The 486,002-nt window shown below is 34.9% G+C and overlaps 83 protein-coding genes and 6 long non-coding RNA genes across 247 annotated transcripts in view; 47 read left to right on the top strand and 42 right to left on the bottom strand.

Moving 5' to 3' along the window:
* The window catches only part of FANCI (Fanconi anemia complementation group I), a 10,291-nt gene extending 4,515 nt beyond the window's left edge, over window positions 1-5,776 (top strand). The window contains exons 17-26 of the mRNA XM_034337845.2: window positions 79-253; window positions 314-530; window positions 616-688; window positions 759-902; window positions 1,015-1,113; window positions 1,225-2,950; window positions 3,080-3,246; window positions 3,466-3,626; window positions 3,945-5,053; window positions 5,554-5,776. Coding sequence (XP_034193736.2) covers window positions 79-253; window positions 314-530; window positions 616-688; window positions 759-902; window positions 1,015-1,113; window positions 1,225-1,371 — 855 coding nt within the window. The 3' untranslated portion in view covers window positions 1,372-2,950; window positions 3,080-3,246; window positions 3,466-3,626; window positions 3,945-5,053; window positions 5,554-5,776. The remainder of the gene's footprint in view (window positions 1-78; window positions 254-313; window positions 531-615; window positions 689-758; window positions 903-1,014; window positions 1,114-1,224; window positions 2,951-3,079; window positions 3,247-3,465; window positions 3,627-3,944; window positions 5,054-5,553) is intronic.
* On the bottom strand, window positions 1,522-2,995 carry ytr (U4/U6.U5 small nuclear ribonucleoprotein 27 kDa protein yantar). Its single transcript, XM_034337875.2, has 4 exons — window positions 2,971-2,995; window positions 2,101-2,239; window positions 1,812-1,972; window positions 1,522-1,718 (listed from the first exon to the last, which is right to left on the bottom strand). The coding sequence occupies exons 1-4, from the start codon at window positions 2,978-2,980 to the stop codon at window positions 1,522-1,524; spliced, it is 507 nt and encodes a 168-aa protein (XP_034193766.2). The 5' UTR covers window positions 2,981-2,995.
* A 633-nt stretch (window positions 5,777-6,409) lies between the features above and the next one.
* LOC117610452 (uncharacterized) lies at window positions 6,410-7,381 on the top strand (the record flags this gene model as incomplete). The annotated part of the gene is made up of 1 exon (XM_076691007.1): window positions 6,410-7,381. A coding segment is annotated over one exon (879 nt), but the record flags the coding sequence as incomplete, so codon positions are not given.
* A 377-nt stretch (window positions 7,382-7,758) lies between these two features.
* Rpn10 (regulatory particle non-ATPase 10) lies at window positions 7,759-9,968 on the top strand. 2 transcript variants are annotated; one of them, XM_034337863.2, is made up of 6 exons: window positions 7,759-7,920; window positions 8,356-8,496; window positions 8,573-8,684; window positions 8,775-9,149; window positions 9,227-9,515; window positions 9,615-9,968. In XM_034337863.2, exons 1-6 carry the CDS (start codon window positions 7,895-7,897, stop codon window positions 9,866-9,868), a joined length of 1,197 nt encoding a protein of 398 aa, XP_034193754.1. In that variant the 5' UTR covers window positions 7,759-7,894; the 3' UTR covers window positions 9,869-9,968. The 2 variants fall into 2 exon arrangements, with proteins under 2 accessions (XP_034193754.1, XP_034193753.1); XM_034337862.2 differs by having other exon boundaries at window positions 9,227-9,524.
* Window positions 9,969-10,055: 87 nt separating this feature from the next.
* Window positions 10,056-13,090, top strand: LOC117610448 (rhotekin-2). Its single transcript, XM_034337855.2, has 7 exons — window positions 10,056-10,342; window positions 10,488-10,678; window positions 10,762-10,971; window positions 11,070-11,249; window positions 11,312-11,406; window positions 11,473-11,687; window positions 11,762-13,090. Exons 1-7 carry the CDS (start codon window positions 10,196-10,198, stop codon window positions 12,086-12,088), a joined length of 1,365 nt encoding a protein of 454 aa, XP_034193746.2. The 5' UTR covers window positions 10,056-10,195; the 3' UTR covers window positions 12,089-13,090.
* LOC117610456 (HIG1 domain family member 2A, mitochondrial) lies at window positions 12,332-13,249 on the bottom strand. The gene is made up of 2 exons (XM_034337878.2): window positions 12,899-13,249; window positions 12,332-12,707 (listed from the first exon to the last, which is right to left on the bottom strand). Exons 1-2 carry the CDS (start codon window positions 13,035-13,037, stop codon window positions 12,541-12,543), a joined length of 306 nt encoding a protein of 101 aa, XP_034193769.1. The 5' UTR covers window positions 13,038-13,249; the 3' UTR covers window positions 12,332-12,540.
* Window positions 13,250-13,560: 311 nt separating this feature from the next.
* LOC117610455 (uncharacterized) lies at window positions 13,561-16,230 on the top strand. Its single transcript, XR_013062974.1, has 4 exons — window positions 13,561-13,609; window positions 14,139-14,803; window positions 14,916-15,004; window positions 15,191-16,230. It is a non-coding gene; the product is annotated as an uncharacterized LOC117610455 (long non-coding RNA).
* A 4,402-nt stretch (window positions 16,231-20,632) lies between these two features.
* On the top strand, window positions 20,633-22,423 carry LOC117610498 (uncharacterized). 2 transcript variants are annotated; one of them, XM_034337991.2, is made up of 4 exons: window positions 20,633-21,301; window positions 21,369-21,509; window positions 21,606-22,100; window positions 22,208-22,423. In XM_034337991.2, the coding sequence occupies exons 1-4, from the start codon at window positions 21,278-21,280 to the stop codon at window positions 22,295-22,297; spliced, it is 750 nt and encodes a 249-aa protein (XP_034193882.2). In that variant the 5' UTR covers window positions 20,633-21,277; the 3' UTR covers window positions 22,298-22,423. The 2 variants fall into 2 exon arrangements, with proteins under 2 accessions (XP_034193882.2, XP_034193881.2); XM_034337990.2 differs by having other exon boundaries at window positions 21,606-22,423.
* A 324-nt stretch (window positions 22,424-22,747) lies between these two features.
* On the top strand, window positions 22,748-24,169 carry Arr1 (arrestin 1). The gene has a single exon (XM_034337988.2). The coding sequence runs from the start codon at window positions 22,847-22,849 to the stop codon at window positions 23,975-23,977; it is 1,131 nt and encodes a 376-aa protein (XP_034193879.1). The 5' UTR covers window positions 22,748-22,846; the 3' UTR covers window positions 23,978-24,169.
* A 1,040-nt stretch (window positions 24,170-25,209) lies between these two features.
* On the top strand, window positions 25,210-62,531 carry LOC117610493 (uncharacterized). 14 transcript variants are annotated; one of them, XM_034337967.2, is made up of 22 exons: window positions 25,210-25,482; window positions 25,628-25,827; window positions 40,524-42,283; window positions 46,517-46,708; window positions 47,405-47,515; window positions 47,914-48,003; window positions 48,180-48,263; window positions 48,759-48,857; window positions 49,666-49,734; window positions 50,475-50,570; window positions 51,043-51,277; window positions 51,771-51,842; window positions 52,192-52,354; window positions 52,688-52,797; window positions 53,050-53,225; window positions 53,638-53,857; window positions 54,060-54,181; window positions 54,349-54,525; window positions 56,345-56,659; window positions 56,972-57,232; window positions 61,936-62,069; window positions 62,202-62,531. In XM_034337967.2, the coding sequence occupies exons 3-22, from the start codon at window positions 40,565-40,567 to the stop codon at window positions 62,383-62,385; spliced, it is 4,629 nt and encodes a 1,542-aa protein (XP_034193858.2). In that variant the 5' UTR covers window positions 25,210-25,482; window positions 25,628-25,827; window positions 40,524-40,564; the 3' UTR covers window positions 62,386-62,531. The 14 variants fall into 14 exon arrangements, with proteins under 14 accessions (XP_034193858.2, XP_034193857.2, XP_034193862.2 ...); XM_034337966.2 differs by having other exon boundaries at window positions 25,416-25,827; XM_034337971.2 differs by lacking the exon at window positions 48,180-48,263 and having other exon boundaries at window positions 25,416-25,827.
* A 143-nt stretch (window positions 62,532-62,674) lies between these two features.
* On the top strand, window positions 62,675-64,224 carry LOC117610499 (copper homeostasis protein cutC homolog). The gene is made up of 3 exons (XM_034337992.2): window positions 62,675-63,148; window positions 63,236-63,390; window positions 63,503-64,224. The coding sequence occupies exon 3, from the start codon at window positions 63,503-63,505 to the stop codon at window positions 64,220-64,222; it is 720 nt and encodes a 239-aa protein (XP_034193883.1). The 5' UTR covers window positions 62,675-63,148; window positions 63,236-63,390; the 3' UTR covers window positions 64,223-64,224.
* A 2,199-nt stretch (window positions 64,225-66,423) lies between these two features.
* snu (ABC-type transporter snustorr) lies at window positions 66,424-88,844 on the top strand. Of its 5 annotated transcripts, none has more exons than XM_034337983.2 (14): window positions 66,424-66,620; window positions 83,227-83,481; window positions 83,751-84,065; window positions 84,149-84,256; window positions 84,935-85,028; window positions 85,326-85,493; window positions 85,574-85,708; window positions 85,791-85,942; window positions 86,034-86,241; window positions 86,315-86,492; window positions 86,564-86,750; window positions 86,842-87,107; window positions 87,387-87,473; window positions 87,733-88,844. In XM_034337983.2, the coding sequence occupies exons 1-14, from the start codon at window positions 66,439-66,441 to the stop codon at window positions 87,945-87,947; spliced, it is 2,550 nt and encodes an 849-aa protein (XP_034193874.1). In that variant the 5' UTR covers window positions 66,424-66,438; the 3' UTR covers window positions 87,948-88,844. The 5 variants fall into 5 exon arrangements, with proteins under 5 accessions (XP_034193874.1, XP_034193873.1, XP_034193877.1 ...); XM_034337982.2 differs by having other exon boundaries at window positions 85,788-85,942; XM_034337986.2 differs by lacking the exon at window positions 66,424-66,620 and adding an exon at window positions 70,087-70,229 and having other exon boundaries at window positions 85,788-85,942.
* Window positions 88,845-88,991: 147 nt separating this feature from the next.
* Window positions 88,992-91,013, bottom strand: LOC117610496 (retinol-binding protein pinta). Of its 2 annotated transcripts, XM_076691026.1 has the most exons (6): window positions 90,859-91,013; window positions 90,586-90,767; window positions 90,337-90,496; window positions 89,900-90,005; window positions 89,301-89,670; window positions 88,992-89,223 (listed from the first exon to the last, which is right to left on the bottom strand). In XM_076691026.1, the coding sequence occupies exons 2-6, from the start codon at window positions 90,737-90,739 to the stop codon at window positions 89,144-89,146; spliced, it is 870 nt and encodes a 289-aa protein (XP_076547141.1). In that variant the 5' UTR covers window positions 90,740-90,767; window positions 90,859-91,013; the 3' UTR covers window positions 88,992-89,143. The 2 variants fall into 2 exon arrangements, with proteins under 2 accessions (XP_076547141.1, XP_034193880.1); XM_034337989.2 differs by having other exon boundaries at window positions 90,586-91,011.
* Window positions 91,014-94,945: 3,932 nt separating this feature from the next.
* Window positions 94,946-99,030, bottom strand: LOC117610506 (kinesin-like protein KIF9). 2 transcript variants are annotated; one of them, XM_076690967.1, is made up of 14 exons: window positions 98,898-99,030; window positions 98,597-98,748; window positions 98,372-98,523; window positions 98,161-98,254; window positions 97,897-98,073; window positions 97,621-97,806; window positions 97,280-97,497; window positions 96,834-97,187; window positions 96,668-96,767; window positions 96,509-96,605; window positions 96,282-96,406; window positions 96,064-96,198; window positions 95,597-95,995; window positions 94,946-95,534 (listed from the first exon to the last, which is right to left on the bottom strand). In XM_076690967.1, the coding sequence occupies exons 1-14, from the start codon at window positions 98,977-98,979 to the stop codon at window positions 95,487-95,489; spliced, it is 2,319 nt and encodes a 772-aa protein (XP_076547082.1). In that variant the 5' UTR covers window positions 98,980-99,030; the 3' UTR covers window positions 94,946-95,486. The 2 variants fall into 2 exon arrangements, with proteins under 2 accessions (XP_076547082.1, XP_034193897.1); XM_034338006.2 differs by having other exon boundaries at window positions 95,373-95,534; window positions 96,282-96,430.
* LOC117610510 (tetraspanin-33) lies at window positions 98,814-103,303 on the bottom strand. Its single transcript, XM_034338012.2, has 5 exons — window positions 103,161-103,303; window positions 102,824-103,027; window positions 102,580-102,753; window positions 102,366-102,497; window positions 98,814-102,285 (listed from the first exon to the last, which is right to left on the bottom strand). Exons 1-5 carry the CDS (start codon window positions 103,248-103,250, stop codon window positions 102,049-102,051), a joined length of 837 nt encoding a protein of 278 aa, XP_034193903.1. The 5' UTR covers window positions 103,251-103,303; the 3' UTR covers window positions 98,814-102,048.
* Window positions 99,468-99,711, top strand: LOC143305834 (anaphase-promoting complex subunit 13). The gene has a single exon (XM_076690969.1). The coding sequence runs from the start codon at window positions 99,468-99,470 to the stop codon at window positions 99,702-99,704; it is 237 nt and encodes a 78-aa protein (XP_076547084.1). The 3' UTR covers window positions 99,705-99,711.
* Window positions 99,789-101,073, top strand: LOC117610511 (AN1-type zinc finger protein 1). Its single transcript, XM_034338013.2, has 2 exons — window positions 99,789-100,214; window positions 100,285-101,073. Exons 1-2 carry the CDS (start codon window positions 99,789-99,791, stop codon window positions 100,663-100,665), a joined length of 807 nt encoding a protein of 268 aa, XP_034193904.1. The 3' UTR covers window positions 100,666-101,073.
* Window positions 103,304-104,033: 730 nt separating the features above from the next.
* Window positions 104,034-108,148, top strand: Brd8 (Bromodomain containing 8). Its single transcript, XM_034338000.2, has 3 exons — window positions 104,034-104,174; window positions 104,478-107,557; window positions 107,652-108,148. The coding sequence occupies exons 1-3, from the start codon at window positions 104,156-104,158 to the stop codon at window positions 107,826-107,828; spliced, it is 3,276 nt and encodes a 1,091-aa protein (XP_034193891.2). The 5' UTR covers window positions 104,034-104,155; the 3' UTR covers window positions 107,829-108,148.
* A 425-nt stretch (window positions 108,149-108,573) lies between these two features.
* On the top strand, window positions 108,574-111,414 carry LOC117610507 (heparanase). Of its 2 annotated transcripts, XM_034338008.2 has the most exons (8): window positions 108,703-108,796; window positions 108,891-108,934; window positions 109,170-109,303; window positions 109,550-109,857; window positions 109,930-110,179; window positions 110,248-110,607; window positions 110,692-111,130; window positions 111,207-111,414. In XM_034338008.2, the coding sequence occupies exons 3-8, from the start codon at window positions 109,237-109,239 to the stop codon at window positions 111,367-111,369; spliced, it is 1,587 nt and encodes a 528-aa protein (XP_034193899.2). In that variant the 5' UTR covers window positions 108,703-108,796; window positions 108,891-108,934; window positions 109,170-109,236; the 3' UTR covers window positions 111,370-111,414. The 2 variants fall into 2 exon arrangements, with proteins under 2 accessions (XP_034193900.2, XP_034193899.2); XM_034338009.2 differs by lacking the exon at window positions 108,891-108,934 and having other exon boundaries at window positions 108,574-108,796.
* On the bottom strand, window positions 111,402-113,528 carry LOC117610509 (uncharacterized). The gene is made up of 3 exons (XM_034338011.2): window positions 113,165-113,528; window positions 112,720-113,079; window positions 111,402-112,649 (listed from the first exon to the last, which is right to left on the bottom strand). Exons 1-3 carry the CDS (start codon window positions 113,432-113,434, stop codon window positions 112,086-112,088), a joined length of 1,194 nt encoding a protein of 397 aa, XP_034193902.1. The 5' UTR covers window positions 113,435-113,528; the 3' UTR covers window positions 111,402-112,085.
* A 59-nt stretch (window positions 113,529-113,587) lies between these two features.
* LOC117610508 (tektin-3) lies at window positions 113,588-115,940 on the top strand. The gene is made up of 9 exons (XM_034338010.2): window positions 113,588-113,746; window positions 113,815-113,969; window positions 114,055-114,306; window positions 114,395-114,627; window positions 114,714-114,823; window positions 114,904-115,052; window positions 115,132-115,354; window positions 115,427-115,581; window positions 115,661-115,940. Exons 1-9 carry the CDS (start codon window positions 113,714-113,716, stop codon window positions 115,869-115,871), a joined length of 1,521 nt encoding a protein of 506 aa, XP_034193901.1. The 5' UTR covers window positions 113,588-113,713; the 3' UTR covers window positions 115,872-115,940.
* A 197-nt stretch (window positions 115,941-116,137) lies between these two features.
* mino (glycerol-3-phosphate acyltransferase mino) lies at window positions 116,138-125,548 on the bottom strand. 4 transcript variants are annotated; one of them, XM_034338001.2, is made up of 13 exons: window positions 123,166-124,223; window positions 120,741-120,859; window positions 120,477-120,655; window positions 119,120-119,275; window positions 118,631-119,025; window positions 118,120-118,543; window positions 117,865-118,036; window positions 117,590-117,774; window positions 117,319-117,505; window positions 117,016-117,239; window positions 116,842-116,952; window positions 116,572-116,764; window positions 116,138-116,495 (listed from the first exon to the last, which is right to left on the bottom strand). In XM_034338001.2, the coding sequence occupies exons 1-13, from the start codon at window positions 123,225-123,227 to the stop codon at window positions 116,308-116,310; spliced, it is 2,595 nt and encodes an 864-aa protein (XP_034193892.2). In that variant the 5' UTR covers window positions 123,228-124,223; the 3' UTR covers window positions 116,138-116,307. The 4 variants fall into 4 exon arrangements, with proteins under 4 accessions (XP_034193892.2, XP_034193894.2, XP_034193893.2 ...); XM_034338002.2 differs by lacking the exon at window positions 123,166-124,223 and adding an exon at window positions 125,407-125,548 and having other exon boundaries at window positions 116,139-116,495; XM_076690965.1 differs by lacking the exon at window positions 123,166-124,223 and adding an exon at window positions 121,659-122,891 and having other exon boundaries at window positions 116,139-116,495.
* A 19-nt stretch (window positions 125,549-125,567) lies between these two features.
* Noc3 (Nucleolar complex protein 3) lies at window positions 125,568-128,915 on the top strand. Of its 3 annotated transcripts, none has more exons than XM_034338004.2 (10): window positions 125,568-125,724; window positions 125,806-126,068; window positions 126,148-126,409; window positions 126,488-126,779; window positions 126,865-127,199; window positions 127,280-127,650; window positions 127,723-127,887; window positions 127,958-128,315; window positions 128,386-128,483; window positions 128,552-128,915. In XM_034338004.2, the coding sequence occupies exons 1-10, from the start codon at window positions 125,719-125,721 to the stop codon at window positions 128,760-128,762; spliced, it is 2,361 nt and encodes a 786-aa protein (XP_034193895.2). In that variant the 5' UTR covers window positions 125,568-125,718; the 3' UTR covers window positions 128,763-128,915. The 3 variants fall into 3 exon arrangements, with proteins under 3 accessions (XP_034193895.2, XP_076547081.1, XP_034193896.2); XM_076690966.1 differs by having other exon boundaries at window positions 128,400-128,483; window positions 128,552-128,605; XM_034338005.2 differs by lacking the exon at window positions 125,568-125,724 and having other exon boundaries at window positions 125,926-126,068; window positions 126,153-126,409.
* A 177-nt stretch (window positions 128,916-129,092) lies between these two features.
* On the bottom strand, window positions 129,093-135,497 carry Rcd1 (Reduction in Cnn dots 1). 4 transcript variants are annotated; one of them, XM_034337997.2, is made up of 9 exons: window positions 135,479-135,497; window positions 134,512-134,582; window positions 134,004-134,373; window positions 133,320-133,905; window positions 132,960-133,241; window positions 132,195-132,887; window positions 131,758-132,124; window positions 131,485-131,676; window positions 129,093-130,334 (listed from the first exon to the last, which is right to left on the bottom strand). In XM_034337997.2, the coding sequence occupies exons 3-9, from the start codon at window positions 134,252-134,254 to the stop codon at window positions 129,229-129,231; spliced, it is 3,477 nt and encodes a 1,158-aa protein (XP_034193888.1). In that variant the 5' UTR covers window positions 134,255-134,373; window positions 134,512-134,582; window positions 135,479-135,497; the 3' UTR covers window positions 129,093-129,228. The 4 variants fall into 4 exon arrangements, with proteins under 4 accessions (XP_034193888.1, XP_034193890.1, XP_034193889.1 ...); XM_034337999.2 differs by lacking the exon at window positions 135,479-135,497 and adding an exon at window positions 135,012-135,056; XM_034337998.2 differs by lacking the exon at window positions 135,479-135,497 and adding an exon at window positions 134,662-134,790.
* On the top strand, window positions 134,678-136,971 carry LOC117610512 (phospholipid phosphatase 5). 3 transcript variants are annotated; one of them, XM_034338016.2, is made up of 7 exons: window positions 134,678-134,812; window positions 135,415-135,679; window positions 135,759-135,864; window positions 135,948-136,095; window positions 136,187-136,315; window positions 136,399-136,569; window positions 136,623-136,967. In XM_034338016.2, the coding sequence occupies exons 2-7, from the start codon at window positions 135,597-135,599 to the stop codon at window positions 136,787-136,789; spliced, it is 804 nt and encodes a 267-aa protein (XP_034193907.2). In that variant the 5' UTR covers window positions 134,678-134,812; window positions 135,415-135,596; the 3' UTR covers window positions 136,790-136,967. The 3 variants fall into 3 exon arrangements, with proteins under 3 accessions (XP_034193907.2, XP_034193908.1, XP_034193905.2); XM_034338017.2 differs by lacking the exon at window positions 134,678-134,812 and adding an exon at window positions 135,193-135,323 and having other exon boundaries at window positions 136,675-136,971; XM_034338014.2 differs by lacking the exon at window positions 134,678-134,812 and adding an exon at window positions 135,197-135,323.
* A 160-nt stretch (window positions 136,972-137,131) lies between these two features.
* Window positions 137,132-143,713, top strand: slmb (beta-transducin repeat containing E3 ubiquitin protein ligase slmb). The gene is made up of 9 exons (XM_034337675.2): window positions 137,132-137,615; window positions 139,724-139,958; window positions 140,061-140,247; window positions 140,341-140,797; window positions 140,897-141,270; window positions 141,352-141,430; window positions 141,513-141,696; window positions 141,768-141,815; window positions 141,943-143,713. The coding sequence occupies exons 1-8, from the start codon at window positions 137,562-137,564 to the stop codon at window positions 141,776-141,778; spliced, it is 1,581 nt and encodes a 526-aa protein (XP_034193566.1). The 5' UTR covers window positions 137,132-137,561; the 3' UTR covers window positions 141,779-141,815; window positions 141,943-143,713.
* Window positions 143,714-145,308: 1,595 nt separating this feature from the next.
* Ranbp16 (Ran-binding protein 16) lies at window positions 145,309-154,015 on the top strand. Of its 3 annotated transcripts, none has more exons than XM_034338039.2 (15): window positions 145,309-145,603; window positions 146,909-147,146; window positions 147,212-147,378; window positions 147,451-147,675; window positions 147,775-148,645; window positions 148,717-149,002; window positions 149,131-149,275; window positions 149,358-149,505; window positions 149,596-149,755; window positions 149,856-150,258; window positions 150,350-150,512; window positions 151,607-151,684; window positions 151,764-151,942; window positions 152,045-152,172; window positions 152,246-154,015. In XM_034338039.2, the coding sequence occupies exons 1-15, from the start codon at window positions 145,589-145,591 to the stop codon at window positions 152,349-152,351; spliced, it is 3,312 nt and encodes a 1,103-aa protein (XP_034193930.1). In that variant the 5' UTR covers window positions 145,309-145,588; the 3' UTR covers window positions 152,352-154,015. The 3 variants fall into 3 exon arrangements, with proteins under 3 accessions (XP_034193930.1, XP_034193931.1, XP_034193932.1); XM_034338040.2 differs by lacking the exon at window positions 145,309-145,603 and adding an exon at window positions 146,029-146,051; XM_034338041.2 differs by lacking the exon at window positions 145,309-145,603 and having other exon boundaries at window positions 146,684-147,146; window positions 150,350-150,488; window positions 152,246-154,012.
* An 834-nt stretch (window positions 154,016-154,849) lies between these two features.
* On the bottom strand, window positions 154,850-156,741 carry mms4 (Methyl methanesulfonate sensitivity 4). 2 transcript variants are annotated; one of them, XM_034338060.2, is made up of 3 exons: window positions 155,487-156,741; window positions 155,269-155,322; window positions 154,850-155,130 (listed from the first exon to the last, which is right to left on the bottom strand). In XM_034338060.2, the coding sequence occupies exons 1-3, from the start codon at window positions 156,678-156,680 to the stop codon at window positions 155,020-155,022; spliced, it is 1,359 nt and encodes a 452-aa protein (XP_034193951.2). In that variant the 5' UTR covers window positions 156,681-156,741; the 3' UTR covers window positions 154,850-155,019. The 2 variants fall into 2 exon arrangements, with proteins under 2 accessions (XP_034193951.2, XP_034193950.2); XM_034338059.2 differs by having other exon boundaries at window positions 154,853-155,130; window positions 155,391-156,741.
* A 424-nt stretch (window positions 156,742-157,165) lies between these two features.
* On the top strand, window positions 157,166-162,576 carry alpha-Cat (catenin alpha). The gene is made up of 8 exons (XM_034338054.2): window positions 157,166-157,305; window positions 157,650-157,993; window positions 158,070-158,802; window positions 159,344-159,577; window positions 159,669-160,271; window positions 160,355-161,032; window positions 161,325-161,499; window positions 162,063-162,576. Exons 2-7 carry the CDS (start codon window positions 157,677-157,679, stop codon window positions 161,487-161,489), a joined length of 2,730 nt encoding a protein of 909 aa, XP_034193945.1. The 5' UTR covers window positions 157,166-157,305; window positions 157,650-157,676; the 3' UTR covers window positions 161,490-161,499; window positions 162,063-162,576.
* Window positions 162,577-164,287: 1,711 nt separating this feature from the next.
* Window positions 164,288-168,142, bottom strand: Paip2 (polyA-binding protein interacting protein 2). Of its 2 annotated transcripts, none has more exons than XM_034338083.2 (4): window positions 167,985-168,142; window positions 167,151-167,357; window positions 166,877-167,065; window positions 164,288-166,799 (listed from the first exon to the last, which is right to left on the bottom strand). In XM_034338083.2, the coding sequence occupies exons 2-4, from the start codon at window positions 167,319-167,321 to the stop codon at window positions 166,701-166,703; spliced, it is 459 nt and encodes a 152-aa protein (XP_034193974.1). In that variant the 5' UTR covers window positions 167,322-167,357; window positions 167,985-168,142; the 3' UTR covers window positions 164,288-166,700. The 2 variants fall into 2 exon arrangements, with proteins under 2 accessions (XP_034193974.1, XP_034193973.1); XM_034338082.2 differs by lacking the exon at window positions 167,985-168,142 and adding an exon at window positions 167,643-167,862.
* Window positions 168,143-168,815: 673 nt separating this feature from the next.
* On the top strand, window positions 168,816-182,462 carry BNIP3 (BCL2 interacting protein 3). The gene is made up of 6 exons (XM_034338089.2): window positions 168,816-169,099; window positions 173,694-173,859; window positions 175,084-175,171; window positions 180,452-180,525; window positions 180,609-180,764; window positions 180,866-182,462. Exons 1-6 carry the CDS (start codon window positions 169,057-169,059, stop codon window positions 180,915-180,917), a joined length of 579 nt encoding a protein of 192 aa, XP_034193980.1. The 5' UTR covers window positions 168,816-169,056; the 3' UTR covers window positions 180,918-182,462.
* LOC143305855 (uncharacterized) lies at window positions 170,132-171,841 on the bottom strand. The gene is made up of 3 exons (XR_013063068.1): window positions 171,712-171,841; window positions 171,495-171,628; window positions 170,132-171,408 (listed from the first exon to the last, which is right to left on the bottom strand). It is a non-coding gene; the product is annotated as an uncharacterized LOC143305855 (long non-coding RNA).
* A 2,214-nt stretch (window positions 182,463-184,676) lies between the features above and the next one.
* Window positions 184,677-186,661, top strand: LOC117610532 (interleukin enhancer-binding factor 2 homolog). Of its 3 annotated transcripts, none has more exons than XM_034338067.2 (4): window positions 184,677-184,823; window positions 185,099-185,405; window positions 185,472-186,036; window positions 186,113-186,661. In XM_034338067.2, the coding sequence occupies exons 2-4, from the start codon at window positions 185,106-185,108 to the stop codon at window positions 186,397-186,399; spliced, it is 1,152 nt and encodes a 383-aa protein (XP_034193958.1). In that variant the 5' UTR covers window positions 184,677-184,823; window positions 185,099-185,105; the 3' UTR covers window positions 186,400-186,661. The 3 variants fall into 3 exon arrangements, with proteins under 3 accessions (XP_034193958.1, XP_034193959.1, XP_034193957.1); XM_034338068.2 differs by lacking the exon at window positions 184,677-184,823 and adding an exon at window positions 184,889-184,909; XM_034338066.2 differs by lacking the exon at window positions 184,677-184,823 and adding an exon at window positions 184,890-185,028.
* A 134-nt stretch (window positions 186,662-186,795) lies between these two features.
* Scgbeta (sarcoglycan beta) lies at window positions 186,796-188,504 on the bottom strand. Of its 3 annotated transcripts, XM_034338069.2 has the most exons (5): window positions 188,217-188,502; window positions 188,015-188,124; window positions 187,828-187,940; window positions 187,516-187,765; window positions 186,796-187,446 (listed from the first exon to the last, which is right to left on the bottom strand). In XM_034338069.2, exons 3-5 carry the CDS (start codon window positions 187,926-187,928, stop codon window positions 186,799-186,801), a joined length of 999 nt encoding a protein of 332 aa, XP_034193960.1. In that variant the 5' UTR covers window positions 187,929-187,940; window positions 188,015-188,124; window positions 188,217-188,502; the 3' UTR covers window positions 186,796-186,798. The 3 variants fall into 3 exon arrangements, with proteins under 3 accessions (XP_034193960.1, XP_034193961.1, XP_076547177.1); XM_034338070.2 differs by lacking the exon at window positions 188,015-188,124 and having other exon boundaries at window positions 188,217-188,504; XM_076691062.1 differs by lacking the exons at window positions 188,015-188,124; window positions 188,217-188,502 and having other exon boundaries at window positions 187,828-188,004.
* On the bottom strand, window positions 188,504-190,530 carry LOC117610531 (venom protease). The gene is made up of 6 exons (XM_034338065.2): window positions 190,273-190,530; window positions 189,888-190,124; window positions 189,419-189,686; window positions 189,082-189,347; window positions 188,846-189,009; window positions 188,504-188,770 (listed from the first exon to the last, which is right to left on the bottom strand). The coding sequence occupies exons 1-6, from the start codon at window positions 190,364-190,366 to the stop codon at window positions 188,600-188,602; spliced, it is 1,200 nt and encodes a 399-aa protein (XP_034193956.2). The 5' UTR covers window positions 190,367-190,530; the 3' UTR covers window positions 188,504-188,599.
* Window positions 190,531-192,358: 1,828 nt separating this feature from the next.
* Window positions 192,359-209,385, bottom strand: Gbs-70E (Glycogen binding subunit 70E). Of its 6 annotated transcripts, none has more exons than XM_076691065.1 (7): window positions 209,226-209,385; window positions 208,836-208,953; window positions 202,100-202,360; window positions 200,793-201,047; window positions 200,157-200,669; window positions 199,264-199,760; window positions 192,359-197,211 (listed from the first exon to the last, which is right to left on the bottom strand). In XM_076691065.1, exons 4-6 carry the CDS (start codon window positions 201,039-201,041, stop codon window positions 199,587-199,589), a joined length of 936 nt encoding a protein of 311 aa, XP_076547180.1. In that variant the 5' UTR covers window positions 201,042-201,047; window positions 202,100-202,360; window positions 208,836-208,953; window positions 209,226-209,385; the 3' UTR covers window positions 192,359-197,211; window positions 199,264-199,586. The 6 variants fall into 6 exon arrangements, with proteins under 6 accessions (XP_076547180.1, XP_076547181.1, XP_076547179.1 ...); XM_076691066.1 differs by lacking the exon at window positions 202,100-202,360 and having other exon boundaries at window positions 192,359-194,387; window positions 195,128-197,211; XM_076691064.1 differs by lacking the exon at window positions 202,100-202,360.
* A 1,164-nt stretch (window positions 209,386-210,549) lies between these two features.
* On the bottom strand, window positions 210,550-217,492 carry Tnks (tankyrase). Of its 2 annotated transcripts, XM_034338036.2 has the most exons (12): window positions 217,158-217,492; window positions 216,606-216,808; window positions 216,195-216,520; window positions 215,852-216,105; window positions 215,433-215,766; window positions 215,182-215,312; window positions 214,879-215,107; window positions 214,396-214,781; window positions 213,865-214,317; window positions 213,250-213,776; window positions 212,821-213,170; window positions 210,550-212,734 (listed from the first exon to the last, which is right to left on the bottom strand). In XM_034338036.2, exons 1-12 carry the CDS (start codon window positions 217,348-217,350, stop codon window positions 212,494-212,496), a joined length of 3,627 nt encoding a protein of 1,208 aa, XP_034193927.2. In that variant the 5' UTR covers window positions 217,351-217,492; the 3' UTR covers window positions 210,550-212,493. The 2 variants fall into 2 exon arrangements, with proteins under 2 accessions (XP_034193927.2, XP_034193928.2); XM_034338037.2 differs by lacking the exons at window positions 215,182-215,312; window positions 215,433-215,766.
* Window positions 217,329-224,234, bottom strand: DZIP1 (DAZ interacting zinc finger protein 1). Of its 5 annotated transcripts, XM_034338045.2 has the most exons (10): window positions 223,956-224,234; window positions 223,515-223,879; window positions 223,058-223,426; window positions 222,859-222,975; window positions 221,653-222,795; window positions 221,413-221,581; window positions 220,658-221,337; window positions 220,529-220,595; window positions 220,377-220,450; window positions 217,329-217,469 (listed from the first exon to the last, which is right to left on the bottom strand). In XM_034338045.2, exons 1-10 carry the CDS (start codon window positions 224,074-224,076, stop codon window positions 217,392-217,394), a joined length of 3,183 nt encoding a protein of 1,060 aa, XP_034193936.2. In that variant the 5' UTR covers window positions 224,077-224,234; the 3' UTR covers window positions 217,329-217,391. The 5 variants fall into 5 exon arrangements, with proteins under 5 accessions (XP_034193936.2, XP_034193934.2, XP_034193935.2 ...); XM_034338043.2 differs by having other exon boundaries at window positions 220,377-220,595; XM_034338044.2 differs by lacking the exon at window positions 217,329-217,469 and having other exon boundaries at window positions 220,068-220,450.
* Window positions 217,718-220,021, top strand: LOC117610527 (uncharacterized). Of its 2 annotated transcripts, none has more exons than XM_034338058.2 (8): window positions 217,718-217,869; window positions 217,940-218,237; window positions 218,322-218,475; window positions 218,559-218,701; window positions 218,776-218,966; window positions 219,140-219,431; window positions 219,494-219,721; window positions 219,804-220,021. In XM_034338058.2, the coding sequence occupies exons 1-8, from the start codon at window positions 217,780-217,782 to the stop codon at window positions 219,968-219,970; spliced, it is 1,563 nt and encodes a 520-aa protein (XP_034193949.2). In that variant the 5' UTR covers window positions 217,718-217,779; the 3' UTR covers window positions 219,971-220,021. The 2 variants fall into 2 exon arrangements, with proteins under 2 accessions (XP_034193949.2, XP_034193948.2); XM_034338057.2 differs by having other exon boundaries at window positions 219,041-219,431; window positions 219,804-220,020.
* Window positions 224,235-224,399: 165 nt separating the features above from the next.
* On the bottom strand, window positions 224,400-230,254 carry Spt3 (Transcription initiation protein Spt3). 4 transcript variants are annotated; one of them, XM_076691063.1, is made up of 7 exons: window positions 229,431-230,254; window positions 229,126-229,238; window positions 228,810-229,040; window positions 228,435-228,749; window positions 228,175-228,362; window positions 227,945-228,102; window positions 224,400-224,536 (listed from the first exon to the last, which is right to left on the bottom strand). In XM_076691063.1, exons 2-6 carry the CDS (start codon window positions 229,199-229,201, stop codon window positions 227,965-227,967), a joined length of 948 nt encoding a protein of 315 aa, XP_076547178.1. In that variant the 5' UTR covers window positions 229,202-229,238; window positions 229,431-230,254; the 3' UTR covers window positions 224,400-224,536; window positions 227,945-227,964. The 4 variants fall into 4 exon arrangements, with proteins under 4 accessions (XP_076547178.1, XP_034193964.2, XP_034193963.2 ...); XM_034338073.2 differs by lacking the exon at window positions 224,400-224,536 and having other exon boundaries at window positions 224,538-228,102; window positions 229,431-230,253; XM_034338072.2 differs by lacking the exon at window positions 224,400-224,536 and having other exon boundaries at window positions 224,538-228,102; window positions 229,474-230,253.
* LOC117610526 (WD repeat-containing protein 91) lies at window positions 224,748-227,533 on the top strand. The gene is made up of 8 exons (XM_034338055.2): window positions 224,748-224,881; window positions 224,980-225,244; window positions 225,325-225,440; window positions 225,585-225,772; window positions 225,854-226,166; window positions 226,237-226,358; window positions 226,434-227,088; window positions 227,164-227,533. Exons 1-8 carry the CDS (start codon window positions 224,762-224,764, stop codon window positions 227,311-227,313), a joined length of 1,929 nt encoding a protein of 642 aa, XP_034193946.1. The 5' UTR covers window positions 224,748-224,761; the 3' UTR covers window positions 227,314-227,533.
* Window positions 230,255-230,451: 197 nt separating the features above from the next.
* Window positions 230,452-231,449, top strand: LOC117610540 (huntingtin-interacting protein K). Its single transcript, XM_034338090.2, has 3 exons — window positions 230,452-230,789; window positions 231,037-231,144; window positions 231,220-231,449. Exons 1-3 carry the CDS (start codon window positions 230,634-230,636, stop codon window positions 231,313-231,315), a joined length of 360 nt encoding a protein of 119 aa, XP_034193981.1. The 5' UTR covers window positions 230,452-230,633; the 3' UTR covers window positions 231,316-231,449.
* A 128-nt stretch (window positions 231,450-231,577) lies between these two features.
* Window positions 231,578-233,276, top strand: LOC117610538 (uncharacterized). Of its 5 annotated transcripts, XM_034338085.2 has the most exons (5): window positions 231,578-231,831; window positions 231,930-232,136; window positions 232,269-232,347; window positions 232,459-232,642; window positions 232,807-233,276. In XM_034338085.2, the coding sequence occupies exons 1-5, from the start codon at window positions 231,807-231,809 to the stop codon at window positions 232,909-232,911; spliced, it is 600 nt and encodes a 199-aa protein (XP_034193976.2). In that variant the 5' UTR covers window positions 231,578-231,806; the 3' UTR covers window positions 232,912-233,276. The 5 variants fall into 5 exon arrangements, with proteins under 5 accessions (XP_034193976.2, XP_076547187.1, XP_076547186.1 ...); XM_076691072.1 differs by having other exon boundaries at window positions 231,930-232,022; window positions 232,468-233,276; XM_076691071.1 differs by having other exon boundaries at window positions 231,930-232,022; window positions 232,459-233,276.
* A 2,066-nt stretch (window positions 233,277-235,342) lies between these two features.
* On the bottom strand, window positions 235,343-283,598 carry rdx (BTB/POZ and MATH domain-containing protein rdx). Of its 6 annotated transcripts, none has more exons than XM_034338047.2 (17): window positions 283,457-283,598; window positions 283,256-283,375; window positions 282,961-283,170; window positions 282,606-282,868; window positions 282,319-282,533; window positions 282,111-282,240; window positions 281,806-282,046; window positions 281,504-281,737; window positions 281,315-281,424; window positions 279,889-279,947; window positions 242,057-242,201; window positions 237,941-238,077; window positions 237,282-237,433; window positions 236,787-236,926; window positions 236,523-236,700; window positions 236,119-236,440; window positions 235,343-235,991 (listed from the first exon to the last, which is right to left on the bottom strand). In XM_034338047.2, exons 1-17 carry the CDS (start codon window positions 283,509-283,511, stop codon window positions 235,847-235,849), a joined length of 2,856 nt encoding a protein of 951 aa, XP_034193938.2. In that variant the 5' UTR covers window positions 283,512-283,598; the 3' UTR covers window positions 235,343-235,846. The 6 variants fall into 6 exon arrangements, with proteins under 6 accessions (XP_034193938.2, XP_034193941.2, XP_034193942.2 ...); XM_034338050.2 differs by having other exon boundaries at window positions 236,799-236,926; XM_034338051.2 differs by having other exon boundaries at window positions 237,941-238,062.
* LOC117610541 (uncharacterized) lies at window positions 272,703-279,418 on the top strand. Its single transcript, XR_004582961.2, has 3 exons — window positions 272,703-274,305; window positions 274,579-275,655; window positions 275,750-279,418. It is a non-coding gene; the product is annotated as an uncharacterized LOC117610541 (long non-coding RNA).
* A 144-nt stretch (window positions 283,599-283,742) lies between the features above and the next one.
* On the top strand, window positions 283,743-291,443 carry shtd (anaphase promoting complex subunit 1). Of its 4 annotated transcripts, XM_034338034.2 has the most exons (20): window positions 283,743-283,882; window positions 283,995-284,135; window positions 284,206-284,523; window positions 284,596-284,782; window positions 284,864-285,133; window positions 285,215-285,608; window positions 285,682-285,871; window positions 285,948-286,353; window positions 286,425-287,405; window positions 287,477-287,989; window positions 288,061-288,564; window positions 288,644-288,848; window positions 288,919-289,239; window positions 289,307-289,535; window positions 289,605-289,810; window positions 289,884-290,223; window positions 290,297-290,489; window positions 290,601-290,939; window positions 291,011-291,139; window positions 291,209-291,443. In XM_034338034.2, exons 1-20 carry the CDS (start codon window positions 283,859-283,861, stop codon window positions 291,292-291,294), a joined length of 5,976 nt encoding a protein of 1,991 aa, XP_034193925.2. In that variant the 5' UTR covers window positions 283,743-283,858; the 3' UTR covers window positions 291,295-291,443. The 4 variants fall into 4 exon arrangements, with proteins under 4 accessions (XP_034193925.2, XP_034193924.2, XP_034193923.2 ...); XM_034338033.2 differs by having other exon boundaries at window positions 283,995-284,111; window positions 290,297-290,939; XM_034338032.2 differs by having other exon boundaries at window positions 290,297-290,939.
* Window positions 291,444-291,474: 31 nt separating this feature from the next.
* LOC117610536 (rhomboid-related protein 4) lies at window positions 291,475-292,908 on the bottom strand. The gene is made up of 3 exons (XM_034338078.2): window positions 292,747-292,908; window positions 292,432-292,627; window positions 291,475-292,355 (listed from the first exon to the last, which is right to left on the bottom strand). The coding sequence occupies exons 2-3, from the start codon at window positions 292,552-292,554 to the stop codon at window positions 291,735-291,737; spliced, it is 744 nt and encodes a 247-aa protein (XP_034193969.1). The 5' UTR covers window positions 292,555-292,627; window positions 292,747-292,908; the 3' UTR covers window positions 291,475-291,734.
* A 105-nt stretch (window positions 292,909-293,013) lies between these two features.
* On the bottom strand, window positions 293,014-295,297 carry Fbxl7 (F-box and leucine-rich repeat protein 7). 3 transcript variants are annotated; one of them, XM_034338063.2, is made up of 3 exons: window positions 295,139-295,297; window positions 294,887-294,995; window positions 293,014-294,626 (listed from the first exon to the last, which is right to left on the bottom strand). In XM_034338063.2, exon 3 carries the CDS (start codon window positions 294,611-294,613, stop codon window positions 293,297-293,299), a length of 1,317 nt encoding a protein of 438 aa, XP_034193954.1. In that variant the 5' UTR covers window positions 294,614-294,626; window positions 294,887-294,995; window positions 295,139-295,297; the 3' UTR covers window positions 293,014-293,296. The 3 variants fall into 3 exon arrangements, with proteins under 3 accessions (XP_034193954.1, XP_034193952.1, XP_034193955.1); XM_034338061.2 differs by having other exon boundaries at window positions 295,083-295,234; XM_034338064.2 differs by having other exon boundaries at window positions 294,887-295,008; window positions 295,083-295,228.
* Window positions 295,298-295,800: 503 nt separating this feature from the next.
* Window positions 295,801-298,275, top strand: Slu7 (Pre-mRNA-splicing factor Slu7). Of its 2 annotated transcripts, XR_004582859.2 has the most exons (6): window positions 295,801-296,088; window positions 296,162-296,433; window positions 296,504-296,827; window positions 296,903-297,200; window positions 297,275-297,928; window positions 298,073-298,275. XR_004582859.2 is itself a non-coding variant. In XM_034337609.2 (5 exons), exons 1-5 carry the CDS (start codon window positions 295,861-295,863, stop codon window positions 297,875-297,877), a joined length of 1,725 nt encoding a protein of 574 aa, XP_034193500.1. In that variant the 5' UTR covers window positions 295,801-295,860; the 3' UTR covers window positions 297,878-298,025. The 2 variants fall into 2 exon arrangements, 1 of the variants encoding a protein (XP_034193500.1); XM_034337609.2 differs by lacking the exon at window positions 298,073-298,275 and having other exon boundaries at window positions 297,275-298,025.
* A 129-nt stretch (window positions 298,276-298,404) lies between these two features.
* On the top strand, window positions 298,405-305,814 carry LOC117610345 (cytosol aminopeptidase-like). 2 transcript variants are annotated; one of them, XM_034337607.2, is made up of 8 exons: window positions 298,405-298,562; window positions 298,904-299,019; window positions 303,795-303,958; window positions 304,028-304,202; window positions 304,284-304,608; window positions 304,669-304,937; window positions 305,019-305,197; window positions 305,285-305,814. In XM_034337607.2, exons 1-8 carry the CDS (start codon window positions 298,479-298,481, stop codon window positions 305,509-305,511), a joined length of 1,539 nt encoding a protein of 512 aa, XP_034193498.1. In that variant the 5' UTR covers window positions 298,405-298,478; the 3' UTR covers window positions 305,512-305,814. The 2 variants fall into 2 exon arrangements, with proteins under 2 accessions (XP_034193498.1, XP_034193499.1); XM_034337608.2 differs by lacking the exon at window positions 298,405-298,562 and adding an exon at window positions 298,672-298,821.
* Window positions 299,591-303,788, top strand: LOC143305223 (E3 ubiquitin-protein ligase COP1-like). The gene has a single exon (XM_076691104.1). It carries the CDS (start codon window positions 299,866-299,868, stop codon window positions 301,921-301,923), a length of 2,058 nt encoding a protein of 685 aa, XP_076547219.1. The 5' UTR covers window positions 299,591-299,865; the 3' UTR covers window positions 301,924-303,788.
* Window positions 305,815-306,980: 1,166 nt separating the features above from the next.
* Window positions 306,981-310,116, bottom strand: MED28 (mediator complex subunit 28). The gene is made up of 5 exons (XM_034337629.2): window positions 309,917-310,116; window positions 309,632-309,708; window positions 309,187-309,538; window positions 308,946-309,121; window positions 306,981-307,191 (listed from the first exon to the last, which is right to left on the bottom strand). The coding sequence occupies exons 2-5, from the start codon at window positions 309,689-309,691 to the stop codon at window positions 306,982-306,984; spliced, it is 798 nt and encodes a 265-aa protein (XP_034193520.1). The 5' UTR covers window positions 309,692-309,708; window positions 309,917-310,116; the 3' UTR covers window position 306,981.
* A 1,543-nt stretch (window positions 310,117-311,659) lies between these two features.
* Window positions 311,660-313,359, bottom strand: LOC117610348 (uncharacterized). Its single transcript, XM_034337613.2, has 4 exons — window positions 313,040-313,359; window positions 312,496-312,882; window positions 312,237-312,434; window positions 311,660-312,161 (listed from the first exon to the last, which is right to left on the bottom strand). Exons 1-4 carry the CDS (start codon window positions 313,357-313,359, stop codon window positions 311,660-311,662), a joined length of 1,407 nt encoding a protein of 468 aa, XP_034193504.1.
* A 942-nt stretch (window positions 313,360-314,301) lies between these two features.
* mTerf5 (mitochondrial transcription termination factor 5) lies at window positions 314,302-316,319 on the top strand. 2 transcript variants are annotated; one of them, XM_034337610.2, is made up of 6 exons: window positions 314,302-314,512; window positions 314,578-314,711; window positions 314,784-315,096; window positions 315,182-315,612; window positions 315,683-315,907; window positions 315,983-316,319. In XM_034337610.2, exons 1-6 carry the CDS (start codon window positions 314,303-314,305, stop codon window positions 316,263-316,265), a joined length of 1,596 nt encoding a protein of 531 aa, XP_034193501.1. In that variant the 5' UTR covers window position 314,302; the 3' UTR covers window positions 316,266-316,319. The 2 variants fall into 2 exon arrangements, with proteins under 2 accessions (XP_034193501.1, XP_034193502.1); XM_034337611.2 differs by having other exon boundaries at window positions 315,182-315,435; window positions 315,983-316,317.
* A 67-nt stretch (window positions 316,320-316,386) lies between these two features.
* On the bottom strand, window positions 316,387-325,542 carry repo (homeobox domain-containing protein reversed polarity). Of its 6 annotated transcripts, none has more exons than XM_034337623.2 (15): window positions 325,380-325,542; window positions 324,747-325,168; window positions 324,453-324,670; window positions 323,762-324,344; window positions 323,552-323,627; window positions 322,720-323,461; window positions 322,538-322,659; window positions 321,951-322,397; window positions 321,615-321,874; window positions 321,467-321,561; window positions 320,537-321,367; window positions 318,396-320,257; window positions 318,249-318,327; window positions 317,967-318,190; window positions 316,387-317,880 (listed from the first exon to the last, which is right to left on the bottom strand). In XM_034337623.2, exons 12-15 carry the CDS (start codon window positions 318,829-318,831, stop codon window positions 317,261-317,263), a joined length of 1,359 nt encoding a protein of 452 aa, XP_034193514.2. In that variant the 5' UTR covers window positions 318,832-320,257; window positions 320,537-321,367; window positions 321,467-321,561; window positions 321,615-321,874; window positions 321,951-322,397; window positions 322,538-322,659; window positions 322,720-323,461; window positions 323,552-323,627; window positions 323,762-324,344; window positions 324,453-324,670; window positions 324,747-325,168; window positions 325,380-325,542; the 3' UTR covers window positions 316,387-317,260. The 6 variants fall into 6 exon arrangements, with proteins under 6 accessions (XP_034193514.2, XP_076546905.1, XP_076546904.1 ...); XM_076690790.1 differs by having other exon boundaries at window positions 318,396-321,367; window positions 323,762-324,180; window positions 324,242-324,344; XM_076690789.1 differs by having other exon boundaries at window positions 318,396-320,665.
* Window positions 325,543-326,652: 1,110 nt separating this feature from the next.
* Window positions 326,653-332,702, bottom strand: LOC117610360 (uncharacterized). 23 transcript variants are annotated; one of them, XR_013063011.1, is made up of 11 exons: window positions 332,500-332,702; window positions 332,283-332,433; window positions 332,118-332,175; window positions 330,767-331,999; window positions 330,253-330,680; window positions 328,159-330,133; window positions 327,911-328,031; window positions 327,714-327,844; window positions 327,279-327,588; window positions 326,925-327,170; window positions 326,653-326,799 (listed from the first exon to the last, which is right to left on the bottom strand). It is a non-coding gene; the product is annotated as an uncharacterized LOC117610360 (long non-coding RNA). The 23 variants fall into 23 exon arrangements; XR_013063012.1 differs by having other exon boundaries at window positions 327,714-327,838; XR_013063000.1 differs by having other exon boundaries at window positions 327,714-328,031; window positions 328,159-328,492; window positions 328,592-330,133.
* Window positions 332,703-340,369: 7,667 nt separating this feature from the next.
* Argk1 (Arginine kinase 1) lies at window positions 340,370-344,973 on the top strand. 3 transcript variants are annotated; one of them, XM_076690906.1, is made up of 4 exons: window positions 340,370-340,814; window positions 342,914-343,274; window positions 343,356-343,730; window positions 343,807-344,973. In XM_076690906.1, the coding sequence occupies exons 1-4, from the start codon at window positions 340,774-340,776 to the stop codon at window positions 344,152-344,154; spliced, it is 1,125 nt and encodes a 374-aa protein (XP_076547021.1). In that variant the 5' UTR covers window positions 340,370-340,773; the 3' UTR covers window positions 344,155-344,973. The 3 variants fall into 3 exon arrangements, with proteins under 3 accessions (XP_076547021.1, XP_034193506.2, XP_034193507.1); XM_034337615.2 differs by lacking the exon at window positions 340,370-340,814 and adding an exon at window positions 342,202-342,320; XM_034337616.2 differs by lacking the exon at window positions 340,370-340,814 and adding an exon at window positions 342,646-342,789.
* On the bottom strand, window positions 344,750-354,216 carry LOC117610357 (phospholipid scramblase 2). 3 transcript variants are annotated; one of them, XM_034337630.2, is made up of 7 exons: window positions 354,096-354,216; window positions 351,752-351,884; window positions 349,597-349,695; window positions 349,259-349,476; window positions 346,315-346,470; window positions 346,090-346,251; window positions 344,750-346,014 (listed from the first exon to the last, which is right to left on the bottom strand). In XM_034337630.2, exons 2-7 carry the CDS (start codon window positions 351,867-351,869, stop codon window positions 345,973-345,975), a joined length of 795 nt encoding a protein of 264 aa, XP_034193521.1. In that variant the 5' UTR covers window positions 351,870-351,884; window positions 354,096-354,216; the 3' UTR covers window positions 344,750-345,972. The 3 variants fall into 3 exon arrangements, with proteins under 3 accessions (XP_034193521.1, XP_034193523.1, XP_034193522.1); XM_034337632.2 differs by lacking the exon at window positions 354,096-354,216 and adding an exon at window positions 353,592-353,816; XM_034337631.2 differs by lacking the exon at window positions 354,096-354,216 and adding an exon at window positions 352,155-352,510.
* On the bottom strand, window positions 354,092-363,752 carry LOC117610343 (uncharacterized). 3 transcript variants are annotated; one of them, XM_034337602.2, is made up of 4 exons: window positions 363,613-363,752; window positions 360,532-363,502; window positions 358,824-359,324; window positions 355,905-358,726 (listed from the first exon to the last, which is right to left on the bottom strand). In XM_034337602.2, exon 2 carries the CDS (start codon window positions 363,422-363,424, stop codon window positions 360,587-360,589), a length of 2,838 nt encoding a protein of 945 aa, XP_034193493.2. In that variant the 5' UTR covers window positions 363,425-363,502; window positions 363,613-363,752; the 3' UTR covers window positions 355,905-358,726; window positions 358,824-359,324; window positions 360,532-360,586. The 3 variants fall into 3 exon arrangements, with proteins under 3 accessions (XP_034193492.2, XP_034193493.2, XP_034193494.2); XM_034337601.2 differs by having other exon boundaries at window positions 354,092-359,324; XM_034337603.2 differs by lacking the exon at window positions 358,824-359,324.
* Rap2l (Ras-associated protein 2-like) lies at window positions 354,934-357,018 on the top strand. Its single transcript, XM_034337634.2, has one exon. The coding sequence runs from the start codon at window positions 354,934-354,936 to the stop codon at window positions 355,477-355,479; it is 546 nt and encodes a 181-aa protein (XP_034193525.1). The 3' UTR covers window positions 355,480-357,018.
* A 106-nt stretch (window positions 363,753-363,858) lies between the features above and the next one.
* Window positions 363,859-364,900, top strand: Adi1 (acireductone dioxygenase 1). The gene is made up of 4 exons (XM_034337633.2): window positions 363,859-363,994; window positions 364,153-364,272; window positions 364,363-364,542; window positions 364,617-364,900. The coding sequence occupies exons 1-4, from the start codon at window positions 363,872-363,874 to the stop codon at window positions 364,749-364,751; spliced, it is 558 nt and encodes a 185-aa protein (XP_034193524.2). The 5' UTR covers window positions 363,859-363,871; the 3' UTR covers window positions 364,752-364,900.
* Window positions 364,901-365,033: 133 nt separating this feature from the next.
* Window positions 365,034-368,231, bottom strand: RnrS (ribonucleoside-diphosphate reductase subunit M2). 2 transcript variants are annotated; one of them, XM_034337624.2, is made up of 7 exons: window positions 367,992-368,231; window positions 366,849-366,911; window positions 366,568-366,756; window positions 366,254-366,489; window positions 365,946-366,174; window positions 365,643-365,861; window positions 365,034-365,571 (listed from the first exon to the last, which is right to left on the bottom strand). In XM_034337624.2, exons 1-7 carry the CDS (start codon window positions 368,058-368,060, stop codon window positions 365,419-365,421), a joined length of 1,158 nt encoding a protein of 385 aa, XP_034193515.1. In that variant the 5' UTR covers window positions 368,061-368,231; the 3' UTR covers window positions 365,034-365,418. The 2 variants fall into 2 exon arrangements, with proteins under 2 accessions (XP_034193515.1, XP_034193516.1); XM_034337625.2 differs by lacking the exon at window positions 367,992-368,231 and adding an exon at window positions 367,213-367,342.
* Window positions 368,232-368,797: 566 nt separating this feature from the next.
* On the top strand, window positions 368,798-371,544 carry wap (DDB1 and CUL4 associated factor wap). The gene is made up of 4 exons (XM_034337626.2): window positions 368,798-369,034; window positions 369,223-369,491; window positions 369,595-370,147; window positions 370,230-371,544. Exons 2-4 carry the CDS (start codon window positions 369,239-369,241, stop codon window positions 370,462-370,464), a joined length of 1,041 nt encoding a protein of 346 aa, XP_034193517.1. The 5' UTR covers window positions 368,798-369,034; window positions 369,223-369,238; the 3' UTR covers window positions 370,465-371,544.
* A 461-nt stretch (window positions 371,545-372,005) lies between these two features.
* Window positions 372,006-382,217, bottom strand: LOC117610354 (transmembrane protein 205). The gene is made up of 6 exons (XM_034337627.2): window positions 382,074-382,217; window positions 381,673-381,975; window positions 380,369-381,188; window positions 373,545-373,735; window positions 373,274-373,437; window positions 372,006-372,988 (listed from the first exon to the last, which is right to left on the bottom strand). Exons 3-6 carry the CDS (start codon window positions 380,644-380,646, stop codon window positions 372,701-372,703), a joined length of 921 nt encoding a protein of 306 aa, XP_034193518.1. The 5' UTR covers window positions 380,647-381,188; window positions 381,673-381,975; window positions 382,074-382,217; the 3' UTR covers window positions 372,006-372,700.
* A 170-nt stretch (window positions 382,218-382,387) lies between these two features.
* On the bottom strand, window positions 382,388-388,123 carry Cand1 (Cullin-associated and neddylation-dissociated 1). 3 transcript variants are annotated; one of them, XM_034337600.2, is made up of 17 exons: window positions 387,837-388,123; window positions 387,292-387,461; window positions 386,916-387,129; window positions 386,558-386,850; window positions 386,330-386,492; window positions 385,971-386,244; window positions 385,393-385,899; window positions 385,030-385,313; window positions 384,817-384,948; window positions 384,572-384,740; window positions 384,184-384,472; window positions 383,909-384,107; window positions 383,578-383,835; window positions 383,304-383,492; window positions 382,983-383,226; window positions 382,762-382,908; window positions 382,388-382,695 (listed from the first exon to the last, which is right to left on the bottom strand). In XM_034337600.2, the coding sequence occupies exons 1-17, from the start codon at window positions 387,876-387,878 to the stop codon at window positions 382,562-382,564; spliced, it is 3,708 nt and encodes a 1,235-aa protein (XP_034193491.1). In that variant the 5' UTR covers window positions 387,879-388,123; the 3' UTR covers window positions 382,388-382,561. The 3 variants fall into 3 exon arrangements, with proteins under 3 accessions (XP_034193491.1, XP_076547019.1, XP_076547020.1); XM_076690904.1 differs by having other exon boundaries at window positions 386,558-386,847; XM_076690905.1 differs by lacking the exon at window positions 387,837-388,123 and having other exon boundaries at window positions 386,916-387,147; window positions 387,292-387,432.
* Window positions 388,124-388,362: 239 nt separating this feature from the next.
* LOC117610550 (PCNA-associated factor) lies at window positions 388,363-389,365 on the bottom strand. 2 transcript variants are annotated; one of them, XM_034338112.2, is made up of 4 exons: window positions 389,198-389,365; window positions 388,947-389,018; window positions 388,757-388,860; window positions 388,363-388,678 (listed from the first exon to the last, which is right to left on the bottom strand). In XM_034338112.2, exons 1-4 carry the CDS (start codon window positions 389,232-389,234, stop codon window positions 388,607-388,609), a joined length of 285 nt encoding a protein of 94 aa, XP_034194003.1. In that variant the 5' UTR covers window positions 389,235-389,365; the 3' UTR covers window positions 388,363-388,606. The 2 variants fall into 2 exon arrangements, with proteins under 2 accessions (XP_034194003.1, XP_034194002.1); XM_034338111.2 differs by having other exon boundaries at window positions 388,380-388,681; window positions 389,198-389,356.
* A 60-nt stretch (window positions 389,366-389,425) lies between these two features.
* Window positions 389,426-396,676, top strand: LOC117610542 (uncharacterized). 5 transcript variants are annotated; one of them, XM_034338093.2, is made up of 13 exons: window positions 389,426-389,487; window positions 389,720-389,849; window positions 389,922-390,300; window positions 390,388-390,616; window positions 390,680-390,805; window positions 390,871-391,341; window positions 391,401-391,589; window positions 391,662-392,121; window positions 392,193-392,829; window positions 392,896-396,000; window positions 396,070-396,196; window positions 396,262-396,404; window positions 396,473-396,676. In XM_034338093.2, exons 3-13 carry the CDS (start codon window positions 390,166-390,168, stop codon window positions 396,674-396,676), a joined length of 5,826 nt encoding a protein of 1,941 aa, XP_034193984.2. In that variant the 5' UTR covers window positions 389,426-389,487; window positions 389,720-389,849; window positions 389,922-390,165. The 5 variants fall into 5 exon arrangements, with proteins under 5 accessions (XP_034193984.2, XP_034193983.2, XP_034193986.2 ...); XM_034338092.2 differs by lacking the exon at window positions 389,426-389,487 and adding an exon at window positions 389,508-389,644; XM_034338095.2 differs by lacking the exon at window positions 389,426-389,487 and having other exon boundaries at window positions 389,657-389,849; window positions 390,683-390,805.
* A 78-nt stretch (window positions 396,677-396,754) lies between these two features.
* Rlip (Ral interacting protein) lies at window positions 396,755-400,846 on the top strand. The gene is made up of 9 exons (XM_034338103.2): window positions 396,755-396,896; window positions 397,070-397,208; window positions 397,779-398,029; window positions 398,095-398,356; window positions 398,427-398,607; window positions 398,683-398,997; window positions 399,064-399,412; window positions 399,475-399,728; window positions 399,812-400,846. Exons 1-9 carry the CDS (start codon window positions 396,812-396,814, stop codon window positions 399,911-399,913), a joined length of 1,938 nt encoding a protein of 645 aa, XP_034193994.1. The 5' UTR covers window positions 396,755-396,811; the 3' UTR covers window positions 399,914-400,846.
* Vha55 (V-type proton ATPase subunit Vha55) lies at window positions 400,775-403,179 on the bottom strand. Its single transcript, XM_034338104.2, has 5 exons — window positions 403,159-403,179; window positions 402,842-402,999; window positions 401,954-402,420; window positions 401,215-401,880; window positions 400,775-401,141 (listed from the first exon to the last, which is right to left on the bottom strand). Exons 2-5 carry the CDS (start codon window positions 402,927-402,929, stop codon window positions 400,875-400,877), a joined length of 1,488 nt encoding a protein of 495 aa, XP_034193995.1. The 5' UTR covers window positions 402,930-402,999; window positions 403,159-403,179; the 3' UTR covers window positions 400,775-400,874.
* Window positions 403,180-403,788: 609 nt separating this feature from the next.
* LOC117610548 (succinyl-CoA:acetate/propanoyl-CoA:succinate CoA transferase) lies at window positions 403,789-408,358 on the top strand. The gene is made up of 6 exons (XM_034338108.2): window positions 403,789-404,227; window positions 406,208-406,360; window positions 406,894-407,133; window positions 407,225-407,629; window positions 407,695-407,961; window positions 408,024-408,358. Exons 1-6 carry the CDS (start codon window positions 404,032-404,034, stop codon window positions 408,206-408,208), a joined length of 1,446 nt encoding a protein of 481 aa, XP_034193999.2. The 5' UTR covers window positions 403,789-404,031; the 3' UTR covers window positions 408,209-408,358.
* Window positions 404,025-405,373, bottom strand: LOC143305854 (uncharacterized). Its single transcript, XR_013063067.1, has 2 exons — window positions 404,534-405,373; window positions 404,025-404,454 (listed from the first exon to the last, which is right to left on the bottom strand). It is a non-coding gene; the product is annotated as an uncharacterized LOC143305854 (long non-coding RNA).
* Window positions 408,359-408,416: 58 nt separating the features above from the next.
* LOC117610549 (succinyl-CoA:acetate/propanoyl-CoA:succinate CoA transferase) lies at window positions 408,417-412,084 on the top strand. The gene is made up of 6 exons (XM_034338109.2): window positions 408,417-409,088; window positions 409,184-409,336; window positions 409,427-409,666; window positions 409,735-410,142; window positions 410,228-410,494; window positions 410,573-412,084. Exons 1-6 carry the CDS (start codon window positions 408,920-408,922, stop codon window positions 410,761-410,763), a joined length of 1,428 nt encoding a protein of 475 aa, XP_034194000.1. The 5' UTR covers window positions 408,417-408,919; the 3' UTR covers window positions 410,764-412,084.
* On the bottom strand, window positions 410,884-412,727 carry LOC117610546 (TGF-beta-activated kinase 1 and MAP3K7-binding protein 1). Its single transcript, XM_076691006.1, has 7 exons — window positions 412,637-412,727; window positions 412,332-412,569; window positions 412,129-412,261; window positions 411,814-412,054; window positions 411,468-411,724; window positions 410,977-411,406; window positions 410,884-410,900 (listed from the first exon to the last, which is right to left on the bottom strand). The coding sequence occupies exons 1-7, from the start codon at window positions 412,725-412,727 to the stop codon at window positions 410,884-410,886; spliced, it is 1,407 nt and encodes a 468-aa protein (XP_076547121.1).
* Window positions 412,477-416,971, bottom strand: eIF2Bdelta (eukaryotic translation initiation factor 2B subunit delta). Of its 9 annotated transcripts, none has more exons than XM_034338101.2 (10): window positions 416,823-416,971; window positions 416,157-416,222; window positions 415,224-415,809; window positions 414,227-415,113; window positions 414,022-414,149; window positions 413,764-413,941; window positions 413,500-413,680; window positions 412,788-413,442; window positions 412,637-412,685; window positions 412,477-412,569 (listed from the first exon to the last, which is right to left on the bottom strand). In XM_034338101.2, exons 2-8 carry the CDS (start codon window positions 416,160-416,162, stop codon window positions 413,234-413,236), a joined length of 2,175 nt encoding a protein of 724 aa, XP_034193992.2. In that variant the 5' UTR covers window positions 416,163-416,222; window positions 416,823-416,971; the 3' UTR covers window positions 412,477-412,569; window positions 412,637-412,685; window positions 412,788-413,233. The 9 variants fall into 9 exon arrangements, with proteins under 9 accessions (XP_034193992.2, XP_034193987.2, XP_076547149.1 ...); XM_034338096.2 differs by having other exon boundaries at window positions 416,161-416,222; XM_076691034.1 differs by having other exon boundaries at window positions 416,786-416,921.
* Window positions 416,972-417,748: 777 nt separating this feature from the next.
* Window positions 417,749-419,051, top strand: snf (U1 small nuclear ribonucleoprotein A snf). The gene is made up of 3 exons (XM_034337843.2): window positions 417,749-417,906; window positions 418,036-418,277; window positions 418,354-419,051. Coding segments are annotated over exons 1-3 (702 nt in total). The 5' UTR covers window positions 417,749-417,905; the 3' UTR covers window positions 418,813-419,051.
* A 508-nt stretch (window positions 419,052-419,559) lies between these two features.
* On the top strand, window positions 419,560-421,600 carry D1 (D1 chromosomal protein). The gene is made up of 3 exons (XM_034337590.2): window positions 419,560-419,809; window positions 420,562-420,795; window positions 420,918-421,600. The coding sequence occupies exons 2-3, from the start codon at window positions 420,580-420,582 to the stop codon at window positions 421,047-421,049; spliced, it is 348 nt and encodes a 115-aa protein (XP_034193481.1). The 5' UTR covers window positions 419,560-419,809; window positions 420,562-420,579; the 3' UTR covers window positions 421,050-421,600.
* LOC117610334 (uncharacterized protein C3orf18 homolog) lies at window positions 421,197-423,552 on the bottom strand. Of its 2 annotated transcripts, none has more exons than XM_034337588.2 (3): window positions 423,055-423,552; window positions 422,635-422,778; window positions 421,197-422,558 (listed from the first exon to the last, which is right to left on the bottom strand). In XM_034337588.2, exons 1-3 carry the CDS (start codon window positions 423,409-423,411, stop codon window positions 422,502-422,504), a joined length of 558 nt encoding a protein of 185 aa, XP_034193479.1. In that variant the 5' UTR covers window positions 423,412-423,552; the 3' UTR covers window positions 421,197-422,501. The 2 variants fall into 2 exon arrangements, with proteins under 2 accessions (XP_034193479.1, XP_034193480.1); XM_034337589.2 differs by having other exon boundaries at window positions 423,061-423,552.
* Window positions 423,553-425,324: 1,772 nt separating this feature from the next.
* AdipoR (adiponectin receptor) lies at window positions 425,325-428,456 on the bottom strand. 7 transcript variants are annotated; one of them, XM_034337579.2, is made up of 7 exons: window positions 428,216-428,456; window positions 427,733-427,949; window positions 427,382-427,656; window positions 427,203-427,301; window positions 426,958-427,129; window positions 426,309-426,871; window positions 425,325-426,232 (listed from the first exon to the last, which is right to left on the bottom strand). In XM_034337579.2, the coding sequence occupies exons 3-7, from the start codon at window positions 427,625-427,627 to the stop codon at window positions 426,098-426,100; spliced, it is 1,215 nt and encodes a 404-aa protein (XP_034193470.1). In that variant the 5' UTR covers window positions 427,628-427,656; window positions 427,733-427,949; window positions 428,216-428,456; the 3' UTR covers window positions 425,325-426,097. The 7 variants fall into 7 exon arrangements, with proteins under 7 accessions (XP_034193470.1, XP_034193472.1, XP_034193474.1 ...); XM_034337581.2 differs by having other exon boundaries at window positions 427,733-427,913; XM_034337583.2 differs by having other exon boundaries at window positions 427,801-427,913.
* A 583-nt stretch (window positions 428,457-429,039) lies between these two features.
* nac (GDP-fucose transporter nac) lies at window positions 429,040-431,212 on the top strand. The gene is made up of 4 exons (XM_034337586.2): window positions 429,040-429,180; window positions 429,245-429,449; window positions 429,529-429,667; window positions 429,727-431,212. The coding sequence occupies exons 1-4, from the start codon at window positions 429,116-429,118 to the stop codon at window positions 430,314-430,316; spliced, it is 999 nt and encodes a 332-aa protein (XP_034193477.1). The 5' UTR covers window positions 429,040-429,115; the 3' UTR covers window positions 430,317-431,212.
* LOC117610331 (glutathione hydrolase 7) lies at window positions 430,524-432,842 on the bottom strand. 2 transcript variants are annotated; one of them, XM_034337577.2, is made up of 9 exons: window positions 432,686-432,842; window positions 432,323-432,489; window positions 432,092-432,249; window positions 431,953-432,032; window positions 431,600-431,872; window positions 431,246-431,524; window positions 431,108-431,186; window positions 430,807-431,040; window positions 430,524-430,734 (listed from the first exon to the last, which is right to left on the bottom strand). In XM_034337577.2, exons 1-9 carry the CDS (start codon window positions 432,702-432,704, stop codon window positions 430,524-430,526), a joined length of 1,500 nt encoding a protein of 499 aa, XP_034193468.2. In that variant the 5' UTR covers window positions 432,705-432,842. The 2 variants fall into 2 exon arrangements, with proteins under 2 accessions (XP_034193468.2, XP_034193469.2); XM_034337578.2 differs by having other exon boundaries at window positions 431,108-431,174.
* On the top strand, window positions 432,483-437,739 carry okr (DNA repair and recombination protein RAD54-like okr). 3 transcript variants are annotated; one of them, XM_034337576.2, is made up of 13 exons: window positions 432,483-432,666; window positions 432,904-433,040; window positions 433,116-433,313; window positions 433,375-433,491; window positions 434,697-434,904; window positions 434,975-435,165; window positions 435,243-435,445; window positions 435,504-435,946; window positions 436,024-436,285; window positions 436,366-436,531; window positions 436,591-436,996; window positions 437,072-437,235; window positions 437,298-437,739. In XM_034337576.2, exons 2-13 carry the CDS (start codon window positions 432,964-432,966, stop codon window positions 437,488-437,490), a joined length of 2,628 nt encoding a protein of 875 aa, XP_034193467.2. In that variant the 5' UTR covers window positions 432,483-432,666; window positions 432,904-432,963; the 3' UTR covers window positions 437,491-437,739. The 3 variants fall into 3 exon arrangements, with proteins under 3 accessions (XP_034193467.2, XP_034193465.2, XP_034193464.2); XM_034337574.2 differs by lacking the exons at window positions 432,483-432,666; window positions 432,904-433,040; window positions 433,116-433,313; window positions 433,375-433,491 and adding an exon at window positions 434,167-434,437 and having other exon boundaries at window positions 434,695-434,904; window positions 435,504-435,662; window positions 435,756-435,946; window positions 437,298-437,738; XM_034337573.2 differs by lacking the exons at window positions 432,483-432,666; window positions 432,904-433,040; window positions 433,116-433,313; window positions 433,375-433,491 and adding an exon at window positions 434,167-434,437 and having other exon boundaries at window positions 434,695-434,904; window positions 437,298-437,738.
* Window positions 437,740-438,305: 566 nt separating this feature from the next.
* su(sable) (suppressor of sable) lies at window positions 438,306-447,876 on the top strand. Of its 4 annotated transcripts, XM_076690797.1 has the most exons (10): window positions 438,351-438,436; window positions 439,369-439,878; window positions 439,947-440,417; window positions 441,538-441,934; window positions 442,018-442,249; window positions 442,327-442,679; window positions 442,756-443,020; window positions 443,108-443,433; window positions 443,512-443,743; window positions 443,856-447,876. In XM_076690797.1, the coding sequence occupies exons 3-10, from the start codon at window positions 440,335-440,337 to the stop codon at window positions 445,796-445,798; spliced, it is 3,831 nt and encodes a 1,276-aa protein (XP_076546912.1). In that variant the 5' UTR covers window positions 438,351-438,436; window positions 439,369-439,878; window positions 439,947-440,334; the 3' UTR covers window positions 445,799-447,876. The 4 variants fall into 4 exon arrangements, with proteins under 4 accessions (XP_076546911.1, XP_034193541.1, XP_076546912.1 ...); XM_076690796.1 differs by having other exon boundaries at window positions 438,306-439,541; window positions 440,127-440,417; XM_034337650.2 differs by lacking the exon at window positions 439,947-440,417 and having other exon boundaries at window positions 438,308-439,541.
* On the bottom strand, window positions 447,248-448,337 carry LOC117610368 (U6 snRNA-associated Sm-like protein LSm8). Of its 2 annotated transcripts, none has more exons than XM_034337654.2 (4): window positions 448,059-448,337; window positions 447,950-447,984; window positions 447,749-447,876; window positions 447,248-447,388 (listed from the first exon to the last, which is right to left on the bottom strand). In XM_034337654.2, exons 1-4 carry the CDS (start codon window positions 448,087-448,089, stop codon window positions 447,298-447,300), a joined length of 285 nt encoding a protein of 94 aa, XP_034193545.1. In that variant the 5' UTR covers window positions 448,090-448,337; the 3' UTR covers window positions 447,248-447,297. The 2 variants fall into 2 exon arrangements, with proteins under 2 accessions (XP_034193545.1, XP_034193544.1); XM_034337653.2 differs by having other exon boundaries at window positions 447,950-447,990; window positions 448,059-448,128.
* Window positions 448,338-448,695: 358 nt separating this feature from the next.
* On the top strand, window positions 448,696-454,740 carry SF2 (splicing factor 2). 2 transcript variants are annotated; one of them, XM_034338027.2, is made up of 4 exons: window positions 448,696-449,080; window positions 449,333-449,717; window positions 449,784-449,978; window positions 452,313-454,740. In XM_034338027.2, the coding sequence occupies exons 1-3, from the start codon at window positions 448,911-448,913 to the stop codon at window positions 449,973-449,975; spliced, it is 747 nt and encodes a 248-aa protein (XP_034193918.1). In that variant the 5' UTR covers window positions 448,696-448,910; the 3' UTR covers window positions 449,976-449,978; window positions 452,313-454,740. The 2 variants fall into 2 exon arrangements, with proteins under 2 accessions (XP_034193918.1, XP_034193917.1); XM_034338026.2 differs by having other exon boundaries at window positions 448,701-449,080; window positions 449,784-454,740.
* Window positions 454,741-454,871: 131 nt separating this feature from the next.
* LOC117610516 (farnesol dehydrogenase-like) lies at window positions 454,872-456,107 on the bottom strand. Its single transcript, XM_034338028.2, has 4 exons — window positions 455,971-456,107; window positions 455,505-455,769; window positions 455,251-455,423; window positions 454,872-455,157 (listed from the first exon to the last, which is right to left on the bottom strand). The coding sequence occupies exons 1-4, from the start codon at window positions 456,100-456,102 to the stop codon at window positions 454,984-454,986; spliced, it is 744 nt and encodes a 247-aa protein (XP_034193919.1). The 5' UTR covers window positions 456,103-456,107; the 3' UTR covers window positions 454,872-454,983.
* On the bottom strand, window positions 456,023-458,795 carry LOC117610329 (uncharacterized). The gene is made up of 4 exons (XM_034337572.2): window positions 458,610-458,795; window positions 458,316-458,537; window positions 457,830-458,140; window positions 456,023-457,605 (listed from the first exon to the last, which is right to left on the bottom strand). Exons 1-4 carry the CDS (start codon window positions 458,793-458,795, stop codon window positions 456,999-457,001), a joined length of 1,326 nt encoding a protein of 441 aa, XP_034193463.2. The 3' UTR covers window positions 456,023-456,998.
* Window positions 458,796-459,291: 496 nt separating this feature from the next.
* Window positions 459,292-461,216, bottom strand: LOC117610517 (farnesol dehydrogenase-like). Its single transcript, XM_034338030.2, has 6 exons — window positions 461,079-461,216; window positions 460,781-460,993; window positions 460,463-460,713; window positions 460,218-460,364; window positions 460,058-460,152; window positions 459,292-460,020 (listed from the first exon to the last, which is right to left on the bottom strand). The coding sequence occupies exons 1-5, from the start codon at window positions 461,164-461,166 to the stop codon at window positions 460,111-460,113; spliced, it is 741 nt and encodes a 246-aa protein (XP_034193921.1). The 5' UTR covers window positions 461,167-461,216; the 3' UTR covers window positions 459,292-460,020; window positions 460,058-460,110.
* Window positions 461,174-484,503, top strand: LOC117610518 (uncharacterized). 19 transcript variants are annotated; one of them, XR_013063061.1, is made up of 25 exons: window positions 461,174-461,312; window positions 461,478-461,618; window positions 461,918-462,699; window positions 463,300-463,424; window positions 465,112-465,324; window positions 466,494-466,682; window positions 470,255-470,531; window positions 470,815-471,306; window positions 471,465-471,697; window positions 472,351-472,501; window positions 472,578-472,763; window positions 475,929-476,161; window positions 476,244-476,411; window positions 476,487-476,651; window positions 476,836-477,461; window positions 477,565-477,722; window positions 477,804-478,469; window positions 478,624-478,859; window positions 479,044-479,172; window positions 479,648-479,927; window positions 481,035-481,238; window positions 481,319-481,630; window positions 481,779-481,933; window positions 482,562-482,983; window positions 483,971-484,503. It is a non-coding gene; the product is annotated as an uncharacterized LOC117610518 (long non-coding RNA). The 19 variants fall into 19 exon arrangements; XR_013063052.1 differs by having other exon boundaries at window positions 461,918-462,477; window positions 462,569-465,324; XR_013063062.1 differs by lacking the exon at window positions 463,300-463,424.
* Rab3-GEF (Rab3 GDP-GTP exchange factor) lies at window positions 462,568-481,493 on the bottom strand. Of its 6 annotated transcripts, XM_034338025.2 has the most exons (32): window positions 481,354-481,493; window positions 481,125-481,293; window positions 480,837-481,002; window positions 480,360-480,540; window positions 480,088-480,245; window positions 479,722-480,022; window positions 479,288-479,617; window positions 479,128-479,160; window positions 478,581-478,693; window positions 477,815-478,515; window positions 477,497-477,735; window positions 476,914-477,108; window positions 475,944-476,294; window positions 475,786-475,854; window positions 475,500-475,700; window positions 475,229-475,424; window positions 475,050-475,142; window positions 474,846-474,979; window positions 474,610-474,768; window positions 474,306-474,497; window positions 474,116-474,203; window positions 473,903-474,045; window positions 473,239-473,379; window positions 472,337-472,481; window positions 472,143-472,272; window positions 471,860-472,076; window positions 471,457-471,729; window positions 471,136-471,315; window positions 465,686-465,758; window positions 465,351-465,397; window positions 465,090-465,196; window positions 464,686-464,820 (listed from the first exon to the last, which is right to left on the bottom strand). In XM_034338025.2, exons 1-31 carry the CDS (start codon window positions 481,447-481,449, stop codon window positions 465,092-465,094), a joined length of 5,619 nt encoding a protein of 1,872 aa, XP_034193916.1. In that variant the 5' UTR covers window positions 481,450-481,493; the 3' UTR covers window positions 464,686-464,820; window positions 465,090-465,091. The 6 variants fall into 6 exon arrangements, with proteins under 6 accessions (XP_034193910.2, XP_076547104.1, XP_076547107.1 ...); XM_034338019.2 differs by lacking the exon at window positions 465,090-465,196 and having other exon boundaries at window positions 462,568-464,820; XM_076690989.1 differs by lacking the exon at window positions 465,090-465,196 and having other exon boundaries at window positions 462,568-464,820; window positions 480,360-480,531.
* Window positions 484,504-486,002: the final 1,499 nt, after the last annotated feature.

Genomic DNA, 486,002 nt, shown 5'->3' with positions numbered 1-486,002 from the left:
CACAACGAACATGTTGTCTTCTGAAATATCTTTCTGATCAAACTTGATGGTTTTCTTCTCTATTTTATTGAAAAGTAGGTTGACTTAAATGTAAATAAACAATATAAAGTTATACGGGAAGATACCGCTTTACAAATTTATAACGTATTGAACGGTTGTATAAAAGAAAAGCTGAATAACGTTTCCTGGCTATTGATGCGATTAAAAGCGGAAGACACTGTCGTTCGAGCATCTGGAACTCTCAGCGAAATTTGTAAGTACACAGTATCAGAGTGAATCGTTACGTAACACTGTATCTATATTTTCGAAATAGGGAACAACAGTTTAAGAGAGAAAGAACGAAATCTGTGTAAGCAATTGTCCCGACTCGCTCAAATACTTTGTACATTAGCTAATACATCAATCGATCCAGGCCCATGCACCGATGTTACGTTTAAGAATTTGCAATATCTCTATCATTTGCTTGGAAATCTTACGAAATACTTTTACGTAAAGTCAAACGGACAGAATGTTGCATTTCAAGCGGTCAAGTACGTGTCCTTCTGAAACTTGTACCACTTTATTTATAGTATAAATAAAGGTAATTTATTTTCGTTAATCGACGATATATTACAGATTCATTCAAGTAGTTCAGTTAGCTGGTAAACCATTAAAATCTGCTTTTTATAATTTGGTAACGTACGTGGAGGTATGCCAAACTCTTATTTTCTTTGCTTTCCGATTGATTTATTCATTTATTGGAAATTAATTTTTTAAAGGAAAATCAAAACAAAGCTCGCTCAAAATCTGACTCGCACGCGCAAAGAAATAAAATCTTAAAAGAAACCAAAGTAATACCGCGCGTGGTTTACGAAATCGAACAATTCAACAAGGAAATTTTACTACTTGGCAAAAAAACGAGTGTAAGTATCAAGTATCGAAATATACATATACTATATGTATAGTAAAACTGTTTACTGGACTCGTCTCAATTTTTTTTTTAAGTTATAACTTTCTTTAAATCCACTCGAACAGATACCATTAGAAAACTACATGAAGCATAGCGTAACGAGAGATTTTAGAATTAAGAATCCACAACTGGTCGAAGATCTTGAGAAAATGGATGTGAGCTTGGTAATGAGAGCGCAATGAAAAAAGATGTTGTTGCATTTTATTTTGGTTTTCGTAATATCACTTTAATCAATCTATCAATACGCTGTACAATTCTTTGTCTCCTTGATTCAGGAACAGCTTGATTCTTCTCGGAACTCGGAAAACACTGATAATGAAAATCAGAGCTTGAACGCAGATGATGGTTCCGACGATGATACTAACGAAACAAAAGTTGCAAAAAAACGGCCGAGGATGGAGGATGAAAACGCTCTGGATTAAAATTCGTAACGTTGCCTATCAAAATGTATAATTTTCAAATATTTTCATTAACAAAGAATCGTTTACCGTTTACATCGTACATATTTACTTGTATACTTTTTCTTGTCGTCATAGTTTTACGCGACTAATAAACGTTTAGCATTTATAATTTTATGCAACAAAGTCCAACGGTCTGTTGAAGCCTCCCTTTCTGTTCATATACTGTCGGTATTTTCGTTTTAAGATCACATGTACAGCTCCCACATCGTTCCCTTCGACTTTCTTCCCTTTAGTAGTATCAAAACCACAAAAACCCATTATCCTCATCATCTCTTGCTCCTCCGGCGTTTTTCCTTGAAGATCAGCTTCTACGATAGGTTTATTTGAAAAATTTTCCGATAATTTTCGAATCTATGTTCAACGTGAAATTCTTTTAACAATTTCTTCCCTATTTATATTACCTGTAATCACAGGACGTTCTGCTGTTGTAGGTTTTAATTTTGGTTTAGGTCTGTCTCTGTCTCTCGATCTTGATCTACTGTACGAACGTCTATGCCTTTCTCGTTCACGATCGCGATCCCTCTCTCTTTCCCTGGATTTTACACGATCTCGTTCGACTGATCTAAAATTATGTAAAATTATCAAGTATTCATCGTATCATCGTGCTTCTGTTTTTTCAATTAGGTGTATTATTCAATATTAATTCAATAGGTGTATACAAAGTACTTGTGTATATATATATATATATACCTTCTTCTTCTTTCACGCGAACGTCTTCTTCTTCGATCTCTGTCGCGTTCTCGCTCCCGATCTCGATCCCGATCCCGATCGCGAGATCGATCTCTTCTTCTTCCAGGCGAAGGTGTACGACTGCGTCCCATTTTTATATCTGTTACTTACAATTTATACATATAAAACGTATAATTGTATAAACTAACCTAACAACGGGTAACAAACACGGCAATTATTAAACACACAAATGCGTTCTTTCTTGTGTTTTTATTTTTCAAAATATCATTTCAAGTACAAAATGTCGAAATGGATGCGAAATACGCTTGATTATTGTTTAAAAACATGTATATATATACATATCTAATTTGTAGAATCACCAGGTTATGTTTACGTATTTATGTATGTTTATGTATACCGCAGTTTACCAGAGTCCATAACTGCGACGCGCAGGTTGGAAGATGGTGGGGGAACGCAGCGAGCTCTCCGCCAATCGCTTTCCACTTCGTTTGGGAGTATCGCCAATCAGGGCGAAGATGCGCACTGGAGAAGCGCGAAGAACGAAAACAGGTCTTTTCGCAGTTATGGACTCTGGTGAACTGCGGTATGCATACATACAACATATATTTCGATCACGCTCGGTGTCCCTCTAGGGAAAATGGCACTTATGGCGATGCAAGCTTTGAAAACTTTACCGACAGTCCCTAGAAAAAACCCTAGAAACGAGTTTTCATATACGTCGTCATTACTAAACAGAATGCAAAAAGATTTGAGGGACGTGATCAGGAGACTCTAAAGAATTGAAATTTATGTCTGTCAACGGTCAAGAAAATAGGGGATCAGACTCGCCTACAAGGGATAATGTATGTATGTATGTATGTATGTATGTACAAGCCTCCATTATCCAGGTAGAAGAAATTTGAGAATTACGATTTTCACTCGCGAAAAACGTCGAAAAGGTAAAATAGACCACAAATTTAGTTCCTCATTTTTTCTGTAGGGCGCAGTCCATTCGTTCAGTATGCTCGACAGCGAAATCATTCGCAGCTCGTGTAAGTATGTGATTAAATTGTTAGGTATCAAAAATACAAGAAACAGAAGACAAAGTTGAAGAGAAGACCAGAGTCATGACTTCTGACATCACTTTCATATTGTCCTCAGAAATGCGTAAGCTGAAAATTGATATCCTATTTTGTCGATATAGATACGAATTAAAATAACATATTTCTCATTTATTCTGTTTTTATGATGATAATTTATTAAATACCATTAATATCTTGTGTATTTTTCTATCTTCTTTCTTATATTTCGATGCTTTAAAGTGAAAAAAGTAATCTTGACCTTATTTCAATATGGCGTTGATAATTTCCAACGAATCTTTCAAAGCAATTCGTAGTTTCTACCAATGCCTGTGATTGGTCATTCCATTATGGCGTCCTCCTATTTAGACCAATCAGATTCATCGTTGAAGGGTGCATTGCGCAGAGTGTGATGGAGTGCAACAGTCCTCTTCGAAGCTTCGTCCGTTTAGCACGTGTCCGCAACAGGTAAGATTAAATTAAATTGCCGATCGGGTGTTAACAGTACAAAAAATAGAAAGAAACATCGACATTTTTGACATTAATTCGGCGTTTTCTTCAAAAATACGCGAGTTGACAATTTTTGCTTTCGTCGCGAATGCACAATGAAAGTGGAAATCAGCAGAATCCGAATTATTTTCTATTTTATATCGTTAAGTTCCTAAACATTATTGAATGTTTTTAGTACTGTTTTACTCAATTTGCTGTTTTTAATTTAATAACATTCTTTTTTGAACATTGTAATATTATTTTTGTTTAGACCTATTCGTGTATGTACTTGCTTAGGTATCGGCCGATAGCGGAATATACCGAAGAATGCCGAAGCGGTGCCGATCGGTCTTCGTCGGGAAGGAAGGTCTCGCCATTTCTTTCGCGAACGTCGAAGTGACTAGACGTGTTGAAAGCATCTTTCCGCATAAGTACTTATGCGGAATTTTTAATTATTTGAAAAAATTCACACATGAACGTACTTATGCGTTTGTTGAAATAACAATAAAAAAAATATATACAATATGTATTATATATATAAAGTAGTATTCATTCGGAAGAATCGCATAAATTATCGAAGATGCACTCTCCGATATATTATTCTTTTCTTTAACTTACTTTTCACGAAATTTAAAAGGACAAATTCTAACGTTTATCGTACGATATACCGTAAGTCCTTGACGCGAAAAGTACGAAGGGTGCAAGTACCTGTCTGATAGTGTCTAATTTGATTTTCATCGCTATACGTATGACCATATTTTATTACACATAGGTCCCTTAGATTTGGTTGCTTTGTAAAATTATTTAAAAGATCCTTAAATAATTGTTTTGTTTTCTTTGCAAATTAAATTATCTTTTTCTTTCAATTTTATTTCCTTCTATCTGCAGTCTGTTGTATAACGTATTTCATGCAATTCTTGTGATATAAATGAAACTCTTAATTCAGCGAAACGTAGAAAACGACGAAGGAAAGCCACGTAGGCGCACGAGAGGAGGAAATAAAGAACGAGTAGAATGCAAGAACGAAAGAACTCACGGCACGATCCACGAGACGTGACTACACCGATGTATATATCTACATGCATACAATATTACGAATGACGTATGCGTTATTCGTCGACAAACAAACTGACCAAACGATTAACCGATCGAAGGATGGTCGAGCGAACAGCGAAACGAGCGTGGAAAAACAGTTACGATCGATCGTTATAGATCAACACGAGCATGTACGTAACGAGATCACGGTAATGTGTTCGTGTCAATCGATTTTGATCAACAACGTTTTAACACACAGTGCGTTGTTACACAAAAATATCGAGATAAGAAGAGAGAGGAAAAACGGAAAAAGAAGAAGAAGAAGAAGAAGAAGAAGAAGAAGAAAAAGAGAGGATACGTGACATTCAAAGGTAAAATAAAAGTTATCATATTGGTCATCGGATTGGTTTAGCAATGAATGTTCTAAATGTATGTATATGTATATGTATGTATAAGTACTTATATTCATCCATGTATACATATACACGTATCTATACGTTTAGCGTGAAATTTAGTACAAGGGAAAATCAACACGTATGTCGAATTGTACAAATGGCTATTTGTTTGCCTCTTTTCTTTCTTTTTCTTTTAGATAAAACAAGAGCAAATTGATCCAAGTGGCGTGATATTTGCTTAGAAGCGAAAGTAGAAACGCAACTGAGAAAAATGGTGTCAATGTGATACGACACAAGGACACGCTAGTTTTGATTTTTCTACGACGATTGTCACTCGTTCGCAATCCTTCCTTCGTTCTAATAAACAATACATTACTTATCCGAACGTAAATTGCTTGTCATCATCCTGCTTCTAAATACTAAATACTAAATTATGTATAACAAATACTAAAATTATGCATATGTTTCTTTTGCAGGATCGATACCTTGATCTTAAAAAAGAGGAAAAAACTGATACGATTCGTAATCACTTTCAGAAACGATAGGGTGACTTGACTCACATTTGTATATGGGAAGTAAATTGAGGACAGTCGAGCAGATTCCTTTCTTTTTTCTTTTTTTTTTTTTTTTTTCTTATTGTTAGACCGCGACGACACGATTTCCAAATTGCTGCTGACTATTTATTCGATTTTTATTCAGGTATTAAAGAGATATTTACATTATCTATGAACCATATCTTCGTTATTCTTTCTTTTCTTCTTCTCCTTCTTCTTTTTCTATTTTTTCTATTTTTTTAATTTTTTAATTTTTAGAAAAATGTCACATCTAGAAACGAACAAATGGACTCCAAAACTGATAATAGTCTTTCAACTGACTATCTGGAGTATCGTTGGGATTATACTTCTTCAAAAAGGTGCCATCTCTCTTCGTGAAAAAATGAAGCCGCGAAATGATACTGCTGACGTACAGGTTCGACATTTTATTCGCTTAGAAAAATATTATACACGACTTTTTGGACGACCTTTTGGTATTATCCCGATATATAATTAAATGGCGGCATAACATGAAGGAACACACGCGTTTACATAGATGTCGTTTCATTTTATTATACGTATATCGATTGATCATTTAGTGATATTTTACAAACGACTGGTCGGTCTCCGTTCTTTTAAAGATCATCGTTAATCGCAGAAGGAAATAGAAAAGAAGGCATATAACAAAATATCTATCTAATAACGTAAAACGATATGTTCGCTTGTCGGTATTCTTGTTCAATTTCTAAGTTAATTGCCATTTTTCCAGCATTCGTGCGTGCATTTCTTTAACGAATAACAAGAACAAATTTCGGAAAAAGATTCGGAACGGATACTGTTTTCGCAGGATAAGCTCGCAAGATGGAACGGAAAAGAATCTGTTAGAGAACCAACGAATGTTACAGACAGTAGTCGACGTCATATAATAAAAGTCTATCAAACCGGCACTCGGCGATGGGCAAACGTTGCTACTGATAACGTTGATGATGTTACGTCGAACGAATGGTTATCGCGCAAATTGCACCCCTCTCATCGAACACGTAATATTAACCGAGAAAGTTTTAAGAAAACGTTAACAATCGGAGAACGGACAACAATAACAACGACAGTTGGTCATGAATACGACACTAGAGGCGCACGTGCTATCGAAACCGTGGCAGTTCACGTAAATAATAAAAATAAAATTAAGAATATAAATCATGAAGAGAATGTTATCGTTTCGCTTGCGTCTAATGAACGTTCTTATGATACGGAAAACACTGTGATAAATAATATCACGCCGAACATATTGTTTGAATTTGAAAACGCCGGCTCCGCTAATCTCGCTAGACCAGACAGGAGAAAATCCTTCGAGCACGATGTCAATGATATAACAACCTACGAAACCACGGGAGATGGTAAAAGTGAAACGAAGCCGCGCCGCTCCCCCGTGAATCGAATCGGAGCAGCTATAGCTATTATTATGCTTGTGATTGGAATCATTATGCTGCTTCTAGGTCCATTTATAGTCATTCTTCGTGCACTTAATAATCGAAGGCGAACTAGAGAAACGCTTGATAAAAAAAGGAATCCCAACGATCGGCCTCCTACTTACGAAGAAGCAACCCTAATGGATCAAGCACCGAGATATTCGACGCTCCAGCTAGACACGATTCTCGAATCTTCTTTTTCACTCTAGTCCCTTTCCTCTTCTCTTCTCTTCTCTTCTTCCATCCTTCTCTCTTTCCTTAATACTTTTTATCTGTTTTTTTTTCTTTTTCTTTTTCTTTTTCTTTTTCTTTTTCTTTTTCTTTTTCTTTTTTATCATTTCCATTTTTTATATTTATCACTTGCAATGTGTGCCTATTTATTATTTTTCTCATAGTTGTTATTTCACAATCCTGCAAATTTTACATTTGTACGTATATAACTATAAGTATGTACTTACTTACATATACATACACAATGAATGTAATTGTTTTCCAAGAGTAAGTCTTCCCTCTCCGTTTCTGTTTACAACAATTTTAATATCTTAGAATAAATGTAAACAAATTATATGATTAATATCTACTATTAAGTACATATGTGCATGTATTTACATACAATTCATATAATTATGCACATATATAAATATTTATAAATGAACAAAGGAACGAGATTTGAAAGGAAATGGAACGGAATGGAACAATGGAACAGGTTGTGACGGAAGGGATGGAATATGGAATATGGAATATGGAATATGGAAGGTTATGGCAGAACGGAACGGAACGAAACGGAATGAAGTAAGTCAGTAATTCGAATCAAGATGGTACTGGAAAGTACGATGATATGGTAAGGAGATTTATTATTTTCTACAAAATTCAGAAAAAACTTGATATTTTTCTTAATCTACGTACCCGACCGACTTTTGTATCGTTAAAATTTGATAGTTGTTCTTTAAATGTCTATTACGTTGATAAATCGTCAACACTAGATCGAGTGACATTGCAAAGTTGAAATACTTGGAACAGGTTTTCCTTCGAGAATAAAAGTTATCAAATGTCATATCTAATTTAAATTTAAATTTAAATTTAAATTTAAATTTAACAACGAATAACATTTCCAACGAGCAATTAACATTAGAATATTTATTTCGATAAATGAACCGAATAGAGGTTATTTATTATTTATTTAGAGGTTATGCGATATTGATTTCTCTGAAATATAAAAAAATATGAAAGAATCTAGATTCTACCTATTCATGTCTATTTTTTCGAATATCTTTAGCGTCGACAACAGCGATTATATGAGAAATGGAGATTTTTTACCAACACGACTTCAAGCACAGCAGGATGCTGTTAATTTGGTTTGTCATTCGAAAACTCGCTCGAATCCTGAAAACAACGTGGGCTTGATAACGCTAGCAAAGTATGTCATACCGATCTTCTCTACCGCAAATATTCATCATGGAATGTTCATAATGGAATTGTTTTATTTATTACAGCGTCGAAGTATTGGCTACACTTACCAGCGATGTTGGCAGAATTCTTTCAAAGCTTCATCAAGTTCAACCTAATGGTAACTTATGTCTAATTACTGGAATACGCATTGCACATGTGAGTATGTCGATAATAGCTGGATTTATATTGTATCGTATGAAAATAACAACAAACGCGATAATTATAAAGAAAACTGTTATTCGATAGTTGGCATTAAAACATCGTCAAGGTAAAAATCACAAAATGCGTATCGTGGCCTTCATTGGTAGCCCCATAGAGATTGACGAGAAAGAACTAGTAAAATTAGCGAAAAGATTGAAAAAGGAAAAGGTTAACGTGGATGTGATTAGCTTTGGCGAGGAAAGTATCAATAACGAAGTATTGACAGCCTTTATTAATGCTCTCAATGGAAAAGAGGGAACCGGTAGCCATTTGGTTACCGTTCCACCTGGACCGCACTTAAGCGACGCATTGATCTCCTCTCCCATAATCCAAGGAGAAGACGGAATGGGTGGTACAGGAATGGGAGGAGCTGCGTTCGAGTTTGGTGTTGATCCAAACGAAGATCCAGAGTTAGCATTGGTTTGTACTTTGGATGTTCTTCTTTAGCTTTTCTTTTCTTCTCGTTTATAATATTTACCGTGAATATATTTGTTTAGGCACTACGCGTTTCTATGGAAGAACAACGACAGCGTCAAGAGGATGAAGCGCGGCGTGCACAAGCAAATGAAACAGCTACAAATAAACAACCGGAAACGATTAAAGAAGTACCCAACGAGGAGGCAATGTTGAAACGTGCACTTGCCATGTCGCTCGAAGATACAGAAAACTCGTCTTCAACGAACGATAATGCTGCTCCTACTAATGTAATAAACGTTCCCGATCTTGCTCGTATGACCGAAGAAGAGCAAATTGCTTTTGCCATGCAAATGTCTATGCAAGATCAACGTACGACAAGTATTTTCAATACACGTTCCTTCACGTATGCGTATACGATATAATACATACATGCATACGTACATTTAATTATCATTTATTGATTTACAGAAGAATTGGAGTCCCTGAAGGAAGAAGCAATGGAAGTTGAAGAGGATTATGCTGCTGTTATGTCAGATCCAGCATTTTTGCAATCGGTGTTGGAAAATTTGCCAGGTGTTGATCCTCATTCCGAAGCCGTCCGTCAAGCCGTTGGATCTCTTCAACAAAATAAAGATAAAGATAAAGAGAAAGAGAAAGATAAAGAGAAAGAGAAAGAGAAAGAGAAAGAAAAGGATCAGGAGAAAGATAAGGAAAAGAAATGAAGAATTTACGCGCTCATTGGATACATTACTTTATGTTAATCGCTGTTTTGTGAATATCTGTAAACCAGAATATAGGCGTTTCAGATTTTTCAAAACTTTATACGAGATTATTTATTTTTCTTTTTTAACGTTTCAACCCACAAATTTATGAAATTTGTTCAACTGTATCAAGTAAAATAATCTTTCTTTCCTTTCCTTCCTCCTGCCGATAGATTCTATTCGCTACACTTTCAAGCATGATCACCGTCTATTGTACTTACTGACTGACTTACTTACTTACTTACTACCAACGATTTAAAATGGTTAAGATGGATGTAAAATTTCAAAATGGCGCCACGTAGGAAAAGCATCAAAGCGTTACGAGGATCGTTAAATAATATTTTAGACAAGGAAAATGATTATTTACGTTCTTTAAGTGATTATCAGACACGTGTTCGAAGGCGAGAAAGTATTAGAAACTGCAAAAATATACCGGTAAGTTTTTTACGAAACAAAAAGTCCAATTTATTCCTCTTATCCCTGATTCACGGTAAAATTTTTAATCAGGTATCGGTGTATTCTTTTATAAGAGGGACAATTTCATTTGAAATCAATTGCATTTCCCTTCTATTCTATTTAGGAATATGATTTACAACGAAAAATTGAATTGGAAGTTAAAATAAAAGAGGGCTCTTCAAGGTTATTGGCCGCTGCGCAGCATCCCGGTCAAAGTTTAGAAGCGGCACGTGCTTTGTTCACTTCGAATGAAAGAATGTCTACCTACATGACTGAACTAGAACATCGTGGAGAAAACGCATCGTTGAAAACCAAGTATTTATAAATTTATTTCGTAAAAGCTAACGTTTGTACCTTTAATCTGATACGTATTTACATATGTACTGTATGGATTTCAGCATTTCCGATAACAACGGGAAACTGTTCATTTCGGATCTTAGATTTCCGCTGATGTGGAGAGATTCCGATCATTTCAAAAATCGTGGCGATCATCGAAGATTCGCTGTTTTCTGTTTAGCTCGTGTCGGTGCCGAAATTCAAGATACCAGTTTGCTTTATCCGGTTGATAGAGAACAAACGGACATAAGCTTTCCTGACGTCTTACTATTGTAAGCTGTTTTTTTCGGTAAAACGAGTGATCGACATCATCGATATGTAATACTTACTTATTATTGCGTCTTTACATTGTATATGTATATGTATACAGTAATAACGTATCAGCCGAGTTCCAGTTGACCCTGGAAATTTATAGTCATATGCTGCAAGAAGACCTAAGTATCGCTAGTACTCGAAGAAAAATCAGAAGGACTATTCATTCCTCGATATCAAAGACTGTAGGCAGAAAGTTCGTGGCATCTCTACGCGATGAAAACGATTCTAGCAAAACGTAAGTTTACGCCTACCTAACCTTACGTCTTCGTTGCGTTCAATTTAAAATTTTAATTTCAGACCGCAATTCGATTTACCGGCTTATGCAAACATGACCCTCGACGATACTGACGGGAATGTACGTTCACACGATTTAACGTTGAACAATAAACTTGGTAAGAATCGACTTTATTTCTATCCCTTCGTTTTAACTTTAAACATCTCATTTATCTTTTTTTCAGGAAATAAAGCTCATACATTGCCACTTTTCGGACACTTTTGTTGTCGTTTAGCCATTCAGCCGAATTTTATTGATAAAGAAACTTTGGATGGGTTCGTAATTGTAAATAATCGACGTTATTGGGCACGATTACGAGGATTTCAAATCGAAAGTTGGAAATCAAAGAAGTTGGTGGAAAAGTTGGAAAAACCTACTTGTACGATCTGTGTGAACAGGGTAAAATGAAATATACTTTTAATACTTATATTAAATTATGTTCGATAAAAACGGTATTGTATATTACCGTTTAGGAAACTCTTGTACGACGATCCAAATCGGTAAATAATCAGTTACGGATAATTAATAATACGGACAATATCGAGAAACGTGACGTTATGGAATTCGATTCAAACGAAGATCTGCAACGATGGTTCGATCAATTGACGATGCGTATAGAGGAGCACTCAAGGTGGAAACATGCGGCGATAAACCTTCAACGAACTCCGTGTTCAGATAGTTTAACCAAACATATAAATGTAAGAAATTGTTTTACCGATAACAAACGACAAGGATCCATCTATGATGATACACCGCTAATAAGTAATATTTTTCAAGAAACGCAAGGGATTTTTAAATAAACGTGATATTTTAATAATTTCATTAGTTTTTTAAGTTTTTACGCGTGTGTATGTGTCTATATCAAAACTTGCTACTTAATTATACTATTACCATTAGTATCGATTGTAAACAATCGTCCTTTTTATAAAATTTTTATTTCAAGAATATTAGTATCAACGTTTATAATTCGAAAGTCTCGTATACCTAGGATCTTTATCATAGGTAAATTTGATAACCATAATTGTGCCGAATGAAATACATCGTTTCATGGATAAAGGGGATAAACTTTATTCAATCGATTTCATACATAACGATGTTTTTTAAGTATATTTCAAGAACTGTTTCTGTTATAAATAGAAACAATTATTGTTATTATTTTTTCAGCTAAGTAATGAATACGGAACGCGCACAAACAACAAAATAAAATAAATTCATTATCGAATGACTGACCGACTATATATACATTAATATATTATTTCTCTTGTCGGGATGCTACAATAACAAATCCGAGAGCCATAGATAATATGGTAAAACTTTGGGCTGCAACTCGCGCACGCATCATGTATTGAGACATTATCTTGTTTCCTTGATAAAAACTGACCAGGCCGTAAGTGAGAGCAGCTGTAGTTGCCACAGTACCTAAAATAACAATGGAACTCAACAAAATAAAATGTAATTTACGTGTCAGTTTTATCGGCAACGTTCTTCTTCTATTTATGTACACATACTTACGTATATAAATACATAAATAGGTGCGATACGTATAATAGCATGACACGACAACGGCGTAATTAACGTAGAGATTATTTGTACTTATTATAATCACTCACCTATAGGTACTGCAGGATTTTCCATCAATTTACGTCTGAATTTCTCCCAAAACGTTTCAGTTTTTATATCATCATCTAGAATTCGAATCCAACTCAATTCTTCCAGTATTTCCGATTTGTTTGATGTATTTTGCGACATTATTGCCCGCTATTTCAAAAATTGGAAATTGCCAATGAACGACCAATATATCACTCGAACGTTAAATTTATTGAAATTAAAACGTTTCTGTATTAAATCTTTCGTGAATATTGAAAAGACATTTTTTACCGAGTCAGCATTTTATTAATTTAACACATATTACGGTATTAGTTCTTCTCTAAACGTGACCGCGACAGTAGCGCAAACAACGCATATACAGTATGAATCGTAATAGTACATACAGTATGAACGTATACCGACATCATGGCGTCCGGGGTGTCAGAGACCCCGATGGGTTGGTGGCGCTTTCTGAATAAACTCATTAGGAGCACGAACGTATTGATTCTATTACATCAGTGTGCCTCGACTACTATTTTATCCTTTTATTTATTATTTTACAAGTTTCGAAGCACTTTGAAACTTTCATCGATGGCTGTGATTGGTCGTCCCATATTGGCGTCCTTTCATTTCGACCAATCAGACACGTCGCTGTGCGAGCGAGTGCGTCGATTTGTGGCGCAGTGCAGCATTCCTCTTCGTAGCTTCGTTCGTCTTGCACGTGTCTGCAACAGGTAAGATTAAATTATTTTCAAATATTAAATTAAATTGTCTTTCGGGTGTTGATAATACAAAAATGAGAAAACATAGCCGAAGAGAAGTCTAGCTCTTTGTTTTTTGACATTAATTCGAGGTTATCTTTAAAAATATATGAATTGACATTTGTTGCTCTTGCCGTGAATTGACAATGAAGTTGGAAGAACAGAATCTGAATTATTTTCCCTTTATATCAATAATTTTTCGAGTATTATTGCATTTTTTCATGTTTTTAGTACATTTCTCCCGTAATTTATTGTTATATATCGTGATAATTGATTTTCTCGTTTTTTACTATTACGCCGATATATGTAGATACGAATTAAAATAACATTTCCTTCATTTATTCTGCATTTATATCAATAATTTCTTAAATCCCGTCAATATCTTATATTTTTTCTACTTTGTTTCTTATATTTTGGTGTTTAAAGTTGAGATAAAAAGTAATCTTGATTTTATTTCAATATGGCGTCGATAATTTTTAACGAACCTTTCCTTTACGATTAGTATTAAAGTTTCGAAGCACTTTGAAACTTCTATCGATGGCTGTGATTGGTCGTCCCATGTTGGCGTCCTCTCATTTCGACCAATCAGACACGTCGTTGTGTGAGCGAGTACGTCGATTTGTGGCGCAGTGCAGCATTCCTCTTCGAAGCTTCGTTCGTCTTGCACGTGTCTGCAACAGGTAAGATTAAATTAACTTCAAATATTAAATTATATTGTCTTTCGGGTGTTGACAATACAAAAAAGAGAAAAAATAGCCGAAGAGAAGTCTAGCTCTTTGTTTTTTGATAATTAATTCGAGGTTATCTTTAAAAATACGTGAGTTGACATTTGTTGCTCTTGCTGTAAATTTACAATCTGAATTATTTTCTCTTTATGTCAGTAATTTCTTGAACATTATTCAATGTTTTTCGTATTGTTTCACACAATTTGCTGTTTTTAATTTAATAACGTTTTTTCTTGAGCATCGTAATATTATTTCTGTTTAGACCTGTTCGTGTACGTCGTTAGGTATCGGCCGATAGGAGAATATACCGAACATTGTCGAGCATTGCCGAAGTGCCGACCGGTCTACGATGGGAAGGTAGGTCTCGCCCTCGCCATTGCTCTCTCGAGCGTCAAAGTGACAAGACGCGTTGAGCTCGTGCTCCCGTATAAGCAGTACAAAAGTACGCATAGTCTACTTATTTAAATAATTTGAATAAATTATCGACTTCGATCGTTTGTTTATCTGTTGGTTAACTTTAATTTGCATAAATTTTTATTTTTTATTTGTTACAGATGAATTTTTTGATTTTGCCGAGTTTCTGGATATCCTGATGGCATTCTTCAGGACTTCCGTCTTGGACGTTGCTCCATGAGGAAAGAGTGTAAGTATCTTATTAGTTTACTTAATTGCTTTTTATTAAAATAGAATAATTTACAATTTCAACACTTGATAATTGAGATTTCTTTTCAATTGCTAGTATTTTATAAAATTCAACTTTATATATAATTTTATTACAATAAGAATAAGATAATTTTCAAAATTAATCGTAATTCTTTTTTTGTTACAGATGAATTTCTGGATTTTGTCGAGATCCTGGACATCCTTGATGGCTTTCTTCACGACGTCCGTCTTCTCCTACAAGGCAGCCTCCTACCTGGTGTTTGACTGTCGGAAGAAGAGTATATCTGCGAACGGTGAGTCGCATGTTTTATGGTTCCTCTGGTGCCCAATCATGTCGTAGGACGAATGGTCCGAATCGACACGGGTCACTGGTTGTATATGTGGTTAGCGAGCATAGTGACCATGGGTATGATTATACTCATGAGTAGTAATATTTTTATTGTTTCATTTCATTTAGTTCAGGCTAGGTCTTTTTGTACACCGCGTTTTAATATCATTTTAATTCCACATATTCCAATAGATATTTATGAAATATATGAATACTCTTAAATGTTCTTAAATGTTTTTAAATGTGGAATATGAAATATTTTAATACAGAAATAATTTTATTTAGTTTTTATTCAAATCGATATAATATTGGTAATATAGTATAGTATGTATACTGAATATACATATTAATTATGATTTTACATTGATTTCATTACATTTTGTATATTGTAAATTCAAATATAATTTGAGACCTTTTTACGAGAAGTAAAGTTCAATTCATTTCGTGTAAAATTGAAGAATTTATGTGCAAGAAGACAATTCGTGACGGGTAAATTTCCAAGTCAGAGTGATCTATTTCAACACATTTTGCGTATTCTTGAAAAGTTACTCTGAGGAGGGAGTCCCCCGAGGATGTTTTAATTTTTTATTAATTTTCACAATATATTTTTTTTTCATTGCAAAGAATTTTTAATTAGTCATTTTGCTTTTAATAAAATATTAAATTCAATTTTGACATTAAATTCATTTTTATTAGAGTTTTGTCTTTATTAAATTAGTGTTGCGAGAGTAAATATGACGATGCACTGACTAGTATTCGGTGGGAATCCTTTTGGTTTTTAAACTCAATCCTTTTTATTATTTAATTAATGAAATTAGTTGGAAGGATTCCGCGGCATAAGACCGTGAACACCATCTCTGGGAGATATACCCATGCATTACTAGGCCTTTGCTGGCGCAGCTTTAGAATACGGAACATATGAAAATATGTTACGATATTCTAAACTGTAGTCCTTTTGTCTATACTATGGGCGTCCGTCAATCTGACACCGTTGGATGCAACGTGTTGGACGGGCGGGTAGCGCTCTTAGCGAAGGGGTGCACTCTGTCCTGGCGTTACGACGTCCAGGCGGGGTGGGTGGTATGTAGCGTCTGGCGCAAGTCTAGGGGGCGTGAGACCCTTCGTTGCCAGCTGATATTAGCAGTGCACCATGTTTGCGTCATAGTTGCTTAATTTTACTTTTCAGTATTTCTTCTTAAAGCTTTACATTTACAAAGTCGAGTCAGTTTTATTATATTAAAATAGTGAAATATTAGCCCGTTAGATGTTTATGTACTAATCATGTTTGTAGATCAGGATTTTCAGGTTTAACCCCTTCCGTGTTTATTGCCAAAGCCCATTCACGTGCCCAGGTGCTACTTGGATGGGTAGAGGCAATCGGCACGATGACCTAGTTCATAAGAATAATAATTAATAAGCGGCTGGCATTGTGTTAGTATATCGTGCACGACGTAATTTCCACGTCGGTGGTGTGTGTGTGTTTTTAGGCTGTGGGATTGCGTCGGTTTAATAACTTTTTCATTTAACTTTTAATTTGAAATAATGTTTCATTCAATAAGATGAACGTACAATGAACGTACAAACCAAACAGTATTATTACCATTACTATTACCATGATTATTACCATTATTATGAAATATTTTATATCAAATTAGTTAATTAAATTTTGTAATTATCATTATACGCAATGATTGCTAGCCTTGCCAGACGATTTCAGTGAAAAATGGTACGTACCGTAGAGTGTGATGTGAGATGTGAGATGAAACTCGGGTGACGGAGGCGTCCCGGGACGTTCTCCCTAGTTTAGGCTCTTGCGCCCGGGTGGAGTGTATCGGGGTCGTGGAATGAATTTTTGTGAGAATGTGATTTTGCCTTTTTTAAATATAGCGTTAGGTAGGTAGGTAGTATACCTTCTGGTGTGCGTGATAGATTGTAAGTAGGTAGGGCCGGGACAGGTTGTCACAGTCTCTTGGTCGGGTAGGCGCGATTTCGCGTGATCAACCTGTACCTGGAATATATTTGAAGAATTGACGATACCATCGATCCGAACGGAGTATGCCGTTCGTCTTCGATTCTATCTGCACAATTTTTCAAATTTTTGGCGACTTCATAAGTCGTCATACGCGATCGCGATGTTAGGTACGAAACGCACAAGTTCTGCTCGAGCACGGCACGTGTGCACGAACAACGACTTACATATATAAAGTCCTTTTTCGTCCACGTGTCAATTAGAGTTTCGCGATTTTTTGTTTTTGTTGATTGTTTTCTTTTTGTTTTGCGAATTTGCAAGTCTCGAGCTTTAGATATAAGTTTCAGGTGGGTGGACCACCCGAAGAAGGAAAAGGCTATATGCCGAAGCGCCCCGACAAACTGTCTTTCAAGAGGGGAACTACTAATGATTTTGCATCCTTTTGCAAAAAAGGATGGGAAATCATTATCGTTACTACTTTGTCACTGTGCTCGCCTGTAGTTGTAGTTTTGTAATTTCAGGAGAAGAGGGGGCCCGTGACCCCCATGATTTTGGGCAAATCGCGTTTTCAATTTCGTGTTGCGAATTTTAAATATCGCGTTTCCTTTTTAATTTAACTTTTCAATGTTGATTGCTTTAAGATTTTTCAGAGTTTTGCTTTCTAATGTTGATTGCTTTAAGATTTTTTAGAGTTTTGCTTTTTAATGTTTATTGCTTTAGTGTTGCGAATAAAAAATGTGCGGTTTGAGAATCCCCCTTTTTGCATTTTAATTGCATGTCTGTTAAAGATAGCATTTCGAATGACATTAGCGCGATTGTTTCCCAGTGTTGCGACTTATAAATACGCGGTTGCTTTGCATTAGTTTATAGAGTTCCCTGCTAATTAGTGTTGCGATAATGAATATTTGCGGTTTGCATTAGATTTGCGATATACGATGAAATGCCCAAAAACGATCCAGCGGAGCTGCCATGGTCCATAAGGCAGCTATCGACCAGCTGCTGAGGTACAGCCTTGGATTGGCTGTACCACTTTTTTAGATTAGTGTTGCGTCTTACAAAATTCGGTAGATTTGAATAGAGTTGCATTACAGTTTGCGTTTTTTCTTTTCTTTTTTTCAGCTTAGCGTTGCGCATATTGGAGCAGCCATCACGCGTATGCTTTTGTATTATATATAATTAATGAAATTAGTGTTGCGAATAAATTCGCGATTGTTATTCAATTTTTCACTTTTTTGCATTCATTAAATTAGTGTTGCGTGTAATTTCGGTTTGTTTTATAGAATTTGCTTAGGGATTGTTCTTATGGGCAATTAAACTTTTCTTTTCAGGTTCCCCTGTACCCCCGCCCCGCCCCTTTTTCTAAGTTTGAAAACTTTGAACATGAACCGGTTGTTGGAAATACTGTTAAATAATATATGAGTTTCATGTTTTCAGAGTATTATTAAATACAATAAAGTTTTAAATAGAACTTTATTCAAAGTTTTATTTAAAATGAAAATTATTATTTAATTATTATAAAATTATTTCAAGGAAGATTCATTTGAAATATCTTATTAAATTTTAATTCTACTTTATTTAAACAAAAGTAATGGATAATTGTTGTTCGAGTTGCTCAGTTTTAATTTTAAAAGCTAATTAAATTACTTTTATAAATTTTCAAATTCTTTTCCTCAAAAGCAAAGTCCACTCTTGATTTTCTTTTCAGTTTTTCCATTTACAATAAAATTGCCTTTGAAAGGTATATTGAATAATATAATGCAATAAAGTCGAGTAGAGTCGTGGTTGTACGTAATATATGTATGTATATTGCAGTAAAAGACAGTTGTTTCAATTAAAATATTGTGTGCTATTTGTCGCGAAATGAACGAATATTAAATATATATTTTTCTGAATTTTTTTTCTTTATTTTGGTACTGAAGTTTGCTTTAAAATCATATTTCGTATCAAATTGATTTTGAGTTATTAACAACCACTCTGACTTTTATAAAATTTTATTGTTACCAGCTTTTTATTCTTTCCAGCTATTAATTTTTCTTTGTCTTTGTCTTTGTCTTTGTCTGGATTCAATTAATCAGTTTCTGTTACAGAGAAATATCTTTATAGGAAGTATGAAATAATAATATCGGATAATCGACTGGAAGAAATGTAATATAAAATCTAGCGTCCATAAATGGAATTCAATTAAGAATCCAATTAAGTAAAACAAGGTGAAAATGATTGAAAAGGATACTGATTGAATCGTACTATTTCCAAAAATTGTATTTAATCCTTTTCTGTTTGTTTCAGGCAGATTGTAAATTTATGATTAAGGCTACACGAGTCTCATTATTTTCTTAAATTTTGTTTAATCCTTTTTAGTTTTATTTCAGGAAGTATTCTGGTGAGGACAACAAAATCAACAAATTCATTGGACTTATTTATGTATATTTTTTAAGCGAATTTTTAATATAATTACGAGCGCTCGTATAGGTAGCTATTCTTAGTGGTATAAGTATGTAGGACAAATATGCAATTGCATATTTATTAATTACAGATCTGTAATCAAAATCAAAATTAAAAAATGTTGCGATAGGAATAAAAAGCAAAAATCTACGTACATATATGTATAGATAAGTAGATAGGTAGGTAGTGAATAGAAACAATGCTCCTTTTGTTGTTCGTTTGCACCACAGTCGAAACGTTTTGCAAATGTGCACCAAGAGGATGATGTTATTGAATAAAGGTAAAAATTTGCATAAATGTAGGGCGGGTCTCCACCTATTTGATGGATTATTAATAATTACATCATTATTTCGCAAATAATACGAGCGAATTGGCTGCGGAATTTATCCTTTTTATATTTTTTTCAGGAACTATGCCTTTTAGATTCTGAAGCAATCTTACCACATTGCAAATAGGGAATTTTACGGAAAGAAAATTAATAATAATGAATGCATGGTCAGTATTGTTTAATTATGTACTTATACATATAGCATACATGTGTCATTTAGGTATTTCCGAAAGGTAACGTAGTATAGCATGTTAGTTAGTTGGATGCAATAATTCAGGTGGCGCTTAAATCCGCAAACATGGCCTGTTTTACCGATGCGGAATTCGGATATGTAGTAGTCGATAAATTGTCGGGTAGGTTCCACTGCTTTCCGATGCAGTGAATGCAAAAAGTTATAGCTACCGCGCAATCAATTTGTAACTCTTTCACCTGCGGAGAAAAATAAGGAGAGCCAAATAGAAAAATAATTTATTTAATCGCACACATCAATATATAAAATATGCTAATTGCTAAATACTTAAACTATTATTAAGGCTGAAAAACGTACAACGATGCTCAGCCAACAGTGGTTCAGACAAGAAAAAGGTTTTGCTTTGCGGAAAGAACTTCACCTACGACGGAATTAGGTGTCGCTTAAAATTATGCGGTAAAGAAATTTATTGAAAATGTATATCTTATAATAGATTACAATTTATAGGAAAATACTGTATAATAGATTGGAAAGATACACGAAAGCATACCAAATACCAAATAACAAATTTCAATTCATCTATGATAAATAATAAATCTTTAAAATGAAATTATTTAAACGTTGAACTGAACTGCTTTTATATCATTAAGAGTTATGAAATAATTGAAAAAAGCTGGTTGTCTTTAGTTTTTAGCGATCATCAGGATTCAATCTCTTGGCGCCTATGGACTTTGGTGTCACGTTACAGAATTGTAAACAGAAATTCAGTCAACAAAGACAGATTCTATATCTAATTTGTCTTCTGTGATTCTTCTGTTCGTGATGTGTGTAGAATATAATTGGAAATCATATATGGTTAATAATTAAAAATTCGGTAATTTAAAACGCAAGTGAATTCTTTTGTTTCTCGTAAGTTGAAGACAAAGAGTTTACATAGGTACGTTCTTAATTCTGTGTCTTATGCATGAAAGCTGCGAAAAGAATCATTAAATTATCATGGTTAACAAAGGAGATACGTTAGTAAGTATCCAACATCTTTTTAATATATATTTCCCATATAGAAAATTAATTTGTACATCCGTGTTAGTTGAAGAAAGAAAGGTACCTCGATGCGTTGTTAAAGGAAGGGAAAAGATGTTTAGCGATGATGCAGGAAATGTATGACTGTTGTAAAACAGAGTCGAATCTGTATAAGAAACTGTTGTTTGCGATGGATCGCTATTCACGAGTAAGTTCGAAACATAAAGTAATGTTTATACATATACATGTATCTACTAATTTTTTGTGTTTACTACTTTGAAAAAAAAAAATTGATTGATTGTAGTATAAAACACAAGTAAGAGAAGATATGGAAGAATTGAAGGAAATGTTTGAAGAAATAGATGACATGGTAGACGAGGATGAAGAATCAGATGAGGATATAGATGACGAAGATGACTTTGTACCGATAGAGCTGGAAGACTTTGAAGAACAAAACGTAGAAGAAGAAGAAGAAGAAGAAGAAGAAGAAGAAGATTTCGTGCTCGAGGAACAAATTCGATACTTTCATAACATAATACATCGAAAGAACGCCTTAGCAAATCTGGAAATGATACTTTTACGGTTGCTCGATATAGACGCAAAGCTAATGAGTCTTCAATTGTCGATATATTCAAAGTTAAAAATTTATTTGAAAGAATATTGCGGAAAAGTGAGAGTAGTTCTGAAACGTAGTGTAAATTTCATGAAATCCGTGAATGATTTTAAGGGGAGACAGTTAGCCCAGAGGACTCTGAATAAATACAGGAAGCTGCAACAACTTTTAACTGATCTTATAGAGGTAAGATTAATTATGTATAAAGATGTTTTAACGGGAATGCTAAGAAATTTCACGATTTTCAAATCAGGTAATAACATGTATATCGAATTTCTGTTCTTTTAATATAGAAACAAACGTTTTTTGACGGAATCAAGATGCAATTAAATGCAAATAAAACGAGCAAAGAGAAAGGAATCAATGAAATTTCTATAATGTAATATATTATAATGTAGTATCGTTGTGGGAAAGAAAATGAATTTATTTTTCTAATTACTAATATTTTTATCTTATGCAAAGATCATGTAACAACGCCTAAGGAATAATCGTAATCGTGAATGTTTGAAATATAAATGAAACCCAGTATGTATCTGTTCTTTATAAATGGCTTACGCCTGCCAACGCATTTGTTCTCTCGGAAAGTGGTCGAAGAAAGGGTAGAAACTTTCAGACTGTTTAAATAATAGAGGTGATGTGAGAAAGATTATAGGTGGACGTAATATAGGAAAAGGAAGCCTAGGAAGATCATCGATTAGTACGGGTATCGGTTCTTACGTTGAAGAAAATTTTCTAAACAAGCTATCTATCCGCTGCAACACGAAAAGGTCGCACGATGACAGGACGCTGAATGGATTCGGAAGCCGTTGGAAGATCGGCACGTCACTGGTGGTGCTCTGCTGGTATATAAAACGAGGCTGTTCTCCGTGTCGATTCAGTCGTTGAGATTCACTCGGCAGCAGAATCTGTCGTATTCGATCAACGTACTCAAGATGGTGGTGAACTTTAAGGTGTTCAAGAAATGTTCACCAAACGGGAAGATCGGGCTGTATCTGGGCAAGAGGGACTACATCGACTATCTGTCTGGAATCGAGCCAGTGGACGGTGTAATCCTGCTGGACCAGGACTACGTGGACACAGGTAGAAAGGTCTGGGGACAGCTGATCTGCAGTTTTCGATACGGTAGAGAAGAGGACGAGGTGATGGGCCTGAACTTTCAAAAGGACCTTTACCTGATCTCCGAGCAACTGTTCCCACCGACCAAGAAGATGGAGGAAAATTTAACGAAACTGCAAGACAGACTACTGAAGAAACTGGGACCGAACGCTATACCGTTCACCTTCAAGTTTCCTGCGAGTGCACCATCCAGCGTAACCTTGCAACCAGGCGAAGTGGAGACAGGCGAACCTTGCGGAGTCAGCTACTACGTAAAAATCTATTCGGGTGAGATGGAGACCGATATTACTCACAAGAGGAGTACGATTACGATGGGCATCAGGAAGATCCAATACGCGCCTACGAAACAGGGTCGGCAGCCTTGTACCGTTGTACGCAAAGACTTCCTTTTGAGTCCAGGTGATCTGGAACTCGAGGTGACCCTGGACAAACAATTGTACCATCACGGCGAAAGAATAGCGGTAAACGTTTGCGTACGAAACAACAGCAACAAGGTGGTGAAGAAGATGAAGGCATTGGTGCAGCAGGGTATCGACGTGGTAATATTCCAAAACGGTCAGTTCAGGACGGTGATCGACGCGGTGGAGACCCAAGACGGCTGTCCGATTAATCCAGGCTCGAACTTGACCAAGGTGCTATATTTGAAACCACAGCTGGAAAACAACAAGCATCGCAGGGGAATCGCTTTGGACGGTAGATTGAAGAGGGACGAGAGCGAGCTGGCATCTAGCACTTTGCTCACCTCTCCTGATGTTCGCGACTCTTTCGGTATCGTCGTCTCTTATGCCGTCAAGGTGAAACTTTATCTTGGAGCACTGGGCGGAGAATTGTCAGCAGAGTTGCCGTTCATTTTGATGAGGCCGAAGCCTACGGAACGAATCAAGGTGGTAAACGCGGACAACATCGAGGTGGAGGACACTACGGAGGAAAAGAAGCCCATCGTTTAAATACCTCACCTCTTTCAATCGGCCAAGTCGATTATGCTGATTTTCTCATTTTCACGCTATTCGATCGTCTTGAAACTTTAGTCAATAATTTCACATTCGTATGGATCTAGATGGTGTATTTTAGAGATCGAAAAGAGTATTAATCACGATTGTTGCAGGCAATAAACGACGCTCCCATGTATAGAAAAAAAAGAACGGAAAAGAAAACGAAAAAAAAAAAAACAAAAACGAAACACAGTTTGTTTCTGCAATAGTTGAGCTGAGCTGCAATTATAATATTCCCTAGAATAAAATATCTATGTTATCCTATTATGTACAAGATTATATTGTACGTACACATAATCCGTTTCTTTTTCCAGTCCATCTTTGAATCTTCGAATTAGCCGAATAAAGAAATGTTGAAATATTTAGATTATTATTCATTTTGAAGTCGCGTTTTCTTCCGCCTCGTCTCGCCTAGCCTCGAGGAACGAGTTACGCATAGTATCGTAATCGGCACGATCGTTCCACCTCCATATATCTCGCGATTAATCAAACTCGAAGGGATAAAAGGGATTATCCAGAATTTCGAAGAAAAATGATACGCAAGTACATACATATATGTATACATAGATATGTAGGTAAAGTTCGTAAACGACGCAAAGAAAAGGTAATACGTGAAAAAAAAAAAAAAAAAAAAAAAAAATGAAGAGGAACGAAGCGGAGGACGAAGGTCTATTTTCGTTGGAAGGCCGCACAGGTATATCTTGGCTGCGACAAATCGAAGGACACGAGGACGCGCAGATCCTCGCGTGGAAGGTCCTGAGAAGGGCAGCCGACGATACCACCCTGTGGGTGTTAGTTAAGAATGAGAGAAAACGAGTAAGGAAATCCATCGTCAGAGGAAGAAAGGCAGACGTAGCGACAGACGGAATGGTAGGGAATAGAGGATCGAGATGGAGGTAGATGAGCAGATAAAATTAAAGGGAGATGTAGGGATAGGGATATGTATACAATATACAAGATAAATAGATAGAAGGTTAGAGAAAGAAGAAGATGGGAGATGGAAGAAGAAATGCAGAAACGGAGTACATAGTCGGTGGTAGCGATGGGTTCGAGTACTTCTCGAGTAGATAAAGATAAAAATGAAATAATTTCTTTGGTTCTGACGCAAATAAAAAAAAAAATAATGTTTACGATAAAAAGAAGAAAGTAATGAAAATTGTTATTAGTATTATTTAGTATGTTTTAGAGAAGTTAAAACAAGTATTTGCCAATGTTCAACTCCATTGCTAGAGTCGGTGGAGAGATCGAAGGAAGAGCGAGAGGTCGAAGAAACACGTACATACATACTTAGAGAGTGGAGAGGAGCGGCGAGAGCAGAAGAAAGAGACGGACAGAGGGGATAGGCGTAGGAGCGATAAAGAGAGGAAAGTGGGGGTTCGGGCGGTCCGCAGGCTTGGCTGGTGCGTCAGTCAGGCTCGAGACACCCGCGTGAACGGAGCGGTGGTTGCCTCCCTTATTCGGTACGTACGTTCGATGCGCCCCCTCCATCAGCCCTTTGGCCACCTAGCAAGAGTTTCGTTTCTCAAGGCAGTGTCGCGCTGAGTGTCGTACTGGCCGTATTGCTTTCTTCTCCTTTTAGATACATCATTTTCCGGTGTTTTCTAGTTCGGGTATCCGTAACACCCCCTTCGTGCATTCGATTTTGTGCAGCGTTTCAAGCATTTCCCAGAAGAGGAGCTACGCAGAGAAGCGAGAGAAAGAGGTAGAAGGTTCTTCGCCCGTTTACACCATCGAGACCTATTCGAGAGGAATTCGAGGCGAAAGGAGGACGAAGACAGTGAGGACTACGCTACGCTAACAGCCGAGTGAGTGTAAATTTTACTATGGGGTTGAATTTTCCTATGGTGTCTGTGCAACAGACACCGGTGAAAACTCACCGATACATGGCACGGCGCGGTGCGGCGCGGTGCGGCGCGGCGACGAGTTTCTCTTCTGTACCCGCGGCAGACGGTGGCATTGATTTCCTTCTCCTCTCCTCTCTCGCCGCCCGTTCGCCCTTTCCTACCTATGCACCCATGCACCCATGCACCCATGCACGGCACGGATCCTGATCTCGTCATCATCCGATTTCCTTTCGCAATTTTTATCAACCAGTCTCTTGCAACACTAGCATTAGGTAGTTTGAAAGAATTGGCGAAAAAGTGTCTTCTTTCTCTTTGATACACGCGGCGAACAAGGTAGGTACCTATACGTATAGGTAGTTATATAGGTAGAAGAGAAAGAATGGTAGAGGGCAAAGAAGGAGGAGTAGGAGGAGGAGAACTGGAGAACTGGAGAGAAAGGATCGTTTGGGAAGATGGTGGGCGGAGGTTCGTTGTTCGCTCGCTTAAATATTTGCTCGGAAGCGTTCCCGATATAATACGCACCACTGTTATCGTTACTTTCTTCTCGAGGGAAGATTCTTTCGATTCTCTCCGTTTCGAAACGAAAAGCGTCGTATTATACATATAGGTATTTACTTGCGTATAGGTATAACGAGTTTGTTCGACGAAACTCTGGCAACCTTGAACGCGCCGCGGTCTGGAACTCGGTTCGAACCTGGTCCCGGCTGGTTCAGGGGCGTCGCGAAACCCGGCCACGCATGCATTGACTTATGATTTTTTTCTCCTTTAACGAACCCCAAAATCGTTACCAAATCGTGAAAATTTCGATATGTTAATCAAGATTAACCGTCGAAAATGATGTCTGTTGTCGAGATAGTGTTGCTTATAAACAAACTACCGTGTATGTTACATATACATACGTTGGTTGTTCCGTCTTCTCGCACGCGCGTCTGTTTACCGGTGCTCCAAAAGCGAGAGTGTTTGCTTTCAACGAGCGCCGAGCGTTTCAACGGGGAAGAGAAAGAGCGGCGGTAATCGCGAGATTGAAAGGGATCAAGGTCTTGAAAATTATTTTTTACCTAGATGTTTAACGTATTCGAGCAAATTAGCACCCTTATTAGGTATTTATTATACACTGATTATGTAGGTACATCGAATATACATATAGAATAATAGAAATAACTGGAACGCGTTACTTACAATTAGAGATATACGTGTTCAGGTATAATTGGTTATGATCGAAGCTGGAAGGAAAGCGAGGGACACGAATCGTCGACCTCGAATGGCCTGATGCTTTCATACCGTATTAGTCACACGTACCCGACCGAATGAATATTTCAACGTTACAAACGTGCACACCGTTTTTCCACGTCTGAGAAACGGCTCAATTTAAAGATACTCTCGCGGCTAAATGATACCATCCGCGATGGTTCGTGGCAAAACATCGACCCGCATCGATTTCACTCGCTCCTACCCGCCTTGGTTTCGCGCGAACAACCATTTCTGCTTCGATCTCGTTCAGAACCTTAGTCACCTCTAAACCGTTCTCATCGTTGTCGTCCCAGTTGTCGTTCTATGGCTTCTGTTGCCAATTTAACGACAACATTGTCGCGTCGTGCCCCGTGTAGCCAGCCAAGTGATTTAAACGAACCTACCAATCGTTACCAATCGAGCCAAGTTAACAACACCTGAGTTATCACCTGAAACAGTTGCGTGGCCCACCCTGTAAATGTACATATGTATATGGGACGATTGCAAATTTTCCGATGGGTGGTCGAGACAGATGAAAATATACGCTGGAGACGAGATAGACGTGATAAAGGTTGAATTATATTGGACTGCACGGAGAGAGGGCAGCTGCTATCGATAGACCGACGATGAATATGAGTTATTGAACGTTCGCGGTTGGAACGTGATCAAGAAAGCTCTTTTACAATCGGACTGCTTTTCAGACAAATCGAACTGCTGCTGCTGTCCTTGAAAGAAATTCAATTTGGACATTTGATTTTCAGCTTTAGGAAAAAAGTTCAACTTCAAATGGGATTATTTGAATTTTTTTTTTCTCAGAGAATCTATCTTTAATATCGTGGGGAAGTTAGGAAGGAATTTCAGCTTGAATTCCCATAAAAATCATGAAAGTATAATGACAAGACTTTCATCGAACACATTATCTTGGATTAGCCGTTCGACGTTAATTGTAAACAGACTTGGCGGACGTGAATGTGGGAGGAAGATCTTTAGAATTATATCACAAAGAAACGATCCGAGCAATCGTGGTAATCTTTCTCATGAATCCGGTACCACCAAAGTCTCTGTTGAGACTTGATTTATTCGAGGCAAGTAGAATGGAATGCGCTATTAATTTGCACGGAGGACTTTTTAGTGAGTTACTCTTACTTTGGAGTACATTTCCTCTGTTAACACCAACGCGACGCTATTGTCGAGTCGAACCTTTTTATCAGCCGCGTTCGTGCGGTTTTCTCGTTGCTCTATTTTCAAGTCGATGAATCACGGATTGCGTTCGTCACAACTGATATACATATAAGTATTTCCTTTGCTCCCATCACGATTTACTGTTATATTCTTATTAGGAAAATTAGCGTTATGGTCGTCGCCCAGAAGAAAGTTAGCGAACGTTTATTATCCAAACAGTCTTTTATCCCTCAACGTTATTAAGTAAATACAATTGTACGGTATCTCTACAAGAGTAAAGTGTCTTACCGGTCTTATCATTGAACAGAAGGTTGCTTAAACAATAAGTAAAGTAATCGCCAGTGTTAGGATAATCCTTGTTTAACGTTTGACGGGGTTCAATTTCACTGTCTCGAAATAAAGGTTGCGTAATTGCCGGAAGTTAGGGAATATTCTTGGAGTGGTGTTATCAAAAACACAGTTGAGTGGTATCCTGACGAGATATCGTTGCATCCGTACTCGTCGTGTCGGAGTCGAAGGAAAGAAATGGATTTTTCCGAAGCTTTCGGAGGAAAAACGATTACTGTCACGCGTGCGTCGCATTATGCTAACGACTCTGCATACCTCGAACTCGGAGATCTCAACGAGCGATAAAGCAGTCACGGTTGCTGATAGTAACCGTAGCAATTAGAAAACTAGGGAATACAAATGGAACGTTTCTTTTCTTTTCTTTTCTTTTCTTTTCTTTTTTATATATTCCTATTATTATCTTCTTTGAACGAGTTTCCGAATTGGAACGCGTCGGATACAAGTCAATCAACAAGATAAGCTGAATAAAAACATGGAATTGATTTAAGAACAACTACGTACAACTACGAATGATCGTAGAACCGACACAGCAAGAGGTCAATCAGATGATTATCTTCCAACGAGAAATTCAAATCGTTTATTCTTCTCGTTTGGTAGAGAACATTCTGAGAAAAGGTCAGATACAGTACGAAGGTGTAACAGCAAAGTTAGAGAGGTAAAATCTCCATTGAATCACGCGATATTGTATTGGTGTATCCAATTAGGTACTACCGCGTAACTATGTATGTAGTTCTTTTTTCTTTCATGAGCAACGATGAAAAAAATGGAATGTTTCAATTCGAAAGCTTTTAATGTCTAATAAATTACACTCGTCTCGACGTTTCCTCTTGCTTTCTTTTCTCTCTTTCTCTCTCGTATGCAATTTGCCACGGAAGCATTAATGCAACGCCTACACGTGTGTGAGATCATTTAAATTACTCGGACGACTCGCTTCCCAATTATTCTTCTGCTTGTCTGTCGACAAACTTTGTTCCCTTTCTTTCTTTCTCTTTTCGAATCTCTTGATTTTCATCGAAACACGAATTTGTCCTCTCGCGGTCGTAAAGTGCAATTTGCACTTGGAATTATTTAGCTACCTGCTAAATCTATACTAATACAATTAGAATGACAAAGAGAATGACTAATTTTTAAATAATTGCAGAATGAAAACATCGCTTTCTCCTAAAGTTGTCACGTGTTGCACCGGTTCCCAGGTATTACCAAAAATGTCAGTGTACATACACTAGATTTTGACACTCGGCCAACTACGAACGAGTCAGATCGTAAATCTAAAAGGTTGTTTGACGTCAGGTCTTTTGCGTATACATGTAATACGTGAAATGTTCAGGCTGAAATAGCATCTAGATTATTCACGCAGCTGGCATGACTTTTTTTTTTTTCTTTTTTTTTCTTTTCGAAAGATTATTATCAAAGCACATGGTGCACCCACAGCTCACGCCTTGTGCCTAGTTTTTCGAAACCGTTTCGTTTTCATCTCTATTTATATGTATCAGTTTCGGATAATATTAAATTTATCAAGTTGATTAGATGAAGTTTCATATGGATATTTGTCAATTGACAGAACGACGTTTACAATTCCGACTTCCTGTTCTTAAGGCTACACTGGAGAATTGAATTGAAGCAAGCGAGTGACTCAATCGGTTACAACTGGCGATAGCGATTGATGAATTGTATTGGACGCGTTTACGACCGACGACCAATTTATCTTATCCGCGTGTAGTATCGAGTGCATTCGAGAGATTTGAAATGTTGAAGGTGGAAAAGTTTTCGTGATGAAATGTCTTGAAATCAATGACATAGATCGTTTTCAATATCTGATGGTTTCCTTTGGTTAATACGAGATTGAACACACTGTCGTTAGTCTCGTTCTCTGGGCGTCACGTGGAAACGAAGGAATCCAATATTGTTGGCTAGAGTGAAAAGAGGATATCAGAGTTCCCTTAATGTCATTAGAGCTTCGTCATATGGCTTCTGAGCCGTCGAGATACCAGCTGGATACCACCAATTACCTGAAACTGCTGAACTCGTTCTCTACTTTTCGACGTAGTTTCAACTAGGTCAATCGTTTAACAGTGACACACTACTTCAAGACTACATGTTTTAATGTCCTTTGCTTTGCAAGTGAAATGATTTGCAAGTGAAAAGGGTTCAATCGACTTTTCTGTCAATTCTTCATTGTACATATGTACTCGACGACCACCGTACGATAACGCATTTTTCAGCGAAAGTAGTCTCTTCCGGCTCGAGGCTGAGATTTGTTCTATTTTTCTTGTTTGAATCGCGCAAACCATACTCGAAGAGGCAAAGCAGTAGAGAGAAGAAGAAGAAGAAGGGTGAGTCAGCCCGTATATATTTCGGCGGGTCGAGTGGTTCTCGTCAAAAGGAAGTGTTTCGCGATGAGTCAACTACGAAATCCTGAAACTGCATACACCGGGTGTCTCATTTTTATACCTACCTCTCTGTCGTATCAAGGTGGTACGATAACTACTGAACTACTAAATTCCACAATTTTTCGGATATCTTTGAATCGCGTCCGATATTTACCTTGGACATCTGGTGTACGAAATAAATGGTTAACCAATGGTAGTCGAACAAACTGCTCCGGTGACGATCTATTCTCAGCTCGAAGCGTTCCAAAGGAGGGACAGGTCCGATTTCTGTCATCGTGCATCTCGGGGCTCGAGCTATTTTATAGACTGCTCGTAAAGCTTTTCGTGAACCATTGCATTCCTAGGGATAATAAACACACCCGACGCGACGTTCGAAAATTCTTCTATTTATCTTTTTCTTTTTTTCCAACTGATACCGTAACATTTCGAAAGATTCAAATTATTTTTCTTTCTCTGGCTAAATTTGTTCTCTGGCTTATTCTTCGATACATAATAAGTCAGAAGGATTTATCTATTCTCGACGCAGCCTACTTCCGAAGATGATGCCTCTCATTTCGAAGTTGATAAACGAGTAAAGAATATTATTTGTAGAGCTTTCTATCGCGATCGAAAGGATGATAGCCGTGAATAAGCAGTGAATAAGCAGTGAATAAGCAGTGAAAGCCGGATGAGAAAGGATTCTCCGTATCCGAAATATTAATCTTTCTTCCGAACAAATTTGACCGCGACTAGACGAGAAACGGTGAAAATGAGAAAAATCGGTATTCATGAAAATTTCTTTGCAACGATAGAGGAACGTTCCTCCGCGACGCTTGTTAGTCGCACCTTGCTGCGTTCGAAGAATCGCAGAAAGGTAACTGGCATCGGTTCAAAGCGACAGAACCAGCCGGTTGCCTCGCTGCTTATTCGGAATCCCGGATATCGTAAAACGGCGAACACACGCGCTTCGTTACATCTACCTACCGTGCGTAAATTTAGGCATCGTGAGCTTACAGCGCAGCGTGGCTAAAACGAACTGATTAACTACTTACCATTAGTCCATTCGAGATGGCCTCTTATCGCAACAAGATATTTTCAATTTGAAAATTTCAATTACATCGTTCTCCTTCGAAGAGCAATCGTGCTTTAAAACGATAGGGAGGGCTAGGGAAGGGTATAAAATCTGTTTCTCTTCGATCTCAAGTGGTTCGATAAAGAAAAAAAAGTCGAGTGCCGTGACAAAGCCGCTTTTCAGTTGGCCAATTGCATTCCACCGGGCAGATAATTTCTTTTTCGAGCGACACTCTCGAATCGAGCAGCTACATAGCTCCGTTGCATTCCATCGACCGGGTTCGTCCGATAAAGCGTACGTGGTTGGCAGAAAATCCGTTCTGCATACGTATGATGCACGCGGTCACGCGTGCTCCGTCGCGTCAGTTACGAGAGCCGGTTACGAGACCGCGGAAGCAACCTCGAAGAATGCTGGTCCAAGCGAATAATTACTCTCCTCCTCTTTTTCTTTTTTTTTTATTTAGGAAAAATTTCTTTTAGATCTTCCATCCTCTGATTCCCATGGAACTGATGATATACGTATGCTGGTATCGTTCATGAGAAACTCGGTATTATTCCCTCTTCCAAGCATTCATTAGAAACAACCGCTGAATTACTTGATCGAGTCGTTTTAAAATGTGCATCGTACAGATAAGAAAGTTTGAAGAAACTTGCTTGCGGACAATCGTATTTCCACGTTTCACCTCTCTGTTGACGCAACAGAAGGCTTGCTCAAGTCAACCGGTTGCCTCGTCTCATTACCCAGAGTATCATTTTCCGCGGTTCTGCCTCCATTCAGCCAATCAGGATATTCATCCCACCGATTGTTCTTCGGCTCTCAATTAATCCAACGAGCAGAGATGCTTCGTTTGACTCGTCTTTTCCCATGAATCCGCGTCGCTTCGGTTCCCTCGAGCTCGTTTGATTATCAGAATTTTTTTAACAAGCTTTCAGACCACCATAGAAACAAGAACGAAGGAGCGTTGAACATGACCGTAAATTATTAACGCACTCTCTCTCTCTCTCTCTCTCTCTCTCTTTCTCTTTCTTTTTCTTGTTAAAAAGTTAGCCTGGTCTAACTTAATGGGACGATAACGATTTCTTCCTGTTGTCGCAGAAAAAGAAAACGCAACTGTGGTCTTTTGGGATAAATTGGAAAATCGAGAAATCGAGTTTCATTCGAAGGCAAATCGTATAAAGTACCGAGTCGACCCGGATCTTACCGAGGGAACAAAGGGAAATAAATGAATTTTTTAAGCTTGCGCGATTAGGATTTCACGGAAATTAACTCGCTGGCGAATTATCGACGCTGTTGGATCAGCGTGGTCGATATCGCCTGCTGGACGATAACCCGTGAACGAAGTAATGGAAGTCATTATATGTACATATATGCCAGTTTTTTGCTTTTTCCGAAGGTTCTTTGGCTGACCCACGTGGTTGTAAAATTCTGCATCGTCTTCCCAACACGAACACGCTTATCTCTTTGCTAATTATTTAACCTAATTTCAACCGGAAAAGCTTTCAAGCTTGGGCATCAAATTTGCTAACGATAAGAATGAAAGGGAAAAGTTTGATTTTTATAGATTGAAAAGGCACAAGGTCAACTTTATTTTATTCATTTACCATTTCCTGTATGTACGTTATACCTTGAATCTTTTGAAACAAAATTTCATTGAAATTACTCGTTCTGTTATTAACTCATTAACCATAATTATTCGTCTAATTGGAGCGTTGAGTCTTGTAGAATTTATCGGCCGACAAGCATCAGTTTACTCGTAGTATAAATATAATTTTAATTCGAGCGGAAAGCAACGTTTCAAAGGAACGGTAAATATCTTTTTTCGAAACGGAACCAAGTTATTAGATAACGGTGAGCGATTGAACAATACAGACGATTCCTATTTATGTAGTGTAAATACCTATTTATGTAGATTTACGTTTATAGTTGTCGCAAGGAATTGATCGTTTTACTGTTAGAATCGCATACGTAAATCGCAATTGATTCATAAAGAACACGTGGTCGCGTTTCAATGGTTGTTCTCTTCTCGATACTTGATGCCACGTAGAAAAGAGTCTGATTCTTCAATTGCCGTACGCTGAACGCTGAACGCTGAACGCTGTACTACGCGTACTGCAATACGAGTCTCGCTTTTTATTATTCGTTAAGATCAATGACAATTGGAATGGTTGGTAAGAAGGAATTTTTCTTAAATCTCTGTTTAATGATCTATGTTTCGATTCACCGGACATTAGTGTAAAGTAAATATACTTCTGTTCTTAATTATTGGTTAACGAGGTAGACGATAAGGGGGATAGGAATTGCTGTTAAAAAGTATTCTTTTCTTCGTTATTGCTGAAAATGTTGAATTTCAAGTAGCATCCGGTTCGTTTGCTCGTCGAGAAATCGAGGACAGCCGGTTATTTGCGTTTATATGGAGAAGCATTTAACGAATCGTTGAAATGAACTGTGTTGTAGAGTTTACTGCTCCACCGCTGCGCTCTAGAAGAAACCCGCGGGAAAATTCTCAGCGCCCTTTGCTTTCCATACAAAGCTTTCCTACGACTTTTTTCCCTGCATTTCACACGCGAATGTTTTTATTTTTTCGCGAGAGCCATTAGAAAATTGTTAACTTGGCGGGTTCCGGGCTGACGTTTCTGGCCAAACATGTAAATGCCATACGCATTGATCTCTTAACACTTTTGGAAATGGAGAACGGTGCTCCAACAGTGTTAGAAGAAGAATTTGCATAATTCGAATTCCAGTTTACGCTTCACCAATTTCACTCGTAAACCTTAGAATTTGAATGTGGAAACAGTTGTGTACGCGTGTACCGGAAGTAGATTTTCCAGTACAAATGTTTCGAGAATTGAAGGTAGAACGTGTAGAATCGGTAACGACGCGTTACCATTTTTCTATCATTTTACCCGTTAGCCAGCAGCAGTAAGGTACTCGTAGACGTTTATTTTTCAACGGTTCCGTTAATGTTACGGATCTAGAAGAGTGTGAAGATGGCGATCAAGAAATTGGATATAAAAATTCATGAAATTCGGAGGAAGAAGGAAAGTCACGCAAAGCATGATCTGTAATGTAATGTCTGTAAGTTTCGAAACGAAACGCTACACTGACTTTCTCGTCGACCATGTGAACCGCAGCTGCAAAACGAAACACGTGGTCGGTCACCCGTTTGCGTTCCCCATGCGGATCTTGCTGGACGACGAAAATAAATATTCTTTCTAATCCCGGACAATCCTAACGTTTCGGTTCTTGAATCTTGAATTTTTCAAACGAAACGCGTGATTAAAACATAGGATATTTTTAACATGCTTTGAGATTTTTCCTCAACTGTTCGCCTATGTACGACTGAACTGAAAACGAAATTGTTTGTCTCTCTTGACGAATTATATAAGAAGATTTGCATAAAAGCAATGTAACCCAGATTTCATCGAAATCGAAATTACTTGGTTTACTAAGCGGAACGAAGCTGAGAATGGCGTTAGAAAGAAAGAAAGAAAGAAAGAAAGAAAGAATTCTGCCTCTTCTCGTTCAACTCTTGAAGCGAGTTAATTTTCCTACGGCTTCCGGTGACCTTGGACACCGGTGCGGTGCAGCAGCCGCAGGAAGGAACGAACGAACGAACGAACTATCTCATTCATTGTGTCTCGCGGGGATGGATAGCGCGAGGATAATTGGGGGAGCGAGCAGCACTCGGTCATCCTCTCGTCGTTCTCGCTGGAATGCCGCGAATACCGATTCCCCATAGGTCGTTCACCCGCGTTCTCCACGACTCGTTTGCGCTCGTTTCCTCTCGTCTCCACTCGTGCACGCTCGTGCTCGCCTTTGCTTCCTCTTCGTCCCGTGCAAAGTCTCTCGTCAACGCGTCTTTCCGAAAAACCTCTTTGAAACGGAGAGACTAGATATTTTCTTTTACGATTGTTTTTTTCAATTGTAAAATAAGGATGATGACGGTGTGTCGGTGGATTTTTATTTGTCAAAAATACCGTTGAAACTGGCCAGCTCCAGAATTATCCCAGTTAATGAAGACGAAACGTCGTTTCGTAGAAACGTGACAAATTTATCCCAACGACCAGGCTGTTTGCTCGTTATCGTGATTAATAATCGCGAACCGAGTGAAACAACCACACCGTTAAACTGACAATCACCGGTTACCGAGAAAGATTCTGCTTACGCTTACCAGCGAAATAGCGTTCATGTTGAACAATTGGCTCGACAGGCGAACGATTTCGCCAAGGGTCAGCAAACCGCGTTTTAACGAGAACGAAATGGAAAAGATGCTGACCGATTATGCCTCTTCTGCCCTCTTTTGCCCTCTTCTGCCCTCTTCACCTTTCTCCATTCCCTCATCGTACTGTACTTATTTGTTTTACCGAACAGACGCTACACCACGTCGCGTCGATGAAAGTAAAAGGATTTTAAACCATAAGGATTTCTCTTACCTGTCTTTACAGATCGATATCTACTTGGTAGATTCTGAACATTTTTCACTTGTAAATAATGAAAATAATTTTCCTTTTGTTCATTGGTGTCTGACGTTTCGTTAATGATGAAACATTAGCTAGAATTTTAAACTTAAGTCGCAAATATTTACAAGCAGAATTTGGCATCCTGCTTAGATTCGTGGGTGGTAGTGATTTATGTAGATATTTCAAGAAGGATGATTAAGAATCTTTCATACAAATATCTATGTACTATATTCTTGTCTTCTGTTTGGAACTCGCTACCTCCTAGAGTGCATGTCTGGATCACCGGTAGTTGGCGTTTGATAGGCAAATTTCGTGGGCTACACCGCCCATTTCATCGCTTCTATTGCTTAATTTGCATTTAATGGAGTCTCTGGTATCTCTGTTTCCTCTATGCTGTTAGATTGCTTCCGTAGTCATTTTACTTTTTCTTCGGAACAACTACCAACGACGAATCGAACGAATCGAACAGTAAATCGACAATAAAAATGTTGAAAGAAGCCGGCGCTCGTTTTCATTTTCAATTTTTCAACGGTAAGCCTGTTAATTTCCATAACGTGATACATTTTTAGAACGCAACAATGCGAATGCTTAAAAGTTGCGACACGCAACGAACCAACTGGATGGACAAAATGAAAAAATGAAGCATACAAGAATAGAAGGACGAAAGAGGAAGCGTTATAGGTAACGCGAGTAACCGAGAGCGTAGATTGTAGACGTTTAATTTCGGCTTTCCTCGGGCCGAAAATATTCGCACCACTTTCCGCGGCGGCATAGCTTCGCGGCTAACAGGGATTCCTAGGGGGACCGATGTACACTTACCTAATTATAGTTGCATAGAAATTTGTAAGGGGATACCGTGTCCGCGCCTTATGCACGCTTGGTTGCAGTGAAAATGCGAGGCGACGCGAGGCGACGCGACGCAAGTTTACGCACGCACGCGGAAGATTCTGTGCTTGCGTGCGTCTCGTGCACAGCCACCACAGCTTCCGGATAAATCTTACTTTTCTTTTTCGCTTGCTTTTCCCCACTCTCTTTACTTATTTTCTCAGCGTGTAGACAAGAAGCACGTAATAAGAAAAATAAAGGCATAGGTTGTGGAGTTAATGATCGTTGCGCGGAAAGGGGATGATTTCTTATTTAAGAGTGTAACTTGAGAATGCGGAATAAAAATTTAGATATATTTAAGAACTGTGTGTCGAAACGTTTCACGGTTTTCTTGCGACATCTTTTTCTCACATAAAAGAAAAGAATTATATAAGAATTGTAGGAGTAACAAAAGCGAGAGTAGGCTTGTTCTCTAAAGATAGTAATCAATCGATCTAACGCATATGCTTCCTGAAACATCTAGCAAGAATTTCGACACGATTACTCAGGACACTCATTATTACTCAGAAAAGAGATAAACGTTGTTTCATACTTTTGCAAACGTTCAATCGCTTAAAATCGAATAGATATGCCACGTCTTTCTAATCGTTTAAAGATCGTCTAAAGATTCATCTTTCAAAATTATTTGTATTAGGTAAATATGTACTTGTTGTTAGTAAGAATTGCATAGTTGCGAATGGTCAAGAATGTTGGGTATTCGTGTCCCTGGTGGACACGAATTGGAACGGTTCAATCTGCGGAAACGGATTTATGTGGTTCTCGAGTGTATTTTCAGTCGATGTTTCCTCGCTCACAGATCAGAAATTGAAGGACCGATATCGCGACAAGGCGTTGTACACCCGATTCAAGGAAGTAAAGTTTCCATTATCGATTACGTGTCTTCGTCAGGTGTGGTCGCGTGCGGTTATAAATCCACAGGAAAATGGACGGTGACTCGACGACATCGGTAATCGATCCCTTTCACTCGCCGCATTGATATTCTCGTTACATAAATTCTTCGATTAACGCCCGTTAATCGGGTCTTCTTTTCATAGAATAACAAGTGCGCTACGTTGATTAAGATTGTTCGTTTGTTTTCGAATCATCGTTGAACACGGAAATCTGTTGGCATTGATTTATCATGAATTCCAATTAATGTCTAACGTGATCAAATTGCATTGCGAATATAATCGATATAGTGTAGAAATTAGTGTACCGGTCGGCTAGTGCAATTCTAATGCGGTTGCAACACCACTCGAAGTGGGCGTAGAAGCGGGACAAAAGCGCAGACACCCTTACTGTACCTTACTCACCCACCGTTGCTTCCAGCACGTACTCCATGTCCGCGATGATTGTGCAAATACTACGCGATACCGCAATTTACTGAACTTTACACACGCTTCGTTCTAATGTCGCGGTTTAATTAAGCGAGGAGCTGACGTCTGATGATGACGACGACCTGGTGTGCATTCGACCACTTCTGGCCAAAGAAAGGGGGCACATCATATGTGTTCGTATCCTTTTTTTTCCAATCTATACCCGTAGATTCGAGAGCCTATCTTCTCTGAAACGAAAAGTGTCGTTGTCGATTTCGTTCGCGACCGCCACTTTTGGCCAGAGGATTTTCCGGCTGGTGTGGCGCTCGCGCGCCTCGTTGAATCGCGGTAGTGTGTCATTCTAAAAATAGAGAGAGGTTGAAACGAGAGAATAGCCACGAACCCGGAGAAAGAGAGAAGGGATCGGACTCGTATAGTCCCTCCCGGTCGTGAACCCGAAGAACGACCTCGAAGAAACGCTGGTCAAAGAGAGAGAACCGTAGAAGAGCGCATAGAAGAGCGAGGGAAGAAGATGGAGAAAGGGGGAGAAAAAGATCGACGGTCAGAGATAGAAAAGAAGGAAAGAGAAGAAGATTAAATTAAACAGACAGCATTGCAAAAGACTTTAAAAGCACGACGACACGAGAGACGACGCCTGATGAAAGCCTCCTGCGCGATTTTAAATATCACGGCTTAAATATGTCGCGAGCATGGAAAAACTTGGCAATACGCATGCGCCCGCCGCGCCGCGAAACTCTAGCACGCGCGCATGTGCATTACCTTCTGTTTCCAGCACTTTCTAACTTTATGGCACCGCGTCCACCGTTCGTTTCTCTTCCTCCCTTTATAAATCGATTCTGAACAAACTATAAAACGCCACGCCACTATATGTATTGTATCTATATTCTTCCTGTCTTATAATTTAACTCTTCGTTTATACCGTGATTTTTCCCTCGCTCCAGGAAGCAATCGTGGTGGAAGCGGTGTATCCTTGAGGAGTTTCAGATTTCATTTTCGAAATACATTCGGTCGTGGAACGGCATAAATACACGGGTGCACAGAATAGCTAATAATAGTAGGTTTTGGCTTGCCAGCCAACGACGCTGGCCTGCAATGATTCCCTTAGGCTTCTCCATACGCGGTTCCATCTTTCGTTCGTATCAACGAGAAACCGATGGAAAGAAATTAACGAACGAGATTACGCGACGACCGAGGCTCTCTGGTTGTTCATCGAATCCAGAGCAATCTAAGAATAGACGTGGACGCTGCTTCGAGATAGAATCCTTCCCGTTCCTTTGCTGCTTCTGCATACTTTCGTAATCGTCGCGGCGCGGCGCGGCGCGGCGCGGCGCGGCGTCGCCGCGTCGGATCGCGGATGTTTACGCGAGAGGAACGCGTTAACCCCTACACCATTTTCCTTTCCTTTCCTTTTCTTTTCTTTTTTTCAATTACCGTGTGACATTATTTTCTTGTAGGACACCCCATGCACATGAAAATTTCATTAAGCGTTAAAATAATCGTGAACTCGAAAAATTGCGTAACTCGTGCAACGTGGTCGGCCAAATTGCCGATCCAAAGTGGAAACGATCTAATTCTGTCGTCGCGTCGAATTAAATTTCCCTTTCTACGACACCGTTTCTCGAGCAACGGAGCAAAGAAAATTGTTCGTCCAGAAATATCCGGTGACCTTCTTCCGAGCGGGGGGCAAAGAGGCGCGAAACGCGAAAGGCGGGCAGTCATCGACGATTTCACGGAAAAACAGTATGGCGATGTTCTCGGAGCAGTTTCTTGAAAGGATGCTCTTTTATTGTTACAGGTGTCCACGGTGCGAGTGTCCGAGGAAGCGGACGCGCCATAATGGCGGAGGTGGCGACCAAGAAGTCGATCAACGTAGTAAGTAGCAAGAAAAACGAAGTGTGCAGTGTTCAATCTAACAATGGTTTGATCGAGTTGGATAACCTAACCGCCGGTAACAAACAACTAATCTCGCTGTGTGACACCAACGACGACGAGGACGACCTAATCCTGACTAATAACACGCGTAACGAGTTGGACAGCGACGATAAGAGTCTTCAGGAATTGATCGAGAGCGAGTTGGCACTAAGAATCTGTTCGAACAACGAGCCGCAGCAAGCGAGCATCCGCGACTCGGACATGGAACAACCAGGAGAAGAAGAAGATGAAGAAGATGAAGAAATCACCAACGAACCGGAAACGGTCAAAAGGATCCTTCTAGACAGACAACAGGATATCGTTGACGTGAATTCAGAGTTTATCGCGGCGGAAAGCGAGCATTCGGCTTTTATTGAAAAATCCTACAATTATCAAAACGGTCACATGTCACCGGACACAAAAATTTCTTACGAGGAGGAGGTGAAGCCGGAGCCGATCATGGTTGCTATCAGAGACGAGCAGGAGGAACAGGAGGTAGAAGAAGAACAGGTATTCGATGAACAACCGGAAGTTGGCAGCACGATAGTCGTTCAAGAAACAACGACGATCGAGATGGATCGATCGGCACGCGACTCGTCGGACGATGACAAACCGTTCCGGCAAAACGAGGATAACGAGGATAACGAGGATCCTTCTCCGAGTTATCCTGTTTGCAGGCCGGCGGAGGTTGGGGATAGGCCACCGGAAGTGTCCAGCATGATCGTGGAATCGTTCGAGCCCAGCTGCGAAAACGAACAGGACCGAGTAACCACAATGCCTGTCGTGTACGGCGACAAGTATCAAGAAGAAAGAGAGCTCGATCAGACGGAAGCTGGAGCAACCACGGAGAGTGATCCTATGAAAAGTGACCAATTCGATAACTGGACGGAACAGTCAGCTTTCGTTGAAAATCAACAAACTGGTCAGTTTTCGGATAATTTTGATCAGACTCTGTGCCAAGAGGGCATCGAACTCTACTCCACCGACCAACAATTAGTCGAGGAGTCCCCGTTACGAGAAAACAGCGAACTAGAATCTAAATGTAACAAGGAAGACTTGAAAGTATCGAAAACAGAAGAAAAGATTCCTTCTAACGTTGCGGAAGAATCGGAAGAACCGGAAGAACCGGAAGAACCGGAAGAACCAGAAGAGAAGGCTCCAGGATCTCCTGTACAATCGAGAAGCTTCGACGATGGTGTGATGAGTCGATCCGAGAGTTCTGCCGATGCCATCAGTACTCAAGAGTTCATAGATACCGAACGACGAGTGCTGAGCGAGGATAATGGCGATCAACAGATTCAGGAAGAGGTCCAACCTCCGTCCACGGAAAAGAACGAGCCTCCGATAGAAGAAGAAATAAAAGATAAGACGGATGAACAAAACGCGATAGCGGAATCGTCCAGTGAATTGTCGGTTTCTGAGCCTACGTTTATCGAGAAGACCGAAGTGGTGATATCCGAGAGTAACGTAACCATTTTTTCGGAAACGAGATGCCTAGAGACCGGAAACGAATCGGAAGCATTAATCGAGGAACAGATTCAAAGCGAACAACAACAACAACAACAACTCGATTCAGGAAGCTCTCTTCGTGCACCACTTGCCACGCCCGATGACGAAATCAGCGACGTTTCTAACGCGTGTGACGTAAGTTTTCTTGTTGCTTTTTCTTGCAATTAATCTACTGATAGCGAGAAATAATTTTTTTTTTTTTCCCTGCGTCGTCGTCGTCACCCGTCGATTGCTGTTTTCTTAGCAAGAATGATCAGTGTTGTTTTTTTTCCTTGCTCTGCTTCTTTCAGATTGTGAATTTCTTTAGATTGCGAAGTGTCATTGTTAAGAATGAAGTATATCTAATCTGAACGTTATTCGTCTTCCTCTACACTCTAGACACTACTCTAGACTCTACGAAATAGGTATGCATTGAGTAATTCTTGCAAACGAGTCATTCCGACTCCGCTTTTTCTGCCTCGTACACCGCAACACTAATTACAACACCGTAGCTCCCACGCATATTTCGTGCCTTGAACAATTAATCTCATTAAATTCTGGGCAACTACAGAAATCACAGATAAGCTCGCAGATAAGTTCTTTGACCGCGCAACCGACGTAACGAATCTTTCTTTTACCATATATTCGCAACTTTTAATTTGTTCAATTGCGCACGAGGCGATACTTTCCGAAAGACGCGTCTTTAATTAAGGAACAGAAATGTAATTGGCTCGTTAAGACCGCGCAACCACGCGTAACCACTTTCCTTCTCCGTTATTTCTCTTCATTGACACCCGTAAGAATACGTGCGAGCGTGCGAGGGAAACAACGAACGAATGTAGTTCACGGCTACGAGCGGAATTACGGGTAGCCGGTAACACGAGCCGAAACTCAACCTGTCCGTTAATTAAGTTCTGTTCGTCTAATTAAACGCGTTTATCGTTTATCGTGTCAATCGTGATCAAACTACTTCAATAAAAAAATAAATCATTTATTTATACATCGTACATTTTTCGTACCAAGGAGGTAATGAAATATTTTTAAATCAGTTATCTGTTATCTGATAAACTTGTTCAAAGATTGAAAGTTAATCTTTCAGATTTCACTCTTAATTCCTATTTCGCGTCAGGAAACGAGATAGAAGACATCTTATCAAAAGTGTTTACTTTCGAAGAAAGATAACGAGCGACTCAGTTAACAACTTGTTTTCATTGCAAATATTCGCGTTATTGCAGTCTGTCGAAATATGGCAAGATTACCTACCGTATCACGTCCTCGACTGACCAATTGATTTTCAATATAACCTGTAGTAATTATTAATATAATATTCGACTGTCACGTCATTCGAATCTGACTAGATTTGGATAATAAATTGTTAAGAGTCGTTTGATAAGTTTTTCAAAGGATTACAGAATTATAGGTATAATCGTAAATGGGTAATAAGTTACGTTAACGAGCAATATTTCCATTATCAAGCCAAACAATGTCGTTGGCGCGATACGGTTCAAGTAAGCGAAACAAGTTCAGCGTAGCTCGACGACACGAATAGAAAGAAGCACGATAATTCAGAGAGCCCCACGTGAGCGCGTACCAGAAGTAATCCGCTTGCGTTTATCAAGGAGTCGTCGCGTTCGCTACGAAACCGAGTTATCAGACAAGTCGGTTCAACGACCACCGCCGCCCATGTCGTCTGCGCATCTAGAATATATGTACATACATAGGTATATGTTGTACTAGGAACTAACTTAATCGTGGAATTTTCATTCAGTTGCTATCTTGAAACACTTTCTTATCTGTAAACGAAACAGCTGATCTTTTAGCCGTGAAAGTTTTCACGCGTTAAGGAAATTTTCGTGACACCAATTGATATTGCACTTTCATCCAGTTAAACCCCTTTCCACCTTTCCGCCAAAGTGTCACACACCTTTTCCACCAATTCACGTTTCACCAAGAAAAAACGTTTCTGGATGCTCCAATTCTCTCTTCTCTCATACGTGTCACTAGCAAAAGAAAATGATTGCCGTTCGAAAAACAAACGTATATAACGCGTTTTAATCACGCTTTGAACGAAGATATCGAGGTCGAATGTTTGATGGTGAACCATCGACCAATCCTACGGTTCCGTCTGCCGGATCTGCCGGATCTGCCGGATCTGCCGGATCTATCGGATCAGCCGGCTTACCTTTCGTTATGCTATCTGAACACCGTCTGGTTCCCCTTCGTACTTCATAGGTACGCGGCCAACCGTCTCCCTGTGTCCGTTGGAAACGACCAATCGCGGAAATCCATCCTATCCCCACGATTTCCTCCTGCCGTACACGCTTTGGAGAGCACCGAGTTTCCTGAACCCCTTTAACTCTTCTTCAACGTTCAGACTCTCCTGCACTCCTTCGTGGCTGCTCGTCGAGGATGATTTTCGGCCAGGTACGACCTTGGACCTACGTTTAAAATAAAACTTCTTTCTTGCTTATAGAATTTTTTAACCAATTACTACTCAAATATCTTAAGCACCGCCTACGCGTTGATTATTCATGCAAGCTTTACGCACTGTTTATTCTTGAAATCTTCACTGATCTTTATTGCAATCGAGGCAGCAATTCAGTTGCCAAGTTAACTGTTCTTCAAAATTTCCTCTACTTTACTGTCATCGTTTCTTCATTCATTCTAACAGGCTAGAAACGTGATTCCTTTCTCCTTCTATCTCTCCTTCCCTCTCGTCGTCTACTCTTTCACGTTCTTCAGTTAGCTTTCGTCGACCTGTTTGCCGAGGTGGACGCGAACAAGTTACTGCTACTCCTAATCGCTGTGTACTGTGTAGTAAAGAGATTTTCGGTAACGAAGTGAACGCCGCAAAGTTTCAGAAAGTGCGCTGTCGCGGATTAGAATCGTTTCTTTCGATGTGGCTCAGGATTTTTTAAGCTTTCAGTGTTTCATGTTTAACGCGTTGTTCACTGGCCAGTTAAAAAAGAAAGTTGGTACTGGTGATTTTTAAGTGAAAGACGCGATATTTATACTAAATGGCAACCACAAGTATACATACAAGGATTCACAAAGTTTGTTTTTTGAATATTAAAAAAGATAAACGATAACGCGTATCAGTGAGTTGAAGGAAAAAAATTCATAAGTTATCCGAAAATTGTGAAAGTGAAGCATCGAGGAAGCATCGTTGGTGAATTAGAAAGTCTGGAAGCAACGTTACGAAAGTTCCTGGCTGATCTCGTTCACCGTGACCATCCTGTTTATCAGGAAAAATCGCCACGCGACGATTTTCCTCCACCGATGGGATGGAAGGAATCCGCACGAAACCAGGAGGGGATGTTAATTAAGAAACGAAACACGTCTGCGTGACTCGACTCGTTGGTCGGCTTTCCTGAAGAATGCGGTGTAATCGCGATTCGAATCGAGTTCTCGCGAGAGAGTTTACGCGACATCAACGATAGATAGATAGATAGATAGATAGATTGCAATTAATTCTATTCATTTTAGAAGATTAAAATAACTTACGAATGGAACGAATCACTAGACTGTCAGACCGGAAGTTCATTAGGCATAACGAGCATGATAAAAATCGCCGTGAGAAAATCACCGTCGCACCGTTTAGGACGCTCGTAAAGGTGTCATTTACTTATCGTCTTTTCACCTTGGCAGACATCGTTTATAACATTCTTCCGCTTTTTCAAAAACTTAATTTGTATCTAATTTTGTCAAATCGGAAAAAAAATCATAAAATTATTAATAATAATTTAAAGATCACGTGTAGTAGTTATACGATGTTTAATAAAAGTTGAGTTTTGCGATCAACACCGATCGCGATTCATATCTATCCGGTCATTAATACCTTGTTAACAGGTGAAAAAGGAATGCACGACACTCGCTCTCTTCCTCAACGAATTGCCCATTGATCACAATACAACGCATTCCTCTCTCTCTTTGTATATGTATATTTCTATTGTATTATTGTATGCTGTAAGTTGGTATACGATCCAGGGAGAAAACAATGTAATTACAACATTGTTACGCATAATATATTCGCCATCCTATGAAAAAATCTTGTATTTGCGGTGCGTTCTGTTTAAGGCTACATATCATAGGTATAGGCCATGCGATCAGCTGACGCGCAGTCGGAGAATCAAGTTACGTTTACGACACGATCGATCTACTTTCGAAAGGAAGAAGCGACATTTCTCGATGCACGATAGAAACTCGTATTGCGATTACACGGTGTCACATTCTCAATATGCAAAATAGTAGGCCGTTCGTCAGCCTCGACTTAGCAAACGCCATCTTGCAAAGAAAAAGAATTCTTTCCTCCTGAGAATTCAAAAGATCTATCTAGCAACCGAAATGATATGGCAATTAAATAACCAGAAGATGTATTTTCTTGCACAGAGCGAAAGCCGCGAGGAGACGATAACAACGAGCACAACGGTGACATCGCCAGGCACAAAGGTCGGTACGAAGACGAAGAAGAAGAAAATCGAGGGGGTAGCCGGAAACGATGCCTCGCCTAACCTCACTCCCCGCACAAAGAAGACCAAGAAGAGCAAGAAAAGCGAACTCGAGAAGGAGAACATCTCTGTGGTAAGTGGAGGTCGCGAGCGTGTTCTCTGATTTTCCAGCAGGCTTTCGTCAACTTGTTCTTTCTTGCGAGCGGAAATTGGATGGCCTGAAAGATGATGGTATCGAGATCGCCGTGACACAAGTACTAGCCGTGTGCATGGATCGTTAACGTCCTGTTAATTAGCGGTGTTGGAACATCCACATCCACATCGATAGATGTTGATGATTGTCGAAAATATCGAGAAAATATCGAGAAAACCGGAAGTCAATGTTTAATCCTTAGTTTCGTGCACGTTGGGTCGATTCCAGACAATTTTCACTTTAATCGTTATCGATAGAAAGGAACCGACTTTTCTATGGACTTTTCCGTTTTCTCTATAACCTTTTGTTCCACCATTTAAAGAAAAGACGGAGAAAACGAACGCTTATTTTTTCTTCTTTAAGACTATACGACCATTTGTTTCCGAGTCATTCAATCAATTCTCGATATCCTTTTACGAAAATTATTTTTCATAAAACGATAATAAAGTTATCTTTCGATCAGAGCTACCTAGGGATTCTAACAAGGGAACGATTTTTTTTTTTCTGATCTATACATATACACCTGTTATTCAAAATGATGAAAAATTCAAATTTATCTAAACCTTACGTAACTGAAATAACCTTTGATAGTCTGCATGTAAAGTGTGCGCGTGTTTGTTTTTGTTTGTTTGTCAGAATTGTAACATGCAAGAGTCAAGCATGCACCCTGGTTCCCGACAGATTCACCCGGAAACGCTTGATTTCTCAGACGAGGACGATTTGTCGAACGTGAACGTGAAATCTCTGGTAAGTTGAGGGATCGAAATCGACATTCTCTGAAACTCCAAGAAATCTGACAGGGGAAAACTTTTAAACACGCGGGTATTTTTCTAATAAACGGGATTTATTAAGATCGCGTGGCTGTTGAGCGTCGATTTCAATGAAGCTTCAACGAAGGATCCTCGTAATTTATTCTCATACTTTATTCGTTAGAGTTTTGTATAAATTTTGGTTGTTTTACGATGTAAAAATGAAGGAAAATCCTTTGAATTAATTTGTTAGTTCTAAAAATCAGCTAGAAACGAGCCTTCCAAACGAATCAAAGGGTCTTTTGACCCTTTGATCGAAGATCCTAGTAGAATGTGAATCATCGTAGTCGGTCGCATGTGATTAGCTTTTGTACCCTGTGCATTTTGTGCATGCAGACACAGACTTACGTGTCGGAGACGAGTCGCAACGAACAGGATCGATGCTCGAAGGAAAAAATCGCGACCGGTGTATCGATCAAACAATTGGTAAGTGACAATCGAATAGAATAATTTAAGCTTTTACATATACGTGGCGTGGACTTTAACGAATTCTTTTTCTTCAAATCATTATTTTATTTCGCGGTAACGCTTGTTTGTTTGTTACGAAACATCGAACGGATGCCGAACAGAAATTTTGTCAGTTGTATTTTGTCCACTAACAGTGTCGTAGCTTTGGCGACATCTCGAACATGAGCGACAGCGATCAGACATACAGAAAAACGAATCACACGATGGAGAACGAGGAGGTTTGTATACCATTGTCACCTGATTCGTTTTCGAGCTCAGCTTTTTCTTCATCTAGATAATGATCGATTACCTAGTTATTCTGAAAAATGTTAATTAGTAGATTCGATGTGACGATATATATGTACACATATCAGTAGTATGCGACAGAGATACGACGCGACGCGGCAGGTTCTATTAACAGTCATTACTGCATGAACTACTTTGTCAACTTCCTTGTTATTTGCTTCGAGATGTGTGACAAACAGAAACAAACAATTTATCCTGATTATCGTAACAGCATACTAATCGCATTACGAGTGCGAGCTTTGAGAAGCTATTTCAACAATTGAGAAATTTAATAATATTTAATATGGTAAATTAATAACGTTTCACGAATTAGACAGTTTACGTCGATAGAAAGAATAAAAGCAGAAAAAGAAAAGCTTCGCGTAGCTCGTCACTCTGCGAAATTGTCCGCTAATCTGACTTCCCATTGACGCTCCGGACGGTCGTAGAAAGCAAGGTCGCTGGGTGATCTACGATTATGCGAGAAGGGTTACTCCAAGTTCACCAAAGATGCACTGGTCTTCGTCGGGGTGTCGGTCAAGGCCCTTGTAAGTACCTTTTGTGAACTTATCGGCCAACATTGAAGACAGTTTAATACTTGTAACATACACACGATTGATCCGCTCGAGTAGTCACTCGTCGTCACGCTCGCCAATGCTGTCTCTCCATTTAAGGGAGAGCCGGCTTTGATAATAACCTACTACTCATTTGCCCCACTTAATCGAGAATCGAGGTCTTATATCGGTTATATCGAGTCGAGTGACATAATTCTGTGCCACCGTCCACCGTCATCGAGATACTACATCCAAGTGAAATAAATAATTGCTATTCCCGTTTGCGCCGCGCGCCGCCAATCTATACGACACCGAAGCCGAACAGTGTCAGAGAAAGCATACAAAAGGGAGAGATGGTGCCAAGAAGAAAGGCGAAAAAGAGAAAAGGCAATTTCAACTCTGTCTTCGATGTTGGCCCCTCTCTCGTTCTTTGTCCTCTTTTTCTTCGCTCTGACGATAGAGCGGTTGCCGAGATTCGTATCAATTGGTCACTGACTGCCAATTCTCAAGCCGTTGTTTCCTTATCAATTAACTTTTTTCTTTCGAAGAAGACTATGGAGTAGCATTCTAATTAGCAAATTAAACTCGCAACGCAAAAATACCGCACCATCTATAATCTATGGCAACCGCTTGATCCTAGAAACACGAGAATGAATATAGCGCTTCAAATATTTACAACACTAACCCACAGCCCGTGCTGTTTCTTTCTTTTTGTTGTTCGATGCTCAATACCTGGCCGTGCATGAAATCTTAACCGACAAAACGAAACGAAACGATACTTACGAAATCAACCTCGGGACAGAGGGCTTCCTACTGTAGTTTGGCAAACTTAACGAGCCAGGGTAAGGACGTGGATCGACCGAGGTTCGAGGTAAGCCCTTGAAGAGATGACCACCATAACATTGGTTCGTCTCTTCATCGCTTTTGCCATTCGAGCAGCTGCTTTTTTCAGCATTCGCTTTCTTCTTTAGCAAACTGCTTGAAAAGTCTGACTTTTTACTTTTTTTTTCTCTTTAGTTGATCGTCGGTTAGCTATTAATTTCTGTAAGGTAATTCCTATGGTAGATTCGCTTGAAACGAAAGTTCTGCTTGTCCGAATTCATCTTGTAGCTACACAGATTTCTCCACACCGCACCGCACCGCACCGCGCCAATTCAAAATTATTAAACCGACATTATTTACGTTTGATGATGAAAAACAAGCAGAATTTACAAGGTTTACAAACGATTGGACAACTTCCAAACAGTATTTTCCTTCTCTTATAATTAGTCTGAATCTGTTTCTTGGTCACCTTTGAAGAGTGCACCCGATACTCTGATTAGTAGTAAACGTACGTTCACCGTGAGCACGCTTTAAAGCTCTTACAATCGGTCAAAGTTTCTACAAGTAGTAGCACGTACATATTTACGTATATTCTTTGAGAAATTTGCAAAACACACGCTTTTTTCGGGGATGAAAAAAGAAAATGCTCACGCTGAACAAGGGGCTGAGAGGGGCTAGATGAGAAACGCCAAGATATTCATCCATCGAGGTTTCTTCCTCGACAACGAAACACAGTTGGTGTATTTCGAAACGCTTCTCGCTTGACGGCTGCAACGTTTGTGTTTACAGAAGTCGAGCTTCAATAAATTCGACGCTCTCAGCAAGAAGACCGTGCTGCATGTGCGCTCGATCGACGCGGGCAAAGTGCAACAACAGCTGAATGCCGTAAGCACTCTTCTCGAGATACATAGTATACTTTAATCGTAAGACAGACACTTGACAGACACTTGACTTTCTGACGATGAATAATATGTAATTCTATAGATATTCCAGAGAAATCTCCGCGCGAAATTATAACTTTATCTAAAAACTTTACGATGTTTTCAGATTTCCCTTTTCTACATATAGTATGTAGCAATTTATTGTTGTACCGTGTCGTTGGTTCTACTACTGTAGAATATTCATTATTATTATTATTATTATTATATGTATATTGTGATGGCATTCGTAGTAAAGTTGTATTGTACTTGTGGACACAATAGCAGGGTTCAAATATGTAACTAACCGATTAATCAATTGATTTGGTTATCGTAAATTATTATTGCGAATAATTGCGTCTCTACAAGACACGTTGTTCCAAATCAAGTGATTAAAGGAAAATATTGAAAAGGAAAAAATAATGAATTATTGACGGCAGGTGGGTCAAAACGGGGACACAAATGCAAACTGCCGTAGCTGCGGCAAGGTCGTCTTCCAAATGGAACAGACAAAAGCGGAGGGTCTGGTCTGGCACAAGAATTGCTTCCGGTGCGTCCAGTGTAGCAAGCAGCTTAACGTCGACAATTACGAAAGCCACGAGAGCACGCTTTACTGTAAGCCACACTTCAAGGAACTCTTCCAACCGAAACCGGTTGAAGAGTCTGAACAACCTGGTAAGTCGATCACCGTGTATGTACTTATGTAGTTCGCGACACCCTCGTGGTACAGTTGCGTGCAACGATCAGTTCCATTGGCTCGGGTTTCCCACCCCTGGCTTTCTTTCTTTAAGTTCTTTAAGTTCTTTAAGTTCTTTAAGTTCTTTAAGTTCTTTAAGTTCTTTAAGCGATTGAATCTAACGTTAATTATAACAAGTCTTAGATTCTCGTAAATCTATATGGTACATAGAACGAAGCTCGATAATAAGAATTGAAGGCCGCTCCCCAATTGAAGGAAATCCGATTGTCCGATAAATGGTTAAAATGAACGGTCGTATATTCAACGCGGGAACTGGTCGCACAGAGTCCCCCTTTTAGTCTAGTCACTGTGAAATTATTGCTCTCCCTTTTTCTCTACCATCAACCTTTTCCTTCTTTCTCCCCTCTATAATTACACGTAAATGCAGAGAGATCGTTAATGCGACAAAGAGATGTCTTGTGAACTCCATAGTGCGGCCTCGAAAGCCGGAGCTGATCATACGGGAGAACGAGCCGAAAGAGTTGCCGCCCGATGTGGTCAGAGGTAAAGACACACAGTCCGAATGGAATTGTGAATACTCGTCTGATAGAGTGAATTCTAACCGTTTTCTAACCCGTTTGCAGAGTGTTATACATACGAAATTATACATACGTTAACAAGTTTATCGTTTATTCCTTTATTCCTTTAAACCCGTTGTTTCTCTTTTTCCTATTTCCTTTTTCCTTTCTTTTTAGTTTTTTATTTACAGTAATATCGTTGCATGAAAATAATTGATGCCATTAGGTGATAATATAGATAGTAAATTTACAAACTGGATTTGCTTATCGAAACGTTAGAGAAAACGTAATCTCCGTATCTCTAACGAAAGCGTTTATCGACGCATTGGTTACAGCTTCCGACAAACCGGACCTGGGTCTCGAGGAGTTGTCGAGCCTGAATGTCAAGTCCCGGTTCCAAGTGTTCGAAAAGGCTGGCACAGAGACGAACGAGATCGAAAGGTCGCCGTCACAGATCGCTGTGAAGAGATCTCCCAGTATCCTTAGCAAACTTGCCAAGTAAGTCTCGTATATTAATTTGGGAAGGGAAGAATTTTCGAACCTTCAATTTACTTGGACTTGTGTAAGACTGTTGAAAAATCACGCTTCAATTTGAACGCGATCGGGTGACAAAAGTTGTGTCGATGAAAAATATGCAAGGCAAGACAAGTTTCGTGCGATGAATTTGCTAGAACAACCAATTGGTTATCTGCTGATGAGCGTATAGTGATACCTATATACACATAGTGGCATGAAAAAGCGCAGCAGAGTTGTAGGTCGATGCTGTCCGCGTGCCAAGCTATCAGAATTTATTGGAATGTTTGTGACTACGTTGCGCGTCTTTTTGTCCAGATTCCAGGCGAAAGGCATGGATATCGGAGTGGCGGATGAGTCTCTGAATGGAATCCCTTACGAAGAGTCGAGCGAAAGCGAAGAGGAAGAAGAGACGGAGGAAACGGAGGGTGAGTCGTCTTTAGCTATCCTTTATTTTATTCTACATTTTTTCTGCGAAGAAAAATCTATCAAGTAGCTAAGAAAATAGATTTTCTATTCTACCTACTTGTTTAATTAATTCTTTATCTCAATGAAACAAACTCTTCTATATTTATAGGATAAGGCTCTGCTGCAATTTATCGGGAAATAAAGCGTAGGAAGTGTATAATATACATATTATATAGTAGAAATCGAAAATAAAATAATAATATACGTTTCAGAGGTGGAGAGCGAAATTGTGAAAGCGAAACGCACGACCCGCGAACGTCCGATCAGCTTCACGAAAATGGACGACATAAAGAATCGTTGGGAGACGACTAGCCAGCAAGGAAGGAAAGAGGTTCAACGGGAAGCGAGAAAAGAGGAGATCGCTGGCATTCGTTCGAGGCTATTCATGGTAAAATTTGAAGAAGAATCGTCCGTCCTCTTGAAATTTGATTAAGCCTGATCGTTTCGAGGAAGCAACGATCGCGTACCGTTCGCGTTAATTTAGAGAGCTAACTAATCTAAATCGCCGCGAAGTAGTCCGGGGTAATGGCACCAGACGCAGAAAAACTTGGAGAGTAGACTGAAATGTAGCTCACGCATTCTCTTTACAAGAATACACGCTCGACGTTGTGCAATAAACTTGTGCAGATTCACGACTATGGAGCGAGTCGAGGAAGACTCGTCGACGTTGCATTCCACGACGATTTTCGAAGAACAATTCTTTAATTTTCTAATAATCGAATTTCGATGAAACATCTAATTGTAAGAAGGAAGATGAAAGCGGTTCCGCGTGTCTGAGCGTAAGTCGATTTCCGTTGCAGGGTAAACAGGGTAAAATGAAGGAGATGTACCAGCAGGCGGTAGCCGGAAGTGAGCGTGTGACGAAGATCAATGCAGCAGAAGAGTTGCAACACTCGTCGACCCACGCACGTTCCATCAAAGAACGATTCGAACGAGGCGAACCGATCGCAGCTTCTGACGATGAGACGGACGGCGGTAAACCGAAACCGGAAAAGGCTGACGAGGAAGTGATCGCAGCAGGTGCGTTACGCCTTGCGAACGAACTTATATTTAGAAACCGGTTAAATGTATCTACTTAATTATGTAGTCGTGTTAAGAATTTCCTACTATGATTACCACAATCAATCCATTGTCATTCATTCATTCATTTTTCTAAATACCAACGCAAATTTATCTATCTTGATTTCACAATTGAAGCTTTTAAGAATTTGCTGTTACATAGGAATCAGCAGGAAGTCTCGATCGATGTTCTTGGAACTGGACGCTTCGGCAGCGAAGACTGGACGACCAGTGACTCCGGTGAACCCGAAGACGCCAGCAGAGGCACCTCGACGCGCCAGAGACGTAAGTTTCATTTTCATTTTTCAACAATTACATATTTACATATTTACATAATCGAATCGTCTACACTGGCTCTATTCGACTTGATATGATATCATTTAGTATAGTTCTTATGCTTAAATGCATTCGTTAAATGCAAAGTTAATTGGTACGCAACTTGTACAAACAAGGCATTCATGGGTCGTCAAGTCTCGGACGATGTGGTTCGGAGCTCGGACACCACCGAGGAGGTACATGCCGAAACCTCAGACATTTCGAACAAATTCAAATTTTTCGAATCCTACAAGGAACCGGAAAAGCAACGAAAACAGTTTCGAATCACTCCTCCGCGCGATGGTCAAGTCAAGGTTCGAAACCTTCGAAATAGTGTGAAGCGTTTTCGATGTTCTAATAATGACAATGATTTCTAATTTGATTAACCTAATTTCACACCCGTTTCTTTTTCTTTTTCTTTTTCTTTTTTTTTTTCATTCTTATTGCACGAGTCGTTTTGAGCTTTGAACGAAAATTTTCATTGCATGGATTGAATACGATCTTTTTATTAAAAATTCAACAAAGCTTTCGATCCGATCGATTTTTTCAACTCCATGAATCATTTTTTTAATCAAACTGGATGAATAATGATATCAAAGAAGCGATAAGTCTTAAAATAAATGTTCCCTGAACGGCTGGTTTCTTCGGTAAACAGGACAATCGGACAAACTGAGTAATCATTTTTCAAGAAATATTTTCTCGATAACAGGTAAATTCTTTTGTCGAAGCACAGATAACGTGACGAGTTGAAATTCGTTCGGCATGGATAGCTAGGTCCTCGTTGTAAAGCTCGCGAAAGCTGTTGGTTAGGAGCTGTGAAGCGCGCACCAGTGCCACTTGATTTCCAGGCTTGTCCTTGAACCCCCTCGAGTGGTCAGCCAGCAGCCATACTTTTACCGTTAGTATTCCTACATCCTTCCATTCGTGAAGAGAGCAGGCCGTGCAGTAACTCCCAGTAACTCACCAGAGGGAGGAACAGTAAGAGCCTAAGCGTCCTGCTGTTCGTGTGAACGGCATAGCAACCGTGGTGCCGCGTCAAGCTAACGCGCTCCCACTTCCCAGTTTACCGGTACCCACGAAACAAAAGCCTTCTTTCCTCAACTTTTCCCTTCTACCTACTTTTTGTGCTTTTATACGAATTTTATACGAATTTTATACGAATTTTATACGAATTAAACAACGCCGAGGATAAGAAAGTGAGTAAAAGGATACGTTTATCAGTATAGATTTCTTCTGCTCCATTCCATTTGCAATCTTATTATTTGGAATAATAAAATAACGAAAAATCTGTGACCGAGTAACTAACCCATTTTCGATTACCTTCGATCTTCATCTTCTGTTTATTTTGAAAATACTCGAATCGTCTGAACGATAAGACATTGATAGTGTGGCTTTGTATCGATCTCCTTGAAGAGTTAGAATAGTCGACGACAAACAGGTCTATAATCGAGGATCATTAAATTGGCGGTGTTTTGTGATCGCTGCCATGGAAGATCGGAAAAACATATAATTTCGTACAGAAAATTACCCGTTTTCTAGACATAACGGTATAGCATTTGTCGATTTACATTACGTACAAATGCACGTATGTACATGTACGACTTTCCCTTCAAAAACGTTCTTTTTATTTATTATTTAGTTTTCTTTCTTTCGAAAATCAAAGAATCACATACGTAAAGAGAATAATCTTTTCAACGAGACCGGGTCGGTTTTATTCTAAATAAAAGGTGGCGAAACATCATTAATAAAGATTCGTTCGAGCAGCTCGAACTAATTAGCTTTCTCCAGGTTTAAATCTTAATTATAAATCTTTGACCATTGTCGAACCGTTTCACGAACGTAAAACCATGTTCGTATCTAATTCCAGACAGGTAACGTCGAGTAGTGATTTCGCGCATCGTCATCGTCATCGTTCAGGTAGAAATTCAAGCAGAGACACGGTACATGTGCTAAAGCACGTTCGAGCTGATTCAGAGAAGTCGTCGTGATGATGATGATTCTTCTTTTGCTTGCTGTCTTCGTAATTTAACCGTTTGACGCACGAAAAGCAGTGAATTTGAAATATCTAATTAACCATCGACGAGGCGAATCGATCGACTAGTTGCAATATTCATTCGAAACTCGATCCAACAGATGGACTCCCCTGAACGCGAGATCTACCGTGACCCAGACGTGGTTAGAGCCGAGGACAGGGTCGACGAGGTGGTGCACACAGACACCGCCAGGAAAATGCTGTCGATCTTCCGGCAAATGGAAGAGAACGCATGCAAACAGGAACTACCAAACGGTCCCAAACCTTTGAAACGTTTCACACCACCGCCAGAAGACAAATACGCGAAGCCAACAGCGTCAGACTCCGAGGAGGAAGAAGAGGAAGAAGGTGAAGAGTCTGAGGGCGAGGATAGCGGCGAGGAAAGGGACCCTAACTACGTGCGAGCTTCGGATAAGGTTCGTTGATATTTCATTACTTATCCTTACTTACCCTTACTCTGAAAATAAACTTATTCTAGAATAAATTACGTATGTAGGTAGGTATGTCATTGTTTATCATCGCTACTATTATCGATATTTCCATTGTTTCCGCCGCGAAAAATGGTAGCGCGTTTATTAACATAGAGACAAGGTGAGTAGACCTCGAGATTCCTACATACGAATACCTACTGTTCGTCCGGGAAAAGATAGATCAATTCACTCTTGAGAAACGTGAAATTGTCTGATCCACCGCTTAATTTATTCTATAATATATCGTTTGTTTTCCAGGTGGAGGACGAGTTTTTGAAGCAAGCACAGAACGCAGCACGCGCCAAGACCCTGTGCGCGAAATTCGAACACTGGGAGGAAACAGACGCGAAGACGACTATGTCGAGCAGTCAGAATATCGCGGAAATGGAAATCGCGCAGAATACCGGTGATCAGTCGAGCATAGAATCTGCGAGTAGTCTCAGAGCACGTTTCGAGTCTCTCGGCTCGCAAACGAGCGAATCACCGCGCACGCCGAAAGTCAAAGTCAATCGATTTGTGGTGAGTACATTTTTCTTCATCTTCATTCATTCCTTTCCGAGCAACTTATTAATCATCGTTCACCGAATGGGAAATCTTTTTCTTTTTCCGCTATTATAATTTCCATTCGCAATTCGCAATTCGCAATTCGCACTGCATACGATAGTAAGGTTTTCTTGCGTCTTGTTATTTCGTCGTGTTTTTCTTTTATGTACAGTACAGTGTGGTTCGTTTATCGCATGGTGTGTTTTTAAAACGTTCATTGTTTGTCAAAAGGTCTCTGTATACTTTGCTGGAGATTGTTTAATGTATAAAAGATAATGAATATTTCATTTGGATGTGTGATATTTATTCTTGAAACGAATGGGTAAAAGTTATGTTTATTGGTAGAAAAAATATTAGACGATAAGAAGAATGTCAAGTATACGGAAAGTTTTTTGACCGACTTTGAATATTACCCTTTTCGCTTTCCAGTTTTGTAATAGAGGCTGGCGCATAAAATTGTTGCGAAACATTTCATTTTTCGTAAGGTTCGTATGCGTCAACCTCTATAAGAGTGCGATGTGTTTGCGTAAAGTTTGCACCTTAAGTGTCTCTGCAACTTGATTTAGTAATTACACTGGATATTATTTAATTTTCAACATTGACGAGTAACGTTTTAATGGATCGTTGTATTCTTGTGTGCACGCCAAGTTAATACGAGTTCGAGAATACGTATTCTTGTGTGCACGTTCAGAGAATAAGAATAAAATTCTGTTTCTATCTCATTTTTTTCATAAAAATTTTATCAATAGTAGAAAAATTCTTTGAGCGTGCAGGCAACACTATGAATTGTAGTTTCGTTCTCTATAGCTATGCGAACTAACGTGAACGTCTCGAGAAAAGAGAACAAAATTGGACCTCGACCAATTGAAAATGGTAAAAATCCTGAGAAAGGGGAATACAGATGGTCCAATTATACAGCATGACTAGTTAGCGTGATTCCTGTGACGTATTCTGATTTTGTGTCTGACATTTTTGGTCTTGAGATTGACGCCTGCAAAAAAGTGTTGGCCAGCTTTCGTTTTCGATCACGATCTTCTCTGTTGGACGCGAACAGTAAAAGGACACCGGAAGTGGAGGATCAACAAGGCTCGAGCACACGGATTAACAGGGCCTGACCAACACAGACACGACAGATATACAGGCAAACGAAACAAAAGATAAATAGGACATAGAAATGAAAATACGAAATTCGTTGGAATCTTGTGCTTCGTGGGAACCGACAACACTTCCACTTCGTTGTCTGGATCATTGTGCGATTTTTACGTTTCTCTCCCTTTTTTCTTTTTCAAGTCTTTTCTGAGTAGCGTTCTGTTAGTGAATCTAGCATACATTTTATTATATATTTGTATCATGTAGCGAGATGCACGGAGAACACGGAGAACACGGAGAACACGGAGAACACGGAGACGTCGAGTACTCTTTGCTCGTTGAAACTATACAAGTTGTTTGTTTCAACAAATTTTTGCATATAGTGTGCAGATTAAATCGATGGAATTGAAACTCGTTATACTGCGAATTACCAGACTCGCGGACCAATTGAAACGTGCTACTCGACGCGTTCAACGTGTTCGACGCGTTCGCGTCGTGGAACAAAGTTATATGTATTTAACCCTTGGATGACGGAACATCAATTTTATTTTCTTTAGCTGTTGTGTTATTCAAATAGTAATTCAATTCGTAAACCAAGGAAGAAAGAGCTCATTTTTATGCCATAGTATATAATACTTTTTTACGCAGAATTAACAGGGGATTTTCCATTAAAAAAAAATGATGCATTTATCTTTTTCCTTTGGCATTTTTTCATGAATGCGTTAATAACAGAATTATCAGCTGAATCACCCTGTATATCACCCAAGAATTCTTTTATTTAAAAATTTTACCCTTTGCGCGTATTTAGTAAATTTCGATCGCTGTTGACCCAGTTCCGTCGTTCCAGGGGGTTTAATCGTCTCGCTGAACACGTTCTTCGCCGTTCGAACGTGTTTTTTCCGCGGCTCACAATCACTTGGCTACAATATGTATTTCGAATTGCTCTTTTTACACGAGAACATTTGTAATACTTTTCCAGAGCCACTTACACAAAACAAAACAAACTGTACGAAATACTGTTAACGAATCCACCAGCGACACGAATAACCTGATTTACTTTACATCGAGTGCCAAAGTTTCAGTTTCTTTAGCGCGCAGTTACATCTTGGCACGTGCAGTTTACGAAAAAGGTGCCAAATTTGTTTGATCAATGTCAATTTTATTGATTTTCGATCGATGTCGTTGGGTGGTTCGTTTTTCAAATAGTCTTTTCCTTTCTCGCGAGTGCCAAGCGAAGAAACGAAAGGAAAATCAGAGGATCTTTAAAGAAAATGAGATGGGAGTTGCTATTTGGAGAAAGTATTCGATGCTTCCTAATCACGGTTTCGAGGATCCTTTTTCAAAGGATTTTCAACAAATAATCTAAACTCTTACGTACTTAGGATCTACAAGCTTTTCGAGTACTTTTACAGCTTTTCACGTGGTACACATAGGAATTTAATACTCGTCTGCAAATAGATAATTATGGAGCGAAAGGGAGAAAGAGGAGCTGTTAAAAATATTTATTTTACACCTTTCTATCCTGAAACTCGAGGAAGCTGTTCCACCTTTGTGTCTGAGAAGTTGCATTAATTTTTCACAGACTAAATTATAAACTGATAAGTGTATAAGGTAATAGAATTCATTGAAAAAAAAAAAAAAAAGCAAAACAAAAAAGAAGGTAATGAATCATTTTTTAAGTATTCGAATCCGCAATACAACTTTTATACTTTTTTAAATATTTTTAGACAGCTTTTTATTCTTGTTAACAATAAGAAACGATAAGAAGGAATCAGATAAGAACCGAACGAATAAACTACATGTGATAACGCAAACTATTTACACTTATTCCTATGATATAAAATTGAATATTTAAAAAATGATTCGTTTTTAATTCAGCGACAAATTTGTAGAAAAATTTAATACAATAAGTGACGAAAGGATTACAAGTTCCAAAACCGGATAGGTAAACTTCTCACTCGTCAGAGTAAAATTTGCAAAGTTTTTTTTCAAGCTCCTTGTACTTTGAATTGAACAGCCCATGAATTGAACGTTCGAAGAATCTTCGTTCCTTCTGAAAATATACCAAACAGACTAAGGATTAAACTGATACTAGAACGCTATCGAATATAGGCTTTTTTATAATTTTTATAAAGGTCGAGAGACAGAGACGATACGAGGACTGGGGCAGTCCTTATAGCTAGAAGAGTCCTTGGCATATGTATACATTAACCCATTGCGTTGTACCTATTATTAATTATTCACGTCAGACATGAAATTCATAGACTTGTATTCCTGAATGCTGCTTCTATTTCAGCAATTATTAGTCGAAATTTCTAATTAGCTTCTAATAAAAGCAAATAAAATTGGCTACTCTTTTTACTTAAAATGGGTTGATTAACAACGCAACGGGTTAATTCCTTCACAATTACCAACGTGGACGCACAGTACTCATTCATATACGTATACACATATAAATCTCTCTATATAAATATATACATATATTTATCATTGGTATAGAAGAAGAACGTGTATAACGATCCCCTGATCTATTTAAAAGAACGCACCTTCGAAACGAAAGAGAAAGAGAGCTCCTGAAGTTGATTTCGATCGTGTTCACGATTTATTTTGATATCTCATTTGAAAATAGAGCTTGAAATTTTCAATCTTTTGCCAAGGGAATTGGATAAAGAGTGTAATGAAAATCTTAATTAATAATAAAACCGATTCGAAATACAATTTCAGGGTTCACGGAAAAATTTTTCTTTACTGAAATCGATCACTTATGTGTGGTGCGAAATTTACTGGCATTAGTGATTTTTTTTCTTTTTTTTTCTTCTATCAAAAAGATTGAAGTATTAGATAGGTAGAGAAGTAAAAAGAGAAAGAGAGAGAAAAAGATCGAAAAGTATATGTATGTATATTCTCTACACGACTTGATCTACCTTTTATCATCCATGAAAATCATGATAAAGAGCTTGAACTCGATCGATGTAATTCAGTGCAATAATTTTAAGGGAACATTGTTAATCGACGCGATCGTAAACGTGAACGAAATGCGCGTTTGTTGTTAATCGGCGAGATGGATATTTATTAATCTTCGATGAGAAATGAGTTTGTCGACCGATCGCTTCATTCACGGCCTATTTTACACACACTGCGATCTGTTTTACGTAGAATTTTTCGTTAAGTCTTGGATTGTATAATTTTTAAGAGGCGTATATGATACTCATATTCTTTACCTTTTCCCGTTTCCTTTTTCCCTTTTTCCCTTTTTCCCTTTTTTTCCTTTTCCCTTTTCACGTGTAACAATTTATTACCATCATATTTGCAAACGTTCAATAAAAGGGCACATCCTAACGACAAAAAAAGAAGGAAAAAACTCAAAACGAATGGTATAAATTTTCATGGTGATTGAAATTAAAAATGAAAAAGAGGCAGTGCAATAGGTATCCTTTTACAATTTTCCTATCTTTTGAAAGTATACATCAAGTAATTTAAGCAAACTCGTCATCTTATTCCTTCATAAACCTATCACTTTTCGTTCAAGCGACTTTCTTTCTTTGTTATTTATTTTGTTTTCTTCCACCATACCCGTTTATCCGATGCAGGAAATTCAAGCGAGCTGTACGGACGTCTGCGAGAGCTGTGAAAAGAAAGTCTACCCCCTCGAGAAGGTGGAGACAAATAACAAAATATTTCACAAACAGTGCTTCCGGTGTCTACAATGCAATTGTGTGCTGAGGTAACGTTTTGCAATTGTCTTTTTTTCTCTCCTCTCCCTTTAGAATAAGAATCCTGTAAACTTGTTCAACTGTCCGAGGGTGTTTCAGAATCACGATGCTAGTTATAAACGATATCATTTCTCCTTGTACAGGATGGACACGTTCACCTTAAACAATGGTAAACTCTACTGCATCCCACACTTCAAACAATTATTCATCACACGAGGAAACTACGACGAAGGTTTCGGTGTGGATCCTCACAAGAATAAGTGGTCGAGCAGCTCGAGCAATCCGACGAGTCCGTCGCCGATCGCGGTCTCGAATGGCGACCTCTGATTTCTCCTCGATTTCCCAAATATATGTAATTAGAAAAGAAACTGGAACCCGACAAACGCCTGGTTGTAGAAGAATCCTCGACGAGCGAATTTAGTCGGGGTACCGAGAAAAAGTAAAAAAAAAAAAAAAAAAGAAAAAAAAAGAAAGATTCCGTGGAAATGATATTCTAGTTCTCCAAAGACGACCGCCAGGCTTAACTTTGCAAATCGATCGATTAAGATTGCGAATCGTTCAGCTCCTTTTTCGATTTTTAAACGACTGATCATGCGTGCAGATCATTATACGCGCCGAGAATCGTGTTCTCCCTCTTCCAACCCCTCTTTACGCTGCCCTCTCATTTTATGTATTTTATTTTTTACCTCTGGATCCTATTGACTACGCCCTATTATAAATTTCGCTTAAATATTTGTTACAATTATTATTATTATTATTATTATTATTATTATTATTATTATTAATATTATTATTTTTTACTTATATAACTCTTGGTATTATTTTATTATATGTGTTGTATAATACAGAATTTCATTGCGCTTTATAAAATCTGATGTAACATCGTTATTTTTCCTCATAATAGATGCTGTGAGAATAGTGAAAATTAAAAATTTATTCAGGTAAGAGATTTAGCTTATCTTCTAGGGATTTGAAGAATGATTCAACGAGTTTCTGCAGATGGCGAAACGTTCACGTCTCGCAGACAATTCGCATCCATTTATTACACACGATTTCATTGTTCTATTTTGTGTATTTTTACCAATTACGTGTCAGTTGTAAAATAATACTGTTAAAAAGTTTACATAGATTATAAAATCATTACGAGGCTCGATAGCTAACGCATAAATCATTTCAGGTATCGAGTGTTTCGAACCGCTGATATCGTGAGGCGTGTACATATTCCTAGTGAGAAATTGCTGGTGATTTTGTGCGCTCAACTCTCTCTGGTGGGAAATTGGCAATGCTTTTAAAGATTCTTGTTGTTTAAATCTACCTCGTAACTAGTTAACAGTAAGTTTTTCATAGATATATTCATATCTACATATATTCTGATCGTATGGAAGGAGAAAGGGTTAATAATTTAATTACGCTTTTGAAACATACCTATACCTTCGTATTCCAGATGGAGATCTGCATTGATTCGATGGAATCAGCGCGAAACGCGATCGAAGGTGGTGCAAGCAGATTGGAAATATGTTCTGCTTTATCCGAAGGTGGTTTAACCCCCACAGCTGGTCTATTAAAAAAAGTTAAAAGCATTTCACCTATACCCATTTACGCCATGCTTCGAACACGATCTGGTAACTTTGTTTATTCGAAAGAGGAAATGGACGTGATGTTAGAAGATTTAAAAATTTTGAAGGATCACGGAACCGATGGTTTCGTGTTTGGAGCATTGACGTCAAACGACGAAATAGATATAGAATCCTGTAGAATCGTCCTTTCTGCTGCCCAACCATTGCCGGTAACATTCCATCGAGCCTTCGACGAAGTGATCGATCCTTTAAAATCCTTGGAAACATTAATTGATCTTGGTTTCGAGAGAGTTCTGACATCCGGTCAGAAGGATACCGCCGTGGAAGGATTAGAGTTGATAAAAAAACTCGTTGAAAGAGCACAGCAGAGAATAATCGTGATGCCAGGTTCCGGTATCGCTAAAGATAATATTTTAAGGATAAAAATGGAGTCTGGAGCGAAGGAATTTCATGCGTCAGCTAAGAATAGAATAACTTCTGGTGGAAGAAATAAAATTAAAATTGGAGCTAGCAAAGGCAGCTGTATAATGGTGACCGACAAGAAATTAGTTGAACAAATGGTTGAAATTATAATGAACACGATATAATTCGATCAGTGCGATAAGATCAGTGCGTTAGTAAATCAGGAAATATGTAATCGCCTTGGACTCGCGAACCTGTTTCTTTTCTAACCTTCTAAGCAATGTATACGTAATAATCGATTATTAATCGACTGCCATTTAATGTCATTCTGCAACATTCTAGTTTTACAGTTCGCTGTTACTTGTCCTGCTAAACATTTTAATATCAACCAAACAGAAAATTCAACCTTACGAGAATACTATTATAGAATGATTCGATAATATTTCACTAGCTGTGTATCACGTAAAACCTTTACGAAAAAATTAAAATCACGGCGCAGAAAGTTCGGTTTTAAATATCATAATTAGCATATAAAGTAAATGAAAAAGAAGAATTTTTAACACGATAGGTGTTTCCTGATAGGTCTCCACAACTTGACCAGTCAAACGAAGCTGGGATAATTTTCCTCAGGATGAAAACCTAAAATACTTACCTACATACATATATACAATGATTGATGCTAGATAAAATAAAGAAGAGTGTAATTCGTTAAAAATAAAATCCTCCCTTTTGAATACATAGGATACAGTATGCAATATCAATACAGATAAGCATCCAGGAGTGCGACTGCACAATGGGTTCACCATTCAGATACCATGATCATTCGCGTTCAAATTGTAATGGCTCTTCACGGTACGTGCAACGTAAATGGAATCTGCATTACGTGCTAGAAATTATGTATGAGAGAAGATTGCCTATTCCGTGCTACAGAGAATAGAGAACAATCATCCGATGATTCAGAGCCGATGAAACAACCTGGTAGCCTTTCCTTACGTACGTGGGATATTTTGAAAGTTCAACTGGGAGGCTGAGTCTCTTCTCCAATTTAAACAACAGTCTCCAACTATGCTTCCTGAGAAAAGATTTAGTTTGCAGCTTGCCGTAAACATGTCGTAAGTGTTATAATGCAAGCAATTTGTAACTGCGAACGTTTGCGCAATCTCGACCCACTGTAACCTAAGTCGATGCATAAGGAGCCCTTGCATACGAAAGATACGCATAAGACGGCACTGCAGGCCGCGCACTTTCGATTTGCGACACTGCAAGGAAAAGTGCATACACGCATACATGCATCATCTACCGGATCGAAAGCCACCTAGCTTTTAACGCAGGGTCGAGCATCAAGGCAGTTTTTCAAAGCAACGTGATGAGTGACAAATGATTGGTAAGTCATGAAACAAGTTATATACCACGCATCAAGGAATGTGATTGAGTAATTAAAAAAAAAAAAAAAAAAAAAAAGAGAAACATACACAAGGAAAAGTATCAACGATAATTTTATAATGATTCACACGTCCACTTCTACTGAGGCGGTGAACGCGAAATGGCGCGAGTGTCACCCCTTATGCTTTATTTCACTTATCATTAGAATTTAGAACGAATAATTTACATTTTTCTTCCCTTATTCTCTAATAAGATAGCATTTTGAAAGATTTGTTTCGTTATATTTTTAAAAATTATGCTGATATCTGTCTCTGGGATGAGATATTTGAAAACTGAATAGCAAACAAGTATTTCAAATGCACGTTTACAAACATGATGAGACAAGAATTAATTAGTTGATTTATTGAAACAATCACCATAAATTGACAAGCGCACGCACAATCAGTCACACTCGTTCGAAATCATTTTGAAGACTATTCAATCTATGCATAGAATGATGATGATGATGATGATGATGATGATGATACAAGCTGAAAAATTTGTGTAAATGAATGATTAAACAAGGCGCACTCGACGGTTGAAAGTCGGTCAATGAATTATTTAGCTGTGCAAAAAAAGGATAAAAGGAAATACGATGGAATCTAGCACGAAGGATCAAGGGGTCGCTTTTCCTAACCAAGGTTGTCTTAACCTAATCGCGCAGGCGCGTATGATGTACAGTAGCCAGCATGGTAAACTTATCTAAGGAAAATGGTGATAGCGGGGAAGAAAATCCTATCGTTTGCTATAATTCTCGAGAATTATCAAGCATTATGCTTAATTTGCCAATACATATTTTAATATCGAATGTTTTAAAAACGTAATCAAGTAAAAATTTTGCGCAAGTGGTGGTAGGGCCTGTTTCCCTTATAATTCCGTACATTGTTATCTTTTTGTTAGGTAAAGCTATCGTGCTCGACAGTGTACAATTGACCGGTAAAGGAGCATGTTTACTATAGAGTGGCGCGTATACACTTGTATGGTGCGTCGGCCTATAGTCTATAGTGTGTCGATATACATATACGCGGACATTCGGTTGCCGGTTGCTGCGTGTTATTTTGCCCAACCCGCCTCGTCTCTCAGTGCGAGAAAGACGTTCATACGGTTCGGGCCGTTCTCATCCGTGCACTCCGGCACTCCGCGTACGTCAACGTGTCCACGGTAAATCATCCTCTACGTTCTTTTTAATTTCTTTCTTTGTCCGTTTTCACGCGGTCCGTATCGTTTGTTCTTTGTATTCAACTTTTCACGTTAGGAACGAAGGAACATCTGAACTCGGTCCAGAACTTACCTACGTCAATTATAATATCTGTCGATAAAATTATTGAAAAGTTTCTTTGACAAAAGAAAATTTGCAAAAAGAAGAAAAGAAACGTTATTTTATATCGTCATTGTGATCGTCGAGGTCGGTGTAACAGTGTAGAGGAGATTTTATCTCTTCCGGGTTTACGCGCGAGATCTTTCGTTGCGCGCAGACATGTTGAAAAGTACAAACGACGTATCTTACGTGCGTTATCGAGAATTCGCGAGGATCTTTATTTGAAAAATACGCACGATCGTCGTTGTACGTCAGTGTCTCACGTTTCTTTTGTCTTCCTTTCCTGAATTATACACAAGCGACTACGAAGGATTTGCCATTTCTCTGCATCGCTGTCGAGGTAACTTTGCCAATCTTTTAAAATAAGTGTCTCGCGCCATTACGCGATACATATGACTTTACGTGAGAAAATGCTGTTAAAGTTAAACATCGATGTCATTTGTCCTAGATTTTATTTATTTACATTTTCGTTATATTTCCTTTGTTTTCCATAGAAATATATCATGGATTTCATGCACGTATTTACATACAGTGCACCCTCACGCACTCGACTCTTATGAAATCGAGGAAGTGTAACGAGGAAGTAATAGGGAAATTGTTACGAGTATCAAATTCACAAGTAGAGAGGTGTGTGACCGTTTGAAAGTGTTGAGAAACTTGATGAAATATACGCGATGATTTAAAATTTCAAAGCATTTATTAAAATTTATTAAAATTTATTGAAATTCGCATGAAAACGAGAAAAATTGTTGAAAGATTTAAAAGAGATGATAACTTTGTCGATCGGGCTTTTTATTATATGTATAACAGTAGAAACATAATGTTTCGTCAGTGTAGAAAAATCACTTGAAAAAAGAAGTTGTTCGTGTTTCTTGAAAATCGTGAAAGTCATCCACGGAGATGGTCGAGCGATTTACAAGTGTTCTTCTCCTGCGATCATCGAGTGACCTACAAACATATTTATCTTTAGGTCACACAGGGCTTTTTAACCTGTTTAATAAGGTCAACGATACACTTTCGATTTTTCGAATCGATACTGACAGTGTCGAGTCAAGTTGAACGATCGAGATATTACGTGTCCGGCACAAAGATGCGTGTAACAGTGCAGTAGTGTAGCAGTATAGTTGAGTTGAATTGACAGGTTCGTGTGACTCGAGTCAAGCACAATGATTCTTCCACGGATTGCATCGTTGCGCCTAACGGTGCTTACATCCACTTCTTTTTCTTTAAGCGTTTCTCTCGGTCGCTGATCTTTCCGATCGGCAACGAATGAAAAATCTAAACGTCAGCAACTTTTACCCATTTTATGTAAGACGAGCGAAGGAACGAACGAGAATCGGAAGGGAGAATCGGAATAGTAATTATAAAGTTCGTGTCTTGTTACGCATACGCAACACTTTCACATAACAGAGACGCATAAGTTTGTTGCATTTGATCGAATTCGCAATTGTTGGAATTTTCATTGATTGATAACATTAATGAGATCGGCACAGCACTGTTACAGAATATTAAACGTGCGAGCGTTGACCTTTTAGCGGCGAGCATTTTCGTGGCACTTCCGGTCAGAGTATCGGAAGTTCTACTTTCTTGGACGATCAGTGACGCGTATTTCAATGGTATGACGATTACCTATTCAGAACAGTTAGTTCTGTAGAAAATGATAGAAATACCTGTGCATTGGTTAATTTTCCAAAAATTATCTATTGTTTTCTAAAAAAGAATTACCAACACTTTCCAGACAATCTAATAGGAAAATTGTATTTTTCTCATTCATCATTTGTGTAAACGCGACCTATCATTACTCGAGCCAGAAGTCATTAATAAAAAGAAAAATGAATGAGCTGTTATTATTATTCAGGTGCACCAATTAATCAAATCGTCTTATCGTATATTGAAATGAACATATAATAGTTCCATCGTACATCAATGACGTCGATCGAATTCTAAATCCTTGGAAGTTGGACGTGTTGTTTGTCTTGAATAGGAATCAGTGGAATTTTATTCGAATTACTTGTCAGAAAATATTCACTAGCAGAGAGATTTTCATCGTTTCTAGTCCGAGAATCCGTCTCGATCTCGATCTCGATCTCGATCTCGATCGTCGCATAGCGTGACGAAATTCTTTCTGGAATGGGATTCTTTTTTTCATTCTCAACAATTTGTTGTACCTATAGAAGAATTTGTAGGAGGAACCGAAATGCAATGGTAAATCTATCGATCACCAAATATAGGTTAACTAAAATAGTTGAGTCAGTTGCAGAATATGAAATCGTTGAGATTTAAAGAGCTCTGTTGTTTCTTTTTTTCTAAATATATTCATACGGTTTCCTTCAATTATACATTCTCTTTGCTCGTTTACCTTGATTTATTTGTATTTTTTCTTTTATGATCAAGCTGTCTGAGAAATGCTAACTACTTCTCGCAAAACTCAATTCCTTGACATTAATTAGTTTGAGCTCGACATTCAAAAGTACCTACTTACCGACAATGAAATATTCGAATCACATTGTCCAACACCTTATCAGCATAATTATTATTTACAATTCATTTGGCGAGGTAGCAAGTGAAATCAATTACAATTATAACTAACTAAACAGTTGAATTTTGAATGACAAGGTACGACGTTCTGGTCTGATTACTCAAACGCAACAACGATTGTCCCTTTTCCCGCGTTTTTCTTTCGTACCAGCAGACTATTATACATACATATATGTATAACACTTGTATGGCGTAGCGGTGGCAAGGGAAAGATTTTCTATTCCACTGACCTGGACGCAATGAATTGTTATGTACAACACGCTTTCTTCGTAATCACAGTGTAAAATGGTTTCACTTTCTGTCATTGTCAGAAACCGACGCGACGCAACGACGGTGGATTCGAGAAATATAGTTGAATTTTACTAGGGATCTCATTCGAATTATCGATGATATTTCTGTTTCATGGAGGATCGAGTTCGATTCACGTCAGCATGACTAATGAAATTTCCTTAAAAACGCGAATATTTCTCTTGGGTTTTTTTTACAATCGTTCGAAAAACAAGTTCCAATAAATATTTGCAATGCAAATAATGGTTACAAAAATGTGGGATACAAACGAAGGATCATTTTGCTCTTTTCGTTCATCGTGCATTGCCTAATTTAAAAAATGTCTACCATTTGTAAATTAATTACAAGACTGATGCTTTTGCAGCGTGAATATCTCGTGGAAGGATCACGGTGACGAATAACAAGGGAATTAACAGAGAAAAAAGATGCATCGTACTTGAAGAGAAACGAAATCTTAACCGAGAAATCTTTTACGAGACTGTTGAGCGCATCTAGCATCCGCCATTCGCACGGTTCACAGGTCGCAGAAGACGGACAAGGATCGAAATGGACAATAAAAGTGATCCGAAGCAACGAGAGAAGATCAAGAAGATGTTCAGTTGGAGCGACGGACTGACCGCGTCGTCGTAAGTAACACATTCGAAATTTGTCCACTTTTACTTTGCGCTTTCGTCGAGCAAGGAGAAACTGGCCGCGAAACGCAAAACGCGAATCTCTGTCTCGATATTTCTACGATTATGCTTCAACACTTTCCCACTCGATAATTTTTTTAACTAATTCATCTGATTTTCATTGATTCGTTTAAACTTATGATATTAAAAAAAACCTACTATTACGTCAGTGGTAATCAGCTACGATTTGAAAAAAAAGATGTGCTATTACGTCAACGGCTGTGAATGTATTAACATTAATACCCCTATAATTTACATTTATCAAATACTCTCTTTTTATTACCTTTATGCAAAACATCGAATCGTTACAAGTTATACGGAATAATAATTATCTTTACAAACTACAAATTGCAAAAGTGTAAAAGATACATTTATTATAACGAAAGGTAGCTATTACAAATCACTAATTAAATTCAATTACAATTTTTCAATCAAGTTGAATGTTTCTTTGCAAAATTCCAAAGTTAGTTTCTCATCTTTCTCTAACAATAAGTGTAATTGTAAGAAATGTAAAATGTTGATATTTCTAGGAAAGTTAAGTAGGTACCTAAATATTTGTAAGAATCGCGATGTACGAAGAATAATAAATGGTGCGTGGTAATTTGTTAGAGCAAGGAATATGTTTAGCAGGAGCAAAGTCATTCTGGTTACGAAGAATTGTAATTTGAACGTCATAAAAAAAAGCACGCGTACTTTTGCGATGTAGCCGACATCGAGTTTTGTAACCTGTTGCAAGAACGTGAGCGGTGCATGAAATCCACCAATTCCCCTTGAATACATATGGTTGTTTTATGGTAAACTGCATTCCGGTTTTCAGAACCGACCCTCAGCGTTTGAATATCGGCATTCTTGCTTATTCCCCGCTCTTGCCGCAAAATTTTCGTAAAATCATTTCTAAAATCTATCATAACATTAGCGTTATTTCAAATTTTCTTTCAATTTTTTTTTTTTAACCTCCACATCGGTCAAAATGTTTAATAGAAGATCTTTCGATGCGATATCTTATAGTTGGAATATGTTAATGATCGAATTACGACTAAAAGAATCTAAAAGGAAAATCGAGTCGTCTCGCGGAAATTTTCCGACGAGAGTGAAAAGTGAAGGAACTCTTTGAAAAGTCGGCCAACAACGAACGGTAGAGAAAAAGAAGGGGCAAAAGTAAATTTTGCAAGAGCGTAACTCGCTGGTACGAGTTTACCTGGTCGAAGCAGGAGTTTGCAATCGCGCGTGAAAGTCGTCGACGAAGACGAAACGCATCGAATAGACTTGTCCCAGCCTTGTGCACGTTTCATCTGTGCACAGTGAAAGGGTAAAATGTGTAAGCAAATGATCTTGACGAACTCATCCTCGATCCTGCCACCTTTTTCACCTAGATGTCATCTGGAAACAAAAAAAAAAGAAATATTTCCTCGCGGACGTTGCTCTTCGAAAAATTCTATTCCACTCGCTTTGATCGTTTCGCATCATTCTGCGTGTTATTTAACATTAGTAAATTTTTTTATAATTCTTTTCTTGTATACCAATTAATTGCAAAAGAGAGTACGAAAGGAAGTGTAAAGGCATCTCGAGAGATGGCACCACGTTTGCCATTTATGAATTGCCCGCGAACCTCAGAATAATTAGCATCATTCACGTACTATACCTGACTAACGTAAAAACTAACCTAGACTGATAATCGCCTAGACTAATGACGCGCGAGTACCTTAACGTTACATAAATACTTACAATATTATGTATTTGTTTAAACAAGATACGTTTTCCTTCTTCTTTTCTTTTTTTAATCACAGTACTCATTTAGAAGGAAAAATATCAAGCAGCTACGGGAAGAAAGAAAAAAAATGCTCACGATATAGGTACAAGTTGGAATGCAAATGTTGACGCAACAAATTGAAAAGAAAAAAATATCGTAAGAATCGTAAATAGGATAAACAACACTCTGAGCAACGTCACATTTTTGCTTTGTTTCAAAGTAAACGAGCGTATTCGATTAGCTTGCAATACACGATCTTTATTTTTTTTTTTTCACTCTTTAAACGACACTTTTTGCTCGCGTCTGTTCTCATACAAATTTTTCCTTTGAACGTAAGTCTACGCATAATTGCGTAAATCCATAATGATGTTCTATCCTAATTTCAAAGACACCAGTGGTTCTTTTTACGATTTCAACGTAAACGCCTATCATCGCCTCGTTAACGATCGTCAATTATCAGAAATCTAGAAGTCATACTAGCCAAGAAAAAAGTGAATCGATTGAATAAAAACATCAACAGAAGTGTTATTAAAAGAAGAGGTAAAAGAAAAGATTGTGTGAATATTTATGGAGAAGATTTGTCACGTGTCGTTGAAAATCTGTCGTGTCTGAAAGCCGGATGTTAAAAAGATCGATCGTTACGTAATTTTAGCACTAATTTGTAATTTAACATCGGTGTGTCCCTTCTAAAATGCCAGATATTCGTGGCAGGAGTAGATCGAAAATCATTTAATTTATTCGCTTTATGTGAAAGTCCATAAGTCGACTTGCTTCGTCCCTGATTCGTCTCGATTAACAGCTGCTAACTGTTCTTTGATGGACATTGCTCGTCCGCATAATTTAGTCGCTTTCTCTAACACTCCCAAAAATTGACAATACCTGGGTCGAATGTTTTCTTGGAAGTTGTCCGATTTCAAAAATTTTCAAACAAACATGTTTTTGTCGCACCCTTTGAATTCATGATCAACCATGAAGAGGCTGAGAAAATTGATTTCATCTATGAATGGAATTATAGCGACCTAAATACATGGCTAGAAATTGAGGAGTCTCGGTAAGGGAAAACCCCCTGTCTCATTGGTTCGCGCGATTATCGATGTATCGACGCTGAAACAGTCTTCCTGGGATTTACGTAACAGCAGCAGCCAGCCGGACTGACCGCTTTCACGTCTCCATCGTGCCTTCGACCGCATTTACCGACCCGACCCGCTTCGATAAGTCCCCCGTGGTGGTTTCTCAAGTCTGCGTCCGTCCTTCTTTCCCATCACGCTCGTTTCAGGGTTAAATCGTTCGACGTGGCTTGCCCAATGTTCATCCAACGATGCTTAACAATCGTTTCAACACAAACAAACAAACAAACAAACAGCCTTAACAAGAAGAGCTATTTCAGATGGAAATTTAATTTTCCTACGTCCCGTCACGATGCGATCGCATCGAAAAAGTGAAAGCGATTCGTCGTTTTTCGATCTTGAGGCCATCCAGTTCGCGAGTATGTACACCTGTTTCCACTCTCATCGTCCAGTTAATAAAAAAAGAAGAAAAGAGGTCGAAAGAGATGATATATTTTCGACCGTCTAATGTCGACCGTCGACCGTCGATTGAAAAGAACTTTTTGGTTCAGCTCACAGAACGATTTTGAGAGATAAAAAGGTCGTTTCATCAAGGCTATTTGGATTATTAATAGTTTTTTTTTCTGCTAAGAAAATTCAAGTGAACGACCTGAGGTAAATTTGAATCGTTTGAAATTATTTACGGAGGTGATCATTTATTTAGTATGCAATACTCGTCTAATGCGAACAAATCTTGTTCTTATTATTGTTGGGTCAATTCAAAATGGAAGAGAAGGTCTCTGCAAGGTCTCAGTAGCTAGTGTCAGCCACCTTCGGTGAGCTTCTTCGGTTAAAAGCGAAAGTCTCATTCGGTGCACGTGCACTCTCCACTCTATCGTGTCATCGGTTCAAATTTAACGAAAGACTAAATTTCCACGCTAACCGTAACAAAATTTTACTTTATAATTCTGAGATTCTCTGAGAAGTTAGTATTTGAGAAGAATCGAATTCTTCTGAATTCATACACGAGACTTTACGTTGTACGTAATCATGATGAGATACATTGACCGATACTTTTATATTTTATAGGTATGTTGGTAGATTCCAAGGCATTCACGATTATGTGGAATTTTCGAAAAAGATGCATAATTTCCTGTTATTTAATCAGGTTTACATTACGTCAGGTAGTGTAGTCGGATGTTACGCAATGTCGGGGAAAGTGCAGACCGTCTTGACCACTGTTATGCTTGCTATTTCTTCAGTTGAAATGAAATGAAATGAAATTGTTTGTCGATCGTCGTCGACAATCGATAGAGACTAATTAAATTCTTCTTTACAGCTCTAGAATAGCTGTATAGAGATGCTAGTAAAAAGAAGAAGCTGGTACGGGTTTGGTCGGTCCGTTATATTTTAATAACCACAAGGTTCTTAATCAAATAATTCTGAAAGATGATCCGTTAGTTGGAAATTGGAACGTATTAATTCTGTAAAATTATGCGAAAGGTGTAAATAGTTGAATTTTCATAAAGATTTTCTTTTCATACCTATTTACGTAATTGACGGAGATTTCCGTAGAATTTATCGCAAAACATCGAATCAATTGAAACGAACGGTTATCGTTCCACTTCCTCTTACTTGTTTTTCATCAAATTCTTTTCCTATCAAACCAATATTCGTGATGTAAGGTTCCGTTTTCACGGGAAAGCAACGTTTCACCGTAAGAAAAATTCATTTCCGCGGCATTGAGGTATCGGTGAAACAAATATGTATATTGCGTTAACTCGTGACGAAGTTGTGGCAAAACGCTTAGAATATGCTCGATTAATTAGCAAGTTGCGTTGATAAATATCGAGTCATAATCATCCTTCATTTAAATTGCTTGCATTAATCGCATAATCGTTTTTTCAGTTGATCAGAAAAAATTGAACGACTCTCCAAAGTATACGAGAAGTAGAAAGAAATTCTTTCTAAAATTCTTAAAAGTCCAACAGAGGCTAACAAACTTCTAGGTTAAGCGTCAAGTTGCTAATTAGTCGTTCAAGGATTGATAACCGATGGAATGCCCCGAGTAACACGGATAAATTGTTCTTGTAAAGGCTTGGAACGAGACGAGGCTACCTTTGCCATTTTTTTTTTTCTTCTTTTTTCAAAACGCACGGCGATTTTTCACCAATGGTTTAACATAAAATAAACATAAAATTATTTAAATGCGAAACGTGGTAAAACGATCGGGAAGATTTTGCAAGTATAATAACTGCCGTAGTCATGGCTCATTACATATATGTGTGTCTTTGTTCGTTACGTGGCTCGGACGTTTCCCCGTATCTTTTACAGCCTCCTATTTTGCATAAAAAATTGCTCTTGATCCACTGGCATACGCAGTATTTCGTATATTTTTTCATTATACTTCCATCATGGTAAACGAACTAATATAATATTAGACGAACCATCGACTCCGATTTATTAGCTACGACGACGACGACGACGACGACGACGGCAATAGAATAGCGATGGTTAATTAACGCGTTGAATGCCGTGAGGGTCATAATGGAATAACCGAATTGAATTAATAGGTAGCATCTTCGTAAGTAACAGGTCAGACATCAACTCCGTGTAAAACGGAGAAAAGACTAATGAAAATGGCCAAAATTGAGCAGCAAAGCAAGGATTGGTAAAAATCGAAGAAGTGGAAGAAAAGAAGAAAGGGGCGAACAATTTGCGGTTAAAAAAAAGATGGTTAGTTGCGCGCAGAATGAATATCTACTGATATTGAAAGGACAACAGGTGGAGGAAAGGTGTTCTCGAGAGACTAAAGACAGAAAGAGAGAAAGAAAGAAAGAAAGAAAGAAAGAAAGAAAGAAAGAAAGGCAGTCCATCGAAGGAGGACAAAATGATTGGTTAGCTGGAAGAGTGGAGGTAGAGAGCGAGAAGGAACACAAGTCAGAGCAACTCGACTCGATTCTACACGCTTCTGACCGCTTCAGTCTCGCGTCAGGACTCGAAAGTCGCGGAGGACCCAGACGACGACACGATCTCGCCGGCAGGAAAACAGGCCTCCTCTTCTTTACCTGATTGCATCCTCGCGAGCTCCGAATTATCCACGATCGAACGATTCGCTTCTGTGTAAAGATTTTCTGTGCCTTTTAATCGATCCTACCTACCAATTTATTCAGATTTCTCTTGTGTTTGTGCGCTGGTGAGCATTTATCTTCGTGATCGTACGGATCTATCGAACGCGTTCGATTAAATCGGTACACCGATGCTACCCGTCAATCGTGACACCTCGATGACGTCAGTGTCTGGCCAGGATTACACTTAGAGGATTAAAGTTGCCAACACGAAGAGGACAAGGGCTAACATCGAGTTTAAAAATCGTACGAGGTGATGTTCGTCAATTTAAAATTTATAATTTATAATTTATTTCGTTGAAAGAAAAACCTATTCTATCGAGGAATGAAACTCGCCCCGTTTTTCCGCGACTTCTCTGATCTGTAGTCATAGCAAGCTGTCTAGATCGTTCGGCGAAAAAAGAACGAGTCCGATCGCGTAAGGTGACCATTAGTCGAACGTCCGGTGCCCCTTCGCTTCCGTTGAGAAAAGTGAGAAACCGTGGACGTTACCAAAGCCGGATTCGCCGCAGGAAATTCGAAAGTGACGATGGCAAAATCGCGATCTTAATCTATTTCTATTTCTATGTCTCTAAAAACAATTCTGCAGTGAAATGTCCACGAGCGATGTTTCCGCGTTCAAATCTGATCCTTGAAGCGTCCACGTGTACATACATACCTAGAGGGTTGGTTCTTCGATAAGTATTTCCTCTGAAAAAGACACGCTATTTCACTTCTTGGCTTATTATTATTATTATTATTATTATTATTATTATTATTATCAGCAGCAGATAAAAACAAAGGAACAGGTAGATTTTTATTTCTGCTCGATTTGCATCGATACCGTATAGGTATACTTTTCGATCAAGATCGACGACAGTCGCTAGATCACGTCAGCTAATTGCTTTCCTCAGGCTAGCCAACGATTTAAAATTTAGATTAACATCAATGTATAACCGATAGATCAAAGGACGATTTGGTGCCCGTTCACAATGACTCAGCTGTTTCCTTGGAATCGCTGAGTAGAAAGCGAGATATGTCTGTGTTTATGCACGTATCCGTTACTATCCACATACATAGGTACGTAGAAGAGAAGTTGCAGCATTTTGACAATCCTGGAATGTGAAATCGAACGCGTTTCCAGCCTATTCCTGTTAATAGCGTTATTGTTGGTCTTCAGTGGTTTTTCTAACATCGTTATTTAATAAAAAGAACGTAGTCGTATTATTCAAACGGGTGCAAGAAACTAGATACATATATGTAGCTGTTGTCGGTCAGATAAAATCGGGGAAAGGTTAATTATCGTTTCTTCGGTGTAGGAAGGTGCGTGTCAGAAATCTTTCTGAGCGGTAAACTTTCTCGAGGATACAAAGGAAAACGCGCGAGCCATGATGCACCGAGCGTAGATTAACAATCGTCTCTAATCTCTTTCTCTCTGTTGAGAGTCCATTGTCGTCCATCGCTACAACTTAACCTTACGATCTAAGGTATACATAATTACAATTCCGCGAAGAAGGAATTTCGCGCAACGATCGATGCGACAACGATTAGATTCGCGATCCGTAACGATTCTAGAAAGTAAAACGACTCGCGACCAACCGAAGCTGAGCGGAGCTGAGCGCAGCTGAGTGCAGCGTAATGCAGCGTAATGCAGCGTAATGCAGCGTAGCGCGAAAACAGCTAGGTACACGCGCGAGCCAGTAAAAGTCAATGACAGGCTGTTTGAAAATCCTAAAGCGAGAAACGGCTATCGAAGAAGGCCGACCTCGTTACTTTTCGGCCCACGTTCACCATCGTTCCCTCGCTCGCGCCAGCGCATGTTTCTTCGTTGTGTAATTTCATGTTATCGTAAAACTCTATTACGTAATCGCATAATTTTACGAGGAATCGGCAAATTGTGTAACGAGAAACGAAAAGATCAGCGAATCGAGACCGGACCGGACCGGACCGTTTGCTTTTCCAACGCGACCCCTCTGATTAACAATAGCAGTAAGCTCCTTTCCGTCGTCTTTGTGAAAGAATCGAAAATTCTTTTCGTTGCCGCAAATCATTTTTTAAACGACGATCGATCGAGCGAACAAAGAGGGTCGCGTAAGGAACGTTAGTATTATCTAACAATAAGAGGAGGATGAAAACAGGCTAGGCGCGTCGATGAGACTAGGTTACGCGAATTGAATCACGATTAACCCGATGATTTTCATATCATACCAGGTGACGCGACGTACTCGCACGTACGTCCCATATATGGATCAGCCTTGAAAACCGATCTTGTCCAGCTAAATTAGATTAGAAGATTAGAACAACCCCATTCTGGAACAACAACCCCTGCTTTTTATACCTTCGATGCCTTACCGATCAATTACCGATCAATTACCGATCAATTACCGATCTATGGGTCATGCCTTCACCTTGACTTCATTTCCATTGGACGCGTTATGTATCTGACCTTCGTCGCTTCTTTCGTCTTTTCGCAACCGCCTTCCTTTTCCCTCCAGCAGGCTCGATTTTCGTCTTACATAATAATTCCGTGCTGTTCGATAAGAATTAGAATCGCCAACAGTTGACAGAGAAGACAAAATAACACGTAACAGTATAGGAAGGGTTGAAAAGCTTATTTTTGTAGGAATAACGTCTGATCGTCAACAAGTAGTAATAGGTACCTATCTAGTATACGTGGATATACAAGATTTTGTTTTTCATCCATCAGTTATACAACAGCGTGTTCTTTTGCAACCTGTTCATCGAGCAAATATGTTTTTGCCTTGGTTTTTCTATCTCGTGCGGAAAAAACAATGATTTTACATCCGTCTACTATTATCTTGCTAAATGAAACCGTTTACGATTAACGACGAGAGGTGTACTTTGACTCTGGCCAACTTCGATGGCCTTCGACCAAACGGAGTTGCTCGATCAACAATCAACGGAGAAGAGACAAGCGACGTCACCTGTTTCACGTCGAACGACGTGGAACAGCGAAAACTTGTCTCGTTAAATAGATACTATGGATGTCATTGGTGATCGACGAAAAGAAAAGAAAAGAAAAGAAAAGAAAAGAAAAGAAAAGAAAAGAAAAGAAAAGAAAAGAAAAGAAAAGAAAAGAAAAGAAAAGAAAAGAAAAGAAAAGAAAATTTTAAAACAACCAGTGGAACATTGAAATTTTAATGGAAAAATTCTTCTTTTTTTTATTTTAAGTAAAATAGAATCCACACGCGATAGAATAATAAATGAAGAAAGAACTGGAGAAACGGTAGCGTTTGATGACTCGATAGATCAATTAATAAATCATGATGTATCGCGAAAGAATCTGGCAGTGGATACAATAGCAGGTCGTTAGATCGAAAGATCTCACAATTATGGGAACAGTTGTACTTTAGAACGTGACTACTTGTCGATTCGATCAACTTGATTATGATTCATGCAGCTCATAATAATTCGAAATAATTCGTAATAATCCTCGAGATGATTTTATTTAGATTCTGTGTCGCTTTTGGATATGTATTATCGTGGTTAACGAAACAGCCAAGATCTTATTGTTTTCTTTATTTGAAACGCGAGGAAAATCTTTAAAGTTCTGTTTTCAATCATTCTAACGAGGTTGATTCGTAAAAGAATGGACAGTACTGTCATGAAGAAAATTGAGAGAGAAAGCAGAGGAGAGCTCCGTAGCAAGTAAAAGTTAATAATGTTGTAAGAATGGGTAAAGAAGCGAGATTGGGAAGGAAGAGTACGCGTTGATTTCACTTCGGTTATTAATCGCAAAGAAAAAAGATATTTTTTTTGTATTATCTGTAGCACGACTGCATAACCATTTCATGGCGACGACACGATGACGACTTTTAACTTACCTCTCCTGCAACTGGCTGACACACTTGTTAAAACTGCTGGATTAAGCATTACTTTTTCGCGACTCAACGCTCAGTTGATTGTGAGTGAAACGACGCGGTATTCTGTTTAAGGAAACTCGACCACTTTCATCGCTTTATCGTGCAAATTCGTTGAACCTTTTAACCAGAAATTTTTAATATTAAAAACAAAGTATCGCTTATTTCTATTGATTAAGAATCGAGAAACGAGACGTTAAGCAGTTAAGCACGTTGCAAAAAAGCAGTGACGAGGCCAGATAATGGTCTTTGTGTTTCTATGGCTTTACGCTCGTTACGTGCGACGTATGGTCGGTGGTTAATGTTATTATTCGAATGCAGCCCACCAGAGTGATGCATTTAATTATCGATACCTATACATCGTTAAAGTCGTCGGCAAACTTTTTCAAAGGACCATGAAACCAAAACCAAAACGTAACCCATAAACGTACTTCGTCTGGACGTTGTGCGTTCGAAGAAAAGGAAGAAAGAAGCCTTTAAAAATGTGCACTCTTCCTTTGTTAAGTTTCTGGAAATTCAAATAAAATCATGGCGAAGAAATTTCAAAATAGAGAAGAATTATTACATTTCGAAGAACGAAATTTACTTTAGAATCTTCCTTAATTTAGCTATCTCGTTATTGTTAATGACTCACCGGGCAGCACTCCTTGTTTAAACAGTGACGCTTTTAGGGTGATTGCTGGATGAAATTAGAAATAATTCATTAGGCTTTCACAGCGTGTCTATACGTACATTTGTTTCTGACTTAATTAAGGTTAATTTGATGATTGATCGATCGAATTCACAAGTCTCTGAAGGGTGTTACGTTGCCTTGCCAGAGAAAATTGAGAGACGGCCTTCTAGTAAGCGAAATTCTACAATGCGTGACAGTGTAAAGTGTAAAGGGTGAGATCATTTGTTACGTTCGAAGAGAAATGTGAACAGAGAAAGAGTGAAAAGAGGAACAACGAGGAAACTCGTCCACGTAATAATCATTTTTTCATTTTTTCATTTTTTCATTTCTTTTTATTAAGACCGATTGGATCATCGTGTGGTGCATGACGATGCGCGATTTCCAATGCAATTATGAAACAACCGGTAATACCATTGCAAATAGTGCTGTAATAGAATACCATTGATTAGCAAACACTTTGGATGTTAGAATAAACAGTAATTAATAATCCATGTTTTACCCCACAGAACGATTGTCAAGTGAAAAGAAAAAATAAGATGGAAACTTGTTATTATAGGGTGTTGGGGATCGAGAAAAGGTCTTTTTCCGTAGTTGATAGATTCAGTGGAAGACGTTTTCTGAGAAAGCTTTGACGAAAAAACGGGAGGAGAGGAGAATTCGAGTGTCTCGACCATGGCCCAGTAAACGAAGACTCACGTGTGGCTGGGCCTTTCCACACGCGTCCTCGCGATCGTGCGTCGTTCGTCGTCCTCTGGAATGCCGACTTGCGTAATTACACGAGACTTGCCCCAGCCTGAGACATCTCTCTCACCTTCGATTTTCGAATACTAAGCTTGGTTGCGTACGATCGTCAGACATTGACAAACCCAATATATGATTTCTTGAAAACGTCTTGCAAATCTTTCGAATACTTTTCATGATTACTGAAAATTGAATAACACAAGTTCAGACACTGTGTTATTCGCATGAAATTGAAATTGAAATTGAAATTGAAATTGAAATTCTGTCGTTACGGTTGTTAAAGTTCATTATGTTTGTTCGAGGATATACAGAATGTCTCTGTCACTTTGGAACGACGACGTTGTAATACGAGTAAGTAATATTGACGGTAAATTAGTTGGAACTGTTGTGTCCGACCATCGCGGCTATTATCTACTTACGCGTCTGACTAGCGAACACCGTTTACCCACGTCACTGTCGACTACCAGTTCGCCGCTATTCGACGGAGTTTTTTGCGTTACCTTATGCATTTCATATTAAATAGCTAATTGAGAAATGAAATTGAAAAGCACCTATTCTACAAATGATATTTCAAATCCGTAAGAAGCTGACGTTTAAAAAAGTTTTGCTAAAGAATGTTGGAGGCATTAGAATATCAGGTTGGAGAAGTCGTAAATTCGTACGAATCCCCTTTCTATTTGACTGGGGTGTACTGCAGGCACACGTGTCCCCTTCCGTTTCTATCGAATTCCTAACTTGCTGTTAATTATCGCACCGCAGCTTCGATACGAGTGCGTTATTTGCCATTCACTCGTTCACATGCAAAATCCTAACTACTTTCTTGATTGACCGTAGCTTCTCGGGAGGATATTCGTCGGATTCAAAGTTCAGTGAAAAAAAGAAAAAAAGGAAAATTTTCATACGAGCACGTGTTTTGAAAGGAGATGGTCGATTAATCGGCAGATGAGAAACGTCTTCGCAGTCGTTGCTTTCTTCTGCTATCTAGCAGAAAAGAACAAGTTACGAAACGATTTGTTGGCTTTTCCGTGTACGACGCGTACCGTCGAAGAAAGCAAACGTTGTTTCTACATATTATAATCGATTCGATGTCTCGACAAGCAGACTTTTTGTCGAGATTTTACCAGGATCACGATGATATCGCGTTACACAACACTTTCGCAGCTGCCTAGCCGATGCCGCTACTAAATAGTTAGTTTACCATTTCTGGCTCCAACGATTCTCTGCTGGATAATAGTATGGTTATAGAACGGGTAATTGGGTACTTTGTAACAATTTTATTAATATAAATTTATAACACACCAGATCGATTGATATATCGATCAACGTTTTTCCGATGTGTAAAAAATCTTTGAACCGAGCACCGAGCACCGAGCACCGAGCACATTGCGATGGTAAGAACGGGTTACTTTTCGCCGAATGCCGAGCTCGTTGCCCAATGAAGAACCGCGCGCCTGAGCGAAAAGAAAGCCGCTATCTTACATAACTCTCAGCACACGTTCGCTCTTTCTGAGTCCAAGTCCGGACCATGTCCGTTCTGACGTTTCGCGAATGCTTCGCAAGGTTTCAATTTTACGTAGATGTACATACATTCAATATGTTCTCGGTATGGGAATTCAGAGAGGCAGAGGTGATCGTAAAAGCCAACAAACCGACCTTTCATCTGCTTTGCTCGATTAGTGTACTTTTGCGTCACGACTGTTCCAAAGAAAACCGCTTTAATAGGTTTTACTGACGCGTTCGAGTTTTTTGTCTAGTGACGGGACAGCAGGAGGTGGTGTTCTGGGGAACACAGACACTCTAGGAAACATGCAGAATAACGGAGATAGTACCCTGGACATGACGATGACGATGACGAGCAGCACGGTATTGGCAACTCCAGGGTTGAACAACCCTGCGTGGAATCGTCAACAGGCGGTCAGCGTCAGACACGCGTTCAAAACTTACGGCAGTAGCAAAAATCCGAATCATGTCATCCAAAATCTCAGCATGACGGTCGCCAAAGGATCCATGTAAGTATTAAGAAAATTAATATTTTTCTCCTTGAAAAATAGAATCTATGAAATACGTAGGAACGATTAATTGTTTTCTTTGATCAGTTACGTGTCGATCTCTTTCCTGGACTGGGTGAAAGTGTTTCCTAAGGATCGCTTGTCATTCTGATAGGGGAAAAGGAATCCAACTTCCATCGCGAAGGGATCGAATCGATACTTAAAATTAAACCATCTTCTCGACGCGAGTCGAAATTCAAAGTTCAAAGTCCGTTTCTTGTTGAAATTAGATACGGTCTTCTTGGAGCTAGCGGATGCGGTAAAACCACCTTACTCTCTTGCATCGTCGGTCGGAGGAGATTAAATTCAGGCGAGATCTGGGTGCTCGGTGGTAAACCAGGCACCAAAGGATCCGGAGTTCCTGGAAAAAGGGTTGGTTACATGCCACAGGAAATAGCCCTTTACGGAGAATTCACCATTCGAGAGACTATGATGTACTTTGGCTGGATATTTGGCATGTGCACCACAGAAATCGCGGATAGACTACGATTTCTCTTGCAATTCCTCGATCTGCCCTCTCAGAATCGACTGGTGAAGAATCTTAGGTTGGTTCAATGCGGTAACTAACCCCTTCGAAATCGTTTGCTAACTCGAAATTGAATTCTTTTTCTCGCGACGATCATCATAGCGGTGGCCAGCAGCGACGAGTGTCCTTCGCGGTTGCCTTGATGCACGACCCTGAACTCTTGATCCTCGACGAACCGACGGTAGGCGTGGATCCTCTGCTTCGACAAAGGTGAGTGAACAAGTTTAGTTTCTTACAATTAGAGACTAGCAAAATTCAACTTAAGATAAAACGAAATAGCGCGTAACAGAATGATTAAATATTGAACGATGGATGATATTTGAAGTGAAAGTGCCGTCGTTTGCCGTTTGCTCGAGCAAACTGACCGAGTAATGGTGAGAGAAAAATTGAAAATAAAGGTGATTGAACACGAGGCGAACTAAACTTGTTAAACTCTAAACTCTAAACTCTAAACCGATGAACCGTCTTTCATTTTTTTTCCGTGAAAGGACGAACGACAACAAAGAGGAATCCTAATTAACTGTTGCTTGAAAATCTGCTGCTCGATTATGCTAGAATATTCTCTAGTTTTATGATCAAGCATACTAAGTAGCAGTGCTCGTGTTCCATGCTAGTTTCTTGAAATTCAAGTTCCTGCGAATAACGAGAGCCAGCAAGTAAATTCATCGCTTCCGCACTTAGATCCCTAACTTTCTCGTAAAAACATTTCCGTTCAGTGTCGGATGTGGGCATGATTATTCGTCGAGTGAAAAGAATCCCTAAGCAATGCCTATCTATATTTTAATGCAGGACAACCTGTAAAATTTTTACAGGTAAAAAGAAAATTTAGGAGAAAGGTTGTTAATGTTAATTTTAATTTTATTGATTTCCCACTTGTTTCCGTTTTAGTATCTGGAATCACTTGGTGCAAATAACGAAGGATGGTAACAAAACGGTGATCATAACGACCCATTATATCGAGGAAGCCCGACAGGCACACACGGTACGTCGAACTTACGCAATGCAAAAATTATTCGGGGCACAATGTCGATGCACACGTGGGAATACAAATGGCAATGCAACGGAGTACCTCTCCCAAATGATTATTACAATAATAAATCGCAATATGAAAATTGTGCAATCGTATCGTTAACATTATAATACTTGATAGGAGGTGGTAGTAGTAGATAGTACACGGTAGCAAGGTTGCGGAGGAAACGAACCTTACGATGTTACGAAAATGATACTTGATAAGATGAGACGAAACAAAAGAGATAATGAGATTGTTTCTAATTTGTAGATCGGTTTGATGAGGAGCGGTCGTTTGTTAGCCGAGGAATCTCCCAGGGCTCTCCTAACGATGTACAACTGCGCCTCCCTCGAAGAGGTCTTCTTAAAATTATCCCGGATACAGGGACAATATGCTCAACCAACAACGGAATTGAATATTTCGAATAACATTAGTTTGGTAAGAAACAGTTTGTTCGCATCGCATCGCATCGCGTTCAATCAGGATAGCTTTGAAATGTCAATTAAAAAATAAAATAGGCTTCCTTGAATTGGGGCAAGAAGAACGAACCGGTGTACGTGACAGAAGAGTCGGGTGTGGTGGGACTGAATTTCCATCAGAGCAAAGAAGTTCTCATCCACGATTCTACGAACGGGATTGGAAATCACTACGATGTAAGAAGACCTTACTTTATGTTACTTGACAATTTTATTTCAAAGCTTGTTGCATTACCTTAACATTTTTTCACCGAAGCAGATGAACGGAAAACCCTTATCGAGTGTCAAGAGTTCTTCGATGTTGGATTGCAACGATTGCAGTAACTTTACAGATTTCTACAAGTTTACGAACAAAGGTAAAATGAAAGCGCTTTTACAGAAGAATTTCTTACGTATGTGGAGAAACGTAGGGTAAGTAGTTTTTTTTGTCTGATCGTGAAGAATATAGTAAGTGATTAGGTTACCGTACCACTTTGTTTATTATTTAAATTATTATTTAAAGGGTAATGCTGTTCATCTTCGCACTGCCAGTAATGCAAGTGATCCTCTTCTGTCTGGCGATCGGTAGAGATCCAACGGGCTTAAAATTGGCGATAGTTAATCACGAAATGTTTTACGAAAATATGACCTGTCCGATATCGGAGGGCTGCAAATTTCAACAATTGAGTTGCCGTTATTTGAAATTCTTGGACAACGATACAATGACAAAGGTAAGTTAACTCGATCGGTTAATCTTCAGAAGTAGAGGGGTACGTGTAATCTATGTACGTGATATACCTATAGGAGTATTACAAGAATCTGGAGACCGCTAAGGACGCGGTGCGCGATGGAAACGCTTGGGGAACATTGTATTTCACTGAAAACTTCACGGATGCTCTTGTCGCCAGGATGGCGTTAGGAAGAGACGCTGACGAGGAAACGTTGGATCAGAGCGAGATCAGAGTGTGGTTAGACATGTCCAGTAAGTTGTTTATACACTGTATGTAGGTACATACATACACCACGTACATGTACTGATTCTGGTTATTATAGATCAACAAATAGGTCTGATGTTAGCCAGGAATCTTCAGTATTCGTACAGAGATTTTGCCAAAGATCTTTTATCAGCCTGCGACCAGAACACTAAACTAGCCGACGTACCGATACAGTTTAAGGATCCGATTTACGGCACCAGCGAACCCAGTTTCACCGACTTTGTTGCGCCAGGTGTAATATTGACGTAAGCGATACACGAATTTCTCGTTAACAGATATACCGAGCAAAACGAAATAGCAAATTATTCGTTTCGTTTCGTTTCTTTTCTTTCACAGAATTGTCTTCTTCCTGGCAGTGGCCCTGACTTCGTCAGTTTTGATCATCGAGAGGATGGAGGGTCTGCTGGACAGAAGTTGGGTAGCTGGTGTTACACCAGGAGAGATTCTCTTGTCGCATGTGATCACTCAGTTTGTAGTGATGTGTGGTCAGACTGCATTGGTGCTTATTTTCATGATTCTGGTCTTTAATGTCGAGTGTAAAGGAGACATCGGTTGGGTGATCGTATTGACGATACTTCAGGGTCTTTGCGGCATGTGCTTCGGTAAGATTATACGGTTAAGTATAAACAGTTCTTTGCTACTGTTGCACAAATAAAAGTAACCTTTATGAAATATTCTACACGAATCTAGCTAAAACTGGACTCTCACAATCAGTTACCTAACTATTTTTTTTCTTTTTTATCGGTCTCTTTATAGTATTACGATTTTTTATACGCGCGTTAAGAGGTAATAAGAAACATCGTTCTTTCGGGATGAACCGATGATCAGGTGATTTGCTGATATTTTCATTCATATTTATGGATTTATTTTTGTCTTTTCAGGGTTTGTAATTTCTGCGATTTGCGAACTTGAAAGGAATGCAATACAACTGGCTCTGGGCAGTTTCTATCCTACATTGCTGTTGAGCGGTAAGTTATATAAGTCACGAAAAAGTAACACGAAGATTAGCGTGTTTGGGAATACCGTTTACCAATCGCGTCGCGTCGGGCTGAAAAATATTTCCATAATAAATTCTGTCATCCGTGAATCAGAGAAATACCAGGTAATGATAATCGTGACGATTAAACGTCGAACAGTAAAAGTGAAAGTTTCAGTTATTCCTTAATTATACAATGTACCTATATACAAGAAATGTAGGGTGAAGAAATATTTAATTGGAAATTTCAGGCGTGATTTGGCCAGTAGAGGGTATGCCTACGTTCCTACGTTACATATCTCAGTGTTTACCGTTGACGATGGCCACGACGTCGCTACGTTCCATGTTGACTCGGGGTTGGAGCATCACGGAACCGGATGTATACAACGGCTTCATATCTACGATCGTTTGGATAGTCGCCTTCCTCACGATAAGCATAATGGTGCTCAAGTTCAAGCGTGGATAAAAATTTAACTGTGCTTGTTCGGTTGGTGAGTTAGAAAAATCGTCGTCGCGACGCGAGATAGAAAGAAAAATCAAGGTAAACGCGTTGCTTCGACTCGAACTGTATCACATATCGTATCGATTGGCCATCTGTGGAAATTCATCCGGTTAATTTCCCCAAGGACGATCTCGTTGTTACGCCATCCGTGCGTGCACCTCCACATGTGATGCTTTTTGTGCGCTTAGCTTAGCTTAGCTTAGCTTACAATGTTAGTGTGTCCTTTACGATTAGTGTGTAAAAAGAGAAACGCGAATGATTGTGCGTGCCTGAAACGTGTCTGATTCTTAGGAATTCCTTTACCTTTTTCTTTTTCTTTTTCTTTTTCTTTTTCTGTACTTCTTCTTTGTCTGTAATATAACTTTTATCTACGGGACGCATCTTTTTTTACCACGGATAGTTTCTGCAGAAATTATTCATCGTTTCGTTCGAGTTTCTTTTAATCGAAAGAAAGAACTAAGACGAATCGTAGTTTAATTGGGTTGGCAGTGTGTCCTGGTAAATTGATGCCCCGAATGTAAATGGGATTGCGAGTAATAAGTTGATAAGTTAACGAGTAGTTGATTAGATATAGGACGGTCTTACTTGCCCATGACTTAAATGTACGTTTTATTTAAATCTTAACGATCGAAAAAAGAAAGATTACTCGTTTAAAGAAAAACGAAGTGAACTGGTATATTACATAAAGGGAAATTGTAAAATAATCTGGAAATTTTATAATCCGGAAACCGAATCGATTATCGAGTGAATATTGTTAAAAATATTAATAGATATTGCACACTAGCGTGTGCAATATGGTTTTTAGAGCAAGATAAATATGTATGATATTGTAGTATACGAAGAATTACATTTTACACGATATGTATTCTCTATTATTTACGTTCGAGAAATTTCAATGTACGATATTTGTTACTTTGTCTTTTCATTCGAATCTCACTGCCTTGACAAAATTCTATCAAGGATGTAACCGAAAGGGTATAAAAGAGAAAAGGAAAAGCAAAAACAATGTACATTTTCGTTTTCTTTAATTTTCCATATAAAAATGTTTATAAAAGATAGAAAATATATGAATCTTATCCTATCACTTTCCTCAGCTTCAACTACTTGTTCGATCGCATAAGCAAAACACACTCGTTAACACAAATTAGATTCAATTTATCTTACTTGATCAACGTCAATTTGTATTCTTCTTCTTCGGCGAACCATTCGCGATTGTCCTCGATCAGTCGCTTCCAATACTCTGAAAGAAAATTAAAATGATAGAATGCCCCTTTACCCCTTGCATAGTCCCGTACAAACAAACATAATTCAATGTACCGCTTAATTCTTTGATTGTATCGCTCGTACCACCGTATTCCTTTGGTAAAATACTAATTGGCAAGCTTTCGTACAATTTTAGTTTACCACGAGAATGAACGTGTATTCTTTCTTTCAATTTCGAGTTCATAAAGCCTCTGAAAATATTCAGCACCGCGTTCACAAATCTGTGAGCATTGATAAAGTTCAACGAGTGAATTCTAACAGGATAGCAACCCTGCCATGCGTGAACTAGATTCTTAATCACGCTCGGAGGTAATTGAAGAACATGCTCGTATGTAAAATCACCTAGGTCCAAGATAGCTGTTATACCATGAATCGTTACTGGTTCATGATCTCGTAACGCTAAATCCAGAGCCATCAATGATGCCTAACACGACAAAAGAATATAAATAATCTTATCTATTCAATATACGCGTACACATATTTCATGCTTTCGAGTCAAATGTTCGTGGACGGGATTATACCTGGATGATCGATGACTATGACTAGAATTACAAGAATTGATTATTTCTTTCTTTCTTTCATTCATGCATTTTAATTAATATCTATCATTCTGTTTGTGACAACTATCAAAAACAATTTCATGTTTTTCGAACCTTCAACATGTCTGACATTTTGTGTCTACTGGGAGTGTGCGCAGCTGCGCGTATTATTACCACCATCCTTCCCTCGTTATCCAATTTCTTTAAAGGTAAAAATACCCTAAAAAGTAAAAAGATTTTTCATCAAAACTATACAACTTTTGTTCAAGTAACAAAGTTAGTCTTTGTGATTCTGAAATAAACATTCTAATTGACTCGTCAAATCGTAACTTCGTTGCTTTTAAGTTAAGGCTTATCGGACGCTGATACGGTATATCAACGTTGAAACGTTTTCTTATTTTCTTGGAATACTAGCGAATCCAAACGTGATAACTAAATTATCAAGTATCGTTATATTTCTTTCATTCATCATTATTTGCAAATGGAATGCACATTTTATTTCTATTGTTGCTAAGAAAGAAAAGAAAATTAATATAAATCGAATACGTTACCCAAGATAAAAGAGTTCCTGCAATTCTGGTAGAAATGGATTTCTGTTGCTGTACCATTCTGGCAGGTTTGTTCTCTGCTTGTAATAGTTGCGCAACTTGCATTTCGTTTTTTCACTGTTAAATTTACATGCTCTTAAAAAACGCAGGATTGAAAAATCATCTGTAACAAGTGAAAAGAAAGAAAGAGGGTTCTAGTTTCGCGGAGAAACTTCAGTCACGTTCAAAATCAACCAGTTATAAAATGTGTACCAGTAGGTGCGTGTAGACCATCGGTATCCATGATCCATTGTCTTATTTCCGCGACCTTGATTGGTCTGATTTCGTCAGTTTCGTTCAAATATTCCGCCATATATGCTTTCTCCTCTGCCGAAACTTGACATACATATTCTTTCAATGCCGACATTGTGTGATAAACTTTCCGTTTCTTATCACTTGTCATTCGTGAAACAAAGCAACAATTTAATTCTTATCTATATCTTTTTTCACATTTGAAAAAACTGCACTGGGTTATTATGTATTTACAATTGAGGCGAACATGACAGAAACAGAAACTCATACTTCACGACCCAGCGACTGGGAACGACAGTAAGAATAACCGTGCTCTCTTGAATGTTTCGCAGTGAAGCCTTTGATTACCCCACGGCACGTCACGTCCCACACGTCCCTATACATCTTATTTTTCTTACATATATGCATATTTTAGCTACGCTAAAATGGTGTGTAAGGGGTGTCAGGGACCCCGATGCATCAGTAGCGCTCTCTGTATACCGACATAATATTTTGGGGTGTCAAGGACCCCGATCCACCAGTAGCGCTCACTCTATACCGACATGATATCTTGGGCTGTCAGGGACCCCGAAGCAGCGACGACATTCTGCATACCGACAATATGGTATCCGGGGTGTCAAGGAGAGATACTCACTGCATACTTCCCCCTAGCTACATGTGGGTAGCTAAAGGCATACATATACCCTTATTTTATTCCCTGCGTTCATTTAATTTGCTGTAATTACCTTCTTAGCTTATTGAATAAACTCCTTAGAAGGACGAACGCTTCGACTTTATTACTTCCGTCTGCACCCTTATATCACTACATTCCTTACATCCCAGCAACCCTTACATCTCAGTATTCCTAACATCTCTGCATTCCTTTCATACGTACATTCCTTTCATCGCTACATTCTTTTCATCCCTACATTCCTTTCATCGCTACATTCCTTTCATCGCTACATTCCTTTCATCGCTACATTCTTTTCATCCCTACATTCTTTACATCCCAACATTCCTTTCATACGTACTTTCTTTTCATCCCCACATTCCTTTCATCGCTACATTCTTTTCATCCCTACATTGCTTTCATCGCTACATTCTTTTCATCCCTACATTCCTTACATCTCTGCATCCCTTATAATAAATATATTATAAAGACTGCTTCGAGTGAAGGTAAGTAAAGGTAAGTTAGTTCCTTTTTCCGCCACCAGAGGGCGCTGATTCGACGTTGACATTTTAGTTCACATTTTTGCCGCCAGAGGGCCAAAAATGGTGCCTGGTTTAGTTCCTTTTTTCGAAACCAGATGGCGCTGATTCGACATCGAGATTTTAGTTCACATTTTTGCCGCCAGAGGGCCAAAAATGGTGCAAGGTTTAGTTCCTTTTTCCGAAACCAGATGGCGCTGATTCGACATCGAGATTTTAGTTCACATTTTTGCCGCCAGAGGGCCAAAAATGGTGCCTGGTTTAATTCCTTATTCCGAAACCAGATGGCGCTGATTCGACATCGAGATTTTAGTTCACATTTTTGCCGCCAGAGGGCCAAAAATGGTGCAAGGTTTAGTTCCTTTTTCCGAAACCAGATGGCGCTGATTCGACGTCGAGATTTTAGTTCAGATTCTTACCGCTAGGGGGCGCTGTTTTTTCGAAATTTTCGCGAACTAACTTACCTTTACTTACCTTTACTCGAAACAGTCTTTATTATATAATTTATTATAAGGGATGCAGAGATATAAGGAATGTAGGGATGAAAAGAATGTAGGGTTGGAAGGAATGGAGGGTTGGAAGGAATGGAGGGGTGGATAGAATGTAGGGATGATAAGAATGTAGGGATTTAAGGGATGAAGGGATATAAGGAATCTAGGGATGAAAAGAATGTAGGGTTGGAAGGAATGGAGGGGTGGATAGAATGTAGGGTTGGAAGGAATGTAGGAATGGAAAGAATGTAGGGATGAAAGGAATATAGGGATGATAAGAATGTAGGGATGAAAAGAATGTAGGGTTGGAAGGAATGGAGGGGTGGATAGAATGTAGGGATGATAAGAATGTAGGGATGAAAAGAATGTAGGGTTGGAAGGAATGGAGGGGTGGATAGAATGTAGGGATGATAAGAATGTAGGGATTTAAGGGATGAAGGGATATAAGGAATGTAGGGATGTAAGGTATGAAGCGATGTATGGAATGTAGGGATGATACGGATTTACGGCATAAAAAGAATGTAGGGATGAAAGGAATGTAGGCATGAATAGAGTGCAGGGATGTAAGAGATGCAGCGATGTAACGGAACGAGGGATGTAAAGGAATTCCGCGGGGTCCGGGGCTGGGGCCCCGGGCTCCACTGCACGCGGCCCGGAGAGTGCCGGCATCGGGTGTGGCCCCCGATTTCGGCGGAATTTGGCACATGACGGAGGGTCAAACGACCCTCCCTGCCACCCTAGTGCATGCCACCGTGGTGGTTTTAGTGGGTAAAAATCCCACACTACCTCCGGCCCCTCCCCAGGGGGGCTGAAGGTGTCTTTCTGAAGATTTCCACCACGTTAAAATAAAAAAAAAAAAAAAAAATGGGTATTTCAGGGTTACAAGAATGTAAGGAATGCTGTGATGGCAGGAATGCTGCGATGGAAGGAATGATGCGATGGTAGGAATGCTGCGATCGAAGGAATGCAGGGATGTAATAGCTACTGAGATAGCCTTGGCCTATAATGAGGGATAAAATTATATAAATAACTGGAAAAGTAAAGCTACAGAAGAGGGATATAATCATAAATATTATCCGCTTTGATGAGCTTATTTAATAAGCAAAAAACAATAAATGAAGTCAATTAAATAAACTCCGGAAAAAACTTATACTGGTTGTGCCCTCTTCATACGGTCCTGATATTATCCGGGGTGTCAGGGACCCCGAAGCACCAATGACTCTCTTTGCATACCGACCTTATGGTATCTGGGGTTTCGGAGACCCCAAAGCACCAATGACTCTCTTTACATACCGACAGTATGGTATCTGGAGTTTCGGAGACCCCAAAGCACCAATGACTCTCTTTACATACCGACAATATGGTATCTGGGGTTTCGGAGACCCCAAAGCACCAATGACTCTCTTTGCATACCGACATTATGGTATCCGGGGTTTCAGAGACCCCAAAGCCCAAATGACACTCTTTACATACCGACAATATAGTATCTGGGGTTTCGGAGACCCCAAAGCACCAATGACTCTCTTTACATACCGACAATATGGTATCTGGGGTTTCGGAGACCCCAAAGCACCAATGACTCTCTTTGCATACCGACATTATGGTATCCGGGGTTTCAGAGACCCCAAAGCCCAAATGACACTCTTTACCTACCGACAATATAGTATCTGGGGTTTCGGAGACCCCAAAGCACCAATGATTCTCTTTACATACCACAATATAGTATCTGGGGTTTCGGAGACCCCAAAGCACCAATGACTCTCTTTACATACCGACAATTTGGTGTCTGGGGTTTCGGAGACCCCAAAGCACCAATGACTCTCTTTGCATACCGACATTATGGTACCAGGGGTTTCAGAGACCCCAAAGCACCAATGACTCTCTTTACATACCGACAATATGGTATCTGGGGTTTCGGAGACCCCAAAGCACCAATGACTCTCTTTGCATACCGACAATATGGTATCAGGGGTTTCAGAGACCCCAAAGCCCAAATGATACTCTACATACCGAGATTATAGCATCTGGGGTGTCGGAGACCCCAAAGTACCAACGACTCTGTTTGCGTACGTACCTGGGGTATCGGAGACCCCAAAGCACCAACGACACTCTTTACATACCGACATTGAGGTATCTGGGGTTTCGGAGACCCCAAAGCACCAATGACTCTCTTTACATACCGACAATATGGTATGTGGGGTTTCGGAGACCCCAAAGCACCAATGACTCTCTTTACATACCGACAATTTGGTATCTGGGGTTTCAGGGACCCCGAAGCAAGTAGCGAAATATAAGACCTAAAAACGAACAAATTGTGAAACTCACTTGTTCGGAATAGTGATGGGTACGACCGGATCTAGCGAAATATAAGACCTAAAAACGAACAAATCGTGAAACTTACTTGTTCGAGGTAGTGATGGGTACGACTCATTTATTTACATTTTATAATATTATTTATTATAAAACAAACTTGTATATAATTAAGAAATTATTCACTCACAAACAATGTAGATGATACATTTGTAAATCACAATCGATTTCCAATCAATTACAGTTATCAGTTATTAGAAAATCTGTTTATTATAAAAAATTACTAAAAAGTTTCGGTTCACATCATGATTGAAATAAAATGGCTAATTACAAAAGAACTAATTTGTTACAGACGTTAAAAATAGACTCATGATCAATTACAAACGTAATACACTAAGAAAAATTAAAAATAATCATATTTTATTATTCCTTTCGGCTAGCTTCATGTAGATGCATACCGACAATATGGTATCCGGGGTGTCAGGGACCCCGTTGCACCTGCAACACTGCATACCGACAATATGGTATCCGGGGTATCAAGGACCCCGTAGATAACGAGTCCTCGAATGCAAAGGCGGTAAATTATCGAGGAGTTTCCGCCGTTTTTGAATAGATGACGCTAGTGTCGTAAAAACTAATTAGTTTACAGTTTCTATGCACTCTTTGATAAATTTCATTACAGTTTTTGATTGGCATTGTTACTTTTATAATGAATTAATCTGTACACAGATAGGATAGAATATCGTTATAAGATTTATAATATCAGTAAAATATGTAGCTTGAAATGTATTTATTCTGTTACATCTACATTAAACTTCAGTATCTATTGCTATAAATTATATATTTTTTATCATGTTTATAATTAATACGCCTTCACGTTCGGTTAGAATTGAAATGCACTTTCGTCGATTTTGCCGTGTCCTAATATCGGTAAATTCTTACATTAGAAATAACTTGGGATAAATGAAAGTATTTAAATTTACCTCAATCTTGCGAAACATTCCGCGTTGGTACTTGTTGAATTTTCGTCGTATTATTTCCAGGGATTCTTGATCGATAGGTGCCAATAACATTTTCATGGGTTTATCGGTGTGACATAATAACAGATCCATTGTTTTACAGTATTCACGAAACCCTAATTCTAACTCCGAACACAAATCAGCTTGTTGCTCAAATAATTTATCAATCTCTTCTTGTTCTTGTTCGACTTTTTCCTCTAAATTTACTAGCACTTTTTGGTGACACAGAACATCTCGATGGATGATCTTTTCAATTTCCGGAACTTCGTGCTTCCTTTCGTTACAAATTTCTCTCTCCATAATGTATCGAATTTGCTGATGTTTACTCAATTTATCCTGTATGTTCTCCAAATTCCTTTTTGCCTAAAAAGAATCACCAAAAAATTAGTAGAAATTCAAAATAAAGTATTTCATTATCAATCGCACTGTACCTGAAAGTATTTTTCAATCGTGTTTGAGAATTTATGTCGAACTACAAACAGTGTTTTCTCAATTCTATCCAACTTCTCCTTCATTCTTCCATACTCCTTCTTTTCTTTCAGAAAACGGTCGAACATTTGTCGAACCTTTTTCAATAATAATATACATATAGATATAAGTAAAAACAAAAGACAGGATGCATCATGATAAACCATGTAAGTACTCATACCTGTGAAACATGAATTTTATGAATTTCATCCTTTCTTGAATTCTTCCGAATTTTCAGCGTTTCGTTAGTACCAACTTCTTCTTCTTCTTCATCATCATCATTTTCTTCTTCTACCTCCCCTTCTTCTGTATAAGGACCCAAAGTCATACCTACTTTGTGTTTTGTACTTAGTATTCCATATTAAAACTATTTACAATTATTTTATACGCATAATTGATTAAGCTTACCAGAGTCATTTAAACTTCCGACTTTTTTGTATGTTTCTTTTGAAGACTGTTCGATTTCTTGTGTACTCTTCTTGTCATCGGCAAGTAAAATGCTTTCCTTCATTTATTAAATATATTAATGCGAATCAATTTTACGAATAAAATATACGATAAAAATACCTTAGGTAATGTTGATAACGCATTAATCTGCGTGATACTTCTCGTAAGATTCTCGTATGTCTCTTTCAACTTTTCAACTTCGAGCTCCTTTGCAATTAATCTATCGATTCAATCATTTGAAACTTGAATCTTAATTTATACTACATATAGCGAAGAATATGAACACCTGTTGTATAAATCCTTGATACTCTTCAACAATATTTCAGCCTGAGACACGCTGAACAATGTGAAATCCGAAATGTTGCCGTTCAAAAAATTAACGACACTTCGATTGATTTGTTCCATTCGTGATTCAGAGATATTCATCAGATGTTCTTGCTGAAGGAACAAGTCGTTTATCATCAATTCCTTCTTCAAAGCGTTAACTTGATCCTGAAGTCTGTGTAACAATAAATCTGGCTGGTGTTTCACGTTTTCTCGTACTCTGACCGATTTGAATTTCGCGATTTTTGCTGTCAATTTTAAAGTGGACAACGTGATATTCAAATCCTCTTCCTTGATTCGAACGTGAGATATGAATCTATTTAATACGTACGAGAAATTATTTAATCATCAACGATTACATACATATATAAAATTTGATCGATAATCGTAAATTCTAGTTCTAGTCACCGAATTATAGATGAAACTGAAAAAGCATTGCCCAGGATCTTTAACAAATTACTGGAACGTATCAGAGTACTAGCAGATATTCTTCCTGCTGATAGATACGAGAAAAATTGCTCTAGCTGAGTTTTCGTTAAATTAGCTATACCAACATCTGTGGCTGCTTTCCAGCAATTACTACTTTTTCCTACTGTTCCTGTACCAGCCATTTCAACGATATGCATCTATAAAAACAAGATGTAACAATGAAATCTCTAAATCGTGGTGAAACGCGATAATTGACAACGTTGCAAAGGTTAGGTTAGGGAAGTAATGCAAAGTTTACCGATGGAAGTATGTACACATACTTTGGCCGTGGTTACAGTACCCCAAGATGTAATTAAGCTGATATTAGACACGTGGAAAGTGATCAGAGCAGTGGCCAAATGGGACACAGGATACGTCGAACCTTTTACGCTCGATCTTCGTACTTCTCCTTCGAAAACCTTTCGAAGAGCTTCCTCTGCGTTCTCCACCATTACCACAGATATATCCTACAATTTTTATTTTTATCTTTATTATTTATCCAGAATAAATTCATACGGAATGCTTTTTTTCAATAGTACAATATATCGTGGCAACACCTTGAAAGGATCTCTATCATTTATCCTAACTCTATTTTCGTCGTAAGTTAACAGGTCTTTCGCTTCTCTTCCATGCAACTCAACGTAACTCACACAATATTGTATCTTGTTACTTTTCTTCTTACGTCGTTTCTCAGCGAACATCTGAGATATTAGTCGTGCAATCAGCCCTCTGTGCTGAGAAAAGAAACGTAATCATTCGATTCAAGGTGTGTTTGAAGGGAACTGTATTAAAAAAATAACGAGCCATTCATAGAATCATACTTCCCAATTGTTTCTCAGACCGCTAATAGTGAAGCTCTTCCCGGAGCCTGTTTGTCCGTAGCCCATTAATATGCAATTTACTCCATCTAACATTCTTAAATTTGTAATCCCTTCAATTTTTGCTGTTTAATCGGAAAATAATTCGCTACTGTTCAAGACTTCTTCAGCCGTGAAGTCTTCAACAGTGATAACCCCTAAATATGAGCTTTACTTTGGCACAAGATCTTCCGTTGAAACACGATAGACCTCTTCTTGGGAGGAATCGTGAAAGATGTCATCAACTTGAAAACACCAGTAAGATGGTTCTTTCGATGTGGCGATTCGGTTCGATTGCATTTCTTGCAAACATCTTATGTATATTTTCTAAATAACGAATAAAGATACTCGATTTAATAACGAGAACGTTCTTCGATCATTTCACTCATCGGATCATTACCTTCCGTTCCGTGTCAATCTTTGCACAAGATTCACACAACTTCTCGAATGGGAAAACCCTGACGAAGATTTTTATGTTCTTCTGATTGATATCCGCATCATCGTTATTCGTCATGTTCAAAAAATTCATCAAATCTATTCCGCAACGCGTGTCTGTAGGTTTTTACAATAATAATTGCGCGAAGTTATGAGAGATCTTAACGGGGTTTTCTTAGATGTTCATTTTTTTCTTTCTTTTTTCTTTTTTCCTCTTTTTTTTTTTAACGAATAATTTTCTACTTTTTTTAATATGTTATACGTACATTTTGCAGGATTTGTTAATGTAATTTTTGTTAAACAGAATGTATGTATGCAGTGGTAGTCACCCTCAAGCACGCTCGACATCCTTCCAGGGAAAATGGCGGTCTAAACCAGCGAAGGGGAATGTGTCCCCACCACCGGGTATGATTTACCGGTTCGGAAAAATGGGATGCATTTTTGCATCCGGGTGGCGTTCTTTAGAGACTTTACCGTCCCTTTTTGCCCAACGAACTCTGTCGGTCACGCGCCTAGGAGGTTGGCACTACGGCCAACACTCTCCCGCGCAATTTTGAAACTTCTTTATGCTTACGCTAATCCCTCTTTTACTTAAGTATGTACATTCTTTCTTTCGCTTTGCCCGTTACATTTACTCTCTTACGCTTTTGCATTACTTTTAGTTCTCGCTCGCTCCTTTACATTCCCCTTTTAGTCGCCTCTTACGACAGGCAGGGGTTACCGTGGCCGTATTCTACTCCCCCCGAGCCACTGGGGGCCTACCGGATATGATATCACGAGCATTTACTTGGTGATATTACTGTTTTTATTATTATTATTGTTAAGTTTTTTACGGAATGGACAGTCAAGTGTGTGGAGACGGTCGATTATTAGATTTAATTGATGAAGCTTGGCACAAAGAACGCTTACCTATCGACGATATTGTAGTGCCAATAGCAGAATTACCCGATCCTGAAAGCGACAATGGTGATTCTCACATGACGTTAAAAGAATTAGAACAAAAATGGAATAATTTGGCTTTAGGATCTCTCAGTGAGAATCATTTACATTCCCCAACACCATCGCATAATTAAACAAGTATGTAATTATTTATAGTATTCGGAATACTTATATAACCAAGATTTGTTTTTTTACATTGTCATTATTACAGATTAAAAATGGAGTTTCCAGATATCGGGGAAAGATGTTCAATAAAAGATTGTAAACAATTGAACTTTTTACCATTTCAATGCGATCATTGTCATGATGTATTTTGCAAGGAACATTTTCATGTTGGTGCTCATAGCTGTTCAAATTTTCATGAAAATATTGTACATAATAAAGTAAAAGTATCAAGTTATATATGTTCTGATGAATCTTGTAAAGAAACTTCACCCATTGAAATGCAGTGCGTTAAATGTAAGCAACATTATTGCTTGCAACATAGATATCATGGTTGCATAGAGTACACTAACGAGGAAAAGACAACAAAATTAAAAAAATGGCAAATACCAAAGAAACAGTTTGCAGAAGCAAAAGCTGTAGTAGATCAAGAAATTTCAAACAGTTTGAAGAAGTCTAAAAATGTTGCAATGGCCAATAAAGTACGTTCAAATATTGAAATAATTTATAATACAAAATGATTTATATTTAACTGAAATATTATTTAAACAGGTACGACTTATGCGTGTGAAAGGTTCTGCTGTTGGTCCTAAAAATATACCAGCAAATGAACGTTGTTATTTTCTTGTGTATCCACCAACCACGGTATCTAATAAACATATAAAACCATCAAAGGGTATTTATGTAAACATAAACTGGGTATATGGAAAAGTTATAGATTCAATATCTGATACATTAAAAATTTCTAATAGTAATTCTATACCAGGTGTTAATAAGTTACAGCTATTCCATCATTCAACTGGTACATTAATTTGTAATGAAATGGATACACCTCTTAAAAAATTAATTGAAAACTCTGAAATTATTGATGGACAAAGTGTTATTTTAGAATACTCAAATGGTACGGTTCTAGATACTTCTTTATATAAATAAATATGTTTATAGTAGATAATATTAACTGTTTACTTCTTATTCTAAGCTTAAATACTATAAGTATTGTATATGTATAATTTATTGATAGCTGTAAGAACACATTTTTAGAATAATATTTGTTTATTACAAACTAGATAGTTTCATATGTTAGTTTTACATTTACTCTTGATAAAAAGATCCGCAGATGCATTATATATGCACTTAATAAACAAATAATTTATACCAGATTATTGTCAGGTTTTTCCCAAATAAAAATGATATTTCGGCTTTGGCACTGGACGTTTTTTCATCTTATGTACTCGAGTTACACTAATATAACATAAAGTAATTAACAATATAGATTCGTAAATAACTATATGCCTATTGACATTTTTATAATATCATCGTACAAATACTAAACAAAATAAATACATAGCAAAAGAGATTCCAAGTTAAACTATTTCAGAGATGTGCGCGTTTTAATTATACGGTTATTTATTTTCATATATCAAATAATTGTTATTTTAATATATAATAAGAAGAAATTCTTATTACTTAAATAAGAAAATAATACACAACATATCGAAATGTTTGTATAATAAATATACTGAAAACAGAAAATATTGATGTAAAGAAGAACTAATCTCTTACAGTTCATAGCTACTCCATAAATTATTTTAATGCTGTTATAAGTCTTTTGTAGGACATTTAAAGGCTTAAATTTCTTAATACTTATAGTACTATTACATACACTGTGCGAATGACGTCTTCAAAATTCTTATGCAAAACTGCCAGCATATGAAATTTAATATTATACAAGTACATATTTTCTAAACGAATTATAAATATGAAAACATTGTATATTATTACAGAATCAATTTATCCAGAATATATATTTATCATTATATATATCTAACTGATAATATCAAATCAAAAATTTGTTTCCTTATATGCAAGTAGTTTGTGCAATTAAATTGATGTATAATTAATCATAAGGATTGAACAATATCTAATTTTCGATACTTGCTCTGAAGTTAGTGAATTGTGTACAATATAAAAAAGAAAATAGACGAGTACCTATATTAACAACGACAAAATTTGTCGATGCCGATGTATAATAGATTGGAAACAAAAAGCGGCAATAATTACTAAAATAGTGTCATGCACGAAAGGAAATAAAAACTAACCTTTGTCTAAATATAAATGAAAATAATTTTTGAAGTAAAGAACGCATCTAATTAAAGAAAGGATGCAAAGTATGTATACAGAGATCGCGAAGACAACAAGTAATGTCATACGAACATTTAAATTTGTTTCTGTATCCTGGCCTCTCGTTCGGCCACTGGCCACCTGCCTGCTATTAGGGGAATGTATCTGGTAGCGGTAGGTGGCCTGAAGTCAAGCTCAGGAATGCCAGCGAGACTTTTGCAATTCAATTTGACCTTCTAACGTTTTTGCAAGATAAATGACAAATAATTGGCTAAGAGCTATACCCAAAGCGATACCAGCTATTGTATACAAGTTACGTTCTGCCCAACTTCTCACAATTTCAATGCAACCACTAGTCCACACTTTCTTGCCTGCTTCAGACACTGGTAACATTTGTACGTTATAACCACACATTATATTCACAAGACCACTCTACAAATTCAAATGATATAGTTATTTTCTTTTTTTTAAATTATTAAAAAAGTATTGTTTATAATAGAAGTAATACTTACCGATATGTCTGTAGCATTAATACAACAAGAAAATGGTACACCACAGTGTTCTACGCTTGGACTGGAGCAGTTAAAGTATTCATTTTTTCCCCAGTCCAAATAACCTTCTTGACTTAAACCACAACATCTAAACTGTTAATGAAAATGGAAATACAATTAATATTACTAATCTTAAAAATATTTTAACAAATATTTTTTTAATATAATTTCTTACTTCTTGTTGCCCAAAATCAATAAAATTTTGTAAATCAGGATCCTCACGATACGTCTGTATGATTTTATCTGTAAATGATTCTTCCAATAGCGATTGCAGTGTATGTGGGAATACAAATCCAACAATTGCTATACCCATTTCAAGAAGAAAGAACACCAGTAAACACAATGAATACTGTAATAAACAATTGCTATATACTTTGTTGATGAACTGCTAAATGTATATTTTAAACCATGATACTAACAAACTTGAGAAGACATGTATTTTCACGCAATGCTCCAACACATCCTGCGAAACTGACAACAAAGACTACTCCTCCTGCTATAACCATTACAAGTGAAATATTTAGCACTACATCGTACACATTCTCCACTCTAACTGAACCAGTTGCTTGCCACTTGTCCACAAATGCATATAAACCCACTCCGATTAGAAGACCACCAAACAACTGTATAAATAACATTAACTTATTTAGAACAACTTCTTATTAGTTATACGCTCATCTTCTAACTTATCTTCTAATTATAACAATAATAATATAGATAAAAATTACAGATTAGAATCACAAAATATTCGCTTACCCAAAAAATAAAATTGAGCAGAAATATCATGTATTTTACACATGAACTAACATAAGTAAAATTGTTTGTCCGTCTCCGATTGTTCATCATTGTAAAGTAAAAGCAATTTTGGAAGATGTTAAATGGTATATTTACTTATATACAATTAACACAAGAAATCTGCACTTTCAATTATATATATATACACACAAGTTATAGCAATTGCATTACTAATCAAATAGTTTCATGTACTCAACGCATATTCATCCTCTCTTCATTTAATCGTCGACAAATTATGTTCGATAGCATATGAATTAAAACGGCAGTATAATACACCATACTTTGACAGTTTACTTTGTATCCGCCATTACATTTCTGTTTCTCGTATTCCTCAGTTCCAACAGTGATTGTAGTCACTGGTTCCAAGTTTGAAATCAGCTGTCCATGTACATTCCGTGTTTCTATAGAGTGTATGAGTGTATATATGCATGTGTATTTGCAGTGACTACAGATGTAGAAGATTGGACATATGTAAGTATGTATGTATGTATGTACCTTTGTTTTCGAGGGGTCATGATTTAGGAAGTCCCAGACACCCCCAGATGAGATCAGCCAAGGCTGAGCTCGAGACACTGACTGACAACGAGTAATGGAGTATTGTTTTTTATATCAAAGCAATCTGTTATTATCATCAAAGTGCGTTAGACTGTTGCAGTACGAAGTATTTCTGATTTTTATAAGCGGGGTATTTCTACCCAGAATGGCGCTTTGTAGGGTGATTTTTATATTAGGATAAAGCAGATGGCGTTCGTTCTCCAGGCACAAATTCACGACCCTTTGAGAACAAAGGCATGTCCAGTCTTCTCAAGTCTTCTACCATGTTCTATATAGTATCTGTAGTCACTGGTATTTGGTAGCTCCAACGTAAAAAATTATAAACAAATTTGTAACAGTGAATTTGTTTTATATTTCTGTGGATATACATTAAGAAACAAATAAAATTTTTCGTTGAAAACATGACGTCGGTGCAAGACAGTAAGTTTACCACTTATTTATTAATGTTTGTAATTTAGAGGTTAAGAGATTAAGATTGTTAAATGTTGGTGTATACCTTTTAAATTTATATAAAGTATAATATACAGTAACGTAACATTATAAATGTATTATTTTAATAACTAGTATTATTGTATTCTACCATTTATGTTTTTATGCATATATTAGTCAACAACATTTTCTAACCTATACAATGTAAACAATAAATTGGTACATAGTTGAAAGTATTAATATAATCAATACATTCTTTGAATACATTCTAATTGTTATACAATTTATTTATAGGATTAAGATTAAAAAGATCTTATGATACCTGGAGTACCCGTGAACAGTTATGTTTAGCTTCTAGCGTATTAAAGTCAGGAGATCAAAATTGGATGAGCGTATCAAGATCCCTGAAAGCATTTGTTGAAAAAGAAACATTAAGACCACCTGATTGGTTTTCTCAAAAATCTTGTGCAATTCAGTATGCACATTTGTTGGAAAATGCAGATACTCCTAAGAGAAAAAAAAGAGAAAGCGGAGAAACAACAGGTGAATCAATAGTTAGGAGATTAACACAAGAAAGAATAGCAGAATTAGGACAAATATTAGCTTTTCAAAGGGATGAATATCACCAGCTTAAAGCTGAAATAAACATGTTAAAATCTGGAGCAGTAACGGAAGACAAATTACAAAAAATGTGGCTTGCTATTGAACAAGAAGAACGGGAACAAGAACAAAAAGCAAGAGCACATTCTGCATGGTTAGCAAAGAGACAACAGAAACAGGAATTAAATTTACAGCAAGGAGTATCTGTCATGAATCAGCGTAAATCTACAGAACATACAGTAGAAATTCAAGAAACAACAGAAACGGTAGATGAGGATGAAAAGAAAAGTAGAGGAGGAAGGTCACCATTGTTGACAAGTTTATTAAAATCTCCGAGTCCAACAACACAAATTCAAACTTCAACTACCACAGGGCAAGTAAGCTCTCCTACAATTACGAGTTTACTTGGCTCTAGTCCTAAAGTACCAAATTCTCAACTAACACAAAATGTATCACCCCAATTGCATCAATTGGTTTCTTCTGCAATTTCAAATGTACCACCGGAACGACCATCAGTTGGTGCGCCAACCTTATCTATGTTGTTAGAAATGCCTGCTAATGCACAACGTGGTCCTCTACCTAATTTACAATCAGCTTCTACCATTGTATCTCAACAAAATGTGCCTCCTGAAATTCAAAATCTTCAACCGCAATCAGTTCATCAAATAACAGTTCAAAATGAAGCACCTGTGTCTGCCCAGGCACTTACAATTAATGCATCAAATATTCCAGTCACAGAAAGTATGGTACAGATAATAGATCATATAGATGATGTAATACGTAAAGATATAATGGCAGATGTAATAGATAAAGATGAAATTAATGAAATCATTGGAGATATAGAAGAACTGATAAAAGAAGAAATAACTGGAAGTCCACAAACATTAGATACAGCTGCAACTACAATAAATACCATTACTGTACCTCAAATTCACGAAGTACCAGTAGTAACAGAGAGACCAGAGCCTAGAGATGTAGATGAAGTTGTATCGCTTTCTAATTCACCAGAAAGTGAAATGGCTATTGAAGAAATTGATTCTAGTACATCAAATATTGCAGAAATTATAGGTACAGTTGCTATTGAACCACAAGAACCTAAAATTCTTGCAGCTGAAATATCTGAAACTATAACAAATCCATCTGAAGAAGTAAAATCCGAGGAGAGCACATGCGACGAAAGATTAAACGAAGAACTTGTTTCTGAACTAGAGGCTCACGATGGTGAAAACAGCAAAGATACTACATTAAAAGAGAAACAAATGGTTGATGGATTTGATACCATGGATACGACTTCAAATGTGGAAGCTGAAGAAAGTGATTCAAAAACACCTATAAAAGAGATGATGGATGATGTAGGAGAAGATGAAATAGAAGAAGACGAAGATGAAGATGAAGAAGAAGAAGAAGAAGAAGAAGACGACGAAGAAGAAGAAGAAGAAGCAGAAGAAGAAGACGACGAAGAAGAAGAAGAAGAAGAAGAAGAAGAAACAGAACTGATTATACAAGAGTCTAAGGGATCACCTCGTACCAAACTACAAAGAGAATCTTCTGAAGAGCTAGAAAATAAAGGTAACATGGAATTAGATCAGTTGGAAATGCATCTTGCTAAAATTACAGGTGAACAGCAAGATGTGCCATCAGCTGAAGTTGTTAGCGTTTCATCCGAGGTAACAAATGATCTTCCCAGCACTGAAGATACCGAAAAGTCGCAAGATATTAGTTTAATTTTAGAAGATGATGAAAGTACGCATAGTTCAGATGACAAGAAAAAAGTAACAGAAGAACACATTATAGAGAACACTGTAGAAAGTACAGAATCAATTGAATCATTTAAAGAGGAACCTATAATTGTAGTAAAAGAGAAAACTATTATAGAAGTAAGTGAAGAGTCGCCAGAAAAATCTCAAGAAGAACAAACAGAAGAAGCTTTAGAATTTTATACAGAAGAATTCAAGAAAGAAGATACAAAAGATTCTTCAGAAGATACAACAAGTTCTATACTACAAGATATAGAAATTAAAGAAGAAGAGATTGAAGAAACAGCAGTTGTAGAAGATTCTACTCAGTTGGTATCTCCAGAAGAATTAGAGACCTCAAAACAAGAATCTGCAGAATCTGTTAAACTTGAACCTGATGTTTCCAATATTAAACAAGAAGAAACTATACTTGAAGAACCTAAAGTAGAAGAAGAATCTAAAATTCAATTGGAGCCTACCCTTATGTTGGAAGTAAAAAGAGAAGAAATTCAGGTAAAGGAAGAAAAAGAAGATAAAAAAAATGTGGATAGCGAACGCATAAAAAAGGAACCAGAATCTATAACAAGCGTTGGAGAAGACACTGTTGAATTAGACGAAGAAGAATCATCGCTAAGCAAGTTGAGCGGAGGACGTGCCATGAAAACTTATTCTAAAAAACAGAATGTTTCTATTGACAGTGAACCTGAAAATGAAGGAACAGGTGAAGGTGCAGACTATAGAGCATGGAAGAAAGCAGTCATGTTAGTTTATAATAGACTTGCTACACACAAGTATGCATCTGTATTTTTAAGACCTATCACAGAAGACCAAGCACCTGGATATCATTCAGTTATCTTTAGACCCATGGATTTATCAACTATTAAGAAAAATATTGACAATGGCACTATCAGATCTACGATGCATTTTCAACGTGATGTTATGTTAATGTTTCAAAATGCTATCATGTATAATAAACATGATACATTTATTTATAAAATGGCAGTTTCGATGCAAGAAGAATGTTTACAACACATGCAGGTAAAAATTTTAAGTACATGTTTAATGTACAATTATTATTTATAGTAAGTATTCTATTATATTCACTTTTTTTTTCCTTTTTTTTTTTGCATAGATATTAGTGCAAGTTACAGGAGAGGGAACACTTAGAAGAGAAACAAGAACTGCAGCAAGTAGCAGTAGCGAAGCCAGTGAAACTAGTATTAAAAGAAAAAGAAGTCACATTACACCAAGTCCGCATGATACTGACAGTCCACGCTCAAAAAAACGTAGAAAATCAGAAAATGATTAAGCTCTTTGGTCTGTGCATACATATACATAAAATGTGATATATTAAAGTTCATGAGAACTTTATTGGAAGAGTGAAAGAAAGGATAAATCTATCCTGTTGGTATTGAAGGACAATGCTGAACATAAAAGATATTTAAGTTGTATAAAAGAACCAAAAATTCAGTAATTTTCTCATAACAGTAGAAAATGCATACACAAATTTTAACTTCAAATTTCTTTCTTTAACACATTACTGTGACAACATAATAAATGTACAATGAACAAACAAACAGTGATTTGTTACACATTCTTTTAAGATGTAAGACTGTCAAAATTTTACATAAAAATAAATTCTTAATAACAAGTGTTCTGCCATTATATATAAAAAAAAAAAACCTACCATTTATTCCAAATGGCTCTTACAAGCATTTAACTTTTGAACATGGAAAATATATATAAAAGAAATTGACCAGTATAGTGAATCTAATACAAATAAACAGGAACTTCTATGTAATATTTTGTAGCTATTCAAGTTAAATTCATAATGGGTTATTACGCTAGTGGTGATACACGAAAAATGACACAAAGTTCCGAAGATGATGAAGGTTATCAAAACCAATTACCTTATACTATATCAGTTAGATCATTAAATCAATCAAATGTCAGAGATAAACCATACTTTACATTGGGAAGTTCTGAAAAAGTTGTAAGTTGTTTCTATTAAAATCATATTTATAATATTTTTTTCTTTTAACAAGTTAACATTTAAGTCAATACCAATGTCGTCGATATCGGACGATACTGATCGTCCGTTTTGGGGTGAAGATGAATTAAGTGGTTCCGAATCAACGCAACAATTAAATAAAAAACAGAAACGTCGGTACACTTTATCTCATCGTAATCGTATTGCAGTACACAAAAGTCGTTCTTCGCTATTTCAGTCATCAAGTTCTAGTTTAAATTCAATATCTGAAGAAATCTCATCAGGAGGTACGTATCTATTTATATATATTAGTTTATTAACGAATATTTTAAATAGTAACATTACAATTATAAATCAGATATGTAATTTTAATTATTGCAGTTTACGAGCCGGAAAGATATAATAAACTTACGAGTCGGATTAAAGTAAAGCAACTAAAACAATCTAGTCATAAAGTTGTAAAAAGAAAAATATGGACAAAAAAACGAAACTTCTTTTCTAATTGATATCTTAAAAGTATTTATTCATAATGTGAAAAGTTTGAAGTTTCATTTTGAAAGTGCATTTGACTCTGATATGAATTTACGTCTATCTATTGTTAATGCTTGTTATACCTGGAAATTTCATAGGTATTTGCTAAGCATATCTGTTTTCTGTTAGGAATCAAGTAAGGGTATTTCGCAAGATATTTTGAAGAATTTAAACAGCCTGAAAAAGTTCTGAAATCATGAGCTACCTCATACCAAATGATCGATTTAAACATCAGTATGATAAGCTGAATGAAATTCGAATTCGTAAGTTATTTAATTAAATTAACTAATGATACTTTAACACGTTTTCTAAAATAGAAACATTTAATTTGCTTTTATGAACACGTATATTTAGAATTAACATTACCGGCACGTAAAAGTACTCATATACATATATAGGTATGGCGGTGCATTAATATTACAGCCATATTGTATCTTTTACAGCGCATATCAAAACATTTGAAATTTGAATTTCAAACATGTACAATATAATCTATTTTTCAATTTCAGGATCAACCATTTTTGGTTTGATTCTAATGGGCTTTTGTATAATATTTTTAATATTATCAGCCTGGAACTTAAATAATACAATAAATGAAACAGTTGATGCTCAATATGTATTTTACTTAAATGCAGAACGCCCACTTATACGTACAGTATCAGACAAGTTTTTGTCGTTTGGAATTGATACATCTCAACTTCGTGATATGAAAAGACTTCCCATTGTAAATGAAAAATTTATTAATTTAGCTCGGCATCTTGCACCTGCTTACGTTCGAATAGGTGGTACATCCGCGGATTGCTTATTTTTTAATCAGGTTGGTATATGAATATAATATTGATAGATTATTCATTAATTAAATACTAATGTATGAAAGTTATTCGACTAGACAACAACAGAAATAACTTCGGAACAAATAATTAGCGCAGTGGATGATCAAGATATAAGTAATTTCACGATCAATAACATACATTTCGAAAATTTGTACAACTTTGCAATAAGGTCAAAGTTGCGAATGATCTTTGATCTGAATGTATTAATTAGAAATCCAAATAATTCCTGGGATAGTACTAATGCTAAGAGTATAATCTCATTTGCTAAAGATAAAAATATGAAGTTGGATTGGCAATTAGGAAATGGTACAATTTCATTTCATAATTATGCCTTATTTACTAAGTTTTTAATTGTATTTTATATATCATTTCAGAACCCAATTCTTTTCATCATGTATTCAATAGAACTGTTACTGCAATTCAACTTGCAAATGATTATTATCAATTAAGGAAACTGTTAAATGAAGCAGGATACGATGAAAGTCTTCTTGTGGGTCCAGAAATAAATCATGTAGGGGAACCCAATTTCAGGGGAGAGCATTATGCAGAAATATTTTTGGAAAATGATAAAGACAGTGTAAATTATGTTACTTGGCATCAATATTACCTTAATGGAAGGGAAGCTAGGATAATTGATTTTCTAAATGTTTCAACCTTTAATTATTTGTCGCAACAAATTGAATCTATGAAGAAAGCAATTCAATTGTCAGGAAAAAATATCTCAATGTGGTTATGTATGTAATTTTGTATTTCTATGTATGATGTAAATATCTTTTGTATAAAAAAGTAGGGAAATAAAAATATCACGTTACTTGTAGCTGAAACTAGTACAGCTTATGGTGGAGGTGCTCCAGGATTATCGGATAGATTTGTAGCTGGCTTTCTATGGCTTGATAAATTGGGATACAGTGCTAATGCAGGATTGAATGTTGTTACCAGACAATCATTGTTTGGTGGAGATTATGCTATGATTGGACCTGATCTTCAACCAAATCCTGATTGGTGGCTTAGCATAGTTTATAAGCAGTTTGTATCAAACAAGGTTTTAGAATTAGCAACGGACAATTTTGATCGTGTACGACTTTATGCACATTGTACTCCTGAAAAAGCATTGATCAGTAAAGCTCCAGCAATTACAATATATGGAATAAATATAGATGAAATTCCTATTCGTATTACCATTCAAGGAATTCCTGTACTTCATAAAAATGCCAAAGCATTTTTATATGCGCTTACTTCAGACAAGCTACAGTCAAGGTAATGATAATTATTTAATATTATTTAATAATAATAAATTATGTAAGACACTTTATTTTATCCCATTTATTTTTAGAGATATAAAAATGAATGGAAAAATATTACAATTACAACCTAATGGAAATTTACCACCCTTTAGACCAATCATATTGGAACTTGCACAAGCAATTACTTTACCCCCTTATTCTATGGTATTCATTGTAATACACGATACAAAATTTTCAGCATGTAATGTATAGGTAATGTACAATGAATCCATTCGCTTATATGCTTTTTTTTTTATATCAGACATTTTTCTATTTATTAAACATTGATAATATATCTTCATAAAACATATTTTTATAATCTTTCACCAAAGAACGAAAAATGACTAATAAAAGAATTTAAAAATATTAAAAAACCTGTTGAAACATTTTATACATATATATGTGTGTGTGTGTGTTTGAGTTTATACGTATATTATAAATATATATATATATATATGTATATGTAAATGACTACATTCACAGCATTTAATGTATATAATTCGTTACGGTGATTACATAATATACTATGCAGAGAATATCACATGGTGACATATTTTTTTTTTTCCCCCATAAACTTTATGCTCTTTCCAGTAGTGTGTCTTTCATTGTTGTAAAACAAAATATACTTACAAATTATAAACTATATCTTGTTACAAACATTATGTGAAAAAAGTAATACCATGTACAAAAAATATGCAAATACTGAAACAAAGTATGCAATGTTAGGTAAGCGGAATGATTTAATTTATCTTCTAACAATGAAATATTATTTTTAAATCAAAATAAATTTTACAATGTTTTTAATTAGTTTTGATGAACATTATATAAGTTATCAATATGAAACTGATAACATATTAGACAATTTATTAAGTCACAACTATTTATAGTATATATTTACATAAGATTTCTACAAACTTGATATTATTATATCATTCCTGAGCTGAAATGGTGATTGTTTTACCTTTAGGATCATCAAATCTATCCATAGTACGAATATCTAGAATCATAGTGAGAGCCCAAATCATAATCAGAGCTAATATGGCAGTAACAAATATTCCTGTCCAAATTGGAATTGTAGTGAAACCAACACAATCATATGCATCATCAAATGCTCTGGTATTATTAACGATTACTGCTGCATCAAGTTGTACTTGAAAGTTTGTAATATTTAGTACAGTAGAATTATTGCGAAAGATAATTGTATCTGAACAGTGATAAGAAAAGTTGAATGGAAATACAATATCTGTCTTTGTTGTTAGATTTTGTTCACTGTCGATATTATTTGTACTTGGATATAACATGTATTTAATTGTTTTAAGTGTATAATATCCTGCAGTTTTAACTTCAAACATAAAAGTAAGCTCATGTTTAAATATAGGCTGACCAGTTCCATTGAATTTCAAAATTAAATTATACGAAGATGTCTGTGGATCTGTGTTTTCGGAAGATGTATATCTGAGAGGAAGATCTATGTATTTTGTTTGGTCAGGAAGCTAAAACACATATATTACGTTCATATAAAAACCATAATTATAATATTAAAAACATAATTTTTAAATTTACCTTCACCGATAGAGCTCGACTAGAATACAATAATACTCTGCCTGATGAAACAAGAAAAGGATCAGAAGTATCATTGGCAGAAGTATCAGCTCTTTTTACTCGCTCCGAACGTCTATAATTACATGACTTTCCTGTGAGAAGAGCTATCAAATTAGGACTGGAATCTTTTATTGTCTTGTACGTCTCTGGGATAACATCTAAATTGTTAATTGGCATAATCAACAACTGTCCATCGGATACAGAATCTATGTAATCATTGTAAGTCTGATTATAAGAAGATAAATCTTCAACAGTATTCACTGCTTTCTCAACTGCAGGATAATAATGTAACGAATCAGTGGCAACAATTTTTTGAAGATGCTGAAATGGTAAAATAATTGATTAATTATTAAATATACAAGTAAATAAATATAACCTAAAAGTTGTCAATATATGCTATAATAACCTGTTTGTGTTTTACTAAATCTTCGACGCACAAATTATCTTTTACATAAAGAAGAACAGGAGGAAGATTTTCTAATGTTTTACGTAAAAACGAATCGAATTCTTTGCTGGTAGTTTTTAAAAACGGGTTCACTGCGGTTGTTGGTAAATCCGAATTAACGGAACCACCCCATAATAGTACAGGTACCGCATTATCGGCGTATAATGGTGAAATTTGATACGTAACAAGTAATATAAGAACATAATTGAAAACACAACGAAACCCTGTCATGATGCTTTTAACTAAACTGATTTGGGCGAGTCAGATAGGTACTGATCGTCCACTATCGAGCAGAAAGCAACGGAGCACCTGACTTAGAATCATATGACAGACGTCACGTGACAATTTTGTTTCCGGATTTTAAACTAACATCCATTTTGAATTGCATCAATTTGCTTTGTAAAATTAAATATTTAACTACCTAAATGAAATTTTAATACACATAAAATTGTTGTCGATGCTAAATACATATATTTTAAAATAGTATTTGAATGATTGTGAGACACCAAAATGGAAGCGAAGAAAGAAACTGTTATGTATTCGGTTTGTATAACCCTGTGAATTTAAATGACAAATAAAATAATTATATTAATTTATTATTGTTTCGTTAGCAACTCCAACCATGGAGTACAGTAGGTGTATTACCTTGTATGGAACAAATTGCTGGTCCACCAATTTCAATCAGAGTTGGAGAATTTTATAAAACTCCGAAACCACATCCTTGGCGACCTACTTTAGGATATGAAACGGTAGAAGCAGCTCCTTTGTAAGGAATTATTTTTAACTTTTAAAAATACTTGTTTCAAACTATTTGTATCAAAGTTTACTTTGAAATCTTTTTCCTTCTTTAGACCTGCACAGCCGATGACAAACTTACTTAGCAATACTTGTTACACGCCGAATGGTATGGCTACAGAACCATTGCGATTTCCAAATCTAGTGACCGGTTTTGATCGAAATCCTGCACACGGAGCACGAGCTGCACTCTATACAAGATACGGTCCATACGAATGGGTGCAAAATCAGCTTAGGCTTTACAATGAATCGGATAGCAATAGAAACTTTTCTGAAAATTTGCGACAGGACACCATTCGGATGATGCGGTAAATTTGCTAATATGTACATACATGCCAAGTATTGAACAACAACGACAATTTATATGTATATTAAAGTACATTATTATATCTACAGAGAAGCCGATGAGAAAGTACAAAACGGTCAAACCGAAACTGGTCGTAAATTGGGAGAAAGAATTACAGATACTACATTTTGGAGAAACGAGGTAGCTGCAGAATTAGAACGATTAATAATGGAAAATATAAAGATGCAAGAATGTCGTCGAGGTTTACAAACTGCAATACAAAGTTTAGAGGGTCAATTGCACATAGCGCAAGAATGTCTATATTATCGTGAAGCGAGGACAGGTTTATTTTACTTGTTTTCTGTATTAAAAAATTAGTAAATATTGTCAGTAGATATTTAAAGTTGATACTTTTGGAAATGTAAACAGGTTCTGACTTGGTACACGACCAAGCTGAAGATGCTCTTCTAAAAGAAGTGGAAGTAGTTAGAAATTGTCAAAATAAATTAGAACATTTCACTGCTAAATGCATTAATCAAGTAGGTTTGAAACCATAATTGTACATTGAGTGTTCAGTACTATTTACACTCTTAGAAGGCTTCCTTCATTTTCAATTCAGCTTACAAATAGTAGGGCAGTACAAAATCAATTAGAAATTGACATAAGAAATAAAGAATCTGCGCTTGGTATTGATATTACGTGTCACCAGATGAACAACTACAGTCGCGGATTGAAATATTATGGTGGTATTGAAAAATATGATCCTAGGTAAACAATATGATTTATAGCGGTAAATTGTAGTTTATGATCGTGATTTAAATGTTAAATTATTAAATTTTATTTTAAGCGTTACAGAAGCTGAATCTTGGATGGAAGCCTCCAATAGTGTAGTAAAAAAATCACAAGCAGAAAGGTCAAAATCAAATCAATTACGAAGTGACATTGAAATCGCAATAGATGCGGTTGGACATGAAATGTGGGAAGCATGGGGTAATACGAATAATGCTTTGGCCAGAAGAGCTGCAGAAATGCTGGAAGCTAAAGAGAAATTACAAATACATTTGCACAAAGTAATCACAATAATATTTAAATCTTATATGTACATGGTAGCCGAATTTAAATCGTACTTCTTTTGGCTATAGACTCAACAAGAAATCTTTGAAATTGAAAAAAATTTGCAATTAATACAAAAAGCTATTGCTGACAAAAGTTCGGCGCTAAAAGTTGCACACACGCGTCTAGAGAGTCGAACGCATCGACCCGAAGCAGAGCTGTGTAAAGATTACGCACAGATTAGGTATCGTTAAAGAAATTTGCATTACAGCGCGAACATACACGCAGACACTAAAACTATATGTGTTTTCCTAATGTTGTAGAATGGTCGAGGAAGTTGAAACCATAAATTTTATGATAAACGACATGAATTTAAAACTGCAGAGATTCGAAGCACAACATCAACAACTTTTACGTACCAGATCCAATTTAGAAACCGATTTAAAATCTAAAGTTGATGCATTGTTTATTGATAGAGAAAAATGTATGGGTATGCGAAGAAGTTATCCAATTGCATCGGTTATAAAGTTTTAAATTACACGTACTTATTGAAACGTGAAGTACTTATATTTTTTTATTAATTTTTTGTTTGCATGGTGTTGTCTGTTTTGCATAATACTTTTAATTATTTAATCAATTTTATAAAAATTTAATAAAAATATTTTCTTTGCATTAACATTTTTGTATAGCAATTTAATAGTACACAAAGGTATTTTTATTAAGGAAATTATAAATCTATAATATTTTATCATTAATGTAAGATAATATCACATTAATCATTTTGTATAGAATTCGTACTTACTAACAGATTAAGTCCAACTGTACAACATTATGACTGTATAGCTATTCACGAAAGCTTAGTTGTCAAAAACAACTTATAAAGTAGTATGTACAAAGTTTTATAACAAGGTTTCTTCCATGTAAAAAGTAGTACGTTGTAAAGATTTTTTTTCTCAGAAATATATAAGTTTCAATGTATGTTTCTAGTCCACTTAAAAGCAGCTACAGTATCATAGATTTTCGTTACAGCTGAATCTGTATCGTACTCATCTTTCAAGTAACAAATTTTAACATTTTCTTGTGGGTGACATTCCAAAACGTTCCATTTTTCAAACAATTTTAAAGAATTTTTTATTGGATCAACACACAAACTCTCACCTACAAAACATTGAAAATATTTTAATTTATAGTATGTTGATAATTTGTAAAAACGTAACTATAAATTGTTACTTACCATAGTTTACAATACCACGATCTAAATTCGTTTTCAGTTCATTTAAAATTTCATGAATTAAATCTCCTTCAGATAATGATCGGCCTACTAACTTTCTAAGAGTAAAAGCACTGAAAGTATACGTATCAACTAACGGTCGTAATAACATATGAAGGAATTCCATACGTTCGGCGTGTTCTGGTACTAAACTCAACTGTCAAAAAACATTTAAATGAATTATAGTCGTCCTGACGAAGAAAACGAAACTTTAATTAATAAAAAATTGCTCACTTTATATTGAATACTTCTACTCCTATTTGTATTATAATATTCTTCGTCTGAACTATCGTCGAAAGTTTGCGCGTACCTTCTACTCCATAATTCTTCTTGTAAACAACATTCCTACCAAATAATTTGAATAAGTGATTGTTGATTGACCAAATCGGCTTAATGTATGTACAGTACCTCTTGTGAAGTAATGATCTCTGTATGTGACAAATTTTGAATAGCTTCCGTAATAATGAGCTCCAATTCTTGACATGGTTTGCAGAAAATAAATTCGTATTTAAAAATATCACAAAGTTTAAGAGAATTTTGAATTAAACGATTTTGAGATACTGTAATGTTATTTTCCGCGATAGCAACTGGGTCATTGATTTGTGAGTGCAATTCAGCATACAAAGCTGTTACTGAAAAATATAATTAACACAATATAACACAGTTTTTTATTAATGAATACGTTAAAAAGATCAATGTGTGCCTTCTTACCTACTATGCTGTCTATAACATAACACGCAAGCATTGTATTACTGTAATAGGATAATTCGATTACATTTGGTAAAATCGATTCAGGACGGATCGCAATCACATTATTTGATTTGACTGGGTGACCACTAACAGCTTCCGTAATTTCTTGTCGTTGTTGTTTTACCAAACCTGGACCTAAAATATCAAGCTGAAAAAAATAATCAGGTACATAGATTTATTCTATAGATTCTTACTACAATACATTATCGTGAACATATTGAATTTTACTAACTGCATGATTTATAATATCAATGTTTTCACCACAGAACGCAATATCATGATGACGAGATTCCAAATCCTGTCTTATTATCTGAAACGCTTCAACCAATTTATCCAGAGTACAACCATCTCGAAATTTATTTAAGAGTAAGAATGCAACAACGTTGGTAGACATTATCGGCATCGAGCAGGCAGAATCTAAAAATGATTAGGTAATTATTGTTACATTAACAACATTCGATGTAATAGAATTTTAGATATAATTTAGAATTAACCCTTTGTTTTTACCGTGTACAACGTGCCGTGCAATACTATCAACTAACTGCCGATATTCTTCCATAATGATGTCTGTACCATAAAGCGATGAACTCGACACTGTGTATTTCAAAGGTTTTTCAGACGGCATTGTTTTTCCTCCAATTAATTTGTTTTGTTGATTTTGAAAAGATTTTAACATTTCCTATCGATTAAAATCGAATAACATTAGAATGATAAAAATCTGATGTAAAATATATCGAAACTTAAGAAAAAGTGAAGTCTTACCCTAAGTGAAAACGGTTGACAAAAATCAACCTTAACAATACCATAATTGCCCCTTAAGGTTGACCATATACCTTGAATCGTGGAGCTAAAAGTTTCCATTTTCTTTGGGTGACCTAACTGTTCTCTAACAAAATTTCCATCCACGAGACGTTCATAATTCATTGCAACGGGTACTAGTAGTGCATCTTCAATAATTCCATCCATGTATGCATCAACGATAACACTCAAAATGCCACTTTTTGGCATACATGGTTTACCAGTTCTTGTACGGCCACCCTCTATAAAGAATTCTATGTTATGACCCGCTCGTAAGTTTTCCATTACGTATGTATGAAGAGTAGCGCGATAAAGAACATCTTTGCGGCCTACAATGGGGTCAATTCGGCGTTTTATAAAAAATGCGCCTAAGCCTCGTAAAAACCACCTATTTAACGAAACAGATAATCAGTAAAATTATACAACAGAATATATTGATTATAAAGAGAAAGAGAGATTATAAACAATAATATACCCGAAAAACGGAATCTTCAGATTATCACCAGCTGCAATCAATGGAGCTCTAATATTATTTGTTAGCAGAATGAAACTGATCATAATATAATCTAAATGACTTCGGTGTAAAGGAACCAATATCAAAGGAAGGCCAGTCTCGTTTGCTTTCTTCAGCATCTCTATTTGAGAAGGTAATACTACTGCAGATTGTATAAAACATGGCAATAACTTATAAAGAATCCATGAAGTTATTTTAAGTAAAATATTGCTTAATCTGCTTTCCATTTGATATAATATAGTTTTTGCTCTTTCCTGTGCCTTCGCCAAGGCTACGTTTTCCCTAACACCTTCATTGCTAACAGTTTCTGAAGCAGTTAATATGATTGCTTCCTTTAATCTTTCATCTGCAAGGACCTGTAAAACAAAATTTTCTACAAAATGTACAAGAGATAAGGGGATTCAGAGGATTCTGAAATGCATGTAAAATTCTTTTAAATCTACAACTTACCGTTTCTGTTATCCTTGGGTAATCATACTCTTTACAACTATAAATATGTGAAATACAATGAAACACTTTAGAAAACAATGACAAGCCTGGATTAACTATCAATATATTTAAACCAAATGGCATATGTTGCTTGTTAATAGTATTTACCAATGAATTCTGCAAGAAAAGAATTAAGAATAAAATTAAGATATAAACTTACACGTAGAAGAAAATGTAGAGTTAATTTGTTATCGTTAATTTGTGGAAGAAAAAAATCAAGCAAGATAAACGCATTGTAACATTACTTTAACCATGCATGGTTGACTTACATGTACTGGATATCCATGTACCACGATAATGCGCAACCATCGTGAAAAAAGTCCACGTGGTTCTTCGTACATATTTTTTTTTTTTTTTTCCCAATAATTATCTCGCGGTTACATTTGAACTTTGCTGATACATAGTTCATTGATACATAAACATATCAATGTACGAAAATAATTAGTTTAACTTTGAAGGTGATCAATTATTGATCACTGAAAGTACTTATACTATTCTTTATCAAGGCTCGTAATTATCCGATAACGGTGCATTGCATTTAATCTTAAATATTATGGATGTATTTAAATAATCTCAATATTACTACAGTAATCGTAGTAATCATAATTGAATAAAATGTAAAGTTAAATATACAACAAGTGTCACGCGATTGCGTGTAGAATTCAATTATTCTACTAATCAAATGAATTGGTAGAATTCGATGAAATAGTTATATAATTAAATGCGCGTTGAAAGATGGCGTGTTAATTAGGTAACGCATGGTTTGTAATTGTATAATATATCTACTTGTACACGATGATACTTAATATTTCAACTGTAACTTTATTACGATTATACACTAAAAATCGTACTTTTATGGAAAAAGAAAAAAAAAACAAGATAAGTTACTGCAAAGAAAAACTTGGATACATGTTAAAGCATGTAAATATTCGCAATTCTGCACGCAGCCTGGCTACAAGATTGCAAGATAAATGTATTTTTAGTCGTAGAGAAGAGCGTGAACTTGCGACATTCTATTAATCGCCGAAGAATGCATACTTACTTGTTAAAGTTACGGAATAACTGGTATAGAACTTGTATTACATTTCTTCGTTTTAATTTTGAAAATTTTCAAAATTTTATGCTATAATACAGAAAAAATTGAGTGACTAATTTTAATTATTAATCCACTGTTGTATACGTTTCATAAGTCTAGCTCATGATTGATCCTATAATTCTTATAGCGAAGATATTGTATCAGCACGTACGATGACGATTATCTTCCTTGAAGTTTAAGCAATAGCAAACAATACCTTACTAAAGAAAAAAATTCACTCACTCTAGATGATGGAGTGCAATTGCTGCAACAGTAATGTAGATAGGAAGATTTTTCTTTAACAAGTGGAGCCAATGGCTCGGTTTCTTTGATTTTATACAGAGAGTTTTCGCGTATCTTTCTTGCTTGCTCCCTGTCTTGTATCTTTTTCCTATGCAATTGTTGTCCAGCTCGACGAAGTTCTGTAACGTAAACATATTATGTTAGAAATATTATTATTTTTTTTCGATTACTTCTCTGTTTACTTAATACTTTGACAAATCTTACCGTCCAACGAGAATCGAGTGGTGGATGATTCTGTATTTCGCCTTACTTCGGTCCTGGTCTCCCATTTCGCGTATACCTCTTGTAAACGCGTTGAAAGTATATCAACCATGCTGGGAGCTCTGCGATCGTATAAAAGAAAAACATTACATTAAAAACAAGACCGAACCGTGTATAACTGACAATGAAGCGCAAATTTTACGGGGTTTGCACTTGAAAAATGATCATGAATTATTTACGCTCGATCTCCGACACGGTCGAATGGAATTCAAACGGAGCGGATACAATTTTTTCTTCTATTTCTTTTGTTTCAAACATATCTCTTTGAGTTACTAACAAGCGGATGAAGAGTTTTGTATGCTTCTTAAAAGCAAAGATTTGTAAAGTTTCGTGTATCAATGATGATGATGATGATGATGATAAATTGTATACACAGTATGTATTGCTTCGAAATAAGCAACTCGCTATTCCTTCTTCTTTGTTTGAACTCGCCCGCAAAGTGAGAAGTACGAGAAATGAATGAGAGGTCCATGAAAGCGCGAAGCCGATGTTTAGGGTAATATGTAAATTGTCACGCTCGACTGAGCAGTGACATCGGTTAGTAGAAGAAGGATGGAATATATGTATGTACATATATGTATAATATCCTTGTTCAAAGAATAACATTCGAGAACAAAGTCAAGTCAAGAATAGCATACCTGCTTCGAAATAAGCAACTGTTCGGTCCCGAGCCACTTGCTTATTTCGAGACAAATATATGTATGTATGTATGTATTCACGAATCGTTCATCTTTTCTATCTGTCTGGAATAAAATGACCAAGACAAGTCGAAAATTAGAGTCTCCCCTGTTACACCATTCTGGTTGATTTCGAATGACCTATAGTACTTGTACCTATAACAATAGTCTACAGACATCTTACCTTTTTTCCCATTGAAACTTATCTTACGCTTAACTTTGTAAAAACAATGAAATGAATAACAACTCGGGAAAAGAGATTCCTAGTCACGCGATCTGAATTGCACAGATAGATCAGGTATCGGTTATATAAAACAGTATTAAATGTTCCAGTGTCCTAACGTGTTAAAAATATGTACATATATGTAACCAGAAATCATTGGTGCTTGGTGCTCGCAAAAAAGAAAAGCTAATAATCTTTCTGAAAAAAATTATTTGTTTATCGAATGCTACAGCTCATCAAGATGATTCTTTAACACTGGTACACGCAATAATTCATTGAATGACACAACGTCTTCTCCGAAGGAGTTGATAAGTACATATCGCGATCATATTTTGTGTATGTACTACGAACGTTGTACCATCTCATCGTCAGTAACAATGAACATTTTTCCAAAGAAATAAAGTATGTACATATAAGGTTTATAACAATAATTGTCAAAGTCCAAGCTGATAACAGTATCGTGAGAGACAAACGTCACAAAGAGATGCGATCGATTACGTGTAGCGCTACAAACAGCTGGTTGGTTTTTCATACGATAAATGATTTAGTATGTTGTTACTAATGTTTCTTCTCATTTTATTCTTGAATCGCATTTATTTGCTTCCTTTAAACTTTAAATGAAAAAATTCTTGCAAAAAAAAAGAAGAAAAACGCGTATGTTTCATCATTGCCAGTGAAAGCATTGAACGATTATACATATTTATCTTTCTTTCGATATTTAATCGTCTGTTTAAATCAAGTCTTCCGCGTTTCTATTAGACCGCTACTTAAGAAATGAATTTTTCATTGCAAAGCATTTTCATAAGTTTATCTAATAAGCACCGTTATCTTTGATTTCAAATAGAAAACAAGGAATCAATTGCATAATGCATATGCATATGCGAGTTTAAACGAGATGTTTTTTGTCAGTACTCGATGCAATGATTAATTCAGGAAATAACGACACAAAGTGTATTGATGTAAATATAATTTTATCGCTAATTGTAAACATTCATTTTGCAAGCAAAACCTTTCGTTATTTCGTTAGAGAAATGCACTTTGTTCTCTGGATCATACGAGAACGACTTTCGATGTCCCCTGAACCAAGTTTACACCAAGTTTCGACAAAACCAATTCCTTCTTAAACTGATAATGATAAATAGTAAATTAAAATGAGTTTCAAGCAAGTAAGATAATTTCTTATTTTGTAATAGTATACTCAATATTTCAAAGTTCGAATAAAAGAAGAAATACGTTGTATGTACCCATTATACATACATATAGAATACTCCGCTCGTTTCTCTAATAATCTCATGTATTAGGTTTGCATTTTGCATGCAAACCATGCGCATAGATAAAGCTTATTAGAATGAAATTACTATAATTACAAGTTGACTAGAACTATCGATTAAAACCGAGTTTTCAGATATGTACTCGTGAAATGATCGAGAATCTCGATTTCTAATTTAAAGGGGAGAGAATACGTTACCTGTAGTTGAAAAAATAGAAGAGGACTCCGAAAAAAAGGAAAATCTCAACGAAGCCATCCATTTTTTTTTTCAGTCGTGGAACACGCGATGATGATATTTATTTCTTTCCACCGAAATAAATAAATAAAAAAAAAGAAAAAAAAAATACTGGTACGTTTTTACCAGTCAACAAAGAGCATGGATGATCTCAACTGCTTCTTGCCATGATTTCAATCACAGTTTATCCTATTTCGTTTAATCATATATGTATATACATTGTAAACTTTGTTGCAGCGCGTCGATTCGATTGCCGTGAAAAAAGATATTACCGAACACTTCGACGAGATCCATAGATTCAAATGGCAACGGTACCGTTAGCGCCGTGTTTAAACGTCGTGTTATTCGGCGCCCCCGATGCCGCCTCGTAGTAACTTATCTTTGCAAACCTTTGAAATAAAAGCAGTAATACGAAAGGCTGCTTCGGTCGTGACAATCGTCGACTTTCTACTGCGATACGTTAAGTAACCACCAACAATATTCCCCATAGACAGTTCACTGACTCGCTTAACTAACGATGCAACGCCGGAATGATGTTCCCGTATGACAACAGAATACGTTTTTTCTTTTCTTTTAAAATGCAGTCAGAAACTATAACCCTCTTACAATTAGAAGAACGTTTATCGTTTTACAAATAACTTCAAAACATTACGAATGGAAACGAAATGACAACTTTCAAACAATTTAACATCGTTTACATAATTGGCGCTTTAACTTGCCATTAGAATGGACATGTTTTAAAATTATAATTTTTAGAGGCAAACAAATTGTTTTACAATTACAATCTTTTTTCTCTTTTAGTTTCGATTAAGTACTGAAGTTTTCATCTTTAAGAGATTCATTTGACAATGTTCTTATTTTTAGCAATAATAAAGAATCAATTTGTATATTCTATACGAAATATCGGATCGGGATAGTCGCACGAAAAATGTTTTTTTATAAAACAAAGAGTCACTTTCAGTTTCAGTTTCATTCGACAATCGATGTAGCCACCGCAAAGGTTGAATCATAACTGTATCTGAAGCATCGAGAATCACATGGTATACGCGGTAAATCACATCTACAGGGAATATTAAATAATCTGCATCAATTTTTCTTTTTTCTTTTCTATTAAAAACGTGACCATTTATCAATGTCAACTTAAAAATGATAAGATTATGATATGGAAATAGTTACGAAATTCGTACTATAATCCCTCACAAAAATAGTGAACGATGACCAGGGTAATTTTATTTTGTATGAATCAATCAAATATGTTATTGATTAAATTTAAATAACAAAGGACACAGAATGTAATTACAATTCTGTCTATATTCCTGTTACTTTATTCCAACAATATTATAATATGTGCACAAACAAATTGCACATACATAATGTGATTCAACATGCACCGATCTGTCGCGATAACACATTAATTCAACTAAAAATATTTCAACATTTAAAGATCAGATGAGATGTCCTTCGACGGAAATAAAAACGAAAAGATTGTCTTTGTTACTGAGTATCTCACAGGGTACACCATGCGACGAACAACATCTTGAGTAACAAAATCGGTATGACCTGGTGTTCAGTTAGTTCCATGCAACTCGTAAATTAATCCTATTGAAAGCCATTAACGTTTTATGTTGCTCCTTTATTGTATGTACGTCAATTTGTAAGAGGACATTAAGATTCGCTGTCTGTATATGTATACGATCGGGAAGATTCATTGGTAGTCTGAACTACGAAAGAACGGTTTCGTGCAAGGCTCGTGTTAAACGATTTCTTCTTTTACGCGCTACTTTCACAAATTAAAAATAGTGAACATGAAAAAACGATTCAATTTTTATTATCTTTTTTTCCCTCTTTTCCTTGTTATTCTAGATTAAAATAATCCACGTGAATGATTGATTCTTGTCATGTGTTACCTTTACAGTCTACACCGTCGTGTCGTTATTTTACTTTGTTTTTGTTTTTCAAACATTATTCAAAGATAGTATATGTATATATAAGTAGTATGTATGTACATACATACATATTATCAATTTTTATACTAGAATGATTATATCGCATCAATAAAAAATAATTATAACAAATTTCGCTCAGCATTGTGGCATAATTTTACTATTTATATAAATACGATGTTAAAAACAATACAAAACATAACCTTTATATGTATGTACATACATAATATATTTTGAATTTATTTTACAAACAAAACTTACCTTGTACTGATGTTCGAAAAAAAGATCTCAGGATCACATGAAATGTTAAATTAATTATTTAAAACACAGCTATCTAATTCAAAACACTAACGATAAGGCGTACGTTATACGCCACATGACGCCACACATTGCAGCACTGTGCAACACATATAACAGCGTGGCGCGTATTGCATATGTATAGAAACACTAGGAAACACGTGTTGTCACTATATCACTATATAAAAGTGTAGAAATAACCTACTGATTGTCAAAAAACAATATTTGTTAAAATTGATAGAAAATTTAGTTAAGAATAATTGAAATTACATAAACATGGGGGTGAGTAAAAAATCATTTTATATTATTTTAATAAAATTATTACCATTTTAACCTAATTGTATTCTTACATAAATGAAATAGAAAAAGTTAAAAATTAGTGCAATTAAGAGAAATAATCAAAAAAGAAATAAACTTACAAAGCAAGGAAAGCTTAAAGCAAGACGACATAAACCATTAAAGAAACAAATTCAGAAAACAATAGCTCCACCTCCTGAATCTATCGAAGAGGAAAGTGATCATGATGATAACATTTTGGATATGGTTGAAGAAGAGGATTTAGAATTTCTTAGAGAAGCTGTTTCAAATAAGTCCTATAATTTACTGAAACAAATTCGTTTTAACGAGTATGTTAAGATATATAAATTATAATAAATTTCTATTTAGATTTTGGTTTAAAATTATCATACATTATATGTAATTTAGAACAGTTGATGGCAGAAAAAATAACAAGCACAATAAAAGGGAGAATGATGAAACATTAGAGGATAAATATGAAAATAGTATATCAAAAGTAATTGAAGAAGAAGGTGCAAAAAAAGTTCGCATGTTACTTCCTACAAAATCTAAAAATGGAATTATAGAAACAAAATTAATTGAAGAAAATGTTAATGAAGGCAGTGACAATAAGTCTGATGAGGAACAAAATAAACAGAATGATAACATGGAAATAGAATTGGATTTACATGTAAGATGTAACTAAATTTTATACTCTGCTATTAATATAATGATGTCTTATATATCTAAATGGTAATTGATATTTTAGACCGAAAACAAAGATGCAAATAAGGAACCTGTATCTATGATAGAACTTTTAGCATGCCGTAGAGATGTATTAAGATCTAAACGTTTAAAAATAGGATTACTATCTAGTAGTCTTTTAGAAGCACCTGAAAGTAAATGTGAAAATTTCAAAGTATTGCTAGAGTTTATGGAAGAAACTGATTCAGAAGTGTATATTAGTGTTCGAAAGTTAGCAACTGTATCATTATTAGAAGTTTTTAAAGATTTATTACCATCCTATCATATTCTTCAACTTCAACAGGAAGGTGTAAAATGTATGTAACTGTAATGAATAAGTATACTACTGTACATATTACTTACTGTTATGAACTGCAAGTGGATCATTTTTTTGTTTTCCAGTAAAAAAGGAAACACTGGCTTTGCAAAATTATGAAGCTGCATTATTAAGATATTATAAACGTTATTTACAAAAATTAGAAAAAATGTCCAGTGTATTAAGGAAAAAGAAGGGAGATACAAGACAAGTAGAAAAACCAGAAATTGAATTGGGCAAACTTGCAGTAATGTGTATGTGCAATCTTTTAACAACCAATCCTTACTTTAATTATTCTGTTAATATAGCAAATTTCCTTCTGCTATTTCTTGACAATAAACATGAATTTATAAGGCAAGAAGTCTTAAAATGCATTTCTCAAGTATTCAAAGAAGACAAACGTGCCGAATTATCTCTTACAGTAAGAAATTATAATGTCTATATAATCCTTTGGCAATGCAATTTTTAGAATATTACTTACAGTATTCTTAAATTTCTCAGATAGTGCGTAAATTGAACCAGTATATAAAATTAAAAGCTCATTCGGTACACTCTGAAGTTCTATCTGTATTGTTATCTCTTCGTATAAAAGATATAAATTTGGATAAAGAGAAAGAAGAAGAAACTAAACAAAAGAAGCTTATGTCTCATAAACAAAGAATTCTTGCTCTGAGCAAGAGAGAAAGAAAGAAAAGTAAAAAACTTGAGCAAGTAGAAAAAGAATTACTTGAAACCAAAGCTGAAGAGAATAAGCAGTCTAAACAAAAATTACTTACTGACATAACAAGTATAGTATTTACAATTTATTTTAGGATTTTAAAACAAGCTCCAAATAGTAAAATTTTATCTATTTGTCTGGAAGGTTTAGCAAAGTATGATAATCTTTTATTATATTTAATCAGACATTAAATTACTTTACATTTATTAACATTTAATAATTTTAGATTTGCACATTGTATAAATTTAGACTTTTACCAAGATTTAGTAACTGCTATAAACAAATTAATGGAAGATGGTAACTTAAGTCTAAGGGATCAGTTATATTGTATTCAGTGTGTATTTACAATCTTATCTGGACAAGGTTCATCGTTAAATCTTGATCCTTACAGGTTCGTATTGAAGTCAATAACTGATGCATAGAAAGAAGAACATAATTATATTTTTAATTACGCTTTACAGGTTTTATGTACATTTATATAAAGTTTTATTAAGTATTCATTGTGGCAGAACTCAGTCAGAAACAGAAATTCTTATAAAAATTTTAATTCAAGTTCTAATTCATAGAAGAAAAAGGATTACGCAAAATCGTTTAATTGCATTCATCAAACGAATAGCTATTATAGCTTTACAATCACAACATAATACAGCACTTGGCATTCTCGGTATTATAAAACAAAGCATGCAGCTTGGAAAAGCAGCAGATATTTTATTAGATACTGATTGTACTACTGGAGATGGTTTTTATCAGCCAGAATTAGAAGAACCTGAATGCTGCAATGCACATTGCACAGCCCTATGGGAGCTTTCAGCTTTGCAAGTATGTATTTAGAAATATTATAAGCAAAAGCAAGTGTTGTTAAATGTATTTTTATTTTATTTATTATTAGCGACATTATCACAGTGTTGTACAAAAGATGGCGAGAAACATATCTTGGGGAGTACCACCAAGCGGTGAAGGTTGTTTACCTACGGAAATTGCAAAATTGTAAGTTATCCAAGTTGTGTATATTTTCTGACACTTTCTAATAAAATCAATTATTTTATTTGTTTCAGTACTCCAGAAGAACTTTACACTGAATTTGATCCTACTGGTGTTGTGTTTAAACCAGCAGTACCAGTTCCCAAACAAATACATACTAAAAAGATAGCAACACCAATTCATCATTTTATAAATAGCAAATTCAAAGAATACATTAATACTATAAATAATACTGAATTATTTGCAGATGGATATATAGACTTTTATAAAGCTTATACTAATTAATATTATTTGTAACAGAAATTGCAAATATGAAATGAGTGGTACATTACCTAAATCTGTGCATACTTTGTAAATAATTGCAATTGGTTCTTACAGTTATTTTGTTAATTTAAATAGTAATAGATTTACAAAGCTACATCATTTATACTCACTTATACTGACATAGATACTGTTTTCAAATAAAAACATGAAATAATGTTTTATTGTACTTGTAAGATTTGATAGTAGAATGAATTACCTGTGATTCTTTACTACTATGCAATATATTTATAACACATTTTTATCGATGATAACAATAGAATTTCAGATAAAATAATATTACTGTTATCAATCTACATATTATATGTTTGTTGTTTACTAAAAAGCTAGAAAGAAGCAGCCATGTTTTGTTACTAACATTATAAAATTTCAACTTTTATATAATTATGTTTTTGATACACTTATACATTTTTATTCGGAATTAAGCATTTTAAATTTGCAAGTTCATTACATCATCGGAACATTGTGAATTATTTTCTTCATTTTCGTTCAATCTTATTTCAGTTAAATTTTCATTTGCATTACCACTAATTTGTGAAGGTAGATCAACAGGTGTATGTTTACGTTCTATGATATTCATTTTTATAGCATCTTCTATTTCTAATGTTTCATCTATAAAATTATCATCATTCTTTGGTAACTGTTTTGATGAGATTTGTGTATATCTATGCTCATTTTTGTCAAGATTTAATAATTTAGATGTGTTAACTTTATCAGTTGTTTTTGTTACAATAACTTGTTCATTTTTATCATTCTGATGGATTAATTGAGAATTTCTTTTTGCAAGAATTATTTTGGTATACTTGACAGTAGGTTGATTGGTTCGAGTTTGTATTGGGATTGTAGTTTTTGTTTTAGATATAGTAGGGTTCTGAGGTTTTGTTTGTAATATTACATGGTTTAAATTTTGTACAGGAACATTAGGACATATAATAGCTTGGGTAGAAGGTGTTACAAATTTATTAGTTGTTTGTTGCAACTTGTCTTGTTTGTTACTTATAAGGACAACTTTAGTATTACTGCTTAATTTAGATGTATTTTTTTCATAAACGTCCAGAGACATAGTTGTTTGTGATAAAGGAGGATTTTTCTCAATAGAATTTAAATTGTCATCATCTTTTGCAAATATTATTGGTATATCTAATATGTTTCCTAATTCATCATCTATATCATTTACAAGAGAATTCTTTTGTACTGTTTGAGGCTTATGAATTCTTTGTAAATTAGATGTATTCACTGTAATTTTTGGCATACTTTTGGTAGATTTATGGGTAACTTTTATTTTGTTAGATAGTGGCAGAATAGTCCCTGAATTGTGACTACTTAATGGAACTATCACCGATGAACAAGCAGGTTTAGTATTAAGAGAACTTTCAACCATAATTACATTTCCACATGATGTGTTATGAGAGGTATTGTTGTTGTTACAGGTTGTTACTTGACGAGGTAATTGTGACATCTTGAACGTGTCCAATGACTGAGTAGAACTGAGCATCACATGTGAAGAGCTACTGGTTGTTGCCATGTCGTCCATCACTATAAAATACATAGGTATGTTTCAACGGTATTTTAAAGCATAGAAAACTAGTACATAATTCATTGGATTAATATGAACACCATTAAAGGATACATTTTCCGTTGTATATCAATTGTAAAAATACATTCTTACAACAGATTATTGACTAATTATGATTGTAATATAATCATGCAAAATTTAATTCGATGAAAAATAAAATGTTGAATTGGCATTCTGACTAATGTTACACTTTGTTTCATATACATGTTTTTAAAGTAAATGTGCTAAATATTTTTAATTGCAATATTTTGCACACAATTAATGTCAAATAGGATTGGGATAGGGAAACAAATAAATTCAAATTACATGAAAAAATGTTTATTTAACATAAAATAAACGATAGTATTAATATATTTACAACATATCATTTTAGACTTCTTTTGAATATATGAACTTATATTAATTGTAAAATGATACAAATACATGCTATGTTTGGACATGTATGACATTACATGCTAAACAAGAATATATATAGGCAAAATCCCCTTACTTTTTTTTCTCTCTCATAGAAAGAATAATGTATAAGAAACATTCGACAATACATAGACAAGTGCAAAAAATAATATAAATTGACTAATAATGAGAAAAAAAATAATATGACTAGAAAAAATAAAATCTATTAAATTTACTAAATTCTGATCAACATGCCAGTACTCTTGTCTTTAAATTACTGTATATTAAACATTTACAAATTATTCTATTATTGAAACTTTTGTTATGTTTTGTGTGCTTTAACTTCTTAATTACCATCTTTTTATGTCTTATTTGTTGTAAAGTAAATCGAAAATTTTTATTTTGTTTTTGTTTTCGTTTTTATGAATACTGTATCAATATATAAATTGGCAAATTTATTTTTAATTGGCAAATAATCAAAATAAAATACATTTCAAATATATAATTTTCATATACATATGTATAAAATTTAGAAATTAAAGTTATTTTTGTTTTAAAAAAGAATGTCATTTTTTAAGTAGATTATAATTATGCTTATTTAGATTAGAAACTTAATAATTCCACTATTTGTAAAATCGGTGTAAATTTAATTAAAAATTAAAAAACATTATGATGTAGGTAAATTACTTAGTATTTGATTAGATAATAATATTCTACCTTTTGATATCGTCGATGTAGATGATGTTGCATTAACAGCCATAGAATTATTTGGTGTAAGTAAAATACTGGAAGCTGCTGACACACGTGCAGGTGAAGAACTATTCGTAAGTGTAAAGGAATTTTTGCCATTTTGCAAAATATTTGATAAATTTCCATTTGACGTAACAATTGTTGGCTTGCTATGTATCGCTATAAAAAATAAATATATATATATATATATATAATAATATGAACAGTAATGAAAAACATAACTATTTACATGAGACATACCTGAAGTAGTTGTAGTAGTAACTCTAATTTGATTTCCTGCCGTTGTTAGAACATTAACCAGTTTTGTATCTCCATTTTTGTTGTCAGGAATATTAAGATGCCTATAGTTACTTGATATTACTTTAGAAAAACCTTTATTTGACGATACAATTGCTTTCATTTTTGAAACGTTTTGTAATTGTACATTTGATGGTACAATTTTAGACACTTTAGTTGATGCAATCGAAGATTTGGGAATATTTTTTGTTGCATTAAGTACAGTTTGATCTGTTGATGCTGGAGCTAGTCGTATTGGACCAATAGGCGCTAAACTTGCTAATGAACCAATGTTTAATGTTATACCACCATTGTCAGAATTTGAATTTGGCTGAAATAAAAATAAATGTTATCACACCCGTTTTCCTTAGCATAATTTGAAATTACATTAAAAAATTTACCTGTCCAGAAAGCCTAGACGTTATTAAATGTTCTACAAAATGTGCTTTTTGATTACTAATAACTCGGGGTTTTCGTTTTACGGTCTGGGTATGATTTGTATGCGTTCCACCTACTGCAATTAAATTTGACTGGGTATTAAATGTTCCTACTCTAGAAATCGTAGTAGATGGTGTATTTTGTCCAACAGATACTGTTGTCGAAATAGGCGTAGTCGGTCGAGACTTTTTTATAGTCGGTGAATTTGGTTCGCTTTCAACGGAACTACTCGTAGAATTTCTTCGTTTTCGTGATTCTTTTCTATTGTTTTTATTCTCATAATTTGACAATGACATCGGTCTTAATGGTAGTGGATGTGGTTGCAAAAGAATAGTGCCTACAAAATCTCCAATTTCATCCAAGATGCATCTATCTACCATACTTTGAGTAATACCTTCTGATATCTTTTTTGCGGTAGAAATTCTTAAATTATCATCAGCAGTTCCAACTACTACTAAACTTGTTTCAACCAACATTTTTTCTCTAAGATCTTCTAAATCATCGGGTTTCACAAGTGTAGCATTTTGCCCTATGACAAACATGACCGGACATCGTATATCCATTAATGTGTCATCGGGTGTACCCCTTTTTCCTTCGACTGTAGTAAAAGGAAAACCAAGAGAAATAACTGCAGTTACATGTTCCATTTGTGCTACCTATAAATGTTTAAAGTTAATGTTGAAAACTTTATATTGCAGTAATATATGTATACTGATACGAAGATATACCTGACATGCAAGAGCAGCACCAGTATTAAAACCAACAAGAATTATTGGTCGACCAGGACAATCGCTCCTAATATCTTGTATTTTAGTTCTAGTAGCTTGAACTAGTTGATCAATACACACCATCATGGTCATTCTGTTAGCTGCCAAACCTAAATGAGTATGAACAGTAACAACCATTCCTAAAGCTCCCAATTGTGAAATCCATTTATGTTGTCTAGAAGACATACTAGATCCAACTCCAGAAGGAACTATTATCAAAATTGGATTTCCTGGTAATTTTTTCTACAACAATAATAATTATATCCATAAATACGTATAAATAAACACATTATGATGATCTATGTAGTAACATATATTTACAAGTCTGTTGATATTTAAAATTGGGTTAACCGGATCCCATGTTCGTTTAAGAAGTGAGCCAAGAGTTTCCCATGTTATAGAACCTGTTTTTGCATTAATATTTGGTTGTACAGCAATCATCTTATCAATAAGTTGAGGAATTTTCAGTCTTAAAGTTTGTAATATATCAAGATAAATCCCAAGGTACTCCTGAGGAAGATGATCAAACAATAGATTATGTAGCCACTGTGCAAGTCTCCAATCCCAACCGGCTGATGCCAATGCTTCCCGAAATCTTCTGGCAGCAGTATCAACCGATGTTCGCCGGTATATTGGTTCTATTGGACCATTAGCTTTAGCTAATCTCGCAAGTCTTTCCGAATTAAATATTTTAAGAACTTTAGTAAATATTCGATTTTGAACAGGTGTCCATAAAATTTTATTAAGTTGTTCTTCCCAATCTTCATTTTCATCCGGCCGAGCAAAATTTGCTAACCGTTGAAGTTCATCCATTTGATGTCTAGCTCTTGTAAAATCAATCGGCAGTATCGATGATTCGTTACTCTCTTCGTCTATATTAATTTCTTCATCCTGAATAAGTTTCTCTCTGAAGTATGAAAAATTATAATATTTAATGTATCAAAATTATAATATCATTCAGTGTTTAATTACCATATTTACAATTTTATTATTCTTATTCCTTACATTAATGAGGATTTCTTTGAAAAAAATAATTTTTTTATTGGTTTTACATAAACATTTTCTGGTTTCCAATTCCATGGTCGAGCATAACAATGATCTTTTGCAAGTACATTATCTTCTGTTTCATAACATCCAGCAAGCTGATGCAAATATGTAGTTAACCTATTTGGATTTTCATCAAACGTGTCACTGGTGGGACTTGGTACTCTAGAACTACTTATCGACGTGGAAGGCATTGCTGATGATGTTAGCATTACTTTCTTATTTTATTTAAATCTGTCACTAAGTATAGATGCTCTTTTCTCCAAATGATGTTCTAACCATTTATTTGTTATCTTGCATCGCTGTTATTTTATTTCTTAAATGTATATAGCTAAAATAAAATTATTATAACATTAATCATTCATAATATTTAGGGGAAAAAACCATAATGAAGTATGTATAAAAGTGAAACTTACTCAGTAAATGTATTCAATGAATACTTCTATAGAAATTCATTAATACAACTAACCTTTATTAAACAACTTGGAGATTTTTAGCAGTAGCATCACACTGATTCAATTGTAATAACGACACGTAATTCTATTTCAAATGATAGAAAATAGTACAGTATAATCTATCATAAAAATACACAAAAACTCACATAAAGCAAAAATATTACAGGAATATATTTTGTATCTCCATTGATTTAAAATTACTTCATATGTACATAGGAAATAGTTATTATGAATCGATTTAACTACTGTGCAATATCAAATGAGAAATAAGAAAAGTAAATTTTCGAAAAACATATGTAAATAAGTATGTAATAGGTATGTATATACATATAATTCCAATTTATACAACGCATAACATTCAGAACAACAAATGTCTATACTGTGGCCTACTGATGGCTATGATGCGTTTAAGCAATCAATCGACAATTGAAAGATTCAACTAAATTTCATACTTTTTAAAGATTCCTTTAATAATTTTAAAGACGATTTACAAACAGATAAAATAAAACAATACTTATTTCATTGAAGGCTCCAAATATATTGAAAAATCTAAACATTAATTTTTTTTTCATATTCAGTATATTAGAATAAAGTCCGATTCTCAAATGAAGGTATCATCGTATCAAAAACAATGAATATCGTGCTTTTAATATTATTATCTAGCCAAAATGTTAGTATACAATTCAAAATGGTGTAAATGAAATGTATCATATTTTACATCGAAATCTTAGTGTTGTATTTCACTTAAACATTCCTTTTCAAAAATGTATTTTTAATTTTCTATTAAACAAAAATTAAACTTTTAACAATTATTATAAATCATTAGGTAACATTCATTTTTATATGCAAATTATTCAATGTTTTTATAGAAGGTTAATAATAACAAACCAAATTTTTTAATTAAATTTTTCTTTTAGGTGGGTTTAAGATGATTACATTTTCAGTAATCAGTATTATTCAGAAATACAAATTTGTACATACCTAACTGTATATCTGCATTATGAATCATTTAAATTTATAATTGCCTATTCATTTGTATATATATACATATTTTGTTTAATAATTGTATTATGTTTACAATTGTTTATTCAAATTCATAATGGCTGTTACACGTGGTACAGATTTTTTGACAGGACATTGGTTTGACATATTATTAAGAATTGTCTTGGTAGTATTATTCATGTAAGTTTTTATTTAACATATGCCAATTAAATGTACCTGCATGATTTTGTCACAAGTGTATTATTTTTTGAATATATAGCGAACTAGAAAAGGCAGAACCATTCACACGAAAAATTCATGAAGATGAATTATGGTTATATAAAAATCCAAAAACTGATTCATATGTACCAACTACAGTATTATGGGTAATGTATTTCATTACATATAGTTGTATCTTAATGTTTCATTCAATTTTAATTGTTTGAAAATAATTTATATATATTTTCAGCCTTTGGTTTTCATAATGCCAGCTATGGTGATCTTGCTTACTTTTTTAGTTTATAAAGATAAAACTGATAGCTATCAAGCAATATTGTGTGTAACTTTAGCATTAGGATTTAATGGTGTTATTACAGACATCATAAAACTTATAGTTGGTAAAAAACTAGAAAGATTAATTTAATTTATGATTAATATTCATGTATATATCAATTAATATACATATTGATCATGTAAATCTTTTGGTAGGTCGTCCTAGGCCAGATTTTTTTTGGAGATGTTTTCCTGATGGCAAAGTAAATTCAGATTTTAAATGTAATGGAAATCCAGTTGCTATAAGAGATGGCAAGAAGTCATTTCCAAGTGGACATTCTTCGTGTATGTTAAAGAATAATATAGAGTATATAATTTTAAAATAATTATGTATGTAAATTTTCATACTTCTTAAATTTATTTTACAGTTGCATTTGCAAGTTTCGGTTTTATCGCACTGTATGTAGCTGGCAAGTTACATACATTTAGCTTAATAGGCAAAGGACAGTCATGGAAATTGTGTGCATTTATATTACCAATTGGCATTGCTCTTGTAATTGCATTGAGTAGAACTTGTGATTATCATCATCATTGGCAAGGTAAGCACGTTTTTACTTTGAATAAATGCATTTTCTAATTCTGAGAATTTTAGATGTGGTTGCAGGTTCAGTAATAGGATATTTTTTAACATATATATGTTATAGACATTATTATCCACCATTAGATTCACAAGCATGTCATAAACCATATTCTGTGCTTACTTTGCAAATTCAACTGGAAAATACAAAGAACAGGAATGAACAGATTAAATGGATTTAACAAAAAAGAGACAAACAGTGGTATTAAAAACAAATTATGACGGTTTTGGTCATTTAATAATTCTATTTATTTTTTTATTTTGTACATTCATTTCTCCCTTTTGTATTATATATTTATATATGTAGTAAATAATATTAATGCATACATTTTTAATGTAAATACATATTTTATGCCATTAAAAAAACATCTATTTTATTTAATAAAGTACTCCATTTTAACAAAGGTAAGATTTAAAATTATTTAAAAGGATGCAATTAAAAGGTGCGCAGATATGTATAAATTAGTATATTGCGCATAGTCGCCATTTTGAAAGTCTCGCGTTTGGTGCGCCATCAACTTAGCTTCAGTCAAACAAGAAGCAGTAGCCAAGTCCGCGGTGTTAGTGCCTCTTGTTAAACTTTTTGCCTGGCGGTTGATTGTGCATATTTTTGTGGATTTCATTCGAGTACTTGATATATTTGTAAAGAAAATTAACAGATTTCGTACATTGGTTACATATAAGAAATACTTTAGTCTATTTTTTCCATATAAATTAAGAGTCGTATCAGGTTTCTGGGCACCGTGAAGTGACATAGTTATTTACGAACTGTTGTGTTGGTGAAATGTTGTTTCAACTTCCTGTACATGGCGAAGACTCATGAGCGTCGTTGATCGTGTTGAATAGTCAAACGCTAGTGTTCAGACGGTGTTTTATCCTTTTTGGAGAACCTACCGCTAAATTGATCTATTTCTACCACCTGGATTAACAATATTGTGCCAGTTGTGCATAAAAATGATGAACATGGAAACGGACGAGATTATCGAAGACACAAACACGAATCTTCAGGTACGCAACATATATTAGTATTTTTGAGACCTGAAACCTACGCCATCTTATGTTTTCTTATGATGAAGAAATTCGTTAATATTTTGCGATCTATTTCATTTTCACAAGCTCGTGTCTATTACACGTATTTTTCAATTCAAATTGTTAATTAGATAAATATGTTGCGAACAAGAGGTTATAGAATCTAATTGTATGCTGCTGCACATGATAACGATTGTGGTCAATTCTCTAAACCTCTTTCATCAAGTTGTATTTATGCATGTATATACATACATACACCCAACAATGACAGTTATCTTGTTATCTCAATCAAAATCGTGATTGCATCATTTTTTGACACTTTCACTGAATTTTATATTTTTGTGTTACTTCCTAAATGACTTGAGATATAGATTTTTATTCTATATAAAATATGATTCATAGGAATTATATTTACCATGCGTGTCATTGAACGTATTGTAGTGTAACATTTGCATATTTCATTATAAATGTACAAAATTGTAAATGTTGTAATATGTTATATTTAGTTCACAAATATACGATTAATATCTCTCTGTAAATTTTTCTGTTGTTTATACGGTTCAGCAAACAATTTATGATTTAGTAACAAGCTTGACAAAAACAAGCTAATGTATGTAAGCATCAGCCATTTATGTTTAGGCAGAAATAATTTATTAGCGATTTGGAAAGTTTAATTAGTTAAGACATTTGCCCGGCAATCGAGATATTTGAATTCGAATTTCAGTTCGGATACATATTTTGCGATATCAGTTTTAGTTGTATAGGATTACTCTAGTCATGTTCTGTATTTTCATGATGTTTGAAATATTTATTGTTAGAAGAAACGTGACTTATCGAAAAAAAGTAACCCCCTAAAATTTAGCACCTTAGTGACTCATCATTCTACTTTCATCGCCTGTAACGTTACCGTACATATTTTTTATTTTGTTATCGTTTTCGGTTAGGTTTTGTTATAAAAAAAAATATTTAGAAACAGCGATATATGTAAATTTTTCGACGAATTTGCGAAACTTGTTTTCTTCGAACTTCTTCTTTTCTTGATACATGTATTATTTAGAAAGATAAGAAAACGTTCTAAAGTATTAATTATTCAAGGACAATTATAAAAGTTTTTAAATTGGAATTCTCCGGATTATTTTTATAATTTTCCTTCTATCGGAAAAGTATCTATAAATATGAGGACAAAGTGAAGATAAACATTCTTTCATTTTTGTCAAGCATTTTAGATAAAAATACTTAACCACTATGATTGGACTTTTTGGATATTAACGAATTACTATAATTTCATTACGAAAGTATTAAGTCTAATTCATATTATTATTTACCGGTAGACGTAGAGAATATGTAAAGATAGGAAGGAAGAAGACAGAGAGATACAAAGAGCGTAGATTCGACGCGAGTTCGTGATCCCGTTATACCGGGAGCACCGCGGAGAAACATTTTCAGGTGATCGGAGGTACTCCTTGGTCGCCAGGACTCTTCAATGTTGCTATGCCACCTTTTACAGTCGAGTGGTCACGATATCTTAAATCACAGGCCGTTGTATGCATGACACACGTGTACAATAACATCAATAACGCAATTGTATATTACAAAATTTTCTACAAAATAAATATCTTCTCTATGTGCATTTAATTAAGAAATTTTTTGCTTTCTAAATATGTTAGAAAGCAAAATTCTAAATTCATAGTTTTAAAATAATTTTTATTGTTCTAAACGAATAACCGCCGATCATAAAATGTTATAAATGGTATATTGATTAATTGCGTTCGATGATATAAATGTTCAACTTTAATTTCATTTATTAAAAACCTTTGACAAGATACACCGTTTGTTGTAAGGTTTTCGTTTCCAGAGGTAGCAAGCGTTAACAAGTAGGTCAATCTCGATATACGATATACATATATGTATTACTTTCGATATATTTTCATTTTATAAATGATATACTATTATGAATTGAACGGTAATATTTTCTCTCCGTTCTTTGCTTTTATAGAAATTTAATTTTACGAATAAATATATATTGTAAATAATAATATGTGTAACTTATATGGTATTTTTTTTTTTTTCTTTCTTTCTTTTTTCAGTATCCCATAACAATACTTTATGATCCTACCCGCAAGAAAGAACTACCTTCAGGAATATCTGCACAATATGGACAAGAAAGGGAAATGTGTATGAAATTATTTGAAAAATGGAGTGAACCAGAACAAGTTAATTTTGTTGAGCAGTTATTAGCTAGAATGTGTCATTACCAGCATGGACACATTAATGCCTATCTAAAGCCTATGTTGCAAAGGGATTTTATTTCTTTATTACCAAGTGAGTATTTTTATTGTATTAAAAAGTTTAATTTAACAATTTAATGTTAAAATGAATGATCAAAACTAATCAAATTCTTTGTAAATAATATTCTTTTATTAGAAAAGGGATTGGATCATGTGGCAGAAAGTATCCTTTCCTATCTTGATGCAGACTCGTTAATTGCTGCAGAATTAGTATGTAAAGAATGGCATAGAGTAATCAGCGAAGGAATGCTTTGGAAAAAATTAATTGAACGTAAAGTTCGGACCGATTCAGTTTGGAGAGGTCTTGCTGAAAGAAGAGGATGGTTAGTTAATATTTTCTATGAAATATAATTTTATTGAGTATATTGAATCTATGATCACGTAACTATGTAATTTCTCTTTACTCTTGTTTTTAGGATTCAGTATTTATTTAAACCAAGACCAGGAGAGAGCCATCCAAATCACAATTTTTATAGATCTCTTTACCCTAAAATAGTTAAAGATATCGATAGTATAGATAATAATTGGAAAATGGGAAGATTTAATCTCCAAAGAATAAACTGTAGAAGTGAAAATTCAAAAGGTGTCTACTGTTTGCAATATGACGATCAAAAAATAGTTTCTGGTCTTAGAGATAATACAATTAAAATTTGGGACAGAAGTACACTACAATGTATTAAAGTCTTAACAGGACATACTGGTTCTGTCTTATGTTTACAATATGATGATAAAGCAATAATATCTGGTTCCTCTGATAGCACTGTAAGAGTTTGGGATGCTAACACTGGAGAAATGGTTAACACATTGATACATCACTGTGAAGCAGTTTTACATCTTAGATTTAGCAATGGCATGATGGTCACTTGTTCAAAGGTCATTAAAATTTTGTTATAGTTTTATTTTGTATTCTCGTATATTTCTATATAATTTTATTAATTACGAAGAATAATACTATTTTTTAATTGTGTTTAGGATCGTTCAATTGCGGTATGGGACATGACATCGCAAACGGAAATTGCATTAAGAAGAGTATTAGTGGGACATAGGGCAGCAGTGAATGTTGTTGATTTTGATGAAAAATATATAGTTTCTGCTAGTGGTGATAGGACTATCAAAGTATGGAATACATCTACTTGCGAATTTGTGCGAACATTAAATGGACATAAACGGGGTATAGCGTGTTTACAATATAGGGACTGCTTAGTAGTTAGTGGTAGCAGTGATAACACAATCAGATTGTGGGATATTGAATGTGGTGCGTGCTTGCGTGTCTTAGAAGGACACGAAGAGTTGGTTAGATGTATTAGATTTGATAGCAAGCACATAGTCAGTGGAGCTTATGATGGGTAAGCATAAAAAAAAGATTTTTACATTTTAATTTCATACCGTTGCGTTAATCGTATGTATTTTTATGTCTTATGTTACAGAAAAATTAAAGTATGGGATTTAGTAGCAGCATTAGATCCACGTGCTTTAGCTAATTCACTTTGTCTACGTACATTAGTGGTAAGACATTTTATGTGTTTTACGGACTTATTGATACTTTATAAAAAACAAAATCTACGTTACATGTATTTTTACGATGTAGGAACACACGGGGCGTGTATTTCGTCTTCAGTTTGATGAATTCCAGATAGTATCATCATCGCACGATGATACCATATTAATTTGGGATTTTTTAAATTTTAATCCATCCAATGGATCCGTGTCTTGTGGGCCTGCAGCAATAAATGCATCAGGTGTGAATCAATCTGACACTAGATCTCCATCTCGTAAGTATGATCGATAAAGTTTTTACAGTGTATATTAAATATTTTTTAATATTGTATACGTGCTTTTGTAGCATTTGAGTGACGCATCTATATGAATATTCCTTCATTGTGATATAATTGTAAGTAATCATTTTTAATAATTGATAACACTATTTTGTTCAGAGTTGAACATATAATATAATATAGCTTTCTTGCATATTTAGTAAAAAGATGCAGATATATTGCATTCGTATTTTATCTTTTCAGACAAGTGGTTAGTGAGTGAGTTCAATGTGTTCACGATAGTGTACGCAGAGAATGAAGAATCAGTGTCCAGTGTGAACAGCGCCTAGAAAAAGACAGAATCTCAAACACTGTCATTGATTTTCGTTTATTATTTGCTGTGAAAAGCAAAATTAATTCCCTAAAATAGGATACATGGAGTGACACATAAAACTATGAATTAATTTATACGTGCTTGACGCACTGCGTTTAGTAACGAACAGTATATTAAAACCACATAAATACATCCCATGGATGTAAATAATTGTTTGCTTTGGCCATATCTGGAATTCTTCTACGCTCTATGACATGATAGAAGTTGACCATTTTCCTATTACTATGAAAAAAGACTTACAATACGTAAAGAAAATAAAAACGTTTTTAGGGAGGCTGGATACACTTAATAAGATGCTAGCTGTATTATAGTAAATTAATAATTTTTCTTTTTAAATGTAATTAATTTATAGTAAGAAGATTGTAAAATGTTTGATTGGAGTACTTATTCTGTATGAATGTGGTATATAAGGTCTTGATATGTAGGAGGATTATGATAATTATCAAGTTTCATTACCTTCTAAATCTAGCTAATGTGAATTGCTATATCCATATTTAGTGTTATAGATGTACAGCCATTATTCAAAAACATATAAGTTTCCATGAACATTAATTTTATGAAGATCACGTTATACATTGAAAAGTAAATGGAAATAATCTTTGCACAGCCATTAATACAATACCATTTGCATTTAAAATATAAATTTTCATTATATGAAAATGTAAATATTAATTTATAAAAAGAAGCAATACAGTGACTCTGAAGTAATTTTAGCTACTGTAAAAGAATTAAAATTATTATGTTTTGACTAATGATCTCAAATTGATCATATTTTTTCAATTTTTGTTTAAACTACATTAATCACGTTCTTTCTTCAAAAAATAAACTGTAAATGTGTTTTGAGCAATATTATATGCGTTTATAATTGTCACTTTTTGAATTTTTTGAACATTTAAAATATTCTTTTTTATTTGTATAGTTACTACCAATAAACCATTAATTTTTTTTTTAGCCGTATATTAAACAGCAGAACAAAGATATAATAAGTAATTAAATGATTATAAAAGTTATATACACGTGCGTCCAGGCACACACACATGCACGTATTCAAAATAATTCAAATGTTTCGGTCTTATTAAAAAATTCGAAACAAAGCTTAGGGGTATATAGATTTCAATATTAATTTCAATACATGTATTTTAAATTTTATACAACATAAATTTTGCATGAAAATTAAACTGTGAATACATGCTAAAACAAAAGGGAAAAAAAATTAACTATTACTGATAAAATGTGTGAAGTCACTTCACTTTTGCATTATATAAGTAACAAATAGTATTAAGTAGATATTGTACATTATCCTCCAATTATAACAATTTTTACATTAAAAGTAAAGGAATTATGAAACATTAAAAATCGTGAACTGCATGTAGTCAAATTGGGTACAAAGAATTGTGATTTTTAAGCTAGAATGATGGCATGAAAATTTTCTATAACTTTATGGTATGTATATATGGGACTCCAGTGCAAACAATACTTTTGTAGTATGCAGCATGTTCTGGATATAAAATACTTCAATGAACAAAATAGCATAATAGCAATTGTGGCAAGTCTCGGCATACCCTTTGTAAGCACACACTTTATTACATTATAGCTATCTAAATACGTATATATATATATATATATATATACACACCCACACATAGGTAGTGAATTATGTAGTGCTGTTTCTTAAATTCTACATTCGAATGTAAAAAGAAATATATATATGTATACGTATATGTATATATTTTTTATTTAGATTGGGGTCTTAAAACATTTAAATCAATAAATACATAAGAACATCATGTTTTCATTATGCAATATTCTTTAATTGAAATCAATCAAGTCATATATTTATCAATATAAAAAGAGTATGTTATATGAACATTATAAAAGACCTATTTAATACAAAATGATTAATTCAATCCCAAAAGTTTTGTGATGAGCGACGTGTCTTGATCGTAACTTAATTTCGATTATAAGTTAAATGTTATGCTTGACAGAAATAATAGTATAACAGAAATATTTTTAAGAAAATATTGTGATGTTTATTGTTAATATTAGCATGGAATTTCATGTATGAAATTAATTACGTAAAAATAATATGAAGGCTGTGGAAAAGCTATATTCGAAATACAATACGTATACAAGAAGTTGCAGGAATTTTAATGGAAAAAATATCCATCATTATCCCTTGAATTTAATATGTTTACTGTTTAAATTTACATGTACAGAATGTTAAAGTACATATTACATTAGGATTAATGATTAAAGTCATTGCATATTGACAAAATTAATAATATAATTGGAAATTTAGGTAATGTTATGAATATTCTAAATTGATTGATCTACCATATACATTTATGTTTCTTTAAAGCCGATGCTGCACGGTACAGTTCCTGATAAATTTGATCAAATTATTGCAACCTGCATTATCCTGCATTCAAGTAGATGTATATGATAAAATTTATCAAGACATTGTTGATAGTAAATTTAATATGCGTCCATGTATAAAATTGTTAAATAACGTACTTCATACTATTGAAATTAATATGTATCTTTTTCATGAACTTTTTTTTTTTTATTTTCAATTTAAATTGTATAGCGCGGAGTACTGCATGATTTTATCAGAGACAAAAGTTCATAATTCATTGTAAATATTTTGATACAAAATTCTTTAAAAATGTTATGATTTTGGCTAAAGAAAAAGGCCCCAATCTGAATATTATATTTACATGTTATTATCTATTTTATTATTATGTATTGTTATACATAATGTACATACAAAAAGTTGATGCATATTCATTTTAAAATCATCAGTAATGTCAATCATTTTTTATTTAAACACAAATGTTCTTTTCTTATTCTTGTCCAAGTTTGGCACAAAAGAACATTGAACTTGCATGTGATGCTTTCTTTTATTTAAAATATTGACAAACTAATAATTGAATTAAATAAATCATCGTTTGATCATGTTTTATTTTATGAATAGATTATGAAAAATAAAGGTATGTTTTAATTTTTTAACAAAAATAGTACTTGGGAACTTAAACCCAATTTAATAGAACAAAAAGTATTTAATATTAATCTATAAATATCCATATATACGTATACATAGAAGAAAAAGAGGAAAGGATAATGTAACATTTTTATTTTTATATTCATCGTATTTTAAACAAGAGGTAACGCGCCAGTGCCCTTGCGACGATCGTGTATATCCAATGACCTTTTATTTAGTGTGGTCTTCTATTTACATCATTACTTGCTTTCTTTATTCATGTATGTACTTTTGTTCACCCTGTAGATGATCACGGAGTTAGAAATAGAAGATAGAAGAATACTATACACTTCCGATAAACGAAGTGTAGTTGATATAACAGAATGTGACACGAAAATGGTAAGGGGGTTCTCCATGATCCCGACCGCCCCCCTAGGAAGATCCAAAAAGCATCGGGTGGTTGGTCTATTCTACACCTCGTTTGTGATTAAAGCATGTGATCCTGCCTTCATTGTAGATAATACAAAGCTGCGAAAATGGCGGACGAACAGGTGAGTTACCGATCAAAATAACATGTAAACCTCAAAATGCGATGGAGTTATGTATGATGAAGTGATTTCAAAAGTCGTGTAATAAACTAGCCGGTGATAAATCTGTTGCAAGTTATGTGGAATGAATGTGTGTCCCGAACATTTTGCTGTCGGAAAATCCAAGTATTCATGGAAGCTATACTGTTTGTTGCCGGATTACAGTGACTATTTTGTCGTACTGTCAACGAAAATGATGTTATAATGTAACAGATTTTGCATTTTTTGATTTATTAGAATTGTATTATATAAATACAACTGTGTTGTCAACGTGTAAAACATTAACCTTGTTTTCGTGAACAACATTTTGTGTAGATACAATTTTAGTGTTCCAAGAGATAATTAGTGGATAAAAATATCATCTAAATCGTGAATTTTATATTTACTTGTTGTATTTATAGAAAATTGAATGGTTATGAATATTTTCATGTTATCCTAATATTTATGATTATTTTAAAAAATATGGTATAACCTGTCTAGATACTTCTATTTTGCAATGTAAACTGTGTTGTTTTACTTGCTGCTTAAGTTTGAGCTTAGATTATTATTTATCTAACATGAAATATACATTTTTTTTTTCAAATTACAAATAATTTGAAATATACTTTTAAGTATCTTTGAATTAAATATTAAATAATTTATAATTTAGTTAATTAATATCTGTTGTTTACAAAATATAAATTGCATAACCTTAACATGATATTTAAGTATAAAAAAGAAAGAATTATTATGTTTACAGAAATCATCATTATAGTATCACTTATTTTTTGCTTATCAGTTATACAAGTGAAGCATAGTCTTGAAAAAACTATGGTTTTTATATATTGTAGATCTTAAAACTATAAATAAATATTATATGATTGTGGATAAAAATTCATTTTTCTATATATATTCTATCGATACACCTTTAATTTTTGTTAAATTTCTGTTATTTTATTTTTTAAATATATATTAAATTTCACAAAGATAAAAGTGCAGAATAAATAAGTGATACATTTTTCCAAAGATGTTTATTTGTTATAATTTAGATGTAATAGAAAAATACATTATAACAAAGTATGATGATTGTTTGTTTATATTCCTTGAATTAAAATATATTATTCTGTAACATGTGACATATTAAACCTTAAACATAACAGAGACAAAATCCATTAAGTGGTTTGAAGTGTGAAACAGTGGTTATGAAACATGTAGATTTAAAATATACATATAAATGGAACAATTACAATTTATGTTTAAATTATAACATTAAAAATGAATGATATACAGGAGGTACGGCAGCTGGAGTTGCTATGCAAGCAGTTATATGAATCACAAGATTCTGCACATCGTGCAGAAGCTGAAAAAGCACTTGTTGCTTTTCAAAATGCACCAGATACGCTTACAAAGTGCCAGCTCCTATTAGATCGGGGAGATTCTGCATATGCTCAATTATTGGCAGCTACCACATTAACAAAATTGGTTTCACGTTCTGCAGGGCTAACTTTACAACAGAGGCTGGATATACGTAAGTCTATTTATGCAATTATACGATTAGAAAAGACATAAACACAATTGGTTTTTTTGTTTTAGGAAATTATGTTCTCAATTATCTAGCAACCCAACCAAAGTTACCAAATTTTGTGATACAAGCTTTGGTCACATTATTTGCCAGGATATCAAAATTCAGTTGGTTTGATTGTGATAAAGAAGAATATGTTTTTAGGAATGTGGTCAGTGATGTGTCAAAATTTCTTCAGGTATGTTATTACTTTACAATTTTAGGAAGTATTATTTTGTTCTTAATTGAATAATATGTTGATATAATACAGGGGTCAGTAGAACACTGTATGATAGGAGTTCAATTACTTTCTCAACTGACTTGTGAAATGAATCAAGTATCAGATGCTGATGCAAACAGATCTCTTACCAAACATAGGAAGATTGCTAGTAGCTTCAGAGATTTGCAGCTTTTTGAAATATTTAGGTTATCTTGTACTTTACTAAGTACAGCACGTGAGAATTGCAAGAATTTAAATTTTAATGATGAAGCACAGGTATATTTTATTTATCTCTGTTTTTACTACAAAGTTTAAGAAACATATTTTCATATACGTTTACATAGTGTTATTATCATATTTTTCTCTTTTGTTTAGCATGGTCTAATTAGACAACTTTTAAAACTTGCACAAAATTGTTTAACATTTGACTTTATTGGAACATCTATCGATGAAAGTGCAGATGAGCTCAGCACGGTACAAATTCCATCCAGGTGGAGGCCTGCATTCTTGGATTTCACATCACTGAAACTTTTCTTTGATTTGTATCATAGTTTACCTAATTCATTGTCATCTTTGGCTCTCTCATGTTTGGTTCAAATAGCATCTGTTAGAAGAAGTTTATTTTCCAATCCAGAAAGGGCACAATTTCTGACACACTTAGTTAGTGGTGTAAAACATATATTACAAAACCCACGAGGTCTGAGCGATCCTGGAAACTATCATGAATTTTGTAGATTGCTATCAAGATTAAAAACCAATTTTCAACTTGTAGAATTGGTTTTAGTAAAAGATTATCCAGAAGCTATACAATTAATTGCAAAGTTTACAGTTCAAAGCTTACAAATGTGGCAATTTGCACCAAACAGTTTACATTACCTTTTAACTTTGTGGCAAAGGCTGGTATCGTCTATGCCTTACGTGAAAGCAGGAGACCCGCACCTGTTAAATACATATACTCCAGAAATTGTAAATGCATATGTTACTTCAAGACTTGAATCAGTTGCAGTAGTAGTTAGGGAACGTTTAGAAGATCCACTTGATGATTTAGGAGTAGTTCATCAACAGTTGGAGCAGATATCTGTTATTGGAAGATGTGAATATCAAAAAACATGTACTTTATTGGTGCAGCTGTTTGATCAAGCTGCTAGAACATACCAAGAATTAATGACACAAACAGCATCTCCAACTCAACAAATGGACATCACTATACAAGAGGGTCAACTCACATGGCTTGTGTATATTATAGGTAAGAAATAATGTACCAGTTACTGAAATGATGAAACAAATTTGTATATTAAACAAATTATAAAAAAATAGGTGGTGTTATTGGTGGCAAAATAACATTTAATAGCAACGAAGAGTATGATGCAATGGATGGTGAATTAGTCTGCAGAGTACTTCAGTTGATGAATTTGACCGATTCAAGACTTGCACAAGGTGGCTGTGAAAAATTGGAGTTAGCAATGTTGAGCTTCTTTGAACAATTTCGTAAAATATACGTAGGTGATCAAGTACAGAAAAATTCTAAATTATACAGAAGGCTGTCAGATGTTTTGGGGGTTAATGATGAATCTATGGTACTCGGTATTCTTATTCGAAAAATGTAAGTAACTGTTCGAACGATGTAAGTACAATATACTTTATGAAAATAATAATTCCAAATGATTGATCTTCATCTCTTTCTTTTTTTAATTTTATAAAAAAAAATTATTTTTTTTCTAACATTTACAGAATAACAAATCTGAAGTATTGGGGCCGTAGCGAACAAATTATTTCAAAAACATTACAGTTATTAAATGATCTGTCAGTGGGTTATAGCTGCGTTCGTAAACTTGTAAAATTAGAAGAAGTACAGTTTATGCTCAACAATCATACCGTACGTACAAGGAGTCTGCATAATTATTATTACAAATTATTAATAACAAATGTATTATACGTATTTTTCCTTCAATTAACAGAGAGAGCATTTTCCATTTTTGGGAAATAATGTTGCTGTAACAGAAATGCGTTGTAGATCAATGTTTTACACATCTTTGGGTAGATTATTAATGGTAGATTTAGGAGAAGATGAAGAAAGGTTTCATACTTTTATGTTACCTTTAACAGGTATAAAGATTATTTTATATTTAAGAGCTTAGTAATACATGTATTTCATTATTTATTATATTTCTTCATATTTATTCCCATTGTTTATAGGTGCACTAGAAAGTTTGGGACAATTGATGGGTGCTGCTGATCCTTCACTGTTTGCAGCAGAAGAAGCAAAGAAAGAACTAATTGGTTTAGCAAGAGATTTAAGAGGCTTAGCTTATGCATTCAACACAAAAACATCTTATATGATGTTGTTTGATTGGATGTATCCTTTCGTTAACAATATAATTCGATTAATACTTTTGATAGATAATTTATTACAAATGATATATACAAATGTGTATATTACCTTAATCTATATATAGATATCCCAACTATACACCAATTTTATTACATGCTGTGGAGTTGTGGCATTATGAACCACAAGTTACCACACCCGTCCTAAAATTATTCGCTGAATTAGTACAAAATAGGAGTCAAAGATTACAGTTTGATGCCTCTTCTCCAAATGGAATTTTATTATTTCGTGAAGCTAGTAAAGTAATATGTAGTTATGGTAATCGTATATTAAACGTTGAAGTTCCAAAGGATCAGATATACCCATTAAAGCTTAAAGGAATAAGTATATGCTTCAGTATGTTAAAAGCAGCATTATGTGGAAGTTACGTAAATTTTGGCGTGTTCAGATTATACGGTGACGAAGCATTGGATAATGCGCTTAATACATTTGTAAAATTACTTCTTAGTATACCACAAAGTGATATATTGGTACGCATTGATTGATTCATATAATTACATTTCTCAATTTAATTTAAAACGTGAAAACAATATTTTAACAATTTAATATTGCTATTTATAGGATTATCCAAAATTATCTGCAACATACTATGTGTTACTTGAATGTTTGGCGCAAGATCATATGGTTTTTCTTTCTACCTTAGAGCCAAGGGTTTTCTTGTACATCTTATCAAGCATCAGTGAAGGCCTTACAGCACTAGGTGCGCAAAAAGACTCCTATACAGGTTTGTGCGGCTGATTCTATCTATTTATCATTCTCTTATCCTCTATGCCATGCCTTGGGATTGTTAGTCTCGATCAGTTACACTAATTTTTTCTCTTTAAAAAAATATTTATCGAATGTTGAAGAATATTTCATATTCAAAGTATTCAGCAATTAAATATATATCATAGCGATTTTAATATCGCCTACTTATATTACTGTTTAAGTTACATTTTGAAATTGATATTTTTATTCAAATTGGACCAAATTTTCCATATTTAAAATAAAAAATAAAAACTTTTGATATGCATGTGTGAGTACATATTGAATAATCTTAAAACAGTTATGAAATTATTTATGCAATATACAAATCAGCAAAAAAACAATAGACTATAAGGATGTTTAATTTTGTTTATGTTTATTTGCTTTTTGCATTGTTGCTTGGAATGTAAACTTGCCTACAGATATTAGTTAAGCTATGGTTTGAAAAGATACAAAAATGAATATGTATGTTAAGTAATTCATCTTTATGCATATAAAGTGAATGATGGAGTCATAATAATGATATAGGCAATAAGAGGATTGGAGTTTATAGAATCTAGACCCTAAGTGCCGTTATTGAATTGCTTTTTTTTCCAAATCGTTATTGGTATTTTTAGTCCAACATTGCGTTAAAAACATAAACTGTTTATTCCTTTAAAATTAAATTACATAGTGGGTCTAGCACACATAGTCAGCCGCACAACTGGCATGCTACTAAAATACATCAGTTTTTAAAGTTATAAATTTTTTAATTACTAACTTATTATTATGCGCATGATATATTAAGTGTCATTTGTTCATTTATGTGGTTTGTTTTGTGTTTGACACATGATATGCTAAGTAGTGTGTAGCTTATTATTGTAAATATTAAAAATATTGGTAGACTTTTATTATTTTGACGGTAGGTATAAAATACAATTTGTATTATTATTATTATTATTATTTTTTTTTTTTTTAATTTTTATTTATCGCACCGTCGGTGTAGAGAATGTAAAATTAATGTAATTACATTTTCATCGTGCTGTTTTATTTATACAAGAGATATAAAATAAGAATAACCAAACTTTATTACAGATACAATGGTGTGTACTGGTTGTTGTGCAACGCTCGATCATATTGTGACATACTTATTTAAACAATTATATCAGAAAGGTACATTGTTTATTAATTATTACTTTATATACATATATTGTGTATTTTTGAATACATGTACCCTTTTTGTTTATATCAGGAAGGAAAAATGCTGTAGTTCCAGGAGGTGGTGACTTATTCTTACAAGTTTTAAAACAACATCCTGAAATTCTACAGCAAATATTAAGTACAGTTTTAAATTTGATAATATTTGAGGATTGTAGAAATCAATGGAGTATGTCACGTCCTCTTTTGGGATTAATTCTTTTAAATGAAGAAGTAAGTATAACAGTCTTTTATAAGTATAATTTTTATAAAAACTTCATGAACGACTTGGTAAATAATGTTTGCATTTGATATTCGATATCTATATAATTACAGTATTTTAATCAATTACGAGAAAATATTATTAGAAGTCAACCAGTTGATAAGCAGGCAACAATGGCACAGTGGTTTGAAAATTTAATGGAAGGGATTGAAAGAAATTTACTCACAAAAAATAGAGACAGGTAAGAAACATTAGGAGACGAAAAACGACTGTATTAAGTACCGAAATTTGTATATATGCCTTTTTTATTTTAGGTTTACACAAAATTTATCATTGTTTAGAAGGGACATAAATGATACCTTGAAAGGACCTAACACACCTGCAAGCCCTAACAGTGATATGATAATCTCTTTTATTTAGATTTTCCTAGGTTCTTGCCTGCCAAATGCTTGAATGTGTGTGCGAGTGAAACTATAAATTATAGTGGATTAAAAATTATGGTTTAAGATGAGTATAAAGATAATAAATTCAGTATCATTGTTTTACAGAAACATTATTGTTTGGCTTCCTATTCTTTTGCGACTTAGATTTATTTTCCGAAAAAATTTTCGATTGGTATACGTGGTGCAAAATTTAATATAACTGGTATTTTATTTTTACACATTTATTCGTTTACTCTGTCCCAAATTTAAGATGAAAAAATTAAACAGATCCTTTTTATTACCTTTATACTCCTGCCATTTTAGTTGAATACAATATTGGGAACATGAATATTTTTCATAAAACAAGAAAAAAAAAATTGGCAATAAGTATATTATGTTTCGTAGATCGAAAGTTAATTACATATTAAACGGTTTTGTATGGAAAGATTGATTCAATTTACTTTAGCTGCTTATTAAATACAATTTAAATATTATAAATGTAGGATCACCTTTTCATCGTATGTTAATAATTTTACAACATGTATTTCAAATGTGATAGATTTATTTCATTATAATTTTTTATCTATTTTGTTTTTTTGCTCAAAATTTAATTTTTTATTACAAGAATTCATCTTTTATTCATGTATTATGTTTACACTTTTATTTTATCAACTTATCGTTTTCATTATTAGGTAATATTGTAAAAAAGCAAAGCAGAATAGAAAGCCAAGCATATTAAATATTACCGTATGTCTTGTTCCACGCTATTTTTACAATCAACTTCCATTTATTTAAATGTATTTGTTATTTAAATATTTTTTACTTCAACACATAAGCCACAATTTTAAGAACATTTTATAATGATGGCGAGCAAATTAATGAGTCGTTATTGAAATAGAAGAAAAAGATAGTAATGTTCAGTCATTAATATCAGCTTATAAAAATTTGATTTATTTAAAACTATGTTACTGAATGAATCATTCATAATATCAGTGATGTACTATGAACAACATCATTAAATCAATAATGCAAAAATTTGCTTACAAATGTATTGTTACTGTTGCTATTATTATGAAATTTCTATTCGTGTTTTACAAAAACAAAGTTGATGTCAATACCTATTGCAAAAAACTGTATTGAATATCTCTCTACTGTCAATATGCATTTTTTAACTTGAATATGTTTAAGAAATACAAAATTCTGTAATAGTGTTTAATATTAATTAATAATGTTTCTATCAAATTAACTTTTTATATTAAGATTGTAGCTAATGTATGTATATTATTAGTATATAAATATAACTTTCGATAATAAATTGATTTTAATCATACAAATACTTCAAATTTACAAAGGATTGTATCATAAAATGAACATATATAAAAATAGATATACCTGGTTGAAATTCACGTGATGTTTTTTATAGAATGCATGTTAACAGTGGAAAGAGACCAATAGCTTTTTTTTTAACAATAATACGTTTATATTTTATTGTATGCACTATTTTGTACTTTTTTAAAATTTCGTTTTTAATCTTCATATTATATAATACTTTCAGAGATACATTACAATTAAAAAGTCTAATAGCAATTTCATTACTAGAAGTGAATACTGGCAAGTTTTTTTAATTTAAATGCATCAATAATTCTTTTTGTTACTTAAATTTACTCCAAATACATGAAATATCAAAAATTTTCTCTTAATAAGTGATATGTAACAATATAATCTTCATTTACAGTTTAATTTTTTTTTTTTTTTTTGTACAACTATCAATACATGTAAGATTTAATTGTGCATTAACATTCAAGACACAGAGCTTGTATTACTCTAAAATGATTAATTATCCGTTGCAATCGATTTAGTTAATAATTTACACTTTTCCTTTTACTGAAAACAATTTGCAATATTAAATAATGGGAGGCAAATGTATGAAGAATGCATGTAAAAAAATTCACGTGAGGTTTACGTAATATTAGTCTGTATACAGATAATGATAATTTAGCAGAAGTTACATTGAATATTCACAAGAAATTTCATTTAAACCGCATTTAATCATTTATATATTTTTTACTGTAAGATAGTAGAGAAAAGTTACTATAAAATGATTGAAATCTCATTCTTTCTTTTATAATAAACTTTGAGATATTTTATGTTTAATAAACATCTGTAAAAGTATTAGAAAATTACTTTTATTAACCGATTATCATAGTCAAGTTTGCTGTAAACAGATGTATTGTATATACCTTTGGTATAGTAAAAGTGTTATATTTCATATCATATAACGTGTGCAGGAATATCTAGCGCAGAATTAGACTACTTTATTTAACATGATATAAATGTATGTAACAGTAGAATATATTCTGTTTGATATTTTTAATTTTCATTCAGTCAAATTATGCGCTAAATTGTTAAATAATTAATACACAAAAAATGATTGAAACTTTTATATATTTTAACATTGTTTATTTGTATGATATGAAGAAAATAATTTCTTGATTTTTTATAATCGTGAAATAAGCAAAAATCTACAAAATGTGTGAATTGGTTATTATGATTTTTGTGCTTCATTGTGAGATAATGCATTGAACGAAATGGAAATAGCAAAGCAACATTTATTAACTATATCATATTCATTAATTTGTTTACTGAAGTTTCTAATACAAATATATTTAACATAAAATATTTTCACCATCTTCAGATGTAAACATTAAATATATTTTTTTACTTAATTCTGGGCCTATCTTTCGTATTGTTGTAAGAGGTCCAGCTGCTCTTCTAATCTGTGAAGTTAATAACATGTTTATAAATTAAATATAAGAATAGAATAAAAATAAAATATTCGAAATTCGCAGATTTCAATGGTTTTCATTTTTAACAGTTTATGGTTATATATAAATATAAACTTATTTAAAATTTACCGGAATATCTTTTAACAAATTCAATCCATTGTCATCTGTGCAATTCATATAGGCCTGAAAAAAAAAGAAAGAATAGAATAAAAACTTTAGTGAAGTATGTTAAATATATTTGTTATGTTTACTTCTATCAAATCTGCAGGACTTGGATATACAGAACAAATTGCTTCTGCAATTTCTAAACTACTTAAATTAAACTGACAAAGTTGTTGTTGCCATACTCTTTTTAATCCATTTCCATCTTTATCCACGCGTACAGTATTTCTATTATCTCCCATCACATACCAATCAAATTTGTTTCTTAAATTTGAACTTTTTTCTAACTTATATGGTATTTCTGCTACAGCTTTTGTACATTGATAAATCATCAATGCTAAATCTTGAGGACTATCAATCAATCTGCTATTGCAATTAGCAATAATTTGTACTTTATCAAGGCACATTTCAAGCTTGTGTCTTGATATTTCTGGGGAGTTCTTAAGTTCATCATTATTGCTTGTATTATTCCTTTTTGTTTTATTTTTACTTGAATTTTTCCCTTCCTTTCTATATGTAAAATAATTTTCTATGCCAAAAATTACTAATATGATTTTGTAATCTGCTAAAGAGGCTTTAATGTTAACAATCGAATCACAAAAATTATCATCTGCTACTTTTGTTACTACTTCATTCCAATTCCAAATTATTAATATTTGGTTAACTGTTTCAATATCTGTTGTTGTACATATTTCATTGTTTTCATTAACATAGCTATTTTCAACACTTCTTTTCCATAAAATCCCATTTGGAGTTAATCCTGTATCAATACTATATTTTATATTAGCATCAAGCAATGTATTTACAATATTTGTAATAAAAGCATACTTTTCAATATTTTTATCAATAACAACTTCTATGAATTTTAAGCATTCACCAGGTTTAATATTCTTTGATCTTTTTAAAGCAATTGTTTTCAATGCTGTTTCTTTTAATTGTTTCTGCTTTTTCACACCTTTTTCTGTGATCTGCCTTTTATTCTTTTTTGTTGTAGCTTTACTGTTTTTCTTCTTCCCTGTATTGGTATCATTTTCTGAATCTTCTGAGGCATCTGGTGAGTCAGATATACGATGTGTTTTAACATTATGTTCCTTTGTACTTTTGCTAGTAGTAGGAAGTTTGTTATTGCTTTGATACGATGGTGTCCAAGAATTAAAATCATTCAAATAATCTTTACTATTGTTGTCACATAATGCAGATGTTCTGTTCTCATTGACAGTATGATAAAACTGTACTGCAGGAAATTCAAAATCATTTGAGTCAGTATCATCAATTAAAATTTTCTGTTTCTTATTCTCATTAACATGATTCAGCTCGTCATTTAATTCAATAGATAAATTAGATTCATTTGAATCACTTAAAACAATAACTTCTGACATTTTGTCAAAATTTCATACATTACCAATATTATATTTTACATGTCATTATTATATAAAAACCATTATTGTTCTAAAATAACATTAGTAAAGCATTAGGATTATGTATATAAATACTTCGTGTAAATCATCATTTCACAGATAGATAAAAAGTCTTTTTGGAATTTGAAATATCTCTGATCTTTCAACTTCCATAATTCAAATAATGGAAGAATGTGTTGTTTAAATGATGAATATTTATACCAAGTACGCATTAAACGCGACAAAGGTGAGTGTATTTACCAATGAAATAATTTCGAAAGTTCGAAAAAGCAATTTTTTGATTGGCTATTGCATTTTCAGGCGAGGAATCATGTCGTGAACATCTGCAAGCATCGCTTCAATGTTCATGTTCAAAGCTTCGGGCGTAGACCGGTTGGTTCAGCTATCGTTAGCTTTTCAACTGTGGTGGAAATCATGACGTCATAAATGAGGAGTAGGTGACATGAGTAATGCATCGAAGTGATATAGAATTGTTTGTACTTGATATTGGTGTTCGATGTAATTGATTTTATAAAAGAGAAGAATAAGTTTTACGTAGGTTTATTAGTGATTCCATAGGTTTTTATACTGTAATCTTTTCATGAAGGTAAGAAATTATTAACTTGTATGTATATACATACAATATTTGCTGTATATAATTTTTTTTCAAATAATCAGAGCATTCTGAATTCTGATACGCCTCATTTCTTCTAAACATTTATTGCTTATTAGGATTACATTTTTAAAAATATTTTATTTAAAGCAGTATAATGAAAAAGGTAATATTTTTCTAGAAATATTAATATAATGGTACTTTTTTATACACATCTAATGCATCTCTCTGCTTTTAAATTATCTGTAATGTATTAAAAAGGCACAGGTAATTTTTCTATAATTTATAGCATCATTAAATTACACGCAATAATAAATGTTTAACATTTTATCTTTTAGGATTGATTTATCTAAAAAGAAACAAAAATGTCAGATCACTTTGGTCCGATAACATTAAAATGGGATCCCAAAAATTTAGAAATTCGTACCATGTCTGTAGAAAAGACATTAGAACCTTTAGTTTTACAAGTAACTACGCTTGTAAATACAAAAGGTCCAAGTAAGAAAAAGAAAGGAAAATCAAAGAGGGCTAGTGCTTTGGTTGGAACTGTAGAAAAAGCAACTAATAATTTTATTGAGAAAGGTGAACAGATTGCTTATGAAAATCCTGATATTACTGCTGAAATGTTAAGTGCTGTTGAAGAAGTAAGGAAAACAGGTGCTGCAATGAGCATTGCTGCCAGGTATTGTATTATTATATTTGTAACATGTAACATGTCAAATACTTTAAATACATTCTAATATTGTTATTCTTTATAGAGAATTTTCAGAAGATCCTTGCTCCTCTTTAAAAAGAGGCAATATGGTCCGTGCTGCAAGGAATTTATTATCTGCAGTCACACGTTTACTTATTTTAGCAGATATGGTCGATGTGCATTTATTGCTAAAGTCATTACACGTAGTAGAGGATGATTTGAAAAAATTAAAAAATGCATCCTCGCAAGGAGAATTGTTGGAAAATATAAAACAATTTGGAAGAAATGCATCAGAACTAATGAATCAAGCTGCAAAACGTCAACAAGAACTAAAAGATCCTCAGTTAAGGGATGACTTAGCAGCAGCTAGAGCTGTTTTAAAGAAACATTCAACAATGCTGCTTACTGCTTCTAAAGTTTATGTTAGACATCCTGAATTAGCTGCAGCCAAAGCAAATCGTGATTATGTTTTGAAGCAAGTTTGTGAAGCTGTAAATACTATCAATGATGTGGCACAAGGAAAAACTCCAGTTGATAGTCAGCATCCTTATGAAGGACCTGGAGAATTAGCTGCAGCATTAGATGATTTTGATGAAAGAATGGTGATGTCTCCGCTTGCATATAACGAAGTACGTACAAGACCTAGCCTTGAGGAAAGATTAGAAAGCATTATCAGTGGTGCTGCACTAATGGCAGATTCTTCATGTACACGAGATGATCGTAGAGAACGAATTGTCGCAGAATGTAATGCAGTTAGACAAGCACTGCAGGATTTACTCAGTGAATATATGAATAATGTAAGTATTTTATAAATTCCTCTTTTACGGCGACCGCAGCAGTATTTTATTTTCATTCATATTTCACTTTATGAAACTACTCGGTACATATGAGTAATTACACTGTCACTTAACACAATTGATATATTTCTTATTAGTCTATTTCATTCTACTCATTTGTGTTTATTTTTAATGACTGCAGTTACAGCTTGCTCAGGGTGGGAAACGGGTAAATATGAAATCTGCGTTCTCTCATAAAGTTTGCAGATTAAATAAATATTTTTTTTTTTTTTTTTTTTTAATTATATGTATGTATACATCACTTATATTTTATTTACCTAATAACAAGCACTAACAAATAATTGTTAATAATTCAGTATTCGCAGTTATTTTAGTTACCCTATAATAATTCTTGTACTGTACATATTATATCATTAAAAAACGTAATACATTGTACCTGTCATTGTTAGTTAAAAAATAGCATAGATTTTATTTGGCTGCTTATGCGACAATGGTTTGTTCATACTTTGTTTTTAATAATTTGATTTATATGTTTTAATAGATGGGTGTTAAAGAACAATCAGAAGGTTTGGAAAGAGCAATTGACCACATGTGTAGAAAAACACGTGATCTTCGTAGACAATTGCGAAAAGCGGTTGTAGATCATGTATCTGATAGTTTTTTGGAAACGAGTGTACCTTTATTGGTACTCATTGAAGCTGCAAGAAACGGTCGTGATAAAGAAGTAGAAGAGTATGCACTTGTTTTTACAGAACATGCCAATAAGCTGGTCGAGGTATAGCTTTAGACTATTACTATCACTATATACGCTATTACTGTTATATTAATTTAATATAATGTTACAATCAACTTTATATACAAATTAGGTTGCCAATCTAGTTTGTAGTATGTCAGGAAATGAAGATGGAGTAAAAATGGTTCGTTATGCGGCAGCTCAGATTGGCAATTTATGTCCACAAGTAATTAACGCAGCACGTGTGCTGGCAGCCCGTAATCGGTCTAAAGTAGCTCTAGATAATATGGAAGTATTTCGACAAGCGTGGGAGAATCAAGTGAGAGTATTAACGGAAGCCGTTGATGACATTACTACCATCGACGATTTCTTAGCTGTATCTGAGAACCATATTTTAGAAGACGTAAATAAATGTGTATTAGCATTACAAGAAGGTGATGCCGATACCTTAGATAGAACTGCGGGTGCGATTCGTGGACGATCAGCTAGAGTGTGTAACGTTGTACAAGCAGAAATGGATAATTATGAACCATGTATTTACACAAAACGGGTATTAGAAGCTGTAAAAGTTCTAAGAGAACAAGTAATGCCGAAATTTGCACAGAGAGTAGAAGTTGCGGTAGATGCATTAGGTAGTAACCCTGCTAAAGATGTGGATGAAAATGATTTTATAGATGCTTCGAGATTAGTTTACGACGGAGTTCGTGAAATTAGACGCGCTGTATTAATGAATAGGGTAAGATATCAAATTGCAGATTTTCTATTTTTATTTATTATATATAATTTTTTCTTCGCGTACTTACTAAAATTGTTTTTTAGGCGGACGAAGATTTAGACCCCGAAGATGTTGAACTGGATGAACATTACACATTAGAAACTCGTAGTAAATCGAGTGCTCAAACTGGTGAACATGGTGTGGACGAATATCCAGAAATTAGCGGTATTACAACTGCTCGTGAGGCGATGCGTAAGATGCCAGAAAAAGATAAACAGAAAATTTTACAACAAGTAGAGTACTTTAAGAGTGAAAAATTGAAATTTGATAAAGAAGTTGCCAAATGGGACGATGCAGGAAATGACATTATTGTTCTTGCTAAGCATATGTGTATGATAATGATGGAAATGACTGATTTTACTAGAGGTCGCGGACCTTTAAAGACAACCATGGATGTTATTAACGCAGCAAAGAAAATTTCCGAAGCTGGAACTAAGTTAGATAAATTAACTAGACAAATAGCAGATCAATGCCCAGAAAGTTCTACCAAGAAAGATCTTTTAGCATATTTGCAACGTATAGCACTGTATTGTCATCAAATGAATATTACAAGTAAAGTTAAAGCAGATGTACAAAATATTAGTGGAGAATTAATTGTTTCTGGACTTGACAGTGCAACTTCCCTTATTCAGGCAGCTAAGAATTTAATGAATGCAGTTGTTCTAACTGTTAAAGCTTCGTATGTTGCATCAACAAAATATCCTCGACAATCTACAGTAACGGTAAGTACTGTTGATTTTCTAATATTATTCATTTGAATTATATATTTATTCACAAAAATAGATTTAATTGTATTATATTTACATATATAATTAACATTAATGTTAAAACTTTGTTACCGTCTAACCATTGGATTATGCAGTATGTAAGTATGCATATATATATATATATGTGTGTTACTACGTTTGTAGTTCTACTGAAATGAATCAGTTATGTTTTAACAAGAATTTATAATTGCTATCAGTACATTTTTTATTTTTTTAAATAATCGCTTTTTTTCATTTGTTTGAACAGTCTCCTATTGTGGTATGGAAAATGAAAGCGCCAGAAAAAAAACCGTTAGTACGCCCTGAGAGACCTGAAGAAGTTAGAGCAAAAGTGCGTAAGGGTTCACAGAAGAAAGTGCAGAATCCGATACATGCACTTTCAGAATTTCAAAGCCCTACAGAAAGCGTTTAACATTTTATCTGTAAGTAATTTAATAAAAATAAAACTTAGTGTATAGCATCACCTTTAAAAAAAATTGGTTTAGCAAGATGTTTCATTTTCTATTATGTGCTAAATGAAATTTATAAGTCACATTTATTATTAATTTATGTATCATGAGGTATAGAAAATTATAATCACTCTTTCTGCAAAAATTCCTTCTCAGACTATCAGATAAGCAGGATTAAATGTTTTTTAATAAAAGTTGATATAATATATCATAAATATTAATAGTTGTCAGTGTAGTAAACAAAATGAAAATTTTAAATAGCGAAGGAAAAAAGATGAATTCCATATTTGTAATTGTGATAAGAGAACAAAATATTTCTAACACAACTATTTGAGAATAAAATGTCTTGCATAAAAGAAAAGTTAACTCTTAAATATCTGAAAGTTAAAACATGCAGTATATGAACATGTTAATTTTTAAGTAATATTTAATTATGTATTAAAGAGTGATCTTCTTTTCTGAAGTACGTATAAACTTCGGGTTACAATTGTATTCAAATTAATAAGACTAAATCTTTCATTTTTTTTCCTTAATAGAATATAAGAGTAATCTACAATCTATATACACTTTATTTGACAATTAATAATGATTATAATATTTTAATCATTATAAGATACATACAAAAAGTAAGTGAATTATACTTTACTTAAACCACCTATACAGTTCGGTATTACTCATAGATGTCAATAATTGAATATATTTTTTTGCAAATGAAATTTACAATTTACAGAAAGTAAGATTGTAATACTTAATTGTATAATAGCCTTTATAATATTAACTAAGTATCTTTTAGAGAAATGCCAATTTTTTAGTATTACTTATATAACTGATACGGAAATATAAATTTTAATTATATGTATAACTTTCTTCAAATAGAAGTTTACTACTAAATAATATTGAACAATAAGTGGTGTATATATATTTGCGTATATATACACGACAGTTTATTGGGGGCCTCATATTTTTCTTTTTTTTTTCTTTTATGAGATTGTACAAGATATTATCTGGATTGAATTTGATGGATATACATTTTCCATTATTTCTATTTTTGATCTTAATATATAAAGGATTATATTTAACAACTATACAAACGACATACTTTCTTATACATATCTAGAAGTCAATGTTTCTTACTACCCGTATAAAATTATAAACTTTTGAAGTATTACAAAATTTATTAACTTTTACATATAACAATCGTTACCACAAGTAATTTAATTAGTAATCTCAGGCCTTGAAATATTGCTAATCTATTATGTGAGTGTGGATTTTTTAGTATCATGAATTTTTTGACAATAATATTGCTACATACTTTATTATGCTTTTACATAGTATCAGCTAAAATACATATACCAAGGTTGGTATTCTTCTACGTGAATAATTATATTAACAGTTCCAAATAATTAGTATATAAGCAAATGAATTCATTTATACAAACATATTTAAGATAATGATAAATTCTTTTGTCTTGAGTTTTCCGATGTGCTTATCAAACAATTGAAAATTACACGTTTCGTTATTCAACGATATATGTTCTACTAAAAACGATTCACTCTTCTTTATCAGTAAAGCTTACAAAAAAGCAATAAAAAAATAACACAGTATTGAATTGGAATAAAGAGACTGCAGAATGAGTATTTAATGAATGTATATAAGTAAATACGATTACACATTTTAAAAAGAAACTTCTTTATGGTGAATTTGTATTACACATAGTATATAAGAAATAATCTTGAAAAAACTGATACCAATTTCATATTTCATGTGAGTAAAGTATTAAATTAAAAACAATTTTGTAATTTTTCATTTTAATTGATTTGCAAATAACTGTTTCTTTTGGTATAATATTAATAATATTAATTTAAGTTAGCATTAATAGTGAAACTTTATCACATATAACTCATTGTCAGTGTTTTAGGAGTTATCTAGACATACTGACCAATTTTAATTTATTACCTTAATAAATTTTACAGCAAACATTGCATGATTATCTAATTGATAATAAAAATAGTATGTTATACATGTAACAAATATGTAATAGTATCTATGAACTTGCATTTCATAATGTATGTTATTTCAGTTGTGGCAGTGTAGTTATTATAATACACGTGTTATATTGAACTACATCTAAGTGTTTGCAGAAAGTGTGTAATGAAGAAGAATTTCATATTTAGCAGGATTTAAAACACGATATGTATTGGTATCAATTTTTTACTGTTGCAAGACAGATATTAATTTATACAAAAGTAGTTGTAAGATTAAATTGTAGTTACTAATATACTGCCAAATATAAGGTGATGCTTTTAATAAATATCTCTGTTTATTATTTTTTAGGTATGATTTTATATACATATGTACATGCATTCAATAAATTTATAATTTAGAAGGTTGTATTTACCATTAGCTCAGAAGGATAGGGCAGACTGAAAGGTATAAACAAATCACATAGGTTTGTATATTATATACTTTTTTTCATATATTAAATGTTACAGAAATAATACGATACAAGGATATTGCAAATGCAAATATTTAATGGCATTAGTATAATAATTATAATTTCACAATCATTTAAAAAATATAATTGTTTTTGTCCTAATTTATTACACATTGTTTTTGCAATGGTAATTACAAAAGAAAAAATTCACCATTGATTATATAGTCTATATTATGTGAACTCTTTTTTTTTCTTTTTTGTTTTTTAATTTTAAATATTGTACTTTTAATTTCAACATAAAGTTGAAAAAATGTGTGTGTGTATATATATATATATATATACTGGACAATAAAGTAGAGCACATTATTTGTGCCTGTGAATCTAAATATTACAAGTTGCTTTTAGCACTACATGAATAAATTCTTTTTTTTTTTCGTTTGTTATTATTATTATTATAGTACTGCTTTTGTATTATACATAACATATATGAAATAAGTGCAGTTGCTTAGCTTTTAAAACTTAAAATATTTTATTATTATTATTATTATTATTATTATTATCTTATATACCAAATAAACACAGGTACTATTAAAATAATTCATAAAAAATTTCATGTTTATTTTAGGATAATGTGAAACATTTTGAGTATAGGAAAAAGTATTATGCAGTAGCATATTAAATAGTAATAAGATCATAACTGCATACATTTTCTGTCTCTACTGCTATAAAACAGCTTTTATTATAATACATGACATGCTGTTAAAAATATCAATAATATTGATTTAAATATTGCATGTCATTTGAATTGACACAGATTCAGTGATTATAAGGTTCATACTTATGTGGTTATAAATGTATGTTTTGTATTTAAATATTTTTTTGTGACTTTATTGCAAAAAGTAAAAACATACAAATTAAACAACTGTTTTTAATTGGTATATTGTGTAATTTGATCAGTATTAGTTAATGATTAATAATCAGTAACTAACTAAATATATATCAGATCCTGTTAAACAAATAGCCCTAAATCTATAAAGCAGTCTCTTTTTATACTAGGTTATATTTGAATATTGAAAGAAATCACTAAAATCCATTGCTATTTATAAATTTAATTCTGTTTAACAAATCTATAAATAGCTGTAAAATATTCAATTACAATCTAAAGATACATTTCTTTTTTTTCACGAGGAGCCACAAGAAATACGAAAACGTGAGAAAAAATTCACAAACAAAGTAGAAAGCAAACATTACGAAATTAACAAAATGTCTTAACTGTGAGTAATATATCTGATACATCTATTTAATCTGCTTCATAATCACAGTTCCTGTATTCGTACTAAAGCATATTGTGACTAAAGTAATACAGATTTACAATATGCAATCTTATAAAATCCTGAATTATGTGCCTATCACAATGCAAGAAATGTTAGTAAAATTTGTACATAATGAAGTTCCAAATAATATACATAAGTGGTGAAATTCATTATGAAGAAATATATCAACAGTTTATTAAGATTTAACGAGGAAACATGATGCCATGAAAAGAATGTACAACATATAGTTTAACCATTTAAATTTAAGTTATTATATTTGAAATAAATTCACCACTCATAGTATTTTTTGTTTTTTTTTTTTTTTTTTTTTGTTTTGTGATATTACAACATTTCATATACATGTTCTAATTTCAAAATATTAGCTTACGGAAAATTTATACTTAATTAAAATAAGTAAGCAATATATTGACTCTCAATATTACTAAAGAGAGTCCCAAGAAGAGTCCCTCACAGCCTATACAAGACTTTCATTTGAGATCTTCAAGTCTTTCAAGATGTATGCTGATAGAGGACCAGAATTATGATATTAGTTTTCTTAAGATAAAAAAAGGAGATTGACAGTAAAAACATAGAAGTTTCTCTATATAATTAAACGTGTTAAGTATGTTTTAGCAACAAAATATGTATTGGATGCAATACATTTCTCGATGCAACATTTTAATTACATCACTCTTACGACCTTAGTACATGTTGATGATTTATGTCAATGATATTGCAAAAGATATATACCAGTATAAAATAAGTGTTATAAAAGGAACTCTTAGAAAAGTATTTCATCTAGAAATTCTTACTACATTATAAAAACTTTCAGATCTTAATAAAACAAGTATTCTGAAAGAATTAAAAAAAAAAAAAAAAAAAAAAAAGATACGCTCTCTGGGATACAGCAATTCATCTTTAAATATTATGTACAACATAATTCACGAAAATCAGCGTATTATTTCTTTATATGCTGCCTCAGTTTATATAGTAATTTGTACAAAATAAAACTAACGAAAACATCTACTTTCGAAAGTACTTTTCCCCAATTAAATAAGAAATATAAATTGCAAATATTTATCAGTGATTTATGCGTATACCATTGCTCATTATATTGCCAAAATATATATATGTAAAACTAAACATTTATAATATTATGCAATATTTTACGACTATAAAAATTTGAATAGCTTTTTTTTTGAAATTTAAGTTTATGCAACTGAATTCATTAATCTTGAATAGTATATATAACAGCTTTATGTATTATCCGCTTTGATGTTCAGTATACCTTTGTACGTGTAGTCACAGTCATTTAACACTTAATATAATTCCATTGATATAACTGTGTCATTAAAGAATGTGGATGTTAGCCATACACGTAGCTCATTTTTTATTGGGTTAAAGGAAAGAATGCATGGTGAATGCTTCTATGATGATTCTGCAGTAACTTCTGGTGGTGTACTTACAGCTGTTACTGCCGATTTAAAAGCTGGGACAAATTCAGCTGCATTTGGATTTAGTGTACTCTGAAAATTGATGTTTGGATAAATTTAATCTTGTGTATTTTATAATAGAATTTAGATATACTTTGAAAAATTTATACCTGCTTAGCAAGATCATCGTGCATTTTTAAATGACTGAGTTGTTGACAAAGTTCAGCACTATTATTCTCAAATGTGTTTGTAGCGGTAGACCAAGTAATAGAATTTGTGTTCCTTTCGTGTCTTTCATCTTCCCACATTGCTTTTAGGCATTCTTCTGTTAGTTCTTCTTCCATTAATTGTTGGATTACCTATATTTTTTAAACATTTCATAACTAAATATTTATAAATTACTCAATCTTGACCAATACTTGAACAATTTAAATGCTTTTGAACCTCTTTATCAAATTCTTCCTCATTTTCCATCCACAAGTATTCAGAGAAATCACTTTCATCCGATCCTTGCACATCAATTTCAGATTCAAAATTATTGTCCATGTAAGAGATAATCCCTGTTTCATGTCCATAGTCATTCCCAGAGTGATTGCTTGGAATCTTCATTTTCATTCCAAATGTATATTTAGCAATGTAGCAAACAAATATCTATAAATGAATTCACTGTTGTAGAATTTCTAATATTCTCTATCCAGATGATTTAATTTGTACAAAGAAATAGAATTAATTTTTAAATATATATTTATCATTAACATATATTAATACTTGAGTAATAATATTTTAATTAATATATAAATAGTAAAAACGCTAATTACAGATTAAATTATTTATACTATTTGAATTCGTAACAAGTATTTTTTATCATAATGAAGTATTTAAAAAGAAAAAAAAAAGATAAAGAACCTTGAACTCTTTTACATATACGAAGCTTACGAGTGAAATGTTCAAATATGCGATTGCTTGGTTTACACATATGGTAGCATAGACGGTGAAATTATATTTTCTCTCGTAGAAATCGATCGATTCTTGCATTTACTTTGAATTTATTATTAAACGCATTGACAACTAAGAATTTCGTACTGTTGTATTTATCGCATTGTAGAAATTCAATGAAATAAAATATCGCTTGACAGATCTGTTACAAGGCAACCATTTTTAATCGTCTACTTTTAGCATCGACAAAGTAATAGTTATTAATCTTTATCCATAATTACAGAATGCGTGTGCTGTTACAATAGGACACGATTTTCCGTCGTACGTAAAGTGTAAACATACCTTTTAACAGTGTAGTTTCTGACAATTTGTGATAGAAAACACGATTTACGCAGTTCATGGGTAATATACGTGTCGAGCAACACAAATTAACCCTTGAAGTAACACTGGGATAGTGCTGCCACCACATACAAAAGGAGCAATGCACTTTGTGCTCCAAAAGCAGATAAATATTGATTTCCTATCTTAATTGATTTTGATCAGAATATTGTAATCATCATACGTGATCAGGCATTGTATATTTCATTTATTCTTTGTTTTACATTTTCAGTATCTTTTCATATAGTTTATAAATGTTCAACATAGATTTAGAAGTAAAGAAGTAAAGGATTCTGTTACATGTATTATCGAATGAACAGTATAAAAAATGTAATTATGAAGTTGTATGAATATTATTTTGTAGAAAAAATGAAAAGATTTGTACAAAGTAATTAACTCTATAATAACCTTGTAAAACTAAAAATTTATGAACTATGTTTAGATTCGTTTAAATTAATAAATCTATAAATTTTATTTCAAATTGAAAAAGAGTTACAAATGAAAAACGAAAAGGAAAATACTGGTATCTTTTAAATGTCATGTGAGTTGTTAGGTACATGTATGAATGTATGTACATATGTATATATAAGTACTCGTATTACAGATGTTAAATGTGATAGGTTATATGTATTTAAAGTCGGAAACAAATGTTTTTCATAAATATTTATTTTTAATCGATAACATATGTATTTGTGTGTTTCAGTTGGAAAATTGCAAGGTATAAAATAGTAGATGCACAACGTGCACCGAATCACGTAGTGGGATGAAGCTATCATGGTCATTGGCACTACCCGCTGATTTGACTCATGCAGTGTATTTACATTGAAACGGGTACCGTGTGATTGGCCAGCCTGTCTGACGTACGTGTGTTGACGTTTCATCAAAACAAAGCACAGTCTCGCGTCTCTGGCGAGCATTTTACCACGGCAATTCGTTGCTGATGCGTCGTTTCTGGGCTTACGTTTGCAAAAGTGTCAGTTAGCTGTTCTTTACGTGCATTACCAGCTTGTAAGTGAAGCAAGTGTTGTGGGCCGTGATGTCGTCCACTGTAAAATTCACATCGGACGAGATTCTAGGCGGTAAGTAAAGGTTTTGTTTCCTTGAACGATGCGAGCAGCTGTCAGTTTAATGTCGCGGCCATTTCGCGTGCTATGCTTGACGCGTAAACAAATGTACTCTTGTTTCGTTTTGCGTCGTAGGCATTTTGAAAATTTGTCAGATATGTTTATTTGAATATATTTTATAAGAATATTAATTATTCGTAAATTATTGTAAGAACATTATCATAATAATCTCAACGTAATATTGAACATGTTTAATTTCAAAGATTTTGGCGCGATCGTATATGCCGGTATGACTTTACGAAAGAAGAAAAAAAAGAAGTGTGTTAAATTTTTGGTTTAAAAGTATAGCGCAAATCAATTGTTTTATTTAAACTGACTGCTGTTATGTATAATCGTTTTATTTACCCAATATTTCATTTCATTCTGTAGAAATTATTTCGATTGTTTTACGATTATTAACTATTCACATGTAGCTTTATTGCGTCGTTGATTGATTTTCAGCTAAAATAGCTTCGAGTAAATATTTGAAAATTTATTTCTAGAACAACGCGATGAAGATACAGAGAAAGAATTTTTCCTTGAATGTTGTTCAAATTTTTGCCTTCAACAAAATATTTTTTACTATAAAAAAACTGCTTTATAACGGTCGGTTGATCGTTTATTTTAAAGCATACTTACCAGAAAGGGGAGAGAACGAGAGGGGGAAAATGACTTTATTTATATTCCTCTGATGGTTGTAAAATGTGTTCGTAAATTATACGAATTAACCATTTAAATAACAGAGCTTTGTGTGAAATTTATTTTCAGCTAAGCAAACGGTGGAAATGAAAGATCAGTCTTTTGGGAAATTACTCCGTTTTGCTATTCGTGGTCGTTGAATCACGCGACGTACCAGACAATTGGGTCACTGTCCTATAAACGCCACGATTAGTTTAAGCCATTTTGTTCAACTTCTCGCTAACTCAAAGCTGTAGTTAATTTTTAAGGTATTTCTCAAACCAAAGACTCTTTTAGGACGATTGTTGATAGGATGGAAAAAATGTCTAAATGGTAGGAAAACGGCGTATGGACGCGTTTAACGTCAGGGTGACGAGACAGCGTTATCGAGTAATTATCGTGACGCATTGGTTTTTTTTTTTCTTTTTTTATTAAACAAGCAACCGGTATTTTGTTACGTTTGTAATCGAGGCTTGACACGAATAAATACAATAAATGCTGGTTAAATTTAGCCTGAGAGAGGTGATTGAAATCGTACCGGAAGCTCGACGATACGCTTACGCTACTTATCGTTTCCTGAAAAATATTATGTATTCCTGTCCGGAGGAACACGTTTCGAGGATGGCATAGCTAGCGTTGCTTACGTGATCGTCCTCAGGAACGTTCGACTTGTATGTATGACGTCAGGATAGGAAGGGAGTGTTGTTACATCGAAAAAGTTGGCTGTCAGGTATCCTACCATTAACAGGTAACTTCTTCGAACGTGACTCACTTCACGAACTCGCATCCCAGCCCACGTAGTCCTTTTCTTGCTGGTGAACGTGTCTGAAAGCATGCACCTGCGTTGTCCATTAAGCGGACCAATTGCTTCCAATAAGTGGTAGGAATGTTTACGAGCTGAAGAGAATTCTCTGGAACATCGGTAACCGGCTGGGTGAATGGGGTGAGCCAGGTCTACTGCACCGACTAAAGTTAGCCTTTACACTTTACATACAGCCTAGAGATTAAGAGACACATTGTATCGTCGTTGTATACGCCTCCGGGAACGTCTGATTGAAATGACGGGACACGTTTGCGTTTATTTTTAACCGTAAACGCCCGTTGACGGAGTTTAATTCAATTTATTAAAGTCAACCCGTCGTGATTTCGTGGCACGTGACGTTTCCTCGCAATTTTCCTCCGTGTCAATGAATCTCTCTGGAAATAGTTGATGGTACAAATATAGAAGTTTATTAATTTCAATTAGATATTGGTTTTCGACACAGTCGTCTCTTTTATTATAATTCACGGTATCAATATTCACTATAATTCGATACGTTTGTTCAGATGTGTTTGTATGTAAAAAGACACACGAGAAAATCAACACGTGCGACCTTGTTGCGCACGTGCTCGTTTATTTCGATTGAACAGAAGAAGCTCCTTTTCAAACGTCTATCGAGAAACGAATTCGATCCATTTGTGTCTCGTTGTGGTTCTTATCCATTTCCATTTCAAATGCTCATGGTTAAATTCTGTAAGATTGAGTTCTTGTATCATGTCTAGTTGCTATTTTTTCATAGATTTCTTCCATTTCTTTTGCATTTGTCCAGTTGTTCTGTAATAGGTGGCTGAAAGTTTCATACGATAAGTAGTATTTCGTTCGTCGTTTTTCCATCGCATTCATAATTGTTATAGTTTTGAAAAAAAAAGTAACCTTTTCGTTTGCAAGTCGTCTGACATTTCTGTTTCTTCGATTTCGAATATGCATTTGCGGTGAATCTTGTTTGAAGATGATATCTGATGATACTTGATAATATTACCAGTTGACGCAGTCTCCTCATGTTTATTCTAACCATATCACGAGAGATTAGGTAGTTACATTTCTCGATTTTCTTCAGAGAAGTGTTTTTAAAGCAGAATTTACTGTTTACTTCATATTGCGCATCAATCATGACTCGTTAATTTTGTTATAATTTGTTGAACTATATATTTTAAATAAAATAATAAGTATAAAAAATATGAATGGCCGTCGTTTTCTTGTTCTTCGTAACATTAGTTACCGTAGTGACAGGAAAGCGATATTTACATTGAAATCGTAATGATTATGTACGTCACATGTCTTATCGCATGTTCGGTACGCCCTGAAGTTGTAGTAAATGATATGTTATTCAATGACTTTCGACTGACTTATTTAGTGTTTTTTAATCTCTAATTAAATTTGTTCAATTCAAAATTTCCGCGAATTAACGATCGCGAGTCGTTTAATTTTCGATGGTACCTATAAACTCGCGTGAAAGTATAAACTCGTACCAGTCATATTACGATAATTCGACAATAGTCCTATCGATTAAACACTTAAGACCAATCAGATAACTGGGCTTGTCTAATAAGTCGCATTCCGCCAATCACAGAGCTTGTTACTTCAGCCCTAGGTAAATGGGCCAGATGCATCTGATAAAGCCACTTGCCTTGCGCGGAGATCGGTTAGTCTGCTCTAGGGCTTCGAAGAAGTAGGTGTATTTTTTTTTTTTTTTTGTTCTTTTGTTTTTTGTTTTTTACAATTCGTTCTGCAAATTTTTGATATTAACTTCTTAACGTATTAATAGTTAGATATACTGAGCAAATAAATATAAAACTTCACAAATGTCGAAAAGAGTTTTCGAACTTCTTCGAATTCTTTTCTTCTTTGACTAATAATAATAATTATGTTTGATTGAAAATAGGTCCGTGGATATCTACCGGGCGAATTGAATACATAAAAATAATTACTATTAATATTAATAATTTAATTTAATCGTATGCATATCGCCAAGTGTCGCAACTGACATGAATTCGCGACTTCCGTACATTTCGTATAAGTACTAAAGAATCGATTACTTGTAAATTTTTTTTTTAACAGTGATATCAAGTAAAAAAACAGCGATGAATCATCAACTGATAAATCACCACGCTAGTAGGTCTTCGGTTGTATTGTGCACGTGACACTGTAAACTCACCACGTGGAAATCATATGCGAAACTCTAAGAATTTGCACACAGCTATTTAATGATATTGCGTGTTAATAAGTAGAGCAGAAATTCTTCAACGAATGTGCTTATTCGTTTAATCGCACCCGATTGCGTATATTTAGACGAACTCTTTCACCTCTTGGTATAAGCTACAAAGAAAAAATATAAATTTAGGTTTCCGTCGAAAGCTAAGAAACTACTAGCTTCTCTGTCTTTAGTGTTTTTGCGTTTCAAACAAATATTTCGCGTGCGATTAAAGGAAATCGCGAAACAGAATAGATCGTGTGTACTGCTCCAAAATTAATAACGCTCATTCTTAATAGCACGTCATCCACATTTTCTACCTACTATACAATAAATCGATTCCTTAAAGCTCTGTTTAATTAGCGGCTGGATAAAATGAACGAAAAAATACGGAACATTCTTATTATCCGCTAGTGACGCAATGTGTACTACACGAGCACTACGTCAGAGCTAACGAACCTTGGCCATGAACTTTCTTGATAATCGACTCGATGATTCCTCGATTTTTATGAACGCGTATCGCGTATTGATTTCTCACGTTTGCAATTTTATTCGCACGATATTACGTTTCCTCTTCCTTTGATAATACCATATTAGCCGAAGTAAATACTTTTTTCTTTTTTTTCTATCCTTTCTTTGCTCTTAACTTACTTATAAAATTTATCTAACGAGAAAAATACGTTTCTTCGCGTTGAGCAATATTATCCTAGAAATCAATAAGGCAGTAGACTGTGCGATAGTTAAAAGAAAGATTTTACCGAGGTTTAAGTACCTCGTCGCTCTAGTTTCTCTCTGTACTTAATGACTTTCTAAAAGCTTCTTTTACCTTGCGCTTTAATAACCCATCGGATAACGAGCGTAACTTTGTTTGATATTCACAGAATCATGGGTGGAGTTGAATCCTGTACCGGATAGGATAACACCGTTACCATTCAGTGCTGGTGGAGAGGAGTACCTACGACTTCTTAGGGAAGCGCAAAGGGATTCATTACCTTCGTCTGCAAGGCATTCTTTGGCATCTTCTCGTCGAGGCACACCAAGAGATAGGTAACAATTTCAGTAAAATATACATCTTATCTTAACATACATTAGGAATTAACCCTTCTTTGGATTTTTCTCGGAGCTATCAGTGAATGCAAATCAATTTGAGATTACATTAATTTGAAAGATTTCGATCCGAAGAAGGGTTTAGAATCCGAGAAGGACACCGTGTCCTCACTCGGAATTTTTCAGACTACCGTTAACAGAGGGTTAGTTTTTTTTATCCTTCGTATGCTTGAAGAGCTTGAGAAGACAAAAAAGATAACAAATGGTATCTTGTGAGTCAGATGCCGCTTTGAAATATATATATACATATGTTCAAGCTAAGGGAGAATCTTTTTTTCGACATTTTCTTTGTACTCGTAGGCGTTGGAACATTTCAAGAACCGGCTGGATGAAAGAAAGGAAAAAGCAAACATGCTACCACTCCCGTATGTCTCTGTATAAGTAACTTTTTAAGATCTTTTTTGCTAGACTTATTCCATTGTACATACACGTTTTGTCAAATCTACGATGGAAAATGAGATTTCCTGATGCTTACAATTCACCTGTATAGGAAAATACCGTGTTTACGTATCAAGGATTTGTTTACTCGAAATCTTTCCATGTGATCGACACTCGAGATAACGATTTTTACCAAGGCTATAAGTGTTCTAACAAAATATTGACATCATCTTGCTATTCATCTTTCTACGATCATCTTTACCGATAAGTAGGGGTAACGATCCGCCTGTTGTTTTCTTTTTCGAGAAGAAAAATTTAGCGATTGTATTTTTAAGTGGCACCAATGATCAGTTAATTTGAATCGTCTAGTTATTAAAGTCTGTTTCGAAATATACATATGTTAGTTTCCTGTTTGGTTAGTTGGATCGTTTGTATCCGTAAGTTTGGTCAGGGCACCCCGCAACTTTTATCTCCCTCGACTATCGGTGTCACTCGAAAGAACATCTCGTTCAGTGTTGCAGCTCATTATTTGCAACGTTCGATCGTGTACCGCAGATGTTCGATAAGGTCATGTATTATCTTCGTAGTTCGGTGTAAAAGATAGAAAAAAAAACGGTATCGTACGATATACTCGTATGGAGGTCATTCGATAGAAAGTTGCTAATGTAAGTACTTACATCAACCGAAGACGGTAATGATGCAATTCTAATAGTACTTATTTTTTTTGCTTTTTAAAAATTTTCTATCATTTGTAAATAAGTTTAATATTTATGAAATTTATTACAGCCCGAAGAGCCCGCCAAATAGTCCCAACACGGAATTGTCAACCGAAGATGAATTGAAAGGAGTCTATATAAATTACTGTTGCAACAAGGTCAGTTTTATAATACACTTTTAATCTTGTGCGTTTGTGTGAACTATAAAGATCGTTTAGCCTTCATACTTTATCTATACAGCAGGACTATTATCATTGAAGAGTGAACGCGAGTAATCGTTATGAAATATGCTTGATATGTGACTGTACTTCCGAATGGTACCGATGGCCAATTGATCTGAAATTTGCTGGGTTAGATTTGAGTGATTTAATTAGCAGGTTGGTTTAACTTATGCAAATTATCCGTCTCGATGGAAAAGTTTCAAAGACTCGACTTTCGAAGTCTTATCCCGTTTGGGATTTCGTTGTAAGAAAAGGTCTGTAACGCGTTAAAAACTACGACAAACGATTGGTGATATTCGTGTTTTTTGGCAGTTGCAGCGGTATCGGCAGATGCATCGTTAAAAAGAACGGCAACGTTATTTTTAACAACAAAGGCGATTGTACCGGGGTAGAATGAATAATGTTGATAACGAGCTGTGAAGAGAGTGAGTCGTATGTAGTGGCGGCGAGGATTTTCCATTAGTCAGTTGCTCAACCGTGTTTGCAAGTGTATGCAACTTTTCCTTTGTGTGTGCGGCTTTGTGAAAGCAAGGTCTCTTGGAAAGCATGCAGTTCTCTGGAGTTCTCTCTTCTTTGAGAATCTTTCGATTCCTTCTCCTTCTAACCGCTTAGATAACGGATTAAAAATAGAATATCTTGGAAGTTTTCTGTTCTTCTACGTCGATGTATATTCATTTGCAACAACAATGCTATCTACGACGCGACATTTATTTTTTCCTATTCCGACGAGCACTTTTAATTCCAACGATTACGCTACGTATGATAGATAAATGTTTATCGGATAATGCGAACGAACGTCCTTGATATTCGTGAGCAATAAGAAATTACGTTTTTCTAAAACCGTAAGATTCTGCGTCGAAGAAGTTATTAATCAATGATGCATACATTAGAGGCTATTAAAAACGGTACACTTAACCCGGAACGGGTTAATCGGAAGGGAGAACTGGAAATACGTACGTACACATTATATGCATTGTATAGATCGTTCACCTTGGTTTGTGTTGCACATTTGAACGTCTGTGTTTGCCTCTGTTAACACATCACGCGATCGCGAACCAGCGAATCGGCGTTCTCCTCATCTTTGAGCAAGAACCGGTCCTCCCTCCCGCAATCTCTTGCATCGCGTTTAAGAAAACGGGTTGAACTTCTCGCGGTGAGGTGAGGTGAGGTGAGTCGAGTCGAGTCGCGAGCTTTAGAAAAAGGGACACTCGATACGATGCATTAGGCTCGATCCATACCATCGATCCGTTCTTGGTTCGATCATTATTCGATCGAATTAGGATGAAACGTGGACTTCTTTTGGCTAACGGTTAAGCTAATGGGATAAACCCTCGAAAAATCCTGGGAGAATATTTGATCGAACCAAGAGCAGAATATGAAAGGATCGATAGTATGGATCGGGTTTGATGTTTATATCGGATTAAGTCAGCCGTTTGTTATTGCCCATTCCACGTGAACGCGTTCGTGTTGTTCCGTGAAACGTGATAAACACGATTGTCCGCATTAGTTGAGAAATACGAGTTAGTTACAGTTGGATATCATTTCATTTCATTTCATTTCATTTCTGCAATTCTTACTTTTCTTCGAAATAAATTCAGATTATTCTTGATAAAAAAGTGATTATAATGACTGTGTGGTCATTGCGTCTCTGTTTCTGAAATACGAGAAATAATTCAGCATATGCTAGATTTCTTGTGGATAATTTGTTTTCGTAGAAAGTACCTACCGCGAATTCGCAAGTAGTGCAATGCGGAAATGCACTGTGAGAAGGAAGCTGCTATGCAATAAAAAAAAATTTCTCTTTTGCCTGTTACGCGAACAACGTGCGCTTGTACTCGTGCAACTCCACGAAATTCGTTTCATTATTAATGACGTTTAAACACAGGAGAAATTTAATATGCCCTTGATACGAAAATAAAACCGTACGAATGTCCCTTTCAACATACGTACCATTCCGGTTGTTGAACTATCCAAGTTCCGCATACACTCCTAGATTGTTTATATTGGCTGCACTCATTTATCGCGTTTGTAGATTAGGATCTAAGAGTTTCGCTTCAGAATTCAGTCGTTTACTTTCGATTCCTCAAGTTTCCTCGAGAAATCGGTTCTAGGAATTGCTGTATCATATTTTATAATTAGGTATTTAAATCAATTGACTCGAAAAAAAATTCTGTAGATACTACTGATATTCATCGATAACTTGAATCGATCGGTTCATTGGGGATTTGGTGTTGTAACGGAGCGATAGGTGGAAAGTGGGTGTTGAATGATTTTCTTTATTCAAATTAAGCTACTCTCGTTGGATTCTTTGATAAGATTGGCCAACATGGAGGAAGTATTATAAAATCTGTATAAACAAATTTATAGCAGATCATGTGTAATATTGTAATCGGGAGAGAGAGACACGTACACCAATCCGGATTACACTATGCAGCTTTCATGATTTTCAATGCATCACTGTTGCAACAAACAGAGTACTTTGTTTTCTTTCTAACAAATTATTTCTTCTTCGATGTTAATAAATAATTGAATCGCGTTAAAGAAAAACGAAGCTCGTTATTGACCCTCTCTGGAGGTCTGGATACGTGGTGAAACGTTTCTTCCAAGGGGTTTCGAACGATCGCGTCGTGTAATTCTCGGTTATTGCGCTCAGAAAATGGAGTAGGAGACGTCGAAGAAAGAAACCCACGAACGATTATGGCAATGAAAGAGCGAGAGGAGAGGTACCAGTCTTCTTTTCAACAGCGTCGTAGTAGTCGGTAACCAATCCGAAACTGTTCTGAGCTCACACCATGCGCAATATCGAATGAATTTGTCAGGTCTTGCAAAGTGTCTTCTACATATGTACCATATATAGTTGCCATTTTACCGAGGGCAAAATACATGTCTGACCTGCTTTCTTTCGATCTCAAATATACATATTCAAGAATTAACTTGTGTACTGTTCATTTTATTAGTTTTCAACATTTTCCGCTTGATTCACGTTTATAATTTTGAACGTTTATTTATGCGAAAATGCATCCAGAGATGCGATGCTCAAGGATATCTCTTTCGTTGTTTCTTTGCGAATACCTTGAATATCAAACACCGGTGGGCTGTTCCAAAACACGTAGGACGGTAATATTTTACAGGTGTAAATAAATTCCAAGGTGCACCATGCGAGTTTTATTTGTCTGTCTTTGCAGAAAATTTCACAATTGAAACGGTTGTGTTTCATCGTTTCGCATGATCTCATTGAACGTCGTCGTAACCGTCACGTCGTTTTATAGAATGACCGCGTTGTAACTTAATGAACAGTCCTTTTAAGGTTCTACTTCGTATATCGTAGTCTAGATCGTGTTGCAGTCCTTGGTCCCCTGTTTTGTTTGTTTAAACGTATTCGTCTCTGATTTTCGTCTCCGTTATTCAGACTTTTGCGCGTTAATCTTTTACTCCGAATCTTTGGTTTCGTTTCTGTCGAAATGAAGTCAAACAGTTTTAACTTGATGCTTTTCATAGCGTTGTTTTTGTTTTCTATTTTTGTGGTAATAAAAGAGCCAACGCGAGGATTTAATTTCCCACGATGAATAGGAGTTTTCTAGCTGGAGAAAAATAGCTGCTACAAATTAGTTGTCGGCTAACATGAGTCGGCGATTCGATAAAACCGATTTAGAATCGTCGTAATCTTCGCCAGATTCTCTGCTACGCTATCTTTACAAAATGAAAAACTCGAATATTTTCAAACCATCTACGCGTTTGATAAATACAAATTAATTTAAACGCAATTTTAACATTTATTACGCGTTCCTTTCTAATCCTATTTTGGGAAGTAGGAGACGAGTGATGCGTTCAGCGAACTTGGCAAAAGATTTGAATAAATTAGATCACGGATCACATATAACAAGCGTGAAATGATGCTACAAATATTACTAAAAATATTTATCATCGCTGACTGGCGCTACGAAAGAATATTTTAATTATTCGATTATACAAAACTTGAGGAGCCTTTATTATATTTGTGGTGCAGGTCAGCGATGACCAGCAGCAGAGCATTCAACGTGTTAATATACTTAATAATTCATACCGTAGTTCGCCGTCCTAGTTAGTCATAGTTATTTTTACCGTGCCAGTTAAACTATATTTTATCGATTTTTAATCATTTCAGTTCATACGTGTTTTTTCATAAATATGTAGTATATATACAAGAGGAAATTCATTAGAAATAAAACGATCAACTTAATTTATTTTCTATAATTTCTGTATATTATTTAATAATGAAAGAGAATTGGTATCACACAGCTGTCTTTGCGCGGAACGTTTTAAACTGGTCGATAATTCATGACGGGTTATCATTGATAAGTTGATAAGCTTTTTTAATACAAGGTGTTCAGTCGTGGAATAGATGTTTAAACGAATTTAGAAAGAAAAAATTGGAAAAAAACTCCCAATATCGTATCATTTTGCACAAAAATTAAATTTTCTCTGGCATAAAACAAATTAAGTTATCGTATAAATTTATTTTTATCATTTAAATTTAAATTTAAATTTAAATTTAAATTGTGTCAGATTAAATAACAGTGTTACATTGTTTACAAACAACTGCACGCCTCGTTTAATGTTTCCTATATATCATAATATACTTAATTACGTTTCGATAAGTTACGATATCTTTGGATATTCTATTTTTCAAGTCATTGATAGATAAGAATTTTTCGCGTCCTTCCTTCAAGTATTTCTATCTATGTATTCCAGAGTAACCATATATTTTATCCATCATTTCATAAACATTGTTTTTTTAATTAAATAGATATTTTTAACAAAAATCATTGATGACGGATGATACTGGTGACTAGAACTTGATTCAATAGTGGCGTAATAGAAATCACTCTGTATGTTATATTTCTGCAAATTGTAAAACTAAAAATCTTAGAATTATGATATATTGTTAGTCTTTCTCGAGCTAAACCAGCTGAACAAAAGCAGCTTGGTACAAACTGATACGTAGCTGGATGTGTGAAGCTACGCTACATACTAGTATGTGAATCTCTAGTTTCACTGGATGATACAAGATCCACCTGTACGATCATTTAAACGCTATTAAATCGATTCGTCAGAGATTATAAAATGAATTCTGGTGTCGACAACTCTGAAGCTTTTATAATAGTGCTTAGTTTCGATTTCAAACGGTTCTGACAATTAGATAGAACAATTTTAACGTTTCTTACATTTTCTTTGCAGGAAAATGAACTTTTGGAGAAGAATACCGATTGGATTTACGAATGGAGTTCGCGACCAGATCAAGCACCGCCAAAGTATCAACACATACATTATATTTAGACGGTTTTTCTCTTACAATAAAAACAGTGTATTTATTGACATTCTTTTTCTTTTCCAGAGACTGGAAATTCAAACATCCTCAGGGAATAAATAAAAAGAAATCTTATAGCATTCGTACTACGAAAGTTGGCAAGATTGGCTTGTTTTCCAAAGAGGTTCTTTATACTCTGTTTATCACGAATATTCTGTCCGTGTTAGTTGGAGCTGGCTTAGGGTGAGTGAATTTATGTAATTACACTTGTAGATTTTAATTCTTTCGCTATTATGGTCGCTATAATCATCTGATGACTAATAGAAATGATTAATATTTTTCAGGGTCTGGTTGACCAGGCGAGGATCCGTAACGCCCAGCATAACCATCGAGTGAAGAAGATAACAAAACAAATAACCACGTACACGAAAGTCAGGATTGTCGCGCTAGATTTTGCAAGAATACGGAGTAAAACAAGGGTCGGTTTAATCGAGCTGTAAGAAAGACTGAAGAGAACCAAGAGGGTCGATCGAGCCTAACAGACACGCAACATTAATATTTCGATTACCCCGATTTAATTATTAGCACTTTATATCTTAATCCTCTTCCCTGCCTGGAAAAAACTTAACGGTGTACTTATTGAACGCCGTACTAAGCATGTAAGTTGTATTTGCAATTATATGCTTAGGTAAAAGAAAATACAAAAAAAAAAAAAAAAAAAAAAAAAAAGAAAAGAAAAAATCATATGATTTATTATATATATATATAGCGTTGTGAGAAAACAAAAATATATCCGTTTTATACCATTTTTAATGCGTTTCTATCTGCGGTAGTCCGTAGGGTATAGCTTGGATAGTATTTATCTATAATTATTACTCGTTACTTGAAAAAGAAAAACGATTTGCTGGAGAATAAAGAATGTTTGTTATATAAGGGAAAAGGATTGTTGCATTTATGCGAAAGAAAGGAATGGAATCTTATAATTGAGAGAATAATGTACGTAGTTAAAATATATGTATAATGCCATCGTACGAACCGTGATAATTCCTATTGCATTGAAATCAAAGATCAATGTTGGTACAAGTCTGAAACCGTTTCAAATTGTATAATCGCGCTGGAAATAAGAAGTTTGTTGTTGTGTATTTAGTTAATGCAATTTATGGTTTCGCTCTTTAATAAAATTGTAACGAAATGATCGAAGTATTTCGATAACGCATAGATAATGAGAGTTAATGATTTTTGTTCCGTTCTTATATTTATGGGTTTTTATTAGTTACGAAAGAAGGTATAAAAACATATTTTGGTTTTAAATTAAATACAGAAATGACAATTTCAACGCAGTCAGTTAATTGATGTATCTCTAGCTTTATATATTTATTACGTAAAACAAAAATTAATAGTGCTCTTCGACACTTTTATACGGCATAAAGAATTTTATATTTTATAATTTTCCATTAAAACAAAAATTAGTAAATTAAGAAATATACATATATATAATATTGAAAAAAGAAATATGTGAAATGTTAATTTGTACAATCTTGACAGATTTTATTTGTAATCAAAAACAGTTGTCTGTAAAACCCCTGGTGTACTGTGATTCAGTTTGATTATTCTTTCAAAAATACATTATTAGTTTATGAATACTTTTACACTAAAGTAATTACGATTCTATAGAAATATAAATCGCTTTTCTCGATAGCACAACATGTGATTTGTATGAAATTATTACAAAAAATAAAAGACTCGATAGTGGTTGCTTCGTGCTGAAGATTTTCTAAAACTTACAGACATCTTTTTTTAATGGAATACGAACACATAACACACATACTATGTATTAATTGTAAGATGCTGTATATTTCGAACAAGTACGTACTCGATGTAAGTAGAAATTAGACATGCAAGTTTTTTGTATTTTCAATATAATTCTGTATATTATACATACATGAAAACGTCTTATTAATCAACCTTCGTATTTGAAGTTATACATATCTGAAAATTTCCTAAGTACAGCCCAGAATATGCTCAGTGTCCCCCTAGTAAAAATCCCTGAATTCCTTATATTCCTCCATCCCTTAGATGTCTGCATCCCTAACATTCCTGCACATCTTACATCTCTGCATCCCTTAGATGCTGCATCACCCACATCCTTGTATCCTTTATATCTCTGCATTCCTTACATCCCTGCACATCTCTGCATCCCTTAGATGCTCCACCACCCACATTCCTGTATCCTTTATATCTCAGCATCCCTTACATCCCTGCACATCTCTGCATCCCTTAGATGCTCCACCACCCACATCCCTGTATCCTTTATATCTCTGCATCCCTTACATCCCTGACCATCTCTGCATCCCGTAGATGCTCCACCACCCACATCCCTGTATCCTTCATATCTCTGCATCCCTTAGATGTTCCACCACCCACATCCCTCTATCCTTTATATCTCTGCATCCCTTAGATGCTCCACCACCCACATCCCTGTATCCTTTACATCTCTCGTTCCGTTACATCGCTGCATCTCTTACATCCCTGCATTCTTTTCATCCCTACATTCTTTTTATGCCTTAAATCCTTATATTATTACCATCCCTACATTCCTTCCAACCCTACATTCTTTTCATCCCTACATTCCTTACATCTCTGCATCCCTTTTAATAAATATATTATAAAGATTGCTTCGAGTAAAGGTAAGTTAGTTTGCGAAAAATTTCGAAAAACAGCGCCCCCTAGCGGCAAAAATGCGAACTAAAATCTCGACATCTGATCAGCGCCATCTGGTTTCGGAAAAGGGAACTAAACCATTCATCATTTTTGGCCCTCTGGCGGCAAAAATGCGAACTAAAATCTCGATGCCCGATCAGCGCCATCTGGTTTCGGAAAAAGGAACTAAACCAGGCACCATTTTTGGCCCTCTGGCGGCAAAAATGTGAACTAAAATCTCGATGCCGAATCAGCGCCATCTGGTTTCGGAAAAAGGAACTAAACCATGCACCATTTTTGGCCCTCTGGCGGCAAAAATGTGAACTAAAATCTCGATGCCGAATCAGCGCCATCTGGTTTCGGAAAAAGGAACTAAACCATGCACCATTTTTGGCCCCCTGGCGGCAAAAATGTGAACTAAAATCTCGATGTCGAATCAGCGCCATCTGGTTTCGAAAAAAGGAACTAAACCTTGCACCATTTTGGCCCTCTAGCGGCAAAAATGTGAACTAAAATCTCGACGTCCGATCAGCGCCATCTGATTTCGGAAAAAGGAACTAAACCATCATGAATTTTTGCTTAATATGAAAGGGTTAAAGAATGGTTTTGGAAGCCAGCTGCAGGGATGTAAGGGATGTAGGGATGTGAGGGGTGTAGGGATGTAAGGGATGTAGGGATGTAAGGGATGTAGGGATGTAAGGGGTGTAGGGATGTAAGGGATGTAGGGATGTAAGGGATGTAAGGGATGTAAGGGATGTAGAGATGTAGGGATGTAAGTGATCTAGTGATGTAAGGGATGTAGGGGTGTAAGGGATGTAAGAGATGTAAGGGATGTAGGGATATAAGGGATGTAGGGACATAAGGGATGTAGGGATGTAGGGATGTAAGGGATGTAAGGGATGTAGGGATATAAGGGATGTAGGGATGTAAGTGATGTAGTGATGTAAGGGATGTAAGGGATGTAGGGATGTAGGGATGTAAGGGATGTAAGGGATGTGGAGATGTGCAGTAGGCATGGATGTAAGGGATACAGACATCTAAGGTTTGCAGTGATATAGGGCTGTGCGCCGTGAAGTCCCCAAAGATAAAAAAACTAATAAATAACTGGGAAGAGTGCCCACTCTTCCCATGCAGGGAGATAAAATAATAAATGACTTTGGAGGGTGGTCCCTGCGAAGCCTACAAATGGGAGTAAAATAATAAGTAAAAGGATAAAATAACAGGCGAGGCACACTGAAATAATATCAACACGTTCATCCTCGTAATGAGTTTATTAAATAAATGAAGAAGATAAATACAGCAAATTAAATGAACGCAGAAAATAAAATAAATTAACAGGTACATTTATAAAGTAGATCCGCACTCCTCGGCGGTCGCTATAAGACTGGAGGTTTCTCACTCTGCTGTAGATCGAACTCATCTCGGGGTATCTGGGACCCCTCAATATCTTGATCCCTAAAAAATAAAGGCATATCTAGTCTTTTGTATCAGTTGTCACTGAGTAGAGTTTGTTGTACTTGGTTATATGATATTATCGTAATAAAGAAAATACAACTGGTTACTCATTGTAAAATAATATTAAATTTATTTTTCCATTTGTTGGTAAGGTTCACTTACTTTTGTAATTATCATTTAATCCTTCGAACGAGTATTTTCATCGAATGTGAATGATGCCGGAAAGTTTTATGGTTAATTTTCTCCTTATAATTGTCGTTAAATCAGATATTATTATTCATTGTATATTATTAATTCGATGTATAGATTCTTAAATAATCTAAGCAACTTTATTGAATGCAAGGATGACTGTGTAATTCAAATTATTATTAAAATGTAACAAATGTTTCTAGAATATTTTTGAGCGCTTTTTCTATCATTAGGCATAATATGGTACGTGGTGGTCGTGGTGGAATGATTAGAGGAGGCAGAGGTGGTATGGGACGTGGAATGGGGTTTCCCAGGAAGCAATTTCTTCCACGTCACCCATTTGACTATACGCTATGCGAAGCTGCTTTTCCACGCGTTAAACCTGCTCCAGATGAATCAGATTTTCAAGTGGCACTTTTGAAAAAGAACACAGATATGTGCCCTACACCCAAGGAGCAAACTTCTATTTTAAATCTTGTAACTAAGCTACAGAGTGTACTCGACAATTTAATTGTTGCTCCAGGCAGTTTTGAAGCTTGTGTAATTATTTATTTCATCTGTTTAGACTATATTTTCTATACGTTTAAAAACAATTTCTTTTTATAGCAACTGGAGGAAGTAAGACAAGTTGGTAGCTTTAAAAAAGGAACAATGATCAAGGGTCACAATGTAGCTGATATTGTTGTAATCCTTAAGACGTTGCCTACCAAAACTGCGGTAGAAGCGCTTGGTACGAAAGTCAATAACGACTTGAAAAGCGTTAATCCGAAAGAGATTTTCAGACTTACTCAGACGGAACGTGGCTTCGATATTTCTAACAACGAAGCTACGGTACGCGTACTTATCACCACTTTACATCAAAATCTACGAAAATTAGAATCTGATCAGCATTTAGATGTAAAAATATGTCAAGGTCACCTTGCTGCAATCAGACATTCCCGATGGTTCGAGGAAAATGCTCATCATTCTAGTATAAAAGTTTTAATAAGATTACTTAGAGATCTGAGAAGTAGATTCGAAGGTTTAGAACCATTGTCACCTTGGATGTTAGATTTGTTGGCTCATAACGCCATAATGAATAATCCTAGTAGACAAGCACTGCCGATAAACCAAGCGTATAAACGAGTGCTTCAGTTACTAGCTTCTGGACTCTTCCTGCCTGGATCTGCAGGTAAAATTTATCGTATTAAATAATGATTTAAATATAAAAATCGTATGATATTTTATTGTGATATAACTTTATTTAGGTATATCCGATCCATGCGAAGGTGGTAATATACGTGTGCATACAGCTATGACATTAGAACAACAAGATTTGGTATGTCTCACAGCTCAAACGTTGTTACGCGTATTAGCTCATGGAGGATATAGACCGTTACTCGAGGGTACTAATAAACTTGCCGTAGAAATGAGTGTATGGGTAGGTGGTGTAGTTGCCAGTCCTTTAGATAAAGCATACGAACCTCCAACGGAACAGGAACAGCAAGAGGATATGGAAGAAAGTAACGAGGAAATGATAACGGAAAGCGGTTAACTTTCTGTGCTAAAACTTCAGGGATAAAACCAAGAATTTTCTACTATTTCCCAGGACGATAATTTCTTCAAAGTCTTTATTATTTTATACAAAAGTTAGCGGATACAGTATTATCGATGAATTTCAATGTATCATTTTTTTCCTAATAACAGTAACATAATGATCGATGTTACATATAATTGTAATTGTACGTAATGTTTGAAAGATTGCCGAGTGCGATTTAATTATACATACATATATGTGAAATAAAATCTGAATTACAGTACTTGTAATAAATTTACGAGTTCCTATAATAATGATTCCAGAATTGAAGGAATAATAAATCAATTCTTATTGTTTCAGTTGTTCGTACACTAGACACAGTGTTGGATATGTAAAATAATTAAATTACAACAGATTCTATCGTAAACAAGGATCATTTTCTGGAGTTCTACTGATACGAGCACAGTTTACAGATCGGCTGTTAGAACCTGTACGAACCGCAACTCTAAAAAGTTTTCCTTGTGGCATGCAAACGCAAACTTTGTACTGTTCGTGACCAGGTGAATTTTGCAGAAACATCGGTGTTACAGGTATATTTTCAACGTCAATAGAAACGCCATCTTTGGCGTCAAGAACGATGCTTCCATTGACGCTTTTTAAGAAGATATCGGTATCCGCACTCCAGACGATGTCTTTGCTTTCCATGCTAGCACCTTCAGCGCCTTGCATAGAAATTTGATCGTCAGAATTTACAGTTAGACTTTCGTTAACCGGTGATGTGATTCTGTGGGTCTCGGCAAGTTTAACGTCTATTCTTTCTACGCCAGCTGGTAAACCGAAATTTGGAAAATCAGTAGTAAAGTAAATAGCTCCAGATCTCGAATCTCTGATCTCAAAAGATTCTACTTGGGAAATTGAGGTTCCATTTGGTAAGACTGTGACTTTTGCACCCGTTTCGTCGCGTGTTCTCTGACCATTTACATCTATTTGCACGCCTGCTTCATCACCAGAGACTTCCATTGATTCGTCACCATAGCTTTGACAAACACCTGATTGCAAACACACCTGTGGGTATCAAACGATCTATAGAACACAACTGGTAAAAGTATGAAATAGTATTATAATTTAACTGACCCTATCCAAGTCAGTTTTCCCATAAAACTTGACAAGATTTTCGTCAGGAATCATCTCCATAGCTTCCATTCCTTGACTGATCCGTAGAACAGCGATGACAGTGATATTAAGGAAAAGATTGCAAAGACCAATGATCGACAAAATAAAAGTTAAGATCCACAGACAATAACGTCGTTTTGTTAATTTTTCATTTGTCATTGACATGGTGCGAGAGGAGGTGGTGACTGTTGTTTGATTAATATTTTCAGAACTGAAAGCATTGTGTCATTGTCATCGGTTAAATATGTAGTTGATAGAATTTGGTAAACATACCCCTTGATCAGCGGACCGTCGCTATTGGACAAGTTATCTTCAGCCTTCGAAATCGATGGAGAACCGGTACCATTTCCACATTCGTCAAGGATGACCGACATTGATTTAGTGTACTGTTAGAAAAATATTCTCTATAATGTTTATCAATGTAATTGACTACGATTACAAATTAATTAATATCACCTACCTAATGAAATACTGTCCATTTTTATGATATTGAATAAGGTGAGTGTTTTTTATTTTGTTTGTGAGTGTGTCAGGAAATATGAAGTCGTGGGTGACGATTTTTTTGTTCCCCTGAGACAAGCAGCAGTATTGATATCATTCATACGTTAAGAAGAATAATGTGTTTCGTGTACAGTGCTTTGTTAGAAACTTACGATTCTTACCTTAGTCACGATCGGTTCAGGACTCTGGACAAACGAAAATAGATGGCCACGGTATAGTTAGCTCCTGTGAATGAATGCAGAAACCGTGTAACGAAAACTAGGTATAATCTGCCGGCTGGCGCTTGCGCGTCTGGAGATCAATGCCAAATATTATTCGAAATTTCTACTTCAAACCTAAACTTCTCTCCATCAATCCTTTGGGGATTATGAACTAGAATCATTATGATAGCTTACAGATTTCTATGAATCTTCTCTTATGATTTTAGCACAGATAAGAACTGTAAATGTAGACATGAGAAATTTATTATGTATTATTATTTAACAAGAAAATACAGAGTTATCAATATAAAAAATATGTTTATTTCATCTTCCTTTTTAATACATCACGAGCTTGGCCAAACTACGCTTTCTATCCACGGAACATAATTATAAACCCGGGTGTATACACCGGGAATTATGCTACCGCAAATTTTTCCCAAACTCGTGACACCGATTAAAGTATACATACAGTTATAATCGTTGTTTAAAATAACTAATGGTCCGCCGCTGTCACCCTGTATATAAAATTAAACATATAATATGATACTAGTCATGATGTTAAAAATATAATCTATATTATAGTTAGATACCTGACAAGTATCTTTTCCAGGTTCACCAGCACAAATTTGCCAATCATCCACAATACCATATTTAAGTTTAGCATCCCTTTGACCTCTCATAAAGGTGCTATTACATTTTGATGTAGGTACCAAGTTAATGGTAACTTTTAATAAATCACTGGATGTGTCCTCGGCTGAAGTAATAAGACTGAATAGTATTTGATAAATTATTTTTTAACTTTTGTTGTTTATTACTTTTTACTTACCCCAGTCAACGCGTCCCCATCCAGTTGCGGTTGCTTTATTATCTGTACCGGTATCCGGTAAAGAATAAGGCAAACAGCTAGGTCTAACCCACTCGTTGAACTGTACATTCGTTTCTAATTTGAGAAGGGCAATGTCGTGATATTCAGAAGGTTTCTTGTACGAAGGGTGTCTTATTCTTTCTGTAATTTGAATATCTTGCGGTTTCGCGTCGTCGTTTGTTCTCTCCAGATTCAAATCACCTACTCGAACCCACGTTGCTTCCTTACTGCAACATAAAATAATTAGAATGAATTAGGTATAAACGAAATGAATGAATGTCAAGATAGAGATACTTACAAATTTAAATTATAGGTACAATGAGCCGCGGTTAAGACAAATCTTTCCGAAATCAAAGTACCACCACAGAGCCAAGCAATACCTCCGTCCCCGGAATTGAATCCAACCGCAACCATGTGTGGAAATTCTTTTGGTTCAGCCTTTTTACCACCAACGATAAGCTTGCGGGTTTTCAGCGCACATAACGATACATTTACGGGTTTTCGATTGACGTCTAATGTCGGCGGAGTTACGAACGCGTACACTGATCTCGAGTATTCCTCGCATTCTGAAACATACATCGGTTCGATGCATCAGTTTTATAATACAGTTTCGATAAAGCCACCCTCTGAAGGCCTGAAAATGATAAATACTCCTTCTCTCTTCACCATATAACTGAAACTCTGAAGAAGCAATACAGAGTAATACACCTGAGGGTATTTGAATTACAAGTTATTACTAATATTGGTAAAACTGAAAATGTACATACTTGCTCTTGCTTTGTCACCCCTATCGCTAATAAATGTTCCTGGAGTAGGATCAGGTTCTGGTGCCGGCGTTGGTATAGGTATTGGCCTATTTACGGGGCAACATACAATAGGATCAAAATAGGAATACCCGCACATGCTTTGGGGAGGTATCCCTTTTAGTAAATCCTCATAAACCTGTGCACATTGTTCCAGACGTGAGCAAACACCTGGTGATTGATCAATTTTACAGGATTCACCTGAAAATTATACTAATTATACTATTTATACTACTATAGAGAATTTGTACTCGCTATGAGGATAATAGAATAATCTTAGCATTATGTAACCAAGGTCATTTAAGATGATTTTGTTAGTATTAAATAAATAAAAAAGAATCTTTTTTACCTTCATATTGCCCATTGCAGAATGTAGGACCAGTTGAAAGAAGAAAGATGCATAGTAAGGATAACACTCTTAATAAGGAAAATCTTAACACCATGATTAACAAATTTCACACTGTACGTGCTTAACTGTCACCTCTTATTGCGATGCTTGTTATTTGGGCTGTTACTTCTTCGTTGTCTTTTTTTACCTCATTATATTCTCCAGTTCCCCTCCATGTCGATATGCAGAGAGTGAACCGTACTTCGGGGTCCCAGGCACCCCATGATGAAATTTGCCTTGTACATACACAGAGGGTATGTACAACCGGTATAATAATCATCCACTAACTTCAGAAAAATTATTAGAATAATTATGTGACAAACTTATATTTTGAAAAGACCGCCTAAATTTTTAAAGTCCGAACACTGCGCCATCTATACAAAAGCGTGGGAAACTACTCAACGAATTACCGACTTATCGACTGAACTTCCAACAGTCGATAATCGACCCTTCGGCAGTCGGTAAGTTAATGGCTTGGGGTGTTAGAGACCCCGGAGCAGGGATGATGTTCTTTGCATATCGACATTGTGACATCCGGGGTGTCAGAGACCCCGATGCATCGATAGCTCTCTCTGTATACCGACATGACATCTTGGGGTGTCAGGGACCCCGAAGCACCGACAATATGGTATCTGGGGTGTCAGAGACCCCGAGGCACCAACAATGTGGTATCTGGGGTGTCAGAGACCCCGAAGCATCAATAGCGCTCTCTGTATACCGACATGGCATCTTGGGGTGCCAGAGACCCCGAAGCATCGATACCGCTCTCTGTATACCGACATGACATTTTGGGGTGTCGGGGACCCCGAGGCACCAACAATGTGGTATCTGGGGTGTCAGAGACCCCGAAGCATCAATAGCGCTCTCTGTATACCGACATAGCATCTTGGGGTGCCAGAGACCCCCAAGCACCAACAATATGGTATCTGGGGTGTCAGAGACCCCGAAGCATCGATACCGCTCTCTGTATACCGACATGACATTTTGGGGTGTCGGGGACCCCGAGGCACCCACAATGTGGTATCTGGGGTGTCAGAGACCCCGAAGCATCAATAGCGCTCTCTGTATACCGACATGGCATCTTGGGGTGCCAGAGACCCCGAAGCACCAACAATATGGTATCTGGGGTGTCAGAGACCCCGAAAAATCGATAGCGCTCTCTGTATACTGACATGACATCTTGGGGTGTCAGGGACCCCGAAGCACCGGCATTGGGTATCTGGGGTGTTAAGGACCCCGAAGCACTGTCAATAGGTATCTGGGGTGTCAGAGACCCCGATGCATCGATAACGCTCTGTATACCGACATTACATATTGGGGTTTCAGGGACCCCGAAGCTGATGTGCGACCCATAAACTTTTTATAGAAAAATTGAAGAAGTTGAATGATGTAATCGAATGTCATTTTTTCATTCATAATTGAGGAAAACTTTTCAATAAAAGAAATATTTCAACACCTTGAGAAAGTTATGACGTTTATTAACGAGACATTATTTTTTATTTTATTTGCGCCGATCTGATATGAGATTTCCCATACAAAGGATCGTATGACGTTGTTTGGAAGGAAATAATCATGTATTTGAATACACTGCACTATAATTGATTATCGTGACGCTAATATAATTGTTAACGCTAACAGTGTTTCATTTTGAATAAATACACGTATATTTGTAATTAATTATATTAATAAATTTATTTAGATAAATGATGTTCGTTAATTAAAACAATTTATCCTTATTCCTGGAGTAGTCATCAGAATGATAAATCATCGTGTAATGAATACTGGAAAAGAAATAAAGATATAACAAAGTGTTTTCTAATTTTGATGATATTAGTATAGATAATGCGAAATATGGATAATAAATTTTATGTGTATACGTATATATTTTCTTCTAATATGTATCATCAATAATGAAACATAATTTCTAAAGCCTATCTAGTTTAGTACCTTTCGTCTTACGCATTTCTCTTTTGTCGCGATCTTAAGAATAATAACTTCTACGGCACATAATGATTCCCACCTAAAAAATATTTCTAATCGCTCTAAATATATATGTGTATATATATTGTATATATATAGTACATAACACGTTAGAATATTTACAATTTTCAATAACAGACGTTTGTATACATATACAAAGAATAAAACGCGTTCATATAATGATAAATTCGCAGTCGTGTTATATACTAATTAAAAAAAAAAAAAGAAAAATCGATCAAGTAACTGATAACATTATTATTATTGTTATTATCATAAATCTATCTAGACTATACTCAGGCTTCAAATATTACAATTATTATACAATAAAAGGGAGAAATACATATATTTAACAAAAAAAAAAATCACAACGCGAAGTAACGTTTGACAACTAGCCAAGATATATTAATTTCTTTTCGGGAACTTTTTTCACATTTTCGCAAAGCCTTAAACGAACTTTAACGAATCAACTTAACGCCGGATGTGCCCTAATTTGAGGAATAAAACTTTCAATAAAACTCATCGACGTGATCAAAAGAAACGATCGTATAATTTTCTAATAAAAAAAACGTTTCAATCGCGTCGTTAAGCTTTACGGAAATTCGGCCTCGCATCTTATTAATATACTATATATACAACAGCCTGTGCGGTCCGCGTTAAGTTATCAGTCTTACGGCTCTCAAAAGGAAATTCTACATTTAAATAACGCATTTCGTTTGTGTGTGTGTGTGTGTGTGTGTGTGTGTATATATATATTGTATATATATATATGCGTGTGTTCGTTAATAATCTCGCTTTACTATATTAAATATCTAGGCAAATTTATTCTTAAGGAGCTTCGTGAAAATAGTCGCCGCCACAAAACGTAACAAGGTCGTGAAAGCCTTCAAGAGGCAAAGGTACATGAAAGAGCAATTTAGGAAATGTTTCGTAAAGTGTAAACGTGTTCCAAGCAATATGTATTAAAATGGAACCCCTTAAAACAGAACACTGTATGTGGTCCTGAGTATCCTTATATCACTTATGTTAGTACATCGCTCCTTCAGGGTTTAAGTAACGACCTTGTTGTATTGTAGTAGCGATTACTCTTTTTTTACGTTGCACTAATTTACTTCACCGTTTGAATGCCACTAGTTCGTGTCAAAATATGTATAATTCTTGAAACTGACTTTGAGACATTCTTATAATTGATAAGCACAAAGTGAGCGCGTTATGAGAGCATTCAAACGATTAATCTATAAAATAGTTGAAGAATTCCAACAAGTACCGCCTAGTATTGGCCTCTCCCTAGATTGCTTACTAAAGTAGATAAATTTTTTAAACTTTAACGTTTGACAGTACTGGTTGAAACTCTCCTTTCTTCAAACGAGCGCAGCGCAACAGTTTAAGCGTGTACAAATGTAGATTTTATCTTAACATATTCGCTTACTCGGCACGGTGTTATTCACGTGAAATGAACACAATACATCTAATTATATTGGACGCAATGTGACACGGAAGTATCCTAACGGCGTTTTCGAAGGCTTGCTAAACTCTGCTAGCTGAAACGCGAATTAAAACCGGTGCAACGCGCTTCCCTCCGTTCGTTGAACTCGTTGCGATTTATCTATCGCTATTAATATACAATATATCGCGATGCATATACATATATATATACAAAGAAAGAAAGAGAAAGAAAGAAGAAAGCTCTATTGCACTCTAAAGGACATTAAACATATAAGTCGTTATTGTTTTCACCTAAATTAAATCCCATTTAAATAATTAATATCAGGAGCCAGTATTATTTACATACGTATACGAGTATATAAACGAATAAACTATCGAAGAATAATTTGCTTTTCTTCGATTTTGATTCTTCTATATATGTACATTCAGTCGTTCGAAATATTCTTCCTTCACTAAACTACTTTATTAATGGCAAACGATTTTCTGTACAATATCTGGAATGAATCGAGTACAAGATACAGTACAAAAAAAAAAGAAAAAAAGAGTATTAGATTGTCGAGAATAACCATGATGACACAGAAGGGATTGATGTACAGCGAGGAACAACTTTAAGTTCAATAAGTAGATCATTCTGAGTGTTGCCTCTGTCTTCACTGGAATTAACAAACGCTTGATTACGATAAATAAAATGTCGAATCTTGTTTATGTACAAAACTACATTGTCGAGAAGTAAAAACGAGAAAAAAAGAAAGAGAAAGAGAGAGAAAGAGAGAGATTGTTCCTTAACGAGATAAAAGCATGTGTGTAATATGTATACGTCTTTCTACTGCATTCTAATTTGACTAATTTGTCTGTTTATAAAAATAGAGAAACATTAGGTCAATATACCAATGGACGAATAATCAGTAGAGTTAAGTACAAAATAAATTGACCGGGGGTGAACACTTTGGGCACAGCTGGATCTGCAAACATATTTTACTATGACATATTCCCTGTACGTCCTTTCAATTTTTGATATAGAAAGAAAACTCCAAAAGTCATCGTCTCTGGTTGTCCTATAAATTACTAACTTGCATTTCAAAATCTATTATTAAACAATTTTGAGCAGAGTTAAAGACTCTCTAGGAATCGTTTTAAATTAATCACACATTCGTAACTGGAAATTTCACAAAGTCTAATAAGAAAGATACATCACAGAGGGATCTTAAATATATGTAAATCTGATAGGAGCGTATAAAACAAAGGACCGTATAAAACGAGACCTGAAAGAGTCTTGTGACTCTGAGAATTACAACGACGTTAAAAAAAGAAAGCAGAAGTGTCGTGTTCAGAGAACAATCATTATCAAGATCCTATTGTTCTATGTCCAGTAGATAGTTGAACTTCGATATACATTTTACACAGAGGGCATCAACAATGAAGAGACTGCTCTCCTTTCAGTGAGGTTGGGTGTTGTTGATAGTAGGCAAAAATTGACTGAAAGACATCTAAGCTGGATCGTGTGATTAGCTTCTAAAGTAGTAGCAGTAGTAGTAGCGATGGTGGTAGTAGTAGTAGTAGTAGTAGTAGTAGTAGTCGTCGTAGTAGTAGTCAGTTTTCCAGTGGTTCCCAGATTTGAAAGGATCCCTAATCGCACCCGTATACACTATAATTCGATGCCCTCCCTCCTATCCTGAGTCCTTTCCCGCAGTCCTTTTCCTCGCAATCTCGAGATAATCGTCATCATCACACGCCAACGTCCCTGCAAAGAAAATCTCGTTTCCTGAGTGTTTATTCGAATACAACAATTGAGGCAAGAAAAGTCAAAGGAGGGAGTGCATGTACTGTTTCACATACGAACTGGTCGTACATAAAGATATACTACGATGACATGCATTCCATCATGCGATGATTTGTACTTGGTGAAGAAACAGTACAGAGAATAAAGCGAAAGATAGTAAATCAAAATTTCTTAGTTGGGATGCAGCAAAAAGAATATTCATTCCTATTGATAAAGTTTTCCTAATTTCAATGAAGATGTGCAACTTCTTGTTTTTTCTCATGGCAGTACACACGTGTCACGGAACTATTTGAAAATAAATTTTAATTATATAAATATGTTTCTTTTTTCAATTTTTGATTATGATTATAAAATGTTGGTTGATTAAGTGCTATTTTTAGCCTGTCCATGGAAACATCTGATCACAAATTAATAGTGTCCACGATACGAGCACGACGTTAAGTTATCCATAAAATGAACGTTATGAAATTGAAGATTATAAGAAAAGATTGTACACACGAAGAGAGAGTGTATCGACGCGCCTAATTGTCAGCTAATTTGTCGTACAGAAATCGAGACACGCGAGGAGACTATTTCTATAACCGTGGTAACTGATACCAATTTATCAGACGATAACAACCAATACGAGATTGATACAAACGTAATAACATCGCGTGTAACTTTAGCCTCTTTACGTTGTTATTCCGTAAATCATTTGAATAAAGAGACAGCAGTTAGCACCGGTGAAATAACAAAAACATATAGTAATTCCCCGCATCGGAAGGTAACGGGCCTTTCTTTTTTCTTCTCTTATAATTACACCTATATACAATTACGGTAACGATACGGTATTACTTTCACGGAAACAAATTACTTTTATAATTGTTCCTGCGAGCGGTTACATTTGCAACGTGTCACGCATATAATAACACAATCTTGTTGACCGCCATAACCAATATACAATAATAATTATTATTAAGGATACCGTCATTCAGTTATTTTATATTTCTTATTCCATATTGTCGATATAAATAAATTTGTAATACGGATCATAGGTAGCTTTTTTCATTGATCTTTTAATAAAATGATCAATGACGATTGACCGTTGCGTTTGAAACCGCTCGCAGTAGTCTCTTTTCATTTCCTTAATCCCTTCTTAATTACTGTTTATCGTTGAGCTAAGCTGTTGTGTTACCTCGCGTTGATAATCCAAAGATCATGCCCAAAAAGAAAAAGGTATTTAATTCGTACGACGTTTGAAACGAATTGAAAGAAGTAACAGGCAAAGAGAGAGAAAAAGAAAAAGATAGAAAGAGAGAAAATAAGCAAAGAAAGAGAAAGAAAGAAAGAAAGAAAGGCATAAAAACGGGGACAACAGAATTAGAGAAAGAGAAAGAGAAAGAGGAACGGGCGAGACCAGCGAGATTTGGTCAACTTTGAAGGTGCAAACTTATCTTGATGGACATCCTCGGCTATGGCAGCCAAGTTCCAGGAAAGAGGAAGAGGAGGAGAAGGAAGATGACGATCGAGAAGAAGACGTTTATGGCGATATCTTCGAATTTGTAGAGTCAGGGAAGCTTTAAGAATTCTAATCATCCATCCAATCTGATCTGATCTGATCTGATCTGATCTGATCTTGAAATAACGCTCGGCGAATTGTCTCTGTTGTCTCGCACGGCTACTGTTATCTGTACGCGTTGATGGCTGCACGTTGCAATCTGAAACAAGAGAAATAAGAGCTATAGTAGTTGTTCGCTTTATAATGAATTGTTTAACAAGCCAAGTAGTGGCGCGAAGGACACGTATCGCCACGGTTCACAATCACATTTCATTACTAGCCTAACTGTCCACTTTTTTATGCCAATGCATTTAATGATCGTTAATGCAGAAACGTACGACAGTCTTACGTAAATTGGATAAAGTTTGTTGATTTTGATAATTCATTATTCCTCGGGGATTATTTTGTTTTGGTACATTTGTCTTAATCGTTTTTAATTACGTTATACGTAAATTGATATAAAAAGATTTTCTTCTTCTTCTTCTTCTTTTTTTTTTCTTTTCTTGAAGTATTTATATATAAATTTGTTTTTATCATTTTTTCTTTTTTTACATTTTGTTTACTTACTGTCACGCGAGAATTTAATTGATCAATGACGCAATTAAAACATTTTATCACGTTTGTAAAATTACGATTTTTTATCTATACAAGTCATCCTTACGCAATCTAGTGAATGTAAATTAATTAACTTTCATTATATAGAGTTAAACCTTGTTAAAACGACAATTTTTATTGACTTGAAACTTTAAGGGAAAGAATTTTTAATCCACGAAAGCTAATACTTTGGATAGTATGAATATATAGTGTTAACAAGTCGGTCCTGGTACAGGGTAGTCGACAATATCCAGTCAGCCCACACGTCTAGACATCTTAAAGTTTTTACAGAGCTCGCAAGGCGTGGTATGGCATGACTGCAACGCACCACAAGACACATACATGATCCTGTACTACCACTTTTTAACCACGCCTTAACCGGTATGTACCAAGTGTGTACAAGTATTCTTACATTGTAGCTCACTTTCATGAATTGCATTTCATCTCTCTGTACATATTGCGAATACTTCCTAATAACGTTTCCTCTAATTCTTTTCTTATGTGTGCGAACTTGTTATAATTGTGAGCAAAAAATTTTAGCACAGCACAAGCGATACGACGGTAACGTACAAATATAGGTCAACTTGGCTATCTTAGAATGTAGGGTAATGCGTGTGGACAGAAACATCTGGATTTTGCAAGCTTTCTTCACGATCATCTCCACAGTCAAATCGAACACGATTTTATTTATGTTAAATTCAACTAGAAGCCTCGTATAAATCAGAGATGTATATTTTCAACATATCAAACTACTTTACGTTTATTTGCACGTACAGTGCGTTCACATTTGTCAGTCGCCTGGCAGTAGGCCAAGGATTCGCCAACTTATTCTTTTGACCATGAAATCGTTTGTGATCTATAAGATCGCTCAAGGCGATCTCTTAAATTATCGTCATGGTTGAAATATTTAATAAGTTACACATGCGAAACCGAAAGTGATGAAGTACAGCCAATTTCTTAATAAGAACATATGTATAAGTACATACTATATATTTGATTGAAGCTGCATGACCTGAAAGAAGTTCATTCGCACTCGGCGAAGGCAAGTGTCCTCGCCTGTAGAATGTAAAAGTGTCACTCTTACACTTGTGTGAACTTGCGTTTCTTAACTAAATTTTCAATTTATCAAATATTCAACAGCGATAAATTATTTCATATAAATTTTGTTATATGGAATATAAAAAGCTAACTTAACGAACGTAAAAAGACCCTTCTTTTCGTGAAAACAAAGAGACGAAGAGGAAGACGAAGAAATAAACGTATCGTGTCACGCGTGGTTTAAAGAACCTTTAGTTAAGGCGATTAGAGTCAGGCGACTCGCCGGTCGCGACTGTTATCGTCGCACCACGGCAGATTGTTATTTATAGAGAGAAAGTTTAAGTATACACAGACAGACACATTCTTGTGAAGAGAAATGATGGCAGTATGCAAATTCATCTAAACTTTAAACACTATAAAACAACGATGACATTACAAATGAAATTACAGAATTATATTGATTAGAGTGTATATAATATTCATAATGAAATTAATCTGTCATTCAACGCGTTAACAAGAATATACATATAGAAGGAAAAAATACCGTAGCGACACGAACGTCTAGTAAGGATCAACTTACCATAAATGTAACGCGACCATTGCCTCCTTCCCATATGTTCCGCGCTATCGAGCTCCGATTATGTATCCCTTCCGCGCAAGCATGTCCTTTTACAAAGTGAAATGAATCGTAATTGATTGCTTCCCTTCTTTCGTCAATATTCTCTTCTCCGTTCCCCTATTCCTGGTGTCCAGTCGTGACACACCATCCTTTTCCGTGTGTCGTGTTGTGTACGTAGTGAGAACACCTCGTCCCGCGTGATCTACGCCTCGCTGATTAACCAAGTAAACTGGAAGAATTCGTACGACTTCGTACATCGCTTAACGAGAGTCCTTGAAGAAGATTCACCAGTACGGGGTGTCGTTTGTAAGATGCTGCCAGGACGCGAATTCGCTCCATGTGCGCATATTCGCTCTTGTCGCGTCTGTGATTCGAGTTATGTTGTCCCGTGCACCGTTGCTCGAGAATCCGTCACAGGAAGTTGTCAGAATATCGTACCTTTTCGGTGGTGCCCTAGGCTGTAATAGAAGAAATTGAAAAAATATTTTATACGATAACGGATAGAGATAATATCGTCTAATAGAGTCTTTCTTTACTTTTCACAGAGATCAGGAATAAAAATTCGGTGTGTATTAAATTGGTTCGAGTAGTGGAAGAATCAAGTGGAATGAAGGAGCCCCTACTGTGGACATCACCGCCTCCGGGATATTCCAAAGCCTTGAAGATTATAACCCTGAGTTTATAAGGGTCAGACAATACGACCTTAACTAATGGATAATACGGGCCTTTCTCTATGCGATGCATACTGTTATTAAATAGATGAAACATTTTCACGAACAAACTTTCACGCCTTGTGTTACAATAAAAGGCTATTATGTAGTAACTAAAGAAGTTGAATAAAATTAATTACGTACCTCCAGCTTTTTGCGAACGACATAGTTTGTCCCGTCGTTATTGTCCCAATATTCCTTGCCATCTGTACGATATCGTACACAAAACTCAACTACGTTCGATGTTAATGGTAGAGTTAATCGAAAACGGAAAGTGTCGTAAAGAATTAAAGCTGGAACGCCAGGTTGTTCAACGTAAGTACAATGTACATCCTCGTGGGTCTTCCAAGAATCGTTGCTCGCTCTGACCACCACTTCCTTGTCGTACGCCAAATTTCGTACCTTCACAGTGCCCACGATGCACTGTTCCGATTCTTTTACTATCACGTTCTCTAAACTGACATTTTCCTGATCCAGTTTCCGACGAAAGGCAAGATAATCGCTGGCTGGTTGGGGAAACGTAACTTGCCACGGTGACATAAGCTCGCTGGGCTCGTCATTTTCTACTTTTGAATTTAAAAGTCGTCCAGTTAATCCGGACAGGTATGCTGTACTCCAAAGTGGTGGTACGTTGCTAGGTTCCGACATTACCCGGACCTATCGAAGGGTAAAAGGTAAAGAAAAGTATGAATTAATCCAATTCGAAATAATAACAGGAAGACCGTCTTTGCTGTAGACAAAATTGAATAGGTTCGCGTTGTAGGGATTAAGGAGGAATACCTGAGTAAGAGGACGGCCACGATCGTCAGCAAACACCACCTTCTTTTTCTGCTTATTATTGCCATCGTTGTTGTTTCGTATACTATCGATAGCCAGGGAACCAGACGACAGACATGGCCTGATCCTGGGTGGCACCGACCTGCTGGTAATCGGTGGTGCCGTTACTACCAGGGGACTGTACAGAAGCGGGCTGTACACTGGAGGACTATGCCCCAGAAGCAGCTCGGTTGGCATTGCTATGGAACACATTTAGGCCTGGAACGGAAAAACAGTTTTATATTATTCTTGCTTATATGTATTACTACCCTTGCTTACTAATTTTGTTAACCGGATTCTTCGTTAAAACTAACAGGTTATTGTGAAGGTCAATTTCACTTTGCACAGTATTATTAGGTAGTTAATGCTTGCAAAATTCGAATTTGTATTACTTCAACGGTTTACTGTGAAACTTTTAATAGTCAGGAACGTGCGTCAAAGTTTGCCAAAAATTTCGTCATCAGAATGAGATCACGTTGGATCACGTGAATCATTGTCTTTCGTAATAAGTAAGGAAAAATTGACTTATGCTCTCCTCGTACCGACAAATATTTGCACACAACGTTCCCTTTATTATTTTCAATGAACTTTTATTATCCCTTATTCCAGAATACTGACTCAACGAGTTGACCAAAACTTGTTACCAAAACATCGAGCTTTTCCTCGACAAGATTTGTGAAACTGTTTCATGGAGTAGACAAGTCTTTACACTTTCATCGTTTGACAATAATTACAAGCGAATAATGACTGACTACTTTATTGTTCGTGTTTGCGTAAACAACCGATAAATGAATAAAAACGTTTTCGCTTACCGATCAAAGAAAATAAGCAAGAAAAGTATTTTCTACCAGTTTATTATGATAAAGTGTTTTACGCGTTAGGATAGGTGTGCATGGTCATGTTACTCCAGGAGTGGAATTACGACTTTTAAATGTGGCAATAGTCTCCTCTTCTCTTGTGTCTCGAAAGAGACTTGCTCGCAAACCAGACTGTAGGTGTACCAGACCGGAACCAAGTACGCATACACCACTAAGAAAATCAACCGGTATCGCAAAGTCGGATGCTTCAACTTTCAGCTACTTATTATCTTAAACTGTTCTTACTATTCCTTATTATTTTCCTTATTGTTAGTCAAAACACGAACGATCGTAACACAACGAAAGGGGGGTTTATCGTATTTCTATAAAAAATAAATAAATAAATAAATAAATAAACAGTTATCGTGATATCTTGTTTTCATAAACAAAATTACACTATACTCTTTTGTTTACCTCCAAACATTATTCCTTCAACAGCATTACGTGTTTATTTCGTTATAATGAAATTGTTGTTTGTTGATAATTTGATACATACATATTCATCTCTAATGATGAACATAGAGGAAAATAAGACATTTTGAACGAGAAGCAAAGTTTTACGCATAATACTGTCCACCGATGCGATGTCACGAATAACAAAAGGTTGAGGTCAAAGCAAGCAGTTCTCATTGTTTATCGTTACGCCAACGAGCTACCAGGGTCAAACTGCATGGTCTGTTAAAACAGAAAAGCAGAGAGGGAAAAATCCGAAAAAAAGAAAAGGTAACAGATTTATCATATTTTCTGCGCGGTAACGCTTTCGACTTACTGTTCCGACATCATATTTACATACATCGCTCGTGTCGTTTCAAATTTTTACGCGCCAATTCTTATTATTTATATCAATGCGAACGATACGTCTCGTTAACTTCTTAACCCGAAGACAATAACATTCTCAATGTCCTGGAACGAAAATTTCCAGTTATCGTTATATGTATTTCAAATTTCAAGTTCTTGCATAATAATTGTTTTGCAACCGATAAACGATTAATTTTATGGGGAGAGGGGCAAACACATTCCAAGAACGGAGTAAATTACGTATGAAAGAGTGCAAATAAATAATTAGATCGGTCCACTATATGTATATTTATACAAGATTTGCCAAGCAAAATTGAAGCTTGATAAAAGGGTAACACTCTGTGTGATTAAAGTCCGAATGTCAATTTGTAATAGGCCACAAGTGTTTACCAAATTTCAGACATCTCTTTATTACGCAACGATGTTAGATGAACCTAAAAGTTGTTCGATCGATTCGAGATATCGTCAACTGTTATACATATGTAATACAATTTAATCATAGCTATATCAAAAGTAATTAACAATATTTACGTTCCATTTTCAGGCCTACTTGATGTAAGACACGTTTTTTCGCGATAACATCGGTATCAATTTTTTGACATAAAAATCTCCGTTTTCGCTGATAACACTTGGTCTTGTTTTATCCTCGAGGCGCCATCGTTTACAAAATCAACTAGCAAAAAGAAACCAGCATACTTTTTTGGCATACTTTTAAGAAAAATATTATAAAAAGAATATATCAAGAAAATAAAATAAAATAAAATAAAATAAAATAAAATAAGACAGTTGATATTGGATTATTCCACGTAACAACAGAGGCAAAGATGAATTATTCTGCAATTATTTAGTGGAGTGTAGAGAACAGTGTTTGCATTTGAAATTGAATCGTTGAATTCGAAAAATGATTACGCGAGAAACTCGTCGGCTTACGTAAAGGTCACGTAAATTTTTCTCCTTTAAATATTTATGAAACAGAGAGAAAGAGAGAGATAAAATCGTTGTTCTAACAGAGTACATATTAATCGATAAGAAATACACGCGTGGACGATGCATTCTTTTTTCCTGGATATTTCATAATTCATCATTTAGCCTGGGAACGGAATTATAATAATCTTGTTAGTGAATCATACATGCGACCAAGACAACAGGGTGAGCCAGCTATCTGTTTCAATTTCACTATTTTTCACGACATGTCTGTCTCCGTTCTTTTTTTAGCTTACCCCGATAAGTCAGCCGCTTATCGAACGACGTTAATTTAATATAATTAGTAATTTGGCATTGAAAGAATTGACCGATATTGAGATGGTCGAAAGCCGAACCGCAAACAAGTTTTAACGCCTTCGTCGTCATAGAAAAAATATGTTCATGTTTGTCAGAGAAAAATGTGCAGTCGTCGCAGTCGTCGCAGTCGTTGCATTCGGCTATTTCGAATCGTACAACGATTTAAATTTAGTACATACACATATATGTATACTGACATGCGTTACACCCTTGGAACCGATCCAATCGTCTTGCTTTTAGGGTACACGAATCTTTCCAACACCGATCATCGAAAAACGTCGTTAACATAGAATCCGTTCAGATTTTCGAAGAAACCAAAGGACACGGTTATCGACCTGTGAGCGCATAGTAAATAAAGGGTTACTAAAATGAATCGTAAAGCTGCGTGAGATCGGGACACGAGACAACACACACACACACACACGTGTGTGCGTAAGTCTACATAATACATAAGTAGGTGCATACATAGAAATCGTGTGGCGTCTAGTCACCGGCTCTCTGACGGCTTAAAATAAACGCTTGGCGGATCCAAAGGTAACCTGATCTTCGTTTCACTTTTTCCTGACCATGCTGTATTTGTTTAGTATCGTACGTGTATGCATTTAGTTTTCCCTCCTCGAAACATTCCTGTACAGATAGATCCATATTACGCGTTTAGAATCTTGAAAATACGGCGAGGTTCTGCAGTTAATATTTTTATTATAATATATTTATGGATTATGGATATGAAATTATGTTGTAAAGGCTACTTATAATTACCTTTCGGTGATAAAAAAAATACATAATTTTTCATCTACGCTAAGAACGATCGTAAGACACTTTATGTACAGTGAATATTGATTATCTACTTACTTGTCTTATCTAATAAGCGTTGCAGTTACAAGAAACGCGTTTCAATACAATCGTTTCAATTATAATGAAATTCACTTCTATCGTAGTTAATTACTATCAACCGTCCGCGATAAGAAGAGGTCGCAGGTTATTAGGAGTCACGGAATTAAACTACGATTAGTTCGATAAAAGCAGAAAATATACGAGTCCTTGACTTATCGTAGATGGACAGGAATTTCGCAAAATGGAGAAACCGGAAACGTCAATAATTGATAATACAACGAACGATAAACTTTTACAGAATAATTAATTAACATTTAATTAATTAATTACTTAGTTATAATTCCTTAGAATATAGATACGATACAGAAGAATTTAAAAAGTACATATGTAGATACGCGTTGAAAAGTAGTTTACAATTTGAGGCAATTTTAATATTAGGTAATAAGCGTTACAAGGAAAATATGTGCCGATTGGAAAATATTGAGAGATTCGTCTTTATCAACTTTCAACGAACCAGTGTTTGTCAGATAAAGAACAACTGGCATTAATTTCGATCGATTTCGATCGATTTCGATCGATTTCGATGCATTTCTTTTTCTCGTTAATTAAACTAACGCGGTCTACAAAATCATCCGTTACGTTAACCAAGTAATAGACCGATAATAAAAAACAAACTTGTTGTGTTCAAGATTTAATGTAAATAGTTTTACATATTATGCAATTATCAACGTAAATAAGTAACGTAAAGAAACTGAGGTAAGGTCAAAGTGGAGAATAATAGATCGTGTAGATCACGAGATGAAACCTTTGAGCATGCCTAATGCCTGACCTATGATAACAACTATTACGACTTATTGCTAGTAGTAAACTGTAAAGAATGATTATTGCTGAAGATGCGTTAATTTTGTTTTATCGGTTATTACTTAACATTAGGCAAATCGAGGTCTTCTTATCAACGGATATTCTATTTCTCGTTTATCGTTGTTTGCTTTCTGCATAATAGTCACGTTTTCGCAGAAATTCCACTGGAATTGTTTACGCATGTTTCGCGTCGAAAGAAAGATTCTGCGCTGTCCAAAGGAATTCTTTTCGTTAGTTTACTTTTAGCAAATACGCGATACAAGAGTGGGGAAAAAAGGAATATCAAACTTACTGTTGTACGTATTTACATAGTAAAAGACAGAGCGGTGAAACCTGTTCGCAAAATTTAAATATCTTCTTTTTATAGCGCGCGACTGTCTGTCGCCTCGTGACGACTGTGGACCATTGAAGAACAGCCTTGAGAAATATGTGTTAATATTATTCATCCTTGAACACGGTTGTTTATCAATCAAGACGAACGTGTAATAAATCATTATCTGATTCTATACCGTGAAACAGGAAGAATGGGTTAATCTTTTAGTTTAAATGAAAATATCATGAATTGAGTTATAAAAAGCTTTGGCACAATTCCCTCGGTCATCTGAGTAATCTAAAAGCTAAGCATACAAAAGTAGAATAATAATAATCAGGAGGCCCGTAAAACTTTCTCTCAATCACGTGCGCGTCGCGTCGCGTCGCGTCGCGTCGCGTCGCGTCGAAAGCATCAGTTGCCATACCACGAACCTATCACGTGTTATAAAAGCATTTTATTATCCGATTATCCATGATTAGTAGCAACGTCCCCCCCAAAGTTAATAAGAGAAGTTATAAAAATTCTCAGCTATCGAAGGCGCCATTGAGGTCGGTCCTTTGTCGTTATCAATTGTCGTGTTTCTGCTACTACTACACCACCCTCGACAGCGCGGAATCTTACCGGACAAAGTTCAATCGCCGAAACTACAAATATGCAATCTGCATAGCGTTATAGATCGCTATGAGATGACACATATTGTGTGTGTGTGTGCGCCTATGTATCGATATCGATAGAAGGAACTAACGATAAGTAAGATAATCCGAATTCGAACGTATCGAAATCTATAGAGGGTTTAAACTTCAATCTTTTCCTCGAATTTCAATATTTCACGAGGCGATCAATATCATTGCAAGATTACTAGAATACACGTGACAATTTGCCAACGGATCTTTTACAACTGATAAAAATTAAAATGCGGTATTAAAATACCCACCAGCCACGGTTGTAGTTCTAAATTTATGCTACCGATAACGATAAATCGCGTTTAGGGTATAATTACTTAAAGAAACATTGAGGATTCTTCAAGCATGGGTGAAGACGATAGCCTCTTGACTCTTACTGATTTATATGTGGAACAATAAACCGTGAAGCGTTGATACATCAATCTACAAGTACTATCATAAATCATATACAACGTAACGTAACGTATACATATAAGTATGTATGTATGTATGTATGTACAAATAATTTCTTTCCTAACTTCATTCTAATTAACCAGTTGCTAAATTCAATTTATCTATTATAATAAAAGATAACATCATTGTCCGAATTTAGTTAATATTCTATATATCATTTAGGATTTAAATTGACGCTGATTGAAAAAAATCCAGGATTAAGTTAACAGTAACAATCGAAATCATATACATATATCGTTCAAGTTTAAATAGACAAAACGGTAGACGTATCGCATCATTCATGAGTCACGTGTAGCCTTCGAAATCAAATAATCGGTACATTTAAAACGAACAGGTATTACGTAAGACTCACGATCAAAGGAGCAACAAACTCTACGGTACGTTCACTGCGGCAATGTATCGTACCTTGTCTGAAACTTATCAATTGATTTATTTCATTCACAATAAATAATTCTGCTATGTAAACATAAACTTTGTAGCTGTTAGTAGAAAATGCAAATATTCATGTAACGCGTTTACTCGTCATTTGAAATTTCTTGAAATATGCAGAGACAGGTAAGTAAATACCTGCAGGACGCATCTAGTAAAGTGATGCGAATTGCAAGGTTTTCTCTGCGCTTTCTCCGGAAGTACGTACATACCTATATGTATATTTATTGCAGCACACGTGTAGGAATTCTATATATGCGCGGCGAACAACTAGTTTTGTGTTCGTATAATAATAATTGTCCCTGCAAGTAGGCGTTTACGAGAGACGAAAGACGAGTGACCGGAAAATACGAGTATGCTTGATGCGGGGGCACCAAGTACGAAGCACGCGTGCATTCGCATAAGGAAAAACGAACAAAGTGTACTTTTGAAAGAGCAGTCAAGCCGGTTACCAGAAGAAATTGGTCAAGCTTCGAACGCACTCCCAATCAGATACTGTGTTTAACATATTTTCATTAATTCTATTAATATCCTATGAAAATAATTTCGAAAGAATCATTCTTGAATCGTAAGAATTAAAAAATATGTAGAAGTAATCGGTAAGAAGAATGAAAGAAAGAAAAAAACGGCAAAGAATAAGTCGCCAGTGATATTTATTCATTTCCGTTGTCGCGAGGTCAGGAGCCAGCTAATCGATCCCTCTTTCGCGTCATTCAAAACGTCCAAGAAGATTAAACAATAACGTTGCTAATAATGTTCTTCCCAGTTATAACCGCTAATCGGTCATGTCAATTTCCTTTTTTTGTTGCACGATAAAAGCATTTCTTTGAAACGTAGATAAGCGAGCAACAGCAGCAGCTTTTGCATCTCTTCCATACAATACTTTCATTTTCTCCTGTCACTTATCTAACGCACGTGTTTCGCGAGGAACCCGCACGCGTACGTTTTTCCTACTGTTTCCATGTAACGCTATTAACTGGTTAAATTTAGCAAACGATCACGATTCATTTATGTAAGATAATAAAACGCAATGATAAACCGGCCGTTTACTTTTCCCGTCTGACATTTCTAACATTCTCCGCGTATGTTATCGCAAAGTTTGTTTGTAAACAAAGATGTCTGTTTCGCGTGAAAGATAATACTATTAATAAGGAGATCATCGGACCAGACTACAATTGAACTTTATCTAAAATTATAGCTGCATAGCGTTGCAAATTGTGTAACTCTACGTATTTCTATTACATAAGAAATTGTCGCGAATGCGCCAATTCGATCGCTGTTGCGTATACGTGCACTGCAATGTACATAAATAAATTACGTATAATGCGACAAACCATCGTAATTTCAATAATTTCAATAATTTCAATAATTTCAATAATTTCAATAATTTCAATTGAGTTTATCAAATGTCAGTTTACGAATTAGGTATTGCACGGTGAGAGAATACAATTCGAGTAAAAAAATAATACATAATAATAATAAAAGAATAGTTGCTTACTTGTATTGTTATGACTTAGAAACAGTTCCACTGGAAAGTGGGATGAAAGGCTGGACCTCTATACACTCGTGGTTTTTCTAATTGTCTTCAGGGATGTTGTACAGGTTCTTCTCAAAATCTTTAATTTCAAAAGTGACAGGAGCTCATGATCATCTTCTTTAAGATAGCCGAACCGAACACATCGTAGTACGTGAATAAATTTTCTCGCGTAATTTATTTAACAAAAAACACGAAAAACTGATCAGAACTACTATACGAATCTACTATAAATTACCGAAACGTATGGATGATTTTTACGCGATAGAAACGATGTCGTACATCGCTTGTACCGGTTTAGAATGGTCACGAATTTCGATTCATTCTATTTTTTGTTTCTTATGTGACACTTACGGATTATTTCCGTGGATTTATTTTTTCGACGCAAGAGGTTTTAAAGATACCTCTATTGCTGGTTGCCGACGCAAACCGCGCGACTTAACCTCGTCCTCGTTTCAACCGCGTCTGAATACACCGGCGTCTAGCGTCTCATCCATCCGACACCAGGTCGCCGATAAGTCGGTATGTTCCTGCTGCGCATGCGTCCTTTCAACCTCGTGCGCTTCACGTGATTTCGTCGAATCTACGAATCAGAGAACCGCTTAGTCCACGTGTTTGCATTCTTAAGCCCATGCCGGCGACAGACCTGATTCGTAGGCCAGAAGTTAATAGGAACCAAGAAAAAGACAGCAATGCCAGCAATCATCGGGCATACCGGTTTTTACCTGAATTTTTCCTCGCTTTTCCCCATGTATTTCCTAAAAATCAAATTCAGTAAATTGTATTTTAGCGAATTCGTAATCTTAATGCTGACATTTAAAACTAACTGACTTTCCCATAAAAATTATTATAAAATATAGAAAATGAACTAACTAATTTAATTTTTCTCTTAAAATATAATCCAAATTTTGATTGTAAATTTAAAACTTGTATAGGAAGTAATAGACTTCCTTTTTTAAATTTGAATTTACAATAAAACCGGAAATTTGTATCGATACAAAATACTTTTATGATATTACGTAAAAAAGATTACAATATTTAGAAAAATATTAGATAAAAATATTATACATATATTAAAAAATTGCTATACGATAGCATTCTATCATTTATTTTTAAATAAGTCTCTCTGTTGTATAACATAAAACAGATTAATTGTTTGCCCGCCATATTTGAATTTGTAAAGTTGTAAACTCTACTGTTGTATGTTTAAAAGCGATGAATCATAAAATAAATTGATGTTATTTGTTCGAATATACCATTAATACTACAGAGACTAATTTATATCACTGAAGCATCTCAAATTATGTTTACCGAGAAAAGCAAATAGAAAATTAGTACTACCTTACTTCCTTGATAAAAGTAATAATATCAATGACACACACAGTTTGTAAAATATATAAGAATTATTTAACGACAGTACAGTATAGAAATAAAACAGACCCGTTTATTTCTTTGTCATTGTCTCGTATAGATAAACGCAGGTATAAACGAGTTCTCTTGGTAACATAATACCCTGCCACATTTCTTCAATGTAAAAGTTTCTATTATACGGTAATGTGCTTCGTTAAGTCTATTGTCACACGAAGGAAAAGATTACAAATGAAAACTTGATACACCTCAAAATACGATACAAAATGTAAAGAAACGCTTATGCGAAGGACAACATTAATTTCGTCTCTTTTTTTTTTTTATGTTGTCTTCGTTTACTTAAATAAATATTTTTGCTTTTCATTCAGTCGTTAGGCAAAGAAACGGTAAAGAAATATAAATTGGACGTAACGGTAAAACGATTTTTTTTTCTTCTAATCAGTCTATCTTCTTACAGTCAAAGCATACTAAATTGGAATACGCTCATCGACTGCTGAATACAGTAAATACAGGGACAGAAATTTTTGTATTTAGTTTACAATACTCAGTTATTTTGTATCTTTATGTAAGAACGCAGAATTAACAAATTATAGATTTGTTGCATCGTCTTGAGCACTTATTAAACGAACACAATATTTCATCTATACACCCATAAATAAAACCGTCACCTAAATAATAATTAGGAGTGTGTGTCAAGATTTCATGAATAGAGAAAGAATTTCTTTTCTTGTACTTGACACTCGTACAATCACGTAATCGAACGTTTCTTCTTTTAGTTTTCCAACAACAATTTTTTACAACAATGTCGCAAATTAATTGAAGCAAGAGATTACTCCCATTATTTGAAGAGATCACTTTACTGATTCCAATAAATAATGACGTTAAGAATATTTTTCTATTTACACAATATCGCGTCCATTGTTCGAGGAATAAAATACAAATTTGTTTAACATTAAAATATCTCATTGTTCTCTTATTATTTGAATGTTAATATTATTACTATAGACGCACAAGAGGAAAAAAGAAAAGAAAAATGATTTCGATGTGTATTGTAACAAATGCAAGTACGTTCTTTTGTCTTTTTTTTTTTTTTTTTTTTTTTTTTTTTTTAAATTAAAATTGAATGAAAAGTGCAACACACGCTTATCACCTGAGAGAAATGAAACTATACCTCACATAAAAGTAAGAAACCTGAATGAGTAATTGGCGTGTTTTCGTTGAAAAGGAAAATTTACGTACAATACAATGTATATTTATGTACAATATTCAAAATTACTACGAGCTTATAGGAACCCTGTTGATAATGTCGACAATACGAATCAATTTATTCTGTCTGTAATATCAACCGAATATATAAAATACTCGCATATGTATATACATATATGTTATAGGTAATGTCCGATATAATTAAAAGCGAACGTTTATAAATTTCTCCTATGCGATGAAACCGAGATTCTGTGCGAACGATATGGATACTAAATATAATACTTTTCGTTGTATCAATGATTTCGTGTAATCTATCGTAAACGGAATCACAGTTGATTCAGTTAGTTCATCCGAATGTTAAGAAAATATGATCCTTTATAAATCTTCTTTAATGATTTAATTGTGTGAATTGTGCTCGTGATTTACATTATAAAGATTTCTATTTCTATTTATTTACAAATTAAATGTTTACCCCCGGACTTTACCTATAACGTACTTAGTTGAAATAGTTGTTTTAACCAGCATAATTGTTTATTTTAAAATTGACGCGGACGTAGAAATATTATATCTTCATCTCAAAAGCATATAATTATTTTTTTTTCTTTTCTTTTTGAAAGATATTCCGTATTACACATAAATAATTAACATAAAAAATCATGCTGGTCTTCCATATATTCTAATTCATACTGATATATACACTGCAGTCAATATACATCAATAACCAGGCATGTATACGATTGCATGGTCGAATAAGACCGGTATATTATCACAAAATAAATGCTAAAAATTAAATGTCCTATTAATTGTCTCCTTTCAATGAATAAATTCGATAAATACATCGAGAAATTTCACTTACAAATCACCAGCATCGTACATTCACTCAAATGACCTTCCTACTTTTTCGGCTAAAGAAGATAAAAAATGGAAGAATTGATTCCAAAGGAAATCAGATTTGTTCCAACTAGATTTAAGATAGAGTGTTACAAGTTCTAGGTCTCTGGCAGCAACAAAGACTTCGCAATCTTGCCGCTGGGCTAGACTCTTCTGATCACCGTTCCTCGACACTCTCATTTTCTCCACTTTCTTGCTGAGGTCTTGCAATTTGGTATGTAATAAGATATTCTGGATATGCTTGTTCGCCTCTGTAAACAACATATTCAGGAAATGCTAAACCACCTTGCGACGGTCTACCCATCACGCTATGATGTCCTGGTGGTGCATGAGCCATTTTCATTGCGGAAAATTGTAAAAATGACTTTCCCAATGTAACACGGCAAAGTAACAGATGTCTAAAATACAAATATATAAAACATGTACATACATAATAATAATAATAATAATAATAATAATGGTGTTTTCATCGAGTATATCTCACCTGTGGCAGATATAACAGCTTCTGTCTTTATGAGCTGGGCATCCAGTACCTCCACAAATGCCGTATACATATTGGTTACTTTTACTACTATGTTCCGCAAAATAAATTCCAGCCCCGAACATACCACCAATATACGCGTGTCGTTCGTCGAAACCTTTCTGAACAATAGCATTAATAAATGGACTACCATGGAATAACATTCTCTCGTTTGCTTGCGGTAAACTTGAGCCAGGGGTAGTTCTGGATCCAGTACTCGGAGAGGAAGGTGCTGCTGCACCAACTTCTTCGGCAACTTCTTGCCTTCTATGCGCATAACGTTCCCATAATTTACGGTTCTGTACCTTTTGTATCTACATAGAGGGGAAAAAACCACCGATATTATAATTGCTATTCTTTTTTGTTATGTTTTTATAGTACATAACAACATACCCTAACTATATTATACCGAGAAAATATACCCCCAGAATGACCATTATCTCTATGCTGCCTAATGGTACTTTGCATTTCTTCTTCAACAGCTAAGAATTCTTTATCTTCCGCTAACAAATCCACCAACAATGTTCCAGGTGTAATAGTTGGCTGCCAAGGAGTACCAGCGGTCGTGTTTAAAAGTTTCTCCATTCCTTTAATTAGTTTGTGTCTATAACCGTACGCAGACACCCCAACTTGCTTCAAGTCTTCGTGACCCATTTCTGCTAAAATATCTAACGTAATCTGTTCGCGTTCGAACAATTCTAATAAATGTTCTAAACCAAGACTTTGAAGAAACCCAGCCACAGTTGTGATGATCGAATTGTCTTTAGAATCTTTAGAATCCCTTTCGGAGCACGTTTCTGATGGTGGCATTGGACTCAGACAAGAAGATGGTCGCGCAAGTGGAACGCATAAAGTCATAGCTGTACCAGAAGGCATAATGACGGTTTCTTGGGTGAGTGGTGGTGAAGGTGTAACTGGAACTGATCAATTTTAACGGTAAATAAATATATATCAATGTAAGTATATATACATATACACACACATATACGGTAATTTAAATACATTTACCTGCAACAATACTGGGCGGTCTACTGTTAATAGTATTATTACCATTACTATTCAAATTAATGGCAACTCCAACGCCACCGTTACCGGATGGTATCGATGGTACTACTTGCTGCGAAGCCATAGCATCTTGTAATAAGCATCTTACATCATCAGCGCTGGCTAGATCCAAGGGAGTTTGTCCCTCTTGATTTTTTGAAAACGGATCCGCACCATGTGCCAATAAAAGAGCGCACAACTGCGTTCGCCCTTTTTGTGCTGCCTCGTGAAGTGGTGTAAAGCCCCATTTATCAGTTGCATTTACTACAGTATTATATTTAATGAGTAATGCAGCAATATCTAAATGACCGTAACTCGAAGCGTTGTGCAAAGGTATTAATCCTCCTTTGTCTTGAGCATTTACATCTGCCCCACGTTCAAGCAAAAATTCAGCTACCTCCAAATTATTGTATCCCGCTGCATTGAAACATAAGCAAATTACACAGTGCAAGAGATAATATAAAAGAAAAGAACTATGTACTTGCTATGACTTACCAGCTAAATGTAACGGAGTGCTATTCCGACCTTGAGCATCCCTACAGTTAATATTGTCCTGTGTAACGAGTCGCTGTACTCTTGCCAAATTTCCTTTCTTCGCCGCATCTAAAAGTGCACTGTTCCCTCGTAACAAGTCAGCTACATCTTGATCGCCATCTCTTACTAGATCCAGTGGAGTTGCTCCATCTCTGTTCTTCTTTGTAGCATCTGCACCATGTCTTAATAGTAAACGAACTATTTCATATTTTCCTTTAGCAGCAGCTTCGTGTAGTGGGGTAAATTTCCATAAATCCGCGACATTCACTGATGCACCATGTTTTACTAACAATTCCGTTACCTCGTAATGACCATAAGAGCAGGCATTATGTAGGGGGACAAGTCCACTGAAAACATAAAAGTAAATGTTTCAATTATTGTGTATTGGTTAAAAAAAATAAAATAAAAAATAAAAAAAGCTACTATATCTTATATGTAACCAACCCTTTATCTTTGGCGTGTACATCTGCTCCATGTGCCAATAAATATTCCACCACAGGCACTCTATTAAATCCCGCTGCGAAATGCAGCGGTGTGGAGTGCCGACCATCCAAGTCACGACAATTTACAGCGTGTGGATTTGTCTGTAATATTCTTTCAACCGCTGCTAAATCACCAGACTTACTTGCTTCCAGTAACTGTTCTTCCGCGTCATCCGTCCCACTTGGTGGATCTATAAAACAAAAATAAGAACAGAAACATTCTTTGGTTGAAAATATTTATAGCCGAAGTGAATTAGTTTCGAACCTTGCAATATTTTAAGGACATTTTCTGCAGCTACTTGTGCTGCAGTATAGCCCTGAAGCGATACTATAGATGGATCAACATTGTATGATAACAATATTCTGCAAGCTTGCACATTGTCTTCTCTAACACACCTGTTTATGTAACAATATTTTAGATAAAAAAAAGATCAAATACTTTTTCATAGAGTATAATAATCACAATAAAAAAAAAAAAAAAAAGAGGTTTCAAATGCTTTATACAATTCACGATACCTGTGTAGTGCAGTTTGCCCTAATCCATCTAAAGCATTGACTTTTGCATTATGTCTAAGTAGCACATCCATTGCATCATAGTGAGAATGATCAGTAGAGACATGAAGAGGTGTAAGAAAATCTTTATTTTTCTCATTTAAGGCAGCATTTTTCCTAATCAATGATTCTATTACTTGTTTTCTCTTGGGATAAGGAGATGCAACGGCACAGTGCAGTGGTGTGTCCCCAGTATATGGGTGTTTAAAATTTACAACTTCTTGGGACAGATACTTTTTTAATTTAGTGAGATCTGCCTGCCTGCAGGCATCCAAGAGGCAGTGTCCCTTGTATTCGTCTACAATTAAAGTGTATCTAACAAAATCATGTTCTGTGTGGATTTATGTGAAAAACAAAATATAATGTTCAAGCGATCAACGTACATGCCAATCTTTCTTGTAATTCCAATGTAGGAGCTACGTCGATGGCGCTTTTACTGTGGCAGTTTAATTGAGTTGGATCTGCACCTTCGCTTAAAAGTAACGAGCACACCTCGGCTCTAGATTTACTAGCAGCTTCATGTAACGGAGTAAATGCCCACAAATCACTAGCATTCACTGCTGCACCATGTTTAAGAAGTGCTTCGGTTACTTCAAAGTGACCATACGAACAGGCATTGTGAAGTGGAACAAGACCTCTGTAATATTGCCAGAATAAATAAATAACTTTGTTGATTTTAATTAATTAAGGATTGATTCCTAATTATAAATATATATATATATATACCCTTTATCTTTTGCATGCACATCTGCACCATTTTGTAGCAAAATTTGCACCACTCTAGATCGATTGTATCCAGCAGCTAAATGCAAAGGGGTCGATCTTCTGCCATCGCTTGCATGGCAATTAACATTTAAGGGATTTAAAAGTTGTAAAAGACGTTCTTCATTTCCTGATCTTGCTGCCTCCAATAATTCATCCTTTTTATATTCTCCTGTTAATACTGGTTTAGTTGCAGGGTCAGCTAATTCTAATGCAGTTTTTCCTTCTGTATTTCTGATATTTGCATCTGCTCCATGTTGTAGCAGAGCAATACACACATCTATTTTACCCTATTAAAATGATGAAAACATAAAATATATGTATAACTCTTAAGTAATAAACTATTAGTAGACTAAGTATAAAATGAAAATATACTTTTATTGCAGCTTCATGTAAAGGAGTATAATTCCAATTGTCCCTAGTGTTTGGATTAGCTCCTGCTTCTAAAAGAAGTCTTACAACATCAGAATGTCCAAAAGAGCAAGCATTATGCAAAGGATGTAAACCTCCATCGTCGCGTGCTTGAATAGATGCTCCAGCAGATAACAAAAATTCTACTACATCTCTTCTACCGTAACCTATGTTTAAACAACAGAAAATAACTATTATAATAAACCTTATTGTACTAAATTAATATAAGATCAATATGAAAATTGCTATTAATCTGTTGATATAACAAAGGTAATATAAAACTATTGGTACAAAGTGTACCACACATTTAATATACATATATTCCATTCGAAAGGATAAAGGTATACATAATGAACTGTTGATGACAGCATTGAAAACTGGTCTTTGAATCGTTTCACGTTCTCGGCATGACAATGAAATGTTGTGTTTTCAATCAAAGATAAAAATCTAGAGCTGAGTGGAAAATTTCATTAGCGCGATGGGGATTATAATAGCTGATGTAAAAATTTTGCTCACCAGCTGCAAAATGCAGGGGGGTGGACTTGCGTCCGGCAGTGTCTCGAGCATTGACCGTCTTCGGTGTAACCAACGCCTTTACCCTCGCGAGGTCTCCAGTTTTGCATGCTTCGAAAAGCTCCCTCAAAGGATCTGTGTTTCCAGATCCCGATAGGGAATCGGCATTTGTCAACGTCGATCTACGTCCTGCCATTTTACACCGCCATTTTCACGCCACTATCCGATAGATACACTTCACTGGCTCATTTCAGTGTTGAAAGCTTTCACGACGACATCGGGATGAGTTGCTATGGTACAACCCAGTGGCGCCGCCTTACACGCAGAAGTACTCATTTTTTAAAAGTCTCCGCCATGTAACCAAAGTTACAATAGTCATACAATAGTAGCAAAAGTAGTTTTGTTTATACTATATTAATGTTCTAAGGAATTTATAAATTTTATATTTATATATATAAATCTATACATATTTTACATTTAATTGCATTTATAATGTATGAGATCATGTATTGTATACAAACATTTTTTTCTAATGTCCTTTGGAAGTATTTAACACCTCTAATTTATAATAAGAAAAGTAGTTTCTATATATATTGTTTTAAGTTATTCTAACAAATAATAAAATATGGCGATAGATGCTTCATTTCATAAAAATGTATTTCTACTTATGCAACTTGTACCACCATCGTATGAATGTATAAAACACTTTAAGAAGGTATGATATTGAAATGAAACAAAGTTTATAATAATTACTAAATATACACTTAATATAATAAAATTTACAGGGAATGTTTGATAAACCTAATACTTCTGGTTTTATTCATATTTCTCATTATTTATTATCTGTGTATAATGCAAAGCATTTTCAAAAAATGGTTGTATGGCCGCTTATGAATAAAATGGATGAAAGAAAATATCGTATGGAAGTAAAAGCATATTTAGAAATTGTAGCAAATGAAAATCCAGATATCAATTTTCCATCAATACTCATGTCTCATTTGCTACTAGCAGGGGGAACAAAGTTTTTAATTATTATGTGGAAAATATCAGAAGTTAGCCTCAGGGCTTATATTACAAACAAGTGTAAAATATTTATTTAAAATAGAGCTCAAAATCAAATGTAACATTTCTGCATATATTTGTTAATTAGTTTCTTTTTTTTTGTAGGTCAAATGAAAGTATTGCAAGCACCTAGTATTGGTAATAACAAAAATATTGTTCAATTATATTTTACTACTATAAATCTGAAAAAGAATATTGCTATTTCTAAGTATAATGAAAAGGAAAAGTTAATTGCAGAAAATTTTAAGCATTACATGGAGTAAAATTTATTTTCTCTTAATAACTGTTACCATACTGTATCAATTAAAAATGTGTATATTGCATGAGAATTTCATTTTTTAGATGCAAATCTAATGATTTAACAAAAATGCAGAATAACATTTTTGAAACAAAAGAAAACCTAATGAAGCTTGTACCATCTCTTCCAATTAATCCAATAATTGCAACATCACTAATAGATACTGAGGATACAGATATTATAAATCGTTTGTATATACCACATTATTTTGTACTGTAACTATTTATATCACTAATAATTCATCTAAATTTAAACTTTCAGTATGGAAAAGAAATATTAATGAAAAATTAAAGTATTTGCATACAATAAATTGTAATTTAAACAAATTGAAAACTTCTAGTAGAACATTAGGTGTTTTGAGCCTATCCACGAATTGCGAATCATTTGATGGTAATGATCTTCCAAAAGTACAAAATGAAATAATCCCATTGTGTTTTGCTAATAACAGACAGGTAAAATATACAAAAACTGAAATAAAGATTACTAAGAAAAACCCACGTAATAATCTATAATATTTCATTTGAAGCAACTTAATTATGGATTATACATGAATGGGAGTTTAGTATTTCATATCTTCCTGTCAATACTTAATCATGTATTGAAACGACTATACTTTTATTTGAAGATGAATTATTTATCAGACTTATCTGATTGTGAACCAAAAATAATTGAGCATTGTCAAATAATAAAATTTCACGAAATAAAATTTCAAAAATTAATAATACAAATTTCCGATATATTATGCAATGCGCAATGCAGTTTACAAGAAAGAAGTTTAAATTGTACATTTGAAACAGATATTCTTTTCCCCATGAATTTTGAAAAACTTTTAACTTCACCAAAATTTAACATTTTTATCAATGATGATGTAGATGATGATAAGTTATTTAAAACGCTATGCTTTTCTCCGTTACAAGGTAATTTCATTTTCGTTGTCTTTGTATGAGAAAAAATAAGATTTAATATATACAATTTTTAGGAACGTATAAACACTTGTTCAAAAGGTATAGACGTTTGTTCAATTCATCCAAAGGATCAGGAATAAAATTGCAATTTGATGACAGCATAGAAAATATTGCAATTAATTGGAAATCCCCTCAGAGACTATCATTAAGTAATAAACTGCAATCTCCCAACAAATTAAAAATCTCTCCAAGATATTCTCGATTATTTTCTCCTACTGATTCGAGAAAAAATTATTTTAAAGGTCTATAACAAAATGTTTACATTGCAGAATAATTGGATCAATACATTAAGTATATAAATTAAATTTTATATGTTTGTTTTAGATAATAATGCAGCATCTACTCCAAAACAATCCCGGATACATACAACACCAAAGAAATTCAAAATTCAAACTACAAGCCCAGAAATAAATATAAACTCGACAATGAAAAGTATCTTTGATCTTTCTTGTAAAATTAGAAAAGTTGTAGCTTCTTTGTCTAAATCTTAACAAAACAGAGAGAAAATGTATGTGCATTATGAAAAAGCTGTATACGTATTTTTATTAAATATAGCATATTTTAATTTTTAAATATAAAAAAGACTCGTTCCTTTTTATTTATAGATAAGGTACTATGTTATACATAAAGTATTGATTGACTTAATATCATACGATAATTGTACTTACGTATACTTTGGTTTGAAGAACTACATAGATTAAGTTTAATTTATACTGTTTTATACTAGTCATTCCGAGTTAAAAATACTTTTTTTTATACAAAGAAACATATTCGTACGATTTTGATTATTTCAAACGTACTATTTGTTTACAATTATTCTAATTTTAAAATTTTATCTATATCGGAATCCAGATCTGATATATCTGATACGGATTCTGCATATAAGGTTTCACTTACTTTATCTTTTACATTATGTGGCGATAGTAACAATTCATTTGTCAATTTAGAATTCGATGTTCTGAATGAACTCTCTAGAAAAGAATTTATGCTGGTGTAATTTATATTTTCATTTTCATTTTCATTTTTCATTATATTTTCATTTCTTGTACCTTGTTTATACGTTGAAGAAAATATTGTTTCAACTGATCCTACTGGTTTTTGTCTTACCATATTTAACTGAAATAGAAGATCTGTTTTTTTAGTATTTTTCAGAATTAATTAAACCTTATAATTATTACCTGTGCTTCAAGTTTTCTTGATATTTCAGCAATTTTATCACTTTGAGTAGTTTTTAGTATAATATTATCTGAATTTTTATAAACTTCTGTCCCAGTCAGATGCTTTCTTCCATCGGTATTCCAATTACTCTCATTTGATTCTCCTTTCTTTTTATCACAATCAGATAATGATTCTTCTTCCTCTACACCATAATCAGATAAAGATTCTTCATCTCTTTCATTTCCTAAATCAAAAATAACTTTCTTTTTCATTAAACTACTTGTTGAAGCAGTTGCAGACTTGAGAACACTTTTATTATATTTTGGAGATACTGAAACATTTTGTAATTGCTGTTCCATATTTAAATTGCCCATACTATTGTTCTTCACAAGTTTATCATTTAATATATCCTTATCGTTTAGAGTTGTATTAAATTGTTCAGAATTAAATAAAGTTTTCATTTTACTGAATGAACCCCTTTGTACAGAAGATTCTTGTGAATTTATTGCATGTTGAATGTTTCCTGTAGATTTTATCGAATCTTGAGTAAGTTGTATTAATTTTTCCGTAGCCTTAATGTTAGCAAGTTTTATAGATTTAACCGATGATTCATCATCAATTACTCTTCTAATAGAATGATCACCTTCTAATGTAGAATGAAAATCATTAGATGCTGTACCTCTTAGTGGAGAAGTATTACCTAAAAAGAAACGCGATATTGTTAATTTAAAATAAAAAAAAGTAAAAGTATTAATTATTGAAAAATAATAATTACTAATATTTTTTTTATCATCAAGTGATGCTGGTTTGACAGCAGTGACCGACTTATGTGAAGGTGACTTTTTAAAATGTTTAAGACTTTCGGCCACTTTGTCTTTCTTAGAAATTTTGTCAAGAACTTCTTTAATTATTTTTAATTTAATTTGATGATATTTTGGTAATTTCTGAAAAGTTTGAAAAATTAATTTTAAAAATTTCATTTAACTGAATAAAACCTTATGTACATTTTTCTTACTTTTGTAGCAATTTTTTGATGATGTTTTAAAATATCCATTTTTTGCTTAAAAGTTGCTTTAGGTATTCCCTGCCATTCAGGGTCTATTCCTAAATCTCGTAATTTCTGTTCAAATATATCTTTTAAATTTATTTGTAGTTTTTTATAAAGTGAATCATATTCTGTTAGTCTTTTAGGTTTTGATGAAACTGATGTATGTGTTATATATTTATGTAATGGATAATTATTTCGAATCCTAGTAATACTTTCTATTTCTGAAGGTATACGCGAGTCAGAAACAGATAATTCTGAGCTTGTTTCAGAAGAATAATTGTCTGATAAAGTTTCTAATTTATTATTTTTTACACGAGATAGGAAATCTTGAGAAATGTTTTTGACGGACGAACCTTTTAACTTACATATATTAGATTCATTTAACTCAGCTTTCTTAATTGATTCAATAGTTAAATCTTGCTTTTTCTGTTCTATTTCATAATCGTTCTCTGTTTCAAATATTAAATCTTTTGATTCTGAAGTATCATTTCTTTTATTTTCATTATCAAACTTTATATCCTTCATAGTTTCTGTACTCTCTTGTTCAACACTTCCTTTACTTTCACACATGATGGTTTGAGTTCTAGGTTTCAAGGTATGCATACTTTCCGGTAATTTATTTTCTAAGGCTAGTAGAATTTCTTTGTTTGATGGATCTGAACTTATACTATTAATATTTCCAACAATAATTTTCTGTGTTTTCATACTTAACTGAGATTCTTTTTTAAAATCATTTTCATTTGATTTCTTTTCAGTTTCATTGAATTGTTTCAATATTGCAGATTGGTTGTATTTTTTCGGTAAATTATTTTCAGAATCATAACTTTTTTCATTTAGCTGTGAAACATTTATTTCATTTGATAAGGAATGCAATTGTTTACTTTGTTCAGTTAAAATATTTGATTGATTTGCAGCTTGGCGTTCTAGATAATTAACTTTAGATTCATATTCAGCTTTCATACTGTCAGCTATTTTTTGTGTTAGTTTTAATTCTATGGTCAGTCTTTCAACATCTTTCTGATGGTGATGTTCCAACTGTTCTATTTTTGATTTCCAAAAATTTTCTTGTGCAAATAATTTTGCATGCATACTTTCTATGTCTGGATTTAACTATAAGAATACATACAAAAAATCATTTACTCAAATATAAATCATAAAGAAACGTATACTTACTTTTTCAAACAGCTGATTTCTTAATTTTTGAAACTCTTTTTCTTGCTGATTCATCAATGTCTGCATATTTGTTTCTGCTTTATATTCATACATAGTTTTTTCTTTTTGCCTTAAATTCTGTTAAAACATTTATCATTCAAATTATTATAAATTAATTACAAATTGTACAAGCATTTACCATTTATTATTTAAAACTTACGTGTATTTCATCAAACAGCATAGTTTTCAAATTTTTTATTTCCTCTTGATATCCTTTGTATTCGTGATACTCTTCAGATTTATTAACATTATGTTTAAAACTTTCAGCTTCTTGTTCAGACTGTTTTTTATCATATTCTATTGTCTTTTTATCAGAAACTTTCTCAGCTTCATTTCTTATCACTTTTTCTGTTTCATTTAGCCTTTCCTTTAAATTTTTAATTTCATTGTGTAATTTTTCAGTCTCGTTACGATAGTGCTCGTGTATAGGAGATGCAGGCATGTATAAATCTGATGTATACGCATGACGACGTATAACGTGAGCACTTACAAACATAGATGATATAAAAGTTTTTGGGCAATGAGGGCACTAAACGAATAAATAAAATTTACGTTATTTAAAAAATGACAATTTTAACTACTTTCAGTGTTAATATAATAACACATAATTTTCTTACTTTATATATTTCACCACTACAATCTCCAATCTTAGTTTCTATTAATCTATTTCGCTCTTTTGTTTTTTCTTTTAAACGTTTTATCATTTCTTCCAAGGTAGTTATTTCTTTCTTTAATTTAACATTCTCTTCTATTTTTGATCTCAATTCATCTTTTAATATTATTACACTATGATCCAAATATTGCTTACAATATAATAAATATTCAACTGCTAGCTGTGCAAGGCGAAATAGTTTAACAAAATTTGAATCTAAAATTTTAACATCATATTCACTTTCTAGACAATAATCTATTACATTATTTATATTGTCATCAATTGTATAAAAATCTCTTTCTCTTATAACCCGATCTATATCTATGCTACCTGAAAGAAATGCATAATAATATTAGATATACATACTCTTAAAATGACTGAAAATATGTTATAAAAATTTACATACTTATGCGGTTCCAGTCTATTCGTACTTTAGATTTATGCTTATCAAAGTAAAAACCTGATTCTCTTGCCAATTTTGGAAAATCATGACACCATTTGGTGCCAATATGTAGGGAAAATGCCATTATAATATTTATAAATATCTTTACATGTATCTATATATATATACATTATTCATCGTTTATAACTACTTATTACTTAAACATATAAAATTATAAAATGTACATGATTGTATCGTCGTTAACATTATTTTAAACTTGTTAGAAGGAAATAATTATACTGTAAAAAGAAAAGAACAAATGGTATATAACCTGATATAACCATTTATTACATTGACACATAATGCAGGCTAAGTTATTAGAAGTAAACAAATATAACGCTAGCGCCATCTATCGGGAAACCGCGGAAACTACTCGACAAATAGGATAACCTGATCGGTAAGTTATTGAGTAGTTTCCGCCGTTCTAGTATAGATAGCGCCATAGTCGAAAATATTTAATTTATGGCGGGTCTTTTAAAATACACGTTTGTCAAACAGTTGTTTCAATAATTTTCAATAAGTCTTGTGCTGATTTTGATTGATTTCTAAAAAAAAAAAAAAAAAAATAGAATTCTTTTTAATTGTGAGAATCAGTTACGGTCATTTTTTTATATTCATACGTAGAGGATATTAATGTTGGCAACATTGATTGTCAGATGATAAACGAAAATTCGCTGTGAATTCAGCGAATATCAAAATGGCCAAAGGATGACAACATACGCCTGTCATTTAAAGGAGAAAGTTGATATTTCAAAGAGAATCAAGAGAAAATGTCTCACATTCAGTATGTGGATGAATTGGTGAAAGAATATTTGCTTTTCAGAGGTTTCAGTCAAACCTTGAAAGCTTTTGATAATGATTTAAAGGCTGAGAAAGAGAAAGGCTTCAGGGTAAGGATGAAAGCATTTATGATAAGCAATAAGAAAGATCTATTAAAACAATGTTTATAAATTTCACGCATTTAATGCTTTGTATGATTCATTATCAGGTTGATAAAATTGTTGATCAGTTAATGCAGTATATATACAATTATGACTTGGCATCTTTAAGAGAATTATGGGGGCATTTAGACACAAGAATGTTTTCTCGTTTAGAAAGTCATTTTACATCTGCTGTAAGAAAGTTGGAGAATGCTGTTCTAAAAATGTACCTGGTAAATGCAGCAGTGAATAATAAACAGGACAGAATTCAAGAGTTTTTTATCAAAATGACACCAGAGCTGCAAGGGCATTCAGAATGGAAAGAATGGTTTGGTAGGGTATTTTATTTTCCCCTTGCTTCTAATGCTTATGAGAAACAGAAAAGAAATGTATATTCTATTTTACTTTTATAGCATTGCCATTTGTTAAAAATCCTGAAGACAATCCAGCATACTCTGTACATTTTAGTAGACAGTGGCAGGACACTATGTTAGTGTCTCTGCACAATTTTCTTGCTACTATTTTTCAAGTAGGTGAAAGGTATTTTGCGTCGTGCCTCTCATATTGCAAGTTTTATTATTTTGATATTTTATAAAATGATAGTATACTTATATGTGATCAAACTAATGTATTGTTATACAAAAATTAACTCTTTGATAATCATTAATTATAGTGTATGCCTCTGCCAACATTACTTACTATAGATGAAGATACAAACAGGTTGAAAAGACTTCAAGAAGAAAATGAAGCATTGAAACAACGTTTAAATGATTCTGTTAAAATAGAAAATGTAATGGATGTGAATCCAGGACCAGCTCCCCAGCATCCACCACTTATGGATGACTTTTATATAATAGCACAGTAAATATTTTATCTACATAATGCATTAAGTAACACTTGTATATATACTCATACTAATATGTTTCTTTCTGATTAAAACAGAGAATCCCCTTTATTAGAAAATCCTAAAACTTTAAGGAATCTTATAAGAAACATAGGCGGTGGTTCCAGTCCAATTTTAAATAGAAAGCCTACAAGTGGGAAGAAAGTTGTGGAACCTGAAATAACATCGACAAAGCGAACGAATACAAAAGGGAAATTAAACTCTATCAGTAAATCTGAGTCGGTTAGCAAAAGAAGCATTAGTTGTGATTCAAGGCTATCTAGTTCTAGAAAAAGAGATTCGTCCATAGACGCGGTAGCCGAACGCAAAGCTAAAGATAAAATTGATTCCACGTATATACTTCTTAGCCAGGTAAGATAATTATTAATGTACATTAAGTACATTACAAGCTTTGTGTAATAATAAAGAAGATAATTTTTAGGAAGAGTACACAGAGCACAAAACATCGATAATTCAATGTAAAAGTAATGCAAGTGGTTCATACGTCGCTACGGGTGATGCAGACGGCATTATCAAAGTATGGACTCCAATACCATCACCAAAGTAATTATTTGAAATATTCACGATAATTGATTTTATACTTTTGAGTGCATTAATGAAATGTTCCTTTTCTTTTAGGACTGTTACTACATTTATTTCTGCTCCCGCCAACTCGAATAAAGCTATAACTGCATTAGACTGGATATCAAAAAATGAGCGTTATTTTTTACACGGTGATAATAATGGTCTGATTCAATTACACGATACTCGCGATTGTAAAACTTTATGGGACATACAACATGAAAATTCTCGAATCATCACACTGCTGTGTAATCCAACGGAATCTACATTTGTGTGTTCTGTATCAAATTCGAACGAAGGAAAGCTGCTATTGTACGACATAAAAACAAGGAAATTAGAAAGAACTTTACCAATGGACCAGAATGTAACAGCGTTATGTTCTGCGTTTAATCATAACGGACAACTTCTTATCACGGGGTTATCTAATGGAAATATTTTAATACATGACCTGAGGCGAAATGAAATAATCGACAACATAAGTTGTCATGCCAGTCCGGTTATAGATATAGAATTAATTAACGATTACACGAATATATGTACGCAAAGCGAGGATGGAAAACTATGTCAACGAAGTTTGAATCACTCAGGGAAGATTTTATGGGAGACGAAAATTAAAGTAGAAAAAAATACCGTTCACGGGAAGTTATTTACGTTCGACCAAAGTGGTAACTACATGTTACTTTGTACACAAACTGGAGGAAACATTTACAAAGTATGTAACTTATATGTGTTATGTGTATTAGTATTTTATTTCTGAAATGATACTAAATGTTAGAATTCTGTTTAGATGCCACCAGGTACTCAAGCGAAAGTCTTAGAATTAGGTGGACATAAGGGTACGTTATGTTGCGACTGGTCTACCGCCAATCAATCCGGAACTTGTATAACCGGTGGTGCCGAAGGAAAAGTACGAGTATCAACCCTGCTTTCACCATGATACAAAAGTAAAATTAGTATCTGTGTGAATTCGTAAAGTACCGTAATCATCGTACGATTAGCTCAAATTTGTAGATATTAATGCCTAGCATATTGAATGTTGAGATGAAATTCCATAGTCTTATTACACCGGAATGAAACCTAAGAACATTTCATTTTAAATATAAGTAAGTTCGAAGAAAAGATCCAAATATTTTATAAAAAGTACAATGAATGCAAACGTATCACGCGTTAGCGCAAAGTCAAATGTATTATAAATCTACTTTTAGAATGAAATCAGGGACTATCAATTGTAAAATGTACAGAAAGTAATCCTGTAATTATAAAGGAAAGCATAAAAATATATAATAATATCTATAAATGTCATGTTATTAATAGAATACATGACTCAAAGATTTTGTAAAAAGAGTAAGATGTTAACTTGTGTAGTAGTTGTCATGTGTGAAATCGAATTTTAGAAGTCTAAGATAAATCTGTAAGGGTACCAGAACATGTCAATAAATATTGGTCAATTTTAAAACGCATCTTTATAAATTATTAACTTAGTATACTAAAGTTCAACAAAATACTTTTATGGCAAAATACTGACGAAAATGACTTAAATCTTAAGTCTTCTTAAATCAAATTCTTACCCTTTTGGAATCTGTTTATGTCAACAAGATAAGAGCTTTAAATGTGGTTTCCGCATTGACCAACTATTGAATGGACCTGTCATATCTAATTGTGGAGACCAAAATCTTCTGAGAGCTTCAATTATTTCTGCTGGTGTGATTGATTTTGTTATTGCAACCTAATTAATCATAATAAAATATATTATTCCTTATATTAATTTGTACTTTGACTATATGAAAATCCAACAAACCTTGCCATGGTAATATGGTTTATAAGTGTATGGATTAACATAACTAAGTCTGAGCCTGTCTATAGAATCTCCATATATTTTATTTTGGTCTTGTCTTACTAACAATGCCAAATCTACAATTTGTGCTACTGTTTCATATGCTAAATATCCCAAAATTGTATATCCTTGTTTGGATATTGTTATGTCACCTAAATAAAAATGTATTTAACGTCTAAAATCATTATGTACAGCATAATGTATTGTAATTTAAATACACTCACTGTCAGTCAATAACCAATCACTAAATTTATGTCTATTTTTATTTGCAAATGATGCATTGCGTGCTTTACTAAATTTTAAGTATCTAGCTTCATCCATTGAACGTGTAACAATTTCAGCACGAATACACCTCTGTTGTTTGACTTCATCTATGGTGGATGCCACTTCCAGAAGTTCCCCAGTATTATCAATCAAACTTAGGAAACTGTAAAGTGGTCCTTTATTTTTACATCCTTCTAAATTATCGCTTTGTACAAAATTCTCGGGTAAATCGCTCTCTATTGTCTTGTGTACCGAAGATTTGAATTCCTTCAATTCTGTAAAACATAACCAAATTAAAGTAATGCGCAATTAAAAAATATTCGCGTTAAACTTGCCTAAATATTTTAGGAGACGCTGTAACTTCATTTTATCTTTGCGTAATAAAAAAATTAAATCTTCGGCAGAAATACAAATGCCTTTCTTTGAATTCCCTCGTCTTTCAGAAACTTCGCAAGCCTTTCTTATAATTGTTCTCATTTGTTGTAGAACAACTTCTTCGATGATTTTTGCAGATTCGATTAATGGTTCGCTGCTGTCACCAAATCCATGCATCATTTGTCGAATTTCTATTAAATATTATCTTCATTTAACATTTAAAAGTACAGATCCTAAATGCCAGTGATACATTTAAAAAATTAAAATTATAAATACCTGCAGTATAATTTGCAGGTTCATTGCGAAAAAACTGTGAATCATTCGCTACTTTAGAATACGATGTTTCAGCCATTATTACAATTAAATAGAACCTTTTATTTCAACAAATTCTGAAACAAAACAATACGAATTAGGTTATGTGCAGGAACACATGTTATACGCACAACTGTAACCCGATTTGATTTCTTTAAATGTTATCCTAACACAAAAATAAGAAGAAACAATATATAATACTGATTTAAATATACAAAATACAATATCTGTAAGAATAGAGCAAATAACAGATAAATATATGTACATACATAAATGTTTAAATAATGTTATCGTACAAATTCAATTCCTCACCTATTTGAATTTCCCCGAGTAAAAAATTTAGCAACGCCATCTAGCGATTGGGGTTTTGGGGTGTGCTCCTGGTACCAGGATCGCAGAATACTAAGGAGGTATCCGGCAAACAGAAGTATCCGCCCGCCAAAACTGCGCGCATGCGCAGAAGGGTGCCGACGTAATGGCGGATGTAGAATAAATGACATTTGCAGCCAAGCATAATCAATTACTTCTTTTTCGATAGCAACTTCTACACTTTTATGATGAAAGAATATAGTCATGTCCATTAGTTACATTCCCTTATACACCATGTATCCGTTGCACCTGCAAATAAACAAATATTAATTAGTTTAAGAACGCCTGCTCGCGCGGTTCCTGCACCCGTATAGTGATTATCGAATTACTTTCTCATTTTCTCATTTCCTAGCAATATTTTATACACTTTTAAGCTCGTATAATGTTCTTTGGGCCTTTACGAATAATATACAGTCAATTATATGTAGATTTATTGCGTAATTAATGAGTTATTACTATCCCTTTAATTGATTTACCGATTTACCGACACCATTTTGAAAGTGCGCCTACCCCCACCTTCACTGCGCATGCGTACAGTTTTGGCGGGAGTCCACCTCTTTTTTTATCAGATACCTTCTTTCACCTTTCTGCTCTCCTATTACAATACTTTTAGTTAGCGTTTCCAACCGCTAGATGGTGCTGCTAAGTTTTTTTTTTAATTGGGCGCAATTTTTAAGCGGCAGAAGCAATACCTTATACTGTGGATAGCAGAAAGAATTTATATAACAGTTTTTTAATCACATACATACAATAACGTAATATATCGAACATTTTAATTATCTATTTTTGTACATAGAATGTATTATCTATCACACCGCTCTTATCTAAAAATAAATTTGTGGATGATTCATAAATGATAAATACTTCCTACTTCGTGTAATGACAAAATGATTTTGAAAATATCTCGTTTGAGCCCACACAAAGTAATTGTGGAAATGGAAGAAAAAAACAGATAATATCAATGTACAGACTGCCTGGTGTTAATTAAAAAATAAATTGTCTTGACATTGAATAACTTTTAAGATTAGATTTCACTCTGAAGTTATCGTATAAATCTTGTTATTCTTGACGAACCGTGAAGTATGTAGTATAAAGAGGAAAAAATGGCGGATAACGATGTAAATGGTGATTCAGATGAGGTACAGCAAGAAAAGTCACAAAGGAAAGCGGCGAAATATGACAGCGGTGCGGCAGATTTAGAAAAAGTAACCGATTACGCGGAGGAGAAAGAAATATCATCGTCTGATGGATTCTCTTGTGTAGGTAGCTTTTATTGGTCTTCTATCCCCACGTGTTTTTAATTGTCAACAACGTTTCTTTACCACTTTTTATAACCTTACGAATTTATCCTGTTAAAGTTATCAATAGTTATTTTATCATTCTGTCATTCATGATACATGATATTCATGATACATTAATGTAAACATAAAAGTTATAAAACCAAACCTAACCTATAAATAGTGCATACAGCTGTATATACTATTTACAATAATTTATTTATTACAGGCTTTAAGTATAATCGGAGATCGACGAAACAAAGAAGCCGCAGAAAAGAAGGCGAGAGAGAAAGAATTGCTAAAAGTCCCTATAAAAAAGGAATATGTTGATCTCATTGTAAGATGTGCTTACACAATTGTTGTTAGTAACATTTGCTTATTATAGAAAATTACAATGTTTATTCCGTTTAAGGTAAAACACATGGAAATAAGTCGAACAGCAGCTGAACAAATTCTCAGGGAACACGGAGGAAACGTCGTGGAAGCTTTAATTACATTAACAAATTGACTGTACAGCATGAACTTGAAGCAAACTCGTATAAGTCACAATTTTATTGTAAATTATATGATCTTAGGAATTGTTATGACTTTCGGTTATTAATAATTTATTCATATATATTACAAAATATACTCTTAAGCGATTTTGCATCTTTCTATTTCTTACTTTACCTGTTAACACACTTTACTAGAATGTATTATAGGGTATTCTAAGCTGAAGGAGAAATATTAATTGTACTGGTTATCAGAGAGTTACTTGTTGATAAGATTGTAGCCTTTATATTTGAAGTTCTTGAGTGTTTTAGTTTAATGCAACATATGTACCTGTTTGCAAAGGGTTAAATGTTGGCAAAAAGTTATACAAATGTCATTTAACATTTGTAACACACACTGTAACTGAAGTTCGATTTCTAACGTGTGAAATGAATGATAAATTTTCATCAAGTTACAGTCAAATTTTTGTAAATTTCTCAGTTGCATCAACTTTTTAACATAGTCGCAATGAATGAGTATATAAATGATATAGGTATGTATTATTTTTATTTCTTTATGTACTCTATAACGAATGATTAATCTGTTAAAAACATTATTATTATTATTATTATTATTATTATTATTCAACAGAGGTAAATACATCAGGACCACTTTTAAACGACTCTTCATGCAATCAAAACGATTTCTATGCTAATTCGTGTATGGTTGACTTGAGACGCAAAGGTAAGAAAACTAAAACATTCCTAATCAGTGCAAAGAATTTTCAGGCTTACTCTAATTATACTTTTATTTTCCTGCAATACACCGATCATCATTCCTCGATTATAAATTGTACTGGTAAGATTTATTATACCTACATATTTATAAACGTTCTCATCGTTGCTATAAATTTTATGCAGTTGAAAAATTTGTAAATATGTATGTAATTTGTATCTTTTTGTAGGAATAAAAATTGTTGTTTCCTTACAGCTATGCAACTTGTTATTTTTCTAATATTCGTATTGGGTATATTTTTTGCGATTTTAATATATTGCAAAAGCTGCAGCAGGTACGAATTTTCAACTTCTCTTTGATAACTTTAAAAAAGCATAGTCGAAAAAACAAAACCATATAGCATTGTTTTTCCACCTATGTGTATAGTGCCAATATCTTTAATAAGCATTTACAGGACATCCGCAAGGTATTCGCAAAACAGTTCCGATGAAAGTGACCGTAATCAACGAGGGGAATCAGAAAATATAAATTCATTACCATATTACACTTTACACGAATCCAGAGACTGGCCACCATCGTACAGTGAAGCTTGCAGTGCTCCACCTCTGTACACAGCACCTTTCAACAGGGTATTGTTTATCTTTCCTTCAATAATTAAATTTAGAATCAATACAAAGAATAAAAAATCAATTCCATTATTGATATTATCTGTTTACTTACTATCTGATTTGGCGGTGAAAACTTCTGTCTGATTGTGGAATGGTTATCGGACGATAATTTTTATATCTTCTAGATATCTATGCTTGAAGTACCACCAGTTTATCCAGAAACACCTAAGTCATCTGATCGAAAGGCATATTTGCAGAATCAAGCTTATCCAGTAATAAATCATATATAACAAATCATATTAACATCTACGCTTATTCTGAATGTAAGATCTTGAAATTAGGAAGATGAATTTAAAAATAAAAATTAATAATTTTCACTCTCGAGATACTTATTTTACTATTGTATATCTAAATATGTAGAAAACGAAACACGCAGTCAGGGATAATGAAGAAAAATCACGTAAAATTCTCATGATTATATAATGAAAATGTCATTTATTTGATGTGGTGCAATGACTTAAAGTAAATGGAAAAATGAACGTTTGTATGAGCTGGGTTCGATGAACAGCAGTCGTGTACTTCGAAGAGCTACCACTGCTGAACTATTCAGTTACAAAAAAGCTTTTCTTTCCTTTTCTTATTTTTTTTTTTTTTTCTCAGGTTTAAATGCAATATACAACGGAAGTGTATCAGACAGCAGCGCAGTAGTAGCTAGCGCGACACGAACATGCTGATTTTCATGATGAGGTAACACTTGTCTTACTTGTACTTAGTTTATCAAATTATCCAGTCATACGCTCATGCAGATTGGTTCAAAGAATTGTATCTAATGTCTGTGTGTTTCATTTCTTTCTGTTCGAACCGTTATACGGATTAATATTAGCTTTCGTTTTAGGAAAAAAGAGACATTCAACGTTTCGAGTTTCATGAGATATTTCGCCGCACAGTCCCAAAGATAGAACATGGGTAGTATAAGAATGGACGTAGACATTTTTCACTTTTAAATTTCTTCTTTAAAATCTGAGCGATCACGGCCAAAATCTGTTCCTTAAACCGCTTACAATAATTATTTCGTCGTTAATTTTTCCTCCTTGCTTGCTTCGTCGTTTTTCTTTCTTCTTTTTTGTTGTTGTAAGCCCTAACGATCTACGACTGAAATTAAACATCGTGTAAAAAACGGTGGAAAAACCTTTCCTAACTATGTTTCCATAGGAGATATTATATATCATTCTTTCTGATCGCGACAGAGAAACGCGTTAATCGTTGTGGTGACATACGAAACGCGTATTTACGTGTCGTGATCAAAAGAGACACGTTATTACAATCTAATCTCGTATTAATTTGTCGTAATTACAATTACATTTACTTAAAACATTGCTAGTGTTTTGTGTTTCAAGGAACATGAGTTTAGCACAGTCTGTAAAATAGAATAAATTATATAGTCGGTTATTGTACCCTTCATTTTAAAAGTATGGTTCCGTTCGGTTCAGTTCTTATAAAATACACAGTAGATATGTACAGTAAAAACCTTAAAGTCGAAAGGGACGCTAGATTTGGGACTGTCCGGATATAGCGACCGTTTCCTTAATAGATATACATTCACTGGCTGCCAGGATCGTCAGAAATTCTAGAAAGGTTGTGATACACAATTGCGGTAATTACAAGTGGTCTTATCACAGAACATGTATGGCATTAAATCTTCAATATCATTACTCCATGTAATGGTTAGATATTATATCTCACATTTAAAACATTCGGTAAAGCTAGATCGGAGGATCAGGAAGCCAGTACGGTACTAAATGATGATTATTCTTTACTTCGGTTTTGGTTGCCCATAATTCAGATCATTGACCACGCACAATTTCGCAATTCAATAGTTAATTACACAAAAAACGATTAATATCTTCGTACTATATAATTGACTAACTTTTTATTTTATACAATTTCTTTTTAAGTTTGTCATCTTTTTTTGCTTTTCTTATACTTCGTGTGTCCACCAGTTTTACTTTTTTTTATCATTTTTCCCTTCTAATAACACGTGTGTCATCGACTTTTTTTTTTCTTTTGCAACGCGATGCTTGATAACACATCTAATTAATACATATGTATCCTGCGCACAAATATGGATAGACATTTCAATAATAATCAACATAAAATTCGATAAATTATGGACAACCCTAAATTTAATACAATAATAGGATAATAATAATAATATAATAATAATACAATAATAATAGAATAATAATAATAATAATAATAATAATAATAATAATAATAATAATTCGAATCTATCACTGCATCTACTATGCAATACTCAAGAAAACAAAACAAACTGTGCCTAAGGATTAGGGGGTAGGAAATTAGGGGTGGACGAGGAGGAAAGGCCGCATAAAGAGAGGACGTAGGTCAGTGTCTGCAGACAAAAAATATACAAAAATACGGGGCACAGATTGTGTAGCATTAATAATAATCATAGTAGTAGTCGTACATGTTGAGAGAAAGAGATCATAAAAAACACTAACTAGAATCATTTTTCTCCGTCCTTGGAAGAATTCGACGTTCTTTTTCTTCTCTTTAAACTAAAAATCACTATCTTTAATAAACATAGTATCTAATGTTTTTCTTTTCCTTGCTCGTGGCGCCATAACGAACGAACCAACAAGCGTGGGACAAAAATTCTCGTTTGATCCGTACAACTTTTTTCTTTCTTGATAAAGGAACAAAATCTTTTTTTTCTTTTTTTTTTCTTTTTAATCGTTTTGGATCGACGTCTATCACAACTTCCTTCGTGCATCATTGTGTCTGTTTGTGTATCCTGAGATTCCTCTCGTCGTGTGTATACGCGGTTGAAGCAGCGTGGCACACGTTCCCATTCTCCATCTGTGTGTTCTGTGATAGTTCCCTTTTCAACGTCGACGATTTCACTGAATTATAATATAAACAGAGTCTATGTTAGCCATGGATCTTTTACTGGTGTATCTTGCCTTGAACTGGCCAAAGAGAGTTGTTTTCTAACGAACGATTAAATATCGGTCGGATAGAATCACGGCGACAATCGTCCGTCGCGGTTCCTTTTTCAAAGTTCAAAGTGGACCAGAGGATGGCGCACTAGGAAACATTTATTTAGCACTACTCGTCGTATCACTGTACACAAAAAAGTCATGAGGGATGCAAAATAGGCGGGGGCGATGTGGAGGTCGTGCCCGGTGTCAACGGTGATTGTTTTCAGCTCTGTTTCACTCGTTTCCTGGGCGGTCCGATCGGTGGAATTTGTTGAGTGGCCAACGCGCGAAACGCTTCTGCTATCAGATGCGGATGAGAGTTTACCATCGACTTGAAACCCGCTGTGTCCATCACGTCTGTCGCGTGTCTATATTAGCGAAGGAAAGAAAGAAAAACGCGTATAAGAATTTTTTTCAATCACCTTTGGAGCCAGTGATAGTGTGGCGAGAAATTTATTCTGCTGGCTAAAAAGAAAAAAAAAAAAAATGACTCACGTGTTGATAAAGTCAATGGCTTGTGCCTTTAGCTGATCAGCGCTATGGAGATCAGCAAGAATAAGGATGTCCGCCGCGTTCTCGATGGCTAAACTCGTGCAAAGCGCTTCCTCGCACATCACTTTCAACCTTTCCAACGCGTATTTATCCGCCGCGGCTAACAAATCGTCTGCCATCTTCTCCAAATTCGCTGCCTTTCCCGTGTATATGAATCGCAACATTTCTCGTAACACCTCGTGATCTACGTCGGTAATGTCCACCCGATTCTGCTTCCTTTCTTCCATCTCGTGCTCGAACATCGCCGAGAAAACGGGACTTCGTGCTGGATTGATAAAAATCAAATATGCTAATTTTCGCGAATGTTTCTTTTTTTTTTTTTACAACCATTTTGAAAGTGGATCTACCTGCAAGTATGGCTTTGTGCGCCTGAAATTCCCTCCCACATACGGTTAACGTGACATCACTGAATTTTTGGTTTTCAAAAAGTAGGCCCAGATCGTCCGGCAACCGACACTCTGGCACCTTAAATTGTATAGTATTACTTTGACCGGAAATGTTCACGCTATCCGCCACCACGCTGACCTGTAAACGTATCACATAGCCAGTATATATTATTTCGTTCGTCGCACACGGTACTTGTAAAATTGGACAAGTATTAAGTAACATACAAAGGTATATACCTCACAGAATATCGTGAGTTTATCGTCGGGCAACAGTCCGTTCGCTTCGTCCAACAGGAAATCTCTCCTAATAAACTTCTTAAATCCCCAATCTTTACCCTGGACGAACCTGTAAGCACGTTGGCTCTCTGAAAGCACAAAGTTACAAGGTTTCTTTTTAAATTACATTCACTTTGAACAAAGACTTGATTATTTCTGAAAGAGACATTGAAACTAGCACAAAACTGGGTATAATTAAGAAACAGAGAACGTATCTTCGGTGCTGTTTCCAAGCCCTTTCATAATTTTCGAGAAAAAAAAACAAAAAACAAACATTGCTTTTACACTGTGTAGATAGAAAAAGAATGTTTTATTTTTTTTAAAATTGTAACTCTTCGATGTGAATCGTGTGTGTGTGTGTGTGTGTGTTGACGATTTCTTGAAAAAAGGAAAATCTTTTAAAATACCCTGCATTGCATCCGTTTCGCATGATTCAAAACTTACCCATTGCTTTGGTTTCTTCTCTTTTGGCATTAAGAATAGAAAATTTGAACTTTGCTCTGACTTCGGATTTGTTGCACGATACGAGAAGGAGATATAGAGACAGGTAGTCTTTGCTCTCCTCATCCAGACCCTTAGGATTCACTCTTAGGCACCTAAAATCAATTATACCGATGATATGTAAATTCCTGATTCTTTCAACATTTTCTCGATTCGTTGCTTTTATTATTTACAGAAATGATGGGATGTCATTCAATTTTCGTTGAGTAGGTAACACGCGATATCGCGTGCATGTTAAAGTTAATACGCTGAGATCTTCGCAATTTTTTAGTGTAAAATTCAAATAAAAACAAATGTTCTGAAGGTAAAAATTCTGAAAGTATTAATTTAATAACAGCAGATGTGATAATTAGTTTGCACCCTAGCAAAGTTTAGTATGAATTTGATAAAACAATTTAATGTATACATATTACGTATAGTTGGTATGCAATGCAAAGAATCTTAAACAATTTTTTTTCTGTTGGATTATTTCATCTACGATGGAATTGAAAGAAAAAGAAAAAGAAAAAAAAAAACAAAAAGAAGAAGAAATAAATATCTTTGGACTGGTGTCGCTCGGGGACGAACAAAACACAGCCATAATCTTTAATCCGCGACCTTACCATTTTAATTTATCGTTGGCCCCAGCTGAGAACGTGGACGACTTCAGCACTTCTCCCATCTCCTCACGGCAAAAGCTGAAGTTATTTATCGTCCACATGTAGCTGAACTTAACCACCTTCACCTGTGCACACAAGACCTTCAAATGCGACACCACGTCAGAATATATCTCGTGGAAGCTAGCTTAATCTATCTCTACGCTAAAGGCTATTCAAATTCTTTTTTTTTCTTTCATTCTCAACGAGCCATTTTAACAATGTGACAAACTTATTACCATGTTACAATACAACGACATTGAATTTACAAGAAATTTCCTGACTTACCCCAATTAGAATATTATAATAGTTGAAATAACAGATATAACCGAGGAATATTCCGCAAGCTTGCTAAATTTTGTGTCTTTTGAAACAGCACGAAATGGTATATCCTCGTCCTCGGATATATTTGTTCGCTAGTTTCGTTGCGTGATTCGAAAACAAGAGAAAGAACATAGCGAAGAGAGGAAGTTCTTTTCGAGAGGAACGTCGAAGGTTCCTACGACTAAATTGATCCATGGCCTTGTATGTTAGCGGACGGACCTACCAGTTGGGAGAAGTACTACAAGTACGAAATCACGTGCTAGAGAGAGGACAGAGAGCCAGGGTCGAATTGAACTTCTATCTCTTACGTAATTACCTTGACAAAAAAAATGGAAGAAACGCGCAGAAAAAAGGAATTAACCTTTACGATACTCGTTACGCTCGTGAAATATGCACTAGGGATTGAACGATGACGATGATCCGATCAAACTCGGATTATTCTGACTCGTGTGTGCACGTAAACGGGAAAGGAGTTAATTGATTAATTAATCTTATAATTAACGCGTTCATCGTTGCTATTAATATTAACACCTTGATAGCTCATGGATAGCTTAAAAGTAAAAGCTTGGAATTCATTCAAATATCCAGTAATTATTGAAATAAAAAAAAAAAAAGAAAAATACGTTTTAGTCTTCTTCTTACGCAACGATCTAAGAAAATAAAAGAGGCTCCAAGTGTCAACGTGGATAATCATCAGTTGCATAACGAGTTGCATGAAAGAAAGGTGGCGAACGGTTCCGTTTCACGATCGATCTTGGACACGGCTTGTTTCCGTTTCGATACGTGACGACGACGCGTGTAGGTCAACTTCCGCTGCTGACACTAGTGACGAGCAAAGGAAAACCTTCGAATGGACCATCTAAACTGTGGAAGAGGACGAAAGCGAGGAAAAGACAGAGTCGGAGGAAGAGGAAGAGGAAGACCCAGGAGTCAATGATCCCTGACGTCACGTCAGTACACGACCTTGGTGAACCAAGTCCAGACCAAAGTCCAATCTGTTTGTCTAGTTCGCTTTCTAACGAACAGCCCTTTAAATCGATACGCCCCACTTGTGGGATTTTCTGATACTTTGAAATTGATCATTAACCCTGTAACAAGCTAATAGGTTTTTACGAATTCCTTTTCCCCAAGGTGATAGATAGAGTTGAAAAGAGCTGGTGTGCTCGTGTACTCGCGTGCGCACACCAAGTTCGACGATCCTCAGACTTTGGCGTGACCTTCGGTGGCTATCTCGTAGGTTCAACGTACGCTTGTTGTACGTGTAATCTCGTAACCAGTTACGTCTTAGGACGGTTCATGGTCGGAAAATGTTTCTTCGTTCCATGAGAACCGTGAAACTCAATCTTCTTATGGGCCTGACTTGGACGTTACCATGATTTCATTTACGGTACACCTTTCTTTCAATGAAACATTTCAACGAATATTTTTCCAATGTAGTGACCAAGTATTATAAAAAAAAAGAATAAAAGTATCTCGAATGGTCTCGTAGAGATCGAAGAGCATTATTTTTCGAATCTAATTCCGTATCCTCTACGTAATAGTACGTGTTGGACGGTGTCCAAGTCTGCCTACACGTTTGATTGATCCCCTCGAACACGAGGTTCATGTGTATTCCTTTCGTTAAGCCACGATCACGGTATTCGCACAGTGACCCTCTGTTTGTTACGTCAGATTTACGCACGACGATGCTGCAAAATTCGATCGGCAATTAGATCGAGCAAACAGCGAATAAACGCTTATGATAATGAGAATTAAATGAAATAGAGTGACAAATAAGTAGAAAATTTGCAAACAGAATGATTTGTTATTAAATCAGTGGTCACCTGTGAATCTGTGGATACTGTTAACCGGGCCTTGGGGTACTGTTAAACTATCCAGGTGGGAGGAGAGAATATCGATATGATTCGTTCGTTTCCTTGGAACATGGCAACGAGGAACCAGAGGTGTATACGGTCGATGGCCCCGAAGTCGTTCAACTCGCGATGATCGTTCATAATTGTCCTTGAATCATGCGTTTCATGAACGAGCTAGGTCAAAGACCAACTATCTTTCCTTTTTTTTTTTAATAATCTACACGATTCGATCGATAGACAAACCGTTAGGGATTTGCATGTACGCGAAATTTTAGAACGTTTCAAGCCGGCAGATATAATTCATCATACGAAGGAGGACTTTCAAGCTATTTTCAGGTGAAATAACATTCGGCAGAGGCTGTTACGTGCATCAGACAGATTCAACATCTGCTACATATATTGGTGCTCGTAAATTCGTAAGAAACACTTCGGTACCTTTTAACTCTGGCATGGTGAAATTATTATAAAAAAAAAGAAAAAAAAAAAAAAAAAAAAAGAATGAAATTTGTCTAGAAAAGGGAGCATGTGGTCGGAAGTGATAGGAAGATGTGTTTCCGCATAGAAGAAAAGGAGGAGAAGAGAGCCGGTCGACGCCCCGGGAGTCGTTCAACCCGCGGTCGTCGACGATCGGCCTTGAATCACCCGTGCCCGTTTACGGGAGCGGCGTGCGCGGGTTCAAGCAGCAGACCAAGTCGAAGCTTCCGGTTGAATCCTGGACACGCTGCTCGAGCATGTAGCTACCTTGGCAGAGGTAAACGATCCTATCCGAAGAATCGCCGTGAAAATCGTCCACGGTGTCCAAGATAACGAGCTCTTTACCCTACGAGGAGACAAGAAGCTACGGGACTAACACGTGTCTCAAAAGAGATAACGATATGTAAATGAAGCGACGAGCGACCTCTCAGGTGACTCTATCAGGTATAGAACGATTAAGAAATTCTCTGAAGAGAGCAACGCGATACATTATGACTTTGATGTTCTCTGAAGAATTTTCATTAGCTAATTACTACTAATTGTAAATGTGAGGTAAAACGCTACCTCAGCGGGTTCGAAAGTGTTGAGCGAAACTCTGTTGCACCGATCGAAGAGTACTCTCGGTTTTCAGGAGAGCACACCACGGTGACTGGAGAGAGAGGCTTGTTTAGCACCGAATCGAAAGTCGATTCGTGCTCCAGTTAACTTTCGTAATGCACGCCGATTTCGCTTCGTCAGCGGCAACCGGGAGAGCCTGGTGCAGCAATCGCACCATCGTCGTCGAATCTGTCGCAACTGGCGGTAGCCGGCGATCGATGGGCTCGATAAAAGCGTAGAAAGCGTGGTTCGAATTACAGGCCAAACCTCGACTCCATTCTCTCGCAACCTGCTTATCATCCTGTCCCATTTGCTAACCAAAATGCACTTTGATCTTTCATTCGAGTAAATTCCACTTGATGCTACTTCCTACTAATTAGCAAACCTAATTCTAGCTATCTATAATTTCAGGGGTCTAGGTACGTTGGATTTTAGTTAGAAAGAGGTATCATCTCCTTCAGCTGGATGGTCGATACGATCGTCCTCATGGTTGTGCGTGAGAGCACGCGCTCCTGGCGCTCTTGTTCTATTTTTACTACTCGTCCCCTCGCGATGTGAATGACCTGCAACTAGATATCTCGCTCTTCTCTTCTCTACCCTCATCTCTGACCCGAGCATGGAAACGTTTTCCCGTGGAAATTCGCGAAATTCGCGAAATTTGCCGTACAGGTCATTCTCATTTTCAGACTAAAAAGTAAGGATATCATCAGACGAGACGAGCAGAGACACCCTATTACGTAGCCTAATTTCTATCTTAATAAATAAATAAATCAAATGAAATTGTTCGTTTTACGATTAAGAAGCAGAGAAGAATATTCCATACTGAGCTGCGTACCTGCGTGTAACACCAATTCTCTGCCACAGGGGTGTTCACTTCCGGTGGTGGAGGGCTTGGTACACGGCTTACTGCCATACTACTGCTGCTGTGCAAGTTTGAGCTGACCCGCGACGTTTGAGGCGCACAGTCGCTCACCGCAAGTCTGCAACAGAAAAATATACATACAGATTAACGGGTTATTTCCAGTTAGCCTGGTCTCGGAAAAAATTACACTCTTTTTCCAATTTACCCATCTCCTCGAAGGATACTACAGTAAATGAAATCGAGCGAATCCAATTTATCTAGAGGTCGAAGCGATCAGAAGAATTCTTCGAACGAAGGTCAATCCACGGTTGATCGAGACGCAACAACAAGGTGACGTCGTGAACGAGTCTCGTTATTCTTGGAGGAGAGAAGGGTATGGTGGATAAGGGAAGACAGGGAAGGAAAAAAAGGGATAGAAGAAAAAGAAAGAAGGGTATGCAGGGCACGCGATGGTACTCACGTGCGCCAAGTACGGAACTGTTCGAGCATCATAGAGTCGAGTACATTAGCCTCGCAGGTTCATCGGACCTACAAGCTTTTACCTCGGTAAATCGATCGGACAGGACAATGGAAGTCAATTGCATCTACTTTTTATTTAATTTGTTTCGGTATAGGTGGAGAAAACTATTGCCGAACGGCTGGGACACCGGATGGGTTAATATCACTGTTTATCCCCTTCCAAAGGACAAACCGGCTTCCGGTTACGGATGCCGTTTGCGTTACGTTAAAAGGTGAACTTACATACGGTTCGAGTGTACACATATAACACACGTACGATCGAGCGTATGCATATGGTTAACCGCGATATCGAAACAAGGTAAATCCTCTTTGATAAGGAGTGTTTTATCTGTCTGGAAACCGCGTCGGTTCGTTTCCGAAACGGATGTTGTCCCTTGGAAACGCGATTGTATATGGAAATCCCCCTATTCCACAAGATTAGGTACTTAACTCTGCGTTCAAGAATCTATTTGTCAAAATAACAGAATTATTCCAAAAATATTTCACTTTTCAACTGGCTCTTTGTGAACAGCAAAAGTGGACGAACAGATAAGTGAAATCACGCGATTACGTTGCTTTTACTTGGCTGAAACGCGATCGAATTGAAAGAGGATAGAAAATTTTTATCAATCCGGTGAAAGACAATTTGAGAAAGTACGCGCTGGAAATCGACCGAGAGTCACGAAACTCAGTAACACCGTTTTTTGCCAATCAATTTCATTTTCACCGAGTTTAACCGACTTGGAACAGCAAAGAAAATTTTTATTTCGCCACTTTCCAAATTGGTTGCAATACTAATAGGTACTAAAAGTTAGCGAAAATCATAAATCTTTGGTGATACATCCATTCGTTAAACCTCTTATTCGTGGACATGTTAACTGGCGCCTTTTGCACTAGCTCTCCGCCATCAGTTTGCTCCAACTTTCACTTCCACATTACTCCCACGTTGCTTTTGCGCTAGATACAGAGAGAAGCGTCAGGCGAAAGGGGGGAAGAGGACGCCGCTATTCGGGGCACACTCTTTTGCCGGAAGATGAATGACTTTACGATCATTCCAGGTGAACTACAGAGACTTTATTTAGAAAATTGTCTCATAATAACTCGCTATACCAAAGCACGACTCGATACTAAAAATATTTTAGAAATTATCAACATTTTATTGGCCACGTTGAAAGAGTTAATGAAGAGTCTAAAAATTTGTTGGCAAGGTGCAAAAGAAAATCCATTGAGATGTTGATTATCCGTTTAAAAGGCGCACAGAATTTCGTGAAAGGTACGTGTTATACCCTCGTTAAAAATGAGCAATTAGTCAATCGAGTGAATTTGTCAATCGGGCCAACTGATTTCGAATCTGCTGAACGATGGAGGCGTGGGCTCAGCTCGAGAACGCTCAGCCCAGGGGAAAGTAGAACAGTGCTCACCGGTGAAAACGAGGAAGTTGGGTGAAAACCGCCTATACTAAGTCGAAACAACGCAATTACAGTGAACGAACGTCTGGCTAAGTTTCTATAGAATCGATTTTACGAAATCCCTTTTTATTCGTCCTATTATTCATTCCGTTACAAAGCTGCCTTGCCAAACTTTGGCCCAGTTCTGTTCTGACTGGCGTAACGATCGATCCTTCATTTTTTTCATGAGGATCATTTCAATTTTCCACGGTAAATTCAATAAATTCGCGTTGCAGCTGGGAACGATTGGCATCAACACGAACAGAAACGAGGACGATGGAAGACGCGAAACTCGAGATGGTCGACAGAAATCGGAAACCGGACGAGGCCGCTATCGCCGGAAAACTCGCTGAAATTCCCCGAGATATGTACGTCGACGCGATAGGACAGCGAGCGAGCAAAAAGAGGTAGGAAAATGTCCATCTCAATAAGAATATCGATTAATCGGTTATCTTGTACAGTGGAAGGAGACAAACTTACAATTACATAATCATATTATTAGATAATCGTTATCGTAACGAGGTTTTATTGATCGCAATAAGAATTTCTCACCCGTCCGAATCGAAATACCATCACCCTTCCACTACTGGGGAAAATAGAAAAATGGAACTAGAAGCGATAATTCGCTGGGCTGCCATGGCTGCCATCGTTCGGTCGATTTTCACAGCACAGTCAGCAGAGGAGGAGTAAAAAGAGGGGCGAAGTCAAGGCTGATGGCTGGCGCAAGCTGAGTGTGATAAGACAAAGGCTAACTCTCTTCAAGGGCGCTTCGACGATGACAACGGACAACGATTTGGTTTTGGACGCGCCATCTTGTCGCTAACGACCAGACGGGAGGAATTAAAAGCGAGCAAAGGCGTATCTACCATAAGTACATGGACGAAACTCTAGAAAGAAGGAGGAGAAGGAAGGAGCCAGCAGAAGCATCGTCGGAAGAAGAACCAGTCCCGAGAGACCGAAGAGACCGTGAGCCTTGGCTGTTTTCACGCGCAGGGCTCATGTCGTACGATAATGCTCTCGATAAAACAGCGAACAGAGCAGAACGTTTCATCGCTGTACGTGCCTCTGCATACGCTGACATTGAGACTTTAATGGACACGTGTCGTGAAACAACACCTGGGAAAATGAACCGACGCGACGCATCGCTTGTACATATCAGCGATATGGAATTGCTCGTTAACCGTTCTTTGCATTTTCAACTTTAGTTCCGTTCAGAATTTCCTGAATTAAGAGTCGTGAACCCTTGGAAATTTTTACTACCATTTAACGATAATTTACTAAATTACGCTCGTAACGATATCATCGTGGAATTTACCCGCACTTAATGGAGAACATTTTAAGGTACCACAAGGGGATACCCCCGTATCGAATCGAATCGAATCGAATCGAATCGAATCGAATCGAATCGAATCGCGCGATCGGGCGAAAAGTTATGTAAACCGAAGATAAACTACTTACTCGTTCATCGTTTCGCCGCGACAAAATACGAACGAATATCTATCACTAATGAATTGATATTTTCAAGCCTGCTGTTATTCGCTGCAATTACGTAGTACCTGCTCGAGCCACGTTTCCGCAATGGCAGGAGAACTAAAGACGGACTTTCAAAGGAAGTGGTCGTCGTCGTCGTCATTCGATCGCCGTTTAAGATTTTCAATGTCAACGCGTCGAGTAGAGGCGCTGCACGTTCGCTCGGTGCAATTAAATTAATTGATTTTTTCACGACACGTGGAATAGCATTCGCTCGATCGCACCGTATGCGTCTTATGATTGCAGATAGAAATGGCTACTGAAAATTTCGTTGTAACAGAAGTTCTAAACGCGAGCAAAAGTGAGCATTGAAAAAAGAATGCCGAGGACGTAGAAGAGGAGGTTGGCTAATAAGACGGCTGTAAGGGCCCATCTGTAGGGAATGGACCTCGCAAATTGGCCGTGAGGCCCAAGGTCGTCCGGTATATCCCACGTACCGGGGCCAGTGGCCCCAGTTGGAAACGAGTCGGGCCTCCAGGGAGCTTCCCTCTGCCCTTGGCAGGATATAACGCGACCAGAGAAAAGAAGTCCTATGTGGCCCTAGAAGGACGACCGAGTCCTTCCCCAGCTGGATAAAAGAAGTCCCGCAGCTGTGCCCGCTGGAGAAATGCGCCTTGCAACCTTATTCTCTTTTCAGGGAATATCCAATTTCAAATATTTCATAAATTTATCAATGCAAACTTGAAACTTTTTATTTCGCACAATTAATTGTCACCGCGAAGTGTGACAGATTCAAACAGATTCCATTTCCTGGTAATCGTGACGGTGGCAAGAGACGCATAGAACGGTTCGACGCGAAGACGGAGAAGGAATTAATTCACCGAGTTAATTGTGCAATTACTCGCTGGCGTTCGGTTCAAGTTGAGAAGCACTGGGAAGGAGCTTTTGTCCGGCACACAGGCCGGAGTGTAATTCGGGTTAATTGGAGAACAAGAGAGAAACTTTACGCTGAGCGTGGAAGCTCGACTTAGGTACTTTAGCCCTTGGCTTGTAATTTTCTTCGTCACGAAGGCGAAGAAATTCCCGAAACGACCGTTAAACTCTCTCACCCATTTTTATCAAAGATTTACATTTTGAAACTTTCAAAAAAAACAAAGACACGACTAATATCCCGGCTAAAAATGCAACGAAACCAAACCCGCTCGCTTTCGATTCCAGCTCGATTCGAGCAAACAGACCCAAGGAATCTTTGTGACCATCGTCGACAAACCATTTCACCAACACACCTGACTACACAGGCGCGCGCACCACCTTGCCTAGTTCAAAAGAACCGAACAACCTCTATTGACACGAGCAAAAGGTACGTCGAACAAAGAAAAATATCCAAAAATCCGACAATGCTTTCAGATAGACGATCTTTCTATGGAAACAATGTTGTGTATATAAGGAAAAGGAAGAGGAACGAGGATGGGTAGTTTCCTTCGAAAGAGAAGCTTAGGATCTTAGGGGCAATGGAAGGTTATTTTGGCCTGTTTCTTGGTTCACAAAAGTTTTAGTAGAAAATGAAATTTTCTAGGCTAAGAGTGTTGTAAATAAAAAAAGAGAAAAATTAAACATTTTGTTTCCAAGAAAATGAAATCGACCCAACAAGTTTCCTCTATTTCTATTGAAGAAAGCATTCGTCTCTAAGAAGGGAAGAGAAAAAAGGAGAGAGAGACCACCACCAAGAAACCGAACGAAGGGTGTGTATCGCCCTAACCGAGAGAAACTCGACACAGAAGCGAAAGGTTGAGGGCTCGTAAAAACGTGAGGCAGTTTTTTGGCCTGACAAAAGAGCTTTTGCATTCCACGAAACTGCGAAGGGAGGGAAACAGTAAGGGAACGTGCGGCCCTGTACCCTTGAAAGCGAAGGTTGCCTCTAGCGAGGGATAACCTTTCTTCCTTCCTTCCTTCCCTTCCTCTTGCTCCTCTTTGTGCTCGGCTTTATTTCATCGTGCACCGGACATCGATTGGCCTCGACTCTTTCCTCGCGATATAATAATAGCACTGAAAGCGATTTCCCGACTCGTCAGCAACTGTTAACGAGTCATTCGACCGACACGGTGGACGCGTTTCTTCTTCCGGAAGGACTCTTAAAACTATACGATCGGTGGAACAAGATTTTCGAGTCCTAAACGATCCGTCAATGACGCACAGCTACGTAGACAGCTGGGACTTTTTACGTGATCGAGAAGCAAGGGGAATGGAACGTTACATAAACGGCTAAACACGCAAATAGGTAAAGGTTAATTCGTGGCCGCGATAAGTAGGTGACGCGAGTATTTTGTTTGAACGATGACATTCAAGAATAATTTTTATAAAAAAAATATAAGAAAGCTATGAAAAGAGTGAAATTGGGGTTTTGAGCTTAGGGGTTGCTTTTTTCGACGGCGCGTGCAAAGGGACAAACCGACTATGGGGCTTCATCCTTGGATATAATTTAGGCGAAGTAAGGGTTTCAGGGAGTTGTGTGTATTAGGGTGGAGGGTTACCGAGGCGTGTGACTACGATGAATAGATTTTAAATTGACGACAGGAACGATCGATACAGTTCTCGATGAGAACAACACGTGATTCAAGAGCAAACCGTGTATAATCCGTTTGAATTGATCCGAGTCGAATTTATGATTCATAGCTACACTTTCGACAATTTTGGAGGAAAAAGAAGGCAAGATTTTTATTAAAAATTTCTTCGTTGTATCCTGAGAGGGTTGCTACGTTGAACGCAAAAGAGATTATAAATTTGTACACGGATATTGGCTTTCTTACGGGAACAAAGGGGAAAACAGGCAAGTTTTTTATAACAGTTCTTAAATAAACGATTAAACCATTCTTAATTAATAGAGTCGAGCGATTTTGTAATACGTTAATTCAGCAATTTCATCATTACATCACAATGATTTTTCACGGGTCAGAGTTCATCTATCTCGTCCGAAACAAATAATACAGTTAATTCGTAAGTTCGGTGGAAAGAAATTAATTGGTTGTTTTAACCAATTAATTTTCTCGTTTATGCAGATTTTTTTTTTTCTAAATAATTATTGAAATTTCGTTGCTCCGAGTTTCGTGTATGAAAGTCGAGGATTAGGAATTCGGAATTGGAAAATCTGGCATGATGAAAAAATGGAATGGCGCATTTTTGCCAAGATTTTTAACCTTCGTCGAGAGACGTAAATTTTGCATATCGTTGATCGCGTTAACGAAGCGTTGAGGACGCGGAAAGATCGATAGCATTTCAAAGAAACAGCTGTTCTATTTCGGGCAAATTTATCACCTTGGACTAGAATATTGTGAGAATTTTCTTCTTTCTCTGACCTTGCGAGACGAGAAGACGATTAGAAAAGTATCGATTGAAAACCGAATAACTAACATTCTATCGAGAATCTTTAGTTTCAAATAGGAATTTATATCGCAACAACATACCGATCCTATCCAACTATGTACTATTTCTTGTTTCAAGCTTATAAAAAGCTTAATTTTCAAGAAATATCTGAACCACGATAACGCGAGAATACAATCATCAAAATTCATTAACTATAATAGGAGGAGAGGTTTAAAATATTTCTCTCGTAACGTTAGAACAGAGTCTCGTAATCAATTTACATTCTAACATTGAATAGCAGAAAAAAAGAAACACGGGGAATTCTACTTGCTATCTTGCCATTTTGTTAGGTAATGAAATATTTACTTAGGTAACGAAATAGTATACTAATAATAGACCCACCCTGGCCCCTTCGGTATTGAAAGATTGAAAAGTTCGTAATATTACTATAGAATTAAGACATTGTATTACCGATAACAAATAGAAATCGGAAGAAACGATATCGTATCGAGGGAACAGGTGTTTCCTTTCAAGATAGCATTTATTCGTTCGACTGATTGCTCCTCTCTACTGCTCGTCTACTAACAAACTGGATCGACTATACTGGTGAATATACAATAGGAGCAAGGCAAGAACGATAGTCGGCCAGCTGCTAGGGGACAAAGGACAGGCAACATTCAAAGCGATTTCTGGCTTTGTGCGTTCGCAACGAGAAAATATTGTGACGCAAACGTGATAACGGGCCAGGCAAGGTCGAAAGCTTTACCGATTCATCTAACTCGGTACATAGTCAGCGCGCGTTACACGTTGAAAAATTCTACGTTTCAACGAGCTATAATAATGATAATAAAAAAATGAAAATTATGCGAAACAGATATACGGTTTGCCTTCAACTTGAACGCGATTAAAATGTATCAATGTTTTCAATATGCGTATGTAATTAAAATACATGCATTATCATCGGCTCCGAACGAGAAACATGTTATTTGTGCGATTGACATTCGAGGCAATACGGATGTTTGACAAATATTTTCTCGAACGTTCAAGGATCCTGACAATCTGAATTTAGAATCATAATATTTTCTCCAGGCTCTGCTTTTTCTACTGATTTAAATATACCTGAAAGTAACCGTAAACTTGTTTGTAACAAGTGATATCGCTTGTTGACTCAATTTTTCTTTATCTTTAAACGTACGAATCTTATTGTAAAATTATTCAGAAAAAATTAACGTAATTAAAATAATTGTTAATTAATCCTTAAGTAGTTTTATTAACATAATTCGAAGCGAATCATTCGACGTTCTACGATCAATCAATGTCGAGGAAAATTACATTAAACACTTTACGATGAGAATTGATTGACTCTCTCTCTCTCCCTCTCACTCGATCGACTTTGTTCTACCCTCGTATAAGGTCGAAGTAATTCTCTTTCTAATACTAAAGCGCGTTAATACGTCCTCTAAAAATATAGTTCGTTTAAATAAAAGGTACGTACTTCATTTCTACCGTATCGAATTGATTTGATGAAGTTCCCGCGAACGTTCGACTTTACAATGCCAAGGTTATCAGCAGGTGAGGTGGTAGGACACAATCCATCGGTGGCCGCATTCATTAAATTATAATTATGAAGCCGAAGATCTGTTTATAGCCTCGTGATTCATCGCGATTGGCCGATAGCGTTTCTCTCGCAGCAGGAAGTGTAATGAGTAATAGCCCTCGTCAAGTACTTTAGTAGGTCTATCGGTGAAACTAGTTAGAACGACCCGTACGACTTCTTTAACGATTCTTTAATTCGATACATTCAATTACTAAATGTTACGTACGCTGTGCTGTTCCACCCCTTCCAACGAAATATCACAATCTAGAGGCCTTCGAGACGAAACCTGGGGCTCGAGATAAACGAACGTTCGACACCACAATGAAATAAATTCTAACTGTCGACAGTTAGAATACAAGGCAATGTTGTTTCGAAGGGATACGAAGACTGGTAGAAAGCTTCATTGCCAGTTCTGTCACGATTCGATCGTACACGAACGCATAAATATGTATATGTATATGTATATGTATGTATACAGCGAAGGCTGTTTACCGCGCCACGCGTTATAAGTACATATATATATATATATATCGTTGCCGATAAAAAGGTTTGACAAAGTCAGAGAAAGTAATATATAAAACGATATGCTGTCACGGCTGCGCTTGTCACCGAATCGTTTGTAACGAATGGTACTTTTAACGGTCAGGAAAAAAACGATAATCCCAAGTTATACGGTCGAACAGGTCCGTGCGAGTCGATTCGAAAGCACATGCATGCGCGCGTGCAACGATACCGTTCTATCATTCGGGTACATATAGGTAAATTTTGCAGAACGCAGAGACCGGAAGATAAGGTCGGCGTTAATGATTTCTACGTTTGAAATTCCATCGACCAGGTATTCACGGTCAAACCTTTCAGTATAAAGGCAGATTGTCGAACCGTGACGGAGCCCGCATCGTACTCGGAAGGTCGGCTTAACGTAAAAAGGTGTATTAACCTTGACGTCTTTTCCTTCGCCATGCAAGCGACTTGACCAAGAACTTTCAAACTAATAACGACCGGTATGACTTCTCGTTGTACGCGTTGACTCGAAACAACGAACTAATAGTGCTCGATAGCTATGTAAATATACCAAGAACGTATAAATCTGTTAAATCAGTTGACTATAGTTATGGCAGGGATGGGTCGTTGACCAGCGCGCACTCTATGATAGATACCGGCATCCGCGGTGTACAAGTTACTTCAAAACAAAGGAACACCGCTAATCTTTGATAAAAAGATATTCTACTCGATATATTATAAGAATTTTCAGAAAATATTAATCTATAAAAATGATATTCTAATCAATGATTAAATAACATAGCGTTGAAGGTTGGAGACACGGTGTACGATATCGGTGGTCGGTATCGGATCAATAATGGTACTTAATAAGATAAGTAAACGAGAGAAAAGAAAGGAAATACATAGATATTTTGAAGAAAGACCCACCCTAATCGTAAGTGTAACGAGGAGATTGGAGTGTCGAATGGAAAGTACGTACCGCGCCAGCGCCATCCTGGCATGAGATAATCCAGGTCCCGTAGGTGTTGAGAGCAAGGTATCCAGATCTGGAAAGAATGCTTTATCGCCGACACTAAATCCCACTGGACACATGCGCGTATATTCCTCGTCCTCGAACACACGAGCTCGTCATAACTTCCGGGCTGGCTTCGAGGAGCCTCTCCCTAATTTCCTTCACTTCGATTTTCTCGAGTAAACTCGTGGCGTCCTCGCGCCTACACGTAGCCAGGGATTCTCTTCTTCTCCCTGTCTCTGTTGTATCACTGTCACTACCTCATTTTCACTGCCGTATTTTTGATGGACTTGACGGAAAAAAGGACCTTCGCGATAGTCAGTTTTTAACGGCGGGGACGGTTAATAACGTGTAGCGATAAACTGTAAGCGACGAACGGACGTGTGCTTGACGAGACGTTAAGGGAAGCGCGATAAAAAGAGAAATAAACGAGCGATTAATTGAAATAATCGACCTCGCTCTGCCAGCCGACCGAATTAATCCGTGTGCGCGTGATTAAGGAGCGACTATGACGCCGAGAGCTGTTACGTCTGCTCGGTACACAGTTCGCCAATCACTACCCCAACTCCGATCACGGCGCTGGCTCGACTGAGCTCAACTACTGAGCGTTCGCGAGTCCCCACCCCTTTCGCTACAGCTTCGTACGCCTTCGCCGCGGCTCGATCGTTTCCGTATACCTTCGGACGGGTTCGAGTATTTCCGCGACCTCGTGCCGTGCTAGAACGATGGTTCACCGCCGGGTACCCCAAGGCTCCCTCCTACAGGAAACGCTCCTGTTCGGGATTCTACGTTTTCTAAATGCATGCTCCTACGAAATTATATCAACTATGCTATCACACGTAACAATGTCAAAACGCTTCCTTGACTAGTTTACGTTCACTCGGCCGGCCATATTCTCAATTTAGCGGTGTAAAAATACACGAACAGCTACGCCTCCGATTACAATTCTTCGTCGACTTCGTCGATGCGCACAGCCGGTGTGCACACGCACCACCGTCAAATTCGTGTAAGCTTCGCGTGTTTCAAGAAAAAGAAACGAAAGAAAGAATAGAAAAGAATTATTCATGCTGTTCTCGATGTACGTCGTATACTCGAACCATTCAAATCAGTAAAAATGAGAAACGCACCGATCGTTTACGAATTCACGTGTGAACGGTTTGTGTCAGGCCTGTATCGGTGCTTTCGTGTCACCGGAAACGACGAACAAGCCTCTGTTTCGTCGAATTACACGAAAAAGAGGTCACGAAAAATGTTTTATAGGTGTTTAAGGTGGCCTGTGGTCGGTGTCAATGGGACCGTGACGTCGTGCCGGAATCACGCACGACGGTCGTGACATTGTGAGAATACCGGCTCGCGAAATGAGAATGCAACGCAAGGGTCACTTGCAGTTGAACGAAAAAGAAAAAGAAAAAGATGCATCGTTGAACGATGCTCGTCACATATCTTTCTTCGTGATCGAGTTTCAAGCTCCTCCGAACCGTTAATGATCGACAGGTGAGAGGCAACCACGGCCACCGAAATTCACCGATAAATTGATTCTTTAATTAAATATATATACATAATACGATTCAGTTAAAACGACCACCGTCTCGTGTAAATGTCACATCTGTGACTCGTCATTTCGATACTAAGAATTGGTAGAGTCTCGAATTGGTTACAAGTGGGTAAGATTAGGCTGCATATTGGATTCGTTCGATCCGGTCCATAGCGCTTGCTCGAAAGAGCAAACATCTGGAAGGGAAAAGGGGCTGTTGTGCGTCACGGAGCATTTTAGTAAGAGACATTTTCAGATTGTTAATTTCGAGCTAGAGAGGTCAATGTTAATAAGGACAGCCCCGGGGGCGCGGGGTACCCTTGACCCCCTTCGAAAAAAAAGGTTCCCGAGTTCTCATTCGCCCTGAGAGCGCACGACAACTAAACTCTATTATTTTTTTATTTTATTTTTTTTTCCCCTAGTTTTTCCTCGGTGCCTCTACCAATTTCAGCAGAGAAACAATGTAGAAACTTTGTAGACAGAGAGTATAGCAAAGAGGAGGAGGAGCGAAAGGGCTCATTGTTCATCCTTGTCGTGACACTCATGGCGATCTACGTTATCAGACCATGTTCTCTGGACACATTGGAACACAGACAGACTTCTTTCGTGGTGCTCCGGGCGGTAACAATGCATAATAATACTCGAATGGGCCGTATGAATTCAGGTTCTGGCATCGCTCGCAAATAAGCCTACCGAGAAAGAGGAAGAAGATTTGGCTGAGAAAGTTTGAAAATGAAAAGTCAGCGAGAGAATTGCTTATTCTCTAATTCGTCATTAGACGATTGGAAAGATACGCTAAGACCTTTAACTCGAAGAAACTTCTCTGGAAAAGCTAGATAACCGAAACACCTCGGGCAACTTCAGAGTAACAACCTTTGCCTCTACAAATCAATTAGAACGGATCACCGATCGACAGAGAATGCATCGACGTATCGAATCTACACGATTGTCACAAAGGAGAAGTCGATCCTCAGGGAGATGGTTGAAAATCTAGGGTGTCCGTTATGACTCGTACTCGTAGACAGAGCAAGGGAGACACAGACCGGCGGTGTCGGGCTTGAGTTTCGGGCGTTGTTCCAGTTTGCCCGCTAATATCGTATAGAAAGTGCCAGGGAGGGTTCTTGTACCGTAGAGAACGGAGGTGGAGAAACGAGAGGTCGTGGAGATGGTGACTGTTCAGCGGGGTAAAAGAGAGACGAAGAGAAGAGGGGTTCGGTATGGAAGGTGATTGTGTTAGAGCGAGCGAGGTAGAGTGGAACGGAGGGTTCAGACGAGGTCAGGTCACGGGACGAGCTGCTGCTGGCTGCTGGCTGCTGGCTGCTGGCTGCTGCTGTTCTGTTCGGTCGATAGAACGAAGCTACCACCTATGCCCCACACGATACCATACCATATAAACGCGCTCTATGGCGAACAAACACACGTATCTACGCTTCGCGATCATCGAACTGCGGGGCTTAACCTGTTAACCGAGTGTATGGCAGTTGCGATATATGAAATGTAGGAACCAGAAGAAGGTGCCTATCGGTAAGGCTACAACCCCCTACGATACAAGGACGTCCAATTCCGGTACTTCCTGTAGTTCGCCTCGTGGAAGACCTCGATAAGGTCGCGGCAAGGATTCAGGAATCATCAGGAGTCATCTTGAAAACACGAGAAGACGAGAATTGGAGGAGCTCCAAGATGCGCTTATGCCAGACGATGAAAAAGGAAGCTCGAAGAGCGCGAGGAAAACAGGTGGATCGCGTTGGTGGAGACTGTTAACAGACGATCGATAAGAGGCGAAATGGGAAAATACGAAATGGAAAAATGATCTTTCCCGATGAATCGATCGTGAAAATGACTTTAACGATAAAACGGAGTCAAAGTCAAGACGGAGATCTGACACGGACCTCGCTCAACTCGGTCAAGGCAGAAGACCGTTAGAGCTCGCAGGACACACTTTATACATACGAGAAGCGCGTGTATCGCACTCTCGACGAGCACAAGCATCGAAGATGACGATCGATCCACTTCTATGATATTACGTCCTTCTGCGAACGAGCTAAGGAAAAGAGAAGACGTTCGAGTGTCGTGGGATAATAATTAACCAATTGGCTGATTCGATAAGCAATTCAGATGGTAAGTGCGTGCCACTCGATTTCTTTATGAACAGTTTGACGTGGAATCTATCGCTCTGGCATTAGTTGCATCGAGTCGGTTGCTCTTGTTTCTGTAGCAAAAAAGAGATTCGCCCTTATCCGAGCCAATAAAACACCTTAAAACAAGGTCTCCCACTCGGCCTAATTTCCGCGAAAGGTATTTTTCTGTTCACGGACGTTCTCAGTGAACGGTGTCGCGTGTTGGCCGCGTGAAATTTTGCCGCTCGATCCTTCTACGCTCGACGATGTTCATCGTTTCACGTGATAATCCGCGTCGTCGAGCCGCGAACAATTATGCGACCCGAACGAGGAGACAAACGTGTACTTATTTTCAGACACGGCTGTCGTGACCGTTCCGCTCGAAAGGAGCAATTTCCACCGAGATTTTCCACGATCACGTCAAACACGACCTTCACCTCGAATGCTTTCGTCCGTAGTTTCCCTCTTTGAACCGAGATCTTGACCCCCGATCGTATTGAACCAGTTTCCAGCGTTTCCAAGCTCGTTTTATTAAAACCGTTTGCAAAAAAATATCGTAACCTTTAGAATATTTACGAAAAATTTTCGACTTGGAAGTCTGACAACGAGTACTAGTATGTGTATGTACGTATACCGCGCGTCGTCGACTCTCCGGAAAGGTCCATCATCCAGATGAAAAAATCTAACAAACGATTAAATTCAATGGATATTTTATCCGAATTCGCTCGAGAATTTCTGTCGTTCATGGAACGGGGTTAAGGACAAATCAAAGTCGCCGGCAATGACTCTCCCTCCGATCATAATGGCCGATTTCCAAATTCGCGTTCAAGGCTTACGCTCTGAATCGATTCGTCTCGATATCTCACGAAAACCGACACTTTTATCTAACCCGAGACAAGATTTCTCTTCTCTGCATAATCGCGTAACTTCGATCGGGCCAGCTTCGACCCCCAAATGTATTCAACGAAACACGTCGCAATAGTGAAAGCAATTATCATCTTACAGACCGTGGACTGTTGGCGTGAGAAAAAGCACGCGAAGGACAACCTTCGACGCTCTGTGCAATTATAATAGAATGTTCTTTTTTTTTTTTTTGAACTTTGAAAATCAATGGAGTTCTTCGTTATCACAGAAAGAATAGGGAAAACCTTTAAAAAGAAATCTTGTATATTTTTAGATAACTTCTTATTGATTTTTTTTTCTTTGTATTTTCACGATCAGCAATTGTTTGAAGTTTCATTTAGCAAAGAATAGCCTTCGATGGCTCCGAACCTTGGGACACTTTCGTGTCGAGCCTACGATCAATTTCATCGATTATCGACACCGAGGTTAAGGTTAACCCGTCATTCGAACGGGGTTGCAGCACAACTGCAGAAAAAGCTTGCAGTTCAGTGGTGCACAACGTTTCCATCAACCTTCGTCTTTCTATTTCAAAATAAACCGGATAGAAAGTTTTTTCTTCGATCAATTATTCAATTTCCTTATGATTTTCTGTATGAAAAAAATAGATATAGGTATATATATATATATATATTCGACAGTGAACGGAATTAGTGAAAGGTTAATTCGTCCATGAGGAGGATCACCACCGTGTGTCTCGGAGCTGATGGAAAGCGGAAGTAACGGAGGTCGTGCTTGGGGTTAGGCCTCCGTGGGCTTGGCCAGTCTAGAATGGAACAGTGAGAGGATGTCCTCGAGTCTTCGTATTACGCGTCCTAGACGACCTCACAATCGAAAATAACCATTTCGTTTGCGCTCTTACAATTTCGGAAACGATTAATTTACACGTATTATGAAATATTGTATTAAGCTTGGGCGAGTCTCACAGGCGGTCTACTAATTTCTACTAATTTCTACTAATTTCTCATAACCATATTCGACCGAAAGGCTCGGCATCCCATATTAAGACAGTTTCGACACCGATGCCCGGTTTCACGTTAAACGAAACGCGATGAAGTGAACTTTCTAAGAACTTTCCATTTGCGTGCTAAGGAAATGTTCCGGGTTCGAACGGCTTCTAACGCTTAAACAGGTCGCGTTTATTCGCCAATTATTTGACCAATCTAGCGGCTAATAAAAAGATACGTAAACCGACTAAGCATCAGGATCATCGATATTAGCGACGATATGTTTATGTAACCGAGGACGAGTGATGTCATTTTCGCGTATTCACAATGGCTATAGAACAAATTGACGACTAACTTCTTCTTCGTCCTCACTTAACGTTGCGTTGCTTCAATTCCTAACAGAATCGTTGCTCAATGAATCAGGGGTCAAATAAGGCGAACCACGAATTCTGAGCCACTTGCACGCACATCAAACTATTCATTTCTTTTTTCAGTATTCAAGAATTAAAATTGTCTGTTACATTCGAATTGTAAACCCGGTCAATTATTATAGATGTCGCTTACGAAGGACAGACAAGAAAGGTTGAAACGATAAGTGAAGTGAACGTGTATTGACAAAAAGGCGTGCTACTTACTCGTCGACATAGCTCGTTTTGTTCAGGCTGCAAGGCCCGAGCACAGGTCAAATAAAGGGGATCTGAAACGAAAAAATGAAAGGGAAGATTGGTACAAGACGAACGTAAAAATAAGAAGATAAACCACTGGTCACGCACACCTTCGTTTCTTAACTTTCGCGATTTCAACAAACGCTCCAGTTATGATCCATTTAATTTCTGAAAAGTACTGAAAAACGTATCGATTACTTAAATTACACGATTATTTTCATAATGCAAATGGTAGGTATACATTTTTTTACCACCAACGATTGCAATATTAGGAACAAGCTTTGGTAAAAATGATTGCAAAGCAGAACGTGTTATCGTTCGGTTGGAATAATTGTTCGAAAGCATTGCGATCGTTTCACCGTTCGAGTAAAAGGAGGAAAAAAGAAGAGCAGCTTTCTGCAAACTGCTTTCGATTGTCAACCGCTGTTGCTCGTTGCGTTGCGTTGGCGAGGTGAAAATCCTCGGCTCCGCGCTAAACGCACAGGAGGAACTTTCAAATCGCCATTCTATCCAGGCCCGAGTATCTACACCGTATTTTCACTGCTCGCTTTTCCCTCGCTCGGTGATTCACTTTCCTCCAGGTGGGCGTCTACGGTTAAAAAAGCCGTAACAAGCGAAGAGAATCACGAAACTCGGCGCGATATATGGTTCGAGGTTTGATCGGCCACGTGGAAACGTAGTCGAAAGGAAATTATTTAGGAGGAGGAGAGCTTGCCAAAATGCTACTACAACTTCTGACATGATTATCTGACACTTGTGATACATCAAATTAAAGCATAAATTCGTTAAAATACCATTCTGAATACTAAGAAAAGAACATACGCGCTGAACGAACCTTTCGTTTCCGGTAAACTCGCCAGGTCACCGATCGTAAAATACTTCCGTCCCCGACCGAAACGACCCCCCCACCTATCTTTGCGTCGTAGCTATCGTATTTTCCTCCACGTGTTTCCTACAAAAATTTCATCCTAACAATGTGCTCCAACATAGTACTATTAAAAAGGTTAAATGTCACATGGAAGGGTGAAGAAGCCGAGAGATAAGAGAAGAGGGGACAGAGTTGTCCAGGAGGGTTTCAAAGAACAGAGACCTGAATACTGCGTGTGGTACACCGGATGAAGAGAAGGTCTGAAGAGAAGAGAGGTGGAGACTATTGGGGGGACGATTTGGACAACGACGGCCCTGAGCCACTTGCCACAGTAGGTCAGCTCTCTTCACCTCGCTTCGTCTCCTTTTTTATTTTTATTTTTATTTTTATTTATTTTTATTTTTCGAGCCTCCATTGCGTTTCGACGAGCAAGAAAGTAAACGAATAATTTCTTTACATTCGTCCGTGCATATAAATGTTTTTGAATTGAAACTATAACAGGAGGATATAAATTGCTCGTTCCTTCCCGTTTGTAGGCGGCAACGCGTGACTCTAGCTCCACGTGTTCGCGTAATACATTAACGTGTACTCTAAAAGGCGTCTTTATCGTACGGGAACTGTCCGCACGTGTACAGGGAAACACGAACAAAGAAGCCGGGGAACGTTATTTTGCGAGCGGTCAAGTTAGACACGTGGGACGACTGACTACCTTCGTGCTGAACATCCGTTTCCTATGAATATGGAAAACGTTGCTACTTCCCGTTCAATCGGTTTCATAATTTTTCTATTTTATTTATTATTCAGAATCTATACGTTTTCATTAATTATTCAGAATTCTATTACACCGTACTTCGACACAACATTTGAATAATTAAGATTCCGGTCGAGTACGTCGGCTCGAACAAATGCGACCTGCTTGAAACTTCGATTTCACTAAACTACGGGAGCGCTAATGAAATACACGTTTCATTTGGTGGAAAGATGTAGAAATAACGTATCGTAATAATATTAGTGATATCATCGAAATATGCGTTAAAACAACGCGTCCCGTAAACCTTGTTTTCACGTGGAACAGTTACGCACGATTAAGACGTAATAGTACGACGGTAATTCGTAACAGCTGCCAGTTATTGACGTAGATAATGCTGTATCTTTTCACATACGAGAGTTACACGAGGCATCAGCTTGCCCTGTTAACTGTTCCTATGAAATTTATTACACAATTTCCTGCCGGCGACAACTAAATGAATGAAGTAGGTACCAACGAAAAGCTCAATGTACGCGTATAAAATGCACTCGCTTTGACACTGTCGAACGCGACTAAACTGAATTATTCCTGAATTAAATATTCATGAAAACGATCCAATTACGGGCAATTTCATAAATTGTGAAAATCTATACAATTTTATTTATTTAAACTGTTAATTAAATTTTAATGGTCGTTTTTAGGACACAGTTAGCAGTCCTTTCTGATAATTTACAATATCCTATACGATGGAATTGTCCTCGAGGTCCATCGTCGTCCATCGTCGTCCCTTTCTCAGACGTCTATTAACCCGCTCACAGACTTATCGTTAACCTCGATCCTTCTTCTATCCACGATGCTGATACCCACTCCCACTAGTTTAACTGTACTACTAGGTCGACCAGGTGCCATCCAGCTCGATCGATTAGAAAGATATCAATTCGAGAACAATTCTTCGGCTCGATTTCCCATGAGATCGTTTCTACGACACCTTTTACTTGTCCCGTTAATACCTACAGGATCCTCTATGAACTATCGCAACTAGACAAATCGTCTAGGCGATTTATTGTGGAAAAATGCATGGGGAGAACAAGCTTTGTATCGTATCATCGTTACAACGAAATTAATCACCATTAATATTATTAAGTTAAAAAGTCACGAGGACGATCCAAGATCGTCCGGCAAACTGGTTTCGCGTAAATCGTCTTGATCACAGGCCTGCGTTTGGTTATGATTAAATTAACATTCAACCAACCGGCAATCTGTGGCGCCGAAATGAACGATCTCGACGGTGACTCGCCCCTTTTTTTTTTTTTTTTTTCCTGTGCTTCACGTTTAGCTCGATCGAGTTTAGCTGGCTTCACGAGAGATGATACACTTTCTTCGTTAGATTGAGGCCAATCTTTACTCATTAGATCGAGGCCAATCTTTAACTGCTTGATGAGCACTTAACCCTTTCAGCTCCAAGTATGCCTGTCAGGCGTGGTTAATGTACAGGGTGTTAAGAGAAAAGGGTTGAAAAGTTTTCATTTCTCGTGCATTATTTTGTTTCAATTATTGCTTACCAGATATACGACGTGTATCTGGCACCGAGATTTTAATGAATTTTCTACGTCCTCGAATTTCACCCCTGACACAACAGAGTATATCGTACGTCGATATACGTACAGTATAAGAGCGATTCATGTTTTATGCGAAAACAGTGATCTTAAGTTACACAGGAAGTATGTACAAGTACACCGTACGATACACTGTGTCTTGGCAATTTGAGAAAATTCGATGTATCAAAATAACCACGATCAGTTTCAAAGCTGACACGATCAAATTTCATCGTTCGATCTAATAAGATATTATCTCAGTAGGTAGAATCATTCTAGTCTCCACACCGTTAATCGAGGGGAAAAAAGTGAATCGAAATGCAAACGAATTCCCTGAAGAAAGTCGACGTACTTACTTTCTCATGCTTTTTACCAAGCATGGTAACAAGAGAGGTACAGTTTCGTCTCGGTGGAAGCCCGAGATCCCAGGATATATTCGTCCCTGGTTCGGTTAGTCCCGCATTCAGGATCTCGTAACGATCCTACCACCGTGGGTGGTAGATGGAACAAGAACGAGGGGTTCTTCCCTCGGTTTCACAGGAATCCATCCTCTCTCTCTCTCTCTTCAATTTTTCGTCCTTTTCGTTCGTATGCTAACCCCTCTAAGGTATAGCTACGGATCTTGTTCGAAGGGGATGGCGATCGAGGAAGAGGAGGATCGTGGCAGATGTGCTTCGAGCACAACTCGAATTTCGTTGTTGCCAGCCACGATATAACTCATTTTTCCACCAGTTTTCCGGGAAAGTGGAGCGAGCTGGTTCACAGTGAAACCGTCTCCCCACTTTCCACGATCTTTCCTGATAAAACGTACACTGCCTACTTTCGACCTATTATAATATTTCAATATTCCACTACTCGAATATTCTAACGTTCAATGAAAATTTCAAAATTCAAACCTTCGGTAGCTTGAATTTGTCGTGGAATTTTATTGGAAGAATTAATAATTCCACCAGAAAATTTGCAATCACACTGGAGGATGATGGTAGATATATCGTTTCACCGACTTCTCCTTTGATTATCGTCCGGGAAGCCAGATTGACTTTCCTGCTCTCACGACATTGAATGAACGAATCGGGGTGATTTTCACCCCTCCAGTTAATGGAGGGTGAGGGCGAGGACTGGAGGGCAGCGAAAAGAATCGAGACGTAGGTAGAATCTTGGAGGGGTTGAGAGAAACTGTGAGGGTTGCGGCCTCTGGTCAATGGGGAGCCTATGCGGCGTATACTCGCACACCCTTCGCCGATTCTTATTTCGTCCTCATTGTCCCTGACAGCATATGGCAGCCCTTTATTCCGGCCTCCGCGACTTCTCTCGCAGGACAAACAAGTCTGCACATTATCCAGCTCGCAGCAAATGTTAGTCTCCTGAATTTTCAACGAGTTTCAAACTTTCGAAACGTATGAAAAAATATAAAACGTTTCTCTTCAGAAAAGAAAAGAAAAGAAAAGAAAAGAAACAACGATGTTTCGAGGAAAGTTCTCTAAGCAGATGGAACAATATCGAGAAACCTGTGCTAAAAGTTGAACAGCTAGTGTCTTTTCGCTCGGCGAACACGAGTGGGTAGCGAACGGAGCGGCCAGGCTTTCCAACGATATTTCTGGTGGTAACTATGCCAGGGACTGCCGGGTAAGTAGTCACTATAATACGGCTCGAATCGAGTAAAAGTACATGGGTAACCTCGTAAGCGGGTTCACCATGTCGCTTTCACTCCCCATGCCGCAATATTATCCATCGTTCGAGGACCAACCTCGTAGGCAATCCTAGATACTCGAGCCGTTTACCTACGCGTTTATCATTCAACGAATGACAATTCAACTAGATAGAAAAAAAATTATAAAATAAAAAACGATGTGTAAATACTGGTGAGCGATACCTTGCTGATATTTGCAGAATAAGAATAATAATCTGTTACCGACTATTGACATTTGTAGAACGGATATGGCTCGAGCGTTTGTACAGTGTCGACATTCGATAGAAACTCAAGCAAAGGTCATTCGATCAAATTTTCTATAATGAAATATTATTTTTAATCATCCTAAATTCCTTTAAAAACAAACGTACAACGTCTTCTACTCGTCTGGAATCGAGCATTCAAGGCTCGTAAAGTATCAATCGTTGGACAGGTAAAAATTTCCTGAGGGAAAACCGGTGGCCAGCAATGAAAGTATTCTCGGAAAACCCACTGTGTGCATCCCTTTTGTGCGTCTGCATTAAAGCGTGCTCGGTGTGCATACCTGAATAAACCAAATGCAAGCTTCTGCGTGGGTCGTCTTCTTCTTTGTAAGCCGAAACAGACGGAAAAGGTGGCAAGCTACGAAAGCGGAGCAACAGAGAGGATCGATGGAAGAGCGTAGAAAAAAGGAAGAGACAGTCGAGACAGTCCATTAACCATGAAGAGAAATCCCGAGCGAACAATCGAAAGAGATCCATGTTAATCGTTAAGTATAAAATGTAGCCGTCAGGAACAGGAACAGGAACAGGAACGAGAAAGTTGCAAACGAAGAATAAACCACCTTTTTATTACACAGGGTAGGTAACTGTAAGGATTTTTATTTCCTGCCTTTACCTAAAGTGTCAAGTTGATGTAAGTTAAAATGATGTCTATACAAACAGGTAGGCACAGTTTAGGTTCTTTTTCTGTTGAAATAATAGAGAGCGTAAATAACGTCGTAACATTTATCGACGTCGATGCTATTATTAAACTTGGACAAACTTTCGAGAAGGCCATAAATCGTATTAACGTTACCTACTCGCAAACTACAATTGGAATTATTCCCTCTTCACCTGTCGACTATAGAGTAAGGTCATCTAATGTCGCCCAGGTGTCTAATATACCTGAGGTGCAGTGTGCTTAACGCGTGGTGCACCCAACCATGCACCCACTGCAACGGTACCATGCTTAGGGAAACCAGAACAATAGCAACTGCAATGCTTAACGTTAGAACAACGTAACTCAGGAAGACAAGGGATTTCGAACTTTTAAAAATTTCAAATTACAAAAATTATATTATATATCATTCGTGTAATCGAATTACGTTATTCTCTAAGAATTGTTAACGCTGCTTGTACAAAAAAAAAAAAATTGTGTCATGGTCTCTTTCTCGTAGAGTGAAAGTCAAAGTAAATTGGTATCTTCTATCTGTAAGGTCACTGTTAAAAAATTGAACGATAGTTACATTTCCGACGATGACGATGGAAAGCGAATGATATATGATTCTTCTAGTAAAATGTATTTTAATGAATTTTCTAGGCTATAATTCAATATTTCTAGTAATTCTAAAAAATCTAAACTCGTTTATGACTATAATTATTGTATTGTGCAGATTCAAGAGGGATTCTCACGTTCGTACCTTGAATCGTAGGATTCATTGATTCCCACGGTTCGCTCTTAAAAGCATCCACTCGTGGCTAAAATAACGGAGGAAAGTAACGCAATCTCTTTCTCTCTGGTAGCAAGCACGCGTCTGTTTTCTTTTTCATAGGAAATGCGACGCGTACATTATCCGTTTAGTCTAGTCACTAGTCTACGGGGATGATGAACCGGTTCGAGAATCTTGATCAATCAAGAAAAGCACGTCCCCCGGTTTTGTTCCCGTTATCGATTCCAACGATGCGTATCAACCGATTTTGCAGAATAATTCTGGAAAGGATCACTTGGAAAAATTGACACTTGGCTGGTTAAATGTCTCGAGCGGCCTTGACCTATGCAATGTGCATCGAAATAGCTAGAGCGAAGCGTCGCAAAATTGGGTTGCCTACTCTCGACCTTTTTTCCTTATTTTTCCTTTTTTCGACCTCTCCTCTTCGTTGCTCGTGGGTTCTTTCTCTAATTTTCTCGAGGAGGTGCAATGCAGGGGCTGGTAAGGAGAACGGAAAGCAAAGCGGAGCATCGTGTTTATGTAGGTACTACATAGGTAGGTTGCAAATCGAGCTCTCCGCGTGCAACATCTCTTCGGAAACTCGCTCGAACGGATGTACGCACGATAGTTTTATACATATATATCGTGTGTTCTACAGTTTACAGCTAGTAGTAGTAGTAGTTGAATATTTTCTGTCAGTTTCCAAGGTCTTTGGCAATGTTTCGACCTTCTTTAGAGATTATTTTTATTACAAGACATTAAGAACAGAGGATACGAGTGGTCGATTAAAAGAAGGATTCCATAATTGTTGTCACGTTCCTACTCTGGAACGTGATGCGTTCGCATTGCAAAAGCTTCGTTTCTGTATGGAAGCTTAGACACGCGTACCGAATACGCGATCATCGCGTCAACGTGTGAGCGACCGATGATACTTAAGTTGATGATAATCGTAACGTATCACGTTATTGGGACGGGGTTATGCTACCGCATTAGGAAAATCATTAGTCCTCGACTATGAACCAGAGAAGAATCAATAGAACGATGAAAAATAGGAATTGGAATAGTTTGATCGAGTCGCAAGATCGGTCAGCCGTGAAATCAAATTAATTGTACAATCAGGCTAGCCATCCACTTTGTACGTGTACGCTTAACGCGTGGGTGTAATTCACGCTCGTGTGCGTACGCGTGTGGGTGTGGTCTGTTGTGTTACGTGACCTCGTGGTTCTCGTACGGCTGAATAGGCTCGTCAATGGTTGGTTTCATTCAATTAAATAGGCCATTCGTGTGTGAACATAATTACACTGTAATTCAGAAAAAGAAAAAAAATGGAAAGAAGCAACGTAACGTCAATTTCGTCCTTCCTATTCACAGAATTTTGATTTGCAACGTATACGGGGAGAAACTTGCAAACAATCGGGGTGCGACCAGCTAGAAATTCTGTCGATCGTTCGTAATGAGGAACACGAAAGAAAGAAAGAAAGAAAGAAAGAAAGAAAGGAAAAAAGTGCTGATTACACGTTTCAACATCGATTGTTGCGCAAAACGTGGCGTCTCTTGGCAAACTGGCACGATCGTCGAGTCGCATTGTTGTGCGAGGTTGTTCTACATTTTTGGAGAAGCACAAATTGGGTTGACGTTCGATACGAGAAGGAAGGAGGTTCGATAATTACAGTTGATTAATCGTAACGATTTGCAAAGCGATACTACTAGGGAAATATGTACTACGTTGAGCGTGTGCTCCAAATCGCAAGTAGAATAGTGTTTGCGACGTCACCCGGCGATAAGTGGACCGAGACCAACTCCTGCTGTCTGTCACAACGAGCCTTTTGTACGTGCATGGCCCCTCTGTGATCTGTTCGGATTCGTATGTGGATTCTCTGGGCTTTGCTTTTTAGACGTTTAATCGGTAACGATCGTAACGGTAGCGTGTTAATCCTGCGCGTCGACACGAATTTCAGGAATCTGGTTCTCTTGATTGCCAGTCATCGTGTAATCAAGAAATTACACCGTGGACTAGTTAGAAATACAGGTAAATCGTTAATCCGTTAACAGAAGCAAAACGTTCGATCGATGAATGAAACGGAAGTAAGAGAATCATGTTCCACAGACATGGTAAACAGTCTTTCCAATCTGTAAGTATAATTTTTCAATAGAACTTTCCTGTCTCGAAGATAAGAAAAATAGCTACCGAGTCCTGGATACCCACACTCCATTAACGAACGTAGGACGTTGAGATAAACTCGTAGGTTTACCGTTCAAAGATATGATCGATTACCGCCAATATCGATGATTACGTAACACAAGTACGTAGAACGATTGTTCTATACAACTGTTGGACCGTTGGTGTTTCAATGAAAATAAGCCATCCTTACGACCAAGGTAATTTATTCAACCTTATTTAACCCGTTCGAGACTAGTCTCTTATTATAAGACGACCTACAGCAGTTTCAATTTCTTTTCCACTTGTTACAACACGTACGCTACCTATTCTTTACCTATTCTTTTTAGCTCAACTTGAAACCGATCAATTTTAATTTACATCGTTCGAAGATATCGGTATAGCCATGGAATATCAAATGTTACGAGAGAGCGAAAGGACCCGATGCTGTCGGTAGAAATGGTGAAATCTGAATGTACTTACGCGAAGGTGACCTAAAAGTGAAACCATTTGCTCGTCGTACCTACCGAGTAAAGAGCTAAAAGTTACCTAACGGCTAAAAACAATTCTCGATAAATATTATATCAGATCACAGAAAGTTCTATCGCAAAAATTTCTGGCATCGTATCAAATACATATTTTTCCTTTCTCTCGCGATTCAAGTGATTTTCACGATTGTTGAAGTTTACGGAGGAGGTGAAGAAAATCTTGGAATGTGAGAAATTGTACGAGCCCTTCTCTGCCCTGAAATCGATTCGAGGCGAAAAGTTATCCGGTGTATGCGCGATCGAGCAAACATTCTAATTTCGCCTAGTTCTGTCGGGCCGGTTACCTGCAACTCGCCTACTTGCATCGGAGAACGGCAACGCGACCAACTTGAACCATGTCGACGATATAGGATTACACCAGATTGGCACGTTGGCTTTCTAACTAACTACTCTCGTTCGAGTGGCTGAACTCGGAACGTTTGCGTGATTGTCGAATCGTTCGCGCTCCTGCCACGTGGGTCACCGCTGGCTCACGGTAAGTACTCGCAAGCTTAACCACCTTGATTGCCATCAACGGTCATTTCATCCAATAAAATCCACTTTTTTCATAATCGACGAAAGTATTTTCATCGGAAAAAAAAAAAAAAAGGAATCGAAAAAGTCTGACGGTACCTACACGAAGCATTATACTGCAGGTTACATAAAAATTGTGAAACTTCTTTTTCCTTAATAAAATGAATAAATTCATGGTAAAGCACGGGTTTCGTAATCGTTCCACTTCTAGATCGAATTTCACTTCTTTTCACCGAGGCGCGAACCGATACCGATTGTACCATCGATTTCTAAGCTTCCATTCTTCCTTCGGTGCAGAGTATACCTTTCTTCCTTTTGCAGAATCTTATGATTGCAGTTTAGTCTTTCCGATCGAAAGGAAAAATGCCAAAGGACGAGTCGGGCCGCGATACTAATAAGGGTAAAATGTGTAACACGGCGTGCAACAAACTCGTGGAGCGTGGAAATTCGAACGAGGGTAATGGAAAATCGCGATAATGAGCACGAGGAAGAGAGGGGAGATAGAGGAATGCAAGCAAGACATTAGAGAGATAGGATAGGAGGAAGGGATTGAGATCTTCTCAAGTGATGCGACCCTGTTTCTAAACGGTAAGCTCTTGTATTTGCATGGCTCGCGAATATGATCGCAAACTGTTCGAAGATCGCTCGTAAATCAGCCACGCGCGCCACGGGGATGCTTCTCCATTATCGGCCAACAAATTAAAGAATGCATCAACGATTCTGAACCGTATCATTTTTCACTGCTGATAAGAGAATTCAGTTGCTCCGTTTGTGTAATCAACAAGAAATTATATTTTTAAACATTCCTCGGCTCAAATACCAGAGCACACCCTAAAGAAAAAGAACACCACTCTACCAAGCAACCGCAATTTCATCGAAAAGAAAAAGAGAGAGAAAAAAAAACAGATCCAGAACGAAGAAGTAAAATTACCCACGACCATGACACGCGAGAATTCAATTTCCTCGAGGCTGATCTGATTGCTGGAAAGGCGAAAGACGAAAGAAAGAGGCGACTGGGGTACAGGAAACTGTCCGTTGAGGACACGGCGCACGGTCTCAGCCACGCTTCCGGGGGCCGCCGTTTCAACGGGGAAAGTGAAGATCCAGCATCGGGCGTGTGTACCGGGTAATGAAGTGGAAGGGAAAAAAGGCGGCGACAAGAGTGCGAGATGGATGGAAACGAAGAGGATCCAGCAGGTTTGTCGCGGACGCGAGCGGTATCGAGTGCAGCCTATTTGATCGGGAGGTGGGAAAGATGAGGATGGAGAAGGGAGAGGAAGAGTAGAATGGAGGAGGCATAGGAAGAAGGCGAAGGCGAAGGCGAAGGCGAAGACGAAGAGAGGGCAGGTAGGCGCGTGCCACTTAGCCCACCAAGAAACGCGGTCATAGCCTCGGCACGTCTGACTCGTCGGCCTGATCGTTCGTTCAGAGAACCGACCATCCTTCCATCCTTCCATCCATACCATTTCGTCGCTTCGTTCGCCTAAGAAACCTTTTTCTCTTTCATCTACGCGACCATCGGGCTCCGTCTACAAGACTTTCAGGCTGCTTTTCGTCCAACAGAAGGTTGAGTGGATAATCATTCGTTGGTAATGATCGTAATCGTAATCATTATTGTGTTATAGAATCGAAGATGTTGGAAGCGAATGAGGGAATATCGGTGAAGCGGTCCAGAGGCGTAACCAACAGTGGGTCGTGGTCAAGAGAAGAGATGCCTATCGTGAGAAAGGTTCTACTGGACGAGAGAAGGTCGCCGATTTCGACAACGACGACGACGACGACGACGACGACGGCGACGATGACGACGATGGCTTGCCCCCGAAACCCTCATACCTCGATGCGCTACTTGAGAGATATCTCCTTTTCCGCGGTTTTCTCTAATTGAACTAGTTCTCTGGATCGCCGTCGTCGTTTCAAGGACCTTCGTAGCATAATATAGGATTCTCCGATTAACCCTTATGACAATACACAAATTTTTGCTTTATCCTTTGACATTCAAGAATATACTATGTTTCTCTTGAAATATTTGAAATTCCAAGTATCTGAGTAGACTGATTGTAAAACAACCGTGAAGATTTAAACCTTTGTCCTATCTTGTCCTTTCAGGTAGATAGCTAGCCTATCTCATCCACTTTCTCTTAAAATATCCAAGGCAACCCTCGTGAAAAGCTGGACGAACGATACGGAACACTCCTGAGCGAAAGTGTTTTCCATGGGTGAAAGTTATGGTTCTTCAAAGTTCGGCTCGAGGCGACCGGAGACAAAAGAGAAATCAGAATAATCATATGAAACGGAATTGTATAATAGAAGGTTTCTGAAAATTTTCAGAGTGACCCTAGTAGAGTCACTGATGGATAGGTACGAATGTGGACATTGACCGGAACGTAAAGCGAATAAACGGATGAAGGAGCCGTTTGATCGTGTCCATAGAGAATGAACGGCATTAACAGTAAGACATAATCGGTCCCTATCCCGTTCGTATATATTTTTCGAAGACGAGGCGATGTCCTACATTTGTGCCACGAGGCTCCCACCGTGTCTGACTGCCCCTCTTTTCCACTGGTTCCTGGCCCCGGTTATATTTAGTCGATATTTCATCCGTTTCACGCCGAAGCCGGTTAAAGCTGATTATTGCGCCAGGTCGAGGTGCTCGTTCAAAGAGGACGAGTTTTTCGATACCCGTTGCTCGTTCCTCGAGAAGACTATTCGAAATCTTGCGTAAACCACGCTATGTATCGGAACGATCGCTCGATTACCTTCGTTATTTATGGCCAATTTGTATCATCGTCCCGTTTGCATATCCACCGCCACTTGATCGATCATCCTATCTACCATTTCCAAAGAGACATCGATCGAATCGATCAATAGCATCGAGAATTACTCTCGCTGATAGTGATTATCTACCGATGGAAAGGTACAACTGCTTTCCTGTTGCAAAAAAATGCATACACAACCCGGTCCCAGTTGCATGAAACAATCTGTACTGGAAACTATCGTTCCAATACATCACTACCGGCTATCCATCACGCGACGTTCTCCGATATCTCTCCAACGAACGATTACCAAACTTTCATAAGCGATCACAAAGCTCGGCCACCCACGTTAGAAAGGAAGGAGGAGGAGAAGGAAGAATCAGCCCAGTTTAGGTGAACGGGTGAAGTAGGTGCGAGGCAGGTTCAAAGTAGGTAAATAGCGCCTTGGCTGGCGGTGACCCGTCACCTGCGTTCTCGTTCTATCGAGAGCAACGTTTCTCAGTGGGAGGGACACAGCAGAATGAAGATAGTGTCCACCCCACTCCACCGATTTCCATCGGATGGTGGGCTGTTCTTGTTCCGTTCGCCAACACTCTCCGCGGACACACGAGGACCAATCTGATTCATTTTTCGCCCTATCATTCTGACCCGACATGCAAATCTCTTTCGTATAACCCGGTAACTGACCGCTGATGAATCAGGAAGCCTATCCGTAACAACGCACGCTCTCGAACGCGTTAACACTTTCTATGTATAACTTATTTCAGGAAATTTCAGGAAAACGGTAATGGAGCGTAAGAAGAACCATTGGAAAAATGATCTGGTTGTACATTTTTCGTCCCATTAATTTCCATTTCAATCATCTCGCAAGAAAAAGCAAAGGGTCGAGGCACCTGGATCTCCCTAACGTTCGCGCAAACAGGCGCACTTTTTTTTCGGCTGCCGGTTTGCTCCGCTTGAAAATTTGGAAAGTAGGTTCCGTTTCTGTTTAATTAAGCCACCAGTACGTTCTAAAACGATAATTCACTGTGTCGCAGCCGCGGCGCGGCATTTAAGCGTAAGAAGTTTCTCTCGCAAACGGGGTTACTCCGTACACGCAGCGACATTACACCGGACTGCGAAATGTACTTCATTTGATTACGACCAGAAATTAATAGTTTTCCAAAAATCAATCCTTCCTTACATCGCTCCCGTGAATTAGCGTTTAAATTCGCATAAAGGAATAGACGTTAGATAGGAGGTTAGGTCAGGGACAGAACAACAGATCGATCGAATCGAACGCTGTACCAACGGTGTGCAAGGTCTTGCATGTACACGCATCCATCCACGAGGGAGGACAGGTAAACGATGCCCCGTGTTGATCGATTAAAATTATTTGCCGCGGTCGAGGTGATTAAAAGTTTATAAACGAATCAGCAACTGGATCTTTCATTGAAGAAACTTTAGACGAATCAACTGGATGAGAACTATCTCGCTTTACGATTTAACTTGACGATTTCTGTAAATTATCCCGTTAATTAGAACGTAGATTGGAAGCGAAACGAAGCGAGAGAAATTGATAAGAGGACTGAAACTAGAGATGAACGCGATCGTCTCGAGGTAGGTGTGTAAACGACATAGAGGAATCGATAGAAAACACGCTGGGCGGGTTAACGTGTAACGAGGAAGTGTTCTCGCAAACAGTTACAAGTGGAGTAGGTTACGTAGATAAGTCGTCATACATACGGAGGCGTGTGTGTAATTCTCTCTGGCACAGCGAGTGGGCATGTGGGCTCTCGATACGTAGTCGACCGACCGACATTACAGGTGTAATATGCAACAGCCGGTTACGTTGCTCCGAAACTGTTTGCCCGGAAAATCGGTCGATCGATCTGCATCGAGGATCCATAAGCCAATTACAGCTTAAATTGTGATCAGTGGTGGTGATGGTAGTGATGGTGAAGGTGGTGGTGGTGGTGGTGGTGGTGGTGGTGATGGTCAAAACACAAATAACAGAAAGTAATATTACACTTTAAATTGTCCAGGATTGCGAGTCATTGATTTTTATTCGAAATCCTAGATAAATAAAAGTTATCCAAGTTGGAGGGAATGGAGGTGTGCAACATAAAGGCCAGCAGCTGAGCCGAGCAAAACGATACGATACGAAACGAAACGAGGCTTTGGATATCAAACTGGCCAGCGCCTGTTGATATTAGCATTTATTTATATCTCCTGACCTCAAATATGTGTAACGTGCTCCCCCTCTACTCGTGACAGGCTTGGCTGTACAGTGTACAGGCACGCCTCCGTTTTCGAGGTTACCACCGAGCTGATATCGAGTTCCATCGAATTCTGACGGTGGTGTAACACCAATTGCTCGCTCTTCCCCCCCTTCCCCCTGCTGCGTTGATAACACGACCAGGAGCCCGTTTTCACCTGGTAAACCTACGGGCAACTACCCCTCCGTTCGAGTTGCTCCATCAACTCTACGGACACCGGCCGGTGCTGGTGGCTCGCCTCTTTTCTCCACCGTTGCTTCGATCGATGGAACACATCCACGAAACTAACGTTTCTACTCTACTTTACTTTACTTTACTTTATAATCCTTTTGACGAGATTCGAGGCTCGTCAAGGAAATTATGTTCCAAGTTTGATTTGACCACGAAAGAGGATGCTTTCCGTTTCTCGTTGAATGTAAAACCAGCAGAAAAACATCTGGTACAATGAAGCAGTGAGATACGGTTAATGTGGAACAGAAGGAAAGCCAGGAGATCGTGAAACCGGCGAGGATAAGTAGAATAGCAACGGTTACTCCAAAACAGATCCGCAGATAAACCTTCACCAGTCATGTTGGTCACAGCGTGAACCGTGTTGAATGCTGAGAATCGAGTTCTCTCTTACAATCGTTCGTGTTCCTTTTTTTTTTTTTTTTCCTTTTGATTAAAATTAGCTTTGAAAGCCATGCTTGAGCAGGAAACCTCGAGGCGAGGAGAGATGGATGCAATTTCAGATCGAAAGGTTCGCGGTACAAATCGGAATGCGTGTTACACCTAATGGAGCACAAGTCACAGCATACATACTTAGCCGCAATTAACGTGGAAATGAGTAAATCTGGAAGATCGTTTCGATACTGATCATTTTTCTAATCTAATTTATATTTTCACGACGTTAAAGTTTCAATTTCGGCGATGAATCCTCAAGTAGATACGAAAAAAAAAAAAAAATTCTCGACAAACATCCATTTGTGATAGCGAAGATAACGATTGCTCTTAATTAGCCAGCGACACAGATTGCCGTCTCTTTTTTTTCTCCTGCCTTAATCGCGCCACACTCGGTGTTCAGTTATCTTTATGCAAAACGATCTGTTATCTCTGGTGGTTTACGAGCATCGCAACCGATAACCTTAATTAAATCGAGTGGCTGAAAAACGAGGCGAATTCAACGTGGCAGGGATTCGAAGATACGATAACCGTGTATCGATTGCTCGGTGAAATGCTTTTGTTATTTAAAGTGACAATTATTCGCGCGACGACCGTGCCAATTCGCGAAATAATATCAAATTATTACCGTTTCCTGCTGTAATTATCAGAGCATTCGAATTGATCGACGATGAATCACAAAAGAGGTTAATTATCAGCATCGGCGTAATTAGGTAAGTAAAAATCAGGCTGCGGATAAACACTCGCAATTCGTTGTAATAAAAAGAACACTCTATGCCAGACGAATTTCTAATAGAGTGCTGGTAGCCTACAAACGTTTGAAATCTTTTAAAGCGATTAATCACTTAATTCATCGTTCAAACGACAAAAGCACCGTCCTAAACCGTTCAAAAGAACCAGAAACCGTTACAGAGTCTGAAAAAAGAAACCTCTAATATGTACCAATTAATAAAAGCATTCAGTCACCGGATATCTGTCTCCCACAGAAAGCCAAGAATAACTGAAGCTATTGTGAAGAAAGAAAAAGGAAAAAAAGAGACGTATCAAGCAACAATAACCTAACACAGGAACTAAATGGGATGCGTGAGGAGAGACAGGGGATCCTTAGTAATGTGGACATCCTTGGCATAAGCATAGAAAGCTAGAAAGCCTTTACGGCAACGCTGATGATAACCCAAATACTCGTTCAGTTCGCGGTTATTCGACTTTGTTCGAGAGAAACGTTGGCGAATCCAAGCGTTGCTCAGACGATTCGATACGATCCGATCCGATCCGTACCTTTCGTGGAAGAAGCGACGCGTGCTCCGTTTTTCGGTGAAAGTGCATTTCCGCTACCTGTACTGCACGCTGATATACGAGAAATGGAAAAAGCGAACGTTTCTCTCCTCTCGATCGCGAGAGGATCTACGTAAATGTAACGACCACCACCACCACCACCACCGACCGAATAAATCGAATCAGTTGACCTCGTTTTACCTTGTTGAAATTTCAGGGAGACAGCCGAAAAATTGAACGGAAATGGAAGTTTATTACCTGGACGTAGTACACGGGTTTTTCCGGGGAAATTGGATGTCACTGGAATTGTTATTGGCAATATTAAATTCCTTTTTTATGATTTTCTGATCATTCATAGTCATTGTCTCAGTTAGCTTAAGAAAACACGATTTCATGACTCGGTTCAACGAACACTGACACAACGTTTTAATACTGTTGCGTTTGCGACGGCATTTGCCACCTAGTAGAAAGCCGGTTAAACTATTTTTTGCAACGGAACACGAACGGCTGAGAGAGTTCACTCACTTTCCCTCGTAACCGAGCAAAATGTTGATCGTTATTCGCTAGGAACCATTCTTATTTAACACTAGGTTTACTAGACTGATAAAGAGAGATCTGGCCACGGAATAATGGGCAAGGCATTGCCTTTTGGTAAGAGGAACCCTGTGACGAACCCCACGGCACTCACCCCAGAACTGACAGAGAGAAAGACTCGTGGCTTACTAAGAACATTTTTGTTTTTTTTTTTCCTAACAAACATCTGTTGCTCGTCGATAACGTTTCCATTGGTAAGCTGATGCAAAGTTTAAACTTAAACTGGTGAATCTAGTATGTATCTATTCGGTAGCTGGCACGCGATCTAATCGTGGTAAAATTTTCAAGATCGCTCCTGTGCGAAGATTGAACGCGCAAGATTCGCGGCGAGTCTCTGTCAAAGGCGGGGTTCATCGTACACAAAGTGGGTAAAGGTAGGTAACCCATTTTGGGGGTGGTTGGTTGGCTAGCTACCTCCCTCCCTCCCTCTATCCTTCTCTATCCCACCTCTTCTTCCCTATCTATCTTTCCTTCTTTCTCTGTTTAGAGCACGAACAGCCAGTGCTGGCTGCTGTTCACCGACACAAGCAAACCGGAAACTTGTGCCGTGTCGTTGAGTATTGAGCGGGGTGAACGCTCTTGCGCAATGCACGTACAGCAACCCCAACCTCGTCGACCTCGAGGCTGCTTCGTCCGGGTCTCTAGCCTGGCCCAGCTTTGCGATTGATTAACCGAATACCGATGATGTTTCCTCCTCCTCCTCCTCATTCTCTTAACGTTAGCATTATCTACTCCCCGTAAATCTGATGATTACGCGAGATGAACGCGAGAGAAAAAAAGTCGCGAGAAGAGAAACGATCCGTAAAATTCCAAGGATTCCAAGTGTTCGCAACCGTTTCAACCGATTACCGAGCAATCATATTCTTGCACAAGAGATTCAAGAATCGTGTTGCAAAGTTCGCCGTCGCTCGGACGGAGGTGCACGTGCGAATTGAATGTCAGTGGCTGGAGTTTCGTCTTGGATCGATCGTAAAAGATAATAGAAGAGGGTGAAGAAACGAGGGAAAAAGGCGTCGAGCCATTTGAAAAGCAAAGCACGATAAGCTCGGCGTGAAGGGGAGGAACCAACCCTTCGAATATCTCCTATCTCGAATCACCATCGAGCAGAAGACGAATCCCAAGCGATTTTTGCTTCGAAGATTGCACAACTACTTTATAATGTCTCGACCTCTGATTTCTTTAATATTCCAGACGATCGGATCGATGGAAGTTGCAGTGTTTCGATATCGAACATACCTCTCCATTACGATAGAAATTATCGCAGTGTTTCTTTAACGCTACTCGACACGCTCGCCGTGATAAATCACTGTCTGAAATTATCGCTTTCGTTCGAGGGGAAGGTAAAGGAGACACGTACCTAGCATTCTTTCCTTTCCCTGAAAATTACTCCATATTCCAACGGGAATTTCCTTTTAAGGAAATGATTTCTTTCAAAGTCTAACATCCGAAGAATTGATTTAAATTGATTTTATGCGAGTGCGAGTAAATTCGTAACGCAAAAGATTCTGTGCAACGTGGCAGAAGCAAAGCAAAGTAGCTCTCGTCGGCAGCCCTGACACGTGCAAACACCAGAAAATTATGTTACAACCTCGACTTGTCTGCGTAACCCTCTAGTCTGGCGCGCGTATAACATGTGTGTCAACGCGAGTTGCATTACCCACAATTATTTTCTCTAACGTTGTCGACTTTTATTTCATTTTTCTTCCCTTCTTTTTGTACCGGGCTCGACTCGTCTTGTCTTGCACCATTTCTCTTCTTCGCTGAACGTTCCACGCGTCTGCTTTTAAACTTTCAGCCAGACACAATCCACGGGTTACTCGATTCAAATTGTTTACGAACAATTTCAAGAGAGATACGTATATTTGGTGAAACTGTTTGACGATCAAATATCCTTTACTTCCCAGCGGCGACATCGCCGCTATTATGAAACGTCCTGTACACGCCACTTTCACTATCGCGGCCAAGTTTCATAACTGTTATTATCGAGGTCATACGTAGGTTGAAGAGAAGTCGAGAGAGAGGCAGAGAAAAGGGTCTTGGCATGTCTGTTACCAATAATCCTCGTTGCTCGTCGTTGCTCGTCGACGTGATTTTCATCGAACCCTTCTCCCAGAGAAGAATCTTTCTCAGAAAAACAATCTCTTTGAAATCTAATTCTTTCTCAGACCTTTCAGTAAATTACCAGCTGCGAATTTACGTTAATTTAAAGGTAAAGCCGAAAGCTGTATAAGCGTCCCCTAACTTGTGGAAGGGAAACTCGTTTTACCGTACAGAACAATTTGGTGGAAGGTTGAAAGGGGAACGGGTTATACGCAGAAAGGAATCGGCAAATAGAAATACGAACACGGAATACGAGTACGAGTATGCTTTTTTTTCGAGGGTGCTTCCTTCCCTATGCGTTCAAGCTCCGAGGGAGAAACACGCTAGAATTGCCGGGTAAAAGACGATAGGGTCTGGTAAAGTTACGCGTTCACCCTCGAGCACCCAGTCGTCGTCGTCGTCGTCGTCGTCGTCGTCGTCGTCGGCGGGGTTAGAATTTCCACTTCGAATCGGGAGCCGACGAGATCCGGATAAATGCACCGGGGCTACCGGGTACAGGCAGCAAACTTTTCCGCGGAACGGAGCACCGAGCTTTATCGATTGAACCGGTTTTATCAGGAAGCCGAATACCCGATTAAACGGACGCTTGCTAACCGCTCCTGGAAATACGTACAGCACAATTCAGCTGTGAAAATTGTCATTTCGAGTCACGCTATGCCCTAATCTGTTACTACTGAATCATCGTCATCATCAAATTGAAATTCTCGATCCAGCATTGCACGAAGATCAAGCCGAAGATACTTAACCGATACGATGAAACATTATTTGAACCCGTGTGTATAACGACCACGAGGACGTATATAGAAGGAATCATAGTCGAGATAAAAAGAGTTCCATGAGTCATACACGTAGAATCTTGATGATCGTAAGTGATCCTTGACGCTTAACGGCTCCACGACCTCGATTTTGGTAAAACAAGCGGAAATTGGTTAAGCGTTCACGAGCATGCTCTTTGTGTCGTTGCACGAGAACCCCCACCTCTCCCTCGACAACGAGCTGCCCTTAAATTCAAATGATCCGTTTCTTGAAAGAGCATCCTCTATTGTTCATTTCTGGTATACCGAAGCATGATAAATTCTGTACTGTCCTTTTACTCGCGATAAATATCGCTTAACGATCATCGCACGCGGAATAAATTGGTAGGAAAGTAAAAGGTAATGGCCATCGAAGAAGAAATGGACAGACCACTCGGTGAAATTGGTTTGTCTTGAGAAAAGTGAAATCTGCATAGGCCTCGTTACGTGATATTAGCCACGAGGCGGTAGAAAAATGAAGCAAACCGAAAACGAACCTTACCCCGTACCAATATCCCTAATGTTATAAACATTAATTATTCTGTTATCGCTCTACATTTAAATCTAATCTTGTTCTTAATAGAACGCAATCGTGGTGGGTGATTAAATGAAACACTCGTGACGGATAATTACGAGTGCATTAAGTTACGTAGTTATCGTTCGTGATACACGTTTGACTTTGCAATTTACGAAAATGATAAATATTACTCGTATTTAAATGATATGAAACTCAGGCTAACTAACAAGTCAAGCTTTAGAATAAATATCTCGAATAATTACGTTGTTTTACATCAAACAGAATATGATGCGTACTAACAAATAACTAATTCAAATTGCACGTACTTACGTTACAGCTTTCTGTCATAATTGGAAAATTCCGCACTGTCCTTTGGAATAACACAAAATATCAATATCACTTGTTTCTCGTTAGTAAATTGTTACAAAATATTTTTAAAAATCAACTCTCTAACCCGACTAGAATAAACCGTTACAAAAGACAAAATGCCATCAGCGTTATCTAGCGGTAAAATTGCGAAATTCCAAAGGACCGTCAATAAAGACAATTCTGTCGGTAAAGATGAATACTGTCTTTTATATATATATGTATATATAATACATTATGTGTATTTATATAAAAAAAAATTAAAAGTTAATGCATATATGGATACATTCATAAAAAAAATTTAAGAACACGACCATATTCTAGTTTTCGTGTTCCTTTTTTTTTTATATAACATACAATATCATAGATTATATAAGAAAATAATCTGTTGTTTTGTAAATAGTTTTTTTTTTATGATACTGATAATCATAGGTATATAGGTTGATTGTATAAAATGATAACATATCACAGAAAGCTATAAATAAGTTTTATCATTTTCAATAAATAAAATAATAGCTTAAAATGTATGAGAAAGTTCCATTTAAAAGAAAGCAATATTAAAAGAAACATAAAGTATCGTATCGTATGATACATCAATGTCAGTATTAAGATAGCTTATCATAAAATTAAATATGAATTAAATGACTCACCGAAACATGAGTACCAGAGCAACTACCACTATGCCATAGGAACTGTACTTGTGGATCATCTATAACAAAAAGAAAACATCTAAATTAAAATTCAAATATCTTTGTTTAAATACAAAACTTACTAAACTTACTAAAATATAAAAGAAAAAGCTCTGACAATAAATGAGCATTATTTTTAATTTCAAATAAAATAATGATGATGCAAAAAATGATAATGATTATATGCTTGAGATATATGCATATATTTAGTGAAAGGATATGTGTGCATTTAAAAAATCAATCTAAATTTATAGCTATGTATAACTTGTTACAAGCCATAGATCGTTTCTGACATACAGTTCTATCAAATGTATTATCAAAACTATAAAATATTTAATTCTAATCGACAAAAGCAACTACTCGGTCATTGTATACTTGCCAAAGTCAAGGTCGTCCAACTTGCCATTGTAAGGTCAAGTCGTCATGTTTACAATGTCAAATCGGAACTGCAATTCACGCGATGCTGCATATACACACACATACCCACGCACTAACATTTTTAATAAACTTACGACATTGTTCGTAACCAAGAAAATGTTCGAGTATCTCAACGCGATTGAATAACCTCGTTGAAATATCTATAACGAAAAGTTAGGTTAGGTTGAAGCGTAACCGAATAACAAGCCGGTAATTGTACACTAAATACGTTGTGCAATTGTATCTTTTATATCTTCGAGACGTTTTATACAGTACCAATAATTTTTCTATTTTTTATTCGACTCGAAACCACAAAAAGAAACAATTTGGAACAATATAATTACCTATCGAATCATGAAGTAAATGCGCGTATAACGAGCTTTCGCTCGTTTAACTTTTTGCTAACGCGTAACACTACCTACGATCTAACGTATCTGACATCATTGATGTTACTGTTTGTTACTGTATTCTATTCACTACCCGGCTGCCGTGTTATAATCACACGCAAAACATAATACACAATGTTACCACTGGCGCTTTATTTCAAATGATACCAACATATTCTATGTATTCCTACGTATATCCTCGTAAAATAAAAAGAAAGTGAAATTCAACATTTTTGAATCACTTTTAGAATCACTGAAAAAGCTTTTCTGAGGTTAAAAAAAGAAAAAAAATTTCTACAAACACCTGTAATTTCTCCTAAAATACTTCGTATTCTAAAGCCTAATATAAAGAACTTATATATAATTTAGATTCTTAAAAAATTATTAGATTCTTTGTTTTATTTTTTGTACAATGCATTCTTTTTTCTTAGAAACTATTGTTTTAACTCTATCTGATATAAAAGTAGAAAATAAATAATAGATCAATAAAAATTTCACGATTCATGTTCTTCTAAAAATTGTTTTAAAAGTCCATTACTTAACGGAATTATAAGATGTTCAACACTATCAATGTTGCGTTTTACCTTTACCAATTTGTGATCTATAAATTCAGTCAACTGGGCTCTTAATGCTAAATCTGAGCTTACGAGGAATCCTTCACGAGCAGCTCGATAAAGATCTTTAAATGCCATTCCTGTCGATAAAAATGAATGTTAAGTTAATAATTGTATGGAACTTTGTAACATTTCACCAAGTTAAAAAGTTTTAATTACCAGTAAAATTAGCGTTAGTATTATTGCTGAGTTGATACTTGGCAAGTAGTATGTATATTGATTTGGCATTGGAAGTTAATGAAAGGAAAACATTATGGAGAGATGATAAAGCAAGAGCTCCACTTTGTTTTACCAAAAGTGAGCCTTCATAAGACGTTTCTTCTTTATAAGGCAAAAATGTTGTTGTATCCCACCAAAAGAAATTAAATTTTGATCGTTTTTTATGATCCCATACTGCAAACGCAATGGTACGTGATAATTATTAGAAATATAATGAAGTATTATTGCAAAATTAAACATACATAATGGTGCATTGATATGATCAATCGACGCTAAAACACAAAGGTTTGGTATGCTTGTAAGGCAAGACAGTATATCCTGAGCTTTATTTGAACGTAACATTATACCATCTAAATTATGTATTAGCAAATAAAGTTTATCCATTGGATTTTTCTTTAACACGTTTTCTATAAGATCTATACATTCGTTCATGTTGCTAGGGCAATTTAATTCCAATAACTCAACGATTATACCATTTAGTATCTAAAACATAGTAGCATAAATTATTTTATTATTTAGATATTTAAACTGTATTTAAGCAACTTACATCCTTTATTGTCAGACTAGGGAAGAATCCATTCACAACCAATGATGGGTGATGAGATACACTTCTGTGAAAATCATTAATTAGGCACCTTTTTGATCCTAAACCATAAAGCAGCACAGTATAACCCTGCCTACCATAAAGTAAGATATTATTTTAAAGTTCAAGTGTGTAGGATGTTATATACCTTAATATCTTATTTAACACTCACTCCATAATAAAGTACCACATAGGAAATAACATGGTATAGTTTTCTGTCAAAGAACAAATATGTTTCTTATGTTGTACAGATATATAATTTTCATCTGCTAATAATTCTTCTAATTTTTCTTTTGTTAAATGCGAGTTACGTAAATGTTCTAATGTTCGATCGGATGTGGTTACCTTTTCTGATTGTTTTGCAAAATATTCTTCAGTTTTTAAGTGCTTTAAAAATATTAAAAATCATCATAAATAATTTACTTAAATTGCATGGTATATATGTTACATTCTACTTACAAAATCTTTATGAATAACCATAGGTTTGTTTCTCCTAGTATCTCTTTTTGGTGTACTTAACAAGTTTGATTGCAACATAAATTTGTGTTCCTGAATTTTTGTTTTAATTTCATTTGTTTCATCATTACTTGATTCAGTATTTTCACTTTGGCTTGATTCATTTTCATTATCATCATTGGATGGTACATAATCAGTAGAATCTGATACACTTTCACTTTCACTTGAGGATAATCCAGAAGGAGATCTTCGATTAACAGGAACTACTTATTTGAAAACAAAAATTAATAGCATCACATTATTGATACTGAAACAGCCTATGTTTCATTATACATTAATAGTCATATAAAAGTCATACTTTTTGCACTAAATTTTTTAGAATTTATTGTCGATGGTATGTTGCCAACTAAATCCAATTTCTCAAGAATAATTATTGGTTCAAGCTTCTCTTCCTTTGAACTATCAGGTGTAGAACATAGATTTGCCTTATGTGCCATAGCATTTTTTTTATTAGGTGTTTGAAATCCATATAATGCCTTACCACTTACATCGTCATTTGAAAATAATTCTAAATACACAATACATGCTTTAATAGTTTAAAAATCACAAATATAGTTAACATTATTTGGATAAAGTATTTTATTAAAACTCACCAACTGGTTTTTGTACAATTTCTTCAACATTTTCAAGTTCATTTCTTAGTTTACTTGTTAGGTCTGACATGTAATTCTCATCTTCATTATTTAATGACACATATTTCATACATTTTCCTTCTGCAATTTAAAATAATACATTATTCAAAATCTGACTATCATCATAACATATAATTGTTATTCACTATTAACAGACATTACCTTCAATACGAGCTTTTATTCGAGAAGATCGTCGTAAATTTTCAGAAGTAGACATTTTGCATGTGAATCAAAGGTAACTAATTGATTTATAAATGTAATTGCTTACTGAACTATTTATTACATTACTGTTAAATGAATATCATCGACATATTCAAACCAACAATAACTGATTAGCCGTTTGGGCTAAACTATTTACCAACAACTCCGGAAGGTTCCGAATCGCATAGTGGTGTAAAGTTTATATTGATATGAATATGGCGACGTCCATGGTGACGCACCATTTAGTCAAATCTTATTTGCAGAAACATTTTTAAACGACGGTCTAAAATAAATATCAAGTAATATTGTTTTCTTAGTCTTTAATAATCATAGCTTGCAAATCTGGATGAAACTAGGGAGAAGATGATTGCCGCCTCAGAACCGGTGGTAAGCGATACGTTCTTTAGGTTACATTAACGTATCCCTAAACGATAAGATTCAATGATAAAAGATTAATTTACTTAAATAGTTATAATTGTATAATGTATTCTTTTTAAAGGAGTATATTCCTGGTGGAAGACAGACAATTTTACGACATCCTGAATCAATAGTTAATCAGCAGTCTTTAAGTAATCAAACAGAAGGAGAAAGTATTCTGTTACAGAAATTTAGTCGTGTAAATATCTCGGAAGGATTACCGGTAAACTAATCAATCTTATGTATTTAAATCTATTAATATTTAGTATATCATTAAATAATTACATGTATAGAGAGAATTTTGGATTGTACGAGAAAATGATACATTTGGTGAAGAAGAGTTGTATTGTTCTGGCAGAATTGCAATTCATTCAAAGGGCAATCAAAGTACTAGAGTATTGCAAACAAGTTATACTTGTGAAACAGATATTGAACATGCACTATGGTGTAAATTTCATGTTAATATACCTGATCGGTCAACAAAAGGCAAAGAAATGGAAGATGAGGAAAGTGATGATGAATCAGTTGAATGCATTTGCTTAATTGATTCATATACCCTTAAAGTATTTAGTGAAACTGGAGAAGATTATGTGTCTAGTTTACAATTTCAGGTAACACATTGAATAAAATGAAATTTATGTATAATCTTAGTGTAAGAAACTAATTATGTGATTATGATTTAGGTATCTGCTGTATGGCCAACAAAATATGGGATTTTGTTGGAAAAAACACAAGTTTCCTTGAATGAAACAAGCAGATACACATCACTAGAAGGAAATAGATTACAATCGCATAATGACATTAATTTACCAGTGGCATTTTCTCTAATGCATCCTTTAGATGAAATTTGTCCTGTACTTATTAAACACGGTACTGACATAAATTTGATAAATCGTTATTTCATTTAAAATTAAAATGTTGAATATATACATGTACAATTAATATTTACAGGAAACATATCATATATGTATGACTCAAATCAACAAATTCTATTTACTAGTTCTGAACCATCCTTGGCTGTGATATATGATGCAAAGACTGGGTTGCATTCTGTATATAAAATACGTAAAGCTTTAGCAGAAGAATGTCAGATAGTTTGTGGAAATAATGACACTACGCCTAGTATTTTTAATCATTCAATGAGTGCATCTCCGTTAAATATTGGAAATAATATTTCACATAACAAAAGTTGTACAAATAAAGGACATTTAAGCATATTTGGTAAATTATGCAACTATAATTCAATAAACTTCATCTTAAAAATAAAAAATAAAAATTTACAATAACATGTTTATTCCTTAGGAGTACCAAATCCACAATTAAGTATTGGTTTAGGAGTATCGCACAGTCCATTTAGCTCGCGAACATCTTATACTACTACTTGTTCCGGGGGACCATCACCTTCTCAACAACAGCAACAACATTCTAGATCTCAAAGTCCAATGGCAACTATTTCGCGCTGTCAATCTCCTACTCATTCTGCTTTCTCACCTTTACTCGGTGTGCCAGGTAGCTCAGTTATCCACCACAGCAGGTTACATCAAGCAGTTATGACTACTGCCTTAAGTCATTCACAAAACAGTCCTTTTGGTAATTGCAACAGTATGCAGTTACAAGATGTTGTTATACCAAGTAAACCTTTGTACCCTGAAATTTGTCTTGATCATGTTTGGACTGAAAATGTTGGAATTCCAAAGTAAGTATTATATTATCGGCGTTAATTGTTTTTTACACTTTTATCTTTATAAATCGTTTTCGTCTTCTTCAAGGGATGCCGTGTCTTGTCGAGCGTCTAAAGTTTTCCTATCATCAGATCTCGTAGGCCAAAGTTATTTATGTTACTTAGTTCCGTATAGATCTCAGTTGTATTTAGTAAGGCTTGAGAAAACTAACAAACAGCAACAAATCATTTTCGGCATGGTAACAAGTATTGTAGCTAAAGATGCTGTTAATGTACCAGTTAGTATTTATTAATAACCTTCTTATTACATTTGATTACAATACTATGAATATAATATAAATTAACTTGTTTTAGAATTTACATATGATAGCAACAATGGATTTATCAAATGGAGTGGTACTATACTCTGGTGTAACTTGCATTGGCAAGTTACATGTAACGGGAATACTTCCCAATTTGAGTGGATGTCACTACTTCTTATCTAGTAATAATCATAAATTAGGTTCTCCGTTTCCACGACGAAGTTCATTGATCTCTCAAAATTATGTTCCTTCTCATGATATTAAATTTGAAGAAGGATTACATTTATTAAGTCCTGTAGGTGATAATTGTGCAAGACCACCTATTCTTTTAGAAAATTCTTTAGTAGACTCTAATTTTCTTGTACTGAAAGAAGCGGTAGGGAACAAAGTTACTTTAGAACATGGAAGTAAGAATTACTTTCGAATAACGTTACCGACATCGAGTACATCACCCTTAGGTAAATATAATTATATATTAAACATATTTATGTGGCTACTGTACATATGTCAATTATATAACTTTTCACAGTAACTAAATGTTTGCATACATTAAGAAGTGTTTTGCAAAAGGATTTGGCAATGCAGTTACTAGTAAAATGGTACGGTGCTAGAAATGCCCCTGGACCTCAAGATTTTTCGCCAGAACAAGAATGGTGCCTTTTTCTTATAGTATTGTTTACATTATTGGGGTACGAAGTAGAAAAATTACAGTTAATTCAAAAGCATGAGAAAGATCAATTTGCTGAACGCAATAGTCCTATGGTAGTGCCAAAAAAGCAGAAAACAAATAATTCTGGATCTAGCGACGATTGGAAGTACATGATTAGTTTTGTAAAAAATGGAAATTCTCAGACTTTCCTTTCAAATATACTTGGCCTTCAAAAAACTTCAAGCACGTTTCAAATGTCGGTACCAAACGCCGTGGAATCAAATAGTGCAGGAAAAATAAATGTACAATCTATTCTGTTTCCATATTTTCCACTTGTTTTATTTTCTTTGCATCTTTTGTACGAAGAATTAAAGTTAAACTGTGTAATGTCAGAAAGCTTACCTTTACTTGCACAATTGCTTTATCAATTAAGTTCAGACTTAAGATTTGATATGTACACCCATCATTATTTTCTCGATTTTCCATCAATATGTCAATTAAATTTTACATCTCAAATTAAAGAAGCAGATTTACAAAAAATTACTATGCCAAATTATATATCGTCGAAACCACCGAATATATTTGAAACATTAAATAATTTATTAAATCATGTGGAGATAGTACCATTCCCTTACTTGAGCCAAGTAAATCCTAAAACAAAGAATATAGTTTACTTAATAGCACTCATAGCAAATGAAAATAAAGTTAATACATTGGAAATTGATAAATTTGTGAAACATATAATGTCAATTGGAAGTCGAATAGACTTTCAAGAAGGTGGAAATAAGTATGAAAAGGAAATATTAAAAAGGGTCGAACATCCTACAATAGATAGAATAGTATTATTGTATCATGAAATGGGTAAGTTTTTATCCATCTTGAATATTATTAATGTTGTATTAGAATTAAAACTTATAATAAGTTTCCTTTAGGTATGAATAAAAAGGATCTTGAAACGTTACCTACTGGTATATCATTAGTGTTAAAAGATATAATGTACAGATGTAGAGAACGACCTCCGTCAAATTGGCCGATGCAGGCATATGAATTAGTAGATCGTCAAGATTTGGCTGTATTAGACAAACACATAAAATTTACTGCGTCAAATCAACACGTAGAAAATGAAGGAAAAAATTATTCAATCAAAGATCCTGAACAAGATGATGGCATGGAGTTTGATGATGCTGTATTGAAATTAAGATTCAATAAAGATCATAGAATAGCAGAAGTTCGAAAACTTCTGAATTCATCAAAGCCAGTAAGAATAGCTATAATACAAAGACCAGATGTAAGTGATCATGAATTCATAGAAGAACAGGAGAAGCATTTACATGCACTGTGCACGAGAACAATGGCTCTTCCAGTAGCTAGAGGAATGTTTACTCTCAGAACTTCTACTCCTATTATCACAGAACAATTACCGATCCCTCGACTTTGTTTAACTGGTACGAATGAAATAGTATTTATATTTATACAATTCTCTGACGGTTATAAAATATTATTATTATATTTATAGGAAAAGCACCTCCTCGTGGGACTACTATAGAATTAGCTCACATAGACGTCCCTCCAAACATGAATTTATGGCCATTATTTCATAATGGTGTAGCTGCAGGTCTTCGCATTCATCCAGATGCGTCTAACATTGATTCGACATGGATAGTATATAATAAGCAACAACAAGGAGAGTTCGGTATCGAACATTCAGGATTCTTAATGGCTCTTGGTTTAAATGGTCATCTAAAGAACTTGGCGCCTTTTAGTATGTACGAATATCTAGTCGAGTGTCATGAAGCCACTAGCGTTGGCCTTTTGCTAGGATTATCAGCAACTCATCGTGGTACAATGAACGTATCAATGACTAAACTTCTATCTCTGCACGTGGAAACATTGTTACCGCCAACTAGTATTGAACTGAACGTTCAGCAAAATGTTCAAGTTGCTGCATTGATGGGAGTTGGTCTGGTATATCAAGGAACTGCTCACAGGCACATTTCACATGCTTTGTTATCAGAAATTGGTAACTATAGAAAATCAGCTATGATTATTATACATATATGTATAGTTATTATAATATCTAAATAATTCAAAATATTTAGGCAGGCCACCGGGTCCAGAAATGAAAAATTGCGTGGATAGAGAATCGTATTCCTTAGCAGCAGGATTGGCATTAGGTTTGGTAGTCTTAGGATATGGAAGTGGATCGGACTTAGCCAGTATACCAGATACTTTACATTATTACATGGTCGGTGGACATGTTAGACCTTTTACTGGTGCACAAAAAGACAAATACAAATCACCTAGGTAAATACATTCATTCTAAAATCCAAACTTCTATAGTTTTTATTAATTCTTTTGTTACAAATAATTTTAGTTACCAAATAAGAGAAGGTGATTCTATAAACATCGACGTAACGAGTCCAGGAGCAACTATAGCCTTAGGTCTTATGTATTTCAATACCGGGAATAAAGCAGTAGCAGAATGGATGCAAGCTCCTGATACTCAATATCTATTAGATTTCGTACGACCTGATTTCTTGTTATTGAGAATATTAGCTAAGTCACTTATCCTATGGAATGAAATTGAACCAACAAAATCTTGGGTTTCCAGTCATGTTCCTAATATCGTTTATAAATATAGATTACAAAAACCAACTTCTGAAATAGCGCAAAGCGTGGATTTAGAAACCATGAAGTAAGTACATCAAATGTACGTAATATAATATTATTTTTTATACCAATCAATATTAATTAAATTATAGCCAAGCCTACTGTAATATAATTGCTGGTGCCTGTATGGCTCTAGGCTTAAAGTATGCCGGCACTGCTAATAAGGATGCTTTCAAAACCTTGTACAATTATGCCCAAATGTTTACGGCGTTGTCCCATAAAACCATCGCTGAATTAGCAGGGAAATCAACTATCGAAACGTGTTTGAATGTTACTTTACTTTCTGCTGCTGTTGTAATGGCAGGAACAGGAAACTTGGAGGTATATTTAATAGTTCTATTTTTTAGTACCCTTATGTGTTTCTTAATTATTTATTTCTTTATGATATAGATTATGAGAATATGTCGACATATAAGGACTCGAGTAGGGCCAGCAAGTAGTGTTGTTACATATGGATCTCATTTAGCAACACATATGGCTCTTGGCCTTCTTTTCCTTGGAGGAGGAAAATATACTCTTTCCAACAGTCCCAGTGCAGTGGCTGCTCTTATAATTTCTCTTTTCCCAAAGTTTCCAACGCACAGCAATGATAATAGGTCGGTGTCGAATCTATTCGTTTATGGAAATGAATTTTCTTATCTAATAATTTATTTAATTGATTGTTTGTAGATATCATTTACAGGCACTACGACATCTGTACGTGTTAGCTGCTGAACCACGCGTTATTTTACCGAGAGACATCGACAGTGGTCAGTATTGCTATGCGACGGTACATTTAACTTTTGAATCGGAAAAAGAAGCTGAAGGACAAGATTTAGTCCTTCAAGCCCCGTGTTTACTACCGCAGTTGTGTAACATGAGGAAGCTTGAACTAAAGGATGATCGGTATTGGGAAATCGTTTTTGAAAAGGGTCACAATTGGCAGCAACTAGAGAATATGCTTAAAAACTGCGAATACTTAAGTGTGAAACAAAGAGCTGGCTGCTTACCATACATAGAAGATCCTCACGTAATTATTAATTTGTTACAAGAAATAATCTGCAATTTATAGATATACTAACATTTATTATTGTTTATTAAAGGGTTTCCGAAGTTTAATTGCTCAGACATTAACAACAGAAAATGTTATTGCATGGGCGGCTCGTCCTGAATGTGTGACTTCTTTCACAAATGACAAAACTGTTTTAAATATAGTGAAGTACTTTTTACAGTGGCCTAAAAAAGAGAAGATTAAAAACGAAAATACATTGAAAACGCAATCTTGTGGTAGTTTAGGTAAAAGCAGTTCTGGATATCTAACTCAAAGCTTAAGTGATACATCTGAAAAAATTAGTGGTAGTTGGAATGGACAATCATATTCTTGTAATGAAAAAATGGAAATTGCAGATCTATCGTCTGATTTAAAAGATATTAGTTATATACGTGAAACGCAGTATTCTGATATGTCGGAATTCGAAGAACAATTTCTACACACGTTTGCTATAATTGTTTGCGAATGTGTGATAAAAGATAAAGTGAGTCTTCTTCCCTTATGGATGAATTTGATAAAAAGTTTAGAGATTGCAGAAAAAGAACCGAACAGTTTTTCTATATGGCAAATAAAACTTGTTTCATCTCATATGTTAAAGAAACATTATACAGATAATAAAAATCCATTGCTTAGCACAGAGAGTGTACTTGCAATACAGCAGAAAATTTCCTTTATTATGGATAGCTGGGAGCATGGTAATTATTACATTTTCTTTACTCGCTTCGACCTTTTTACATTCTTGATATTCTAATCTTTTGTGTTACAGAGTTAACACCATATATTAAATCTTATCTAACCACTGGAAATATTCGAGGTGATACAATATCGTTACGAAAAATGTGCTCGTATTTCGTATTTTATGACATACCTCATAAAATAGATCATCAAACAATCTGTGAGTTCCTTACTTTTTTTAAAGATATATTTTTATACTATTATTATAATTATGTTATTACCTTTTCAGTAACATCGTTATTAAAACCGGAAAGTAGATCTAAACTACCCAATGTTACATTGTGCAAATTGTATAAAATATTAAAATCATATTAATTATGTTAAATTAGTTTTGTATGGTGTATTTGTATAGAAGATGATCATTGAATTAAATTATATTTATATTTCATAATTGAACAAATGTGGAGAACATAGACTGATCATTTTCATCAAGCTCTTTTGTTATACATATAGTTGGGTAAACTATGAACAACGTGTAAATAAATTAACACTTACATTAATAGAAAATTAATTTATTATAGTAATAAATATTGTTCGTAAGATCATCTAAAATACAGTTTTACAGTTTTTATATGTACATATGTATATCATACAAATAGTATATCTTTCCAAAAGGTGTCAAGTCGCGGGTTGTGTTGTTAGTAATTAATAAATTAAATAACGGAACTATATATTAATTTTAATAATGAAATATAATAAAGGTGTATTTGCTTCAACCTTTTATAAATTCAATAAATATTAACTTATATTTAAATTTATCTAAAAAGTGAACCACGTCTTCTGTAAAACTGTTCTTCATGTATAATAGGAGTACCACTCATATTATATATTAAGTTGTCAATCATTTCGCCAACAAAAGTATAACAATATAAACAACCAGCCAAAATACCTCCAAGATGTCCCAGAAATGAAGACTGAGGAACCAACAGATGAATTAATACCAACTCAACCCAAACAGCTATTTTACTAGGAACTCTAAATCCACCAACATCATGTATTCTATCATGTTCCTCACAAACTACAATTACTTTTAATGCAAACAAAACAGCAGAGAATCCAATAGCACACTGTGTGTAATATCCATAGTCTCCAGTTAAATGCATTAAAGCATAACCCAAAAATGTATACACAGCACTACATCCAAGCGAGAGGACAGCTAATAAAATAACAAAATTTATTGTCCCATACATGGGTTCTAAATATGAACCCTTTAAGATTAATGACACCATATTATAATACAGATGCATATCTGAGCCATGTTCAAAATTTGATACTATAAAAGATCTCCAATCACGGTATTTAAATATTTTTACTGCAGATATGCATACTTCTTCTGCATTCCATGAAACTTTTATTAAACCAACATATAGCAGAACCTATAGAAATAAAAATATTATTAATCTTAAGTTATTGACTGTACCATAACTAGGTAATGATTAAATAATTATTTACTTGTAGAATAATTAATATCAAAGTAGCTGGTGGAATTTGCTCGATACCAAAATTCATAGCTTGCATACACAGCAAATAAATGCCGTATTGCAGCCCTTGTTGTCTTCTTTGAACAGGTCTCATGATTTCATTCAAATTTATAAACTTGCTGATACGTATAACCTTTTCTCATTTATTGTCCGATTTACAGGATCATCTAAAATTCAAATCATCCTGTCAATCTCAAAACAAATAGTTTTAATACATGAAAAAATAATAAAATAAATATAACACTATAATAATATTTACATTATAGTTTTTATACTTTATAATTACCATTCATATTCACGATCATCACCGATTGTTTCAATTGACGCATTTATTCAATTGAACAAGCCATTTCACTTGACAGACGTAGTAGTATTTTGAACCAATAACATTCAAACACATCGATTTAAATATTACAGATGTTTTACACGAGGTTTCATCATAAATATATAAGAATATTGCATACTGTATCTGTATAGATTTAAGAATGATGAAATATAAAATTTAATTTATTCAAATATGAAACTAAGATTTATTTTTTCATTGTTAAATTATAAAATCAATAAATAGGGAAAGCAGCTTTTGCAAATTTAAATCTACACACACATGCGTACGTGTATATACAAGGTGTCCTGAATTTTTCTCGACGCCCTGTACATACCTGCATCATATACATTCACCATACATACAATGTAATTCGCTACATATAATGTATATATATATTTTTGGAATTACTAAATAGCTATCTTTTTACAAATTAGTATCTAGATATGTACTAAGACAAGTGTTGTTAATAAATACATCGTAAATAACATAGGCATAAAATAATTTAAAAGATTCAGCTTGAGAAACCAGGATTTGTGTGTTCTATGATGCATCTACGGCAGTAACGTTTTACTGCCCGATATCCGACCCATGTAACTCTAGGACATTCACCAATATTTAGTTGCCTCAATCCTCGTACATAATATGCTAATGCTTCTAATCCAGCATCTGTGACACGTTCACAACCACATAAGGATAATTTCTTCAAGTTTGGACATCCAGTGGAAAGGGCTTCCAAAGTTGCATCACCAATGTCGCATTTTCCTATGTCAAGAGCTCTTAAGCGTGGGCATCCACGTGCCAAAGCTAAAGTAGCACTGTCGCTAAGTGCTTCACAGCCGCGAGCATTTAAATATCTCAATTTGTAACAGTGTTTAGCGACAACTAAAAGACCGGCATCCGATACACGATCACATTTTCCGACTGAAAAATAACGCAACGATGGACCAAGACGTGCCGCTAATTCACGTACTCCGAAATCCGTGATTTTTATACAATCAGAAACAGACAATTGACGTAAATTGCCACAGTAAGAAGCAATTGCTACGAGACTGGCATCAGTTATACGTGTACATCGTCGTAAATATAAACAAACAACATGTGGCATACGAGAAAGCGTTAAGACTAAACCAGAATCTTCCACTCCGTGACAATCACTGAGATCTAGTGATTGTAATTGTAACGTCGTTATTCGACTACAAGCTCTTGTTACACCAATACATCCAGTTAAGTCCAGTTCCTTCAAATGTATGCAGTTATCTAAAATACTAGTCACATTTGCATCAGTAACACGTCGGGAATGTCGTAAAACTAAAGAAGTTAAACTTAAAAATGGTAACTGGGCAAAAATCCCAGCTAATCCAACAGCACCTTCGAGTATAAGACGACGAATATGCGTGTGACATCCTCGTCTAGTTAAAGCATTCAATGCAGCTGTTGCATTTTGAGGATAACGTATTTCTACTTCTTTCCAAAGGGATGGATGCCATGCTATTTCCCAAAGACGTCTGCAAGTTTGAGCAACAGCACAGAGATCTCTTGTACCTAGCCAACTAAATATCTTCAATAATAAAGTATCATTCAACTGACAAAGATCGGTAATGTAAATGCATTTTTGTTGCAACAAAGTTTGATGTCTAATGGGAACTGATATAACAGTTGATGAAGGTGTAGAACGGCATGCATTATTGTCTAAAGTATGGTATCCTAAGTCAACTGTATCCGAAGTTGGTCTATATACACCCACTTTCTGAGATGAATATACAGTTTCCCTTTCAGAGCTGCCCTTTTCCCCAAAGGATGGAAGAAGAAGCGGACATGATCCATCCATTCCATGCTCTATTCTGAATGAAAAAAGAAAAGAAAAATGAAGATATACTTATAAATTACATACAGAATTTGTTAACAATTGTTTTACTTTATTATTTGAGAATTTAAAAACAAGATATATAAAAGGGAAGAATAAATTAAATATATTTTTTTCCTACTTTAAGATTAAAACTTAAATTTCGCGGGTATGTTGATAATTAATCAATTATCTTAATAAGTAGATGAGACAGTATAGTATTCTATATTAGAGAGATTCTGAAAAGTATTTACTTACTAGTAGGCGACAAATAGAAGAATCAGCAATAATAAGTGACATTATGGAACAATATCGATCTATTTGGCAGTACCTCCATTTTGATCAAACATTCCAATTCCCGAAGCAGCTGGAAATCATAACTATTTTTTATAATAAAGTTAAAACGTACCAGGATTCTTACAAATATTAATTAACATGCATTCTGTAAACTCACTTAATTACATTCTTTGAATAAAATATTGCAGTGAAAGGCTCAGGTTTGATACATACTATTTATATAAGGCCCAATCCTGTCGATAAATCACTACTTTTTAAATGGGTCTTACTTAAGGCGATTTCCATCGAACAACATAATGATTAAACATTTTTTTTACGCATAAGTGCCTTGGTAGTAAGTAAAATTAAAAAATTGTCGTTATATAAGTACATTTCCTGTTACGCATAAAGGATCTTTATCAAATTATCTTGAAAGAAAATATAGATATGTCATCTCGTTGAAAACGGGCATCGCAGTTTAGAAAGAGATAAAAGCTTTAGGAGGACTTATTATCTCTTTCTAAATTCAAGTAATAACAATAACTACAGAAACAAAAGGACTGGACATGCCATTGTCCTCGAGGAATCATATTTTTGGGGATTCCAGACTTCCCCAAACGGGGTTAAGCCTGCATCTGTTTCATCAGTCCCTCTTCTACCATACCTCGTACTCGCAACTGAAAAAATGCAATTTTAACCTTTTCTGATTGCATTTGTTAGAAATCAATCATAATCAGCACAAGACTACAAAATTATTAAAACAATTGTTTGACAAATATTCATTTTAAAAAGACCGCCAGAAATGATTTTTAAAATTCGATCCTAGCGCCATCTATACGCAAACGGCGGAAACCATTCAACAACTTACCGACTGGGACTCCGGAACAGGGGAATACTAGCGCTATCTATCTAGTTGTAAACATAAAGTTGTGTGAACAAATGATTATGTTATAAAAATGGCTAACACTTTAACTAACGTACCTGTATCAAAAATTATAAAAAGTAAAAGTAATTTCGAAGATGAGCCGAGAAAAAAGAGTAGAGAAGATTGGAGAAAAGCGAAAGAGTTAGAAGAAGCAAGAAAAGCTGGTACAGCACCAGCAGCTGTAGATGAAGAAGGCAAAGATATCAATCCACATATTCCACAATATATTAGTGCCACACCATGGTATTTTGGAGCGCAGGTAAAATTTGTAATTGTTTAGTTTGATACTATTATTATTACTGTAAAATCTAAGTGGATATAAATACTTTAAGGGCCCTACTTTAAAACATCAAAGACCACAACCCGAGAAACAGAAGCAATATAGTAGCATAGATGAATGGTACAAACGTGGTGTGGATGTATCTAATGCAGTAACAAAGTACCGCAAAGGTGCCTGTGAAAATTGCGGGGCAATGACTCATAAAAGAAAAGAATGTATGGAACGTCCTCGTAAAGTAGGAGCAAAATTTACAAATGTAAACATTGCACCTGATGAATTTACACAGCCCGAATTATCTATGGACTATGATGGCAAACGTGATAGGTAACATAAATATTCAATTATTTATTGTTTCATTAGGCTCAGTATATTTCTAATTATTTATTTAATGTAGGTGGGCTGGATATGATCCTTCACAGCATAGAGCTATTGTTGAAGAATATCAAAAGATTGAAGAAGCAAAGAGACAAATGCGTGCAGAGAAATTAAATGCAGAAGAGAATGATGAGCAAGATTCGGATAAAGATGAAGATAAATACGTCGATGAAGTTGATATGCCTGGTACAAAAGTAGATTCTAAACAGCGAATTACTGTTAGAAATTTACGAATTAGAGAAGATACAGCAAAATATTTGAGAAACTTAGACCCAAATTCTGCTTACTATGATCCTAAAACAAGATCCATGCGCGATAATCCTTACGTTGGTACTGAAAGAGAGTATGTATCACGCGTAAATTTTTCTAAGCTTTCTATCGTTTTAAAAATCTTTTTAATATTTATGTTTAATTGTAGAGTGGATTACAAGGGTGAAAATTTTGTTCGTTTTTCGGGAGATACGCAGCAGCATGCAAATGCTCAATTATTTGCATGGGAAGCCCATGAAAGGGGTGTTGATGTTCATTTACTTGCTGAACCCACAAAATTAGAGTTACTCAAACAGGAATACGATAAGAAACGTGATGAATTAAAAGACAAAGCCCGTGATAGCATAATTAACAGATATGGAGGTGAAGAACACCTTGATGCCCCACCACCTTCGCTCTTGTTGGCACAAACGGAACAATACGTAGAATATTCAAGATATGGAAAGGTATATAAACGTCCGGATTTCTATGATATCAATGTTTGTCAAGGTTTAATAACTTTTATAATGTATATTTATAGATCATCAAGGGGCAAGACCGACAAGTAATTAGATCAAAATACGAGGAAGACATATTTCCAAATAATCATACATCCGTTTGGGGATCTTATTGGCACGCAGGCAAATGGGGATACAAATGTTGTCATTCTTTTATAAAAAATTCATACTGCACAGGGGAAGCAGGTAAAAGGGCACTGGAAGCAGCAGTTGTTGAAAATAAAATGCCTTTAAACGATGAGCAAAAGTCTGATAATGAAAAAGCAGAATCGTCTGATGAAAAGTCGGCAAGCAGTGATAGTTCGTCCGATGAAGAAGAAAAACTATCAAAGAGTAGAAAGAACGCAAAGACTCTTAAGAGGAAAAATAAAAAGCAAAAACAAAAGGAGAGGAAGAAAAATAAGAAGAAGGCTGCCAAGATGCAAGAAGAAAATAAATTACAACAGGCGTTAAAGAAGGAAGAAGAAAATGAGAAAGAAGCAGAAAGATTGATGCAACTGGATGAAAGAAAACGTCCGTATAATAGCATGTATGAAGTAAAAAGACCAACAATGGATGAAATTGAAGCGTTTCAGATGAAACGAAAACGTGATGATGACCCTATGGCAGAATTTCTTAATCAGTAATTGGAATAAGAATTTCATTCAAAAATATTAAATGTTTCTTATAATATAAATGTAAATAACCAGTATTTTATATTATTTCGTTGTATGTACATAGATATGATATTTTAAGTAGCTATATGAATGTATAAATAAACGTAATTAACTTTTACTTATTATATATATAAAATTAATTAATTTTAATTTTGTTCGTTTCAGGCGAACATGTTTTCGTTATGGCAAATCCACATAGTACACTTTTTCCGTCATTAAAATCAATGGCATACATCACTAATTTATCACAGTGTTGAAGAAACAAGATATTTGTAACGGATAAAACAATAATGTGAAAATGCAGTGAACATCTTTGATTGCAAAATGTTAATTTTTGCAATTCGTATTAATTGTCGCTAGATGGCAGTGCAAAATATGAGTGGCGGATCTATGATATTCCTAACCAAAATACCTATATATATAGATATCGTATCTTTTGAGGGAAATACATACATATATAGATATTTATATGTGTGCATGTATATGTATATATACAGACGCACACAAATAGGTATACCTATATATAAGCGTAGGTATATACATCACACCTAAGTGTTCTCTTGAGCAAATTATGGCATTGTCTCTTATCAGGGGTAAGGGTTTGCAATACGGAAATTCGCAGTTACGTTTCTTATCCAGCATTTCGACCATGAAGGTAATTACAATGTTATTTATACCCGAATTTAATAATATATATCGTTGTTCTCATATTAAAAGAACAATATGTTCCTATTTTACGAAATAAAGTGTTGAAATGGAAAATTTTCATTCTAGTATTCAAACAGTGATAGAAAGGTAAAGTGGAAAAACACTTTATCTAAAAGTATAAATTATGTGGAACTTTAATCAGGAATATCATTAAACTTCTTTTGCGTATTATTTTTCTCATCATAAAGGATTTTATAAAGAAAATGGTACATTTATTTTGCGAGGCTAGACTCGTTTATACTTAGCAAGATTTCTGCCGTATTTATTTGATATTTTAATTTTCAACAGAAAGGATTGGTGCTTGGTATATATGAAACAGAAGATGAAAGCAACATTTCATTGACTCCTACAGCGGCTAAATACGATGAACTAGTTAAAGGAAAGCTACAAAAAAATATTTTGTTGTAAGTTCAAAGACGATTTAGTAACCTATAACATATCTCATATTGTAATAATGCCTTTTCTTGTCACCTATTTATGTAAAATCTGTGTTAATATCTGTTTTTACTAAACCCTCTTTTATTTTTTTATTTTTTACAATATGTGAAACCAGATCATAGATGTATGCCCATATTCAGGTACAAGTATCATATATCTAATATGAAACTATTTGTTTTCCCTTACTTAAAAGTAAATAGTTCATTAATTAAAAATAAACCAATGCCTACAACAAATGACAGTCACAATAAGCATACATTATAACACGCAGACCATAATTTTATTATTTTGGTATATTTCATTTTTAAACTTCTGTGAATTAACATAAATAAATATTTGAATATCTTGTTCATAGTTCCAGCCTGAAACAATTGTCATAATGCTGCCTGAGCTTTACATATAATATTCAGAATTGCTTTTCCTTTGTTGTTTTCAAAACTTTTCCATAAAGTATTTTTTTGTTAACAAAACTCTTGAATTTGAGTGAAATTTCTATCACACGAGCTCACTGGCATTATTTTCATTGTTTCAGGAGAGACTAGACTGAGAGACGGTATTGTACGCATGATATGAAGCAAAAACTCGCTGCACAGAAGGAGTTGCCTGACACATATTTTGTTATATAAAAAAAGAAAAAAAGAAATTTTAAAAACGCATTATTTCTAGAATAATAATTCTTTTAGACTGATTATCAATTAAGTTAACATTACTAATGAGGAACTTGAATAACAAATTCAAGTAGTATGAAGTCCAAAAGATTATATTAAAATTATTATAATATATTTCAAGAAAGATTGTTGAGTTGAATAACGATGTCAGCTATCAGTGATAGTAATTTGGGAAATGATAGCACTGCTGGAAGCAGTGGGGGAGTAGGTGAATGTAGTAGTAGAATAAGTAAACAACATTCGACAAATGTTCTTCATAGGATTAGCGGCACACTCGAAGATAAAAATAATGATTATCAATGTCCTATTTGTTTTGAAGTAATTGATGAAGCTCATATCACACGCTGCGGTCATACATTTTGTTATCGATGTATAGTAAAATCATTGGAAGCTAACGGACGTTGTCCAAAATGTAGCTATACGTTAACTCAACAGGATATTTTTCCAAATTTTTTGTTACACGAATTAATATCGAAACATAAAACTAGAATTAGAGGTCTTGTTGAATTAGGCAGTTCTTATGGTACCGATGGTAGACACAGAGCAGGTGGTACAGATTTATCTGTATCACCTTACGATGGATTGAGAGATATTGTAGCTGCCGAAAGCGCTAATCTTACTTTACCAGATGTAAATGTCATGCTAGAAGTATTAACACAAAGGAAACATTTACTGGAAGCGGAAACATGTGCGGCACAAAATAAACTATTGCATGAGTTTTTAAAACATTTATTGCAACAGAAGGAAGAGCAAAAGAATCAGTTACAGAAAGAGATAGCATTGATTAAAAAAGATATGGAAGAAGTTGAAAATATTTTAAGGGATGTTCAAAGTAAATGCCCTAAGATAGAAGACTTAAAGAAATCCAGTGAAAATGATACTGCACAAGTGTCAGCTATTAGAAGAGAAATGATCGGTCTTATAGACATAATAGATTCAAATATGTTAAAACCGAATGAAAAAGTAGGTGCTACTGGAAACGATACGTTCGTTAATCCTACAGGAAATCAAAAACAGATTGATTATACAGTTGGATCGACTTTGGCTGTACGTAGAAAGAGAATGCATGCTCATTTTGATGATTTTGTTCAATGTTATTTCGATTCCCGTGCTAAGGAATTGCTCCTTGGACCTAAGCCTCAGAATCAAAATGAATCATGGCATGGTATAAGTTCAGGACTAGATGTATTTAGAGAGAATCTTGTTAAGTTTTCAAGATACAATTCGTTACGTCCATTGGCAACATTGAATTATTCATCAGACATTTTTAATAATTCCACCATTGTTTCGAGCATAGAGTTTGATAAAGATAACGAATTCTTTGCCATAGCCGGAGTTACTAAACGAATAAAGGTGTTTGATTATAGTGCTGTAATAAGGGACACGGTAGATATACATTATCCATGCGTAGAAATGGTTTCCAGTTCGAAAATATCATGTGTTTCATGGAATTCCTTTCATAAAGGGATGCTAGCATCATCTGATTACGAAGGAACTGTAACGGTATGGGATGCTGCTACCGGTCAAAGAACCAAAGCTTTTCAAGAACACGAGAAAAGATGTTGGTCAGTTGACTTCAACGATGTAGATACTAGACTTATAGCGTCGGGATCAGACGATGCTAGAGTTAAGCTATGGTCTTTGAACAATGATCATTCCGTTGCCTCTTTGGAGGCAAAAGCTAATGTGTGTTGTGTAAAATTTAATCCACGTAGTTCGTGTCACTTAGCATTTGGATCCGCTGATCATTGTGTTCATTACTATGATTTACGTAATATGAAGGAAGCACTGTGCATATTTAAAGGTCATCGCAAGGCTGTTTCATATGTTAAATTCATTAACAAGGAAGAAATAGTATCAGCAAGTACTGATTCCCAATTAAAAATGTGGAACATTAATAATCCGCATTGTTTGCGTTCGTTTGTTGGACATGTAAATGAAAAGAATTTTGTTGGTCTTGCTACTGATGGTGATTATGTGGCGTGTGGATCAGAGAATAATGCACTTTATATATATTACAAAGGACTTACAAAACAACTATTCTCATATAAATTTGATGCTGTTCGAAGTATATTAGAGACACAAGAACGAAGGGAAGAGGATCTGAACGAATTTGTCTCTGCTGTTTGTTGGAGACAAATGTCCAATGTTGTGGTAGCTGCAAATTCTCAAGGAATTATTAAAATATTAGAACTTGTTTGAAGATAATCACAAATTGAATATGAGTACATTTGATATATGTATTTGGAAATTTATTCAATTAAATGCTCAGATACGATTAACAACGAGAAGTGAAAATTAATTCTAAATGTTATAGTAATTTGTTGTAGGCCAAATTTAAAGAACTGTATAATACATTAAAAATCTAAATTATTAGAGACTGACTTATTTGAGAAAGTAATACTCCGGGCGTTAAAACAGCACAAATATTTTTTATAATTGTATTCTTGTTAAATCTCTGGGTACTGTTACTTATATTACTTTTAGTTGAATACTTCACAATTAAGATATCATTTGACAATAGACTGAAGTTTAATAATAAATAACCCACATAATTATTATATTAGTGGCACATGTCTGCATCTAAACAAAGTTTTAGTACGAAATGTGGCCTTTTTATGACTTTGTATCAATTCAGTTAGCATTCAGAATTGTGCAGTTGTATTCCAGAATTGATGCATTTGCACAGTGACTAGATTACTAATGGATTAGCACAATTCATCTATGATAAAATCATGCTAGATAAATTTTATCTTAGTTTTATGTGATATTCTTTGTCATTATACAGCATTAAAATGGATTCATTTATATTTAAAGCCATTAGAACATATAAATTTGTGGAAATATAAAATTTCATTATTCTAAACAATTTACTATATAAAAAGTATTTTTATGATGTGTACTAATATGTAAAAAAGAGAGAATCATTTAAAATTATCAACTTATGAGAAAGTTGTAACATTAAAATACAACTTTAATTACATAAGACATAATTCTTATAATAAATCTTGCCAAAGTAGCCTAAAGGAAATAAAAATAGTAGTAATATACAAGTTGATATCACGATGAATATCAATATTGTTCATTAAATTCAATTTGTGCCAAGAGTATCATGTTAGCTAAGAAGTAGTAAATGTGCTTGAATTGCATTAAGTTCCTATTATCAGTGTTACAATCACTGTCTTGGTAAATATTAGTGTCAGAGCTAAGAAAAGATAGAATTTTAAATGGAAATGAATTTAACTGTACTTAGACTATTTATAAATGAATTCACATTAAAAATAATAATTCAATAATTTTACTGGAAAAGATATCAAACTTCTTCGTATTTATTATTTTCTATATACATATATATATATATATATATATATAATATTATTTTACTTAGCTCTGATTAGTATATTCTAAATAAACATGCATTAAATGGTTCATTTCTTAAAATATTAGTATGTCAATTCTTTATTTACTGTTCATGTAATAATGTTTAAGTTAACAATGTTATAAATACGATAAAAACCCCATGACAGATCTACATACTTAAATCAATGTATACACAGAGAAACTGAATTTTGGTAATAGTTTTACATTATACTGTATTACGTTTATGATTAATTCTTTAATGTTGTAAATTCTTGTCAATAATGTGTACATCTGAAATAATTGTGACACTCTACCATTGATGTATTACAAGTGCAAATCAATTATCTCCAGAGATCAGAAAACATAATACAGTTCTAATTATAAAAAGTAATTTTAATGTAATTAAGAATTAGCACAATTGTTAGAAAAATAATTAGAGTAATTTTAAAAGAATATATTCTAGGATGTATGTAAAGGATAGTATATTTTTAGATTGTATTTTGAAATTGCAAATGTTATAGCACACGCTATACATGTCCAAGACGCCTAAACTTTATTGTAATAAATAAATTTGTGAATTTGTGTCTGTCAGTACATCCTCAAACAAAATTTCTAATTTCGTATTAACTTGTCCCTTACCTTAAAATTATTATATATACCATTTTAATGTACAGATGATTTAAAATAATATTTCAATACTTGTACCACTACAGAGCAGGTCCAAAAATTCCCAAAGGTCATGCTAGAGTGTTTTGGGGATTGGACGAGAAGGATTACGTTGGAGTAGCGGTTGTTGGTCTAGGAAAACAAAATCTTGGCATTGATCAACTTGAGGAAATACACGAAGGGAAAGAAAGCATACGTATTGCAGCAGCAGGTAAATATACTTACGTTAAAATAAAATCTTGCGTTCATATTTTAATAATAATATAACGTTTTTTTTTAGCTGGTTGCCGTGCATTGGACGCAGTTGAAATAAAAGATATACAATTGGAAACATTGGGAGATGCAGAAGCTGCGGCAGAAGGAGCTGCACTATCAACTTGGTTTTACCAAGGTTCAAAAAATAAAGAAAAACAGAAAGTATATCCAAAAGTTTCTTTGTATGGTCAAGAAGGGGAGTAAGTAGGATATTACATTTAGCTGCTTTCTTATATAACTTAAGTATAAATATAACTGAAATTAATATTGTTTTTATTAAGAGAACAATGGTTGATTGGAAGTATCAAAGCTCAGGCTCAAAATTGGGCACGTCAACTTGCGGATACCCCGGCTAATCTAATGACACCTACCATATTTTCTAAAGAAGTGTGCTCGGTTCTTACTAAATTAGGAATTACAGTACAAGTACACGATCAAGAATGGGCAGAACAGAAACAGATGGGTTCTTTCCTTAGCGTATCTCGCGGTAGTTGCGAGCCACCAAAGTTTGTTGAAATTCATTATAAAGGTGCTAATGATAATTCTCAACCGATTGCCTTTGTCGGAAAAGGTGTTACATTCGATGCTGGTGGTATTAGTCTTAAGGTAAGGTATTACTGTATATTAAAATATTGAATGAAAAGCTTACATCAACATTAATTTCAGCCTCCATCTGACATGGACGAAATGCGTGCCGACATGACTGGTGCAGCATGTGTAGCTGCTGCTATTCGAGCCGCGGCTGAACTTAAATTGAAAGTAAACATCATCGGTTTGATACCGCTTACCGAGAATTTACCCTCTGGAACTGCAACTAAACCAGGAGATGTTGTAATTGCGATGAACGGAAAGAGTATCATTGTAGATAACACTGATGCGGAAGGTAGACTGATCCTGGCCGATGCTCTTTGCTATGCTCAAGAATTTAACCCAAAGTAATATTACTACTTATATAGATATAGATTTAACAATGAACGCTCATTATAAATACATACTAAATATTTTAATACGTACAGATTCATTTTGGACATCGCGACATTAACCGGTGCAATGAGAATTGCTTTGGGAGGAGCAGCAACTGGTGTATTCACGAATGATGGTACTCTCTATGAGAAACTACGAAATGCTGGCACCATTACTGGTGATCGAGTATGGAGATTTCCACTTTGGCAGCATTTTACCGATGAAATGACAAGTAAGTGAAATACTTGTTAATATTGGTCCACGGTAATAGTAATTAAGAAGGCGTAGTAACGTATAAATTATTTGGTATTATTTATAGAAAAAGTTAAGTCAGCGGATGTAAGGAATGCCGCTAAAACCAAAGGTGGAGGTTCTTGCACTGCGGCTGCTTTCTTAAGAGAATTTGTTTCGCCCGATACACCCTGGATGCATTTAGACATTGCAGGAGTAATGGGTCCTGGACCTGATAAGTTACCATATGTACCAGCTGGAATGACAGGTCGTCCGACTCGTACGCTTATTCAGTTTCTACAAGCAATGTGTTAAAATTGACAACTATTTTAAGTTGTATGGTGCAAGTTTATCTATTTTTATATATATATGTATGCATATGTATAATACACGCATTTATATGTATATATAACATTGTTATATATACAGGGTGATCCTCTCGCAGCCGGACATAAAGGAACTAGCGACAATGAACCCGTTGACCGCACCATGAAGAAACACAGTAGTCTCGGACCTCTTTATGATGCGGTGAAGGGGTTCATTGTTGCCAGTGTTCCTTTGTGTCCGGCTACGAGAGGATCACCCTGTATACATACATACAATACACATTTTATTTTACACACCGCCCATCTTTTTTCTGTTACATTCCGACGCAGATTCGAGAGAGAAAAAGTTAAAATATACAACGAATTAAATTGGTCGGAATGAAACATACAATTTATAAACATTATATTTGTGTATAGAATTCAGTTACTTCATAATACAGCAATACTTAGTATAAATGTAATAAATTTTTACTTGTACAGTTCGCTTTATTGTTCATATTATAATGATAAATTTGATCAAAACCATTGATAGCCATAGATTGTAACAAAGAGGCATGCAACAACAATTGAAAATAATTTCAACGCATAACATCATACAAAACAAAATATAATGTTTTAAACTTTTATTTAAAGAAATAATTTAATATAATAGAATGGGAGGTGTACCATTATTAATTGGGCAATTTATACTTTATTTGTGTTGTGTCTGAAATACAGCTTCGATCGACACTGTGTAAAATGTTACACGTTACTTGTAAAAGTGCTAACAACTATTCGAACTTAATATAATAAAATACAACATGATTTATTGTATGAAAAAACGGTGCCTCTAATTCTATGTACATGTGAAGTTTATGTTAGTAGTTTTACCACACAGTTATGTACAGTTTTCGCTGCCACCTTCTTGAATAGTTAAAAAGAACGTACCGATTATTCCATTTTACAGGAGTTTACACAATTTTCTGAATTCTTGCAATAAATTACAGTTCATAAATTGCGAACAAAAAATTAGTGCTATATGTTCATTATTTATACTAAAATAATTAAATAAAACTTGGCGTTCTTTAATTATTAACTTTCAATCAATAATTCTTGATTTTTCAAATACGTAACGTATGTTTTGCACCAGTCTTTATAAGCCTATACAATAAAATCATTTTAACGTTAAATGAATGAAATATTTGGATATCTGTTAGCTATGTTTTCGACATAAGAATGATGTCGTAGAATAAGAAACGAATTTTAGTAAATATAATATTCATGTACAAGACGGTGGAGGCTGCTGCTGTGGAGAGGGAAGGGGCGCTGCCGCAGCAGCTGCAACTGCGGCAGCAGCAGCATACGACGACGGGTCCGAAGTATCGAGAAGTGGTGGTGGCGGAGGTAAACTTCCTCCTCCGCCTCGTCCTCTTCCTCGGCCTTTTCCTCGACCCCGACCTCGGCCCCTCCCCCTTCCGCGTCAACTCCGCCTTTCAGGCATTCCTATATTGCTCGTGGTCTTTTCCAAAAAAGCAAGCGGACCCTGAAGAGCACTGCTTCCAACACCTCCAACGGGGAATCCAGCTCTTGCGCCAGTTACACCTTGTGCCATGAACATTCCTTGCTGTCCAACAGATACTCCAACTCCTTGAAGACCTGATGTAGGAGGAGCACCCGATCCTTGCTGCACCTGCAACGTTATGCCAAATATTCAGTCATAATGATTTTCTTCAATATAATATAATATAATATTCTGTATTCTATTTGATTATAAAAAATGATGCTGAATGAAAATGAAACATTTAGAAAAAAATGATTGAGTTGTGAAAACTTTATACATACTGTACATACATGCAACATATTCAGATACATATAAATGTATAAAATCAAAAATAGAATTTTCATTATTACAAGCATGTAGGATATTAGGGACAGTAATTAGATAGGCAAGGGAAATGAAAGAAAGCACAATGTTTTTTTTTTTTTTACCATGAATAGAAATTTATTCTGTAAATATCCACTTGCATGTAAGTGCAAGTGCAGTAATATGAATAAAAACAATGTAGTTGAAACGGCACATTTTTTGTTGCAGTTATTCGTTTCTACGAATGGCTGCAATGTTTCAATTTATGTAAAAAGAATACATGTCAATTTATATGGTATGGAGGAGGCAGTGGCAATTAAAATAAATTTGACATGTTATTTCTATAGTTTATCATGAATATGATTTCTATATGATCTTTTGAATATAAGGGTTCTCTTTCTTAATCATTTTTACATTGATGCAAAATGCATGCATATATGTTTACATGCAAAAGATATTTATCGTGTTGTAAACAAGAAGGCTTATAAATATTGAGAAATGTTTTCAACTCTGACAATTTATGATATGTGACATAAAGAAATCTATTGTGGAAAAAAAAATGAAAGAAAAATTAAGATGTGTATACATTTGCAGGTATATATTTTAATTATGAAATATTACTATCCGATTCTAATTATTATTTATAGGTTGTAGGGATCATTAGGTTTACCATTAATCTTAAGCAAACATAAATGTATGCTATCTTTCTTTTATTATTGCCGTTATCGGATTTATTATATCAGTTTTTGGCTAAATATTTGTACATACTTTAATATTAGTCATTTTGGCACCATTTTACATGTTTATGCAAGTATATCTTTTTAATACTTTTTTACTTTTTATAAATGAAGTTCATGCATTTACGGTTATAGAACCCTATATCGCAATTACTAGTAAAAGAATTTCAATTTTTTTCATTTTTGTATGTTTACACTTTTTATCAATAGGAAGTATATAAGGCACTGATTACACGCAACACTAATATATGTACGTTGCTCTTTGTGCAGTAAGACCAAATAATTTTATATTCCGAATAACTATTATTTTAAGAATAGGAGCAAAAATAGTTTCTACAATTCTGATAGGTATTTCAATCACAAAAAATTACTTAACAATTCAATTTATATATGTACATTATGCACATTCATGCTCCGATGCACTCACACAGACACATACAACCATTCAATTACGGTATTCATTCAGTTTTAGATGTGACAAATAATATGGAAACCTAATAATAATAAATATATCATTTCCATAAAAATGAGAACATTACAATGATTATAAATAATCTTGTGATATATGTATAATTGTATAGTGCAATGATATTTTGTATATAGAAATTCAATAATTTACATTTAGATTTACAACTGAAATGGGATAAATATTAAAAATGCTGAGCCAACATTAATATCTAACTTTAACCACCGTTATAAAACAAACTTTCTGCAAATGTACGCTGCAAATTTTCATTGTTACACATTTATAAAATGTATGCATCATTTTGAAAAGTTCTTTTTATCTTAAATAGCTGCCTGAATACAGTTTCAGCTTTGCTCGTAACGGTATTACTTAAATACCTGTTGCTGATGAAGTTGTTGCTGTTGCATTTGGTGTTGCATTTGATGTTGCAACTGCTGTTGTTGTTGGAGCTGCTGTTGATGCTGCAATATTTGCTGTTGTTGTTGCATTGTTGGATTTCCCCCTCCATTTGTGGTTTGTTGATTTTGTCCACTCTGGGTACCATTTGGTAAACCTAAAATATCATTTAATTAATAAATATATTTTTATTTAACATCATTTTTTAATTATTATTCGTACCATTAGGTGCTGGACCTTGAGCAGGAGATTTTGCCCAACCTTGCAAATCAGCTAATAAATTCTGCCATACTGTAATTTTATCGTAATGTCTTTTGATAAGATCTTCTTTACGTGTTAATTCTACTCTAAGATCACTGATATCTTCTTTCACTACTAGTTCTGGTTTCAATGCTGACAATAAAAATCGTTTTTGCAGAAAGAAAGCTTCCATCTGTCTTGCCAGATCTATAAATCTTAGCGTAACTTGTTCAACTTCACTACGAGCTTCTTTATCCACAATCAAACCACCAGTTACCCCAATCCCATTGTTTCCTAACCCCTCGTCTTTTGTTATTAGTATACTTAAACATTGCTAAAAGCATTACATAAAAATATTTTATGTTAAAATACTAAATTCTTAACAAGTAAAATATCATGTACATAATCGTTATTGCTTATATCATACCTGAAATGCTTCCTCAAATTCATCAACAAGATTACCATTTCCATTAGTGGGTGTCGCCATTATATTTATAGTATGTACTATGTAAAAACGATAAATAATGTATTATAAATTACAATTAGTTTAATTTTAAGATATGCCCATTATAAGTGTTTGTTACAAACTACGCTTTCCAAATAAGGAAACCATACATAACATAAGTAAAATGTCACACACAATCTCAACAAACATATTAGACACAATTAGAATTCTTAAGTCATGTTGCTACACATAACGTAAAATACACACCTATATAACTATTTCAACCATACTTTTTTTAATTCTTATCAATGACTACAGAGATTAGTCTGAGACCCCCTAAATTATGCCGCCTCAAAAACAAAGGCATATCCAGTCTTCTACATTTGTAGTCACTGTTCTTATACATATATAAGATATGCAATCTTCGGCACGAGAAAATGTAGTTTTCGCATGGTGGCGTAAGCGTTCCAATATAAGTACAGTTAGCGCTCGATAATTCCCTGCAAAATGGCATGCATACATTCTTCACTGACTACAGGTACAAAGAGGCTATTCACCGACGACAAACTATCTCTCGCATTTCACTGAAAAATTATCATAATTATTTCAAAATGATTGCCATAAATTAAAATTTTTTAATTCGACCGTGGCGCCATCTATACAGGAGCGGTGGAAACTACTCAACAACTTACCGTCATAACTTACCGACTTACCGACTTCTCATAATTTATTATTCCTTCCGGCTAGCTTCATGTAGGTGTATGCAAATAGTGTTACTGGTGCTTCGGGGTCCCAGACACCCCGATGCCATATGTCAGTATACAGGGAGAGTCGATGGTGCTTCGGGGTCCCAGACACCCCGATGCAATAACGTCAGTATACAGGGAGAGCCGACGGTGCTTCGGGGTCCTAGACACCCCGATGCCATAATGTCAGTATACAGGGAGAGTCGACAGTGCATCGGGGTCCCAGACACCCCAGGATCGAATCAGGTCGTACCCATCACTATCCCGAACAAGTGAGTTTCACGATTTGTTCGTTTTTCGTTCTTATATTTCGCTAGATCCGGTCAAACCCATCACTACCCCGAACAAGTGAGTTTCACGATTTGTTCGTTTTTCGTTCTTATATTTCGCTAGATCCGGTCAAACCCATCACTACCCCGAACAAGTGAGTTTCACGATTTGTTTGTTTTTCGTTCTTATATTTCGCTAGATCCGGTCAAATCCATCACTACTCCGAACAAGTGAGTTTCACGATTTGTTCGTTTTTAGTTCTTATATTTCGCTACTTGCTTCGGGGTCCTTGACACCCCGGTGGCATAATGTCGGTATGCAGCATCACCGGTACCTTGGGGTCTCAGATACCCCGAATGCCGCAGTGTCGGTAAGTAATGAGCGTCATCGGTGCTTCGGGGTCCTTGACACCCCAATATGATATGTAGGTACGCAGAGATAGTCACTGGTGCTTTGGGGTCCCTGGCACCCCGGATGCTAAATTATTGGTTTACAAAGATAGTCATTGGCGTTTCGGGGTCCTTAATACCCCAATATGATTTCAGGTCGGTACGTAAAGGGCATCATTGCCGCAGCGGGGTCCCTAACACCCCATGGATAATATCAGGCCCGTATAAAAAGGGCACAACCAGTATAATTTTTTCCCAGAGTTTATTTAATTTACTTCATTTATTTTTTTGCTTATTAAATCAGCTCATCGAAGGGGAATAACATTTATGATGTAGGACCGAAGAGAATGTAGGGATGAAAAGAATGTAAGGATGGAAAGAATGTAGGGATGAAAAGAATGCAGGGATATTTTGCACAATTATTTATTGACAGTACTTTTATGTTAATTTTGTTAATTTTAAAGCATCATCTGATCACTATTAATACTATTATTATTTACATGTGTGTAGCAGTTATACATTACATGAAGTTACAATAAATTATTCTTTTCTTTAAGGTGCATGGTAAATTACAATGACATAAGACAGGGAAGATGAATTTTTAATTAATCAAAATCCATTAGATCAAATTCCATTAGATCTGGTCCTTCAGGCTCTGGAGGGGGTCTATACCATGGATCTTCCAATTCCCATAAATCTGGATTTAATTGCTCTCTACCAACTGGTGGTCCATATTGAGGACACGGTGGGTGACGTTGAAGATCAAAGAATCTTTCTAAATTTTCTGGATTAAATGGCTCGTACTGATATGGTCTTGCTTGTGTAGGGACAGAAGGTATATAAGCTTTCACTCTAGATGGACGAGGAATAGCCATTCCACTTTCATCCTCTTCCCAAGATATATCTCTTTCTTGGTAAAGTTCTTCCTCGAAAGGAACATCTAATTGTAAATCATCAGCCATTTGTTCTTGAGCTGCTATTCTCTCAAATTCATCCTCTATTCTTCTAGCTGCATCTCTTTGTTCCATGAATTCACGCGCAGCTACAACATCTGGATGTTCTCTAGTATATTCAGGCTGAAGAAATTCATCCTCTAAATCAGGTACCCTATACCGATAGTACTCGATGTAACAAATATCCAAATTTTATCTAATTACAATTTAAAAATATTTAAATGTTCACTTCAGTAAGTGTCTCTGGGGAGTTTCAGAGATACCAGGTGAAAGGAGGGAAGGAGGAGGACTTTCTTCTTCGATATTAACAGCATTAGCACCAACATTTGCCACAGCCATAACAAAATCTCTCCTAGCTTGCTGCAATTCCGTTAATCTACCTTGTACCGCCGAAGTTTCTACAGCATCTTGTTCGTCAAGAGTATCGCTATTAAAATTGAAAAGCTTTGCGTTATCATTGGAAACAAAGAAGAGCTTCATAAAATCACCTTATCACTTGAATCGAGCGATTCGCTAATTGTGAGTTTGCTTCAATATCTGCGCTTGGTTGTTGTATGCTGATAATGGTGGTACGATTATCACTTACAATTCCAGGAGGTATCACAATGTTATTGATTGGTCCTTCACCAATTGGATCAGCCTGAACTATATCAGCATTCATCATTCTAGCTAATTCATTAGTTTTTCTAGTTACAGTTGGTTCACTACTTCCAGGTCTTAAAAAAGGAGGCTGTCTTTTAAAAGTGGGTAAGCGGCTAGGTCCAGGTCCAGGTTCAAATTCTCTTCTAGCTGGGGATGTAGCTCTAGGAGTTGTAGGTCTAGATCCACACGGGCTACGTCTTCTTTCTCTATCTGTTACTCTTTCTCTACCCATCCTAATTAAAAATCATTTCTGTATGGTAATAGAAATTTCATACTGGAGAGACTATTGAATTAGTCAATTTATTTTTTAAAAACATAATAAAAATTAGAAGTATTTATTAAACAAGAATTAAATCATTGATTTCAATCAAATTTAACTGTCGTCGCGACCTGGCATCACCTCCTATCGGTGCGGGCGTTCGCTTAGGTTTTCGAGCAGCAGCTATCGTTTCTTGTTTGCGCTCATATTCTTGTTTAAATTTCTCTGCTTGTTTTACTCTTGCCATCATTGCTTTAGTCATTCCTGGTTTTCTGAAATCCACCTTTTTTGGTTCAGGCCTTACTACTCTACGTCTTCTACTGAATGGATCTGCTTGATGGCGTGCTGTTTCTTCACGTTTTTTATCATAGTCTTTCAATGCCGCGGCAGTTTTTGCTTGACGAAGCAGCTCGGTCTTTGTAAGACCGACTGCGCATGGATTTCGACTCATCTTTCCTTTATTAAAATAACATCAAAATATCCTTCATCAATATAATATTGAAATCAATAAAACAGACTTGTTTATTTCAGCTTTCTGTATTTATTAATACGTTATAACCTGTTAAACAATTAATTTCCTTTTGTTGATGAACCTTATTTTCGTTGGTATTTTACAAATAATTTGTCAAGTTTTCATGGTATCCGAATTAATAATCCATTATGGTACATTTAATTAAAGTCGTTACATATCAGATACTAAATAATTTTATAATTCATTAATCACAAAAAATTTTTACTATTGGTAAACCTAAATGTCATCCAGTTTGGCAGGTAGGAGAAAAGTTCATGATAGAAATTGCTTTTGTTTTTAACAGCATACATCTATTGAAAAATAAGAGAAGGTTTTACCCACATTTACGATCGTCCCTTTCATTTCATTTTTTCCAGTTATTTATCATTTTACCCTTTTCAATTATTATTTTATTCTTCTTTATGGTCCAAGATCCAATCTTATTGTAAGGGATGCAGGGATATATGAGGCCCTCAATGTTAGAAAGATAAGTACAGCAAATTAAATGAACGCAGAAAATTAAAATAAGGGTACATGTATTAGATACATCTGCACCCCTCGGCGGTCGCTATAACACTGTGAGGTGAACTGAGGGTGTCTCCAGGTGTCTCACCCTCACCTCGTTGTAGGTCGAACAGTTGACAACAGTTGACAACGGTGTCGCTGCTAGTAATTGTCGTTACAATGAATGTATTTATATATATAGCATGGTAATTGCAATTAAAAATGTATATAAGAAAAATATTTTATTGTCTTTTATACAATTACGTGAAATAATTTAAGTAGATTATTAATAAGGTATACCAAGCTTTTGTAGGTTATAAATTATAACCTTAAATTCAGTATTTTTTTGGTTATTTTAATCAATTGAACATGAGAAAAGATGTTTAAATTGTTATCTCCAAGGAAATTTATTCAAACGTGTCTTGGAAATCAGTTTTCATTCTTATCAACTCAAGCAAATGATGACAATGTGTTAATTACACATTTAAATATTGACCGTGATGCTATAAAAAGGATAAATCAATCTAATAAAAATAATATTTCTAAGATACCAAAAGAAAAACTTATTCAAAACTGCATGACAATAAAAGTAAGTATTATTAAAGGTCATGTAATCTGTTAATTACTGATAAGATTGTTTTTTATGTTTAATAGGAATTAGATGTGAATTTAACTGAGATTCAATATTTAGGAAGTTGTTTAGTACTTCATCCTACAATTGTAAAAAGTAGGATTTTATTGCTTAAAGAGATGGGGGTAAAAGATCTTGGTTTACATCACATTCACAGGTATGTCTTTTAACATTATATAGAAAGAACATTAACATTATATACTACTTTATATTGTATTTTGCATTTCAGGTTTCCATCATCAATGCGCAGATCAGTGAAACAATTTAAAAAAATTCACAGTATTTCACCCAAAGAAAATATTATGCAAAATATAATTAATAATATAGGTTTAACAATTGATGAAAGCAGCTTAAATAAATTTGACCACAGTATGAAAACAAGTAACTTTTATGCATTATGTATGGCATATTATAAAACATTTTATCTTCAATTATATAATAAAGCATTTTATGAAAATAAAAGGCAGAAGTATCAAAGCTTTCAAGAACTTGGAGAATTATTAAACATATTTCAGACTAAATATCATTTTGATCACAAGTTTGTAAGTATAATTATTTATTACTTTTAGAAAAGAAAGTATCCTATAGGAAGCAGAATATGAAATAATATGAGATAATGTGTTGTAGTTAAGTACGTATCCCTATTTGCTCAGCCAGGATAAAAATAATATTGAACAGTTTTTAACTGAATTTAAAGATACGAATATTGTAAATAACAAAAGCATAATTGAAATAGCTAGGGAACATCCTCGTATCTTGTGTTATCCTACAGCCAAGGTGAAAGAATTATTAATTTTTTGTAAAAAATTGGATATACCAGTTCAATCGATCATTTCTTACATATGTACTTTAAGATTGGAGAAGGGAGTATTTTTGGACAGGTATATAAATATACTAAATAATTATGAATTAAGTATATGGTCAAAGCATCCGCGTATGTTGAACTTGATTTATTTTTACAATAAGGCTATAACTAGAATAGAATATCTTAAACTTTGTAATCGTATGAGTACAGCAAACGTTCATACATTCTTGTCTCATGGACAATTTTTCATGAGGTAATAATTTTAGTCCTATGTATAACGTACAGTTAAGATTCATTGTTTCACGTGAACATGTTTTTTCTAGATACGTACGAGGTGATCTATGTCATATGGCTAATAGGAAGTTCTTGTTGTATATATTGTGTAAAGAATTAGGAAAAGATAAAGCATCGTTAATAAATCGCGTTGCAAAGCACAAACATTGGAAAAATGTGTCATTATTGGTCATAGTAAAAACAATAGAATATTTGAAAACGCATTATTCGCTAGAAGATATATGCAAAAATATCCATATTGTGCTTTATCCGGAGTAAGAGCATGTTTACGTTACAAATTTACATTATTTTAAAACATGATTTCTAATAAATGTTTTCTCTTAACGTAGGTCTAGAATTAGCGAGGCAACGAATATAATTAACGAAGAATTTACTCTAGAAAAAGGATACCATTTTACTTCTAGTCAACGCTTAGCGTTATGTTTGTACATTATAGAAAAGAAATATCATTTTAACGGAGATGCGGTCTGGCAAGGAATCGATACTCAAGTATCAGTTTTCGAAAATTTAGAAAAAGACGAATACGAAATTTTCATTGAGAATCTAGCCACTAATAATAAAGCACTCCACGATTTAAACGGAATAGCGTGGCTCGAGTATCTCCTACAATAGAATAAAATGTTTAGACAGATTACATATTTTGTTGTTTGGAATAAAACTTTTTATAAAATTTTGTATAATTTTGTTTAAACCCCAGTAAAAAAAATTGACTTCTGACAATAATTGTTTCAGGTGTATTTAGACACAAGTAATTACAAATGTCACACAAAGAAGAGAAAGTCAAGAGAATATCAGTGTTATTTGTGATTCGATAATATTCTAATTTTATATTTTTTCGTATACAACACTATCGTCGTAGAATATGTATAAGAGTATGAAACACAACGGTGTTCAATTTTATTTAATATCATTTACGCTTTTTATTCAAATAAGTATGAACAAAAGAGAAAACGATACAAAAATACTTACATTCGTTCATAAGAATACATACATTGGATTAAACTACATTTTTAAGGCACTGGAATGCTTCCATAAATATCTTACAATGGCTTCTTCATTTATTCTTAAAGTATTTGGTATGTTTTTTTACTTATATGTTTAGTATAAAAATAAAGAAACGCGGTTTATTTTTTTTAACATTCAGGAAGAATATCTACAATTCATCGCCGCATTACTATAATGTCTTTTAGAAAATTATTTATAAGGTGATAAAGTTTATAAGATCTATAAATTCAGAAATAGGTATTTCAAAAAACAATCATACATAATAGAATTACATAAAGTAGTTTTATCGCGGGGCATTTTATATACAATTAAATTCGCATTTGAAACTAAAATACGTACCCAAAGTTTCTTTAATATAATCATTTTGTATTCAAAGGGTATTTTTCTCTTTTCCTATACACATTGTTTACTGCAATTATAAACTGCATTCATATATTTCCTTTTTTACCCTTACCTTTTTCCAACAGATACAAAGAGCAAAGTCTCTCTTATTCAACCAAGGAAAAAAAGCTTTTCCATTAAACAATATCAAATGTGAAAGGAAGAAGATAAACGGAAGCAACCGTCTTCTTTTAGAACAAGTTTAGAACGGAGGTTTCGAGTCAGTTCAGAAAAGGAGGCAACTGTACGTAATTCTGTTGGCTGGTGGGTTCACTCTTCACCATCACTTGTTCCTTCATCCCCTGACGTCCTTGCGGCGAGTGCATCCCGTATTCTTGTTTCTGATCCTGTTGCTGTTGTTGCTGTTGTTGCTGCTGTTGCGTGTAATCTGGCTGTTCGTGTTGATACTTATCTGCTGGACTGAGCCCACTGACATAGTCCAGTTGCTTATTCTGTTGATGTTCCTCCTCGGACATGGAGTTGGCCAGATGAGTTGGCGGTGAATGAGTGGTGACCATCGTTTGGTAATCGTTGCGAGTCAAAGGCGGTGGTGGACTGTTGCTAGCATTCATGTAATCCTGATGGACGCGCATCGTGTTTCCCGAGGGTGTGGAGAACAACGAGGCATCGTGCTGCGGTAGCATCGTCCCGTATGTGTACGCCGATCCATTGTTACTCGGTCCACCAAACGAGGTGGAATAAGGAGAATTGGAGGAACTTAGGAGATTCAGATGCGGTGCCAGGTCATAGGCTGGTGAATACGCCCATGCATCGGGGGGTGCGGTCGCCGTTGTTGGAGAAGCGAACGGGTTCAGGGTGTTGTTCAGCGAGGTGAACGAACCTGATGAAATTAAGAAAAATGTCATTCTTCCATATACGGACTTACGAACCGAGTTTAATAGGAAAAGAATAATTTTAGATGTTAACCTGACAAACCAGGACTCGCTGAACCAGCAGCCATGTAGCCGGCAGTTTTGCGGGGAGGTTCCCTCTTTCGCCATTTTGCGCGTCGATTCTGGAACCAAACTTGAACCCTGGATTCCGACAGTGCTAGCTTCAGAGCGAGTTCTTCGCGTGCAAACACGTCAGGATACGGTGCACGTTCGAATGCCCTCTCTAACTCTTCCAACTGATATGCGGTAAACGTGGTTCTAAAATTTATTAGAATTTAGAAAACTAATCGTCAAACACAACAGAGAGGATAACTACCTAGTTTTCTTTTTCTTGATTCCATTGTTATCAGTCTTCTTTTTAGAGTCCTTCTTAGCAGGCTGGGTCTCGCTACTGACTGTAATGTAAATTACAATTATTATCTTTTAATCATAATTTCACACTTATTCAAGTATTATTACATACCTGGGGCAAGGGTGTTCATCGGATCTTCCGGCTTTCTTTTCAGAGAATTTCCAAGCTGTAAGCCCTGTTGGAGGGTTGTCGAGGTTGGCGTTGCGGCGCTCGACGTCGAGGTGGTTACATCCTGAGTTTGAGCAAGCGGTGCGTACATTCCAGCTAGTTCAAGTTCCTTTAACTCTTTTTGTTGCTGCTGCTGCTGCTGCTGTTGCTGCTGCTGCTGCTGCTGTTGTTGTTGCTGCAGATGATGATGGGACGTCTGATGATGAGGTGGAGGACTGTTGGAAGAATCCAACTTGTGCAGGTGTCCCCCGGTTGGCATTAAATCGCCACCGTGATGTCCACCGTGTAAGCCGAGCATCACTTGAATACTGTGCACTCCCGAACCTCCTCGACCGCCAAAGTCTGAGAAGATTGGATCGTCGAAAGGACCTCCGTCCATCTTCAAATCGATGCCTTCCTTTCTGACGATGGACACTTGCGGTTTGGATATCCTAGCCGTTAAAAGAAGTATGCACTCCACTGATTCTTCTTGACGATGGCAACGAAGAACTGTGTCCTAAAAAGGCACACGTGGCTACAAGAGCAACAATTGTTCACCTCCGATGAAACTTAATAGGTCACAGTCTCTATCTTCAATCTTCCAATGGTATCCAATTAATTAGGAGAGAACGTTGAACATTCACATTCCTTTTCGACTCGTTTCTATCAGCAATCTCGATGCGTTAGAAGCGAACGGGTCACCTGTTGACGCCTGCGATTAATCCCAATTAATCCTGATCAGAGAAGCGGTGATTCGCGGTCGTCGTGAGCGCAACAAGTTTCAGCCGGCTGAGTCCGTTCGCTCCTCCTCGGACCGGTTGATTCCTCGACGAAGGAAGTCTCTCCTCGGATGAAGTCGATTAAAATCACCTCTTATCGGTTGGTGGTCAATTATGTAAAAAAGCGTTCGCTTCCACGGTGGCACGGGTGATTGCGTTAGCGCGTCCTCCGTAATGGAATCCGGACCAATTGCGATCAATTGTTGCCCGGGTTATGATTAATTTTGATTAGTTTGAAGCGGAGCTAACGAAGTGAACCGGCCGGTCCCGGTGTCGTGGACGGATAGAGACGGTACAGGAGACTCGAATCGGATCGGAAAGACGAATCGGACCGGGCTTTCTCTCTAAATCGGGATACGCTTTCTATCCGAACGATGATCGGCTGTTGTTGGAGTTGGACGAGTTAAGAGGAGCAGCCTATCTGGACACTGTCGCGCTACCGACGATCTCTTCTGACTCTGGCTAATCAACCGACACTCACACAGGCTTATATTTTCAACGGGTTGCCGGCCAGGCCGCCCCCACACATGGAAGCCAACCAATCCTGTAGCACCTACTAGCCTCTACGTGCTTCACGAGAGGACGGCCGTTTTATGCGGGCGCGGTACCACTGCCACTGCCTCCTGTGCGTTTTTCTTCCTCTTTCTTTCTCTTTTACTCTCGTTTCGGATCCAACGTATCAGCCCTATATCTCTCTTCGTCCCCTCTTTCCTACCCCTCTGTCTCTCTTTTTTTTTCTTTTTTTTTCACTTCCCACTCTGTTCTCCATGGGTCTCTCCAGCATGCTACTTCTACCGGTCTCCCTTCATCCGTCCCCGACTGGGATGTTGTTCTACCACCATTGCGACCGCCCCCTCGGTCGCTTCGTTTGGAGAACGCTCGGGCATGGTTGACGATAATCGTAGCTGACCTGTACTCGTGGTGGGGCATGTGGGAATCAGAACGGGCCGCTTCGTTCACGATCACAGCATCGTCGAATCGTTATGGGAAAATTGTGAATCGGTTCGTGCTTCCAGTTGACCCTTTCATCGCTATGGACCAAGGACTCTGGTACATTGGTTCACGTGTTAATTTAGCTTCTTCTATTTTTAACCACTTGTAGATAATTCTTATAGCATAATTAGTCGAATGAGAAGTAGATAAGTATTTAGTCCACGGTACACGTTAAGCTCTAATCATTGATGAAGTTTCTTTGCGTAAGAAGCTGCAATCGCATTATGTCACTGTGTATACGCAATAATTATTTCCCAAAGTCAGTAGCTCGACTCGATTCTCTTCAAGATAACAAAAATGATATCAGCAAGATTACTTAGAATTTACACTCACTCTATTCTACTTGATCTCAGCGAATCCTCGTTCCATCTTCTTGCACACCACTCAAAGTCCACCAAAACTTCAACTTTACAAAGCGTTACGCGTTGTCCCAGCGTTGCTCCGGGAACGTTTACAAAAGTCCTTGAACCGAAACCTTGAACCTCGATCAAGAGATCAGTATGCGGCGCTCGGCGATGATCGACGCGCGTTCACAGTACCATTTCTTCCATGATGGAATCATGCTTCTATCATGGATTCGCGTTTCCGTACAATTCCACCATAAGATTAGGTGGAATTCAACGTTTGGATCCTCGTGTGAATTTCAACCGGTGTCCCAAGAGAACAGGTCGATAAATCGATGGTAACCGCGGACGATCGACGGACGATGATCGATAGGAAGTACGAGAAAGGTAAGAGTACCTATACTTTCCAAGAGATCCATGTCCGTTGACCGGCAGCGTGGCACTGAGGCTCTTAAGCGCAGGCTCAATGAAACCAGCAATCGCCAGGAATTGCCTCGAATTGGCCCAATCAAACTACCCCCATTCCGTGTGTACACGCGTATATTAACTGCTAATTTCATCGGCGGTAATTAGCGCGCGCGCGCCCGCCTCTCACGCGCTGATTTAATTGCACTCTCGCGGACTCTTTACTTCCTCCCCCTCTACACAGAACACGTTTTCCGTTCTCCTGATGAAACCAATCGTCGTGGTTCCACCAGCGTTCCCGCGGCCTTACTATTCCTCCTTCCATTCCAAGCTCATTAATTGATTTGTTTACAGGCTGGGATCTCTTGTTAACGACTTCAGATTCAAAGAGGATTAACCCTTGAAGGATCAAGGTCTGCGCGAAGAAGAGAGATTTAACGAAAGAGTTCAATTTGATGTATTGGTTTATTGGAAAGATAGAAGTAACCTTTAGTTCTATAAAAGAGAGACTTACAGTTGAACTTTCACGAAAGTCTTCTTATTCTAGGCATCTTTCTTTCATCGACTACATCTGTTTCGAAGCTTTCCTCATCTCCAAGATAATTATACCTAAAAAAGGGCCTAAGTAGAATCATTGTTCTTACATAGATCTCTATATGTACCTTCTTTATGAATCACAACGCGACTCAAGTCACTCAACCATCACCCGCATCTCTGATCTTGGACCAATCCGTCTAGTCTTGACGTCTAGTTTCCGAGACACAGCCGGCCGGGCAGAGAATGTTGAAGTTGAAGCAAATTGGAGATGGATAGATGCGGGTGAAGACGGTTCGAATCCGCAGGATATCTGCGGATACAGGAGGCGGCCAGGCCGGGAGGATGACGGCCAGTGCAAGAGCGAGAAGTCGGTAACTTAACTGGCCTAAATGGGTTTAACTCGATGTGATTTTGCTGGCGAACCACTAAATTGAACGAATACGAACTAAACTGAACTCAACTAAGCTAATCATATCACATTACTAGCGTTATTAGCCGAGAGACGATATAAGTGAAGGTCCGGTGGTGCCGGGCTGCAGTAACGGGTCGCCTCCTGCACTGACCCTCTGGACGACTTTCTTTTTCGACCCCTTTTTCTCGTTCTTCCGTGTCCGACACCCTCGGTGGTGTTGTCGTGGGTTTCAGTAATCGAGACTTTTTATATTCCTATCCGAAGATGAACGTCGTTGAAGATGTTGTTTGAGTTAGGCTTAACTGAGACAGAGGTTTCTTCAGGAAGTGCAGACGGTGTTCCAAGCGAGGCGATCTCGCCCGATTCTGGCCGAACAGTTCTGGTGATGAGTGTGCAACAGGAAACACGTGCTTGGTGAAAGTGACAGCTTGTCGCGCGGCACATTCAAATTCCTCCTCATGGTTTTACAAATGCAGTCTCCACATGGATTAAGCGTCTGTTGTAATTAGAAAAGAAAGTTTAATTTTTTTTTCTACTGTTTGGTGGAAGTGGTAATTGTTGAGTGGAAGTAATATTTAATAAACCGAAGACATGTATGAGTTTCTCTGTTAATATTAAAAAATTAGTTTTCAATACCTTTCTATCGTGGCGATCAACGTCAAAAATATAAGTGACAGTTTACTTGCTTCCTTTCCTTTGTATTACGAGTACCATATGTGCTTTTCTTTTTCTCAAATAAAAAATATTAACCTTTGAACCTGGGTGAAATAATAAAAGTTATCAAATAATACCATTATGTTTCAAACAAAAAAAGTTACCCGACATGTCGAAGCACATGACAGACTTCGTAAGGGACAAAATTGAAGTTGGGGGGTGTTGACGACAGAAGACAGAGAAGACAGAATAATTATTTCCCACTACTTCTTCATGGTAAGCAAGAGAGGGGTAAAGAGCCGGAGGAACGATGAGAACGAAATGGATATGATACGCTCTGCTCCCACTACGTCGGCCAGCAAAATAGAAGGAGTTTCTTGGCTCCACCTCTTCCCCTTCCGACCATATTTGTCCTTCAATAACTATGTTCTGAAACCACTTACGTCGTTTTTCCTCCCAGACAGACTTCTGTTTACATTTCTGTAAAACAATTACAAATTTTAATTCTACATATTCAACTAAATTTTCTTCAAAATAATATTAATAATTATAATGGTTCATAAAAGTGACGGAATATGTAAGAATATAATAGAGATCCTCCTTTTCAAGATCTAAATTGCTCAAAATTTTCATAGTTTTCGCCTCAATTACTCCAAGTCGATGAAGACTCTGTTTCAATTGTTTGGTCCAGAAGAAAAAATTGCAGCTGACAGACAAAAGGCTCGATACAACGGCTCGTTCAGATGTATTATACGTATATATGTATGTATATTTAGATTGGACAGGACGTTCAGGGTATCTATCTTTTTGCACGCGAGCCGCTTTTTTTACGTCGTAGGTATGCGCCGACCGGATAGTATTGCCGTGGTGGCCCCAGTGAACACTACCAGGACCGACCAATTGAGCCTGTTAACGTCAATTGGACTGAATTAGTTCAATTGGATGTAATTGCGCGAAGGCGACGGGGAACCTCCGCTATTCGCCGGCCATACTCACGTTTCTCTGTTCGCGCAGATATCGCCGGTGAACGCATTCTCAGGACTTCCTCCGGGTACAGTCCGAGCATCTGTCTCTGAAAATGTTCAAATATAATTCAACGAATCTTCTGAGATATTATTTAAAGGAATATATTGCTTAGAATAATATTTAATTATCTTGACCGATGTATTACGTAGTTGTATTAAAGAATTGGTAAACAACACTTACTTAAAATTAAAATTAAAATTTAAAGCTGAAAGTTTCATGAAAATTACTGCGTAAGTTTTCCATTAATTTTTTCATGTAAGATGGCTAATTGTTAGTTTGAGGGAAATTCGTGTTCCATCGTAAGCAATTATTACAGTAAGGTCTACGAATTAACGTGCCCACATGAGATTCTTGATCGAGATATCGCAATAAACATTTTTTTCTCCTTTTCACCCCCATAGAAATGGCAGCAATATCCCAGCAGTCGATGCACGATGCGAGACTTGACGTGTATCATTGGTATTAGTCATTTTATATCATGCTGGTACATTTCACGCATCAAAGCGTAGGAAGATGGGTGACGTTGAAGATTTAATGTTATATATTTTCAGGAGAAATATACTGGTAGCCGATCTGCACCCGCGACTTGATACGGAAACCTTTGTAATATTCAATATCACACAGTCCATTCAAAAATTCGAGTCCACGCGTAGATTCTACCTGAGATTTGCTTTTGAGAAAAGGTGAATTCCTTTAATTGTAGCGAACGTTTCTTTCATCGTCAGTCGAGGTGCAACAGGTGTATTGGTTCCAGCAGTAAATGCTACGAGGTAAAAATAGATTAGAGTTGAGAATTAATAGAACTTTTTAATTCTTATAAAGAAAGTGTTGAGATTTTTTCATGATTGTTCTTTATAAAAACGTCGTAAACCTGGTGCTTAATGGCAATGGTAATTAAACTGGCGTTTAATCTTGGATTCAGAGATCGTGATTGAAAGAAGAAAATGTAACGTCGCAACCCGATGACGTCGCATCCTTATTAACCCGACGTAGTCACATCCGTCGCCATCGTGTATGTCCTCTATTCGCGTACAGGGTGTTTCTTCTAATGATACCTTGATTTATTCATATTTTTCCTCTAATATCAATCTATAGTATAACAAAGTATAACTTGATTAGATTTTAATAACCCACAATATTATCATTTTCAATTTTTTAAACTTACCTATAAAAACTCCATAGAAGCAACATTCGTGAAAAGTCTGAGAGAAGCTCTGATTCTCACGCGAATGAAAGCAAATATGCCATAGAAATTTTTCGTACAGAGACTGTGATCCACATTGATGGGCAATTAGTCGAGGACCTCTACCCCCATGTTTCGTGAGAACGAGAAATTCAGTTTCTCATAGAATCCTCTGATACAGGAGGGTGAGAGGTAAAAACGTCGGACTATCATCCCGCATAAGATCGTCTACGTATAATAATATAACATGACTGCGGGTGGGAATGTTACGTGGGATGTCTTTAGATCTGATTACACGGAATTTTATGTGATCCGGGGAAAGAACTACAAAACTGCGCCCATATATCCTTAGAATTGTGGCATACGAGTATCGATGAACGGCTAATCTCCCCTAAGATCGCTTTCTAAAAGAAGGAAATGAAATTCGGTAAAAAAGAAAAATCCAACAAGTGTTCGATTATTACAAGTTAAAAAGTAATTATTCAGTACTATGATTTAAACGTTTTTTTTTTTTTTTTTAAGGTACGATAGTGCTTGATATAAAATTTATATGGTTGAGTGTCTTCAACAAGCCCCACTCTAGACACCATACAAAAACCATATGCTTTTACGTACGATCATGCTGGCGAAGATGACTCCCTCTGACACGCGACCCGCAGCCACCCTAAATACTTAATTGTCAACTCGATTTGAAAGAGGGAACGATATCCATGGAATTTTCACAGACTCACAATAGCATACCCTCGGCTTCAGGATCCTTTATATAATAATAACACTCTCCTGAAATTAAGAACATTTTTTATGTACCATGTATCATGAACACTGAAGAAATTCTATGAAATCTTCTGTTAGAATTGACTTACATGATGATGATGGATTTTTGCTAAAACATTCTGTTTTAACAAAATAAATAAAAGTTTCATATGTTCATCCTGGAATATGTGTTAGCTGCACTTTCATATGAAGTGCTCTATGTTATCAACACTAGCTGCTTATCGCGATGGGTAGAGACATCTGTTAATGATCGCGTATAACACAGATTTTACAGATTCATTCAGACACCACAAAAATGATTTTGAAATCAGATCACAGACTAATATCTACAAAATACAAAAAAATGGTATTGAAAGCATGGAAGCGTGGTTCAATATACAGCCGTTTTTCTTTCTATAAAAAGAAAGATTTCAAAAAGAGTTCTTAATTTTAATTCCTACCACTGATAGCGTTATGATGAAATACCGTCCCAATCGATATAGTAGAATTTGATACAAAGTTGATAAGGGACCTTCTGAGTTCTCGAGTAAAGGAATTCAATGGGTGGCCTATCCCATATCTTATTTGCAATTCAATAAAATAACAATTACTGATAATTTCTTATATAAATAAGTTAAAACAATTATAGAAATCTCTCCAATCTTTAAATCTCAAATTAAATTCAAATTCTATTAACATTCCATCAGTGCTTTACACTTATTAATGCATTGATATCAAATTTATATATACATAAAAATGTCATGACAGATTGCAGACTATTAAATATTGTCAACAGGCAACTGTCTCAAAATATCACCAGACAGTCGTCGACAAACATTCGCAAGATCCCTCCACCAAGCACCGATGAAATTAGCTGAAGCAAGAGAAATAGAATGCAGCTAGTACGCATGGCATAAGCGAAATAAAAGCAATATAATGTATTCTGCACCGAGGGAGAGTTTCATCCGCCCTACAGACCCTGCTAAAATTTATCTTCCTCACGCAAGAAACTTCAATTTATACCTTATAAAATTATCTTCGATTCTTAATGCTTAAAATATAAAGAAAAACAGTATTACCGATACAGTCATTTACAATAAGATTAAAATTACACATTAATCAAAATAAGATACCTGTTTTATGTTATATGTACATGAAATCCAAGCATATTATAAATTGAAATGATAGGATATTATGTACTTGCCAACTGTTATGTCAAAATATTCAAGCTATTTTAAGCCTATAAAATAGCATCAGAGGATTAAGGTATCTTTCATCTTCTCTGTAAAAAAAAGTTGAAAGTAAAGAAAGGAGCAAAAAAATTTGAATCGTGGAACCGGTTCTAAAAATACAGTAGAACCTTTCTGCGAACGAGAAAGGAAAACAGTTGGTATTCTAGCAAAAGACCTTTCTTTACACGCAAAGAGAGGAAGATCCCGCGATTCCACCCGACAACAGCGAATCCTCAAGCTCGAAAATAGACTGCATAGTTTTCCTAGAGCTATTACCACGTGGTGTGTATCGCGATGACGAGATTGGTGCTCACCAAAAAGTTTTGCCACGGACAATTAAATTTGCATAAACACCTGAGGCTGAAGATCGAATGCGACCGAGACTCCGCAAACTCAGACTGAATGGTATAGAAGAGATATTCTGTAATGTAACAACAGCTTTTTTTATGAAACATTTACACGCATGGAGAGCAGTAAAATCATTTGAGCAGCAGCCTCTGATTATTTTGAGCCGCGTACGAACACGTACCAGGAAATATAAACGAGCTTAAAACCTTATGCAAACAAACTTCAATTTTTAATACCACTTGTCGAGGGTAACCATCTATCCTGAGGTGTATCCTTTGAAGAATCTTGTTTGATGAATCGCCGAGACCAAGAGATTTAGAAAGTCCTAACTTCTTTATCATTTATTTCAAATGGAATATTACTGATAATTAAAAAATGAAGTCTGCTGATAACAAAGTCATCAGACTCAATAAATTTTATTCTCGAAACATCTTGTATCTTCAACTTGCTAACAATCCGTTTCGTAACAGAACGTGTAACCAACCTGTAAACTAACAAATCATTATCGTTTAGCAGTTCTTACGCGAGGTTCCTTACATAATCCAAGTAACTGCACGTGTTCGTGTTTCACGATTTTTCAAAGACTCAGTTCATCCAAAGTTTTCTATACACGTACAGAAATAGCTTGTCCTTTGAAAAAGAAATTTCCTTGTAACTTGTAAGTTCAAGACTCTCATGGTATTTTTGATGAAAATGGTAATCGATCAATGTCTCAAGCACATCATCTATTTTCGACTGTTCCTAGAGCTCCAAGATTTCTATTATTGGAACAAATTTTACTCCCAGCGAGATAACAAGTCGAATATTTTTTACCATCTATATATTCCACAATGAACGTTTATCCAGAAATTGTTCGCTGATACATTGGAGGACTGCTATCAAGCGATAAATTAGCAGCTGATAAGCGACGAAAGATTGCAGGTGCGGGTTACATCTGCAAAAATTAAAGTTTATTAATTCCACCTATATTTTTACCACAGTTGACTGAACAATCCTTGCACCAGGTGGTTGTAATATAATAAATAAATAAATTCTTCGGACCATATACATACAGAGAAGACAGAGAAGACAGAGAAGACAGCGAGGTTCCAATTAAATTTGGCAAGAAATTCTGGCACGATTTTAGAATGGTCGGCGTGGCTGATTTCACGGCCACCACGATGCTCGAGCAAGGGAGCGATGTCTTAAGACGCGATCTTACGACATAAATGCATTAGAGTATCGCAGCCTGGCTTGTTAATAAAAGTTTCGATGCTCGACAGATCGTTCGTTTCTACCTGTCAGGTAGGAATTTTGTAAAAATACATTTTACAGGTACAATTTCAATTGTCCTACACGTGTGATGCTTTGTTTCTCTCGTTGTCAATTTAATTCATTGGTAAAATATCTGAGGGGCTATGATGGGAGGATTAGTTGAATGTTCATAGGTAGAAAACAGTATACATGGCTTTATGCCAACGCATTAGTTGTTTTGAAGAAAGCCAAGTTATTTACCAGACTGTACCAAGACCAAGAAGGTTTAACGAAACAGCAAGGTAAAAAAGCAACAACGAGAAAAACAATTCGTGCAGCGTCGGTGTATTCGACGTGTATTTCGGTCCCAGCACTGCACTGGCTGGGCCCTCCAGTCTTTACGGTCTCGACGACTTAGCAAAATTCCTCGCTAAATTTAAGCTCTGTTGAACTGCTAGATAATTGTGCTTTGCGTAAGATATATCGGGTCTCTTGAAGTAATGGATATAGTGCATCCGGTTATTCTCGAGCTTCTCTTTCCTTCTGTTTATCCTCTGCATCGACCAGTCTTCCAATTCAATACCTATAATACAAATTTCAAAGTTCAGTACTATGGAAAGTGTGTACTATTGTAGTAATTGATTATTTATCAGACATCGGTAAATCTATTGAAAAATCAAAGTAGATAAGTGGATGATGCCAAGTAAAACCACTTGTTATAGTTGTTCTTAGTAATGATTACATGTGATCACTGAGCATCTTGTTCAGGATTTATCAGTGTGATGCACTTAATTGTCCTACTGACTAATTTCATTGGCCACATATCAACTCGGTGTCAACAATTGATCCAAATGAGTTCATTGAGAGGTCATGGACAGATTTGATACGTGAATCGTATATAACAAGGCTCTTTATATTATTTTGTTGAAAGTGTAACAAGTATTTGTTACCTACTATTATGGAACTGCGGCGATGTTCAAAGTTTTACGTGCTAATAGTCACGATTCTTACGAAATTTCGTTTCGTTTTAATATACCTTGCCAAGTTTAATCCGTCTGATCGATAAGTTGTGTCAATATCAAGACAGATAGTCCGTTTTCGAAACTCACAAGTATGATATAATAAAAATGTACAACAGAATACGTAATATATTAACAATAAATAAAAATAAAAATATTTCCACACACAACATTTAAATGAATTAATCATAAAAAAAAAAAATAAAAGCGTGACAAAATGGATAAGTAAACATGCAAATAGCAGCATGTGTTCCAAATTGGAATGCCAGTAAGATAATCTTGGCGTGGTTAATCGTTTTCACGGAAAACAATTGTATACGAAAGCGGAATCTTTGGCCAACATTATGTAACAAAGAAGCAACCTGACTGTCACTGATTTTGTTCAAGAAGCGTGTCGAAATTACCAAACACCGGTTAACACGGTCAAGAGACATTGGCATTGAAAACTGCCCTTAGCCAATGATTGAATACGATTACTTTTCGGTTCATCGCTGCGTGAAGAAGATTTATAGTTTTGTTGTCTGAGCTACAAAAATAGCTAGATCGATAGCAGTTACGTGGTGTTCTGCTGTGAAACTGGACGACAAATATTTGCTGTACTCGGTGCCAGTCAGTCATGCGATAAAATCATAGCTCTCTGGGCGGTTAAACCATTCATTTAATGCGTTTATCGTGGCATTTAAAGCGGCATTTTTGTGGGAGACTACACGGTTCAACTGGTCAGTTTCTTCTTGGGTGGCTCCGGTAGGCGCGATCTCCCTTGAAACATTCGTCGATTCGTTACCTGAGAAAACAGAAAGTTACTTCATTTTACATTCTGCTCCATTAACGGAGCAACATTATCATACGTTAAGAATTGTTATAGCTCGGGTGGTTTCCCAGAGAAATGCAAAAAATAGATACCTTGTGTGTTTCACTTAAAGTCAGAGTGATGAGAAAATACCGCAAAACAGATCTCGGGATAAAAATAACGTATCTAGCGAGGAAAAGTAATTTCCCCCGGCCATTGACGTAATTTTACTGGCCACCTTGTGCCAGCAAGCTTAAAGTGTTACATAATTATTCGGATGATCATCCTGTATTATACCAATGGAATGTTTAAATATACATTGTTTTCAACAGCATAGTTTAATACTCGATTGTACTTTCCAGGTAGACTTAGAAATCATAAACCTTCCATTCTCTTCGTCGTCAACACAATTACGCGCTCTTCTCTGGTCTCGAACACAATACACGTTATTCGAAACCGATCGATTTTCAAACGTATCGATTGCAAATAAACATTTCCGTACTTGTCTGTCCATTGAATGACATTGGTAATGTGTTTCGATCTGAAACACGAAGTTACAATTAGATATTAATTTAATGTTAAACGCTTCGTTTGAATTAACCAACGTGAATGAAAAATATGGATGACCTTGAAAATGGTAAAAGAGTTGACCCTGAAAAAAAAACCTGTTCCCTCAAAGAGGCAATCTTTTCCTTTGAAATGCTTTCTTCCGCCCATCAAGATAAACAGAGATAATGATGGAGCTCGTTGTATGTATATCATCCTACGCCTCTTAAATCCTTACTGAACTTCTCTAATAATATTGAACAATGTTTCTATTCCAATTATAAAATCGTATGGTCTTGCTGTTTGAATTTGAATACATTTTCGATAGAGGTCAATTGACGGGGTGAAACGATTGAAAGAGGAAGATCATTTTGGACATTCCCATTGGGCTGATAGGGAAGGTAGGTATGTAGGTTTCGTATTGATCTCCAGTTGAAGCGACCTTTAAATATCCCCTCTTCTCTGCCACCTCTTCCATTAGATGGAATGAGAGGGAACGAGAAGAAGGGAGGTCGGGAGGAGTCCTGACACGACCTACAACAAGCAGCGACAGGCGCACAGCTGATTTCGTAACGGCCAAGCGACACTCCCGGGTTCCACAGTTCTCTGGAAATGCTCCATGACCCATATATTTGGAGAAATCCAGGGAACAACGTGGAAACGGACCGGTACGCGTGGTCGAATTTAAAAAATTCATCGAACAGTCTGAGAATGCAAACGCTTCCTCGATGTACGCTGAAACATGATAAATTAAGCTTTTGAAACATGTAAATTTACAGTTAGAAAAAAGAATAATTGAATATGTATGAAACCAGGTTACTCCTAAGGTATCAAAAGGTGCAGAGCGTCGACAGAATTAAATACACGTGTACCGTCTAAAGAAGATTACGTCTACTTGCACACACGTTGTGTCATGGTCGACAAATACAACGTCATAATCCACTAAAGAATTTCAGGTGCGAATACGGTATCCGTTATTTATAGACCATCGCATTTTAACTGGTACAGTGTCTGATTAATATATGTACACATATATAGTAAATATAGATAGGATAGATAATATTTGGTGTTCATAGTGGCTGGTACTCTTCAAAGATTCCTTAAGCATTAGTCGCAACCACACTTTCCAGATCACTGAACTCTGCTGCTCTTTTTTGCACGAACGGTGAAAGAACGACCTGAACATGCTTTACGAACGCTATGATTCATAAGATCGAGAGCAGACCTTGTCCTCTGTAGGAGGATGCTGTAATTACTTTGTTCACCGTAGAATTATTTCGTGTGAGTGATTTAACATTAAAGTAGTGTTTTAACCTGAAACAAGTGATTTTTTAAGTTTCATTTTATAATTACACAGATAAAATTTAAAAAATGATATAGTTTTTGAATTGGATAACAATCAAACAGTTATGGAAGTTTAACTTCAACGTACTAATCGCATGATCAGAGAAAATCGATTATCGATCGTTTGCTCTTTGATACAACGTTCACTGAAAAACATAACCAATTTCATTATGTTTTACGCCCAAAAAGATATTCTACGATCAAATTACACAATTAAAATAATACAATAACTATTCATAAGATTTATCCTTACATTTGAAATTTATTTTGTAAGTTGTCAATTGTTCGCGTAGTTGTTCCATCAGAAACAGGTGACTGAACGTGTTTCTTTTCTATCTTCGATTTCATCGATTCGATTATCGATAATAATCCCAGATAATCGTTATCTCGAAGTTGCCAAGTAGCTGACAGTGATTAAATAAGTTGAGTTGTATTATAAATTATTGTATTATTAATTTCATTATTGATACCTGATTTAATTATTGATCGTTTCTAATTTACCGTCTTCTGTCTTTCTGGTTATAAATGGGACCGGTTCGAGTTCCGGTATTACAAATACAGGTAAGCACAGTGTCGACGTTGAACCGTAGAATACATTACATATTCTATTACCCCTTCCCTCGTTTTCGGTTATTTCCGGAAGAACTTACAAATGATCCTTCTGTTAGCGAAGGATAATTAGGAGGAGAAAATAAAAAAGTCGAGGTAGCAACCAAAGGAGTCCTCGTAGAAATAACGGAACAGAGGAACGTAGCTGGACCGCGGACCGTCCCTGGGAGAGGATCGAGGGGTGAGGTGGAGTATGTACAAAGGAGGGATGCGATTGGCCGAGGCAGAGAGGAGAGGTTCTCGGCTGTCGCGAAGCGAGTTGATTCCGCGCCACTTCGTTTCCGACTCGTGCCTGCATACGACGTGCCCGAGGACTACTAACTCTCAGAACACATCCTTCGACTTTCTTTTGTCTGCAAAGGTAAGCAGGATATTTCCATACCTTTGCACAAAACGTTCTTTTCCGCGAACCGATTACGCTTCGACTAAACGTGCAAATCGTGTCGATCGAAAGAATCTTTGAAATAATTTGGAATATTTATAAATTCCAAAAGGAATATGAATTATGAGAGAACGGTTGTGTCGCCGGTAAACGATTAAACGATCCATCGATTGTCGACCTCAGAGATCGGCATGGTTTGTTCTGTTGATTCTCTAGAATTGAAACGCGTATTTAAGTAATGATTCATCGTCGAGTCAATCTTCGATAATCTCCGTGGCGATTCTACGTTGCGATCTCTCGATATACCGGTTTTTAGGTTAGCGAACCGACCTGCTGTATTAATCCAATTTATATACGGTTTTTCGTTGAAATAATTTTCCTGATTCAATTTTTGATATATATTTTATACAATCTTTTCATTCATAAGTTTGCATATGCAAATATTTAAAGAAGAGATACATAATATCTAAAATTTCAATTACACGTGATACATTGTAACGAAATTTTAGAAAGGTTGCCAATATGTGCAGTCATTTGTTCAAAGATTCTTAATATCTCAATGAAAGTTTCATAATTAATGCTCTTGCAATTTCCAAAACATTCAGAAGAATATGTATTTAAAAGTTATATCACTGAACGTGATATACATCGCAGAGATATAATAGTTACGTGTCCTGTGAATGCATATTTTAATGGAAACGTTAACCTCTGTTTCATGAGAAATATCTCATGATTCACGAGTGTCCGAGTCAAATTAAGGTTCGCTAAAAGATATGACTTTTCTGCTTCGTCTTTCAAGGTTATGTATTATTTTACAAAACTAAAAATAACTGTCTCAATTACAAGTTCTTCCTAATGGAATTCTCTTGATAATTCTTATTGTTTTCAAGTTTGATAGGATTACAGTAGAAGATCGATTTTAAGAAACACCGTCGAGTGTCGTTTTACCGTAGTTACTATCGATCTCACTTCGATGGTTTCAATAATACCGTATTACATCTTTGTGGTTCTTCTTTCCGCACGAAACGTTCATTTTCCCTGGCTATTGATTTTGATTTTGCACGGAACAACATTAACGCGATAATTCTCAAGTATTAGTACATGTAGAATTGTTGTCCTAATTAACTATCTCATGATATACAATATTTTTGATCATTAATTCGATCGGTTTCATTTTCGCCACTCTTGTTCCGAAAAGATCTCTCGGCATACCGGTGGATCTCGTTTCCGGTTATCTCGACTGTTACACAATTCTCGAACATTGTCGATTCGCCTTGATCGATGGTATCGAATTGAATGATTTGAAAATATATCGAATATGCAAATCGTAAGGTGCGCTGCATCGGATTTCCGTTCTCTGGATATACTGTCAAAAGTAAATTGACAGATTACGGTCAGACTACGTGCAGTAAAACGAGTGGGTGCAGTCTGATTACGTAAGACCAGGGACGTATATCCAGTGATTCTCAAATTCTTCATTTTCAATAGCATCCTTTCGATTCTCCGCGATTTACAGCTACTTAATTTAAAATAATTAATTATTTTTACTGGCATAGTGGAAATGGTCATCGTATAGGACGGTGAATACTTGAATAAAAATTATTAAGGATACGATCGTTTATTAGATTAATGGCGCCGGTCACCCCCATGCTAGTTAACTACCTATTTAATATTATTATAAATAAATAGTTAATTGCCTTAATACGTTTGCCGGCTCAATTCGTCGTCAGTTAATTATCATACAAAGAATATTTCGGAACATTTATTTTCTGTTTCGAGTAATTTCCAAGAGATGGCGAAACTGAATAAAAAGTTTCGTCCCCGTTGTTCTATATCGTGTGAATTCTGATTTATCGTCAGCCGAAATGTATGCAAGGAAGAAGGCGGTCTTATTAGCGAAGAAGAAATGTGCATCGATGCGTTTCTTAGTAGGAACCTCGTTAAGTCACGAAGACCGGAGATTCGTTTGAGCGGCGCGTGCATGCGTTATGGCGTTTGGTAATTCAAAACGGAAATTGATAGTTGGCGGTCTCCCGATCGGAGCTCTGCGTGCAAGGAACGCGTCGTTTCGCGTTTGTGTATATGCATGTATACGTGAACTGCATATACACAGTTACAAACCGGAATGCACGCTCGTCTGCTGCTGCTGCCGACGACGACGACGACGACGACGGTTTCCCCTCGATCGATCCTTCGCGACACTATACCCACGATAATCTCGTTCGATCGTATGTTGAATCTTCAATTATTATTTTGTCAGAAATAATTCCATTTAGAAATGCATTTTCTACCTATGATATCTAAATTACAGAAAGTCTTTCACGACTGCTATTTTTTATATGAGAAAATATCAATAAAAATGAAGATAAATTTAGACTCGATCGAATGACGTTGTCTTGATAAAATTAACTTAATTTTATTCTTTGAAAGTAATGATTTTCTATACTTCCATACGAGTACCTTCTCTTTTTTTAATTTCAACCTATAAGCTCACACGATTTGAGTATATAGCCCTATCGATTAACCTTGCCGATGTCTTAAATATTTTATCTTTATTCGCCACCGTATGTCTGTTAAATGAAAATTTATTCACCGTTCTAAGGGTAGCCGCTATCATGATCTAGAAGGTTCTTGGATATAGTACGCCCTAAATAATTCATGTAGGTTCTCTCTGCCTATACCATTTCAGTATTTCACCTTGACAATAACTGTATACGCACGTGAAAGTAGTTAAAAACTCTCTGAAAATTTCTCTCGAATTGAAAATAGTCCCTTTACTTTTCACGGTCAATGGCATTTATATCATCTTACAAATTATCATTTTTTTTTTTTTTTTTAATTTACAAAAGTAATATGATTCAACCTATTGTTTGTGCATGATAAGTGTTACTGTCGGAATAATAACGAGCCAATAAGAGGTTAAAGTCTCGAGTCAAATAATTGAGGCCAGCGGTGAAGTTACATCAGTTTAAAAATATAAATTGGCTAAGTCACAATCAGTGGAAGCAAGTAGTTGTTTGTTTGCGTCGCCTTCTTATAGATATTTATTTTGCAGCCTAGACAGATCTAACTTGCATGCTTATTCGTTCCCGTTAGAATGTAGTTTTCAATTTAAATTTAAATTCAATAACATAGTAGTTATATTCACATATGTGTAAATTGTTTAATTATTTTAACTACCAAAATACCAGAAATATCATGAAATGCTCCTTGCGTTGCAGACCACATTTAAACGCGTTCAAAGTTACAAAATTTTATAGTTTACCGATCGTGGAAATTCAAATATTAGCGCGCGTTTAATTCGCGGCAAAGTGGGTTCCGCCGTTTCCCGCCAGGGTGCGCCACGGGGCAGCGCGCTTACCTGTAATCGGTAATTGATAGATTTGTCGGTAAAAAAGATTGAAGACAAGAAATCAATAATACAAACCTTTACAATATTATAAATTTTTTTTTTCTTTAATTTATATAAAATATGATTGAACGAGCGTGTATCCCAATGTTGGACAAGAATTATTTTTTCAAATATACGCTAATATCATCTTCCTGGTGGGAAATGGGGGATCATATTGTTATTAAGGAATTTTACACTCGATTCGTTTGGGTGATTGCGAGAATGGCGATACAAGTCGGTTGGAATTCGTTTAATTCGTCGCGATTCCTTGGGCAAATTAGTCGTGCCAGTCAGAAACAAGCGCATCCGGCGACTTGCTCGTTCATTTCCTACACTATGCTAACGACACAGTTCTTACGCCTTAATAAACTTAAATTGAACTGTATGAATTATCTTACAAATTTAAATCTATAATTTTAGTTTCAAGCCGAAGGATTTAAAAAGAAAAGGTGACTGCGTTGCAAAATTCTTGGAAATTAATTTAAATGGCACAATGGTAAAAAAAAAGATCGCGATTACATAATATTTGCCAACGAAATATCATCGACAAATATTTGATAAGCCTAAGTAAAGCATCTTAGTGCGATAATATCATTTATAAAGTCATGTTCTCTTTAAATGAACTCGGTATTTACCTTCTGGTGGAAGTCTACTACGACTTAGTCAGAATTCTCACCTAGAAATGCAATTACTCATTGCTAGAGTTACAACCGTGACGACGATTGATCCTTGAAGCCGCGTTTCGAATCACTTTTCATAGAAATATCATTTTCAATTAGCATTCGAAGAAAAATGAGAACAGCGCAATACAATTTAAACTCCAATACTCTAAAGACAAAATTTTCTAAATTAATTTTATTCTTTTACTATTAGCATATTACTATTATTCTATTAATTAGATGTTGGAAATTGTTCGTTCTGTCAAAGATTATGTAACGAAAAAATCAACCAACTGATAATAAGTCTGAGTAAACAGAATCAGAATCCTCTTTTAGCACCTGAAAGATATCGTACGATTATTTTCTGCAAATTTAATTGCACCCGCTTTAAGTGTGCCATAGTAATTCTTCTATTTGCTCGTGAGTTTCGCTGCTCTAACGAGCACTAATTTAAATAAGGGGTTTACAAGGACCTGCGTTGCGTTTCTCTTTTCAAAATTGCAGTTTCAAAAAAGGAACGAAATTTGTATTCCGTACGAATCAAAGGCACAAATAATGCGACGATGACGTAACAGGATGTTAAAACCACGTTCACCAGTACTGTCGTGTATACCGTGTATGATTTTCACATTACACGTTGTATAATCTACAATTTTTTTTTCTTTTTTTTTTTTCTTTTATATCAGTCAATGATTATAAATTTCAAATTTTGATATGAAAAAAAAAAAGAGAAATCTGATCAAGCTGAGGAAAAAACCGAAGGTCAGACTATCTTATAAAAGCGATCATTATCATGAAACATACATAAATTTCAGTGATGAGGGCTGAAGGGTAATGAAATAATCGTGGCTCTGTGGTATCAGTGCTCGATAACGAAATACGGTGTTAACGATTGTTTTATCAACTCGTTCTCGAAACTCAATCCCAAGCAGATCGTAATCGCTTTTATATCACCTTTCTTTCTCTATCCTATTCTCTTCGAATTTGTGTCACGTTGCAACTGATAAACCTGCAGTTGATAATGAACGGTATACAATTAAGCTTCTCTATAATTAATTTTCCACGATATCAATTCCTTCCTCTATTTCATTCGTTTTATACCACTCTTAACTAATACCTAGTAAATTGATTGAAAAGATCAGGAGGACGATTAAAGTGGCCCTTTTGGCGGGCAAAAGGCAGATTACGCGTGCTCGGAGGTTTGAAGTGGCCAGAAATCGGCCAACAAGCCCCGAAACAATAGAAACAAAGTGTCTACTACGTTTACCATGGCCCCGTGTGTGGTTGTTTTTATCCCGCACCCTCGTGTCGCTCTTTCATTCTCCTCGTCTCGAGTCTCTTTTCACTGTATACTCGCGGTGAAAAAATTGAAAAGGGGTAGCAGCGAAGAGACGAATCGTTACTCTCTCTTTTTGCAAGTTGCCCTAGAAACGCTTACTTAACGAGTCCTCGTCTGAGATGTATTCCCTGACATGTACAATTATTTAACTATTCGAGTTTAAGCAATTCCATCGTGGTGCACGCGTGCGTGAGTTATCGCGCATACATAATGTGCCATCGACTTTCGCGAAATAGCTTCAAGTAGACGGCAGCCATTTATTGCTCCTTCTGTTATTGCCTCCATTCATCGCGATTCCGTACACGTAATAAATGTCTCTGGGAATCAGATATCAAGTTTGAAAGAATAATGGATAATGGTAATTGAAATATCTCCGTCTCTTTTGATGCTCCCGGTCAGTCGTCGCTGACAATTATTCTGTCAATCGTCCTATGCTACTTACAATTAGTCGGAGAAGCACACCGGGGTGTCGCGTCGCGTCGCATCGCATTAAACGTCAAACAATGCGAACGAGCCCGAAAATTACTACGATTCGAGGACTCGGGGGGGGGGGTGTTCCTGTATACACGTGACGGATTAAACGATTGTGTGCGTGATTTTCCTCGCGTACGTAGCCGAGAGGCTGTGGATAGCAGCGGTATCGGTGTAGGTGTAGGTGCGTGCTATCGACCGGGTATCCTTCTGTGCTGGACGCCGGTGTGCCCCACCCTAAACTAAGTAGCGAGAGAGAGAGAGACCGATACACGGGGAGAAAGACGAGGAGAAGAAGTGTCGCGAGCGATGGGTGAGAAAAGGATGCACCGGATGAACGAGGAGCAAGATGCATCCCGGTAAGGAATGAAATGAGAGAGAGATACCGCGAAACCGGGAAAAACGGGGATACCTTTTTTTAAAAGAAAAAGGGAGACAGCATCGTCGGAAAAGTCGCTTTTAAACAGAAGGAGAAAACGTATACAGGTGTGTATGCGAACCGAGTGACAGCGATGGAAAGAGATGGAAAGAACAGATCCGTGTATAGTCCAAGTGAGAGAGGACGAGAGGAGTTTGGAAAGAGAAGGAAGGTGGGTGCCCGTGGGTGGGAGAGAATTGCCCGGAGAGACAGAGAGAGATCACGGCACGCAGAAATGCCTCCTGCTTAGTGATAGCGTAGAGACTGTAGTGTTCACATCACACGCGACACGCCGAACATTTTTTTACCACGTTCGAACCCGCGAATCAGCTGAACCCGTTCGATTTCCCGACTAGAAGATCCTTCGGTTAAGGCTCGATCAAACACGCACAAGACACATCAGGAGGATACCGACGAGTTCTGACGAACGCTCAAAGATAAAAAAAAAAGAGATACCTCATTCCAGGAGCAACTAATATTTCAACGACTGAGACCATTTTTTTAAGTGTTTTTTACAAAGATTTATCGTGTTTTTCTTTTTTTAATCAATCGCGCTCTTTGATCGTTAGGATTCTCTTTCCTATATACTGGTAAGTATAGAAAGAAAGTGAATCGGTTGCACTGGCTGATCTTATCATTTTTTTTTTTTTTTTTTTTTTCCTAAAAAAATTCAAACGTGCAATTTTGTTTCGGTTCGCTCGTACATACACGTATATCGATTGACGGGGTCGGGTCAGGGTTCCCCGGGACACGCAGATCCCTTTCATTTTCACCGGCAACCAGGAAAGAGAGTAATAATAGCGCGATGCATTGATCGCGATTACGACTCGTGTACCAGGGACGAGGATTTCCTTTTTCTATATATATATATATATATATTTTCTACACGGATCGCCGATCGAGTCAAGGATCGCGAATAATCAATTTTCCAATCGACCGTAACCGGGGGAATTTCTGCGCCTTCGGTGTAGACACCGCGCTAGTCAGCCAGCTTGCAACCGGAAGTGCATCGCTCGAAAAACAGAGATGCACCGGAGGGAAGAGAATTCTGATTGGTATCGAGTGTTCTCGGGCAATTAAAGGGAGGAACGATCAAGGAGGAATAATATTTATACTATAGACGACCTTTGGACACGTTCTGCCGACCCGGTGAATATAGACGCGGTCAAGGGTGACCGGAAGTGCATCGATACTGATTTCATCGTATTTGTGAAAGAAAAAAAGGGAAAAAAAGAAACAAATATTCTATTTCCGTCCATCTTGATTCGCGAGTTTTACCCAGGAGGGTGGTACTCCGGTGGAACTTCCGGTTTCGGTGATTCTCGGGGTTGTGCAGACAGACGGGAGGAAGCGAAGAGGTGAAGTTCGATTATCGGAGGTGAATACACGCACGGCTCTGCCCCACTCTTTATCGCTGTTTCTCTCTGTCTCTCTCTCGCTGGGGCGTCGCCGTCGCCGTCGTCGTCGTCGTCGTCATGGGCGGATGTACCTCGAAGGATACCACGTCGAGTGACGAGTACGTATCCGAGTATGTAAATCCTTCTTAAGGTTTGTCACCCCACTGTACAAAGTCTCTCGTTCCTCGAGTGTTTAAAGCGCGATGGTGTGACGTGTTGCGCACCTGATCATCGCGACACCTCGCTACACTCTAGCCGTGCACAGTGACGTAGCTGTACGTCAAATCAGACATTCGTTGAATTCATAATAAACGAAGCTGAGAACTTTAGAAACGAACCTTTTACTCTACTTAATCTTTGATGATATTCGAGGATTTTCGGGAAATCTTTTCGAAAGATCAGTCGGAGATTAATTGCAGGTTTAATTAAGGAGCTACTATTTTTCATCCTTGATGAAATTTTCTGTACTCGATCGTTGTTCTGTTAATCGAGTATCGGGTTCTAACTTGATCATTCTCTCGAGTCTCGTACGATAAAGGAGGCTCGACGAGTGTGTACCCAACATTAATAGTAGCTACCCTCTGTTGGTTCGCACAAAAGGGTTAACCCTTTGCCCTTACTTAAGGGCGTGGACTGGAAACAGGTCGACCGAAAAATTTTATTTGCACTTCGCGCTGTATTCTCTTTCTTGCTCCCCTTACTATTGTGTCATACTTTCAGAGTGAAATCACTCTGAAATATCGAATCAATTCAATTGTGTTGGAAAGTTTCTGAGAAACGTTATAATTAATCGTTATACTTATTTAATATTAGACAATTAAAATCCGGCAGGAAACTGTAGAACGCGATGGTATCTCGTCCTGATGCTGACGAGCACCGAACAACGTGGTTTTCGATTAGCATCGGCCTGTTCGCGTTTGTAAAATAAAGAGGATTCGCGCGTCGCTTATAAATAGACGTGGACAATGGGCATATGTACGTCGATGGGCATTTGCGGCGAATCTAAGGACGAAACGACCGTCGAGGAGGTGTACGTATTTCACCCACTGGTTTCCGTTCGATACAGCCATGGATACTTCACAATTATTTTACTATCTCAAAAAATGCACCAACGACGAACACGCCTTTTGTTCTGTAACCGTTTCGCACGATCTATAAAAATTCGTCGTGATACTTTTTATCAATCAATGTCAGAACTGACTATCGTGAAAGTGATTGTTAATCAGTTGAGAATCACTCTCGCAATCGGTCGAAAAATCTGTATACTCTCAAGGTGGCCTATATGTATTTTCACCGTTACGTTTTACACATTGCAAATAGACTGACTGTTGATTGTCAAGATTGCAATTAAACAAGTCTTGTCGTTGCCAAATTCAAGTGGCAAATAGATACTGTTTCTCCTGATCACGTTGCCTTTGAAAATTTTATTTCAAATATTGGACGAACGATGAATCCTTTCGAGGATCTTGCACGAGATTCAAGACTAAGGGTTCGTCTCTCCTTAAGGTTCATTTCCTGGACAAATTCTTCATGCTCTTTAAAGTGATCCGAATATCGAAGGAAGTCCTGACACAACCTTTCACCCGATTCACTGGTCGAAACCTTCTTGTCAGGCTACTTCAAACGTGAGTTGTTGCTCCCCTTAAATTGTCTCTGAAATACTATTTCAAATGTACTCATTAAAATGGACTGTTTTTGGAAAATTAAATAAATAGATTAGTACAAGAAAATCCACGTTTTCGTCTTACCAGCTATGTAGTAGTGTACTTATTCAAAATTACACGTGTATAAAAATTTAAGCCTTTACCGAGAACTTTGTATTCTGTAGATATTTTATCAAAACAACGAATCGTCTGAAAACTTGTATCATATATGTGATAACGACCAATCTTCGTCGATGATCTGGGGAACGTATACGTAATACTCGAGATAAGAATCGTTGATAACAAGTTTAATATCATTATCATACTTTACCGTAATCAATTTGAAACGTGTCAGTACAGCGATGACCAGCTCGTACCTCTGGGACCTTGTCTCGCATCAAAAGAAATTAATTATGCTTTCACTGGCATACTTCACATACATTCTTCTCTTGTAAATAAAAAAGTTTTTCGCTTAAGTTTCAAAAGCATTGATTTATGTGAAATATTTGTATTCTCTGTGTGTGTTCACTGTTTCTTTTGTGAGATGATATTAATTTGATACATCTTTCTTTCAGTAAAAAGAACAGCAACATGGTGGACCAGGCAGTTTTGGATAAACTTGAAGCTGGCTTCACCAAAGTGTCTACCTCTGACAGCAAGTCATTGTTGAAGAAATATCTAACCAAGGAAGTATTTGATCAACTGAAAACAAAGAAGACCTCTTTCGGTTCTACTCTTCTCGATGTGATCCAGTCTGGTGTTGAGAATTTGGATTCTGGCGTTGGTATATACGCCCCTGATGCTGAGTCCTACTCAATCTTTGCCGACCTCTTTGACCCAATCATCGAAGACTATCATGGTGGTTTCAAGAAGACTGACAAGCATCCACCAAAGGACTTTGGTGATGTTGACACTCTTGGAAATCTCGACCCTGCTGTTAGTATTAGTAAAATAAATTACAAATAATTGATCAGGTGTAACATTTAAAATTAATTAAAACGTTCCTTATTTATCTAGGGTGAATTCATCGTTTCCACCCGTGTAAGATGCGGACGTTCCTTGGAAGGTTACCCGTTCAACCCATGCTTGACCGAGGCCCAGTACAAGGAGATGGAAGAAAAGGTTTCCAGCACCTTGTCTGGTTTGGAGGGTGAACTGAAAGGAACCTTCTATCCTCTGACTGGCATGAGCAAAGAGGTCCAGCAAAAGTTGATCGACGATCACTTCCTGTTCAAGGAAGGTGACCGCTTCTTGCAGGCCGCTAATGCTTGCCGTTTCTGGCCCACTGGACGTGGTATTTACCACAACGATGCCAAGACCTTCTTGGTCTGGGTCAACGAGGAAGATCACCTTCGTATCATCTCTATGCAAATGGGCGGTGATCTTGGACAGGTAGATATCTATTTATGAAAAACAAATCTATTAGAAATTAAGAAAAGATAAGTAACGATTATTATATTTTTCGTAGGTCTATCGTCGTCTTGTGACCGCTGTAAACGAAATCGAAAAACGACTTCCCTTCTCCCATCACGACCGCCTTGGTTTTCTCACTTTCTGCCCCACGAACTTGGGTACTACGGTACGAGCCTCTGTACACATCAAGGTGCCGAAACTTGCCGCTAATAGGGCGAAGCTCGAGGAAATCGCTGGTAAATTCAACCTCCAGGTCCGCGGTACTCGTGGTGAACACACCGAGGCCGAGGGTGGCATCTACGATATCTCCAACAAACGACGTCTCGGTCTTACCGAATATCAGGCTGTGAAGGAGATGCACGATGGAATCGCTGAGCTGATCAAGCTCGAGAAGGAACTTTAAACCGCGCCAAGGAGACAACTGATACGCGACCATCTCCCTCTTTTATTCACCCTTTAGACGTTCTTGACGCATCAAGGTCCCTCCTGCTCCTTGGAACTGTATTTCTTTAATCTTCGTACTGATTTCTCCTAGCGGAATCAACTGTGTTCGAAGAAATCTCTTCAAAGAGACTTGTGAACACACAAGAAAGATCAAAAAGAACCATCAAAAATTGTACTTTAAAGAAAATATCTTTAGAAAAGAAAGAAAATGGGGCATTTCTCACTTCATACGTTGTTGTGGAATAAAAAGATACAGGGGCATGATCCCCCATAATTTTAGACGAGTATTTTGGTCCTTGATGTGCTAAGATCCTCTACGCAGCTACACGCGCGTCCTTAGAATTCCAAAACAGTGACGACGAAAAGCTTTGTTCGTGTTCAAGAGAATATCAGAGGTTTAGCTCGTATAGTCGAGTCTAAAGATCGTAAATTTAGATATTTTTTCAGTTTATTAAGATTCTTGTCGTAAACGTACGGGCGCACAGCTTTCATTTGTTTCCACGGTCTCCTCCTCCTCTTTACATGCGTTACAATTACTATTAATATTATTATCCTTATTTTAATTATTATTATTATTATTATTGTTCGAGTTCCTTTCAATCGATCCGTACGAACAAGAAAAAGTTAAAAAGAAAAGAGCAGCTTGTATTATACATTATTACATATTGTTCTTAACAGTATTTCAATTTCGTTTCACACCCCGTTCGTTTTTCTTGTATCTCTTTTTCTAAGGACATGTAATCCAGCATGCTAAAGAAATACACGCAGTATTCTTTCATTTCTCTATTCTTATTATTTCTTCTTCAACCTTATTGCTTTTTGTATCGTGTTTACTGTCGATCGTCTCATTGTATCTGTGAAAAGAAACTATCAGCTATTGTGTGATCAAGTTTGGATTGATTAATAATCGCGACATCGTTAACATATCGAGGACGTCTTGAATTTTTCTACAATTCTGTTTCACACTGATTTTGTTCAACACTTTACGCAATTGAAATTCGTGTAAAGAGCGCATTTGTAACGATATTAAAATAAAAACGTTTTCAAGATTACCTTACAAACGCGACGAACTTTATACTTGATCTTGAATATTAAATTCAAATTATTTTTTCAATAAGATACCTGATTCAGTCCTTGATGTGTTGTAAGAAACGCGACGAGTAAGTACAGTGTCTTGCAGCATCCCATTTTGTAATCTATGCGAGAGGATGTTACGTGCAAGTTGTTTTTTCATTCTCATTTTTTACCAAAACTAAGAACATCTGCGATAAGTATAGCATGCCAAATGGTGCAGCTGAGACGGTAATGATTTCACTATCAAATGTATGAAGATGTGAGTTAAAGACGAATAAAAGGACATACACATTATATTGATTTCCTTTCTTTAATCTTTCTCCATCCTTTGTAAAGTTCACAAAATCATTATTTACTTTATAGCTGTGAGTATAAATCAGTCACATTTAAAAAAATACATGCATACAACATATGCTCGTAACAATTAATGAATGTAATTACATCAGTTGGCAGAAAAACAGTACCTTGTGCTTATGACAATCGTAGTATGTAAATTTTTGAATACAACATAGAAAAATATGATTGCAGTAACACGTGCATCTTATAGATAGGCTTTAGAATACATTAGAAGACTTTTAGTTACACTCTTATGAATTGTATGTAATTCTGTTTATATTAATCTGTTAAAAGCTATATAGAAAAGCATAGCAAAAGTAATCATAGTAAAGTATTTGTTTTAAACAGATCTGGAAGAGCTTCCACTTTATGCGGCTGACTTATCTTTCTTTTCAAAATACATGAAGTCCTGAAATGCATATTTAAAGATAACTTTACAAATACATATATAAATCATAGTATATTCATATAATAATAGACTTACAAATAGAAGACAAGCACCGAGTAAAACGGCTTTTATCTTAACATCTAGGTCTACTGGAAAACTTATACCAAAATTATCTGCGCTAGTTAAAACTTCTTTGCCAATACCGCTCCATTCTTTCTTAATATCTCCAACTCTGTGTCTACCATCCGCAGATTTAACCTAAAAAGTAAATAATGAATAAAATAACCTACAAAAGAAATAATTACAGAAATGATAAATTACCTTAAATGTTACATTTACGCAGAATCGTAACCAAGGTCCCTTTATAATTAAAACAGTATTTCCGGCTGCGTTACGAATCGAAAAAGTAGGTCGCCAAAGGCTCCAATCTTGCGTTATCGACCCAAGTAATGTATCTCCAGAATACACCTCCAGTTCCTGAAAATAAATTAATTAGTTATTACAATATTCGGCTTGTTGCGCGACTTCGATTCCTCTCTTCTGTCATTTGAATTTTGCGGGTAAAAATTTTTTTAGAACAGCGCCATCTAGCGGTTGGTGCATTGGAAAAACTAAAGTAATAGGAAAGCAGAAAAGTATAAGAGGTATGCGGTTTACTCCTGGTATTCCAAAATGGCGGCCGTCGAGCAGCTTATAACTGCCTGTGAAAAATAATTAATTACTCGTTTTTTACGAATAATTTATGCACTTTTATAATTGCGGAATGATTTATGATCCATCGTCTTCCTTCTTATATTACTCTTTCCAAGATTTTCTGTGAAATTTAGGAACACGTCAAATTAATTAGAGATGCTAATTATTTAATAAATACAGAGCAAACATGCATAAAACTTGTTGGGAATTATATATAATGAATCAAGATACATAATGATAGCTTAAAAGTGTATAAAATATTGCTCGAAATGAAGAAATTAATTAAATATAGAATGACGTTACGCTCGCGTATTCCGACAACGCTTTAATCATTAATAAATAATAATCTGAGCACAAAATATGCACAGAAATTGACTCTGAATGTAATTGAAGGATCTCTGTTTATGATTTTGTCCTTAAGATACGTAAATGATTATCAGAAATTGTGAAATAAATTATTAATAGGAATGTGAAGGTTAGTCGGGTATCAACGCGGAAAGAAAAATTCTTAATAACTAATTATTCTTTAATAGAATTATAACAAAAGATATATGAGAATATAGCGGATGAATCAGGCTTCATTCAAGAATCATAAAGGTTCGTGACTTAATCACGAAAAATGAATAAATAATTAAAAACTACAACCCTTCGGTAATCGTCAGCGATCTCGTCAGCTGTAATTTGCTGATTATTAAATAATTACGGGCAGGATGTTAATGAAATTGCGTGAGAATATAACTGAGGCATGAATCTTCGTTCTGCAATCATAAAAGTGCATAAATTATTCGTAATAAATGAGTAATTAATTTTTTTTCACAGGCGAGTATGAATAACTCGGCGACCGCCATCTTGAAATACCCGGAGTAAACCGCATACCTCTTATACCTTTCTGCTATCCTATTACTTCAAAATAGTTTCCAGTGCACGAACCGCTAGATGGCGCTGCTCTAAAAAAAATTTTAGCCGCAAAATTTAAATGAGCGAAAACTTAAATTCTTACGCCAGAATGCTTTAAATAATTACTATTTATTTTATTTTTATAGAAATTTTCGTCAAATTAGGAACAACTTAATCGAAAGAAGGCAAATATGAATGAGAAACGATGAAATAGGATAGAAGCTGAGAATTTGAAAAATAATTCTCTGAAGATTTATTGTACCCAGAAGTTATATAATAAAGAAGAATGAGTATAAATAACATGAATGTTCCTAATAATTTTAAATTGTTACTCCAAGTAAAAAATGTTATATAAACCATAGGCCGATTTCTCTTCGTTTTCCAAAATGTGGGTGTTGATACAAATTACAAATAATCAGACGCGTACCAGTTACTTAACTTCAATTTAATTATTTATTTGAAATCGTAGAAAATAGTACATGAAAAAGGAACTATTGACAATAAATATTTCATGGTTCTGTGCAAATAGGCATACTTCCATTGATCATATCCATCAGATATCAGCAAAATTATTCTTAATGCTAACTGCAGCTTCACGGGTGCCAGCTTTTCCATTTAAATACACTCTAGATTTCATACAATCACATAAAAAAAAAAAAAAAGATTATTGAACAAAGGGTTTAGAATTAAAAAAAAGAAAACAAATATGGTGTTTACCTTTTTCAATCGGTATTTCTATCCATATCAACTGAACTGAATTGACCCATCGTTTATGTAACATTTTTTGTTTAGAATGACCTGCCAAATACGTTGCAAGTGTGTTGCAACGAACTCGTATAGAATGGAATAATAGGGTCTTCCATGAGGGTTCGAAAGAGAACCAAAACGTGTCAGTGAGCGGTGTTGCTCAAAGAGTATGAATCGTGACCAGTTTTTCTAATGGCTTGAGGAATAATTTTTCGTCAAAGGTAGTCGTCGCAGATGGTGCGCACGTGTGAAGAAAGTTTCGCAGGTTGTGCGTGTCGCATGTTCGAGAAACTTAAGCGAACGTTTTGCGAGCCGTATCTAGTGGCCGCCATAAATAAAGAGGCAATTACGGTAACGCGAACGGACGTGTCCTTCATGAGTCGATTGACTACCGACGTGACTGTGTGTTGATGTGAAATATGATTGTATCATTGACGTGCACAACTGTACAGAGAAAATAATACGTGTCTGTTATGCAGATACCTGAAACAGATATAACTTGTTATTATATTTCATCAAACAGATGATACACTTGTTAATCAATCAAGTAGTTATAAACTAATCAATATTTCATCTATCATAAAATAACGAAACAAAAAGAAACAATCAAAGAAATTTTTAGAAATTGGAGAGGACCTGGCTAATAGAGATCTTTGCACCCTCAAAGGGTTAAATATTGAATTGAATATTATTGAAAACGTAATACCTGACAACGCTAACTGCTTAGGTATTAATTAATATTATCATAAAATTGATCAGCCTTTAAGAGTCGAAACTTATTAGAAGATCAACCGAGGCTTAACCTGAACCTGAACCAACAATTTATTGGCCATTTTAACAGCCTTGAGAACCGTTACGTGCTTGATCATTCATTATGGTAAGGCCAACCGTGTCTCTTTCTTAGCGCTTAAAAAGGAGCGTTCAATACCTGCATACAGCAAGGACAACAGCAACTGTCGCATCTGAAGGGACGAACCATGCGCAACACTTCCCTTCTGTTATTGTCAATCACAACAAATTCACAGCTGCGATAGGTGCCCAGACATAAACGTCCACAAAATCCAGACTCCTCCGCGACGTAATAAACTGGCTCTCCCCTGACATTCGCTACGATGTATTTGTTCTTTGTTTCAAAGCCGGTAAAAGCTGCAAACATTTGATTGAATTGTTTAGTTACTCCTATAAAATTATTTAAGCCGACAGGTGCATTGGAATTATTCAGCGCTTATTGCAATTATAAAGTGAATTTGGAAATAGATAATTAACCTTCGACTAATTCGACTTTCTGTTGTACAAATAGATGACTAAGGGCCATAAGGTATTCCAAGCCTGGTGGACAAGTCGTATTCGACGGTGACCAACCACCTAAAATGAAAAAATAAATATTAGAATATTTTATTAAACGATCGAAGAAATAACAATTCGTTTGATATAAAATGATTAAGACAATTCATAATATCTATGTGGACATCTTCAAACACGCTTTACTATCTCCTATCTGCTGAACGTGTTTAAACACAGATTATATATTGTACTTTTAAATACAGATATTTCTTTGTGCTAGAGTAAAAATAAAAATTTAAGAAATCGAATTTTCGTTAGATCTCTTCCTATGCAGAGCTTGACCGGAAGTCAAACGAGTCACCTCTTTTCCTCGTCCGTGAGGAATCTGGTGTAGCCCTTCCTCCTTGATCGGTATCTCTTTAGCGTGTCTCTGAACAACGTTCTAAGCCGCCTTCGAATCTGTTGTACCTTTCCTTTCCAAGAAGTCTCAAAATATTCAGATTCCATCACTTGGTTCACCTTTCTAACGACTAAACTCACTCACATCTGTGTTCCTTGCAATTATCAACGCGACAATGAAATCATGGTTCGATCAAATTAAATCACAGGAAGTTACATATATTTTTATCTTTCAGATATTAATATTATAAATGTACTCGTGACGCGAATAAGCATTACTGAAGTTGCTTGAAGGTAGTAGCCATGTATTGGCAACAGAAGATGCACTAACCAGTCGGTTGTTTTCTCAAGTTTCTCCTCCTCAGCAAAATGATAAAATCGTGCGTACTTTCCAGGGGACAGATTTAGTTTCTTAGACCGGCCTTCCCTGCCTTTTCACGTTATCTTTCATAGATAAAGAAGAAAACAATAAACATTTGACGTTCGAATGAAAATTTTCCAGCAACAAGACCAAATTATTCTTTAAACGCTACCTTCTAACTGTAAACGTTGACCAGCAAAACGGTACACTTTGAAGAATGTTGTACGAGACAAAAATTACAGTTTTTGCAACATAATTATATCTTCTTCAATTGGACAGAGTATTATTTAATCTTCAGACACCGGTAATTAGCCACGAATCACGTTAACGTGCAATCTCGCTGGACAATTGTCTTTTGCATTCCTCTATTGTCAAGAAAATATTGAAAATATTTTTAACGTAATTCCATTCTGTCTGAAAAATCGTGAATAAATTATAATCACATTTCAGTGGCAATTAGTTGTAATCGTGTATTAAAAAAAAGAAGAAGCAAGCAGACGATAAAAGGAGGCTGCATCGTAAACGTTGTTTCAATATCAAAAAGGGGAGCGCTTATAGAGAGAGAGAGAGAGAGAGAAGAAATGTATAATAATCGTCTATCAACTTTGACCCTAAGCGACGAATTCTTATGTGCATTAGTAACCAGATATCAGGAGAAGAGACTCGAGACGTATTAATACTTTTAACACTACCTTATTATAACGTTGAATCATTCTCAAGTTGTTTGAAATTTTTAAACAACCGCACGCGTATCAATTTCATGATTCACGTCACCAGTGATCGAACAAGGATTTCAATATTGATTTCCATCAATTACTGATCCAAGGAATGACACGAGAGAGAGAGAGAAAAAGAGAGATAGTATTTACCGGCGATAAGAGAACACGAAACTGAATGTCACTTATCCTACATAGTACGCGATGCTTCCATCAACGAAGATGACTATTATCTACTTACTGATCGTCACTTGGCAAACAGTGGCTGTATCGTGGCTCGTTTACGAGTCTCTTTTTCTCGTACTACAGATCCAGATAATGGTCGGAAGGGTCTGATAAAATCAGGCCCAAAGTAACTACCTAAGCGACGAAGAAATTTTTTTTTTTTCAGCGTTCAGGAAGTTCGTAGAATTATATTTTGTTTCACGTGATTTTCAACTATTTTAACAATTCGTATCTTCACATTTTTTAAATCCTTTTTTTATCATTTAATTCTTGCGGCGTGATACCGGTTTGTTTAAATAATGATCAAGGACGAGATACATTGGGATTAGAGTAAGATCTGATAAGAGATCTAAGTCCGCGAAGTAATGATTCGCAAAGCAAATACCTAAAAAATTAAATAATTAACTGTATGAAAATATAATCTAAATGATTATACCTTGTGGTACTATCGGTATCCCAGGTTGTGGCATCGAAAATACACTTGGTGGTGGTGCAGTTGGGACAGGCATTGTTGGTGCATAAGGTGATTGAGGTGCAGGGTACATGGAATCCATTTTCTCTTTTTTCACCTAAATTTGAAATCAATTTATCGTTTAATTTAATCAATATTACTGATAAGCTTTGGCGTAATTGTATAAAAGTCAAAGTGGGCTTAATAGTCTCCAAAATGCTTCCTTGTAATAAATCAAATGGACCTGCCTACCCCTAAACAAAAATCTTAATTACGCCAGTACTGATAAATAATAATCTAAATGCTTTAACATTTTTGTATAAGTTTTGTCTAATTTTTAATGTTTCAAATGACAGTATTTGAAGAAAAATAAAAAAAGAATTTATACCTAAGAGATTCTCTTTGTTTTGTTTACTCGTTTTATTTGATCATTTAGGTTATGTTTGAAGAAACCCCACGGTCGGTAATGATTCCTGCGTAACAATCTACTTTACCAACAGGGTCATTAAGTTGGAAATTAGTTACGAGGAAAATCGTGTGATGACGAAACTCTAATCGTAATGCTGTTTATGTTATTGAAATTGTCAGGTTATTGTCCGCTCCTAAAGGTCGTTGTAACTTTACGTGAGGATATGAACTATAAGCGATAACTCGACATTTTTTTTATTGATAACAATCCTTTGTCTTCCGATACGTCTATGATCGATAATTTAAACCAATGCTTCTACTTATTCGACATTTTAACTGTAACATATAAGTTATAATATTACACATTTAACAAAGTAAATTATATTTTTATTATTTGCAAAACAATGAAATACTACTAATAGACAGTAACTGAAAAAGTACTATTTTAGAGATAAATATATTTTAAATTAATGGATTATTCTATTATAGAACGAAAAGGTGACACCTTAAACTACTTTCCATCTCATTATACATACTACTTTTTAATAGCCTTAAATTAGGTTTCATGAAGCCTAATCGACAGTTTCCTTGTTTGTTGCGAACAACCTCGATAACTTTTCGTTCGTGCAATTTTTTTTTTCCAATGTGCCTAACAACATGCACTGATTACGTTTTTCACGGTGAACGATCGACAAGAAATCAGGTACGATAAGTTATATGAATTAACGTTATGCGGTTATAAAACGGCAACAAAGTTTCGGTGCTGCTCCATTTAATGACACTGAAAATCATTGATAACTATAACGATAAAGTGCACGTGCGTTTTAAGAACCATATGCATTGTTCGGTGAGTATAATGGAGGCTGACTCAACATTGTCACGATGGAAATTATTCTATTTTATCTCCTTTGTGTAGTTAAAATCACCAAGTTGAAATTGAATTTTTTACAAAATACAAAATGCTCTAAGCGCGAAGGCTCAGGGCAAATGCCCTATATGGCCTATGCTAAGGGCGCCTTCGTTTAAAGTTATTATTCTGTATAACGTTACACTTTAAATCATCGTATAGCTTTCCGTAAAACAAAATTTGACACGTGATTTTCTAAAAGGATTAATGGCAACTAGTATTTTAGTGACTAATTACTAGTTCGTCATCAAATACTATGTAAAATGATGCATTGCTCAGTTATGTACACTTTCATCAGATGATGTCATCGTGTCTCACATGTGTCTGCGTTCGCATACCACAAGGTCGTCAAATGTCGTGACTGCTAGAATGATGTACATACATACATATACGAAAGAAATAGGAAGCTATGTAAACCACAAAGATACGATAGCAACGCATGCTTCCGGTTTTTCAGAAAAGCAGTTACGCCCTTTAATCGTGAAAACAAAAATGAGAATCAAAACTTACGTGCTGCTATCTTGTTTTCCTTCTTATTCTTTTTTTTAGCACGAAGAAAAAGAGAAAATAATCGAAAAATTGCACGGTATATATGTATAAAAAAAAATGAAATTTTCCCGTTACGCACGTCTCATCTATTTTCTTTTTTATTGATCTATTTTAAGGATTTGTATTTCAGGCAGTGTTCTCATGTAGTGAGAAATCTTATGCGGTTGATCTAAACATTTTTCATCGTGTAATGATTCGATATAATTATTTTCTTATAAAAACGCTAATTAATATACCGAATACCTTTAATTATTTGTAAGATGAAATACAAATCGCATAGTGTAATTTTAACTAATAAATAATAGTGTTAATCTTTGAATGGTTTACATCATTGTCATTAATAGAACATCCTAGCGATGAATGAAAAGGTGATGTTTCATTTATTAAAAAAAAAAAAAAAGGATAGATCTCGAACATCCTCGAGCATGATTTTAAGGAACGTTTAATAATATTAATAAAACTCACTGAAACACTTGGGAGTGTGGAGGTCGTGGATAGTGCTGTCTAGAAGATAAGAGAGTGACACTTGCATCCGGTAAAGGGAGTTTCCGTGATTCTTCTCTTACTATTTTCCTCGGCTATGCTTCTGCACACAAAGAAAGAGCGAAACATTAGTCTTCTCGTCCCGGCACTGCCATTCGTCCGACTTTTTCCATCCAATCGGTGTACGCCAATGGTAAAACAGTTGAACTGCAAGGAAAAACAAGAAGTGCAAGGAAAATTTGAAAACGCGTCTTAAACACGATTTTGGTTGTTCACCGAGAGATAAGTGTTGAAACGATATATATTAGGCGTACGTAAACTAGTGGTAGAGCAAGAGGATAGAGACGGTATTCGATGTTCGTGCAAGAGGTTGAAAGAAAATTCAAGTGTGATAAGATGGCGTCACGCACGTCAGACCTATGGAAGAAGTGAGGGGTAGAGGAAAGACAGGAAGGAGTCAGGCGAACGTCGCCAGGGGACTGCGGTGTGTGACAGAGAGTGTGGAATATAGTGCTGTCATGTCTTTTTTGAGCCTAAAAAACGGATATATTTCGATCACCGTGAATTTTTGTGGACGATCCATTGTCTGGTAACATCCATCGATGCCTTTGTTCGGCAATAAGAACTGTTTTCGTTCGAACAGGATCGTTACGAAAATACGAGGACGAAGTTAGTAGCGGTAGTTTAATAATTATACTGTATTCGAGAAAGAAGAAACGTGCTACGATTAATCGGCTAGGTAGTTGAGAGAGTGAAAACCTTCCTCTCGGTCCTGGACACGTTGAGGAGGAGGAGGAGACAGAGACGAACTGCCAAAGAGATGCGCGAGTTCAAGGTAGTCGTCCTCGGCTCGGGCGGGGTAGGCAAGAGTGCACTCACCGTGCAATTTGTTTCGGGATGTTTTATGGAAAAATATGATCCGACGATCGAGGACTTTTATCGTAAAGAAATCGAAGTGGACAACTCGCCATGTGTACTTGAAATCCTTGATACCGCCGGTACCGAACAATTCGCGAGTATGCGCGATCTTTATATAAAGAACGGCCAAGGGTTCGTCGTGGTTTACAGTCTGACGAATCATCAGACTTTCCAGGATATTAAGGCGATGAAGGAATTGATAACACGCGTCAAAGGTACCGAAAGGGTACCGGTGTTACTTGTTGCAAACAAACTGGATCTTGAGCATCAACGTGAAGTGGATACAGCCGAAGGTAATGCTTTGGCTCACCTATGGGGCTGCCCGTTTGTCGAAGCTTCTGCGAAGAATCGTACAAACGTGAACGACGTATTTGCGGAAATTGTACGCGAGATGAACTTCAGCCCTGAGAAAGAGAAGAAGAGCTACTGCTGTTGCAGCGTCCTCTAATAATTAATCAAAATCTTCAACCAGGCTTACCAGAGCCGTGTTAGGTAAAAGAAACGTATAGTGGCTGACCGGGCTGCATTAGATGCAAGTTTAACCGTCTAATGACAGCGCTCTCTCTTTCTTAAGCTCAACCTTGGAGCTTGTGCTGTGAATTCGCCAATCTGTAAGACTAATATTATGATCGTATCCTGGATTTTTGTGAATTCAAATATGTCAAAGACTCGTGCCGTCTCCTGGTTCTTTTTCTATTGGAAAATCACAGTCTGCTGTTTAGCCGGCTGTTAAATATTTTAATATACACGGATAGTATTATGTGTAATATTATTGTAATATATAATGATAGATATAAGCGGGCAATGAAAGAGGTAACTCCGTCGGTAAAGGACCAATAGTCGAGAGAGAAAAGGTGAAAGAGAGAAATAAGGAAAAGAATGGGAAAGGACACGGATAATGTTAAGGGTGATAACAGAACTGCCCCGTGGTAGTTGTTACTTGTTAACAGCAAAACCAAACACGATACGTCTAGCTTTCTGCTCAATTTAAAACAAGTATCCATCGTGTATTTGTTCCAGTCCACGAACCTCTATTACTTGCAGATAGATGCCAGACGACAAAGCATTCAAACTGTTTGAAAACGTTGAAGGAGTCGCTGTGGTGGTCAGCCATTTGACATAGCGAAATAAAATTTGAGTAAATATTGTCTACAATGTACAGTCAAGAATATGAAAAAGAAAAGACGAATGGTCTTAGACGCATTGTGCAATGATTTCCGTTAACGATATATTACCTATGCTCAAATGCCAGAGGCTGCGGTAAAGAATACATTGTATAGTGGGCTCGAATGGTGTGTCGTTAATGGTACTGGTATTGATTGTACAGTTCTAAATAGTAGAAATATGTTTTATTAAGATGAACACGAAGTTAACAAAGATGGTCGTCAATGGATAGAATTTTATATTTGAGATCATGATATTTGGACAGTTGTGTTCTCATCTAATTTCGTTATAATTCCACAGTTATAATACCAGACACTGTTCATACTTTTATTTCAATAAGAAATATCTTGATTACAATGAGAATTGGAAATACTATTTTAACCGATCAAGGCATAACGATGAAAAAGCAACGGTAGAAGATTAAAAACGAAATGAAAACACCAATGGAAATGAGATATTGCAGTAATGCTACGGAGGAACATTAACACGTAATGTCAATCGTAAACATAATTATAGGATTTATATGGTAAAAGTGTATATGATAGAAGAAAAAACAGATACAAATCTTTGTACAATTCCAAAATGTTTTATAGCCAATTTTAAGCCAGCAAGAAGAGGTGAGATATTGAAACAAGTGTTTCGCAAGAGCTTGCTGGTACATTGAACCCTTCAACTGCAAAATGCATATGTGGTATTCGTAATATCTAATACATCCATTGCTTTGTACGAACAGAAAAATCTCCATTTGGAACTAATCACTGCTGAGTTTGTGAATGTAAACTGAAGAACATAAAAGAAGAAGAAGAAGAAAAAGAAAAAGAAGCAATGGACTCCCTTATAAGTAGTAGCAGTAGGTCGTGTGTAATTTTTCTCGTGTGATCAAAATCATATTATCCGATATTAATACCGCTTTTATACCATAACAGTCATTACATTAGCTCGATATGTTATTATTTAACACAACCATCAAAGTCGTTCATTTCCGTGTGATTGCTGCACGACGTATCTTAACAAAAAATAAGGGTTGTTCAATCGATTATCAGTTTTTGTTCGTTTTACGAGTCTAACCGAAGGATTATTAATCCTGATTTCACAAAAGAAAACAAAAAAAAAAAAAGGCAAAAAAACAAAAAGTGTATTTATAATTTATATATCTACTTGTTCATCTCGATTACCCGTCTTTCGGATCGATTAATAATAAAAAAATGTTGAATTGTACACGAACGATATCGCTACCCTCTGTTCCACGTATCGTTGGCAACCATCGAACTGAAAAGTTTTAAACGAACTGATGTACAGTATTTCTATCATTGGTAGTTAGAAAAAAATAAGTCCAACGATACGGAACATTATTGGGAAATGTTATCAATCGTATATTAACTTGTTCTTTTCAATTGTCGGTGCACTTTTAGAAATGTCGTTTCGTAACGAATATGCGTGGCTAATTTTTTCTCCAATATTTCAAATGCATTTACTGCATTTTTGCATTCTGAAAGTCTGAAAATTGTATCATTCTTTTCGCGTATAATTTTACATTATATGTATTACGTTAGATTAGTCTTAGTTTAAATCTCGTTTATTATTAAAAATGCAATATGTATATCAAAAGATACTGGAGAAAAAGTATCAAAAAGACGAGAACCGATTTTTGAGATAGCCTCGCGTATTTGACCGATAAAGGGTGCTAATACGTTTCGTCAGTTTTAAGATTGATGGAGCGTATACCGACGTAGCGAATCGGCCATCTAATTTCATTGATTGTACTCAAGTATATAAACAGGCAAAGGAAGAAAGAGGAAAAGAAAGGGGAGGGGGGCAAACAGATATAATTATTCGTATCCTCTATTTTATCACTCGGAAAATTCATAGTCTCTCTGTGATCCCGTAGATTGTAACCGCAGTTTTTCTATTAAAAGACGACGATAATAACCGCGCGTATAAAAGCCTTTTCAACGGCGAATCAAAGGGCCTCTTTGTAAAACGTGTAATCGCTCTCGCTCTATTATCGTTACGTTTTCTCGCCCTCCTGGGTTTTTTGTGCTTAGCGAAAATGATAAATTGGCAAGAAGAAGGAAAAAGAGGAATAACGAGGAGACACTCGTTGCCTGTCAGCGGATAGCTTCCTAAGTAGTATACGTATCGTACACTTGATGCACGAAAACGAAATAAGCACAGGAAAAAAAAAAAGAAAAAAGAAGAAATGTTTTCTATATTTATATCGCTTCTGAATGGTAAACATGCACACATTTATCCGACGTGAGATGATGTTTTAAGAATATTTTTCTAAAGAATACGCTGAGACTTTTGTACGAGAATAGAAAAATGAGGAAAAAAATAAATATTAAACTGACCTTTACTTAGAAAGCTATCAAGCGTTTAGAGAGAAAAAAGAAATCGAGCTTTGTCTGAGTGAGCATATCAAGTGTCAAGGACCAGATTTGTTTCATTTCCTTTCCTTATTTCGGCCAGCAAGTTTCTCTCATTTTTTTTAAAGAAGTTTTAGGGAAAATGAAAGCACAAGAATTCACCACCTACAAAAACGATTCGCATACGATTTTATAATTAGATATAAATAAATGAATGAATAAATATAAATATATAAATATAAATAAATATATATATACATACAATATATATGTATACATGCAGATTTGTTACGTAACTGGGTCACATTAATTCGAGAAACACCACGATTTAGATGTATATCGGCCTTTCAGTACTACCTGCGTATGATATTGAGTACGAAATACGTTATATTTTTTACAATGTGAAGAATCTGTAAATATTATAGCGTCGAATTATATAATAATGATAATATTAATATTAATGAGAAGAAAAAAAAAGAAAGGAATACCGATCTGACATTTGAAAAAGGACAACAATGAATGGCTTACAGTAAAAAATGTGCATTTCATTGACAAGCGACGTTCATGAAATATGTATGTTTCTTCGTTTTACCATTTTCTTTTTTTCTTGTTCGCTTCATTATTCTGATTTAAACAGACTATGTTTGATTAATCACTTGGGTAGACAGGGAACGGATACTCGAGAACACTTGTAAACAATACCATCAATGAAAATTGTTACTTGCTGGTAATATTAACTTCTCATCTGGTTTATTTTCGCTTGCTTCAAAATGGAAATACATGAAACAAAAAGCATGTGTTATTTTTTAGCAGTAGCAAGTACAGAGGGGTATGAGTATTGCATTGATTGTATATTTCCGTTTTTAATGCAAGTAAAAGTAAATTGCAATATCTGTAATAAAATGTACATGTATCATTTTGTTAAGCTAAAAAGCTTCAATATATTAGAACTTAATAATGGAACAATATTGTTTATATTCAGTATATTCAGTGTAAATTACCAGCATAAGAATCTAGTCACTACAGAAATCTTGTAACTCAATGACATGGAAAAATGTATGGTGCAGATTTAGAAAGCAACTTTTTGCTATTAGGATTATATGATCTGTACTATCCTATTGTCTAGTTCAATTTAATATTTCAATTGTTTTAAGGAATATTTAAACATTTCTTTGACCATTTCATTCATTGCATGGGTAAACATTTAATAATAAAAGATAGTTAGATTTTAAAGACAATAGGCTGATACAGAAATGAATTTTTCTTTTCAATATTATTAAGCTTATTTTTTCCATGAAAGCATTGAGATTATCCTACAAAAGCCTACCCATTTGATTTCTTCCAGTCTCAACACTGGTGCACATTTTTTTCTTTGTATGCAATTTTTTCACATTTTTTTTTTTTTTTTATTACTAACCATTGTAATGGCATTTTGGAAATATCGCACAAATATAATATAGAATAAAAACAAATAATAATTTTGGTACTAACTGAATAATCCTCTACACAATACAATGTAAAAATAAATAAAATAAATTTCCTGAAACTTTGAAAATATGCAAAGTTAAATTGTATTGAACTGTTTTACTATGACTAGAGAAGAGCTTGCTCATGAAAAAAGACAAGAGTTCCATTGTATTTATATCACGTCGTGTATTACTAATGGTAAGTACATATCTAATTTACAAACATATAAAAGTTTATCTCAATCTAATAAATTTAATAAGTTTAAAACACATTAATATAGAAGATTTAAACTTCTTTTATTATATTTCTACTTGACTATTTTATGAACATTATAAATATTATGAAATGAATCTACCTACACTTATGCTCTTGATTTTATAGAAAATAGATTTCTTAAATAAAGTGAGCCAGTATTACCTAACAAGTATATATATATATATATATATATATATATATATATATATATATATGTAATGAAACTTAAAAACAAGAAAAATGTTTACCTTTTTAAAATTAATATTTGATGTCACTTAAATGCATCTCTTAAATATTCTTAGTTTAATTGAAAACAAATAATTCATTCATCCTCCTGAGACAGTCATAGGCTTCTTTTGCAGGTACTTTCAGACAAGTAGAAATTACTTCATAAGTTACATGAAAGTGAGAAACTTTTGTAGAATGAGGTATGTTGCGAGTTTCCTGGTTACATTTATGATTGTATTCAAGACACTGATCACTGAAGCTATAGCAAAAGTTTAAAATATCTTGCAAGTGTTGTAAATAATCATTTCCTGTATGATTATACAAATGAGTGAAATAGTTTTCAAATAAATTTGCATAAGGGCTGTGTTTTATGCTCTCGTTGAGTTGATTTATATTTTTAATTACCGACTTATATACGTGTTCTTTATCTTCAAACTCTTCAAGTAAAATAAACATTCTGCAAAAGCGTATGAAAGACTTAAGTAAAAATGGAAATAAATCGTTTCCTCCGATAGATGGATACTCCAGAGCTAAAGAACAAGCTTCTACTGTTAAACGTAGAAAGTGATCGTATGCTTCAATTTCGTTGTTCCATCCAAAAGCGAACCAATATACTATTGTAAGTTCCGTGCCTAATCTCTGATATTCTCCTTCTGTTGAACGAGTAATTAAATGGCGTAAGAAATCTTCCCTTTCTAGGCTTAAATCCGAAAAATAACGTCGTAATCTCTCTGAAGTTTGAGGATCTTCTTTCAATCTGTTCAACACAACGAAACAGCGCCTTTCGTAATCTTCTATTATATCAATTATACTGACACCTTTTTTTCTTAAATACCAAAGAGGTGAAAAATATAGTTTATCTATTGGTTCGATAACGCATTCAATTTTATCGATTATTTGTCTTTTCGTTGAAACAGGCATCTGATTGTTTTTAATTTCTAAAAAGTATTCTAATATTCTTGTTATCTGAACAAATATTTCACTGGCTACATATCTCGGAATACTTGTGTTCTTTCTTAGGAAAGACATTTTTCCTGCAAGTGCTATTATTAAATCCTTCACGTTTGTATCTTTGGTACATCTAACTTGTAATTTACGAATACTATTAAGAATAGAGTTTAAGTTTGATACGTTAAAAATATCTTCTTTTAAATATGGTATAAAAACACTGTTTATCAAATTGTGTATTTTAATTATAGAACCGTCTAATACAACTTGGATAAAATCCATGAATTTCTTTGCATTCCATTCGAAATTTTCGATACATATGGTCCTTAAGATGTTCGTTAAGAACAGCTCATTATTATCTTCACTTATTTGCATAAAGGGTGATAGCAGAAGTAAATCTTTAGCAGAGATCATAATATTTTCATATTGAGGGTGACCAATGGTGATCTTTACAAATATAGTCAACACAGTTTTAGGATTTTTCAAGAGAAACAGTAGAACAGTTTTTAAGACCATCGGTGTCTGTAAGTTTGCATTTCGTTTTATAAAATCATTAAATACTTCTTCTGTATGCGGGGATTCTAGATAATTTTTCCCATCATATTTTATCAGATACATAATTACAATTTCATAAATATCTGGTACACTTTGAAGTGCCACTAATTTTGTAACTAATGTATTACTAAACTCTTTCAAATCTTCTTCGGTTGACTGCGAGAAAACATGCGTGAGATATTTTAGTAGAATTAAAATATCATTTTTATCTAGTAAAGATCTATTATTGTAGACAAAATCAAGTATAGACCGATCCCATTCTTTGTATCTGCATAATAATTCTTTCATTAACTCCTTCTTACCGTCGGATATAGCACAACAAAGTTCTTGTAAATTTAAGACAAAGTTTGACTGCTTAGGATCTGGTTTCGACGATAACTGCTGCAAACACTCTATTAAATGAGTATTTTCTGATAAATGTTCATCGTTCTTCATAAATTCTATAAAATAATAACATTCAAGTCCAATAGATCTTTGTAATGAAATCATGTTATTCTCTTCGTCGTCCAATTCTGCCCAACTCAAATAGATATTACAATCAATTTCTTTGATTTTATTTAACAATATATTCGTTAATTGTTGATTTAATGTTGATATAGTATTTTCAACAATCATATTTTCACACTTTATAAATGGTTCTTTCCCAAATGTGATTTGGTATAATTTTTCAAGATCTTTAGAAACAAAACTTTCATTGTTTTCCTTCTTTAAACATTTTCTTATTGTACAAATTAATTTTTTTAACATAATACCATGTCTTTCATACTTTTTCAAACCTAATAACTCTGTTAAATAAGGTGATTCCGAATTTGTTAACAGTAATAAGAATTCTTCAAAACTAATCAACAAATCTTGTATACTCTCTTTAACACTTCCAGACTGCATACCACATTCTTTTAATTCAAGAAATTTACTATATATAATGAATATCAAATGATACGTAACTTCAACTGACCTTTGAAAAGGTAATTTGTCTATGCATTTTGTGACTATTTTCAGTATTTCGGTACACAAATCAAAAGGTACATATAGCAAAGATGCAATCAAAATTTTTTCATATTCAAGACTCCACATTATTTGCACAAGTAAGTACGGAGATAAAGGTGGGCACATATCAACTAAATGTCCATAAATGATATCTTCTGCTAAACGTTCTTGGTTCTTGAAATTAGTGTTTAATAATAAATATTTGTATGCCTCTATACATTTTTCACTGTTTATTACAGCTTTCTCTTTTATAGGTATGTTGTTAATTTCAAATATTTCAATCATTGATTTGCATATATCATCGATATGATTACTATTTTCAGGAGTTATACAGGCATTAAAAAATTTTAATTCTCCACATTCTTGACTCTTCTTCATAAGGTACATTTGAACCTTTTTGTAAAACTCATTTGATTCATCCATTATGAATACAGTTTGTAAATTTTGTTCAATTACTGGAGAAAACTTTTATATAAATCTTCGAGTCAAAAATAATTGTTTCTGAAAAATTATAATTGTTATTAAAAACAAATATCTTACTAAAACATGTAACATATGTAATTAACTACAATATTAAATAACATTACACATTATATAAAAATTATAATTACCATCAGCTTTTACAATAATGTCACAATGCATTGTTGCGTTTTAAATACGTATTTAAAACCATGATTGCGACATATGAATGGTCTTCAACCATAAAAATAGTATTTTATATTAGCAATTTAGATAACTCTCTGTTTCTTTTACAGTCGAATGAAAAATACACCAGCACTATAGATAATTTTATCATTAGGGTTACGTCATTAACAAATAACAAGTATCGAAAGTGAATTTGATTCCCTTAAATTTGTTCAGAGAAGAAAAATGGTTCGTGCGTGGTATATGGATAATACTGATGCCGATCAGCGCTTGGAACACCATAGAGAACCACCTGAATATATTTCCCTCGAAAACTTGTTCAAGAGAACAGGGGTTGAATACTTTAAGGTTAGATTGAACATTAATATTTAATTAACATTTTCTTCATTCTCTATTCTTTTTATACGTAATTCCATTTCATCATTTTAAGATTTTCAAATTTAATACGTACTTTAACTAATGTTAATCATTAGTGATATAAATTAATAATACTAAAATTGATTTAGATTGATCATAAAAATTACGAAGATGATGGCACATTAACAAAATTGAAAAAAGAACGCGGTTACACTTATGAGGATGAAATAGAATGTTCTAAAGAATGTCTTCCAAACTATGAAGAAAAAGTAAGTTACAAAATGTTTAAAGTACTCGAATGAATTTTAAAATTTCAATTGTAGCATGAAAAGGATATAAATATTTTATTTTTTATTTAGTTGAAAAATTTTTTTACCGAACATCTTCACACCGATGAAGAAATAAGACTAGTATTGGATGGATCGGGATATTTTGATGTCCGAGATAAGGATGATCAGTGGATACGTATCAAAGTTAAACCCGGAGATTTAATCATTATTCCTAGTGGTATATATCATAGATTCACTTTAGACATTAATGTAAGTACTTTTCTTTTAATAACCGATTACGATTAACAGTAAACTTTGACTATCAAAGTTCTTTGTTTTTATAGAATTACATAAAAGCAAAACGTTACTTTGTGGGAGAACCTATTTGGTTACCCTACAACAGACCAGTCGACGATATGGAGTGTCGTAAAAATTATCTTAATCGTTTAAACAACAAATTTCAGAGCTACTCAATTTAATAGTTGTAATATATGCAGTGAGATTAGCATGATACAGAATTCTAATATTTAGGATTACATTCCACAAGTCTTCCAATAAATTGTGCAGCTGAAATATTTGATGTTTACAATTTCTATGTATAAAGTTGATAAAACACATTTTATGTATAAAAATGACTAAAAAAGACATTTTTCATGCATAAATTTGTTATATTATATCAATAAAATTTTAATAGGAGAAATCCTTATCATTTTTTATTTATAACCGTTATTATCTGTCCCTTACAATATAAATTTGATGTCATTAAATTATGTGTATAAGTATGTACAAAAATCTTACACAAATACTGAACTATTATTATAGTCTCGATCATTAAACATTTGTTTTTGACACAAATTTTTGTGTATTCTATATACAAATTGATTCAAGTTATTTCATTGAATTTTCAATTCTTAACGTAAAATTGCTTCAAAGTAAAATCAATTGAACAATAAATCTAATAATTTGCAAAACAATGCCGTGATGTATATCAATCATAACTTCAAAAGAAGTACAACAAAAGAAACCTGTTCCGATGTTATTAAATTATAAATATTATCGTCAAAATGTAAAAAAATCGTAAATACTACTAATATTTGTCAAATAATCAGTCCTAATAAATCAAAAAACTAAAAAAGAATTACTATATTAAAAGTCAGCATTCAGTGTAAAATTACTTTCAATTTTGTCTTGCATGATTCCCCATTTTTGGTATTCTCCAACTTTCTTTTCAAAAAAGTTTGTCTTACCTTCTAAAGAGATATGTTCCATAAAATCAAACGGATTTTCAGACATATATATCTAAAAAATAATAAATCATTAATGTCGATCAAACATCATTGCTGTCACTTAAATTAAACGCTTTCACAAACCTTCTGGCAACCTAATTCCACGAGTAATCGATCTGCAACAAATTCGATATATTGACACATAAGTTTACAATTCATGCCAATCATTTCAACAGGTAACGCATCCGTTAAAAATTCTTGTTCAATCTCAACGGCATCTTTAATAATTGATGTAACTCGCTCAACTGACGGTTTTTGTACAATGTGTTTAAACAATAAACATGCAAAATCACAATGTAACCCCTAAAAAAAAAAATAATAAAATATATAATTCCATCCAGCATAAACTAATTTTTCACCCTTCAATAATTGCAGACATACACTGACCTCATCTCTAGAAATAAGTTCATTACTAAATGTAAGTCCTGGCATAAGGCCTCTTTTTTTTAACCAGAAAATAGCAGCAAAACTACCACTAAAGAAGATACCTTCTACTGCAGCAAACGCAACTACACGTTCAGGAAAGGTGGCAGTTTCATGATTTATCCAATTTAGTGCCCAATTAGCTTTCTTTGCAACACAAGGTAAATTCTCAATGGCATTAAACAAAAAGTCTCTGTAAATAAGCAATTATAACATAAAATTAAATTCTATCGGTGTTGAATAATATACAAAAATTGTATTTTATCATCTACCTTTCGTTGGCATCTGCAATGTATGTATCAATTAACAATGAGTACATTTCAGAATGCACATTTTCCATAGCCACTTGAAAACCGTAAAAGCAACGCGCCTCCGTTATTTGCACTTCCTGACTAAATCGTTCGACCAGATTTTCATTGACAATTCCATCAGAGGCTGCAAAAAATGCTAATACATGGGATATAAAATGTTTTTCACTGGCATTCAAACGATCCCAATCAAATGTATCCTACAAAGAGCAAATATTACATGTGATTTGTTTTACTTAATTGCAATCATTTAAGTCTTCAAAATATAATAATCACACCTTAGAAAGATCTACTTCTTCTACAGTCCAAAATGATGCTTCTGCTTTCTTGTACATTTGCCAAATATCAGGCCACTGAATAGGAAAGACAACAAATCTACGTGGATTTTCCTTCAACAATGGTTCTAATTCTGGGTTGAATTCATTTTCTTTTAATTGCAATTTTCTGACAGCTTCTGTCTTAACCATCTGGAAGAAATAAATATTGTTAGAACAATTAAAATAATTGAAAGAACAATGTAATTTAAGCCTACTATGTAATTTCAATAATCATTACTTACTAAATTTCTTATACCATTATCTTGAGAAATAATTGGCGAGGTACATAACTTTTTTGGAGATGCCTAAAATCAAGATAAGGAATATTAATGTAAAATTGTTTCTTATGAATAATAAAATTAACTAAGATTTATTGAATGTCATATTGAAAGTATAAACTGAACATGTTGCTTCACTAACAAATGACAACAATTTTTTTAAACATTAAAAATGATACCATTATGTATAAACTTATAGATATAAACAAATTGTTGCATTGCATAATTGTATGTAATAGCTTACAACTGACTGCTCTTATCTAATTGCATGAAGCACACGAGGAAATCTAATACTTTAATTAAAAATTACGTATCTATCTATAATCACCTTATTACTCATCACATATTTCTTATATATGTACAAATTTGCAACAATATATTACTTATATGCACTTTATTATCTACATCATAAATCTTATTTTTTACTGATTTCCAATGATAAATAAATGATAATACATTATAATTTCATAAGACTTAACCTTTTACAATATAAATTATGTTATAAATGTTTGATCAATAATGATATTTTTGTAAGTTTCTTTAATTAACAAATAGAAATATTCATTAATATTCATATATATCCAAATAGCTGTTGTAATTATATTGAATGACTCATTTTTTTCATATTTACACCAAGCACATGTGGGGTTGATAAAAATAGCTATTATATCACAAAATTAGTAAACTTGTAAGTTTCACTGATCACCACATTAACAAATATTTGTAATTATTTATACTCTATTTTGTTTATAATATTTACACTACTTTTAATTCAGAAAAATCCGAAGAAAACTTCGAAAATATTCAATACACCAGTGTAGTGATTTTTAATACTCAAAATACAATTTCCATATATTGCATAATTTACAATAGAAAAAAATAGTATTTTAATGAATGCTGAAAGCTTACTAAAACAGCATGTAAAAAACTTATGAAAAAATAACATAAAATAATTACATATTTTCATATGTTATGTAGAGTTAAATATATAAATAATGTACATTTATTCCTATCTTCTTTTTAAATTCAGTTACACGTCAACATTAAATAATAATTACTTATAAAACATTTAGTACAAGAGATCTTAGAGAAACGTAAAGTACTTACTTTATCGTTGTAAAATACAATCTCGTGATTCTTACAAACATTTTCTTTGGTTGATACTTGAAGTGGCATTATAATATAAGATATAAATGTAATATAATATGTATAATATATATACAATATTACAGAAAAAATGAACACAATAGATTCTCAAAGAAGTTATCAATGAGATCACTTTATAGCTGGAGCAAGCTGGAGCAACGATACCCTAATGTTACCGAACTGACACCATCGGCGTCTTCTATTGGTACTCCATCGCTAGATTTCGCGCCAAACTACCATTGACCAATCAGCTAATTACTTTTTACCGCCAAAACATATCACTCCCTACAATATAAAAAAAAGCACATGTTTATAAACTGTACTTGTTTGGAGATCAAATAAAATAATTTCCCTTCTTTTTCAAATAAAAATTAGCTTTAAAACCATAATATAGAGATAATAATTTTCCCGCGTATTTTACGGGATTGCGCATGCTATTTTGTATGTATGCACATGAACGTAAGGTATGATCTTCAATGAAAAGTCAATATACTGTAAAAAACTGTCGTTTGTAAAATATATAACTTATTCGTCGGATGATTTTAGGAATGATTAATGAACTTGATCCTAGACACACCTGTTTTCTTCTAATCGGTTGCATATTCTACTTATTCTAATGTTGACCTATGCTTATTTTTATTTTAGATAATAAATTAAGTTTTTTATTGAGTACATAATATCGCTAATTAGAAAAGCGCAATTTAGTTATCATAATTGACTGTAATATTAAAATTATAAGAAAGTTTTAGAGGTCGATATATACACATGATAGCAGTAAAATGTCAAATTTAAAAGAGCGCCATTTTATGTTATCACAAAAGATTTGGTTAATTGTATACTTTTATGAAACGTGTTAATTCAAATTTTAGCTTCTTTCAGTTAATAATCGTATTGTAAGATAGTCTACTCGATAACATGTTTACTATGAAATAAAAAAAAATTGTACTATTTGCAAGAAAATTGCGTTCAAAACCGGTTGCATTTTAAACGCTTCTGATTTTAAGGTTAGTATCGAAGCGCAAGTAATTTTTACATTTGTTTATATTTCATAAAAATATACTTCAGTAAAGTATACAACTTTATTCCATAAACAATGTTTTGTTAATGAGTATGGGTATATTTTCCCTATTAAAAATTGTATTACAACCTAAAAAGAATTTTAGTTATTAAGTATGAATTGTTTTTAATAAAGCAAACAAGAAACAATAATGGCGTTACATAGTGTACCGCCGAAAAGAAAAGAAATTTACAAATATGAAGCACCATGGCCCTTGTATAGTATGAACTGGTCTGTTCGACCTGATAAGAGGTTTCGTTTGGCTCTTGGTAGCTTTGTAGAAGAATATAACAACAAAGTGCAAATAGTATCACTGGATGAAGAAACCTCTGAATTTAGTGCCAAAAGTACTTTTGATCATCCTTATCCAACTACAAAAATTATGTGGATACCAGATAGTAAAGGTATTTATTGTTGATTTCATTTAAAAATGAGGTATTTTCATTTGTAGTTTCATCTATAGTTGCAGTACTAGAAAAAATAACACAATTTTTAATTGTTCTTTAGGTTTGTTTCCTGATCTCTTAGCTACATCTGGTGATTATCTAAGAGTCTGGCGAGCAGCTGAACCAGAAACTCGTTTAGAATGTGTCTTAAACAACAATAAGAATTCAGATTTTTGTGCTCCTCTCACATCTTTTGATTGGAATGAAGTAGATCCAAATTTAATTGGTACTTCAAGTATAGACACAACATGTACCATCTGGGGTTTAGAAACAGGCCAAGTTTTGGGTAGAGTAAACATGGTTACCGGCCATGTTAAGACACAATTAATTGCCCATGACAAAGAAGTATATGATATTGCATTTAGTCGAGCCGGTGGTGGTCGCGACATGTTCGCATCTGTTGGCGCCGATGGGTCTGTGAGAATGTTTGATTTACGACACTTGGAACATTCGACGATAATTTACGAAGATCCACAGCATACACCATTGTTGAGACTTGCTTGGAATAAGCAAGATCCTAATTATCTGGCGACGGTTGCGATGGATGCATGCGAAGTAATAATTTTAGACGTTCGGGTCCCTTGTACGCCAGTTGCGAGATTAAATAATCATAGGTATACGTCGTCCTGTACTAATTTAGTTTCATTCATCTGTGTGTTTCGTATCAATTCTTGAAACATTTATTTAATTTTACAGAGCAAGCGTTAATGGCATAGCTTGGGCTCCACATTCATCTTGTCATATTTGTACAGCAGGAGATGATCATCAAGCATTAATTTGGGATATACAACAAATGCCAAGAGCTATCGAGGATCCGATTCTCGCTTACACTGCTGCAGAAGGTGAAGTGAATCAGATTCAGTGGGGTGCTACACAGCCCGATTGGATTGCAATTTGTTATAATAAAGCAGCAGAAATCCTCAGGGTGTAAAGAAAATATTTTTTATCATTAAGCCAGTATCATTTTACTGTATGCGTAACATTTCACTGCGAGTTCTTACTTAAATTTATTGCATCTTATGGTTTTCATTATTTGTACAGATTTTTGTCACTATCGTATGTTTTATATGATTTTTTTTTTGTACCTGTAAAATAGTCATGTACAAATATTAGTTACTTTTTAAGATATCGAAAATTCGATATGTGGGTAATGTTGAGTTAAATTGAATAGTTGGTTATAAATTTTAGTAATTTCTTAAATATCCATTCAAGGAGGTTCTTATATGTTAACTCGACGCAATGTGTTTAAACTGTGCCACTGGTATCTTACGTGTATTTATTATTCTTAGGTTCGTTGAACAATCATAGACTATATTAAGTAAAATAATATAATTATAAGAGCTCATTGAATGCTAATTAAGTTACATAGTACTTCTTTAATAATCGATAAGTAAAATCCTGAAGATGCAATGTATAGAGACTGATGAACTATATATATATATAATATATATTTATGTAATGTATGATGGTAATTGATGTATTTTATTTTGTGATGATATATACGCAAGATTAGTTGAGTTTCAAAATAATGAATCGATCTACTTCTTAAAAACATTGTTAAATAAAAATTGGACAAGCGTTTTTGATAAATTAAAGCAAAATAAAATATATCTATTACGTTATAAAATTGTATATATGTTTATATTTACATATTTGCTTGATTTTATAGGAAAGATTAGAATATTGTGACAGGTTTTCCATACAAGAATTGGACTGTATTATTAATATGACTTGTTTAAAAATATATAATGACATCATATTACATCATATATTCATAATTAAATAAAAATAAAAAAGATCAAATCATTTTATTACAATGACGAAAATTATTAGCGAATAGAGTTGGTGATATTAATATTAATAATGAAATAATTTAGATAACGATGTGATTACTCACGAGCTTTTAAAATTTGTAAGATTGTGTCGTAAGAATCGTAGCTAAAAATAGATCTCTTTTTTTTTTAATACATTAATTATTTAAATTAATGTGAAAATAATTTAAGTCAATTAATATATACATTAAGAATCATAGTTCTCTGTACTGAAAGTAACGTGATGGGATGTATAATTTACACGATTTCAATTTTAGAAGAGCAAAATCTATATTGGTACTCCAAGTATTTTATAATTTAAAGTTACATAATGAGCGAAATGCATTATTTATAATAATGAAATGCGTGTACACGAGTCGGAATAGCAGCCAGTCAGAATTAAAACATTCATTTTTTAAGTTAATCCTTTATCTATTTTTTTTTTTTCTTTTATAGAATATCCAACAACTTGACACACTTATAGAAATTAAGCTATTATATACTAGTGCTACTTTAATAAATATTATTAACTCTGATACAGAGTAAGTTTTTAATTACCTTACATTTTCAATTCAATTCAATATCAACGATTAAAACCATTTATATAATAATTTATATTAAACTTTGGCAAGACTTAGTTATTACCTCAAGAAGGGAAGTCCTCGTTTAAATTTTGCGTATATTTGCTTAAAACAAATAAAGACTAAAAACATGCACTTTTATTCTACATCATATTTTTCATTCATGATTCATTCATTCCTCCAGATAAAATTGCGTTTTATTTTCTTACATTTCAATCAAAAGGCATACGTCTCCACAAGCACGCACATTGCACTTTTCTAGAAAAAAATCAAAGAAAAAGAGGAAGCGATTAACAATAAAAATATCAATGTAGAATCTCATGGATAAACGTGAAAGTATAACTTACGTTTATCGTTATCTATTTTTTGCACTTTTATTATAATTAATGCATTGCGTTAATAATAAATTAAATAACTAATGTTCTTCGTTTCAGAAGGTTCATTAAATGCTCATAACGTTCAGGAATTAAAATTCTCTACGACGAAAATGCGACTAAATTACACTGAATACTCGTTCTACGAAGGATAGATCAAGTTCAGTTTCTTTCGTATACAATTAATTATGGTAAAACTTGGCAGTATATATTTTTTGTTTTTCATTCTAAAAACTGTGTCAGATATTCTCATTAAATATTTCGCATATTTAGAAGCACAAATGCTAAATTCTCATTCTCTCTACCATATTATAATAATCATGAAATTTCATCCCCACTGTTATACGAAACATCTGAATACGTGCGTATTCAATGAAATTCAAGGAGGATTGATCGCATTTTTAAAGAATGCATAATTTGCTAGCTATATAATGAAGATGTAACACTGTACATCCCATGGTTAGCATATTTCCCATTGCAATGTAAACGTGAACACGTCGAAAGGCTTGATGAATCTTTAAATAATGAGGGCAGTGTTTCAATGGGCCTGGATTATGAACACCGATTTCATTGCCGACTCCAGCGGCACGTTCCAAAGTGTTCTTTTGTACTATCAGTTGCAGAAGAGGTGGTGTCAGATACAGTCGTATCAGTAGCTCCAAAAAGAAGGCGCTAAACATTGCACCCACCTGGAAAAAATACATAATTTTTTAATTAGCATAGAAACCTGAATGGGGTATCATTGAACGCCACAACGGTGAATGATTATCTACAATAATATGTTAATATCATAATGATACATATTTAAAGTTTCTAGATTAAATTAATAATATAATTTTAATGGGTATTCACAATTTCTCCTTCTTCATTATTTAATTACTTGACCAGACTGAATTCTTCATACTGATCACTTGAAGAACCTGTTGATACAATTCTAAATTAAATAATGGTATACGTATATCAATTGTACAAACCTGAATGGCAATTTCAGTGTTCCATGTGTGTATTGGGTGGTACTTGACGAATATCAGAAGGGTGGTAAAACTGAGACAGGCATTGATGGTAAAGTATCTCGGAAACAAAATACGTTGTACCTCTCCGAACGTGTGTCTTGGCAATGCAAAATATAACGAAAGACCTGTGTGGTAATAAAAAAAAAGGTACAAATTTAGCAGCTGAAAAAAGTAGAATTTCGTAAATAAGTATTTGTCGTTTCTCGGGTCTGAAATGATCGTAGGAAATTACCCGAGACAAATGTCATCCAGACTTGGGCACCAAGATGCATCACGAACGATGCAAGGTAGATGAAAGAGGTTGCTCTAGATTGAGAATGACCAACATGTGTTCTCTCGGTCGTCGATACAAGAGCCGATGTTACGCACAATACTGCTGCGATCATGATTACGTGAGCTGGTTGCGTGGTGTAGAATAAAACTCTGTAAAAAGAAAAAGGAAAAATATATATTAACACTTTGCGAAAATTTATTTTAAAGACCATTGGCATGCTGTAATTCGTTTCAACTCTTTAAACAGGCATCGCATCGTTCTCGAGTTAAGGGCCTATAATTTCAGACACGAGGGTGGTTATCAGCGTCGTTCATGGAAACTCATTCCATTAATCAAACGAGTCTTGTATCCTGATTAATGCGTTACTGCGATTCCGTCTTTCAATAGAGAGTATTCATGATTATGATACTTTATGCGTTTAATGTTAAACAGTATACAATCTCCTGTTTGTTCAGATTGAATCTGAAATCGGCCAGCTATATATGTACCGTCATCGATGGAGTTTACACAAGTCGCGTGACCGCATCTTATTAGAGGATCCGGTTCTTCGTTAAGTCCGACTCACGAGACTTACATGCCAGCATCATCGTCATCTCAGGCGCCAGACACCTTGAATACCTATAGGAGAATCTCGTGTGTAACCCACTGTTTACACGTTCCAGATCAACGACGCACCTTATGCGTCATACGGTAGACGCACCTGGTGAGTCCCAAATCAACGTGTCAATAAATTAAAATCAGCTGGATGATAATCTAAAGCTCTTTCGAACAAAACACGTCTGCTTCTTCGAGAGATAAAAATAACTGTCGTATTATTGTGCAATACGGTGTGAAACTAAAATATGGATCAAGAGATACTTATCGCTAGCAAGGTGGAACAAGGATTCTTTGCTAAACATTTTGCACATGATTGAAAAAAAAAAAAAAAAAAAAAAAAATGAAAGAAAAAGAAGACGTGTTTGCACGAAGCTGACCGATACAAACTTCTCTAGACTATTCAATATTTACCCTGGGTCTGCCACATCGATGTAATCAATTCGCACACAGCCGATAGAACTAATATCCCGTTATAGCTTGGTACTTCATCTTTCCATTGGTTTACAATTAATGTTCTCTGTAGACAGAGCTTCGAGAAAATTTACATGCAAATATTTAACATTCTTCGGATTCTCCCGCTTAATTGGGAAAGAAATCTTTAGAGATTTAGGTAGGTGAAAAAAAATAAAATATTTACTCCACGATAATGCGTATCTTGCATTCCAAGTCTTTCAAATTACTATTAAATTCTCACGATTCTTTTAATTAGTACAAGCTTTCTATTTGTCAATTAATCCTGAAACATTACTGAGATAACGTTACAGAAGACCTACATATGTAAATACGAGTGTAGAATGAGATACAAGGAAGAAAGCGGTACTATCTTCCCCGCTGACAATAATATTCGTGGAAAATTTATCTCCCGCAAAGAAACGAGTACATTAGCACTATCCGTTATGATGCACAACGCGGTTTGCACGCTATCTATCTTGCTTCTCTATTACCTGTTACTACACTGTGGTTTAGAACAACAAACACCTGTGAGTTATTAAATAATATAGTGGTAATATTTTTGAAAAAAAAAAAAAAGAAAAGAAAAATAGATTAAGGAGGGTACCTATCCTGTGCTCGTGTAATCGGTCGTACACGCTTTTGGCCACGCGTGTTAACGTTATGAATGGAACACGGAAAGTGTGGTCAATTGTACGTATCTCGTATGATAATTACATCGCGTGCGTGTTCCGAAGCCGGTTAAATTACCTTCTCGCGTTTGTCTCCTACGACATCATGGATCTGACCAACTTGGGAATATCCTACTTTCCAAGCAATTTTTTTTAACTAATTAATCATGACCGTAGCACGAGACAACGGTATGTCGCAATTATTCAAGATACGATAATTCTAATTATCAACAGTTGACACGCTAACGATTATTAATACGCGTTTTAGGAAATTGAGTAATAATAAATGTTCCAAACGGTTACATAAGGTGAAAAGAAAATTAAAAAGAAAAGAACGAGATGTCTGAGCATTTTTAAAATGCGAATCATGTCGTCGAACGGTTAAAGAAACGATGATTCATTCTTTATCTACTTAGAATTTTGTTTTTCCTGTGCCTCGTTGTGTTCGTCTACGAAACTTGCGATGAATGGTAATTTTTTATCTACTCTGTTTGTACTCGTAGATGTACTCGGATCTAAACAGTCAATGAACCGAGCATTCCTGTGCGAACGATTCAATTTTTATACATTTTTACGAGTATTAACAAAAATAAAATATTTCTTACGATTTCGATCAAGTGCGTTTAAATAACGCACCGAATCCTGTTTGGAAATTCTTCGAATCATCTTGTATAGTATGCGAAAGGTGTTCAAAGGCGGTCAAGAACCTTTCAAAGAATCGCTTCAAAAATCCTTCCACGTTTCATACGAGCTATGGGAAGCAAAAGATTTTCTCGTCTGCTAAATTTCTTTTACGCCATTGTCTCGCATTTGAACGATGATAGGAGGAAGGAAAAGAAACAGTTTAGATTCCTGCTCAGTTAGCGGTACACGTAAGTACTGTCTCAAGCTAAATATTCTAAGAAAGTTGAATCGAATTATACAACGTTGATATTTCCAAGATTCCATAATTATTTAATTGTTTTGCAAATAAACAGTAAAGTTTGCGACACGTATCCCACACGTTTCACAACTATCAATCATTCAGAATTAACGTCACCACTTTTCTCACATCAATTATTTCCAACTGAATTCGAGGTCAGCCAGATATTTTGATTACCCCTCTGTATCGAAGCAATCCGTTTCCTTCGATGCGTCCCTAAACAACCAAGTAAAATTGTTATTTCTCTATACATATAAATTATTTTTTTATTTTTTTATGAAGGAAGGGTGACGTTAGTTGCGAATCGCGTAGAGACAGTAATACGAGGCGCAAACATGCAAGGGACTGTCGATGGTCGGGTTAGCATAGGCTTGCAGGTATAGAGTGTACCAGCCATTTATCGAGAGCCACCGGGAAACGTGCGAGATGGCACGCAACCCATCGCTTAGATTGCAAACGTATGCACTTGCCTTGCAATTTTATCATCCTGATTTAAACACCCATCCATACGATACCCGTATATGTGTTCTACATTAAAATTAGAAATCAGGTGGACACACCTGACGTTCGTTGACGCTGATTTTTCTTCGAAATACTGATAAGAGTGAATCAATATGATGCAATATGGTACATACTTTTTTATCATTTTTCGAACCATGTGGGAGAGTAAAAGAAGTTACAGTTCCTGAACAGGAAGCTCCTGTATAAAGTTGACCCTACTGACTCCCCTAGTTCCGCTAAATGGTTCCCACAAATCTTGAAGGCTTTTTTAACAACCACGGTTAATTAATATTAATATTATTTCTATTTCATGCCATTCGTCGTGTTCGCGTTTAATTTGTTTCTTATTCAGGAAAAAGGTGGCAGGGAATTTCCAGGTAGAGGAATAAAATAATTCATGGATTTTCGAGGGTAGCAGGAGATGGGTTTTTCTGTGGTCGGTCATTTCGCAAGAAATAGCAGGTAGTTTGGTGAAGAATTTTAATGTCCGTAATCCGGGACCAGCACATCTGGCCGATGGTTTAGCTGGCGTTTGGTCAAAAGACACATTTTGTATTTACACGGGGGTGCACAGGGCTAGTTGAAAGTGAAGATTTGATGTGACGTTGCAATAAGGCGTGCGTCAAAGTCGTTCCCCCATCTGTCTCGCTAAACTCTCTTGGGACTAAAATACGAACAAGACATTTGCCAATAATATAATTCTGTCGGCCGTTTAAGCGAATGCTTACGGTATCTGGCGCGTGTTTAACCAGAACGAGTTAAATAAATTACCTTCGTTTGCTGACGCTGTGTCATCGCACTGATAGAATGGAATCTTATGTACACTTATATATGTATGTATGTGTACCAATTATATACTGGCGCTTAAATAACTTTTCATTTTATAGAAACGATCAACTATTTATATTTAGTTAAACTAACGAAAGTAGGAACATACGAATAGCACAGTGTCAGAAAATGATTTTATATGCCATCAAGTCTCCCATTACTTTAATACAGTAGTATAAGTCTCGCTATTAGTCCGGATAATAGAGGTTCTACCGGTGTTAACGCCAGATCAACGTAACACAATACCATAGCTGGTGTATTTCGTAGCGGATAGGATACGGTTGAAAGAGGGCATTGTGTAAGAAGAAAAGGAACAGGTGAAGGGTGGTGCGTTTTGCTTTCGACCTGCTAATGGACTTGCTGACTTGGAAGTGCAGAAATGGAATGGACAAATCATACGGGGTGATGCACATCAAATCGACCCTACATATCCTTTTCAATCCCGATCTGTTCGGTGCGATTCGACCAATTTCAATATTACCGCTCGACGAAATAAATGATATACCGTTCAAATGTATATTTTACATTACTACTAGGTAAAATCGTTGAAGGATATTGAGAGGTAGGGACTGGTTTTGAGTTTACCACCCTGTATAAAAAGGATAAGCAGACAGGTATTTCTGTGGACTGCAGGTGTAAAAGATTTGTAACCTTCGAACAAAACAGTGTCGGGTCACTCCTGGGCCTAGGAAAGGTACACCAGAACGGTACATACTTCGTACACTTGAGAAATAATATTTTAGAAAATAGAATATTAGTAATGCTGATCTGTGAACGTGCAACCTAATTTCATACTTTCACTTGGTCGAAGGACCGTTAGGTTTCGTAGCCTTGACGTTGATAATTAATCGACGATGACATTCAGCTTTCGCGGGAAATATTTAAAAAATTGTCAGATAATAAAAGGAGAGGGGAAGAAAAATTTATGAAATTCCTTGTTCTTTAGAAATGTATATTTTTGAACTTGATAACTAGCCAAACTTTCTGGTGTATGTCGTGTCAAATTCTGAAAATAATTTTCCTAAAACCTGTCCTGATTCAATGAAATGTACAGCGTGCAGGATGAAGTGTAATCGTGATTTTTCATTCAAGGTACAGAAGACGGTTGGATCAAAGTTTATTTTAACCGTCTTTTGAAGAAGGATCAAAGACCATACTAAATCAATAAATACACGATGAATCAAATATCCGAGGTTCGTTGCCCGTTCACGAGAAATTGCATTTATAATCTTACAATAATTATACCAATCAAGTTCTATTTATTTTATTAGTAAAATTTCTTTCGAATAACTTTCGAAAATAAAAGAATTTTAAATTGTACTGAAATGTGTATAAATTCGGTTAACTTTTTCCCATGATTTCTCCATGTATCAGCTACCTAGCCATTACATAACGCAAACACTAAGTTAATTACACAATTTCTATAATAAATCTCTGTGTTAGAATGACCAACGTTTGTGTATTTTTTCAAAATTTCTTCTTTTACTTTATTTGTAAGATAAAATAATCTTTCCTATAAATAAAAAACCAACGATGACTAATTTCCTGTCTAAGTCTAAAGCTGCAACTTTGACGATCTAGCTAATTAATGATGCTGTAATTACGTTAATCGTAAAAATGAAGAACGATTTTTTTTTCCTGTTTGTATTAAAAAACAATTAAAATGTGTAAATGTCAGGCTCGATTGCATCTACTCTTGCCACAGATCAAGTAGCGCTTAATATATAAACGTGTATCGCGTCAGTACCCGGTGCCATTTTTATTCGAGCATGTAGTCACGTAGCATGTTGCGTGAATATATATATATATATGTAGAAGTATATGCAACCAGCCTTCCAGTACCATTTTTTTGCCTTTTTTACTTTGCCATTATTATAAACGAAATGATATCAATCAAACCTTGAATTATTCAACGGAACTGTAACCATTTGTCTTTTTACAGTTCCGTACTTACTTCCTACGTACAATATGTATATACCAAGGAATCATGAGAACTGATTTACTATCAAATGTTTTAAAAAATAACGATAAATAATATTCTAATAATATTAAACTGCATGAAAATTATAATAATTAAGTAATTATAATTATCTTAAAATATAAGTTAGTAAACAGACGCGATTTCATTTGCTATCAATTTAAAAAAATTGTTACGTTACGATTATCGATTATTCGATAACAATCGATACACGAGAAACTTCACTAATCTGGCTTCGTAACCCGGAAACTTTGGGTAACTTTTTGATGCAACTATTTTTATAATATATTCCAGGAAAAATGACTGGTAAATAAAATGCTTATTTGGTAGTTATCACCTTTGTAAGTGAAACACAGGCTCTTATTATCACCTGTCGCATTCACATGAAATATTTGAACAACGCCAATAGAACGCCGCGACCATTTAAAGTTTCAACTTACTGTATTTGTACCCCATTTTTTATTTCAATTGAATTAATTCGAATTAATTAAAAATTTTTCATCGACTAAAAGGACTTTTTTATTACAACTAAATGAAATTTCAACATTTTATCTTCCAATCATTTCATACAACGATAATAAAATATCTGAATTCAGTTAAAAAAAATATACTCGTGTTTTTTCTCAGATAAAATTTCATACGAGATGATGACTCTCATATTTATTTTGATCGACTAGTTATATTTTTCTCTTTAAAACATGGTACCACTTTTTACCATTATATACTAACAATAAGTGACAAGTTAAAATATGAGAAACGGAGCAATAGGTTGAACTATCAAATTTAATCGAATTCATCTAACGATACAATTTAAAAAACAAGAAAGAGCACTTACTTGAATATCTTTGTTTGCTGTATCGCCTCGTAATACTTTGATAATACTTTCAGCAACGAGCTGTAGTTTATGGTGCTGGCCCTCAAAATGTCATCGGCAAGTTCTGGTATGAAGACTGTTTGACTTTTCCGTTCTTCGATGATTTCCAGCTCCTTAGCAACCATTTCGTCGTGTAACTTCATGTATTTTTCTTTTGCTTTTTGAAATTTGTTCTGCTGGTTGTTGTATACTGCTACCGGCTTGCTGCTTTCGGTACCGACAACCGTACGTACACACATGGTTCCTCGTGTTTTGTGGAAAAACCGTAATTGACAAAAATAAAATAATCTACATACGTTCGAAATAATACCGAATTCGTTATGCCAATTACGACCAACAATGGCACGTTGATAAAATTTAAAAAATTCTTTGAGAAACAATTTAGAAACCGCGACGCGAACTAACGCGAAAGCTAATCCGAACTGTCGCACACTGCGCTGCTCCGTGAATGTAACCCGCTTTTATATCTTCCCCCACCACTGATCCATGATCAGCCAATCACGAGATCATGTAATCGTAGGGGGTATGCTATTCGAGCAATCCGGAATTTACGAGGGATGAGTTTAGTGATCTCTCAAGATGTTTATTATTACAAAATTTCATAAACTTTAAAGGAACTTACGCAACTGCTATGTATATGTTTCAAATAAAAGTACTTGATTTGCATTTTTTAAATTCCATCACACGTCCTTATATCCTCTTCCTCCTACGGTATCGTGTTGTCAGTTTTAATGATCGATGAGAACAAAATTCGTTCGTATTCGAAACAACGTCATCTTACCTGTAAGAACGGAAAAATACTTTCACAATTTCACAATAACAGTGAATGCTCTGAAAGTATTTCGCGGTTCGATTAATTTTTACACACGTATAAAACAATACCGTTTGTAATAAATGTTCCTTTTGTCTCTCGTTAAACGCAATTTTAATTTCACGTGTCAGAAGGGAATAAAAGGGGATCAAACTGCAAATATCATCGTAATCTGATATGAAAAGCAACGAAATGAAAATCAGCCGGATTTACGATAGTAATATATCGATTAGATCTTAATTTATCATATTCAATTGTACACTTGCACGATAGGGTCAATGTCCTCGAGATACAATTTTAAATACGTCGTTTTAGTGGCCAAGATCAACACTTTGAATAATTAATGTCAACAATGGATTCCATGCGAACAGGATTATTACGAGGATGAAAAAGTTATCTACGCCGAACATGGAACGTTGTTCCGATTGAAAATGAAAACATAAACGGTGCTCACGACTAATCAATCTGGATCCTAGCACATCACAATCACGTAGCATCGTTAGCTACGTGTTAAAACTGTAGGTGGCTACGTGATTCTCTGCAATGACAAATTTTCGAGACCTACAATTCTTAGAATATTTTGTAGGACCTTTGCAGTTCTCACGTATCGCACATTCCTCTGAACAGCAATAGCGAATTATGTAATTTCTCTTCTTTCTATGCATTTTTGCTTTCTCATGTAGCAATAGTTTCTTCATAATGATACTTCTTAGATATATTACAAATCATTTGGACTTTTTATTGCAGAAAGAATTTTCTGAAAACCATATCATTTTTTAATTAATACTTAATTCAATTTTTTGTTGTAAAGAGTTAGAGAATTCATCGATGAAAGGTAGACAAAATTTTGCTGACCATAAATGGTCAACGTGATTAGCGGCAGGTGTTGGAATTAGGTGAAAGACTAGGCTGCATACGCAATAAGAACCAATACAAAATAGTAGGTAGATCAGCAAATAAGTCACGTATACCTGTAACAAGATGTAAATCATATGAACTTTTTGAATAATTGATGTAAAGAAAATGCAAAAATTAATGTAAATGTGATAGAATGTTTTGTTTAGTATTCATTAATTTATAATGTAAAAAGCAAATCCTAATTTTAGAAATATTTATAACTAAACGAAAAAGCTAATGTATTATCGTAAAATGTTTACAATTGACAAATTTATTTTATAATTTATACATGGCGTGTTACATAAAATCACATTCATTTCAAACTACTTTCAAATCGAAGACAATAATGAAAAAATAACGTATAGAAATAAACTATTAATAATATGACCGTGAATGCTTAGCTAACAGCGATCTATGTGAAATACAAAAAGTAAGTCGTAAACTTTTTAACTCTGATCCATCACATTTGTTTCATTGACACTACTACCGGTACAATCTTTTTGAATTATTTCGAAAAGTGGTTGTAATTCGGGTGTTCCTTTGATCTGTGTTACAAATTCGCTTAACGACGGATTTTTATCTGAAAAAAAAGCAATAGTTACAGCTTATGAATTTTACATTTGAAATTATTTTCAATATTACTTACCAGCATCTGGGATAGTTAACAATGCTGCCACAGCTCTCAAGGCAGAACGTTTTAGTTCATCTTGTTTTTCATATGCTTGTTTTACAGAATTTGCCTTTACTTTCATTGTACAAGTACTTTTCAATGGTTCAACCAATCTTTCCAACCCTATATATATATATATATATATAGAGGATTATTAAATATAAATTAACAATCATTTGCTTGCACCTCGTACTTACTTTGTAAAACTGCTGCAGGGCACAACTGCGCGAGCCTCGCAGTCATAAGATAAGTTAACATTTTGATATCGTAATGATCTCTGAGACCATTTTCAACGTGATTTAAAAATTTGAAAACATCCAATCGATCGAGACAAGAATCCAGCAATGTGTACATACACTCGAATGCTGCTTTTCTAAGATCTAAACCATCATCTACTGTATGTTTGAATGGGCCCATTTCAACTTCCCTTATAAGTTCTTTCTACAATTACATTGTATTTAAAAAAAGGTTAATTTTTCATTTCTCTAAAAACTATTAGTTTGTCGTCGATCAAATACCTTTATCTTAGTTTCAGCATAAAGATGTGGTAACACGGAATCTAATAAATCTCTGATGAGCATCGGTTTGTTATGAGCTGCAGAATTAAATGCAACTAAAGCTACTCTTCTTACATTCAAATCAGGATCTTCCAGAGCAACTAAGAAGCTACCCATACATTGTTTTAACATAGCATCAATTTGTTGTGGCTATAGAAAAATATTGTAAATTACTTGTACCTATCACCCATACAAATAAATATACTTACTTTGTATCTAAAAAAAATTGAAATACCTGATCGGAAATAGTGAATTTGACAGCAGTAACTGTAGTAGTTCTCATTAACGCAGACGGTGATTTTAGAGATTCCTGTAATCTTGGTAATAATGTAGCCGGATCGATTAAAGTAAGTTTTCCTAGACATTCGGCTACAACGTTCCGTGTCCCTTCTTCTGTACATTCACACTGCCTATATAAAAGCATCCAAATCGAAGGCACAAAATTTTGCAAATGAGATACACCAGATGGACTAGCAGATTGACACGTGATTATCTATATAGTACAATATATTAATTTTTTTAAATAAAAACATCAAACGTATTAGTAAGTGTATTAGAAAATTTACCTCTTTCAGTGAATGTAAGAGCAGGTATTGACGTTTTGGTTGCGCTTCGATTTCTTTCAATATGAATGGTAGATATTCGGGAAGATTACCGACTGCTATATTACCTAACGTGTAACTAGCTGCTGATTTAACTTCCTCTGAATGCGATGAAAACGAGTTTAAAATTGTATGCTTTAAAGAGCTGATTCCACTCAAGTCCCTGAATAAAAATGTGTAATTGTAAATAATAGGGGAATAACATTTAGAATCGGTGTAATCAAGAATGATATACTTACACGTGTCTGCCTATTTCACCGATAACCAATAACGCAAAAATATGCTGCGCGTCACTCTGAGGAATCTGCACGTCTTTCAAAAATTGTTCGACCACTGCTTGAGCTTCTTGATGCCATGTGATAGTCAGTGCGGCTGCACATTTTGCAAGCGAATGATACGCTTGCTTATGAAGTACGGACTGACTGACAGGTGCTAATAACATTGACAACAATTCTCTATAACCTAGACCTGGTATATCTGCTTGAACTAATGCTTGGAAAAATTCTAACATCGAATTTAAAGCGACACCTAAAAAAGAAAAGATAATAATAATAATAATTCAAATTTCTTTTTATATTATCATTTAAAAAAAAAAAAAAAAAAAACGAGAATTATTAAATATGTTACCTTGAAGGAGCGGGGACTTTACCAACACTAATATTTCTGGAAGGATATTATCAGAAACCCTCGTAAGGGCGACTGGATGTAATTTTGCTATGGTGGTGAGAAGATTGAGAGTTAATTGCGCAATATGTAAATCAGTCTCATTTAATAACGCTGGTAATTCCGTAGTAACCTAATAAAATATTTAAATAAATTACGAATTATGCAAATATGAGGTTTCGAGGTTTTTCTAACTGAACAACTGTTACCTTGTCTAATAAATCGGCATGAAGAGTGGAACTATAATTTCGAACCAAAGTATCTAAAAGTGGAAGGGAACATAATTTTAAAGCTCGTTGATTCTTTCTTAAAAAGGATCCAAGAATTGGAATTGCTTCTTCCTATACGAAATACACAGAATATTGTAGATTAATACAGTATTAGGTACATTGATTTATCTATGTAAAACGTAGTGTACGTACCATAATCTGTTTCAAATCTACTTTCAAAGGAGACGATGCTATACACGTTAAAGCTTTTACCGTCGTAAGGCGTGTAATTTCATTACGAAGTCTGTCCAAAAATATAGGAAGGCATACATGCAATTCATCGGATAAAGTATCGCCAAAATGTGCGAGGATCTGACCCATGCAAGCGATTGCTCTTTCTTTTACTTCTTGATCAATATCCGCAGTCCTAAGTCTCATTAACGTACAACGATATATTTCTCCGGACAACGATGTGAAGTCAAAATAACACGGTTTATCTATAATCAAATTCCATATTACTTGTAATTTTTATAATTACATTACATTATAAACGCATGATTGTATTTTAGAACTTACCATGTGGTCTAATTACTTGAACCAATTGCTGTAACACCAATAATGCTTCCGCTGTAATTTTATAAAACGGATCTCCAACAGCTGATATGATCGGAGGTGCTAAAACTGCCATGTGAGCGTGAAACGCTTCTGGTTGATGAGTTATTAATAACGTATGTACAAAAGCCAATGTATCAATTTTCATATTTGACGAAGAATTCTTATCACCCAAAGAGTATTGAATACCCGGTATCAATGCAGGTATGTGATTGCTTAAAGCACCGGGCAATACAAGCACTAATTCTTTTAATAATGAAAAACAATCTTGTCTTGTTTTAATACTCTTCTCTTTCATTTGACGATGGACAGCTTTTACAATTAGCGGAACCTGCTGTTGTAATAATGATATTGGTCCATCGTCGTCTTCCATCGCATCAGGATCGAGGGGTACACCGGTAGCGGGTCTTGTTTGTCTCAAAAGTGCGATGTATGCATGGAAAATATCGGACTTTACATTTTCTTCTCTTTCTATAACATACATATAAATATTTACACTGTCAGAATTGAAATAACAAACACGTTAGAAAATGCACAAGCACCTTTGAATCTTGCAATCAAGGCTGGAGAAACAACTTTGTAAAGTTCGGGAAGAAGTTCTCGTCTACTGGATACAACAGCTTCGAGACATTTTGCAGCTGCCCTACGAACTTTCCAACTCATATCATCGTCATCTGAATATTCATCTTCTGCATCTTCTTCTCCATCTTCTTCTACTTCCATCATAACATCCTCTCCATCGGACACATCATTCATATCGTCATCATAATTGTAGTTTGGATCATATGTAATGTAAGTTAAACAAATTTCTATAATCTGAAAAGAAATGTTCATTAAATACAACTTTTAAATAATTCTAAAAGTATTAAAGCTATGTACAAAACAAAGTAGAATTACTCACTTTATTTATATGTGGTGTAATTTCTTTGGGACATCTGTATACAAAAGCTTCAAATGCTTGTAAACAGTATTCTCTTAGTTCATCATCATCCTCGTTACTATATTGTACAATCAATGGCATAACCCTTTCTATTTGCTCTCCAAACCTGTGTCCCGCTTGGCGACTGAAATTCAGTATTACAAGTAAAAACTGCAAATAAATATAAAACATTTTGTAAGAAATACCTACCATATGGAAGCAATACATTGTATATAAGTACGTATCACATTTTTTGCTGTTTGTGTACCGAGACCTTCGAGTAAGTGGTCTAAAAGTTTATTGTACAAGTAATTGTTGCTTGAAGTCAAAAGATGACTCAGAGCAACTATAGTACGTTTTCGGACTGCTTGACGCGGAGAAGAAAGTTGTGGCAATAATGCAGTCAAAATGAGAGAATGAAATGTGATCAGTAAAGCACCAAATCGGGATAATAAATCAGCCACGATATCAAGCGCTTCAAGTTGAACAGACACATCTTCCTGCTGTATGAAACATAATTAGATATTTCATTGCAATAACGCGATATTATAATAAAAATAACAATTACTTTTTCTATAGCACTGCTAAGTCGGCCGGTTATCCGTCTACAAACGCTTGCAACAAGTACACTGGATCCCAAAGGAAGCTCGGAAATAACAGTTTTCAGACCGATGCTGGAAATATCTCTCAACTGTTCTTTGTCTGACACCATGTTACTGCATAGCGCATCTACAATAGTTTCCACTTGATACTCCTTTACCTTATTGACTAATGGGCCCAAACTGAAATCGGACACGTTTCTGTAATCGTGTCCAAACACAAAGAAAATCTTGCAAACATAATAAGCGTTTCAAGCACGCAAACAATTTCATATTTAAGTTACAAGATAAACATACATCTATTATATAAAATGTATATTTTAAAATTTAATTTGGATATACTACCATTTTACAGCAAGATTTTGTACTTCTCCATTTTTATCCTCCAACAACTTTAAAAGCATTTTTACAACTTTACGCTCTGAATCATCGTCCAATTTAATATTGTCTTTTTGTAATTCGCTCATCAAATCATTGGTTGCCATAAATCTGAAGTCCTTGTCACTGGATGTCATCTAAAACAATAAAATTCAGTAATAAGATTGGTTAAAATAAGTCTTATCTTTACAACAGCTTAAAACATCTTTGTTTCTTGCTCATAATTTATTAGTATGTAAGTTTGTGTATGTAGAAAATAGAAGTAAGATAATTTATTGTACTTTTGGAAGAAATTAATCAGTTTAGATACATAGAGCATGGCTGTTTCTGATAAAGAGTTAGAGAAAGTTTTTTATAGGAATTGTGGTATATTTTTTAAATAGGTGAAAAGAGGTTATGTGTAAGTTCGATATTATCACCAGTTTTAACGCTAACATTTCTACAATGTATCATTTAACAAACAAACACCAAAATCATTCTTAATGTTGCCCTGAAATAAATGCATTTAATACCTTCTCCAGCAAGTTTGCAATTTGATAAGAGACACTAGCCATGATTGAAAACTTTTTCACAGCCGGTTACAGTTGTCGTTCCAATATTCTACGTTATAATGAAACGAAAAGAAAAAAAAAGTACGACGTTTCGTGGGTAGCAGACGACACTAAATTCGTTTCGGTTTATTTAGTTAAATATTTTGTTAGAAATCGTATTTTAATGAAATTTCACTGTCGGCAGCATTTCAATACTGCGAATCTTTTCCACAACTTATAGACTGCCAAAATTTTGATGGTAATTGCGCGTTCCAAAACCTACTGGAACAATAACTATACAGAAAAGAAACATCAAAACACTGTTTCATGATTGGTTCATTTCTTTTTATGACTTGTTCTGAATAGTTTTTAAATTTCAAATTTACATGTAATAATAGAAATTGTAAAATCAATTGTATGTTATCAAAAATATATACACTTAAGTAGTATAAACAGTCTTAGAAAAAAATATTTATTATTTTATCACTGTTTTATTTTGATACATTTCAATCTTATAATCTTAGAAGTTATATTTATGGCACTGAATACATTTCAAATGTCTTATAAAAAATATTAACTTTACCTTACATACTTATTTCTACTTTTATTTTCTGTTGTAATTCAACATAATTAAAACTTAAATGTCTTTCTGAACTTAAACTCTTTCTGTATTATTTATAAAAAAATAAATTAATTTCCTCTTAAATAACTGAATACTGAATGGTATTATCACAATATTGTGTAGGGTACTTTTATTCTGACTCATTATTTGTTTCTTTGCTGGTACCTTCATTTTGATTTTCATTTTCATTTCCATTTTCATTCTGCTGCAAATATAAAAATTTCATTGTAGTAAACTTTATCAGTTAAATGGATTGTACTAATGGAAATTTATATAATACTTCTGCTTTGTGTGTAGGATTTTGATTAATAAAATATGTGATAGGCTTTTGCCATTCTGGTGTATCTCTTGGGTGATACGGATTTCCACCTGAATAACTTTTTCCTGAAATTATATTTCTCCTTAACTTTTATGTTATCTAACTAGATTAATATATTTTATATAAATCATCACATTTTGCAAAGGTTTACCTTTACTGCTTCCTGCTGCTTTTTTAGTAGGTGTACTTTTTACAGTTTTAGATGGGGCTTTACTACCAACAGCTGTAAATAATAATAATAATTTTTAATAAAATTAAATATAGGAATTCTAATAATTAAATACACTTTACAATGGAGGCAAATAGTACTTGAATGAAACGATAAATGAAGGAAACAAAGAAACGTTCAAAATTTTCTTCAGAACCTCATTAAGATTATGTTTTTCTTTTAATTTTTCTTACCTTTTGTAGGCACACGATCTGCTTTTGTTCTTACCATATTTTTAAAAGTTTAAAAAATAATTTTTAACAACAAACTATCCAAATATAAATATATAAATACGTTATTTGAAACTTGATCTGTGAATCTATATATATGTATATATATGTTACCAATCGTGCATATAGGAATCTCCCTAGGTTGTCGAACTGTTTCTAGAGAATACGATGTTTCAAATAAAAGTTGAACAAATACAAATTTATGATGTTACTACCGTAATAAATATATGAGAAAACTTTTTAAAATTGTAAATGTAAAAAGTCCTAAAAATGATATTTATTTATGTTGTGATTGAACTAAGCGTATTGGAAAAAGCAATAATAAAATCATTCTAATAAACAATAACTATTTATAGCTCAAATGATAATAATAATGTTTACAGTATACAAACTCTATATAACTTATAATATGTAGATATGTTCATTTCACTAAATCTTAAATTAACAGTAACATATACATTGATTACATATTTAACAAATTTACAGGTATAACAGAAACAACAATCAAATGGAGTTAACAAAATAACATACTATTTAATATACCATTATCTTTAAGGATCATTAATGCTTCATTCAAGCTATGCATCTTCAATAACATCCGATACTTAATTTTGATGTAAGAGGTATATGTAAAATATGTTTAGAAAACATCTATTATAAATAATTAATGAAAGATTTCATTTAACAGAAAATATGGAGAACAATACAAGTCTATAAACCCTTTGGGGTTTTATAATTCAACTAATCCATTAACAAGATCCACATAACAACAATGTCTAATAAATGAATGTTCAGCTTTGAAATTTTAAATGCAATTCACTGATTACAAGATCATGAACAAAGCGAAGGAACCAACTATGTAATACACAAGAAAATTCCTTAATAGTATTGGTTATTATAAACACAAGAAACATATAAAGTGTAAAATCAGAATGGAACAGAAACAAGAAGCATACGATGAAGAAACAGCTGAAAATACTGATAATGTGAAGCAGAAGGATAATGACACCACAAATGTATCCAAAGACAAATCTCCTGGATGGTATCAAGACTTTTCTATTGATCAAGTACATATAACATTTAATAGCAACATTCTATGTAATATAATAATTGCTAAAATTATTTGCATTGAAATAAATATTCTTTGTTAATAGATAAAGAACTTAATGATGTTACAATGTTTGATGAATCAAGATTGTGCAGAAAGGGTGGTAAATCGTACTCAAAAAACACTTTTATCAATAGGAATTATATCCACATTTTTTGCTCCTGCACCAGATGTTATTAAAAAATTACAAGAATCTTCTAACTGCAGTGCAATAGACTTTCTTAGAGAGGTTTATAAAGTACTAACAGGAAATTATTTTGAAGAAGAAAGATACAGTATGCGTGCTAAATTATTTCATTAATAAAAGAAATTTTTCTTTATATGTCCTTTAATTTCAGAAGACTTCTATGATTGCAATGAAAGAATAATCTTATCAGCTATTGCATTTTTAACTTTACCAGAAGCTGTCGTGGAATTGCACAAAAGATTACCACCCGTGACGATACCAAAATTACCTCCTAAACGTAATGTCAAACGCATTATTAATTTATAGGAGATACAATATATATTTATACTATTTATGTTATAGCTACAGCACCTGCACTTCCAATGAGACAAAAGATGGGATCTCCATATGAAGAAGAACTTTTTATACGTCCAGACTGGCCATCCTATTATAATCAATTACAATGTTGGAAAAAAGAATGTCAATTAATACCATTACCAAAAGTAATATTACCTCCTAAAGATTGTGTTTTAACGAATTACAAAAGAACAGAAGTGAATTCTGAAACTAGAGAAAACAGAACTGATAAAATAGTAAGCATTCACCACAATCCTGTTGCTGAAAAGAGATCAAGACCTAATACTTTGATAAGAGAAGAGCAAAACAAGAATACTTCTATCAGTACAAAACAAAAGTATGACAGTCTGGTTAAAGTAAAAGAGAAGGATGCTGCTTATACATCTCCCAATAATCCAGTCAAAATGAAAAAAAATATTAGTTCTACTAATAATCCTACTGCAGTAGAAGAAAGTGATACTTCTATGATAGATACAGGTACATTGTATTGCTTTAAAACATGGTATCCAAAGTTTTTAATGTTTATATTTATATAGGAGATAGTAACAATGAAGAATTTAAACAAGAAAGTGACAATGCAGTAAATACAAATCAGGAAGTAGTACAAGATTCTGAAAAATCAGTTGCCCTTGATATTCCGCCACTGTATGGTGGAAATAGATTGTTTGATTTTACAATCAATGGAATCTCTGAGAAATCAGGACCAGTACAGTATAAACTATGCGGTGAATGTTCAGACATGAATAAAACGATCATTTACTTTGATAACTTATCATTATTTCAAACATATATTTTAGGAGTTCTACAACCACCTCAGCCAAACAAGAAATCTTGGCTAGGTGAAAAACATGTTCATTATATAATATCTGGAGCCGCCGATGAACCACCAACTTGTCCTGTAACATATGAAATGACTGGTGTTGCAAATGTAACGCCAATTAATAGCGATGAAAGGTTTTTTGCTGTACTAAAGCTTGGAGATGGACCAAATAAGATTTATCCAAGTGGTAGAAAGAATTTATCTCGGCATTGGCAGGAATGGTTACAGAATGTAGATGAAGAGTTTCGGAAAGTAGAAAGGGAAGCAAACAAGATGATCAAAAATATAGAAGCTATAACGAAACTGGTATTCCCAGAACCTACGTGTGACAGTTGTTGTTCTTGTAGACAAACTAGAAAATCATATCTAAAAGCAAAGGAAACAAAAGCACCTTATTTCGTGATAGACACGATAACCGAAGATAATAATAAAAACAAGTAATAACCAATTATTCGATAAATCGATAAATCGATGATTCGTTATTTGACAAAATTCTTTTGTTTGGTAGATCTATTATTGGATCAATGGCAATGCATTCTCCAGCACCAACTCCTCCAGAATCAACAGTGAATCTATTAGAAGTTATAGCTTCAGAAGATGTCCTTACTTCGAATCTCGTCATAAATGGTGTCACGAATGAAATAGGTGAAACACAGTATTTTATTACCGGCATGAAAGATGACATGGTACGTGTGCCACGCCGAATTGTCCAGCGACCACCACCTCCACCGCCCAGAAACGTTCCACCATGCGTTTGTACGATTCAGCAAATATTTAACAAAGATATAACTCCAACGTTAAGTCAGGACAATATACCATGGACGAAAGATGAAGGTTTATGCTTTGGAAAGAAATTCAGACCATCCGAAGGTGGTGCATATTCTTGTAAAAAGTATCCAGGCGACAAATCGTGCAGAAGAAATCCATTTAGGGGAGAAATAATGAGACGAATACACAGAGCTGAAAGAGAAAAACGAGAAAAGGAGAGGGGTTCTTCAAAGAAGGGAATGTATAGCATTGCCGATTTTAAACCGTGTGGAGATGAACACGGCATGGGTATTTGCGGAGGACCTTGGGGCGCTGTACATACTTTAACTCCAGAAGAATTAGCAGAAGAAGAAAAATTACGGAAAGAGATACTTAAAGTATGCTCTATTTTCGTTTAATTAGATCTATTGGAAATTCCAGTAATACTATATTTTGTTATTTAGGGTCCTCCGTGTGGAACGAAAGCTGGACGAGCTGTCTGCGAGGGACCATTTGGGAGACGGGTATCTATAAAACCACAAAAAAAGATAGAAATCGAATCTGAAATTCCAGGAGAAGAAGATTTAGAAGAAGAGGAAGAGATAGAAGAGTCAGAGTCAGAGGAAGAGGAGAAAGAGCCCCCTCCTGTTAAAAAAGAAAAAGAAAAGAAACGGGACACGGGATGTTATACGAGTCCAGAAATTATAGCAGCAAAGAAAAGGATGATGGAAGAGAAGACTGAAAAATTCATCCCTGATCCCAACTATCCTGGCTATGATGATCCATGGAATATATTTCGTACAGCACCGTCGAAGAAAGAATCAGAAACAGATTTTAAAAATTTATTAAAGCTTAGTTCTCCGAAACCGCCGTCAACGCCTGTACCGTCTAGAACATTGATAAGTGGAAATGAAAAATCTGCATCAAAGGATAGTTTAAAAGTTTCTGGAAAAATTTCAAAGAAATCTGCACGCAAAAGCGATGGAAAAATTGCTAAAAGGAAGTCGAGATCAACCAGTATTAAAAAAGAAACTCAAATTAGAGGGAAGAAAGTATCCCAAGAAACGCTACAAAGTGATAAAATAGAAGATCACAGGGTTTCAAAACCAATAAAAAATAAACATGACTACAGAAAGTTAAGTACTAAAACTATGTCCGTGAAACATTTGAAAAATGGAAATAAATTACATCAGACAGTGAGAACGTCTAAACCAACTGTTGAAAATACAAAATTAAAATCCAAACGAGAGAAGATAGATTCGTTCAACGAAAAAGCAAGTAACAGATTTAATATTAAAGGCAAAATAAGTAAGGAAGGAATATCAGACAGATCAAAAATTAACAGAACAAGTGCACGACGTAGTCAGCTTGGTAAAAAATCTGAACGAAAATCAAATAATCCTGAGAATATTAAAATTAATAACCCAGACAGAAAAGCATTAAAATCAAAACGATCAAGTCAACTCAAGTCAAGATCAGTTTTATCAACGAATATCGAGAAAAGAAAAACAAGTAATGCGAAGAAGAAGTTTACAAAAAAAGATAGAAAGAAAGATGCACAAATTTATGATGTGGACTCTGGTATAATTCGACAAAATTATATACATGGTTTAAAAAACATGTTGAAATCTCCTGACATTTATCCTCCTGATGTTAAGCCAGTTGATATTCCAGCAGAACCTCCAACAAAATGTCAACCAGAATATGAATATACAGAAACTACAGATGATTCTGAAAAAATTGATGAAGGTATAGATAAGCAGTTACCAAGTAAAGGTCCTTGCGGTTGGAGAACAAAATCGGAACAAAAGTTACCAACAAAGAAAACTTTAGTTTATCTTAGTGAACCAGACTATCCCCCGGAAACAATAGCAGTTCGGCCAGGGGGTAAACCATGCCTTTGCCGCGAAAATAGAGCAAAGAAAAAGATACTAATGTACAATATAGGAGGGCTTATAGGTAGCAAAAAAGATGTTAATCAGAAAAGGCTATTCAAGAGAAAGAAAGATGAAGATGACAAACAAACGCAAGTTATAGATGGTGTTATTTATTATACACCACCTCCAAGTCCACGTAGAAGCGACGAGTATGTACCTGAGTATGATCTTTTAAAATCTCCTTATGATATGTGCCTTACACAACGTAAAGATAAGCAACTTAAGTTTCTCGCGCAGTATACTGGACCTAAAATATCAGAAACCTCGAAAAATCAGGATTCATGCGGATGTAATGAATACGTTGATACGTATGGTGTTCAACCCCTAGATCAAAATGGGGAAGTTCAAACAACGAAGGAGCTTGAGAAAGTTAGAGAAGAATTAATAAACGCGAAACCACCGGAAGAGCGTTGGAAACTAGCGCTAAACGATGTAGGATTGATTGATTATTTTACAAGGTGCAGAGATAGTATTCCTTGTTGGCTAAAGTGTGCTAAATTTAATAAAATGGGATGTTCATTGCCACAGCCGAAACTCCAATCCAAAAGACCAGTCTGTGAATGTAAATATGAAAGAAAAATATTAGAACACACCGAAGAAAAACAGAAATGGAAAGAACGTGAGAAGAAATTAAAATCGTTGAAAAAACAACCGTATATGAATGTCGCGGATATCTCAAAGCCAGTGGTAGCAAATACAAAATTAATGATATCAGGTGTGAAAAGAATTCCGAGAGAAAATGAATATATAGATGATATTAAGTATTGTATAACTGGTGTTGCTGAGAATTACTCTGAATCGTTACCTACACAAGTAGTAGATGGTCTACACATGTCTACACCGGTTCAAACGCCTGAACCAAGTGAAGAGAAATTACCGTGTGTTTGTTCGCATAAGCATTGGTCAGCTATAAATATACCCCCTGGGCCATTGCCAAAACCAGAAGAAATTATACTTGGTGATAAAAAACGTAGACAGGAAGCTGTAATAAAAGCATTCAGACAGATTTATGCCCCTCAAAAGGTGTATGATACACACGATGGTCACAGTTGTCAAGAACCTTGTATGCCAGATTCTGGTTCAGAAAATAATGAGATTATAAATGAAAATGTACGAAATAATAGTGTTAAAACATCATATTCAGAGAAAATTATGTCAATTAAAAGTAAATCAACGAATCAAAAAGGACAACGAAAACAATTAAGTAACAAACAACAACAACAACAACAGCAGCAGCAGCAGCAGCAGCAACAACAGCAGATGAAATTGAATAGTAGTATTAATAGAAAGAAATCAGATACTAAAAATCCAATAGCACAAGGAACCACCGAAAATCCAATAATAAGCTCATATAAAGGAAATAGGAATATTGAAAATGAAGGAAGCAATATTAAAAATCCATTAGCACAAGGAAATCCACTAAGGAGCTCGTATAAAGGAAATAGAAATGTTGAAAATGAAACAAGCTATCTAAAAAACCGACGAAATACACAATCGTATGAAAACAGAAATGTTAATCCCCAGTTACAAAATGAATCTCCTAATTTAAATACCGAAAATGTAAATATTTCTGATGAAAATATTGAAGAAGATTATTTTGATACTGACGATCATTTTATGATTATAGCCCAGGTATAATTTCTTTCTTATAAACTTTAAATTAAATATTAAATACAACAACTTATATTATTTAATGATTAGATCGAGTTAAAGAAAATGGCAACTGAAGGATTTCTATTTGCAAAATTACCAAAATGTTTCTTTATGCCACAATTACAATACTGGTTAATGTATAGGAAAGGATTTGTTCTTAATGATGCAGATAAAAGTAAGTAAAATGTTTCTACATATATGATTCTTCATATGCTATTATGTACTGTATTTTTTTTACAGTAAAATCAGTGAATGAGAGTATTGACTTGTGGAATGTGCTAGATGTAGAAAAATCACATAAAATTAAAACACCTCCCTTAGATCTGACAAAATATGAAATTACAAATTTAACTTTTGACAATGCAAAAGAAATGAAACAAAAGGTATATCGCTGTAGCAAATATATGCGAATTATATTACATAAAATTATTATTATTATATTTATTTATAGATCGCAATGAAAAAAGCTATATTTTATAGTCAAGTTCGTAAAAATCGTGTTTTATACGCGCGAACAATGTGGAATACGATGGAGTATGGAAAATTTCCTTCGACATCGTTTAAACAAGCATATTTTACTTATATGGCTAGTAAAGAAGCCGATGGTCTTCCTTTTAAACCATGGTTCCCTTCCGATGTACGAGACATGAATTAATTAATTCGATTTTCATAATAATCAAGTTGGCGCCAAGGCAGTTTTGAACAATCGAGAGAGAAAAACTCGAACGGGATAATCGATAGTTTGATACCAAGATTTTTAAGTCGGTTAAGGTATCGTAAGTGACGGAGGATGGATTTCGAAAGTCCGGATGTAGAAAAAGAATTTCCAGGATTATATGCATCAGAATCAGCCAAGAAAAGTAACGAAAGTGACTGTACGTATCATAATTTATCAAATTACTTAATTGTTCCAAAGGTACGAACATTTTAACGAATAAGGTTATGCATCTGTCATGCGAGCTACTATAATCAAGTACTGTGTATCGTTTTTTATTCAATGACACGTTTTAATTAAACGTTAAAAAAAATTGTGTGCATATATTTTTAGTTAGCGATGAAGGTGGACACGAAAAACATTCCAAAAAAGAACTTCTCGGCGGTAAACGAAAAGAGAAGAAAGATCGAAAGGATCGAGGATATGCCACCTTAGAAGGTGAAAGTTCCCCTGACGAAGATCAAGAAACAAAGTAATGTTTTCCAAAAGATTTTCTACAAATTATGTTTTCAATCCATTATCTCTTTGCCTATTAAAAATCCATTCTGTTTTACCTGTTATCCTTTAAACCTGTTATATTTACATCTCTTCTAATTTTAAGTACTTTTCATTATAGTGAATATCAAATGACCCTTTTCCTTTGAAATTAAAATTGCATCACAAAGTAACTTTAACTTTCACATATTGTTGGCACTGTTATGTTAATTAAACTTCATATCGGTGTAAAATTAGTTATATTGATTATATTACTCGTGCATACTAACACAGTTTTAAAAACAGTTCCTTTCAAATGGAGAACAAACTTATTACAAATATTTATGATTTGATATTATTAATTATTTTGATCCTTATCTCTGTAGTAAATGTATATTTTATTATAAAAGTTATAGTACTTTATATTCAGAGAAGTGATAAGTAAACCATAAAGAGAAATGAATAGATTGTAAATTATGATGATAATAATAAGAAATATAAATTAATTGTTTTATATGTTATATACAACTACTTTATTACTTGAACTAGCATATGATTTAACTCACAGAAGTCCTTCAAAATCTAAAAAAACCAAAGCTTTTAAGTTTCCATCGAAAAAAGAGAAACGTGAAAAATCTAGAGAAAAAGAGGGCAAAGAGAAGGATGGGGAAAAAGAGAAAGATAAGAAGAAAAAGGACAAAGATGAGAAGGATGTAGAGAAAGAGAAACGTAAAGAAAAGGAGAAAGATAAAGCTAAACAAAAATTGAAAGACCGTAAAAAAGGAAAGCATATAGGAGAAGATGGGTTAGACATTGGAGGTAAAAAAAGATATGAAAATCTGTTTTGAAAATTTTTAATCCTACATTAAATAAATTTCTTTTAGAGGAACAACCAGTGTTTGGTGTTAGTCTACATTTAGCAGTGGAAAGAAGTCGCTGTCACGATGGTGTTGAACTACCCTTGGTTGTAAGGGATTGCATTGATTTTGTGGAAGAGCATGGTATGAATATAGAAGGGCTGTACAAAGTTCCAGGAGTAAAATCAAAAGTTCAATACTTGAAAAAGTTATACAATCATAGAGAAGCAGTGAATATGTCTGAATTTGAACCCATAGTAGCTACAAGTTTATTGATATTATTCCTTAGGTCTGTCACTGAAATTTTCATTTCAAACTTTCAAGTAAAAGAAATGAAAACAAAGATTTTACTATTATAGAGAGTTGCCAGAACCTGTGCTGGACAACAGTGAAATGATATCTCGGTTTGAACAAGCGGCATCGACAAAGGACGTTGCTCAAAGAGAAGCACAATTAATACATCTAACTCAACAACTTCCTGAATGTAACAAAGTTCTTCTTGCATGGGTTATACTACATTTAGATCATATTACAGCACGAGTATGTAGAAAACTGAGTATAATATGCACACGCACATATATACATATATATGTTTCATGTGAAATTTGATTTCAGGAAAAGACAACAAAAATGAATGCTCAGACAATTTCAATGACGTTAAGTCCTGTGTTACAAATGAGTCACAGACTCTTATTAGCATTGTTGCTTCATTGCAAAGCTCTGTTTCCGAATGTACAGTTAACAAAATACGTTCCACCGCTTTCAGCCGGCTGTGTTAATCTTCCAGATACTGTAGAAAGTATAGCTGCTGAATTATCTAAACAAGAATCGTTGCTTTCACAGATACATATGCAAATGAACGCCGGTTTTGTTACTAAATCGCGTGAAGAGCAATTATGGGAAGTCCAACGTATGATAACGCAATTAAAGGTGAGTTTTTATAAATATTTATAAAAAACTATACTAGAACTTATTAAGTTCCATTTATCTTTTTAGAGAAAATATAAAACAGTTCAAAAAATGGAAGGTGCTGTACAGAAAAGCTTAGACGAAGAGGTAAAACTGAATGATGAAACTGCGGTGGAATTAAATATTCAGAAGACAAAGACAGAAGAAGAAGATGCAGAACATGTAAAACCTGAAACACAAGCATCTACTTTGACATTGAAAAAAAATAATAAAGCACATGTTCCCGAAAACAATAAAGACTTAACAAGTACAAATACTGTTCAAAATGAACGAAACACTCATACATTTGACAAGGATATTGTTGATTCTGCCGAGCCATCTGCAGTTGTATCACAATCTAATGAACAAGAAAGTACATCTAGAAGAAACGAAAATGGTACGAACCACGAATGACGTCGTATTGTTTTCCAATGATTAAATGTAATTATGTTATTTTAGTTTTAGTAACAAAATCCGAGCCTGAAAATGCTATAGACAAATTAAGAGAGAGTTTAATTTATGAAGAATTGTTAAATATGCAGGCGTTACTAAAATCGCGGATAAATCAAGAAAGAAATGAAATAAAACGACTGATGGAAATGTTAGCCGAACGTGTTCCAGAGAAAAAGAAACCAAAGGAAAGAGTACATTCGCCGAATGAAGCAGAAATGACAGCTATGATTCAATTAGTCAAAGAAAATCAATTACTTGAAGTACATATAACCCATATCATACGATACTTATCATAATTCTACTAATTTCAAATATATATTTATATTGTACCTGTTTGTTTTAGAAAAAGATGACTACCTTGATCCGGAGTATCATAGAAGAAAAAGATGCCTGCATCGAGCTCCGTGTTCAATTAGCAGTCCATCAATTAGCAGCGAAAACTTGACCATTAAATAAGAATTAATATTCTAATGTAACTAAAGAACAATACACAGATTGTGAAGGTATGTAACATGTTTTGCACAGATTGAACATATATAGTTTATAAGATGTTACTACAATCATGTTTTCTTGACTTATTCTATTCTCTTGTAAAATAATAAAAAAAGAAAAACATACTGAACATGTATATGTATATATTTGTTTATAGTGTTAGAACTTTTCAAATGTATATACATATATTTTACGTAGATATCATGCATTTGATCATTACAATAGCAGTATAAATAAACAAATGCATGTATGTTTGTATTTAAACTACATATGTTTTACATGTTTATTTGAAATAAGTATATTATTTTATACAATTTTAAAATAACAGAGTGAATGATAGACCAAACGGTTGCTTATCCATAAATACTTTTATCAACATCAAATAACATTCAATATTGTGTAGGCGAAATAGCATAATATTTCAGAAATCAAAATTTTATCGTGGAATGTAGGACAAAAAAATATAATTTTACAATCGTATTTTTTTTTTTTCTCTATGTTAATACTGTAGAATATATTACACTTTACAACGATCACTTTTGAGTGAAGTATTTGCACAAAACAAAATATAATCAAAATTGTATTAATCATACAAGATCAACGTTAAATAGTATAACATGGCGCTGACCCTTTCAGCATAAATTCTGTACAAATATTTTTAATGTTACATGTTTCTCAACATTGTTCAAACTTCATATTCAATGTTTTCATACATGTAATAATTTTATTTAAATTTTTCTTTAAGGTTTCGGTAACATAAATAACTTTATTGGTATCGTACTTACATTTTCAACATACTATAAACATTTTACTATTCTTTTTCGGGTCAGGCCTTTCTATTCTTACCATCTTTCATTTACATTTTTTTTTTTTCTTTTTCATAAAAGGTAATTGAATTATAGAAATAAGAAAGATTAATGACGCGAATCTCTTGGATAAAATTCAGCTAGAGTACTAGCAGGAATTCGTTTAAGCATCTCCTTAGGGAAGATACGTAGCAATTGCCAACCGATATCCAATGATTCAAAAACGGTACGATTTTCGTAACCTCCTTGAGAAATGAAGTTCTTCTCAAACTTGGAAAGGAATTCTAGGTATAACAGATCGTCTGGCGTTAAGGCTTCCTCACCAACAACAGCTTTCATAGCTTGTACATCTTTTCCAATAGCGTAACAAGCATACTGTAAGAAAATAATGGTTGATTTTATAATACTGTGTAGATTTAAAAATAATTTTAAAGAAGGTATCACCTACCAATTGATTAGATACATCAGAGTGATCTTTTCGTGTCATACCCTCGCCAATAGCAGATTTCATAAGTCGAGATAAAGACGGAAGTACGTTCACAGGTGGATAGATTTGTCTGTTATGAAGTTGACGGTCCACATAAATTTGACCCTCAGTGATATATCCAGTTAAATCAGGAATAGGATGGGTAATATCATCGTTTGGCATAGTTAGAATTGGAATTTGGGTAATGGAACCATTTCGACCTTCGACACGCCCAGCTCGTTCGTATATGGTGGCTAAATCGGTGTACATGTAACCAGGGAAACCACGACGTCCGGGTACTTCTTCACGGGCAGCTGATACCTCACGAAGAGCTTCAGCATAAGAAGACATGTCAGTGAGTATAACTAAAACATGTTTTTCGCATTGATACGCTAGAAACTCGGCAGCGGTTAAAGCAAGACGCGGAGTAATGATTCTTTCAATGGTTGGATCATTGGCCAAATTCAAAAAGAGGCACACATTCTCCATGGAACCATTCTCCTCGAAATCTTGTTTGAAGAAACGTGCAGTTTCCATATTTACACCCATAGCTGCGAATACAATAGCAAAATTATCCTCGTGAGAATCCAGAACTGATTTTCCAGGCAATTTTACAAGACCAGCTTGGCGACAAATTTGTGCAGCAATCTGTAAAATGAAAGTTCAAAAAAAAAAATCAAATACATTAATAATGAAATAAATATATATTATCTATATTTACCTCGTTATGCGGTAAACCAGCAGCAGAAAAAATAGGAATTTTCTGACCACGAGCAATAGAATTCATAACATCAATTGCTGAAATACCGGTCTGAATCATTTCCTCAGGATAGATACGCGACCATGGATTAATAGGCTGACCCTCGATATCTAAGTAATCTTCAGCAAGAATGGGAGGACCTTTGTCAATCGGTTTTCCTGATCCATTGAAAACACGACCCAACATATCCTCAGACACTGGAGTCCGAAGAATGTCTCCAGTGAATTCACAGTGGGTATTTTTTGCATCGATACCAGAAGTACCCTCGAATACTTGAACCACTGCTTTGGAGCCAGATACTTCCAAGACTTGACCTGACCTGATCGATCCATCGGCAAGTTTTAATTGAACAATTTCTGCGAACTTTGGAAATTTGACTTCATCCAATATCACCAATGGTCCATTTACACCTGATACTGTTTTATATGCTATAAAAGTAAAAACAGATTTTAAATATTAATATTCCCAATTTATTTGATCATTTACAAAACATTAACATAGAAAATTTTATTTATACAAATACATGTATATATTTAATAACAATGCAAGCATAATAAAAAGAAATTTATCAGTATCTCTGTCCACAGTCACATGACGGATCTAACATACTCTTCTGAAAAGTTTGATGTATAATTAACTTGGTAAAGCATACAAGTTTGACATTTCAAAGTACATACTAATAGCTAAAACAAGTTTTTTCATTTATCATAAACAATTAAAAGGCAAGTACTTTTGGGATCAGCTGATTAGTTGCAAATCGATCCACTGCTACGCCCAGTTTACGTCGGATGCTTGTGATTTTTCCGATTTACATTTATCTGTTTTACTAAAATAAATGTAGATACTTACTGAGCCGTGGCTGCGAAATGAAATCTCTCGAAACAGCCATAACATGCTCTTTCACGGCTTGGCGTTCTCCAATATTTTTAGGATACATTTTGTCGAACGGTTTCCCTGATCTGTTACCTCGATCAAACAGCAAAAGGTACTACTGCTCGCTACTGCTGCTACTTCAATGAAAAGAGACGGACTAAATATAAGAGTGGGGACAACTTCGAAAATTAAATTCAAATTAAAGAAAATAGTGCCATATTCTTCAAAATAACAGAAATTAGTTAGAAATATTAACGCGAATGAAGAATAAACTTTTTTATTAATTATCTCACCTCCTTGTTTTACAAAATACAAATTACATGAACTTTATTTTAGCAAATTGATAAATATAGCGAATACTAGTCACTCGACAAAGACAGATGTAATGGCACGTGCGATCACGTGGCTTACACTAAGCAATTCATTTCATATTTAATTGAAAGCAAATTATTTTAAAACAAGCAACTGAAATAAAAATGAAATATGAAAAAATATATTAGAATTATATCCAAGGAAAAATCGTGACATTTAATTGCATAAATGGATATTATTTAAGTTACCTATCCACTTGCCATAGTCGCGGCTTATTTAAATGCAAATACTTTATTTTTAGTATTCGATAGAAATATTTCTAAATTTGGTAATTAATTTTATACAAGAATATTACAAATATTTAAATTATTATATATTTTATTTGTTTTAAAGAATAAATTGCGTGTTAATTATTATTCAATGATATAAAAAATTACTATCAGGTAATAGACTAAAGTTATTCCGAATTTTGTATTTTTAATTACTTTAATATTTATTTAATTGATTTAAAAAACAAAATGTCATAAAATTCGTCTATTTTAAACCTTGACCTAATCTTATTGTTAGTTTGGTTTCCGTAGTGGTACATACTGCTTTTACCGATAATTTCGCGCCGAGAAGGCGCGAGTGTGCAGTGAGACACGGTGGCGGCTGGTTCGAGGATATACGCGAATTTAAAAAGTTCGTTTTATTTAAAGTGGTGTACAAAAATTTCTTAATTTCTTTTTTTTTTAATGCTATACCTTGCATTATTTATAAATTTCTTTGTCAATAATTTTCTTTTTATCGTCGTTCCACTCGACACTGTGTTCTCGTGCTGCACTGACAGAAAAATACAGTATATAAAGTGAACCATGGCGGCTCTTAAACGTATAATCGACCTATCAAAAAGTCTTAAAACAGTGGCGACTACGTCTCGTCCTTGTTTGCAATCATCGAAAAAGACCTATTTTACGTACGTGGATGAACCTTCTATGCCAATACCAGACAAACAACCTTGTTGGCTGAAAACTGCTGATGAAGCCATCGAGAAAGCGGAACTAGATTCAGGTACAATTAATTGACGATATTTTTGAACATATCATGTGTAAAAATTTTCATTTCGGTATTAAATCGATATACTAAACATTGATCCACTTGGTTCTTTTAGCAAAATAGTATCGTGTTAATTAGAACTATTTTTTTTGCAAACTAACCTCGAAGGATTGCGATAATAAGGATCAGTTGTTAGTGGTTTGCCACTACTTTAACATAATTCTTCATCTGTCTTGTAAAATCTAATATTTACGTTTTGAAATTGAATGAAATATTTTCCAAATGAAGGTGGATCTAGAATAATTTTTAATTAAATCTTACCTTTAGCATTTCTGTTAAAATATGTAATGAGATTATGTAAATTTATTTGTAAATCTTAAAAGAAACAAAAATTAAAAAAGAAAATAGATGAAACAGTGATTTTACATTAGATCGTATTCAACTTGACTGCATCGTACGTGGATAATGTTTATTTTATGCAGTCATTTTGGCGCTCTTTTATTTTAATTTAAATTATAGCGTGAAATAATCAATTTCAAGTATACTAAACAACACATTATATTATCGCTGTTCGTTAATGTAATAATATTTTAAATCAACCGATTTGTTTCTTCTGTTCCAAAATAATTACGAAGAATACGAGTTGACGAATGCATTTGAATTTAAATCATGTTTAATTTAGAAAGATATTGTTCATTACGTAATGTATTTTATATACCGTGTATGTACTCAACGAACATAAATTACCGATGATTGACTTAAAGAGAGTCGGATTGTAGTAGCATAGAAACAGATGCTGGAATATCTTTATAAAAAACATGAATAAAATGTTTCTCCGATTGCTATGTCATTTCTTGTTTTCGATTGATCGTCGAATACTATATTTATACTGCGCACTGTATAAGAATGAGAATGATCTTTGTCTCTTCCACGTATCCAGCTGCATACTTATCGTTAACATTACGAAGTCAATTGTTTATTCTAAATAGATAAATAGTTCATTACGTATTAAATTTCATTTATTTATAAAATCCCAAAGTCAGGTTGAATTTTAATGCAAAATGTTTTTTAACGTTTTCCAGTCTCATTCAATCAATAAAATTATCTTATTATGACGAATAAAAATAAACAATGACGAAGGCTCGTTTTGGTAAATAACCCAATAACGTAAGGATTGTTTTATTATTAATATATTATTGATTGAAAATCGTAGAATTATTGGGAATACAACATGACTTCTGATTAACGGTGAATCAGATACGCCAAGGATGATAAAACGTATCGCCTTTCATGACGATGCCTTTTGTTGCACAAAACGATCATTGTTCTATATATGCGATCGTTATAATCATAGCAAGTACTTAGCTTTCGTTATCGTTGCATCCGTTTAAAAGTTAATGCGTTACTAATGTAGACAATTAAGTGATTATCATTTGAATCGCGAACCAAAGTTACATCGATTCTAATCGATGTTAGGTATTACGTAATATCGGAGATGATCGAATTCGAATGAAAGAAATTTATTATTAAAACACTTGTTTACCGAGCTAGAACTGTCGAATATAGAACACCACGAGAAACATTGACCTCGAAACGCATACGTAAACATGCAACTATGCGGCTGAATATCTTTGCTGATGAACATTATTTCAATTCAGCCTCTCTATATGATATAAATAAAATAAAAATCTTAGCTAAAAATTTTATTAACGTTACAGCAGCGTGTCTCGTGTATTCGATTCAAATGGATTCTTTTTCTGCCAAATGGAGGGACCGCAAAGGTCAAGGTTGACCCACCTATTCAGCCAAAGAATGAATTTACCGAAGGGAATGAATGTTAAATATTACCATACTATTTAACCTTCGCATAGCAGATACAGGATCATTTATGACCCAGTTACAGAAATAAATCGTGCAAAATATATACCCATGTTTACTTCTTTTTTCCTAGTCAGAATCAAATGAATAATTATTATTGCTAATTTTGTTTTGCAGATCAAGCGGTATTCGTTCAGGGAGCGGCAGCGACGCCGGTCGAATTATTAAGGGCAATGACTGATTATGGTGTACGATGCGACGTTAGGAATGTACGATTGTATCATATGCATCTAGAAGGCCCAGCTCCATACGCAAAACCGGAAATGGCAAGTACGTTATCGCAATCTCGTTGATCGATCGCTTTTATTTGCGGTACGCTTTATCGAAGATAACATCTAATCCCTTTCAACAAGGAGATTTAAGTGAGATTTTGATAGATCATGTTATTACCAATTACTCTATACATGTATGTACGACAGCAAATCTAGAGAATTAAAGTTTTCAGGAAATCTACATCGCCTGTTAGATGATAAGCTGATAAAGAAATACCTTCTGTTTGGGCGCCAGTTCAAATCCACGTGGACGAATTTCATTTTTATCCTTTTTACTTTTTTTTCTACCCGTAATATATTTATATCGCGAGTAACGGAGATTATACTTGTAAATTTGTATGCTCAAAGCGACGTATCTGTATAAGTAGGTTCGTAATGACACGATTTATCAATATGCGAAATCTCGGAGAGAGATACGCGGGAAGTTCCCCTTTTCAAGTGTGGGACGTATCTTCTCAGAGTACCAAAATTTTATAATTTGATTACGTAAGCATGGTTGTACGTTTATGGATTATGACGCTTTGCATACAGAACATTTCAGGTCTATCAGCTTCTTTATCGGGGGCAACGTAAGACCGGCTGTTCAGGCAGGTCACGCTGACTGCATTCCAATATTCTTACACGAGATTCCACGAGTGTTCGACGAAGGATACGTTAAACCAGACATCAGTCTTATACACGTATCACCCCCTGATGACAAAGGATTCTGTTCGCTCGGTACTAGCGTAGACTGCGTAAGAGCTGCCGCGAGTAAATCAAAACACATCGTAGGTAAATTTTCAAATTCATTCTTACTTAAATTATTATAAAAATGCTTGTTGACTTTTTCTTGAAGAACTTATTTTTAATCGACCGCTTACAGCATTGGTGAACAAGCACATGCCAAGAACATTTGGCGATGCCATCATTCATGTAAGTCATTTGGATTTCGCCGTGGAACACCACGTTCAACTTCCGGTACATCCTGTAAAAACACCTTCGAAAGAAGAACAGCAAATCGGTAAATATATCGCTGAGAATTTAGTAGGAGATGGAGCTACCTTGCAAATGGGTATCGGTAGCATACCGGACGCGGTGCTGTCGCTTCTTGGCAATCACAAAGACCTTGGAATTCATAGTGAAATGTTTAGCGATGGTGTAGTAGATCTGGTAAACAAGGGATGTATCACGAATAATCGTAAGACAATGCACAAAGGCAGGATCGTTGGCTCGTTCTGCGTTGGTTCACAAAAATTGTACGACTTTATGCACAACAATCCTTTCATTGGTAAGTCCATTTTATTTGTTCAATTAAATTCAATGGAAAAATAATATATGAATTATTGGTTACAGAAATGCTGGTAGTGAATTACGTGAATAATCCAAAGATAGTAGCGAAGCAACCAAACATGACAGCCATCAATTCCTGTATTGAAGTTGATATCACTGGTCAAATTTGTTCCGACAGTATTGGAACTAAAATGTATTCCGGATTTGGTGGACAATTAGACTTCATCACAGGTGCAGCGATCAGCGACGACCATTGCGGAAAGCCTATCATTGCGTTACAATCTGTTACTTCGAAAGGTGTTAGCAAAATTCAACCAGTCTTAAAATTAGGTATGTTAAAACTATTCTTAAAGAGGAACTATTCGATATTAATTTATACTTATCGTTCGAAGGTGCTGGTGTCGTTACGAACAGAGCAGTCGTTCGTTTCGTGGTCACAGAGCATGGAATTGCTAGTTTGTTTGGTAAAAATCTTCAACAACGAGCGTACGAACTGATTCAAGTTGCCCATCCCGATCACAGAGAAGCATTGGAAAAATCAGCATTTGAACGTCTGCACGTAATGCCAGCGCCATAAGCATTTCTAAAAAAGCCACACGCAAAGGATATTTCTAATAGCATTTTGCAATAGTTGTTAATACGCGCGTAACGTCGATCTGCGTTTGAAAACAACTACCATAAATATTTCTTGATTTCATGTAACTGTTTTTTTTTTTTTTTTTTTTTCTTGCCAAGAAAAGAATAATATAGATTCGAGGAGAAAAAAAAAAAAGCCGATTAAGAATATTATTAATTTTATTTTAAACGAACGAGACATACTAGCTTTTGAAAATTAAAAAAGAATCTTTTAGTTTAAATAAGTATTCAACGTTAAGAATATCGCTGAAACGGTGTATAATAACAATGAATTAATTTTATATGAAATTTAAGAAACGTTCCTCTGTACAATGCAATTACTGTAACGATTGGAAGTATATGGCATTTGAATCAGTAAATTAAAAATGAAATGTGTATATTTCATCATGATTATTTGTCTACCTGTTTTACTGTATAGCGAAAAACTGAAAAATCGAATGCCGCCAAATGCGACGTTCAAATACTTATCGTGGAGATGGCAACGAATCTAATGTGATCTGATGTTAACTGATATTTGAAACTAAAGAAATCTTTTAGATTATGTGTCATCTAAATTTTACTGTATTTGATATATATATTTTATCGTTAATCAAGTACCGACAGATATTTTTGGATAATTATTATTTGACGTGTCCATACATTTTCCGTCGAGATGTTTAGTCTTAATTTTCGTCGAAATTTAGAGTCAACATTCTCGAAAATTATACCAAAAAATCCGTTTAATATTGGCGTTAGATACGTATTACGAGAACCTTTACAACCCTTGAAACGATGTCCACGATGGGTTTGCGTCGAAGACGCAGTGAAAATTATAAATTCAGGTATTTATGTTTGTGACTTTTGGTTCGTCAAATACAATATTAATATTAATCTATAATTAAAGAGACTCTCGATTACCCTAAATTCATTATTTCAGAGCATTTAGTTTTTATCCAAGGAGGTGCAGCAACACCTAATGAACTGATACGTGCCATGACCGAGCATGGTGTTTGCAATAATTTGCGTGGAGTACGATTGATTCATATGGGTCTCGAAGGAGATGCACCATTTGCAAGTCCTGAATTTGAGAGTACGACATTCTATGATTATCGTGAACGTAACAAATCAGTCGAATTAGTCAAGATTAAAATTAATCTTGGGTAACAATTATATATTTCAGAGCACTTCAGATCCATAAGTTTTTATATCGGAGCGAATCTTCGGGAGGCTGTGAACGAAGGCAGAGCGGATTATATCCCAATATTTCTCCACGAAGTACCGAAACTTTTTTATGAATCAAGAATCGTTCCTGATGTCGCTTTGATTCACGTCAGCTCCCCGGATGCCCGAGGTTTCTGCTCTTTAGGTGTAAGCGTGGATTGCACGCGTGCTGCTCTTAGTACAGCCAAAGTTATCATTGGTAAGTAATAGGCATTTAATAGTTGTTAGCAATTTTATGAAATGAAAATAATATTTTTTCTCACCCAGCCCAAGTCAACGAACACATGCCAAGATCATTCGGAGATTCGGTCATTCATTCTAGTCATATTGATTGGGCAGTAAAATATAATTGTCCTTTACCATGCGTAGCCAGTAGTACTCCACCTAATGAAATTGAACAAGAAATTGGCAAGATCATAGCAACAAGACTGGTGGATGATGGAGCAACTTTACAGCTTGGTATTGGGAATATACCTGATTCTGTTCTTTGCTCTCTTGCCAATCACAAAGATCTTGGTGTACACACGGAAATTTTTGGCGACACAATGGTAGATCTTGCGGAAAGGGGAAATATTTCAAACAGAATGAAAATTAAACATAGAGGACGTATGGTCACTTCTTTGGCTATCGGTACCAAAAGAGTGTATGACTTTTTACATAATAATCCTTTCGTAGGTGTGTTGAATGTGTAACTTCTTAACCACATTTATAATATTTAAAAGTATTTTTCTTAACTTTATAAAAATATTTACTTATATAGAAATGCTTGCCATCAATTACGTGAACGATCCACGTGTAATATCGCAACAACCAAAAATGACTGCTATTAATTCATGCATAGAAATGGATATCACTGGTCAAATATGTTCCGATAGTTTAGGCTGTAAATTGTATTCTGGTTTTGGAGGGCAACTTGATTTTACTCGAGGTGCTGCGTTGGGTCAAGATGGTCGAGGAAAAGCTATAATTGCATTCCCCTCGGTTACCAGCAAGGGAGAAAGTAAAATCCAGCCTGTAATTAAACTCGGTACGAAATTACGAAATTAAATTTACGTAACAAGATATCTTGTTCAGTTTATACTAAAAATCATTTGTTGTTAAACAGGTGGTGGAATTGTAGTAACAAGAGCACACGCCCATTATATAGTTACCGAACATGGAGTAGCTCAACTTTTTGGTAAAACATTACGACAAAGAGTGAATGCACTGATTCAAATTGCTCACCCTGATCACAGAGAATGTCTTGAGAAAGCAGCATACGAAAGACTTAAAACTAATCCAACAAAGTATTTGTAAACTTTTGAAATACTCGAGATGATCAACCTTCAAATTATGAATTGTTAACGCGAAATCTATTATCAAGCATATTTTTGTTCATTTACAAGGTGATTTGTATTTTTAATTCTTATTTAAAAGTCACATATACAAAGACACTATGTATGTACAAATAATGTTTTAATTTATAAATATATTTTACACTTAACGTATAATCATACTAAAAATTAATACCTTCAGGTAACGTTCCCTCCCGACGTCTTCTCTCAACATTTTCATAGTAGTCTGAGAAATTAACATAAGGCTTGATTCTAGCATTTCTGTTTGTTGGTCTTGCACCAGGAGGATACATGTCTGATGTAGACGAGGATTCAGTTGACATATCTGAATTCTCTTCCGCGATACCCGTACTCGAATAAGTCTCTGACGTTGTTGTTGGCGGAGCAGATTCTACAATTGGATTAAATCTAACTGACTGATTAGTTGGACTTTTCAACGCATGAGGAAGTGGGAAGTTGAAATTCCGTACGAGAAGAGTTATATCGTCTCGTTTACCGGTAGTGACTGTACTTTTAGAATTGCTCATATTAATGTCATGATGAATTCTTACAACTTTATCTACAACAGCTTGAGCAACTCCAGTCAAAGTGGACTGCACCTGAAACTAAAAGTTAATTAATTAATTAATCGAATTGTTATCAATCAATATTTCAATTGTTTTATACCTCTTGAACTGCAAAATTAATCAATTTTATATTAACTTGATCTACTCCAGTTACTTCTTCTAGTGATTTATAAAGACCTCGAGACATAAGCAACAAAAATTTGCAAGAATCATCAAGCTCTATTCCTCCATGAATTTCAGGTTCAGCGATAACTGGTTCGGCCGCAGCAGAGGCTAATTCTTCGAATTCTTTGTATCCTCCTTTGACGAGATAGTTTCCAAGACAACGTGTATTTTCTTGATTACCAAGATGAGATCCTTTAAATTCAATTATTATAAAATATTTCGTCGCTGACTAGTTACAGGGCTGTAGTGAGAGATTATTGTGTATAACTTTATTAAATTACCCTGTCTTATGGAATCAATGTCTAGTCCTAAATGAGACAATCTTAGTAATTCATCTTCGTTCCTCAAATCATGGTCCACGCTTAATTGTACAACCCTTAGAACTTGATTACTATCTGTTTTACATAATAAAGCTCTACTATCACCAACATTTGCAACATACAACTTTCCACTGTATATAAGAGTTAAAACTGCACTAGTTCCTGCTGACAATTCACAGTTTAGTGCATTTAATTTATCAACCTGTATAAAAAAAAAAAAACTCATAAATAATATTTATAGGTTTCTAAAATCATTATTAAGCCGAGTCAACTAACCAAGTGAGGAAACTTTTGATATGTTTCATAGGAATTTAACCCATCCGGTATATCAAACTGTAAGCTAGCTCTTTCAGCCAAAAGGTCTCCAATGGAGTCTAGGTATCCTCTTTCAACAGCTATAAATGCCTGCCTACAATAATTTCCTATGATAAGCGCTTTATTAAATATAATTTGAATTAATTTTTGTTGTATTCTGTTACCTAAGAACTTCTTTGATTTCTTCATCACTGGATTTACCATTCAACTGTCCAAGTAAAATTTCAGCAGCCATTCGCTGCATAGCAAAGTTTGCAACCTTTGTCCCTTCGTGACCATCAAATACTCCATAAAGAAATGTTGAATCATCATAACGACAATGAAAGCTACAATCTTCAAACGGATGTTCTTCTTGTCTATATCCATCCTCGCGATAAATTTGATTCGTAGAAAATCCTACGCCTATAGATATATTTAGGAAATATTACCATGTTCATCCTTTAGGTTATACGAGTGAATCACTACGCACCCGACTGTTTACATACTGGTAAATCATCCGTCCAACTGAACTGGGTGTCCTGGAAAGGTATTAAATTAGGGCGTTCTGCCCTAGTTGGCATTTTTAAAGAAAAAATAGTAATTTTAATACTGTTTCAAATGATTTATATATTTTGACTTACGTTTGTAACATATCGTATTTACAGATCCTCCAAACAGTGATGCGCAGTCGTGGGATTTTTTCTCATTAGGATACATCTATGTATATGTATACGTCAAAATCTACTGGATTGTTTAGAAAGTTCTTTTGAATTTATTAAATTTTAGTTCAATCGATTTTCTCTCTTTTTTTTTTATTTTCAACTTGGTTAAATATACCACCGCATACTTTTTTTCGCAGCTTACATTTTACGAATTTATTTCAAAGTATACAACAATTGCTGTATAATGATAACGTATAAATTAATTTCTTCGAAAAACATAGATAAAAAAACAGCGGACATTTCTTTGAAATACAGTTACAAATAAAAGATTCACTAAAATAAGCTTATAGGATCGTTTAAAAAGTTGTATGTTTATATTTCAATATTATGAGGGTGTAACAGACATTGTTTCTAAGCACTATCATTTAAATTTCCGATGGTTTGATTCTTAAAATCACAGGAACACTAGTGCATGGTAAAATAGCCAATTCTGTGACCACAGCTGTTACCAAATCAGCTGGCGTAACATCGTACGTGATATTTAAAAGATTCAATGACTTTCTAGTCTTCCAATTTGCAAGTAACGATTTCTTCGTTCCAGTTTCATAGACTTGTGCGAGTTCATCTGCATTCCCTATAAACGTAGAAATAGTTATTTAAAAAGAAACGGATATTCATTTCTTTTACTTACCTAATTCATTGTAGACTATAGAATCTGTTTGCACTCGTTCACAAGATTTGTGAGTTTCACAGGCTACTAATACAGGGATATTAAAGGCTCTTGCCATTAAAGCAACTTGAGCAGTACCAACTCTCGACATTACAGCGCCGTTGGCTAATATCGCATGAGCACCAAGAAAAACTTTACTTACCTATTTATAAACAATATTATTATTGGTCGTGATATCATAAGTTTCATCTAAAGTTAGAAAAGATCAGTGCCGATAATACTTACTTCCGGCATTACATAACTTAAAGCATTGATTAAAATGTATGAGCATTCGATTCCACTTTTTGCTAACCGTCTAAGTTGTTCTTTTCCTTCGAGCCATGGTCTTCCATCGACAACAATAACTCGGAATTGCTTTCCCGCCGTGTGAGCGTCTAACAGTATTTTATGAATCAACGATGAACTAAAAGTAATAGCGGTTGTGTTACCAATACCAATGTATAAAACGCATAAAAACATTTTAAAAAATGTCTGAACACTCACTAGCCATAAGTAAGAATAACATCTCCATTGGATATTTTTGTTTGAATGGTTATTGATATTGCCTTATCGGCAAGTTGTATTTGTTCAAGAATATAAGTATCTATTGCATTAATTAATTTATTTTTTGCCTAAATAATACCGTTTTATATTAAATTTTCAAAATATGCGTTTTACAGAAATGCGTTTAATTGAAAATATTACTTACATCTATATCAGACAATGCAGCAGATAATTGTGTCATTTGCCATTTTAAGTGTCTCAATGCATTTTGCATAGAAACAGCTAATGGCCTACAATGATGCAAGTATGCTATAGATTCTTGTAAAGTTGCTTCAAGACCCCTAATAAAATCAGCTTGCGATGGTCGTTCGAAATCCTGAATAAGTTGTTTTACAGTGGCCAACAGTGCAACACATCTTGCATTACTGCCAACGATCACTTTATTTTCATACTGTGTACCTAGCCTGACTATTGCAGGATGTATACTTGAATTGACAAAATGTACATCAACAATAGCTTGTTCTCTTTCGTGATATAAATGTTTAAAGAGATTTATCTCATGAGAATTATCTTTCTGGACAATTTTTTTAGGCGTTACAATTTTCTTTTTAACTTCTTTTTCACCAGTGATTTGCTTAACCGATTTATTATTATACTCCTCCTTACTTTTCACTTTACTTTTTCCTTCCAAATGCTGTTGCTTCGCTGCTCTTTGTGCTTCTTGTTTTGCTCTTCTCTCAGCTCGTAACTCCGCTTTACTTTTACCTTCGATTCTACCTTCTGCAGGTGCCTGATCCTCGGGTATCTCACTGTTTTGTTTATTTCTTTTACTATCAAGAGGTACACTTTTATTGTCGGAAGTATCTTTATTTTCAACCTTATCGGATTTAGTATCTTCACTTTCTACCTTGCCAGGTTTAATATCTTTACTTTCTATTTTGGTAGATTTAGCTTTTGCTTTGGCAAGTGCTTTAGCAGCTTTCTTGGCTTCGCGTTCAGCCTTAATCTCTTCTCTCGACTTTTCTGAGACGTTTACTTTATTGTCAGTCATTTCAGACGATGTAATCATTGGGCTATTATGTTCAAGGTTTTCTGTAAAGAAAAAGCAGCAGTATATTTATACAAATACTAGTATTAGACAGAGTATTTTACTCCCGGTATACTCGCATTACTTATGGGATGACCTGATTAGTATCACGTACTGTGCGTGCTATTTCTTGATATCCCGTCCGCCGCTACACGATTCATCTCCGCTTCAACATCAACGATACTAAACTCTGTTACTAATTCGGTCAAACGGCTCAAATCGTTTTCTTCTGGCTTGCTATATTTCGCCAAAATTGGGTCAATAATAGAAATGTATGTATCACAGCAAAAATAACAGCTGCATTGCATCCAACCTGTTTTATTATCCTTTCGTATTTGCTGAGCTTTAGATTTTGTTAACGTTTTTATATCTTTCGTATCGTTATCATTAACAACTTCTTGATTATTAATTGGTTCAATAACAAGTGCTGAATCTTCGCAATATGATTCACAATACGAACAACAGTTCTGAAGCTGTTTTGCTTTATTCTTTTTTCGCAATCTCCGAGCTTTCGACTTTGTTATAAGTTCTGGCTGATCTGTGCTTTTTGCAGTAGCGAATTCTCGATTTGATACGGCAACTATGTCTTTGACCAAATTTTCTTTTTGCTTTTCAGCTTTACGAGCGTCGTGTAAACGCTTACGGCGAAGATGTCGTGCTGCCGAACGTGTGAAACACTTTGGTTGATCTTTTTCTATTAACTAGAAAGAAAAAGAAATTGTTATAAAATTAAATTACTACCGTTTCTTATAGTTTTATATTATGCTTAGTGCTATTAAAAAAAGCAAATTATTTAGCAGCACCCAAGAGACAGCTAGAAAGCATTAAACATAAAAAATATAAACACAACTCAACACTAGCAGTGTAATAATGTTATAAAAATAAATTCTTAATTAAACATAATAAGCATGCGATAAATACATAATAATATACATTTAAATTATAAGTAAGTTCTTAAAAGTATTGATTAATTAGAAAAATAATCTTACAATAGAAAAAGAACAGAATAAAAAACTCTGGTACTAATTTGAAATATATAAATATTTACGGACATGTTCCTCTTGGTCCATCATCATTGCATCAGTTTTCAATCATGGACATAAAGAATATTCAGCTGAAAAAATTAACATAGTATTAGAAATTAACGGATAACAGAATATTAAAGGTAGAAAGAAAAGGAAGGCATTTTTAGGTAAATGAAAGTTTAATGTTTAGCACCATAAAAGCTGCTCAGCTGTACCCTTATGTGATCAGCTTTTAATATCATAACAATGATCCAATGATAACATATTTTAAACATTAAAAAGAATAATTCTCAAGAAACAAACCTTGTACCATAATATAAATAAACATATTTAAAATCTTGCAAACTTTATAATAACAAGATTAAAATACATATCCTATTCCAGATGTCAGAAAGTAAATATGCAGCTATCTGGCATTAACAAAATGCATTGTAAAAAGCAATATTGACTGTTGAATAAATTAATTGTTGAAATAAACAGTACATTGCATAAATCTATTTTATGTGAACGTAAGCATCTGCAAAACTTTATAAATAATTCTTGTAACATGATAAAATCTTTTTATATGAAGATTTTATTGTATTTTATAAACATTGAATTTTCATTTCTCTAACCTATCATATACACCTGCCTTTAGTTGCAATTGTAATACTTTTTGGTTTGATGTACTTCATAACCAGGTCAAGTACCTTTTATCTTATAAATATAAATATATATATGTTTAGTAACAATACTAGATGCTGAAGAAAAATAATCGTTCACTTTTACTTAATTTTTACTCATGAACTCATTTTCTTCGTCATATTGTGGAAAGTAGTGGATAGTAACAATGCTTCCATCTATGAATACAATGTTGCATTAATAATTTTATTAAATATTTCTCATGATTTCTATTGCATTATTGTATTTATACTATATAATATTATATACATTTCAATTTATAACTTTGTTATGTCTAAAAACCGATGTAATCATTTTTTTAGTATAGGTATATGTTATTATAGGAGTTTCTGAAACAGCTGCGCAATAAATATATATTTTAAAATACATACATCAAAATCCTTCATACGTTCTTTAGGTTTTTTAAAGTGTTTATAAATCTTTGAAAATTATTAACATTTATTAATAATTTTGGCTTATTTTAAAAAGACCGCCATAAAGGTGGTACCCCAGCGCCATCTCTCCGAAAACGGCTGAACCCATTCACCGAATAGTTTCCGCGGTTCTTCGATAGATGGCGCCAGTAGTTCTCGGTTTTGGTAACTTACCAACTTACCGACTTACCGACTTACCGACTTCTGAAGCGGGGGTATCCTAACGCCATCTATCCGGAAACTGCGGAACCCATTTACCGACTAGTTTCCGAGGTTTTTGGATAGATGGCGCTACAGTCGAAATTAAAAACCCTTTTGGCGGTCTTTTTGAAATACAATTGCAATTAATTTATAATCAATGTGTGACGTTAGCAAAGGCTTCATAATGAATTCTTCATCCGGTATAGCTGATATATCACAGCAATTTACTGTTACCGTCAAATTACGTTTTATATTTTGATATTAGGATAGAGCAGATGGCGCTCATTCTCGAGGCACAGAAAGACCCCTGGAAAGCAAAGGCATGTTCAATCTTGTTGGATCTGTAGTCATTGATTCTATGTATGTATCTTAACCTACATGAGTTGCAGACGCCGATCAAATACAATTGTTTTCCACAAAAAGTATTATTAAGTATTGTAGATATATTATATCTCATTTAGTTTAAACAATTATTTAAGTAAGTAAACTTTTCTGTTATGAGTTTAATTGATCATGTTCAGTACAAATGATTACAATTATTTTAATTTATAAGTGTTCAGAATTTGATCCTACCATTATACAAATTAAATTATTTATCTATTCACAGTGGCAATGGATATTCGACCGAATAATACAATATATATTAACAATTTAAATGAGAAGATAAAAAAGGATGAACTAAAGAAGTCTTTATATGCAATTTTCTCTCAATTTGGTCAAATTTTAGATATTGTAGCACTAAAAACATTAAAAATGCGTGGACAAGCATTTGTTATTTTTAAGGAAATTGCTAGTGCCACAAATGCTTTAAGGTCAATGCAAGGATTTCCATTTTATGACAAACCAATGGTAAGTATTTAATGTTTATCAATGTTCATTTCACAGTTGCAACGCAATGAATTTATTGAAATTTATTATATTTTAGAGGATACAATATGCAAAGACTGATAGCGATATAATTGCAAAAATGAAAGGCACCTACGCGGAACGACCGAAGAAACCAAAACGGGTTGTACCCGCAGCCGATGAAGAAGCTAAGCGTGCTAAGAAACGTGCCAAAGAACAAGCTAAGCATTCTCAACAAATTAGTTATCACGCCGGTGTACCGCAGCATCCAGGTTTAGTTAATGCTGCCGTACCGGAGCAACCACCTAATCAAATCCTGTTCCTTACGAATCTACCAGATGAAACTAGTGAAATGATGTTATCTATGCTTTTCAATCAATTTCCTGGTTTCAAAGAAGTACGTTTGGTACCAAATAGGCACGATATTGCATTCGTTGAGTTTGAGAATGAAGTTCAGTCGGGAGCTGCGAAAGATGCTCTTCAAGGATTCAAAATTACACCTTCCCATGCGATGAAAATATCATTTGCAAAGAAATAAAACATGCAATATTTTGATTTGTATAAAGTTATTGTTAAAAAAATGGAAAACGTGCGTGTACTGTAATAGATTCTATCTATAAATTTATATAGGTACAATCGACTGTAATTTTGTTTCATGAATATAAACTGAACATACAGTATACAGGTTTTGAAAACAGTGTATGTACAAAATTCTACATAATTTACACATACAAAGAATAATAATGTAAATAGCAATTATATAAGATTTTTCAGAAATACATCGATTGTATGAAATTGTTTTTAACTTAATTTTATAACAATTCAGAATAAAATATCACAATTTTTGATATAAAATAATTTGAATGTTACTTTTAATAGCATCCTTTTTTATTATTCAATCAAAAAGCTGTAAGCAAAAATTTCATTTTATTAACTGTTAAAATTTAAACTTAAATATTTTCGAAATAAAAGTGAAAGTCGTATTTTCTTTTTTATATTATAACAGAAAATATTGAAGAATATTTTAATTCTACCCACATATAATGTTCATGTAACAAGGCTACAATTATCATCTAACAAAATACATTCATGAATTTTTTATGAACATAAAATTATTTAACAGTGGCTACTAAACATTTTACAGGTTTACAATATTTAAAATGTATTTCTATTAAAAACAAAAAAAATAATTGCAGATAGCATTATAACATTTTGGCGGGAATCAGTTGGCATGTTGTATAAAGAGTGGGGGAATGCTTCTCAAGCTGGTGAACGAATCGGAGTACAGTACATCGTCTCGATCAGGTCAGTCGAGCTTCGCTATTCGTGAGGTTAATAGTCAGATGTTACGTTACAGCCCCCTCATACAGTAAAACTTCGCGTAGATGACGCGCGCGGTAGCAGCAAAAGGACGCTAAGAAGAGAAAGAGTTCTTTGTGTTCTAAGTATTACATTACAATCATATATTCACAATTTTCATATACAGCATACACAAAAAAGCGAGTGTAGCCGAATATAGGCAGCAGAAATTTAAGGTATCTGTTAACGAATTTTCCTACTGTAAATATTTTATTTTCCCAACGAAAATGTACATTCATCGTTTAGAAGATAGACAAAACTTGTGGACAATTGTATTATCAATTTTTTCACTGATATTTTGATTCAAGCCGATTATTACTTACAGAGATATTTATTCATTTATTTAAAAAGAGGGTAGGTGATGGACGCTACCATGATTCTGGAGTTGCCATGATTTGTCGATCATGGCGTCCTTAGCAGCCAAGCCAATATTTTTATATTTCACTTTAATAGCGAGTATTTTTCTTATTCTCTGTTCATTGTAATCAAAGATTATAAATATCTATTGGTTAATAATATTGCATATCACTGCTGAAAATTGTGCATATCAAGTTATAAATAATTGTATAATATCTCTAGTATTTTCGAAAATGGCGGGCGCGGAATTTCAGAAAATTTTCCCTTATTATTCCATAATCACTTTTTTCTCTCTTACAAAGCAATTACAATACTTGAGTCGTATTATTGTATAACAAATAATAAAATTTTATTTATACGTAAATGCATTGTGGCATTCGATAGTGTAAGTAGTTTCATGTAATTGTTGTGTGTAAGTCAAAACAATTGATCATTCACGAAACTTGCAAAATGTATTTATTTATCAGAGTTTTATAGTTATTAAAAATAAAATAATATTATTCATAATATATATATATGTTAATGTTAAAATTAACATTTATAACACAAAACAAATTTTGTCATTATATAGTAATACAAAAAGTTAAACATGTCAGATGACAATTCCCCTGTTATTGAAGAACAAAAGAAAAAACGAGGAAGACCATCGAAAACAGATAAAAATGCTGTTAAAGAAACTAAAAAAAGAGGTAGATCTTCTTTAGATAAAAATAGTGCAGTACGTGCTGCAAAATCTGATACCGAAGATGATGCTACACCAGTAAAAAAAGGTAGAGGGCGACCAAAAGGCTCTCATAAAAAAAAGGTATGTAGAAATTGATTGATTAAAAAATAAAATTTGCAATTAAAATTAGAATCATTTGATATTTCAGTCCACTTCTGGACTGCCTAGTCTGTTTTTAGCAATAATTAATACTTATCATTTAGCAAGGATTACCTAAAGGAACTCCTTCTGGACGTGGTCGTGGTAGACCCAAAAAGAAAGAAGAAAAACCAGAAAGTACTGGTGAAGAAGACGATGAGCAAGAAGAAGAGGAAGAAGAAGAAGAAGAGAATTAAACACGAGAAAATAAATCCAATATATCAGAATTATTCTTTGAAAGTTTTAAAACAATCTATAACAAATTTCCAATTTAAGTTTGCTTCATAATTGTAAGAGCAAAATAAAATGCATATGAAACTTGCATGAACAATATTGTGAAGGAATTTTTTATAATATTTCTTTTATTCATTTTTATTATTATTGTTTTTATAAGAATGATTGTGTCCTTAGTATTATAATCAAATGTATAAGACTTACTGAAAAAATTTTTTGTGAATTTAAAGATTTTGATCTCATCAATTGACTTGCAATTAAAACTTCGACTAACTTTAAGGTATACTGTGTATAATTACATTATAATATTTCTTATATTTTTTACTCCTATGTATGTATGTAATTCTTGTACTGTAAGAAATAGGAGAAAAAGTAAAATACTTCTTGTATGTATCATATAGAAAAAGTATCACTTTTTAATTCAATTTAATCATGTGAACATTGTTCTTGAGGCAAACATTTGTGTGAATGTCAAATTTGTATTAAAGTAAATAAACTTATAAACTGACTCTTATTAATGTATTGTACTTTACACTTAATGCTACTTAAATTTTAAATTTTCTAACTCCAACAACTTTTTTACTTTTCTTTCATAGACAATTTTATAATACAGTCAAATAATACTACTCATTATAGAAGAAAAAAATATCCTTTGGAATATTGTAGTAGTATTTCGCTAATGCTCTACTATACACTAATTATTCTATTTTTTTGTGTTCCTTTCTCTTTCATATTTATTGAACAATGTTCATATTTCATTCTATTGATATATTTTCGGAGGAAAAGAAACACCTGTTTACAATGTTAGACACAAAAGGCAAACTTAAGGGTGAATAAAACTTCAGATGATTTAGCACTTAACATTCGATAATTTTTAAATAAGAATTTCGGTAAAAGATTAATGTTTAATAGAACTTTTCTATTTCACAAATATTATTTGCTTTTAATCTCATTTACCTTTTTTTTCTAACATCTTGTGCATATATACTATGATTCAAATTTAAGCACATAATAAGAACTGTATATTTATAAAAAAAAAACTTATGAACTGTGTACAATCAATATTAATTAGATTATATTAAAGAATATTAAAAGAAAACTTTAGTCATGTTTGTCTCTATGCTTTTCTATTATGAAATATATATGTCAAGCATAAATGTATTTGTTTAATATCGAAGTAAATGACGTATACTGATACAACATCTGTTGTAAGTCAATTATGACATTTAAATGTACTGCGAAGTATCTTCTATATACAAAATTTTTGAACATGTATTTTATCTTTCAAATTTAAGATATATACAAGTTTTTTTCAAGCATTAAATAAATGTATAAATCTAATAAATATTTGAAGTTTTAATCTGGTAAGTTGCAAGTAATATAAAGTTTTTTAAGAGACTATTATAAATATTTTGTCAACGATTTCCGAAAAGTTCAGCATTTTCTTCTGTGTCCATAGATTGATATCCTTGCTATAAAGAACAATGTTATATTAGAAACATATTTGACATGGTAATTGACAATAGGACAGCTGATTATTATACGAACGCGTCTTTGATGATTACTGTAACATTCTTCCAATAATTCAGTTTCCCAATCATCTTCTTCTTCTTCTCCAGGGTCAAAGTTATACATTGGCATAAGTCTATGCCTTAAACGTTCTAATTTTCTTTTCCTTGAGATTATTATTACCTTTAAAAATATAATGCAATTGTAAACAAAGTACATTTGTATGGTGACAAATGTATAAAAAGTTAAGAGGAAAATTCATTTCTTCAAAAACAAACTAGGAATCCATAAAACTCTAAACCATAAATTGTAGACTATACTAAAACAAGATAATAATACCTAATGTAGAAATATTTATCCAAGTATTACAATTTGACAAATTTTTATATTTTTTTTTTGTTTCTGAAAATGAAAATTCAAGGAAGATTATAATTTGAGTATAAAAAGTGATATCGCTACCCATACCACAGCTGATAAAATAATAACAAAGACCACTACACCAAGCGGTACAAAAATGTATTCTATTCCATCTGGTGGACCAAATTCATCAAAAGTTTCTGTTGTTGTAGACATATATACATTGGTGCTTGATGTATCAAATAAAACTGATGTACTATTAGGCGATGTTGTTGTGGCTTTAGAAATGTTCCATAACTGTTGAGCATTGCCACTTTCTTCTGTAGAATATATGTATGCTTCGGATGATGTTTCATTGGATATGTTAGTTGCCATAGCACTTGTGTGATTTTTAATGCTATCAAACATCATCATTGGTGTCACAGAATTTATGACACTTGTTACATTTCCTTTGTTCATTATTACTGATCAGAAAACTGCATTTCATACAATGAAAATCATAATTTTCAAATCTACATTGTTTCATAAAATTTGAAATTTTCAAATTACACAATACAATACACTTGTTTACTTTTTACTAAAAACTGTAAACATAATGTATAAAATGTATAACATTAAATACATGTGTTATAATTGCATTAATAACATTGATGCCTTGAAATGTTATGTTTGACGCTATACTGTTTTTGTATGTTTTCAACATACATAACAGACAGATGTATCACTCATCCAAGATTATAAGATTAAACAAGATAGATGTTGGATTTATTGATTTGAATTCCGCATTAAATAGATAATTAGACATTTTAAAAAATTTTCGTATTAATGGAAAATTGCTATAAGAGTTTCGTTTTCTGAAAAGTACTGTTATTTTGTATGCTTCTTTTTAAAACTGTTTTAAATTTTATTCTTCTATCATAATAGTATGAAAATGTTTAGCAAATGCAGTTACATGTTTTCGTTCCTTTCATTGAACTATTAAATAAATAACTAATTCGTTTTTAATGCTGCAAATAGACCATAATTCTTTTCGAGACATGATATTCATTCTTTACACAAAACAAATTGAATCATTTTCTCTTCTCTGGTTTAACATTTTATCTTTTAATGTGATTTTGCAATCTTTTGCATACTACACTGTATATATACAACTGTGTACATACGAAAGACGTAACAAACTATCGACTATCGACTGTTTCTTATCGAAAGTGTTTATCGATGTCTCGATAAGAGATTTTGACTCGCATAGATTTAAACATGCTTCAAAAGTAATATGAACAAAATTGTTTAATTAAATTAAATGTTAACAAGTAAAAACACACGATTTTGACGTTCCTTATTTTTGCATTATTACTTTAGGGATATGCGTATACCATTTAATTGCAAAATACGTAAAAGAAGTGAGGACGATATTTTTTATTTGGATCATCGCATAAATATTATATATTAAGGCTTTACGAAGTGGGAACTGAAGTTAACTGATCGGAAATGTTTGATAATTTTTTATAAATATTTTTAATTTTTTCATATGTAATATCGTACAATTCTTTTTATTGTGAATTTTGTAAGAACATATGATACAAGTGTTTTGTACAAAACATGTATAAAAAAGTTACTTTCAAATTGAAATAATTACACGTGAAATTTGAAATTTATGAATAAAATAATTTTTTCAAAATATTCACCAATAATCTCAGAAAATCACAATATTTTTAAATTTAAATCCTAACTTGTTATATTAATTTAAATTCAAGAACCAACTTGCCTTACTTTAAATTTATTGTTAATCAACTTATATTTCTTTTTTGCAACTTGGATCACATTTAGAATCTTAACTTCATTTGCGAATGATTTCTGATTGTCATTTATTATATTATTGAATAGTGTTTTCAATATTTTCACAAACGGTACTACAATATTTATTTAGAAAAATATATATTTTGGGAAATTACATAAAGTAGGATCATTGTATTTTACATATGAAATGCATCATTTCCTTCTTTATTAATTTACCAATATCAAGAATTATTTATGTAAAAAGTTCAACAATATTTCTTTTATATAAGTATTAGAATCCTATAATAATAACAGTAACAACAAAAGTATTTAACATTATTTTATATTAAAGATCAACAGAACTGCAATGAAATATTATATTATATGTATATATCATAATAAATATGAATTAATTGAAAAGATCAAAGAAAATGTGTGCGGTAAAAAATTTAATTAACAGAGAGAGACACGAACAATATTTGAAATGGAAAGTTAAATCGTAAAATTATAATGAAGAAATTTTGAAGATGCACAATTAAGAAACAGAGAAACAACGTTTTACTTTTTGTTGCAAGTGTGATCCAAATGAAGTTGAATTATTATTCTTTTTTTTTTTTTTTTTTTAAGTTCACACAAACATTACAATATATAGTTTTCATTACTTTAACAGTGTTCAAAATATATTACAATTTTTATCGTGCTTATGTCACAAAATCATTTGCATTTATGATAAGTTCCTAAATCTTAATGACCATGTTTTTGTTCGTTGCCATATAGGTATCTGTACTTACAATTTGGGTTGATCAAGTTACAGAACTGCACAAAACATAAATAATGAAATGTGGCATTTATTTCACGCGTAATATATTTGCATTATTACCTAAATTAGGGGGATGTTATTTAAATAAATTATATCAAATAAAACAAAAAAAAACAACAACTGTAAATAGTTATATTATTAATTACTTTGTACTTCTGAAACTCTTTTTTGGTAAATATAATAACAAACGTTTGAAACGTTGATCTTATTATTTAATGAAATCTTTCAACTATATTTTTTATAAATTGAAAATTTACGAAAGTGTAAAAAATTTTAATTAAATCCTGTGAATTTAATCTCTGATTAATCTTAATTATTATGTATATTGTACTTTATCGTGAAATTTTTGTTATGTATCTGTGAATGTTACTTTTAATTATAATGAAATGTAAGAAAAGTCTTATGCCATTCATTTTTCATTCATGATACTGTTTTCCAGCAGTTCTTTTATGGTACAGATCTACCGACACGTAAAGATTTAGGAATCTTTAAGTTTTTATAAATTTATACAAGATAAAATCCAACAATACAACTATGCCCATTGCACAATTAAAAAGCTATCACCTGTGCTGGATTTGTACAATCCCCTATTGTCATTCGATACATAGCCATCTCAGTTATTCCATGGTAATGAACAAATGCGGCTGCAATTACTAACACATGAAAGATTTGATGACTCTGAAACTAATATAATAAAATATTGTTATAACTTTATCTTTGCAACAATAGTGTTTGAATAAAAATTATTATATATACTTACCCAAATATCAAACTTGCCAGGGAAAAATCGTTCAGGTACTCTTAATGCATAAAACATTGCACCTAAGATATACAAGCATCCCATTAATATTAACCATCCAAGGGATGCTTGACTAATCGCTTTGAACCACCCTTCTGCAATGGCATAATGAACTGCTGGAATTACTCCGCTAAGACCAAATCCCATAAAGACACCTGCTCTTAATGGTCTGTAACTTGGTTCACCGAATCGTTCCCACAAGGAAACTACAATACTTGTTACACCAAGTATTACTACGACGGACAAATAAATAAGCTTAGGTTGATAGTCACAGTAAAAACCATAGTAAAGCCATGGTACAAAACTACCCATAATTAGCATAGCTATTCCACAATAATCTAGTTTTGAAAACAACTTTCCGACACATTCGCTATGGCAGTGTACAGTATGAAAGGCAAAGGACATTCCTAGACACATAATAGCACCAGCGAAAAATGTACCGAATACCAATTTTTCTTCTAATTGTATTTCTATCGGAGGTTGCGTTATGAAAAATATAGCTATACCAATGAACGCTACGCATCCTATAACAAAATAATACATTATTGTTAAAGAAAACCGATAATTTAATAATACTTGAAACATTTTACGAACGAACGATAGATCGTACCAAGTAAATGAGTCCAAATATTTCCTGTTTCTGTATGAATTCGAAAGATACTTTTAAAACAGGCATAAAATGATGGCAAAGGTGGTCTATGTCCAGCATGTAAGAAATCATTATCTTGCAACCATCTTGGAAGATTTCTAAAATGACACTGCTTCCATGAAGCTTCCCACACCTTTAAACAACAGTCAAACAATGAATATATATTTTTTAAGCAAAGATAATTCTTATTTGTAAATCATGATTACCTTACGAACAAATTCTTCTGCTTGCTCTGCAGCATTATGTGCTAAGGCACCCAAATCAATTTCATCGCTTAATACACCAGCTTTTAGTACCTCTGTCATCTATAATAAAAAGAATAAAAATGTCTAATTAATTTTACATATAAGATCAGTAGAATAAATATTAAAAATAAAACGTATACCTCACAATCCAAAAGATGATCATCTTCAGGAGTGGATGGTAATGGACAACCAACTCCATCTTCTTCCTCTTCCAAGCAACTCGTGTCATCGTCTTCTAATAGTTCTTTAACTTCGTGTAAACCTGGTATTTCACTATTTAATAATACACGTTCACTCCATGGAATTCTATGACGAATCTCTGAGTCTGTCATAATATTTTCATTGTTTACTTTGTCTTCCATTATTACATCCTCGTATTGTGACATATTTTAGAATCTTTAATTACTCACAATTTCTAAAATGTATTAAAAATATAAATATAATAATTGAAATATTCAAAATATTAAACAGATATTAAAAGATTTTATTACCAGCAGTTATTAAATTTCTGCTATAAATTACTTATCATAAATGTGATATACTGTTTAAATTCAATTACCAGAAATACTTTAAAGATTTGCAAAACTTGACAACTGACTCTTTTACCATCATACACTTAACTAGATGTAGAACAACTTTAAAGGAATAAGAATCTAAGGTCATCACATTATTCTATAAAAATAAGGTCATCAATTATGATAACATCGACTATAACAAAAAATCAACTATTAATAATATTAACAGTAAAGCTTGTACAGAAAATTTTTTTTACGCGTAAATTCTAGATCATACCATATATTCACAAATATTTAAATAATCAAAGATACAATCAGTGTGAAATAAAAGCACTTATACACTGTAAAGATTTTTTAAAAGTGCAGTTTTGTAACAAATGAAGAACCGAAACAGAAGAACAATTCAGCGAGTACAAAGTTCGATTGAACGATCAAATAGAAGACATATTTAATACGCACCCGTATTTATTAATCCTTCAAATTTTTTTACATTTGCACAAAGATAATTTGATATTTACTAGCGATAAATAAATACAATTAATTTAAAACATATGTTGCAAAAGATACGAATTACTTTATATGCGAGTGATAATTTTAGTTGTTCATAGCTACGACAAAAATCGAAAATAGTGGAATACTAGATACCACGTGTCACATTTATATATCAGTTGTCATCAAAAGGACGTTACATATGTATTTACATATATATATAAATATAATATTTATTTTATGGGCATAAGCTTAACTATATATAGTATAAATACGAATATTTATCTAACCCAAAGGATATTAATTTAAATTATGTATTTATACTTCTAATAATATAATTTTTTAATATATTCGTTCATGAATATTTATATAAATATGTTTAATCAGAAATTAAACAAAAGAATATAATTATAGTATTATCAACGAGAAATTATACGTTATTTCGTAAGGAAGGGAATGTGACTGAAATCTATATATATATAGTAAGAAATTTACAATATATATATATATAAATATATGTATTTATATATTAGTTGCAAACTTTAATTCTCAATTGTGATTTTTACACTAAATATAATATAATTGCATTTAACTGCTATTAAATTTACAGTATCATTTTGTTTGTAACCTAACTTAACAAAATTACAAAAAGAACTGATGAAATACAATATCTTACTTAATAATTGTAATTCATTTGAAGAAACTTATATAGATTTAAATTACTATGATTAATTGTATACGTTTAAGGAATATTGATGTATGACTATTGTGATTTACTTGTATTTATATATATATTTTTGTATTATGTATTAATTAAAAAATGAATGTACTACCAAGTTAACATAATCTGCCAATGACGAAATAATAATAATGTCATCAGAAACTGGAATTTTACCAAAATTCATACATATCACTATTGTGGTTATAGCATATTGGTAAGTTAAAAATAATTATTGTTCTCATACAATAACAGGTTATTTAATGTTTACATTTTTGTAGGACAATTTCTATATTAACAGTTTTTATAAACAAAGCACTTTTATCTAGTAGTAGCATAAATTTGGATGCACCTCTTTTTGTGACATGGTGCCAATGTATAGTAAGTTTAATCATTTGTGCGACTTTAAGTAAATTATCAAAGTGTTTTCCAAGATATATTAAGTTTCCTGAGGGTAATCCATATACTAAGGAAACACTTATTAAAGTAAGTTGTAATATTTATAAAAAAAATAATTATTCATTGTATATAGTTTTTCAATACATAAAGGATTTTGTATTTGTAGATATTACCATTGTCCCTTTTATTTACTGGGATGATTGCAACTAACAATTTATGTTTAAAATATGTTGGTATTGCATTTTATTATGTGGGACGTTCGTTAACAACTGTATTTAATGTTATTTTCACATACCTTATACTTGGTAAGAAATTTGACAAAAAATGAAACAAATAAATGTAGTAAATTATTATAACTTTATAGGTCAAAGGACTTCCATAAAATGCATTGCATGTTGCATATTTATTGTGACTGGATTTTGGCTTGGAGTAGATCAAGAACATATTGCAGGCTCATTGTCGGTTCTTGGAACAATTTTTGGTATACTTGGATCATTAACACTTTCTTTATATTCCATTCATATGAAACAAGTACTTCCTACATTAAATCAAAATATTTGGTTACTCTCATATTACAACAACGCGTATAGCGTTATTATATTTCTTCCATTGATGGTAGCTAATGGAGAACACATTACAGTATACAATTATGATAAAATTGGATCATTATTTTTTTGGTCTGCTATGATTGTTGGCGGTATTTGTGGCTTTGCGATCGGTTATGTTACCGCTCTTCAAATAAAAGTAACATCTCCCTTAACGCATAATATCAGTGGAACCGCTAAAGCTTGCGCGCAAACAGTTCTTGCAACTTATTGGTTTAACGAAGAGAAGTCATTCATGTGGTGGCTAAGTAATTTAATTGTGCTTGGTGCAAGTGCAATGTACGCTAGGTTTAGACAACTTAATCTCAGTAAAGAATATAAAGAAGAAAAACAACAATTGAAAGTATGACAAAATATAAAGAAAATTAGGTATATGTATAATACTGTACTGTAATATTTAAAAATTTATTGTATAAATTTGTATAAAATATCTAAGAATTATAAATGAGTTATTTCTATAAAATATTTCAAGTACTTATTGAGATTAATATTGTCTCAATGTTAAAAACAGTCTGTTATTAATTGGACGGAAATAAATATTGTATAAGTAAAATATTTAAAATCTTGATGAAAGACCACCTCCACGGCTATCCGAATGGCTCGACATTAAATCTTTCTTTTTAATAATTGCATTCACACTTTTTAATATTAAGTAAGCATCAACATGTGATGGTGGCACAATTAAATTCAACTGATTTCGTATTAAAGTATCTACAGAATGCTTCTGATCATTTTCTACAGCAAGTCCGTGCGTTAAAATATAATATCTAAAGAAAAGAAATTCATTCAAGAAATGATGTTTGATTATCATAATGTAAAATATAAAATATATATTTTACCTTGGATATTCGATAGCATCAGAAATATTTAACTGACGGATTATAATATTATACAATAATTGTCCTATAATTAATGTATCATCTGTTCCAAACACTCCTCGTAACCCACATATTGCCTTTTCATTATGGAAAATTATTGGAGTGAGCATGGTCAAATTATTATTAGTATCAACTTTATCTAATAAAAATCCAACATTTGATATATTTCCAAGACCAAATGGTGCACTAAGTCCGCTATAAAAAGAATTCAAATTATTAAATTTGTTCGCTAGAATATACAAATTTTATATACGAAACTAACGTTATAATACAAACATATGTATCTTCCCAATCCATTGACATAACTCCAGTATACTTCTCTTCTTCAACTATAATTATCACTATATGAAATTATAATACTATAAAATATATGTAAAATAGATGTTATGATATAACAAACCATTTTGTTTTAATTGTTCTAAAATTGAAGCTGAATGTACTAAAGCCTTAGCTACGTGAACTTGTGTTCCTATTGTTGATGCATTTTCGGTAGTTATTCGAAGGTTCTCCAATGCTTTCATCATTGATTTTAATTGTGATACGTTTGAAGGATAATATATTGTATGCTTATAAAAACTTAACTTCTTTGCTAAATATGTATCAGGCTTATAATTTGCTAATTGCACAAGCAAATCTTTGTTAGATAAAAATTTCTGTGATAATGTTCCATTGTATAACACTGAAAGTTGAACAAATGAGTAATTCTAAATTACAAAATAAATTTTGTTTAATTAACAAAATGAAAGTAATATACCATCAGTGCCATGCTGTGCTATAGCATTTAATGTATCACTAAGATCGTTTAATTTCAGTATATCCCCAGCACTGAGATGTCCATATAAAATTTCATAATTTATATTTCTGGATATTTCGCTCGCTAATTCCTTGGATACAACAAATCCTTCTCTGGCTAATATTATGGAAGGTTTAATGATTTCATTCCAAGATAATTTACCTTTTAAGGTATGTGCATGTTCTAATCCCCGTAACAGAGCTGGTATACGTATTCCATTTTGAGCAAAGCTACCTAACGCATAGTTAATGTAGGTAATACATGTATAAAGCTTCTACATGCATTTGAAGTGTTTGCTTATTTGAAAAATGTACCTTTGATTGTATTGTTTGCAAAATCAATAATAACTGGATTTGTTTGTTCCTTATGGTTATATATCATAACATAGCCACCCCTAAAATAATAATTAAAAGTTAATAAATATCAACAGAATTATGTATGTACACAACTTACCCACCAAGGCCAGTTTTATGTGGAGCTACTACTGTCATACAAATAGTAGCTGCTATAGCTGCATCTACTGCATTACCACCTTTCCTTAAAATTTTAGTACCAATTTGTGAACAGTTTGTATAATCTGTAGCAACTGCACCATGGATACCAGCTTTATCCTAATATACAATAATATTATAAACAATTAAAATATAGTTGATAGACAATAATTTTGAATAAAAATTTATGTACCTGAGGTGTTCCATCAGCATAAAGTATTTGTAGAATTAAGGTTGTTGTGATAGAAATACTCAGAATAGTAAAACAACTTATAATAAATTTTAAACCATCGCCACAATACATATTTAACTTATGCTTGTAACTTTTACCTTTTGTTAAAGGACATTCTTCTGTAGGACCTTTCAAAATGAACACAATTTAATACATTACATTGTATTATGATATACATCTTTTAACAAGTATTGTGTAAAATTTATTAATGTCCATTAATTATAAAACCAGGAGTAAGGTTATATTCAGATATTCTGATTCGAACGTTTGTACATAACAATGAAAACAAATTGTACACATAATAGGTATGTATTTAATACTTACGAGAATTACTGTGACGCATTTTGTATACTTTAATTAATCTAAATCACAAAAAATAAAGTTAATAGCTTTGTTTGATAATATAAAAGCATTTAACATGTTACATGGTTCATTTAACTGTAAATTTGACCTGCTTTTGTATTGTAATATTCATGACTACAATATTAAGTGCTTATACATGTATTTATTTTATATTATAATTTTAATTTATTATTGTACAGATTTTGTCTAATAACATAGATATGTCCTGTTTTTTGTAATAAAGCTGAAAACATATCAAAATGTCAATTGATATAGTAGAAATGTTAAAGGAACCAAAAATGGTTAAAGTATGTGCACCAATGGTTAGATATAGTAAGTAAGTAATCAAGATTATGTATTAAATTGCATTTTTTTTTAATGCTTATTTAATATATAAAAATAATTTTGACAGATTACAGTTTAGAACTTTAGTACGGCGCTACAACTGTGATATATGTTTTACACCCATGATCTTAGCTGACTCGTTTATACAATCTGAAAAAGCCAGGAATAATGAATTTTCAACTACCAAGGAAGATAAGCCAGTAATTGTTCAGTTTGCTGCAAAAACTGTATATGATTTTCTTAATGCAGCAGAAATGATTGCCCCGTAAGTTTTAACTAAAACATTAATATCAAGTTTTCATTTAACAAGTTACATTTATTAATAGGTACTGTAATGGTGTTGATTTGAATTGTGGTTGTCCTCAACGTTGGGCACTGAAAGAAGGATATGGAGCAGATTTACTTAAAAAACCAGATCTTGTGAAAGATTTGATATATCAAACAAGAAACAGAATTCCAAATCCTTTTACTGTATCTGTGAAAATACGACTGTTAAAGGATATTCGTAAAACCATTGAATTTTGTCAAATACTTGAAAAGGCAGGAGTTTCATTTCTCACTGTTCATGCTAGAACTCCTGAGATGAGAAACGAATCAATTAATCTAGACAGTTTAAAATTAGTAAGAGATAGCGTGAAACTGCCTCTCATTGCTAATGGAGATATAAAAAATTTAGAGAATGCAGAAAAATTGTACAGAGAAAGTAATTGTGACGCGGTGATGGTTGCAAGAGGCATTTTAACAAATCCAGCTCTTTTTTCTGGACGTTCAGTTACACCCCTTACTTGTATACAAGACTGGCTTGACATTACATCAGTTATTCCTACACAGTTTCTGTGTTTCCATCATCATCTTGTATTTATGTTAGAAAAATTACTTCCCAAAAAGAGTAGAATATTTTTCAATAATTTACAAAATAAAACAGATGTTCTGGAATTTCTAGATAATACTTATGGTATAAAACCAAGGATTAATTCTAAATCATTTGAACCCATTAAATGTAACTTTAAAATTCCAAGTACTGATTATAATAAATTTATTGCAAATGATGAAGATGATTTAAGTACAAATTTCTTGGGAAATATATTTGTAGAATTATAATTTAATTTACTTGTATTTTGAAATAAATTTTTAATAAGTAAGATTGAACCTACTTTAAATTATAGACGATAGATTGCGCTGGAATCTAAACGCAATAAAGTGTGGTATTTCATAACCGCGAAAGTTCTAAAGTTCGTTACTATTGACTTTGCACTAACAAGAAAAGTAATGTTAATACAATAAATAAATGGAATGTAAACAGTGGTAAACAGTAACTTTTATCATTTTACTGGGAAGAAATGAAGAATCTTGAATTGAGATTACATTTCAGGATATTAATACAAGATGGTAATGATTCATGAAATTCATTATAAACCTTTTTTATTGTATAAATTTTATTGAAAAATTAAATGTAGTGTGTTTAAAAAATGATAATAGTTATCTTTATAAATGTAATTGCAGTATGTTTTTGATTTCCAAAACATTTCTTATATTTACAAGTGAGTAAATTTATAATGGTAACATGATTGTTATTATTATCATTTTTCTGACTGTTATCATTAACTTTGATAAATGTTAATTTTGTACTTATTGTTACATCTAAGATTCGATCATTGGCTCCTAGTCAGAAAGGCAAACGTCCACTTTTGTCTGATATATCAAACAATGTAACTTTGTCTCCGGATGTGTCACCAATACATCATGTAAAAAAGAGAGTTTGCCGTAATGTCAAAAATGTACAAATACCAGAATATAAAGCACTTACTCTTTCAACTGATAATATTCAAGCGACGCAAGAAGTAATTTCTGAACATGTAAGTACTCATTATTTATTGTATCATTTTGGATAAATTTATAATGGAGAAATAAACATTGAATTTGTAGGAAGAAAGGGTAAAAAAACTGCTGAGTAAACCATTTAAAATACCAATTCCTGGATATCAGCTCTCAGGTCGTACTTTGGGAACACGTTTATCAGGTCCACGTAGACCTTTACATGATCCTGAAGAAGCTAATGCACTTATCGTCTATTCACCACCTGAAATATCTGAACATGATAGACTTAAATTAGACCAGTGAGTATAAAATGTTCAAAATCTTGTGTATCTTATGAATATAATATATATATATATATATATATATATGTTTTTAGATCGAAGCAACTTGTGCATGTGGTAGTAGATCCCTTATTATGTAATATTCTAAGACCGCATCAGCGAGAAGGTGTAAAGTTTATGTACGAATGCGTAACAGGACAACGAATAGAAGGTGCTTACGGATGTATTATGGCGGATGAAATGGGTCTTGGAAAGACTTTACAATGTATAACACTCATGTGGACTTTATTAAAGCAAGGTAAATTAATCTTGCTATAAACACAGTTTTCGGATACTAAATTAATTATATTTTACAGGACCTGAAGCTAAACCAATTATAGACAAGGCAATTATTGTTGCTCCCAGTTCGTTAGTTAAAAATTGGTACAATGAAATATTTAAGTGGTTGAAAAACAGAGTTCAGCCATTAGCCATCGATGGTGGAAGCAAAACGGATATCGATGCAAAACTTACAGGTTTTATGAAAACTTATGGTCGCAGATGTATAAATCCTATATTAATAATTAGTTATGAAACTTTTCGCTTACACTCGCATGTCCTTCATCAAGATGAAGTTGGACTCGTGTTATGTGACGAAGGTCATCGTCTGAAAAATTCTGAAAATCAAACGTATCAAGCACTTATAAATTTGAAAGCTAAAAGAAGAGTACTACTTAGTGGAACGCCTATACAAAATGATCTCTTAGAATACTTCTCTCTTGTACATTTTGTTAATCAAGGATTACTAGGAACTGCGCAAGTATGTTTTTAGAAAATTAAAGAATATTTTTGACAGATGAAATATTTCATATTAATGTTAAAAAATTATTATAACAGGAATTTCGAAAAAAATTTGAAATACCGATTTTACGTGGTCAAGATGCAGGCGCAACAGATACTGAACGCAAACTTGCCCAAGAACGATTAACAGAATTAGTGACCATCGTTAATAAGTGTCTGATTAGACGTACCAGCGCTTTACTTTCCAAATACTTACCTTTAAAATACGAGTTGGTCGTTTGCATAAAAATGGGAAAATTGCAAACTGATCTTTACAAAAATTTTATACAAAGCGATAGCATAAAAAAATCAATGGAAGGTTTGTTAAGTATAAATGTTTTTTACCCGTCAAGAAAAATTGTCAATTTTAAATAATTTGTGTTTATCCTTCTTTTGTAGAAAATTCAGAAAATTCTAAAAAAGGAAAAAGTCTTTCTGCACTTTCAGCCATTACACTTTTAAAAAAGCTATGCAATCATCCAGATTTAGTTTATGATAAAATACTGCAACAATGTGAAGGATTTGAGAATGCAGCAAAATTAATGCCATCAAATTACAGTACTAAGTATGTAATATCAAGATTGATTATTATAACAAGAAGTCATTTGATAAATTTATTTTTAGGGACATTTTACCTGAGTTATCCGGCAAATTAATGGTATTAGATTGTCTCTTGGCATCCATTAAAACGACAACAAAAGACAAAATCGTATTGGTATCTAATTACACGCAAACTCTAGATTTGTTTGAGAAACTATGTCACAAACGGTGTTACAATTACGTTAGACTCGATGGCACAATGACTATTAAAAAGAGAGCGAAAGTAGTTGAAAAATTTAATGACGAGAACAGCAATGATTTTATTTTCATGCTTAGTTCGAAAGCTGGTGGTTGTGGATTAAATCTTATCGGTGCAAATCGTCTTGTCATGTTTGATCCTGACTGGAATCCTGCGAATGATGATCAAGCTATGGCGAGGGTTTGGAGAGATGGTCAAAAAAAGCCATGTTTCGTGTATCGCTTTCTTTGCGTATGTTATAACATTTTTCAAATAGTTCTTCAGAATTATCATGTATTTATGCATTTATTTTTATATACATTGTAGACCGGTACTATTGAAGAAAAGATTTTCCAAAGACAGGCACATAAAAAAGCATTAAGTTCAACGGTTGTTGATCAAGAAGAAGACGTTGCAAGACATTTTACGTTAAACGATTTGAGAGATTTGTTTAAATTAGAAGAAAATACTATTTCAGATACTCATGCTAAGTAAGTTCAAAAGTATAAGTATTTATAATTTCACGTAATAAATATTTTGTGATCTTTTTCAGATTTAAATGTAAGAGGTGTGTTAATGGTGTAGAAGTAAAAGGACCACCCCCGCAGTCAGACTGTAATTCAGACTTATCAGATTGGAGGCACGCTAATAATCCACGAAATTTGCCAGATTTGTCTTTACGGCAATGCTGGTCTAGCGGAATTTCATTTGTTTTTCATCATCGCTCGCACGAACAAGTAAAATAAGTGTTTATCAGGTATTCACCTGCATTGTAATAAAGAAACTATATTTTTTATTGCAACACGCTGTTATCTAGAATTTATTCTAGAGTTATATTAGGATTCAGTGTAATATCATTGTAATTAAAGAAGTGTCCATTTAATAATAATGATAATGTTTATATTATTTTGTACAAAGTAGCAAGTGTAAGTAATAATTGTAGTAATTGTACAAAATTTGCAGAATAACAGAAATGCGTAAAATGAATGTTTATTTTGATAATTTTCTAAATGTATGTGATACACAGTTACTATTTATTGCAAAATATTATTATATAAATATAAATGTGTTTCATAGTTGAAAATAAAAACCCTATAAATGTAAAATAAGAATAACTTTTATACCTTGAAACAGAGAGTTTCATTTTAAAATATAAAAAGAATGTTCAATTGTTTTTGTATTTCTTGTTACGAATAATTGCACGTATATGTGCAAAAATATGAAATTGAGTAAATTCCTAAAAATAATGTATATGCGAGTAAGGAAGCGAGGAAGGAAGGAAGGAAGGAAATTCTGAAGGGCAATGTTTTCAATACGAGTAATAAATATTCGAAAGCTTGCTTTCAGACGAGTTGTGCGTAGAAAACGAAGGGTCAACCAGGAGGCTTCAGGAATTTGCTCCACATAAACAGAAGCAATGAAGAAAAGTGGGGAAGCAAGAGGAAATTAGAGTGGGGGAATGCAAATAATGGAAGAGAGAACACGTGATCATTCAATTCGGCCTCTGATTGGTGGATACGGAGTAGCTTTGCTTTTCCTCCTAAACCCGTTGCTGTTCGCTCGCCCTTCTTCCGAGGTTTCGTGCAGCTGCCCGCTCAGAATAGTTCCAGATGTGGCCATGTTTAGTTTGATCTTTGAAGTTTTCGCTCATCGTCTCATAACTGATACATTTTTATACAATCTGCTGACATAGTAATACGCTCTGTCCGACCATCGTACTTTTCGCCTGCTTGCGACTAGTCTCGTTCATATAATACATATGTTCTTCTTTTGGCTGAGATAAAAATCTCTAACGCGGAAGTACACGAGATACGTAAACGCTGTCATCCATTCAGGAGACAGGAATCGCGGAGTCCGTGAATTTCTATTCGATAATTTAATATCGTCAGTAACCAGACCCGTGTCTGATTGATTCATAGTTCCAAAGAAAATTAATTTGTCGCTCCCTTTCTCTCTCTTTTCCGATAACTTAATAAAACAAAAAGAGAGAGCCGTTATCGAATTTACGAAGTCGGGATTCGTCAAAGTGGAAAGGCTACGCTTTATACATTCTTCGAGGCTTCGGTTGTATTATTCGGAGAAAAACGACTTTTCCTTTCTTTTTCGTTATAAAAGTTACAAGAAACGTACGCGTATTTAATTTTCTCATATTTAATTAAATCATACGGGGAGAAACTAAAACGCCCACAAGCTTATCGTTGGTCAGCCATATGCCACGTCAAGCCAGAATGACGTTGCAGTGGTAAGATCGCGCCATTGAACGAAATTACAATAGCCCAAGAAAGGAGAAGCTATACAAGTGAAATACGTACTTCACCGAATGTAAAAGTGCAATAATACTATAATAACTGGATAAAATAAAACAAATAAGGCTTTAGTACAGAATAGCTTATTGTGTTAAGGCCAGAAGAATATTCGAGAGAAAAAAAACAGGGGCGTAGCCAAGCTGCAAAAAAAAAAAGGCGAAAAACGTTAATATAAATCTGATACACATTTTGGTTGTGGCGGCAGGCGCACGCGCGCGCGCAAGAAAGAGAAAGAGAAACGGAGAGACACGAAATATATTCATTCTGTAGGCTAATTTGTGCTCAATAACGAGTATTTTGAAAATTTTCAAATGCTAGAATTCAGGCACGCGATTATTTCGCAAGCAAAGAACCATCGAGTGTGGTCGCGTCAATCGATCGAATGATCATCGTCGGGCCACAGTGCTATATCATACGGTACAAAACACGATCGATCGGGACAAAACAATGGCATTAGAGAGTGTTTCCGCGGCTGAGACTCTAATCCAAAGGTTTGCCTCCACATTTTTTATTCACCAAACAAAACAGTCGAAATTTTATGGCTGTGACTACCACTCACGATTACACGTTCATCCCCTCTCCGGAAGCTCCGTGCTGTCCCCCGCTTTACATATGATATACATACATAAGTATATTTAGTGGCACCGTGGAAAAAAATGTACCCAATTACACTCTTTGGGTACAATCTAACTTTTTTTCTTTACGATTCTTCTTTGCTCTGAAATAGTTAATTATATACATATGTATCTACTATAATATTACAAGATTATTTTCATGTTCAAGTGCTTTGACCTATTTGTAGGATTCAAGGTCATTTTTATAATGAACGTAAAGTATTTTCCTTTTTTTCTTTTCGTTTATAACTTTCCATAAATATAATTTAAATGAAATTCCAGGATATAAATTCAAATTGATTCATCATATTTTTTTGCTATGAGCATTGAAGAATTAAATTGATTTCGGACAGCAAGAATTGTGAAATGAGAAAAAACATGCACGAGAACTTCGGGGAGTAAGACATTCCTATATATACATTCTCGGTTTCGTATACGACATATTTACACACCACTTAACAGACTATCCATATATGCTGCTACATGGTAGTATGTCGTAATGTACATACATACATATGTATGCACGTGAATGGACGGGACAAACGGGGGTTCTCCACACGAAGAAATTTTCGACGCTACTGTATCAAAAAAAAATACATTATATGTTACACGCACTGTGCGACAATGCTGTAACGATGACAAATTATGCTACAAAATAATGTGATTTTATATGTTGATCCGATGCTATTATGTTGATGATGATGAATTTATGATAGTTATGATAATGATGCTAATGATGAACACAATTTGTGGGTAAGGCAATTCTAACTTATATTTATTTTCCTGTATTATGATGTGCAGATGATGCATTTTGCTGTGCTACATTTAACAAATTTTTAGCGCCTGCAATAATTTGTTAGTTACTGTTTTTTTCTTATTCATTTTAAAGGTGGGAATGGTTATACGCTTTTATACGAATTTCCTTTCTCTATAATATTACGCTTTTACATTGTGCGATTAAACGTACAAAACAATTTCTGGTGAAATAATTCTTTCACAATCGATCCAATGAAAAAGCAATTATATTAATAGAGAACATGATTATTTTAAGCATATATACGATGTTGACTATATATATATATATATATCAAAGTTGCATCGATCGAGGCCTACTGTGCTACATGTGTAGGTTCCCGAAGTAAGCTAATGTTTTTAGGTCAAGTAGTACGGAGGAACTCCTTTCAGCTATACTCTGCTCGACCAAAGTTCGATGTTCCTTCGTTCAACGTAGAGACCTATGATTGATAATGCCCTTGATAACTCCTATGAGCATAGCCGAATTTTTCTATGAAAACTTTTTCCATTAGTTTAATGAAGAAATGCATCTTGCGGTTTTTCTCTCATTGTAAATGATGATGATGATGATGATGATGATCATGATGATGATGATGATGATGAAGCTGCTGCTCCTGATGATGTAGATGATGATTAGGGGATAGAAATAAAAAAAACATTTTTAACTTTTATAGATCAAATGGATAAAAAAATTAATTATAAAAAGTATACGAAAATTTTGATAATAAACATTTAGAAATTTATAAAATTTTATATAATTTAATTTATTTATTTTTTTTTTAAAATTGAAGTTAAGATTTTATAATATAAAATTATTATAAAATAAAATTCCTACCTCTTACTTTTAAAATACCTTTTGTCATATTTTTTACATTACATGACAAAATCAGTCTATAAAAATATGACTATCAAATAGCTGTTAAAGTTCAAGTAAAACATTTGTCATCGTTATAAACATTGAATCTTCTACCCTGATGTATCTGTGAAAACAGTTACATAATACTATATCCAAAAATGTGATACTTAATTTTTCTTGTAGCACTTTATAGATAGTAATGTGTTTGTAATGTATGCGTAGCACCAATGATGATGATCTAGAGGATGGAGAAATTCCATCTGATGAAGATGATGAGCCTACACCACCACCACCGCTACCACCACCACCACCACCACTAAATGATGATGCGACTAAAAATTCATCAAAAACAGATACATCAAAAAATAAAACTTTTGATTCAAAGTTTAGTAAAAATAAGAAATCAAGTGTTCAAGGAAGTAGTAAGCATGATAGGTTTTTGAAATACAAAAGCCCAACTGAGGATTGGGCTGGGGATGTTGAGAAAGCAATTAGAGCAGCCTTAGAAGAAGATAGTAGTAGAAGCCAAGACTCAAAGTCTAAAAGTAAAAATACCAGAAGTAAGAGTAGGAAAAGAATACGTGATGAAAGGGAAGAAGATCGTAATAAGGATCAGAAGGTTAAAAAATTTCTAATTTATTAAATATACCTGATTATAATATGATGTATATAATAGATTTACTTAATATATTTGATTTACAGAGACGAAAAGTAAGCGATGATGAAAATATTAACGAAGATGAAGATGAAATGTTATTTGTTAGAGGTGCTTCACCTGTTAGAAAAGATTCTCAAGAGAATAGTTCTCCAAGACATACAAATGAACATGAAAATTTTGATAGCAATTCAGATTATGATGAGAGACCTAGTGTAAATCGACATAGGGATAATGATAACAAGCGTAGCAATACAAGAGGAGGTGGAGGTGGAGGAGGTACATGATAAAATATTAACTAATATACTTTTACTCTTAATATATAATATCCAAAAACAATAATTTTATGGTAATAGGACGCAGAGGTGGTAAAAATGAACGTGGAGGTAAAAATAAAACTCGAGGTCAAATGCGAAACGATAGAAATGGACGACGGAATCAGAACAATGATCACAATCAAGATCCGGACGCTATTTGTGTTTATTACATGCAAGGAAAATGTCATAGAGGGGATGATTGCCCTTTTTCGCATAATGCTTTACCCCCTAGGAAAATGGAACTATGCAAATTTTATTTAATGGATTGCTGTGCAAAAAGAGACAAATGTCTTTACATGCATCATGATTTTCCATGTAAATTTTTTCATACAGGATTGAAATGTAATCAAGGAGAAAATTGTAAATTTTCCCATCAACCTTTAAACGAACAGGTTATTATAATGTTTATAAAGTTTGAAGTTTGCTAAAACTTTAATTAATGGTCACAAAATCCACTGTCCGTTTTAGGTGAAAGGAATTTTATTAAAACATTTAGAAACAGCACCAAAGGAAATTCTTGGAGATTTTCCACGTTTAAGTAGGGAAGGAGCAATGTTAATGATAAATAAAACAGCAAGAACATTAGCACAGGGTCAGGAAGTAACGAATCAAAAGATTCCAAGTCTTTTTGACTTAAATGTACCTGCACCACCGACTACTACCATTACCACCACAATTACCACCACCACCACCACCAGTACCACAGAAAAGAATAATGAAAAAGAAGAAAAAGGTAACAATATGATTATGTGTATTTTTTAGAAAGATTTGAAATCACAAATATATGTTAGTGTAATAAATACAACATTTTTATATACAGACGAGCAAACGTCTCAACATAAAAATATTAGAGAAAGAAAACCATCTGGCAAAAAGACTCGATGGGGTTCCGACGAGGATAGAGTTCCATATGAACAAATCATGTTATTGCAATCAGCCAATGAGTTTGGTTTACAGCTTCCTAATGCTGCATTGGGTTTAGCAACTCAACAGCAGTTACAGCAAAAATCAGTGATATCGCAATCCATGCCAAGCATGGATTTCTATACTGAAAATAGTAATTCTGAATCAAATAAAACTATAAACAAAGTACGAGATAGAGAAGACTTTACAAAAGACGTAGAGGAGGATGAAATTTTGGAACAGGTATAATGGCAATTATATTTTTCAGCTCATTAAAAATTATAGTATTATATATTTTATTTTTGTTGTTGTAACTCTTAGGCAAAAAAGAAAGGTACTTCGATACTTGAAAATTCGAAGGATGTAGATTTAAGGCAGCTGTTAAAAGCTTCGAAGAAACCACCACCTGTTGTTAGTATAGCTGACGAGGTAGCAAATCTTACTAAATCGAAATTTGATGAAGAAAGTGATCAAGATGAAGAAACGGATCTTGTTATAGAAATGCCAACCGAAGAAGAGGATAAATCGAAAGATAAGGGCACAGATCAAGAAGGTAGAGTTACTTTTCTCTATTATAATAATTTAAGTAATTTATACTTATATTATGGGAGGGGCTGGACCCCTTACCATTTTAAGATTTTAAAATGAAACTGTTTAAATTACAGAAACAAATACAATTAATGACGAAGTTAACAATCAAGATAGCCTTTTATCTCGTACAGAAGAACAGGAAGTACCGGCTCACTTACCAAAAAAGGCTCAAGAATTATTTATGCGTATTCAACAGCAACAGAGAGCAGCTCAAGACAGCTTTAAAAATATAGAAAATGAATGCTCTACAAGTAATACAGATCAAATTCTAGAAGACTGGTATTCAGACGACGAGGACGACGATGACGACGACGAAGGTGGAAATTTAACGATAGTACTTTCTAATAAAGATAATCCAAAAGAAGAAAATGAATGTGCAGAAAAAACACAGAACACTGTGATTAAAGAAGAATGTCGGTCTACGACGTCTGCGCCTACTATACCTCAGCCAGCTGCTATCGTGGACAAACTTGGAGATTTAAGTAAAATTGACATCAGTGCTGAGGTGTCAAAATTATTATCTTCGCTTAAAGCGCATAGTTCAACAAGCGGTAAAGGCAGTCAACAAGCCTTTAATGCGAAGGATTATCCTTCAAAAATGAAATCTACCTCTCCTGATAGAATATCATCGGACGAGTCCAATACTCATGATAAAATGTGTATTCCTGCTACGTTTAATGCTTCGAATCAGCTGTCGAAAATTGAAAATGAAACATCGAGTCCGCATTCTTCCCCTGGGCCAAGTTCCACGTCTATATCCAGAGATCCTCGCATGTCCAGAGATCCCAGACAACGCAGGGATGAACAGAAATCAAACAGTCCTAGTCGGATAGAAAGTAAAAAGGAATCTAAGCATCTCAGATTAGAAACAAGTATATACAGTTCTGGTATTACCGCAAGTGATACAAATATGGACACTGATCTTCGAACTAAAACTGATCAAGATCTCCGAAGAAAAGATATGGATTTCAGGCAACAATTTCAGACAAGCTTCGGAGATACGGATCTACGAGTTGTCGGTGCAGGATTTACAGATGCATCGACAAAATCAGACGTTGATTTGCGACAAATGTTAAGTTTACCATTTAAACCTGCACCATCTCATGTACCTTGCACAGAAATAGATGCGAGTATATCTTCGCACCCTCCTATGACGTACAAGGTATACGTTGTCGACATACCAAGGCCCGATTACACGGGTCTTAAACTGACGAAAAATGATGCTCAAGTGAAATATGATCCACGTTTGAGAAAAATCTTTAGAATAGGTAAAATTGAATTAGCCGATTCCCCGATGTCTCCGCCTCCGGTTAAACCAGACACTCCGAAGTCACCGCCCCAAGTTCGATCTGACCCGCGACGAAAAGCTCTCGAGGCTTCCAATTTAGCTCCTCAGAATATCAATGCTTCCATAATGAAAAATGTCCAGCAGCAATCACCGTTGGAAATGTCAAACATGGGGATGGGTCCTGGTGGGATGTCTGTACCTCAGGGTATGCCTGGCTCGCAAAGTATGCAAGGTGGGCAGAGTATAATCCATATGGGTCCTAATCCAATGCTTGGAAATATGGGTCCGATGGGTCCTATGATGAATGCACCTATGGGTCCTCAAAATATGCCACCGATGAGTATGGCAGGAATGTCTAACATGCCTCCAGGAATGGCTATTAACGGGCCAGTTGTACCTCAGGGTCAAATGAATTTTGATCCACGTTTTAACGTCCAACGTAATAATGGTGCTGGACTTTTGGGTCCAGCACCTGGTGTAGGCTTTGGACCGGATGTTAATCCTTCGTACGATGGTGCACCAACTTATCCGAGTGGTAATTTTAATAACTTTGGCCCTGGTCCTGGCCCGGTACCTCCAGATTCTAACATGATGGGATTCAGTCCGAACGGTCCAAATCCAAACTTTGGTATGGATGGTCCTGAGTGGAGTGGAACTAATCAGAATAGACGTGGTGGTAAAATTAGACGACGAAATCGTAATAGGACCAATATTGTGACTAATAATTAATTGAAATAAGCAATTTTTGAGTAGGTACGTTAAGCGGAAGTACCTGGTGATAATTCTCATTCTAATTTAAATTTGTACAGCATGCATTGATATAATGCATTCATTTCTGCGGTCCAGATTCATTGATTTTTGATCGTGTCAATTGTACATGGTGTCAAATGCTCGCTAGTGATTAAATAGTTAATTAGAATTTTAAGGTATTAAACAAATACTAAAAAATTGTACATGGATACACACACACGTTTTCAAGCATTTCTTATAAAACAATACATACCAAATGAATGGTGTGAATAATGCTCATAAACACGTGACGTTCTATATTTTATTTAAAAAATATAAAGCATATTCTACATGAAAAGTATATACAAAATACATTTATTATTCTATAGGTAATTGCAAAATGAAATTTTCTGTGAGAAAACACGTATCTGTATATATTGAATACCTTTAAATTCATTCGAAAAGACATTTAATACATAAGATATATACGATAAATGAAAATCATTTAATTATATTGATTGATTTATATCTTTTTTTATGTCTTCCATGTATAAATACGTGACACAAATATATATGTATATGATTCATGTGTACGCGGTAGTTTTGGCTTTTAGAACAGATGTATAGATTTTATTGAATTATGTTGAAATAATTATAAAACGTTCAACTATTAAATGGCTTAAGGCCTACTAATGAAAACTAAAACACCAATGATATAACAGTACACAACTTAATATGAAAATGCAATATTTTGTAAAGTTAATGTATTTATAAGAATTTTGAAAGTAACTGTACATGAAAATACTTTTTTACTTACATTAGAATTTGAAAAATATAGATGGGGAGGGTATATGTATAAAATCTTTCATTTAGAAAATTTGCAAAAATTGCAATTGTAATTATTTAAATTGTTGTGAAATTTAGGTTTTATATTACTAGACAAAATTTTATCTAGTAAATATCATTTGTAAATTCTGTGGTATAAACACATGGTTCCATGCTGATGCTAAATACACACTTACCTGTTAAAATGCAGATTAAAAGTACTTTCTCTTTGAAAGATAATATTAGAAATGGAGTATACATTTAAAGATTGTTTAGTCATTATCCACTGTTAATCTATAAATATTTTTTTTTATTATTATTATTATTATTATTATTCTTATAATGCTAAAAAATAAAACTACATTCGTGAGAAGTAAAGTTTACTATTATATAGTAAAAACTTTTTGTACAATTCTATCGCTAAGATGATTTTGTATTGTTTAATGTAAATAATGCTCTATTTCCTTAATGCACTTTTTAAAACACAAATCTTTTAAATATGGATAATATAATAATGACAAATTTGTATAATAATTAAGCTTTATAAGAAGTTGTACTTTGATTCAACTGTAACTCATTGTTACAAATTATTATTATTATTATTATTATTATTATTATTATTATTATTATTATTATTGTCAAGCAATAATAATTATAATTTCAATCATTTTTCATTAATGTACAATAGAACTTAGAGGATCAGCTCTAATGGCTGATAGATCCAAACGTGCATCCATCTCATCATCCAATTCTCCTACAATTGCCCTAAAAATAAGAAAAGGAGATACTAACACAACTGTTTCTCAACCAGTTCTTGGAAACTTTCATCAATGTTCAACAATAATGATTTGATTTTTTCATAATTTATATTCAATGGAATTGAAGAAAAAGTATAAATATTTTTAAGACTAAAAGAAGGAATATAACATATTTTTTTATATGCTACTTATGTAATTTCTGAAACTATGAAAACGAAAAAGACATGTTATCTTTTACATTTTAATATACTTATTCAGTATTACGTATAATTGTAATCACTATGTGATGTAATAATTGAATGTTGATAGACAATTGTTATAAAAAATGATAATTTTGTTCACCAAAGTAACTAATTTAATTACTTACACATTATCACCTCTGATGATGTGTAAACCTAATACAACTTGTTCTACACCTTGTGTTGTACTATAAACACGTTCATGTGATTCGTCCAATATTATATTAATGGTCTGGTCGAAACCTTTTAATGTACCCTAAAAAAATATACAGATAATTGATATAATAATTACAATTCAATGTTAATTCAATTTAAAATAATACACTTACAATAAAATTTCTGCCATCAGAAGTGATAATAGAAACTGTATCTATGAATTATTAAGGATAAACAGGCAACTATTAAAAATTCATTAAAATAAGGTTAACAAAAGGATACGATTCACGTAACTCTCTAAACCTGACGCCATAATCTTAGTTAGTAATTGCACATTAAGATAAATGTTATATAAAAATATAATTTAACTGAGTATTTTCAATGTTTGTAATAATCACACAGGTTAATAGTAAATTAACTACTCTACAAATATACACAGTATTGAACAGTATTTTAAAGAAAAACTACACTAAGAATTCTGAAATGGTTAAAAGTTCAATTATATTCAATTTCAATATCAGAAGTATTTATTTAACCTTATAATCAATTTGTGTTGAACAATAACAAATTCACTGTTGAACATAATTGAAACATAAAATAAATGATATTAAGATTACATAGTAAAATAGTAGAAATAAGATTTGTCCATATGTTACATTACTTTTTATAAATGTAATTCTAGCGGATTGAAAATTAAATTATATTAACTATTTTAATAGAAATAAATAGAAAATTGTTACATAAATTAATAGCTGTAAAAATACTGGGTATGTATTTATATACGTATTACATACTCACGTGAGAATATACCTTGAGCTTTTAAAATTATTTGTATATTTCGTATTACATTTCTTAACAACCTAATTTATTCAGTTCTACTTATTTAAACGTTAAATATTAAATATGAAAAAAAGAATAATGTAAGAATATGATGTATAATTGGTAGATAGGGCCATCGACATTTGTTTAGTCTTGATATTCTACGCGTTTCATGATTATGCTACCCTTCGGCCGGTACCACCATCTTGTTTGTTTCATCAATAAAGTGAGTGTAAAATTTTTGGACGATTGAAATTGAAGGTACATATTTTTGTTGTGTCCTATATACAGTAAATTAAAACAAGAACTGTGAATATGTCTCACGGTGGTAGAAACGAATGTAGAATTTATGTGGGTAATTTACCACCTGATATAAGAACAAAAGATATCCAAGATCTTTTCTATAAATTTGGTAAAGTTATCTTTGTTGATTTAAAAAATCGGAGAGGACCACCATTCGCTTTTGTCGAATTTGACGATCCAAGGTATATTTATTAAATTATACTTAATATAACAAATTTTTCTTTTTTTCCAGATGTACTTTGTACCATTGACTATTGCATTCATTTTTTTTTATTGTATTTCTTTTTATAACATGAATGAACACTTTTGTATGTCATATTGTTGTAACTTGCAGATTTAAATTAAAACCTCAAGTTACATAAAGATTGATGTTAATATTTTAATTTATATTAAAATTATTATTGAGTAATACAGTATAAGTACATTTTTTTTAGAGATGCAGAAGATGCTGTACATGCAAGAGACGGATATGATTATGATGGTTATAGACTACGAGTTGAGTTTCCAAGAGGTGGTGGTCCCAGTAATAATTTTCGTGGTGGGCGTGGAGCAGGTGACAGTGGAAGAGGTGGCCGTGGTGAAATGAGTAACTCTAGAGGACGTGGACCACCTGCAAGAAGATCTCAGTATAGAGTTCTTGTTACTGGTTTACCTCCTTCTGGTAGTTGGCAAGATTTAAAGGATCATATGCGCGAAGCTGGTGATGTATGCTTTGCTGATGTTTATAAAGATGGCACTGGAGTTGTTGAGTTCTTACGATACGAAGATATGAAGTATGCTGTGAAGAAATTAGATGATTCAAGATTTAGGTCTCACGAGGTAAAATATACTGGGTATTATATGTTTTTCATTTTCATATGGTATAATGTCCATTGTTCTTTGCAGGGAGAAGTTGCCTATATTCGAGTGAAAGAAGATCACAGCAGTGGCGATAGAGGACGCAGCGAAGATAGAGAGAGAGGTCGAAGTCATTCACGAAGCTATAGTCCACGACGTCGTGGTTCGCCTACCTATTCACCATTGCGACGTAATTACTCGCGATCAAGATCTCGTTCCAGATCTCGTTCATACGACTAGTGTGTACGTATATGTTTCACATGGTAATATAAGTAAAGGCTTATCAATATTTGCTTTACCATGTTTCATTATTACTGATTTGAATTTCACTTAAAGACACCTTCCAATCCAAACCAATTTTGTACAAATTATAAAATTATTACTTTCCATGTTGCTTGAATTTAACAATTGTATTGTATCTAATGTATAGTTAGAGCACGGTTCATTTTACGAAGTAGTTTTCAAATATTTTCTCATTTTCTATTTAAGTATCTTCAAATGATGTCCACTATGAATTAATCAGAATGTACAATATAAATATATTTTTAAAGTTAATTACATTCGAATTATATTTCGTGAAACAATAGATTGATTTTTTAACAGTAAACATTGGCATAAAATTTTTATCTTTTTTCTTGTATTAATCAAGAAGAATCGTGCTCATATTAATTGCATATTATCGTTAAAGATATATTGATTAGAATTATTTTTATGTTTAAATACTACATTCCTTTATATTTTGCAATTTGTTTTGACACTATAAATACATATTTAAAGTGTGTAACAATTTTGAAGTATTACAAATGAGAATCTAAAATGACTTGGTTAATGAATTAATGAATTGTGATTAATTAATAAATTGTGATTTGATTAATGTTTGCATTGGTAAACAGCATTTTGTTGTATAGTTTGTTAATATTGTTAATGTGAAGTGAGAATGTTCTCATTTAAGAGATTGTAATGTGAGCATTCTCATTGAACTACCACAATTAGTAACTATACAGCAATGCTTAGTCTGATGTAAACACTATTTTTTATTGTCTTTTTAGATTTGTGTATTCACATTTGAAGTGACGAGAACGGCACATTTTAAAGCATATTTAACATACAAAATTCTTTAAGGCTTTTAATACTAAATGCTTGCAATATAAATTCATGAAGCTAACATTTTGTTTATCGTTAACAGCTCAAAATTATTCCGCATATATATATACACATAAAAAGAAAACGGCAATGCCATAATGAATATAAAGCCCATAGTTAGATGTTTGGTCAGAATATATATTTTACTCATACATATAATCAAGTACATAAAATATCATAAACATTATGGCATATTAAAATTATTTTTTTCTTTTACAAATAGTTATTAATTCTCACAAATAATTCTCTCGTTCATACAAATACCTCAAGGTTGTTTACACGGCTCATCGTCGTTTAAGTTTCCACACAAATTTAAGTACTTTTATTTTGGCTACATAGTGATGACAATACAAAGTACTATATATGTTAAAAAATATAACACTTAATACCTGGACAATGTAATACATCGATAGCCATCAATTGATGGTACATATGTGGCATAGTATTTGTTAAATGTAGGTGAAACGTTTATTTTTACTAAGAGATTAATATTCATATAACCAATTTATTTTAAAAAAAAAGAAAGAAATACTGGCATAGTATTTATTTATTTATGTATCAACATTGTTCACTTGAATAGTTTAAAGTACAGCTTATATATTTGAGTGTTCTTTAACGATGATTATTGGGCCACCTGTTTGATTTGATGAAAAATTGTGTGTTATACATTACATCTAAACAGACAAAGAATGTTTAACTCATACTAAAATTATTATTATTAGCAATGTAGTAACAGGTATGTTACAGTTATTTGAATATCTGTAGAATGTGCATATTGAAGTAAATTTTATATATAGCTATATAAAAATTATTTTGAGAAATGTGTTTTTATCATTTAAATAAGTTAAAAAGAAATTATATATTTTGCCACACATTTCTCATTGAATGTTTTCCTTTAGAAAATGTGCACACAAATTTCTTAGAATTTGTAGAATTTATTCAGAAACACATTTTCTTCAATTCTCTGTTATACATTAAAAATTGTTGAAGGAAAACAATGATTTCATGTATTCTTGAGAATATTATTATTGCAAATTAATCCTGTGATTTCTATTTTGTTCATACATACTCAGTGATATAAAGGAAGGTTCTAAATTTAAACAAAGCAGATACAAAATGTTTCTTTTTTTATATAGTATTTGCTCAATTTTTAACATGTAATCATACATATTTGAATAATGTAAGTCACAAGGATTACATTTGCAGTGATAAATTTTATATATATATATAATAATATTAATGCATATATTGTGTAAGGGACTAATGTATTTTTTCTTCTTTTGTATATTGGATTGGATTGTAACACAATGAATGAAAAACTGAAATCGACACGATCTTACTTCTTGGATGGATATAATACACATTCACTTGACGGTGGGATGAGATGGAATGCGTTTTGGATGGATTTAATGTATGGAGCATATATTATAAAAGGATTAAGACGTAAATGAGAATGAAAAATAATGAGACAGTAAGGATACTTTCAAGAGGAAATTCAGGATCAGGAATTCAGGAAAGGAATTGGATGAAAGAAACGATCCGTTTCATTCAAGGATTCTCAATTAGCTCTGGATTTTCATCAGAAAACGTTGGCAAATCCATTACAAGGATTCAAAACAATTCATATTTTTCTGTTTTAAAAAAACAAAATTAATATCTAATCGTGATAAAGCAGTGCTTTTGATGAACTAAAGAAAAAAAAAGCCACAGAATGAACAGCTTCGACATGTCACGTGATTACGCTGATTTCTTAATCATTTCAGTGTTTTGGATTTGTTGCAATTCACGCGATTGAAACCTTAACACGCCCAGTGACTTTTGTATTTCTTTTTTTTTTTTCTCTTTTACGTTCTGTACACTGAACAAAAGAACTAGTAATGGAATGTCAACTTTGTACGTTTTACTTTATGAAAGTATTTGCTTCTGATTTTTCGTATACGTCAAAACAGTTTATAAGTTAAAATTATTTTTTTTTATTTTTTTTATCGTTACTGAGATAACAACTCAGTTCGTTTACGGAAAGTATCAGACGTCTCATCTATCGGCCCCAGTCACGAGAAAGGAACGAAAACCACCTAGTGGTTCAACGAAATGAATGCTCGTTGAGAGATCATCCTCGTTTCTCGTTGATTCGTGCAATTAGTATAGGCGATGCGATTGGATATATTAGAGTTTCTCAGGATCAAACGCAACGAACAGTGGTCATTCAGAGAAAACTGTCGCGTTGTAAATAGTGCGTCTCATAACTTCGTTATATTTAATTATTCTTCTTTAAATCATTTCAATCTTATTACACATTATCTGTCGTGAGCGTGTGTATGTTTTCATATACGTGTGCGGTAAACCTAACTACGGGTCTTCGCGTGCAAGAGGAGGAGCGGGGTCGAAAATAAAAAAAAACAATGAAACGAATCCTTCCATCTTAACAAGGACTGGCTCCCTAGTTGTAGAGGATCTCCCGGGATGAAAATAAAATAAAAAATAAATGGAAAAAACATGATTGGGATTAGGATGCTGACAGGATAAATTAGTGTTCATGATGGATGTTTGGATACGGATAAAATTGGCTGGAAAAATATATATGTATATATGTATATATATATATATGTATATATTCGACGGATTATGTTAAGCGGATGACTTGGATCTTTTGACCGGACAATGTACTGTACGCCGTGTTCAATACGGAATAATGGATTTGGATTATCAATTGAGGTGTTAAAAGAGCAGAGCGTTGCGTCGTTTGTGCTTCAATAGGTTTCACGGATTATATCGCCTAGGTCGGATAACGGAGATTTGGACTTGCACTTAGCAGGATCAATACAGGATATTGTCGGGATATCATTTTGTCGGATATCATGGATTGAAAACGGATGCAATCACATGCTCCTTATAAGGTATTTCATATCAAGTTTAATATCTGACGTCCCTTCGGTAAACACATTTTCTGCATGCATTTTTCTAAACAATAGTCTTCTATAAAAAAGAAACACTTCAAAGCAAACATCCACTTTTTAAAATTTTTTAAAAGGCTAACTTAAGTATAACAGATACATGTGTAACTTTATGGTTTGAAAGATGTTTTAGTGTGCTTACATTATAATCGTTCAGTTTAATGAAAAATCTGTCACAGTCTTTTCCACAGAATGAATGTCCATCTCCTGGTAATAGCACTAATCCTTCCACAATAGTCTTCTTTAATTAAACGATTTTACCAATTTTGGTATTTTACTCTTCCATGACGAAGAGGAATTGTACAGAACTCCCCTGATTCTTTTCTCAATTAATGTTCATTGATTACAAGTATCACTGTTGTAAGTGTAGTATCACTAATATATAATGATGTTAGTTTCTTTTAAGAATGCAAGAGGAGATTATGTGAGTATATATTTATTATGGAATTCTGTTGCTTTATTTATTCCTTTTTTTTAAGTAAAAGAGGGAATAATTTTTGTTTAATTTGAATATTCTGTTTCTGGTATCTGTGATAATGAAGCTGAAGAAACAATGTCTACTACTAGACGCCTGTTCATTTTCGTTAGGTGAGTAACATAAAATAGAAGAAAAAAATATAATTTTCCATTAATTTTCTGTTATTAGTCCTGTTTAGGTAATCAAGAGAAGGATACGCTTCTGCCGCTCTTGGACACGTAACTGATTCAGGAAACAAGTGTTTTTTGTAAGATCACAAGTTATTGTTCTTTAAAGTTTATATAACTTTTAATAAAAATTTTGTTAATTTGACGTTTTTTTGTTACAGAAATTCTGTTACATTAGGTCTTTTTGTATAAGAAACGTTTAACTTATTTAAGTTTTAAAACGTTAGAAATTTAATGGTGCTAATTTTGTAAGCATTTCTGTTTTCTCATGTAATGTGTTACGCTTGTTCTACGAATAAAGTGTGTTGTTTGTCGTTTTTCCTGAACAATTGTACACTTCTCGTTATTATCAAATCTCATGAAAGTAACAATAATTTCTGGTAACAGTCATTGATTGATATATTGCAAAGTATATTTTTATTTTATATATTTACAATGCGTCAATTGTCATGTTTTCTGTTAAAGCAAACAGCAAAAAATATACGATATCTAACTACTGTTACTTTTTACATTGTCTCACGAATTGGCGTAACTGTAAGTTCTTTGATGAGAACGTTGTCTGGAGTCTGCAATGCGAACAGTACACAGTCGGACACGTCTTTGGGTTTCAAAGCCAGACGCGGATTCTCTCTCAACCATTGTGCGGTCATCTCAGTCTCCACCAAACCAGGACAAATGGACTGTAATATGAAGACACGTATTTATCATGAGAAATCAGAGATTTCCTTCTCCTTTGTGTAGTAGTGACAAAGGTAAATATCGTAACTACTTACAATCACTTTGATGTTGGATTTAAGCTGTGCCAATTCTGACCGGAGGGATTCCGTCAACGCAGTCAAAGCAGTTTTACTGGCAATGTAAGCTGGAGATACTGGACGATCACGAGTGGTTGGTATCTTCAGTCCACACACATCGTTAATGTTTATAATAACACCGTTGTCGATTCCTGAAGAATATGACAGATGCACGAATTACAATTTCTGTTTCTTTGAATTGTAGAAGAATGATCGAACCCAAGGATACTTGCCTTTTTTCTTCATTAATTTCAGGACTTCCTTGGTCATGCAAGTCAGTCCGAGGAAGTTTACGTCGAAGACCTTCTTCCAATCATCCATTTCACCGGTGTGCATTGTGACATCGGTATTAGTGGCAGCGTTATTGATAAGGATGTTAACAGCTCCTAGGTTCTTCTCAATCCATTCCAACACACGCATAATATCATTTTGATTAGAAAGGTCGCATTGCAGAGGGAACAGTTTTCCTGGTTTCGACTTCAGTTCTTCTGCAAGTGCCTGGTGAAAGAATAAAGAAGTGATTTTTTTTTTTTTTCTTTATTTTATTATATACACAGCAATGTTTCTAAGTAATAAAATCTAGGTATTATGGTTTCAGAAAGAAATAGCATAACTGTGTATGTATTATATTGGAGAGCTTAGGAATTCAGTTGCAAATGGAAAAATGAATTAGAATGTTAATTCTAGTTAAAAGTATACCTTTATTTTTTCAATACGACGACCAATGCCAACAACCGTCATTCCTTTGCCAACCAAGCATTCAGTCAAGCACCTTCCAATACCAGACCCGGCACCAGTGATTAAAGCAACTTTGTTGGACCAACGTTCCATGATGAAGTGTTAGATTTCTTTTCTTTTTTTGATTGCTATTACACGAGAGTATCGTGGACGTGAAACTACAAAGTGTTTGCATTTCGGAGCATCCACGGCCCCTTTTATACCAGAATGAAATTGTGGCCCAAGATTACCGAGGTCGCGTTAATCTTCTGACTTGAGATACTTTAACAGCTTTAATTTGCTTGCAGCTGTTATGCTATTTTGTGTATTTACATTCCAAATGATACTATATTATTTACAGGAATTAATTGTACATGTATAGAGTTGATATTATTATTAACATACAGTTGGAGAAATCATTAGCTACAGATAGAATGTATTTTGACGTGGAACGAGGACATCTTGAGATAAATTTGTCTGCAGTTTTATTTTTAATGTAGATGCGCTTAAAATGACAAATAATTAGGATTGAGGGAGTAAAACGAAACATTGTAAACACTTGGAAGGTATCTTAAAAAATCTCTTTTTTGAAAATTTTATTATATACAAATTGTTCATGAGAATTTAGTACATATATATTTTTGTAGTATTCTTGATATGGATATTAAAATTAAAAGACACAGGATTGTGCGTATTCGGAATCTATAACGAGTGCAACCCTTTTATCAAGAGCACGCGAATATTTCAATTATACTTAATGCATTTTTTTCGACATACATGATGTATGTTTACTTCAAGTAAGAATACAGATAAAAACAGATACAAGTATCTTCTTGACGAGCAACATTGTATAAATATTGCGTCAGATGTTTTAAAAATAAATCATTGCATCCGGTAAGTTAATTGATTTATTACCAGTAAAACGAGTATTAATCTTGATATTTTTTTTCTGTTTTCAATAATCTCTAAGTAAAACCTTTATGCGGTGCATCATAATAAAAGAAAAAAAATTAAGAAAATTGCATGAGAATTTTTAATGATTTAGGTAGCTTTCTTTTTGGCGCGAATTGATCGATAACATCTTCGATACCTGTCTCGCCGTATAAAGTTCGATATAGACCTGCGTGATTCGGTTCCCGAACAAATCTCAAACTATCCGCTGCTATTTCACAGCATTCTTTATTTTCTTCTTTTTTCTTTATAGCAATTTGGAAAAGGCTACGAGCTTTACAAAAAAGCGCATTACCACGTTGCGCACCCAACTGATGTAATTCTGTTTGATTTCCATCGAGTATCTGAAGTACTTTGTCGGTTATATTGATCGCATCTTTCAAACGTCCCTCGTTTATCGCCTCTTGCGCTCGATTGTTCAAAATATCGATTATCCTTGCGGTAAGATCGATAGTTTTTCGAGAAGGAAACAGATGCAGTTCACGTATCATGTCATGACACTTGAGGTACGATTTCAACGCTAAATCAACGTTATCACGTTTAAGATAAATGTCACCTAGCGTTATGTACGGTTCCATGTAATATTTAGTTAGTTGACTTTCGTAGATGATACGCGCTGCATGCTCAAGTTTGTCGTTTAATATACATTTTATCGCCTTGTCGTATCTGTTGACAAATTATTTGATTTGAGTTTTCCCGCGCGAACGCTGCGCGATATATCGCTTTCGATCGATAACTCGACGCGTTCGATTCGTACGTTAAAAGATGCACGCGTTGCTCGACGAAAATGTTTGAAGATTTACGGTCATCTTTTACAGTATCGTCGTTTATTAGAATCTATAAGGTAAATATAATAATAATAATATGCATTATAACAATTGAATTCTTACCGTATCAAGTACCATTGTTTGATTAATTCATTCTTAACTTCTTTGATCGAAAGTTTTCCCACGATTGAATTTTGCGTATCCCGAGGTTCGAGCAACTTGTAAAAGTTTTTACTAACGTTTTCTAACCACGTAATCGCTTCGTCCAGTCGACCGGATAGTCGTAAAGCAATAGTTTTTAGCAAAATGAATCCTGGGTTGTATGGATTACAGTCAAGCGCTTTTTCAGTTGTCACCAAAGCTTTGTCGTAACAACCGTGCATGCACCATATGACAGTGTAAGTTATCAGTGTATGACCGGTATTATACACGATCTATAAATGTATTAGAATTTATCATGTAACATAAATGTTGTCTTTCTTTACAGGTGACGTATGCATACGCTATTGTAAAGAATATACGATAAGGTTACCGATCGAAAGCTACGGTAAAACAGATTTTTCTTCGAAAGTAAAAGTTAAATTTTTTTGTCGTAAAAAAGATACAAACTTTCAGCAATTCTTGAGCTTCAACGTTATTTTCGTCAAGATCAAGAGCTTTGATCAACATGTGCCTAGCGATCGCCATTTGTTTCAGATAAATCTTATATTCAGCATGCAACGAAAGTAGAGCGGCTGTTCTTATGGGATCAAAATCCGTTAGAAATTCATCCCAGTAACGTTGAAACATCTCATACTTGTCTAGTTTACGTAGAAGTTTCAATAATTTGTCCTATCGATGTACAAATTACAATATTGAATATTTATTTAACTATAAGAAATAAGAAAAATTACGATTTCCTACTTGCATCTCATTCAGCAGTGTATCGTGTACGTTCAATTGAAAACTCTGTTCGTAGTCGCTCAATGTTTCTAAGAACATGCCATTTTCAAAGTACCAATCGCCTCTTTTTCTGTAAGCTGTTACTAATTGTTTAGTATACATATTTTTAATTTCTGCATCAGTGAGTCTGGAATCGAATTTTGTCATTTTTTTTGCGGTCTCGTAATTCCTGATGGCTTTTATCCATTGTCCTTAAACGTAACAATATTCATGTTCTTTTATCTTAAAACGGATAATATGTGTACAGGATAGAAGGAAAAGAGGATTCTTAGAATAGAAATATTTTATTGAGTCGGCAAATTAACAGTTAAGGTTTATTGTTAGGTCATTTGATACACGGTAATAAAGAACGCAAGCTAGTTTAAGTTTTACTAATTCTACTCACAGTATTTTTAATTAGTAATAACATATTTCAATTATATTTTAATTAGAGTAATATATATGTGGAGTGAGAAGCGGACAAGAGGCAGACGGCGAGTGGATGGTAAAGCGGACGGTAAGCAGACGGAAAATGAACTGCAAGAGGATAGCAAGCGGACGAAGAATGGACTGCGAGCGTTTCGAGTAAACGGTTTTTGGATGAAAAACAATACAAAGTTAAAATACTCGAGAAATTCTGATATTTGAATCGCAATGAAAGCCCTATTTATTTTGCAATATTTTATCTTTAATAACAATAATTGAATTCTAATTCTAATGGAGAATCTATAGTGTACCTTGACGCATGTATAGATCGCCTTTCAAGGCATAAAGTGGGTGAAACTTTGGATTTAAAATTAGCCCCTTGGTAATTAAGCGAAAAACATTATTAAGCTCTTCTTCTTCCTCTTGCATAAGCTTAGTTGCTTCTTGGTACAAATTTCTCGCTTGTTGAATCTCCTTGTTCTTGCTAAGCGGCTTGTAGTATGTCCACAATTCGCGAAGCTGTTTTTAATCGTTTGCTTTCGTGAATTGTTTAACATACATACACCTACGTATTTTCTACTATATTCGAATCTCTGGGCGTTTGATTAAAGAAAACCATATAAATGTATCTCACTTTCATGACTTCTTTATGGGGGGTCAAGTAACGACATTCGGGTGGCATGAAGGCTTGCCTTTTATTGGCCAAATCAATTATCTCCATTGCGAAGCACGTCGTCAACAGAGGGACATTTAAATAAAGAACGATGAAAATACAGGTTATATCACTTATTGTCAGCTGTTTTTCTTGGCTGATGGTGACAAACAGATTGTAAAGGAATTTAAATGCGTCGCATTGGGGATTAATCGTGAAAACAATGATGAAACGCTACGTGTCTTGGCAAACTTCAATTTTGATGCTTATTAATTTATTATATGCATTCACTAGGTGTATATGCAAAGAATTTAGAGCTGAGGAAAGTAAATAAGTCTCAAATCAGTAATTGTCAAGGAAATTAATTATTATAGTAATTTTAATTGCGAATTTTATGTAACATCGCTACCAAGATTCGCCCAAAGGTCGCAAAACGATATCCTGAACCTGAAAGTATTCGTACATATGAATATATACATTATTCATTAAGAATATAACAATTTTAAACTTACAACAACGTGTGGGCCATTGGTTAAAATATAAACTGCAGCTGCAGCAACGTCTTCTGGGTCTAATGTAGGGAAAGATGCGAGTGCCTCTTCAGAGTATGTACTGTAAGACTTCATCAGCTCTGTGGCAACTAATCCCGGACTGATACCCTGTATTTTTTCCCCGAAAAAGTAATTCAGATCGAAATGCAGTATTAGAATTAGAACAAATCTAATGATTTATAATGGTTTGTTAATTGAACTTATACCGTGACTCTTATTTGGGTTCCAGTGAGTTCGTGTCGTAAAGTCTGAGCCAGAGCGGTGATAGCTCTCTTCGTGGCTGGATAAACAGAGAATCCAGGAATAAAAGGCACTCGTTCAGCTGCAAGACTGTTTACATTGATGATCACACCTTCTCCTCCTGCTTCTCGCATCATGCGAACTGCTTCCTTGGTACAGAGACATAGTCCAAAAACGTTCACGTCGAAAACGGTACGCCAATCCTCTAGATTGCCATCTACATATTTCGCAGTGGAAATTAGATGTAGTATATAGTCTTTCCAACTAACATTCAATTAAATTACCTATCAACGAAGATTCTTTGGTCATTCCAGCATTGTTTACCAATACGTTTACTGGTCCAAGATTCTCTTGTACCCATGCGAATGCTGCGACTACACTTTCCTCCTTGGAAACGTCGCATTCGACGGGATAAAGTTTGCCCGTGCATTCTTCCAGACCCTGTGCCAATTCTTTGATTTTCTCCACCCTTCGCGCGAGACCCGCCACCACCATACCTTAATTATCATTCAATAACGTTCAACCGTTGGCTATTTAATGTGTTACATTTTTCTTTTCTTTTCCTTAATTATTATCACTTACCGTTTTGAACCAATTGTTTTGCAATTGCAGCTCCGATACCTGCACTGGCACCTGTAACAACGGCTACCTTTCCTGTCCATCGCTCCATCCTCGCGATATCACGTACGAATCACGACTGTACGAGTTGTTGGCGGTAATAAGATCGCTTATAAGTCTAGAAATTGATTGGAAAAAAAATCTGATGCCACTTAAAAATCATTGGACTGGTCCAGCAAGAAACTCGATAGTCTGGTGGTAAACCCATACCTAGCCTTCAGACTGATATGTCCTCGACAATTAATGTTGTTTGCGAGATCCCTGACGTATCCTGTCTGTGGTCTATTTTTGATCTTCGTTAGATTTCATTCGACGCAAATAACTATCTAAGAAATGATTTAACGTTCGCTCTTTCGTTTCCAGGGAAATTCAATTTGAAGATTATACTTGTTCACGATGCTCTTCTATGTGTAACTGCATTTGCAACGAGGCGCATACCACGAGATTGCTTGTGGGACACTAATTGAGAAGCCCTTGCCGTCTGTTCGTTACATTCTTTTTATGGTATGGTTTTCTCTTCTTCTATGGTATCGGATTTCTCAGAGAACAGAGTAATAGTATCCGTGATATTATGATAGAAATATTAATGATTTATATACATATATATGTATAGACTGCAGAAAAGAAACGCTAATAGATTATTGTTCCGAAGTTCATAGACGGAAGCGATTCATTAATCGGTTCAGGCTAATTAGACGCGCTTTAGATTGCGAAATCAATTGCATTACAAATAGTTTGCCATGCAAATTAATTTTTACAGCAAAATTTTTAAAGGGGAATTAATGATATTATTTTTTTTTTAGCATACAAAAATAAATAGAGTGTTGAAAAGGTGATTATAGGACATATAAATAACACACCTCAAATCTACAAGTATTTATTGGATATAAGGCGCCTACATTGCTGAGTACTATACACTTTGAAACTCGTATCGAATCAGCTCCATTTTGGAACTTTAAACAGTTTTGCTTATCTTTTAAATTCGTCGTGTATCTTGATGGAATGACAATGATTTCGCTAAACATTGTCCAAGCATGGCACTAAACAGGAACTGCTAACAGTGGGCTCTAGGCGGAGATTAAGAAATAGTACCGGAAGTCATTCGTACTCTTTTCGACCGTTTCAAGCGAAATTTAACAACGTATTGATTTTATTACAAATAAAACGAGATTGTGGTCGATGTTCTTGTTTCTTTTACAATTTAATCGACGATTATTTACAATTGCTACTTCTAAAAAATCATTATATGTCGCGAAGAAAATATATTATTTCTTTTTTCTCTTTCTTTAAATCGTAACATGTACAAACGATAAGATTCATCTTTTATCGTTGAAATTGTTACTAGTAAACTGTGGATGTTTAGGTAAATAATATAATATGCTTTTATTTAAACGCGAAGAAAAAGAAATTGAGATATGTGAAATTTTGTTTTAATTCAATTATTTTATTTCCAGGGGAACACCTCGAATTTTGGCCTGATCAATTCGAATAGCAACACGTGATGTCTACAAGGATTAAGCTACGTTGTAATTTCATTGAAGCCTTGTAATCGTCAACAGAACTTGAAAGTGAATATAAATTAAAGGTATGAATGCATCGTTCTAGCTTTTGAAAAGAATTTAAAGGGTGTACAAATACTTCTTACACCCACCCACGTATATGTACGACCATAAGAAATTAAATAGCTTTCTATTCTCCATCAAATTAGATGATCACAGTTAGTCTGTTTCGATGTATTTATACAAAATTGTTCCTCCGATTATGAATAGTTACATTTTAGTTTCTTTATTGTATCTCAGAATTGCTTTACGTGCTATTTCATAGAAAACACCTTTACACGAAATAGACTCATTGTCAGATCTATACGATTTAGAGGTGTTGCTGTCCATTATCAATAAGTTATCATCGATATTTATCAATAGCAGCACTTCTAATTCGATTACCAACTCCATTTGAATAAATATATCACTCGAGAGACCATCGAAGAAAGCAACGGGCTAGCACGACGGTAAAATTCTCACGAATAATTCAAAACTTATGGTAATTATATAAAATAAGATCCATCTCGTTGATATCTTGATATATACGTGATATTGAAGGTCAGTTTTTGAGTAATTTCATATTATACGCGTATAAGCGACGTTTATTACGAAAATATTAAAGATATTCATATTTAATTTTGTAGGTGATTTCCTGAGGCTGTTTTAAAGCATCATTTTACCGAATTGGTAAATAGAAATGAATTTACTCGGAGAACGATCATCCCTCTCTGGAATTACCTAGGATATTGTTCTTTACAAACATATCAAGGTAATTGAAATAATCACGGTGGACTATATTTTCTATAATTACCATGAATTCATTTATTTGAGTTATTACTTCATGTCTCTACACGTGTACACAACGGACATATCAAAGAATGAAACTTCTAGAGAAACTTACGCGACGATTCAGATAGAAGATTCTTTTTAAAACACGTCTAATACGCTTTTATTCGGACCATCATTCGAATTCTAAATGTACAATAATCATTTCTAACGAATTACATTATTACATTGCCATTGTCATCATCGTCGCATCGTACGACAAATATCTTCGTACGCTTTAAATCCGATTCTCTTTCTCTCTTTCTTTATTTTGTACACGTGACGGCTCCCGTTTTGCAAATAATTACCACGATTGTGTCGTTTTCGATTCAAATTTTAATTTACCATGAATTTTTATTACTTGTTTTTTGAAATTAATTGTTATTCGATTCAACGCGTCAATTTCAACCCTTTGTCTGTTCATTTCATTCTCGAATAGACTAACGAAGAGGTTTTCACATTAAGAATAGAATCATTGGCGTAACTAAGTACCTATCAGCCAGGTTTAACTAATCAATATTAGAATTAAGTTAGAATTAAGTAATATTTGATAATTGATATTTTTAGTAAACCTTTCAAGCGTTAAAGCTTCAAAACTTCTAATCTCTTAGTTAAGTTCGGGGACCTGGCCAGTCCCAAAGATAAAAGAAATGATCCTAGTTACGCCAGTGAATATAGCGAAAGCTGATTTTCTGAGAATGATATGGGATAAATGAGATTCGTATTCAGTTGGCGCATGCAATTACTCACTTTGAAAAGAAACATCAAAATTGAATGAAACCAGATTTGTTTTGCCAACTTGTTATACGACGACAGAGAGTTTAGGAATGCTTTTACACCCAGGGTAGGCAAGCATAGGGGGCACATTTATTGTAATTATGCACAAATGGGAGCGAGTGTCTACCTCTGTGTCAGTGATGTTTAGGAAAGGAGTCGAAATGAGTGCTTTTATGACCCTGTGCACTTTGGGTCATATTGCTACCTGAATGTTGTTGAGCTTGAGATTGATGTTGTTGACGTTGATGCAGCTGTTGCTGTTGCTGTTGCTGCTGCTGTTGCTGCTGCTGCTGCTGCTGCTGCGGTTGTTGCAGTAATTGCGCACGTTGTTGCTGGTGATGTTTCTGTTGTGCCTGTTGACGTTGTAGCTGTTGTTGTTGTTGTTGTTGTTGTTGTTGTTGTTGTTGTTGTTGTTGTTGTTGTTGTTGAAACTGATGATGATGCGATTGAGATTGTTGCTGTTGATGCTGCTGTGGTTGCTGGATTTGTTGTTGCTTTCGTTGCTCCAAACCAGCGGCCAAGTAAGAGAACACACAGAGTACGGAATAGCAGATTTGATCTGCCTGTAATTCCATTGAAAATAATCATATTTTTATGTTGAAGTGGTGTAAAATATACGGTAGGATTGCTCCTTGAATTTTCATCCAAGAAATCAATGGAATTTCAAGGAATAATGTGATATTTTTCTTTACAAGAATAATAAGTAATAAAAAAGAAGCTTAATGGTAAATTAAAGAAAGTACATGCATCAATTATTGTGTATGTAGAAGCATTCTGAAAAGAGGAACATAAAGTTACTTTTAAAATAGGCAAAACAAAAAATTAACTAAACCTTCATGCATTGTCGTTTTCAGGATCGTCTTGAACTTCAGACGAGAGTTCAGATAATGTAAAGGCAACGGAGAATACCCTGTGCATGCAGTGGCACAGTTCATTGGCCTGTCACACAGCATATAAATCAAAAATATCATTGATGAAGTCATTAATTACGATAACTTAATTGAAAGAAATTTTTAACACGCACAACAATAAATAATTTCTACAAAGAAATTGGAAAAAAAGAACAGGTAATCTATCGCTTAATATCACTTACCATTTGAGACTTATATTTACGTTGAATTACTTGTCTAGTTTTAGGATCTGAAATATAAAAAAAATAATATAGAGCCATATAAAGAAGACAATCTATTATAGTGCAATGGTCGGTCTTTTTGGAGAAAACTACATTTTTCTTTAGCACTTTGAGTGCCATGCTAAAATTGTTGGAAATTATTTTAATTAGTAATTTTATTTCTAACAAATTTAACATTCTTTCTTTGTCATCGTACCCTAAAAATCGTATTCATTCAAATATGTATAGGTGGCATGTAGTGGTGGTACTCAAAGTGCTAGATAAACACACGCAACAAACGTGTTTGATTTACTCACTGAATTCTTCCAATACAAAGATCCCATCCTTCTGAGTAAAGCACTTGCGGATATGATCGAGTCTTACAAAAAACTGCAAATAACACGATCATTTCGCATTAGTTAGCATTACATAAATATCAATGGATTATTCGAGCATCTACTCGTACATGCACACTTGTGATTATTTTTCTATATGGCCTTTTTAATGCCCCGGACAAAGTTGTGTGTGCCAACAACGCTTTGGAGAAAAAAGCGTGTTTTTTATCGTAATAATGCTCGTTTCGGTTGGTTGTAATAAGCTTTTCAATTAAATTAACTTTCACGTATTATCGTAATACATATCACAGTGCACCTTGATTACTTAATAAAGCTGTATTTTATTGATTAAAGAAATGTCACTTAATGTCGCTTTGATTATTTCAGTATTTTTTATTCTATTTTTCTTTCATTGTATAATGTATTCATTATAATTTGGAAATTGGTAATTAAGAGACATTTCTTCGTCGTTGCTACCAAAGTTCATCATTCCATCGGTAATTAATATTAAACTTCAAGAAAATCAAAGCAGAATGTAATGAACCTTGGCATCATGTCATTTTCAATTTCTTCATACGAAGAGAAAAGCTGTTATTGATTATATTCGAGATTTATCTATCTCTCTATAATCAAATATTTTTCTAAACATAACTATCAGTAAATCTACTTGTAAATCGAGGAATCATCTCCAGACTCGTAGTAACAATGATAATAGATTCAAATTTACTAGATATTAAATATGTTAATCTTCGATGATTCCTCATATTTTCTTTTTTTTTCATTTTTTCAGTCCATGTACACGAGAACAACCATCGACGAGAGCATGCAGGAATCAACAAGGCCGAAAAAGCTGAAGAAGCTGCATAACACCATGCATCATTTTCTTCGCTAATTAATATCCAATATCCATTAGCGTAGAATTGATAAAGCGGCTAGAAGCGATAACACGCGTGTTAGACGAATTGTTTGCAAAAAACTGGTAAGTTTAATTGTTTTCTTTTTCTCCAATTTTATTTTTTTTTTTTTTCTTTTCAAGCAAAATCTCAGAACAAAGAGCAGCATTCTAATCGCAGCGATAAAAAAGTAGCGGCAGGCAGGCAACTCTGGAGATGGCCTAAACTTATCAATGTAAAAAAATGTCATTGATCGTTCAGCGTCGATAATTCTGCTATATATGTGCAATTGTATCGTCTAAGACGAGAATGCGCTGGGATTTCATCCCCCTTTCTTTTATTTTCTTTTTTTTTTTTCCAATGATGCACAGTCACGATCCGATTGAGGTTTAAGTAACCGCGCATGTGTGGTTGATTAATTAGATTTAAGGTTCGAAACATCGTGTACAGCGGTGCCATGCTAGAAACAGTGTTTTTCAAAGCAGTATTTAAACATAATTAATTTTTCTTCTTTAAGCGGATATAGCAGAATATTTTTTCTATAATAATATTAACAATTTTACAATAAATTTGATTTATACAAGTTGATCTCGAGCTTCCGAGGTTTCAAGTTTGCCAAGTTTCCAGGCTTTGAAATATTTTAAACAAATTCTAAAGATTAGGCGATTAAACAATAGCTAAATTAGAATGTTCCTTTTTAATTTTTTCTTGTTGATTGAAGTTTGGAAAACACTGTTATAAAAAAAGTGTCGTGGAGGTCGGAGAATAAGGTGTTTGGAATTCTTTCGAGTTGCTTTCCACGTTTTTGGGAATTTCATTCATAAAAATTAAGACATCACTATATAGCACGAAACCATTGCTCTACTACATAACTGGCAATGTGAGAGTGGTTTTATAGATGGTTCTGCATAAGCGGGCGATTTTTCTCTATTGTACATATATCGAGATCTACTCGTTCATGCAGTGCATTCAAATTTCCTCAGAAACGTACAGAAACATTCATTTCTATTTTTATTCACCAATGATTAAAAATAGGATCAATTAATTTCAATTATACCATCCCGTAAAAAATATCTACTAAATGTTTATTAATTTCGTTTCATCATTTCACGAATAGATTCAAAATTATTACTAATTATTATTTTTTTTATTATTTGTCTAATTTAAAAGGTGGATAAGAAATAAGCTTCTGAAATCCGGTTAACTACTTCAGAAATAAATCAATTTGCTTTTACTTTTACTTATCAGAGGACTGATTATTATAACTGCAACACGAATACTGTATCGGGATCATTTCTTTCTTTGCCACCTCCAGTACCAGCAGTTAATGATTGGAAAAAAAAAAAGTTCTAACGATATGATAAAACTAATTTCCATGATGGAACACTTGATGTATAGAATGTAATGGGCAGAAGGAAATGATTCGTTTGGTGTACAGACCGATATTGTGTACGAATGACACAGACTATGTAAAAACGAGTACATTAGTTGCATAATTGTGTGCACCGAATACATTGCTCTACAAGTTGCACTAAACACTACTTACAAATATACTTTCATCTAAAAGACAGTATTAATCGTTTGGATTGAAATAATGTTTAAATGCGGCAGACACTGTTCTGCATATTATAAGTAAATTTACTGGTACCTGAGTCAGTTTTACGATATAAGATTAACATACAGGTACATATGTATATATATATTGTATAGTATATACATATACGTGTCACAACTAACACCGATCGATGGTTAAAGGAAACAAAGAAAAAAAAAAAAAAAAAAAAATACAAGTAAAAAGGTGTAGACAGAGCAGATCAGTTAAATTTAAATGCACTGTTAGGAGTGTAGTAGTAGATATACACATATATATATATATGTATGATTAATAATATACGGCTAAAAAGTAATGGTGAAATAAAGAAGCATTTCCGGAACACGGCCAACACTGATTATAATTAATATACTGAGTTCATATAACAAACAGTGATTTATTGATTAGTACCTCGAAATCCTGTATGCCCAGCCCAGGGGCAATGTCGATGGACAGGACAAGAAAACAGAAAACAGAAAAACAGAAAATTAAATCTCTGGTATAACAATTAAATCCACTAGATAGAAAATATTAAGGGGGCTCAATTACGATATGAGATAATACAGTTAAATTACCTATCAAGTCATGGCCAATTAAAAAATAGCATATAGTTTCCATTGTTCAAGGACCATCTCAAAAGTTCCCCAAGCTGAGAAAAGTCTATCTATTATGTACGATAAATTAATCGGTTTCAATGTAATGATCGCAATTATTTCATCATTATTATTTATCAATTATATAAGCAGCATCGTGTAAATTAGATTAATTAAATCCAATTAACACATTGAATTTTGCGATAAGAAATGGGCGTATAGTAAATAAATTTTCAAAACTTGAAGCCATCAAGTTCTCGAGTTTTCCAGTCTACGCCACTTAACGTGTTAATATATATATATATTTTTTTTGTATACCTATATTCCTTATTTCAAATTGTTAATGATTTTGAATAGACTTTCCTCGCAATGACCACGACAAATAATGAGAAAACGAAACAAATCGTTAGATTTGTAGAGAAAAATATAATATTGCATCCAACATTCAGTACAAATCATAATAGGTATATATATATATATAAAATCAAATTCTTATACTCCCTAAATCCTTATCTCTTACGAATATAATAATGATAAATATGTAATGATTATAATACAGATAAAAGAGACTGCAGCTGCACATCGAGCTCCATGCAAGAAAACACCGATTAACGCTTTAACGAAAATATTACCCAACAAAATGACCGATTATTATATATACAGTATGCATACAGTATGCCTGGATTAATTGTGTATACATGCTATTATTTTACTAATTATTGAAAATACGAAAAAATGTTTTATACGATTCCATTAATACTGATGTCTGATAAATAATAATCACGAATAAACTGCTGATATTCTATTGAGTTTTCTCTATCAAATAACTTTTGTATTAAATATTCTTTCATATTTTCAATAGATAAATATAATCAACGTGTATACATGTACTTGAAACTGACATACCGTATACATACATATATTATGTGTGAGGCTATGTATATATGTCTATACATATCAGAGTATCCCTGTCTGTATGTGAAATATAATTACCACAAAATTAAATGTTAAATAGTAATATGTAGAATATTAATAACCAGCGTGTCAGGGCTGCTCTTCCTGTGTAAAAAAAAAAAAACAATATTCAACGACGTGTATGAGTATGTGATTCATAATAGCGATATGCGTGTTATATGTCGTGTCCTATGCGTATACGGTCATACCCAAGACTTATTATATATTAATTTCTTCTAAAATAGTCAAGAAAATGAAGTATAGATTTTGGAGCTTCCAAGTTTTCAAACTATTGAAAATTTGGAAGTTTGAAAATTCACGCGTGTATAAGTATTCGTGAGGACATAAGTCAAGGTGTGACTGTATAGAAAACATTATTTTTTTTTTTATCGTTATTTCTCTTTTCTTTTTTATGCTTCCTTACTGTTTCCGTTCCTCGTGTGCATGTGTGTCTCAATGTATGACATTGTCTCTTGTCTAATTAATAATCGCCTGAAAATGTTCTTTTTTTCTTTTTCAGTAATCCTTCCTCGATTGAATAAGTGGAAGAATGGAAGATCCAGTCAACCGAGGTTGTAGGTTTTTGGTGTGATCCTGTCGTCATCGTACACCTCACAGACTCATACATAAGACTGATATAAGATACGTATAGATACAAAATTAAGCAGATCGTGGTGGCTAGCGATGGGAGATAATATTGAGTGGTCCTTGCATCAATGCAGTAAAACGGAGATAGAAACGAAAATACACAGAGAAGAAGAATCATATAATCGAAAGAATATGAACAGTAAGAGGTTGTAAGTAAAGTGGCAAATTTTATACCCTAATTTCTTCACCACCATTCGATCGTTTAGAAAATAGAACGACTGTAATGTAAATAATTATTATATAATTAAAAAATTCCGCGAAAATCATAGGAGAAAATTTCATTACATAATAACGCCGTATGAAATGTAATTTCATAGCAATTAAATCGAATGATGGTGAACGGTTCTCATAAACTTATCAACATAACAAATCTTAGATACTTAGTGTTAAATCGCTGAAATAAATACATTGTTATACAGTATTTAACATTAGTTAGGAGGCAGAGTAACATCGCCAAAGAAAGACATGACACGGTATAATGAAGAAGAAAGACAATATAAGTGGAGAGAGAGGTTTAAAAACGAGTCGCTAAAAAAAAAATGAAATAAAAGGAATTGGTATATCCAAGATGTATATATATATATATGAATAAGATCGGATGCGGTTTCAACATTACATGTACAAAATTGGACAATGTAGAAAAAAGGAAACGTTTGCACAACCGTTTAATAAGTAAGTTTCGAAGTTTCCATTCTTCTTGCAGTTCGTTTATAGAACGTGATAGCGTGATGCACTTTTAAGTGCGAATCATACCTTGCTATTCGCGAAGAGGAGACCCACGCCCTCCATGCAAACCTGCAGAAGTCCACCCTCACCGGTACGCATATCTTGAACTGGAAATTCACCGCCAAGTTCAATTCCTACGTTTGCACCACGACCACGGGCAGCAGCCTTCTCCATTGCATCTTTTATACAGTAATATAGGTCCTTGCACTGAAAATTCCATTCACTTTTCAAATTCTTTTACTATTTCCCCATGAATGAACAGAATATTACTCTTTTCAGTTCGTTCATATAATTTTAAATACAGAAATTTCTTGCCTTAATTGAACAATGATCTAATTAAGTGTATACCTTTTTAGTGTAATACTTATGCAGCTGCGTTTGCCCGCCGTTCCGTCGCCAAAGGCACAAAACTTTGTTCTTTGGACTGTAAGTCATGTTCACCAAACGTTCGTACCACCATCGTTCAACGATTACGCCGTTCACGGATCTCAACACGAGTCCGTCGTGGCGAACCTCGAGAAAACGTAGATCACCTTCAGCATCAACACCAGCGTGCACTGTGAACGACTGCCGATGCATTTGTCGAGACGTAAGAGGCTTCAAATCTATATCATTACCGTACTGAAATATCCAAAAAATCGTCAAATTATTTTTTAAATTATTGTTAATAGAAATAAGAGACACGTATAATCAATTGGTTTTTCTATGTAAAGGGTTAAGAAAGGGTAAAGAAAATCGATCATCCACTTACAAGATTATGTATTTGGTCAAGAAGTTGATTGAGCTCTTGACTATAGATCAAACCAATATGGCTTTTCCCAAGTAGCCTTCTCACTTTACGCTTCAGCTCGTTCTTTTCAACGTTCAACATCACCAAGATTGCCGTTAAATTGTGCAACAAAGTGCACAGTAATCTATCTTCGTCATGTTCCAAACGTTTCTTTTCACTTTCGCTCAAACTCTTATACCTGTGTACAGACAACGCGTATAACATATTTTGGAAGTCTTATTACTAACAACTTTAATGATCGTACCTTTCCATCATCTCTCCAGGACCTTGATCCATGCCAATCATATCTCTTTCTTGAGAAACTGCATCCAAAAATGCATCTTCCCAAAATTGCATCTGGTCCCAAAGCGAAGATCGTTCTTTCCCTAACAAACCTATCATCCATTGTGTTATAATTGTATTTCAAAGAATGTTAGTTTTGTATTTCTTATATTATACCCTCGAATAAATAGGTTCTTGCTGCTTCTGGACTGGGTGCAGTGGTGGTGGGTACCAAACTTCCCCCGTGATACCGGAAACCAGTACTCAAAGAGGATTTGCTGGACCATACGCTTCCCGTACGTTGCTTTGGTTGACGTGGAAACTGAAATCGTCGAATTTCCCGTGAGATATTTTATTATTTATCGCACGATTCGTAATATCAGTCATACTATTGATTCACTTTTTTCCTCTAAAATAGGTCAACTTGAACACTTGGTTTCTATGATTCAAGGAAAGTTTCAAGGGATTGAAAAGTTGATGAGAAATTCTTCTAGGATAAATAATTATGCATAATATTACAGTAACAAGGTATCAACCACGCGCAATGATGGTTGCCCTCTACGAGGGGAATTGTGGAAGAAAAGGCACATCGTTACGCATGATTGTAAGTATTTACAAGCGATCAAATGTATTGTAAAACATTCGTGAAAGACAACTTTCTATTCGTTCAGCGTACTAAGTAACTATTAAGCTGTGAAATCGTCATTTAATGTGCAACAACCAAATGTGCTTTATCGTGTACTAGTGAGAAAACATGAAAGCATTAAATATCTTTTCGTATCCAAAAATTATTGTCTAGCAATGGTAGCAACATGCCATTCTATGAATTTCACTGATTTTTTCCTTTTTCAAGTGATTCATTAGCAATCGAATATTTCCCAATGCAAGTATTGCACAAGCTCTGGCGTTGTTTCTCTACAACAATGTCCAACTAACGAATCTAATTCGTCTAGAACAAGGGTTCATTTCGTTGCTTGTCAATCGAGGAGAGTCAGCTCTATTTTAGCTCCAACAAACAACTATTAATCTAATTAAGATTAAGGAATACGACAAACAGACAGACAAACTGATTCATTTACATTTCCTTGTTCGACCTCGCTATCAGAGACAGTGCTTCGGAAAGAAGCTTGGTGGGCTTGCCGAAAAGCAGGATTAGTGATAATGCTACCTCCGTCTGTGGATAAAGCTTCGCTGCTTCCTGTTCCACCTCCCCGCCCACTCTAAAAAACACACACGACGCTTCTATGTAGCACACTTTACAAACAGCATATATCGCTTTGAACGGTTTCGTTTTAGAAAGCTATTCCACGGAGATACAAAATCATTTTTTACTCTTGGGCAATACTTTTTTGTCTAATAGAATTTAGTTATTGTCTTTTTCAAAAAATTATTCATGCAACATTGGTAACAATATCCATCGTGTACCTACATATATCAGTTGAGACACACTTATAATTAATTGTATATACAGCCACCACTGATTGCTTTTTGCGGAAGAATTTTTTTCTTTTATTTAGTCTACTGGCAAGGCGTCGTAGAGATAGCGAAAGTGTAAGCTTTGTTAATTTAACACATTGATTGCTACAATTTTAATTGTAATTTTGTTACATAACTACTATTAATGAGTTACTCAGAATTTTAATATAGCAATGAACGTGTTAAAAAGTGAAGTGTGAGTACACTTTTGTTACCTTTCCAAGGTAACGTCCTTCCATTACGAAGGACACGTTTCTTTTCTATTACCTCAGAATCAAACGACGTTAGCCTGCTGAGGAACTTTCCTTTTTTAGTGAACATATCAAGGAACATGTCTGTTGTCGATTGATTCCCCTCGTTCGCTGGTGATGTGTGACCGTGTGGCATTTCCAAATGAACTTGTGGCGGGTCTGTCGTTTTCATAATTTTCATTAAGAAATATTTCTTTTAAATCGTTTGCACATTTCATTTATTATGTACCTGATTTTTGAGATGCTTCAGTTAGTTCAGGTTGAGATGGTGATTGCGGTGACTTCAAATTTTCTCTACTGCCAAATGGACTAGATGTCTGAAAAATATTACCGATTTTCAAGTTGGAATTATTACATATTACATATTAAGTAGAAGAATACTGGCATAAATACTATCAAGGATAAAAGGATACACATACTTGAGACATTAAAGAACTATCAAAAGTTCCCTCAGAAAGATCCTTGCTCCAGTAATGAGTGTGTGCAATTTCCATTAATTGGAAAACTGATGCCATTCCACCAAGTCCAAAGTTATTGTAAGTGTGTCCAAGACCGTGAGCCACTGCTTGAAGGCACTTTAGCATTCCTTTGTACACTGGTTTTGAAACACACTGTAAATAGAGAAGAAAATATTATTCTTTCAATTCGGTCTAATATCATAACTTAGGAATGTCTCCTTTTCTTAATTCGTGTTCTTCGAATGAATGAATTATCACAACATACCACATCGTCGATATGATCATCAGGGCTGATTTTCTTGTTTAGACCTTTGTTAAGCTTCGTGACAACAAAATCTCTGTAGCTTTCATCTTCCATAAGTTTCTTCAATCTATTCAACTTCAACCAACCGACACCTTCGCCTGTCAAAATTTGATTCACTACCTGAAAATGAATTCGATCGTTTATATTTTACATTTCCATACGATTAATTAGAGCGATGGATCCAAAAAGAAACGTACATCGGTCAAGAATGCTTGATTGTCACTATTTACATTGGATCTTTCAGCATTCTGCATCCTCTGAAGCTCTTCCTGAGTGTTTTTATTCGTCGAATGTTTAATCAACGATGAACGTTCCACTAATCCTGTTTTACCTATTGTAAAATAAACGCTTTTAATCTTGTAAATGTTCAATTAGATAATAAGATAATAATTTTTAAATACTTTTAGGGAATGGTCCAAGCATCGGTGTCTTCTTGTCCGATTTCTGCGACTGAGAGTGGAGACCGGCATTTCTATTAGAATTATTTTTACTTCCTGCCGAGTAATATTTGATATAATTAAGTATGTAATGAATGACTTTATTTAAAAAAAAAAAAACAAAAAAAAAAAGTAGAACGTACCAAATAGATCACTAAACATGCTGCTAGTTTGCGCAGCGATGCCATTTAAATCACTACTAATATTGCTGAAAAAATCACGTCCGATTTCTCTACGCCCACCGCGATTATCCGAGGCGACCAATTGGGTGCTAATCGAATCTCTTCTTTGTACCAGTCCAGGAGATGGTGGAGGTGATTGTTGCGTATCACCGAGACCCTACACAATTTTATTCAATTTTTCTTATTTTAATGAAATTCTATTGCTCTATCATTGTGTTCTATCTTTACATACCTTGAGTAAACCCTTCTTCGTAGCAACTTCTTTAGCACTTTTCGTAAAATCTCCAAAAGTGCTCTTACCAACGTACGTCAAATCGTCAAAAGTATTTTTACTAACTCCAGCCGCAGTTTTACTTGCCTCCAAAGCAGTCTTTGATGCTTCCTGTACAGATTTTGTCGCCTCTCCTACAGCCTTCTTTGTCTGTTGCGTAAACTAATTGATATTTTAATGAAAGGACTGTGAAACTACCCTTTCCAAATGTTTCTAAACATATTAATGTTACTTTAGAATATATTACCTGTTCCAGCGGAGCGAACAGACTATCCTCCCCAGCTTCTGTAATCTTTTCCTTTGCCTGATGTTTCAGCTGTTGAATAAAATAATAATAATAGTAATCTAATATTCTATTCAATTTTAATATCTGAAACTTGTTATTTTCAGGTCGAAGCTTTTTACCTTATCCATTTGGGCAAGAAGACCATCCTGACTGCTCTGTCTGGTTGTTTCCCGAACGAGATCCTTAGCCTGCGTTGCAATTTGTTCGAACAAAGATCCTTGTGATCCTTGTCGTAGAACGCCATTGCCAGTAACGTTGGATGTGCCTTGTTTCGGTACACCTTCTGCAACCTGTTTCTGAGTACCAGCGCTCAATGAAAGTTGTCGAGGAACAGTAGGTGAGCCATTTTCACTGTTACTATTCATTTGACGTGGCAAAAGTGGTCCTGTGCCCGTATTAAAGCTTGATGCTCTTGCCAGAACGTTTCCAACACTTGGGTGACGCTGAAGAACTGCTCCGCTTGGTTGGATCTTTGAAATAAAACAATTTCGCTTAACGAGACGTTGGAACTACTTATTTAAAATTACATTTACACTTCAGTCGAACATTTTTTATATATTTGGAAAAATTGTACTTCTTTATGATCAGTAGGTTGAAAAGTCATTTATAAATATTCTGAAATCCTTTATCATTCATGCAGACTTACTGAAAGGTTATTTTAGAGTGCATTTAATATCAGAATGCCAGAGTGAGAATCATTAAAATCATACAATATATACTGCCAGGTATTGTTTTACCAAAGACAATCCATGCACTTCAGGTGACAAATAAGAATCACAAAACTGGATAGACATCTAAGAGAAATCGAACAAATGACCAACCAACAGGTGAAAAATAATCTTCAATAAATAACATTTATTTATGAAATAGAAAACATTTGTTGAGATAATGCACGTAGAAACGTGTGAAACGTGATAAAGAGGTAATTAATGGAAAGGAAGATCCTGGTAACTCAACAAGAACGAGAAGGTGTTTCATGCTGAATACATTGAGAAATGCTTCTGATGACAGAATATGCATGCAGTTGAAATGATGACATCAAGATAGAAGGTAATCGATAGGGGTGACAGTCGATGAAGGATGACTCACAGGAACGACATATCTACTGACACGCGAGGTCCTGTGGGAAGTGGTAGGACGTTCAGTGTCGCTGATCGTTGCTGGAGTGGCTAATAATCCCGTGCCAACTCCAAATTGTCCTATAGAACTTTGTGCGCTCAGGATTGTGCGTGGTGTTATTGTTGATGCAGAGTCTGACTCAAAGCTACCACCTTCCTCTTTATCCTATGATCAAGTGTTTCGTTAGCGTGTTTTATACGCTACATTTCTTTATTACTTTCACATGGATCCATAGAAATTTCTTAGGAACAATAATTGTTTTAGGTTCGTCAAGGTTCGTTAGAAATTTTGACCAATAGGTAGCTGAAGAGAAAACCAGTTTCTTCAATGTGAGATATTCTTGAATAAAACTTGAATCTTACTGAATTCAAGTTAAAATTGTTAAAAGATTATTTCTATAAACTGTATTGCTAATGTTTGAATAACCAAAATTAAAGCTTCTAACAATTTTAACTGCAGTAAGACGGAATAATAAAGTTTTTTGAAACGAAGATTTCTAGCAGGATACGAAGAGTTCGGTAAAGAAAACCTTTGTTAAAGGAAAACAACTTACATTAGTCGACTGAGAACCTTCTTGAGCCTGAGGATTTAATTCAAATTCTGAATCTCTGTTCATGCTAGGACTGCTCAGATCGCTATGACTGGAGGAAGTGCTCGGTGGACTTTCCGGCCTGGTTGTTGACTCCTCCTCCATTCCAGGATATTGCAAAGAACTTGGTGGATTGTAGACATTCTTTGGATCTACCGACAGAGCCATTTGTGGCTGTGCCACTAGCGCGGTACAATTGTAACCTATGAAACATTAAGAAGAAATGTAACATTGGCACAAAGGGTAGTAATTTCTATTAATTTACTTTTAGGAATAACTTACTGGGCGACAGATCAGACGACACCATCTCAGAGACAAAATCGCTCAAGGAAGAATAAGAGGAGCTGGTACTCTCAGCACCCTCCGAGTCTGATCCACTTTCATCGGTAGGTTGATTTTCATGTTCCTTCATTGCCTTCAGAGCGTTCGCCAACGAGCTACCCGTGTCCCATACAGGAAAATAAATGGGTTCGAGGCTCGAAGCGTACCACTTTGGTTTATCCCCGATTTGCGTTGGGTCGAACACACCTGTCTGTACCCTGAGGAATGCCACGTTGTTTGGAGTTAAGGACCACTCGGCCAGAAATTCCACCGCCTGTGTTCTAGCGAATTTATTCAAGAAATGACTGGTGCGCGGCCTCGACCGAAGGAAAGAATTGATCTGAAAGGCCACCACCGGCCTTGGGTACAGCCTCAGAGTCCTTGTGTGCTCGGTGAAGTTAGCAAGCAAGTTCTGGGAGTTGAAGAAACGCACCATAGCCACCCTGGTGGCAACGTCCACCGAGTCTACGTCGTTGCCATAGATGAAAGGATTGAAAGGAGGCATGTGTTGCGAGGACATGGGTTTCTGAGGCGACGAAGATCCTGATGATTGAGATACAGACTGTCGACGTGGTCCAGAGGCTGCGCTTGTCACCGTGGAACTCGTTGAATGGAGGTGAGTATGGTGATCGATGCTTGGTCTGTGTTTCATCGACGAAACACTGTCGAGTATTAAATAATTAAGTCAAGTATTAAGTCTGAACTATGATTTATTCGTTGATATTACCTCAAACCGGACAAATGAGAAGTTAGGCTATCCCTTCTGCTAGGTGCTTGCAACGACGTTCGAGGTGAAGTGTCTTGGGGCAAAGGTTGCGGAGTCGTCATGCTAGCCATTGCCTGAAAAGGATAGCCCCATGAAGAGAATATATCTAAAGCGGTTCTCGAGCAACCTTTTCTTGCCAAGAGCCCGCGACATTCGTCTGGGATATTGTTGAAGCCACTACGTTCAGATCTACGCTATGCGCTCCTACGTTTCGTGTTCCAAGCTTCTCCTCTCTACGAAGTAGAGCTCTAATCTACTGGATTTATTGGAAAATTTTGTCTATTTTACATATACTGTACAACCAGTAACAAAGTTCCTTGTATAGACAGAACTTTCCAGTACACCTAACAATAATAATTATTATGAACTAAAGAAAAAAAGAAAAAAGAGAAAAGAAAAATAATGGTATTCTCTACTGTCATAGCCAGACTGTCCATGCGGCTAACTACGATGCAAAGAGGTCAGCTAAACGCGTCTACATGCAAAGAGTGATTAATGAAATATTTACACCAGAGCCGGCTTGGTCCATCAGTTGCATTGCCTGCAGAACCAGGCAAGTATATTATTAAAAACAATCATCAGATTCGGTGTCCATCAGTATTAGATAGAGACTGATAGACTAATGAACTCGACAATTTATCGTTTGTGTTGATTCTTTGATTATTTACCTGTCTCAAGTGATTCTTTAGTACGGTGCCTTCTGGCTCGGGCAACGGAGGCAATTGATCACCCGCACCGGTAGGTGGGTTTATCTTATTGCTGTCTAGATCCACTAGCCATATGTCATCGGGCATTTTGAAGTTCGTTTTGTACAATAAAAAAGTAGCGGGTATTCCGATAACAAATGGTGTAGGTGCAAGCAACAATTGTTCCGCGCAGCTCATGCACGTGGGTAACAACGGTATCGCGGGGAACATATACTCCAGAGGATAGATCATTGTAACGAACGCCATTACGGACATCGACAGGGCATTGTAGTCGCGAGATTGCAACACGATCTGAAAAGTAAACAATTTTTCATCTATCAGTTTCAGGCAAAGTAAGGCTTATCGTGAAATGGAGGATGATCGTTAAGGTGGCGATGGTAATCGAGAATAATTACCTTGTGCTCCAAGAGAATCAACGTGAGGACCTTCAAGCATATGTCAACGCCAAGAAGTTCCAAGGGTAGATGGAGAGGGAAATCAACGAGAGAAAATCTAGTGTGATCTGGGAGTGCAAAACAGAGTGGTGGCTGCATACTTTGAGACACGATTTCGACCTCGACTCGTGTCTTCGTTGGAACTGGTACCGGGCTGCTCAATAATCGTAATATCCAGGTTTCTATTTCTCTCACATCGTGGAGAACTATCGACGGTGTTCCTTCAAGTGTTTGTCCGGTTAGAACGCTCCATACTGTTTCCCTATTGTAAATTCAGATCAGATTTAATTAGTATAAAGTAAATATTCACTTTCGTATCGTATATACCTGTTGGTTTGCCTGGAAGCACCCACTTTTTGCGGTGAAGAACTTTCGTTACACGCGTCGATGATCTTCTTCAAAACGAAAAGGCATTCCCGAAACATCGAAAAGAAAGGGTGATGGGAAATGATGCATAGTGACGTTAGAGAATGGTTTCGTACCCTCTGAAAATAGAATAAATGATTTTTGTTGTACTAAAGAATTTGAAATGTATTTTCTATTGAAATTCTGGATATTTCAATTTGAAAATCATTTCTAAATAATAACCAGACATTTACCTGACGTCTTCGTGAAGCACGCGGTGATGGTGAATGACTACCACCGCTTTCGCTGTCCCCGCTCGGTGCAGTGATACCCAATCTTGGCGCGCTAACAGCATGAGACGTGTCAGAATCCCTTCTGCTGCTCGAACAATCTTTCTCAGAATCACTAGGTCCTACTGCACTGCTCCTATAGTCGCTATAAAGAACAGCTAGAGATACAGTCTCATAATTATTGAAAGTATATTCAATAACTCTTATGCTAATCATCTTGAACGAGGATAATAAGATAATTTAAATATAGCACCGCTTTCCTCATTGTAATACTCTTTCTTCGTTGAAATTCATTCTAAATTTATCTATAAGATTGCCACTCATGCATCAAACGTTATAGAATTAATTTTCTTAATCATTCGAGGTACTTGTGACGTGTTTCAATTTGAATAATTTTAATTTGATTAATTAATTATGGTAAAATGACGTTTTATATTTCACCTAGAAAATGCAGAGTCTGTACTCTTCTCCATACTCTTCCTCCAGCTCTCCCTTCGGAACGTAGTATTGTACTTGTCCCTTTTCACGGAGATTCCACTTCCGACCGCAGAAGCTACCCTCTCTACTGGTCGATAGAAATTTACGCAGATTCCGTAACGTGTCCTACCTAAAAATAGCGCAAAAATCTTTTTTATTCAGTTTTCAGGATGTATCCAGTTTGATTCCTTAAATAATCTAGACGCGTCTAGAGTTATTTAAAAAGATATCGATTAAGATGCAACCGTATACCGGAATCTTTGTCGGTGAGAGTGAAGGTGAAGGAGGTGGCCTCTCGTAAGGCTGTGCGTTTAGGGCCGACGCTGGTGCAACCCTCGGGCTGGCAGAAATAAACCATGTCCAAAGGTAATGGAAAATCTTTGTGATCTTCCACTGGATATCTTCTTAATAATTCTGGAACCTGTACCATCAATTTTCTATTTTAGTTTTCTTAATTATGAGAAGCAGCGATAAACGATACCTGCACAGGCTGACGAGAGACTGAGGGCAATCTAGCCCCCACGATGGCGAGATAATCCACCAAGCGGGGGCACAGGTGTTTCTTCTGTATATCCATAGCTGTAATTTACAGCTCTGTCACCGTTCTATGCAATGTGTACGAGTCATCTGAGCCGTTCGCTTTTTCTCAGGATCACCTCCCGATCGAATCATCCTTGTATCATTCTTCAATTGGTCTTCCACATCTGAAAACGATCGAATCAATACCACGTACATACAACAACCTTCCCCGGCATAAAGTAAGTTCAATTAAGTTCAATTAAGTTCAAGTGTGATATCAAAAGGCATCGAATTTTCTTTCTTCACCTGATACCTAATTAATAATTATGTTAAATCTTTAATTTAAAAGTAATAAATTGATGTAAGTTAAAATATTCGATTTTTCAGTGTCCCCGGATGATTAGAATGAAATGGATTAATTGATAGTACGACTGCTAGTACGCGAAACAATATTTGGAGCACGGCTCTCATTGATTTCTCGAACCTCGTGACCTATATATCAAGTTAACAAGAACCACAAAAATGCTCGGCCATTGTACAAGGTTTAAGCTGATTCACCATTCGTGAAACAATTTTTAGAAGTTTAGAAATCCACTTGTATTTGTCAGGAATTCTTTTACTATAACTACTGTTTTCTGTACTTTTACACCTCCTTCGATATCACCGTACAAAATGAAAAAAATCAACAACTTAAGGAAAGAAAAACGTCGCTTTATTCCGCTTCCGGTTACCCAAAGCGATAAATATAAAACGTGATATCGAGGGACGATGATTATTATTCACTATAAAAATTGCAGAAATAATTGAAAAATTCATAGAACAGCCCAGCAATAGTGATTAATATTTACCATCAGAATTTTTATTTAATTTCATTAATTATATGTGTACATTCTTGTTTTACTCCACTCGAATGCTTTCTTAAATTGAAACTAAACAAGAATTCACATCAACAAAGTGTTCACTTCGAATGGAAATGATTTTTCAACAAAATTGTGTACTATTTTAGCGTCTTAATCCCTTATTCTTGAGCTTTCTGCAAAGTTCCTTTTATAAGTAAAGCAATATGTTGAAATTATTTCAAGCACGTTTAAACTGAACATAATCTAATTCACTGTTAATTAAAATGTTTGTCAATCGTTTAAAAGAAAGAAAAAATGTATCCTGTTTCAGGTGAAAATACATGCCCATCGATAGAGGAGCTTTTCTACAACGTGTCGTGATACGTCATTCGTGATTGATGTCGTGGCTTTTTACGAATCGACGAATATAAGGAGAATAGTGATGAAAACGAGAAAGATTGATGATTCGAGTGACGAAGGATTCGAAGGAAGGACTTACGTGTCGTTTAACAAGGATAGTCGGTGATCACTATTTTAACAGTGCCATGGGAAAAAGCCAGAGGCTCATATACGCTCCGCATCGCCCAAATGGCGATACCATACTGACGATCGTTCGCAGCAAAGCTACTAGGCAGGCGTGCAACCAGGGGCGGCACTTGCGTTGTAAAAAGGACATCGTTACCCTGAACTGATAGCGAGCCCGGATGTACCAGGCTGCTTCTCCGATGCTTTTCAACAACTTCATTCAACCTCGTAAGAAAGTTTTATTCAACTTAAATTACTCATCAAATTGGGACCATATTACATTAACACATTTGTACGTCGCTTTATTATCTCACCAATCTGCATACGATATTAATATTAATATTAGAACAATAATAAGTCCCATCGGAGAAATTGGCCAAGTTGGTCAAAGCTTATTTTAAGTTCTCGAATAATGGCTTGGATAAGGGAGTTCACTTTTTTCATTGCAATACTCTTCTAAAGGGTTTGAATTAATTATTCAGTTCAAGGATAACGCCTTAGTGCGAGCAACACCTTGAATTATTAGAATCCTGAAGAAAGTTAACTAACTTTCTTTGCAAAAAAATAATTCTTATTTGATGAAACTATATTGTATATGAATAATGTTAAATGCGTTACTGTCATTTAGTTTTGAATACGGATTGATTTGCACCCCTATCTTCATACACAATAAAACTATAGTACATAAAAAAAAATTCAATATAAATAATATTAAATAAATCGTAGATGTATAATATTCTATTTATTTTGACAAGTAATCAATACATGGAATAATATAATTAGGAAGGTTTACATGATCATCAGTTACATTACAGGAGACGGATGAAATTACGCCTTTTTTTAGCTACCAGCTGGCAAGTTAATTGCCTTATTGTTCCTTGCAATTTTTACTATGCACACACACTCTCTCAAGCTTTATCGGCCTCGTGGAATTAACTTATCGTACACACGTGCGTGAAACCCCTCTATGTTCTCGCGTTTCAATATTGTTAATAATTCTGAAATTTCATTATTTACTCTTGCATAATGGAACATAGGTATCCTATTAGGTCGATAATAGAGCTGTTCATTGAAAATTAAGACTGCTATTTTATCTATATTCAAAACAAGACAAACATAAATGATTTAAAATTAAACAAATAATAGATTATAACGCAGACAGTAGTGCAAGATGCTCTGATTGCAAATTTTTGTTAATTTCTTCTTTTCTTTCAGGTCTTCCATTATAATTAAATTTGTGATGCGAGTGATGACCCTCCACATCAGTCAGCACGTTGAAGTTCTTTGTCAGAAACATAATTGAAAGGAGTTTGGTCTGCTTTTGATTGAATTGCTGACAAAACACGTCGATAAAGCCATTGATTCAAAGTTCAGAACAGACGAAGGATGAGTGCGCAAAACTAATGTGATTAAGGAGTACGTAAGAAAGGAGAGTCCGGCTGCGCAATATGACGTTGCACCTTCCGAACGACTACTACAATGTTGGATAAGGAACGTGTACCATCCTCGAGAATGGATGGCCTCATTGCATAGACGTGCTTGCTACCAGCTGGATCAATAACTTTGTCAGGCTTAGTTGGATGTTCGGGAACGTGGAGGTGGAAAACAGGGACGTAGAAACTATATTCGAAGGTCTAAGAGCCCTTTAAATCAACAATATTCAATTATTTCAATGAAAAACTGAGAGTTTTATAATGAACTGTAACTGAAGATAGACAAATTAAATTTATTTTTATTATTCTAATGTTTATTTGTGTAGTCTTTTGTCCTTAGTTTGCGAAAATAATCACAGAGTACAATATAATTAGAAAAGTATGAAATTTTTTACGAATCAGTTATAATATTTTCATAAGATTGTATGAAAAGGCTTAAAAATTATATGCATACTTAAGTAATTAATTAACTGATCGGTATCATATAACAAATCAAACATCATATATTTTAATTGGTAATACATAGCATTAACATCGACAGTGTTAACGAGTCGCTTTCAACTGCTAACTGATTCTGAGCGATTGTAATCGTGACTTTTGTATCTTAATCAAACTTCTGCGTATGCGCACGTAAATGTATATCAGTAACTACAGATACAACAAAAATGGACATGTCCTTGTTTTCGAGGGCTCATCATTTTGGGGGTGTCCACAACCCCTGGGGTACGGTATTCCCTTTGAAGAATTATAATAAGAACAATTAATAACTAGTCATGACGCCCACAAAGAGATATATATTGACGAATTAAACATAAAACATTGTTTAAAACTGATTTTGAATGTAACAATATTATATCGCAAATACATATTTATATATATCTATAATTCGTTGATTAATTTTCCTTCAAAGTTTTAACTATTAATTATTGAGATTAAACCAGTTCGATCTTTTATACGCTTGAATTACGCGGGCAAGTATATTAAATTTTTTTGGATCAGCGCCATCTAGCGGACGGTGATAGGAACTAACGATTTCTAATAGGAGAGCAGAATGAGCAAGGAGGTATGCCAGGAGGTATACTATGCACACCCAAGGAAAAATCATTAATAACTCATTTTCCAGGAACAATTTATGAACTTTTATAATTTCTATATAAACTACATGCTTGTAGCTACTTTCTCATATAGGTTTTGTAAGGATCCAGCCAGTAATTAATTAATTATAACAGTTTTAAGATCGACCGCTCGATACGCGCTTACCGACGGGAGAGAACTTTCATAGTTTTCTACTTTCCGGTGATTAATTTCCATATTTCAATGGTTAAAGAATAAAGAATAGCATCTTAGCTTTCTTCTACTACAGGTTTTATGAGCCTCTTGTACGTAATTAATTAATTATTAGCAATTTTTCAAGTGATCGTTCTTGCAGGTTTGAGCCGCCGTCCCTTGAACTGTTTATAATTAATTAATTACTAACAGGATCTTTACAAAACCTATATGTGAAAGTTGCTGAGAACACGCACTTCAAGAATTAATCATAAAAGTTCATAAATTGTTCCTAGAAAATGAGTTATTAATGATTTTTCCCTGCGGGGGCCTAGCATTACATTCTTTAGTTCCGATTCCATCCGCTAGATGGCGCTGCCAAATTTTTAAAAAGCGACACACGAAGGGAAAATCATTAATAACTCATTTTCTAGGAACAATTTATGAACTTTTATGATTAATTCTTGAAGTATATGCTCGTAGCAACTTTCACATATGGATTTTGTGAAGATCCTGTCAGTAATTAATTAATTATGAACAGTTGAATG

This window comes from Osmia lignaria, chromosome 11, assembly GCF_051020975.1.
Source record: "Osmia lignaria lignaria isolate PbOS001 chromosome 11, iyOsmLign1, whole genome shotgun sequence".
Classification (NCBI taxonomy): Eukaryota; Metazoa; Arthropoda; class Insecta; order Hymenoptera; family Megachilidae; genus Osmia; species Osmia lignaria.
The sequence above is the reverse complement of the archived record's forward strand: the minus strand, read 5'-3'. Positions and strand labels throughout refer to the sequence as shown.

What these genes read in the sequence shown, in the direction of transcription:
- ytr (XM_034337875.2), bottom strand. An exon ending in TCGCGTGAAAGAAGAAGAAG is followed by an intron (nt 1,973 to 2,100) that starts GTATATATATAT and finishes ACATAATTTTAG; the next exon opens with ATCAGTCGAACGAGATCGTG. An exon ending in AGAACGTCCTGTGATTACAG is followed by an intron (nt 1,719 to 1,811) that starts GTAATATAAATA and finishes AACCTATCGTAG; the next exon opens with AAGCTGATCTTCAAGGAAAA.
- Rpn10 (XM_034337862.2), top strand. Translation starts at nt 7,895, where the DNA reads ATGGTACTGGAAAGTACGATGATATG. An exon ending in GGCTTGATAACGCTAGCAAA is followed by an intron (nt 8,497 to 8,572) that starts GTATGTCATACC and finishes TATTTATTACAG; the next exon opens with CGTCGAAGTATTGGCTACAC. An exon ending in CTGGAATACGCATTGCACAT is followed by an intron (nt 8,685 to 8,774) that starts GTGAGTATGTCG and finishes GTTATTCGATAG; the next exon opens with TTGGCATTAAAACATCGTCA.
- LOC117610448 (XM_034337855.2), top strand. Translation starts at nt 10,196, where the DNA reads ATGGCGCCACGTAGGAAAAGCATCAAAGCGTTACGAGGATCGTTAAAT. An exon ending in GAAACTGCAAAAATATACCG is followed by an intron (nt 10,343 to 10,487) that starts GTAAGTTTTTTA and finishes TATTCTATTTAG; the next exon opens with GAATATGATTTACAACGAAA. An exon ending in AACGTTGAACAATAAACTTG is followed by an intron (nt 11,407 to 11,472) that starts GTAAGAATCGAC and finishes TCTTTTTTTCAG; the next exon opens with GAAATAAAGCTCATACATTG.
- LOC117610456 (XM_034337878.2), bottom strand. Translation starts at nt 13,037, where the DNA reads ATGTCGCAAAATACATCAAACAAATCGGAAATACTGGAAGAATTGAGT. An exon ending in AAATCCTGCAGTACCTATAG is followed by an intron (nt 12,708 to 12,898) that starts GTGAGTGATTAT and finishes TTGTTATTTTAG; the next exon opens with GTACTGTGGCAACTACAGCT.
- LOC117610498 (XM_034337990.2), top strand. Translation starts at nt 21,278, where the DNA reads ATGGTTAACAAAGGAGATACGTTA. An exon ending in TTAACAAAGGAGATACGTTA is followed by an intron (nt 21,302 to 21,368) that starts GTAAGTATCCAA and finishes CATCCGTGTTAG; the next exon opens with TTGAAGAAAGAAAGGTACCT. An exon ending in CGATGGATCGCTATTCACGA is followed by an intron (nt 21,510 to 21,605) that starts GTAAGTTCGAAA and finishes GATTGATTGTAG; the next exon opens with TATAAAACACAAGTAAGAGA.
- Arr1 (XM_034337988.2), top strand. Translation starts at nt 22,847, where the DNA reads ATGGTGGTGAACTTTAAGGTGTTCAAGAAATGTTCACCAAACGGGAAG.
- LOC117610493 (XM_034337967.2), top strand. Translation starts at nt 40,565, where the DNA reads ATGGCGGAGGTGGCGACCAAGAAGTCGATCAACGTAGTAAGTAGCAAG. An exon ending in TGGATCGACCGAGGTTCGAG is followed by an intron (nt 49,735 to 50,474) that starts GTAAGCCCTTGA and finishes TTGTGTTTACAG; the next exon opens with AAGTCGAGCTTCAATAAATT. An exon ending in TGCAACAACAGCTGAATGCC is followed by an intron (nt 50,571 to 51,042) that starts GTAAGCACTCTT and finishes TATTGACGGCAG; the next exon opens with GTGGGTCAAAACGGGGACAC.
- LOC117610499 (XM_034337992.2), top strand. Translation starts at nt 63,503, where the DNA reads ATGGAGATCTGCATTGATTCGATGGAATCAGCGCGAAACGCGATCGAA.
- snu (XM_034337982.2), top strand. Translation starts at nt 66,439, where the DNA reads ATGGTGCGTCGGCCTATAGTCTATAGTGTGTCGATATACATATACGCG. An exon ending in CGACTGGTGAAGAATCTTAG is followed by an intron (nt 84,066 to 84,148) that starts GTTGGTTCAATG and finishes CGATCATCATAG; the next exon opens with CGGTGGCCAGCAGCGACGAG. An exon ending in TTTCGAATAACATTAGTTTG is followed by an intron (nt 85,494 to 85,573) that starts GTAAGAAACAGT and finishes AAAATAAAATAG; the next exon opens with GCTTCCTTGAATTGGGGCAA.
- LOC117610496 (XM_034337989.2), bottom strand. Translation starts at nt 90,775, where the DNA reads ATGACAAGTGATAAGAAACGGAAAGTTTATCACACAATGTCGGCATTG. An exon ending in TGGTCTACACGCACCTACTG is followed by an intron (nt 90,497 to 90,585) that starts GTACACATTTTA and finishes CACTTGTTACAG; the next exon opens with ATGATTTTTCAATCCTGCGT. An exon ending in AAATGTCAGACATGTTGAAG is followed by an intron (nt 89,671 to 89,899) that starts GTTCGAAAAACA and finishes TTGTCGTGTTAG; the next exon opens with GCATCATTGATGGCTCTGGA.
- LOC117610506 (XM_034338006.2), bottom strand. Translation starts at nt 98,979, where the DNA reads ATGTCGAGCGTGCTTGAGGGTGACTACCACTGCATACATACATTCTGT. An exon ending in AGATTGACACGGAACGGAAG is followed by an intron (nt 98,524 to 98,596) that starts GTAATGATCCGA and finishes TTCGTTATTTAG; the next exon opens with AAAATATACATAAGATGTTT. An exon ending in ATAAAATTCATGTTTCACAG is followed by an intron (nt 96,199 to 96,281) that starts GTATGAGTACTT and finishes TTATTGAAAAAG; the next exon opens with GTTCGACAAATGTTCGACCG.
- LOC143305834 (XM_076690969.1), top strand. Translation starts at nt 99,468, where the DNA reads ATGGACAGTCAAGTGTGTGGAGACGGTCGATTATTAGATTTAATTGAT.
- LOC117610511 (XM_034338013.2), top strand. Translation starts at nt 99,789, where the DNA reads ATGGAGTTTCCAGATATCGGGGAAAGATGTTCAATAAAAGATTGTAAA. An exon ending in ATGTTGCAATGGCCAATAAA is followed by an intron (nt 100,215 to 100,284) that starts GTACGTTCAAAT and finishes TTATTTAAACAG; the next exon opens with GTACGACTTATGCGTGTGAA.
- LOC117610510 (XM_034338012.2), bottom strand. Translation starts at nt 103,250, where the DNA reads ATGATGAACAATCGGAGACGGACAAACAATTTTACTTATGTTAGTTCA. An exon ending in ATACATGTCTTCTCAAGTTT is followed by an intron (nt 102,754 to 102,823) that starts GTTAGTATCATG and finishes TGTTTATTACAG; the next exon opens with TATTCATTGTGTTTACTGGT. An exon ending in TTAATGCTACAGACATATCG is followed by an intron (nt 102,286 to 102,365) that starts GTAAGTATTACT and finishes TTGAATTTGTAG; the next exon opens with AGTGGTCTTGTGAATATAAT.
- Brd8 (XM_034338000.2), top strand. An exon ending in AATGTTTACAACACATGCAG is followed by an intron (nt 107,558 to 107,651) that starts GTAAAAATTTTA and finishes TTTTTTGCATAG; the next exon opens with ATATTAGTGCAAGTTACAGG.
- LOC117610507 (XM_034338009.2), top strand. Translation starts at nt 109,237, where the DNA reads ATGAGCTACCTCATACCAAATGATCGATTTAAACATCAGTATGATAAG. An exon ending in AAATATCTCAATGTGGTTAT is followed by an intron (nt 110,608 to 110,691) that starts GTATGTAATTTT and finishes CGTTACTTGTAG; the next exon opens with CTGAAACTAGTACAGCTTAT. An exon ending in TCAGACAAGCTACAGTCAAG is followed by an intron (nt 111,131 to 111,206) that starts GTAATGATAATT and finishes ATTTATTTTTAG; the next exon opens with AGATATAAAAATGAATGGAA.
- LOC117610509 (XM_034338011.2), bottom strand. Translation starts at nt 113,434, where the DNA reads ATGACAGGGTTTCGTTGTGTTTTCAATTATGTTCTTATATTACTTGTT. An exon ending in ATTTAGTAAAACACAAACAG is followed by an intron (nt 113,080 to 113,164) that starts GTTATTATAGCA and finishes TTACCATTTCAG; the next exon opens with CATCTTCAAAAAATTGTTGC. An exon ending in GTCGAGCTCTATCGGTGAAG is followed by an intron (nt 112,650 to 112,719) that starts GTAAATTTAAAA and finishes TATGTGTTTTAG; the next exon opens with CTTCCTGACCAAACAAAATA.
- LOC117610508 (XM_034338010.2), top strand. Translation starts at nt 113,714, where the DNA reads ATGGAAGCGAAGAAAGAAACTGTTATGTATTCG. An exon ending in CTGCTAAATGCATTAATCAA is followed by an intron (nt 114,824 to 114,903) that starts GTAGGTTTGAAA and finishes TTTTCAATTCAG; the next exon opens with CTTACAAATAGTAGGGCAGT. An exon ending in AAAGATTACGCACAGATTAG is followed by an intron (nt 115,582 to 115,660) that starts GTATCGTTAAAG and finishes CTAATGTTGTAG; the next exon opens with AATGGTCGAGGAAGTTGAAA.
- mino (XM_034338001.2), bottom strand. Translation starts at nt 123,227, where the DNA reads ATGGATGGCTTCGTTGAGATTTTCCTTTTTTTCGGAGTCCTCTTCTAT. An exon ending in CACTCGATTCTCGTTGGACG is followed by an intron (nt 120,656 to 120,740) that starts GTAAGATTTGTC and finishes TTTACGTTACAG; the next exon opens with AACTTCGTCGAGCTGGACAA. An exon ending in ACCCAAGGATAACAGAAACG is followed by an intron (nt 119,026 to 119,119) that starts GTAAGTTGTAGA and finishes TTTGTTTTACAG; the next exon opens with GTCCTTGCAGATGAAAGATT.
- Noc3 (XM_034338004.2), top strand. An exon ending in TGTCTGGAAGGTTTAGCAAA is followed by an intron (nt 127,651 to 127,722) that starts GTATGATAATCT and finishes TAATAATTTTAG; the next exon opens with ATTTGCACATTGTATAAATT. An exon ending in GGGAGCTTTCAGCTTTGCAA is followed by an intron (nt 128,316 to 128,385) that starts GTATGTATTTAG and finishes ATTTATTATTAG; the next exon opens with CGACATTATCACAGTGTTGT.
- Rcd1 (XM_034337997.2), bottom strand. Translation starts at nt 134,254, where the DNA reads ATGCTAACATCATCAGCAATGCCTTCCACGTCGATAAGTAGTTCTAGA. An exon ending in TTTTAAATATCAACAGACTT is followed by an intron (nt 133,242 to 133,319) that starts GTAAATATATGT and finishes TTATTGTTGTAG; the next exon opens with AAAAAATTACCAGGAAATCC. An exon ending in TACTACTACAACTACTTCAG is followed by an intron (nt 131,677 to 131,757) that starts GTATGTCTCATG and finishes TATTTTTTATAG; the next exon opens with CGATACATAGCAAGCCAACA.
- LOC117610512 (XM_034338016.2), top strand. Translation starts at nt 135,597, where the DNA reads ATGGCTGTTACACGTGGTACAGATTTTTTGACAGGACATTGGTTTGAC. An exon ending in GTCTTGGTAGTATTATTCAT is followed by an intron (nt 135,680 to 135,758) that starts GTAAGTTTTTAT and finishes TTGAATATATAG; the next exon opens with CGAACTAGAAAAGGCAGAAC. An exon ending in TTATCATCATCATTGGCAAG is followed by an intron (nt 136,570 to 136,622) that starts GTAAGCACGTTT and finishes TGAGAATTTTAG; the next exon opens with ATGTGGTTGCAGGTTCAGTA.
- slmb (XM_034337675.2), top strand. Translation starts at nt 137,562, where the DNA reads ATGATGAACATGGAAACGGACGAGATTATCGAAGACACAAACACGAAT. An exon ending in TTTTATTTCTTTATTACCAA is followed by an intron (nt 139,959 to 140,060) that starts GTGAGTATTTTT and finishes TTCTTTTATTAG; the next exon opens with AAAAGGGATTGGATCATGTG. An exon ending in CTTGCTGAAAGAAGAGGATG is followed by an intron (nt 140,248 to 140,340) that starts GTTAGTTAATAT and finishes TCTTGTTTTTAG; the next exon opens with GATTCAGTATTTATTTAAAC.
- Ranbp16 (XM_034338039.2), top strand. An exon ending in ACAACAGAGGCTGGATATAC is followed by an intron (nt 147,147 to 147,211) that starts GTAAGTCTATTT and finishes TTTTTGTTTTAG; the next exon opens with GAAATTATGTTCTCAATTAT. An exon ending in TAAACAATTATATCAGAAAG is followed by an intron (nt 151,685 to 151,763) that starts GTACATTGTTTA and finishes TGTTTATATCAG; the next exon opens with GAAGGAAAAATGCTGTAGTT.
- mms4 (XM_034338059.2), bottom strand. Translation starts at nt 156,680, where the DNA reads ATGTCAGAAGTTATTGTTTTAAGTGATTCAAATGAATCTAATTTATCT. An exon ending in GTCCTGCAGATTTGATAGAA is followed by an intron (nt 155,323 to 155,390) that starts GTAAACATAACA and finishes TTTTTTTTTCAG; the next exon opens with GCCTATATGAATTGCACAGA. An exon ending in ATTTGTTAAAAGATATTCCG is followed by an intron (nt 155,131 to 155,268) that starts GTAAATTTTAAA and finishes TTAACTTCACAG; the next exon opens with ATTAGAAGAGCAGCTGGACC.
- alpha-Cat (XM_034338054.2), top strand. Translation starts at nt 157,677, where the DNA reads ATGTCAGATCACTTTGGTCCGATAACATTAAAATGGGATCCCAAAAAT. An exon ending in GCAATGAGCATTGCTGCCAG is followed by an intron (nt 157,994 to 158,069) that starts GTATTGTATTAT and finishes TATTCTTTATAG; the next exon opens with AGAATTTTCAGAAGATCCTT. An exon ending in TCAGTGAATATATGAATAAT is followed by an intron (nt 158,803 to 159,343) that starts GTAAGTATTTTA and finishes ATGTTTTAATAG; the next exon opens with ATGGGTGTTAAAGAACAATC.
- Paip2 (XM_034338082.2), bottom strand. Translation starts at nt 167,741, where the DNA reads ATGCAAGAATCGATCGATTTCTACGAGAGAAAATATAATTTCACCGTC. An exon ending in AGGAAGAATTTGATAAAGAG is followed by an intron (nt 167,066 to 167,150) that starts GTTCAAAAGCAT and finishes TAAAAAATATAG; the next exon opens with GTAATCCAACAATTAATGGA. An exon ending in ACGATGATCTTGCTAAGCAG is followed by an intron (nt 166,800 to 166,876) that starts GTATAAATTTTT and finishes ATCAATTTTCAG; the next exon opens with AGTACACTAAATCCAAATGC.
- BNIP3 (XM_034338089.2), top strand. Translation starts at nt 169,057, where the DNA reads ATGTCGTCCACTGTAAAATTCACATCGGACGAGATTCTAGGCG. An exon ending in TAAATTACTGTTGCAACAAG is followed by an intron (nt 175,172 to 180,451) that starts GTCAGTTTTATA and finishes TTTTCTTTGCAG; the next exon opens with GAAAATGAACTTTTGGAGAA. An exon ending in CCAGATCAAGCACCGCCAAA is followed by an intron (nt 180,526 to 180,608) that starts GTATCAACACAT and finishes TTTCTTTTCCAG; the next exon opens with AGACTGGAAATTCAAACATC.
- LOC117610532 (XM_034338066.2), top strand. An exon ending in CAGGCAGTTTTGAAGCTTGT is followed by an intron (nt 185,406 to 185,471) that starts GTAATTATTTAT and finishes TTCTTTTTATAG; the next exon opens with CAACTGGAGGAAGTAAGACA. An exon ending in CTTCCTGCCTGGATCTGCAG is followed by an intron (nt 186,037 to 186,112) that starts GTAAAATTTATC and finishes AACTTTATTTAG; the next exon opens with GTATATCCGATCCATGCGAA.
- Scgbeta (XM_034338070.2), bottom strand. Translation starts at nt 187,928, where the DNA reads ATGTCGGTCATCCTTGACGAATGTGGAAATGGTACCGGTTCTCCATCG. An exon ending in GACGGTCCGCTGATCAAGGG is followed by an intron (nt 187,766 to 187,827) that starts GTATGTTTACCA and finishes CAATGCTTTCAG; the next exon opens with TTCTGAAAATATTAATCAAA. An exon ending in GGAAAACTGACTTGGATAGG is followed by an intron (nt 187,447 to 187,515) that starts GTCAGTTAAATT and finishes TGATACCCACAG; the next exon opens with GTGTGTTTGCAATCAGGTGT.
- LOC117610531 (XM_034338065.2), bottom strand. Translation starts at nt 190,366, where the DNA reads ATGGTGTTAAGATTTTCCTTATTAAGAGTGTTATCCTTACTATGCATC. An exon ending in GGGTGACAAAGCAAGAGCAA is followed by an intron (nt 189,687 to 189,887) that starts GTATGTACATTT and finishes TGTATGTTTCAG; the next exon opens with AATGCGAGGAATACTCGAGA. An exon ending in CTGGAAAAGATACTTGTCAG is followed by an intron (nt 188,771 to 188,845) that starts GTATCTAACTAT and finishes TTTTATATACAG; the next exon opens with GGTGACAGCGGCGGACCATT.
- Gbs-70E (XM_076691065.1), bottom strand. Translation starts at nt 201,041, where the DNA reads ATGTGTTCCATAGCAATGCCAACCGAGCTGCTTCTGGGGCATAGTCCT. An exon ending in GTGGCCGTCCTCTTACTCAG is followed by an intron (nt 200,670 to 200,792) that starts GTATTCCTCCTT and finishes ACCCTTCGATAG; the next exon opens with GTCCGGGTAATGTCGGAACC. An exon ending in TCGTTCGCAAAAAGCTGGAG is followed by an intron (nt 199,761 to 200,156) that starts GTACGTAATTAA and finishes CTTCTATTACAG; the next exon opens with CCTAGGGCACCACCGAAAAG.
- Tnks (XM_034338036.2), bottom strand. Translation starts at nt 217,350, where the DNA reads ATGGCAGGACGTAGATCGACGTTGACAAATGCCGATTCCCTATCGGGA. An exon ending in ATTACAAGAAAGATTGGCAT is followed by an intron (nt 215,767 to 215,851) that starts GTACGTTGATCG and finishes CTTTAATTGTAG; the next exon opens with ACGAATACAAGGGACACTGC. An exon ending in GGGCAAACTGCACTACACAG is followed by an intron (nt 215,313 to 215,432) that starts GTATCGTGAATT and finishes TTACATAAACAG; the next exon opens with GTGTGTTAGAGAAGACAATG.
- LOC117610527 (XM_034338057.2), top strand. Translation starts at nt 217,780, where the DNA reads ATGGCGATAGATGCTTCATTTCATAAAAATGTATTTCTACTTATGCAA. An exon ending in GGCTTATATTACAAACAAGT is followed by an intron (nt 218,238 to 218,321) that starts GTAAAATATTTA and finishes TTTTTTTTGTAG; the next exon opens with GTCAAATGAAAGTATTGCAA. An exon ending in GGATACAGATATTATAAATC is followed by an intron (nt 218,702 to 218,775) that starts GTTTGTATATAC and finishes TTAAACTTTCAG; the next exon opens with TATGGAAAAGAAATATTAAT.
- DZIP1 (XM_034338042.2), bottom strand. Translation starts at nt 224,076, where the DNA reads ATGGCATTTTCCCTACATATTGGCACCAAATGGTGTCATGATTTTCCA. An exon ending in AATAGACTGGAACCGCATAA is followed by an intron (nt 223,880 to 223,955) that starts GTATGTAAATTT and finishes CATTTCTTTCAG; the next exon opens with GTAGCATAGATATAGATCGG. An exon ending in TGATGATAAAAAAAATATTA is followed by an intron (nt 221,338 to 221,412) that starts GTAATTATTATT and finishes GTTTCTTTTTAG; the next exon opens with GTAATACTTCTCCACTAAGA.
- LOC117610526 (XM_034338055.2), top strand. Translation starts at nt 224,762, where the DNA reads ATGTCTCACATTCAGTATGTGGATGAATTGGTGAAAGAATATTTGCTT. An exon ending in TTCTTGCTACTATTTTTCAA is followed by an intron (nt 225,441 to 225,584) that starts GTAGGTGAAAGG and finishes CATTAATTATAG; the next exon opens with TGTATGCCTCTGCCAACATT. An exon ending in CGTATATACTTCTTAGCCAG is followed by an intron (nt 226,167 to 226,236) that starts GTAAGATAATTA and finishes GATAATTTTTAG; the next exon opens with GAAGAGTACACAGAGCACAA.
- Spt3 (XM_076691063.1), bottom strand. Translation starts at nt 229,201, where the DNA reads ATGGCTGAAACATCGTATTCTAAAGTAGCGAATGATTCACAGTTTTTT. An exon ending in GCGTCTCCTAAAATATTTAG is followed by an intron (nt 228,750 to 228,809) that starts GCAAGTTTAACG and finishes TATGTTTTACAG; the next exon opens with AATTGAAGGAATTCAAATCT. An exon ending in AACCATATTACCATGGCAAG is followed by an intron (nt 228,103 to 228,174) that starts GTTTGTTGGATT and finishes ATGATTAATTAG; the next exon opens with GTTGCAATAACAAAATCAAT.
- LOC117610540 (XM_034338090.2), top strand. Translation starts at nt 230,634, where the DNA reads ATGGCGGATAACGATGTAAATGGTGATTCAGATGAGGTACAGCAAGAA. An exon ending in CGTCTGATGGATTCTCTTGT is followed by an intron (nt 230,790 to 231,036) that starts GTAGGTAGCTTT and finishes TATTTATTACAG; the next exon opens with GCTTTAAGTATAATCGGAGA. An exon ending in AGGAATATGTTGATCTCATT is followed by an intron (nt 231,145 to 231,219) that starts GTAAGATGTGCT and finishes ATTCCGTTTAAG; the next exon opens with GTAAAACACATGGAAATAAG.
- LOC117610538 (XM_076691069.1), top strand. Translation starts at nt 231,807, where the DNA reads ATGAATGAGTATATAAATGATATAG. An exon ending in CTCGATTATAAATTGTACTG is followed by an intron (nt 232,137 to 232,268) that starts GTAAGATTTATT and finishes GTTTCCTTACAG; the next exon opens with CTATGCAACTTGTTATTTTT. An exon ending in TATTGCAAAAGCTGCAGCAG is followed by an intron (nt 232,348 to 232,458) that starts GTACGAATTTTC and finishes ATCTTTAATAAG; the next exon opens with CATTTACAGGACATCCGCAA.
- rdx (XM_034338047.2), bottom strand. Translation starts at nt 283,511, where the DNA reads ATGTCTACTTCTGAAAATTTACGACGATCTTCTCGAATAAAAGCTCGT. An exon ending in GCTCTGGTACTCATGTTTCG is followed by an intron (nt 242,202 to 279,888) that starts GTGAGTCATTTA and finishes TTTCTGTTGCAG; the next exon opens with ACTTGCGGTGAGCGACTGTG. An exon ending in AGAATTGGTGTTACACGCAG is followed by an intron (nt 238,078 to 242,056) that starts GTACGCAGCTCA and finishes TCGCATTTGAAG; the next exon opens with GTCTTGTGTGCACAGGTGAA.
- shtd (XM_034338032.2), top strand. Translation starts at nt 283,859, where the DNA reads ATGATTGCCGCCTCAGAACCGGTG. An exon ending in TGCTTTGTTATCAGAAATTG is followed by an intron (nt 288,565 to 288,643) that starts GTAACTATAGAA and finishes CAAAATATTTAG; the next exon opens with GCAGGCCACCGGGTCCAGAA. An exon ending in GACAAATACAAATCACCTAG is followed by an intron (nt 288,849 to 288,918) that starts GTAAATACATTC and finishes AAATAATTTTAG; the next exon opens with TTACCAAATAAGAGAAGGTG.
- LOC117610536 (XM_034338078.2), bottom strand. Translation starts at nt 292,554, where the DNA reads ATGAGACCTGTTCAAAGAAGACAACAAGGGCTGCAATACGGCATTTAT. An exon ending in TGATATTAATTATTCTACAA is followed by an intron (nt 292,356 to 292,431) that starts GTAAATAATTAT and finishes TTATTTCTATAG; the next exon opens with GTTCTGCTATATGTTGGTTT.
- Fbxl7 (XM_034338063.2), bottom strand. Translation starts at nt 294,613, where the DNA reads ATGGATGGATCATGTCCGCTTCTTCTTCCATCCTTTGGGGAAAAGGGC.
- Slu7 (XM_034337609.2), top strand. Translation starts at nt 295,861, where the DNA reads ATGGCTAACACTTTAACTAACGTACCTGTATCAAAAATTATAAAAAGT. An exon ending in CATGGTATTTTGGAGCGCAG is followed by an intron (nt 296,089 to 296,161) that starts GTAAAATTTGTA and finishes AAATACTTTAAG; the next exon opens with GGCCCTACTTTAAAACATCA. An exon ending in TACGTTGGTACTGAAAGAGA is followed by an intron (nt 296,828 to 296,902) that starts GTATGTATCACG and finishes GTTTAATTGTAG; the next exon opens with AGTGGATTACAAGGGTGAAA.
- LOC117610345 (XM_034337607.2), top strand. Translation starts at nt 298,479, where the DNA reads ATGGCATTGTCTCTTATCAGGGGTAAGGGTTTGCAATACGGAAATTCG. An exon ending in TTGTATGGTCAAGAAGGGGA is followed by an intron (nt 304,203 to 304,283) that starts GTAAGTAGGATA and finishes GTTTTTATTAAG; the next exon opens with AGAACAATGGTTGATTGGAA. An exon ending in TTTTACCGATGAAATGACAA is followed by an intron (nt 305,198 to 305,284) that starts GTAAGTGAAATA and finishes TATTATTTATAG; the next exon opens with AAAAAGTTAAGTCAGCGGAT.
- LOC143305223 (XM_076691104.1), top strand. Translation starts at nt 299,866, where the DNA reads ATGTCAGCTATCAGTGATAGTAATTTGGGAAATGATAGCACTGCTGGA.
- MED28 (XM_034337629.2), bottom strand. Translation starts at nt 309,691, where the DNA reads ATGGCGACACCCACTAATGGAAATGGTAATCTTGTTGATGAATTTGAG. An exon ending in AATTTGAGGAAGCATTTCAG is followed by an intron (nt 309,539 to 309,631) that starts GTATGATATAAG and finishes TAATGCTTTTAG; the next exon opens with CAATGTTTAAGTATACTAAT. An exon ending in AACAACTTCATCAGCAACAG is followed by an intron (nt 307,192 to 308,945) that starts GTATTTAAGTAA and finishes ATAACGTTGCAG; the next exon opens with GTGCAGCAAGGATCGGGTGC.
- LOC117610348 (XM_034337613.2), bottom strand. Translation starts at nt 313,359, where the DNA reads ATGAGTCGAAATCCATGCGCAGTCGGTCTTACAAAGACCGAGCTGCTT. An exon ending in CGCTCGATTCAAGTGATAAG is followed by an intron (nt 312,435 to 312,495) that starts GTGATTTTATGA and finishes CAATTTTAATAG; the next exon opens with CGATACTCTTGACGAACAAG. An exon ending in CCCCAGAGACACTTACTGAA is followed by an intron (nt 312,162 to 312,236) that starts GTGAACATTTAA and finishes CTATCGGTATAG; the next exon opens with GGTACCTGATTTAGAGGATG.
- mTerf5 (XM_034337610.2), top strand. Translation starts at nt 314,303, where the DNA reads ATGTTTAAATTGTTATCTCCAAGGAAATTTATTCAAACGTGTCTTGGA. An exon ending in AAAACTGCATGACAATAAAA is followed by an intron (nt 314,513 to 314,577) that starts GTAAGTATTATT and finishes TATGTTTAATAG; the next exon opens with GAATTAGATGTGAATTTAAC. An exon ending in CATGGACAATTTTTCATGAG is followed by an intron (nt 315,613 to 315,682) that starts GTAATAATTTTA and finishes TGTTTTTTCTAG; the next exon opens with ATACGTACGAGGTGATCTAT.
- repo (XM_034337623.2), bottom strand. Translation starts at nt 318,831, where the DNA reads ATGGACGGAGGTCCTTTCGACGATCCAATCTTCTCAGACTTTGGCGGT. An exon ending in ATCAAGAAAAAGAAAACTAG is followed by an intron (nt 318,191 to 318,248) that starts GTAGTTATCCTC and finishes AATAAATTTTAG; the next exon opens with AACCACGTTTACCGCATATC. An exon ending in AGCGAGTCCTGGTTTGTCAG is followed by an intron (nt 317,881 to 317,966) that starts GTTAACATCTAA and finishes TAATTTCATCAG; the next exon opens with GTTCGTTCACCTCGCTGAAC.
- Argk1 (XM_034337615.2), top strand. Translation starts at nt 342,226, where the DNA reads ATGCTCTTTAAAGTGATCCGAATATCGAAGGAAGTCCTGACACAACCT. An exon ending in CTTGTCAGGCTACTTCAAAC is followed by an intron (nt 342,321 to 342,913) that starts GTGAGTTGTTGC and finishes TCTTTCTTTCAG; the next exon opens with TAAAAAGAACAGCAACATGG. An exon ending in TTGGAAATCTCGACCCTGCT is followed by an intron (nt 343,275 to 343,355) that starts GTTAGTATTAGT and finishes TTATTTATCTAG; the next exon opens with GGTGAATTCATCGTTTCCAC.
- LOC117610357 (XM_034337630.2), bottom strand. Translation starts at nt 351,869, where the DNA reads ATGGATTCCATGTACCCTGCACCTCAATCACCTTATGCACCAACAATG. An exon ending in GATACCGATAGTACCACAAG is followed by an intron (nt 349,696 to 351,751) that starts GTATAATCATTT and finishes TTTTCATTTTAG; the next exon opens with GTGGTTGGTCACCGTCGAAT. An exon ending in GCGTAAATGTAACATTTAAG is followed by an intron (nt 346,252 to 346,314) that starts GTAATTTATCAT and finishes TTTACTTTTTAG; the next exon opens with GTTAAATCTGCGGATGGTAG.
- Rap2l (XM_034337634.2), top strand. Translation starts at nt 354,934, where the DNA reads ATGCGCGAGTTCAAGGTAGTCGTCCTCGGCTCGGGCGGGGTAGGCAAG.
- LOC117610343 (XM_034337601.2), bottom strand. Translation starts at nt 363,424, where the DNA reads ATGGATGAATCAAATGAGTTTTACAAAAAGGTTCAAATGTACCTTATG.
- Adi1 (XM_034337633.2), top strand. Translation starts at nt 363,872, where the DNA reads ATGGTTCGTGCGTGGTATATGGATAATACTGATGCCGATCAGCGCTTG. An exon ending in CAGGGGTTGAATACTTTAAG is followed by an intron (nt 363,995 to 364,152) that starts GTTAGATTGAAC and finishes AAATTGATTTAG; the next exon opens with ATTGATCATAAAAATTACGA. An exon ending in TTCCAAACTATGAAGAAAAA is followed by an intron (nt 364,273 to 364,362) that starts GTAAGTTACAAA and finishes TTTTTTATTTAG; the next exon opens with TTGAAAAATTTTTTTACCGA.
- RnrS (XM_034337624.2), bottom strand. Translation starts at nt 368,060, where the DNA reads ATGCCACTTCAAGTATCAACCAAAGAAAATGTTTGTAAGAATCACGAG. An exon ending in TTGTATTTTACAACGATAAA is followed by an intron (nt 366,912 to 367,991) that starts GTAAGTACTTTA and finishes TCTTGATTTTAG; the next exon opens with GCATCTCCAAAAAAGTTATG. An exon ending in ATTGCAGATGCCAACGAAAG is followed by an intron (nt 366,175 to 366,253) that starts GTAGATGATAAA and finishes GCTTATTTACAG; the next exon opens with AGACTTTTTGTTTAATGCCA.
- wap (XM_034337626.2), top strand. Translation starts at nt 369,239, where the DNA reads ATGGCGTTACATAGTGTACCGCCGAAAAGAAAAGAAATTTACAAATAT. An exon ending in GTGGATACCAGATAGTAAAG is followed by an intron (nt 369,492 to 369,594) that starts GTATTTATTGTT and finishes ATTGTTCTTTAG; the next exon opens with GTTTGTTTCCTGATCTCTTA. An exon ending in GCGAGATTAAATAATCATAG is followed by an intron (nt 370,148 to 370,229) that starts GTATACGTCGTC and finishes TTAATTTTACAG; the next exon opens with AGCAAGCGTTAATGGCATAG.
- LOC117610354 (XM_034337627.2), bottom strand. Translation starts at nt 380,646, where the DNA reads ATGTGTGTACGTACGGTTGTCGGTACCGAAAGCAGCAAGCCGGTAGCA. An exon ending in CTGGATGACATTTGTCTCGG is followed by an intron (nt 373,438 to 373,544) that starts GTAATTTCCTAC and finishes ATTACCACACAG; the next exon opens with GTCTTTCGTTATATTTTGCA. An exon ending in ACACTGAAATTGCCATTCAG is followed by an intron (nt 372,989 to 373,273) that starts GTTTGTACAATT and finishes TATTTTTTCCAG; the next exon opens with GTGGGTGCAATGTTTAGCGC.
- Cand1 (XM_034337600.2), bottom strand. Translation starts at nt 387,878, where the DNA reads ATGGCTAGTGTCTCTTATCAAATTGCAAACTTGCTGGAGAAG. An exon ending in AAAGTCCCCGCTCCTTCAAG is followed by an intron (nt 384,473 to 384,571) that starts GTAACATATTTA and finishes TTTCTTTTTTAG; the next exon opens with GTGTCGCTTTAAATTCGATG. An exon ending in ATGCTGAAACTAAGATAAAG is followed by an intron (nt 383,227 to 383,303) that starts GTATTTGATCGA and finishes ATGTAATTGTAG; the next exon opens with AAAGAACTTATAAGGGAAGT.
- LOC117610550 (XM_034338111.2), bottom strand. Translation starts at nt 389,234, where the DNA reads ATGGTAAGAACAAAAGCAGATCGTGTGCCTACAAAAG. An exon ending in AGATCGTGTGCCTACAAAAG is followed by an intron (nt 389,019 to 389,197) that starts GTAAGAAAAATT and finishes TATTATTTACAG; the next exon opens with CTGTTGGTAGTAAAGCCCCA. An exon ending in AGCAGCAGGAAGCAGTAAAG is followed by an intron (nt 388,861 to 388,946) that starts GTAAACCTTTGC and finishes ATATAATTTCAG; the next exon opens with GAAAAAGTTATTCAGGTGGA.
- LOC117610542 (XM_034338093.2), top strand. Translation starts at nt 390,166, where the DNA reads ATGGAACAGAAACAAGAAGCATACGATGAAGAAACAGCTGAAAATACT. An exon ending in AAGACTTTTCTATTGATCAA is followed by an intron (nt 390,301 to 390,387) that starts GTACATATAACA and finishes CTTTGTTAATAG; the next exon opens with ATAAAGAACTTAATGATGTT. An exon ending in CAAAAGAAATGAAACAAAAG is followed by an intron (nt 396,405 to 396,472) that starts GTATATCGCTGT and finishes ATTTATTTATAG; the next exon opens with ATCGCAATGAAAAAAGCTAT.
- Rlip (XM_034338103.2), top strand. Translation starts at nt 396,812, where the DNA reads ATGGATTTCGAAAGTCCGGATGTAGAAAAAGAATTTCCAGGATTATAT. An exon ending in TAGATCATATTACAGCACGA is followed by an intron (nt 398,608 to 398,682) that starts GTATGTAGAAAA and finishes ATTTGATTTCAG; the next exon opens with GAAAAGACAACAAAAATGAA. An exon ending in ATCTAGAAGAAACGAAAATG is followed by an intron (nt 399,413 to 399,474) that starts GTACGAACCACG and finishes ATGTTATTTTAG; the next exon opens with TTTTAGTAACAAAATCCGAG.
- Vha55 (XM_034338104.2), bottom strand. Translation starts at nt 402,929, where the DNA reads ATGTATCCTAAAAATATTGGAGAACGCCAAGCCGTGAAAGAGCATGTT. An exon ending in CATTTCGCAGCCACGGCTCA is followed by an intron (nt 402,421 to 402,841) that starts GTAAGTATCTAC and finishes TTACTTTTATAG; the next exon opens with CATATAAAACAGTATCAGGT. An exon ending in CTGGTTTACCGCATAACGAG is followed by an intron (nt 401,881 to 401,953) that starts GTAAATATAGAT and finishes TTCATTTTACAG; the next exon opens with ATTGCTGCACAAATTTGTCG.
- LOC117610548 (XM_034338108.2), top strand. Translation starts at nt 404,032, where the DNA reads ATGGCGGCTCTTAAACGTATAATCGACCTATCAAAAAGTCTTAAAACA. An exon ending in GAAAGCGGAACTAGATTCAG is followed by an intron (nt 404,228 to 406,207) that starts GTACAATTAATT and finishes TTTGTTTTGCAG; the next exon opens with ATCAAGCGGTATTCGTTCAG. An exon ending in CGCAAAACCGGAAATGGCAA is followed by an intron (nt 406,361 to 406,893) that starts GTACGTTATCGC and finishes CTTTGCATACAG; the next exon opens with AACATTTCAGGTCTATCAGC.
- LOC117610549 (XM_034338109.2), top strand. Translation starts at nt 408,920, where the DNA reads ATGTTTAGTCTTAATTTTCGTCGAAATTTAGAGTCAACATTCTCGAAA. An exon ending in ACATAATAATCCTTTCGTAG is followed by an intron (nt 410,143 to 410,227) that starts GTGTGTTGAATG and finishes TTACTTATATAG; the next exon opens with AAATGCTTGCCATCAATTAC. An exon ending in CCAGCCTGTAATTAAACTCG is followed by an intron (nt 410,495 to 410,572) that starts GTACGAAATTAC and finishes GTTGTTAAACAG; the next exon opens with GTGGTGGAATTGTAGTAACA.
- LOC117610546 (XM_076691006.1), bottom strand. Translation starts at nt 412,727, where the DNA reads ATGCCAACTAGGGCAGAACGCCCTAATTTAATACCTTTCCAGGACACC. An exon ending in GAAATCAAAGAAGTTCTTAG is followed by an intron (nt 412,262 to 412,331) that starts GTAACAGAATAC and finishes AAATTATTGTAG; the next exon opens with GCAGGCATTTATAGCTGTTG. An exon ending in TTAATTTTGCAGTTCAAGAG is followed by an intron (nt 411,407 to 411,467) that starts GTATAAAACAAT and finishes ATTAACTTTTAG; the next exon opens with TTTCAGGTGCAGTCCACTTT.
- eIF2Bdelta (XM_034338096.2), bottom strand. Translation starts at nt 416,184, where the DNA reads ATGATGATGGACCAAGAGGAACAT. An exon ending in ATCAAGAAATAGCACGCACA is followed by an intron (nt 415,114 to 415,223) that starts GTACGTGATACT and finishes TTTTCTTTACAG; the next exon opens with AAAACCTTGAACATAATAGC. An exon ending in CTGCATTGTCTGATATAGAT is followed by an intron (nt 414,150 to 414,226) that starts GTAAGTAATATT and finishes GGTATTATTTAG; the next exon opens with GCAAAAAATAAATTAATTAA.
- snf (XM_034337843.2), top strand. An exon ending in CATTTTATGACAAACCAATG is followed by an intron (nt 418,278 to 418,353) that starts GTAAGTATTTAA and finishes ATTATATTTTAG; the next exon opens with AGGATACAATATGCAAAGAC.
- D1 (XM_034337590.2), top strand. Translation starts at nt 420,580, where the DNA reads ATGTCAGATGACAATTCCCCTGTTATTGAAGAACAAAAGAAAAAACGA. An exon ending in AAGGCTCTCATAAAAAAAAG is followed by an intron (nt 420,796 to 420,917) that starts GTATGTAGAAAT and finishes CTTATCATTTAG; the next exon opens with CAAGGATTACCTAAAGGAAC.
- LOC117610334 (XM_034337588.2), bottom strand. Translation starts at nt 423,411, where the DNA reads ATGAACAAAGGAAATGTAACAAGTGTCATAAATTCTGTGACACCAATG. An exon ending in TTTTATCAGCTGTGGTATGG is followed by an intron (nt 422,779 to 423,054) that starts GTAGCGATATCA and finishes ATATTTTTAAAG; the next exon opens with GTAATAATAATCTCAAGGAA. An exon ending in ACAGTAATCATCAAAGACGC is followed by an intron (nt 422,559 to 422,634) that starts GTTCGTATAATA and finishes TGTTCTTTATAG; the next exon opens with CAAGGATATCAATCTATGGA.
- AdipoR (XM_034337579.2), bottom strand. Translation starts at nt 427,627, where the DNA reads ATGTCACAATACGAGGATGTAATAATGGAAGACAAAGTAAACAATGAA. An exon ending in CAGAAGAATTTGTTCGTAAG is followed by an intron (nt 427,130 to 427,202) that starts GTAATCATGATT and finishes TGTTGTTTAAAG; the next exon opens with GTGTGGGAAGCTTCATGGAA. An exon ending in TATTTGGACTCATTTACTTG is followed by an intron (nt 426,872 to 426,957) that starts GTACGATCTATC and finishes ATTTTGTTATAG; the next exon opens with GATGCGTAGCGTTCATTGGT.
- nac (XM_034337586.2), top strand. Translation starts at nt 429,116, where the DNA reads ATGTCATCAGAAACTGGAATTTTACCAAAATTCATACATATCACTATT. An exon ending in ATTGTGGTTATAGCATATTG is followed by an intron (nt 429,181 to 429,244) that starts GTAAGTTAAAAA and finishes ACATTTTTGTAG; the next exon opens with GACAATTTCTATATTAACAG. An exon ending in CTAAGGAAACACTTATTAAA is followed by an intron (nt 429,450 to 429,528) that starts GTAAGTTGTAAT and finishes TTGTATTTGTAG; the next exon opens with ATATTACCATTGTCCCTTTT.
- LOC117610331 (XM_034337577.2), bottom strand. An exon ending in ATGCTGATGGAACACCTCAG is followed by an intron (nt 432,250 to 432,322) that starts GTACATAAATTT and finishes ATTGTATATTAG; the next exon opens with GATAAAGCTGGTATCCATGG. An exon ending in CATAAAACTGGCCTTGGTGG is followed by an intron (nt 432,033 to 432,091) that starts GTAAGTTGTGTA and finishes TTATTATTTTAG; the next exon opens with GGGTGGCTATGTTATGATAT.
- okr (XM_034337576.2), top strand. Translation starts at nt 432,964, where the DNA reads ATGTCAATTGATATAGTAGAAATGTTAAAGGAACCAAAAATGGTTAAA. An exon ending in GATTACTAGGAACTGCGCAA is followed by an intron (nt 435,947 to 436,023) that starts GTATGTTTTTAG and finishes TTATTATAACAG; the next exon opens with GAATTTCGAAAAAAATTTGA. An exon ending in CCATCAAATTACAGTACTAA is followed by an intron (nt 436,532 to 436,590) that starts GTATGTAATATC and finishes ATTTATTTTTAG; the next exon opens with GGACATTTTACCTGAGTTAT.
- LOC117610368 (XM_034337653.2), bottom strand. Translation starts at nt 448,089, where the DNA reads ATGGCGTCAGGTTTAGAGAGTTACGTGAATC. An exon ending in TTTAGAGAGTTACGTGAATC is followed by an intron (nt 447,991 to 448,058) that starts GTATCCTTTTGT and finishes AATAATTCATAG; the next exon opens with ATACAGTTTCTATTATCACT. An exon ending in ATCATCAGAGGTGATAATGT is followed by an intron (nt 447,389 to 447,748) that starts GTAAGTAATTAA and finishes TCTTATTTTTAG; the next exon opens with GGCAATTGTAGGAGAATTGG.
- SF2 (XM_034338027.2), top strand. Translation starts at nt 448,911, where the DNA reads ATGTCTCACGGTGGTAGAAACGAATGTAGAATTTATGTGGGTAATTTA. An exon ending in GTCGAATTTGACGATCCAAG is followed by an intron (nt 449,081 to 449,332) that starts GTATATTTATTA and finishes CATTTTTTTTAG; the next exon opens with AGATGCAGAAGATGCTGTAC. An exon ending in CAAGATTTAGGTCTCACGAG is followed by an intron (nt 449,718 to 449,783) that starts GTAAAATATACT and finishes TGTTCTTTGCAG; the next exon opens with GGAGAAGTTGCCTATATTCG.
- LOC117610516 (XM_034338028.2), bottom strand. Translation starts at nt 456,102, where the DNA reads ATGGAACGTTGGTCCAACAAAGTTGCTTTAATCACTGGTGCCGGGTCT. An exon ending in GTCGTATTGAAAAAATAAAG is followed by an intron (nt 455,770 to 455,970) that starts GTATACTTTTAA and finishes TTCTTTCACCAG; the next exon opens with GCACTTGCAGAAGAACTGAA. An exon ending in AATCCAACATCAAAGTGATT is followed by an intron (nt 455,158 to 455,250) that starts GTAAGTAGTTAC and finishes TTCATATTACAG; the next exon opens with TCCATTTGTCCTGGTTTGGT.
- LOC117610329 (XM_034337572.2), bottom strand. Translation starts at nt 458,795, where the DNA reads ATGACAAAATTCGATTCCAGACTCACTGATGCAGAAATTAAAAATATG. An exon ending in AAGCTCAAGAATTGCTGAAA is followed by an intron (nt 458,141 to 458,315) that starts GTTTGTATCTTT and finishes ATACATTTATAG; the next exon opens with ATCGTGTATAATACCGGTCA. An exon ending in AAACAATGGTACTTGATACG is followed by an intron (nt 457,606 to 457,829) that starts GTAAGAATTCAA and finishes ATTTGTCAACAG; the next exon opens with ATACGACAAGGCGATAAAAT.
- LOC117610517 (XM_034338030.2), bottom strand. Translation starts at nt 461,166, where the DNA reads ATGGAGCGATGGACAGGAAAGGTAGCCGTTGTTACAGGTGCCAGTGCA. An exon ending in CAAAGAATCTTCGTTGATAG is followed by an intron (nt 460,714 to 460,780) that starts GTAATTTAATTG and finishes CGAAATATGTAG; the next exon opens with ATGGCAATCTAGAGGATTGG. An exon ending in GAACCCAAATAAGAGTCACG is followed by an intron (nt 460,365 to 460,462) that starts GTATAAGTTCAA and finishes GAAAAAATACAG; the next exon opens with GGTATCAGTCCGGGATTAGT.
- Rab3-GEF (XM_034338019.2), bottom strand. Translation starts at nt 481,449, where the DNA reads ATGGATATACAGAAGAAACACCTGTGCCCCCGCTTGGTGGATTATCTC. An exon ending in TGGACCAAGCCGGCTCTGGT is followed by an intron (nt 478,694 to 479,127) that starts GTAAATATTTCA and finishes TATCCTTTTCAG; the next exon opens with GCAATGGCTAGCATGACGAC. An exon ending in CTTTGTATTGGAAGAATTCA is followed by an intron (nt 465,398 to 465,685) that starts GTGAGTAAATCA and finishes TTTATATTTCAG; the next exon opens with ATCCTAAAACTAGACAAGTA.